Source organism: Pinus tabuliformis, chromosome 5_1, assembly GCF_031772625.1.
Source record: "Pinus tabuliformis cultivar Carrire ecotype Pingquan chromosome 5_1, CPIR1, whole genome shotgun sequence".
NCBI lineage: Eukaryota > Viridiplantae > Streptophyta > Pinopsida > Pinales > Pinaceae > Pinus > Pinus tabuliformis.
In genome coordinates, this window is record NC_142305.1 from 897,459,845 (window position 1) to 898,031,749 (window position 571,905).

Sequence of the window (571,905 nt, forward strand, 5' to 3'; positions counted from 1 at the left end):
TGAACAATATAACCCGAAGAAGAAGAATCAATGCACAATACACATGAGAATACTTTGGGGAAAGCCTCAACTAAAAACCCCACTATCTGTATTATCATACAAGGTGGAAATACATAGGAATCATACAAAGCCTTAGCTCTCATAGCTAGCCAGCTCTAAGTACAATCCTCACAAATTCTCACATGAAATATTGGCTTCTCTCAAGCCTTCCTCTCTACCCTCCAAGCTCCTACTTCCTTGCGTTGTTCCTATGGGATGATCTCCTTCAACGAAGTGGACCACTATCTCACACACTGTCAGAACTACGCAATCCTGAAGGAATTATTCCTTATGCATGCATGAGTTTTCTTTATAGGGAAACACATGCAATTGATAGTACATTATCCTTGTCTTTAATCTCAACTGGGTCTTTCTCAGAATAAACATGCATGAGTTTCTGATGAGGGAATATTTAGTTAACTAGAGTACACTAGCTGAGTGCATGCATGCATCAATTGATTGTTAACTCTCTATTAGTTCCTCAAACAGTTTGGAACTAATTTAACTGGACTTAACTCAGTAAACTGAGTTAAATAATTACAACTCAAATATAACTCAATCTTATCTCCTTAATTTAAGTCTTATCTCCTTAATTTAAGGGATAACTCTTACATGACTTCAGAAAGACTTCTAACTTGAATTTCTCCAACTAATTAAGTCAAAATAACTTAATTAATTATTTCCAAGTAGCTATTAAGACTAAATTCAATTTAATTCACAATTTAATTCAAGGACAAATTAAATTGGAATATTCTTGTTGCCAAATTTCAACACTCCCTCTCAACAAGAAAGGGATTATTTGCCACCCCGATCCTGTCTCTATGGAACTCGAATTTACACTTTGACAATGCCTTTGTCAAAATGTCAGCATCTTACTCCTCTATCAAAATATACTACAGCAACATGATCCTCCCATCATCAGTAGCTTTCTTTACCTTGTAAAGCCAATGGGAACTCACAACTGACTTGTTCTCTGGTCTCAGAACCACGTCCCAAACACTGTTATGAACTATGGATAGCATCAACCCAAATTGGCTACTGCAATGCTTCCTCAAAGGAATATGGCTCGGTCTCAACACATTCCCTAGTAAGGGCCATGTATCCAGTGTACCTCTCAGGTGACCTCCTCTGTCTGCACTAAGAAAATGGTGCTCTCTCTCTTGCATCCTCCAACAATTTGTCAGCTTCTCTTGTGCGCTTCCGTCCATCTCTGGAAGACTCTACTTGAGTGGATGTCTCCACTCTTGGAACCTATGCATGCGGCTACTCCACATCAATCTGAGGCTCCTCCTCCTTAGGAACCAACAGTTCCTCCATAGCCTGTAGTTGGAGCTCCCTCTCAAGGGAAACTCGCATGGCCTTCTGCTCATCAAAATTGAGATCTCTACGAACAACTGTCCTCTGACTAGTAGGCAAGAACACCCGATATTTATGAGGTGTATCAGTGTAACCCACAAGTATCCCCAACTCTACTTTAAACTCATTCTTCTTCAGTGCATCCTTTGTCACATGGAAATATACCGATGAGCCAAAGATCCTGAAGTGACCCACATCTGGTCTCTTACAGGAGAAAGTTTCCTCTGGTGTCTTCATCCCAAGTATGTGATGCAAGCTTCTATTCTACAAATAGACTGTTGTGTTGCATACCTCAACCCACAAGTGAAGTGGTAGGCCTCGGTCATGCAGCATTTCCCGTGCTACCCCTATAATAGTTATGTTCTTTCTCTCGGCCACCCCATTTTGCTGTGGGTTGTGAGGTGTCGTCAACTCTCATTTAATTCCTTCCACTGCACAAAAGTCCTTAAACATTTGAGAGACATATTCTCCACCATTGCCGCTTCTCAAGGCCTTGATCTTCTTCCCTGACTCTTTCTCGACCAAAGCTTTGAAGTCACAAAACTTTGTAAAGGTTTGGTCCTTCTTCTGCACAAAATAAATCTAGCATTTACGAGAAAAATCATCAATGAAAATCACATAATACCTGTGCTTTGCTATGGATGCCATCGAGAATGGTCCACACACATCAGTATGAACTCACTCTAAGATAGCCTTTGCTCGATTGTCTCAATCATGAAAGGAAGACTTGGTGTACTTTCCCAAGGTACAACCTTTGCATGTTTCAACTTGCTCGAGTTTACCTTTGGGAAGTCTTGTAGATATCTGTTGCATTACCTTCAAAGCCCCATGATGCAAATGGCCCAACCGCCTGTGCCACAACTCACCAATGCCTTGGCTTTGCACCAATTCTACTTTCGTACTCAATGGTGCACAATCATCTACCTCTAGTTTATAGATATTCTTCACCCAAATCCCTATCCTCTTGGTCTGACCCGTTGCTATGTGTCTTAGGAACGCCTTTCCTTTACTAAAGACAACATCGTATCCTTTGTCCTCCAACATCGCGACCGATACCAAGTTCTTCTTCAGTTTGGGCACATACTTCACATCTGTCAAGGTGAGCGGAACTCCATGCTCCCTCTGAAAAGCAACCGCGCCCACTCCCGAAACACTATACTTTCCATTGTCACCCATCTCTATGTGCATATTGAGGTCTTTCTCCTCTAAGGCACTGAATAAAATTTTATCGCCGGTCATGTGGAATGAGGCTCCACTTTCAAGATACCAAACACAACCCATCATTGATGACACCATGCATGCAATGAGGATAAAGTCCATTTCGAACTGAGAGGCTAATGCCTCACCTTCCGATCCTTCTGAGGATCCCTTCTTGGACTTCTTCGATGGGCAATTAGTCGCATAATGTCCCATCTCGTGACAATTAAATCATCTCACTTTAGACTTGTCACCCTTCTTCCCTCCATGAGAAGAATTCGATTTGGAATGGGACGCCTTCCCCTTCCCTTTCCTTGCCTTACTTGCTAAGGCAAGATTTTCTTCATCATCATCCTTGGATGAAGAACCATCTCGTGTGCTCCTCTTGATCTCCTCCTGCATCAGATCCGACCATAGTCGTTCCCAATCCGGCAGTTTCTCCCTTCCATTCACAAAGTCCTGGTAGCTATTCCAACTCTTTGGAAGGCCAAGGAGAGCAAGGCTCACCATATCATCATTGGCAGTAGTTATTACCACACTGCTAAGCTCATCTCTACAGGTTGTGAGTGTTGAAAATGGTAACAATAAATGCTAAAAATAGAAATGCTAAAAATAGCATTGCTATAAATAGCATTTCAGGAACCAGTGTTGGACATAGCAATAAGGAATGAAAAATGGAAGTGCTAAAAATAACATTTCGGGATAGATTCCAATTTTAGTTAGTCCTTGAACTAAAATAGAGAAGTAAAAATTCGAATTTGATCTTAGCAGTTGTTTGTAAAATAATTAATTAATTCATCTTGAGTTAATTAGTTGTAGAAAATCAAACATGAAGTCTATGTGGGGACATGCAATAGTTTCTCCATTGATTAAGGAATTTATCCATCAGTTAAATAGATAAGGATGAGTTGTAATTAGTTGGCCCAGTTAACTGAGTCAAGTCGAGTTAGATTAGTTCAAATAGTTTGTTGAATTAATTGTGAGTTCAATTAGTTAATGCATGCATGCTTGTAACTACTGCACTTTAGATAACTGAATATTCTCTCATAAATAACTCATGCATGTTAGTTCAGACAGAGACCCAGTTGAGATTAGAGGAAGGGACAGTGTACTATCAGTTGGAGGGATTTTCCTATAAAGGAAACTCATCCATGCAGAAGGAATTATCTCCTTAAGGTTTATGTAGTTATTTCTGAGCCAAGCGAGCAGTGTGAGGTGGGAATTCACACAAGTGGAAGCACTGGACCCCAGGAAAAAATGTGCAAGGCCATAAGAGGCTTGGAGGGCAGAGGAGAAGGTTGTGAGAGCCTTTGACTGTCTATGAGCAGTATTGTTTGATTGCAGAGAGAGCAAGATAGCTTGAGAGTTGATTCTTTTTGTAATACTGAACATATTTCCACTTCTATGATAATACAGAGATTGGGGTTTTAGGCTGAGGCTTTCCCCAGGTTATTCTTCTGTGTTCATGTGTGATTGATTTCTCATTATTAGTTATATGTGTTCTAATTGATCTTGGTCATATTCGATTAAGCTTCCGCAAAGTTTGTTGTAGAAGTAGATCTTGTATTTTGCTTTAGTATATTGCATAATATGTTGATCTACAGTGGGAACTTCTACATGGTATTGGAGCAAAGGTGATCAATGTGAAGAACAGTATACAAAGAAGGGAGAAGTTCAAAGGTTGAAGTTCCTAATTATATAATTTGAATTCTTATCACATCTCAAATTTCCCCAATGGCGTTCAACGGTTTAAGACTAGAGTATGCCCTTGATCGCAACTCGAATTATATAGCCTGGAAGGATCGCATGGAAGCAGTATTAGAGGACAACAATCTAAAGGACTTCATTGATCAAGATGTCCCCACGCCGGTAGTAGCTAATGCTACAGAATTTGTGGAATGGAAGAAATGTGTGGCTAGAGCGAGGAGAATCCTTTTGGAGGGAGTTCGAGACCACATAGTCTCGAGTCTCCATGGGAAGGAGACACTGTTTTCAATGTGGAAAACATTGAAATATCTGTATCAGAATAGCAGCAATTAGAGGAAGCTGGCACTGAAAGAAAAGCTTCAGAAAATCAAGTGTGAAAAGGGTGACACGATCTCTACATATCTGAACAAGCTCACCACCTGGAGGGATGAGCTTGGAAGTGTAGGGATCACAACTGTTGATGACGACATGGTGAGTCTAGCTCTCCTCAGTCTTTCTAAGAGTTGGCATAGCTACCAAGACTCGGTAAACGGAAGAGAGAAACTGCCAGATTGGGAACGAATTTGGTCGGATCTAATGCAAGAGGAGATACGGCGAAGCACCAGAGATGGATCTTCTTCATCCAAGGAGGATGAAGAAAATTGTGCCTTAGCAAGTAAGGAAAAGAAAGGGAAGGAGAAGGATTCTCATCCCAAATCCAATTCTTCCCATGGTGGGAAGAAGTTTGACAAATCGAAAGTGCGATGCTTTCATTGTCATGAGGTGGGCCATTTTGCTACAAATTGTCCACTGAAGAAATCCAAGAAGGGACCCTTGGAAGGATCAGAAGGTGAGGCACTGGCCTCACAGTTCGAATTGTATTTCACCCTCTTCACACGCATGGTTTCATCCATAGTGGGATGTGGTTGGTTTATTGACAGTGGAGCTTCATTCCACATGACCGGCGATAAGAGTTTGTTCAGTACCTTGGAGGAGAAAGATCTCCAGATACTCATAGCGATGGGTAATGATGAAAAGTATAGTGTCTCAAGTGTAGGCACGGTTGTTTTTCAGAGGGAGCATGGAGCTCGCATTACCTTGACTAATGTGAAGTATGTACCAGGACTGAAGAAAAACTTGGTATCAATCGCAATGCTGGAAGACAAAGGCTATGATGTAGTCTTCAGTAAGGGAAAGGTTTTCCTTAGACACATCACCATGACATAGGTGAAGCAGATCGATTCATGAGTCAAGAACATGTATTCTCTTGAGGTTCAAGATGCATGCAAAGCCTTGAGGAGCAAGGCAACTATTGGAGACTTGGTGGCTGAGAGGGAGAGTACATTACCTCTCAACATGCAACGCTAGAAGAAGTCTCAGACAATTGTGGAGGAGCCACAATTGGTGAAGCAGCTTCAGGAGGTTGTGGAGCAGCCATAACTGGAGAAGCAGAGAGGAGACCAAGTGGAGGCATCCAATCATGCAGAGACCTCCGGTAGGGGGAAATTTCGAGCCAAGTGGGTAGAGGGAGCACATGCATCCATACCTCCAGGTAGGAGGTGGGGCGATGTGGAGTGACAATCCCAAGAAGGCTGGAATATTGGCAGGATCATTGAGGTACCCAACCTCTTTGATTAGACCTTGCTATGGGAGCCCCGATAAGGAGTAGCAGGACTGGATGAGTGGGTAGAGACAGATGCCGATGGAGTGGTAGAGAGAGCTATAATGCAGGAATCCCAAGACAGCGCAGAGCTAGCAGGCTGCAACAATGCGATAGGCACAAGAGTGTTGCACTAGTGCAGGATGGCACAGAGAGGTGTGAAATGGTGTGAGTTGCATGGAGTGTTGCAGCAACTCAAAGGTCATAGAGGGAGCACTTGTCAGTAGCAGAGGAAGCTTCAGCATCAGAGTATGTTTCTAGCCCAACGGAGAGGTCAGTTGGGATTTTTTTTTTGTTTCTAGAGTTGCTAGAGCAATAACACTTGGGAGAAGTATTGCATGCAGAACATTCCATAGGTTTAGGATCGAGTTTGAGTTGAATGCCTTTCTTATAGAGAGGGAGTGTTGAAAATGGAAACAAGAAATGCTAAAAATGGAAATGATAAAATAGAATTGCTATAAATATCATTTCGGGATAGATTCCAATTTTAGTTAGTCCCTGAACTAAAATAGAGAAGTAAAAATTCGAATTTGATCTTAGCAGTTGTTTGTACAATAATTAATTAATTCATCTTGAGTTAATTAGTTGTGGAAAATCAAACATGAAGTCTATGTGGGGACATGCAACAATTTCTCCATTGATTGAGGAATTTATCCATCAGTTAAAGAGATAAGGATGAGTTGTAATATTGAGTTGTAATTAGTTGGCTCAGTTGACTGAGTCAAGTCCAGTTAGATTAGTTCAAACAGTTTGTTGAATTAATTGTGAGTTTAGTTAGTTAATGCATGCATGCATGTAACTTCTGCACTTTAGATAACTGAATATTCTCTCATAAATAACTCATGCTTGTCAGTTCAGACATAGACCCAATTGAGATTAGAGGAAGGGACAATGTACTGCCAGTTGGAGGATTTTTCGTATAAAGGAAACTCATCCATGCATAAGGAATTATCTCCTTCAGGTTTGTGCAGTTATTTTTGAGCCAAGTGAGCAGTGTGAGGTGGGAATTCACACAAGTGGAAGCACTGGACCCCAGGAAAAAATGTGCAAGGAAATAGGAGGCTTGGAGGGCAGAGGAGAAGGTTGTGAGAGCCTTTGACTGTCTATGAGTAGTATTGTTTGATTGTAGAGAAAGCAAGATAGATTGAGCACTGATTCTTTTTGTAACACTGAACATATTTCCACTTCTATGATAATACAGAGATTGGGGTTTTAGGCTGAGGCTTTCCTCGGGTTATTCTTCTGTGTTCATGTGTGATTGATTTCTCATTCTCAGTTATATGTGTTCTAATTGATCTTGCTCATATTCAATTAAGCTTCTGCAAAGTTTGTTGTAGAAGTAGATCTTGTATTTTGCTTTAGTATATTGCATAATTTGTTGATCTACAGTGGGAATTTCTACAGTGAGCTTGTTCAGATATGTAGAAATAGTATCGCCCTTCTCCATCTTGATTCTTTGAAGATTATCCTTGAGCACAAATTTCCTCTGGTCGCTACTGTTCTGGTAGAGGTCCTTCAATGTCTTCCACATTGAAAATGGAGTATCCTTCCCATGGAGACTTGAGACAATATGGTCTCGAACTCCCTCAAGGATGATCCGTCTCGCCTTCGCCACACACTTCTTCCACTCAGCCAACTCTTGTGCATTAGTTGAAGCTGGATTTTGGATTTCTTGATCAATGAATTTCTTCAAGCCATTGTCTTCTAATACAGCCTCCATTCTATCTTTCCATGCTATGTAATTCGAGCTACCTTCCAAGGAATAGTCGAGTCTCAAGCCATAGAATGCCATTGGCCAACCTTGAAGTATGATATGAATTCGATTTGCACCTGCAACCTCGAACTTCAAACTTTGAATTCTCTTCTCAGTACATTGTTCACATCTTTTATAAAATTGGCTCTGATACCATGTATAAAATTCTCTACAAATCTCGCTCTGATACCATGTAGAAAATCTGACTGTAGGTTAATGCGATAATGCAATATAAATCAAAGTAGAATACTATGACCTACTTCTACTATCAATTTGCAAAAGCTTAAAGATCAAGCTGAATGATATAACCAGAAGAAGAAGAATCAATGCACAATACACATGAGAATACTTTGGGGAAAGCCTCAGCTAAAAACTCCACTATCTGTATTATCATACAAGGTGGAAATACATAGGAATCATACAAAGCCTTATCTCTCACAGCTAGCCAGCTCTCAGTACAATCCTCACAGATGCTCACAGGCAATGTTGGCTTCTCTCAAGCCTTCCTCTATGCCCTCCAAGCTCCTATTTCCTTGCGTTGTTCCTCTGGGATGATCTCCTTCAACCAAGTGGAACACTATCTCACACACTGTTAGAACTGCGCAATCCTGAAGGAATTATTCCTTCTGCATGCATGATTTTTCTTTATAGGAAAACACATGCAACTAATAGTACATTGTCCTTGTCTTTAATCTCAACTAAGTCTTTCTCAAAATAGACATGCATGAGTTTCTGATGAGGGAATCTTCAGTTAACTGGAGTACACTAGTTGAGTGCATGCATGCATCAACTGATTGTTAACTCTCTATTAGTTCCTCAAACAGTTTGGAACTAATTTAACTGGACTTAACTTAGTAAACTGAGTTAACTAATTACAACTCAAATATAACTCAATCTTATCTCCTTAATTTAAGGCTTGTCTCCTTAATTTAAGCGATAACTCTTGCATGACTTCAGAAAGACTTCTAACTTGAATTTCTCCAACTAATTAAGTCAAAATAACTTAATTAATTATTTCCAAGTAGTTGTTAAGACTAAATTCGATTTTAGTTCACAATTTAATTCAAGGACAAATTAAATTGGAATATTCTTGTTGCCACATTTCAACAACTAATCCACACCACCTCAGCACTGATCCCAATAGTCTGGCTCTTACCAGCAAAGTTCCACGCCAGCTCTAAGTTCATGGTGGTAGCTCTAAGTGATAAGAGAGATTATCAAAACCTTGAAAAACATCCAATTCTTGCAGAATTTAAAGATGTATTTCCTAAAGAACTACCTGGGATACCGCAAAAAGGGAAATCGATTTCACCATCTACCTTAAACCTGGCACTAAGCCTATTGCAAAGGCACCCTATCATATGTCAGCTCCAAAGCTAAAGGAGTTGAAAATCCAATTATAGGAACTATTGGACTTAGGGTTTAAACGACCCAACATATCTGGATGGGAGCCCCTATGATTTTTTTAAGAAGGATGGGTCTTAGTGACTGTGCATCGACTACCACCAGTTAAACAAGGTGATGATCAAAAATCAATATCCTATACCGAGGATAGATGACTTTTTTGATCAAATGAGGGGAGAAACTATGTTTTCAAAGATAGATATGAGGTCAAGATGTCATTAGTTGAGAAACAAGGAAGAAGATATCTGAAAGACAACCTTTATGACAAGATTTTGGCATTATTCATTTGTAGTTTTCCCATTTGGATTGACAAATTCCTCAAGTGTTTTCATGAGTTTGATGAATGTAATATTTCAGGATTACTTAGACCATTTTGTACAAGTCTTTATCAATGAAATATTGATCTACTTAGAGACCCTAGAAGAGCATGACAAGCACTTGAGGCTAGTTCTCCAATGTCTTTGAGAGAACCAACTATATGGGAAGTTGTCAAAGTGTTCATTTTACCAAACCAAGATTAATTATCTTGGGCACATTATCTTTGGGGAGGGTATAGCGATAGACCCAAAGAAGATCGAGGCCATCATGGAATGGCCAACACCAAGCAATGTTCATGAAATTTGAAGTTTCATGGGCATGACAGGATATTATTGTAGATTTGTGGAGGGGTTTTCGATGATCACAATCCCCATTACCGGGTTCCAAAGAAAGAACAAGAAGTTTGTTTGGACAGAAAAATGTGAAGAGGCATTCCAAAGGTTAAAGGTATTGCTAATAGTGGCACCGATTTTGAAGGTACCAGATATGGAACAAGAATTTGTGGTTTGCATCGATGCATCTAAGGAAGGATTGGCATGAGTATTGATGCAAGAAGGAATATTAATACCATATGCATGAAGGAAAATAGAACCCATGAAGAGAAATACACAACCCATGATCTAGAAATGGAAGCAATTGTTTACACCCTAAAGATTTGGAGAAACTACCTTCTAGGAAGGAAGTTTGAACTTAGGACTAACCATTGTGGGCTACAACACATATTCACTCAAGACCACTTAAATCTAAGACAAATATGGTGGTATGAGCTAATCAATGAATATGGTTTTGATATTACTTACATAAAAGGAATGGTAAATAGGGCGATTGATGCTTTAAGTAGGAGGCCTCAGATATTTTCAGTGATTCCATTAAATACCAACTTGAGGAAGAAGTTGCTTGACTTACAAATTAAGGACATGTGGTACTGGGAGGTTAGCAAGAGTTTGAGGGAGGATGAAATGATGTTCCCAAAGTATGAAGGATACTCCCTTCATAGTGATGGACTACTACGATTTCATGGGAGGATATATGTTCCACTGAATGAAGATATATGCCAATTAATCTTGAGCGAAGAACATCAAGTGGTGTACATGGAACAACCTAGTGTTAACAACCTGAAACCACTCTTCTTTTGGAAATGGATGAAGAAGGACGTTGTAAACTTTGTAGTGATATGCTTAGAGTGTCTGTGAGTGAAGGTTGAACACACACATCCAACAGTATTACTACAAACCCATGAGATACCAGAATCTAAATGGGAAGTTATATCAATGAACTTTGTCGTGGGACTACTAATGATCTTAAGAATACATGATTCCATATTTGTAGTGGTGGAAACATTAACCAAGAGAGCCCATTTTATACCAACTAAGAATACATACAAGGCACTAGAGATAGCCAAAGTCTTCCTTGATGAGATTGTGAGATTAAACGAAGTGCCTAGGAAGATCATATCCAATAGGGGAGCAATGTTTACAACAAGGTTTTGGACCAGTTTCCAAGAGGGCTTGGAAACCCAATTGAACTTTAGCACTTCTTATCACCCTGAGATAGATGGTTGAACAAAGAGGACTAAGAAAATCCTCAAGGACATGCTACAGATGTATGTGATGGATCAACAAAAGAGATGGGAGGAGTCTTTATCGTTAGTAGAATTTGCTTACAACAATAGCTATTAGAGTTCCATCAAGATGGAACCATTTGAGTTTCTATATAGGACACCCTGCTGAAAACCTCTTAGTTGGGACCGCTTAGAGGATCCTGTGTCAATAGGACTAGAATTAGTGTAAGAGATGGAGGAACAGATGACTGTGATTAAGTGGAGGCTTAAAGAAGTGCAATATCAATATAAGAGATATGCTTATGCCCATTGGATATATCATAGTTAAGAAGTAGGAGGTATGGTTTTTTTGAGAGTAAGGCCCCAAAAAAGCTCAATAAAGTTTAGAAAGGGAGAAAAATTTCCCCATAGTTTTTGGGACATTTTAAAATATTAGAAAGAAAAGGGTCAGTGGCATATAGACTTGCTTTACCGCCATCTCTAGTGTGTATGCCTGACGTGTTTCATGTTTCTATTTTGTGTCATTATATTTCAAATCCTTCGCATGTTATTGACTTGGGTCATTTGCAGGTTTTGGACGAGGGCAAAATGATGTCCAAACCAGTTCACATACTAGACCAGTGAACTCTATAGCTTAGATGATGATTGGTGGACTAGGTTAAGGTCTAGTGAGAAAATTATGTCCCAGTTCAACCACTTTGGGGGATGCTAAGGATATGTGTCACCGTTTTCCTTACCTATTCCAAGGACTTTGAGACGAAGTATATTATTAAGAGGGGGTGTATGTAGTACCCCACTCTAGTTGACTGACATTGATATGAAATTAAAATTTATTTAGCCCTAAGGCTCACACTTTAGTCTTTGAGGACCTCAGAATGAGGATGCAGACACTTGACTCTATTATTAGTGGATGTGATGGTTATGTTTGTTTCCTAGTTGATATTATGATGATGATAGCATTGATGAATATGTATGTTCTTTATTGATATCATGATGATGATAACATTCATGGATATGAATGTTCTCTATTGATGATATGCTGATGATATATTTGAAGGATATATATGTTTTTATTGATGTTACAAGGATGACAACTTTGATGGATATGTATGTTTCCTACTGATGTTATGATGATGATAGCTATGATAGTTTTGGTTCAAGATGAACAATGATGTGAATGACTAGGTCATGATTGATAATATTATTATTATGACAATGACTAACATTGTGAAACTTTGTTATTGATGATTATCGAGTATGACAGGAAACCACTAGAGGCACTTGCATGTGATGAGTCGACGACATTTGGTTTGAAGGAAATGAATATTTTGTCTTTGAATTTTAAGTTTAGTTTGAAACCTATTATATATTCTAATGATATGTTAGTGGCTGTAAGCACAAATTAGTTGATTGGTCGAACAACTCACACATGGGTGATTGGATTGTACAATTGGCTGGAACTACATGGTACGGGTGGGACAATGTCCCTGATTTCACCCACTAACACTTCCCCTGTGACTTGGGCTAGAAGGGTTAGAATAAATTCGCCTTGAATATCATGATGCCATGGGGGCAGGTCCTAAATTTGGGTCTCTCACGATGATTCTACTAGGGGGCATGCATCAAGGAAAATTGATTGATCCCCAACACCATTAGTCTAACTATAGCGGGAAACACAAGAGATGATAGTGGTCTCTATCATTGCACATGTACTTTCCCCTCATAACCACTAGGTGCTTGAAGGGAAAGCGATGTGGTACTTTGGGAACTTCAAGGGAAGTTCTTAAAGGGCATGACCGACTTGGCACCCCTGGTATCACAAATAAAATGTTAGATGTGGCACTCTTGGAACTTTGAAGGGAAGTTATTGAAGGGCACGACCAACTTGGCATGATTAAAAAGAAGCTAATAAATATAATCAAGATATGAAAATACTACAAATTCACATCAAGTGGTAAATGAGGTTAGAACCAAGGCAATTAAATCAAGAATAAAACTTGGGGAAAAGGGTGAATAGGAAGAAATAAAAATATTGTACCTTGAGAACCTACCCTTCCCATGCTGAAAATATTAGATAGATAATGTACATAAGTAATTTAATTAGGTAAAATGGGGGAAAAGGGACATAGATTTAATTATAAGGATTAATCCTACAATAGTGAAACTTCATTAAGAGAAGAGAGTGGTGAATTAAAATAAGATTAATAAATTAAAATTTGAGAAATTTGGAGAACCTCCATGTGGTAAGAGCCAACATAAGAATATCCATCTAAGAGAAAAATTGAGTTAAATTAGGAGGCAATTAGGGGATCAAATGTGAGAATTATCAGTTGACTTCAGTGATGAACACAAATTAAGGAGTTGAAAAGGGAGATCAAGAGACAATTAGGATACGAAATAAGAATTCTTGTTGGGGTGAGGAAAAATATTATTTTTGAATTAAAATTTAAGTAAATAATTTTGGAGAGCCTTGGTGAGAGGGTGACACATGGATGGGTGAATAATCAAACTTTTGGATTAATAAAAATAATTAATTATGCATGAAATGCCAAGTGTCACCTATGAAGCCTCCTATAAAAGAAGGGGCAAACCATGAGAGAGGGGAATTTTTTCTTACCCTATTGTTGGATGGATGGGATTATGTCATTGTGAGTGGCTATGACCTATAGTTGAGTTTGGTGAGGTATAGTACATTAGAGAGGGGACTCATGAGTCAAGGAGGTCTCACCTCTATCAAGCAAAACACATCCTCCATTGTACAACCCCATTTCAACTCAGGGGTCTTTGGGAAAGGAGAGTACCCAAGGAGTAGGCTAGGAGGTCAACCGGTGGGTCATTACATTTGGTCAAAGCAGGTCAACATTCACACTTGGAGGTAGATGACAATAAGGGAGTGTAAGTAGTGGCAAGTTCAAGATCGAATATCATCTCTGATTGAACCGTACCTATGTTATTTATGATGTTTTTTATCTGATTTCATTGTGCCCATATTTAATATAATGTAAAACAAATGATATGTGTAATGTAGTGCAATTCATGGATGTTTGATGTAAGTTCTTTAATATTTTTGAGTTCTCGATGTCTATTTGCTTATGGTTGTATTCCTATTTTATTGTATTATTCTTTATAAGAAAAAAATAGCATATGGTTGGTCCCCTACACATTGGATGTTGAATTTAATTCATAATTCAATGAGTACCCATGTTGCATACTTTTAATGGACCCTGCTACACAAAAAATGATAAATACATGGAAAACATGATTGCAATCATTTTTTCCATATATTTCTCATTTTTCATGTAGCAGGGTCCATCAAAAGTATAAAACATGGGTAGTCCTTGGATGAGGAATCAAATTCCATATCCAATGAGTTCTCCCACTTGAAATTTGAGTAAAAACGTGGGGAGATTAGTCGAAAATACAAGTTAAAAAGGTAGCTTTTTATATTTTATATTTTTATATTTTTTTTTATCTTTTTACTTTTTTACTCCAAAAATGGTGAATCGTCCCCCATTTGTTGAAAATGGCAACAATAAATGTTAAAAGTAACATCTAGAAATTCTAATTTAATTTTTCCTTGAATTAAATTGTGAATTAAATTGTAATTCTATTCTCATAGAAACTTGTAACAGTTAACTAAGTTTAGTTGACTTAGTTGGCTCAGTAAATTCAAGTTGGAAGTCTATCTATAGTCATGTAGAGTGATCCCTAAATTTTAGGGGCCCAGGTTGAGTTCTTTTGATTTGTAATTAGATAACTCAGTCTAACTGAGTTATAGTCAGTTAAACTAGTTCTAATTGTTGGAGGAACTAGTAGGAGTCTAGTAGTGGGGAAGTGCACCAATGCATCCTCAGTGCCACACTAGTTAACTGAAGATTCACTCATAAATAACTCATGCATGTAAGTTCAGAGGAAGACCCAGTTGAGATTAGAGTTCAAGGACAGTGTATTATCAGTTGTATAATTTTCTGAGTTGTATAGATGGTGCATGCAATCAGTTGAGGGTATATGGATGGATTGTGCAGTTATGGAGAGTGGATTTCCCAATTAAATATGGGCTAATTCTCTCAGTGATTGCACAAGGAAGTAGGGGCTTCGAAGGCTAGGAACTTGGCTAAGTATTGGCCAAAGGAAGTTAGTGAAGCAGAGGATAGGAAATACTTGTGCAGGTTGAGCAGAGCATATTGTATTCATCCCAGACCTTCCTAGGAAGAAGAGAGATAGATTATACTTGTCCAGGAATTATTCGGATTGAACAAGCATTGTATTTTATTCTCAAATCTATTGGTTAATGAAATATAGATAGTCAAGGTTTTTAGTAGTTTCTTTCCCTAGAGAAATATTGTGTTATGTGCTATTAATATTCTTCCTTTTCTGCTTATTGTTTTATCAATTTTGGTTTCCGCTAAAGAGTAGAGTAGAATCTTGTCTTGTATTTTAGCAAATCACATAAGTTTTTGAATCTACAGTGAAAATCTACACCATTGTTTACATTTTCATCTTGAATCCTATTGGTTCTTATAAAGTTGATTTTGGTAGTACATTTTTATTTTGATGCCCATTTTTGACCGAAAAATTTCTCTAATGTCCTTGAATTTAACTCGCAAATATCAGGATATCAAGTCAGTATTTGATAATATTGTTGCCCCTCTTAATTTAATGAACATGTTATTAATATGGGGTAACAAATAATTATTTTTCATGATAACTTGATTTAGTTGTATGCAATCAATAAACAATTGAAGGGTAGCATCCTTCTTCTTTACAAACAATGCTAGTGCTTCATAAGGGGAGACACATGGTTTGATGTATCCTTTTTCCAACAAAATATTTAGCTCTATAAGTTCAAGAATAGTCATTATGTATAGATTTATAGATATAGGTACAAATCCTAGCATGAGGTCAATTAAAAGGTCAATGTTCCTCTTGGGAGGTAAACTAGGTATCTCATTTGGAAACATATCCTTGAATTCTTGAAGTATTGGATAGTATTCAAATTTTGAACTTTTGTTTTTTATTGATTCTAATACCCAAGTGACATACACTTGGAAATCATTTCTAAAACTCTTCTTTAGTTGTAAGGTTGAAATGTCATACAGAGATAGGTTTTGAAATGCATCTAATTGTTGTTGGGCTCCCATGATAATTTACAAAGTCAAAAGTTTTGTTATAGTAATCCTGTTTGACTTTATGTGTCACTAGCTAGTCCATGCAGATCAAGACATCATATGAACTTAATGGAAAAATATTCACAATTACCCATGTAATTATTTTGTTCATTTCTAATGGACATGCCCCCACCAATTCATTCACTTTTCTCTTAGTTGTTATAACCAGTTGCACTAACCATGATTTCTTCTGCTTACACTTTTGAATGGTGCAAGAATCAACCATGTGAAGCGCAACATAGTTGCGATGAGATTCTGGACCAGTCAAAATATAAACAGATTTCATACCAATCTTACTTTCAACTTCCACCATTGATGGTTGGTGGTCTACTTCTTGATCTTCTACAACAACACAGATTCTAGGAACATTCTTGGTTTCACCATTGATTGTTGTAACTTATCATTTATTGTGGATCATCTTGTTATTTTCCTATCTATGGGGACAATCTTTGAGCATATGTTCTTCTCCACATCCCCAACATTTCATAGGCCCTTTACGTTGCTTCCTCATCCACTCCTCCATTACCTTTATTGGCATGTTTCCACTCTGAGATGGAAACTTTAATTGGAATATACTATATAATGGGTAACTTGGTTTAGGACTCTTTTTCTGATTCCTATATTGCTGGGCCCTAAAGATTTCCTTTCTCTATTCAGACTTATCCTTTCTATTTTCTTTTGAGACTTGGTTGAATTTCTATTTACCCTTGGTTTACTCATCATAGTTTTTTCCTTTTGGATTTTATTTTTAAAATATTAGGCTCATCAAATTCAATCCTATGTTGGTAGGATTGAGGCATTTTACTAAGAAAGTGTTGAATTATCACTTTCTCATATATTTTATATAGAACATATCTCAGAAGTTCCATAAATCTATTTACATAATCATTCGTGTTTAAATGTCCCATTTTAAGTTCATAAAATTCTTTGGCCTTACCATCATAATACCACTCTGAAAGGTATTGTTTTCAAAATATTTCTTGAATTAGTTCCAGGGGACTTTCTTCTCACTAATCATCTTCACATTTTTAAGCTCTTCCCACAAAATTCCAAAATTAATTGTGTACCTAAAAATATTTGTTTAATCCAAGAAGCCATGCTTCAACTTATTTTCCTAATTTCACCTCATCATCAAAGAAAGATGGGTTTACTTTTTTGAACTCCTTCCATAAATGGTCTTTGGAATTCTTCTTTTTATGTTTACGAAGAGTAGGCTTTGATACATTGTTGTGAATTGTCAAAAGCACTTATGTGTTTGTCTAATGAGTCTAACAATGTCCCTTCTAGATGTTTGAGTCTTAATGTTGTGGAACCTTTTCCTTAGAGGTATTTTACCAATGTTACTTGAAATTCATATTTGATGTAATTGTTCTGAATTTTAGTAAAACTTTGATCTCTTATTATGTTTTCATTATCTAGTCTAAAACTGCAAAGTTGTGTGTTCAAACTTCTCTTGGTTTCTGCCATGTTTGAAGTTTCAATATTTCTTCCTTCATTTGACTTGACTTTATAAATGTGTGGTGGCACCTCCATGATAATACTTCCTAAGCCTAAGTTCCCATAAATGCTTGAACATTGTTCACTCCATTGGAACAAAGAAAATAATATATTTGTTTTTTTTTAACATAACATCAAAATTATTATCATTCCCTCTTTGCTAAGCTTGTATAGCCTTTAGGGATATAACCTTGGCTATTGTTCCTGGCCCATGTTGGTTGAATGTTTGTGCCAAAGAAATGAAAATTTTGTTTATATGGTCTATCTCTAGCCCATATAGATCTAATAATTAAACCACAACTTTCATACCACTATGTCACATATCTAGTCCCCTCTAACCATACCTTTTTTAAAATGTGGTTCATGGACCCCAGAAATCGATGACCACTATTTCCATGGAATATTTGTACTAGGAAAATCCACCATAAGGGATCACTTCTTGAAAGCTCAACCACAAACCTTGACCTCAAGAGTGTTGAGAGAATTGAACCCATGACCTCTTAATAACAAAGATGCTTTAACAACAGGGCTCGACCAATTGAGCTAACCCTCAAGGCGATTAAATTTTTGGTCATTAAGTACCACCTGGTGAAGAAATTTAGCCTCCTTCTTATCCTAATGGCATGATAGAAGTTGTTAGTACTAGGACAATCTTCAATATAGATTCACTTAAGATCACAACAAAGTTATTATGTTCTAGAGCATCAACATGTCAACTTACAAGACTTGAACCTGGGTGGGGAGTATAACAACTATTCTACCCAACCACCCAAGATAAACTCAATTGAACCCTTCCAACCATACTTGACGAATATGAGATAATAAATTTTTTTCTTCATTCAAATTATGTGAATGATCTAATACTAATTTTTCTTGACAATATTTATGAAATGAGGATAAAATGAATAGTCTTATTATTTATTGAGTTGTTTTTTTGGATATGTTAAGATCATCTTTGAGGACCATTTTTATTTCTTAAGAAGTCTAGTATTCCAATATCATTAATAATGTCACAAGTTGGCTATACACCTCAAAGCATTTGGAATTTCTTCCTATATTCTAAAATCCAAGTAAGTTATGGCCTCATAAACTTCTTATCATTTTATACTTGCTTACATCAGTGTGTCTACAGGGCACTTGGGCTTAGGCTTACTAGGTATGGCACATGCCAAAAAACGTGGAACTTTTCTAAGATCATTCTTCAAGATGTTGATAAAGAATCCATTCCAAGAACCATTGACAGGAAAAGTTTAGGATGCTAATGAAAATTCCATTTCAAGCATCAACAACAAAGAAAATCGAGGATGTCGATGTCAAGGAAAATTTCGTCACCGTACACCAAGAATTTTCTAGGGCACTAATGTCAAAGGAAATTAAATCATTGAAGGCCAAGAAATGTATAGGGTGTTGGAAGAAGGTCGACTCATAGTGCCACTGCAAAGGATAGGTCCAAGCGTTGATGCAATTTTTTCTTGCTAATCACCAATGGGACAAATCTTTCCAAATCATCTATGACAACTTTATTAGTCCCTAACTCACTAGGGACTATTGCATCTACCTCACGATCAAACTCAATTTACTCTCAATTATTTTTTCCAAATTTTGGTGACTTTAACCAAAGTTTCGGGAAAATGTTGAATATTTCTATTTTTGCGTAAATTAAAAAATAATTTTCAAATTTTTGGAAATATTATTTATAATTTTCCATTAGTTGAGCAAGCCTTAATGTGACATAATTCCCATGGAGGAGGGCAATTTATTTTGGTATTTGTCAGTGCCTGACAAATAAATTTAAAATTAAAAAACTTTAATTTTGTAAGTGGTCATTCCGTTGGTGAGTGCTCTAGCCTTGATACTGGAAGTACTATTGGTATTCCTAATGATGATAGAACTAATGGGATTATAGGTCGCTTATGAAAGTGAGTGGGTGGGGGGTGAGGATTGGGTGGGGTGGTTAACAAATCTCCATAATGTTTACATTGTGTAGAGTGTGGAGGTGTGGAGGAAGAAATGCCAGGGGGTGGGGGGTAGGGGCTGAATAAATCTCCATAACGTTGATACATCGTGTAGAGTGCATAGGTGCCGAGGAAGATAATGATTCTTCATCAAATCGGCATGCTACATACTATCCCACAAATCTCGTGTTTTTAGCTACCCGAGTGCAAGAAAGGCTGACATACTAAATTATGTCCCTGGTATTGTACAAAAAATTTAAAATGCAAGTCATTTATTCAAATGAATAGAAATAATGTTCCTACCTATTCAGAATACCCAGTGATCAAGCTGTCATGAACGAAGCTCTTAATCTATGAAAAAAAATTACTACAATTAAAAAGCATGCAATTAATGAAATTGTGCTTGATAGGATCCGGAGCAAATATAATGCATGGTTATGGAAAACATGGGAATAAAGTTATCCTAAATATGTTATGAGAATTTTTAAAATTCAACAGGAAATCAAAGTGATGAAACAAAGTTATTTAGCAATTAAATTCTAAAGTTAAAACTAGATCTATACTAACATAGAAAATTCATGGTCCCATCAGTGATGAAAAATCCTGGAAGTACCAACCAAAGCTAAAATTGGAACATGTTGATGGTGTTGGATACTACTAACATACAAGGGGTATCCCCAATGTGAAGTCCCAATTAGACTTCACACTATTTGGAGTAGGAGATCCATCTGGAGTATTAGCCTGAACACCATAACTCTATGGTTTTCCTTGGTTTCAATGGATAACATAAGAGATTAAACACATAACCTTTGAACAAACAAGTAAGTTGACATTGTGAAAGACGAATTGCAATGTGTAAAATGAGGCCTTCATGAGAGGGAAGACAAGAGCGAGTCTCCAGATTAAAATTAATAGTACTACCCTAATAGAGACACACGATAGCAAGGAAATATTCATTAGTAATCTAGTGAAGTAGTTCACATAGACATAATGAGCATTAAAGAAAAAACAACACACCTTCAACAAGATAAGCACCAAAGCCAATGAAGTAGTTCAATTTCTTTAGTACATATGAAAATAACATATACCACAAACATCTAATGAATAGTCTTACAATATTCACGGTACATGCATGAAAATGTGTTGGATCAATGAGCTTCAATTATTAAGTAAAATATCCAAGTACACGGTTACAATAGTGATCCACTATCTCTTGTAATGGAACATTAAGTCACTTCTTTCTTCTCCAAAGAATAGTTTTCTCTCCTATTCCAAGTTAAAGATGCCAAGGATAGCTCTCCAAAGCCTAAGCCTCCAAAATCCCTTTGCTTGAGTTATGAGGTTTCTTTTATAACAAGAGGAATGAAATTTCATCTCCCCTTATGACTCTTGGACTCCTAAATGACCTTTGAACTTCTATTGAGTCTTCAGTCCACATGTGACTTCTCATATTCCACATGTGACACTTGGACTTCCGCACATTTACATTTTTTCCTTTTCTTGAAAATACATCATTACATCCATAAATGATGTGGCAAGACATATTGAAACATGACATTGTGATGACACTTGTACAAGCCATAACATGGAAGTGAAGACATGGAACTTCATTATGATGTTGCAATGTCAAATTTCTCTCCTTGTTGCTTTGTCTTCAATATTCATGAAATAGTTTCTTTGTTCTTCATATCCACCCTCCAAAGGGTAATGGATCAACATTGATACATTGTGAGGTATCATGCATTGTCTTAATTATGTCATGGTCCAGGATCTCTTCATGTATTCATGATGGTTCTTCTTTGTGCTCCTTCTTTGAAAGTGATTCTTTGTGTCTTCTCCTTGACATCTTCCTTCAGCATCACCTTGCCCTGTTGAGAAGGTATACCTACCAATGAAGTTCACTCGTGACAAGGAAAGATCAGTCTAAAAACCATTTATTCTATCCCTAATTTTCTCATGGAAGGAGTTGCTTGTGATAGGCCAATGTAAGGAATGAGGAGGAAAGGCTTATTGAGGATACCTTAGTTGAGCTCAGCAGTGGCTAAGAGAAGGCACCACTGCTCACTAGAATTGTTCCATGCACTATAAGGAGGAGCTCTTCAAGGACAATGTTATGAGCTTGCGGATTGGAACTGCGCCATGTGCTAGGATTAATGGAGTAGGAGATAGTGATAGTGCAGTTGAGCTTCATAGTGACTGAGGGAGGCCATGACTATGGAATAGAAATGTGACATGCGCTCAGTAAGCAGGGAAGGACTTAGTGACTGCATAGTGAGGGAGTCTAGTGGACAAGGGTTGATGGCTTATTGACTAAAACTGTGACATGTGATATAACTGAGAGACGAGATTAAGGGAGGGTGTAGTTTTCTTCAGCAAAGATTGACTGTCCACTAGAAATGTGACCTGTGCCAAGGGAGGCATGAAAAGAAAGTCTTGGGTGTAGTGAGGGGTTGCAGTCAACAATGGGAGCAAGACTAGGCACTACAACTGTGACATGCACTGGGCTTAAGGGCATGCTTCTATGCTAGTGCAGTTTTCTTCCGTAGTGCCTGACTATCCACTAGAAATGTGCCATGTTCCATATTCTAGTGCAATTTTCTTTTGCAGTGGTTGATTTTCCACTAGAAACTCTACTTGCACTTGGGAAGGCTCACTACAAGAGGAAATTGCACAGTTGTTTAAGGCAAGCTGCAAAAGTCAAGTCACTTTTCTCAAGGAGAGGATTAATGCACTGTGAGAGGGGAGAGACCTTGTATGGTGCAATTTGAATTTACATAGGGCCACAAGTAATGCTCCATGTTCCATACAAGGTAAAAATTTTCAAAACTCAATGCAGTAAGTCAGTACAAGAAAGAAGGATTAGGTGTGTTGTTCCTTAAGAAACCAATTTCCTGGTTGTAGGGAAATTGTGCTTAAGAAATTAATAAATATTATTTACTATCACTTATTTGTCACTTAGACATATGTTGTTTCTTTAAATGAAGGACCTAGAAACTTGGTCTTTAACCCTTAGTACATGTATGACCAGAACATCTCAGAATGCCATTTGTTGCTAGATATAAATGATGAATGAAGAAAGCTTGAAGGAAAAGTTAAAGATAGTATGCTGATCTTTCACAGAAACTACTATCCATCACTTAGAAGAATTATGGAAATGAGAACTGAATCATAGACAATATGTTGCTTAACACAGAAACTACTATCTGTGACTCTAGGAGAAGTTAAAGATAATATGTTGGTCTTTCACAGAAACTATTATCTATAACTTAGAAAAGAAGGTGGGAACTTCAAGTATAGGAGTGCTCTTTTAAGGGATTTTAACTTTATCTACATAAGAAAATAAAGACCTGCAACTTCATTACTATACTTGAAAGAAGAAAACATAACATGACACATAATAGAGAAGGTTACAAAATTATACCCAACAACTCATGGAAACTTCCGATTCTTTCATTAATCAACGATGTTATTAGGAATATAGTGGCCTAGTCTCCAGATTCTCCAAAATTCCAACAACCCTTTCTCTGTAAATTTTCCTCTTCTTATACATTATGAAACAGTTGCTGATCTCTGAAACTGTCAAACTACTAAACTGTTTCTCTAACTATCTGAATTAAAAACTATTACAGGATTTTACAGAGGGTAAAAGACACCTCAAAGAACATGAAATAACAGGAACATAACTGAATTTGGAAGAGGATGATAACTGTTGGCTTGCTCTATTAATCTATTGCCGAGTTCCTCTGCAAACGCTTTAATAATAATTAATCCACTTTTACCATAATTAACTGCATTAAACTTTGACTTGTGCGAAGACTAGGGCTTGCATATATATCGGGTGCGCTTATATTGGCCAAAACATAAAGAAAACATGCCCATCTGCCTTTTCTTCGGACTTGGCTTTAACATTGATTTTTCCCTTTACCAAGCGAAATTAACGCAAACCTTTAGTAACTGCGGAACTGAAAAAGTATTAACTCTGCTTCATAAATCCATTGGATCCGCCTTTTCAGCGCTCCGTTGACTTCCCATCACAATTTGAAATCAGCCCCTTTCTAGTGGTGCATTAACGTAATGTTGGACTTACGCATAATTCCTTCATACCTGCGCTTTTCTATTATATACCTTTAATAATGAAAATATACCATAAAGCATGATTTTTCCGCTTCTAATGCAGGCTTTGCACAACTATCAAGGCATAGCTTTATCACAATCGCAATCGGCCCTTTTCAACGTTGTATTTACCCACTTCTTAACAATCTGCGATATGATGGACGCGTTGAGTTATAAGATATATCATATAAAATATCAGGTCTGGAATCCCCATCGCTCATCGCAATCGACGCTTTCCATAGATATATATATAATATGTTATGCGACATGATGGACCCGCCGCAATTATAAAACATAATATATATAGTTTCGGGTCCAGCCCGCGATCGCAAATCGCAATCGGCATAAGTCATAAACATTATGTGATAATCGCAGACCCGACGGAGTTATAAATCATGGCGTAATCAATATCGGGTCTAGCCTATTGTTATTGCGGACCCATCGGTATTATAAATATAATATATATCCTTTCGGGTCCGTCATCGCAAATCGCGATCAGCGGAACCCATATGCATGTATATAAAGGGCTTTTCGATATAGCGGACCTGCCGAACTTTTAAACACAATGTATATATTTCAGGTCCGGCTATATATGTTTTAACACTTGTTTCCTTTGTAAATCTGATATATTTCTTTATTTTTTTCTCGTTTCAATATGCACTTATATAGATATATATATCGAGTCTAGTTCTATATAACTGTTTATATAATGACTTGATTTGTTTGTATAGCAACTTTGGCTACTCCGAGGCTGATTATTTTACAGTTCTTTTAGCAATTCCGCTATGCCATTATCACTTCTTCATCTAGCTTTATCTCTTCTTTTTGAGGTATTTTCAAGTTCTTGTATGAAAAATGAATATTAAAGGTAACAAAAAATGCATGTTACAACATTTAGCTCCACCTGGGGATAGTGATTCTGCCACAGAAACACTAAGAACCGTAGATTAGTGCCTTATATATTGGGCATGGAGTCATATTGCTTCTCCAAACTTAACTATGTGAAACTTTTGTACAGTGATCCCATGCCGATATCTATAGTGATAAGATGCTTGTTGAGAATCGTAGACTAGTGGCCTTAGTTGGGCATGGAATCCAAAACTGTGAAAGCCCTGAAACTTGACAAACTGGAACCTGAGAATCTTGAAGTCTGAAACCTCTGCAAACCAGTTTCCAACTGTGAAAGTCACCCTTATTCATCAACTAATGATTAAACTGAAGAACTGCAACTGGAAACCAAATGCTCAACACCTGAGCTTATTTATGTACAAGTTCTTACATATGTACATGATTGACCTCAATCAGGTGAAGTCAATCTTCCAATGGTACCAAGTTAGCATTTGAGTGCATAATCTTGAACCATTCTACCAGTGAATTTTTAAAATACAATTCATCCTAAATGAAAAATAAACTATGCATAAAGGCAGCTCACAACAAAAATTAGAATAATATCCACAAAATGATATGTGTAGACTGTTGATAAATTTTTCCATGTAATCTACCACAAGATCTTCAAAAGTATAAGAAAAATTATGATCCTAATCAGCTCCAAAAAAGAAATTCTCTATGTAGGAAGGTTCTTGCCCAAACAGACCTTTTGTTGGGATAATATGCTTAATAGAACAATCAGTAACATCTTTAAGAAAATGATCTATGTCACTTTCATGTTTCCAGTTTTCATCTCTAAGCTTTGATTGAAATAACTTGTAATTGTAACTTTAGGAGGAAAAAGGAATTTTTTCACATTACTATAAGACATATGATCAACTTCAAATAGATTATTTACCTCTGATCCATGGGCATCATTGTGTTCTTCAATGCATCGATATACAATCTCTTTATCAACTTCCTTTTTACATGAGATAGCCTCTTTTTCTATGATAGATGGCTCAATATATTTTTGTCCAACATATCCCACTTGTTGGTTTCTTCTTGTATGTTCAACACCCAACTGATGCACTTGAAGAGCTTCATCTTGTTCCCCATTTAAACCATTTTCATTATAGATAGGAGGATCATCAAATTTAACAAAATAAGAACTCTGGGGATTTATTTTCAACTTAATTATTTCTTCCTCCTCTCGACTGCTGAGCAGAAATTCTTGATGCATGCTTGAACTTTCCTCTATCTGAATACTCTCTTGATCTACTTGGAATAGAGTCAACCCATTCTCTGCTTGGGAGATTATTGAAGAAAACTGTTTTATAACCCTCTCTGCATCATTTTGAGAACATGATAGTTCCTCGCTTTCAGAGACTTGCTCATAACTCTGAATGCTTGATATATTATCAACAAAATCATTAGTTTCATCAACAAGATTATCTTGAGCCTTTAAAGTTTCTTTAGCATCATAATATTCACAACAACCTTCAAAAAGAAACTTGTGTGGATAATAAGTTCTACAAGAAGAATTGAATACTGAATGGAAATATTTCAAAGATGAAATGCTTGAAAGAGGCAGAGACCTAAACCAAGCCCTAGCTTCTAGGTCTAAAGAAAACAAAAACAACTTCATCTTCACATCTTCATGAATGATGCCCTGTTGCTCCATGCATTCATGAAACTCTTGGAGATGCTGAGCTGGATCTTCATATTCCTTTCTACTGAATTTTGGAAGATACTCATTCCACACAAAAAATGCAGGCATATCATGAGGATAGCCAGTGATCTCAGTAAAATAAAATGGATCAAATTTATGGACTAAGAATGTAGGGAAAGCCATTAAAGCCCAGAAAAGAAAACTTCAAAGTCCAGTGGAGTCACCAATCAATGTGCTAAGTGAAAATCACAGGTGTGAATGTACAACCAACTGCTGAAACTTGTCATTCTCAAGAATCAACTTCAAACTTAATGAACCCAAGAAAAGTGTTTTTATTCTATTGCTTTGCAAGTTGTGGTCTTTGTTACAATGGAGTCGCCTTTTATTGCTTTTATTCGAAACAGCCAAGTATTTCCTCCTCACTGAACAACTAGAGGAAAACATGAAAAACCTAGGGAAAAGTGTTCTTGTCTTCTCTCCCCAGCAGCGGCGCCAATTAATGTTGTTCCTTAAGAAACCAATTTCCTGGCTATAGGGAAATTGTGCTTAAGACATTAATAAATATTATTTATTGTCACTGAGATATATGTTGTGTCTTTAAATGAAGGACCTAGAAACTTGGCCTTTAACCCTTAATACATGTATGACCAGAACATCTCAGAATGCCATTTGTTGCTAGATATAAATGATGAATGAAGAAAGCTTGAAGGAAAAGTTAAAGATAATATGTTGATCTTTCACACAAACTACTATCCATCACTTAGAAAAATTATGGAAATGAGAAATATATCATATACAATATGCTACTTAACACAGAAACTACTATCTGTGACTCTGGGAGAAGTTAAAGATAATATGCCAGTCCTTCACAGAAACTATTATCTGTAACTTAGAAAAGAAAGTGGGAACTTCAAGTATAGGAGTGCTCTTTTAAGGGATTTTAACTTTATCTACATAAGAAAATAAATACCTATAGCTTCATTACTATACTTGAAAGAAGAAAACATAACATGACACATAACAGAGAAGGTTACAAAATTATACCCAACAACTCATGGAAATTTTTGATTCTTTCATTAATCAACGATGATATCAAGAATACAGTGGCCTAGTCTCTGGATTCTCCAAAATTCCAACAACCCTTTCTCTGTAAATTTTCCTCTTCTTATACATTATGAAACAGTTGTTGACCTCTAAAATTGTCAAACTACTAAAGCTGTTTCTCTAAATATCTAAATTAAAAACTATTACAGGATTTTACAGAGGGTAAAAGACACCTCAAAGAACATGAAATAACAGGAACATAACTGAATTTGGAAGAGGATGATAACCGCTGGCTTGCTCTGTTAATCCGCTACCGAGTTCCTCTGCAAACGCTTTAATAATAATTAATCCGCTTTTACCATAATTAACTACATTAAACTTTGACTTGTGCAAAGACTGGGGCTTGCATATATATTGGGTGTGCTTATATTGGCCAAAACATAAAGAAAACATGCCCATCTGCCTTTTCTTCGGACTCGGCTTTAACATTGATTTTTCCCTTTACCAAGCGAAATTAACGCAAACCTTTGGTAACTGCGGAACTGAAAAAGTATTAACTCTGCTTCATAAATCCATCGGATCCGCCTTTTCAGCGCTCCGTTGACTTCCCATCGCAAATTGCAATTGGCCCCTTTCTAGTGGTGCATTAACATAATGTTGGACTTACGCATAATTCCTTCATATTTGCGCTTTTCTATTATATACCATTAATAATGAAAATATACCATAAAGAATGCTTTTTCCGCTTCTAACGTGGGCTTTGCACAACTATCGAGGCATAGCTTTATCACAATAGCAATCAACCCTTCTCAACGTTGTATTGACCCACTTCTTAACAATCTGCGATATGACGGACGTGCTGAGTTATAAGATATAGCATATAAACTATCAGGTCTGGAATCCCCATCACTCATCACAATTGGTGCTTTCCATCCATATATATATATATATATAATATGTTATGCGATATGACGAACCCGCTGCAATTATAAAAAAATATATATATTATGTTTTATATGTATACTTTCGGGTCCAGCCCGCGATCGCAAATTGCAATCGGCATAAGTCATAGACGTTATGTGATAATCGTGGACCCGTCGGAGTTATAAATCATGGCGTAATCAATATCGGGCCTGGCCTATCATTATTGCAGACCTACCGGCATTATAAATATAATATATATCCCTTCAGGTCCGTCATCACAAATCGTGATCGACGGTACCCATATGCATGTATATAAAGGGCTTTTCGATACAGTGGACCCACTGAACTTTTAAACACAATGTATATATTTCAGGTCCAGCCATATATGTTTTAACACTTGTTTCCTTTGTAAAATCCGATATATTTCTTTATTTGCTTCTCGTTTCAATATGCACTTATATATATATATATATATATATATATATATATATATATATATATATATATATATATATATATATATATATATATATATATATATATATATATAGATATAGATATATCGAGTCTAGTTCTATATAACCGTTTATATAATGACTTGATTTGATTTGTTTGTATAGCAACTTTGGCTACTTCGAGGCCGATTCTTTTACAATTCTTTTAGCAAATCCGCTATGCCATTATCACTTCTTCATCTAGCTTTATCTCTTCTTTTTGAAGTATTTTCAAGTTCTTGTATGAAAAATGAATATTAAAGGTAACAAAAAAATGCATGTTACAACAAGGTGATTATGCTTTGATGGTTCTCAATTATGTAGTGATAGGAGCTGACCTTTAAGAGGACTTGGTGCAAAATAATTGGAGGAAGGTATATAATCAATGAGTCTCATGAATAAGATTTTCTCATCACCTGGTGAAGGATCGAAGCTTTTATAACTTGCATTGGCATAAGGACCAAGAAGAGCTCCATAATGGCTAAGTGTGAGACTAGTAGACTAAGAGTGGTAAAAGCATCCAAACGAGACACAAACATGGATCACACACATGAATTCCATTGATAAAAGCTAGGGGAATGCATAGGACTCATGATCAACAATCACACCTTGAAACGAAAACAAGCTAGGGGAATGCATAGGACTCATGATCAACAATCACACCTTGAAACGAAAACAAAAAGACTCTTATTTCTAAGTGCAACAGTTGAAATGCCACATTACGACACTTAGAATATAACTTGTGACACAAGGGTTGACTACGACCAGAAAGTGTGCTAAGTTGTAGGAATGTGTCTAGTGCATAGTCTTATTATATGTAGGACCATATAATGCAAAAGAGTGCGCTAGATATGCCTCTAGTTATGTGCAAAGGTGTGACACATACAAGAATGAAAATAGTTATAAGCAACACCTGCAACCGTAAGAAAAAGTGAAAACGACACTTGCAAAAGATAAAGAAAATTAAAGCGACACATGCCAGAGTGAATATAACATGAAAACTCCTCTTGTTAAAGTGAAAGCAAGAAAAAATGACATTTGTGAAAGAGAAAGTGACACTTGTGAAAGAAAAGTTGTGCAAAAGCATCAATTGGGAAAACTCATCGAAATAGAAGTACAATTTCAACCAAAGTGAGGGAGACTGTCAATGGAGAATGTGCACCGACTGTCGACATGAGTTGCATAGTACACTATTCTTATGGGGTCTGTAGTCACTGTCAATAGTGATTGGGCAAACCTTATTTTCAAGATCTGTGCAATGCCTATCTAAGCTTGCATAAAAAGATGTGCATTTGTGAATTCATCAAAGGTTGAAATTGTGTAAGAAAGTAACATTGACACTTATAACCTAAGAAGAATATTGAAACACTTAGCAAACATTAATCAATGATGAAGTGACCATGGAACGACAGATTGTAACATCCTTAGTATGCTCCAAAATTCAAGTGTAAGAAAAATTTTGGAGGGTGTTGATCACAACGTCAACAAAACTATACTAACAAGTGAAATCTTGAGAGTAGCAACAACCAACGTAGACACATATTAATTTCTAATGGAGAATTATCACACTATGCATTGGTCTCCTACTTCATGGAATCATTGTCATTAATGTTCATGCCACTTATCATAGAAATTTTTTTATTGTTTCATCACACCCAAAACTTTGGTTGCCTACTGAATTTATTTATATAGTTGAATGTCATGTAATGGTGTTAATGTGAATCTAATTTTTACTTATGTCAATGTATTTATTTCATTCAATATCAACATAGCTTCATTATGCTAAGATTTCATTGTGCAAAGCTTGCAATGAAAGTTTTCATTATGTGGAGGAAGCTTCCTCCACACCTTTACACTCTGCATAGCGTAAACCAATGGGGTTACAAAAAATATACACAATGAAAGATGATCAACATAGATATAGTCATAAGTAGCATGAAAGAAGACACATCTTAATTTCTAATATTGTAACATTCATAAATTGCATCTTAATTTAAAAACACATCTTATTATCTAATGTTTTCAAAATTCATAAACTTACATCTCAATTTATTTTGATGTTTCCATGTTTAAATTCTAAATTTAAAACTAGATTAATACTAACATGGAAAATCGTGGGAGTAGCAGCCATAGTTAAAACTGGAACCATACTATCAATGACACCTTGAGAGAAACAACAACCAGAGAAGATGCATCTTAATTAAACTCTTGCTGCCCTAAATTAGCATGTGGTTGTTTTACTGATTCTTCATATGTTTTTTCAAGTTCTGTTGGATATATACACATATTGTAGATTTGGTGATTGTTTTCTTGTAGGTTCGACACCCATAAGGATTCCAGTCATGTCAGTTTCTTGGAGTAAGGACCAAACTCTAACTTTATATATTGTGCTCTGTTCCGAGCCCAACTAAACTCTAGCTCAGTTTACTATGCATATATTCCAGATCATTTCAGTGACTGGTGTCAAAGAATATGGAGAGTGCATTACATGTTTGAGGTAGATCTTAATAGAAGGAGATACAACTAATTTTCTCAAGATTTTGTTTGTTCTATAAGTTCATTGTGTGGAGTGTGGAGGTCCTCCACACTCAACACAATGAAATTTGAAGACTCCACACCTCCACAACATTTTGAATTCGTGGTTATAATGAAATTAAAATCTAGTCCAATCTCTAAACAAATCAAAAGAAATAATAAACAAGCTTTGTTATTTCAAAAAGTTAATTTTGTAGCTCTAGTGTTCAAAAATTTAAATATTCCAAACGAATCTTTCTGCTCATGCTTCAATGTTCAAAGGTTTTAAATATTTGAAGTGAATATTTGAACTTATAATGCTTCAATGTTTATGAAAATTAAATATTAAAAGAAATCATTAGCTATGAGAACAATAAAAAATGTTCATTATTATGACACAGAAAATCTCATGACATTTCCTTCAAATCTTAGAAGTAGAGAGACATGTCCAATCCACTAATGAAACTCTTTTGTTGCAATAAATAAATATAATCATCATGTCTTTCTAGTTAAGGAACAATGGAATTTCAAATTGCTTCAAATATGTTTATGAAAAACTGTGATCAAGGGGCGGAATGGAGGAATAAGCAGTGAATGCAATCGATGATATTGGATGAGAGTTTTTACAATAATGAAATGAAACAATATTTTAACATCCACAAGACTAAAAATAGTCTATGGGACCATCAATTCCCTTCTTTTCTCCTTTTGTAATTGAATCGTTTTCTTATTCAAATTGATACTGAGTTGGCCCAACCTTCCAACAATCACGTCGCTGAAAAGACGATGCCAAGAAACCGATGCTAACATATTCCCATAAATTTCTCTGATGTCTTTGAATGCATCACATTCCAAAATGAATTTTTTTTTTTATTCCACTACCCCGGCTGTGCAAAATGTACACACCTATTCTTCGCAAGTTTCTTTAGGCCTTTTCCACCATCCTGTTTCACACCGAAGTTGATGTGAGCTGGTTCTTAATTGAGAAATAAGAACCTTTTCCCTCCACATAATTCTAGATCCAATTAACCCTTTTTGTTGTATATTACACATAATGTTGAATTCCTCAATGTAGTACTTATTTTTTCTACCACACTCTTTTCCCCATACCCATTTATGAAACTTCTACATAACAAACTTCTTTAGCTCCTTGCTACTTGTGGGACATGCATTGAGGTAGATATTTGTTAGGGTCCAACCCTAACCCCTTTATTTATGTAATAAACCCAATGGGCCGAGTCAGAGTCATAGTTAGTTAGAGAGTCAATAAAGACCACAGTAATAATTGTAAGTGGTTGACCGACATTAGAGAAAAGGGGCCACAGTTACTTGTAAACGAGTCATAGTTAATAAATAAAGTAGTTAACCCATGTTATGTAACTTGTAAGGAACCACTAGTGTTAGGGCTTTGGATGTCATCTAGCTATAAATATTCTTATTTAGTAAGGGAAAGATAATTGAGTCTTATTGTAATTGAGCTCTACTTTGTTGGAGATTTCCGCCTCGAAGAGGCAAGTGAACATTGAATTTGTTTCTGAATGATAAAATATTTTCCCATTTTTCTCATTTCATGTGATAATTCTATGTTCTAGGTTATATTTCTTCGTATTTCTAGTATTCTAGATTTCTCGTAGGTCAAGAGTATAACAAGTGGTATCATAGCACTTTCCAGGGCCAATTGTACCTCCAATTTTAGGGGAATGTTCAGGCTAGAGACATGTTTCAAAATGTTTAAACCATGTGATCTATCATTGAGTGCATAAACCTGCAAATCTGGGGAGGAATGCACGCAAGAACTACAAGATGTGGTCACGCTTTTTAGATTCCCTTGTAACCCCTATGGGTAACCATTCAAGTAGTAGTGCATTAGACAAAACCACACACGGACTGCACTTCCACATACCCTTGGGTATATCGGAAGCCCCTTAGGATCACCTAAAACCTAACCTTAGATAAGTCATTGGCCATCTTGCTGCTACAGTATAGTGAGAATAGCACTCGGGGAGATTACTCACACGTACAATAGGGTAGTTAGGTAGTACGACTAAGGGTACGGTTGATCCTCCTTAGTTTGCGCCCTGAAATATTGGGTTGAGTACTATTGTTGGACCCTTGCATATATTGCAATCTGTAGCACTTGACACTCCTTTGTGACCATATTTCCCTCTGCTATCTGAAGATCGCCCTTTACCTTGTCTTCCAGATCAGATCCAACATTTAAGGTTTTGCAACCACCATACAAATCAGATTCAGTAGTTGGGGTTTTCATAGTGCAGATTAGACTCTTTGTGCAGTGAGGGTTTTGGCTACCATAGTCCTGATCAAATTGTCACAGCACATTCGGTAGTACCAAGACCTTGGGATTTATGTTACTATAGTTTAAGCCTGATTTTTGCAAGACATTAGGTAGTATTAAGCTTTCTAGAATTCGGCCACTGTAGTATTGATCACTAGGAGTAAAAATCATTTTGGCCACTGCAGTTTTGATCACTTGCAAGATACATCCCTAAGATTCAGGATGACGAACTGGTCACAGTGGTACCATTCACTTGTAAGGCCCCAATTTTTCGGCGGTCCCAAATTTTTTCCCAACGCGACTTCAAGTGACCCACGTCATTAGACTCTTGAGCTTTCCCTCTTTCCAAGCAGACTAATCTTAAGTAAACTCAAAAAAATTGATCGGGATTGGTGTATGTTGGGTACCAAATCTCAAGTTATGGATGCAGAAAAGGCAGTCGAGAGGGTCACCCACTTTGAAGAGATATTCGAGGCATTCGAGGCCAATATTATCAAACAGATATCAGAACTAGCATCCCTTATAAGAATGCCTCATAGGGAGGAGCCTAGTGTTGATGCACACATAGAAGGAGAATCCAGCCGTCACATTCACTTCCATGGAAATCACCACTCTTCTGACCACCGAAAACCCAAGCTAGACATGTACAATTTGATGGCTCTAACCCTGCAGTATGGGTAGCACAAATGGAACAATATTTCTCCCTTAATAATATCTGCGAAGATGAGACTAAATTACATGTGGGAGCCCTTTATTTGGACCAAGAGATATGGTAGTGATGGCAGTGGCATTAGAAATGTTATCCAGGGAGAGAAACTTGGAACGTGTTCTCAAAAGCCATATGTGATCGCTTTGACCAGGAATCTAAATTTTTCACCGTCTCACTAAGTTCCGGAGAAAAAGGTATAGTAAAGGACTACATTACATCCTTTGAGAAATTGGCCATTAGAACAGATGGTCTAGGAGATGAATTCTACTTGGAATGTTTCATCAGTGACCTAAAAGAAGCCATCCAAGCCCATGTCTGGATGCACCACCCAGCTACTTGGTTGGACGCATGCTGCAAGGCCTTAGATGTGGAAATCGCCTTAAATGCCTAGTCCAATCATCCAAATTTCATCGCTAAGGCGCATCCCACCTAGGCTTAGGGCCCCACCCAAACACTTAAGGTTCAAAAGGTGTCACTAGCAGAAATGGATGAAAGAAGGAAACAAGGATTGTGCTACTACTGTGATGACAAGTACTCCCCTGGACATAAATGCAAGGAACCAAAATTATTTCAAATTGATGCTACTGATAATAGCTCAGCAAATGAAGCTCCATCCCTTGAGGTGCCTGAGGAAGAAGCAAGGGAAACCCAAACCGACAATGATCTCACAGCTACGCTAGATGAGCCGATTATATCACTACATGCCTTAGCTAACATTTCTTCGCCTCAGACTCTCAAAATCTGAGGCTTTATTAAACATCGACTAGTAGTGGTATTGATTGATAGTGGAAGCACACATAACTTTATCCATAAGAGAGTCATAGAAGTTTTTCATTACTTTCTATGGGTGGTATCTAATTTCCAAGTCCTTATCGTTGATGGGGGGACCATGAAATGTGAAGGCCACTGTGAAAATGTTAAGCTTCATACTACCACCTAAAGACCCACATGTTTGTTATTGAAATGGGTGGTTGCAACATTGCCCTGGGTGTTGAACGGCTTCACACATTCGGCCCTATAACAATGGATTTCCATGAGTTATATATGAGCTTTAAACAGAACGACCACATTCATACATTAAGGGGACTCCAGGCAGGTGCTCCTACTATCATCAACTCACATCGAATGGAGAAGCTTTTAAAAAATGTCCATCATGGAGTAGTCACCCAATTTAATGTCATTCAAGCCATTGAATCCACTACTCCTCATATTCATCCTGAGATGCAACAGGTATTAGATCGCCACTAGTGGGTCTTTGACAAACCTAAAGAGCTTCCACCCTCTAGGGATGAACATGATCATAACATCTCTTTGGTCCCGAGTGTCCAACCGCCTAATGTCTGCCCATATCGATATCCTTTTGCTTAAAATAACAAAATTGAAAAAAGCATCAAGGAACTCCTCGAAGTCGGTGTTATCCATCACAGTATCAGCCCTTATTCATCTCCAGTGGTCATGGTTCTAAAGAAAGATGGATAATAGCACATGTGTCCATACTTTCGGGCCCTCCATAAGCTCACTATCGAGGAAAAACTTCTTGTTCTGGTTGTTGATGATCTGCTTGATGAATTGCATGGTTCTCAATTTTTTACCAAGCTAGACCTCTGCTTGGGCTATCACCAAATACACATGAAGGAAGTAGACATTCCCAAGACTGATTTCCAAACTCATGAAGGCCATTATGAATTCCTGGCCATGCCGTTTAGTCTCTGTAATGCTCCGTCTACTTTTCAAGCCTCATGAAACACCTGGTATTCTTCGATGACATTCTCATCTACAAGATAACCTAGGACAAACATCTTCAACATGTAGACCAAATATTGCAACTTCTTTGAGATTGCAAATTATTTGTCAAATTATCCAAGTGATCTTTTGGTGTGGAAGAAGTCAAGTATTTGGAACAAATTGTGGGTTGTGAAGGAGTGAGGGTTGATCTGAAAAAGATTCAGGAAATGCAAGATTGGCCCCAACCAAAAACCTTGAAGAGTTTGAGGGGATTCTTGGGTCTCACTAACTACTATCGCAAATTTGTCTGCAATTATGGACGCATTACTAGACCCCTCACTAATATTCTCAAGAAAAATTCATTTCTCTACACTAGTGTAGCTCAGCAGACCTTCTTGGCTCTCAAACAGGCCATGTGCTCCACACCCATATTTTCCCTACCCGACTTCACCAAATATTTTGTGATTGAATGTGATGCTTCAAGTACAAGTATTGGAACTATATTAATGCAGGAAGGTAGACCATTGGCTTTCACCAGCCAACAACTCAGTGGAAAACATCTGGGTCAATCTACTTATGAGAAATAAATGATGGCCATCTTACATGGAGTAGACACATGGTGGTCATACTTGTTTGGGCGATGTTTCCAAATCCGCATGGACCATCAAAGCCTAAAATATTTTCTGGAGCAGTTTCTATCATCACTACAGCAAAATAAATGTCTTTCCAAAATGTTGGGATATGATTATGAGATAATATACAAGAAAGGGTGTGACAATGTAGTGGTTGATGTTTTATCACGCCAATTTGAGGATGAGAGCACCCTGCTATCAATCTTTCTACCCATGCTAGATTGGATTGAAGAGGCCCGCAAGGAATGCTTCTTCCAAACCTCTCTTTCCCAAATCATTAATAACTTAAGAGAAGATCCTAATTCCTCAGTAGACTACTCTTGGAAGGATGAGATTCTTCGCTACAAGGATCGATTAGTTATATCACCAGCCTCCACGCTCAAAACCCGTATCTTGGACAAGTTGTACTCATCTCCAATTGTAGGACATTCAGTCTTTCATAATACTTATGCTCACACACGTCGTTCTTTCTTTTGGACGACATGAAAAATGACATTCTTAATTTTGTAGCTAAATGTGATGTGTGCCAACACAACAAAGGGGAAATATTCAAGTTATCGAGAACATTACAACCATTTGCACTCCCTGCTTCTGTCTGGACGAATGTTTCCATGGATTTCATCACTAGTATCCCAAAGTCAGGAAAAAAATCAATCATCATGATGGTTGTGGATAGACTTTCTAAATATGCTCATATTTTCACTCTACCACACCCATTTACCCCCACTTTGGTGGCTCAATTTTTCTTGGACCAGATCTTCAAACTGCATGGCATGTTGACTTCCATTGTGCCTAGTCGCGACCCCACTTTCCCTAACAAATTTTGGTAGGAACTTTTCAAGCTATAGGGCACGCAACTCCAACTAAGTACCACCTATCATCCCCAAACTGATGGTGAAACAAAAGTAGTCAACAAATGTTTGGAGACATATCTGAGGTGCTTCACTTCAGAAAATCAGCAATAATGGGTACAATGGCTACCTTTAGCTGAATGGTGGTATAATAATAACTATCATGAAGCCACCAAGATGAATCCATATGAGGCAGTGTATGGCTAACTCCCACCTTCACCTATTTCTTATATCCCTGGATGTTCTAAAGTACAGGAAGTTGATAAACTCCTATAGAACCATGCTGCCATGGTCACTCATCTCAAAGATAATATACATCAAGCTCAGAACTGAATGAACCATTACATTGACCAACATCGTTCTAAGCACTCATTTCAAGAAGGGGATCATGCATTCCTGCGACTCCAACCATATAAGCAAACATCTCTCAAAGAAAAGGGCTGCCAGAAATTAGCACCAAAATTATATGGGCCTTATCAAATACTTCAACGCATAGGAGCAGTCGCCTACAAACTAGCCTTGCCACCTACTTCAAAAATCCATCCAATCTTCCATGTATCATGCCTCAAGAAAGTGGTGGGCAACAACTGTAGAGTTCAAACAAGTCTACCCGAATTGGATGAGGAAGGCTCACTTTGGCTCCAACCGGAATATGCCCTCGATACTCGTGAAACAAATCTTCGCGGTCGCACGATCAAGGAAGTTCTCATCAAGTGGAAAGACACCTCTCCAGAAGATGTGACCTGGGAACCAACCACTATTCTTCAGCAGTTTCCGCAGCTTCAGCCTTAAGGACAAGGTTTCTTTTAATGGGGGGATTCCTGTTAGGTTTCAACCCTAACCCCTTTATTTCTTTAATAATCCAAATGGGAAGAGTTAGATTCATAGTTAGTTAGAGAGTCAATAAATCCCGCATTAATAATTGTAAGTGGTTGACCCACATTAGAGAAAAGGGACCACAGTTAGTTGTAAACAGGCCATAGTTAATAAATAAAGTGGTTAACCTGTGTTATGTAAGGGACCACTAGTAGTTAGGGTTTTGGATGTCATTTAGTTATAAATAGTCTTAGTTAGTAAGGGAAAGATCATCGAATCTTATTGTAATTGAGATCTGCTCTGTTGGAGGTTTCCCCTCGAAGAGGCAAGTGAACATTGAATCTGTTTCTGAATAATAAAATACTTTGCATTTCTCACAGGTCAAGAGCATAACAATATTCCATTTTTGCATCCATGTGTAGTTTTTTTTCATCCATGTTTTCTTTCTTTCACTCATGCCTTCATTGAAGATAACATTAGGCCATCTACCTACTCCCATTTGCCCAATTCTTTTTAAATATCTTATGAGTTGCACCATAACAATTGCTTCGATGGGAGTTGCTCTTGTTTCACTCAACATTATATCATAAGGTACTGAACTCTTTATTTGAATTTGCTCATGATCAAGCATTTTTGGATTTTCTCAATTTGTTTCCATTTTGAGACAGGAATGTTGCTAGCCCACAATTCACACCCATATAGCATCACTGGACAATCTAGGAGTCCAAAAAACACTTTAATCATTTTCCAATCCCATAACTTTTCCTCTCTACATCTGTTTTGAAGAGCATCTAATGTTTTCCACCCTCCTAAAATTCTCTTCTTTCTGCAGTCCTCCCAATTAAGTTTGTTGTTGAAATCAATCTCGAGGTACTTGTACTCGTTTACTTCTTCAAGAATGTTTCCTTTAAAGAAGAACGTATGCTGAATCTGCTTCCTTTTATTAGAGAAAATCATTATTTTGGTCTTGCTAGTATTGACTTGCATTCCCACTGCTCTACAAAAATGCTCAAGGGCATATACGTGCATCTGCAATCCATGGGCCGATTTAGAGATAAATAAAAGATCATCAACATATAAAAGAAGCTTTATCACAAACTCCCCCAACCTAACACCATTTCCATCTTGCAGATTTAGCTACTTTTCCAGTTTATCAATATATAAACCAAAAAGAGTAGGGGGTAGAGGGAAACCTTGCTTGACTCCAATGTCACTTCTAAAGATTTCTGAAATACCCATTGAGGTTCTAATTTTGACTTTCACCTTTTCATAAAGTCTATGGACAATGAATCTATAATGCAAAGGAATTTCAAGTTCTTCCATTCTACACCACAACTTATCTATAGGGATTGTGTCAAATTCCTTTTTGAAGTAAACCAACCAGCATAATACTTCTTTTTTGTCCTCCCAAACCTTTTCAACAATGTGTCTTGGCGTGATACCATGATCCACGTGTTCCAATGGGATGTGGACTACAAGATTTCGTTTATGGCCAACAGTTCCAACATTAATATACAAAGTGATGTGGACTACAAGATTTCGTTTATGGCCAACAGTTCCAATGTTAATATACAAAGTGATGTGCACTACAAGCTTTTGTTTATCGCCAATGGTTCCAATGTTAATATAAAAGCAACACTTTTATTTTGGATATAACCACCAATTAACGATGTTATCATGCGATCGAGAGAGAGAGAGATTCACTTTTTCTCATTTTCGTTAGAGAAAGACTTTCTTTTGCCAATTCTCATATTGGTCAAGTTTGGCATAAATCATAATGGGCTTGTTTCCTTGGGTGTTAGAATATGTAGTAAAAAGTTAGACTATAAGGAAAAAGTTAGACTCCAGGTAGTGCCAATTTTAATTTGGGATGAAACGTGTTGTAAAAATCTAATTCCACTTTCATGTAGAAAAGTATTTAAAAGTCAACATTTCAAATTAAAATTTTTAAAAAGCATGTAAACATCAACACTTTTCTACAAAAACCTTCAAATAATGTTTCCTCTATCCTTATAAATTTCAAAAGCCTTTGGACAACCGCATTAAATTATAACCATTAAATTATAATCAGAGAAAGCTTTCATTATGCTTCCTTGGCACCTTCGCATTTAATAATTATTAAAAAAAACCATAACCATTAAACTTTAGTAAATTAAACTATAAGAATTGTTTGGAGAAGTGCAATTAAAAAAACAAGCGTACCTCCACACTCTATAGTGTTCATTGAAATTTACTTTCCCATGTGACATTCGCTGCTTTTTTCCCTTGTTGTCTTATTCTCATCCAGAGACATGGAAAAAATGGTGGCGGGACACGATAAGACTCTCGGTTCGTGCTTTAACATTCGATCAATTTTCGAGATCATGATAAATGGACTGGGAAACTGTGAGAGCTCCACATGTCAATATAATATATTATCGTTAAAAAAAATCATTTGCATCACTCATTTCAATTGTTTACCCCGAAGTGAATATTGCAAGAATATACCACTTTGGTTTTGCATCGTCCTTGTGGTTTGCTTTCACTAGTTTAGGGTTAATATCCTTAGTTTTTAACCTCCCCATCCTCGCTTGTCTCTCTTGTTTTCTGAAGTTTATCTATGATTTGTGTTTCTTTTACCTCAGATATATAATTTAACTTTTTCTAGTGCCCATTTTGGAATTTAGTTTTCTTTTGTCTGGTTTTTATAGTCTATATTAGTAGAAACCCTCTCAACATTACACAATTGGACTTCTTATTATCAATTATGGTGGAGTGCTTGTATGCATCATGGTAATATCATTTTCATGCGGTATATTATACCCTTATTTTCCACTAGCAATGCTATTATTCTAGGAAATGTAGATCCACGAATTTTAGGGCCTTAATATTAAAGATAGAATTATTTTTTGTATCTGCGTGTTTGGGATAACAATACCATTGATCTTGATTTTCCATCCAGTGTAATTATCCCCAAGGAATTTTAAATATCATTGTCCATAGGTGGATTTCCTTGTATGTAGGTGGCTTTCATTGTGCAAAGTGAAAAATCACCTGTGCACTCCACACAATTAAATCCACTTCCACCCTTCCAAATAAGTGCGTTTGATGGAAAATTAGGATCAATGGTAAGAATTTCATTACTACCATTGGTCGAGTTTCTCAAGATAGTGACACACTCTACTAAGGAGTGCTACTCCCCATACTTGTGCACCCAACAAAATGGATGCTTGTTTTGTTACAGTAAGGTCGACGCTATTTTATTAGTACGACTTCAATCCTTTGTGCCACAACAACATGGAGCAAGAATAAAATCTAGTTGCAATAATTAGGTATTGTCGAGAGATAGATATGAGAAATAATACTGTGCCTTGTGTTATGAGCAACCATTTAGTATGGAAGACATTGGCTCCATATGTGTTCGGTGGTAAACAATTAAATATATTATTCATGGGAATTGAATTCAAGTGAAAATAATGGCAATCATTCTTCAAATCATCTAAACTAAACTTAATATATATTAATATATTAATCTAGTTATTAATCATTAACATGATGGGAATTTATTCATTTTATTAGCCACTAATGATTTAACAATCCTTCATAAGATATTTTGTTCATTTCCTTTTACCTGTTATATTTATTTATGATATATTTAGGGTATACTAAAATGTACTAGGTGAGTATAATGCTAAATTGTCTTTTTGTATTTATGAATTAGTCATGATAATTAAATCATGGTAATATTTTCTTTGATAGCTTTTGCTTTCATTTATATTCTTTTCTCCTACTCGAAGTGCTCCAAGGGCCATTCACAAGAAAATAATAGGAGATTAGGACATGGCAGTGAATCAAATATTGGCTACAATGAAAAATATGAGACAATCAACAATGCCATAATGTCTTGTTCAGAAAATAAGAAAGAGAAAGTGATCATGATTATGGTCGGTGATGTTTTATCGACCTTCTTTGCTAATCAAATCTCTCTATCTCTAGAATGAAATTGGGAGTACAACTCTTGTAAGAAGAATTATTTGTAGTAATGATTTTTTGAAATTAAGGTTACATTATTAATCAAGGTTTGTTGATCTTACACTAATAAACAAGGATCCTAGGGTCATCTAATTGAAATCATAGTTGATTGGCCAAAATTTGTGCAAGAATAATTATCAAAATCATAGAAATATTGCAAGTACAAGTAGACAATGCAAATTGTATAATCAATACTAGGTGCAATTTAGCATTATGATTCAGAAAAGTGTCTCGGGTTTGCTAGTTGCAACTATTAAAAAGTGGTTGTCATTGATGTCAACCCAAGCAACAACTAGAAGGATCCCCAATTTCAAGGGAAAAAATGATAGGAAAATGCATGTCTCTTGAGTTCATGACCATCATCATTAGATAGTCTTCGTCATGTTGATTCCAACAAAATATGGCATGTCACAATACTCCTCATGGTTTGAGAGATATGTTAAATTAAAATTGATGCCCCCATCTTGTGGTCAAAATCCCCAAAAGATGATGAAGTTCCAATTTACTATCGACTAGGGTCTTATGGGTAAAAAGGTCTTATCATTAAAAGATTAAATCAAATAATATTATGGCAAATGTTTCCTTGTAGAAGGTATCAAATTTTAATTTTTGAATCTAAGTGCAAGTCGTCCTAATTGAAGAAGGGGTTTTTGGCTCCAATTTCAAATTTCAAATTTCAAATCTTTCCCTCCAAATCATGCAAGTCGACTCCCTCATATGGCACCCTCAAGATATAAAAAAAGGGATACTTGTCTCACTTTCAAAGCATGATTTGAATGTTGATCTGAGGCAAGATATCTCTGCAGCATGTGTGTTCTTGAAGATCTTATTGGGAGGTCAAAATTCTAGAAAGACTACTTGGGTTATGCTTTTGGTAAGGATTTCACTGAGTTTTTTCAATCCCATTTTGCAGGCAGTTCTAAGGGAATTTGCATATTGTTGAAGGGTTACGTTTCTACCACATTAAAGTTGGTCTAGAAAGGGACTTACTCGCCAATATGAATTTTCACTCCAACTGTGACCTTCGGCCCTTTGTTAGGGAAAACCTCTAAGCATGATATGGGAAATTTGATCACATTTGATGCATATTTGTAGCTTTATACAAGCTTGAAAACAAGGTCAAACTATGATGATCTCTAGGTGAAATTGAATTGACTTAATTTTGACACTACTGAAACTTGTTTTTTGTATATGTATTGATGGAACAAATGGCATAGACTCGAGTTCTCCTTGGTGATCTACAAATAAGAGGAACCATTGAAGTTATTTTGTCATGTATCTAATTTAGTGGAGGATTTTCATCCTAGTATGGGGATGTAAAATTATTACAGACCTACGTCATTTTGGTCCTCTTAGGGCATAAATCTATGCACCCTAACACCTATTTTGTTTCATTCTTATGCTTTCCTAAGTGCATATTTCGAGATAAATTTGTGACCCGTTTAAATCTCTTCTTGTGTAAGAAAACCTTGTCATGTTCTGAAGCGTGTGGGACTATCATTTACCCTATTTGTTGGTGACCTTAATCATTGTGTAAACAACTGATTAGAGGAAGATCATTTTACTTAAGGAAGTGACATAATTCTTGTGAAGCATCTCAAATATGGACATCCTCTAGCTGATTATTTAACTTCACCAAGGTTGGAATGAGGACTAACTTGACAATTGCATCATTCCTTTGATGATTTGAATTGTTGAATTTAAGTTACAGTGTGGGCATTGGTTGAAGGTATGTGGTGTGTCTAGAGTTTTTGACTAATTTTACCCTACAAAATAAGTTGTAGTATTATGATGTTTTTTCAGAAGACTTGTCATTGAAAATATACTAAAGCCACAAAGTTAGAGCTTCTCCAAAGAGACTCTATCTACAACAAAGAGATCAATATATTAAAAAAATATAGCAAGAGTGAATAAATATGGAAATTTATAAAGACATCTACAGACATTATAGCGACAGAGATCTAAAGTAATGATATCAGAAGAAGGCAGGTTAGTACTGCACATCCTTGAAAACCAACAGTTCAACTGCAACAGTGGAAATTGAGGTATGACCTGGATTCTTAAGAATCAACTCTGTAACTGATTAGATATCAGTAGTTTGATTGGTTTTGAGGTTGAGCACCAATGTACATCTATTGGTAGTTGTAAAGGTTTTATTAAAAACCATTGTAAGTGGGTCATTGTCCCTGGTATGAGAGCCCGCAATTATTTCTTGTTCATTTTCATGGTGGTTGGGTGTTGCAAGGAAGGAGAGTCGGGTCTCCTTTAGGTTCCAGCCTAAAAATACTTCATTGTGGCAGGGTGGTGCAAGGGAAAGTTGAAGCTTATAGGTTGTTGGAGTATCCTATCAGTGTTAGCTTGTATAGCCAAGGCATTGGAGCATCCTTTCAGTTGGAGTTGGTAAATCAAGGTGTAGGAGAATCCTTTTAGGAGTTGGAGCTTCCTGATAAAATGAAAACTTTTCTAGAGTACTAGGGAATTGGAGCTTACTTTTTTCAATGGAGCTTAAGTATATTTTGTACTCATTAAACAATTATTAGATAAGTACTCAGTGATTTTTCTCCCAGAAGGGTTGCCACCTAAAAATATCTTGTGCATTGTTCCCTTAATGTGTTGATGTTTTACTTGTTAATACTCCGAAAATTAATAAATTTACTAATTGATAAGAAATATTGATTCACACCCCTCTCAGTATTTCCAACAATTGGTATCGAAGCAGGTTCCTTCACAAACAGTTTAACTACTAGAAGGGAGATCATAGATTGCACACAAATGAGAGTATTTAATGTACAAAACTATGGAAATTTTTAATGATTAGTTACACATAACTCGCAACTGCTCCAATAGATGACACATGCAAGAAGATCTATGACACTAATTTTAAATCTAAGAATGCTAGTTTGAATTGTTTAACAAGATCAACATATGTTAAAGTGATGCATTTCCGATCACTGAAAGAAGTTTGGTACAAGATCCAAAATATATATGAAGGGGACAAGAAGGTCAACGAGGCCTAGCTTTAAACCTTCAGAGGAAAATTTGAGTAGCTAAAAATGAATGAAGATGAAAATATACTTATTTTCTACAAGTTGATGAAGTAGTAAATGACATAGAAGGAATAGGAGAACGAATGGAGAATAAGGTAGTTGTCTGAAAAATACTAAGAACACTTCCGATGAGATTCTATGCTAAAGTCTTAGTGCCAAAAGAAATATCAGATTTAGAAAAAGTTAGCATGGATGAGCTACATCGAATAATTACAGGCTACAAAATGAGAATAGATCAGGCGAACCCGTCCAAAAGAGAAGCAACTTTTACGATATCTGAGAAAATAAGGAAAACCAAATAACTATCAAATTCAATCCCTAGTTGCAGCGGTAGAGAAATTTCATATGAAGAGATAGAAAACTTTGTGAGGAAATTGAAAAGAGGAACAAGAAATTATAAAGGTAAGCTCCCTTAAAATGTTTTAATTGTGGTGAGATAGGTTATTTTTATTTTAAGTTTCCTTAATATGCCAAGAACTTAGATAATGATGATGAAGAAGAAGCTCTGAAGAAATAAAAGAAGAATCAAAGAAGATACAAGAAGCAAGGCAAAAATAAAGGCTTTAAGAAAATATTATATTCAAAAGAAGACAACTTCTCATCCGAAGAAAAGAGTGATAGTGACGGTGAAAATGACACAAAAATAGTTTATTAATGGCAAGAGACAACAAAAACGAATCTCCTAAAGAAAAAGAAGAAGATGAAGAAAAATAAAGTGAGGTTGATCTTGAAAGAGAGCTTGGTAGCGCTTTAAAATATCTAAAATTAAAAAGAAGGAATGTCGAAATATTGGAAGTTGAATTGAGTGAATTAAAAATGCATTCTAAGGGTCTCAAAAAAAGAATGGAAGAGTAAAAAAATATTATCATCAACCTCAAAGTGTAGTTGGAAGAGGCAAAGAAAATTGAATAATAACTCAAAAAGGAGTTGAAAGATAACATAAAGACAAAGGAGGGTTTGGAACCATAAATTGTCTCTCTATGGAAGGAAGCTCATAAAAAGAACATCTAGCATAGCTTTGCAAACAACACCAAAGTTTTGGATGAAAATATCAGCAATTAATTATGTAGTGACAAGGTTGGATTGGGGTACAAGCCCACATTCGTTAAAGGCTCCAACTCCACGCTAACAGAAATGGAAGCTTAATAGAGAAATATGTTAACATAGTCAAGGAGGAAGGCATTCCCGTCAATGAAAAGGCTCAAGGTGAATAGATGCAAAATCAGAAACCTATAGTGAAGAAATCATAGGAGGAAGTCCACCGGATAACTATACCACAACGAAGATATTCTCCCAAGTATCAAACTATCTTTCTTGGTGGCTACTAATCTTGCAACAATTTTGGACATAAGGTTGTAAATTGTAAAGCTTATACTAGGAACCTAAGTTATTCTAGAAATGATTATTCTAGATATCAGGAAGATTACAAACAAAGTTTTAACAGATTTGAACACTTGAGCAATGAAGTAGAATGATACAAATGCAACTATTTTTGACATCTGACTAGGGAATGTAGGTTAATCACTCCTCCAAGGGAAACACAACATATTGTCAAGGTTCCTCCAAAGGATTCGAAGAAGAAAAATGAAAGTTGTGTTATTGCCTTAAAGGCTCAAAGAAATAAAAGTATGGTATGTCGATAGTGGTTGTTCAACACATATGACAGGGGATAAGAAAAAAAATGTTTCTCTGTAGGACGATAACAATGGAACAAAGTTATTCGGAAATGATGGTTTCACAAACGTAATAGGAAAGGGTACAATTAATATCAGTAGCAAGAAATATACAACAAAATATGGGTTACTCATTTAAAAATTCAACCACAATCTACTGAGTGTGAGTCATGTTTCGGATCAAGGGCACATGTTGTTGCTTGACTCAAATAAATGTGAAATAAGAAGGGAGAAATAAGGTAGGTTGGTGGAAACAACAAAAAGAAGTCCAAATGATATATACACCTTAGATGAGATTCAAAATGAAGGTTTTTTCTTGGATAAAGACGATGAAAGTTTTCTCTAGCATAGAATAATGGGACACACAATATTCGACAACCTAGTCAAAATTAGTGAAAAGGAAGTCGCGAGAGAAATGCCATATTTCGAAGCTAGCTAGCATTTCATGTAAGCATTGTAATTGTTATCACAGTATAGTTTCAAGATAAAGTCTTCAGGGGTAATGGCTTGGATTATTTGTTTAAAAAATCCACTGAAAATTCAGGTATGCTGACAGATAATTTGTCAGCATTGCTTCAAAAAAATTAAAACGGTGGTGCTGACAAATCAAATCTCAGCATTCTGTTTTACTTTGTTTTTTCCTGTTTTAGTCCACTTTGGGCATGATTTCTCAACAACTGGAAAAAAAAATTTGAAAACCAAAAGAGTTTTTTGTTGGAAACAAGTTAATTTCAAAAAAATCTCTCAATTTTTACACAGGTATCAAGGTTTGGAAGATTCGAATGAATCTTTGCAGCCCCTTTTCCTAGATTTAAATATTAAATAATTTCTTGTTATAGTAATCAACTTTGGTGTTGTTTTTGAGAATTTGTAAATGAATTTTCAAAATCTGAAAGTCCTTTTGTTGAGAACGGACTCATTTACAAAAACCTCTTTCATTTTTTACACAGATATCATAGTTTGGGAGATACGAAGGAATATTTGGACCCTATTTTTCAGGAATTTGCCAGAAAAAGCTCATAGACAATTGTTGATGAGCCACCTCATCAATTCGACTTGGGGATCATATCTTACCATCTCCTTGATTGTTTCAAACAACAAACTAAATATGGATGAGGAGGTTTTCAAATTCATTTCTTTTGGATCTTATTTTTTTTTGTCAAATTTTGTAATTAAACTTTCTAGAAATTGTGGATCTCAAAACTGATGTAATTTTTGTATAAATTAGATGGAAAAGTAGAGAGAAGGGTTGGTTTTTGGCACAAAAAATACTTATGGTATATTTTTCATTCTGATATATATATAATTTTTGAGGTAAATGTTCTAGACTTAATTATTCAAGATTCTTTTGTCGTGTTTATCAATCAATGATTCTTTGTCATGTATGCCTTCTCAGTGAATCTCATATTTTTTATTTCATCATGTTTGAAATGTAGTTTATAAACATTGGAATTCATACTTTATGCTCTATTGTTTTCAGTTTCAAATATCCAATTTTATCCTTTAAAGTTACATAGATTTCCTTAATTTTCTTTGTGTAATGGTTTGTCTTCTTCTTTCTGCTTACCATTTGAAAACATTGTAATCTAAATAAACGTGTCATATGTCTTTGATCTATGTACGTATTACCCCATTTCTTGGAAATATTACTAGTATCAACCCCATGGCTCCATGCCCAATGGTTAAAATTACCATTTTTCCTACCAAGCCCATCAATTTTCAAGTTGAATTTGGACACTGAGAAAATGAGTGAGTTGTTATTGTAGTGACCTTGAGTAGCAAACTCAAAGAGACATACCTCTCGAAATTGGAAGGGACAACTTCTGATTTTAAAGCTTGGTTTAAAGGTTACCTCGGTGATTTCCCTCCATAGCCAAGGTAATTTCTGAGTGATAACATCTTGGTACTGTTGTCCGAGATACGAAGCTTCAAGTCAACATCACAGAAGAACGACAACAAACATATATGCTCTTTGATGATGAACAGAGGACAGACAAAGAAAGGTTGCACATCATTCATCTAGCGACTCCACTCTCAGCAAGATCCATAAATCAAAGTATCACTGGTGACTCCACTAGATCAAGATGAATCTGCAATCTACAAGGCATGCTCCTATGAATCGTGCTCATATTCTAGATTTCCTAATTGCCTGCCTCATATGGATTGGCAAACATACTTGCCAAGATTTAAAAAATCAGGAATAAGATGATGTTGCTTTCCATTTGGTAAAATTTCACATGCACATACATAGACTAGGGGTTGAATTGCATGAAGACTACTTGATGAAGATGTTTATGGCAACCTTAGAAGGATTGGCAAGATCATGGTATGAAGGTTTACTATTTGCTAGTCTTTATTCTCTTAAATATTTCCATGTAGTTTTCTATGAGCATTATAAAAAGTCCTACCCATCTTTATTGCTGGTTGAAAATTGTTGTGAGCATGTTGAAAGTTTCATTCAACACCTTGAAGGATTTTATGGTGATGAGGAGTTTACTGATGAAGAAATCATACAAGCCTTGTATGAAAACCCATTTCAACATCAAGATCAACATCTTAATGATGAAATCCATGTTCCTTCTCCTAATATTGATGAATATTTGTAGTAGGTTTATCATATTTTAAATAACCAAGAAAAGGATGAGGACAATCATTTAGATATATCTCTAAATCAATCATTTTCTAAATTTTTGTTTCAAGAACAAACTTGTGAAGATCAAAATGAGTGTTCTATTGAATTGAATGAAGAAATATCTTTGGATATTTATCATACACATGAGATGGATGTTGTTGTTCAAGAACATACAAAATATTTTTATGATGTAGATGATGTGAATGATAAGAAAGAACAAATTGTTGTCATTTATTTTGAGAATGATCTTGAAACTGAAGACATAGGACAAGAACAACCAACAGTTAAGGATGAAACTAAGGCTTTCTCCTTCTGCTCATAAAAAATAAGTACATATCTATGATCTTCAAGACCATTTTGCCACTTTCTTGCAGTCATCAGAACAGGTATATTTTGTTGTATTCATGGACCATGGAGATTTTTTCAGTTGGAAGTTTGAGTTGCCGCCTTTTAAGCTTTCCTTTCTTTTTGAAGAAAGCGTAAGAAGAATTCAACCTAGTAGCCGTCTGCTTGATTTGTTACATTGGAAATTTTTCATTACTTGGTTGAACACATATTTTCAGTTGTTAGAGTAGGTGTGATGAATAGGCTCAACACATTGAGCAACCCTTTCAGAAGTGTGTGTTTTAATATTGTAATATTGGTTGTTTTCTACTTCAGATTTCAATTTGCAGTCAATGTTTACGCATTTAGTTTCATTTTGGATTACAATTTGTTTTTCAGTGGAATTAGGCTCAAGTTTTTGGATATCAGAATTTGGGAGCCACCCAATGACTAGGCACTTCGTCTATGGGGGTTCTTGTTGTCTCTCAAGGTGACAACATCATCGTTGGAGTCAGTTGTTATCACAATTTAGTTTCAAGATAAAGACTTCAGGAGTAATGGCTTCGAGTAGTTGTTTAAAATATTCCATTGAAAATTTAGGCACGCTGACAGATAATTTTTTAGCACTGGTTCAAAAATTTTAAAACGGTGTCACTGACAAATCAAATGGTAGCACTATGTTTTACTTTGTATTTTCTTGTTTTAGTCAGCAACTTCGGCACATTTTCCGAACAACTAGAAACGAATTTTTAAAAACCAAAACAGGTTTTTGTTGGGAATGGGTTCACTTAAAAAAACAATTATCTCATTTTTTACATAGGTGTCATAGTTTGAAATATTTGAATGAAACTTTGCAGCCCATTTTTCCATATTTAAATATTAAATAATTTCTTATTTTATTCATCAAATTTGGGTGCGGTTTTCGAGAGGTTTAAAATAAATTTTCCAAATATGAAAAAGGATTTTGTTGATAATGGGCTCATTTACAAAAACCTCTTTCAGGTTTACATAGCTATCACATTTTGGGAGATACAAAGGCATATTTGGACCCTATTTTTCAGGTATTAGCTAGAAAAAGCTTATAACAGTTGTTGATGAGCCACCTCATCAATTTGACTTTCGGAACAGATCTTACCATCTCCTTGATTGTTTCAAACAAAAAACTAAATATGGATGAGGAGGTTTTCAGGTTCATTTCTTTTGGATCTTGATTTATTTTTAATTTATCAAATTTTATAATTAAACTTTACGGAAATTGTGGATCTCAAAATTGAAAGAATTTTTGTATAAGTTAGATGGAAAATTAGAGAGAAGGGTTGGTTTTTGGCACAAAATAGACTTATGGTGTATTTTTCATTCTAATATATATAAAATTTCCAAGACAAAAGTTCTAGACTTACATATTCAAGATTATTTTGCTATGTTTATCAGTTAGTAATTCTTTGTCATGTATGCCTTCTTAGTAAATCTCATATTTTTTATTTCATCAAGTTTGAAACATGGTTTATTAATATCTGATTTTATCCTCTAAAGTTACGCAGATTTCATTAATTTGCTTTGTGTAATGGATTGTCTTCTTCTTTCTGCTTACCATATGAATATCGTGTAGTCTAAATAAACTTGGTATATGCATATGATCTTTGTATGTCTTATACCAGTTCTTGGAAATATTACTAGTGTCAACCCTATGACTCCATGCCCAATGGTTAAAGTCACCATTTTTACAACCAAGTCCATTAATTTTCAAGTTGAATTTGGCCACTGAGAAAATGAGTGAGTTATTATTGTAGTGACCCTAAGTAGAAGACTCAAAGAGAGATCCCTCTCGAAATTGGAAGGGTTAGCTTCCAATTTTAAAGCCTGGTTTAAAGGTTGCCTCAGTGATTTCCCTCCACAACTAAGGTAATTTTTTAGTGATAATAGTAAGCATGGAAAATATACAAGCATTAGAGAAATCATGAGGTCTAAAATGGGCCTCCTAAGGAATATTATAAATTAATAGTGGAAATAATAAAATAATATTAGATTACGTCATCAAATCTTAGAGGGAAAAAAGAAAAAACTACTTTTCAACTTGTATTTTCAACTTATCTCCCTATGGTTTTACTCAAATTTCGAGTGGGAGAATTCATTGGATGAAAAAATTGATTTCTCATCCAAGGAGTACCCATGTTGCATATTTTTTATGGACCTTGCTACATAAAAAAAAATGAGAAATACATGAAAAAACATGATTGTAGTCATGTTTATCATGTATTTCTCATTTTTCATGTAGCAGGGTCAATCGAAAGTATGTAACATGGGTACTCCTTGGATGTGGAAATGAATTATGCATCCAATGAGTGCTCTCACTTGAAATTTGAGTAAAAAGGTAGGGAGATAATTTGAAAATACAAGTTGAAATAAATAAATAAATAAAAATTACTCCAAAAATGGTGAATCATCCCCCATGGTTGAAAACATCATCTTGAATCTTATTGGTTCTTATAAATTTGAATTTGGTTGTACATTTTTGTTTTGAGGACCTTTTTTTAGCTCAAAATTTCTCTAATTAGTTGAGTTCAAGACCAAGGAACATTCTACTTCGAAACCATTAGAGCTAGTACACACCAACCTATGTAGACTGGTGAGAACCAAAGGAGTGGATAGTGAGCAATACTTCATGATAATGATTGACAATTACACCAATATGACAATAATCATCTTCCTCACGAAGAAATCTGAAGCTTTGGAATTCTTCAAAATCTATAAGGAGATGGTTGATAATGAAATTAATCTGAAAATCAAATGTCTAAGATTTGATAATGGAGGGGAGTTCACATCTAAGGAATTTCAACACTTTTCTGAGAAAATCGGAATAAAGAGACAGTTCACAATAGCCATGACACCACAAAAAAATGGAGTCGTTGGAAGAAAGAATAGAACATTTGAAGAAATGGCTAGGACCATGCTGAATGATTCCAAATTGGGTGATATTTTTTGGGTGCAAACAATGGAGACAATAATACAGTAATAGTGACAAGACCTCGTATGAACTATGGAAAGGAAGACTAGCAAATGTCAATCACTTCAAAGTTTTCGGGGACAAATGCTACATTAAGAGGGAGGATAACAAGATCAGGAAATTTGACTCTCGAGTAGACGAAGGAATATTTTTTGGGTACTCACAAAAGAGCAAAGCATACAAATGCTACAATCTAAGACTCAACAAGATTGCAAAGAGAATTAATATAACCTTTGATGAAACAAAGATGAAGAAAAGATCATCATGTTGAAGGAATGAAGAAACTCAAGAACCAGAAGAAGAAGAAAACATTAAGGAAGAAGAAGTTGAAGAGCAGGAAGAGTCAACTACCAATCAAGAAAATAATCAATAGGCACCATCTAAAGCTCCCAAAAATTGGAACTAAAAGAATCATCCATCGGATTAGATTGTTGGTGATGTAAATGTAGGAATAGAAACTAGAAGTAGGCCAGAACAAAGTCATCTCGCCTTATTATCCACATTTGAGCCTAGAAACTTTGAAGAAGCTAGCTATGACGAACACATGATCAAGGCCATTAAAGAGGAACTTGATCAAATTGAAAAGAATGACCCACGGAAATTTTTTCGAAGACTGAAGGAAAAAAATGTCAATGGTAAAATATGGGTTTTGAAGAACAAGTTGAATTAAGATGGACATGTAACCAGGAACAAAGTAAGATTGTTTTGTAAAGGATATGTGCGGGTTGAAGGAATAGACTTCGAAGAGACATTTGCACCTGTCGCCAGGTTGGAAGCCATCAAGATGTTATTGGCCTATGTTTGTTTGAGAATAATTAAGGTGTGTCAAATGGACATGAATTCAACCTTTCTAAATGAAGAAATGGAGGAAGAAGTCTACATAGAACAACTTGAAGGATTTATGCTTACTAACAAGAAGGATTATGTTTGTAGGTTAAAGAAGGATTTATATGATCTTAAGAAAGATCCTAGAGCTAGGTATGCCCACTTCTACAAGTATTTGCAGAAAATAGGGATTCAAAAGAGGAAGAGTCTATAGCAACCTATATATAAAGTTTGAACGAGACAACTTGACTCTCATTTAAGTGTATGTGGACGATATCATCTTTGGGAGTGATGATGATAGATTAGGCAAGAAGTTTGCAAAGGATATGCAGAATGAGTTGAGATTTCATTAGTTGGTGAGTTGACTTTCTTCTTGGGAATTCATATATCCCAAGAATATGATGGTATATTCATTTGTCAAACCAAGTACATGAAAGAAATGTTGAAGAGGTTCCAGTTAGCACTCTCATGGTGACCGACTAAAAATTAACAAGGATGATATCTCCAAGGATGCAGACCAAAGAATGTATAGATAAATTACTTGTAGTCTAATGTACATGACTACTTCAAGACCATATGTGATGTAGGTAATTGGACAAGTAACATGTTCCCAAGAAGCACCAAAAGAATCTCATGTTGTTGCAATAAAAATGATCTTTCGATACCACAAAGGAAGAATATATTTTGGACTATTCTATCCAAAAGGAAAATATTTAATTATCACAGCTTATACAAATGTAGACTAGGGATGAAATGTTGATGACCATAAAAGCACCAGTGGAGAAGCCTGTTGAAAATAGCAACAAGAAATGCTAAAAATAGCATTCAAAATATTCCAATTTTAATTTGTTCTTGAATTAAAATTGAGAATTCAGATTCAAATTTAGTCTCACCAACTGCTTGGAAAATAATTAATTAATTCATGTTGAGTTAATTAGTTGGAGAAATTCAAGCTAGAAGTCTTTGTGAATTCATGCGACAGTTATCCCTTAAATTAAGGAGATTATCCCTTAGTTAAGGAGATAAAGATGAGTTGTATTTGAGTTGTAATTAGTTAGCTCAGTTAACTGAGTTAAGTCCAGTTAAATTAGTTCCAAACAGTTTGAGGAACTAATTGTGAGTTCAGTCAGTTAATGCATGCATGCATGAAACTAGTGTACTCCAGATAACTGAGGATTCTCTCATAAATAACTCATGCATGTCTATTCAGAGAAATACCCAGTTGAGATTAAAGGAAGGGACATTGTACTATCAGTTGGAGGAATTTTCCTATAAAGGAAGCTCATCCATGCAGAAGGAATAAGGTTCCTTGAGGATTGCACAATTTTACAAGGTGTGAGATCAGTGTTACACTTGGTAACAGTAGGATCACCCAGGAGAAACAACGTAAGGAAATAGGAGGCTTGGAGGACAGAGGAGAAAGTTTTTGAGAAGCCTTGTTTTCCTGTCAATCATACTGAGAGCTGGCTAGCTGTGAGAGCTAAGGCTTTGTGTAATTCTGATATATTTCCACCTTGTATGATAATACAGATAGCGGGCTTTTTAGCTAAGGCTTTCCCCTGAGTATTCTTTTGCGTTTGATGTGCATTGATTCTTCTTCTCATGGTTATATGTGTTCAGCTCTAATCCAACTTGATCGTTAAGCTTCCGCACGTTTAATAGTATAAGTAGATTATACTATCTTGCTTTAGTATATTGCATTATCGAGTTAATCTACAGTCAGATTTTCTACATAGATCTCAGAGGTAGATTTGTAGAGAATTTGCAGGAATTTCTACATGGTATCAGAGCTAGCTGATCTATAGAGAAATTTCTACGTGGTATCAGAACCTAGTTTATTGGAGCAAAGTTTATCGGAGCAGTGAACAATATACGAAGAATAGAATTCAAAGTTTAAAAAAAAAATTGATGGGCGAGTTTGCAGAGCAAAGCTAAAAAATTTTGTGCAAAATTTTCAAAAACAAATCGCAGATCTGGATTCCTTGCAAAAAAAATCCATATTAAAAATAAATAAATAAAAATAAAAATGACTGAATCGGAGTTCGGATAAGGGAGATATCACTTATTTAAAATCATCTCCTTTTCCAGAAAATTCAGTGACTCTGGGAAAGATGAAACTCAAGAACCTGAAGAAGAAGAAAACATTAAGGAAGAAGAAGTTGAAGAGCAAGAAGAGTCAACTACCAATCAAGAAAATAATCAATAGGCACCATCTAAAGCTCCCAAAAATTGGAACTAAAAGAATCATCCATCGGATTAGATTGTTGGTGATGTAAATGTAGGAATAGAAACTAGAAGAAGTAGGCCAGAACAAAGTCATCTCGCCTTATTATCCACATTTGAGCCTAGAAAATTTGAAGAAGCTAGCTATGATGAACACATGATCAAGGCCATTCAAGAGGAACTCGATCAAATTGAAAAGAATGACCCACGCATATTTGTTGAAGACCGAAGGAAAAAAATGTTATTGGTAAAATATGGGTTTTGAAGAACAAGTTGAATTAAGATGGACATGTAACCAGGAACAAAGTAAGATTTGTTTGTAAAGGATATGTGCGGGTTGAAGGAATAGACTTCAAAGAGAAATTTTCACTTGTCACCAGGATGGAAGCCATCAAGATGTTCTTGGCCTATGTTTGTTTGAGAATGATTAAGGTGTGTCAAATGGACATGAATTCAACCTTTCTAAACGAAGAAATGGAGGAAGAAGTCTACATAGAACAACTTGAAGAATTTATGCTTACTAACAAGAGGGATTAGTTTGTAGGTTAAAGAAGGATTTATATGATCTTAAGAAAGATCCTAGAGCTTGGTATGCCCACTTCTATAGGTATTTGTAGAAAACAGGGATTCAAAAGAGGAAGAGTCTATAGCAACCTATATATAAAGTTTGAACAAGACAACTTGACTCTCATTTAAATGTATGTGGATGATATCATCTTTGGGAGTGATGATGATAGACTAGGTAAGAAGTTTGCAAAGGATATGTAGAATGAGTTGAGATTTCATTACTTGGTAAGTTGACTTTCTTCTTGGGAATTCATATATCCCAAGAATATGATGGTATATTCATTTGTCAAACCAAGTACATTAAATAAATGTTGAAGAGATTTTAGGTGGAGGAAAAAAAACCAGTTAGCACTCTCATGGTGACCGACTGAGAATTAAGCAAGGATGATATATCGAAGGATGCAGACCAAAGAATGTATAGATCAATTACTGGTAGTCTAATGTACATGACTACTTCAAGACCATATGTGATGTAGGTAGTTGGACAAGTAACATGTTCCCAAGAAGCGCCAAAAGAATCTCATGTTGTTGCAACAAAAATGATCTTTTGATACCTCAAAGGAAGAATATATTTTGGACTAGTCTATCCAAAAGGAAAATATCTAACTATCACAGCTTATACAAATGCAGACTAGGGATGAAATGTTGATGACCATAAAAGAACCAGTGGAGAAGCCTGTTGAAAATAGCAACAAGAAATGCTAAAAATAGCATTCAAAATATTCCAATTTTAATTTGTTCTTGACAATTGAGAATTAAAATTCGAATTTAGTCTCACCAGCTACTTGGAAAATAATTAATTAATTCATCTTGAGTTAATTAGTTGGAGAAATTCAAGCTAGAAGTCTTTGTGAAGTCATGCAACAGTTATCCCTTAAATTAAGGAGATTATCCCTTAGTTAAGGAGATAAGGATGAGTTGTATTTGAGTTGTAATTAGTTAGCTCAGTTAACTGAGTTAAGTCCAGTTAAATTAGTTCCAAACAGTTTGAGGAACTAATTGTGAGTTCAGTCAGTTAATGCATGCATGCATGAAACTAGTGTACTCCAGATAACTGAGGATTCTCTCATAAATAACTCATGCATGTCTATTCAAAGAAAGACCCAGTTGAGATTAAAGATAGGGACATTGTACTATCAGTTGGAGGAATTTTCCTATAAAGGAAACTCATCCATGCAGAAGGAATAAGGTTCCTTGAGGATTGCGCAGTTTTACAAGGTGTGAGATCAGTGTGAGTGATTAGTGTTACACTTGGTAACAGTAGGATCACCCAGGAGAAACAACGTAAGGAAATAGGAGGCTTGGAGGGCAAAGGAGAAGGTTTTTGAGAAGCCTTATTTGCCTGTGAGCATCCAGGAGGATTGTACTGAGAGCTGGCTAGCTATGAGAGCTAAGGCTTTGTGTAATTCTGAGATATTTCCACCTTGTATGATAATACAGATAGCGGAGTTTTTAGCTGAGGATTTCCCCTGAGTATTCTTCTGTGTTTCATATGCATTGATTCTTCTTCTCATGGTTATATGTGTTCAGCTCTAATTCAGCTCGATCTTTAAGCTTTCACACGTTTGATAGTAGAAGTAGATTATAGTATTTTGCTTTAGTATATTTCATTATCGAGTTAATCTACAGTCAGATTTTCTATATAGATCTCTGAGGTAGATTTGTAGAGAATTTGCAGGAATTTCTACATGGTATTAGAGTTAGCTGATCTATAGAGAAATTTCTACATGGTATCAGAGCCTAGTTTATTGAAGCAAAGTTTATCGAAGCAATGAACAGTATACGCAGAAGAGAATTCAATGTTTAAAAAAAAAATTGCGCTGCAAGTTTGCAGAGCAGATCTGAAAATTTTTGTGCAAAATTTTCAAAAACAAATAGCAAATCTGGATTCCTTGTGAAAAATACCCAAATTCAAAAAAACAATTGACTGAATCGGAGTTTGGATAAGGGATATATCGTTGATTTAAAATCATCTCTTTTTCTAGAAAATTCCATGATGGTAGGAAAGATGAAACAAATTAGTGTGCTAGACAAGAACTTGTATGCACTTGAAGTACAAGATGCATGCAAAGCCTTGAGGAGCAAGGCAAAGGTTAAATACTTGGTGGTTGAGAGGGAGAGTACATTACCTCTCAACATGCAGTCCGAGAAGAAATCTCAGACAATTGTGGAGGAGCCACAATTGGAGAAGTCAGCAGAGGGATCACATGCAGCCATACCTCCAGGTGTGAGGTGGGACAATGTGAAGTGATAGTCCCAAGAAGGTTGAAATAGGGGCAGGATCCTTGAGGTACCCAGCCTCTTTGATTAGACCTTGCTACAGGAGCCCCGACGAGGAGTAGCAGGACTGGCTGAGTGGGTAGAGATAGATGCAGATGGAGCGACAGAGAGAGCTACAGTGCAAGAGTCCTGAGACTACATGAGGCTAGTAGGCTGCAGTAGTGCGAGAGGAACAGGAGTGTTGCACCAGTGCAGGATGGCACAGAGAGGTGTGCAATGGTGCGATATGCAAGGAGTTGTTGCAGCAGCACAGAGGTCAGAGAGGGAGCACTTGTCAGTGGCAGAGGGAGCTTTAGCATCAGAGGGTGTTTCTAGCCCAACAGGGAGGTCAATTGGGAGATCAGTTACTTACTTCTCAGTAACTGAATTGCAGTGCAGGAGTGGGCAACACAATGCAACATGATGAGAGGAGGTGCAATGTAGATGCAGTGCTGGGAGAAAGGACCAATAGCAGCACGGATGCAACGAGAGAAATCAGTGGGATTGATGCAGTCAAAGATCAAAGTGACAGAGGCTATACCAGTTAAATACTGAAGAGCACAAAGAAGGATTGACAATAGTGCAGAAAGGCTGAGTCAGCAGAAGCGCAGAGTTTTCAGTCGACAGAGGCAATAGCAAACAAAAACTTTGATGACAGAGGCATCATTCTAATTCAGGTTGGATTTTTTTTATTTTTATTTTTATTATTTCTAGAGATTGTTGGAGCAACAACACTAGAGAGAAGTGTTGCATGTAGAACATTCCAAAGGTTCAGTATCGGGATCGAGTTGAATTCCTTTCTTGTTGAGAGGGAGTGTTGAAAATAGAAACAAGAAATGCTAAAAATAGCATTCAGAGTATTCCAATTTTAATTTGTCCTTGAATTAAAATTGAGAATCAAAATTCGAGTTTAGTCTCACCAGCTGCTTGGAAAATAATTAATTAATTAATCTTGAGTTAATTACTTGGAGAAATTCAAGCTAGAAGTCTTTGTGAAGTCATGCAACAGTTATCCCTTAAATTAAGGAGATTATCCCTTAGTTAAGGAGATAAGAATGAGTTGTATTTGAGTTGTAATTAGTTAGCTCAGTTAACTGAGTTAAGTCCAGTTAAATTAGTTCCAAAAATTTGAGGAACTAATTGTGAGTTCAGTTAGTTAATGCATGCATGCATGAAACTAGTGTACTCCAGATAACTGAGGATTCACTCATAAATAACTCATGCATGTCTATTCGGAGGAAGACCTAGTTGATATTAAAGATAGGGACATTGTACTATCAGTTGGAGGAATTTTCCTATAAAGGAAACTCATCCATGTAGAAGGAATAAGGTTCCTTGAGGATTGCGTCGTTTTACAGGGTGTGAGATTAGTGTTACACTTGGTAACAGTAGGATCACCTAGGAGAAACAACGCAAGGAAATAGGAGGATTGGAGGGTAAAGGAGAAGGTTTATGAGAAGCCTTGTTTCCCTGCGAGCATCGAGGAGGATTGTACTGAGAGCTGGCGAGCTATGAGAGCTAAGGCATTGTGTACTTCTGAGATATTTCCACCTTGTATGACAATACAGATAGCGGGGTTTTTAGCTGAGGCTTTCCCCTGAGTATTCTTCTGTGTTTCATGTGCATTGATTCTTCTTCACATGGTTATATGTGTTCAGCTCTGATTCAGCTCGATATTTAAGCTTCCGCAAGTTTGATAGTAGAAGTATATTATAGTATTTTGCTTTAGTATATTGAATTATCGAGTTAATCTACAGTCAGATTTTCTACATAGATCTTAGAGGTAGATTTGTAGAGAATTTGCAGGAATTTCTACATGGTATCAGAGCTAGCTGATCTATAGATAAATTTCTACATTGTATCAAAGCCTAGTTTATCAGAGTAGTGAACAGTATACAAAGAAGAGAATTCGAAGTAAAAAAATAAAAATAAATAAATAAAATAAAATTGGGCTACGAGTTTGCAGAGCAGATCTGAAAATCTTTTGTGCAAAATTTTCATAAACAAATAGCAGATCTAGATTCCTTGCGAAAAAATACCCAAATTCAAAAAAAAAAAAATTGACTGAATCAGAGTTCGGATGAGGGAGATATCGCTGATTTAAAATCATCTATTTTTCCTGGAAAATTTCGTGACAGTGAGAAAGATGAAACAGATTGGTGTTCTAACCAAGAACTTGTATGCACTTGAGGTACAAGATGCATGCAAAGCCTTGAGGAGTAAGGCAAAGGTTATATACTTGGTGGTTGAGAGGGAGAGTACATTACCTCTCACATGCAGTCCGAGAAGAAGTCTCAAACAATTGTGGAGGAGCCACAATTGGAGAAGTCAGTAGAGGAATCACATGCAGCCATACCTCCAGGTGTGAGGTGGGGTGATGTGAAGTGATAGTCCCAAGAAGGCTGAAATAGGGGCAGGATCCTTGAGGTACCAAGCCTCTCTGATTAGACCTTGCTATGGGAGCCCCGACGAGGAGTAGCAAGACTAGTTGAGTGGGTAGAGATAGATGCAAATGGAGCAGCAGAGAGAGCTACAGTGCGAGAGTCCTGAGACTCCCCGAGGCTAGCATGTTGCAGCAGTGTGAGAGGCACAGGAGTGCACCAGTGAAGGATGGCACAGAGAGTTGTGCAATAGTGCGAGATGCAGGGAGTTGTTGCAGCAGCGCAGAGGTCAGAGAGAGAGCACTTGTCAGCGGCAGAGGGAGCTTCAACATCAGAGGGTGTTTCTATCCCAACAGGGAGGTCAGTTGGGAGATCAGTTACTTACTTCTCAGTAACTGATTTGCAGTGCAGCAGTGGGCAACACGATGCAATATGATGAGAGGAGGTGCAGTGCAGATGCAGTGCTGGGAGATAGGACCAGCAACAGCATGGATGCAGCATGAGGAATCAGTGGGATTGATGCACTTAGATATCAAAGTGACGGAGGCTAGAGCAGTCAAATACTGAAGAGCGCAGAGAAGGATTGACAATAGTGCAGAAAGGCTGAGTCAGCAAAAGCGGAGAGTTTTCAGTCGACGGAGGAAATAGCAGTTAGAGACCTTGATAACGAAGGCATCATTTTGATTCAGTTTGGATGTTTTTTTTGTTTCTGGATATTTCTGGAGCAACAACACTAGAGAGAAGTGTTGCATGCAGAACATTCCAAAGGTTCAGGATCGGGATCAAGTTGAATTCCTTTCTTGTTGAGAGGGAGTGTTGAAAATAGCAACAAGAAATGCTAAAAATAGCATTCAGAATATTCCAATTTTAATTTGTCCTTGAATTAAAATTGAGAATTAAAATTCGAATTTAGTCTCACCAGCTGCTTGGAAAATAATTAATTGATTCATCTTGAGTTAATTAGTTGGAGGAATTCAAGCTAGAAGTCTTTGTGAAGTCATGCAACAGTTATCCCTTAAATTAAGGAGATTATCCCTTAGTTAAGGAGATAAGGATGAGTTGTATTTGAGTTGTAATTAGTTAGCTCAGTTAACTGAGTTAAGTCCAGTTAAATTAGTTCCAAACAGTTTGAGGAACTAATTGTGAGTTCAATCAGTTAATGCATGCATGCATGAAACTAGTGTATTCCAGATAACTAAGGATTCTCTCATAAATAACTCATGCATGTCTATTCAAAGAAAGACCCAGTTGAGATTAAAGACAGCGACATTGTACTATCAGTTGGAGGAATTTTCCTATAAAGGAAAATCATCCATGCAAAAGGAATAAGGTTCCTTGAGGATTGCGCAATTTTACAGGGTGTGAGATGAGTGTGAGTGATCAGTGTTACACTTGGTAACAGTAGGATCACCCAGGAGGAACAATGCAAGGAAATAGGAGGCTTGGAGGGCAGAGGAGAAGGTTTGTGACAAGCCTTATTTGCATGTGAGCATCCAAGAGGATTGTGAGAGTTGGCTAGCTATGAGAACTAAGGCTTTGTGTAATTATGAGATATTTCCATCTTGTACGACAATACAGATAGCAGGGTTTTTAGTTGAGGCTTTCCCCTGAGTATTCTTTTGTGTTTCATGTGCATTGATTCTTCTTCTCATGGTTATATGTGTTCAGCTCTGATTCAACTCGATATTTAAGCTTCCGCAAGCTTGATAGTAGAAGTAGATTATACTATTTTGCTTTAGTATATTGCATTATCGAGTTAATCTACAATCAGATTTTCTACATAGATCTTAAAGGTAGATTTGTAGAGAATTTGCAGGAACTTCTACATGGTAACAGAGCTAGGTAATCTATAGAGAAATTTCTACAAAGCCTTCTACTTACGTGGTTTTCTTGTATCATGGTTAAGCAAGAAGTAGTCTCTAGTCTCCTTATCCACAATAGAAGTAGAATACATAACAACAATGACATGTTCTACTCAGGTCCTCTGGGTGAAACAAACTTTGTAAGATCTATAGGTGAAGTCCAATGAGCCCATTCTAATGTTTTGTGACAACACCAGTGCCATAAGTATCTCCAAGAATCCTATCATGCATTCAAAAATAAAACACATCCCTATCAAATATCTTTTTTTCCGAGAACAGGTTGCAGAAAATAACATAAAGATGAAGTGTATTGGGACAAAGGAGAAAATGTCTAACATCTTCACCAAACCTCAATCGTGTGAGACTTTTGAGTATCCTTCACAAAAGATTGGAATTTTACCATGTTCACATTGATATGCATTCCATCCAACCAAGCAGACAAGGGGATCAAAGTATGCTACAAGAAAAGAGAAGCGGGTATCTTGTGAGGGGAGTCACCCTTTTCCATTAATGTCAAAGGGGGAGAGATAAAAAGTTGGGGGAGCAGTGATTGCAAGAGGATTGCATGTGTTACCATCAATGAAAAAAGGGGAGAACGTGTTAGGGTCCTATAATAATAGGATTCATAATTTTGAATTGGCTATGGTTAGTCTTGTAATATTGTACATACTTTTGCTTTCTATGAAATGTTTTCCATATTAGAAATTAAAAAATGTAAAGAGGGTATGTCCTAAAAGAATAATCAAAGGACAAATAGAAAGGAAAAAGATCAAAAAAGTGAAAAAGATGAACCCCAAAAATGAAATAAAAATAGATCATGAAAGTGTGCAAATTCAAATTCCACTACTTTTTACTTTACATTGTAAAATAAGATTGTGTGTAGCTTGTCAAAAATGCCACAATCCATGATGGTAAGATAGCTTAATATTGACTTATTCATGTTTTAAATTTCATGTTGATAGATAGGGAATGAAGATCTAGCCAAACTGTTTAACTTTAGCAGATCAGTAGTTAGGTAGAGAATAAAAATGAGCTCATTAGTTTAATCTATGCCATTGGAAGTTATAAGGTTAGAATTAGATAGTTTTCTTGTCAAAAGAAAAGGAAATAAAGGGTCAACAAGCTCAAATGCACCCAATAAATGAAGAGAAAATGTTAGGGTAAATAAAGGGTAGGTAGAATAAATGTTGCAAATGCAAAAGGTTGCTAAATCAAAAGCACATTTATCATGTTTAATCCCATGTTTCATGTGTAGGAGGATTTGTGAGAAATAAAAGATATTCACCAAGCTTCTTTACTAATTTCCCCTCATTTCACTACACCCCCACATGCTTATTTTCTAATTTCCCCATTATCCCTTCATCACTTATAAATACCCTTTTCCCCTCATTTTGACCTTTACCCCTTGGTTTCACACATTCCCCTAGAAATTACCCTTCAAAAATCATCCCCCCTTCCCAAAACCATTTTCCCTAGTGTGAAACCATTCCCCATTACAAATATCACTTTCCCCCTTATTAATTTCCCTTTTCCCCTTGAAAACCCACAAAACCCCCTTATCCTAAGTTTTTATGCCCCCGCTTTATCTAATTAACTTCCCCACTTCATATTTCCCCGATACCCTTTTTTAACCCACCAACCCTTGGTGTAGTTAAAAAACCCCCACACATACACCATGATCCCACCTTAATTAACCAGATGTTTATATTGAAAATCCTGACATTATTGGTTAAATAATTGCAATTATCTATAATTAAATCCCATGCCCCGCCAAATCATTTTCCCGATTCCATCTATGCAACTCAACTGCGCAATATCCCTCTGATCTCCTACCCCCATATCTGACAGCGTATAGCCATATCGCGTGAATTCATTGTCCGACCAATAATAGCCTGAGAGCACGCGAGATTCATGGTTTTGCCTAGGCATTTTTTTGCTATGTGGCGACACCAGGTTAGATCGTGTGCTCGCGAAAACTATCGCCCATTATCCAAAAGTTGTGCAATGGCACATAAAACCACCTCTCCGCCTAAATTGAAAACTTCCCATTTTTCATTTAATTATTTCCACGCCAAAATGTGATCGTTACCCGTTAAAAGGCCAAAAAAGCCCCAAATTGCTCTTTTCACTCGTTTTTCATTGCAAACTGCTGCTTAGGCATTTGCGACACCCTAAACCTCTACAACCAGTTTGACCACCTTTAGCCGCTTGAAGATGCTCCAAATACCCAATTGAAGCATCCAGTTGACATTTGAAGCCTCAATACCTTCTGCAGTTACCACAGAACCTAGTTTGCATGCAAATTCGCCAATTTTTAGGTATTCTTGGAAAAAACTAGGACGACCCTTGAATTTGAAAACGCACAGTTTAAAGTGAAAGGTTAATTAATTGAATTAATTAAAGAAACTTTCCTGAAATTAAAAAAAAAAAACTATTTGTACATCCCAAACTCTTTTACAAACTATGATTACCCTCCTATTGTTCCAGAGCTTCCAAACCTCACTTATGAAACCATTCAAAGCTTAATTCAAATTTATAAACCCAATTATGGCTTCCCAAACCTCTCTGGACATGAGACCTCTGCAAACCCCCCACCTAGACATTGACCACCTTGCCTTAGCAAACTGAGACTTTCAAATTAAGGACACTGCTTCCCCTACCTACCTTCTAAAGCTCCATCGTTGGAGTAAGTACAAATTTTTAAACCAGAATGAAGATATTCACCTTTGGGAGTCTAATTTGCCCAAGTATTTGTTTCTAGAAGTACACCCATTCCTAGAAATCATCCACTTCTGCCATTCTTGCTACATTCCCAGTCAAAGAGCCATTGTCACCCCTGACCAACAAGTTTTATTCACCATCACTGCAGAATCCATTAACCAAATGCTGCAAGTCCAACCAAGCCCAAATGAGACCCCACTTTCTATTGAAGGCTTCCTTGACCTCTATACCAAGCTAGACCCTCCTAGGATAACCCAAATTTTCAAAAAATTCATCATAGAGGAGTGTCATACTCCTACAAAAACTCCTCCATATGCTGCCACCATTTTTTCTGAGAGAGGCAGACAAATCATAACCATGCTCTCCTGCATTTTAGGCTACACCTCTGATGAACATGTGGATGAGGTTGTCCTTGCTTTCCTTTCCATATTTTGCCCAGGCAAGCCTCCTGCTACAATGTATAACTATGCTCAGTTCATAGCAGACAAAATGCATGAGCAATTCACCAGACTACCAACTGAGAGAGTCTTCAAGTACTCATCTATATTGTTTCACATGTTTTTATACTATCAGTCAGACAAATTCCCTGTTAGCATCCAAAAGTTGGATACCAAAGGAAATCCAAGATCAATTATCTACTGGACACCATTGATCCAGAAATTCTCCACTATTTTTTCCTACAAGGACTTCATTGATTCATTTGTCCATCCAGTTATGAATATGCTAACCAGTAGCCCTCAGCCCAGAATCAGTCAAGAGATCAAAAGCGTGTTACAGTTGGCAAAGAACAATAAAGTGTCAAATTGGTATTTATACCAGCACCACACAGATATAAGGATATGTGGATGCCAACTGGCTCCCTACAAATTTCCCAAATACCTCCCCATGAGGATATTTGCATTAGAATACTTTAGGAAAATTATAAATTCTGATGAAGTATATTTCTTATCAGCTAGGAAGAAGACCCAGTTCAAAGTGAAAAACTAATTGGGCCCCTTTATTTGGAATAATAGGAAGCAGGACCAGAGGCCGATAAGATTCTACAACAGATGAAATTCAAGAACAATTTTATATGGATATATGACCCTCATGGAGTCATAAACAAGCTAAGGCTAAAGGTCAAATTGGGTCCTTTCATCTATCATCCCAATGGAAACATTGAGAGATTTTCCAACCAGTCAGAATGGTTGGAAAACACTTTGATAGGCATGGATACTACTGTAGTTGATGTAAAGAATACATTAATTGATGTAGAAAAATAGATTGATACAAGTTCCTTCCTGTAGGTTCCAGAACTAGGAGAACCAATGAATATTCCTCCTATTTTACAAACTCCAGCCAATGAAGATAGAAATGCAAAGAGAACCAGGGAAGAAGGTTCTAGTTCAGCTATGGAAACCACAGGTGAACAGTTTGAGATCAGTTACAGGAAGAGGCCTAAGCTTAATCTTGTAACTGAACAGGAAGACACCATTGACTCAATGGAAATCACTGACACTGATACAATGGTGGAAAGGATAAAAGGCACAATAGCTTCAGGAGAAACACAACAGCCCTCAACATTAAACACTCAACTTATTGAGAGACAACTTAGCATGGAGGTCTCTTCATTCACCAAACCTGTGGATAAAGAGAAAGACATCAAAGATAGGTATAAGGAAATTAAGTTTAGGAATGAGAAATTGAAGATTGAGACTTGTGCTCAATCCTTCAAGAAGACACCTGCAAATCAAAACAGATTAATGTCAGCCTTCAACATCAAAATAGGGAAAATGCAGATGACGTTTATGCAACCTATAGTCCAGCGACCCAAAATATTAGCAGACTATAGGAAAACAGATTTTGAGGTTTTGGCAAGGGATGTTCATCCCATTGACCAAATTGAGTTTCACAAGCAAGCAGGTGAGATGATCTATTCCACCTTGACAGGTAAAGCTATGACTGCACAGAAACTGAAAAGTTCATTAGATAATATCACTACATAGTACAAGCTAGAAAAGGCCTCCTCACAGGCTAAAGATAACATAATCAAGTCACTAGAAGACCTAGTGATTGAGTTGGGACATGATCCCAATGATATCAAGGCTGCTGAGAAGTTGATAAAGAAAAGGAATGAGGACATTGCTGCTCTCAAAAAACAACTCAAGTTGCCTCATTCAGAGCACCCACAGACAAAAGAGGTCTTAGAAAGCTAGACTCATCAGGAGGAAATGATGGACCTGGTTCTCCAACTAAATGATCAATTGAAGGAAATGGAGAATGAGTTGGGCAGCTTGATACAGGTGAAATAGGCCAACCTTGAGACTGCCAATGCCACTGTCATTCCAACAATCACTACAGTAGTACCATCCACCTTGGCAGCTTCATTGGCTCCTACAGCTCCACTGGCTACAACACTACCAGCTTCCACAACATCTACATCAGCAACAGGTTCGACATCAGCAGTAGCTCAGCGAGGTGATGAGGCAAGTAAGTTGGTCAAGGCAATGGAAGACATGTCCATTCAGACCACAAAGATAAACAAGATCAAGGAAAAGATAAAAATTCTAGAAAATGACAATAATCTTGCACAAATTATGCACAAAGAGGAAGTACAAAAGTCAACCAGGATGAATGAGAGGATAAAAAGCTCAAAGAAAGAGCTAACATTAAAGGAGCCACTTGGCCAAGATAAGGAACAATTATGGGCCAATATCATTGACTTTGTCAATGATATTTGGCCAGTCAATGATATTTGGCCATCCATTCAAATCATCTTTGAACAAAATGACTTAGTGAAAGAGGCTACAAAAGCCATAGAGAGAGTGAAGGCAGAACTGGGAGACATGCCAGAAGAAGCCACTAGAATCATCCATTTCCTTAACTCTAAAAACAAATATGAGTTGCAGGAGCTGGAGATACCTGACAGAACAGACACAATACTGGAAGTGAAAAAGGTCCTCACCAAGAGGAATTTGATGATGAACCTTGAAGATAAATTCCAAACCATGCAGCTGGCTATAGACAGGTTCATGGTGAATTTTGATGTTTCGAGGCAGAAAGGTCTGCCAAATCCCTTTCTGATAAATGACAAACTGATGCCATAGGAAGACTACAACAGAAGGATAAGAGAGGTAGCAAGGGATTAGGCAAATACTTCATCTATGAAGGGGATGCCTACTAGAAAGGTTCTATATCAAACTTTTGAGAACCTATTTTACCTCCAGCATGAGGTAAAACACCTCTTTGTAAATAAACCCACTTTTGCCAAGTACACAAAGGCAAATGAAATTTATAGGAGGATGGTAAATATTCAATTACCAGATGCAGACACATGGGAAAAGTTGAATGACTTGCTATAAAAATGCACAATCAAAGAAAAAAATCACAGTAAAAGAAAAGTAATAGGCTAGCCAGATGAAACAGTATTAGGTAAAGAGTATCAGTTGAGAAAGGGAAAAGTAAAAGGAACATCCAACGTGAAGACCAACAGCAAGGTAGAGAATAAACAACAAAATATCAAAGTATAAAGACAACACAACCAAATAAACAGGGACAACATACAACAGTTGAACATCTGTCTCTATCTTCTTGCATGAAGATATTTCTTTCTCCTAGATTAATTCCCAAGACAGTTTGGGATATTTTGTAAACTATTTTTGTATGAATACTTCATAATTCGAAGTATTGAGTGTGGATTGCTATACATTTGTAGAGTTGTATTGATCATAAACCTGAGGGTTATTGTACTAATTTTTCAAGTCAACAGACTGGACTGAGTAATAAAGAGATTGCATTACAAGATTCATGTGTTGAGCTATTATAGTGAAGTATTTTCTTTTGTCAAATTTGTTACCTTCTTATGTATTTCAGAAACTTGCATGTTATCTAAAGTGAATGAATTAACTGGAAATTTATTTCATAATTTGTTTAAGTACACTCTGTCTTGAACAGTTAATCATTTCTATGTTTTCTTATGATATCCGGATCTAAGAATCCTTAATTTCTCTCCCATCCCGGTTGACCTCTTTCACTTCTTTCATAATCCGGCCTAAGGAACCCTTAATTGCTCTTTGGATCCAATTGAAACCAACTTCACCATCCAGCCTTAAGATTTGAAATAACTCAGCTACCTTGGCCTGTAGACACTGTTTTTAGAACTTGATCCAGTCATGTTTGCTTGACACTTGACCCCATAGCCCAATTGTAAAGACATCCCTCTACTCATCTAAGCCAGTGATCTCACCACCAAATCCAAATCAAAACCCAAGTACAATCATAACTAGCCTAAAATCAAATAACTGAAACAAAGTTAAATCATAAAGAGAGAGCCCTCTCTGAGAATTAGGAAGGCTAGATCCTAATCTCCAAAGTAGGTTTGTGGTTACCTCTATCATTTCTTTCCTAACAACTCAAAATAAAATTTGGAGTGATAACCTATTGGAGACCATACTGGGGACCTCAATCCTCAGTGTAATAAAACTTTAAGGAAACCTTAAATCTCATCTTATGCCCCTTAACGTCATTTTAGAGTTGATGTTAAAAAGTTTCAAAAAACAATTAAAAAATTAAAATTTTGGCTCCCAAAAATACTCACTATACCAAGGAAAATCTAGAGCCAAAACCTGCTACAATAGTTGATGACCCTAACAGAATTTTAAGAAAAACAAAAATGGTAGAAACTCAAGCAAGTAGTAGCCAGTTAGTTAAAGCAAATTCACTCCCCAAGGAATTATCAACTTTAGAGGATATTTAGTTTGATTTTTCATTTGAGCTTTCATTGTTTAGAACTAAATCAGAAAATGCAATTCATGAAACTGTATTAGACCCTAATTTTATTCAATTCATTGAGTCAAAAAAGGTGCCTATACATCCATATTTAGATAAACTTGTGTTGGATACTTTTGACAAACTAGAAGCTTTAACCTCTACATTGATAAGCCATATAGATGATGCCTATCTTCAACAATCAGTTGAATTAGCTGCCCTCACTATTGTTGCCTCTGAACTTTCTACAAAATCTTCAAATACTGTAAATACACCTTCATTTACTACCACCTCACCTATAATATCCACCACAGTTCATTCCCCTAAACCATTGATACCTCAGCTTCCTCTCCAATCAAGCATCTCAAGTTCATCTAGTTCATCTCCTACCATCTCAAGTCCTTCTTCAAGCACCACTACTTTGCCCCCTAGTCAAACCAAAATCTCAGCCATGGCAGATAGATATGCACCTTTGGTCTTACCAGCACAGCTCCATGCCATGCCCCAAGATTATCAAAGCAAAATCTTTTTGTTTGATGCTACTGGTCAATATACTGCCCAACAACATGTGAACAAAATGACTGACTATTTTGAGTTGCATGAGATTGATGAGTCTGATGTCCAAATGAGGTTATTTTCCCAAACATTGACAGGAGATGTTAAGAAATGGTTCAAAGGTTTACCTGCTAATAATATTGTAGATTTAGCTGCTTTTCATAGATTATGTATTGATAGATGAGAAAGAAAGAAAAACCTTCTACAAATACTATACGAATATGATAACGTTATAAGAGCTCCTAATGCATCAGTTCAGGGTTATTGTACTAGGTTCAACAGTATCTACAATGCAATCCCTGCTAATATTAAACCTCCACCAAACCTAGCATTAATCAAATTTCCTGATGGTTTTGACACTGACATGTCATACCAATTAAGAGAAATAAACCCTGAAACATTGGAACAAATGCAAAGTAATGTTGTTAGTGTAGAAGCCAATCTATTAGCTAAGAAAGCTAAGATGAGAAATGAAAAAAAAAAAAAGTTGTCATTAAAGAGGAAACCTCCACTTCCGATGGTAAAATAGATAGTTTATCAAAGAGTGTAGAAATAATAATGGATAGATTAGAAAACATGGAAATGAAAACTCAATGGGAGAATCAAAAACCACCCCCAATAAGAAACCCCAACTTTAGGAAGAATCCTAACACTGGAAAAAATGCAATACGAGATCATAAAATTAGACCACTCTTCCAGAAAAACTATGCTGAGGGTTCACAAAACTATGAAGGAGAGGATGACACCCAGATAAACCTATTAGGGATTAAAAATGAAGATGTTGTTTTTCTTACTCAGGAAGAACAGGAATTGTACATGCTGAAACAATTACAATTAGAATCTGGAGAGTCCTTTGACTTCAAACAAGGCTATGAATCTGCTATATATGAGGTTCACAAATAGTACAGCCTAAGAAGCAAAAAGAATACTGAAATTCCCACTTAGATATCAATCCAAAACCAAACTAAAAGGAAAATAGAAGCTCCTGTCACCAAAGTTCTACAAATTCTCCCTAAGCGAACTCAAGAGATTTCCAACCCAAAAATTGTAGATATAACTTCATCTGAAACTCAAACTGAAAATGTTACTCAAATCATTCCAAATAAGATAATTCAAAACAAAACTGCAGAGACACAAACTGAATTGCCTAGAAATAAGATAAAAATACACAGACCACATTTACTAAGGCATATCTCATACAACCAGGCAAAACTCAATTGCCATTTAGCATTAAAAATGAGATAGCCAAGTTGAAAATATCAGTTCCTTTGACTGAGCTAGTGAAAAATGAATCATATAGAGCAAAAATCACTGAAACATTAAATATAGGTGAAGGAGAGGATGTTGTAAACTTGAATGATGATCAACTTGAGTTATTGTTTGGTCCTGAAGTAAATGGCACCCATGAGCAAGGGGGTATTCCTCCTTTCTACATTAGCTTGAATTTTCATAATAAAATCTTACATAATGCTATGCTAGATTCAAGGGTATCCCATAACTTAATCCCTAAAGCAATCATGGAGAGACTAAACTTAGATATCACTAGACCATACAAGGACCTCTTCTCCTTTGACTCTAGCCAAGTTAAATGCCTCGGCCTGATTAAGGATTTGTGTGTAACTCTAGTCCAGTGCCCAGCAAAGAGTATTATCATGGACATAGTAGTTGCTGATATCCCACCCAAGTATGGAATGCTATTATCTCGCTCATGGGGAGAAAAATTACAGGGATCTCTACAATTAGACATGTCATATGCCACCATATCTGTTTTTGGTCAACAAAGGAAACTTTACAGAGAAACATTGATGAAATACATGGTGAGTAGTGCAGAAAAACCACAAAATTTCCCCATATACTCCATGCATTCTGATATGGACTCTTTCATCTTGTATAATTCAGACAATGAAAAAAATGAAATCACAGTTGTAGAAGAAAAATACAAAACACCTGATAGTGAAAACATTTTTCATGAGTCTCTATGGCATTTATATTTTGATGGCTCTGTGAATAGATTAGGAGAAAGTGCAGGAGTTTGGATTCATAACATGGAGAATAATCATTCTGAAGGTCATGCCTTTAGATTAAACTTTAAATGCACAAACAACATGGCAGAATATGAAGCTCTAATCTTAGGACTACAAATGGTTAGAAAACTTGGAGCCAAGAGAGTTTCTATCATGGGAGACTCAAAATTGATTATAAAACAAATCAAAGGTGAATACTCTGTGAATAATCCCAGACTTAGCCAATATAGAGAGACTGTCCTAGATTTGATTAAGGACCTTCTTGAAACTGACTTTGCTGCCATTCCTAGGAAACAGAATATGCAAGCTCACAGTCTGGCCACTTTTGCTAGTACCTGCAAATTGCCTTTTCAGCCCAACCACCAGTACACTGCAGAAGTGAGACATAGGCCTATTATACCTGACAATTTGAAATATTGGCAGATTTTCTCACAAGATTCTCAAATTTATGATTTCATGAATGCTGAAGGAGAGTTTCAAAATTGTAATATAGATACAGATTGTACAGTAGACAATAACATAGATAGTGAAATAGATATAAATGCTTTAGATTTGAATAAACCCACTAATTTCACTAAAGTAGAAATAGATAACTTAGAAAAGGTAGAAATAGAAGAAATAATGAATGATGATCCTGAAATTTTAAACCTTAAAGATAACTTTTTGCCCAAGGGATTAGTCCCATTAGAAGATTTGTTTGATTCAAATGATGTAGCTAGGAAACCAAAAATGGAGCCTTTAAGAGCAGACATAGAAGAATGTAATATAGGAACTGAAGAAAAACCCAAACTTATCAAAATATCCAAAGCATTACCTCCAGATGAAAAACTAAAATACATAAATCTGTTCAAAGAGTTTCAAGATGTCTTTGCCTGGAGCTATGAAGACCTTAAGTCTTATGACACCAACATAATTCAACATAAGATACCTATCAAAGAAGACCATAAACCTTTTAAACATAAGCTGAGGATAATTAATCTAGTTATTATGCCACTCATTGAAAAGGAAGTAAAAAGGGTGTACAATGCCCAAACCATAGCACCCATTAGATATTCGGATTGGATCTCTAATTTGGTCACTACTAGGAAGAAAACAGGAGAAATCAAACTCTGTGTTGATTTCAAAAACTTGAACAAAGTCTCATTAAAAGACAACTATCCTCTCCCAAAAATGGACCACATTCTTCAGAGGGTAGTAGGCTCATCCAGAATTTCATTGCTTGATGGATTTTTTGGATACAACCAAATCTTAGTTCAACCAGAGGACCAAGTAAAGACTACATTTACTACTCCTTGGGGTACTTTCATGTATTTGAAGATGCATTTTGGATTGATGAATGCAGGAGAAACATTCCAAAGAGCTATGGATATAGCTTTTGCCAAAGAAATCCATGACTTTCTAGTTGTTTACCAAGATGACATCACAGTCTTTTCTAAATCAGATAACGAACATCTAGATCACCTAAGAAGAGTTTTCATTAAATGCAGAAAATTTGGTATTTCCTTAAATCCCAAAAAGACACTCTTTGGTCTAGAAGAAGGTAAACTCTTGGGACACATAATATCCAAAGATGGAATTAGAATAGATCCAGCTAGAATAGAGGCAATCCTGACCATCACTCATCCTAGAAACATCAAAGAATTACAGTCATTTTTAGGCAAAATAAATTTCCTCAGGAGATTCATTTCAAACTTAGTAGAATTAATTAGAGAGTTAAACAACATGTTAAAGAAAGATTCAGCACTTAAGTGGACAGTAGAGGCTAAACAATCTTTTGAAGCAATCAAAGAAGCCCTTACCAAAACTCCAGTCCTCATAAGTCCTGATTTCCAAAAAGATTTTATAATTTTTTCTTTTGCTTCAGAACATACTATTGCAGCAGTCTTGTTGCAAAAGAATGATCAAGGATATGAGCAACCTATTGCATTTTCAGCAAATCTTTGAGAGATGCTACATTAAAGTACAACATAATGGAAAAACAAGCACTTGCTTTAGTAAAATCTATTAAAGGTTTCAGAGTGTACATCTTGTATTCATACATCATTGCTTATGTTCCAAATTCAATAGTAAAGGACATTTTGACACAAAATGGGCTTGAAGGAAGAGAGGAAAATGGATTTCCACTATTTTGGAATATGATATAGAAATAAAGCCTACAAATCTTATTAAAGGCCAAGGTTTAGTTAAACTCATGGTTGAATCGAACTGTCGAGCCTTAGATATAAATTTCATTGGTGCTTTAGATGATCAGGAAGAGATGGCGACTCCACGGATCAGTGAACCTTTTACAGATTCACCTTGGTATGCAGATATCATATTTGTCTTACTAAACTTACAAGCTCCTCCTGGTTTATCTAGAACCAAAGCCAGATTTTTGAAAATGAAATCAATGAAATAGTGTATTATAGATAATGCTTTATTTTGGAAAGATAATGGTGACATTCTATTAAATTTCTTATTGAAAGATGAGGCTGACAAAGTTATGCAAGAATTTCATGATTGTGGAGGACACCTATATTGGAAAACTATTGCTGATAAGATCCTAAGAGCAGGTTTTTACTGGCCCACCCTTTTTGCATATGTTAAGAAACATGTGACCTCCTGTCACAAGTGCTAAATATTTGAGGGCAAAAGGAAACTCTTACCACTACCTCTCAAACCCATCTCCACATAAATACCTTTTCAACAATGGGGTTTAGACTTTATTGGGGAAATTCACCCATCCTCCTCAACCCAGCGTAAATGGATTTTGACAACCACTAATTACTGTACTAAATGGAAAAAAGCCATCCATTCTAGACAAGCCACGAACTCTGTCATTATCTCATTCCTTGAAAATAATATCCTCTCAAAATTTGGATGCCCCCAAAAGCTCATTACTGATAATGCAGCTGCTTTTAAATCCACAAAAATGGTAGACTTTTGTAACAAATATTACATTACTTTTGGCCATTGCACTGCCTATTACCCTCAAGGTAATGGACTTGCAGAATCCTCAAATAAAAGCCTAGTTAATATTAGCAAAAAACTGCTAGAAGACAACAAAAAGACATGGAACAAAAAGTTGGTAAATGCCTTATGGGTAGACAGACTGACTACCAAAAAGTCCATTGGTATATCTCCTTGTCAGCTAGTATATGGAATGGATGTTGTTTTTCCTTCCTCTTTAGGAGTACTAATGATGAAGATCATTCAAGAGTTGTAGGTACAACCAAATGATATCCAAAGAAGGATAAATTAGACAATACACTTGCAGCAAACCAAAGAAGAAGTTTATGTCAAGTCACAAGTAATCTAGGATAAAATCAAGAATATTTTTGACAAAAAGACCAAAGCTGATGATTTTTACATAGGTGATAAAGTTCTCAAATGGGATTCTAGAAGAGAAGATAAGGGTAAACATGGAAAATTTGATTTCCTATGGCAAGGCCCTTATATCATTTATGGTTATAGAGGTAACAATGCATTTTTCTTGAGACAGTTAGATGGAACAGATCTACCAAGAGGACCAGTCAATGGTAGAATGCTAAAGCATTACTTATCCACAGATTAACAGTAGTTCATTTTACTTTGCTCATTGTATATAACATTGCAGAGTTTAGATTGGATTGGATGGTAATCTTTTAAGGTTGAAGCCCGAAGAGAAGGCCCTGAGCTTTGAGAGGTTCACCATCATAAGTATGAATAAAGCAGAATCACAGAAGAACAGTTTACAAGTTAACTACAGTCACAGTTTCAAAGGCTACTGATCTTAAAGTTCTTGAAATTTCACCAGTAAATGCCATCCCCATGTGGAGCCATTGTTAGGGTCCTATAATAATAGGATTCATAATTTTGAATTGGTTATGGTTAGTCTTGTAATATTGTACATACTTTTGTTTTCTGAAAAATGTTTTCCATATTAAAAAATAAAAAATGTAAAGAGGGTATGTCCTAAAAGAATAGTCAAAGGAAAAAAAGAAAGGAAAAAATATCAAAAAAGTGAAAAATATGAACCCCAAAATGAAATAAAACTAGATCATGAAAGTGTGCAAATTCAAATGCCGCTACTTTTTACTTTACATTGTAAAATAAGATTGTGTGCAGCTTGTCAAAAATGCCACAATCCATGATGGTCAAATAGCTTAATCTTGACTCATTCATGTTTTAAATTTCATGTTGATAGATAGAGAATGAAGATCTAGCCAAACTGTTTAACCTTGGAAAATGAGTAGTTAGGTAGAGAATAAAAATGAACTCGTCAATTTAATCTGAGCCATTGGAAGTTATAAGGTTAGAATTAGATAGTTTGCTTGTCAAAAGAAAAGGAAATAAAGGGTCAACAAGCTCAAATGCACCCAATAAATGAAGAGAAAATGTTAGGGTAAATAAAGGGTAGGTAGAAGAAATGTTGCAAATGCACAAGGTTGCTAAATCAAAAGCACATTTATCATGCTTAATCCTATGTTTCATGTGCAGGAGGATTTGTGAGAAAGAAAGGATATTCACCAAGCTTGTTTACTAATTTCCCCTCATTTCACTACACCCCCACATGCTTATTTGCTAATTTCCCCATTATCCCTTCATCACTTATAAATACCCTTTTCCCCTCATTTTGACCTTTACCCCTTGGTTTCACACATTCCCCTAGAAATTACCCTTCAAAAATCATCCCCCCTTCCCAAAACCCTTTTCCCTAGTGTGAAACCCATTCCCCATTACAAATATCACTTTCCCCCCTTATTAATTTCCCTTTTCCCCTTGAAAACCCACAAAAACCCTGTTATCCTAAGTTTTATGCCCTTGCTTTATCTAATTAACTTCCCCGCTTCATATTTCCCCAATACCCTTTTTTAATCCACCAACCCTTGGTGTAGTTAAAAAACCCCCGCCACATAAACCATGGTCCCACCTTAATTAACCATATGTTTATATTGAAAATCCCAACATTATTGGTTAAATAATTACAATTATCTGTAATTAAATCTCGGGCCCTGCCAAATCACTTTCCCGATTCCATCTGTGCAACTCAACTACACGATATCCCTCTGATCTCCTACCCCCAGATCCAATGACATACATCCATATCGTGCGGATTCATCGTTCAACTGATAATAGCCCGAGAGCACGCGAGATTCGCGGTTTTGCCTAGGCGCTTTTCTGCTACGTCGCAGCACAAGGTTAGATCGCGTGCTCACAAAAATTATCGTCTGCCATCCAAAGGCGGTGCGATGGCGCATAAAACCACTTCCCCGCCTAAACCGAAAACTTCCCACTATTCATTTAATTATTTTGGCACCAAAATGTGACTGTTACCCGTTAAAAGGCCAAAAAAACCCCAAATTGCTCATTTTGCTCATTTTTCACTGCAAACTACTGCTTAGCCATTTGCGACACCCTGAACCTCTGCAACCAATTTGACCACCTCCTACCACTTGAAGACGCTCTAGATACCCATTTGAAGCATCCAGTTGACAATTGAATCCTCAATACCCTTTGCAGTTACCACAAAACCCAGTTTGCACGCCAATTCGCCAATTTCTAGGTATTCTTGGAAAAAACCAGAACGACCCTTGAATTTGAAACGCACAGTTTAAATTGAAAGGTTAATTAATTGAATTAATTAAAGAAACTTTCCTAAATTGAGAAAAAACCTATTTGTACATCCCAAACCCTTTTACAAACTGTAATTACCCTCCCACTGTTCCAGAGCTTCCAAACCTCACTTCTGAAACCACTCAAAGCCTAATTCAAATCTATAAATCCAGTTATGGCTTCCCAAACCTCTCTGGACATGAGACCTCTGCAAACCCCCCACCTGGACATTGACCACCTTGCCTTAGCAGACCAAGACTTTCAAATTAAGGACATTGCTTCCCCTGCCTACCTTCTAAAGCTCCACTGCTGGAGTAAGGATAGCTTTTTAAACCAAAACGATGATATTCACCTTTGGGAGTCTAATTTGCCCAAGTATTTGTTTCCAGAAGTAAACCCATTCCCAGAAATTATCCACTTCTACCATGCTTGCAACATTCCCAGTCAAAGAGCCATTATCACCCCTGACCAGAAAGTTTTATTCACCATCACTGCAGAATCCATTAACCAAATGTTGCAAGTCCAACCAAGCCCAAATGAGACCCCACTTTCTATTGAAGGTTTTCTTGACCTCTATACCAAGTTAGACCCTCCTAGGATAGCCCAAATTTTCCAAACTTTCATCATAGAGGAGTGTCATACTCCTACAAAAACTCCTCCATATGCTGCCACCATTTTTTCTAAGAGAGGCAGACAAATCATAACCATTCTCTCTTGCATTTTAGGCTACACCTCTGATGAACATGTGGATGAGGTTGTCCTTGCTTTCCTTTCCATCTTTTGCCCAGGCAAGCCTCCTGCTACAATGTATAACTATGCTCAGTTCATAGCAGACATAATGCATGAGCAATTCACCAGACTACCAACTGAGAGAGTCTTCAAGTACTCATATGTATTGTTTCACACATTTTTATACTATCAGTGAAACAAATTCCCTGTTAGCATCCAGAAGTTGGATACTAAAGGAAATCCAAGATCAGTTATCTATTGGACACCATTGGTCCATAAATTCTCCACTATTTTTTCCTACAAGGACTTCATTGATTCATTTGTCCATCCAGTTATGAATATGCTAACCAGTAGCCCTCAACCCAGAATCAGTCAAGAGATCAAAAGGGTGTTACAGTTGGCAAAGAACAGTAAAGTGGGAGACTGGTATTTATACCAGCACCACACAGAGATAAGGATATATGGATGCCAACTGGCTCCCTACAAACTGCCCAAATACCTCCCCATGAGGATATTTGCATTAGAATACTTTAGGCAAATTATAAATTTTGATGAAGTAAATTTCCTATCAGCTAGGAAGAAGACCTAGTTCAAAGTGAAAAACCAATTGGGCCCCTTTATTTGCAATAATAGGGAAGCAGGACCAGAGGCCGATAAGATTCTACAACAAATGAAATTCAAGAACAGTTTTATATGGCAATATGACCCTCATGGAGTCATAAACAAGCTAAGGCTAAAGGTCAAATTGGGTCCTTTCATCCATCATCCCAAGCCAGACATTAAGAGATTTTCCAACTAGTCAGAATGGTTGGAAAACACTTTGATAGACATGGACAATACTGTAGTTGATGTAGAGAATACATTAATTGATGTAGAAAAACATATTAATACAAGTTTCTTCCTGCATGTTCCAGAACTAGGAGAACCAATGAATATTCCTCCTATTTTACAAACTCCAACCAATAAAGATAGAAATGCAAATAAAACCAAGGAAGAAGGTTCTAGTTCAGATATGGAAACCACAGGTGAATAGTTTGAGATCAGTTATAGGAAGAGGCCTAAGCTTAATTATGTAACTAAACAGGAAGACACCATTGACTCAATGGAAATCACTGACACTGATACAATGGTGGAAAGGAGCAAAGGCACATCAGCTTCAGGAGAAACACACCAGCCCTCAACATCAAACACTCAACTTATTGAGAGACAGCTCAGCATGGAGGTCTCTTCATTCACCAGGCTTGTGGATAAAGAGAAAGACATCAAAGATAGGTATAAGGAAATTAAGTTGAGGAATGAGAAATTGAAGGCTGAGACTTATGCTCAATACTTCAAGCAGACACCTGCAAATCAAAACAGATTAATGTCAGCCTTCGACATCAAAACAAGGAAAATGCAGATGACATTTATGCAACCTATAGTCCAGCAACCAAAAACATCAGTAGACTATAGGAAAACAGATTTTGAGGTTTTGGCCAGGGATGTTCATCCCATTGACCAAATTGAGTTTCAAGGCAGGTGAGATGATCTATTCCACCTTGACAGGTAAAGCTATGACTGCACACAAACTGCAAAGTTCATTAGATAATATCACTGCACAGTACAAGCTGGAAAAGGCCTCCTCACAGGCCAAAGATAACAGAATCAAGTCACTAGAAGACTTGGTGATTGAGCTGGGACATGATCCCAATGATATCAAGGTTGTTGAGAAGTTGATAAAGAAAAAGAATGAGGACATTGCTGCTCTCAAAAAACAACTCAAATTGCCTCATTCAGAGCACCCACAGACAAAAGAGGTCTTAGAAAGCCAAACTCATCGGGAGGAGATGATGGACCTTGTTCTCCAACTAAATGATCAATTGAAGGAAATGGAGAAGGAGTTGGACAACTTGATACAACTGAAATAGGCCAGCCTTGAGACTACCACTGCCACTGTCATTCCAACAGTCACTACAACAATACCATCCACCTTGGCAGCTTCATTGGCTCCTACAGCTCCACTGGCTACAACACTACCAGCTGCCACAGCATCTACATCAGCAATAGGTTCGACATCAGCAGCAGATCAGCCAGGTGATGAGGCAAGTAATTTGATCAAGGAAATGGAAGACATGTCCATTCAGACCACAGAGATAAACAAGCTTAAGGAAAAGATAACAATTCTAGAAAATGACTGTGAGCTTGCACAAATTATGCACAAAGAGGAAGAACAAAAGTCAACCAGGATGAATGAGAGGATAAAATGCTTAAAGAAAGAGCTAACATTAAAGGAGCCACTTGGCCAAGCTAAGGAACAATTATGGGCCAATATCATTGACTTTGTCAATGATATTTGGCCATCCATTCAAGTCATCTTTGAACAGAATGACTTAGTGAAAGAGGCTACAGAAGCCATACAGAGAGTGAAGGTATAACTGGGAGACATGCCAGAAGAAGCCACTAGAATAGTCCATTTCCTTAACTCTAAAAACAAATATGAGTTGCAGGAGTTGGAGATACCTGACAGAACAGGCACAATACTGGAAGTGAAAAAGGTCCTCACCAAGAGGAATTTGATGATGAACCTTGAAGATAAATGCCAAACCATGCAACTGGCTATAGACAGGTTCATGGTGAAGTTTGATGTTTTGAGGCAGAAAGGTCTGCCAAATCCCTTGGTGATAAATGACAAACTAATGCCACAGGAAGACTACAACAGAAGGATAAGAGAGGTGGCAAGGGATCAGGTAAATACTTCATCTATGAAGGGGATGCCTACTGGAAAGGTTCTATATCAAACATTTGAGAACCTATTTTACCTCCAACATGAGGTAAAACACTATTTTGTAAATAAACCCACTTTTGCCAAGTACACAGAGGCAAATGAGATTTATAGGAGGATGGTATATATTCAATTACCAGATGCAGACACATGGGAAAAGTTGAATGTCTTGCTATAAAAATGCATAGTCAAGGTGAAAATTCATAGTCAAAGTGAAAATGCATAGTCAAAGTAAAAAAGCACAGTAAAAGAAAAGTAACAGGCCAGCCAGATGAAAGAGTATCAGGTAAAGAGTATCAATTGAGAAAGGGCAAAGTAAAAGGAACAATCAGCATGAAGACCAACAGCAAGGCAGAGAATAAACAAAAAAATATCAAAGCATAAAGACAACACAACCAAATAAACAGGGACAGCATACAACAGTTGAACATCTGTCTCTATCTTCTTGCATGAAGATATTTCTTTCTCCTAGATTAATTCCCAAGACAGTTTGGGATATTTTGTAAACTATTTTTGTATAAATACTTCATAATTCAAAGTATTGAGTGTGGATTGCTATACATTTGTAGAGTTGTATTGATCATAAACTTGAGGGTTATTGTACCAATTTTTCAAGTCAGCAGACTGGACTGAGTAATAAAGAGATTGCATTACAGGATTCATGTGTTGAGCTATTACAGTGAAGTATTTTCTTTTGTCAAATTTGTTATCTTCTTATGTATTTCACAAACTTGCATGTTATCTAAAGTGAATGAATTAACTGGAAATTTATTTCAGAATTTGTTTAAGTACACTCTGTCTTGAACAGTTAATCATTTCTATGTTTTCTTTTGATATCCGGATCTGAGAATCCTTAATTGCTCTCCCATTCCAATTTACCTCTTTCACTTCTTTCATAATCCGGCCTAAGGAACCCTTAATTGCTCTTTGGATCCAATTGAAACCAACTTCACCATCCAGCCTTAAGATTTGAAATAACTCAACTACCTTGCCCTGTAGACACTATTTTTAGAACTTGATCCAGTCCTATTTGCTTGACACTTAACCCCACATCCCAATGGTAAATACATCCCTCTACCCATCTAAGTTAGTGATCTCACCACCAAATCCAAATCAAAACCCAAGTACAATCATAACTAGCCTAAAATCAAATAACTATAACAAAGTTAAATCATAAAGAGAGAGCCCTCGCTGAGCATTAGGAAGGCTAGATCCTAATCTCTAAAGTAGGTTTGTGGTTACCTCTATCATTTCTTTCCTAACAACTCGAAAGAAATTTTGGAGTGATAACAGAACGTTGAAAAGTGGTTGTTTTTTATGTCAACCCAAGTAGTAGCCAGAAGGAGCCCCACTTTCAAGGACAAAAATGATAGGGAAACTCATGTCTCTAGGGTTCATGACTATCATCATTAGATAGTCTTCATCATGCCAATTCCAATGGTATATGGCATGTCACGAGACTCCTCACAGTTTGAGAGATACGTTAATTAAAATTGATACCCCCATCTTGTGGTCAAAACCCCCAAAAGATGATGATGCGGTAGTTTATTATCAAATAGGGTCTTATGGGTAAAAAGGTCTTATCATTAAAAGATTAAATTAAATACTATTGTGGAAAATGTTACCTTGTGGAAGGAATCAAAATTTTTATTTTTGAATCTAAGTACAAGTCGACCTAGTTGAAGAAAGGGTTTTTGGCTCCAATTTGGAATTTCTAATTTCAAATATTTCCCACAAAATTAGACAAGTTGGTTGTAATTTCCCTTTTTCTAGTGTTCCTTATGACACGGTTAGGATGGACTTTCAGAGTTGGGGGCAAACAGGTCACAGGTGCAAGTTTGTGTCATCAGTGGGCCCAGGGGCTTTTGGAGGGGTTTTGAGGATTTTTTATGAGGTCTGATGGAATTTGCTTGGTATATTCCATCATCTGCACAGTTTTCCTTTTGTTCTAGTGCATTCCGAAAACTTTCAAAAAACAGAGTTATTATTGGGTCTAACTCAATCAATTATGCTCAAGGTGGAATTTCAGGAGGAATACATGACAAAACACCTCAATGTAATAGATCGTAGGAATTGGAACGAGAAGATCTACAAGATGGGATGGTTAGATATGAGTTTCAGTGACATAAGGAGACATGATGGCCAATTTACCCTTTTCTTGCATTAAAAATAATATTGTAATTGAAATAAAAGAGGGAAAATTGATCCATGATTAAAATAATAATAAAATAGGAGGTTTTAGAGGAGTCCATCAAATCTATAAAAGAGGAGGATGAGACCATCAGAGGACAACTTGGATTTGATGTTGCCTCTTGTGTGAGAGGTTGAGAACCCGGTTCTATACTTCATTGGTAGCCCCAGGACGGAAACCCTCAGGTGATTCAGTGAGATTGGGCGAGTACCCATCTCCCCTTGGTGAATTCATCCAGAATTCACAGGAGAGCTCAGAAGTAAGTTCAGTTTAGATTGGAGGGCTAGCATAGCAGTGCAACATATTATCTTAGAGGCCAGCTTTTCATCTCAGCGATTTTGATTATATGTGCATGTAACCCTATTTTGCCCATTATAATGAAAGATGAGAAAATTAATGTTCATTGTGTTATTGGGTTGCAGTGCTCTATTTGTTTTATTTTACATGGCAATCTTTTGTTAATAAAATGTTGATTTTACGATGAAATTTTTGGGTTGAGTAAATTTTTGCAAATTTTGAAAAATATCTCGTTTGGGACATTAAAGTGGTATCAGAGCCATGCATCCTGCCAGCATGATGGTTCTAATTGCATATTGTCAAAGGCCTACTTTAAAGGTGTTAAAGTCGTCATTTTGTTATAGAAAAATGTGTCCTGGGCATTAGATATTCTATAAAACCTTTGTTCCAAAATACTAGACAAATCTTTTTAAGTTTGTTGCATGTTACCCACCACTTTGTGGGTTATATCCCCAGGAGAAATTTTTCTTCATGATGAGCCTTAGCAAGCAGCCCCTTGATACCTCCTACTAGCTTGTTGTATCATTTCTCTGCTATATGAGCCAGCCATGTGGTCCCTCACCCACCTATATTGATCGTATGTTTGAAGGTGGGTCTCCAGAATCTAAAGGTATGTCTTGTCGTTTGATGATTAAGTATTGGGTTTACTTATCATGGATACTTCTGGGTATGGATTGATGGGGGCATTTGGCGGAAAGAGTGGGCTTAGATTGTGCTCCTATCCCCTTGATATCTTTTGGTTGCTACCCTTGGATCATAGTCCGGTGGGATCTCCTTTATTGACCATTTGGTTCTAGGGTGGTACTACTTGGGAAACCCCAACTTTGGGTGCATGGTATGGCTCCTTTATCTGCACATATCACTCCCTTTCCACTCACTATACCCCCATTCATCTTTTCTCCCACCTGGGCCCACATAGGGCTAGCCTCTCTATCCCCTTGCCCCCACCTTGGTTCAGGCCTAGAATGATGCCCGAGACATTGAAGCAATTAAAACAAAATGTGAAAAGCATAAATGGCCACATTTAATAGGAAATTGTACCACAAAATGAAAAATATGGTGGAGACAAAAATAATTAGCAAGTGGGAAAAACCCATTACATGAGCGCTACCCCAACCATGGCCATCACCCTGGTTCCATAGGTCGTAGATGAGCTTCCTCTCTCATTCAGGAACCCATGATTGTCCCAACCCCTGGAGGGAAATGAACCACCCTAACTTAAAAGGGGTGACCACTACTATATTATACACATCATGCTCTTGTCCTTTGAGCCCCGAGCAGTTAATTAAAGAAAATTCATAGAAGGAAAAACACATATAAATAAGGGAGGAAAAATCAAGGTCGGGGTACCTCATGTACCACGACTGCTCCCTCCTATACATTATATACCCAGATGAGGGGTTCCTTTTATCTAGCTACCCATATGCCCCATTATGTGGCCCAGGGATACCCCTCTCATTTTGTATTCCATCGCACCTATTTGTCACTTTCCACACACATTAGAAGGGTGTACCTTGGACATACAATCCTCTAACGGTTGAAGCCACCTAATAAGGTACTTGGCTAACCCCCTTTGCAGTTTCGAGACATTAGCACATGCCAAAGACCACTACATAAGGGCATGCCATTATGAAGTTACCATTTTTTTATCCATGGTTTGTAAGCTCATTTACCCGATTATTCTAATGACTGAATGTACTAGAAGCCTAGGGGACACATTGGATCTTATGCAGGATTGTAGGTGATTTCCATTTGGTTTTGGTTTCCCTATATGGGATCCTGACCCCCAGAGGTACACATTGGCACATGTATGGTGTGCATAGAGAGCCATCAGCCTCCACAATAGCAGACAACACTCCACAAATCTTCATGGATGTTCAAAGACTACTAGCGATCCACTTTTGGGACGATGGTGACATGATTGGTACACTATGCCCAGCAAGCCCCCATGGGAGCCCCACACTCTTGGCAGGTGTCCCAGCACTTGTACAATGTCATGGCAGCATTCATTCCACCACCTGGACCATTGCAGAGGATCTAAAGGCATCTATAATTCATATGGAGACCCATGGGGTCATTGATGTGCCCTCAAACCCACTAAGAGCACCACAAGTCTACTATAGGCGCCACACCCTTTTCCATCATATTTCGGCGAATTTATTCCTCAATATGGAACTTCATTATGTTATTGAGCCTTTGGAGGGCCCTACAACATGCATACATTATTATTTGGCCCCTTGTGAGGCTTGTTCTTACATTATGAGCTAGTATGGTGGGCTTGTCACCATTAGGAGTTATTATTTGCACATTATTTTATCTTTAGGGGCCCATAGGCTAATTCGAACTCCTTAGGAAGATATATATTGATGTTAGATACATTCATTTGTATCATCACTTGACTTGGGATCTCTTTAACTGTAGAGAATTTTTGCACTTTTTCCTTGGTGGATATTTTTGGAGATGGATGAATTTTGATGTATGGATTTGGGCTATCTCTCTTGTATTGGAGATTTATTGAGCAAATGAAATGCTGGTTGGATATACTCTATAACATTGTAAGTAATTTTTTATCCTATTATTCTTGTTGTTGCATACTGCTAAAATTAGGGCCAATTGTTGCATTATCGAAATGTGGAATTGAGCAGGTTTTAGCTAATTTAATTTATGGGCCAATGTTATATGAATGAAATGTCCTAGAGATTTATTTATCTCAAGAATCTTGCATCATTTTCTTTGAAGTATAAATGCTTGAAGGCCACTTTTCTTTTCTTTCTCTCAATATTGGACAAAGTTAACTTTATGGGCCTCCTTGATTAAGAAACCAAGTTCTTACTCAGCATTATCCTTAAACTCCATATCCCCATGTGAACTACGCACTAATACCTCAAAAGGGTGATCATTTCAACCCTCTCTCAACCATTTTCCACTTTTCCCCTAATTCTAGCCCCATTGGGTCACCTAGGGCATTAATTTCCCGGCAATTGACCCAAGGAAAAAAATTGATCTCCTCTAGGGTACTGTGTTGGTGGGTCCCCTCCCTCTCCTCCAAATTTGAGGCCATTCTGGCGGTGGAATCTCTAGGAATCCCAAGCCCTAGCTCTAGGATCAAATCATGCCTAGGCATCCCCAAGGCTAGACACTAATAGGATCAATTCAACCCTTTAAAGTGTATATTCTTGTTTAGTCCTTTCCCATCACCTTGTCCGAGATAGGAACACCATTGGTTTTTACATTCCATCCCCAAACCTAAGCTGGGTCCACTTGGCCCCGTGTGGTCCCACTTCTCAATAAAGATTATTTGTTAAAGACCATTTGGGAGTTCAAGTTTCCAAGGAATATATGGATTGAGAAACTCCTTTATAAGCTTATTGTTTCTCCCTTAACCCTCCAATCCTCACCCCTTACCCCCAGTGGACCAAGTCCCTTGCCTAAAGAGCAAGCAAGTTCCATATTTCATTCCATCCTTGGGAAAGGGTTTTAAGGGTCACTTCTCACCTATCCATTGACATCTACTTTACAAAGTGATACCTACACTACCAGGACTCCTCCCATGGGTGAAAGTTCGTAAAGAGTGGGGAGACTTAGTTGTAGTGACAATGGGCTAAGCCTCCACTGTTTCACTTGACTTAGTAGTTTCCCTCTTAGGAACCCCCTTTAGGTCCCCTACTGGTTTGAGTGGTAACATTTATGGCATCGTTTTTGGTGAATGAGACATGTGTTTTATTCCTCTTACGACATATCAACATATAATTATTGGCAACTCCATTGGAAGAACGAAGCCCTAGTTCTTCATTGAACTTTAAGGCTGATGCTTGTAGGGTGAAGCAAGCATTTTCTAGGCATCTTTAATTTCACCCTGGTGACTCCTACATATGTTTCATGCATACCTCAAATAGGTTTTCATTCTTTCATAAATTTCCCTCTTTGGACATTGGTAGCATCACTGGACATCCTAATCATGTCGTAGGAAGGATGCTACATGGGATGCCCATGTTTTAAGGTGACCCAAGCTCCGCAATTGACCATGTGGAAAAATTTAATGCACATACTTCAAAGGAGAAAGTGGTCCACCAAGATGTCCTTATGTTGTTATTATTTACCTCTCTCTATGGTCATAACTCATGGTTGCAAAATGACGAACCGAGGGGCATCTCATCTATTGAGGAATTTGTTGATGGCTTTCTTAGGCATTTTCAAGTATGCCTCGCATTGATAATTCAAGAGGGAGGATTCATCGAGCATCATAAAGACCTTGAAAATCTAAGTGATGAATGGGAAGATGAGTCCTCCTTGGGTCCACATGATGAAAAGAATGATTTTGAGAACACATGTGTTGGAAGGATGAGTCCATGGAAAGTGAAGTTGAGACCAACCTTACCTTTCTCAAGGATATTACTCTTGATGAAACCTCTTTTGAAAACCTTGAGAGAGATGATCCCATTAGCCCCTTGGAATATGAAATTGAAAATTATTTCCACATTGAAAAGGAGAAATGGGAAATTGTTGGTCCTCAATTCAATTGTGCTCCCATTTCTGACACTGACAAGGAGGATGAGGATGATATTGATCTTTTTTTCCCTTCAGGCACTACTTATGATGACATACCCTTTGATACCCTTGGAAGGAGAATATTCATTTTCCTTTGCATAAAGAGGAGTTGTTGGAACTGATCAATTTTCCTTTTAGAAGAGACCCAATATTTGGTACTAAGGACATTAATATGGATCCCACTTCTCTTCATTATGATTCTGTGTTCAAATCACTTGAGCCTTTAGATTATGATTTTGGGAAAGAAAAACCCATTGAATGCAATATTTCTTTCTCCCTTTTTCCTATTGGTCATCATCTTGATTCTTTATCAATTGATTTCCTCACCCCTGGTCATATGATGTCAAGTAACTATGATCCCTTCCCCCTGCTTGAGTATAGTGTCAAGGAAAATCCCTTCGTCGATTATACTTTTCATCCTTGGACGCACCCTCAGGGTTTTGATCACTCCATAGTCTTCCCTCTCTAGTGTAATCATCATGTGCAGCTTACTAGACTTGTTCCTCCATATTTGTGGCCTCCCTTTCCCATTAATCATAACCCAATAAAGTCCATAAGCCATGACGTAAATAATAAGGAAAATGGTGGAAGTGATATGCCAGAGGTTTCCATCCATCAAAATTTTATGAGCTTGGTTGTTGACATCTCTATATTTTGGTTGCAAGAGAAGATCTCACGGACTAGATCATATCCTTCTCTCACCTATTCTCACATAATTATCCATGTGTGGGCATCATATTCTTCCACCCCCTGCCCACAACACCCTCCATGTGTTTGGGTTTCCATTCGCTTTGGGATTTGCTACATGAGTAGTCATACTCGCAAGCATATCTATAGTGATATGATGATGTGTTGGTTGCATTGGCTTTATGCTTACACTTAGAAATAGCTTTGTCATATGCATTTTAGGGTAGGATGCATTGCATGATGATTTTTGCATTAGAACTAATTGCATAATGTTTCTCATGATATATTAGATTGCATTTAGGGTAGAAAAAAATTGCATATTTTATTTCTTGTTGGTTTATGGGCTAACATTAAGCATGGGTGATCATCACACACCGTGAAAAGCATGTTGCCCCGTGGTTTTGATCTTTGACGTGTGCAGGTAAAAGGTCTACGATGACCAACATATTGTTGGAGTTCTCATGACCTCCCGTTCGAGCAGCCTCATCCACTTCTTCAAGAGATCATGCCCCAGTTCTATAGGTTTTAACCCCGTACAGAAATTACCTACTTACGAATTCTAAAATGTAGAAAATAAACAATGCGAGAGAATAACACATAAAACACATATACACAGAGATTTTCCCCTGGATCCCAAAACCGAGACTACTAGATCAATTTTTCATTATTTTCCTTTCAATGTTACAATACATATTTATACTTTCCAAAGCATCAAATACCATGGACCGAAAACCATCGCATCCAAAACCATGGACCGAAAACCATCACGTCCAAAACCATGGCCTGAAAACCATCGCATCCAAAACCATGTGCGAAAACCATGCACAAAACCATAGGTAGGTCCGCCCAACCTAATATAAGGTCCAAAAAAAAAATTTCCCGTTGCGTTGCCCCGGACCCCGTAGGGGGGGGCTACCCACCCCCCTCAAACCCCCTGGACAGGGGGGGCTCCGCCACCCCTCTAACCCCCCGATTAACTATGTGGGCTAGTCGTGGAAAGAATATAACACAACCCAACATTCTCCCACTTGTTGTTTTCTTTCCATAGGAGAGCTTAGTCATTTATCCACCCCTGCAATGCCCATTGTTTCTATACACCAAGAGAACTTCTCAGAGCTCACAGATTTTGCTAATGCATCTACAGTATTCTTCAAAGTGTCCACCTTTACCAGCAACACCCTTTTGTCCTCTATCATATCCCTCACAAAGTGATACTGAACATTATTGTGCTTTGTCTTTGAATGGTAAGCAAGGTTCTTTGACAAGAAAATTGCACTTTAGCTGTCACAGTCTATCCTTATAGCTCCCTATACTAACCCCATAATTAAACACAATCTCTGCAACCAAACTTCTTCCTTGCTTGCATGAGTGGCTACCATGTATTCTGCCTCTGTAATTGATAGTGCCACTACAAATTTTTCTTACTCATCCAACTGACTGCACCTCCAAATAGGTTAAACACATACCCACTTGTAGATCTTCTCTGATCCAGAGCTCCATCCTAGTCCGCATCAACAAAGACACGGATATCCAAAACTCTGTCCAATCCCGGTCTTCCTTGGTAGCACAAACCATAATCACTAGTGCCATGCAAATACCTGAAAACCCGCTTCACTAATGTCCAGTGCTCCTTCCCTGGTTTTGACATAAACCTACTCAATACTCCTACTGCATCTGCAATGTCTCGTCTAGTACAGACCATTGCATACATCAAGCTACCGACTGCACTTGCATATGAAACACGGGACATGTCCTCTTCCTCTTCTTATGTCTTGGGACACTGTTTAGCATATAACTTCACACCTACATGAATAGGAACCTTCATCGGTTTACTATCCTGCATATTAAACCTCTGCAGTATTGTCTCGACATGCTTCCTCTGGTTTAACCAGAGGTTCCTCTTTGCTCGATCTCTTTTAATTTCCATGCCCAAAGTATAGTTTGCAACACCAATATCTTTCATGTTGAATTTGGAGGACAATTGGGTCTTCAAATCTTGGATAATTTCTTTATTATTTCCAACCAACAACATATCATCCACATACAAGACCAGATAAATAACACGGTCACCAATTAATTTAAAATACACACAGTGATCTGCTTTGCTTCTGGTGAAGCCAAGTCACCGTATAAATGTATCAAATTTCTGATACCACATCCTTGGTGATTTTTTTAGCCCATACAGAGACTTCTTTAACTTGCATACCAGTTCTTTCTTACCCTTCACCGCAAAGCCTTCAGGTTGCTTCATGTAAATATCATCTTCCAGATCCCCATGAAGAAATGCTATCTTTACATCTATCTGTTCTACCTCAAAATCAAAAGCAACAACAACAAATAAAAGTAATCTAATAGAAGCTACCTTGGCAACAGGAGAAAAAATATCACCAAAATCAATTCCTGACACCTGGGAATAATCTTTTGCTACCAACCGAGCTTTGTATTTCTCCACCTTTCCTTCTGCATTTGTCTTCTTATTTAACACCCATTTTCTCCCAATGGGTTTCCTTCCAGCTGGAAACTCCACCAGATCCCAAGCCTCATTTTTGTGCAAAGATGCTATTTCATCAACAATGGCCTCTTTCCAAAGTTTTCCATCCTCTGAATCTACTACTTCCTTCATAGTTTTGGGATCATCATCAGTAACAGATAAAGAAAAATTTGAACAGAAAGCAGATGGACTATACCTTTCTAGCTGCCTTCTTTCTCGAACTGATCTTCTCACACCCGAAGTTTGTGGCTCTTCATCTTCTGATTCCTCCTCTGCTGTAGAGCCTGATTCTTCCTCCTTAAGCTCAAACTCTATCTTATCATGTTCCTTTGATTGGACTTCATGTTTAATAACATTTTTCACCTCTCTGAACACCACGTCCCAGTTGTATACAACCTTCCTTGTTACTGGATTCCAAATCCTATAACCCTTTAAACCATCCTTATACCCAATAAAGATGCACTTTTCAAATTTACTATCCAACTTGGTTCTTTTCTCCTTTGGAACATGTACATATGCATCACATCCAAATATCCTCAGATGTGAAAGAGAGGGTTTCTTACCAATCCATACCTCTTGTGGAGTCTTACCCTCCAACGCTGATGAAGGTGATCTATTGACCAGGTAGCATGATGTCTCCACCGCCTCTGCCCAAAATTCTTGTCCTAACCCGGCACCATTGAGCATGCTTCTTTCCCTTTCCATCAACATCTTGTTCATTTTTTCTGCAACTCCATTTTGCTTAGGTGTGTATGGAGTAGTATTTTGTCGTGCTATCCCACACTTCTTACAGAATTCTTCAAATTCCTTACTGCAAAACTCTCCACCGTTATCTGACCTCAACACCTTTATCTTCTTCTCTATGTGGTTTTCCACCAGAGCCTTAAATTCTTTAAACCTATCAAAGACTTCGGATTTCTTCTTAAGGAAATATATCCATGTATTCCTTGAGAAGTCATCTATAAATGATACATAGTACATAGACTTACCCAGTGACGGAACCTTCACAGGTCCAACCACATCACTGTGCACAAGCTCTAATATTTGTTTCGCCCTCTTACCACCAGAGGGGAAACTCACCCAATTCTACTTCTATATACACAATTTTCATAATCAAAATCCAAAGAGCTATTACTCATACTTTCTACCATACCTTTACCATGAAGTATTCAAAGGCCCTTCTCTCCAATATGTCCAAGCCTTTGATGCCACAGCATGGTCTTCTCTCCAGAGACCACTAGATTTTCTGCTCCACTTTCAGGAACCATAGAACTATTGCACCCATCAATAACAGTGCTACCTTGCAGCTTGTACAAAGTTCCAATCCAAACTCCCCGCATCAATACTAATGCTCCCCAAACCATCTTGCAGGTATCCTTCTCAAACACTGTTTTTACACCTGCATCATCCAGCTTGCTTACGGAAATCAGGTTTCTGGCCAATGCAAGAATATACAGAACACCTGGAAGTGTTCTAACCCTTCCACCTTGCAACTTCAACTTTACTTTTCCGCGGCCAATGATTCTAGCCTTCCTGTCATCCCCCAAGAAGACATCACCACCATCATATTTCTCATACACGCATAACCATTCTCTATGGGGAGTGAAGTGAAAGAATGCACCTGAGTCAATCAACCATACCTCATGATCTACATGTGTACTTGAAGAAGCCAAGTACACATCCCCACCTTCATCTGAGGTGGTTTTCGCCTCTGCAAAAGGAGCATCATCAGATCCCTTTCCTTTGTCAAGAGCTTTAGATTTACAATCCATTTTGTAGTGCCCTTCCTTTCCGCATTTCCAGCAAACCACCTTTACAGGTTTTCCTGGAGATTTAGATCTCCCTCTAGATTTAGATCTCTCACTCGATGACTTATTTTTGTTTCTATTTTGGGACTGTCCTCGTACAAACAAGGCATCACCATTCCGGCTCTCCATATTTTTCCGTTTCATCTCCTCCGTCAGCAAGGATGAGACTATTTCATCAAACTGCAAGGTAGTTGCATTGCTACCTATTGCAATAACCAAACTATCCCATGAATCTGGTAGAGAACACAACAAACTGATATACTTATCTGCATCTAAAATTTTAATATCAACAGATAATAACTAACTTACCACAGTATTAAATGTGTTCAGATGCTCTATCACCGAGTCTCCATCTTTCATCCTCAGGTTATACAGCTTTTTCTGTAGGAACAGTTTATTCACCAGAGACTTAGATTGATAGAAAGTCCCTAACTTGTCCCACAAAGCCTTCACCATAGCTCTCCCTGATACATTTAACAATACTGAATCTGAGACACACAATCGTATTGTGCTCTTTGCCTTCCGATCCAACTTCTTCCATTCTTCATCGGACACTCCTGTTGGTTTAGTACCCGGATCTACCGCGATCCACTGATCTTTATCCACCAACAGATCTTCCATCTTGAGTTTCCACAACTCAAAACTCTGACCATTAAATTTATTGATCTCTATCTTTCCACTGCTTGCCATCTTCTTTCACCACTAGAATCGATCTCGCAGATCTCCCACTGAACATGGTCTACTACAAGCCCGAGCGAAACCCCTCAGCAACAAAGGCATCCCCTTGAAGCCAAAACAGCGCTGATACCAAATGTAGGTTTTAACCCTGTACGGAAATGACCTGCATATGAATTCTAAGACATAGAAAATAAACAACGCAAGAAAATAACACATAAAACACATATACATAGAGATTTTCCCCTGGATCCCAAAACCGGGACTACCAAATTGATTTTTTATTATTTTTCTTTCAATGTTACAATACATATTTATACACGCCGAAGCATCCAATACCATGGACCGAAAACCATCGTGTCCAAAACCATGGACTAAAAACCATCGCGTCCAAAACCATATGCGAAAACCATGCACAAAACCATAGGTAGTTCCGCCCAACCTAATATAGGGTCCCAAAAAAAATTCTCAGGGTGTTGCCCCAGACCCCATAGAGGGGGGCTACCCACCCCCCTTAAACCCCCTATGACCCCCCCGCTGCGCAATCAGCGCAACGAAGGGGGGCTCCGCCCCCCCTCTAACCCCGCGATTAACTACGTTGGCTAGTCATGGAAAGAATATAACACAACCCAACAAGTTGGAGTCAAATGTTACCCACCACTTTGTGGGTGATATCCCCAGGAGAAATTTTTTCCAGCATCCCCTTGATACCTCTGACTAGCTTTTTGTTCCATTTCTCTGCTAACTGAGCCAGCCATGTGGTCCCTTACCCACTTGTATTGATCATATGTTTGAAGGTGGGCCTCCCAAATTTAAAGGTATGTATTGCCATTTGGTGATTGAGTATTGAGTTTACTTATCATGGACACTTCTAGGTAAGGATTGATGGCAGGGTTTGGCAGAAAGAGTGGGCTTAGCTTGTGCTTTTGTCACCTTGATCTCTTTTGGTTGTTACCCTTGGATCTTAGTCCCATGGGATCTCCTTTATTAACCATTTGGTTCTAGGGTGGTATTACTTGGGAAACCCCGACTTTGGGTGCGTGGTCCTGCTCCTTTATCCACGCATATCGCTCCCTTTCCACTCACTATAACCCGCCCCGCCCCCCCCCCCCCCTCTCTCATTCATCTTTTCTCCCACCTAGGTCCACATTCCCATTATGGGTTCACATACGACTAGCCTCCTTATCCCCTTCCCCCACCTTGGGTCAAGCCTAGAATGATGCCCCAGAGGTTGAAGGAATTAAAAGAAAAAGTAAAAAGCATAAATGGCCACATTTAATAGGAAATTATACCACAAAATGCAAAAGAAGGTTGGGACAAAAATATCTAGCACATGGGAAAAAGTAATTACATGAGCCCTACCCCAACCATGGCCATCACCCTAGTTCCATAGGCCCTAGATGATCCTCCTCTATCATTTAAGAACCCATGATTGTCCCAACCCCTAGAGGGAAATGAATTGCCCTACCTCAAAAGGGTTAATCACTACTATATTATACACATCATGCTCTTGTCCTTTGAACCTCGAACAGTTAATTAAAGAAAATTCATAAAAGGAAAAAGGCATATAAAGAAGGGCAGAAAAATCAAGGTCGGATCACCTCATTTACCACGACTGCTCCCTCCTATACATTATATACTCAAGTGAGGGATTCCTTTTATCTATCTACCCCTATGCCCCATTATGTGGCCCAAGGCTGCCCCTCTCATTCCCTATTCCATCTCACCTATTTGTCACTTGCCACCCTCATTCGAAGCGTGTACCTTGGACATAATATCCTCTAAGGGCTTAAACCACCTAATAATTTACTTGGCTAACCCCCATTGGAGTTTGGAGACACTAGAACATGCCAAAACCCACTACATAAGGGCATGCCATTATGAGGTGACCACTTTGTTATCCATGGTTTATAAGCTCCTTTACCTAATTATTCTAATGATTGATTGTACTAGAATCCTAGGGGACGCATTGGATCTTATGCAGGATTGCAGGTGGTTTCCATTTGGGTTTGGCTTCCCTATATGGGATCTTGACCCCCAGAGGTCCACATTGGTAAATGTAGGGTGTGTATAGAGAGCCATTGGCTTCCACAACAATAGGCAAGACTCCACGTATCTTCATGGATGTTTAGAGACTACTAGCGATCCACTTTTGGGACAATGGTGACATGATTGGTACATTATGCCGGCAGGTCCCCAGAGGAGCCCCACACTCTTGGAAGGTGTCCTAACACTTGTACGATGTCGTGGTAGCATTCATTCCACCATCTATACCATTGCAAAGGATCTACATGCATCTTCGATTCATATGGAGACCCATGGGGTCATTGTTGTGCCCTCAGATCCACTTAGAGCACCACAAGTCTACTACTTGGAAAACAAGGGTCCACCCCCTTTTCCATCATATTCTGAGTAATTTATTCCTCAATATGGCACTTCAAGATGTTATTGAGCCTTTGGAGGTCCCTACGACATGCATAAATCATTATTTGGCCCTTTGTGAGGCTTGTTTTTACATTATGAGCTAGTATGGTGGGCTTGTCACCATTAGGAGTTATTATTTGCACATTATTTTATCTTTAGGGGCCCATAAGCTAATTCAAACTCCTTAGGAGGCTATATATTTATGTTAGATACATTCAATTGTATCATCACTTGACTTGGGATCTCTCTAACCATAGAGAATTTCGTACTTTTTCCTTGGTGGATATTTTTGGAGATGGATGAATTTTGATGTATGGATTTGGGTTATTTCTCGTCTCGAAGATTTATTGAGAAAATGAAATGTTGGTTGGATATACTTTATAATGTTGTAAGTAAGTTTTGATGCTATTATTCTTGTTGCTGCATACTGCTAAAATTAGGGCTAGTTGTTGCATTATCAAAATGTGGAATTGAGAATGTTTTAGCTAATTTAATGTATAGGCCAATGTTATGTGAATGAAATGTACTAGAGATTTATTTATCTCAAGAAGCTTACAGAATTTTATTTGAAGTATAAATGCTTGAAGGTCACTTTTCTTTACTTTCTCTCAACATTGGACAAAGTTAACTTTCTAGGCCTCCTTGATCAAGAGACTAATTTCTTTCTCATCATTATCCTTGACTCCATATCCCCAAGTGAACTAAGCATTGATTCCTAAAAAAGGGTGATCATTTCAACCCTTTTTTAACCATTTTCCCCTTTTCCCCAAGCCTAGCCCCATTGGGTCACCTAGGGCATCAATTTCCCGACAATTGGCCCAAGGAAAAAATTTGATCTCCTCTAAGCTATTGCGTCAGTGGGTCCCTCCCTCTCCTCCAAATTTGAGGCCATTTTGACGATGGAATCTCTGGGAATCCCAAGCCCTAGCTCTAGGATCGAATCTTGCCTAGGCATCCCCAAGGCTAGACACTAATAGGATCAATTCAACCCTTTAAAGTGAATATTCTTGTTTGTTCCTTTCCTCTCACCTTGTCCGGGATAGGAAAATCATTGGTTGTTACATTCCATCCCTAAACCTGGGTTGGGTCCACTTGGCTCCGTGTGGTCCCACTTCTCAATAAAGACTATTTGTCAAAGACCATTTGGGAGTCCAAGTTTCCAAGGACTATAGGGATTGAAAAATTCCTTTATAATCCTATTCTTTCTCCTTGAACCCCCCAATCCTCACCCCTTAGCCCCGGTGGACCAAGTCCCTTGCTTAAAGAGAAAGCAAGTTCTATCTTTCATTCCATCCTTGGGAAAGAGTTTTCAAGGTCACTTCTCACCTATCCATTGACATCTACTTTACAAAGTGATCGCTACACTACCGGAAATCCTCCCATCAGTGAAAATCCATAAAAAGCAGGGAGACTTACATGTAGTGACAGTGGGTTAAGCCTCCACCGTTACCCTTGTCCTAGCAGTTGCCCTCTTAGAAACCCCCTTGGTGAATGGTAACATTGCCTACTTAATAATCATTCCACAATTATATCAATCAAGTTTAAGGTCAAATGTCCAAAATTATTGTGGGAAGTTGAACTGGTTTCGTGGGGCTGCGGAATTCGTAAATAAATTTTTAAAGGCCAAGTCTAAAGCTATTAGATCATGGATTAAATTTTTTTGTCGTCAAGGATTTTGAAAAAACTAGTTATATGAAAAAAAAAAAAAAAAAGTTGAACTTTAAAGAGATTCGTCGAGGGTCCATCCAACTACACTACAATCGATTGTCATTCCCAAGTCGATTCTCAATTTAGTAGGTGATATCATCAATTACAGGTAGGCCGCAGTCCCATCTCCAGAATGCCTAAAGTGATTTCAGCCGAATTACATACAGCTGCACAAAGGGATCAATTACTCAGCGAGGAACTCCTAGTCGACTTACATTGTTTATCAAGCGTCGATTTGTTGGGTGACTTCATGGTTTTTGCATGCCAAATTATTTGTCCAGGCCACAACATTTTCTCCAGGCCGAGAGTTCATACACTCAGAAGAACGGAAATTATTGAAATTATGTTACCTCATGCACTTCTAAAGAGTGGACAGAATTTGTCCATATTCTAATCCCGTGAAGTTTTGGGCTTTAAGAATTAAGAGAAGTTAACTTATATGCATAACGAAAGATTTTCTGATGGGATGTTTTATCATAAAAGGGTCAATATCAGTCACATTTGGGCCCCATTACAAACATTGTTGAGAGCATATCCAAATTGAAGGTTAATTCTGGTACAAAATGAATGCAATAATTTCCTAAGGAACTGAGTTGAAGATCCTATGCTTCCTCTAAAACTTGTGAATTTAACTGAACGATGTGGCTGGGATTTCCATTGAGTGGCCCGAAATTCATTGCCTAGATTATTTTACCAGTTTTTGCTTCATTATTCAAACTCGTTTCCCTTGGTGGATCAGTCACTATATCAACAACGTGTGTGCAAGGCTGAATTTCTCCAGATTGCAGAAAAAGTCTCTTTGATAATAGTGTGGAGTGTTGGTTGGAAGAAAGCACTAGACCTAAAGACTTCACTTAAGGTTGTGGTCGTTCCTTACTTCCTGGGCGTAGTCTCTCTCCTCAGGGGGTTGATAACAATTATTTCTTGGCCATGTTTCTTACCTGGCTGAGCATGGAAACAGTGGGGAATAATATATCTACCTATGGGTTAAGTTAGCTTAAGAAGACAGGTAAAATACTCCTTGTGTACCATCTTGAAACCACGTGTTTCCATTACTGCTAAGTGTGTATTCTGAGCTTATCTAAAGGCTGAAGCGGTGTGTAAAGCATGAAATAATGTGGGAGGCCTCTACCGGAGAATGCACTGCTGAAATTACCGCTGAGCTTGGCCATTGTGCTAAAATTTACTTATAGATTTAGTGACCAGATTCATTTGTTCCCAAATTGATCACTATATATTTATATTTCTAGCATAGAAAGTCTGATGAATGGTGTTACAGTTATATGCCAGCCATGTGTGAATTTTCTGAGTCTGATATAAGTTTACATTATCCTGAAAAAATATATATATATATATATATATATATAAACCATCTACAACATGTTCATCTTCTAACTGTTTAACCAAATTCCTCAAAGACAATATATCAAGTACAATTCGAAATTGGTGGCATAACAGAGATAATTTTGCAAGGGAATTTTATCATTCTTTTGAAGAGACAGAGGTATATTTTGAAGGTTGAGTTGCTTATTTCCTTAACTATGAGCTGTTGAAGTTGATCTAGAATTTTTTGAGTCGTCCATTTAACCCAGAACTCAGTTGGAGTAAGTTCTAGGGGAGTTTCCAGTCTGAAAATTGGAGGACAGAATACATGAGTCAAATGTTATTGGTCAAAGAGTGTGGGCCTTCTATGTGTGTTTATTGTTGTTAGTGTCTTCCAATACGATGTTGGGCAGAGAGAGAACTGTGTGTTATTTTTTGTAAATGTATGAAGTTGGGAGTGTGAGTTGTTGTCATGAGGTGAGAAAGTCTATGTATGAGTCTTATGTATGCCATGATAATAGTGAAATGTATTGCAGGGAGCATGTCTTGATTTGCTGGTCAAGATTATTGTGTCAATGTATGTGTAAGGAAATTTTCATCTTTGGAGTCAAAATATTGGGTTGTAAGTTAGGAGATTTTGTAAGTTAGAGTCATGTATAAAACATTTTGGTGTACTTGACTTCATTAGACTAAAACATGGATCAAACCTTTATAAACGCCCTTAATAACCCAATAGCAGCAAACAACAGACCCTTCTCAAAGGGGGTCTATGTCATTCTTTAGAGAGAACAGCCAAAGGATGTGCAAAAGGGGGACGAAATAGGGCACAAAATATTTGCTCTTGGGACAGATTTGAAGCACATGAGGGTCACATGGAAAGTTCTCTTCAAAATTGATGAACTAGATGCCCTCCTTTCCAAAGTGAGACAATTAGAAGGGAATAAACTAATTTGGGCTCTAAAACCAGCAATGCTTGCTCTCATACAACCCAACTTCTTGGAGAAACCTTGTGAAGGGGTTAGACTTCCATTGTCTTAATAACATCATGAGACTAACGGCCCCTGTAGCCCCTTACAATGATGATGTTATGAGGATAGTTTTCAGTTTGATAGTAGAAACTTTCTAGGACATGGACAACAATGCAAGCTCTACCTTTGGGAAAAAGCTGAAGATTTTAGAAGTCGTGGCCAATGTCAGAACATATGAAGTCATGTTTGATCTTGAGTGTGATGATCTTATCCTACATATGTTGCAATGCTTCTTCAACATTAGGAAACATCATCCTGACACAATCATAGCACACATGCAATCCATCTTGTCATCATGTATGATAGGTTGTGATGCCATTTGTAGGGAGCTACGGGCTAGATTGTTGACCATTTGGTGGAAAGAACAGTTGGTTTCACCCGTTTCTTATGAACTGGCCGAAAGGTTGGCTGAGCAAATTATTTGGTTGTTCAGGAAAGAGTTGACTATGGAGGAGTTGCTCAAGTTTGTTGGATCATGCAGCAAGAATGAGCTGAGGAGGAAGGGTCTCTTCTTCATTTGTAAGGGACGTTGGGGACCTGATCACTCATGCTTGAGTGACACTCAGGAGATGATAGAGGTTGGGAAGGTGGAGATTCCTTTTGACCTTCAGGGTGAGGATTCTTCTTTAGACGAGTTCATGGGTTCGTACGAGGATGCCTCTGAGGAGCATGAGTCATGTGGAGTTGTTGACAACAGGCCATATTTATATTTAGGTGTGTATGGTGAGCAGTCAGGGGACCTTATGTGAGACATTTAGGATGATAAGTCACCAGCGATGATTCAACATGAGCAAAATATGGTGGAGCATGAGCTTGCAATAGGATGTAGGTTGGCCACTCATCAATATTTCAGCATAACATCAGCATGGTGAGGTTAACCTTGGTCTATTCCAAGGGTTGGATTGGAGAGAGGTGATGAGTTGGTACGTGGTGGATGGAGCAGCACTCATGATTGGAGTTATAGCACAACAAGAGCCATGGAGCCTTGATACTTGTTCTTGGTGGCATTGGGATCCAGGAGGATTTGTTGATGACAGGTTCAGTCAGAGATTGGTCTGGAATCCAGGCATTGAGGGTTCCGTTCATGGTGGGTTGTCACAGAGGCATGGCATCACCCAGTGGTTCGTATGGGATCTAAGCGTTGGGTCTCAATTGTGTTGGGCCTCTAAATTGGTCCACAGGTTTGGATTGCTTGAGGGTAAGCAATCTTGGAGTGGGAGGATTTGTAATGTCCCTTTTTTTGGTGTTCCTTATGACATGGTTAGGATGGACTTTCAAAGTTGGGGGCAGACAAGTGCGGGTTGGTGTCATCATTGGGCCCATGGGATTTTGAGGAGTTTCTATGAAGTCCAATGGCATTCGCTTTGTATATTACATCATCTGCAGAGTTTGCCTTTCATTCTAGTGCATTCTGACAACTTTCAAAAAACAAAGTTATTATTGGGCCTTACTCAATCAATTATGCTTAAGGTGGCATTACGAGAGGAATATGTGACAGGACATCTTAGCGTAATAACTCGTTGGAAACAAAATGAGAAGATTTACAAGATGGGATGGTTATATGTGAGTTTTAGTGACCTGAGGAGACATGGTGGCCAATTTACCCATTTCCCGCATTAAAAGAATATCTTAATTGAAATAAAAGATGGAAAAGTGTTCCACGATTAAAATAATAATAAAATAGGATGTTCTAGAAGAGTCCATCAGATCTATAAAAGAGGAGGAGTAGACCACTGGAGGACATCTTGGATTTGATATTTCTTCTTGTATGAGAGATTTAGAACCTGGTTCTCTACTACATTGGTAGCCCCAGAATGGAAACCCTCGGGTGATTCAGTGAGATTGGGTGAGAACCCATCTCCACTTGGTGAATTCATCGAGAATCCACAGGAGAGCTCAGCAGTATAGTTCATTTCAAATTGGAGGGCTAGCAAAGCAGTGTAGTAGATTATCTTGGATGTCATCTTTTCATCTTAGATATTTCTATTGTATGTGCATGTAACCCCAGTTTACCCATTATAATAAAACCTGAGAATTTTCATGTTCATTGTGTTATTAGGTTGCAGTGCTCTATTTGTTTTATTTTACATGGCAATATTTTGTTAATAAAGTGTTGGTTTTACGGTGAAATTTTGAGGTTGAGTAAATTTCTGCAAATTTAGAAAAGTATCTCGTTTGGGACATTACATTGGCTCCCTCATATGGAACCCTCAAGATCTATAAAAATGGACACTCGTTTCACTTTAAGGGCATGATTTGAACATTGATCTGAGTCAAGATACCTCTACGACCTATGTAGTCTTCAAGATCTTCTTGGGAGGTTGAAATTTTGAAAGGACTTACTGGGTTATTCTTTTCGTAAGGGTTTCACTTGGTTTTTCAATCCCATTTTGTAGGTAGTTTTAAGGGATTTCACACACTTTTGAAGGGTTAATTTTCTATCACATTGAAACTAATCCAGAAAGGGACTTGCTCACCACTCTAAAGTTTCACTCAAATTGTGACATTCGACCCTTTGTTAGGGAAAATATCTAAGCATGATTTGAGCAGTTCGATCACCTTTGATGCATACTTGCGGCCTTATATAACCTTGCAAGAAAGGTAAAACTATGATGATATCTAGTTCAAATTTAACTGGCCTAATTTTTACACTACCAAAACTTGTCTATTGCATGTCTATTTATGGAACAAATGGGATAGACTTGAGTTCTCCTTTGCGCTCTACAAATATGAGGAACCATTGAAGCTATTTTGTCTTGTATCTAATTTAGTGGAGGAGTTTTAGCTCGGTTGGGGGACGCAAAATTATTACAAAGCTGCATCATTTTGGTCCTCCTATGGCATAAATTTGTGCACCCTTGACATATATTTTGTTCCATTCTTATGCTTGTTGGAAAATAGATTAGGGCAGCGTGTTAACATTTTCCTCACATGATATTTACTTATGATATTAAGGTTTTATTTTTGTTATTATATTTATGTTCTCATCATTAAATAAATGTCAAAACAATAGATATCACATGAACACAATATATAGGCTCCAAGCCAGGGGAAAACCCCTCCGAAGGGGAAAACCCACAAGAACTTTTCTTCTTATTAATTCAAAAGGAGACTTCCAATACCTAAACAAGACCCTTTGCTTCCACCAAAACACAAGTCAACCAACTAGCGAATCTTCCCTTCTTAACTTCCAATGATAAACTGCAAAGTATTCCTATAAATTTAAACTGAGAATGCCCAAGAAATTTCACATATTCCATACCTTCAATGATATATAGGGCAGACTGACCTTACACTAGGCCCTTCTAGCCTTTTTGTGTCCTTCGCATCCTTTTTGAACTACAGACCATCTCTAAAATGAAGTACGTATATGTATGTCTAAAAGGAGGTTGAATAACCTCCTTATATATCCTTTCAAAAGATCTTTAAGCCCACTCTTAGGCTGACTTCAGCTAGCTAGTCGACTTGTTCTTAGGAGCATTATAGACAATTTCCAAAATACAAAATAATTTTCTTTCTTTGTTACTAGTTCCCAAGAGGGTCTTTCACAAAATTAAATTGACACTTTGACTTAAGACAATCCTATAGTCATGCAATGGATTCCTTGACCTATTTGACTAATGGCCCAAGAATGAAACTTGTGCTTTGTAAAATAATTTTTCTTTTACAATATTTTTATTTTTCTTGTTTTTGACAAATATAAGAATTACATCCTGTCATGAACCAAATAATAATTATGAAGACAGATACTAGTTACATTTTCCAACACTCCCTCTTAACTAGTGAGGTATCATAATTTTTTAACCGGTACAAAGACAATACTCACTTTGAAAATTTCTCATAAGAAGAGTATCACAAACAACATGTACAATGTTAGAGATCTAGATACCATCTAGGTTAACTGTGAAGGTATCAGGGGAATCTAGGTATTGTATAGGCTACCTTCCAAGGTACCATCCCAACAGGGATCTAAGTGTCATCTAGGCTACCTGCCAAGACACCAACCCTAACAGGGTTCTAGGTATCGTCTAGGCTACCTTCTAAGGTACCAACTCAAAAAGGATATAGGTGTCATCTAGGCTACCTGCTAAGACACCAACTCAACAAGAATCTAGGTGTCATCTAGGCTACCTATCAGGACACCAACTCAACAAGGTTCTGTGTATCATCTAGGCTACCTTCCAAGACACCAACTCAGTAAGGATCCAGGTGTCATTCAGGCTACATGTCAAGACACCAACAGGGATCTACGTACCATCTAGTCCATCTACCAAGGTACCAACCATAAAAATGATTTGGATATCATCTAGGTCAAGATACTAACCCTAACTGGGATCTAGATATCATTTAGACCAATATATTGACCCTAACAAGGATCTAGGTATCGTTTAGGGCTAACTGCCAAGATACCAACCCTGAGTACCATCATATGGGCTATTTAGACTAAGGTACATTGACTCATCCAACCTCTTTATGAGGTCATTATTTTCTTAGCACTTTCCATCTTCAAGTAACAATGAGATACAACTCCATTTTCAATCATCAATGTGGAATCTCCAATATCACCATAGTATCTCCCTCTTTCCATCATTTGTATCAATAGCATTCCTACAACTACCTCTTTCCATTATGCCCATCATGAAGTCTTTCTCAAGATTTATTTTTGTCTTGTTCTTACATCTTCTTCATACAATCATGTATCTGCAATTATCAACAAGTACAACCAAGCAAAATATACATGTACAAGAGCATGATGTCAATTTTGTCAGTGAAGGGTTCTCAAGGATACTATTAGGGTTTTAGTTACAAACCCTAGATATTCCATAACCTAACCCTAACTAGGGTTTTTACTTTGAGCGGAAACCTCTTATCTAAGGATTTTGAATTTCAAGCCCTAGGGTTTAATTAATCTATTTTCTTCTAGGGTTTGACAATAGACCCTAGATTCTATCTTTAAACCCTAAAAAATCAAGAAATAGAGTTTTATAATAGAGAACACATAGTTAGGGTTTTAGATTTCACTTTATTCTAGGGGTTTTCTAATTTAATTTTTGACAAGGATTTTCTAACTATAAGTACCAAAAGTCAATGTAAAACCTTAGATTCCTATCATGTAAAAATATGCCATCTTCCAACATTTTCATAGTCTTTTGGATATAAGGAAATTGTAAAGATCCTAACATAATGATAACGCATTAAATGATTGTACCTCTTTTGTTTTTACTTATTTTTCAATACAAGGGAGGTGCTTTCCAAGTTTTAATATGAGGCTCCCTTTGAATCAAGGCTTATTTTTCAAAATTCTTTCAAGATTCAAATCTCCCTTCTAGGCTCCATTTGTGTCTAGTTACAACCTTTTGACTTCATATTTGATGAATAGTCTTTGGAATATTCCTACGATCCTCTTTCAAGGAGGTCATAAAAGAAAACGTTATAATTAAGTGATAATAAAATTAGATATACTGAGGAAGTCAACAATAATGTAATGAAAGAAAAGAAATGGAATACTTATCTTTTGTGAACAATAATGGATTCCTTTGGATTTAGTATTAATTATCATTATGCTCATCATTAACTGCTTTGCTTGGCTATATTTCTCATTTTGCTTCCTTTATTATGAACCTGTAATATTCACTGAGAAATGCCACCAAGAAAAATATACAAATACAAGAGCAAGCTATCAACTTTTTAAATCTATGGATTCTATGGTATCTTAGAGGGAGAATTCCAAGGGTTTTCATATTGAAACCATAAATTCCCTTATATTTCCATTTGAAACATCAACCCTAGGGTTTGAGGTCACACCCAAAGTCCACCATCACTTGCAAACCCTAGAAGTCAAGAGTTAGGGTTTCTATGAGGGAATAAACAGAATAGGGTTAGGGTTTCCAAGTACCAACCAAGGTATAAAATATTCAACAAGATTAATACTACAAACCCTAGAACCAAATATTTCCTAAAACCTTAATACAATTCATGTTAGACCTTATATGCATAAAAATAATTATGCATACCTTAAGGACTACATACCTTAGTCCTTCAAGGTCATTGGAAGTCTCCAACAAAGCCTTCTTTTTATAGAGCCATATCAAAGTGAGATCAAGCCAACCCTTCAAATTCTTCTAAGGTACTCTTTCAACTAAACTAGGATATCATTTCCTGAAATAGAGCTCAGGTATCCACTTCATGGAATAGAATAAAACTTTGATTCTTCTGCTAGTGCCCAAAACCTAATGCCAAAACTTCAAATGACCTTGTTTGAATGAGACTGCTTCCCAACAATGAAGTCTATATTTTTACTTTCTTCATAATTGTCTTTAAGAGAAAATTTTCAAAGATATTCTTCCCAAGGTGACTTTTCTTGACTTCAAGCTCGACTTCTATATTAGATTCAAGAGAAACCTTTTAAGGTGTTAAGACAAAAATACTTGTCAAGATGGCTAATTGTTGTTCTTCTTGAATTATTGTTAGGGTATGATTTGAATTCTTCTACAGGTCCTCAAATTGAACATTGAATGATACATGTCAATCCTCCATTATCCTTGATGATAGGAGTGAGGCTTATTATGGAACGACGGTCCTCTAGTTATGGCTCACTATAGTTTCTATAAGAACTTTGATGTTGCGATTTTGTATGTTCTATAAGTGGCCTTACTTCAAACATTAGATTCTACAAGAAATGAGATCATAGGTCTTGACCTATTTTATTATAACTTTTCAAAGATTTGTTTTTGTGGTTAGGGCTTTAATAACCACTGCAAATTCCTTACAAATAGACTTCAAAATATATTTTCTCAATAGTGATCCTTCTCTTTCTTTAGGGACACTTCTTCGTTGGTTTAATAGTCTTGATTTGAACTAGTCCATTGCAAACCTTCTTCAAAATGTGACTTAATCTTGTCTCTTAAAACAACTTAGAACTACTTTTCAAGTCTTTGACCTCCTTGGTATAGGACTGTGACCTTACCACAAAGATTTTACATATAATAAATTAAATTCTTTTAGGCTCCTTTAGGTCTTCACTCTATTACAGGGATATACCTTCCTTCAATCAGCACTCTAACAGACTCCTAGAAGTCTTGACACAGGGTTTAGCTAATCAAGAGTTTCATTTTTCTTTCTCAAATATTTTCAGCCTATACACAGAACCTTTCGACCTTCTAAAGTAGAGTACAGGTCTTCAGCTTCTATGACGGAGGTATGATCTGTCAAGGGGATGGTTTTTTAAAGTTTATTTTTTCCTTCAATTACTTAGGCCTTCAAGGAGATTGCAAGCCTTCAAACAACATTGATCTCTTTAGCTTCCAATGTCTTAAACTTACTTATCATACCATGTTGGAAAATAGATTAGGGAAGCATGTTAACTTAAAATTTTCCTCAAATGACATTTACTTGTGATATTAATACTTTGTTTTTATTATTATGTTTATGTTCTCATCATTAAATAAATTCCAAAACAATAAAGATCGCATGAACATAAGATATAGACTCCAAGCCATGGAAAAAACCCTCCAAAGGGGAAAACCCACAAGAACTTTCCTTCTTATTAATTTCAAAGGAGACTTCCAAGACCCAGACAAGCATTAGGGGATTTTTGAGGTCTAAAATGGGCCTCCTAAGGAATAGTGGAAATAATAAAATAAGATTAGATTACATCATCAATTTTAGAGGAAAAAAAGAAAAAACTATTTTTTCAACTTGTATTTTCAACTTATCTCCCTATGGGTTTGCTCAAATTTCAAGCAGAAACACACATTGGATGCACAATTTGATTCCTCATCCAAGGAGTATCCATGTCGCGTACTTTCAGTGGACCCTAATACATGAAAATGAGAAATACATGATAAACGTGATTGTAATCACATTTTTCATGTATTTCTCATTTTTCATGTAGTAGGGTCCATCGAAAGTATGCAACATGGGTACTCCTTGGACGAGGAATTGAATTTTGCATCCAACGAGTTCTCCCGCTCGAAATTTGAGTAATACCTTAGGGAGATAAGTTGAAAATAAGAGTTGAAAAAGTAGTTTTATTATTTTATTATCTTTTAATATTTTTACTTTTTACTCCAAAAATGGTGAATCATCCCCCGTGGTTGACATCATCATATTGAATCCTATTGGTTCTTATAAAGTTTATTTTGTTTGTACATTTTTCTTAGGAGGCCCATTTTAGACCTCAAAATTCCCCTAATGATCATTTGCTTCCACCAAGACACAAGTCAACCAACTAGTGAATTTTCCCTTCTTAAATTCCAATGATAAATTGAAAATTCTTCTTGTAACTTCAAGCTAAGAATGCCCAAGAAATTTCGCATATTTCAAACCTTCAACGAATTCTAAGGCAAAGTGATCTTATGGTAAGCTCTTATATCTTTTTTATGTCCTTCGCGTCCTTTTTGAAACACATACCATCTCTGAAATGAAGTGTGTATATGTATTTCTAAAAGGAGTTCGAATACCCTCCTTATATACATACCCTTTCAAGAGATCTTTAAGCCCCCTATTAGGCTGACTTCAGCTAGTTGGCTGACTTGTTCTTCAGAGCACTATAGACATTTTCCAAAAAAAAAAAAAAAATTATTTCTTTCATACAAGTGCCCAAGAGGGTATTTTACATAATGACAATGACACTTTGACTTAAGACAATCCTATAGGCATGCAATGGATGCCTTGACCTATTTGACTAATTACCCAAGAATGAAACACATGCTTTTATAAAATAATTTTTCTTTTACAATATTTTTATTTTTCTTCTTTTTGACAAATATAACAATTACATCATGTCATGAACCAAACAAAAATTATGAAGACTAATAATAGTGACATTTTCCAACAACGCTTTCCTATGTGTGGATTTTTTAGATAAATTTGTGACTGGTTTGAGTCTCTTCTTGTGGAGGCAAACTCTCTTATTTTTTGAAGCATGTGGGAGAAGCATTTACCCTATTTGTTGGTGATCTTAATTACTATGTAAACAATTTATTAGAGGTGCATCGTTTTACTTAAGGAAGTGAAAAAATTCTTGTGAAGCGTCTCAAATATGGACATCCTCTAGCTGATTATTTAACTTCTTCAAGGGTGGACTAAAGGACTAAGGGATCGTTGCATCATTCCTTTGATGATCTGAATTGTTGAAGTCTAGTTATAATGTTTGGGCATCAACTGAAGGTTTGTGGTGTGTATAGAGTTTTTGACTAATTTTACCCTTCAAAACAAGTTGTAGTATTATGATCTTTGTTCAAAAGACTCGATTATTGAAAATATAATGAAGTAACAAAGTCAAATATTCTGCAAAGAGACTCTATCTACAACAAAGACATCAACATATTAATACAAGACAATGAGAGTGCAAAAATTTGGAAAGTTCAGAAGACTTATACAAACATTATATTGACCAAGATCTAAAGTAGTGATATTAGCAGAAGGGAGGTCAGTAATGTACATCATTGACAACTAGTAGATTCAAGTGTAGTAGTGGAAATTTATGTATGATTTGGATTCATAAGAAGTTTCTTTGTAACTAATTGCATATCAATAGTTTGATTGGTTCTGAAGTTGAGCATGAATGTATATCTACTAGTATTTGTAAAGGTTTTATTGAAAATCATTGTAACTAGGTCATTTTCCCTAGTACAGGAGCCCACAATTATTTCTCTGTCATTTTCAGGGTGCTTGGGTATTGCAAGGTAGGAGAGTATACCCTTTATAGGAATGGGTATATCTTCCCTAGTTGATAGGGAAAATAGACACATCATTCTTGTCTTCATATCATGAATAAAGAATGGATGATTGAGTAAGCATCTGGAAACCTATATTCTTTGAGGATGAGGTAGGGCATCTAAGATAAGAGTAGTCAAAGAGGATTGATATTCTTTGAGGACTGGGAATCCAAGATAAGAATATTCCTAGAAGGACATACTTTGTGAACAACAAGGTGGGGTATGTGCCTTGAAAGACAATGATGATGGTGTCTGCCAGTCATTGGTCTCACCAACATTGTGGTATGATATTGTGGAGAGATAGAGTTGTTAATCAAGGCCTTTCTATGTGAAAATTTTGGTTGGTATGATGGAAATAGATGGCTTTCCAATCCGACTCTTTTTATGAGAATTTTTTAGATTAAGAATGTCCAAGTACCTTGTATGGATTATGAATACCTCCCTAGTTAAGAAGGAGTGTTGAATAAGGAGATATTAGTTGAGGAGAAGTTTAATATACGAAAACAAGGTGCGAAGGGGAAGCATATAAAAAATAAAAAGTAACGAGGTGGGTTATGAGAGCTTAATATGAATGCAACTGTTTCTAAATATTTGCATAGTTATATTATATGAATGTGAGGAAGTGACAAATTGGGGATTTCTGGAGACTCTCAGATGAATTAACGAACTGGAGGAAAAAAATGGCGAAACCCTAGGGCTTCCGCCTGCTAAACGATGGTTTTTCCTAGCCTGTGTGCGACCTTCCGGATCTGGCTTATGGCTACCGCTGCGGGCCTGCCTGCAGGTTAAGGGTCTAAGTTTTTTTTATGTTTTGGCACCATTACACGGAACAATCAGTGGTTTTTTTAAAGGTTTTGACAGTGATCCAGGCTTTCTGCTTTCGTGACTCTGCTCAGTACCTGCAGTCGGTCCCCCCTGGTCATACGGTGGTCAGGCGGTGTCTTTTGTCGATTATCATGGTCGAGGAGGACCTTGTTGACTACGAGGAGGACCCCATGCCTGAACAGGAGATTTGGGCAAATAAAAAAGGTTCGGACATGGAACCTTGGGGCAAATAGATGGTTCAGTCGACAGCTGCAGCTCACCCGGCGCAACACTCGCCCCTCCCCAGTAAAAGGCAACATCTGACAGTCAATGTGGAGGACTTATCGGCCCTAGAATGCCCACCCCTCTCGTCTACTACCTTGCATCTACTTGGCTCATGTATGCAAACATCACCCTCTTTTGATTCCCCCTTACCTTTCTCCCCGTTGCAATCCCCCCCACCACTTGTGCAGGTCTCTTTGCACTTGAACCCTCCCTCCTTCTCCTTGGCCCCGGATGGCCCCTCAAATCTTCATCGCCCTGCACGATCCTTCAACCATCCTGGTTCCTGTAGTTTGAACCCTCATTCTCCTATACGTTCGGGTTGCTTCAGCTCCCCATTACTGCCTGCTCGCCCTTCTTCTTCCGCCCAGCAAAGCACCTCGGACCCGTGTTGAAGCCTGCTAAAAGATTACCCAACAGGCCGGCGCTCGGACAAGCAGAAAAAGGGTCGGTGCCTTAGACCCTTAGATTTGGATATTAATCTGACCTTTGGTGAAGACGTTCACATGGAGGATGCAATGGAGACCGCAAGGAAAGTACTGGTTGGACGCGTCCGTGGAAGGACCTATTCAGTGGAAAGATTAAGACAATGGACCGAGGAGATTTGGGGTCACCTCCTGAAGGAACTTCCTACAATAAGGGTCCTGACCAGAGGCCGGTTCGCTCTACATTTTCATAGAGCGGAGTACACGCAAATGATTTTGTCACAATTCTGGCATATTGAGCTAGCACCAGTCCTATTGAAGCGATGGGACCCCCTATTTGATCCAGAGCGTGAACAGCTTGGAGTTGGGCCTATATGGGTGAGATTGCCTGGTTTACCTATGAAATTTTGGACTCCACAAGTTTTCAAGCGTATTGGGGATGTGTTGGGAACCTATCTGGAGCACGATCAATCCTATGAAAGAACGAGCATTATGACCATGGCTAGGATCCTTGTACACCTTGATACCAGGGCAGGACTGGAAGAGAAAATTACTCTACACCGAAGGCACTTCTCGCGCAAGCAACTACTGGACTACGAAGGTGTCCCATTTCGTTGTAGGAGGTGTCACAAAGTGGGCCATTTATACAAAGATTGTCCATTACTCTCTATGGTGACCTTGGAAAATTCGAAGGGGAGAAAAAACCAGACTTCGGTGGAGTAGAGCAAGGGTGACTCGAATCGAGGAGATGGAGACAGGAAACATGCTACGGCCCCATCGGAGACTGAGGAAGGTGCTTCAAAGAAAACAAAAAATAGGCGAAAAGCGGCGACCTCACCTCCTCGGACCCGCTCCAAGTCTACAGTGGAAGCTACTTCTATCCCAGGTAAAGTGACTATTCCTTTATCTACTGCACTCTTTTTAGAAGTTATGTACTCTGTGCTGCATTCATCTCTGCACCCTCCATCCTCTGCTATGGACACTATTCCCTCCGTCCCCTACTCCACCACCCCTCCCCCCCCCCCCCCCCCACTTTCTCCACTACTCCCACCTCCCTCAGGGAGATTACCACTCCACCCACCCGCTCCTCCTCCCATTCAGGGACAGGCTCTCATCCCTACAATCTCCAATCTAGACCTCGGCCAAAACATTTGGGGTTGGGTCTCTCCCCTGGACGGTAAAAAAAAATCTAAAGCAGCCAGAGGCCGTCCATCCAAGATCAAATCTGCCATTAAGTCGGCGGTGGTGGATGTTGCCACGGGCCGACAGTACACCATAGAAAGGGCGCTTAGAGCAATTGAGCCCTCTGCTCCTGTTTCCACATGATTTGTCTCTCATACAATTTCAGGGGACTAGCCAACCCCAAAAAGAGATTGGCTCTCAAGCGGCTTGTACTAGAAACCAAATGTGATATCCTCCTCCTACAGGAAACTCTTGGATCCTCTAATATCATTACCAGAACCCTACAAACTACTCTGCCGAGTTGGGTTTTTCAGGGTTTGGATGCCAATGGAAAATGGGGTGGCCTAGCAATTGGTATTAATCCTAAAGTGGTCAAGGTATATTCATCATGGGGAGGGTGGGGCTTCTTAGGTATGGATATTTTGGTGGGAGACCTCGGTATCAGAATTAGAGTGATCAACGTGTATGGGTCGAACCAGAATAGAGCGACATTCTGGCTCAACTTCTTGGAACATAACCTCATTACAAATGCTACCATTATTGGGGGGATTTAAACTTTTCATTGGGAATGGAGGAATCCTGGGGTCATCATGCACAAATGGATCCTATCTTGAAGCAGATGAGCACATTACTGGACACCTACAAGCTTATTGACGTTCCCATGAACAAGAAAGTACCCACTTGGCATAATAGGAGAACGGGAGAAGCCGCTTTGTGTCGAAGATTGGACCGTTTCCTAATCCATGAAAATCTACTTCACCAACTTCCCCTGTACAGACAATGGGTTGGCATTGGTGGTTCATCAGATCACCTACCTATTCTTCTTCAAATCTCTGGACCAACCAAGAAGCCGCGTCCTCCTTTCAAATTCTTTACGGGCTACCTTCAGGATCCGGAATTCATCAACCTTGTAACTGAATTCTGGCAATCTCAACCTCCGCTGCGGGAACAGAGGATGGCGGCTGATTTCTGTGAGAGACTCAAAACCCTCAGGAACAGGACCGAGGAATGGTCAAAGAGGAAGAAATGGAGAGATGAACAACATCTCGTCGATATAGAATTACAGATTGCACAGCTAACGGATGAACAGGGGCTTGGTTTCTTATCGGAGGAGTCTAAAACACATTTGAACAATCTGGAGAAACAAAAAAATAAGCTGCTACTTGACAAAGAAGAACAGTGGAGGTTGAAAAGCAAGGCCATCTGGCTGCAAGCGAGAGATGGAATTAAAAAATTCTTCCACAACTTCGCAAATGGTAGGAAGGCAACAAATACTATCTGGCAGCTGCCTAATGAACCTGATGGATGGGCCACAACTCATAAGCAGCTAGCCAGATTGGGTACTTCACATTTCAAAAGACTGTTTACGGCTCCAACATATATCAATCTACCAGAGATCATTAACCTGGCAGGGCATTTTCCAAGGTTTGTGGAACCTGAAGCAGTGGAGGATTTGATCCAATCGGTAACTATGGAGGAACTGGAAGGTACACTAAAGTGGTTCAAAAAAGACAAGAGTCCAGGGCCGGATGGTTGGCCAGTGGAATTTTACTTGGCTTTCCTGGAGCTGTTGGGAAAGGATCTTTTGGCAGTCATAGAAGAGAGCAGAATCACAGGACATATTCATCCTCCTATGAACCACACCTTCATAGCCTTGATTCCTAAGACTGATTCCCCTGCATCTTTTAACGACTTCAGGCCTATATCCCTCTACAACTGCCTTTACAAAATCATTGCAAAAATTATTTCTAATCGTATAAAACCTATCCTCTCCAATCACATCTCCCAGGAGAAATTTGCTTTCCTCCACCATCAACACATTCAAGAAGCCATTGGCTCGGCCCAGGAAGCCTTACACTCCATTAAACATAAGAACCTTAAGAGCATCTCCCTCAAAATTGATCTGTCAAAAGCCTTTGATAAAGTGAATTGGCTTTACCTTAAAATGATCCTTACTCACCTGGGGTTTCCATCCACCCTCATCTCCTGGATTATGGGCTACATCTCTTCTGTCTCCTTTGCCATCCTCATAAATGGTTCGGGTTCTTCATCCTTCAATATAGATAGAGGCATCAGGTAGGGATGCCCTCTTTCACCTCTTCTTTTCCTTCTAGTCATGGAAGGCCTGAGTAGACTTATAGCTGCAGAGAAAAGGAGAGGGGGACTTAGTGGACTAAAAATCATGGAGCATTTCTATCTGACCCATCTACTTTTTGTAGATGATATCCTGATATTTTTAAATGGGAGTGTCTGGGACTCTTCCTCACTAAATGCTATACTGATCCTTTTCTGCAAAGCAACAGGAATGGAGATAAACAGAGAAAAATCCTCCATATCCCTAACAGACTGCTCACCACAGGAATCCCAACTAGCTTTTCAAAAGTTTTCCTACCAAGAAACTGATCTTATGGAAGGAATCAAATATCTGGGATTCAGACTTAAATCGAATGGATACAAGATTGCAAACTGGACCTGGCTCATCACTAAAGTGGAAAAGCGAATCAGATGCTAGTGTCATAAATTCCTCTCTAGAGCAGGCCGAATTATACTCATAAAATCAGTCCTTGAAGCCACCCCGGTATATTGGATGTCACTAGCCTGGATACCGCATGGGATTCTTCACCGAATTCAACAAATTTGCTGCAAATTCCTCTGGAATGGTAAAAAAGAGGGCAAAACTTTTGCCTAGGTAAATTGGAACAAAATTGCCACACCAAAGAAGTGGGGAGGTTGGGGACTCAAAGTACTCCCGGCATTTGCTCAAGCTTTGGCGGCCAAACAGGGTTGGATTTTGTTGAAACACAATAGTCTCTAGGTGGAGGTTATCAACCATAAATATATATGGCCGTCGACCATCACTGACTGGGTCAGAGGCACTTCTTGGAATAGGAGAGGTATTTCAGTAATATGGAGGGCTATCCTCAATGCTATGCCAATTATCAAAGAAGGATTACTTTGGAGGATTGGAAATGGGGCATCTGTCCGTATTGGCATTGTCCTTGGCCGGGCTGTGGAAACTCCCATATATTACCAGATGGTTTGATACATCATCTTAATAACAGAGGTATAAAGTACCTTGGACAGATTGGAGACCAGCAGAACTCCACCTTTCATTTGCAAGCATGATTGAATGAACAACATGGACATATCCCAAATGAATGGATTATACCTTTTCAAAGTTACATTCAGGCACTTATAGAATCACATGTCAGATTAAGGAATTCAGAGGATGAACTTATATGGGCACTCTCAAAATCTGGACAGTATACACCAAAACTGGGATATGACAAAATCATTGCTGATAGAAAACTGGAGGCCTTAAAAAGCTGGTGGGAAACATTATGGAAATTAAAAGCTCCTCCGCGTACCAGACTGCTGATGTGGAATATATTGGAAAACAAGATCCCCACTGGATCGTATCTAAAAAAAAGGGCTTTCCTGGGACCTACCCGATGTGTACTGTGTTTTCAAGATGAAGAAACGACTCATCATCTCTTCCTTTCTTGTCCCACTACCAGGAGCATCTGGTATCAGGTCACTCAAACTCTAAATTTAAATACTAACTGGCAGGGGGCAGACATCAGCTCAGCCTAGGAACATTGGTGGAGTTCCTCGACAATGGACAAACCTCGGAACCTCCCATTACTTGTCTCTTGGCATATTTGGATCAAGAGGAATACTGTTATATTTGAGGACAAACCGGTCAACTGGAACCTTATCCATCCTAAAATCTGTGCGGCATATGATGATATTCCTAATGACATCTGCAACACGAGACCTTGGCCTATCAGGCAGGAGCAGATCAATAGATCAATCCCTTGGGCCTATTTCGACGGGGCTGCCCAACAGCATGGCTGTGGGGGTGGCATTTATTTCCATTTATCTGAAACCCATTACTTTTAGATTAGTATGGATCTAGGGCCGGGAACAAATAACCTTGCAGAACTGATTTCTCTCCGACATCTTTTATACTTTGCTATAAGGAAAAACTGTCGAAACCTACAAATCTTTGGAGATTCAAAGATTGTGACAGATTGGTTCAACAACACTGCTATCTGTTATGCATACACATTGAGGAATATATTGGAAGAAATTGTTTTTTTCAAAACATTTTTTGACCAATTATCTGTTTCTCATATCTACAGGGAAAGAAATGAAACTGCTGACCGGCTTTCAAAAGAAGCGACGCATCGTCCTATAGGGGAGTGGATGATCGTTGAATTTACTCCAAGAGGGACATACCAGTACTTTCACAGGCCTTATATAGATGGAGATATACAGGGAGGCTGGCCTCTAATTTCACATCATATATATATGAACTTATTTTGGCATATAACTATGTATATAACAGTAAATGCTTGTAAATATGGACATCTTATTTGCACAGAAGATACTACTGAACTCTATTTTGATGGTCTTAACACCATTACTGTATACCCTCTGGGTTTCTTTCTAGTTTTTGTTTGATCTTGATAGTGGTTCAGTGCCACAGTATCAGCATATGCCTTCGGGCATCTACAACATGTAATTTCACTAATGAAATTATGAATTTTCTTTTTCCGAAAAAAAAAAAAAGGAGTGTTGAAATATGTAACTAGGTTCGGTGTTCATAATGACATTTGTAATCATGATTTTATGTATTTGATGTAAAGAGAAAAATAAATTTGTTATTATTTTTCTTGAGGAATGGGTTTCATTCTCAAGGGAAATTTATTTAGGTCAAGCACCCATTGAGTGCTTCTAGGGATTTTATTTAGTCTACAAGTCAATTGAGTCATTATCATGTATTGAAGAATTATTTGGGCATGTTACATATTGTAAAGAAAATTTTATTTGAGTCAAAATGCCCGCAAAGACCTCAACATAATGCAAAGATCAAATCCACCTACATGAAGGGACAAATTGGCCTAAAGATAGCAATTTGTACCCCTCAAAAGCCTATATATGAGAAGGAATTTGACCTAATTTATAGACACACTCAAGTAAGTTCAATCTCCTCAAGATAGAAGTTGGAAAAGGACATAAAAGGAGAACAAGAGCTAGATCGAAGTTTTGGGCCTCTCTCTCTCTCGTGTTAGGGTTTCTACAAATGTTGGGCAAGTTGAAGTGCTAGAAAAATGATGGGTCGAAGTTCCAGAAGAATTTGCTCAGTAAATTCAAATTCCAGAAGAATTTCCTGGGAAGGTCAAAGTTGCAGAATAATTCTCTTGGCAAGTCGAAGTTGCAGAAGAATTTGTTGGGTAGGTCAAAGTTACAGAAGAATTTGTTGGGCGGGTCAAAGTTGCAGAAGAATTTGTTGGGCAATTCAAAGTTACAGAAGAATCTACTAGGGATCGAAATTGCAGAAGTTGTTGGAAAGCAAGAAAGCTTTGACTTGATCTTGGAGGGTATTGGTCAAAGGTCATAGGTCTTGTAATTCATCAATTGAAGTTCTATAAGAAGGGAAGAATTATTATGGTTTTCCTCTCAGTTGGAGAGGTTTTGGCCCTGGTTGATTGCCTATATCTTGTGTCCTTTGTCTTATTGTTCTTTATGGTTTGGTAGTTGTTTATTAAAGAGAATTTTAATAATAATCAAGTGAAATAAGAAAGATAATCAAGTTAAGTAAAATTACATCACAAACAGTTATCAAATAAAAGAAATCATCTACTTTAGTTGCCCCTAGATTTCTCAACACCCCAAAGGGAAAAGGTTCCTTAAGATCGTTCTTTGGAAAATCAATTTCGTGAGGAGTTTCAGACCAAATTTCATGGAAATCATCAAACCCATAAATAACCTTTTAAAGAAAGACACTCCTTACATATGGGATAGCACAAAGAATAACGCTTTGAGGAAATTAAAGAAAGAATTGCTTCTACTCTTGTCCTAGCCAGCCTTGATTATACCAAGGATTTCATTATCTATTTATTTTCCTCTAAAGACACTATCGCTAGTATACTCATGCAAAAGGATGATGAGGAAAGAGAGAGACCAATAGCCTTCATGACTAAACCGCTTCGAGATGCTAAGACTATGTACAATATCACTAAAAAGCAAGCCTATACCCTTGTAAAATATTTCAAGTATTTTAGAGCGTATGTGGGCTAGAACAAGATATATGCATATGTTTCCTACCCCTCCATGAGAGATGTGTTATCACAAGCTGATTTCATTGGATCTAGGGGGAAGCGGGTAGAAAAATTACAAGAATATGACTTAGATATCTGCCCCAAGAAAATCATTAAAGGTCAAGGCCTGGCTGAAATGTTGATTGAAAGAAATGATGAAGTCATTTAGGAAGGAGAAAAGGAGCAAGTATGTGCCACCTCTATTGAACTTGAAAAGGATATTAGTATGCAGATATAATCTACTACTTGCATAAATTATCGACGACTCCTCGCCTTTTTCATCACAAAATGAAAGCTCTAATATTAAAGGCAGCTAAGTTTTGTTTGACCCAAGATGGCCTTGGTTGGATGGGTCCTAATGGAGTGATCCTTTGATGTGTCAGTAAAGAAGAGTCTGAGAAGCTAATGAAAAAATTCCATATAGGATTTTGTGGAGGACATTATGTCGCTAAAACTACTACTCACAAAATCCTAAGGGCCAGTTACTATTGGCCAACCATTTTTGTTGATACATTGAACTTTGTAAAATGATGCCAACCATGTCAATTATTTTCTGGAAAACAAAAGCTCATCACTATGCCCCTAAGAAATGTTGTTTCAAAATGCACCTTTCCAAGAGTGGGGTCTCAATTTCATTGGTGAATTCAAAGATAACTCAAGCAATGGGCATAAATGGATTCTCACAGCCACTGATTATTTCACAAAATGGGATGAGGTAATACCAAATAAGGAAGAAATTGACCAAGTAGTCGTGGATTTCCTTGAGGAAAAAATTATTACCAGATTTAGTGTCCCCGCCAAGATTGTTACTGACAATGCTAAAGCATTTGATTCCATGGCTTTGACATCCATGTGTATTAAATAATGTACAATATTACTGCATTCTTCCAACTACTACCTTCGAGGAAATGGCCAAGTTGAGTCAAGTAATAAAAACATCGTAAAAATAATCAAGCAAACAATTGAGGAAAACAAACAAAATTGGGATAGCAAGATTAAGTATGCTTTATGGGGTCGACCGAACAACCATAAAGACATCAACATGATATAGCCCAACATGATAAATGCTCCCTTTCCCTTTCCAACCCTGAACTTATGGATTTTCATTTTGTAGTTGGTTATTTTTGTTTACTCATCATGGACACTTTTGGGCATGGATTAGTGGGGGGATTTGGCAGAAAGAGTGGGCTTGGTTTGTACTCTTGTCTCCTCTGTCCAATTGATGATTAACCTTGTATCCTAGTTCAATGGGATCTGCTTTATTGGCTACAAGATTTAGGGATGGCACTACATGGGAAATCCTAATTTTGGTGGTGTGGTTCCGCTTCCCGACACCATATACATCACTCCCCTCCACCCATTATAACCCAATCAACCATATTTCCCATCCAGGTCTAAATTTGTCCATTAGGTCCACAAGGATTTAGCCTCCCCACTCCCCTTGTCCACATCTTGAGTCGGGCTTAGAGTGATCCCCAAAGGTTGATGCAACTAAAAGAAAATGAAAATAATAATTTGGCCACTCTCAATAGGAAGTGTACCATAAAATGAAAAATATGGTTGGTACATACAAATTTAGCACATGGTAAAAATCCAAACATGATCTCTACCCCTTTTCATCATGGTCATCACTCTGGTTCCTAGGGCCCCTTACATCATTCAGGAATTCATGATTGTCCCAACCCCTAGTGGGTGATGAACTGACCCACCTTAAGGGGGTATTCACTATTATATGCTACACATCATGAGCTCATCCCTTGGAGCCCTGAGACGTTACAAAAGAAAAATATATAAAAGAAAAATCCATATGAAGAAGGGTGGAAAAAAATGGTCAGGGAAACTCATGTACCACAATTTCTCCCTCCTGCACTCATATACCCAAGTGCGGGCTTCATTATCTTAACTACCCTTGTACTATGGCATGCGGCTTGGATCCTTCCCTCAATGCCCTACTCCATTCCATCATTATTTCACACACCACCTGTCATTTGATGGGTGTACCATGGACATGTCACCCCCTTAGAGGCTAAAACCGCCTAATAGGGTCCTTGGTTAACTTTCTTCTTAAACTTAGAGACACTTGTATGTCCTGAAGCCCATTATGGAAGGGAATGAAACTATGAAGTGTCCACTTAGCTCCATGGTTTGTAAGCTCATTTACTCATTTTCACTAATGATTAGTTGTACTGGATGGTGAGGAGATGCATTGGATTTTATACAAGATTGTATGTGGGTCTTGATTTGGGGTTTGGTCTCCCTATACAGGGTCCAAGCGCTCCAGAGGGCCATATTATCACTTGTAGGGTGATCATTGAGAGTCATGGGCCTCCACCATAGCAGAGAGAAAATTGCCACTTCATGGGAGACTTTTTTATGAATATAATTTATAAAAATAATAGAAAATAATGTAAACAATAATAATCATAATTAATGATTAACTAACTAAATAGTTAGTAATGAAAAGGTATGTCCCTAAGTACATAATGGTTGTGAAGAGGTACCAGCCTAGGGTATATAAGTAGGCCCTCACCCTCATTGTAATCATCATATCAATTCTTATACATTATTAAATATACTCTCTTATCCTCAATGGATGTCTTCATGTACCAAGTATTCTGAAGATTATTGTTGCACATACGAACCTTTTTCATTACATTGGTATCAGAGCATTCCTTTGAGTTTACTAACCTTGTTTGTTACATAATGTAGACAATAATAATCATAATTAATTATTAATTAACTAAATAGTTAGTAATGAAGAGGTATGTCACTAAGGACATAACCGTTGTGAAGAGGTACTTGCCTAAGGTATATAAGTAGGCCCTCACCTTCATTGTAATCATCATATCAATTCTTATATATTATTCAATATACTCTCTTATCCTTAAGGGATATCTTCACATACCAAGTATTCTGAAGATTATTGTTGTGTATACAAACCTTGTTCATTACAATGGTATCGGAGCAGTTCAATCCTCTATCTGCTCAACTGTCGCACAGAGTCGTGTTCTCTGATCCAGGTCTTTGGCCATCAAAATTCGTCAACCCTATTTCTATTGAAGCAGTTCACTACAAGAGTTTGGAGTTTCTTCGTTTTCGTTGGTTTTTTCATTTAGGCCTTTGGCCATTGAAAAAAAAGTCAAGATAAAAAGAAAAAAACTATTATTATACAAAAGATAATAAAAAAATTATATATATATATATATAGGAAGTTAAAGGTAAGATATATATATATATATATATATGAAAAAAAAGAGTCATAAAAAATTATAAGTAAAAAGAAGGCCAGACAAATTATATTAGGAAAAAAACAACAAATTAAAACAAAATCATATTAAAAAAAAAAAAAATTATATATATACACGACTTACCTGCAGCTATCACTATCTCTCGACAAGCCATCCAAGCCGTCATTTCCCAAGCCACCATTGCTCAATAGCAAGCCACTAGCCTTCGTACACAACCCATGCAATAACTACTATTGGCCAGGTCATCAACCCTTCTCTCTTCTGCATATCTATCTCGCTCCATGCCATCTGACTCTTCCAGCCTCAACAATCGTTTGAGCCACTGCCGCAGACCCCCCAAGCGACCAATCTTCCACTACACTCAGACCGAGGAAGCCACCGTATGACCCAGGCTATAATCTTAGCTTGTCACTGTCGACATTCAAGCTACACTTATGCCACCCTCCATTACCATTCAATTGATGTCACGCCACTATCACACCATGCGCCATATTTATGTTAGCGTACCATTCTAAAAAACCATACAAATCATTGAGTATGTGCTTTAATCCAGTCACTGCCAACTATACTAGTCATATTTGGGTCACATATGTCACAATTTACAATTGATTACAAAAATAAAATTGAACGATCAACATTCCATACTTATTCTACCATCATAACCAATTCAGCCTATCATATCGTATGATCACAACTCTCCATTACATCTCTTCATCATTAACATTAATTATAGTTTTCAAATAGCTAAATCGACAGAGTCACAAATTGAAAAAAAACACCTACAAACAAAAAGGTATAGGGTGAAATATATTAACTCATAGTGAAGACTAAAGATATTTGTTATAAAAATTATTCAAGGTCCTATTATTTGATTAAATATATATAAAGGAAGCTTATCAAAGAAAATTAAAATAAGAAAATTTTAAGAAGTGGATTATTGAATAGAATTATATGTGTGAAATCAGGATTTTTTTTTATTTCATCAAAACGTTCTAAGATTATTTGGAAAAGTTAAAGTTAAACATATTTCAATTCAAGCATATGTTTTAAGTATTGGGGTTTTCACAATGCATTATATTAGATATCATTTTTCGAAATTCAACTGCGTTAAGTAAATATTTTGGACTCAATGCCCATTTTGTAAAACGGAAATTGGGTATCGTTGGATTCATAAAAGTCATGAATTATGTTGTCCAACATGTGGGAAATTATTTAATATGGAAGAACGTCTAGGTGTAGAGAAAATGCAAATGAAAATATTAGATGAGGAACTTGCAGAACTTCAACAAAAAAATGAAGCATCAGAAAAGAAATATAAAGACCTTGAAGATCGGTTTTATGAAGAATCAACAAAAAGTAATGAATAAATTTGGCGTCTAAGGGACCATAGCCAAAAATTACTTAAGAAGGTCAAGAAGTCCAAAGATACAAGAAAAAATTAGAGGAAGAAAATTAATGTCTCGAGAATAAATTCAACAAGAATCTATCAAAAAAGGAAGAAGAAATTAAAAACCCTTAATCGAAGGTTATTAGAACAACTCAAAAAATTAAAAGATGAGAAAGATACTAAGAATAAAGTTAAAAATCCAGAAAGAGAAGAGATTTTATGTCTAAGGAATCATAACTAAGCCCTTCTTACACAAATAAAGAGCTTCAAAGTGACATAAAGTCACTAAATGACAAGTTAGAACAACTTACTCAAGAAGAAGTATTGAAGCCTCCAGTCGTAACAGTCCAAGTTGAAGATAAAGAAACAAATACCGATCCATTCTATATCACAACTCAAGAAGAGGATAAATCAGTTGAAGTGAAGACATACTCAGAATTCACAGTCCAAACAACAAAAAATTCAAGTGAAGATCTCACAAATAATCAAGCAGTTTTTGAACCTGACCGAAATTAGATACCCCCAATAGAACAAGAAATCACCACAAACAAATTAGGGTGAGATCAAACCGCAAGAACTCCTTATCAACATCCAAATTGCAAGAGAAGACAACTAAGTCAGTCTACATATTTGGACCATTAAGAATGGAAGAAACAAATTTATGTTCCAAGGAATACCAAAGTTTGCAGAATCCAATCCTATGATAACAATCCATTACAAAATTCCAGTAATCAAAAGATTCCATAGAATATTAATTTAGGATGGTCAAATCCATTCTCAGTTTGAATTTTTTTTTAATCACACACAGGATCATATCATCTTGTATCTACAAAGATAAAAATTCTGAGACGAGAAGATATTAAAAATGCGAAAAGAGATCAAGCCCTTCATCAATAAACTTTGAGGGCAAACCTTTTTGAAGAGGAAGGCAATGTTATAAATATAATTTATAGTAAAATAATAATAAAATAATGTAAACAGTAATAATCATAATTAATGATTAACTAACTAAATAGTTAATAATGAAGAGGTATGTCCCTAAGGACATAACCATTTTGAAGAGGTATCTGCCTAGGTTATACAAGTAGACCCTCACCCTCATTGTAATCTTCATATAAATTCTTATACATTATTCAATATACTACCTTATCCTCAATGGATGTCTTCATGTACCAAGTACTCTGAAGATTATTGTTGCGTATACGAACCTTGTTCATTATAGCCTTCAACATCTTCCATTGATTTCTCGTGTTCCATTTATTTGATGATGATGATGCACCTAGACCACCTTGCCCAACTGGATACACTCTTGCATCACACAGTTGGAAGTTAATCCAGGGCCAAGATGAGGATGTGTCTCGCCATATGAGACAATGGAAGGGCTTGCATCATTCCTCCAAGCATTACAAATGGGATACAATCTCATTTGATTCATTTGGAGACCCATGAGGATGTTATTGTATCCCTAGAACCACTTGGGGCCACCACAAGTCATTTGCTTGGATATCAAGGGGCCACCCCCTTTATGACTATGATTGGAGCTCATTTGTTCATCTTGGCATACATTGGACTCCACTAGGCCTCTTCAATGGATCTTCGACCTATTTTGTATATCATGTTTCCGTCTTGAGAGGCTTATTATTGTATTATGGAGCTATCTTGGTGGGCTTGTCACCAAGTTATGTTATTTTTTCACATTATTTTATTAGTTGGGGCATTATTAGGTCTAATTAGGAAAATCTAACCCCTTAGGCAGGATATATATTGATGTGATGATCATTTCACTTGATCATCACTTGGATTTGGACTTGTATCTCTTCTTGACAATTTCACTAGCCTTGTTGATGAATGAATTGGATTATTGATGCATTTCTATGTTTGGAAGAACTTACTCTTTGTCCTGGAGCTTCGATGTTTGTCTGTATTGGTGATTGGAAATTTTTGCTATACTTGTAAGTCTTCTCTTTTAGGGTTTATTTCTCATTTTGTTACTTGCATAATCTATGAAGGAATTTCACTCATGAAGTTGGTAAAGTTGCATAATTGGAATGTGAATTTATTGATATTATCTTTGTGAGGGATTTTTCATATGTTATATGCTAAAGTGTAGTGAATATTTTTCCTAGGGTTATAATGGTTTCTCATAATTACCTTGATAAATCACAAATTGCAGCATCAAAGAAGTATAAACTTTTCTAGTGATATATTTGTTGCCTCTAGGGCCATGCAAAGCTGCTATGAGACTCCTTTATTGGTTATAAAACATCTCTAAACATTTATTTTCATTAAATCCATTCTCCCAAAAGGCTAGGCCTTAGTTTAGTCCTAGGTGATCACTAAAACAAATATTTATTTCACCTTATTCTTCTCTCTTCTAAGCCCTAACCTAGAGGGCCATATAACACATCATATGAATTATATTTTAGCCATAAAAAATTGATGAAAATTTTTCTAGAGTTGTGCTAGTGAGACCTCTAGATGTCCTCTGAATTTGAGGCCATTCCGACAGTGGAATCTCAAGATATCCCAAACCCTAGCTCAAAAATCATTTCCATAGTTTTCCTATGGTTAGTGACTTCATTATTGATCATTTCATTGAACATAAAATTAAAAGCATACCTCTTTGACCCTTTTCTCCTCCCTCACTAGGTCAATTCCACCTATTTTAACGTTTACCCACACCCTTGACCTCATTTGGGTCAACTAGGGCTTCTTTGTGGTACTACAACCTTACCACTCTAATTTCATAAAGATTGCTTACAAACCATATTCTTCTAGGATTCATTGTCCTAGGGAATTTCTTATCAAGACATACCCCTCAAACCTAGTTCTAGGACTCCTTTTATCTCTTCTAGGAGAGCCATTCATCTTGCATACAAAGAAAGAAACCCCTATTATTAGAGTCTCTCCTTTGAATAGGCCATTGGAATCATAACCCTTACTCTTAATAAATTCCTCGTAGTGATTTCCCTAATACTAGGACTCATGCCATTGATCAAAATCCATAAAAAGCAGAGAGCTTTAGCTAAGGTGACAATGGGCTATTGCTCCATTATTTCCACTTGACCTAGTAGTTTCTCTATAGGAACCCCTCCTAGGACCCCTTCTAGTTTGAGCAATAACATGAACTAGAAGAAGCAGGGCAGAACAAAGTCATCTCACCTTATTATTCATGCTTGAGCCTAGAAAGTTACTTTGAAGAAGTTATCCATGATGAACATTGGAGCAAGGGTATGGAAGAGGAACAATATCAAATTGAAAATAATGACACATGGAAATTGGTTCCAAGACCAAAGTAAAAAAATGTCATTGGTACAAAATGAGTTTTCAGGAACAATTTGAATGAAGATGGACATGTAACGAGGAACAAAGCTATATTGTTTTGTAAATGAAATGCACAAGCTAAAGGAATAGAATTCGAAGAGATATTTTCACATGTCGTAGGGATGGAACCCATTAGGATATTCTTGGCCTATGCTTTTTTTAGAATAATTAAGGTGTATCAGATGGACGTGCAGTCAAGCTTTCTGAACAAAGAACTAGAGGAAGAAGTATACATAGAACGACCTAAAGGATTTTCTCTGACAAGAAGGATTACATTTACAGGTTAAAGAAGGATTTATATAGTCTCAAGCAAGGTCCTAGAGCTTGGTATGCCTGCTTCAATAGGTATTTGAATAAACAAGGATTCAAAATAGGAAGTTCCTATAGCAACCTATATATAAAGGTTGAACAAGACAACTTTACTCTCATTGAAGTGTATGTGGATGATATCATCTTTGGGAGAGATGATGATAGACTAAGTAAGAAGTTCACAAAGGATATGCAAAGTGAGTTTGTGATGTCATTACTTGTTGAGTTGACTTTGTTATTGGTACTTTAGATATCTCAGGAAGACGATGATGTATTTTTTTAAACCAAGTACATTAAAGAAATGTTGAAGAGGTTCCAAATGGATTACAACAATCTAGTTAGCACTCTGATGGTCATAAGTTGCAATTTAAGAAAGGATGATATATCCAAGGATGCTAACCAAATAATATATAGCTCGATGATTGGTAGCTTATTGTGCATGAAAACTTCCAGACTAGATGTGATGCAATAAGTTGGACAAGTAGCACATTTCCAAGCAGCACCAAAATAATCTCATGTTGTTGCAGTAAAGAGGATCTTTTGATACATCAAAGGAACAATAGATTTTGGACTATCGTATCCAAAAGGAAATGATATAACTATCAAAAATTATACAAATGCAATTGGGTAGGAAATGTTGATGATCATAAAAGCACCAGTAGAGCATCCTTCTACTAAGGTGGTTATCTCATATCACGGTTAAGCAAGAAGCAATCTTTAGTCTCCTTATCCACAATAGAAGAAGAATACATAGCAGCAGCGACATGTTGTACTTGGGTAATCAGGATGAAACAAACTTTGAAGGAGCTATAGATAAATTTCGATGAGCCCATTCTAGTTATATGTGACAACATCAGTGCCATAAGTATCTCCAAGAATCCTATCATGCATCTAAATACAAAACACATTCCTATCAAATACCATTTGTTCGATAACAAGTTCCAAGAAAGAACATAAAGGTGGAGTATATTGGAACAAAGGAGAAAATAGCTAAAATCTTCACCAAACCTCTATTGCATGAGACTTTTGTGTATCTTCTGTAGAATCTTGGAATTCTAACAGGTTCACATTGATATTCATTCCATCTTAGCCAAGAAGACAAGGGGAGAAAAGGTTTCTTACAAGAAAAGAGAAGCAGATATATTTTCAAGGGGAGTCACACTTTTCCATTAATGTCAAAGCGAGAGAAAACAAGTTAGCGGGAGCAGTGATCGCAATGGGAGTAAATTTGTTTCCATCAATGACAAAGGCATATAATATTGAAAAGTGGTTGTGTTGATCTCAACACAAGAAACAACCAAAAGGAGCCACGCTTTCAAGGACAAAAATTACAGGGAAATTCATGTCTCTAGGGTTCATGACCATCATCATTAGATAGTTTTTGTCATGTTGATTCCAATGGTATATGGCATGACATGAGACTCCTCACGGTTTGAGAGATATGTTAAATTAAAATTGATGCCCCCACCTTGTGGTTAAAATTCCCAAAAGATGATGATGTGGAAGTCTATTACTAGCTAGGATCTTATGGGTAAAAAGGTCTTACCATTAAAAGATTAAATCAAATACTATTATGGAAAATGTTACCTTGTGGAAGGGATCAAAATTTACTTTTTTTTTTTATCTAAGTGCAAGTATGCCTAATTGAAGAAGGAGTTTTTGGCTCCAATTTGAAATTTTAAATTTCAAACATTTCACTCCAAATCATACAAGTCGATTCCCTCATATGGCACCCTCGAGGTCTATAAAAAGAGACACTCATCTCAATTCAAGGGCATGATTTGAATGTTGATATGAGGAAAGATATCTCTGTGGCCTATGTATTCTTGAAGATCTTCTTGGGAGGTTGAAATTCTAGAACTTCTTGGGTTATTCTTTTGGTAAGGGTTTTGCTGGGTTTTTCAAGCCCATTTTGTAGGTAGTTTTGTTAGGTCCCTATACTACTAGTGTAGCCCCTTATTGTTATTAGTGCAACCCCCTAATTGGATTTTTGTGCCCATGTAGTCCCCATGTTATTATTATTATGCCCCATATAAGCCCACTATTGTTATTGTTGTACCCCTACAATATTATTGTTATGTAGGCTCTGATTATATTGGGACATGATTGGGACCACTTAGACTCCTATATATATAGAAAGGATGTATTTTCATTTGTATCATGCAAGAATTGTTCATTTGTGTAATGTAAATGAGGTTTCCCCCTCGAAGAGGCTGAGTTTTAAGTCGTGGATCTATCTTTTCTATATTTTTGTGAGCTGGTTTCATAACTTTTGGTATCAAAGCTTTGGATTCTAGGGTTTCGCTACTCCAAACAGGTCATCGTGCCATTTTCGCTATAATTTTTTCTCTATGACATTTCAGAAGAAAAAACAAAAACCCATTTGATCTAATTCGTTCTAAACCTTGGGTTTGAATTTCAAATCTTGTCTCGCTATATTTTCGGAGATATGATCTGAGGAAGTTAGGGTTTTTGCAAGCTCTAGAATTCCATCTCAAACATGTCATCATGGAATTTTCGCTATAATTGTTTTTCTATGAAGTTTTAGACTCTGAAATTAAAACCCATTTGAGACAAACTCTTGATGAAGCTTGGACCCGAATTTTAGATCTTGGTTTGCTACATTTTCGGATATATGGTCCAAGCCAGTTAGGGTTTAGGCAGGCTCTTGAATTACATCCCAAACAGTTGACCTTGGGAAAATCATGATAACTTTCTCTCTGAGCATCAGATTGAAATTTCATAAGAATTTACAGAAAGAGGATGCACTGTAATTTTATTTTTATTGTTTTTAGGTTTGAAGGTCGAAACAATGACATGTGACACTTCATACAAGTTCACTCTACTGAAAAAAGTATATAATCAGGTCATCTTGGGAGATTGGGCATAACGCTTTCTTGGAGAATCCAATTTTGATCAGACGGGTAGCATTGGAAAGAGGACGCAAAGGGCTATGACAGGTCACAATTTCAAACCTTGGACATCCAAAATTTCAGAGATACAATAGATTCAAGATCAAGCTCCTAAAAGAAAGAAAAATAATGACTCGAATCAAGAAAATAAAAACACCTAGTAAGCAAAATTGGATGGATGACTTTAAGAATGTGATCAAAGCTAAGATAAATATTTTTATATGTGCCATGGAAGCTAATATCGATGGTATGAAATCATATTTGAAGAAAGGAATGGAATATTTGAAGAAAGACATGGAAGGTTTGAAGGAAGGTAGGACAAAGTTCCTATAAGAAAGGCCTCCTAATGATGAAAAGGTAGTAGAAGAAACTCGTGATGAGAAAAAAATAAATGTTAATCATGATTTCATATATTGGATTGAAGACCCACCATATGCCAAAGATCAATATGAGGAAGTTTGATGGCAAGGATCCCATAACATGGATACTACAGATGGAGAAATATTTTGATCTACATGATGTGCAACTATTACAAAATGTATGTATTGCATCTTTATATTTAGAATCGAATCAATTTTTATGGTATTGTTGAAGCCCTGAAAATCGGGTCGACAACAAGGGGGATACCCACCCGGTCCGGACCTTGGTTGGCAACTCCTTATCCGTTTGGTATAGCGGGTCCGACTGGGGATAATGGGACTAGTTTCCCAATCTAAGGGTGTGTGTGTGTGTAGAGTTGGATGATGCTGATCTAAGAGTACTTAAAGCTAATTTAATTCAAACTTCTAAACTAACTCTATGCTATTGTAATCTAATGAGAAACAACACATCTAATCTACGCTAACCCGGGGTGAATTTCTTCTATTATGCGATCTAAAGAGATTTCAAACAATAACTGGTAATAAAGATCATTCAGCTATCATAAGAATAGAAATCAATTGAGATAAACCACTTTGCATAAAAAGTTATGCAAAACAGTTGTGAACAGCATATCGCATAATAAGTTATTCATATATCAAACATAAATAAATGACTCCACCGTACAAAAGTGCCAAATGGTAACTCATACATTCATGCAGTAACATATAAACAACTAAAAACTGTATATCACTTTAAGAATATAAACAGAAACAGTCAAGAGATAAAAGTACCATTTATGACTGGTTCCACTCATAAGCTTCAAGCAACAATGATTTATTTCTCCTTGCTCTAACATCTACTAAGAGTACAGAAGTGCAACATCAGTAGCAGATATCAAATGCAAACATTAATAAACCTTGATCCATCCATTCATCAAAACCCCCTCCGAGGGCGCAAAAGTGCATGTTCTGAGGACAAGTTTTTTTGACAAATTTTGGACCCTTCTCTAAATGCATGAGAAGGGTTTAAATACTGCTAACTAATTAACTTAATTACATAAATTTAGGATACGGTTTTAAATGACCGCCCTTCTGCTAAAGCAAAACTATTTCTAAAAATTGAATCTAATTCCTAACCATTTCTGTATTTGCTCCTTAGTGCTGCAAGCATGCAACATTCACCAGGGAAGAGTCGTCTGGTCGCCTTCTTCTTTCGTTTGAGCTATGAAAATAGAAATAACAAGCGCTGGCACCACTTTCTGGTAAACTAGAAGATATTTTCGAAAATCTTCCTCTGGCTGGGTGTATTCACTGCGTGTATACTTGGTAATAACCCAAATTTCTCTCAAACTGATTCTGCTTTTGCTATTTCGGTTTCCGGCCTTGCGAATGACTGAATAAGTTAGGTCCTTTGCTCTCTGAACAATTTTCTGCATCGAAAACTGCCTCCGTTCTTTGTTCCAGGCTTTTCTGGTGCGTTTTCCTTCTTTAGCGCCTTTTTCTTTTTGATTTACCCAACATAAGCTTCAGGATCTTTTGTAAACATGCTGCTTTTGTGTGCCTTTGACTCTGAGTTTTGGATGGCCTATTGACATCAGAATCTGTTGAGTGATACTCTGGAATCTGTGGTCCTGTTGCATGCGGCATCCGTTTCTGAAGGGATCTCTTCTCTGTTCTTCGAGCATTGACGCTTTCCCCTTTTCCTTAGATGTTTCCTGCACATTGCTTCATGTTATTTCCTGTCTTACAATTTACGCAAAGGAAAAGAGTAATGATAATAAAGATTGACATGAAAGCTTTAAGCTCTTATGAATGCATAATCATGACACTCATAACGAACTGACTCTTCGAAAAACACACAACTGTCCTTCTTGAATACTTTGGCGTAAAATCATTAATTTCTTTTAAGGCACGCGCCCAATTTTGGTTTACGGACAACTTTCCTTGAATACTGCGTCGAGGAAAATTTGCGATGGGTGATTTCCGCGACTCGCATCGCAGCATCGTGGATCGCGTCATCAAGATGTGTCATCGCAGAAATTCATGATCGCATTTATCGCAAATCGCATTCATCGCAAATCGCATTCATCGCAGCTCGCAGATCGCAGATCGCAGATCGTAGATCGCGCTTAGTCATTCAATCATTGTGTGATGCTTACGCGATGTTGCGATATGCGATGTTGCATATCGGCCGTCGGAGGTTTCTTAAGATTTTTCTTTTAAGAGCACTTCATAATGTATGTGATGCGATGAATTTCGCGTCACTTCTTCGCAGTTTATTATGCTCATAAGAAAACGTTTCATTCTCTTCTCGCGATGCGATACAGCTTTAAGGAGTTGAAATACAAAAATTTTCATAAAATGTTTTTTTGGATTTTTTATTAAGGGTCCCCATTTGCTTGGTGTTATTGCTAATACCAAACAAAGAGGGGGGTTGTTGGTGGCCACAACAATGGCGATTCACTGGGAAGAACCAGTTATCTATGCTTTTCTATTGAATTTTAACTTCCAAAGCGGAAAATTTTCATAAGTCTAAATTTTGTTATGGACAGACAGAGTACATTATGCCTTATCCTATCAATGATATTTCGTTTCAACCTTTTTCTATTCCAATTGTTTGCTTCCTCAGGCTTTGTCCTTGTATTTACATCAGCCATTACTTGGTCTTTTAAAGATAAAATAAGGTCTTCTCTGTGTGCTGGCTTTTAAAATATGCTCATTTTTCGTAGGTAGAGCCTCTGCTGCCAGCAAGCGTCCATAGCCTCGACAGGGTTACCTATTACCCAACAATGATCCTTTATCCTGCTTAAGGCTATTTACAACTTTTCAGAGAAAAACCCATTTTGACACTTTTTCCTTTTTTATTCTCTAAAGAACAATGTCTTGGTTTGGTGTCCAAATTATGACACAGTCATTCACTTGATTTACACTTTTGTTGAACAAGCTGGCTCGTGATGAGACCCCTTGTCTTTTGATTGCAACAATCTTGAGTCATTGCCCTGTTTTGGTGGACAGTATTGGCAAAGTCAGCAAGTTATAATATCTGTGATCATGATAAGCCGGCTCGTGATGAGACCTCTTATTCTTTGAGATATAGTGTTTTCTCGGATTGTTCCTCTGAATGCTGCGATTTTCTTTAGCAGGGAGGAAGTCATTGTTTTTCCTTAAGAAAGCTCTGGACGACAATAATAGAGTTTGAAAATAGCGGTTTTACAGAGAATCTTTATTTTATTATTGATACCTTTCATTATGCTGATATAAAACAATTTTTTGCCAAAGGTTGCTTTCATCAAATCTTTTGAAGTTGAAACTAGTATCATATCTAGGCTAAAGTTAACTCTATCTGTCAATAATAAAGATCAGATTTTTCGAAAATTTTACTACTTGTACAAGCGAAAAAAAAAAATCAAAATCTGATAGAGAATTGGTGTCTTTTTCGTGAGCCCCTGTAGTAACCATCTACAACTGGTTTTATTTATAAGAAAGAAAAGAAAAACTAAAACTATCCTACAAAATAGAAGAATAATCTTCTATGGAAAATATATTTTAAGGATTTGTCCATTAACAGGCAAAGAATCCCTTCTACCTGCTAAATCTTGCAACACAAACGTTGATGGGCCTATGACTTCTACAATCTGAAAAGGACCAAGCCACATCTTCTGAAATTTTGTATGTTTTCCCTTTTCTTCATGAGCCTTATCCCATTTCAAAACTAAATCTCCCATCTGAAAATTTTTTCTGGTCATTATGCTTGAATCAAAAGAGGATTTTATTAGCGCTTGGTGATGAGCATGGGTTTTCTTAGCTTGTTCTCGTTGTTCTTCTAATTTAATTATTTCCATTTGTCTTAATTGTAAAGAGGAAGTAGATACTTCATCGATGTATTGTACTAAAGACAAAGAGGGGATGACTAAGTGAGTTGGAAGAACCACTTCTTTCCCATAAACTAAATTAAAGGGAGAAGTGCCGATTGAAGCTTTCTTCGTTATTCTATCTGCCCATAAAGCATTTACCAAAGCTTTGTGCCAATTCTTTTGGTTCTGGTCAACTGTTCTTTTAATAATCCTGATTAGGTTTTTATTTGTTGACTCAGCCAATCCATTACCTTGCGGATAGTAGTTGGCCGAATATTTCAGTTTGAACCCTCTTTTAAGTGCAAACTCAGTCATTGCATTCCCAGAAAAGTATGAGGCATTATCAAACATTAAAGTCGTTGGCAATCCAAACCTAGTGATTATAAATTGATCTATGAATTCAATGATGTTTTCAGAATTAGCTGTCTTGAGAGGCACTGCTTCTACCCATTTAGTAAAATAATCTGTTGCCGTGAGGATGTATCTATGCTGCTTAGAAGAGTGAGGAACGATCTCACCTATTATGTCCAAGCCCCACTGACTGAATGGTTGCTCGATGTTTACCGGCTGTAGTGGCATGGACGATTTCTTTTGTCTCCCTGCAGTAGTTTGGCAGACTTGGCATTTCCTCACGTAACTGTGTGAGTCTTTGAACAGTGTGGGCCAATAATATCCTGCACGTAAGATTTTATGTGCAGTAGCATCTCCAGCATAGTGTCTGCCTGCTGGTCCATTGTGGAGTTCCTGCAAAACCTTTTCGGCTTCAGTTTTCTCAAGACACCTAAGAAGAACAGAATCGTAATTCCTTTTAAACAGAACATCATTTATGAGTTGATATTGTTTAGCTTTCAATCTCAGAGCTCTTTTCTTGGTGTGATCCAGGTGTGATGGAGCATACCCGTTCTTAAGATAATAAATGGTGTCAGCATATAATGATTCTGCATCGTTTAGGCTTACCTCATACATTTGTACCTCTTCAGATGAATTTTTAGGAATTTGCGATGCTCCAGCCAACATTTTGCAGAAGCCTTGACCTCTTACAATGCTTGCTGGTTTGATCTCAAGGTCGTATTCTTGTAAATCGGTGATCCAATTTGCTCTTTTTTCACCCACATCCTTCTGTATTAGAAGATTTCTTACCGCTAGAAACGGTACTATGACCTTAGTATGGGTTTTAAGTGAGAAAGGTCTGAAATATTTGACCGCTTTGAAAACAGCATATGCCTGTTTCTCCACGTCTGAATAGTTGAGTTCAGCACCTTGTAAATTCGAGCTAAAAAATGCGATTGGAGCTTCCGCTTTCTCTTGATTTGCTTGAGTTAGAATCGCGGCATATGATTTCTCTGAGGCAAATGTGTATAAGATAAAAGATTCTGAAAAATTCGGGGTTGCTAAAGATGGAGCGTTAATGATAGCTTGTTTGATCAGGTTGAATGCTTCATGCTCATCTTGACCCCATTTAAAATTTGAATTCTTTTTAATCATGGTTTGCAAGGGAGAAACAATTCGTGAAAAATATGGGACAAATCTCTTCACAAAATTGATTTGACCAAGGAAAGATTGCATGGCTTTTTTGTTATGAGGTAGGGATATTTCAGAAATTTCTTTGATTCTGTCAGGCTCAATGTGAATACCAGATTTTGACACTATGAATCCTAGAAGTTTCCCTTCACTTAATGTGAAAAAAAATTTCTTTGGGTTAAGTGAAATCCCATACCTTAAACACCGTTGAAAGATTTGTTTCAAGTCTTTGAGATGGTCTCTTCGCTTCTTGGAGTACACTGTTATATCATCCAAATAAATTACTACAGATTTATTGACTAAACCCTTGAATGTGATGTCCATGGCTCTCTGAAATGTAGCGCCAGCATTGATCAAACCGAATGGCATCTTCCGATATGCGTATGTGCCCCATTTAGTTCGGAATGTGGTTTTTAACTGATCATCGGGATGTACCAGCACTTGATTGTATCCTGAAAATCCATCCAAAAAAGACATTAGTTCTGAGCCTGCTACTGCCTGTAATATCTGCTCCATAGGTGGGAGGGAAAAATCGTCTTTTTGACGGGCTTTGTTGAGATTCCGAAAATCGATGCAAATTCTAATATCTCCGTTTTTCTTTCTAACGGGTACCATATTGGAGACCCATTTGAAATGTCTGACGGGGAAAATTATTCTGGCTTTTAATAACTTATTTAGCTCAGTTTTTATCTGATTTTCTAAATTGGGGTGGATTTTTCTGAGTTTCTGTTGGACAGGTTTTTCGTTATCAATCATAGGGATAATTAGTTGAATGATAGAAGTGTCGTATGTCTTCAGCTCATCGTAATTCCAGGCAAAAACATTTTTGTATTGTCTCAAAAGACAAATATACGCTAGTTTTTCTTCAGGGGCTAGGCCGTGGCCTAGATTAACGTTTTGTGGTTTATCATCGGTTCCCAGGTTTACTAATTCGTAGTTCAGAGTCGAACTGTAGAGCTTAGAATTGGTAGACCTTTTAAACCGACTTTTCAAATCGTATAAGTCTTCCAACTTAACCACCGACTTAGGTATAGCATTATCAGTGCTATCTTGTTGTATTTATCAATCGTGATGGTCTTCGTCAATTATCTGATTGGAGTAGGATCCTTCATAAGTGAGGAAATTTACAGTATCGGGATCGTCATTGAATACTCTCCAATTTGTAATGTTGTCAGGGATGGACGGTCTAAAGATTAATTCTATTGAGAATCTATCTGGACTAAAATCTTCGGAGGGAATAAGTCTAGAGGCTACGTTAGCTAAAAGTTCTGTGCTCGCATTTTGGAGTCTTGGGATTGACGAAATATTGAATGCTATAAAATGCTCAGTCAGATCTTGTACTAAAGATTGATAGTGTTTCAAATGACCTGATAGGCAATGTATGGTGTTACGTACCTATTTGACGACAATCTCAGAGTCTCCGAAGACTTGAAGATACTTGATGTTCAGCCCGATTGCTTTGTATAGGCCTTGCACCAAGGCTTCATATTTCGCTGTATTGTTTGTGCAATCAAATTCAAGTCTGCACGTAAGCATGGTCTTATTTCCTTCTGGACTAATCAGAACGCATCCTGCTCCTGCTCCTTCATTAGATTTAGAGCCATCAAAATATAATTTCCAAAACAAAGATGTATTTACAGGTTTATCTACAAAACTAACACACTTTGAATTATCAGTTTGGGAAAAAATTTCGACTTGGGACAAAACTGAATTTTCTAAGTAAGGTGATGTATGAGCATTGAAATTTCCGAGGAAAGAATCTACCGAGTAATTGCCTATGATACTGCTATTATATGCTATTGCTTTGTTTTCTCCCTCCAATTCCGTCACTATGTACTTCTGGTGTAACTCTCGTTCAACCTTTATTTGATTCGGTTTACCATTGTAGGGTAACCACATGTGCGACCAGTCGGTTGAGAAGTATCCATGGAGTTTTTCGGACCAATCCCTGCTAAGAATCAAGCCATAGAATTCTGGGATATCAGCTACTAGAATGTCAATAACCTGACATACCTTCGGGTTAGATGACAATCTTATGGTCACTTGATTAAGTTCACCAATCACTTCGACTTGAGATCGATCAAGCTGAACTATGCGCACTGCGGATTTTTATGGTTGAACATTCAACTTGGCACATATTGATCTGGGTAAAATATTCGTTGAAGCACCAGAATCTACCAAACAATTGTGCACATTTTTATTGAAAATTTCATAAGTGAGAAGAAAAGGGGGAGTGTGAGACCTTGATCTTCCTCCAATCAAGGCGATGTCATTTGGATCCATCTTATTGATCGTGTTGGTTGGAGGTCTTCCCATGTTGTGGGAAGCTACAGCTGTAGGCAAAGATGTAGTAGGCACGGCATGTAATTCTTTCATCATTATCTTCTGTTGATGTTTCAATTTGCTCAATTCATAAAGAGTGATATTAGCCCTAGTCTTTTTCATGTCATCAATAATATTGTATTCCATTTCATCCGACACTATCAGTGTTCTTGATGGAGGTGTTTGATCTGGTTGGACTGAGCTAGATTGAGTCGCTTTAGCAGTCGTTTTCTTTGTTGCGACTTTATCTTTTGCTGCAGGGCTTGCGCCCTTCTGCTTAGGGGTAGTTTGGGGAGGATCAAGTTGATTTTTGCTTCGTGTGCTAACCGGAAATTCTTCTTGATCTTCTTCTTGTGGGAGGATGAAATCCCACATTCCTTGTAGTTCCACAACTTCTTCGTCATCGGTTTTCCCTTCAGTGGTACTCTCTTCTTCTTCCTCTTCTTCGGATTTGACATTTGAGATAGTGTTGGGCGGTTTCACATCCTTTGAAGGGCCTCTTTTAAAATCTCTGTAGGGCTTTTTTGAAGAAGTTTCTGCTACTTGTTTTTTTATGTCAATCATCTCATTGGACATGGTCTTTAATACTTTTTGCAATCCTTCCAAATCGAAAGGATCTTTCGTTTGTTTCTTCTTGGAGTCTTCCTTGAAGGTGACTTTTTTAGATTTGCGTTCCTCTATCGCAGATCTCTTTTCCAGGGCTACTACGCGTTTCTCTACTGCTATCGCCTCTGTCAGGTTTTCAACTAAGGTTGTTTTATTTTCCCTATCCACGAAGATTGCTAAGTTTGATGGTAAGGCCGTAATATACCATTCACATCGTACTTCTTTGCTGGGTTGGGAAGCAGTGGGAATTTTGTTGAGGATTTTATTGAACCGTAAATTGAAATCTTTGATGGGTTCTCTAGCCTCGGCTTTAAGATTGGATAAGTCATTGATTAACGTTGTCGTTGATCTGTCATCACCAAACTTGGTAAGGAATTGACTTTGAAAAATGTCCCAACTTGTGATAGACCCAAAAGGTAATGAAAAGTACCATGACCCGGCTGTTCCTTACATTGTATAGGGAAAAAGCCGGACACAGCATCCTCGTTGGTAACTCTGTTGAGATTGACAGAAAGCATGAAATTATTAATGTGCTCTTCAGCTAGTATGCCTGCTTCTGGATTGAATTTGGGTAGCCATTTCTCAGGATGGGCCGGTATTTGGCTCAGGGGTGGAGGCATTAAAACTGCCCTAGGATTGTTCCATGGAGACTGGGCCATCGTTGAGCTGCTAGTAAATGAAAGTGCAAAGGATGATCCCTGAGGCTGGGAAGATGAAGATATTATGATCTTAGATGATTGAAGAAGAGGGGTTGTGGAAGATGGATGAGTGGTTTGGAATGAAGATGTGGGTGGCTGACTTCGCGGTGAGGGAGTTGAAATGGACGATGTAGATGAAAGAGTCTCACTGTCAGACTCTTGTGGTGTTTTCCTTGCTCTTTTCCTAGTAGGGAGAGGGAATTCAGTTGGCTGGATGCCAAATTTTTCACTCTTTAATCTGGTCAGGGGATGAGCAGGATTGTACTGCGAAGTCACGCTGCTTTGAGATTTATCAGACCGCTGTGTAAAAATAGAAAATCCCTAGAGTTTGCGAATTAGAGTTTGAACTTCAGGGGGTTCAATGTTAGATTGGTCTGAAATATTAGGGTATGTAGCAGTGGTTAATACTCGAGCGACTTCTGACTCTGGATTTAAACGTACTAGGGAAGTCGGGGGAGTTGATGAGGGCGATTTACTCTCAGAATGGTATTTAGATTTTGATTTAGGTGCCATTCATAGTTCGGGCCCTCCTTCTAGCGCCAAATATGTTGAAGCCCCAAAAATCGGGTCGACAACAAGGGGGATACCCACCCGGTCCGGACCTTGGTTGGCAGCTCCTTATCCGTTTGGTATAGCGGGTCTGACTGGGGATAATGGGACCAGTTTCCCAATCTAAGGGTGTGTGTGTGTGTAGAGTTGGATGATGCTGATCTAAGAGTACTTAAAGCTAATTTAATTCAAACTTCTAAACTAACTCTATGCTATTGTAATCTAATGAGAAACAACACATCTAATCTACGCTAACCCGGGGTGAATTTCTTCTATTATGCGATCTAAAGAGATTTCAAACAATAACTGGTAATAAAGATCATTCAGCTATCATAAGAATAGAAATCAATTGAGATAAACCACTTTGCATAAAAAGTTAGGCAAAACAGTTGTGAACAACATATCGCATAATAAGTTATTCATATATCAAACATAAATAAATGACTCCACCGTACAAAAGTGCCAAATGGTAACTCATACATTCATGTAGTAACATATAAACAACTAAAAACTGTATATCACTTTAAGAATATAAACAGAAACAGTCAAGAGATAAAAGTACCATTTATGACTGGTTCCACTCATAAGCTTCAAGCAACAATGATTTATTTCTCCTTGCTCTAACATCTACTAAGAGTACAGAAGTGCAACATCAGTAGCAGATATCAAATGCAAACATTAATAAACCTTGATCCATCTATTAGCACTTGAAATTTCACCTCAGGCTGAGAAAGGTAAACCTCAAGGCAACATCAAACCATTCAGCCTCGTAGCTAGCCCTACGGGGCAGGAGAAGGCTCTCTCCGGTCAATCTCGGTAGATTTTTCAATAGAATGAGATGACCAACAAGGTAACACTGATATTAGGCTAGTAAACTGATTATAAAGGTTGATTTGGGGGTTTTTGGGGTTTTTGGTGGCAAATTGAGGAGCTGCAATTTAGGGTGCGGGGATTGGACACAGTTTCTGCAGGGGGGTCTTTGGGGCGAGGTAGGAGCCTGTATTGATGTCTTTAGCTGAAGTGGATGATTAGGAAAGAAAGATAAGAAGGCCAAAGAGAGCAAACAATGAATTTGAATTCTCTTTAGACAGAAGAAAACATTGAAATTAAACAAATTTAAAAGCAGAGCATGGCTAGCATGAATTCATACTTTAACACTTCATTTGTTTAATGTGCAGCAGTAAAGAAAGGAAATGAATCACATAAAAAAGCTTACAAGAACATGAAGAAACACACCATCAACACATGAGTCCACAAGAATCCCAAAGATGACTGCAAAACCCTGGTCTTCCTTAGCCAAAAATTGCAGAGATACAAGTGAAATAATACAGTGATAGCTTCTACCTCAAGAGTCCAACCATGAAAATGAGCAAGAAAGTACATAATATAGATGATCTAACCTCTTTCCCTGCCTCCATGGGTCGAGCTCACTATCCTAGGAGCTGTTTGAACCACTTCTAAACTAAGCACTACAAAATAAGCAGTCAAAACAACTTGCCTCTATAAACTTGGAAACCAGTTCATACATTCAATTTTTACCCTTTACATGAGAGAATCTTCTAGAAGAGTTAAACAAGAGTAAAAGTATCCAAAAAGTGTCACAATTACATACAAGAGAATCACCATCAACCTCAAAAAGTCAAACTGGAGCCAAACTGCGTTTTCTGCGCTGAACTGGTCAAATCTGGCAAAATTTCATCAACGGGTCGCGCACATTGGCAGCTCTGTTTGGAGGCCTTCCCGGTATCAGAATTGGGTGCAGGATAGCTCGTTGGAAAGTTCTGCGAGTCTAATTTCCAACCCAACCAGAATTTTTGAATTTGGAGGTCATTTTCCCAGTCAAAACTCAATTCTCCCAAGACTGGTTTCTGCAACTCAAAAAGGAGGCAGAAAGTCAAATTTTGCATGTATTTTGACCTTTTGGAGGCCCAAAACTCTATAAAAACTCAAGTCCATCCATGGGCATATGTAATTTTGCATGAAAAATCTAGAAATGCTGAGTTTTTGCAAAAAGGAGTTGCCATGACAAAGGGTCTCACCGGGGGTGAGACCCGTTGAGGAGCCAAAACCTGTAAATTTCCAAAAATTGCCAAAATTACCCAAAATTCTCAAAAAATTTTGGGATTTGAGCTGTGGCTAGGCTATTGAGTGCCGTGATGTTTGAGTGAAGCCTTAGCCAATATACGAAGTGGATTGGTCTTCTTTTTCCGTTTTTGTGCCTTGGCCAACCTCCTTGGATCCGGCGACTGTAATTTTGGCATTTCTCTAAAACCATGACACCTGTGCAAAAAGTGAAGGAGGTTTTTCTTCTTTGGCATGTTATGGACAAAAATCTCTCTCATTTTTCCAAAATTCATCTTTTATTGCTCTGAAACATCATTTGAGTGCAACTTGTCCCAATGTGTGAAACAAGGGATTTTGTCGAAATGGAGCGAAATGAAGGGGATAGGGGGCTTCTAAATTCTTGGGGAAATTTTTGGGAGTGGGGAGGGATGTTAGGAAGCAGGGGAAAGTGGAATCTCAGAGATTGAGTGAGGGGAAGGGGTCGAAAAGGGCAAAACACAGGCCAAACCTAGAAAATTGCCAGGTTGTAGCTAGAAACTAGGGTTTGTGCAAAAATGAGGATTTTGGGGGATCTCAGTGATGGGAAGAATTTGATAAGGTGTATGAAGGATAGGGGAATATGTATGAACATCTGGATACAAGTTTTGCCGATGATTTGACCGTCCAAGAGATATTAGCTTTCAAAACCCTAAGAGAGGGAAATAACCTTGCCTAGGCACAACTGAAGCATGAATAAAGTGTAAAATGACTCATTCAACACCGACATGATAATGACAACCCTCTGAATGATGATAGGATCAGCTGAATGATGACATGGACTGACATTTGGGCAAACCCTAGACCTAATGCCTAGTGACCAAATTTTGCTTGAAGACTCACTGAAATGACAAAATTTGACCTTGACACTCTGAGACAACTTTGTAAGAGCATATTTGATCACTGGAGGAAGGCTGAAAAGACTGACACTAACATTGGCTCCAATGGGGATGGTAGCTCCTTGGAGGTGCCAAGAACCTTAGACCTCTGGGAGAGCAGACCAGTGCTTGCAACCATTGGGCAATGGGGTCATTATTTCGGCAAACGACACAAGACTTTGACTCATTTATTGAATGAAAACTTGACTGAAAACTGACTGAAACTTAACTGAAGCTTGACTCCAACCGACTCGATGGCAAACTAAAATAACTTGAAAAAACTCACTCAATAGACCAAACACAAATGACTCATGACCGACTTAAAACAAAACTTTACAAAGCTTTTGGAAAAACGGCAGCAATCCATCAAGATTTGGAATCATGATGACAACCACCTGCATACTAATGAAATATGTACAATCATGTATAATGAGCTTTCCAATGTAACCAATCCAGCAGATGGCTACATACCAAATTTCTGCTCTTGCTTATCTCGAGCAGGCAAAACGATGAACCTGTAGGCAACTCAAAATAACCACTGAAACCAAAGCTTATGATAATGAACCAGGCAACGTTTATCTTTTCTAATGCTTGCAGAAGAATGCCAAAGGGATCTTGATAATCCTGAAGCACTACCTTGTTTGGAGATCCAGCTGCAAAAATATAAGTACTCCCTTCATTCTGATATGAAAGAACAGTGGGTTGATGATTGATAGGAAGGCACAGAGAGGTATAAGCTTCTACCATATGAGTGTTGGCTGTAAATTCCTTGACCGTGAAAAATTTTGACATATTGTCTCTCTCAAGCTTATATTCCTCAATTTCATGGTCTAGGTCATTCTTAAACAGAAAACAATCCTCAAGATCATCAAACATGACAGCCTCATCATCTTCATCAAAGAAAATATTATCTGTTTGCTGATCTATAAAATTAATTACAAGACTGTCATCATTTTCAAAAGAGGAAGAAGTTTCACCAACACTTTCGTGACCATGTGCACACTGCCGATTTGCTTTAGCTTGGGTTGTAGCATGACCTTTCAAAAGCTGATCTATCTCCTATTCAGACAAAGGAGATAAGACTTTCTGTTTCCCTTTGCTCAAACAAGTCTTGTCTTCTTGAAATAACATTTCAAAACATGAAAAATCTGAATGACAGTCCTGATCTTCTGAAACTTGGAAACATTATTGATCATCTTCATATGACATGGCAATCAAACTATCCAAATTATGATTGAAAGAAGAGTTTTCACTTACTTGAACAAAGATCTCATCTTGCTGTTCATGAGCTGGCTGAATTACCTCCTCATGCAGGCTCTGTTCTGATGGCATAAGGACATTTGGATCAAGAACTTTGTCCATGATCTCAACAACAAAACTCTCCTTTTCAGGATTCGGCACAAGGTATTCTTGGTCATCACAATCTGAATCTAGAACTGAAGTAGCTGTCCTGTCTTCTTCAATCTGCATGCTGTCTTCTTCTGTGGGCAGATCTGAAACAAGCTCTTCTCTTTCATCAATTACAGCCATATGGCCATTTTCAACCTGTTGATTTTGACAAGTATCCTCTAAGATTTCTATGTGCTGCTGAAACGGATTTTCATACAGGGCTTCCATGATCTCTTCATCCATAAAATTATTATCTTCATAAAACTTCTCAAGGCTTTCAATAAAACTATAGGCATGCTTGCAACAGTCTTGAACTAAATTCAATGATGGATAAGAGTCCTTATATCTTTCAATGAACATAGCATGAAAATCCTTTAAACAATAAATACAAGCAGGCGGCAAACTTTCATACCATGATTGGGCTTTACCCTCCAGAGTGGCCAAGAATATCTTCATCAAGCAATCTTCAGGAAAATCCACCTTCAACTTGCGAATATGCATATGAAATCTAACTAGATGTAAAGCAGCATCCTTCTTACCATCATCATTAAATGTAGGCAAATTCCTTGACCAATCTACCTTCGGAATTTTATTCGGAAAACCTGGAATGTGATCTCGGCTCAAGGGAGTGTATCTTCTTGCAATCCGATCCATCTTGAAAATCTCAAAGCTACTGATCTTTCTGCAGTTAAGTCACCATGAAACACTGATCGCTGGATTCTTCAGTGAAAGGAGTCGCCAGTGAAAGATTTCAGCCTTGTCAGTGTCTGATCGTTGTTCACCATCAACAATCAGATCTGAACTTGATACATGTACTGGGGTAAAGTGTCAATGAAGTGTTGTATTCACAAGCTCACGGAGATTGACTGAAGCAGCGTTTATCTACTTCCGCTAATGCAAAGCAAAAGCGTTTCGAAGGCTACCTGGCGTAACTTCAGGCTCCGTCTAAGACTTATGAAACAAACACATCAACCAGCAAACAAGTTTGTTCTCCCCAGTATGGTCGCCAGTATGTTAGCACTTGAAATTTCACCTCAGGCTGAGAAAGGTAAACCTCAAGGCAACATCAAACCATTCAGCCTCGTAGCTAGCCCTACGGGGCAGGAGAAGGCTCTCTCGGTCAATCTCGGTAGAATTTTGGTAGATTTTTCAATAGAATGAGATGACCAACAAGGTAACACTGATATTAGGCTAGTAAACTGATTATAAAGGTTGATTTGGGGGTTTTTGGGGTTTTTGGTGGCAAATTGAGGAGCTGCAATTTAGGGTGCGGGGATTGGACACAGTTTCTGCAGGGGGGTCTTTGGGGCGAGGTAGGAGCCTGTATTGATGTCTTTAGCTGAAGTGGATGATTAGGAAAGAAAGATAAGAAGGCCAAAGAGAGCAAACAATGAATTTGAATTCTCTTTAAACAGAAGAAAACATTGAAATTAAACAAATTTAAAAGCAGAGCATGGCTAGCATGAATTCATACTTTAACACTTCATTTGTTTAATGTACAGCAGTAAAGAAAGGAAATGAATCACATAAAAAAGCTTACAAGAACATGAAGAAACACACCATCAACACATGAGTCCACAAGAATCCCAAAGATGACTGCAAAACCCTGATCTTCCTTAGCCAAAAATTGCAGAGATACAAGTGAAATAATACAGTGATAGCTTCTACCTCAAGAGTCCAACCATGAAAATGAGCAAGAAAGTACATAATATAGATGATCTAACCTCTTTCCCTGCCTCCATGGGTCGAGCTCACTATCCTAGGAGCTGTTTGAACCACTTCTAAACTAAGCACTACAAAATAGGCAGTCAAAACAACTTGCCTCTATAAACTTGGAAACCAGTTCATACATTCAATTTTTACCCTTTACATGAGAGAATCTTCTAGAAGAGTTAAACAAGAGTAAAAGTATCCAAAAAGTGTCACAATTACATCCAAGAGAACCACCATCAACCTCAAAAAGTCAAACTGGAGCCAAACTGCGTTTTCTGGGCTGAACTGGTCAAATCTGGCAAAATTTCCTCAACGGGTCGCGCACATTGGCAGCTCTGTTTGGAGGCCTTCCCGGTATCAGAATTGGGTGCAGGATAGCTCGTTGGAAAGGTCTGCAAGTCTAATTTCCAACCCAACCAGAATTTTTGAATTTGGAGGTCATTTGCCCAGCCAAAACTCAATTCTCCCAAGACTGGTTTCTGCAACTCAAAAAGGGGGCAGAAAGTCAAATTTTGCATGTATTTTGACCTTTTGGAGGCCCAAAACTCCATAAAAACTCAAGTCCATCCATAGGCATATGTAATTTTGCATGAAAAATCTAGAAATGCTGAGTTTTTGCAAAAAGGAGTTGCCATGACAAAGGGTCTCACCGGGGGTGAGACCCGTTGAGGAGCCAAAACCTGTAAATTTCCAAAAATTGCCAAAATTACCCAAAATTCTCAAAAAATTTTGGGATTTGAGCTGTGGCTAGGCTATTGAGTGCCATGATCTTTGAGTGAAGCCTCAGCCAAGATACGGAGTGGATTGGTCTTCTTTTTCCGTTTTTGTGCCTTGGCCAACCTCCTTGGATCCGGCGACTGTAATTTTGGCATTTCTCTAAAACCATGACACCTGTGTAAAAAGTGAAGGAGTTTTTTCTTCTTTGGCATGTTATGGACAAAAACCTCTCTCAGTTTTCCAAAATTCATCTTTTATTGCTCTGAAACATCATTTTAGTGCAACTTGTCCCGATGTGTGAAACAAGGGATTTTTTCGAAATGGAGCGAAATGAAGGGGATAGGGGGCTTCTAAATTCTTGGGGAAATTTTTGGGAGTGGGGAAGGATGTTAGGAAGCAGGGGAAAGTGGAATCTCAGAGATTGAGTGAGGGGAAGGGGTCGAAAAAGGCAAAACACAGGCCAAACCTAGAAAATTGCCAGGTTGTAGCTAGAAACTAGGGTTTGTGCAAAAATGAGGATTTTGGGGGATCTCAGTGATGGGAAGAATTTGATAAGGTGTATGAAGGATAGGGGAATATGTATGAACATCTGGATACAAGTTTTGCCGATGATTTGACCGTCCAAGAGATATTAGCTTTCAAAACCCTAGGAGAGGGAAATAACCTTGCCTAGGCACAACTGAAGCATGAATAAAGTGTAAAATGACTCATTCAACACCGACATGATAATGAAAACCCTCTGAATGATGATAGGCTCAGCTGAATGATGACATGGACTGACATTTGGGCAAACCCTCGACCTAATGCCTAGTGACCAAATTTTTCTTGAAGACTCACTGAAATGACAAAATTTGACCTTGACACTCTGAGACAACTTTGTAAGAGCATATTTGATCACTGGAGGAAGGCTGAAAAGACTGACACTAACACCATCCATTCATCAAAACCCCCTCCGAGGGTGCAAAAGTGCATGTTCTCAGGACAAGTTTTTTTGACAAATTTCTGGACCCTTCTCTAAATGAATGAGAAGGGTTTAAATACTGCTAACTAATTAACTTAATTACATAAATTTAGGATACGGTTTTAAATGACCTCCCTTCTGCTAAAGCAAAACTATTTCTAAAAATTGAATCTAATTCCTAACCATTTCTGTATTTGCTCCTTAGTGCTGCAAGCATGCAACATTCACCTGGGAAGAGTCGGCTGGTCGCCTTTTGCTTTCGTTTGAGCTATGAAAATAGAAATAACAAGCGTTGGCACCACATTCTAGTAAACTAGAAGATATTTTCGAAAATCTTCCTCTGGCTGGGTGTATTCACTGCGTGTATACTTGGTAATAACCCAAATTTCTCTCAAACTGATTCTACTTTTGCTATTTCGGTTTCCGGCCTTGCGAATGACTGAATAAGTTAGGGACTTTGCTCTCTGAACAATTTTCTGCATCGAAAACTGCCTCCGTTCTTTGTTCCGGGCTTTTCTGGTGTGTTTTCCTTCTTTAACGCCTTTTTCTTTTTGCTTTACCCAACATAAGCTTCAGGATCTTTTGTAAACATGCTGCTTTTGTGCGCCTTTGACTCTGAGTTTTGGATGGCCTATTGACATCAACATCTGTTGAGTGATACTCTGGAATCTGTGGTCCTGTTACATGCGGCATCCGTTTATGAAGGGATCTCTTCTCTGTTCTCCGAGCATTAACGCTTTCCCCTTTTCCTTAGATGTTTCCTGCACATTGCTTCATGTTATTTCCTGTCTTACAGTTTACGCAAAGGAAAAGAGTAATGATAATTAAGATTGACATGAAAGCTTTAAGCTCTTATGAATGCATAATCATGACACTCATAACGAACTGATTCTTCGAAAAACACACAACTGTCCTTCTTGAATACTTTGGCGTACAATCATTAATTTCTTTTAAGGCGCGCGCCCAATTTTGGTTTACGGACAGCTTTCCTTGAATACTGCGCCAAGGAAAATTTGCGATGGGTGATTTCCGCGACTCGCATCGCGGATCACGTCGTCAAGATGTGTCATCGCAGAAATTCATGATCGCATTCATCGCAAATCGAATTCATCGCAAATCGCATTCATCGCAGCTCGCAGATCGCAAATCGGAGATCGTAGATCACAGATCGCAGATCGCGCTTAGTCATTCAATCATTGTGTGATGCTTACACGATGTTGCGATATGCAACGTCGCATGTCGGCCGTCGGAGGTTTCTTAAGATTTTTCTTTTAAGAGCACTTCATAATGTATGCGATGCGATGAATTTCGCATCGCTTCTTCGCAGTTTATTATGCTCATAAGAAAACGTTTCATTCTCTTCTCGCAATGCGATACAGCTTTAAGGAGTTGAAATACAAAAATTTTCATAAAATGTTTTTTTGGATTTTTTATTAAGGGTCCCCATTTGCTTGGTGTTATTGCTAATACCAAACAAAGAGGGGGGTTGTTGGTGGCCACAACAGGTATAAAGGGCTTTGTTCTCATAAACCAATTTGTCACTTGGTCAATTTTCACGGAGGAAATGATATCACATTATGAGGATACAAAGAGCAACACCTTCTTTAGCCAATTGATAAATCGCAAACAAAAGGGTTCAATGGCAAAGCACATTGAGGACTTCCAAAATTTGAATATAAGGGTAAATGATATTCCAAACAAGTAGAGGATTGATGTCTTCATTGGGACTTCAAAGGATAACATTCAACATGAGGTTCATCTTTGGGAAACTGATTCACTGGAGAAGGCATTCAAGTTGGCAAGAAAAATTGAAAGCAAAATTATGGCAACAAGAAATCCTACCACTCACAATTATAAAGATGGAAGTGTTGTTGCTCCTAGCCTTCCACAACCTACAAGGTTGACACCACAACAATTGGAAGAAAAAGGAGAAAATGACCTTTGTTACAGTTGTGATAGAAAATACACTAAAGGTCATAAGTGTGCTGAGAAGAAATTATTTTACATTGATTGTGAAGAGGAGGAAGAAAAGGATCAAGAAATGTCAAAAGAAGAGGATATACACCAGGAACCAACCCCAGAGAAAGAAGAAATGAATCTGACCATATCTTGTAATGCATTGGTAGGAATTACCACTCCTCAAACTCTCAAGATAAAAGGACATATCAAGAAGAAAAAGGATAACCTCACTTTCGCGTAGAATCGAATGAAACAACAGGCAGATCAACATCGCAGCGAAAAAAGTTTTGACATAGGCGACTAGGTATTTTTACGACTACAACCATACAAAAAAATGTCCCTCAAGCAAGATAAGAAAGATAATAAATTATCACCAAAGTATTATGGTCCTTACAAAGTGCTGCAAAAGATTGGTACTATGGCATACAAATTGGAGCTTCCTGCTTCTTCCCTAGTGCCCCCATTTTTCCATGTTTCATGCTTAAAGAAGGTTATAGGTGACAAGTTCCCAGTTCAAACAATATTGTCGGAACTTGATGAGGAAGGAAAAATCATATTGGAACCTGAAGCAGTCATGGAAACAAGAACCCGACAACTACGAAATCGATCAATTTCAGAGTATCTCATGAAGTGGAAGAACTTACCCGCTAAAGATTCCACATGGGAGGATGAGAATTTTATACAGAAGCATCCAGAACTACTCAAGTGTTGAGGACAACACTTTTTGAAGGAGAGGGGCATGTTAGGTCCCTATACTACTAGTGTAGCCCCTTATTGTTATTAGTGCAACGCCCTTATCGGATTGGTGTGCTCATGTAGTCCCCATGTTTTTATTATTATGCCCCATAGAAGTCCACTATTGTTATTGTTGTGCCCCTACAATGTTATTGTTATGTAGGCTCTGATTATATTGGGACCACTTAGACTCCTATATATAGAAAGGAGGTATTCTCATTTGTATCATCCAAGAATTGTTCATTTCTGCAATGTAAATGAGGTTTCCCCCTCGAAGAGGCTGATTTTTAAGTCGTGGATCTATCTTTTTTATTTTTTTTAGTTGGTTTCATAAAAAGTTGTAAGGGAATTCACACAATATTGAAGGGTTAATTTTTTCTATATTGAAGATGATCTAGAAAGGGACTTACTCACCAATTTGAGTTTTCGCTACAATTATGACATTTGGCCCTCTATTAGGGAAAACATCTGAGCATGATCTAAGCACTTTGATCACCTTTGATGCATACATGCAGCATTGTATAACCTTGCAAACAAGGTCAAACTATGATTATATCTGGTTGAAATTTCATTGACCTAATTTTGACACTACCAAAGCTTGTTTGTTGCATGTGTATTGATGGAACAAATGACACAGGCCTGAGTTCTTCTTTGTGCTCTACAAACTTGAGGAACCATTGAAGTTATTTTGTCATGTATCTAATTCAATGGAGGATTTTTTGCTTGGTTAGTGGATTTAAAATTATTATAGACCAATATCATTTTGGTCCTCTTAGGGCATAAATTTGTGCACCCATGACACCTATTTTGTTTCATTCTTAAGATTTCTTGTGTGTGTACTTTCGAGATAAAATTGTGATTGGTTTAAGTTTCTTATTTTAGAAGCAAACCCTGTTATGTTTTGAAGCATGTAGGAGCAACATTTACCCTATTTGTTGATGACCTTAATCACTATGTAAAAAAATAATTGGAGGCAAACCGTTTTACTTAAGTAAGTGACAAAAATCTTGTGAAGTGTCTCAAACTTGGACATCTTCTAGTTGATTATTTAACTTCTCCAAAATTGGACTGAGGACTAAAGGACAATTGCGTCATTCCTTTGATCATTTGAATTATTGAAGTCAAGTTACAGTTTGTGGGCATCAATTGAATGTATGTGGTTTATCTAGAGTTTTTAACTAATTTTAACCTACAAAATAAGTTGTGGTATTATGATGTTTGTTCAGAAGACTTGATTATTAAAAAGACACTAAAGTCACAAAGTCATAGGTTTTGAAAAGAGACTCTATCTACAAAAAAGACATTAACATATTAATGCAAGACAACAAGAGTGAATAAATCTAGCAAGTTCTAAAGACATCTATAGACATTATAGTGACGTACATCTAAAGTAGTGATATCAACAGAAGGAGGTTGGTATTGCACATCGTTGACAACCATGAGATTCAAGTGCAACGGTGGCAATTGAGATATGATTTGGAATCATAAGAAGCAGCTTTGTAACTGATTGCATATCAGAAGTTTGATTGGTTTGAAGTTGAGCATCAATGTACATCTGCTAGCAGTTGTAAAGGTTTTATTGAAAATCATTACAAGTGGGTAATTTTCCCTGGTACGGGAGCCCATAGTTATTTCTATTTCATTTTCATGGTGGTTGGGTGGTGCAAGGAAGGAGAGTCAAGTATCATTTAGGTTCTATCCTGAAAATACTTTAGGGTGGTAGTGTGGTTCTAGGGAAATTTGAAGCTTGCAGGGTGTTGGAGCATCCTATTAGTTTTAATTGATAGAGACAGGGTGTAGTAGCATCCTTTCAGGATTTGGAGCTTCCTAATAAAATTAACTTTTTTCTCGAGTAATAGGGAGTTTGGGCTTCCCTTTTAAGTTGGAGTTGAAGCATATTTTGTACTCGTTAAAAAATTATTAAAAAATTGTTTGGTGGCTTTTCTCCGGGAATGGTTTCCACCTAAAAATATATTGACCATTGTTATCTTGATGTGTTGATGTTTTACTTGTTAATACTCTGAAAATTAATAAATTTACTAATTTATAAGAAATAATGATTCACCCCCCTCTCAATATTTCCAATAGAAACATTCAGATATCCCTCCCCAACATAAAATTGAATGCAATTATGCAATGACTTTCTTAGTGGTTCTTTTTTGGGAGGACACTATAACGATGCGAGAATAGATTCAATCTATGGAAACATGGATGTAATTTGGGTCACAACCAAAATTTACAAGCAAAGGTTGTTTTTAAAGGAAGTCTAGGCCTTGTTGGAATGGATTCTTTACCTAAATTGAATTCTTTCAACTTGTTTAATATCATTATTGCAATTGATGCTCAAATTAAATAGAATTCTATCAACAACCTTTCCTTTGAACAATTTAATTTGAAGGTGAAATCCATTTATTTCAAGCAAAGTTATTTAAGAAAAATCAATATATTTACATACATCTTTCTAGGGACCATCAGTTAACAACGATCAAACCTGACATAATAATTTGCATGGTCCTTGTGGTAAAGTATGATGGAATTAATACTTAAATTAATATTCAAACCACTGAAAGGGAATGCATGTGTGGGATCGTTGGCTGCACCATGCATGCTCTTGCATAGAACACTCACCAATTCTCTTATTTACATAGTGTTGAGAAGTTGATGACCACAACATTTTCCATGAAAATCATAGATATTTAATACGCTTCTTCAACAATCTATTTCAACACTTGGAGAAAGACAATTGTCAATTTGTGATATTCTTGATCCTCTTTTGATTGATCTTTCCACTACCCATTCTATATTTTTTGTTCAAAATAATCCACATATGGTGTGGTTGTTATGTTAAGGCAACCCCCTAGTCCTGATGTCAGCGGTGAAATGATGTAAGTGTGAGATACATTGTGTAGAGGTGCCCAGGAAGAAAGCATTTTCCTCACCTATATACTCTTAGTTAACAGCGGGATCGCAAGGGAAAAATAATTATTTATTTTCCAGAGCTTTCATTGTGTGGAATGTCGAAGTACGAAGGAAGTGTGTGTGGAGGCGGAAATAATGGCATATTGCAGAAATAGACCATTCTCGAATAACTACAAAATGTTGACCCCACATTGCCTTAATAAATTAATTAGCAGTAGAGGCAAGGACTGTGCTACTTTGGAGTTATCAATCTTGTTAAAAATTGTCAATAGTAAGTGGAGGCTAGAGCACTTATTCAAAAAATAATTAAGGTTGCAGAAGGCAATGGAATTTTTGGAGCATTGATACTAGAGTGTCTTCTAGATGCCCATCATGAAGAAGGTTAGGATTCCAACGTCAAATCCAATGGTGTTTCAAGTACCGGAGTCCAAGAAAAGTTACAAGCACAATCGAGGACAATTTTTTTCCAGTCATTGATATGGTAGGTAATTCCAAGCACTAACGGAGAAGTAGATTAGAACGTCGAAGGTAAAAATTCCTCTAAGAACCAAAGGCATAGACTATGTGACTGTTAATGGGATAAATAGATCTAGTCATCGGTGCGTAGAAATCTTCCCAAGAATTAATACATAAGAAATTCAATGTGCCTATTTGGAAAGCATGAATTTTTGGTGTTAATAATGGGGGATATGCTATTTTATCATTATTAGAAAATGGTTTGGTCAATTTCTTATGTAATCCTTCGGTAGAACCTCAAAAGGGTTTTTTGGGAACTCTATAATGAAACAAACTATATAAGGAAGGTATGCAATGGTCTCAAGGGAATTTCTACTACCAATATATCTAATTCATCTAAGATAGATCTAACATGCATATATCTTTTTAGGGTGTAACAACCACATTTGTATGGTATTTAAGAGAAAAAATGGTGTAGTCTAACTTATAGACGAAATAACCTTTTTTCGGGGCATTTTTTCTAGTTAATTTTAATCAAATTCCGGCAGATATTTTTATAAACCTGAGTTTAATTTATTTAATCTATAGAATTTGAGTGCCCCGGGGATTTTTCAGGGTGTTGAATCCATTTATGCATTCAAAAAGTATTTTAAACAACAAAAAATAACAATGTTGCTTGAAATTATATCACTGGATTCTGATGACAAAAGTTATTTTGTCTATAAGTTAGACTACGCCGAGAAAAAATAACTCAAATTCACAATTGAACCTTATACCTCATATTCACAGAACTAAAGTCATAATTAAGAGGGGCTATAACATTGAGTTTAAAAAAAAAAATGATTTCCTACATGCAATGCATAATCAAGGAAAAGTATCTATTTTTTTATTTTATGAATTCCCAATATGGCATGCTCAAAACCATAACAACTCCATATACAAGGCACTACAACTATTCAAATTGTTTCCTTAATTTCCAAAAAGGAAGGAAATATCATACACAATTATCAACCCTAGAAATCTAAACAATATAGTTTTTAAACTTCCAATTCTAATTTCAAGATTGTTGTAGCCTAGTTAGTTTCAAAGTGGAGTAACTTATAAATAAAATCATTTTTGCATACAAAGAAAATATAGGCACACATCCACACAATTATTTAACATGTTTCTCTTCATGAAACATACCAAATTTTCATTGTAGGTTTTAACCCCGTACAGAAATTACCTGCATATGAATTCTAAAACCCAGAAAATAAACAATAGCGAGAGCATAACACATAAAACAAATATACACAGGGATTTTCCCCTAGATCCAAAAACCAAGACTACCAAATTGATTTTTCATTATGTTCCTTTCAATGTTACAATACATATATATACATGTCGAAGCATCCAATACCATGGACCGAAAACCATTGCGCCCAAAACCATGTGCGAAAACCATGCACAAAACCATAGGTAGGTCCGCCCACCTAATATAGGATCCAAAAAAAATTTCCTCAAGGCGCTGCCCCGAACCCCGTAGAGGGGGGGTTGACTGCCCCCCTCGAACCCCTGTGTGTTGGCATTATGACACAGTTTTGGCATTATGACACAGGTGTTGTCCTTGATGGCAACTCACTCAGATGACAGATCATAGTTCAGACTCTCAAAATGAAGAAAGAGAGGTATACGTAGGTTCCTCATTGACCAAGCCGCGTGTTTGTAGACCTAAAGTCACGTATAGCGTACACACGCACTTTCATGGAAGGAAAGGCGCGTACATGTTGGAAAACTTAGTTTTGGTCCGTGGTATTTGGTCCATGGTATTTTTATCCATGGTATTGGTCCAAGGTATCTTGTTCGAAGTGTTGACCCAAGGTATTTGGTCCAAAGAATTGGTTCTAAGTGGTTTTGGTCCATGGTATTGAGTAAGGCCTAAGACTATAAAAGGACGAGAAGATCATTAGGCAAGCACACTCACTAATTGAATATCCGATGAAGAGCAAGATCCAGAATACAAGTTATTGGGTTATGGTGCATAGCTGGATCTAAATCAAGGATGAACCTTAGCGCTTGATGAAGGATAAGATCTAATGATGGGTCAAGATCTTAAGGCTTGAAGAGAAGCATCGTTGTGTGGTTTGTGATATTTTATCTGAATAACTAGCGCATGTTGTAATTTGTAAATATGATGATCAGGGTATAACTAATGTCTAGAATTGTTGTAAAGTTTAAATCATCATTTACAGATCTGTACGCAGGTTCACTTTATAAAAAGCACGTATACACGCTGGTTTTGCATATCAAAACAGCATATACATCTTAAATTTGATTTTCAGATCTATATGCAGGTTCACCTTGACAAAACAACGTATGTACGCAGGTTTGACACATTGAAGTAGCATATACCTCATAAAATATGCTTTGGCTACTGCTATTTGTTGTTGCAGTGTTCTGGGTTCTGCAATGGGTACTAGTTATTGTTACTGTATTCTGGTTACAGCATTCTGAGAAGTGATTGATTGATTAAGTTTTGGTTGGTGCAAAGGAGATTGGTTGATGCAGATATATTTGATGTTTGATTGATGTTATTGATGGATCCAGTCTGAAAATTTATGAAACGTGGTCCCTCGAAGAAAAGAGAAGGTTGTAGCCTTCTGTAGGCCAGCACCTACATACTAGTAAACACATCAGCTAGTACAAGAGCTAGGGGTTGTAGCCCCCTTCCAGGAGAAGTTGGAAAATGAGAGAAGGTTGTAGCCTTCTGCAGGTAGAAGTCTGTGTACTGGTATAAGACTACACCAGTACAAAAAGTGTAAAAAGAAGTTTCTTATTAAAATAAGATAGAGACGATTACAACAAGTGGTTTTCACCCACATTGGGTTTCCACCTTATATCTTGTGTTCATGTGTGTGATTGTTTGTTCTGTTTTTACTGCACCTGGCTACTATTTATATGGTTCTGATGCACAGATTAAAGATCAACATATGATGAATTAACTAAGTTATAAGCTTGCAAGGTATACGCTAGCTGCCTTAAATACAGTTGCATATACACACAAGTTTCATTAACTGGAGTAGCATATATAAATCTGGTTATGGAAATGAAATATTATTGACTTTCTAATACTGATTCACCCCCCCTCTCAGTATTATTTCCAACAATTGGTATCAGAGCAAGTCCTTCAGAAGAAGCTTGATTGCTTGAAGGAAGATCTATCATCATGAGTAACTACGAAAGAGAGGGATCCATTAGACCACCAATCTTTGATGGGAGCAACTTCATTTATTGGAAGGTAAGAACCACAGCCTATCTTCAATCTCTTGGAACAGATGTCTAGGAAATTGTGGAAGGAGGATATACATTTCCATCAGAAATTCCTACAGATACGGCAGGTAAAAAGCAATATGAAACCAATGCCAAGGCTGTCAATACATTATTGGGGAGTCTGTCACAATCAGAATTTGTCAAAGTTATGCAGCTCAAAACTGCTAAAGAAATATGGGACAAGATCGTTCTAAGCTATGAAGGAGACAATCAGATAAAACGTGCAAAACTGCAATCTCTCAAAATTCAATATGAAACTCTCAAAATGCACAATGATGAAAGTATAGCTAGTTACTTCTTACATATAGATGAGATTGTTAATTCCATGAAGAGCTTGGGTGAAGAGATAACAGAAGTTACTTTAGTTGAAAAGGTTTTAAGATCCTTGTCTACTAAGTTTGAATCAAAAGTTCCTGCCATAGAAGAAAAGAGGATCTTCAGAGTATTACTATGACACAACTACACAGAATCTTAACTGCTTTCGAAATGAGAAAAGGAGGTCCATCAGATATGAGAGAAGCCGCATTCAAAGTTTTATCTCAAAATCAGGCCCTGATAGGCTGCTTTGATCAGGTAGACTTTAAGTAACTATTTCAAACCTACTTTAGGCTGAGGCTTAGCCTCCCCAACCTGAGAGGGCTCTCTCAAAGGATTAATGATCTTTGATTATGATAAAGATGGCTAACTCTTGTGAAACAAAGGTAAAATGTGAGTGGTGGAAACACAATTAGAAACTATCCATTGGGCTTATGGAGTCAACATCATTTCAGTATAACAATGTTATCAACCTTACATAGAAGTCAGGGCATTCAAGATTCAACACATTTAGAACATACCAGAAACATATAGGACCACACAGTCTATGAATGTATACAGGAAATTAGAGCACCATGAGTGAGTTCTAAGTGATTACACATTCATACCACTGCAAATATTGGGAAAAGAACAATACAACACATTCTGAACATCGAATCCTTCCTGAGTCCTGAGAAGAAAAGCAAATTTTGTATTACTGAAAAAGAGTCTTTACATAAAGCCAAATATCAGAGCTTTTCTGAATAATTTTCCCACCCATATTACACTGCTCTTTCTCCTATATATAGAGTTCTTTTACAAATCTGAGATTCCTCCTCCCACATGAGGGGAACTCGAATTCTCCTTATCATGACACCTATTAACATATTAAACTAACTATTAAAAGCAACTTATTACTAATTGACAGCTCTAGAAACCTAAAACAATTAGGATTCTAATTCTACATCATGCTGAACATAGCATTTATTACAATCAAGATTCATTCTCTAACAAGTGGTTTCCTTCAGCTTTAGCCTTGATGGATGTTTAAAGCTCTTTTCTGGCATTTACTGTCTTATCTCTTCACTGCTGCTGAGAAATAGGAAACTGCCCCTACAAAACTGCTGTGTAATTTCAAAAACACAGTCTTCCTTTCATAGCTAAATGATCGCCACTGTTCATGGCTTAAGCCCCTTACTCCCCTGATCACCTTGACAAGATTTGCTTGCAACTTTTCAAGAAACGGATATTGCTCCTGAGGAAGAGATGCAATGACACCAATAACACCATTGACTGTTCCAAATATAACTATAGGAATCTGGTTAGATTCTGAATCTGGCAGACGCATAACAAGAGATCCATGCTTAAAAAGATATAACAAACTCTCCTAAGTGGTATTCACCTACAACTTCCAATTTTCCTCTCTCTTCATCAGTTGCAGCATCGCTATTTTTCCTCACAGATGCTATTGGATTGCGACGAACTTTCACAATTCTTCTAGATGCAAGGACCTCTTTGAGTTCCTTAACGGTACTTGCTGGTTGATAGAATGCTCTGTAACAAGATGAGCTCCTCTATGATCCTGTATACTATCCACAGAGGGAGGCACTCCCATTTCTTTTGTTTGCCTAGTAAGTTCTAATGCTTGTAAAGGTTCAGTAAATAATCCTACAACTCCAGGCTGTTCTAAAATGGCAGGCCTCTTTGTATATGTTCCCTCAAATAGATTATAGGTCTCAGGTTTCTGATAAGTTCCATGCGAACAATCCATGCCTGGGCCCAAACCAGCATTAATGTCTTCCGTAAAACCCATCATGGTGTAGCTTTCTCCAAGTTGTGCATTACTACTTTCCAACAACTGAGGAATCTGTTCATCTTTAATTCCAGTTTCTGGTATTTTTGGTGACAAAACAAATTGTCTGGTGACGTTACTGTGCTCTAACATTCTTTTTTGTAGCAATCCATCAGTCCTATCCTGTTTTTCATGGAAGTTAGGAGGAACAGCTGGTTGTTGCACTACAGATTCTGAGGGACTGCTTGTTACTGTGTAGCCTTGCAGTCCAGAAGAATTCAGTTCCATTTCATTCCCGTGTTGACCACTTCCACTCTTTCGACCATTCATCCCTTGGCAATCTTTGAATATCACTTCATCTTGCAATGTGCTTGGTCCTGTATACAAAGGGACTGGCCTTGCTGAACCATCAGAATGTAAAACCTTTTCATATACAGGTTGAATTGGTTTCACCCTTTGATCAAGTAACGATGTATCAGAATATGCATGACTCAATGCCTGTTGGTGAGATACGTGGTCGTGAGATATCGCCTGCTGACATCCATATTGTTGCTCAATGGAGAATATCTGAGGAATAAATTTTTCAGAGGTTAACTCACGGTAACTAGCTGGAGTTGTGGTAGGATAAAAAAAACTTTTCCACCTTGATCATTATAGCTGTACACAGCCATTCCATATTGTTGTTGTTTGTGGTTTGGGTTCAATTAGAAGAGTTCCATTGAAGTCTATACTCTTCTTCCAATTGACTGCTGCTTGTAGAAACCTAGCCATATGGTCAAGTTCCTTCTTCAGATCAGTATTCGGCAAAGTTTGATAGCCCTCTCTTCCTTGATCACCTTGACATGTTTGTATAAACTCGATTGTGGATAATTGTATATGCCTTGGAAAACCAAGAGCATTGGTGAGAAATAACATATTTCAAAAGGCACTCGCAGTTTGATTACGAGTATGACAGTGGCCATGAAATTCCACACACAATACTGGACCTCACACTTTTACAGTGCACAATGAACATGGAGACATGGTTACATTGAATTTAATGAGGAAAAAGCGCTTTTCACTATTATTTCTCAAACCCTAAACCCTGATAACACCTCAGTCCTTTTTCTTAAGCCTCTGGAGTTGCTCGTCCATCCGCTGAAGCTGAAGGCGCAAAATTGTAACACGGTACAGAAGCCAATAGAGAACCAGAGACATGACTATAAACAGAGCATTCCTCTCACTTTTCATCACTGATTTCTGGTGTCGAAGATGTTCTACGGGACTGCAAAGGGATCCATCACAAACAGGGCGTAGAATTTCTAGTAAATATCCATCAACAGAAATAGGCAGAAGGGCACCACAATCAACAATGGCTTCAACGCGCTCCCGGCCACCGCATTGAGGCCCTTTCCCAGGCGGTCCAATCCGGGCATTGTCAACATTAATAATATTATGGCCTCTGCTGCTGCAGTGTACCCTAAAACAATCCATTCCAGTGCTATATATCAATAAGGTGATTGATTTCATCACCAACTACAATAAAATCTCCACGAGATTGAGCATATAGTGCAAGAATATGATCATGATGGCCACATTCAGACTGCAACTCTCTTGAACCATCATCACGGAGCTCCCATTTGTATAATTGAATCTTTTGATTGATTCCAGCAAGCAACTTTCCATTAAATGCATTCAAATTGTAAATAGAACCCTTTGTCTCCTTCTCAGTAACAACTGCAAACATGTGCCGGTACCAAGACACCTAATGACCTAAAACACAGCGGATTCTGATAAATATGACAACTGGGTGAGATTTGCTATGGATCATAATGAATCTCCCATTTCGTAGTGCAACCAATTCAAAATCTGGGTTTTGCGCTACGAAATTACCTAGACAAGGTTTCTACGCATAAGAACTTTGAAATGAGTTTCGACATATGATATTCATGTGAGATATGAGACCAATGATAGACTAAAATAGAGAATTGACCCCATTTGACATACTAACAAGACTCTAAAACAAGATGAAAAGACTAGACCCAAAACTGACACCAACCCTTTGACAAATTTAAAAAATTGATGTTCAAAATTTAAAATATTTTTTCTTGAGTGATAACACAAAGCTTCAGGAAGAGAAGAACTCAATGAATCAGGAAATATTTCAGAAGGAGAGGAAGAAGCAAACTTTGTCAAGAACCTTCAACGGGGTTCTGGAAGATTCAAAGGTAAACTACCTTTCAAATGTTTTACTTGTGGAAGAGTCGGTCATTATGTGGCCAAATTTCCTCATAAAGATAAGCTTGATAAAGGTAAGGAATCAGCAAAATGGAATAGAAAACAAAGTGTAAGTAAGAAGAGCTACTATATGCATGAAGATAGCGATGGTTTATCAAATAGTGATGAAGATGAAAATAGTAATGACTATAGACTTCTGATGGCTTTTGAAGATGATGATTTCTTGGATGTTTTAGATGAAGATGACCTTTATGAAGAAATCTCTAAACTCAAAATTTGTTTAGAAAAAAAGAATATGATTATAGATACTCTGACATTCCAACTTGCTGAAAGAGAAAAACACAATGAAAAACTAGAATGTGAAATTGTGGGTCTAAGAAAGGATATTGAGAAAAGAAAAGCTCTCAATATTAGATTTTCTGAAGGATCAGAAACCCTAAATGAAATTATCAATGTGCAGCATTCTCCTCTGATAAAGACAGGTCTTAGATATACTGAAGAAGCATCCCAAGCACAGAAGTTGTCAACCTCCACTAAAAGCTATCTTGATGCAGCAAAGAGCAGTGAACAGTTTGACAATCGACAACAAAGGCATAAAGAAGATCACCAGGTAAATTGGGCTCAATTTACTTCAAGGATAAATAGAGGCTACAACCAACCTCAGGTAAATCATACTGAATCTATTTCAAGAATGAATAGCAACTACAATCACCATGTCAGTAGATTTGATAATCGCATGAACTCCTTCAATGGCCAATGTTTTTCATGTCATAACTTTGGACACAAAGCTGCTCAATGTGTTGCTTACAAGACCATCATGACTAGAGAAGCACGAAACCAAAGTAATGTGATGGGGATCATAAAGCAGACCTACAATAACTTTTATCTTCTTGAAAATGAAATAGAATGCTCTATCTGCAACAACTTTAGTCACAAAGAATCTAAATGCAGGAATAAATTTCGGCAAACATCTTAGAAGGAGAAAACTTCATTAAATCCCAAAATATGGAGAAAGAAAGAACCGCAAACAGAAAGATGTGGTATAGCCCTGTATGCAGAAGGACAAGAAAATCAGTGGTACATCGACAATGGATGCTCGAAACACATGACAGGTGATAAAGAAAAACTCATGTCATATAATGCCTTAGAAAAGGAAAAGAAGGTCTCATTTGGAAATGACACTCCTGCTGTCATAAAAGGTAAAGGTTCTGTTCTTTTAAAAGAAAAAGTTAAAGCTGGGAATGTTATGTATGTTGATGGTCTAAAGCATAACCTGTTGAGTGTCAGTCAAATGTGTGATCAAGGAAATGAAGTTGTATTTCGATCAAATGGATGTGTTGTTTGTGAGCTTGATACAGGAGAAACCGTGATCAAAGGTATAAGAACTCCAAACAACTTATACATACTCAAGGGAGGAAAACAACAATGCTATCTAAGAAAAAATGATGAACATTGGTTATGGCACAGAAGATTGGGGCATCTAAGCTTCTCTCAAATAAGAAAAGCAAGAAAATTCCAGGCCGTTCGTGATCTTCCTGATATCAGCATTCCAGAAAATACAATATGCAAATCATGTCAATTTGGTAAGCAAACTAGGTCGCAATTCCCTGAAAAGGAAGGATCAGCTAGTAAGCCTCTTGAACTTGTTCATACTGATTTATGTGGACCATCAAGAAAAAAGTCACCTCATGGAGAAGAATACTTTATATTGTTCATTGATGATTTTTCCAGAATGTGTTGGATAGGACTTCTAAAGCATAAAGATGAAGCTTTTGAAAAATTCAAAGCCTTCAAAGCATTGGTTGAGAATGAATCAGATTGCAAAATCAAATGCCTCAGGTCTGATCGAGGAGGGGAATTTACCTCAGATGAATTTTTTGACTTTTGTGAAGAACATGGAATAAAAAGGAAATTCTCCACTACAAGGACTCCTCAGCAAAATGGAGTAGTAGAAAGGATGAACAAAACTGTTCAACAAATGGCTCGGGCTATGCTAGATGAGTCTGGAACTCCTGCAACCTTCTAGGGTGAAGTTGCATTCGCTACCGTCACTATTCTCAACAAAGCAAATGTTCAGGTAAACAGCACTCAAACTCCACATGAACTTTGGTATGGTAAGACTCCTACCATAAAATACTTCAAATTTTTTGGAAGCAAATGTTACATCAAAAGGACTGATGAAAAACTTGGCAAGTTCGAACCCAGAGTAGATGAAGGAATTCTCCTTGGTTACTCTTCCCGAAGTAAAGGATATAAGTGTTATAATAAAAGACTTGGGAAAATTATTGAAAGTATTGATGTTGTGGTTGATGAAGCATGCAAAAATCCAAAGCAGGTAAAAATCGAAGATTGTGGAGAAGATGAGGATTATCCTTCCACATCAAATCAAACTAATTCTGAAGAAGAAACCAATGAAGCACCAGAAGAACAGATAACGGCAGAAGAAAAGACTCCATCCTGGTATGTTCAGAAAAATCATCCAGAGACTCAAATTTTGGGACAGAAAGAGGCAAGTGTGCAGACAAGAAGCATTATCACAAAAGCTTCAAGCTATCTAGCATTGCTTTCCTCTATCGAACCTCAAAATATAAATGAAGCATGCAAATATGAATGTTGGGTCAAGTCCATGAATGAAGAACTTGAGCAAATTGAAAAGAATATTACTTGGGAATTAGTTCCTAGACCTCATGATAAGAATATCATAGGAACCAAATGGATATTCAAAAACAACCTGAATGAAAATGGTGAAGTTATTAGAAACAAGGCCAGACTTGTTTGTAAAGGATATGCTCAACAAGAAGGTATAGATTTTGAAGAAACTTTTGCACCTATTGTTAGACTTGAAGCCATAAGAATGTTCCTTGCTCTTTCTAGTTTTCAGAAATTCAAAGTATACTAAATGGATGTAAAATCTGCCTTTCTTAATGGGACTTAGAAGAAGAAGTATATATTGAGCAACCAGACGGATTCATCCTTGGAAATGATCCAAAACTTGTATGCAGACTCAGAAAGGCTCTCTATGGTCTAAAACAAGCTCCAAGGGCCTGGTATTACCATCTTGACAAATATCTCCATCAACAAGGTTTTTCAAAAGGATCAGCTGATAGCAATCTATATACAAAGATTGACAATAATAAATTGCTAATACTTGTTGTGTATGTTGATGATATCATTTTTGGTAGAAATGAAGAAGCCATGAGTCAAAACTTTGCTTTGGTAATGCAGCAAGAATTTGAAATGTCCTTGCTTGGTGAGCTCACATATTTTCTTGGTCTACAAGTTCAACAAAAGAAAGATGGTATTTTTCTGTCACAAACCAAGTATCTCAAGCAGATCTTGAAAAAATATGGCATGGAAGATTCTAAACCAGTATGTACCCCTATGGTAACAGGATGCAGTCTCAGCTCAAATGATGAATCAACAGCAGTACATCAACCAACCTACAAATCCATGATTGATAGTCTACTTTATCTAACAGGTACCCGACCAAACATCATGCATGCAGTGGGAATAGTTGGAAGATTTCAAGCCAATCCAAAGGAATCACACCTTCAGGCAGTCAAAAGGATTTTCAAATATCTTCAAGGAACACAAAATTTTGGTTTATGGTATCCTAGAGATACAGATCTTACACTTCATGCATATACAGATGTAGATTGGGCAGGAAGCGTTGATGACAGAAAAAGAACTAGTGGTGGTGCATTCTATATGGGTTCCAGATTAGTGTCTTGGTTCAGCAAGAAACAAATTTCAATTGCATTATCTACAGATGAAGCAGAATATGTGGCTGCTGCATCTTGCTGCACGCAGCTCCTTTGGATGATGAAAAAATTGCAAGACATTCAGATCACATGTACTCCACCCATCTCCATTCTATGTGATAATACAAGTGCAATCAGTATTTCAAAGAATCCAGTAATGCATTCCAAGACCAAGCACATACCCATCAAATATTGTTTCTACGTGAACAAGTGCTTGAACAAAAGGTCAAATTGGAGTATGTTCCCTCCAAAGAACAGGTTGCTAATATATTCACCAAACCACTGCCCAGAGAGACATTTGAATATCTCAAACAGAAGCTGGGAGTAGTTGATGCATCATCCTGCTGTTGAAACTTATCTGTTTTAGAGAAAAGTGGTTATACACAAGTTTCATGAAGCGTATCCGCGTACATACGTCAGTTTCTGTGGATACAGTCACGTATATGTTGGTTTGAAGAAAAAAAACAGTGGGCCAGACTCAGGGTGAAAGGAGTCTAATATGAGTTTGACAATGATCATCTGGCACAAGTTCAGGGGGAGCATATACTTCTAATAATGCATTGTTGGCATTATCTTAGAAGATCTTGGTACAAATTCACAGTTGTTTTTTATTCAGGTGGAACAGGTTCAAGGGGAGATCATGGTTGTTGGTCTGGATGGTGATTGACAGATGCTACTGATGATAGTTGTTGATAACTATCATGGTCTTGTTTCAGATATTTGGTCTCTATGTCATGTATATCTTTTAATGTCAAGGTCATGAAACGACCTATTTTGTTTCCCCACTATGCATGGGATGTAATGTTCGTGTTTTGACATGTATAATCAATTGGTATATCCCCACTTGGTTGGGTGGATGAGTCAAACTTGGTATATCCCCACTTGGTTGGGAGATGGATGTATAAGTCTCTGGTGATAGGAAGGTCATTTATGATGTATGTATAGAGTCATGTTCTTCTTTTAGAACATCTTTTTGCAGACCTTTCTTATATTCAGGGGGAGCATGGACTCGAGCATGGAGCTCAATCAGTACACTTCATCATATCCGAGAATTCAACATGTACATAGGGGGAGCATAACCTTTTGCCCTTGATGACAAAGGGGGAGAGTGACTTGGGGTTGCCATCAAGTCCAAAGGGGGAGATTGTTCGCATTATGACACAGTTTTGGCACTATGACACAGGTGTTGTCCTTGATAGCAACTCACTCAGATGACAGATCACAATTCAAACTCTCAGAATGAAGAAAGAGAGGTATACGTAGGTTCCTCATTAACCAAGCTACGTGTACATGCGTGTTCACAGACCAAAAGGCGCATATCGCGTACACACGCACTTTCACGGAAGGAAAGGCGTGTACATGTTGGAAAACTTAGTTTTGGTCCATGGTATTTGGTCCATGGTATTTTGATCCATGGTATTGGTCCAAGGTATCTTGTTTGAAGTGTTGACCCCAAGTATTTGGTCCGAGGTATTGGTTCTAAGTGGTTTTGGTCCATGGTATTGAGTAAGGCCTAAGACTATAAAAGGAGGAGAAGATCATTAGGCAATCATACTCACTGATTGAATATCAGATGAAGAGCAAGATCCAGAATACAGGTTATTGGGTTATGGTGCATAGCTGGATCTGAATCAAGGATGAACCTTAGTGCTTGATGAAGGATAAGATCTAATGATAGGTCAAGATCTTAAGGCTTGAAGAGAAGTATCTTTGTGTGGTTTGTGATCTTTTATTTGAATAACTAGTGCATGTTGTAATTTGTAAATATGATGATCAGGGTATAATTGATGTCTAGAATTGTTGTAAATTTTAAATCATCATTTACAGATCTGTACACAGGTTCACTTTAGCAAAGGCGCGTATACACGCTGGTTCTGCATATCAAAACAGCGTATACATCTTAAATTTGATTTGCAGATCTATACGCAGGTTCGCCTTGAGAAAACAGCGTATGTACGCAGGTTTGACACATTGAAGTAGCGTATACCTCATAAAATATGCTTTAGCTACTTCTGTTTGCTGTTGCAGTGTTCTGGGTTCTGGCTTGGGTTCTGGTTACTGTTACTGTATTCTGGTTACAGCATTCTGAGAAGTGATTGATTGATTTAGTTTTGGTTGGTGCAAAGGAGATTGGTTGATGCAGATATATTTGATGTTTGATTGATGTTATTGATGGATCCAATCTGAAAATTTATGAAACGTGGTCCCTGGAAGAAAAGAGAAGGTTGTAGCCTTCTGTAGGCCAGCACCTACATACTAGTAAACACATCAGCTAGTACAAGAGCTAGGGGGTTGTAGCTCCCTTCCAGGAGAAGCTGGAGAATGAGAGAAGGTTGTAGCCTTCTGTAGGTAGAAGCCTACGTACTGGTATAAGACTGCACTAGTACAAAAATTGTAAAAATAAGTTTCTTATTAAAAGAAGATAGAGACGATTGCAACAGGTGGTTTTCACCCACATTGGGTTTCCACCTTATATCTTGTGTTCATGTGTGTGATTGTCTATTCTATTTTTACTGCAATTGGTCACTGTTTATATGGTTATGATGCATAGATTAAAGATCAACATATGATGAATTAACTAAGTTATAAGTTTGCAGGGTATATGCTAGTTGCCTTAAATACAGTTGTGTATACACGCAAGTTTCATTAACTGAAGTAGCGTATATAAATCTGGTTATGGAAATGAAATATTATTGACTTGATAATACTGATTCACCCCCCCTCTCAGTATTATTTCCAACACTGTGACCCCCCCGTTGTGCAATGAAGGGGGGGTTTCTCCCCCCCTCTAACCCCCTGGTTAACTAGGGAGGCTATCGTGGAAAGAATATAACACAACACAACATTCTCCCACTTTTTGTTTTCCTTCCACAGGGGGCCACAAGAGAGCTTAGTCATTTATCCAACCCTATAATTCACATTGTTTCTCTACACCAAGAGAACTTCTCAGAGCTCATAGATTTTGTCAACGCATCTGTAGTATTCTTCAAAGTGTCCACCTTTACCAACAACACCTTTTGGTTTTCTATCATATCCCTCACAAAGTGATACTGAACATCAATGTGCTTTGTCTTTGAATGATAAGCAAGGTTCTTTTCCAATAAAATTGCACTTTAGTTGTCACAGTCTATCCCTATAGCTCCCTGTACTAACCCCATACTTGAACACAATCTCTGCAACTAAACTTTTTCCTTGCTTGCATGAGTGGTTGCCATGTATTCTGCCTCTGTAGTTGATAGTGCCACTACAGATTGTTTCTTACCCATCCAACTGACTGCACCTCCAAATAGGTTAAACACATACCCACTTGTAGATCTTCTCTGATCCAAATCTCCAGCCCAGTCTGCATCAACAAAGCCATGAATATCCAACACTCTATCCAATCCTGGTCTTCCTTGGTAGCACAAACCATAATCACTAGTGCCATGCAAATACTTGAAAACCCGCTTCACTGTTGTCCAATGCTCCTTCCCTGGTTTTGACATAAACCTGCTCAATAATCCCACTGCATGTGTAATGTCTGGTCTAGTATAGACCATCACATACATCAAGCTACCAACTGTACTTGCATATGGAACACAGGACATGTCCTCTTCCTCTTCTTGTGTCTTGGGACACTGTTTAGAAGATAACTTTACACCTATAGGAATAGGAACCTTCATCGGTTTACTATCCTGCATATTAAACCTATGCAGTATTGTCTCGACATACTTCCTCTGGTTTAACCATAGCTTCCTCTTTGCCCAATCTCTTTTAATTTCCATGCCCAAAATATAGTTTGCAGCACAAAGATCTTTCATGTCGAATTTGGAGGATAATTGGGTCTTCAAATCTTGGATAATTTCTTTGTCATTTCCAACTAGCAACATATCATCCACATACAAGACCAAATAAATAACATGGTCACAAATTAATTTAAAATACACACATCGATCTTCTTTGCTTCTGGTGAAGCCAACTCCTCGTATAAATGTATCAAATTTCTAATACGCATCCTTTGTGACTGTTTTAACCCATACAAAGACTTCTTTAACTTGCATACCAGTTCTTTCTTACCCGTCACCGCAAAGCCTTCAGGTTGCTTCATGTAGATCTCCTTTTCTGGATCCTCGTGAAGAAATGTTGTCTTCACATCCATCTGTTCTACCTCAAAATCAAAAGCAACAACAACAGATAAAAGTAATCTAATAGAAGCTACCTTAGCAACAGGAGAAAAAATATCACCAAAATCAATTCCTGGCACCTGGCAATAACTTTTTCTACCAACCGAGCTTTGTATTTCTCCACCTTTCCTTCTGCATTTTTCTTCTTCTTGAACACCCATTTGCTTCCAATGGGTTTCCTTTCAGCCGGCAACTCCACCAAATCCCAAGCCTCATTTTTGTGCAAAGATGACATTTCATCAACCATGGCCTCTTTCCAAAGTTTTCCATCCTCTGAATCTACTGCTTCCTTCACAGTTCTGGGATCATCATCGGTAATAGATAAAGAAAAATATGAATAGAAAGTAGATGGACTATACCTTTCTGGCTGCCTTCTTTCTCGAACCGATCTTCTCACAACCGGAGTTTGTGGATGTTCATCTTTTGATTCCTCTTCTGTTGTAGAGTCTGATTCTTCCTCCTTTAGCTCAAACTCTATCTTCTCAGGTTCCTTTGGTTTGACTTCATGTTTAATAACATCTTTCACCTCTCTAAACACCACATCTCAGTTGTACACAACCTTCCTTGTTCCTAGGTTCCAAAGTTTATAACCCTTTAAACCATCCTTATACCCAATAAAGATGCACTTTTCATATTTATTATCCAACTTTATTCTTTTCTCCTTTGGAACATGTGCATATGCATCACATCCAAATACCCTCAGATGTGAAAGAGAGGGTTTCTTACCAGTCCATACCTCTTGTGGAGTCTTATCCTCCAACGCTGATGAAGGTGATCTGTTGACCAAGTAACATGCAATCTCCACTGCCTCTGCCTAGAATTCCTCTCCTAACCCGGCACCACTAAGCATGCTTCTTGCCCTTTCCATCAAAGTCTTGTTCATTCTTTCTGCAACTCCATTTTGCTCAGCTATGTATGGAGTAGTCTTTTACGATGCTATACCACACTTCTTACATAATTCTTCAAATTCCTTCTTGCAAAACTCTCCACCATTATCTATTCTCAGCACCTTCATCTTCTTCTCTGTCTGGTTTTCCACCAGAACCTTAAATTCTTTAAACTTGTCAAAGACTTCAGATTTCTTAAGGAAATATATCCATGTATTCCTTGAGAAGTCATTTATAAATGATACATAGTACACAGACTTACCTAGTGATGGAACCTTCGCAGGTCCAAACACATCACTGTGCACAAGCTCTAATATCTGTTTCATCCTCTTACCACCAAAGGGGAAACTCACTCGATTATGCTTCCCATATACACAATTTTCACAGAAATCAAAATCCAGAGAGCTATTAGTCATAACTTCTACCATACCTTTACCATGAAGTATTAGAAGGCCCTTCTCTCCAATATGTCCAAGCCTGTGATGCCATAGCATGGTCTTTTCTCCAAAGACCTCTAGATTTCCTACTCCACTTTCAGGAACCACATAATTGTTGCACCCATCAACAACAGTGCTACCTTGCATCTTGTACAGAGTTCCAATCCAAACTCCCTGCATCAATACCAGTGCTCCCTGAACCATCTTGTAGGTATCCTTCTCGAACACTATTTTTACACTTGGATCATCCATCTTTCTTATAGAAATCAGATTTCTGGCCAATGCAGGAATATGCAGAACACCCGGAAGTGTTCTAATCCTTACACCTTGCAAATTCAACTTAACTTTTCCACGACCAACGATTTTAACCTTCCTGTCATCCCCCAAGAAGACATCACCACCATCATATTTCTCATACTCGCAGAATCACTCTCTATGGGGAGTGAAGTGAAAGGATGCACTTGAGTCAATCAACCATGCCTCATGATCTACATGTGTACTTGAAGAAGCCAAGTACACATGCCCACCTTCATATGAGGTGGTTTTCACCTCTGCAGAAAGAGAATCATCAGATCCTTTTCCTTTGTTAAGAGATTTAGATTTGCAATCCCTTTTGTAGTGCCCTTCCTTTCCACATTTCCAGCACACCTTTATAGGTTTTCCTGGAGATTTAGATCTCCCTCTAGATTTAGATCTCCCACTTGATTACTTATTTATGTTTCTATTTTGGGACCTTCCTCGTACAGACAAGGCATCACCATTCTGGCTCTCCATATTTTTCTGTCTCATCTCCTCCGTCGGTAAGGATGAGACTATTTCATCAAACTGCAAGGCAGTTGCATTGCTACCTATTGTAATAACCAGACTATCCCACGAATCTGGTAGAGAACACAACAAACTGATGCACTTATCTTCATCTGAAATTTTAATATCAGCATATAATAACTGATATACCACAATATTAAATGCGTTCAGATGCTCTGTCACCGAGTCTCCATATTTAATCCTCAGGTTATACAGCTTTTTCTGTAGGGACATTTTATTCACTAGAGACTTAGATTAATACAAAGTCCTTAACTTGTCCCACAAATCCTTAGTCGTAGCTTCCCCTGATACATTCAGCAATATTGAATCTAAGACACACAATCATATTGTGCTCTTTGCCTTCCAATCCAACTTCTTGCATTCTTCATCGGACACTCCCGTTGATTTAGTACCTGTATCTACCGCGATCCACTGATCTTTATCTACCAATAGATCCTCCATCTTGAGTTTCCATAACTCAAAACTCTGACCATTAAATTTCTCGATCTCTATATTTCCACTGCTCGACATCTTCTTTCACCACCAGAATCGATCCCACAGATCTCCCACTAAACAGGGTCTACCACAAGCCCGAGCGAAACCCCTCAACAACAAAGGTGTCCCCTTGAAGCCAAAACAACTCTGATACCAAATGTAGGTTTTAATCACATACAGAAATTACCTGCATACGAATCCTAAAACACAAAAAATAAACAATAGCGAGAGCATAACACATAAAACAAATATATACAGAGATTTTCCCTAGATCCCAAAACCGGGACTACCAGATTGATTTTTCATTATGTTCCTTTCAATGTTATAATACATATATATACATGTCAAAGCATCCAATACCATGGACCAAAAACCATCGCGCCCAAAACCAAGTGTGAAAACCATGCACATAACCATAGGTAGGTCCGCCCACCTAATATAGTGTCCAAAAAAGTTTTCCCCGGGGCACTACCCCGGACCCCGTAGAGGGGGGGGCTAACCGCCCCCCTTAAACCCCCTGTGACCCCCTAAATGTGCAATTAGCGCAAACGAAGGGGGGGCTCCGCTCCCCCTCTAACCCCCTCGGTTAACTAGGGAGGCTAGTCTTGGAAATAATATAACACAACCCAACATGCATAAAATAAATATGCATACAAATATACAGAGTGTAAATGGAAGATACATACGTTCATAATTTTTTTTCCAAACAACTCATTGAGGGTGAGTGATTTTACACCCACCCATAAAATTTGATGCACATTAATCTCTCTGTGACAAACCATCCTTTGGCTAGGCTATGATACCACAAGGAATAAATTGGAATTATTAAGGGTTTCTGGGTGGTCTCTCTAACTTAGAGAAAATATTTACTAGTAATTTTTCTCATTGTTGAGTTCTTAGGAATAGCAACAACTCTTAGGCACTCCCAATTCATACCCCACATAACATAAGGAGAGAAATATCTTCTCTACTTCATAGTCCCTTGGGAATCTCCCCCTTCAGTGCTCTTCATTATGTGCCTAGCTAGGTCCTAACTATAGTCCTATAACTCTAGTTGTTTATCCCAATTTCCTGGTCTTCCTCAAGGTGCTAAATACTTGTTGTTATGATTGTTCTTCCTCACACACTATGTCTAGGTATATTTTTGTGCCTCCTCTCTCCTTTTTTCTTACATTCCCCCTCACACAAAACAATTATCTTTTCTACTTGAATTTCCCTTCTCTTTTCTCCCATGCATGTTTGGTCCATGATTACCTCAACCCATGCTATTATAACCAAGTGAAATGTATCCTTCACCCACCTCTTACATGTATCACCATCATGGGGGTATTTTACCCGTGCTCTCATAACTAGAGAGGTGACTTCTTCCACCAACCCCTTACATCCATTTAGTGATTGGTTTTTGAATAAGATAGTTAACCACAAAATTAATTTAGCAAGGTGGATTGGTATTTTTGACATGTAGAACCACCTTTTGGCCCTATCACTTTTTTCCACTCATGGTATGATAGCCCCTAGAGGTGTTTATGCACAGTCAACCATTCGGTTTCTAAATTAACTAGAAATAAAATATATGCAATATTCAATAGATCTATAATATTGTGCGATGGTAATAAAATATCCATATTGAAATAAAACCATCATTAAATGTGATCAATTGCAAATCAATTAGGTGATCAGAATTGTGACAATAAATTCCTATTATTCGGTATACATTCAAGTTAGGAACTAAATTTCCAATTCCTAATTCAATGTTGCTATCAATGGAGACAAGCTCAATTATTGGATACACAACATGGAAGCTTAATTCATAATTTAAATGACTCGAGAGAGGCCATCAAGAATCGGCATTGAAGTCCATATGGAATACCATGACCTTACATGGTGGGAGACCCGTACAACAAACAAACAACCCCTAATTGTTGCTTGGGAAAACTTTAGGGATTTCATCTATAATAATTTCTACCCATTATGGTACAAGGATGCTTTATTGGAAAATTGGCTACAATGCCAAAAAACTAAGGACAACATATCCAACGGTGGTATTTATATTTTCAAAAAAAAATCTCCAATAGTCTCAAGGTAAGAGACTCTAAAGAAAACCTCCATGTTAATTACACTTTTGGGTTATTTCCATATTTAAGGAACAGCAAATATTCTTTATTACTTCCCTATAGCATTCCTTGTATGCTTCCAAAATAGAGGCTAAGTTGCCTAAAACCAATAATATTATCAAAATAAGTTGGTTTTATTTTCTCAACCTGGCCTGATTCCACTTCCAAGGGCCAACCCAATTGTAATTGGTAGGAATCAAGGTCTTCTAGCATAGCACTTGCTACTGACTTACAAAACAAAAGGAAGTGGTGATCCTACCACTAAAAGTTTGGGAATTATGATGATGAAGCAAGGTTCTCTAGGACAACATCACTAAGAAGACCCTTCTTGCTAAATAACAAAGTTTGTGATACATAGATGTATAGATCACCAATCCCACCTACAACTCTATGTTTAGTGTCAATGGCCATATATTACATAGGGGACAATGAAGAATTTGATTCAATCAAAACTATTATAACAAGGATTGGATAGCCTATATTGTTATGGATAATGGAAGCCATAAACTAAGATCTCAATAGTTGGTTGTCAACTTAAAGTCGAGGAGTTTGTAGAGCCTACCCTCATTACAACAAAGTGTTCCAACACCTTTGTTATTGGACCCTTTCACGACATAGTGCAATGTGATGTCACTCCTCGCAATGGCTCTGATTTAATCTTGGGTAGGTCATATCCTTCTATAAGACAAGCATAATATAATGGCTCTTCAACACCTACAAGCATGGAAAATTTTAGGGGCGAATGTTCGCTCTTAGGTGAAATTAAAGGTTTTTAAATTTTTAGTGGGCGAATATTTTGTATCATAGTACATTTTTACAAATCACCTCAAATAACCCACCTTATTTTAAGGGAGAGGGTAAAAAAGGTAAATTTAACCCTTGAAATTAGGAGTTACAACCTTCCATTCGCCCTAATTTTCAAGAATAGGTTTTATTTAAGTGAATCCTATGGGCCAAATACCATATTTATAAAAGAGGTATGGTAAATTAATAAAAATATAAATAAATGAGAGGTATGGTAAATTAATAAAAATATAAATAAATGAGAGGTATGGTAAATAAATAAAACATTTTTTTATATTTACTCCATAAGTCACCTTATATACATGCAAGGGTGTAAACAAATAAAAATATAAATAAAGTGGAGGTATGGTAAATAAATAAAACCTCTTTTTATGCTTACTCAAAAGGTATGGTAAATAAATAAAAATATAAATAAACTAGACATATGGTAAATAAATAAAACCTCTTTTTATATTTAGTCCATAACCCTCTTTCTATTTATGAAGGCTCAAAAAAGTTTTATTTAAATGAATCCTATGGGCCAAATACCATATTTGTAAAAGAAGTATGGTAAATTAATAAAAATATAAATAAAGAGAGCTATAGTAAACAAATAAAACATTTTTTTATATTTACTCCATAAGTCACCTTATATTTAAGGACACTCAAAAAATGCGTTATATTTAGGTGAAACCTATGGGCCAAATACCATGGGCTAGATTATTATTAATACCATGCAAAAACACATTATTAACCCTAATATTAGTATTAATAAACATAAAAATGGCACATGGTATTGACCCATGGTATTCATGTGGAATGTATCCTATTTAAATGGGGGAATTAAACCAGCATAGATCCATCTTTACTCTGGATCTACTAAGCCCCGAGAGGGATCAAATATCGTGATATGCAAACTAGCATAGAGTGAAAAAAATATTTGATCCTTCTCGGGGCTTGGTGGATCAAGAGTAAAAATGGATGTTCTAATTTAATGTATGTTAAACATTTTAACTTGGTTAAAATAAAAAATAAAATAAAAAACAATTATTAATTTTTATAAATTACTAATAGTAATTTTTTCAACTCCAGGTTTATGATAACCCATGGTATTGACCCATGGCAATACCATGGTATTCATGTGAGCATAGACTATTTAAAGGGGAAATTCTATCATCTTAGATCCATCTTAATTCTGGGTCTACCAAGTGCTCAAAGGGATAAATAGATTTCATCCCCCTAAGAGTGGTAGATGTGGAGTTAAGATGGATATAGGTTCGTTTTTATGATAATGAAGATATTAAATAGACTTAGGAAATTATATTGTAAAAACATCTTAAGGTGAATGGTTAAAGCTACATTTAGTCACTTCACAAAATTTAGTAAAAAATACCAATATCTCCATTAATATTGGTTTTTAACTTTTTCTGATTTAACAAAAAAATTTCAAAACAATGAAACCTTATCACTCTTTCTACATCACCCTCACAGAATATTTCTCACCATTTTTCAAACATTCTCAATATGATATCTTCATGAAAAAGTTTAGGTACTGATGTTGGATTAGTTGTTTGAAAAATAAGCTGGTTTGTACAACCTTTCATCTTCTGTGCTATTCTTAGTTTGTCCTAATGATCTGTAGGGGTTGGAGCCACTGCACCATATTTTCCTAAAAGGTGGAGATTGTTCACCAAAAAGGAAATTAATCTACATGTTACAACGCTGTTAAAAAATGCGAGACCTATGAGGGTAGTGAATTATGCTAATAAGCAATTGAGATTGGGAGAGATGTAATTAAATTTTATTATTTAATTGAAGAATTCCACTTAAAATAATAATAAATCAACATTTATATATTCATATATTGATTGGAAGGATTCTCACAATGGCCACTTCTTTCAATTAGATCCCCTTCAAGCCTTTGGGATACCTAATACATTCTTATATAATATAGTTGGGGCTTGCTACTTGTTCGCGTGTTGGGGTAAACAAACTTGATGTGTTTTTTTATCTCGCAGTTGGAGTCTATGGAATAAGAACAAAATTTGATAACTTGAAAAAAGTGGTAGCTTGACAAAAGTTGTAGAGAAAAGATTAACCTCTCCTACCTTGACAGAACTCGTTGTCAATATCAACACCTACAAGAACTTTGTTGTGGAATATTATCAAGACTAATAGAAGGATATGAAAGAGTGTATTGTAAGAACCTTGGCAAACACGACCACTGAAAATTGGAACATTGTTTGTAGGAAGAGAAAATTATGTTTCTTTTTTCCAAACATGTATGTTAGTATATTACAGTTTAATGAATATGTTTTCTTATTATCATATATGGTTTCATACTTTAACAAAACATTCGCCAAGACTTCACAATGTTTTATTATTCAGTAAAAGATTTGCCAAGATCTTACAAGATTTTATAATTCAGTGAAAGATTCTCCATCACTGTACAAGATAATATAATCTGGTGAGAGATTAGCCAATAAAATTATATATACATATTATATTATTGATAAAATCGCCTCCCATTTTTCCTATGTATCATGGGGATTAGCCCATTTATTATACATATATATTTAGGGTGGTTCTTAAAATTTTTCCTGCCTACAAGCTACATAAGAATGGTAATATCTACAATCTAAGCTTCACTTCTCATGTTAATATTCCACCTATACCTATGGAAAGCCAATGAATTAAGGGTGTATTCTCTGTTATGAATAAAATAATACGAAATATTAAATAATTAAAAATATATATAATAAAAAAAATAACGAAAAATAATAATTAACTAGTTTATGAGAGATTTTTCGGCGTAAATCACATGATATTACATTTGTCAACGCGTTTCGAACCAACCAGTGTGGTTCATCGTTAGGACAAGTTGAATGAACAGATCTCGCTTTGCATGTTAAATAGATAGAGCAGAACATCCAACGGCTATTTGACCAGGTAATGGCTATATTGACAACAGCTAGATTTGAAACGATTAGTTTGGACTGGATTAGGGGTATAACCTTTAATTTAATTAAATAAGTTAATTCGGTTAGTTATATTCTTATTAAAATAAAAGTAAATGGACCATTTTATAAACTAATACTTATAAATATATATTAAAATAAATTAATTTAAATTAATAGTTAGTTATCGAAGTTATTATATCTAAATATTAGAGTAATTACTACTTAGTTATAAAAGTTATTGAATATATAAATATTAGAGTAATATATAAATAGTTAGTTATATTTTTAGTAAAATGTAAGTTAAAGGGACTGTTTCATACACTTATAATTATAAATATATATTAAAATAAATTAATTATAAAATAAATTAATTTTAAATTAATAGTTATTTATAGAAGTTAATTAAATATATAAATATTAGAGTGATTTAAGGGTTAGAAAGAATATTTTAATATTTAAAATTAATTAATAGTTTATTTAAGGGTTAAAATTAGTATATTATCATAGATTAATTTCTGTTATTAGAATAAAACTAATAGCATAAATAAGTGCTATTACAATACCTCTAACAATATCAATCACACCTCAAAGAACAAAGGCCACAAGAAACGGGAAACAAGGGAAATAACTTAAAAGACAACAAGATAAAGCTAAACCTAGGGAGGGGAAGAATGGAAGAAAACGACTAGGAGGAGAGGGCTGGGACCCAGCAACTACTGATCTTCCAGCCATCCTCTCTATTGAGATTGTTCGGCCTTTTTTCAATCTCAAGGGCTTCCCTAAATTTCCGGTGATGGAAATGGGACACTCTAGCAATAACACTAGCCTCCTCGATACAGACATGATGATTGGTTTTCTCCACATGTTCTGCTAAAGCAGAAGACTTGGTTCTCCTATGCTTAAGGTCAGTTGCGTGCTCACTAATCCTTTGATTAATGGAGCGACCAGTCTCACCAATATAGGGGGTCCCACATGAACAAGGAATAATATATACCCCTTTCATGTCCTTGGGGTCGATAGGATCCTTCACTGATCCTTCAAGCAATGTTGACACTTTATCCTTCAAAAACTATCTCACACACCAATCATCAACATCATTAGTGTGTAAATTCTCAATATAAAATTCAAAAGAAAATACATTTAAAATGGGCTTCATGCATTCAACAATTCCATTTAGTCATTAAGTATAAGAGCATTAGCTCAAACAATGTGGTTGTCTTGTGTATTATACCTCTTTCATGTGCTCTTTCTATATTAGATGTTAGATGTGTAGTGTATGATGAATGGAAAACCCAATATTCCACTAACCCTTACTTGAGCCTTATCATTATATCTATCCAACAACTTGCAATGGTTGATTATACTCCCTTTATAGACTATGCAATCAAAAATGGTTTCATGCGCATGCTAAATCAATTTTGTGTATGAATTGGTCAAGCTAGCCTTATTATAACCAAGGAGGCACATTCTTCACCCTATGGGGGGATATTAGTTTGTAGAAAAAAAATTTACACCTATAAAGGTACTTATTTTTTATGTTCATATGCAAACAAGTGGAAGACTACATCAAGGGATGTTCACATTACAATTAAAGAAAACCAACAAATAATAAGTTTGGGTTATATCAAGCTTTCCTAGTTCCTTGTAGGCATTGGGAAAAATATATCCATGGATTTTATTGGAAATTTTCCTACCACCCAAAATACAAACATGATTTTATCTTTGTAGTTGTCAATATATTCTCAAGGATGATAGCTTCCATACCATGTTGCAAAACTAGTAGTGGCCCTAAAGCTAGCAACCTCTTCTTTCAACATGTATTGAGCCAATTGGGCTTAGCTTTGAATATATTTTATAAATTTATTTCTATATTTCTCAATATATTTTGGAATATTTATGGAATCCCATGTATAGTTGACACTTTTGTACATATTTTCATCTCTAGATAGATGATCAAACAAAGGTAGTCTGGGAAATCGGGGCTAGGAGACTGGTCCCGAGTTCATTTACTGAAGAATGTATGGCAGTAAGTTGCCCCCAAAGGCTCTCCCTTCCCATGTCACTGATAGGATGATTTCCTTTGAGTCAATTAGACAATTGCTAGAGTCATGCCTCAATTCATTCTATTTGCATTTATCATCAATAAAACAAGTAGTGAGGTTGTTTCCCTTATGTATTACAACACAACTACAATATGGACACCCATATCTATTTTAGATGATCTCCCTTTGAGGTTTTTCACAACTTTCAACATCTTACAACTTAGGAGATTCTTGTTTTTCTTCCAATCTATCCACATCCCACTAGTAGGAGAAAAATAAAATATTTTTATTTTTATGTAGAGCTTGGCTAAAATCCATAACAAGATTTAGGACATCCTCCAACATACACAAGCCAAGAAAAATTCACTTAACGATTGAAATTTAATTGCACCACATTTTCAAGTTGGTGACCGAGTTTTCTTGCATTTGGATAAGCAACACTTTAAACATTAACCAGGGTACTAGCTCAAACCCCTTAGGTATTGTCCTTACACAACCATCCAACAAATGAGCCCCAATGCCTTCAAGATGGACCTCATACATCAATTTAGCATACGTGATGTGGAAAATGTCAACAAATTGAAGTTGTATGAGTCATCTCACTTGAGGGACTTTGTTCCAATCACACATATGAAGGCCACAATCCTATATTTTCAACCTCCCATATTGAAGATACACTTCTTGATCTCTACACCATATCCTCTAAGTGTTTTCAAATTACCACTTACTTGGTGGATTGCTAAGTTACTCTTACCACTCAACCCAAGTAATTGTCTTGGTCAACATTTGAGCAACACTTTACCATCTTCAATAGAAATTGGTGATGGTTTCCTCTCAACAAAGAGGAATTAAGGACACTTAGTCAACCAAACATGTTAACATGTATTATATTGTACTTTCGTACTTTGTATTTTATTCTTATCTCTTTTGGGTGACTTCAACTAAATTGATCACTTACCCACTTTATTGAATTTTATTAAAGATGTGGCCAAACTTGACCACTTTTCCCATGGTTTAACATGTGTACATTTATTACAATCATACTTGTGTACTATTTTTTACTCCTTTACTTCTATGTGAGTTATTTTATATTGTTGGTAGTGTTCATATCATAAAACAAATCCACTATTTCGTTGGTGGTTCCCTTGTGATATTTAATCACAATGTTAATGTGTTAAAAATAAGACATCCATTTCAAATGTCAAGCATTTTAAAACTTACTACATGTTTTGAAGAATTTGAAAGATTTGTGGTGATTATGCTTTGTTGTTTCTTTGATAATAAAATAGTGTCGTAAGTGCTTGACTATGTGTACCAAAGCATACATATTGTGGTCATAAATAAAATAATCCAACTCTGCCCTAGAAAAGGTTACAAAGTGGCGTGTGTAAATTAAATTTGTTTTGCATCAACTATTCCCATGGCATGTATGAAAACACCCACTTCAATCTCAAAGGTTATTTTAATATTAACAATGGGAGAACAAGGGCACTAACTACATTATTCTTGACATCTTCAAAAGTTGTATGTCGCATAACCACCGGGCCCATGAACAAGACATTTTTTTTTATTCAATGAGTTGAGAGGTGTACAATATTGGAGAAATGTACAATGAACTTATGTAGGTAATTTGAAATTCTTGTGAAACTTTACAAGTTATGCAAGATTTTGAGGGTGGATAATTGATCATTATCGTAACCTTAGAAAAATGCTCAAACCTTCTAGGTTGATGAAAAATTAATGATAGACTAGCTACCACTACATATTTCAAGCTAACCAACAATGTATTTTTGTGCAAAGCTACAAATACTTGATTTAAATGGTAAAAGCATTTTCTTTTTTTAACACCAAGATGTCATCCAAATAGATGACCACCAAAAATTTTAGATAAAATCACCAAACCTTAATCATCATCCTCATGAAAGTCATAGGGGCATTAGTAAGAATAATAGACACCAACAACCATTCAAACAAACCTTGTTGTGTCATAAAGACTTATTCCAAGAGTCTTCCTCCTTGATATGAATCTTGTGGTAACCAACTTCAAGTAAATATTATTGAAGAACTTTAGTCGAAGTCATTGATCTAAGAGATCCTCTACAGGCAAAAATGGATACTAATTCTCATGCACATTCTCTACATGTCATCCCTTTTAGGAACCAATACGATGGCTAATACGCATGGAGAAGAACGAGGGAAAATATGACATGTATCCAACAACTTTCAATCTACCTCTTTATCTTCTCATTTTCTACCAATCTTCTCTTCTTCTAGTGTTGAAGAACAAGCATTATGAAATTTATCTAGGCCTTGATCAATCTCTAAGCCTCTACTATGAAGACCAATGAACATTGTTACCAACTTAATGAGAACTTTACCGAGTTCTCATTTTCATTTTTTTGGAGGTTGCATCAAATCATGATTTTCATGCTGATTTTGGAAAGTGGCGATGCAACATCACCTTTTTTCATTTCAAAGCTAAAATTCCAACATCTTTTAACTATGGCATTAAAAACCAAATATTATGATTATGAAAGACATAAAAACCACGCTAAAATGAAAAAATTGTGATACAACATCACCTCCTTTTTTTTCAGGGTTAAAATTCAAACATTTTTCAAACATGGCATTAAAGACCAAATATTTTGATTATGAAAAACATGAAAAACACGTAAAAATGCAAAAGTTGTGATGCAACATCACCATTTTTTGAAGATTAAAATTCAAATATTTTTCAACCATAACATTAAAAATCAAATATCATGACTACAAAAAAACCTAAAACTTAACACCTAAAGTTTGTCCACCTTTCTACTTTTTTTATTTGAATGCTTGTTTTTTAAGTGTTTTTCAAAGTTGTCTAACTTTTAATTTATCTTTGAATTTGGAATTACCAATTAATTTACATTACAACCTTAACCATTGATGCCATAAAATAAAATAACATAAAATCAAATCTAAAAGTGACATTACATATAAAAAATTTAATTATTAATTTTATTTTTTAATAATTTAGATTATAAAAAATTGCAATTGGGATTTTTTTAAAAGAAGGAAATCAAATTAACAAATAAAAAGTGAAAAAAATTGTCTTTCTATTTTAAAATATATTTAAAAATGCAGATAAAAAATATATATATAACTAAGAGAAAACTCTTTCTTTTGAAGAAGAAAAAGGAAAAAACACTAAAATACAAAATTTTAATAAAAATAAAAATAAAAAATAAAACATCTTTAAAAATTCAAAAATTATTTGGTCACGGGTGTAGAATAGTTAGTGATAGGGTGTTTTGTTAAGGCACTTTGTGGTGAAGAGGTCACCAGTTTGAAACCTTGTGTACAAAAATCTAGCCATGCTAAAGACTTGTGTGGCCGGGAATGATTTTCGGGTGAATTTAACTACTTAGATGCCACTAGGTCATAGATACTCAAGCTACATATTAGGTATACTAGTTATCTCTGGACTCACATTACCTAACAAAATAAAAAATAAAATTATCATGAAAAACAAAAAATTAAAAATAATAAAAAATAAAACTAACGAAACATTTAAAGAATATAATAAATAATAAAACAAATAAAATTGAAATAATTTTCTTAAATTATTAATATATTTTCAAAAAAACACAAAATAAAACTTTTAAGTTAAAAATTAAAAATTTGAAACTTGAAATTAAAAACAATAAAATAAAAATAATTTCTAAAACTTATAAAACAAATTTCTAAATAAAAATTAAAAATAATAATAATAATAATTTAAATACTAAAAATTAAAAAATTAAAACATTTTTAATATAACTTAATAAAATTAATTAGAAATAAAGCTTAAAAATAATATAAGGTGGAGGGGGCAATGTTTGGCATTGCCCTTGCCCACCGGCCTATGAGGTTGGCTTTTTGGCATTTACTGAGACCAAGTGGTTGGCTACTAGGCATGCATGGGGAAGGCGATGTCGGGCATTGCTCCTCCACTCACAAGGTCAACTTTCCGGGAAGAGTGGTGATGTCAGATATTGTTATCTCCACCCAAAGCACACACACACACACACACACACACACACACACACACACACACACACATATATATATATATATATATTCTCTCTTCTTTTTTAAATTTCAAATATATATATATATATATATATATATATATATATATATATATAAAACTGACCCTCCCCCTCCAAAAGCCCGCCAACCTGCCCCGCCTCCTCCCATCGACACCAACGTGCCATGGGCATTCTTCGATGGTGCTGCTAACTCACAAAGCAGTGGAGGAGGATTCATCCTCCACATAAATGAAAACCATCACTACAGAATTAAAGCAGGATTAGGAGCCGGCACAAACAACTTCGCTGAGCTCATCACCCTTCGCCATCTACTTCACTTTGCTCTGAGGCATCATTGCACTAGCATCAACATATTTGGGGACTCACAGATCATCATTAATTGGATTAATGGCACTGCTACTTGTCACATGCACTCACTCAGCACTATTCTACATGATGCACTTGATCTCAAATCAGCATTTAATCATATTTCCATCTCTCATATCTACAGGGAACATAATAAGGGTGCCGACAAACTTTCCAAGGAGGCAGCGTTGATGGACAGGGGCATATGGGAGATCACGGAGACCAACAATCAGCAGGAGCATACATTTTATCATCGGCCATATATAGATCCAGGGTATCCAACCCTGGATCAGCATGCAGCACTCTAGCATCTTTATATTTTTTGACTACAGCTCTACAGACACATACTGTTATTTTTTGTAAATTTTTGTTAAAATATTAGAAGGAAAGAACAGCATACTGATAGTACACCGATAGCATACCCTGCGTGGTAGTGCAAAAAAGAAGCAACTGAAATATCATGTAAATAACAGACTCTCATGTAAAAACTGATCATCAATGAAATATTTTTTATTTTTCCAGGGAAAAAAAAAAAAAATATATATATATATATATATATATATATTCTTGTTTTTTTAATATACGTATATTTTAAGACTTTATTTGATTTAATATTTTTTATATAGATTTTTTAATATTTTTTAAAAATTCTTTGCCTTCTTTGTTTTTTTAATTGTGTTTAAATATGTTTTTAAAATTACTTTCAATTATTTGTTTTAATAATTATTTATTGATTTTTTATTTCTTTTATTTGGAAAAGCCATTTTTTAATTTCTTAATTTGTTTCAATTAAAAATACATTAAATTTGTAAATTTTTATTTTAATTTAAAAAAAAAAAAAAAAAAAATTGCATCACAACCTCTACATCTTTTTCTTTTTAAAGGGTGTTTTTAATGATTTTTTTGTACATTAATAATGATTTTATAAGCCATAGTTAAAAAAATATTGTAATTTTAGTGCTCCATTGAAAATGGGTCAAGTTGTCTTTGGTTAAGTTCTCAAAAAAGCTATAATTTTGGCATTTAAAAAAAAAAATTATTTCTAGGATAATTACTCATTGATTTAGGTGTTAATTTTTAAGGATTTTTTTAGTCATGATATTTGGTTTATAATATCATGTTTGAAAAAGATGAAATTTTAAGGGTTTTTTGTACTCATGATATTTGGTTTTAATTTTATGGTTGACAAATTCTAGAAACTCAAGGTTTTTCATAATCATGTTATTTGATCTTTAATGCCATGGTTGAAAATTGTTGGAATTTTAAACCTTTCAATGATCATGATTTTTGTTTTTAATGTATGGCTGAAAAATGTTGGAATTTTAACCCTAAAAAAAGGGGTGATGCAAAAACACCACTTTTCACTTTCAGGGTGTTTTTTCATGTTTTTTGTGCAAATATAGGGGTATTTTGGGCTAGAGTTCTCTTTTTGAGATTACAATTCTCGTTAATTTGATAACATTGTTAATGTTGGACCTTTATGTGAAGTCACTTTTATCCTTCATTCAACCTAAATCCAATTCTTGCACCTTATTCAAGCATCATGTGAAACCCACAAACACAGTTTGAAAAGGAAAATGATCACATTGAAAACATCCAAGGGAACAAAATTTAACTCCACCTCATCTATGTACTTTATAGAGATAATGAACTTGACTTTGCACTTCTGTTGAATGTGCATCTACGTATTCTTACAAATCCAACCCAACAAGTAGGGTTCATAATAAATGCATTGAATGAAAATTGTTCTTCTTGACTATTGTTTTAGAGACTATATATCATTAGTTATTAATTCAAACATTGCTATGACTAATTGTTCTTGATATGGATTCTTATAGAAAACAATCACTTTCACTTTGAGTGAATAAGATGGATGATAAACATCAAGAAAATATCTACAATGTTGTATTTGTGTATGAGTATTTCTTTCCTCTCTATGTGTGTGACCTTCAACCACTTTTCTAAAGCATAGTCCAAATATTTTAGGTTTGGCCCTTTTCCAAGCATGTTTTCTAATTAATTTTCCCAAATTCCAATGGAGATTTAATGGAATTGCAAGTTTGATTTGTGTAATTTGAATGATTTGAGTGCCCCTAGGTTTTTAAGGAGATTGAATCCATTTACGCATTCAATAATGCAATCTAAACAAAGAAAATTACAATCTCATAAATCATTGCATCATTAAATTATGGCTAAAAAAAGCCCAAAACATAGAAAAGTTAGACTACACCCATTTCTAGATGCAACTTCTAACATTCCTCCTTCAAGTGTCATTTGTTCTTGCAGTGTTTGCAAAATGGGACCTTCATTTACATGTTGATATGACCTTCCTTGAAAGCTTTGGAGTCGAGTAGTATATTATGCAATACCATTGGACAATCAATCCTCCACTAAAGTGGGTCACTAGCTTTGATTTATCATTTATCACTCCTGGACATAGGCATCAGCTCATGTATTGTGTAGGAGTTGTGCTTGGAAACAATTTCAAATTATTCATGTTGTTCCTTGAAATGTCCATGGTAAGGGAAATATGTGAAGGCATCAATACACTCAAGCATTTGATGTGATCTAATTTTGATTACTTGTTAAATAATCTTAAGGACAGACAGAAAAGGGAGTAGTGTTAGAGACAAAAAGAAAAATTTATAGAATCACATCAATCTTATCATTATTGTAAACCCATATGATAGGGATAGTGGCACTCAAATATCACTTGTATATCACTCTTCATGTTAAATGTTTACAATTTTGGAACAAGCATATAGCCAAAAAGTATTTGTCAATTTGAGAAGAAAACATAACAAAGCATAAACATATAATCATAAAAAGAAAGGTTCGATCTAGCCAATAGATAAAAGTTTATCTTCCTTTATTATAATATTGAGTCAATACAAAAACTCTTGACCCCTTGGTATCGAGTTCTCAATTTCTTTTATACAAAAAAAGAATGTTAACAACTATTAAATGCATCTGCAAATTTATAGGACCATAATTACAAAAATAAGTGTTGAAGAAAAAGGCTAGAAGGATGTCACATATCATGCATCCTCATCTTCAAGTTGTTGTGATGAATCTCTTATCAAGAAAATCGAGCAAGATAATTGAATGTAGCCATTTTCCTATAGGCTATATGAGATTTTATATATTTTTCATAGTAAATAATTTTGTGAGTTTCCATAAGAGGTTGAAATCATCAATTAACTCATCTACAATAGTTTTTCCCTTTAATGTGCTTAACATGTCTAAAAATTTGTCAATTTTATTTATATCTTTCAAAAGAAACTCTCTATATGCTTCTTGTGAAATCAAAGTTCCATTTTTAGTCCAACAAGTGGGTAACCCCATTTCCAACAAATTGTTGAACTTGTTCAAAACATATTCCACATTTCTTCTCATTGTGTTACATTTATTCTAAACTTGTTGGGTGATATTTTTCTTAGTTAGGACCTTATTTGTGTCCATAATTAATTATGTTTTATCTATAACTCCCAATTCATTCAATTCATGTGAATTTTGAGCATTAATAAATCTTATTATTATGTTGGTCATATGAGGCTTATCACCCAATTCATTCAAACTTGTTGAATGGCTTGGTTTTTCTGATAGGCTAATGTAGATTCATCTCCAATTAATAAAACGAATTCCATAATTTTGTAATTTCAAACATTATTTGATACCACAAAAAAATTTCTTGGTCCTATCACACAAGTCTTTCCTACTAATCTATTTTTTAGTTGGTTTACTTCTTGCTATAATTTTTCTTTGTGCTCTTGATAGGCTTTGATAGTTCCATATTTTTCTAGAATATCATCCTTCAAGATGTGAAATTCATCATCCCTTGCAATAAGAATTATTTTTTATATTCTCTAATTCTACTTCCCTCGAACTCAAATTTGAAGAAGTTGTTGCCAAGTCTTCAAATGGATTTGTTGAAGATCCTGGCACTATTGAAAGTGATGGATTTGATGGAGTCACTTGGAGTTGATGCAATGGCTTAATTGACATGTTTTTTCCTTTCTTTATTCAATACTTCAATCTTCTTCTCATAGTTCTCCTATTCTTTATTTAAATTAATCATGTTTTATTCATTCCTTGATCTAAACTTGAACAAGAACGCAACACCTTACAGATATAATCATAAACACAGAGATGCGGCAGAGAAAACACTTCATTTCATTAATGGAAAAATAATGAACTATGCTTACAAACAGAATGGAAATAAGATAGCTCGGGCTATGTTAGCTTATCTCTAAGGATAGATGTGGCGGTTACATGCCTCTGAACTGTGTTATAATGAGGCTCAAAAGCCTATTTATTATTGAGAAACAATGGAAAACCCTAAACATCCAAAAACCTAACCCTAGGAGATGAAGCGCCAAACTGTGGGCCCCGTTTGGGTAAATTGGTACATCAAATTCCTAGGGTCGTAACTTTCGCATACGATCTTCGTTTGGCTATCATAATACCTCATTTCGAAAATTTCGAAGAGAAGGCCGAAAACAAACTCACAAGCTAGCTTGGGATGTTTCTAGTCTCTTCGTTTTCCTTAAAAACGTCGTTTAGGGCCTCAAAACGGCTCCAAAAGTTCAGGACCCGAAAAACTGCCAAAAATAGTAAATTGTGCTACAATTAAGGAAACCGAAAAATTGAAAGAGACAGTGTTGGGGGTCCAAGTGGAATAGGCAGGTCACCACAAATATCCACCTGGATCATTCCTACCCCCTTAGGAAGCAGTGGTCCCCATTGCATTGAGTGCCTCCATGAGATAAGGAAACTTATGTTGAACTTGGTCCTTGGTGAGCCACTTGCCTTGGTGAAGGAGTTGGCTAGCTTTGACAACCCGATATAGTTGGATCTTCTGCTAGCAAGTGCTCTTGATCTGTGTGTCCATGATCTGATCAGTGGTGGCATGTTCCATGTAGTCTGGGTTTAGCTCTGTTGGTGTGAGTTGTTCTGCAATGTCAGATGTGTCCAACAATGGTGGGAAGTATGGCCAAAGGCGATCTACATTAAACACTGGGTGTAGACCAAGGAACGATGAGATGCTAAGCTCGAAGGCATTGTCACCGACAGCCTTGGTGATGGTGTATGGTCCATATCGGAGCGAGTGAAGCTTGCGATGGGGCCCAGCAAGACACTATTTTTGCAAATGAAGCCAGACTTTGTCGCCCACCTGGAACTTGTGCGACACTCGATGTTGATCATGGCGCTGCTTGTACTTATCATTAGACCTGTCCAATATATCATGGACCTGTTGGCGAATGTGTTGAATGTGCTCAATGAAGTTGTTAGCCCTTTCAACTTCGGACTGCACGTGAGCCGAATCTACCTGAGTGGCTGTAAATGGTATGACCACATCAATGGGGCATAATGGCTGAAATCCCAGCCCTACCTGAAAGGGGTTGTGGCATGTTGAGCTGTGGAGAGCTCTGTTGTAGTTGTGTTGGACATAGGGGAGACTTTCATCCCATGTGTGTGGATGCTTCGAGTTGTACATGCGCAGAATGTGTATGATCATTCTATTGACAACCTCTGTTTGGCCATCAGTTTGGGGATGGAAAGCCGTGGACTTAGTGAGTTTTGTATCCAGCATCGACCAGAGACTTAACCAAAATGCACTCAGGAATCTGTTGTCCCAATTTGAGATAATGGACTGTGGGATCCCAAAGTGTACCCACACTCGCTCAAAGAAGAGCTTAGCAATGGCCTCTACTGAGATACTCTTCTTGCAAGCCGCCATGATGGCCATCTTAGAGAATCTGTCAACGACCATGAAAACGCAATCATTGTCGTGCTTAGTAGAAGGAAGGCCCGACATATAATCCATGGAGATAGATTCCCAAGGCCAGCTAGGAGTAGGTAGAGGAGTATACAAGCCTTGCTTCTTGATGGTTGGTTTGGCAATGGCGCAAGCGGTGCAGGATCTAATGTACTTCCCAACATCCTGACAAAGTTTTGGCTAATAAAAATACTTCTGCAATACCGTCACTGTTTTCTCTACTCCGAAATGTCTAGCAACCCAACTGTAGTGCACCTCCCAAATCATCTTGGCACGCTCACTTGAAGGAACACATATGTTTCCCAAGTGGCATAACAGTGCATCCTGGAGGTGAAAATTTGGAACTTTCTTCCCTTCCAGGAGTGTCTGGTATATGATGTTGAATTCTGAATCGCTCTTGTAAACATGCAGCCACCATGACGTCTCATGCCCACATGAGTCGAGCGCAGTGATCAGCGCCATGACTCGTGGTTTGCTGAGGCAATCAGTGACATTATTGATGTTGCCCTTCTTATACTTAATGTTCAAATGGAACTGTTGCAGATAGGTGGACCATTTCTGATGGCGATCGTTTTGCAACTTCCCTTATGTCTGTATGAACTGTAAAGGTTGGTGGTCTGTGTGGATGACCGTTTCCTTCCCCAAAATGTAATGCTTCCATTGACAACAAGCCTGCACAATGGAATACATTTATTTGTCATAAGTGGGGTACTTTCGAACTGTGTCTGAAAGTGTCTCACTATGGTAAGCCACTAGATGCCCATGTTGAGTAAGAACTGCCCCAATAGCATAGTCGGAGGCATCTGTCTCAATCTCAAATGGTTGTTGCAGGTCTGGTAATGTGCACAACAGAGGTGATTCTTCAACTCGGAGAATGCTCACTGTTGGGTTTCCGACCAAACGAACTTTTCTTTCGCTTCGCACTTGGTGACTTGACTTAAAGGCCAAGCGATATGAGAGAACCCCAACATGAACCTGCGGTAGAAATTGGCAAGACCCAAAAAGTTGTGGAGCTCTGTTAGAGTGGTTGGGGTTGGCCAATCTTGAATGACTTGTATCTTGGATGGGTCCACATGTACACCCTCCTCATCAATGATGTACCCCAGATATTGAACCTAGGTCAGGCCAAAGGTGCATTTCTCCAAGTTAGCACACAGCTTGTGTTGTCGAAGGGTTTGAAGGACCTGCCAAATATGGTGGAGGTGTTCTTCCCAACTCTAGCTGAAGATCAAGATGTCATCTAGATACACCACCATGAATGCATTGGTGAAGGGCTGCAAGATGTCGTCCATCAGTCTCATGAAGGTTGCAGGGGCGTTCGTCAATCCGAATGGCATGACCAACCATTCGAAAAGGCCCTCCTTGGATTTGAAGGTAGTCTTCCACACATCGGAGGGTTCGATAGGCACCTGGTGATAACTTGACTTCAAGTCAATCTTGCTGAAATATTTGGACCCCTTGAACTGGTCCAAAAGGTCATTAATCCATGGGATTGGGTACCTATTCTGGATAGTGATCTTGTTTAGTGCCCAATAGTCAATACAGAGTCTCCAGGTCCCATCCTTCTTCTGTACCAATTTAATTGGGCTTCCACCGGGTGATGAGCTTGGCCTGATGTGCCCTTTCTGCAGTAGTTCTTTAATCTGCATCTTGATCTCATCGTTCTCCAGAACAAAGCGTCGATATATCGATCCATTGGGCAGCGACGCGCCTAGGGTCAGATCGATGGAGTGCTTGACCTGACAGTGCAGAGGTACACTTGTGGGTGAGGCACAAATGTCCCTGTACTTCTCCACAACCTTGTCCAGCTGTTATTGTTATACAGAGGAGCCCTGCCTGGAAGTCGTGGCCACAACCTTCTTCTTGCCTTAGGGGCGAATCATAAAGAAACCGAATTTCCTGGTCTGGGAAATGATCTTACTGCATTGCTTTGCAGTGATCAAAGAGATGGCAGTAGGCGGGGCTACCTCTGGTATCCTGTACAACTTATTAGCCAAAGTAATAATCATAGAGCGAGGTCTAGACTCATATACAGCATGTCGCTTCCATAAGTATGGTTGTCCTAACAATACAACAAAAAATTCAAGAGGAGCAACTTCACACAATACCTCATCTGTGAAGGGCTTGATGCTATAGGGAAGGCGACACTGCTGCCTAACGCGAAGATCTCGTCCTTGGTGAAGCCACCTAATGGTGTATGGTTGTGGACGTGTTGTAGTCTTTAGGCTCAGCCGCTTCACAAATTCTACTGAAATGAGGTTCTTTTGGCTCCCACTGCCGACAATGAACTGCAACGGAGAACCCTTCACCCACATCTGTGATTGGAAGAGGCATTCCCCCTCCTCTGTATCTTCAGGCTCAATTTTCTGGATCTTTGTGGTGGCCACGGTGGCACTTGGCTGCACATCAATGATATTCTTCCCTTTGTCAGTCCCCTTATTGGGTTCTGATTCAGAGTCGGAACCTGCGTCTGATTCAGAAGCCTTCAGCTCGGCCACCAGTGACTGCTTGGCCCGACACTCACTTGTATTGTGAGTGGAGCTCTTATGGAACTCACACCATTTTCCCGTGTCCTTCTTCATCTTTGTGGTGTTGTTATTTGCTTGCGGCTTCAGTGGGTTGTCCTGGGTAGCCCCGCCTTGGCTTGGTCCCTTGTTCTGTGGTTTGGGGGCACCTTTTCCTTGCTTTGGATTTGCAGCTCCAAAGTCCTGCTTCTTCTGTTTAAACTTATGCTCAATCTTTACAGTGTACCGATACGTCGTGTCGAGTGAGGAAATGTCCAGGAACTCCATCTCATCCTGGATGTACTTGTGTAGACAGCCGCGGTACTTGAGCACCAAATGTCGCTCAGTATCCTTGATACCCAGCTTCATGTGAAGGGTATGGAAAGTATTTGTGAACTCCGGCACATCTTGGTCCCTTCCCTGTCATAGTGTGGTCCACTTTATGTATTTATCTTCATAGCTCCCAATAGGGTAATATTGTTCCTTGATGGCGTCTCGGAAAGAATTCCAAGTGGGTGCAGCTAAAAACAGCGAGGGTTCACTCTCGTCCTTTTGTTCACAGTAGGTTTCCCACCAGTCCTTGACGTGTGGGGCGGCTTTGAGAAGTGCAAACGTAATCTTTTCCCGATTGGAAAAGTCATGAACTGAAAAATATCCTTCCAATAGATTTAACCATTTATCTACGACGTCTACATCTATCAGGCCTTCGAATATGGGAATATCGAAGTTAACTTGTACCTTAAAAGGAGTGGCGCCTCCAGAGTGGTTGTTGGATGAAGATGCATCACCTGTGGGTAGTCGTCGAAGGATTTGGGCAAATTTATCCATCATCGCGTCCCTCTGTTGCTCAAGAGCTTCTTCAAGCAACATTTTGAAAGGATCTCCTACCCCCTTGTCTTTCTTTTCTTCTGCCATGGGAGGTCGTCGGGTTTTGCGAGGCTGATCCTACAATGGTTCAACCAGATCAAGCCCTAATTCCTTATACCCTGACCTCGTTGGCGACATGCAACGAAAAACAAATAAAGAGCAGACCGCTTTGATACCACTGGTCCAAACTTAAATAGGAACGCAACAACTTATATATATAATCATAAACACAAAGATGCAGTAGAAAATCACTTCATTTCATTAATGGAAAAATATTGAACTATGCTTACTAAGAATGGAAATAAGATAGCTCGGGCGATGTTAGCTTATCTCTGAAGAGAGATGTGGCAGCTACATGCCTCTGAACTGTGTTACAATGAGGCTCAAAGGCCTATTTATTATCGAGAAACAATGGAAAACCCTAAACATCCAAAAACCTAACCCTAGGAGATGAAGCACCAAAATTGTGGGCCTCGTTTGGGTATATTGGTACATCAACTTCCTGAGGTCATAACTTTGGCATACGATCTCTGTTTGTCTATCATAATACCTCATTTCGAAGATCTCATAGTGAAGGCCCGAAACAAATTGGCAAGCTAGTTTTCGTTTCTCTGTTTTCCCTAAAAACACCATTTAGGGCTTCAAAACGCCTCCGGAAGTTCAAGGCCCGAAAAACTGCTAAATATAGTAAATTGTGCTACAATTAAGGAAATCGAAAAACTGAAAGAGACAGTGTTGGTGGGTCCAAGTGGAATAGGTTAGTCGCCACCAATATCCACCTGAATCATTCTTCTTTTCCTTATGTATGGCTAACAATTCAAGAGTTTGCACATGTTCTATATTAGGCACTTTAAGTATTTTATTTAAAGCAAGGATATCAATATCCTTTGATTTACTAGGGCTTCAATTGATCTTACATCATTTGGGTTTTATCCCAACGTTACTACCCATTACTCCAATTCTTCAATCCTTGTCTATTTAGTTTTTTCTTGTAATTTTTCTTGTTCCAGATGAATGTCCATCTTTGTCAATTTACTTTGTACTTCAAAAATGCTTAATGTTTAATTGATTAGGTCTCTCAATGTTGAAATTGTAACTAGGTTCGGTCTTCATAATTATCATTGTGCTTATATGTATTTCATGTAGAAGTGAAAAGTAAAAAATAAATTATTGTTATTATGATTATTATTATTATTAGTATTATTATCCAAAGCATGTTCTTCATGCTTCTAAGGTTTATTGAGTCAAAAGAAAATTTGTCATGAGTCAAAGTCCCATTTGGACTATTTGTAAGAAAAGAAAAATATTTTGTTTTGAGTCAAAAGAGTCAATTTGTCACCCACAATACCCGAACAGCTATTAATAGAAGACACTTCAACCTCATTTGATCACCCTTTGTCTCCTTCTCAGTAACAACTGCAAACATGTGCCGGTACCAAGACACCTAATGACCTAAAACACAGCGGATTCTGATAAATATGACAACTGGGTGAGATTTGCTATGGATCATAATGAATCTCCCATTTCGTAGTGCAACCAATTCAAAATCTGGGTTTTGCGCTACGAAATTACCTAGACAAGGTTTCTACGCATAAGAACTTTGAAATGAGTTTCGACATATGATATTCATGTGAGATATGAGACCAATGATAGACTAAAATAGAGAATTGACCCCATTTGACATACTAACAAGACTCTAAAACAAGATGAAAAGACTAGACCCAAAACTGACACCAACCCTTTGACAAATTTAAAAAATTGATGTTCAAAATTTAAAATATTTTTTCTTGAGTGATAACACAAAGCTTCAGGAAGAGAAGAACTCAATGAATCAGGAAATATTTCAGAAGGAGAGGAAGAAGCAAACTTTGTCAAGAACCTTCAACGGGGTTCTGGAAGATTCAAAGGTAAACTACCTTTCAAATGTTTTGCTTGTGGAAGAGTCGGTCATTATGTGGCCAAATTTCCTCATAAAGATAAGCTTGATAAAGGTAAGGAATCAGCAAAATGGAATAGAAAACAAAGTGTAAGTAAGAAGAGCTACTATATGCATGAAGATAGCGATGGTTTATCAAATAGTGATGAAGATGAAAATAGTAATGACTATAGACTTCTGATGGCTTTTGAAGATGATGATTTCTTGGATGTTTTAGATGAAGATGACCTTTATGAAGAAATCTCTAAACTCAAAATTTGTTTAGAAAAAAAGAATATGATTATAGATACTCTGACATTCCAACTTGCTGAAAGAGAAAAACACAATGAAAAACTAGAATGTGAAATTGTGGGTCTAAGAAAGGATATTGAGAAAAGAAAAGCTCTCAATATTAGATTTTCTGAAGGATCAGAAACCCTAAATGAAATTATCAATGTGCAGCATTCTCCTCTGATAAAGACAGGTCTTAGATATACTGAAGAAGCATCCCAAGCACAGAAGCTGTCAACCTCCACTAAAAGCTATCTTGATGCAGCAAAGAGCAGTGAACAGTTTGACAATCGACAACAAAGGCATAAAGAAGATCACCAGGTAAATTGGGCTCAATTTACTTCAAGGATAAATAGAGGCTACAACCAACCTCAGGTAAATCATACTGAATCTATTTCAAGAATGAATAGCAACTACAATCACTAGGTCAGTAGATTTGATAATCGCATGAACTCCTTCAATGGCCAATGTTTTTCATGTCATAACTTTGGACACAAAGCTGCTCAATGTGTTGCTTACAAGACCATCATGACTAGAGAAGCACGAAACCAAAGTAATGTGATGGGGATCATAAAGCAGACCTACAATAACTTTTATCTTCTTGAAAATGAAATAGAATGCTCTATCTGCAACAACTTTAGTCACAAAGAATCTAAATGCAGGAATAAATTTCGGCAAACATCTTAGAAGGAGAAAACTTCATTAAATCCCAAAATATGGAGAAAGAAAGAACCGCAAACAGAAAGATGTGGTATAGCTCTGTATGCAGAAGGACAAGAAAATCAGTGGTACATCGACAATGGATGCTCGAAACACATGACAGGTGATAAAGAAAAACTCATGTCATATAATGCCTTACAAAAGGAAAAGAAGGTCTCATTTGGAAATGACACTCCTGCTGTCATAAAAGGTAAAGGTTCGGTTCTTTTAAAAGAAAAAGTTAAAGCTGGGAATGTTATGTATGTTGATGGTCTAAAGCATAACCTGTTGAGTGTCAGTCAAATGTGTGATCAAGGAAATGAAGTTGTATTTCGATCAAATGGATGTGTTGTTTGTGAGCTTGATACAGGAGAAACCGTGATCAAAGGTATAAGAACTCCAAACAACTTATACATACTCAAGGGAGGAAAACAACAATGCTATCTAAGAAAAAATGATGAACATTGGTTTTGGCACAGAAGATTGGGGCATCTAAGCTTCTCTCAAATAAGAAAAGCAAGAAAATTCCAGGTCGTTCGTGATCTTCCTGATATCAGCATTCCAGAAAATACAATATGCAAATCATGTCAATTTGGTAAGCAAACTAGGTCGCAATTCCCTGAAAAGGAAGGATCAGCTAGTAAGCCTCTTGAACTTGTTCATACTGATTTATGTGGAACATCAAGAAAAAAGTCACCTCATGGAGAAGAATACTTTATATTGTTCATTAATGATTTTTCCAGAATGTGTTGGATAGGACTTCTAAAGCATAAAGATGAAGCTTTTGAAAAATTCAAAGCCTTCAAAGCATTGGTTGAGAATTAATCAGATTGCAAAATCAACTGCCTCAGGTCTGATCGAGGAGGGGAATTTACCTCAGATGAATTTTTTGACTTTTGTGAAGAACATGGAATAAAAAGGAAATTCTCCACTACAAGGACTCCTCAGCAAAATGGAGTAGTAGAAAGGATGAACAAAACTGTTCAACAAATGGCTCGGGCTATGCTAGATGAGTCTGGAACTCCTGCAACCTTCTAGGGTGAAGTTGCATTCGCTACCGTCACTATTCTCAACAAAGCAAATGTTCAGGTAAACAGCACTCAAACTCCACATGAACTTTGGTATGGTAAGACTCCTACCATAAAATACTTCAAATTTTTTGGAAGCAAATGTTACATCAAAAGGACTGATGAAAAACTTGGCAAGTTCGAACCCAGAGTAGATGAAGGAATTCTCCTTGGTTACTCTTCCCGAAGTAAAGGATATAAGTGTTATAATAAAAGACTTGGGAAAATTATTGAAAGTATTGATGTTGTGGTTGATGAAGCATGCAAAAATCCAAAGCAGGTAAAAATCGAAGATTGTGGAGAAGATGAGGATTATCCTTCCACATCAAATCAAACTAATTCTGAAGAAGAAACCAATGAAGCACCAGAAGAACAGATAACGGCAGAAGAAAAGACTCCATCCAGGTATGTTCAGAAAAATCATCCAGAGACTCAAATTTTGGGACAGAAAGAGGCAAGTGTGCAGACAAGAAGCATTATCACAAAAGCTTCAAGCTATCTAGCATTGCTTTCCTCCATCGAACCTCAAAATATAAATGAAGCATGCAAATATGAATGTTGGGTCAAGGCCATGAATGAAGAACTTGAGCAAATTGAAAAGAATAATACTTGGGAATTAGTTCCTAGACCTCATGATAAGAATATCATAGGAACCAAATGGATATTCAAAAACAAGCTGAATGAAAATGGTGAAGTTATTAGAAACAAGGCCAGACTTGTTTGTAAAGGATATGCTCAACAAGAAGGTATAGATTTTGAAGAAACTTTTGCACCTATTGCTAGACTTGAAGCCATAAGAATGTTCCTTGCTCTTTCTAGTTTTCAGAAATTCAAAGTATACCAAATGGATGTAAAATCTGCCTTTCTTAATGGGGACTTAGAAGAAGAAGTATATATTGAGCAACCAGACGGATTCATCCTTGGAAATGATCCAAAACTTGTATGCAGACTCAGAAAGGCTCTCTATGGTCTAAAACAAGCTCCAAGGGCCTGGTATTACCATCTTGACAAATATCTCCATCAACAAGGTTTTTCAAAAGGATCAGCTGATAGCAATCTATATACAAAGATTGACAATAATAAATTGCTAATACTTGTTGTGTATGTTGATGATATCATTTTTGGTAGAAATGAATAAGCCATGAGTCAAAACTTTGCTTTCGTAATGCAGCAAGAATTTGAAATGTCCTTGCTTGGTGAGCTCACATATTTTCTTGGTCTACAAGTTCAACAAAAGAAAGATGGTATTTTTCTGTCACAAACCAAGTATCTCAAGCAGATCTTGAAAAAATATGGCATGGAAGATTATAAACCAGTATGTACCCCTATGGTAACAGGATGCAGTCTCAGCTCAAATGATGAATCAGCAGAAGTACATCAACCAACCTACAAATCCATGATTTATAGTCTACTTTATCTAACAGGTACCCGACCAAACATCATGCATGCAGTGGGAATAGTTGGAAGATTTCAAGCCAATCCAAAGGAATCACACCTTCATGCAGTCAAAAGGATTTTCAAATATCTTCAAGGAACACAAAATTTTGGTTTATGGTATCCTAGAGATACAGATCTTACACTTCATGCATATACAGATGTAGATTGGGCAGGAAGCGTTGATGACAGAAAAAGAACTAGTGGTGGTGCATTCTATATGGGTTCCAGATTAGTGTCTTGGTTCAGCAAGAAACAAATTTCAATTGCATTATCTACAGCTGAAGCAGAATATGTGGCTGCTGCATCTTGCTGCACGCAGCTCCTTTGGATGATGAAAAAATTGCAAGACATTCAGATCACATGTACTCCACCCATCTCCATTCTATGTGATAATACAAGTGCAATCGGTATTTCAAAGAATCCAGTAATGCATTCCAAGACCAAGCACATACCCATCAAATATTGTTTCTACGTGAACAAGTGCTTGAACAAAAGGTCAAATTGGAGTATGTTCCCTCCAAAGAACAGGTTGCTAATATATTCACCAAACCACTGCCCAGAGAGACATTTGAATATCTCAAACAGAAGCTGGGAGTAGTTGATGCATCATCCTGCTGTTGAAACTTATCTGTTTTAGAGAAAAGTGGTTATACACAAGTTTCATGAAGCGTATCCGCGTACATACGTCAGTTTCTGTGGATACAGTCACGTATATGTTGGTTTGAAGAAAAAAAACAGTGGGCCAGACTCAGGGTGAAAGGAGTCTAATATGAGTTTGACAATGATCATCTGGCACAAGTTCAGGGGGAGCATATACTTCTAATAATGTAATGTTGGCATTATCTTAGAAGATCTTGGTACAAATTCACAGTTGTTTTTTATTCAGGTGGAACAGGTTCAAGGGGAGATCATGGTTGGTGGTCTGGATGGTGATTGACAGATGCTACTGATGATAGTTGTTGATAACTATCATGGTCTTGTTTCAGATATTTGGTTTCTATGTCATGTATATCTTTTAATCTCAAGGTCATGAAACGACCTATTTTGTTTCCCCACTATGCATGGGATGTAATGTTCGTGTTTTAACATGTATAATCAATTGGTATATCCCCACTTGGTTGGGTGGATGAGTCAAACTTGGTATATCCCCACTTGGTTGGGAGATGGATGTATAAGTCTCTGGTGATAGGAAGGTCATTTATGATGTATGTATAGAGTCATGTTCTTCTTTTAGAACATCTTTTTGCAGACCTTTCTTATATTCAGGGGGAGCATGGACTCGAGCATGGAGCTCAATTAGTACACTTCATCATATCCGAGAATTCAACATGTACATAGGGGGAGCATAACCTTTTGCCCTTGATGACAAAGGGGGAGAGTGACTTCGGGTTGCCATCAAGTCCAAAGGGGGAGATTGTTCGCATTATGACACAGTTTTGGCACTATGACACAGGTGTTGTCCTTGATAGCAACTCACTCAGATGACAGATCACAATTCAAACTCTCAGAATGAAGAAAGAGAGGTATACGTAGGTTCCTCATTAACCAAGCTACGTGTACATGCGTGTTCACAGACCAAAAGGCGCATATCGCGTACACACGCACTTTCACGGAAGGAAAGGCGTGTACATGTTGGAAAACTTAGTTTTGGTCCATGGTATTTTGATCCATGGTATTGGTCCAAGGTATCTTGTTTGAAGTGTTGACCCCAAGTATTTGGTCCAAGGTATTGGTTCTAAGTGGTTTTGGTCCATGGTATTGAGTAAGGCCTAAGACTATAAAAGGAGGAGAAGATCATTAGGCAATCATACTCACTGATTGAATATCTGATGAAGAGCAAGATCCAGAATACAGGTTATTGGGTTATGGTGCATAGCTGGATCTGAATCAAGGATGAACCTTAGCGCTTGATGAAGGATAAGATCTAATGATAGGTCAAGATCTTAAGGCTTGAAGAGAAGTATCTTTGTGTGGTTTGTGATCTTTTATCTGAATAACTGGTGCATGTTGTAATTTGTAAATATGATGATCTGGGTATAATTGATGTCTAGAATTGTTGTAAATTTTAAATCATCATTTACAGATCTGTACACAGGTTCACTTTAGCAAAGGCGCGTATACACGCTGGTTCTGCATATCAAAACAGCGTATACATCTTAAATTTGATTTGCAGATCTATACGCAGGTTCGCCTTGAGAAAACAGCGTATGTACGCAGGTTTGACACATTGAAGTAGCGTATACCTCATAAAATATGCTTTAGCTACTTCTGTTTGCTGTTGCAGTGTTCTGGGTTCTGGCTTGGGTTCTGGTTACTGTTACTGTATTCTGGTTACAGCATTATGAGAAGTGATTGATTGATTTAGTTTTGGTTGGTGCAAAGGAGATTGGTTGATGCAGATATATTTGATGTTTGATTGATGTTATTGATGGATCCAATCTGAAAATTTATGAAACGTGGTCCCTGGAAGAAAAGAGAAGGTTGTAGCCTTCTGTAGGCCAGCACCTACATACTAGTAAACACATCAGCTAGTACAAGAGCTAGGGGGTTGTAGCTCCCTTCCAGGAGAAGCTGGAGAATGAGAGAAGGTTGTAGCCTTCTGTAGGTAGAAGCCTACGTACTGGTATAAGACTGCACTAGTACAAAAATTGTAAAAATAAGTTTCTTATTAAAAGAAGATAGAGACGATTGCAACAGGTGGTTTTCACCCACATTGGGTTTCCACCTTATATCTTATGTTCATGTGTGTGATTGTCTATTCTATTTTTACTGCAATTGGTCACTGTTTATATGGTTATGATGCATAGATTAAAGATCAACATATGATGAATTAACTAAGTTATAAGTTTGCAGGGTATATGCTAGTTGCCTTAAATACAGTTGTGTATACACGCAAGTTTCATTAACTGAAGTAGCGTATATAAATCTGGTTATGGAAATGAAATATTATTGACTTGATAATACTGATTCACCCCCCCTCTCAGTATTATTTCCAACACTGTGACCCCCCCGTTGTGCAATGAAGGGGGGGTTTCTCCCCCCCTCTAACCCCCTGGTTAACTAGGGAGGCTATCGTGGAAAGAATATAACACAACACAACATTCTCCCACTTTTTGTTTTCCTTCCACAGGGGGCCACAAGAGAGCTTAGTCATTTATCCAACCCTATAATTCACATTGTTTCTCTACACCAAGAGAACTTCTCAGAGCTCATAGATTTTGTCAACGCATCTGTAGTATTCTTCAAAGTGTCCACCTTTACCAACAACACCTTTTGGTTTTCTATCATATCCCTCACAAAGTGATACTGAACATCAATGTGCTTTGTCTTTGAATGATAAGCAAGGTTCTTTTCCAATAAAATTGCACTTTAGTTGTCACAGTCTATCCCTATAGCTCCCTGTACTAACCCCATACTTGAACACAATCTCTGCAACTAAACTTTTTCCTTGCTTGCATGAGTGGTTGCCATGTATTCTGCCTCTGTAGTTGATAGTGCCACTACAGATTGTTTCTTACCCATCCAACTGACTGCACCTCCAAATAGGTTAAACACATACCCACTTGTAGATCTTCTCTGATCCAAATCTCCAGCCCAGTCTGCATCAACAAAGCCATGAATATCCAACACTCTATCCAATCCTGGTCTTCCTTGGTAGCACAAACCATAATCACTAGTGCCATGCAAATACTTGAAAACCCGCTTCACTGTTGTCCAATGCTCCTTCCCTGGTTTTGACATAAACCTGCTCAATAATCCCACTGCATGTGTAATGTCTGGTCTAGTATAGACCATCACATACATCAAGCTACCAACTGTACTTGCATATGGAACACAGGACATGTCCTCTTCCTCTTCTTGTGTCTTGGGACACTGTTTAGAAGATAACTTTACACCTATAGGAATAGGAACCTTCATCGGTTTACTTCCTGCATATTAAACCTATGCAGTATTGTCTCGACATACTTCCTCTGGTTTAACCATAGCTTCCTCTTTGCCCAATCTCTTTTAATTTCCATGCCCAAAATATAGTTTGCAGCACAAAGATCTTTCATGTCGAATTTGGAGGATAATTGGGTCTTCAAATCTTGGATAATTTCTTTGTCATTTCCAACTAGCAACATATCATCCACATACAAGACCAAATAAATAACATGGTCACAAATTAATTTAAAATACACACATCGATCTTCTTTGCTTCTGGTGAAGCCAACTCCTCGTATAAATGTATCAAATTTCTAATACGCATCCTTTGTGACTGTTTTAACCCATACAAAGACTTCTTTAACTTGCATACCAGTTCTTTCTTACCCGTCACCGCAAAGCCTTCAGGTTGCTTCATGTAGATCTCCTTTTCTGGATCCTTGTGAAGAAATGTTGTCTTCACATCCATCTGTTCTACCTCAAAATCAAAAGCAACAACAACAGATAAAAGTAATCTAATAGAAGCTACCTTAGCAACAGGAGAAAAAATATCACCAAAATCAATTCCTGGCACCTGGCAATAACTTTTTCTACCAACCGAGCTTTGTATTTCTCCACCTTTCCTTCTGCATTTTTCTTCTTCTTGAACACCCATTTGCTTCCAATGGGTTTCCTTTCAGCCGGCAACTCCACCAAATCCCAAGCCTCATTTTTGTGCAAAGATGACATTTCATCAACCATGGCCTCTTTCCAAAGTTTTCCATCCTCTGAATCTACTGCTTCCTTCACAGTTCTGGGATCATCATCGGTAATAGATAAAGAAAAATATGAATAGAAAGTAGATGGACTATACCTTTCTGGTTGCCTTCTTTCTCGAACCGATCTTCTCACAACCGGAGTTTGTGGATGTTCATCTTTTGATTCCTCTTCTGTTGTAGAGTCTGATTCTTCCTCCTTTAGCTCAAACTCTATCTTCTCAGGTTCCTTTGGTTTGACTTCATGTTTAATAACATCTTTCACCTCTCTAAACACCACATCTCAGTTGTACACAACCTTCCTTGTTCCTAGGTTCCAAAGTTTATAACCCTTTAAACCATCCTTATACCCAATAAAGATGCACTTTTCATATTTATTATCCAACTTTATTCTTTTCTCCTTTGGAACATGTGCATATGCATCACATCCAAATACCCTCAGATGTGAAAGAGAGGGTTTCTTACCAGTCCATACCTCGTGTGGAGTCTTATCCTCCAACGCTGATGAAGGTGATCTGTTGACCAAGTAACATGCAATCTCCACTGCCTCTGCCTAGAATTCCTCTCCTAACCCGGCACCACTAAGCATGCTTCTTGCCCTTTCCATCAAAGTCTTGTTCATTCTTTCTGCAACTCCATTTTGCTCAGCTATGTATGGAGTAGTCTTTTACGATGCTATACCACACTTCTTACATAATTCTTCAAATTCCTTCTTGCAAAACTCTCCACCATTATCTATTCTCAGCACCTTCATCTTCTTCTCTGTCTGGTTTTCCACCAGAACCTTAAATTCTTTAAACTTGTCAAAGACTTCAGATTTCTTAAGGAAATATATCCATGTATTCCTTGAGAAGTCATTTATAAATGATACATAGTACACAGACTTACCTAGTGATGGAACCTTCGCAGGTCCAAACACATCACTGTGCACAAGCTCTAATATGTGTTTCATCCTCTTACCACCAAAGGGGAAACTCACTCGATTATGCTTCCCATATACACAATTTTCACAGAAATCAAAATCCAGAGAGCTATTAGTCATAACTTCTACCATACCTTTACCATGAAGTATTAGAAGGCCCTTCTCTCCAATATGTCCAAGCCTGTGATGCCATAGCATGGTCTTTTCTCCAAAGACCTCTAGATTTCCTACTCCACTTTCAGGAACCACATAATTGTTGCACCCATCAACAACAGTGCTACCTTGCATCTTGTACAGAGTTCCAATCCAAACTCCCTGCATCAATACCAGTGCTCCCTGAACCATCTTGTAGGTATCCTTCTCGAACACTATTTTTACACTTGGATCATCCATCTTTCTTATAGAAATCAGATTTCTGGCCAATGCAGGAATATGCAGAACACCCGGAAGTGTTCTAATCCTTACACCTTGCAAATTCAACTTAACTTTTCCACGACCAACGATTTTAACCTTCCTGTCATCCCCCAAGAAGACATCACCACCATCATATTTCTCATACTCGCAGAATCACTCTCTATGGGGAGTGAAGTGAAAGGATGCACTTGAGTCAATCAACCATGCCTCATGATCTACATGTGTACTTGAAGAAGCCAAGTACACATGCCCACCTTCATATGAGGTGGTTTTCACCTCTGCAGAAAGAGAATCATCAGATCCTTTTCCTTTGTTAAGAGATTTAGATTTGCAATCCCTTTTGTAGTGCCCTTCCTTTCCACATTTCCAGCACACCTTTATAGGTTTTCCTGGAGATTTAGATCTCCCTCTAGATTTAGATCTCCCACTTGATTACTTATTTATGTTTCTATTTTGGGACCTTCCTCGTACAGACAAGGCATCACCATTCTGGCTCTCCATATTTTTCCGTCTCATCTCCTCCGTCGGTAAGGATGAGACTATTTCATCAAACTGCAAGGCAGTTGCATTGCTACCTATTGTAATAACCAGACTATCCCACGAATCTGGTAGAGAACACAACAAACTGATGCACTTATCTTCATCTGAAATTTTAATATCAGCATATAATAACTGATATACCACAATATTAAATGCGTTCAGATGCTCTGTCACCGAGTCTCCATATTTAATCCTCAGGTTATACAGCTTTTTCTGTAGGGACATTTTATTCACTAGAGACTTAGATTAATACAAAGTCCTTAACTTGTCCCACAAATCCTTAATCGTAGCTTCCCCTGATACATTCAGCAATATTGAATCTAAGACACACAATCATATTGTGCTCTTTGCCTTCCAATCCAACTTCTTGCATTCTTCATCGGACACTCCCGTTGATTTAGTACCTGTATCTACCGCGATCCACTGATCTTTATCTACCAATAGATCCTCCATCTTGAGTTTCCATAACTCAAAACTCTGACCATTAAATTTCTCGATCTCTATATTTCCACTGCTCGACATCTTCTTTCACCACCAGAATCGATCCCACAGATCTCCCACTAAACAGGGTCTACCACAAGCCCGAGCGAAACCCCTCAACAACAAAGGTGTCCCCTTGAAGCCAAAACAACTCTGATACCAAATGTAGGTTTTAATCACATACAGAAATTACCTGCATACGAATCCTAAAACACAAAAAATAAACAATAGCGAGAGCATAACACATAAAACAAATATATACAGAGATTTTCCCTAGATCCCAAAACCGGGACTACCAGATTGATTTTTCATTATGTTCCTTTCAATGTTATAATACATATATATACATGTCAAAGCATCCAATACCATGGACCAAAAACCATCGCGCCCAAAACCAAGTGTGAAAACCATGCACATAACCATAGGTAGGTCCGCCCACCTAATATAGTGTCCAAAAAAGTTTTCCCCGGGGCACTACCCCGGACCCCATAGAGGGGGGGGCTAACCGCCCCCCTTAAACCCCCTGTGACCCCCTAAATGTGCAATTAGCGCAAACGAAGGGGGGCTCCGCTCCCCCTCTAACCCCCTCGGTTAACTAGGGAGGCTAGTCTTGGAAATAATATAACACAAACCAACATGCATAAAATAAATATGCATACAAATATACAGAGTGTAAATGGAAGATACATACGTTCATAATTTTTTTTCCAAACAACTCATTGAGGGTGAGTGATTTTACACCCACCCATAAAATTTGATGCACATTAATCTCTCTGTGACAAACCATCCTTTGGCTAGGCTATGATACCACAAGGAATAAATTGGAATTATTAAGGGTTTCTGGGTGGTCTCTCTAACTTAGAGAAAATATTTACTAGTAATTTTTCTCATTGTTGAGTTCTTAGGAATAGCAACAACTCTTAGGCACTCCCAATTCATACCCCACATAACATAAGGAGAGAAATATCTTCTCTACTTCATAGTCCCTTGGGAATCTCCCCCTTCAGTGCTCTTCATTATGTGCCTAGCTAGGTCCTAACTATAGTCCTATAACTCTAGTTGTTTATCCCAATTTCCTGGTCTTCCTCAAGGTGCTAAATACTTGTTGTTATGATTGTTCTTCCTCACACACTATGTCTAGGTATATTTTTGTGCCTCCTCTCTCCTTTTTTCTTACATTCCCCCTCACACAAAACAATTATCTTTTCTACTTGAATTTCCCTTCTCTTTTCTCCCATGCATGTTTGGTCCATGATTACCTCAACCCATGCTATTATAACCAAGTGAAATGTATCCTTCACCCACCTCTTACATGTATCACCATCATGGGGGTATTTTACCCGTGCTCTCATAACTAGAGAGGTGACTTCTTCCACCAACCCCTTACATCCATTTAGTGATTGGTTTTTGAATAAGATAGTTAACCACAAAATTAATTTAGCAAGGTGGATTGGTATTTTTGACATGTAGAACCACCTTTTGGCCCTATCACTTTTTTCCACTCATGGTATGATAGCCCCTAGAGGTGTTTATGCACAGTCAACCATTCGGTTTCTAAATTAACTAGAAATAAAATATATGCAATATTCAATAGATCTATAATATTGTGCGATGGTAATAAAATATCCATATTGAAATAAAACCATCATTAAATGTGATCAATTGCAAATCAATTAGGTGATCAGAATTGTGACAATAAATTCCTATTATTCGGTATACATTCAAGTTAGGAACTAAATTTCCAATTCCTAATTCAATGTTGCTATCAATGGAGACAAGCTCAATTATTGGATACACAACATGGAAGCTTAATTCATAATTTAAATGACTCGAGAGAGGCCATCAAGAATCGGCATTGAAGTCCATATGGAATACCATGACCTTACATGGTGGGAGACCCGTACAACAAACAAACAACCCCTAATTGTTGCTTGGGAAAACTTTAGGGATTTCATCTATAATAATTTCTACCCATTATGGTACAAGGATGCTTTATTGGAAAATTGGCTACAATGCCAAAAAACTAAGGACAACATATCCAACGGTGGTATTTATATTTTCAAAAAAAAATCTCCAATAGTCTCAAGGTAAGAGACTCTAAAGAAAAGCTCCATGTTAATTACACTTTTGGGTTATTTCCATATTTAAGGAACAACAAATATTCTTTATTACTTCCCTATAGCATTCCTTGTATGCTTCCAAAATAGAGGCTAAGTTGCCTAAAACCAATAATATTATCAAAATAAGTTGGTTTTATTTTCTCAACCTGGCCTGATTCCACTTCCAAGGGCCAACCCAATTGTAATTGGTAGGAATCAAGGTCTTCTAGCATAGCACTTGCTACTGACTTACAAAACAAAAGGAAGTGGTGATCCTACCACTAAAAGTTTGGGAATTATGATGATGAAGCAAGGTTCTCTAGGACAACATCACTAAGAAGACCCTTCTTGCTAAATAACAAAGTTTGTGATACATAGATGTATAGATCACCAATCCCACCTACAACTCTATGTTTAGTGTCAATGGCCATATATTACATAGGGGACAATGAAGAATTTGATTCAATCAAAACTATTATAACAAGGATTGGATAGCCTATATTGTTATGGATAATGGAAGCCATAAACTAAGATCTCAATAGTTGGTTGTCAACTTAAAGTCGAGGAGTTTGTAGAGCCTACCCTCATTACAACAAAGTGTTCCAACACCTTTGTTATTGGACCCTTTCACGACATAGTGCAATGTGATGTCACTCCTCGCAATGGCTCTGATTTAATCTTGGGTAGGTCATATCCTTCTATAAGACAAGCATAATATAATGGCTCTTCAACACCTACAAGCATGGAAAATTTTAGGGGCGAATGTTCGCTCTTAGGTGAAATTAAAGGTTTTTAAATTTTTAGTGGGCGAATATTTTGTATCATAGTACATTTTTACAAATCACCTCAAATAACCCACCTTATTTTAAGGGAGAGGGTAAAAAAGGTAAATTTAACCCTTGAAATTAGGAGTTACAACCTTCCATTCGCCCTAATTTTCAAGAATAGGTTTTATTTAAGTGAATCCTATGGGCCAAATACCATATTTATAAAAGAGGTATGGTAAATTAATAAAAATATAAATAAATGAGAGGTATGGTAAATTAATAAAAATATAAATAAATGAGAGGTATGGTAAATAAATAAAACATTTTTTTATATTTACTCCATAAGTCACCTTATATACATGCAAGGGTGTAAACAAATAAAAATATAAATAAAGTGGAGGTATGGTAAATAAATAAAACCTCTTTTTATGCTTACTCAAAAGGTATGGTAAATAAATAAAAATATAAATAAACTAGACATATGGTAAATAAATAAAACCTCTTTTTATATTTAGTCCATAACCCTCTTTCTATTTATGAAGGCTCAAAAAAGTTTTATTTAAATGAATCCTATGGGCCAAATACCATATTTGTAAAAGAAGTATGGTAAATTAATAAAAATATAAATAAAGAGAGCTATAGTAAACAAATAAAACATTTTTTTATATTTACTCCATAAGTCACCTTATATTTAAGGACACTCAAAAAATGCGTTATATTTAGGTGAAACCTATGGGCCAAATACCATGGGCTAGATTATTATTAATACCATGCAAAAACACATTATTAACCCTAATATTAGTATTAATAAACATAAAAATGGCACATGGTATTGACCCATGGTATTCATGTGGAATGTAGCCTATTTAAATGGGGGAATTAAACCAGCATAGATCCATCTTTACTCTGGATCTACTAAGCCCCGAGAGGGATCAAATATCGTGATATGCAAACTAGCATAGAGTGAAAAAAATATTTGATCCCTCTCGGGGCTTGGTGGATCAAGAGTAAAAATGGATGTTGTAATTTAATGTATGTTAAACATTTTAACTTGGTTAAAATAAAAAATAAAATAAAAAACAATTATTAATTTTTATAAATTACTAATAGTAATTTTTTCAACTCCAGGTTTATGATAACCCATGGTATTGACCCATGGCAATACCATGGTATTCATGTGAGCATAGACTATTTAAAGGGGAAATTCTATCATCTTAGATCCATCTTAATTCTGGGTCTACCAAGTGCTCAAAGGGATAAATAGATTTCATCCCCCTAAGAGTGGTAGATGTGGAGTTAAGATGGATATAGGTTGGTTTTTATGATAATGAAGATATTAAATAGACTTAGGAAATTATATTGTAAAAACATCTTAAGGTGAATGGTTAAAGCTACATTTAGTCACTTCACAAAATTTAGTAAAAAATACCAATATCTCCATTAATATTGGTTTTTAACTTTTTCTGATTTAACAAAAAAATTTCAAAACAATGAAACCTTATCACTCTTTCTACATCACCCTCACAGAATATTTCTCACCATTTTTCAAACATTCTCAATATGATATCTTCATGAAAAAGTTTAGGTACTGATGTTGGATTAGTTGTTTGAAAAATAAGCTGGTTTGTACAACCTTTCATCTTCTGTGCTATTCTTAGTTTGTCCTAATGATCTGTAGAGGTTGGAGCCACTGCACCATATTTTCCTAAAAGGTGGAGATTGTTCACCAAAAAGGAAATTAATCTACATGTTACAACGCTGTTAAAAAATGCGAGACCTATGAGGGTAGTGAATTATGCTAATAAGCAATTTAGATTGGGAGAGATGTAATTAAATTTTATTATTTAATTGAAGAATTCCACTTAAAATAATAATAAATCAACATTTATATATTCATATATTGATTGGAAGGATTCTCACAATGGCCACTTCTTTCAATTAGATCCCCTTCAAGCCTTTGGGATACCTAATACATTCTTATATAATATAGTTGGGGCTTGCTACTTGTTCGCGTGTTGGGGTAAACAAACTTGATGTGTTTTTTTATCTCGCAGTTGGAGTCTATGGAATAAGAACAAAATTTGATAACTTGAAAAAAGTGGTAGCTTGACAAAAGTTGTAGAGAAAAGATTAACCTCTCCTACCTTGACAGAACTCGTTGTCAATATCAACACCTACAAGAACTTTGTTGTGGAATATTATCAAGACTAATAGAAGGATATGAAAGAGTGTATTGTAAGAACCTTGGCAAACACGACCACTGAAAATTGGAACATTGTTTGTAGGAAGAGAAAATTATGTTTCTTTTTTCCAAACATGTATGTTAGTATATTACAGTTTAATGAATATGTTTTCTTATTATCATATATGGTTTCATACTTTAACAAAACATTCGCCAAGACTTCACAATGTTTTATTATTCAGTAAAAGATTTGCCAAGATCTTACAAGATTTTATAATTCAGTGAAAGATTCTCCATCACTGTACAAGATAATATAATCTGGTGAGAGATTAGCCAATAAAATTATATATACATATTATATTATTGATAAAATCGCCTCCCATTTTTCCTATGTATCATGGGGATTAGCCCATTTATTATACATATATATTTAGGGTGGTTCTTAAAATTTTTCCTGCCTACAAGCTACATAAGAATGGTAATATCTACAATCTAAGCTTCACTTCTCATGTTAATATTCCACCTATACCTATGGAAAGCCAATGAATTAAGGGTGTATTCTCTGTTATGAATAAAATAATACGAAATATTAAATAATTAAAAATATATATAATAAAAAAAATAACGAAAAATAATAATTAACTAGTTTATGAGAGATTTTTCGGCGTAAATCACATGATATTACATTTGTCAACGCGTTTTGAACCAACCAGTGTGGTTCATTGTTAGGACAATTTGAATGAACAAATCTCGCTTTGCATGTTAAATAGATAGAGCAGAACATCCAACGGCTATTTGACCAGGTAATTGCTATATTGACAACAGCTAGATTTGAAACGATTAGTTTGGACTGGATTAGGGGTATAACCTTTAATTTAATTAAATAAGTTAATTCGGTTAGTTATATTCTTATTAAAATAAAAGTAAATGGACCATTTTATAAACTAATACTTATAAATATATATTAAAATAAATTAATTTAAATTAATAGTTAGTTATCGAAGTTATTATATCTAAATATTAGAGTAATTACTACTTAGTTATAAAAGTTATTGAATATATAAATATTAGAGTAATATATAAATAGTTAGTTATATTTTTAGTAAAATGTAAGTTAAAGGGACTGTTTCATACACTTATAATTATAAATATATATTAAAATAAATTAATTATAAAATAAATTAATTTTAAATTAATAGTTATTTATAGAAGTTAATTAAATATATAAATATTAGAGTGATTTAAGGGTTAGAAAGAATATTTTAATATTTAAAATTAATTAATAGTTTATTTAAGGGTTAAAATTAGTATATTATCATAGATTAATTTCTGTTATTAGAATAAAACTAATAGCATAAATAAGTGCTATTACAATACCTCTAACAATATCAATCACACCTCAAAGAACAAAGGCCACAAGAAACGAGAAACAAGGGAAATAACTTAAAAGACAACAAGATAAAGCTAAACCTAGGGAGGGGAAGAATGGAAGAAAACGACTAGGAGGAGAGGGTTGGGACCCAGCAACTACTGATCTTCCAGCCATCCTCTCTATTGAGATTATTCGGCCTTTTTTCAATCTCAAGGGCTTCCCTAAATTTCCGGTGATGGAATTGGGACACTCTAGCAATAACACTAGCCTCCTCGATACAGACATGATGATTGGTTTTCTCCACATGTTCTGCTAAAGCAGAAGACTTGGTTCTCCTATGCTTAAGGTCAGCTGCGTGCTCACTAATCCTTTGATTAATGGAGCGACCAGTCTCACCAATATAGGGGGTCCCACATGAACAAGGAATAATATATACCCCTTTCATGTCCTTGGGGTCGATAGGATCCTTCACTGATCCTTCAAGCAATGTTGACACTTTATCCTTCAAAAACTATCTCACACACCAATCATCAACATCATTAGTGTGTAAATTCTCAATATAAAATTCAAAAGAAAATACATTTAAAATGGGCTTCATGCATTCAACAATTCCATTTAGTCATTAAGTATAAGAGCATTAGCTCAAACAATGTGGTTGTCTTGTGTATTATACCTCTTTCATGTGCTCTTTCTATATTAGATGTTAGATGTGTAGTGTATGATGAATGGAAAACCCAATATTCCACTAACCCTTACTTGAGCCTTATCATTATATCTATCCAACAACTTGCAATGGTTGATTATACTCCCTTTATAGACTATGCAATCAAAAATGGTTTCATGCGCATGCTAAATCAATTTTGTGTATGAATTGGTCAAGCTAGCCTTATTATAACCAAGGAGGCACATTCTTCACCCTATGGGGGGATATTAGTTTGTAGAAAAAAAATTTACACCTATAAAGGTACTTATTTTTTATGTTCATATGCAAACAAGTGGAAGACTACATCAAGGGATGTTCACATTACAATTAAAGAAAACCAACAAATAATAAGTTTGGGTTATATCAAGCTTTCCTAGTTCCTTGTAGGCATTGGGAAAAATATATCCATGGATTTTATTGGAAATTTTCCTACCACCCAAAATACAAACATGATTTTATCTTTGTAGTTGTCAATATATTCTCAAGGATGATAGCTTCCATACCATGTTGCAAAACTAGTAGTGGCCCTAAAGCTAGCAACCTCTTCTTTCAACATGTATTGAGCCAATTGGGCTTAGCTTTGAATATATTTTATAAATTTATTTCTATATTTCTCAATATATTTTGGAATATTTATGGAATCCCATGTATAGTTGACACTTTTGTACATATTTTCATCTCTAGATAGATGATCAAACAAAGGTAGTCTGGGAAATCGGGGCTAGGAGACTGGTCCCGAGTTCATTTACTGAAGAATGTATGGCAGTAAGTTGCCCCCAAAGGCTCTCCCTTCCCATGTCACTGATAGGATGATTTCCTTTGAGTCAATTAGACAATTGCTAGAGTCATGCCTCAATTCATTCTATTTGCATTTATCATCAATAAAACAAGTAGTGAGGTTGTTTCCCTTATGTATTACAACACAACTACAATATGGACACCCATATCTATTTTAGATGATCTCCCTTTGAGGTTTTTCACAACTTTCAACATCTTACAACTTAGGAGATTCTTGTTTTTCTTCCAATCTATCCACATCCCACTAGTAGGAGAAAAATAAAATATTTTTATTTTTATGTAGAGCTTGGCTAAAATCCATAACAAGATTTAGGACATCCTCCAACATACACAAGCCAAGAAAAATTCACTTAACGATTGAAATTTAATTGCACCACATTTTCAAGTTGGTGACCGAGTTTTCTTGCATTTGGATAAGCAACACTTTAAACATTAACCAGGGTACTAGCTCAAACCCCTTAGGTATTGTCCTTACACAACCATCCAACAAATGAGCCCCAATGCCTTCAAGATGGACCTCATACATCAATTTAGCATACGTGATGTGGAAAATGTCAACAAATTGAAGTTGTATGAGTCATCTCACTTGAGGGACTTTGTTCCAATCACACATATGAAGGCCACAATCCTATATTTTCAACCTCCCATATTGAAGATACACTTCTTGATCTCTACACCATATCCTCTAAGTGTTTTCAAATTACCACTTACTTGGTGGATTGCTAAGTTACTCTTACCACTCAACCCAAGTAATTGTCTTGGTCAACATTTGAGCAACACTTTACCATCTTCAATAGAAATTGGTGATGGTTTCCTCTCAACAAAGAGGAATTAAGGACACTTAGTCAACCAAACATGTTAACATGTATTATATTGTACTTTCGTACTTTGTATTTTATTCTTATCTCTTTTGGGTGACTTCAACTAAATTGATCACTTACCCACTTTATTGAATTTTATTAAAGATGTGGCCAAACTTGACCACTTTTCCCATGGTTTAACATGTGTACATTTATTACAATCATACTTGTGTACTATTTTTTACTCCTTTACTTCTATGTGAGTTATTTTATATTGTTGGTAGTGTTCATATCATAAAACAAATCCACTATTTCGTTGGTGGTTCCCTTGTGATATTTAATCACAATGTTAATGTGTTAAAAATAAGACATCCATTTCAAATGTCAAGCATTTTAAAACTTACTACATGTTTTGAAGAATTTGAAAGATTTGTGGTGATTATGCTTTGTTGTTTCTTTGATAATAAAATAGTGTCGTAAGTGCTTGACTATGTGTACCAAAGCATACATATTGTGGTCATAAATAAAATAATCCAACTCTGCCCTAGAAAAGGTTACAAAGTGGCGTGTGTAAATTAAATTTGTTTTGCATCAACTATTCCCATGGCATGTATGAAAACACCCACTTCAATCTCAAAGGTTATTTTAATATTAACAATGGGAGAACAAGGGCACTAACTACATTATTCTTGACATCTTCAAAAGTTGTATGTCGCATAACCACCGGGCCCATGAACAAGACATTTTTTTTTATTCAATGAGTTGAGAGGTGTACAATATTGGAGAAATGTACAATGAACTTATGTAGGTAATTTGAAATTCTTGTGAAACTTTACAAGTTATGCAAGATTTTGAGGGTGGATAATTGATCATTATCGTAATCTTAGAAAAATGCTCAAACCTTTTAGGTTGATGAAAAATTAATGATAGACTAGCTACCACTACATATTTCAAGCTAACCAACAATGCATTTTTGTGCAAAGCTACAAATACTTGATTTAAATGGTAAAAGCATTTTCTTTTTTTAACACCAAGATGTCATCCAAATAGATGACCACCAAAAAATTTAGATAAAATCACCAAACCTTAATCATCATCCTCATGAAAGTCATAGGGGCATTAGTAAGAATAATAGACACCAACAACCATTCAAACAAACCTTGTTGTGTCATAAAGACTTATTCCAAGAGTCTTCCTCCTTGATATGAATCTTGTGGTAACCAACTTCAAGTAAATATTATTGAAGAACTTTAGTCGAAGTCATTGATCTAAGAGATCCTCTACAGGCAAAAATGGATACTAATTCTCATGCACATTCTCTACATGTCATCCCTTTTAGGAACCAATACGATGGCTAATACGCATGGAGAAGAACGAGGGAAAATATGACATGTATCCAACAACTTTCAATCTACCTCTTTATCTTCTCATTTTCTACCAATCTTCTCTTCTTCTAGTGTTGAAGAACAAGCATTATGAAATTTATCTAGGCCTTGATCAATCTCTAAGCCTCTACTATGAAGACCAATGAACATTGTTACCAACTTAATGAGAACTTTACCGAGTTCTCATTTTCATTTTTTTGGAGGTTGCATCAAATCATGATTTTCATGCTGATTTTGGAAAGTGGCGATGCAACATCACCTTTTTTCATTTCAAAGCTAAAATTCCAACATCTTTTAACTATGGCATTAAAAACCAAATATTATGATTATGAAAGACATAAAAACCACGCTAAAATGAAAAAATTGTGATACAACATCACCTCCTTTTTTTTCAGGGTTAAAATTCAAACATTTTTCAAACATGGCATTAAAGACCAAATATTTTGATTATGAAAACCATGAAAAACACGTAAAAATGCAAAAGTTGTGATGCAACATCACCATTTTTTGAAGATTAAAATTCAAATATTTTTCAACCATAACATTAAAAATCAAATATCATGACTACAAAAAAACCTAAAACTTAACACCTAAAGTTTGTCCACCTTTCTACTTTTTTTATTTGAATGCTTGTTTTTTAAGTGTTTTTCAAAGTTGTCTAACTTTTAATTTATCTTTGAATTTGGAATTACCAATTAATTTACATTACAACCTTAACCATTGATGCCATAAAATAAAATAACATAAAATCAAATCTAAAAGTGACATTACATATAAAAAATTTAATTATTAATTTTATTTTTTAATAATTTAGATTATAAAAAATTGCAATTGGGATTTTTTTAAAAGAAGGAAATCAAATTAACAAATAAAAAGTGAAAAAAATTGTCTTTCTATTTTAAAATATATTTAAAAATGCAGATAAAAAATATATATATAACTAAGAGAAAACTCTTTCTTTTGAAGAAGAAAAAGGAAAAAACACTAAAATACAAAATTTTAATAAAAATAAAAATAAAAAATAAAACATCTTTAAAAATTCAAAAATTATTTGGTCACGGGTGTAGAATAGTTAGTGATAGGGTGTTTTGTTAAGGCACTTTGTGGTGAAGAGGTCACCAGTTTGAAACCTTGTGTACAAAAATCTAGCCATGCTAAAGACTTGTGTGGCCGGGAATGATTTTCGGGTGAATTTAACTACTTAGATGCCACTAGGTCATAGATACTCAAGCTACATATTAGGTATACTAGTTATCTCTGGACTCACATTACCTAACAAAATAAAAAATAAAATTATCATGAAAAACAAAAAATTAAAAAAATAAAAAATAAAACTAACGAAACATTTAAAGAATATAATAAATAATAAAACAAATAAAATTGAAATAATTTTCTTAAATTATTAATATATTTTCAAAAAAACACAAAATAAAACTTTTAAGTTAAAAATTAAAAATTTGAAACTTGAAATTAAAAACAATAAAATAAAAATAATTTCTAAAACTTATAAAACAAATTTCTAAATAAAAATTAAAAATAATAATAATAATAATTTAAATACTAAAAATTAAAAAATTAAAACATTTTTAATATAACTTAATAAAATTAATTAGAAATAAAGCTTAAAAATAATATAAGGTGGAGGGGGCAATGTTTGGCATTGCCCTTGCCCACCGGCCTATGAGGTTGGCTTTTTGGCATTTACTGAGACCAAGTGGTTGGCTACTAGGCATGCATGGGGAAGGCGATGTCGGGCATTGCTCCTCCACTCACAAGGTCAACTTTCCGGGAAGAGTGGTGATGTCAGATATTGTTATCTCCACCCAAAGCACACACACACACACACACACACACACACACACACACACACACACATATATATATATATATATATATTCTCTCTTCTTTTTTAAATTTCAAATATATATATATATATATATATATAAAACTGACCCTCCCCCTCCAAAAGCCCGCCAACCTGCCCCGCCTCCTCCCATCGACACCAACGTGCCATGGGCATTCTTCGATGGTGCTGCTAACTCACAAAGCAGTGGAGGAGGATTCATCCTCCACATAAATGAAAACCATCACTACAGAATTAAAGCAGGATTAGGAGCCGGCACAAACAACTTCGCTGAGCTCATCACCCTTCGCCATCTACTTCACTTTGCTCTGAGGCATCATTGCACTAGCATCAACATATTTGGGGACTCACAGATCATCATTAATTGGATTAATGGCACTGCTACTTGTCACATGCACTCACTCAGCACTATTCTACATGATGCACTTGATCTCAAATCAGCATTTAATCATATTTCCATCTCTCATATCTACAGGGAACATAATAAGGGTGCCGACAAACTTTCCAAGGAGGCAGCGTTGATGGACAGGGGCATATGGGAGATCACGGAGACCAACAATCAGCAGGAGCATACATTTTATCATCGGCCATATATAGATCCAGGGTATCCAACCCTGGATCAGCATGCAGCACTCTAGCATCTTTATATTTTTTGACTACAGCTCTACAGACACATACTGTTATTTTTTGTAAATTTTTGTTAAAATATTAGAAGGAAAGAACAGCATACTGATAGTACACCGATAGCATACCCTGCGTGGTAGTGCAAAAAAGAAGCAACTGAAATATCATGTAAATAACAGACTCTCATGTAAAAACTGATCATCAATGAAATATTTTTTATTTTTCCAGGGAAAAAAAAAAAAAATATATATATATATATATATATATATATATATATATATATTCTTGTTTTTTTAATATACGTATATTTTAAGACTTTATTTGATTTAATATTTTTTATATAGATTTTTTAATATTTTTTAAAAATTCTTTGCCTTCTTTGTTTTTTTAATTGTGTTTAAATATGTTTTTAAAATTACTTTCAATTATTTGTTTTAATAATTATTTATTGATTTTTTATTTCTTTTATTTGGAAAAGCCATTTTTTAATTTCTTAATTTGTTTCAATTAAAAATACATTAAATTTGTAAATTTTTATTTTAATTTAAAAAAAAAAAAAAAAAATTGCATCACAACCTCTACATCTTTTTCTTTTTAAAGGGTGTTTTTAATGATTTTTTTGTACATTAATAATGATTTTATAAGCCATAGTTAAAAAAATATTGTAATTTTAGTGCTCCATTGAAAATGGGTCAAGTTGTCTTTGGTTAAGTTCTCAAAAAAGCTATAATTTTGGCATTTAAAAAAAAAAATTATTTCTAGGATAATTACTCATTGATTTAGGTGTTAATTTTTAAGGATTTTTTTAGTCATGATATTTGGTTTATAATATCATGTTTGAAAAAGATGAAATTTTAAGGGTTTTTTGTACTCATGATATTTGGTTTTAATTTTATGGTTGACAAATTCTAGAAACTCAAGGTTTTTCATAATCATGTTATTTGATCTTTAATGCCATGGTTGAAAATTGTTGGAATTTTAAACCTTTCAATGATCATGATTTTTGTTTTTAATGTATGGCTGAAAAATGTTGGAATTTTAACCCTAAAAAAAGGGGTGATGCAAAAACACCACTTTTCACTTTCAGGGTGTTTTTTCATGTTTTTTGTGCAAATATAGGGGTATTTTGGGCTAGAGTTCTCTTTTTGAGATTACAATTCTCGTTAATTTGATAACATTGTTAATGTTGGACCTTTATGTGAAGTCACTTTTATCCTTCATTCAACCTAAATCCAATTCTTGCACCTTATTCAAGCATCATGTGAAACCCACAAACACAGTTTGAAAAGGAAAATGATCACATTGAAAACATCCAAGGGAACAAAATTTAACTCCACCTCATCTATGTACTTTATAGAGATAATGAACTTGACTTTGCACTTCTGTTGAATGTGCATCTACGTATTCTTACAAATCCAACCCAACAAGTAGGGTTCATAATAAATGCATTGAATGAAAATTGTTCTTCTTGACTATTGTTTTAGAGACTATATATCATTAGTTATTAATTCAAACATTGCTATGACTAATTGTTCTTGATATGGATTCTTATAGAAAACAATCACTTTCACTTTGAGTGAATAAGATGGATGATAAACATCAAGAAAATATCTACAATGTTGTATTTGTGTATGAGTATTTCTTTCCTCTCTATGTGTGTGACCTTCAACCACTTTTCTAAAGCATAGTCCAAATATTTTAGGTTTGGCCCTTTTCCAAGCATGTTTTCTAATTAATTTTCCCAAATTCCAATGGAGATTTAATGGAATTGCAAGTTTGATTTGTGTAATTTGAATGATTTGAGTGCCCCTAGGTTTTTAAGGAGATTGAATCCATTTACGCATTCAATAATGCAATCTAAACAAAGAAAATTACAATCTCATAAATCATTGCATCATTAAATTATGGCTAAAAAAAGCCCAAAACATAGAAAAGTTAGACTACACCCATTTCTAGATGCAACTTCTAACATTCCTCCTTCAAGTGTCATTTGTTCTTGCAGTGTTTGCAAAATGGGACCTTCATTTACATGTTGATATGACCTTCCTTGAAAGCTTTGGAGTCGAGTAGTATATTATGCAATACCATTGGACAATCAATCCTCCACTAAAGTGGGTCACTAGCTTTGATTTATCATTTATCACTCCTGGACATAGGCATCAGCTCATGTATTGTGTAGGAGTTGTGCTTGGAAACAATTTCAAATTATTCATGTTGTTCCTTGAAATGTCCATGGTAAGGGAAATATGTGAAGGCATCAATACACTCAAGCATTTGATGTGATCTAATTTTGATTACTTGTTAAATAATCTTAAGGACAGACAGAAAAGGGAGTAGTGTTAGAGACAAAAAGAAAAATTTATAGAATCACATCAATCTTATCATTATTGTAAACCCATATGATAGGGATAGTGGCACTCAAATATCACTTGTATATCACTCTTCATGTTAAATGTTTACAATTTTGGAACAAGCATATAGCCAAAAAGTATTTGTCAATTTGAGAAGAAAACATAACAAAGCATAAACATATAATCATAAAAAGAAAGGTTCGATCTAGCCAATAGATAAAAGTTTATCTTCCTTTATTATAATATTGAGTCAATACAAAAACTCTTGACCCCTTGGTATCGAGTTCTCAATTTCTTTTATACAAAAAAAGAATGTTAACAACTATTAAATGCATCTGCAAATTTATAGGACCATAATTACAAAAATAAGTGTTGAAGAAAAAGGCTAGAAGGATGTCACATATCATGCATCCTCATCTTCAAGTTGTTGTGATGAATCTCTTATCAAGAAAATCGAGCAAGATAATTGAATGTAGCCATTTTCCTATAGGCTATATGAGATTTTATATATTTTTCATAGTAAATAATTTTGTGAGTTTCCATAAGAGGTTGAAATCATCAATTAACTCATCTACAATAGTTTTTCCCTTTAATGTGCTTAACATGTCTAAAAATTTGTCAATTTTATTTATATCTTTCAAAAGAAACTCTCTATATGCTTCTTGTGAAATCAAAGTTCCATTTTTAGTCCAACAAGTGGGTAACCCCATTTCCAACAAATTGTTGAACTTGTTCAAAACATATTCCACATTTCTTCTCATTGTGTTACATTTATTCTAAACTTGTTGGGTGATATTTTTCTTAGTTAGGACCTTATTTGTGTCCATAATTAATTATGTTTTATCTATAACTCCCAATTCATTCAATTCATGTGAATTTTGAGCATTAATAAATCTTATTATTATGTTGGTCATATGAGGCTTATCACCCAATTCATTCAAACTTGTTGAATGGCTTGGTTTTTCTGATAGGCTAATGTAGATTCATCTCCAATTAATAAAACGAATTCCATAATTTTGTAATTTCAAACATTATTTGATACCACAAAAAAATTTCTTGGTCCTATCACACAAGTCTTTCCTACTAATCTATTTTTTAGTTGGTTTACTTCTTGCTATAATTTTTCTTTGTGCTCTTGATAGGCTTTGATAGTTCCATATTTTTCTAGAATATCATCCTTCAAGATGTGAAATTCATCATCCCTTGCAATAAGAATTATTTTTTATATTCTCTAATTCTACTTCCCTCGGACTCAAATTTGAAGAAGTTGTTGCCAAGTCTTCAAATGGATTTGTTGAAGATCCTGGCACTATTGAAAGTGATGGATTTGATGGAGTCACTTGGAGTTGATGCAATGGCTTAATTGACATGTTTTTTCCTTTCTTTATTCAATACTTCAATCTTCTTCTCATAGTTCTCCTATTCTTTATTTAAATTAATCATGTTTTATTCATTCCTTGATCTAAACTTGAACAAGAACGCAACACCTTACAGATATAATCATAAACACAGAGATGCGGCAGAGAAAACACTTCATTTCATTAATGGAAAAATAATGAACTATGCTTACAAACAGAATGGAAATAAGATAGCTCGGGCTATGTTAGCTTATCTCTAAGGAGAGATGTGGCGGTTACATGCCTCTGAACTGTGTTATAATGAGGCTCAAAAGCCTATTTATTATTGAGAAACAATGGAAAACCCTAAACATCCAAAAACCTAACCCTAGGAGATGAAGCGCCAAACTGTGGGCCCCGTTTGGGTAAATTGGTACATCAAATTCCTAGGGTCGTAACTTTCGCATACGATCTTCGTTTGGCTATCATAATACCTCATTTCGAAAATTTCGAAGAGAAGGCCGAAAACAAACTCACAAGCTAGCTTGGGATGTTTCTAGTCTCTTCGTTTTCCTTAAAAACGTCGTTTAGGGCCTCAAAACGGCTCCAAAAGTTCAGGACCCGAAAAACTGCCAAAAATAGTAAATTGTGCTACAATTAAGGAAACCGGAAAATTGAAAGAGACAGTGTTGGGGGTCCAAGTGGAATAGGCAGGTCACCACAAATATCCACCTGGATCATTCCTACCCCCTTAGGAAGCAGTGGTCCCCATTGCATTGAGTGCCTCCATGAGATAAGGAAACTTATGTTGAACTTGGTCCCTGGTGAGCCACTTGCCTTGGTGAAGGAGTTGGCTAGCTTTGACAACCCGATATAGTTGAATCTTCTGCTAGCAAGTGCTCTTGATCTGTGTGTCCATGATCTGATCAGTGGTGGCATGTTCCATGTAGTCTGGGTTTAGCTCTGTTGGTGTGAGTTGTTCTGCAATGTCAGATGTGTCCAACAATGGTGGGAAGTATGGCCAAAGGCGATCTACATTGAACACTGGGTGTAGACCAAGGAACGATGGGATGCTAAGCTCGAAGGCATTGTCACCGACAGCCTTGGTGATGGTGTATGGTCCATATCGGAGCGAGTGAAGCTTGCGATGGGGCCCAGCAAGACACTATTTTTGCAAATGAAGCCAAACTTTGTCGCCCACCTGGAACTTGTGCGACACTCGATGTTGATCATGGCGCTGCTTGTACTTATCATTAGACCTGTCCAATATATCATGGACCTGTTGGCGAATGTGTTGAATGTGCTCAATGAAGTTGTTAGCCCTTTCAACTTCGGACTGCACGTGAGCCGAATCTACCTGAGTGGCTGTAAATGGTATGACCACATCAATGGGGCATAATGGCTGAAATCCCAGCCCTACCTGAAAGGGGTTGTGGCATGTTGAGCTGTGGAGAGCTCTGTTGTAGTTGTGTTGGACATAGGGGAGACTTTCATCCCATGTGTGTGGATGCTTCGAGTTGTACATGCGCAGAATGTGTATGATCATTCTATTGACAACCTCTGTTTGGCCATCAGTTTGGGGATGGAAAGCCGTGGACTTAGTGAGTTTTGTATCCAGCATCGACCAGAGACTTAACCAAAATGCATTCAGGAATCTGTTGTCCCAATTTGAGATAATGGACTGTGGGATCCCAAAGTGTACCCACACTCGCTCAAAGAAGAGCTTAGCAATGGCCTCTACTGAGATACTCTTCTTGCAAGCCGCCATGATGGCCATCTTAGAGAATCTGTCAACGACCATGAAAACGCAATCATTGTCGTGCTTAGTAGAAGGAAGGCCCGACATATAATCCATGGAGATAGATTCCCAAGGCCAGCTAGGAGTAGGTAGAGGAGTATACAAGCCTTGCTTCTTGATGGTTGGTTTGGCAATGGCGCAAGCGGTGCAGGATCTAATGTACTTCCCAACATCCTGACAAAGTTTTGGCTAATAAAAATACTTCTGCAATACCGTCACTGTTTTCTCTACTCCGAAATGTCTAGCAACCCGACTGTAGTGCAACTCCCAAATCATCTTGGCACGCTCACTTGAAGGAACACATATGTTTCCCAAGTGGCGTAACAGTGCATCCTGGAGGTGAAAATTTGGAACTTTCTTCCCTTCCAGGAGTGTCTGGTATATTATGTTGAATTCTGAATCGCTCTTGTAAACATGCAGCCACCATGACGTCTCATGCCCACATGAGTCGAGCGCAGTGATCAGCGCCATGACTCGTGGTTTGCTGAGGCAATCAGTGACATTATTGATGTTGCCCTTCTTATACTTAATGTTCAAATGGAACTGTTGCAGATAGGTGGACCATTTCTGATGGCGATCGTTTTGCAACTTCCCTTATGTCTGTATGAACTGCAAAGGTTGGTGGTCTGTGTGGATGACCGTTTCCTTCCCCAAAATGTAATGCTTCCATTGACAACAAGCCTGCACAATGGAATACATTTATTTGTCCTAAGTGGGGTACTTTCGAACTGTGTCTGAAAGTGTCTCACTATGGTAAGCCACTAGATGCCCATGTTGAGTAATAACTGCCTTAATAGCATAGTCGGAGGCATCTGTCTCAATCTCAAATGGTTGTTGCAGGTCTGGTAATGTGCACAACAGAGGTGATTCTTCAACTCGGAGAATGCTCACTGTTGGGTTTCCGACCAAACGAACTTTTCTTTCGCTTCGCACTTGGTGACTTGACTTAAACGCCAAGCGATATGAGAGAACCCCAACATGAACCTGCGGTAGAAATTGGCAAGACCCAAAAAGTTGTGGAGCTCTGTTAGAGTGGTTGGGGTTGGCCAATCTTGAATGACTTGTATCTTGGATGGGTCCACATGTACACCCTCCTCATCAATGATGTACCCCAGATATTGAACCTAGGTCAGGCCAAAGGTGCATTTCTCCAAGTTAGCACACAGCTTGTGTTGTCGAAGGGTTTGAAGGACCTGCCAAATATGGTGGAGGTGTTCTTCCCAACTCTAGCTGAAGATCAAGATGTCATCTAGATACACCACCATGAATGCATTGGTGAAGGGCTGCAAGATGTCGTCCATCAGTCTCATGAAGGTTGCAGGGGCGTTCGTCAATCCGAATGGCATGACCAACCATTCGAAAAGGCCCTCCTTGGATTTGAAGGTAGTCTTCCACACATCGGAGGGTTCGATAGGCACCTGGTGATAACTTGACTTCAAGTCAATCTTGCTGAAATATTTGGACCCCTTGAACTGGTCCAAAAGGTCATTAATCCATGGGATTGGGTACCTATTCTGGATAGTGATCTTGTTTAGTGCCCAATAGTCAATACAGAGTCTCCAGGTCCCATCCTTCTTCTGTACCAATTTAATTGGGCTTCCACCGGGTGATGAGCTTGGCCTGATGTGCCCTTTCTGCAGTAGTTCTTTAATCTGCATCTTGATCTCATCGTTCTCCAGAACAAAGCGTCGATATATCGATCCATTGGGCAGCGACGCGCCTAGGGTCAGATCGATGGAGTGCTTGACCTGACAGTGCAGAGGTACACTTGTGGGTGAGGCACAAATGTCCCTGTACTTCTCCACAACCTTGTCCAGCTGTTATTGTTATACAGAGGAGCCCTGCCTGGAAGTCGTGGCCACAACCTTCTTCTTGCCTTAGGGGCGAATCATAAGGAAAACGAATTTCCTGGTCTGGGAAATGATCTTACTGCATTGCTTTGCAGTGATCAAAGAGATGGCAGTAGGCGGGGCTACCTCTGGTATCCTGTACAACTTATTAGCCAAAGTAATAATCATAGAGCGAGGTCTAGACTCATATACAGCATGTCGCTTCCATAAGTATGGTTGTCCTAACAATACATCAAAAAATCAAGAGGAGCAACATCACACAATACCTCATCTGTGAAGGGCTTGATGCTATAGGGAAGGCGACACTGCTGGCTAACGCGAAGATCTCGTCCTTGGTGAAGCCACCTAATGGTGTATGGTTGTGGATGTGTTGTAGTCTTTAGGCCCAGCCGCTTCACAACTTCTACTGAAATGAGGTTCTTTTGGCTCCCACTGTCGACAATGAACTGCAACGGAGAACCCTTCACCCACATCTGTGAGTGGAAGAGGCATTCCCCCTCCTCTGGATCTTCAGGCTCAATTTTCTGGATCTTTGTGGTGGCCACGGTGGCACTGGGCTCCACATCAATGATATTCTTCCCTTTGTCAGTCCCCTTATTGGGTTCTGATTCAGAGTCGGAACCTGCGTCTGATTCAGAAGCCTTCAGCTCGGCCACCAGTGACTGCTTGGCCCGACACTCACTTGTATTGTGAGTGGAGCTCTTATGGAACTCACACCATTTTCCCGTGTCCTTCTTCATCTTTGTGGTGTTGTTATTTGCTTGCGGCTTCGGTGGGTTGTCCTGGGTAGCCCCGCCTTGGCTTGGTCCCTTGTTCTGTGGTTTGGGGGCACCTTTTCCTTGCTTTGGATTTGCAGCTCCAAAGTCCTGCTTCTTCTGTTTAAACTTATGCTCAATCTTTACAGTGTACCGATACGTCGTGTCGAGTGAGGAAATGTCCAGGAACTCCATCTCATCCTGGATGTACTTGTGTAGACAGCCGCGGTACTTGAGCACCAAATGTCGCTCAGTATCCTTGATACCCAGCTTCATGTGAAGGGTACCGAAAGTATTTGTGAACTCCGGCACATCTTGGTCCCTTCCCTGTCATCGTGTGGTCCACTTTATGTATTTATCTTCATAGCTCCCAATAGGGTAATATTGTTCATTGATGACGTCTCGGAAAGAATTCCAAGTGGGTGCAGCTAAAAACAGCGAGGGTTCACTCTCGTCCTTTTGTTCACAGTAGGTTTCCCACCAGTCCTTGACGTGTGGGGCGGCTTTGAGAAGTGCAAACGTAATCTTTTCCCGATTGGAAAAGTCATGAACTGAAAAATATCCTTCCAATAGATTTAACCATTTATCTACGACGTCTACATCTATCAGCCCTTCGAATATGGGAATATCGAAGTTAACTTGTACCTTAAAAGGAGTGGCGCCTCCAGAGTGGTTGTTGGATGAAGATGCATCACCTGTGGGTAGTCGTCGAAGGATTTGGGCAAATTTATGCATCATCGCGTCCCTCTGTTGCTCAAGAGCTTCTTCAAGCAACATTTTGAAAGCATCTCCTACCCCCTTGTCTTTCTTTTCTTCTGCCATGGGAGGTCGTCGGGTTTTGCGAGGCTGATCCGACAATGGTTCAACCAGATCAAGCCCTAATTCCTTATACCCTGACCTCGTTGGCGACATGCAACGAAAAACAAATAAAGAGCAGACCGCTTTGATACCACTGGTCCAAACTTAAATAGGAACGCAACAACTTATATATATAATCATAAACACAAAGATGCAGTAGAAAAGCACTTCATTTCATTAATGGAAAAATATTGAACTATGCTTACTAAGAATGGAAATAAGATAGCTCGGGCGATGTTAGCTTATCTCTGAAGAGAGATGTGGCAGCTACATGCCTCTGAACTGTGTTACAATGAGGCTCAAAGGCCTATTTATTATCGAGAAACAATGGAAAACCCTAAACATCCAAAAACCTAACCCTAGGAGATGAAGCACCAAAATTGTGGGCCCCGTTTGGGTATATTGGTACATCAACTTCCCGAGGTCATAACTTTGGCATACGATCTTGTTTGTCTATCATAATACCTCATTTCGAAGATCTCATAGTGAAGGCCCAAAACAAATTGGCAAGCTAGTTTTCGTTTCTCTGTTTTCCCTAAAAACACCATTTAGGGCTTCAAAACGCCTCCGGAAGTTCAAGGCCCGAAAAACTGCTAAATATAGTAAATTGTGCTACAATTAAGGAAATCGAAAAACTGAAAGAGACAGTGTTGGTGGGTCCAAGTGGAATAGGTTGGTCGCCACCAATATCCACCTGAATCATTCTTCTTTTCCTTATGTATGGCTAACAATTCAAGAGTTTGCACATGTTCTATATTAGGCACTTTAAGTATTTTATTTAAAGCAAGGATATCAATATCCTTTGATTTACTAGGGCTTCAATTGATCTTACATCATTTGGGTTTTATCCCAACGTTACTACCCATTACTCCAATTCTTCAATCCTTGTCTATTTAGTTTTTTCTTGTAATTTTTCTTGTTCCAGATGAATGTCCATCTTTGTCAATTTACTTTGTACTTCAAAAATGCTTAATGTTTAATTGATTAGGTCTCTCAATGTTGAAATTGTAACTAGGTTCGGTCTTCATAATTATCATTGTGCTTATATGTATTTCATGTAGAAGTGAAATGTAAAAAATAAATTATTGTTATTATGATTATTATTATTATTAGTATTATTATCCAAAGCATGTTCTTCATGCTTCTAAGGTTTATTGAGTCAAAAGAAAATTTGTCATGAGTCAAAGTCCCATTTGGACTATTTGTAAGAAAAGAAAAATATTTTGATTTGAGTCAAAAGAGTCAATTTGTCACCCACAATACCCGAACAGCTATTAATAGAAGACACTTCAACCTCATTTGATCACCCATCACACACGTCGATTTTTGTGCCAAATAGAAGAAGAAGAAGAAGAATAGTGAAGTCAAAGGAGAGAGAAGAAGAATCAAAGGAGAGAAAAATAGCATTTTTTTTCTTTTTTTTCCTGTTCACACGTGCGAAGGTGTTGGGAAAACTCTGTGAAGTTGCAGGTTTGAAATTGCAGGTCTGAATTTTTGTGTTTGCCCAGATTTGTTGAGGTTTCACATCATCGACCTTTTTTTGCTTTGACTTGGTGAAGACGCTTTGAAGGAGGGTTGACTTGGGTGTATGTTTATATTTGTCTTGCTCTTAGGTCTTGGATATCTCACTTCGATATGATCCTATAAGAAGAGAGTTTTTTTGGGCTTTCCCCCTTATGGGGTTTTTCCCTGGCTTGGAACCTACATCTTTGTGTTTTTTTATTTTTTGTGATCTTCATGCACTTTATATTTTGGTAATTGCTTGATGAAGAAGACATAATAAAAGTAATAAAAGCCAACAAAAATTCATAAGTAATTATCGAGTAAGAGGAATCAAGCCTAATTGACTAGCCTATTGATTTCTCAACATTAAAGACCATTTCGCCCTTTTTCCTATGTAAATCCATTTTGTCAATTAAATGAATTTTTCATGGTTTTTCGGTCACTAGTAGTTCTTACAATTCAAGACTTGTGGTGACTAGTCATGTTAAGATTACATTTTTCATAATCTAAAGCTTATAACAATCTTGTTTAAGAGGACCCCTACTTCCAAAGTTGAGAATATGAATCTTGCTTTATTTTCACATTATTATTTTTAATTTCCAAAAATTGAGAAAAATATTTTTGTATTTAGCTTGCTCTAAAAATGTTGGTGTAATTTCTTGGTTGTCTAAATCTAAAGATCTTGGAACAAGTGCAGATGCCATGCACTCCAAGGTGAACGCAAGCTCACTTGATGTAGTTTCTTCATCATTGTGAACTGATAGATCTCTATATTTTTCTTCTCCTTGTGTTCCCTATGTTTTTTATGATTGTTGATCATCTTCTTCCATTTCTGATATTGTCTAGGAATTTTTTTTATGTGTCATTTTCAAAGTTTTTTTCTTATTTTTTAGGATCTCTAAAATAGGAGGTTGAGAGAAATGATTTTCTAATGGATGCTATGAAGAAGTATGTTGTTTTGATTCCCATGCTTCATTGCTAACTATTTTTACTATTGCGGGTTTTGTAATATGTATACATAAGGTGTTAATCCTTGACTTACTCTTTTATTGGACATAATTTGATAGGATTCATAAACCCGAGATTCGCCTTGTACCAAGCTTAAATCCTTAAGCATTTTATCAAATTCTTGTAGAGTTGTCCTTGCATTCACAATGAAAAGTCCAACTTAATTTTTCAATTTGAAAGTGGCATGTTGCTTCTTTGAAAAATTTCAACTGATCAGAATCCACTCTTTGCCTTATGTACTCCAAGGCAAAGACTCTCATGGTGAGAAACATGGGTAGATGATAAGGGGGGATTCACATCCATAAATTCTAATTATTTTTGTAATCTTGAAATAAAAAACAATCGCCAACTCTAGCATCTGGACTCAATTGCAAAATATTCTTCATTTTTGAAAGCATCCTAGGAGGTGGCTCTTTATGGATGACCTAATACACAATAGGCATTAACTTATTAACAAATTCAAAGAAACCTATAATTTGTGGTTGTCTTCTAAAAAGAGAGATACCTTGGATAACATAATATGGATTTCCTACCTCATCTTCCAAACTCAAATTAAGGCCAACAAATTTATCAACTTAGAAAACAAGAAATAAGTAGACCAAATAAGACTGGAATCTAAAACATCTAGTAATAGAAAAAAATTCTACCTTAAGGTTTATTGACTCTATTAAATATTGGCTATACTCAAACTTTATCATAGGAGTATTACTAGGACAAAGTGTTGACATAAAACCTAAAATTGAGTCATTAATTGGTCATATTGTAATATAGAACAAATCATGGCAATAATTTGTCTTGAAATATCAGGGAAAATAGTAGTGTTGTAAGGAGGTGTGTTTTAAAGGGAAGAAACACAGAAGAGGAAGAAAATATTAGACTAGACTGACCCTTTCCTCCATGGATAATTCCTTATATGTAGAAATTAGGTTTCTATCCTTCAATGGTTGAATATTATGTAATATAATTAATCTAAGCATTTTTACAATTGAGTTCAAGTCTACCTGGAAGAGAACAATGTTGTTTCAAGAGACAATGGCTTGTGTGTTGGGTATATAGTTATCAGAATGTTGAGAAACAAATTCATGGAAAGGACAGTTTGAGAGAAAATGAATTTATCTAGAGAGGAATCCAAGGCATAAGACAAATCACATAGATTGTTCAAATGATGAAAGGCTAGCTTATGGAGGTCATATAAGTCAAATTTAGAAATTATAATGTTGCAGAAATCATTATCTCTGTCTACAAGACTCAGGGGTAGGGGTGCAAGAGGATCCAACAATTATAGAGCTTGTTTTCTTCATTTTTTTTCCGAATAAAAGTGAAATGGGACAGGTAAAAGAGTTACCCAAAGTAAAGAAATGAACACTTGTACTTGTAAAGTTGGCTTGGAGGTTGAAATGAGTTGAATTCCACAGTTCTTTTCTCGAGCATCCTTTCCTCTTGGAAAATGGTAAGAATAAGGGGTTTTCTTAACTTTTTCCCTTTAAACCTTGTTTCAAATCCCCTTAGAGTACATAGTAGCTTCTGATTTTCAAAAAAGGAGTGGGAAATTAAATTCTCAACCTTTTGAGGGTCATGTCGTCATACATCATGCTGCCGTCACTCTATCATATCATCCATCTAGAAGAATGCCATGCTAGGTTCCCACTCATCCTACAAGGGTGCATGTTGACTTTCTCAGCAACCATGTCATCTATTGTCCTGACTCTCTTCTTTCAAGAGTAATGCACCATAATTTCATGCTAACAACATTGGAAATTTCCAACGAGATCCAAAGTGTGTTGTCCATGTATGTCGGACATTATACCTCCTAGTATCCATTTCATACCCCCACCCCTCTCACCCCCACCTTCTAATATGTAATGCATATGGGAGGACTCAATATGGGCCAAAAATCTAATGTGCCCATCAAGAGATCTATTCACCATTTAACTCCATCATAAAATATAAACACTTTAACCCCAAAAAATTTTAAATTATTCACACTAGAAATAAGAAAAAAAGGTCCTTGCTACAACACATCCCACTTGATACACTTAGTGGCATCAATCGTTTATTTGCACCCACAGAAATTCCCTTACCATACCAAAGCTTTTCTTTTCCTATACGACTTTGCTAAAGAAATTTCTACTCAACCAAGTAACATTGTACTTCATAGTATGAGTCAAGTTTCCTCAACTAATCCACTAATTTCAAAGCATCCTTATGGCCATAATAAGATAAAATTTCATCTTTAGTCTCAAATTTCTTAGGACCACAAGTTTAGCTCTAAAGGATTGTTGGAGGAAATAAAGGTATCCCAACATTGTTCCTAGAGGTGTTCAAATTAGATCCTCCTTGCAATCTCCCAAATATATTGGTGAAAATCTATGATAAATGAGTGACTCAAATCATCTAACCATCAAAGTTCACCATTGTTGGAAATCGAGAGGCTTTATAATTTTATTTAGATTTCCTTATCCACAATGATTTCTTGTGAATTAGTTGGTTTCTTATTAAATTTTTATTATGATTATTTCATCAAACAATTACCATGACATGAACATGAATATCACATAAACAAAAGAACACAAGATATAGGCTCCAAGCTAGAGAAAAACCCCTCCAAGGGGAAAACCCAGAAAATTATCTTCTTATAGAATAAGATCAAATGAGATATCCAAGACCCATACCCACAGAAAACTTCCACCTCTAGATACCAAGTCAAGCCTTATTTCCCTTCATCATATTCATCAGCAAGAGACCAGCAACAAGAAATGCACCAAGGCACACTTTCCACAAATCCTAGCTCAAGAAGAACTTCTTTCTTCCAGACTTCGGCCCTCCACTTCTTCTTAACCATCTTTGTGATATTTCAGATCACAAATTATTAAGAGTGTGTGTCCAACTGATCTCCATCTTCCCTCTATTAATATAGTTTAGAGGGGATGTGAATAGACATGTCCATTGGAGCAAGGCAGAGTTAGCACCTAGAAGGGTTTTTAAACCAAAATTACATTTAAAAAATTCTTTTTCTTTTTCCATTACAATAGGTCTAAAATAGGACTTTGACTATTTGACTCAAAACCTAGAAGCATGAAGAACATGCTTTTCTAGAAAAATAATAATAATAATAATTTTCTTTTTCTTTTCTTTTACTTTTTACATAAAATAGTACAAATTATGAAGACTGAAACTAGTTACATTTTCCAACAACCATTTTCCCATCAAAATGAGTTATTCCCTCTTCTAGCATCTCAATTTTTCTCTCGAATCCACTTCCCATCACTTTCTTACACTAAGAACTAATCTTTTGGGAGCCTAGTTTGTCCTCCCATCCACCCATATTCAATTCCAAGGGACATGTTTGGCCCATTGTGATAAGGCTTGAAGAGTAGGCACCCTCACCCATGTGACGTCTCAGCTCTTATTAAGTCATAAGTTATTGGTATATCTAGCTTGTGCGATGTTGGATATACTCTTGGTGCTATAGTGGTAGCCAAAGCATTTGATCCTTGGCATTAACCAAATTACTCCAACATGTTACCAATTAACCACAGTTAAGAAAAAAACATGTGCAAAATTCCTATAAAATAATCAGATCTAAATAAAATGCCTTAAAGTCAGTTGATTCAAAATGGGTTTGTTAAAGGTTGTGTCACAAAAATGCAAACCCATCACAATGATTGTAAAACTCCAAAACTAAGCACAATCCAAATTAACTCTAAATAAAATTAGTGATGCATTAAACATTTCACACATACATTCAAACAACATAATTATGCAACAATAACAATCTGAATTTTATTAACAAGGTGAGTGAAAAACATAACAAGCGTAGCTGCAAGAAAAAATAACCAATATTTAATGCAAAGAACAACATAAATAACTAATGCTAAGGGACCTAATGGTTAAGAGCATGTGTTTCTTTTTAGAAGGTCACAAGTATGTAAGCCTTTACAGACTTAAGCAGTCAAATCAATACATAGAGGGGGTCCCTTGTCCCACAAACAAAGGGGTCTCATACATTAATTTGGTATCTAGCTAAGTTGTGACCTTAAAATTGGATTATTATTTTTATTATTATTAATCTAACTTATCAAATTTGATGTATTGCTACAACAGATGTCATTAATTAAGAGGAAAAAAAATTAATAATAAATAAATAAATAAAATTATAGAAGAGTTTTTGTCATCCATATTGACGCTACACCAATGCTTTGTTGAACTATTAATTTATTTATGCCAATATATTGCCCTACTATGGTGTGTCACTCTTGCAAACTTTGTCGATGCAACATGTAAATGAAAAAAAGGCTTGGTGCAACTTCAATGTCAATGTGTCTAGGCTACAATACTAGGTTATAGCACTGTAGTTACGTTTATTCCAAGAAATTTACACTTAGGTTCTCCTACATCAGGCTATTGAACTATGTCATGTAATCTACACAAATACTATGTTGCACAACCATGCATCCTAAAAGTAGTGAGTAACAACTTTTGTATGTGATCATACTTAAACAAAACTAGCATTCTTCATCAATACAATGTCGTATTGCAATCCTGGGACTCAGGGAATTATTAGTTCTTCTTAATCAACTTATAGCGTCGCAAAAATTTCCTTTGATGGGAAAGGGTTACAAAAAATATTTTCCCTTGAAACCATCATCCAACATTATCTAGGTAGGATAATCTATGAAGTTCAACCCACAATAATGGTTATTAGCATAGAAAGGCATCAAAAAACAAGATGATTTATATTGCCTTAGTATAAGCAAAATTGTACACAATGAGATCGTGGTTATGGAAAATTCACAGGTGGGTGGACCATATTGCATTAGCCATAGTGATAACATGGGTGCCTCATAAGCATGAAGTTATATTTGAACCCTAATCTCTCTCTCTCTCTCTCTCTCTCTCTCTCTCTCTCTCTCTATATATATATATATATATATATATATATTTCATTGTCTTCTCTACCAACAAAAAAAATCAAATTTCTCAAATCCATATCCCATTGTAACAACTTGAAATATTTTAAAAGTGTGTCAATTAATTCAACTCATATCTCCATTGACAGTAATCATACCATTAAGAATAATTTCATACTTTGTATCTCTTTTTCCTAGGTAATAAATGTTTGACAAACTATTACTTGCATCAAACCATAGAGAGATGATTTAGGAATACAACTCACATCTCTATATGATGTAATCATACCATTAAGGATAATTTCATCCTCTTATGATTATTCAAATTCTTAGATACAAAATACTGATGTCCAAAACGACGTAAGTAAACTCATCATACAAAATAAATTCAAAAGACACTACCTATTGAGCTCCAAGAAATGATTTCACCTAACCCACTGTCTACAATTTATTCACTACCAAAGTTACACTTGAAAATGAAAATGAAAATTAATGTTCATTGATGACCAAAAGACATCAATGGGTCTAGAAAGTACAACAAACAAAAATATTGATAAGGGGGTGCAAAAAACATCCCCTAAAAGAACAATAGAAAAACCTAAATCCAAAGGAACAAAAATTAAAGTGTACACATCATAGAGTCAACTATATAATATAGCCCCAAAGTACTTGTCAAATAGGTACAAGTAAGAAGGGTCAGTCACCATCATCCTTGAAGCTAGGAATAGAATTTTCCACCATAAGAACATGTTTGATCATGTCACTTAGAGAATGGTCTAGAGTTACGAGCCATCAAGGAATGATTTGTGTGTCCTTTAGATGTTCCCTTAGGAGTGAGGGTGGAAGCAAGAACCGAGGTGGAAGCCAAGGTGAAATCTTTGTAGCATCTATGGACAAGGAATTCATTATAGTAAACAAGAAGTCAGTGATATGTCTATAAAACAATGTATCATGGTATTTCTATTGTTTGTAATCTCTAATCCTCATGACCCCCAAACCCAATCTAACTTGGACACTTAGTGAAGTGTGTTAAGGGACAATCCTTAATGGATTTGTGGTCCTCTATTTGGATTAGAATTGTTGAGCATTTGGTCATTTCAATAGTCATGATAGTTTGAAAGGAAGTAAGATAGACAATATTTGTGGAGGGATGTTGAAGCATGTGATCTTCGAAGGTAACCACATCCTAAAACCAAGCACCTGTAATTGAGGTATCTAAAAATGCAAAGGTGAACCCTGTGAATCCCTAAATATGTAGTAATATCTACCTTAGATTTAGCAATAAACATGGCACCAAAATACAGGTGTTCCTTTATCTCTAAAGCACATATGGAGCACATCGTATAATTTCATTATTTCTTGGGAGGATGTCATCATGCTCAACTACTATGAATGCACTTGAAGTTACCCAACAGGGTGGTAGTGATAGCTCAAGTGAATAATCAGGCTCTCATAGATATGGAGTAAGTCATCAAAGTAAAAGTTAATTTAGCATTAAGTGGTTTAGATAGCTCAATCCAAAAGATCCAATGTAGCTCCTATGGATGTCACCTTCGATATTTGTGTTAATATCCTCTTTTAGTGTTATTGGGGAGGCATCAAGAGAGATCTTATGAAGGTGTAGACTATTAATAGAAATGCTAACTATCTCCTGAAAAGAATGTGCCTCTGCAAAGTAGCAAGTTCATCTAACTCATTAGTCCAACGATGCTAATCTCTTGGAGGAGCAAAGAATTTTTTTATTAAAAATAAATATAAATAAAAAATAACTATCGCAACAAAAGTGTATGCCCAACCACCCACAATTTTATGGATGCACAAAAACCAATGTTTAACTCACCTTTCTAATGGTAACCATGGACCAAAACATAAATGAGGCTTCATTTATCATTTTGTCTTCCTTCACCTATATAAAAATATAATCAAGTTTATATATCTTTCAACCCCTAGGATCCTGATCAACAACTTTTGTATCAACTTGATAGTTAAAACATTACGTTGAAAGGAGATAAAACATCATGAATTTATGCAAAGCAATGTCAAAATGAAAAAAACCATCAAGTCCAAGTGTATCATGCAAATAACACAAACGAAAAGCATCCAATCACTTTATAGAGACAATAGAACATTGATGTCGTGTTGCATGTCATGTGAACAGGTTCCTAAGAAAGAGAACATTACCAATCAATTTTATTACAACCACATGGATCAATCCCATGAATTTGAACCAAAACAAAATCGATAAATAAAAAATAAATACAAAAACATATCGATGAAAAAATCTATGAAATATTCAAATTTGATTATAACAAGTGTAATATGGAAGTTTTTGCTTAGTACCTACCTCTTATGCAAAAAGTAATGAAAGCAAAAGTTAAAGAAAAAAGATAATAAAGAGGGAAATCGATATAAAAGCTCATGTTATAAGCAACAAAATTGCTTATATATGCATATTAAAAATATTTTGAAGTAATAATTGCGAATAATTCAAAGTGAAAAGTTAAAATAATCATAAAACATCTAAAACTTGTGAAAATGTATTATTTAATTAAAATAAGAGTGTTTTTTCCATGTATTTAGAAGTTAAAATATAATTAAAGAAATTTAAATATCGGTAACTATTGATAATGTTTAAACTATAATTTTAAATTATTAAAATGTTTTTAAAATATATAAATTGATGAATCCTCGGTACTCTATTCCATGAATATCATTGGCTCTTCTATCTTCTTCCTAATTTTGTCTTCAAATCTTTTGGTAGTTTTTATAAATATCCTTCGATGCCAACCCTTTGAGACAACTTTTCATATTCTAAATATTGTTAAAAAAATGTCTTGATTATGCTTCTAGAACACTTTGATTTATCGATCTTTCCTTCTCAATTTCACCTTAAACTTGCATTACCCTTCTTACCTTTTATCATCTTTTATTGCCTTGAGGCATACATCTTCTCAATCACCTTATTCTTAAGTACTAATTTACTTCATTTTTAATTTCTTACACATCATCTAATTTTATATTTTTTACCTCTATAAAAATAAATTCTTCCCACTTATGTCAGTTACTGATGCAGGAGTATCTGACCCTTTTCTAATTTAAAGAAGAATCCAGGAGGAGCGATGAAGACGTGGACAGTCAAGCTGGAAAACAGGAGGAAAATCTGCTCTAAAACAGATTTAAAGAGGATTTGATGGATTGTTATCTACGTGCATGTATTTTGGAGAACTTCGTTAGAGGAAAATCAGGAAAGGATCGGATCGATCCTTCCGATCTAACACTTCTTGTATAAATGTAATGTGATAGAGCGTGGGAGAGGCATGGGTGAGAAGAGTAAAATGTAGCGAACGCGATCTTGTTTCTAAGGCTGAAATGCCTTAGTCTGTACTGTTCTGTATAATATTTGATAATATGTTTTAGTGTTGTGTACGCCTGTGTAGATATATAACTGAGTAAATTTCTGTATTGTGAGCTTGTTAATCGACCATCGATCACTTCAGGATCGATGGCGATCTGAAATCACATGTAACTATTATATATAGAGGTCGATTATAACTTTGTGCGTGTAATGCGGATTGGGTTTATGTGGATTGATTGCCATAGTGGAAATTTGTGAGCAGAGGTGTAAATATTGAAACAAAGCCTGAGTAAAACGAAAGGACTATGGTGCAGAAGGATTCAATTTATGATCACGCAATCAATTTGAAAAGGAAGAGCAAGAGCGTTGATGCAAGCCGTTGATGCAATTGACGGATTTGTAAGTGAAAGGTCGTATGGTTCCAACGTTCTTATATAATCGTGAAATGCAGATTGGCTCTGTTAATTAAATACAGTCGAAGGTTCTTGAAAGCGAGATGCCGGATTGAACTGAGAGATGTTCGTAACACAATAGATCATGGGCATGAGATGTTATAAGCTTTATTGTTTAACGTTGAAGAATCAAACCAGCAGATCGACCAGCGTTATGAATCTGGTGATGCGCAGCGTTATGGTATCCAATACTGCGTTTTATATGTTTGAATGTTTATTAAGTTGTAGGAAGAAATCGATTCTTATAAGCGTTGGAGGAATTGTGTTTAGTGACATATAATTGCAGAGGTGCCAATATAGATCCACGGTTATAATTCAAAAGGCTTAAAAGCCTAAAATGCTTCCGACGGGACTTAATGGGTCATAACCCACAGGCCCAGGGACGAAATTTATACATGAAAGGAGATTTTGGCAATACCCCAAGATTTCTTTTCATCAAAGTGGTATCAAAGCAGGGAAAGTTTCCTGCGAGGAGAAGGATTCCAGAGAGAAAGAAGAAGATTTTGCAGAAGGAGGTACAGTTGGTTAAGCTGGAGATTTTGTGGTCTTACTGTCGCACAGAGATCGACAGTCGAAGGTGAGAAGATCGCAGCAAACCTAGAGCATGGAGTGTTCATATGGTTCCAAAGAAGAGAACGAAAAGGATGCCAAAAGACCGAGTGCGGAGGGCTTGGTGAGGTATCGTGTAATAGAGGAGACTGTTACTGCAGAGGTTGGTTGCAGCTCACAAAAGATCATGAAAGCAGTTCTACTGAAGAAATGCAGTGGGTAGAATTGCTAAGGACCAGGAGAAGTATATGACCAGGAGGTCATAAAAATTTGTTACCTCGGGAGTCTGATGCAGGAGCATCTGACCCTTTTCTAATTTAAAGAGGAATCCAGGAGGAGCGATGAAGACGTGCACAGTCAAGCTGGAAAACAGGAGGAAAATCTGCTCTAAAACATATTTAAAGAGGATTTGATGGATTATTATCTACATGCATGTATTTTGGAGAACTTCGTTAAAGGAAAATCAGGAAAGGATCGCATCGATCCTTCCGATCTAGCACTTCTTGTATAAACGTAATGTGATAGAGCGTGGGAGAGGCATGGGTGAGAAAAGTAAAATGTAGCGAACACGATCTTGTTTCTAAGGCTGAAATGCCTTAGTCTGTACTGTTCTGTATAATATTTGATAATATGTTTTAGTGTTGTGTACGACTGTGTAGATATATAACTGAGTAAATTTCTGTATTGTGAGCTTGTTAATCGACCATCGATCACTTCAGGATCGATGGCGATCTGAAATCTCATGTAACTGTTATATATAGAGGTCGATTATAACTTTGTGTGTGTAATGCGGATTGGGTTTATGTGGATTGATTGCCATAGTGGAAATTTGTGAGCAGAGGTGTAAATACTGAAACAAAGCCTGAGTAAAACGAAAGGACTGTGGTGCAGAAGGATTCAATTTATGATCACGCAATCAATTTGAAAAGGAAGAGCAAGAGCGTTGATGCAAGTCGTTGATGCAATTGACGGATTTGTAAGTGAAAGGTCGTATGGTTCCAACGTTCTTATATAATCGTGAAATGCAGATTGGCTCTGTTGATTAAATACAGTCGAAGGTTCTTGAAAGCGAGATGCCGGATTGAACCGAGAGATGTTCGTAACGCAATAGATCGCGGGCATGAGATGTTATAAGCTTTATTGTTTAACGTTGAAGAATCAAACCAGCAGATCGACCAGCGTTATGAATCTGGTGATGGGCAGCGTTATGGTATCTGATACTGCGTTTTATATGTTTGAATGTTTATTAAGTTGTAGGAAAAAATCGCTTCTCATAAGCGTTGGAGGAATTGTGTTTAGTGACATATAATAGCAGAGGTGCCAATATAGATCCACGGTTATAATTCAAACGGCTTAAAAGCCTAAAATGCTTCCAACAAGACTTAATAGGTCATAACCCACAAGCCCAGGGACGAAATTTATACATGAAAGGAGATTTTGGCAATACCCCAAGATTTCTTTTCATGAGTTACACCTCTTATGTATTTTCACATCATTCACATACCAATTTGATAATATGTTCCCCACCAAGTATGATATGTATGTTTGGAATCCGAAAGTAGACGTCATGTACATGATGTTGTATGATATGTATGTTTGGAATCCAAAAATAGCCATCATGTACATGATGCTTTAACCTTTCTTGTACTTGTACTCGTCTTCCGCCTTGGAAAAATAATCTATATTTTATTATTTATTACTTATACCAACAAAGGCATTACCACCATTCATTTTTCACGCATTTATCTCCTAGTTGATAGAAGTCAAATGCCAAGAAGCAAGATGCGGATGCGCATAGGACCATGATGAATCCCTATGTCATTATTTTAAAAATAATCCACGCATGTATCAAATTAAGTTGGATAATTAATTTTTTTCGACATTTAGTGGTGTGAGGATTTTTTATTTTGTTTTAAATCGTTTTAAACAATTTTTACTTCTGAACATTTGATTTAAAACCACATTCGCGAATCATCCACCAATCAAAAGATAAGAATTCAAATATTAAAAATTCAAAAATTATTTTTTTATTTTCAAAATAATAAATTTTATATTTATTTTTACAAAAACTTTAATACACCTTGTAAATTGTATTTAAAATTTTACAAATTAATTAAGAGTCTTTTTTACCGTAAATGAATATCTTCAAATCCAAGCAATTAGACAAAATTATTGAAAGTTAACGATTTTACATTTTAGGTTCTTTTTCCGAATTTTAGGTGAGCTTAGTTGGCACCTCTACGGTGACAGCTTGAAAGGCCAATGCCAATTGGAAACCCCACAAGATCAAACAGGGCACTTTAACTAGTTCCAGTTCAATCCAATGTTGGTAACATTGTTACCAATAATGATGTGATCTTAAGGTGCACAGGAAGGTAAAAGTAGATAAGAACTTCCACTAACATGTCTACCTCGCTAAAATGTTCGAATTGTTTTTAGAGAAACAGGGGCTTTTTCTTTAGAGATGTTTATCTTCTCTACGAAATGAAATGAAACGAAACAAAATTATTTTAACATCTACGAGACTAAAGATAACCTATGGGACAGATTGCTTCTTCATCTGGTTCTTGCATTTGGTCATTTTCCTATGAAGTCTCACAATAAACACTCCCAATTTCTCAACAAGCCCTTCACTGAATAGATTATCCCAAGAGCTAGCTGCCAAAATATCTGCATAACTTTCTCTGTTGTCTTTGAAGACCTCACATTCTAAAATGAAATGTTTTTCTGTTTCCACTTTTTCAGAAGAGCAAAAATTACACTCTTTCCTCCCACACTTCTTTTGGCATTTTCCAGCGCCCTGTTTCACAACGGAGTTGGTGAGAATTAGTCATTAATTGAGCAATAAGAATTTTGGCTCTCCAAGAAATATTGGCCCCTATGTACACTTTTTGTTGATGATTATCACTGGGATTAAACTCTTCAATATAGTATTTTTTTTCTTCCTAGCTTCTTCTCCCAAGTATGTTTGTGGAACTTATCAATAACAAAAGTTTTTCTCTTATCACTGGGATTAAACTCTTCAATATAGTATTTTTTTTCTTCCTAGCTCCTTCTCCCAAGTATGTTTGTGGAACTTATCAATAACAAAAGTTTTTCTCTTTACTATTTGTGGGACACATGCTCAAGCAAATACCTCATTTATTAAACCATTTGTTATTTTGCCGCATCAAAGTCTTCTTTCTTTTGCACAATATGTCATTAAACACAACTTTAGGTCATCTGCCCTCTTCCATTTGCTCAATTTTTTTTGAATACCTTATCACTCGCACTATAGCAATTGCTTCAATAGGAGCAGTGAATGTTTCACTTAACAAGATAGCACAAGGAACTGCACTTTTAATTTTGAATTTGTTTGTAATCAAACGCTTCTGAATTTTCTCAATTTGTTTCCACTGTATCTTGGATGTATTGCTCGCCCACAATTCACAACCGTAGAGAATCACCAAAATCACTAACCTTCCAAAATAAGAAGGTGGTGGTTGTAATAACTTAAATGCATACCATGATTTCCTGCCCTCAGTGCTTGACTTATGTAATGATAGCTCCCGGTATCATGGGCGTTAAAACACACTCTGATGATAATTACCTAGACGTATCACTTTCGATGACCATTCAAAAATGTACGGCTTGATGCTTTCCCACCATCACTTGACACAGCCAGATGGAGATGAAGGTTCCACTTACGTATTCAATGCATCTCATGTCTCTTTCCTTTTCTTTCTTGGGCTTGTTTCTGACCTTTTTATCGTTTGATTCTTAGATATTATATATTTTCTTGTTGATTGTACCTCAGATATTGGAACACGTTTTCTACACACTTTGAAGTTTGAACATCACAGACTATACGGTATTTTAATCCCATTGACCTACTTTTTGTCATCATTCATAAGACATTAATAAAAATTATCTTATTTCCTACAAGAGGTCAACATGATTGCATGCGTAGCAGGTTTGCCAAAGCAATAGGCTCGTTCAATTATATAGTTTCAATGGAATGAAACCATCTTTCTCATAAACTTGTTTCCAGTTCTGGCTATAAATTGCCCTGCAATATTTTTGTTTTTCAAAAATTCAGTCTCAAGATTAGGCAAGCAACAATAGTTGTATCCACCAAAAATAATATGATAGGAAAACATGCTACCCTTTAGCTCTTATAGAAAGATTAAAGATCCATCAAGCCATCCATTTAATAATAAGCCAAAAGTAATGTGAATATCTGAAGGCCACCTGTGTCCCGCCTATATTCCGTGTAAATGGAAGAAACCAAGAGGAAATGATAGATGATGTAAGATTTTATACATCCCTGAATTATATTGGTTGTTGAAAACCTTTTGATAAGAAACTTTTCTAACATAAATTTGATATTAAATTCTAGGGTGGAAAAACTAATTACCTCATCCATAATAACCAGACACACTCGATGACCAATTTGAGAAGGTAGGAGGGAGTACAACTAAGACTCAGCAAAAACTTGGCTGGTTTGAATGACATTAGTTTTTTCCTTTTCCCTTTTTTAGTAAATCCAAGTGATTTTTCGGCTCAGCCTTGCCAAGTCCAACTTCCAGGGCATCAAAAGCTCGCGAGTTACAAACAAGTACTCAGCAGTCAAACTCCCCATGGACAAGTGTGATTTACTGCTGATGAGGTTTTGTCAGGTCGATTAACTAACGTGGCCTTATCCACACATGCTAATAAAGAATACATAAGTTCTTGAATGTCCCCAATCAACATATAGTACTCTACATGATATATTGTATTGGTTGAACATTATGATCATAAGACACATACATACATTGTAGTGGTTGAACATTATAACCAGAAAACACATACACGCATTCGGATGTATATACCAGCAAATTGTTTAAGATGAAAGTCCTACCACAAAGTAGGGCTTTAGCATACAGATTGCATAATATAATAGGAAATTTGCAAATTAGCATCAATATGATAGAAATGCTGCCTTGCTCGAATGAACAAAAGAATATCATTCGACTGGTCAAAGCTCTTTTGCGAAAAGACCCGTATGAAAAAGGAAGGGGAGTTTCCCTTCATCTACTCTCCACTTTCCATTCTATTTGGTTATGTCATAATGTAGCACGGTAAAGATGTCTAGGTTAGAAGGCATAATATATGTAAATGCAAAGAATTATGAAACATGTGCAACGTTGATCTGGTAGAAATACTCATGAGATATATCGTAATTGCAATGAGCTGTTGTCAGCACCATTGCGAATTTCTCAACTAGCAACTACATTCTTTGGCTTCACCAAATCAGCACCAGTAACATACTTTGTTAGGAAAGAAACCAGACGAATAGGAGCCCCCATGACTGGGGCATCTGAGAATGGGCGAGTTTCAGAAGTCTTTTGAAAAGCCATATCCACAGGTTCTCTAACGGAGTTGAAAGTAATCTGTTTAACTTCCTCAACAGTTCCAATAGAATCAGAGACTGAAAGACCATTCTCTCCATCTTCTACTGTCACATGATCTTTGCTTTCCATGATTTCTACTATTTCTGATTCAGTGTAGGAAGTAACATCATTGTTAACAATACTAACAGAAGGATCATTAGTCACACCTACACCATTACTCAGCTTTGTACTTGAACTATTTTCCTTGAATGTCAATGGTGACAGTGCAGTGGCATCTTGAGCAGTTTCCTGTAGTCTAACTTTTGATTCTGCAAGAGAACTGCACTTTTTGTTGAGTTGATCAACAATGGTACTGAGTTGGTTAACCTGAAAACATTCATAATAAAGTTAAGAAAGCAGTTTCCATTAAAGCAATCCTAAGGACCAATACAAGATTTAAAATCCATATGATAAAGAGTAAAAGAAGACAAAAGACTTACTATATGTTGACTCCTGCAATCCTCTATCAAGAAGTTAAATGCTCATGATGTTTAACCAAATATTTAAATTGATTTTGCATTCACCTGTTTGCCTAAATTGTTGATTACTATTAATGTTTGAAAGGATTAAACCTTTGGGACGGCACTTCCAGTTTTCAGCAAATGCACAAGTCACTATCTTAGTCTAATGTATAGTAATGGTGGCATTAGCTTTATTAGATTACTATGTCGATTTTGGTAGGGTTATGTTGAGAACATGTCTAATATTCATTTAAGGCCACATGCTGACACTCTACTTGGAGTGTCGAGAGATTTAGAGAGCTTAAATATGGGAAAGTTACTCTCTTTATCATTGATGACTAGGTCGGCCTGGTCTCCTTTGCGCTAGTGCCCCAAAACCTAGAAGGATGTGAATAAAATTATAAATACACCTACAATCCTCATATGTAAAAAACATTCATTCATTATTTTGATCAAGTGTGATAAACATCAGGCAAGACTTCTCTATTTCTCTCTCCTTGTGCTATTTTGCTACCTGTTGTTTTGGTAAAAGCTGTGATAAATCTGAAGGGTTTCTATGTGATTGGATCAGGGCTTGATGAAGAGATCATCATAGACCTACTATCTAGTGTTCTCAACATAATATTAGAGCCAGTGTGACCCTTCCTGTCCTCTCCAATATTATTTTCGGGCCTCTCAGGTCTGAAAACTAGGGCTTTCAGCCATTTTTCTGGGACAGCAGCAGAATTCTGTGTTTTTATACGCCTTTCTATGACCATTGCTCTCCAACCCTTTATTGTAGAGGTGCAGATTGCTAAAATAATAGAAATATTTATTTATTTATTATTATTATTATTATTATTATTATTGACTGATGATTTTTACAACGAGGGCCCCTGGCTTAAATAGCCTCAGGTGCCTTTACATAAGGATCGTGATCTTTGGATTGTGCCCTTCTTCCTAATTAACTATAATTAATACAAGCTTAATCAATAATCCTATTCAAAACTCAAAACTCAAATGGAAGAATGACATCCTTTAGTATAAGGGACGAATTTATTTAAGTCCCACTTCCAAATTTAAAACCAAAGTTCTGAAGGAGTGTCATGATTCACCAGCAGCTGGACATGTGGTATTCTTCAAAACTTACTATAATATACGCCAATCATTTTTTTGGAAAGGGATATACAAGGAAATTCAAAAATATGTGGCAGAATGCGATAAATGCCAAAGAAACAAAAATGAAAAGAGTTTGACACCAAGATTGCTCCATCCCCTGCATATCCCAAACCAAAAGTGGGAAGAAATAGTGATGGACTTCATTGATGGGTTACCCATATCAAGCGGGAAGAATAAATTATAAAATCCTTCTGTTTGTATACCGACTCACTAAACATGCACACTTTATGGGCGTAAGGATTCAACAAAATAAATTGTCGAAATATTTTGCAAAAATATTTACAAATTGCATGGGTTTCCAAAGATCATTGTTAGTGATCGAGATGCCAAATTTAAGGGAAACTTTTGGAAGGAGTTCTTCAAACAAATTGGGACATCCCTCAACATGAGCTCAGCATATCACCCCCAAACAGATGGGCAAACTGAAATTGTCAATAAATGTTTGGAAGCATACCTTCATTTTTTTGTAACAGAAAAGCAGAACAAATGGTCTGACTGGTTACATCTGGCAGAATGGTGGTACAACTCCACTTATCACATTTCAGCAAAAATGACACCATTTCAAGCTCTCTATGGTTACGAGCCTCCAAAATGGAAGGAATTAGCCATAAATGATATAAAAATTCCAGCAATAAAAGATCAACTAGAGGAGAACCAAAAAGTCATTCAAACACTAAAGGAAAATCTCAATATTGCAAAAAACTGTATGAAAGCAAGCTAACCAACATAGATCAGAAAGAGAGTTTAGAGAAGGAGATTGGGTATATGCCAAGCTCCAACCTTACAAACAACTATCATTACAAAAAGAAGGAAAAAACAAGCTAGCTCCTAAGTTTCACGGACCATTTCAAATCATCAAGAAAATCAGTCAAGTAACTTATGGCTTGAAATTATCAGAAAAAAGTTGCGGCCATAACATTTTCCATGTTTCCTGTTTAAAAAGGATGTTGGGAAAACATCAAACAGCAAAAGCAAAACTTCCTACATTGAATAACGAAGGGGAAATTGTAGTAGAACCGGAAGCTATAATTGCCATGAGAGAAAGGCGATTACGTTCTCGAGTAATTAAAGAGTATCCTATCAAGTAGAAGAGCCTACCAAAAGAAGATGCTTCTTAGGAAATAGAAGATTTTCGTCAACAACATCCCTCGTGAGTCGTTACCTATGCTTTGAGGACAAAGCATTTTGTAAGGGGAAGGCAATGTTATGTATAAAAATTAACATGTATTAATTATAGCTAATTAGGAAGAAGAGCATGATCCAAAGATCACGACCATTATGTAAAGGTACCAAAGGCTATTTAAGCCATGGGGCCTCATTGTAAAATCATCATGCAATATATATTTACATTATTTCAGCAATCTGTGCCTCTACAACACTTTTGGTTTTTCCAGGAAACCTGAGTGCTATTTTTCAATGTTCCACGGGGACGCGTCCCCCAGGGTTGGGTGCACACACCCCTCACACCCCACGCACCTAGGGACGGGGAGTCTACTGGGGGTGCGTTTCCCCACGCACCCTTTTTGGGGAGTCTTGGGGAGACGCAAGGGGGTGCGTTTCCCCAGTGTGGGGGACGAGACTCCCCAAAAGGGGTGCGTCTGGGTGTTCCCCCTCAAAGCTTCAATGTCTAGTGCGTAATATACTAGTACGTTTTGCTTTCAATTTAGATTCTAGAACGATGAATGATGAATTTAATTTTAAAATCAATGTTGATTGTAGAATGATGAATGATGAATGATATGGAACAATGTATTTGAATATTTCATTATTGAATTTTTTTATTGAATCTCATGGTATGGATGAATAATGAGTATGTCATATGAATGATGTATGTATCAAAATAAATGATGAGGATGGATCAATGTATGTCATTATTTGATTCAATTATGAATTTAAATTTTATGTGTGGATCAAATTTCAATGTATTGGTATCCATATTACTATTAGTCTATTTAATATTTATGCTTTCATTATTGAACAATGAATATGAACTTGAATTTTTATATATATATATATATACCCCGACGCCCCCCCGCACCCCTGAAATTTCCCTAAAATTTGAGGGTACTCCCACACGTCCCCCCTGATCGTCTCCCAGCACCGGAGTCTTGGTGGAACATTGCTATTTTTTGCAAATAGTTGCTCTTGTAAGGAAACACACCCTCTCTCTCTCATTTTCTGGCCAAAACTCCCATCGTTTTTTGTTTCAGGGGTATTTCCAAAGGACTGCTTGTGGAAGAATTAACTGCAACATCATTTTACTTTTAGGGTTTCAAACTCCTCCCTGTACCTTCTTGGGTCTATACAGAGGATTCGTTAAAATTGATGACATCTGGATGATTCTTTGCCATAATCAATGGGGCTGTTATCTCTTGGGCAGATCTGATTCAGGAGCTTTCTATATGTTAAAATTTCCTCCAAACCCTAGGTCAATAATTTCTCTATGGTCTCATGTGAAATTACTTGCTGAAATTTATTTTTAAACATAAAATTTCAGACCATAGAATTATCACACAATTGCTGGAAAAATGAATCAGCAAAAGAAAAATCAATTTCCAAATACACAGCTGATTTGTCTGCCCTTCAAATCAGATTTTCATTAAAAATTATTCCAAACTTACAAGGGCTTCCCACACTAGGAAAACTCACCCACTAAGAAAATAATACAGCACCAAAACCTGGTTTCGTTGTGTGCTGTACAGCCTACACAAACTGCTGAATAACCCTCTGTGCCCTGCCGCCCATACAGCCAACACCTGCACCTCATATGGCCTCCATACGACTGCGACCTGCTGCTTGTGCTGTGCCCAGAAATCATATGGCCCTCCTAATATCAGCCCTCTCACTTGCTGTGTATGGCCACCTTCAAATTTCTGACTGTTTGGTCAATTATTCAACATGCTGCTATGTTCCTGCTGTCCTTGGTTTGCACACTAAGTGAACTCTCTATCTCTCTGTGCAACTGAGTTATTGTGGCTGTCACTGTCACTATGTCTTTTCATTTCACTTTCCTCTTCCTTTATAATTTTGAGTTGATGACTAAATCTCCAAATCCCTAATCACTAATTGAGAACAATGACTGAAACTAAATATCAAACTCAATTGAGATCAATGGTTGAGATTTATTTAGATCACTAGTGTAATTAAATTACACTTTTTTCATAGCTTAAAATTAAAAGGCTCTTCACTTTAATTTACTTTAACAAAGTGAATTATAAAATAGAAAGGACTTGGGACGATTTCATGTACGTTTGACACAAAACTTGTGAGGAAGTTCCTGTCCATGCTATAATAATCAACACTCCCTCTTAGCGAGGAAAGAATTATGTACCAATCGAAATTTGTCTCTATAATCTCAAACCTCCCTTTGACTAAGGGTTTGGTCAGTGTATCTATGACTTGCCGATCTATGGAGATATATTGAAGCTTCACTACTCCCTTTTGAATCCTATTTTGATTTCTATGTGCTTGGAGCTATCATGGAACATTGGACTCTAAGAGAGTTTGATACAACTCTGATTATCACAATATATCACCATAGGGTCCAACTCTTGATCAAACAATCATACAAGTAGCTTTTGAATCCAAATAGCCTCACAACTCACTATAATCACTGCCATATGCTCTACCTCTGTTGAACTGAGTGCCATAGAACTATGCTTCCTACTAAACCTAGATATCATCATCAATCCCAAACTAAAGCAGCACCCTAAGGTTCTCTTCATGTCTGTTGGATTGCCTGTGCAATCCGAGTCTATTTACCACTTCAACTTCACTTCACCATCTCCAAGATACCTTAGATGTTAATTTTAGGTATGTTCTATGCTTAGAGCAATTTATTTCAATTTTCACGGTTAGCTCAATATCTTTTCCAGATTAGCAATCACATCAGCATTAAAGTAAATTACAAATAGAACATAAACATAGATTGCAGAAGACAAGCCAAGACAAGAGGACACAAGATGTGGCGCTAGCCAGGGACAAACCCCAATGTGGGGAAACCCTTGCTCAATTCTTCTTATATGTTCTTCAATAGTTCAGCAGAGAGAGAGAGAAGAGAAATAGTACATATACAACAGAAGTCAACACTTTGACTTATCTAAATAAGAGCATAGATCATCTCTAAGAAGATGATACATGAGGTAGTTGAACTCAGTTGAAGACATGTTGCTTCAACTGATTCTCCAAGGTGACTCCATCGCCTTGCTGCACCTATCGTTGTGCTACTCCTCATCATCATGCTGCACCTCACCGTGTTGCACCATGTTGCACTCATCATCACTATGTTGCATCTCATCATGCTTCACCAATCATGACTGTACCCATCATTGTATTTACTATTGCATCATGTACCACTGCTCCACCATGAACCATTGCAGCACCAAGTATCATTGTTGCCCCAAGTACCATTGTTGCACTTTGCTGCACCATGTACTTGTTGTCCCATATGCCATTGTTGCACCATGCTTGCCACTGTTGTTCCATGTGGTATTGTTGCACCATGCTTGCCACTGTTGTCCCATGTGGCATTGTTGCACCATGCTTGCCATTGTTGTCCCATTGGAATTGCTGCACAATATTGTCACACTACTAGCACTGTTGTCCCACTGTTAGTGACATTGCCATATTGTTGTCCCATTATTAGTCATTGTTGCTCCTATGATTGCTTGCTGTCCCATTTGGGTTTGCAGCGTCGTGCTTGCTGTTGTCCCATTGTAACCTACAACAACCCCACAATCATGCCCCAAAACATACCTTGAACAACCTTAATGAACTGCGGCCTAGTCAAGGTAGATGGTTGCCTCCTCATGTTGTTGTTATAAGCATTTGGTAGCCCCTAACACTTCCACGATGGCCTGTTTTGGAGTGGCTAGGCCTGTGGCCTACCACAAACCTCTGTTGCACACTAAAAGCCTTCCAAAACATTCTTACCTTACCTTTTGTTGCCCTCAAACAATCTGTATTTCTCCTTTCCAAACTCGGCCTCCCTGCAAGTATGAACAGACCTCATTTAGAATAGCATATGGCAGTCAATCACTGCATCTAGGGTATTCTAGGACAGCAGCATTAAGCATGTGTTTAGGCCTCTCCATATAGCATTATGTTCCTCCTTTACTCAGCCTAGGAGCTTGCCCTCTCAACCCTAGAACCTTGGCCCTCCATCCATCAATTCGGTCTCTTGAAGTGGTCTGCGGCTAGGGCATCATGGACCTGCAGCTAGGGCATCATAGTAACCTTCCTTGACTGCGGCTAGGTATCCTTTTAGGGCTGCAGCTAGGGCTTGTTTAGCCTCCTCCATAGCTGAGTTAACACTCCTTCCATGACTGTGTTAATAGTAAGGACATCTTCTTTGGGTTAGCATATAGGTCCCTTACATAACTGCGGTTTGATCTCCATTGGGGCAGTGTAGATCAGCCTCCTTCCCTCCTGCATTTAGGGCTTCCTCTCCTAGATTTCTCTTCCACTAAAACCCAAAGCGAGTGAAGAGAAATCAAGAGTGAAATGACTCTCAAGTCATCTCCTTTTATACTAAAACGTTGAGCACATGTGTGGGTTATTTGATTGCTGGCCGACCTTGACGAATTGTCTTATAACACAAATAAATTCATAACTCCATGAATACTTATCGGAATCAAATGATCTTTAGATCAATCCTACACCTCTCTATGAGAGGAATCCAAGAAAAATATCAGTTGCCATAAATAAGATGACCCACATGGAGTTTGGCCCTAGTTGCCAATTTTAACATTAGACCATACTCCATTGTGCCCCTCATATATCTCAACACATGCTTCGCAGCTACCCAATGCTCTTTCCTTAACTCCACCATGAACTGACTCAAAGTATTCACTGCAAAACGATTCTCTCACCTAGTGTTGACCAAATACATCAAAGAACCAATAAGTTGCATGTACAACGTGGGATCCACCAAATATGAATTGAACTTGTCACCTTGTTTATATTGGTGATCATAGGTATGGCCTATTGAGAAACCAATAGGCTAGCAAATTAGGGTTGATTTCTCTTAATTGATAATTGCTTGTGAATATTTGTTGGCTTCTTATTTCTGTTATTATATTCTCTTGATCAAACAATTATCAAAACATAAAAACATGAAGATCACAAGAGACAAAGAACACAAAGATGTAGACTCCAAGCTGAGGGAAAACCCCACAAGGGGGAAAACCCAAACAACTCCTCTTCTTATAGAATCAGATCAAAGTGAGATATTTGTTAATCTAGGTTGTCATGAATGTCAATATGGCATAGATGAAGATGGCAAATATTCTTGTAATACATGAATAACCCTTTCATGGTGTTACCCTAACAGAACCCTAAGAAAACCCCATGAAGATAATGCATATTCCCTAGCTACATGACAAAATCCCTAAGTATTTATACCTTATGTTCTTGATCTATACCTAATACACATATCTCTTAAAAATCCCTAAGAAATCTAATTCTGGTATCCTAACCCTAACCTATGCATAATAGGAACCTTAGCTTTTTGTTGAATATACCATAAGATAGCAGCCCTATTATGTATTAGAAGATGAATGTATATGTTGACACTTGGATTAGGGAGTTGGAACTCCTCTTGTAAGCAGGCCTCAACTCACTCACCTTGGGCATGTCGTATACCTGTAGGCTTTAGTATGCTTTGAGAGGAAGAGATATCTTGTCAAAAGTAATCACAGAATGCAGTCAATAATTATATGTGCTTGAATCCTCTACTCCCTGAAAGGAAATAAGTATGCCTCAAGGAATGTTGGAAATTTAAATTGTATGTCTGCAATTATTGCTGCCCCAAAGAAAAAAATTAAAACAAAATTTAAATATGCAGGTTGTTCTACAGAGATTTAAGTCGACCCTCATGTCAGCTCTCTCTCCAATAGTCATGTCCTTTCAGATATGGTAAATTACTATAAATATAAACCACAGTTCCTCAGTTTTGACAAGAAAAATTCGGTGCAAAATACAGAGAATATAACGCAGCAAGAAGTTCACAACTCGTGAACTATAGGAGGCCGAGAAGAAGTGTTTAAGGGTAAATCTGAATTGGGTAATCTGAAGAACACCTTCGTACCTCACAGTGGTTCAGATATCCAACCCTCAGACCTGTTGCAGCCCAGTTTAGGGCTCGGACTTGTGTTGCAGCCTTGGATTGAGGCTCAGATCAGTTAAAAACAACCTTCAAACAGTGTTGACCTCCTGTGGCTGGTTTTCATTGATACATTGCAGTTCTGACGGCTAACAGAACCTCAGTCCAGTATTAAGAAGCCTCTATACCCTCGGACCTGTGACAGGAGTTTAATCTTCAAACCTATGACAAGAAGTTTAACTCTCGGACCACTTCACATCTTTGACTGAATAACTCAGATCACTTACAACACTTCAGTCTTGGTTTTGGTGCAGCATGGTGCGTTGGACAATGGTGTAGTGTGGTGCAAGGATTGCCATTGCTGAAGTCTTGGTGCAACATGGTGCGTTGGACAGTGGTGTAGTGTGGTGCAAGGATTGCCATTGCTGAAGTCTTGGTGCAACATGGTGCGTTGGACAGTGGTGTAGTGTGGTGCAAGGATTGCCATTGTTGAAGTCTTGGTGCAGCATGGTGCGTTGGACAGTGGTGTAGTGTGGTGCAAGGATTGTCATTGCTGAAGTCTTAGTGCAGCATGGTGCGTTGGACAGTGGTGTAGTGTGGTGCAAGGATTGTAATTGCTAAAGTCTTGGTGCAGCATGGTGCATTGGGCAGTGTGATATTTTGAATAGTGGTCTGATGCAATGAAGGATTATTGCTCATAGGAAAATTGAAGCTTGGGTCTGAAATTTATTGACCTGTGAAAAGAATAGTCACCTGGAACCTGTGATGTGTGGATGAGTAAGACTTGAAGAAGCCTTGTAAACATCCTTGGAGACATGATGTTGTGTTGAAGTCATCATGAAGTAAACTTGGAGGATTTGATTGGGTACCATGAAGAACAGTGGTGACACCTTCTATATGACAAGGTTGTCATTGATGATGTAAAGTGGAAGACTACAGTGAAGCTGAAGATTGACAGGGCTCGGTGAAGAAGATTTTGGGAGCCGTGAGTTACTACCAAACATATCTTGACGAAGTATTGCAGTGAGTTGGAGCTCAAGAGGTTGGAGCCTCAAAAAAACAAGGTTAGTGCCTTGGATAAGATAGGGTTGGAGCCCTAGAGAATCGGAGTCCTCAAGAAACCAGATTGGAGTTTGTACCAGAGAAGGGTTGGTGCATAGAGGTTGGAGCCTCTAAACGCAAGGTCGGTGCCTTGAGAAGATAGGGTTGGTGCCCTAGAGGTCAGAACCTCACAAAAGTACAAGTTGATGCTTGGCAACAGGTTGGAGCCTGGGCGATTGAAGATCAATGTCTTCATCTAGGGTTGAAGCCCTATATACATTGTACTTGATTTATTAAAGAAATTAATAAAAGCATTTATTCTTATTGTTCATTTTGTGTTCTAAATATCAGTGATCTAACTAGTAAAAGTCGCAATTGAAAAGAAATATTGATTCAGCCCCCTCTTAGAATTTCCAACAATATCCAAGACCTGAAAACCAAGACCAAGACTTTCCACAAGGTCCAAGTCAGCCCTCCTTCAAACCTTCCTCAACCAAGTCAAATACAACAAAGTCAACGTTGGTCAACGCTCTTCAAATCTGGTCAAACTCTAAATTTTACAGTAGATTAGAAATTTCGCACGTGGCAGATTTAGGGAAGAAAATCACAATTTTCTCTCCTTTGATCTTCGCTTTCTCTCCTTTGACTTTCACTCCTTATCTTGACTTTTTCATCGGCTTTTCTTCCTTTCGAATTGCATTGTATTTATCACTATACAGGATGTCGAAAAGGTTCCTTTCTGGGCCGACTTGTCCACGAGGGTTGACATGGTCTTGTGGAGGACAATTTACTCTTTTGACTCAAATAAAAATAATTTTCTTTTTCTTCAAGAAGTCCAAATGGAAATTTGACTGAAGTACAATTTTTTTTTACTTATGACAAATTTTCTTTTGACACGATAAACCCTAGAAGCACAAAGAACATGCTTTGACTAATGAAAATAATAATAATAATAAATTTCCGTTTTCTTCTTTTTGCTTTTACATGAAATACATACTAATACAAGTACAAAGATAATTATGAAGACCAAACCTAGTTACATTTTCAACATGGCCATAGGCTTGCAATCTTCCATCCAAAATCTCTTCATGATCTCATGTGCATGTTGCGAAATCAATAGGGCTACAATTGAAGTGATTTCTCTTAAACTTGATAACTACTTGTGATATTCTTTTACTTTTCTTTCTTATTAGCTTCTTCTTCTCTTATTATTATGTTGTTCTTATCATAAAACAACTACCAAAACATGAAGATCAATAGTACACAAGGACACAAGATGTAGGCTGCTAGCTAGGGCCAAAACCTCTCCTAGAGAGGAAAACCCACAAAAATCTCCTCTTCTTATAGATTCTTCAAATGACGAATTCCAAGACCTTTAGACCAAGACCAAGACCAAGTCAAACCTTCTAGAGGATGTGCTTCTTCTTACCAAGTCAAACCAAGTCAAATCTCTTCCAATTGAATCTCTTCCAATTGCAAAACTTCAACCCCCAGCTTCAGATTTCAACCCTCACTACAGGTCTGAAAATTTTGGCCCCTTGCAACTAGTTGCAACTTCGCACGTGTGGGTGAAGTAGGGCTCGTAAGGCTTCCTCCTTCCTTCACTTGGGTTGCTTCCTCTTCAAAGGCTTGTAGGTGACCAAATCAACTTCTTCTCTTCCAATTTCGACCCTTCCTTGATGACTTGGAAATTTTGGCCTTGATGCTGCAAAAACTGTAGCCTTCCTTCACACGTGAGGGAGAGAGAGTGTGTGTAAAATCAGAAATTTGACTTCCTTCTTCCTTCTAGTCCTTTGCTTACCTTTTTCCTTCTTGTTCTTGCTTCCTTGATGAATGAGTGAATGATTCTCCAAATGAGGTCGAATGGTCTCTTATATATAGCCTTTCTAGGAGGACAAATTTCCCTAATTAGGTTGAATTCTCCCACTGCCAAGCCGACTTGGTCTTGGAGGGGTAATTTGACACTTTTGACTCAAAAATAATTCTTTTGACATGTTACAAGATGCCCAATGGGGTCTTTTACATATGACAATGACTTTATTGACTTCTTGACTCTATGACAAACCCTAGAAGCACACAATGGGTGCTTGACCTAAAATAAATTGACCTTGAGCATGAAACCCATGCTATAAATAATAATAATAATATTTTTTTTCCTTTTTACAATATACAAGAATCAAGAGTACATATGAAGACCGAACCTAGTTACATATTTCAACACTCCCTCTTAACTAGGGAGGTATTCATAATGGTACAAGGACATTCTCATACTGAAGAGATCTCATAAGAAGAGTCGGATTGGTAAGCCATCTCATAAGCTATCTTTTCAGCTTATATCAATGCATCTCATCATATCAACCAGCATTGTCACATAGCAAGGCCTTGACTAATAGCTCTATCTCTCCACAAGATTAGAGCACAATGTTGAGGAGACAATGACTTATAGACACCATTATCATTGTCTCTCAAGGCACATACCCAATCCATATCACAAGGTATGTCCTTTTAGGACCATTGTTGTCTTGGATTAACACATCCTCAAGGAATTTCCTCTTCGACTACTCTTACCTATTGAATGCCCTACCTCATCCTCAAAGAGTATTGGAATTCAGATGCTTACCCAATCCTCCATTCTTTCTTCATAATGTGAAGACAAGAATGATGTGTCTATCTCTCCCTCTCAACTAGGGAGGAGATGTCAAAGTTTGTTTCTCAGATACACAAGCTTCTTATTAGGAAGATATTTTGTCAAAATATCAGCTACCTGCTCATTGGTGGAGATATACTGTAGCTGCACCACCCCATCTTGCACCAATTTTCGTATGTAATGATACTTGTTGTTTATGTGCTTCATCTTTGCATGGAATATGGGGTCTTCAGACAACCTTATGCAACTGGTGTTGTCACAATGTATAACTGTAGGGTCCATCGGTCCTTCAAACAAATTGGATAACAGCTTCCTTAACCAGACAACTTCTCTACTAACTTCACATGTTGCAATGTATTCAGCTTCAGCACTACTTAACATGCACACATCGCGATAAAATCGCGATAAAATCGTAAAATCGCTTTGCCGATTCAAAGCTCGATTAAATCCCGATCGCGATGTGTGCAACACTGCTACTTAATGCAACTGATTCTTTCTTTCTACTCATCCATGAGATCATAGAGGATCCCAAGCTAAAACATCCTTCGGTAGTGCTTCTTCCATTTGATTCACTGCCTCCCCAATCTGAATCAATATATCCCATTAGTTGGATATTGTTCTTTCCATCATACTTCAGGCAGTAATGTATTGTCCCTTGCAAATATCTCAATATATGCTTGGCTACTATCCAATGGTCATGTCTAGGCTCCATCTAAAATTGACTGAGAATATTCACTGCAAAACAAATATTTGGACATGTTCACAAGATACATCAAAGAGCCAACCAATTGCCTATAACTTGTAGGATCCGCAAGGCTTGGGTTTGAACTTCTCAACCTCTTCAAATTTGAGACCACGGGAGTTGTCATTGATTTGTTATCCATCATGCCAAACATTTGTAGTTTCTTAATTACATACTCTCCTTGACCTAGATATACTTCACCTGTTTTTTTCCAAACTTCCAACCCCAAGTAATAGTACATTAGCCCTATATCCTTCATATTGAATTATGTTGCCTATTGTTTCTTGCATTCTCATATACGACTTTCCACATCTGTAATGAGAAGGTCATCCACATATAGAAGAATTATCACTGGTTCACCCTTCATTACTTTGATATAAAGATTTGGATCTATAAAACTCTTTGAAAAACCCATTCTTTGTAGATATGTATCCATCCTAGCATACCAAGTCGATGGGGCTTGCTTAAGGCCATTAAGTGCCTTCTTTAGCCTACAAACATGAGTTTCTCTATTATGTACTTCAAATCCCAAGGGTTGTTCAATATATACTTCTTCATCAATGGTGCCATTCAGGAAAGTTGTCTTCACATCCATTTGATGGATGTTCCATCCCATAGTTGCTGCCAAGGAGACCAACGATCTTATAGTTGTGTATCTTGTTGTAGGTGCAAATGTTTCTTCATAATCAATGCCTTCTTGTTGAGAGAAACCTCTAGCCACAAACCTTTCTTTGTACTTGTCAATGCTTCCATCTGCTACATGCTTAATCTTGTAGAGCCATTTGGAAGTTACAACAAATTTTTCATTCAGCCTAGGAACAATTTCCCAAACTCCATTTTTCATTATAGACTGATATTCTTCTTTCATGGCATCTTTCCATTCTTGATGTTTGACAGCTTCTTCAAAAGAGGATGGTTCTGCTTCAATCAATTTTAGACTTTTTACTTTCCCTGAATGTTCCTTTAGTTGCTTCATGTCCTTCTGCTTCTTGAAGAGTTGATGTTAACCAAGTGGGTCTTTTACGAGTTTTAGGGATTATGACTTGCTGCACAGGTTCACTGGGACATTCTTCAAATATAGGTAATTCTTCATCATTGGAATCAATAGGATGATGTGGAATCAATAGGGACATCCTTAGACTACTTGTAGGCAATGTTTTCATGAAAAATCACATCTCTACTTCAATTCGGTGACCTTCCTTGATGTAGATCCTCTATGCCTTTGACGAGGTACTATAGCCAACAAATATGCCCTTTATGCTTGTAGGATCCAATTTCTTCCTTTTATCTTTTGGAATGTGAATGTAGACAGGGCAGCCAAATATCGAAGATGATCTACACTAGGTTTTCTTCCGGTAAATGCTTCTTCAGGAGTTATGTTGTCAAGTATCTTATGAGGAATTCGATTTTGAATATAGAACGTTGTTTTGGATGCTTCACCCCACAGGAATTGAGGTAAGTCTTGATCATGTAGATTTGTCCTAATGCATTCTTCAATTGTACGATTTTTCCTTTTTGCTACTCCATTTTGTTTTGGATTATATGAAATTATCAGCTCCCTCTTAATTCCAACATCCTTCCAAAAAGTTATGAGTTTCTAATATCCCAAACAGGATATTTGACTAATTTTGCATAAATCTAACCCAACCAAAGTTTTTCCATAATATTACCATTCATTTCACAAAACATTGCCATGTAAAAATATAATCCATAGAATACGGAAAAAAAAACAAGGTGAACAAGAACAATCTCAGCTTTCATTATAATAGATAAACTGGGGTTACATGCATATACAACCAATATAGCTTGAGATGAAAAGTTGGCCTCCAAGGTAATCTGTTGCACTACATCGGCCCTCCAAACTGACATGAACTGCACTACTAAGCTATCCTGTGAATTTTGGATGAATTCACCAAGGGGAGATGGGTACTCGCCCAATCTCACAAAATCACCCGAAGGTTTCTGTCTTGGGGCTACAAATGAAGTAGAGAATCGAGTTCTCAAACCTCTCATACAAGAAGAAAGATCAAATCCAAGATGTCACCTAATGGCCTCCTCCTCTTTTTATAGATCTGATGGACCACTCTAGATGCTCCTATTTTATTATTATTTTAATCATTGAGCACATTTCCCTCTTTTTCATTCACTTAAAATATCTTTTAAATGTGAGAAAATGGTAAATTGGCCACCATGCCTCCTCAGGCCACTGAAAATTCCCACTAACCATCCCATCCTGTATATCCTCTCGGAATGCCACCTTAAGCGTAATTAATTGAGTTAGGCACAATAATTCCAAGAGGATATGCTCCACCAATGTCTGCAAATACTACCTCCCTGCTAGTAGCCTACACATCTATATGCCCCTCATCAAGGGTTGGCCCCAAGGATCGTTACTCATCCTCCTCCACCATGGGCTCAACAGGCCACTGAAAATTCCCACTAACCATCCCATCCTGTATATCCTCTCGGAATGCCACCTTAAGTGTAATTAATTGAGTTAGGCACAATAATTCCAAGAGGATATGCTCCACCAATGTGTGCAAATACTACCTCCCTGCTAGTAGCCTACACATCTATATGCCCCTCATCAAGGGTTGGCCCCAAGGATCGTTACTCATCCTCCTCCACCATGGGCTCAACATGAGTCGTTCGCAAACTCTCCAAAAATGGCCCATCACACATACTGTTTTGCAGATGCTAACTCATCAAACATGGATGTATATCTGGGTTGCTGTCAACATCTCTACAGGTCTACTCAAGTTCCTCTATGTGCTCACCATGTTGGATCGCCATTGATAGCTCATCTCCCTGGTCTCCTCCCCGCATGGGAATAATCTGTTGCTCATCAAAGCTCTCCACTAGATAGTTATGCATATCACGGCTGCTGCCATCATCCCCCCATGCATGTTAATGCTCTTCAAAAGAATCCTCATCTAGAAGGTCATAATGAGTTTCCCCCTGATCTACCTCTGTCATCCCCTTTGTGTTACTGAAGCACGAGTGGTCAAGTCCCCAAGGTTCCTTGCAAATGAAGCAAAGACCCTTTCTCCTTAACTTGTTCCTGTTGCAGGTCCCATCAACTCTCAGCTGCTCCTCCCTAGTCAACTGCCTTCTGAGTAGATTTATGTTCTGCTCAACCAACCTTTCATTTTGCTCATAGACCTCTCTCCTCCAAATAGACAGCAATCGAAACTAAACTCCCGGCAAACAGCATCACGGCCTCTCATACATGATGATAAGATGGACTACATGTGTGTTTTGATTGAGTCAAGATGATGTCTCCTAATGCTGAAAAAGCATTGGAACATTTGCGGGATCAAGTCATCACACTCTAGATCAAACATGATTTCATAAGTCCTAGTCATAGCCATAATTTCCAAAACCTAAAGCTTCTTCCCAAATGTAGGACCCACGGAGTTATCCAAGTCTCGCAAGTTTTCAACCATCAGCTCAAAGACTCTCCTCATAACATCATCATTTAAAGAGCTATAGGGGCGGTCAGCATCATGATGCTACTAAGACAAGAGGCAACTGGAAGTGTGATCCCTTCACAAAGATACTCCAAAAACTTGGGTTGTATTAAAGCTAGCATGGCCAGTTTCAAAGCCCACATCAACTTCTTCCCCTCTAACTGGTTTATCTCGGAAGGGAATGTGTCTAGTTCTTCTAATTTAGAAAGGGCTTTTAATATAACCCTCATGTGCTTCAAGCTTGTCCCTAGTTCAAAGATTCTGAGTCCTATTTCTCGCCCCTCCTGCACATCTCTTGGTTGTTCCTTCTGAAGGATGGCATAGACCCTTCTTGAAAAAACATTGTTGTTCTGTTTGGGTTTTTGGTCTTCTGTATGGTTCAATTTCTTTAATCCCTTCAAGTGTTCTGTGAATTTCTCCATGTTTTAGCCCAATGATGGCAACAACATTTGTCATAATAAGGCCACTGTTTTTTCTTTGTTTTGTTGAACTGTTGTAGGTGTAAGTATAGTTTATTTGGCTCAGAGATGTATATATGATAAGCATTCCATATCAAAGAACATTTCTCCTCAATTACATCTGATTTTTATATGCTCACAAGAACATATACCAATCTACTCAATATTGATATGAAGGAAATAACATAGAAATTGAAACGCACAGACTTATAGATTAGTGAATGCAAGGTGAGTGGAACCTGCAATAGTTACAAGTCTGCACAGTAGTGAGAATAAAGCGTGTTTCTGGCAACTCGTCTTCAACATACGGCAAGCAACTCATCCCCTAGAAAATGTGCTTGATCTTATATAGAATTTGGCTCACCCTTTGATGAAATCAACTCGGCCTCTTAAATAAGTTGCTACAGGCATGACACCAATTCAGCCTCTTTAACAGAATAGGACTTCAGTCTAAAGAATTTCTCTCTCCCTTGACACTGTGATTTCTGAAAGTAACACAACTTCCTCCCTTAACTTAAATAACTCAGCATGGCAGATCTGCTCAGCCCAACTAAGCACTGAATTCTTCAGCAAATAACTTTCAGAACTGACACCTTTCAAAAATAATCCCCTGGTTTATTTATTAGATCAATATGGAAACAAATTTCCTCAGTCTGATGGAGAGGGAATCCTTGAGCTGATTCGATCCCTACAAATTGATTTCTTGAGAGGAATGAATCTGGTTATAATTGGGGTCACTGGTCAGTTCCAATTATGTCCCATCTGCTACAGGATAGACCTCAGCGTCTGAGTGGAATAAGCCATAGAAGGAATTTGCTCTGTCTTCTAGGCTTCAATGATTGTTGGCTGCCCCTTAAAACTGAACCTCTGCCTGATCATATATACGGATTGTCACCAACAATAGTGATGCTTAGAACTAGAAATTATCTCGCACCTCCGAATTTCTGTGAGATAAAGAGAAAACACACTCATAATTTCATTGAGATTGCTCTGCAAGGGAAATTATCCTGGGAATTTCGTCAATATTTTGGCCTCGATCTACAATAAGTTTCACTGTCAGAGAATGCGGGGGATTCCTTTCTGCACAGGTATTCCGCCTCTGCCCTTTTGATCAATTTCAGCAATGGACACAGCTTGCAGAATTTGACCACTTCGCAATATTTAATTCAGCCTCTGTCTGGAACAATTCTACCTTAATATAAGCATCCAATAAATCAGTCTCAGCCTTTATACATTCAGAATACTGCTCAGAAATTGCCTTTGTGGTAACACACAGCCTCAGAAATTAATGTACAGCAGCGTGATTATGCACAGGGAGGTATTCGGCTTCCTCAGTGTCCCTTTCAGAACTCGTGGTCAACACAGGGATGGAGACTCATCTTGTTGTGAGCAGACTTGGTCACTTTCAGCTGCAGAACTCGACACCTTGCACCACAACAAACTCATCACTTTTCAACAGCACTTTGAGCCCATGATATCAGATGCAAACTCATCCCCTGAAGTGTAAAGAAACACGGCCTATGGTGATGACAAAACCAGGTGCTAGCAATGCGATTCCACCCACAAGAAGTCTGGAGCTCGACTTCCCTCCAGTAAGCTCGGAGGTCCTTCAAACTCTGGATTTGACTTCCAAAAAGATGCATTCGACCTCGAAGGATTTATTTGCTTGAAACAAAGAACTACGCCAGTTCCAATATTGACGGCCTTCAATTTCTCGGCCTTGGCATGAACTCGGTCCCTTCTTGACGGCTCCATTTAAATTTCGGCCCAAAAAATAATTTGCCCGATTAATATTTGGCTACTCTAACTTGGCCCCTTTTTTAATTTGCTGGCTTCAATAATTTAATTTTTGGCCCTTTTCAAATAATCTTTCACGGCCCTTTTAATAAACTTAGTTTTGGCCCTTTTGAAAAAAATAATATTGCCCTTTGAATAAATAATTCCAAGTAATAAACTTTGGCTTTTATGTTAATTTGGCCAAAATAATTTATTTGACAGCGTGATAATTTCGGCCTTTTAAATTGAAGAATTTTGGCTTTTCAAAAAACTTTTGAAGAATTTTGGCTTTTCAAAAAACTTGGCAATTATCAAAACAAAATTAGATGACTCAAGGTGCACCATTGAAGGCGATGGGTATCAAGCTTTGCAACTTGATCTAGGGTTGGCGCTAGGGTTTTGGCATTGGGCACCATGGCAGGACACGCAGGGGGAGCGCTACTCCCTCCTACAGTGAAGTAGTTACAGACAGAAACAAGGGCGCGGGAAAGCAGAGTTTCAAGAAACCTCTGAAAAAGGCAACAAAGGCAAGAAACATGAAAGCTTTGGGAAGAAGCAAACCTCATGAACAGGAAGGGGAGCAGCAAGAAACTAGTAAGGAGAAGGAAAAAGGGGGTAGCAGTGAAAAACCTACTTCCATAAGGACAACTGGGATCTGCAAACCCAAGTCGAACATCATACCTTGGGTCATCTTAAGCGACCCAGCGCTACAAGCGCATAGGGATCATATGACGGAATATGCAGTCATATGCAAATTCATGGGGATATGGCCGACGGAGAGGGCGTTGCATGTATGGATAAGGAGCCACTAGAAGCCAAAAGGGGAATACACCTTCATCTGGGATCTAAAGGCTTCTTCACAGTAGTATTCACAAACCTAGAGGATAAAGACAGAGTGTTCGAAGGAGAACCTATGCTACGGCAAGCCTCTACATGCGGCCATGGATGATGAACTTTGTCCCAGAATGTGAGACATTCACATCGATACCGGTATGGATCAGACTATACTCCCTTCCTCTGGATTATTCGCTACTCAAAACTCTGAAAACAATAGGCAACACACTGGGGCATTTTCTAAAGATCTCAAATGCAACTCTAAAAGGTAAATATACCTCCTTCGCCCAGATATGTGTGGAAATGGATTTATTTGGAGCACTTCCGGATGTGATAATTTTAGAAGTATATGATAAAGAATGGGTGCAGGCAGTGGACTATGAGCACATCCCATTTAGGTGCGCAAATGCCATGAGCATGGGCATCTATATAGAGACTGCCCAACAAACAACATGGAGAGAAATGTGAATACCATTGTGGATAAAAATCCTGAGGGTTCTACCAAGGTTGGGGGCAAAAGGAAAGGCGGAAGGCGGCCGCAAAAGAAGACCAATGAGGAAAGACAATCGAGCCACAATAGCTTTAAGATCCTAGAAGAAGAAGGAAACAAAGAAACAAACCAGGAAATGGAGAACATTATCACTGAAAATGAAAAGGATGACAACATGGAAGATATCATAGATAACAGCCAACAAAAGGAGGATTTGCCAAGCAGTATGGAGATATATAGGGACCATGAGATGACTCCAAGTGAGGCGAGAACGGAGCACCATGAATTGCAGGAGATTTTAGATAGGGAAAATCTAGATCTAGAGAATTTTTGGAACAAGAGACGACCAAAGGAGTGAACTCCCTGCCAAAAGAGGAATTTGATAGGGTTCAGCAGCTCTTCCTATGGAGATCACAATCGAAGGGATCTGGAGTCAAAAGAAATCATGAAAGCCAAGAGCATAGAGGGGTCAAGATGATGGAGGAAACACAGGCACAATCTCCAAAGAACCCAGGCAGGAAAAGAGGAAGAAAAAGACAAAATGAGTTGCTGAACGAATGTGGGAAACTATTGATTAACTCAAGTAAGATGAAAGATATCACTAGTTATTCCTTTACAAACCTTTCTTAATGAAGCTCACAACCTGGAATATTAGAGGCATAGAAAATAGAAGGAAACAAAGAAATCTCAGTGATAGAATAAAAGAAGAGAAACCAAATATGATTTTTATCCAGGAGACAAAATGTTCAATGGATAAGATTAGAGAAATTCATAATAAATGGCTAATCAAGTATGAGTATCTAGAGGTTAAAACAAAAAACTTAGCGGGGGGGGTTCTCATGTTGTGGGATCCTCAGAAATTTGGAATCCTGGATGCTAAGGCATCTAGGAACTATCTTTCTTTGGTATGTCAACCTTTAGGAGATAAAGAGATCTACATGATTACAAATGTCTATGGACCTCAAAAGCAAGAAGACAAACTCAAGCTTCTCACCTCCCTTGAGGAACTAAGAGCAAGACACCCTAATATGCCCTGGATTGTTGCAGGAGATTTCAATATGATAAGATCTCTTACAGAGAAAAAAGGCGGTATCAGACAGCTAGGCAGAGACTCCATGGCCTTCCAAAACTTCATAATGAACATGGGGTTAGTGGACACTAAAACAATAAATGGGACCTTCACCTGGAACAACAAGAGGGGAGGGGCTTCACAAGTTGCCTCTAAACTAGACAGATTTATTATTTCAGAGGACCTCTTTCTCTCAGACCCTGCCATGACAGCGTCTATTCTTCCCTTTGGAGGTTCAGACCATTGGCCTGTACAGCTGGAAGCCACTTTTATGGGTACACCAAGAAACAGAGCTTTCAGGGTTGAAAATGCCTGGCTCTCTCACCCTGCATTCACCAGTAATATTGACAAATGGTGGAGAGAGGATCAAAATATTCAAGGCACTAGAATGTTCCTACTCCAACAGAAACTTAAACATATCAAAAATAGGCTTAAAGATTGGAACAAAAAGGAATTTGACAATATCTTCAAAGCCAAAAGAGAAGTTGCGCAGAAACTCCAAGAGATCAATCAGATCAGCGTCATAGAGGGTTTTACCGAAGAGCGGAAAAAGCTAGCTGATTCTTTGCAGGAAGAATGGGAAGATAGGTGCTTACAAGAGGAGATTTTCTGGAGACAGAAATCAAGGATACAATGGATGGGAGAGGGAGAAAGAAACATGAAGTTTCTTCAAAAAACCACTATGGATCACAAGGCACAAAACAGAATCACAAAGCTCAAGATTCTCAAGGGAGAGAACACATCTCTCACAGAGACATGGAAGCTGTCCTGGTACAATAGCAGAGGAGCCTCTACAGGATAGATCCAGGTTCATCAACCATTTCACTCAGTATATCCCTCAATTGGTTATTAGAGAGGACAACCACAATCTTAACAGGGCAGTGTCGGAAGAGGAGGTCAGTGAAGTGATCAATGAAATGCAAAATGGAAAAGCTCCAGGCCCGGATGGATTCAATGTAGACTTCTTCAAAGCCTGTTGGAAAACAGTCAAACAGGATATCCTTGAGGTGGTGGAAGACTCAAGAAGATCCAAAAAGGTTTTGAAGGCTTTTAATGCTTCCTTCATAGCTTTGATCCCAAAACAGGAAAAAGCCATGACTTCGGATGGTTTCAGACCCATAGCTTTATGCAATGTGGTGTATAAAATTATTTCCAAGGTAATCGCCAATAGACTCAAGCCCTTCCTACCAGCTCTCATCTCAGAGGAGCAAACGGGCTATGTGGAAGGAAGACAAATCCTCAATAACATCATCCAAGCGCATGAGGTGGTACACTCTCTCAAAAGCAACAAGCAAGCTGGTATGATCATTCAGCTGGACCTAGCGAAAGCTTACGACAAGCTAAGTTGGTCTTATATAAGGGCAGTTCTAAGAGCCTATGGCTTCGACCAAAACTAGATAAGTTGGGTTATGGCACTAGTTACCACGACCAGTTTTTCCATCCTGCTTAATGGCGCTCCTTCAAGACCCTTCACACCCTCCAGAGGTTTCAGACAAGGGGATCCGCTCTCACCCTTCCTCTTTGTTGTCATAATGGAAGGGCTAGGCAAAGCGATTAAAATGGCAAATGCTGAAGGAAGAATCCAGGGAATCAAACTCACCTTGGATGGAGCGACAAACACTCATCAACAATTTGTGGATGACACAATGCTGTAGGGCATACCCACAGTCAGGGAAGCCAGAACGATCAAACATATTTTGAATGACTTTGCTATGGTAGCTGGCACAGAGATAAGCCTCAACAAATCAAAAGTTTTTTTCTTTAACACTGACATTGCTATTCAGAAAAACATCACCAGAATTCTTGTGTTTCAAAGGGACCAGCTACCTTCCAAGTATCTGGGCATACCTATCACAGATAAACCTCTAAGCAAGGAAGTGTGGGAGCCAATAATAAATAAACTTCAGGACAAGATCAGGAAATGGACATGTAGGTCTTTAAATTTGGCGAGGCGCCTTGTGCTCACTCAGACTATCCTGCAGGCAATTCCCATGTTCATGCTCTCAGCTCTTCCTACTCCTAAAGGAATTAAGCAACAGATCAGAAGCATACAAAGGGATTTTCTATGGGATAGAGGAGAAGAGAAAAAGAAATGGACTTTAGTAGGCTGGGACAAGATCTGCAAACCCAAGAGCCATGGGGGCTTGGGGCTTCATGATCCTAAAACCCTCAGCAGAGTTTCGGGAGCTAAACTCTAGTGGAGGTGGATCAAGGAATCGGCAACTCCCTGGGCTAAGCTTTGGAAACAAAAATATGCCAAGAATTGGCAGGAGAAAGATCACATTCGAATGTCAGGGCATATTAAGGGCTCCCACATTTGGAAACTTGCCTGGGAAAATAAAGGCATTGTTCAGCAACATAGCTTCTAGGAGATTCGAGCTAGGAACCTAACACGATTTTGGGAGGATAACTGGAAACAGGAACCCAACTTGTACAAGGAGGAATTAGCAGCTCTCAAAAATGACATAGACAACAAAGGTCTACTTATGGTAAATGACTTCTGGGACCAGGTAAGGAACAATGGAAAATGGAGGATTTGGAAGGATCTAGGCCACAGTGAGGAGAGCCCTCTGAAGGCCCAGGCAGACTCTCTTGCTCAGGATCTAGAGCATAGGAGGATTCTAGTATCCTCCTTGCCTGATCAACTAAGATGGGGAAAGAACATCGAAGGAAACTTTAACCTCAAAGAAGCTAAACAGGTAGTAACAGGATTTAACTACCTAAACCCTGATCAAGTTTGGAAGAATCTTTGGCAAAGCCCCCACTGGATGAAATTAAATTTATTTATCTAGCTAGTTCATCAAAGGAAAATTTTAACTTGGGAGAACCTCCTGAAAAAAGGCTTCACTGGACCTTCCAAATGTTACCTTTGTGGCTCACAAGAGGAGACGATGGATCACCTTCTCAACCTCTGCCCTTTCACCTCTACCGTGTGGGAATGGGTGGCCTCAATCTTTAGGCACACTAATAGGGATAGGCTCAGCATCTCCAACACTTTGAAGAATTGGAGGAAAAACTTCTCAAGGAATGAAATCATTAATAAAGCCTGGACTCTGGTTCCAGGATTTGTCATCTGGAATGTTTGGAAAGAACGCAATAATCGGATCTTCAAGAACAAAGCAAGCAAGCCCCAGCATATAATTGACCAAATTTTAAGGCAGCTCAAAGACACAGTCAGCAGCTTGTTAAGGAAACTTTCTAAGGACCCTCCCCTGCCCCAAGATGCATGTATTCTACTACATTTGGGTCTCCAGTCTATAGGCCCACAGGGCATAATCAAAGGTGTGCGCCAAACAAATGCAGATATAAATATTTGGAAGCCTCCTCCACATGGCTTCTTAAAGGTCAACATAGATGGAGCATCTAAGGGCAATCCAGGGTTAGCAAGTTTTGGGGGTGTTATAAGAGATGAACATGGTCAAATAAAGGAGATCTTTCATGGCCACTTGGGGAAGGCCACTAATAACATGGCGGAACTCATGGCCTTAGAGCAATGCTTGGAAATCTTGGTGGATTCAAATTCACACAATGTCATCATTGAAGCAGATTCGGAATTGATTATTAGAGCGGCCAAGAAAATTTGCAATGGTACATCACTGGATAAAGTGTCGAAACACTGGAGGCTATCGCAGGTCTTTCATCGTATCTACACTCACCTGCAAACCCTTTGTCCATGTGAAAAGAAAAGCTAACATGTTAGCTAATCGTTTGGCGAATGAAGGAGTGATTAATAAGGAAAGGGACACTCGGCATGTTTGGGAGTTGTTACCACCAGGCAAACTGTTAGAGGATTGTCTCTGTCAGGCTGCCAAAGATAGGGATCGATGGATTGACAGGATGGATCGAGGAGGCTCAGGAGACAGGCGGGAGGATAGGGAAGCCTAAACTATTTGCCTGTTGTGTGGCAGCAGTCCGCAGATTGTATTGGCGTGAGGACCGATTCTGGAAATTTTGCAGGTTTGATCGGCCATCGATCACTGTAAGGATCGATGGCGATCCTTTGATTAACGAAATTTTGTTATATATGAGTGTCTGTGTGTTAAACAGAGTATGGCAGAGAAAATGGGGTTTAAGCGTAAATCCATTGTTAAGAAGAAGATCAGTGGCATAGGCAGAAAGGAACGAGAACCGTCTGATGGGATAGATCGACGGTCTTCGCATGGCGGAAGAGCGTGAAAGTTAATTCGCGAGGGAAGTGGTTTCTCGAACCATAAGTGGTATTTCGGGCAGGGTCTAAGTGGTAACCGGTTTTTCAAGGAAGGCCTCCGATTCCACTCATCAAGCGACACATAGCAGCGAGGAGGAGAGAGGAAACCACTTTTTCGGGCGGTTAATCCTCGTGCTACTTGTCCGCCCGAAATCATCGTGGACCGTTGGATCCATGAAGTGTAGATCAACGGTGGAGGTTACATCGTGCAAGTTGTCTAATCGGCAATCGGAGGAAGGAGAAGGAGTTGGATTGCGATTCGCCGATTTGCGATTAGGCGATAAGCCGATAGCTGTTGGATCGATGAAAGAGATGGATGGCAGAGATCAGGCCGATCGGAGATTGGTGTTCGGAGAGTGTAGTGGGAAGGCGATGGACTAGAAGTGCAGACCCGCCGATTTTTATGGTTGCGGATGTAAAATGTTTGAAGTCCGACCTTAAGTGTTGCGGGTCGGGTTTCTGTGTATTTCCTGTGTAATCCATATTTTCCGATAGAGTGAATGGTTCCGAGTTTTAAGGGCTTAAAGCCATTAACGCTTCCGATAGGTTTTGTGGGCCATAACCCACAGGCCTCTGGATCGAGTTTTGGTAAACGAAAGGGTTTTTTGGTTTACCCTGTAACATATGTAATGTACTAGTTCGGTTAATAGAAGGCTCCATTCTTACTTGACCAAAAAAAAAAAACTTGGCAATTATCTCTTCCTCAAGCAATTTCGAGCTTTGTAAAACACTACAACTCAAACAACTGCAATAATCTTTAATCAGATAATCCGCAGACTTGGCTCAAAAAAACAATTTGCAATAAAAACCTTCATGCTGGCAGGAACACCATACCACTATAATATCCCAAACGGGATATTTGACTAATTTTGCATAAATCTAACTCAACCAAAATTTTTCCATAAAATTACCATTCACTTAACAGAGCATTGCCACGTAAAAATATAATCCATAGAATACGGAAAAAATAACGAGGTAAACAGGGACAATCTTAGCTTTTATTATAATAGATAAACTGGAGTTACATGTATATACAACCAATATAGCTTGAAATGAAAAGTTGGTTTCCAAAATAATCTGTTGCATTGCATCGGCTCTCCGCCCTCCAAACTGACATGAACTGCACTGCTAAGCTCCCCGTGAATTCTGAGTGAATTCACCAAGGGGGATGGATACTTTCCCAATCTCACAGAATCACCTGAGGGTTTCCGTCTTGGGGCTACAAATGAAGTAGAGAACCAGGTCCTCAAACCTCTCATACAAGAAGAAAGATCAAATCCAAGATGTCTCATAATGGCCTCTTCCTCTTTTTATAGATTTGATGGACCCCTCTAGATGCTCCTATTTTATCATTATTTTAATCATTGAGCACATTTCCTGCTTTTTAATTCAATTAAAATATATTTTTAATGAGGGAAAAATGGTAAATTGGCCACCATGTCTTCTCAGGCCATTGAAAATCCCCACTAACCATCTCATCCTATAGACCTTCTCTTCTGGTTCCAACGAGCTATTACACTAAGGTGTTATGTCAAATATTCCTCTCAGAATGTCACCTTAAGCGTAATTAATTGAGTTAAGCACAATAATACTCTCGCTTTATGGGAATTATCAGCATGCAATGGAACGATAAGCGAGTTGTGCGGAATCAATCCTCATGATGGAAGATGGCAAGTGAACTCCTCCAAACCTCATAAAACATCTCCAAAAGCCTTTGGGCCCGCTAATGAAATAAACATGCACTTGTGACTATCTGCCTCCAACCATGAAAGTCCATCCTAACAATGTCATAAGAAACACTAGAAAAAGGAACATCACAGAGTTCTTTTGATGTGTATTCCCCTCCATTGTCAAATCTTAACACTTTTATCTTCTTTTATGTCAGATTCTCCACTTCTGCTTTGAATTCTTGAAATTTATCAAATAATTCATCTTTGGACTTAAGTAAATAAATATAGGTCTTTCGTGAGTGGTTATCAAGGAAAGTCACGTAGTATAAATGACCTCCAAGAGATTTTGTAGTCATACAACCATAAACATCAGAGTGAACAAGATCCAAGATTTCCTTAGGTCATGAAGCACTACTTCCAAAGGGTTTCTTTACATTTTTACCTAGTGCACATCCCTTGCAAATTCCTTCATGCTCTTCCTTTAGTTTAGGGATGCCATTTACCATAGTATTTAAGGATGGTAAGATTTTGTAATGAAGGTGTCCAAACCTTCTATGCCAAAATTCACATGGATTGATTTCAAGGAGAACCAGGCTTGAGAGAAAGGTGTAAGTAGTCTGTAGAGCCTTCCCTCACGAATCCTAATGATTTTTGCATTATAAATGCTAGAACCCTTACCCCATACCATAACTTTTCCATTTACAAAAGAAATTTTATCCCCTTTATCTTTTAAACAAGAAATATAAAGCAATTTTTTCTTCAAACCTGGGACATATAGTATGTTGTTGACGTTGAGAAAGCAAGGGGCAACTTAATTAGGTTATTTCTCTTACTTTGATAATTGTTTGTGGTGTTCTTTCTAAGTTGCAGGAAACGTGGCCCTAGGGGGCGTTTCGCCAGGGGAAACGAAACGAAACGCGTTTCCCCGTACCGTACGGCCTGGAAACGTTTTCGGCCGTACGGCCACGTTTCCCGGCCACGTTTCCCGAAACGGAAACGTGGCCGTATGGCCGGAAACGCGTTTCCAGGCCGTAAGGGCCACGTTTCCCCAAAAAAAAACATTTGTTTTTTAAATTTTTTTTTCTAATGTAGATCTCTTACATTTGTTTGCCCTAGTGTTGATAAGCAGTTCATGGTAATGTTAAATTCTTAAAGTAAAAGTGATATTCTCCTTTATTTTTCATTTTCATCCTTTTACTTAAATTTTTAACATTACCATGAAATGACTCAGGATGTTTGAGAGTGGTTTCGCCGTCATTGGATTTCATATGGAGAAAGTAGAATTTTAGATCTTACTCAAAATCCAGCAGACTTATCAGTTTTTCAAGATTTCAGGATTGGGGGGATTTCAATGTTTCCATTGGATTTTATCATGTACTAGGGTATGGAACTTGTATTTAATCGAGAGAATCAAAGCCCTCTATGCAAGGGAGACTCCCAATAATCAAGAGAATGTAGGGTACTAGTGTATGAAACTTGTATTTAATCAAAAGCACTAAGGTCATTCGATTATGTAGGAGGAGACTCCCAATCAACCACGAGACAAAAAATTAGAAATTTCTCGTGGCTGATTTTGGATATTTCTATTTTCATTATGTGATTATTCATGAGTAAATGTGATGTAAATTTAGATACTTATAGTCTATGCATTGACAATTGACAATTTTATCATAATGTAATAAATTAGAATGTATCATATATGCTTTATGATTGCACATATTTCTTAAATTATATATATATATATATATATATTCGCATTTCCCCGTTTCCAAAATTTGGGGAGGAGCGTTTCGTATTCGTTTCGCTTCCCGTTTCCCCGTTTCGTGCAACCTTGTGTTCTTTTACTTAACTCAATGCACTTGTAATTAATTTCTTCTTTCACTTGGTTATTATTGAGTTCTTATCATCAAACAGCAACCAAACTATGAAGATCAATGAGACAAGAGGACACAAAATGTAGGTTGCTAGCCAGTGCCAAAACCTCTCCTCTTGAGAGGAAAACACATAAGAATTCTTCTCTTCTTATAGAATTTTCAAATGATGAATTCTAAGACCTATGACCCAAAACCAAGACAAACCTTTTGATGAAATTGCTTCCCACAAAGTCAACACAAGTCAAACACTTCTTCGTCTGCAACAAATTTCGGCTCCTTCAATTCTACAACTTTTCGGCCTCCTAGACCTGCAATTTTTGGCTCTGAGTAGTTACTACACCTTTGCAGGTGCGACTGTCTTTTAGGGTAAAATCAAGTCTTTTTCTTCTTTGCTAGCCTTGCTCTTCTCTTCTAAGGTACTTGGCCTCTTTCCTTGATCTCTTTGCTTCCAAACTTTGGCTTCTTTTGATGAGTCTACAATTTGGTCTTCCTGCAATCACAATGATGCCATAATCTTGCACATGTGAAGGATGAAGACCCAAAAACAGTCCTTTAACACTTCATTTTCTTCTTCCTTTGTTCTCCTTCTCTTAGCTACGTATTCCTTGTCTTTCAATGAACTTCCTGGATGCTCCTTGATGAGGTCGAGTTCTTCTCTATATATAAGCTTCTTATGGAGGTCGAACAGCCCTAATGAAGCCAACTTCACTACTAGGAGGCCAACTTGTTTCTTGTAGGCCGACTTGGTCTTAGAGGGAGTCTTTTGACTCTTTTTTACTCTACATAAATTTCTTTTACATGATACAAAGTGCCCAATAGGGTCTTTCATATATGACAATGACTCAATTGACTTCTTAACTCTATGACAAACCCTAGAAGCACTCAATGGGTGCTTTACCTACAAATAAAATGACCTTGAGCATGAAACCCATGCTACAAAAATAATCTAAGTCACAAGACACATCCTTAGGGATCTCGTGTCTCGTATTTCGCGTGTCGGACATGACACGGCCCATAAAACGTGTCTGACATGTTTTTCAATGTGCCCTAAAATCAGGACACTTGTTTGGGTCGTGTCGGACATGTGCCCTAATGTGTCATGATTTTACGACACATGTCCCACTAAAATCCCAACGTAAAAAGCATCACGCCTTGATTTTTTTTGTCAACTTTGTGTATGTTCATGAGGCGTTAACCAACATGGGTGTTAATGACCCAGTGCTAGAGCCAATCACTTTTGATGATGATTCTCTTGAGGGATCATCCTCCACACCAACAAATGCACCAGATCTTGGATTAGGCATAGAAGAGGAGGATGGAGCAAAGTCAGATGGCAGTGGTAGTGATGGTGATTATGACATGGAGGACCTAGACATAGAGTCGTGACTAGTGAGTCATGACCAGTACCACTGACGAGTTGTGATATTCCTACCTATTTGGTATCTATTGTATTTTGTATATTCCAATAGCATTCCCTCGGTGTCCATGTAATACATTTTGATTTTGATGACTTAATGAAAAATCTGCAATTTATGGTTTGAATCTCTAAGTTCTAAATTTATAGTTTTATTTTATCAATCATGGTATTTCAAAATTTCTAATTTCTTATGTGCTTCAACAATTGTTAATAACATGAACAATGGACATTGAACAGTGAACATCATTGATGTAGTAAATTAATAAACTAACTAGTTCTAAAATTGTAAAGTTATAAATACTAAATTAGTAAATTACTAAAAGGATATCATAACCATTCATATTTGTGGTGTTCTAATTTCTAAAAAAATATGGATCAAGCACCATATATATATAACGTGTCCCCTGTGTCCTATTTCCAAGGTCACTGTGTCCCATGTCAGATACTCGTATTTACGTGTCCTTTGTCTCTCGTGTCATGTGACTTAGAAAATTATAATAATAATTTTCCTTCACTTTTACAATATACAAGAATCAAGAATACATTTCATATTTATGAAGACTGAACATAGTTATATATTTCAACACTCCCTCTTAACTAGGGAGGTATTCATAATACATACAAGGTAATTGAACATTCTCATATTGAAGAATTCTCATAAGAAGAATTGGATTGGTAAGCAATCTCATAAGCCATGTATTCAGCATATATCAGTGCATCTAAGCATATCAACCAGCATTGTCACATAGCAAGGCCTCGACTAACAACTTTATCTCTCCACAAGATCAGAGCACAATGTTGGGCAGACAATGATTTATAGACACCTTCATCATTGTCTCTCAAGGCACACACCCCATCTGGATGTTCACAAGGTATGTCCTTCTAGGACCATTTCTATCTTGGATTAACACATCCTCAAGGAATTTCCTCTTCGACTACTCTTCCCTATTGGATGCCCTACCTCATCCTCAAAGAGTATTGGAAACTAGATGCTTACCCAATCCTCCAATCCTTCTGCATAGCATTAAAAAAAGAACGATGTGTCTATCTCTCCCTCTTAACTAGGGAGGATCTAATAATTCCTATAAAAGCAATATACCTAAGCTCCCTCTTAACCAAGGAATTGTCTTCAACAACAGCTATTTGCTCTTCGATGAAGATCATGGTACTATTAGCTACTTGTAGGGCTCCTTCTTTTGGCATAATGACATGAACTTCAACTTCTTCATCATGGAGCCTTCTTCTTCTAGAAATTCTTTGTAGGGCATCGGCCATCTTCTCCATCACTTCCCTTCAACAAAACATAGTGTTGAACCAATAGTCATGTCATCCTTCTCTTCATCAGAAAGTGATCTTCTAGTCCACATCTATCTATCCTTCATACAACTACCTCTTCCAAGTCATGTTTCTTTCAAGATCTTCCATCCAATCTCATGAGTAATAGTTGTAGGAAACTTTCTACAACCCTCTTTCGATAGCCCTGTTTCAACCCAACTAGATGATTTCTCAAAAATCAAAATGAACATTAAATCAAAGTTACCTCTTTATGATGGCCTTTTGTCATGACATCAGCTTCTTGCAACATCAACATCCTTTCGCATATTGTATGAATCCATCTCCATCACATACACAACCAAGGTTCTCCTTTTCCAGCATACATGTCAGGGTCTTTGTACCTTCTTTATGGAGATGTCATAGCTAATCCTTCTAGTTCAGATGTTGGTTACTTATCTTATCTTACGTGACTATAGATGCATCTTTCATGAAATCTTCTTTCATCCTTTTCACATATTGCTTCTGCAAGATTTTCTATTCATAGTTCCTTCACCATAGGAACCATAGTTGCCAACCACCTCATATTTTTTATGAGGTCATATTATGTTGATTCCATCTCGTCAATATATAGAAGAGTTCAAGGCACATTGTCTACATGCCTTCATGTATCATTCTAATTGAAGAGTTTTTTCCTTTTCAATCATGCTCATGGGATAGATCATTCAACCATTCTAATATGATGACATGACTTTATCTATCTATTACCAAATGTTTACATACCTCTTCCTTCATGTGGTCATCTAGACTTCCTTTTAGTAGCTTCCTTTCCTTGCTTGAAGATTAGAATACTTCAACCAACTTGATATGTTGCACATCTTTGTCATCATACCATCATCCTTCCAAACTGTGGATTCCATACTAGATGGAATGTAGACTATATGCAAGATGCTTCTTCTACGTAGAGGTGAATCTTTTAACAAAGATTCCAATGGAGGATCTTGATGATCCTCATTCTGCAAATGCTAATGATAATGAAGTGAGACAAACTTTTATCTTCCTATTTCGCTAGATGACCTTCTCCAACCATAAAACTACTTACTTGGGTTGTCCTTCTATGCTTCCAATGACGATGCCATGAGTTACTTCCCTTCTATCATGTACTATGATTGCTTCAACCATATAGACTTCTACTTTGGCTATCTTTCCATGCATTTATGATGATGTCATCTCAATCTTTTGCTATAATGCATCCTATCATACTTGTGATGTTTTCTATCATAACTGTTATCTTCTACAAATTGAAAAGAACTAAGTATATAATGTTATCTCTGTCATAGCAGAGGTATTTTACTTCCTCCTCCTTTGACTTCTTCTTTTCTAGTTCTTCCACTTCTTCGGTGACATGGGTTTCATTTCTTTCCTTTCTCTTCTTGTTGTCCTTCTTGAGTTTAGGACAATTCCTTTTGAAATGCCCATATTCATTACACTCATAGCATTGAATTTTAGACATATCAATTTTCTTTTGAAACTTCTTTCGAGGCTCAAACTTTCCAAATTTTCCTTTCTTCCTTGCCATAGTTGCATATGCTTGTGTTTGTTCATTTGATCCAACATCGTTCTTCGCCTTCAATCTAGTTTCTTCAATCTTGCATAATGACCACAGATCACTGAATGGAGTGGTTTCCTTTTTACCATAGATGCTTGATACAAAGTTTCCCCATTCATCAAGTAGTGCATTAAGCACAACGGTGGTCATTTCACAATTAGACATTAGTTCTCCCAGTTCTTGTAGTTGATCTCTTATTTGAGATACCCTCATATGGTATGAGGCTACCCCTTTTTCCTTTGATACCTTCATCTTGTATAGTTCGGTTCTTAACGATATAATTTCTCCTGCAGTGCTTACAGAAAATAATTCTACCAACTTTTCAAAGATCTCTTTCCTTGTCTTCAGCTTTGCTACATAAGGTATGAGAGAATCTTTGATGACTCAGTAAGGATTCTTTGAGCCCTTATTCCTCCTTTTATGTACTTTGATAGTGCTTGAGATTGCTCAAGAAGGTTTGGTGATTGATCCCGTGACATATTCACTAACTTCATTTTCTATGAGGATCAAATCTATTCTCTTCTTCTATGCAAGGTAATTCGATGACCCAACAAGTTTTTGTTCTCCTTGCAGAAAGAAGTTATCATGGATTGAGACATAAAATATAGAATACTCACTTGTCAAGTGAAGATGCTCCTTTGATGATATCTTCAACTTGATGCATTTTTTATGATGTTGACTTCCACTACTCCTTTGTTGCTGACGATTGAAGATGCCTCCTTGATGATGATTGCCTTCTTGATGATTTTCTTACTTCAATGCTTCAAGTGTAGAGTCCTTCTTTTAATGGAGGTAAGGTCTTTGAGGTCTTCTTTCTTCCTTCCAAGAGTTGTGATGATGTGATCCTTGTGATGTGATGGATAGTCCTTCTTGATGCTTTGATTTTCTTTATCCTCTCCTTGTGATCAACCTTTATGTATCCTTATTCAATTGGATTATCTTCACGCTGCCTCTTCTTGTTGTTGTAGTCACCTTAGCTCTGATACCATGTTGAGAAATCAAGGGGCAACTTAATTAGGCGATTTCTCTTACTTTGATAACTGCTTGTGATGTTCGTTTACTTGATGTACTTGTAATTGATTTTTTCTTTCACATGATTATTATTGTCTTATTATCATCAAACAACTACCAAAGATCAATGAGACAAAAGGACACAAAATGTAAGCTACTAGCCAGGGCCAAAACCTCTCCTCTTGAGAGGAAAACCCACAAGAATTCTTTTCTTCTTATAGAATCTTCAAATGATGAATTCCAAGACCTATGACCCAAGACCAAAACCGAGTAAAACCTATTCTTGATGAACTTGTTTCTCACAAAGTCAACCCAAGTCAAACACTTCTTCCTTTGCAACAAATTTCGGCTCCTTTAATTCTGCAACTTTTCGACCTCCTAGACCTGCAATTTTCGGCCCCCAGTAGTTACTGCACCTTTGCACGTGTGACAGTCTTTTAGGGTAAAATTAAGTCTTTTTCTTCTTCACTAGGCTTGCTCTTCTCTTCCAAGGTACTCAACCTCTTTCCTTGATCTCTTTGCTTCCAAACGTCGGCTTCTTTTGATGAGTCTACAATTCGGTCTTCCTGCAGTCACAATGATGCCCTAACCTCGCACATGTGAAGGATGAAGGCCCAAAAAACACTCTTAACACTTCACTTTCTTCTTCCTTTGTTCTCCTTCTCTTCGCTAGGTATTCCTTGCCTTTCAACGACCTTCTTGGATGCTCCTTGATGAGGTCAAGTTCTTCTCTATATATAGGCTTCTTATGGAGGTCGAATAGCCCTAATGAGGCCTTCACTGCTAAGAGGCCGACTTGTTTCTTGTTGGCCGACTTGGTCTTGGAGGGGGTCTTTTGACTCTAAATAAATTTCTTTTACATGATACAAAGTGCCCAATGGGGTCTTTCATATATGACAATGACTCATTTGACTTCTTGACACTATGAAAACCCCTAGAAGCACTCAATGGGTGCTTGACCTACAAATAAAATGATCTTGAGCATGAAACCCATGCTACAAAAATAATAATAATAATTTTCCTTCCTTTTTACAATATACAAGAATCAAGAGTACATTTCATATTTATGAAGTCCGAACCTAGTTACCTATTTCAACAGTTGAGATGTACGTTTCCTCCATCTTCCAACTGCAACATGGTTGATCCAATTCCTTTGACTGCATAGTTCTTCTTGTCTCCAAGCTCGACTGGATGAGAAGATATTCATTTTGATAGAGTCTTTAGCTGTTCATGTTCGCCTGTCATATGCCTAGAAGCTCCATTGTCAATTACCCATATGTTATCATCTTCAAAAGTACCTGTAAGTGCTGAGAATAATCCTTTGTTCTTTGTAGAGGAGGTCTTGGTTATGTAGTTCTTGATAGATAATAAGAGATCCCCAAATGTTTTGATGCCTTGCTTGAGATGTGTTGTCATCATGGAGAATTGCTTCAATGAGAACTTCTTCAAGGATGTAGTGATCTTCATTATGCCCTTTGTCAACCTTAGCTCTAATACCATGTTGAGAAATTAATAGGGCTACAATTGAAGTGATTTTTCTTAAACTTAATAATTGCTTGTGATATTATTTTACTTTTCTTTCTTATTAGCTTCTTCTTCTCTTATTATTATGTTGTTTTTATCATCAAACAACTACCAAAACATCAAGATCAATAGGACACAAGGACACAAGATGTAGGCTGCTAATCAGGGCCAAAACCTCTCCAAGAGAATAAAACCCACAAAAATCTCTTCTTAAAGATTCTTCAAATGACATAGTCCAAGACCTTTAGACCAAGACCAAGACCCTTCCAAGACCAAGTCAAACCTTCTAGAGGATGAGCTTCTTCTTACCAAGTCAAACCAAGTCAAATCTCTTCCAATTGCAAAACTTCGACCCCCAACTTCAGATTCTGGCCCTCACTACATGTCTGAAATTTTTGACCCCCTGCAAGTAGTTGCAACTTCGCATGTGTGAGTGAATTAGGGCTCCTAAGGCTTCATCTTTCCTTTGCTTGGGTTGCTTCCTCTTCCAAGGCTTGTAGGTAACCAAATCAGCTTCTTCTCTTCCAATTTCAACCCTTCCTTGATGACTTGGAAATTTCGGCCTTGATACTGCAGAAACCCTAGCCTTCCTTTGTGTGTGTGAGAGAGAGCGTAAAAATCAGAAGTTTTGAATCCCTTCCTCCTACTCCTTCGCTGGCCTTTTTCCTTCTTGTTCTAACTTCCTTGATGAATGAGTGATTGATTCTCAAAATGAGGTTGATTGGTCTCTTATATATAGCCTTTCCAGGAGGGTGAATTTCCCTAATTAGACCAACTTCTCCACTACCAAGCCGACTTGGTTTTGGAGGGGTAATTTGACACTTTCGACTCAAAAATAATTCTTTTGACATGTTACAAGATTCCCAATGGAGCCTTTTACATATGACAATGACTCTATTGGCTTCTTCACTCTATGACAAACCCTAGAAGCAGACAGTAAAATAAAATGGCCTTATGCATGAAACCCATGCTATAAAAAATAAAAATAAAATTTTTCTTTTCTTTTTACAATATACAAGAATCAAGAGTACATATGAAGACCGAACCTAGTTACATATTTCAACATTGCATACTCCCCCTGTCCAAGGAAAATCTCCCCTGGTCTCTACCAAGACTCCAACCCCAAGGCATAATGCATCAAGCTAATGTCCATCTCTAATTCAACTTCCAAATCCACTTCGCACACCGCTATGAGCTTGTCTACACCCATGAGAAAAAAAAAAAACATATATGTACAACACCAAAATAAGTAGATCAATCGCAACAACTATGACACAAGTTGGAATCTACTTCACTTTTGGTGAAGCCCATGGTTAGCAAATATTTGTTAATCATGGAATAGCATGCTCTTGGTGCTTTCTTAAGTCTGTACAAGGCTTTCTTAATCCTACCCACATGAATGATGAGACTCCTTCCCATGTACCTCAAAGCCTTCAGATTTCTCTATATACACCTCTTCCTCAATGACCCCATTAAGGAATTGTCTTCACATCCATCTAATGTATCTTACATCCTATGATTGAGACAATAAGCATCACAACTCTAATAGAAATGTACCTAGCAACTTGAGCAAAAGTCTCCTCATTGCCCACTCCCTCTTTTTGGGAGTACCCACTCACCACAAACCTTGACTTGAATTTCTCAATGCTACCATCTGCAACATGCTTGATCTTGAAGAGCCATCTAGAACTCACCACTGCCTTCCCCTCCAATCTTGACACAATGTCCACACACCATTATTCATAATGGAGTTGTAGGTCCTCCACCATGGCATTTCACCATACATGTTGGTTTGCTACCTCCTGAAAACTAGAAGGCTCATAAACAATGATGCTACTCATCAGTGCCATATAAGTTGTAAACTTTTTTGGAGGCTTGCTCTCCCTAAGTGTGCTCCTAGGAGCCTCAACATACCCCTAAGTATCCCTCAATGTCTATATAAACTACTGAAATTTTTACAAGATGTACAGTAGATACAATTTTTTTCCAGATAGTTACTTCCTAATGATTTTCAAACAATATTTTTATGTCACTGATATAATTGAGCAATTACACTTCAGAAAATATCAACAGTAAATGCAGCAGAAACAATAAGATCATAGAAAGACACCCATGCATGATAGAGACAATATTTTTACCTTTGGAAACCCAGTGTTGGAAGAAAACCCAAGGTAATTTTGAGGAAGAAAACTAGCCAAAATAACCAAAAGTCAATGTTGGTCAAACAGTCAACTTTTTGACCCTTCAGTCAATGACTTGTTGTCAATAGTCCGCACATTTGGCCTTACAGTGAACTCACATGTGCAAGTCCATACTGTGGTCAAACAATCAATACTTTGGACAAACGGATTTGGTCAACGCCAAATCAAAACTCGATCAAATTGACATAAAGTCAAGTTGGTCAATGCCCAGTCAACCTAGCCTCCTCTGCACATGCAGTTGTCCAAGAGAGAGAGAGAGAGAGAGAGAGAGAAAACTTACTCTTGCTTGTGTTGAAAACTGTAAATAGGTCCGGTCTTCATAATGACATGTGTAATTGTGATTTTATGTATTTAATGTAAAGAAGAAAAATAAAATTATTATTGTAATGCTTGTCTCATGGGTTTTATGAGCAAGGAATTCTATTTTTAGGTAAGGCTCCCATTGTGAGCCCTTAGGATTGGTCATAAAGTCAAACTGAGTCAATGTCATGTATGAAGGACACTTCTTGGGCATGTTATATACATTAAAGAAGAAAAATAAAATTATTATTGTAATGCTTGTCACATGGGTTTCATGAGCAAGGGAATTTATTTTTAGGTACGGATCCCATTGTGAGCCCCTTAGGATTGGTCATAAAGTCAAATTGAGTCAATAACATGTATGAAGGACCCTTCTTGAGCAGGTTACATATTTGCATAAGTCATTAAAAGAATAAAAAGGCCCTCCAAGACCAAGCTAAAGCATCTCCTTCAAGTCAGCTTCAAAATAGAGTAATGGATCTACACTAAAGGACATGTCGGCTCACCCACAGTTTAGGTCAGCTTATTTGATGGGCAAACCACTATAAATAGGGTAGCTCGACCTCATTTTAGAAACAAAATTTCTGTGAAGGAGAAGTCTGCAATAAAAAGTGCGAGAATCACTAAGAAAGGAGTCTAATAATCAGCAAGGAGGCGGAGGCACATATCGAAGCATTTGGCATTGTTTTTGGGCTAGTATCTTCACACGTGTGACAGGAAAACTAGGGTTTCTGCAGTGGTGTTATAACAGTCCAAGAGGAAGCAATTAAAGGATCTCCAAATCAGCTCTATTGCTAGCCGAGTTCACTTAGAAAAGTCTCCAAATACAACAAAGAAAGGAAACACCTCCAAACTTGTTCCTACTCCTCCAACATGTGAGATTGTAGAAGTACGAATTGCAGATCTGTGGAAAAGAGGCCGAAAATTTCAGGGTAGCAGAGAAGTGCAATGCAAGAAGAAGTTTTGACTAGTGTTGACTTGGTCAAGAAGAAGGCAGAAAAGGAAGGATCTTGTGACTTGGTCTTGGAGAGGCAAATAGGTCAAGGGGTCTAGGTCTAGATCTTGGTATTCATCAATTGAAGTCTCTATTAGAAGAAGAATTCGTTTGGGATTTCCTCTCAAGTGGGAGAGATTTTGGCCCTAGCAGATAGCCTACATTTTGTGTATGCTTTGGTAGTTGTTTGATGAAGAACACTATACTAATTTAACTAAAGAGAAGACCCTAATCTATTGAAGTAAAAATCATTCACAAGCAGTTACAATTAATAGAGAAATCATCTAATCTTGATGCCCTAGATTTCTCAACATGGCATCAGAGCTAAGGTAACAAAGTCACAGAAGGGCATCTTATCAAGAGTCACTCAAGGATTAAATCTTAAGAAAGACATCAAAGCAAATCTAAGAAGATAATCAACAAAGTCAAGATCTACAAGGAAGTGACAAAACCCTAGATCGAAGAAAAGATTTACATCAAAAGAAAGTCTCGGGAACCTCCAATCATCATCAAAAGACCACAAAGACCCTCATCAAGTTAAAGAAATCTACAAATCAAGGGAGCTTGAAGTTCATTCATTCAAGGGAAGCAAAGGATGTTGTCATCATCTTCAAAAGGTTACAAGGCACTCTCGTTAAAGCAAGGATTTCATCTCAAAGGAAAATCCTTACCCTTCAAGAAAATCATCCACGCAGTATCAATACATCATCAAGGAGTCATCATCAATCATCACCAAAAGCAATCTCTCTCTCTATGAAGGATCATTCTTGAAGAAAACTATCTTCATCAAGGAGAAGTTTTCTATTATCTATATCATCATCAAAATCAAGGAAGCAGCAAGTAGAAGAAGCATCTTATCAAGTAAGTATATTTATGTCCACATCTGAATCTGTCAAAATGTCTTTTTGCAAGGAAAGCAACAAATTGGTTGGGGCTTCAAACTATCTTGCATGGAAGAAGAGGACAAATCTAAATCTCATTGAAAATGAGGTCATGGATCATGTCAAAGGATCTATCACCAAACCAGCGAAAGAAGATGCTCAAGCACTTGCAAAGTTTATGAAAGGGGAAGTTAGGGCTCAAAGGATTCTCATAGAATCCATCAAGGATCCCCTCATTCCATATGTATCCAAACTTGACATCTAAAAAGAAATATATGACAAATTGGTAGAGTTGTTTTTTGTAAGCACTGCAAAAGAAGTTATCTCTCTAAGACAAGAACTCTACAAGCTAAGGAATAGCCTCATACTTTATGAGGATATCTGAATAAGGGATCAACTTCAAGACTTAGGAGAAGTAATGTCTGACAAAGAGATGACCACTGTAGTACTAAATGAACTACCAGAGGAGTGGGTTAACTGTACCTCAAGCATTTATGGAAAGAAAGAAGCTACTCCATTCCAGGATCTATGGTCACTATGCAAGATTGAAGAAACCAGGCTGAAGACTAAAACTGATGTGGGAACCAGTGAGAAAAATCAAGCATATGTTGCTATGACAAAGAGGAGGAAAGTTTGGAAAATTTGGTTCTCAGAAAAAAGAGAAGGAACATGGCTAAGGTTTAATGCTATGGATGTCAAGAATATGGGCATTACAAAAGAGATTGTCCTAAGCACAAGAAGGACAATAACAAAAGATGTAGAGAAGAAACCCATATTACCAAAGAAGTAGAGGAAGCTGAAAAGAAGAAGTCCAAGAAAGAGGAAGTAAGAGATCTCTACTATGATTGAGATAGTCTTCCTCACCTAGTTCTTTTCTAGTTACGGTTTTCAAGTTTTTCAATTGTAAGATATGGTTGTCATGAATCACTAAGAAAATGATAGGATGCATCACGGCATCATAAAAGCATTAAAAGCAAGAGCTTGTGACATCATCATAGACAAGCATGTAAGATGTTGAAGTCTATGACAGTCATCCATGGAAGAATATAGCTCTTGGAAACCTCATTAGAAATATAAGTGGTACTTATGGGAAAAAGAAAAAGGTCATCTAGTACAAAGCTCATCATACATCAGTCGAAAGAAAACATCTGCTGGATGAGGATACTCAAGATACTCTATTGGAATCTTCTTTGAAAGGTTCACCAATCAAAAGGAAGCAAGTGTTTCATCAAGAGTTCCAACTTGTGGGAATTCATGGGATGATGGTATGATGACAAGCAGATCAAGGGATTGAAGTTCTTTTAATCAAGGAGGTTGTTGAAGCAAGTCTGGATGACATAAAGGAAAATGAGGTATGTATGCTTGTATTTGATACTATAAAGTCATGTCATATGGTTGCAAGTAACATGGATCAATGCTCTATCTCGAGAGCATGATCAAAAGAAAGGATCTCCTCCCTTTAAAGGATGCAGGAAGGCATGGATCACACATTGAATATGTCCTCATATGAAATATGAGGTGATTGACAAAATTGGGGAGCTATGATTGAAAGTTCCTAGAAGAAATGTGTGAAGAAAGAAAGGACAAGATCATGAAATAAGCAACCATGAAAAAGGACAATCAACATTTGAGGACTAAGAGATTGAATATGATATCTCCATGAAAGATATGAAGACCCCGGTAAAGTCTGGAAAAAGAAATAGACCCTTGACAGTATATATCTTTTGGAGATGTGTCAATGCGTATGCAGGATGCTGATGCAAACTAGAAGATGTCATGATGAAGGACCATCACAAAGGTAATTTTGACTTAATGTTCATTTAATATTTTTATGATATCTGGATGGGTTTATGCAGGACTGCCAAGGGAAGAGTTGTGGATGTCTTCCACAACTGATAACCATGTAGTAGGATGAAATATCCTTAAGGAAACATGGCATGAAGAAGGCAGTATGAGATAAAGGAAGACCAGATATGGATTAATGGATCACTTTCCAATGAAAGGAATGATGACATGACAGACTCGTGGATGAAAGTGATGGATGGTTTATGCCCTACGAAGAAGTCTCGAAAGATGTAGACTCTATGACAAAGAAGAAATTCATGACATCAAAGGAAGGAGTTCTACAAGAAGTTGGTTGTCCCATGATCTCCACCTAAAGAGTTGTTGAAAGCAAGTCCCTGATCAAGAGGGAGCTTGGTCAAGTCCCTGATTAAGAGGGAGCTTGGGTACATTCCTTTATGGAATGGGTTGGTCATCCCTGGTTAAGAGGAAGTGACAGTTATGGTTCTCTACCTCATGTGTCATGCACTAGACCAGGACTAACAGCGATAAGTCATAGTGAAAGCCATGAGGAGAGAGAAAGACACATCATTCTTGTCTTCACTTGGGAAGACAGAATGGAGGATTAGGTAAACATCTGGCATCTAATACTCTTTGAGGATGACTCTTTGAGGATGAGTTAGGGCATCCAAGATAAGAGTAGTCATAAAGGACCAATATTCTTTGAGGACTGGGAATCCAAGATAAGAATAGTCCTGGTGGAACACACTCTGAAACCCGAGTAGGGTATGTTCCGAGAGAGACGTTGATGAGGGTGTCTATACATCACTGGTCTCGCCAGCATTATACTCTGATCTTGTGGAGAGATAGAGTTGTTAGTCAAGGCCTTGCTATGTGACAATGTTGGTTGATATGATGCTATACAGATGGGTTACCAATTTGACCCTTCTTATGAGAATTCTTCAGATTGTGAATGTCCAAGTACCTTGTATGGATTATGAATACCTCCCTAGTTAAGAGGGAGTGTTGAAAAGTGTAACTAGGTTCGGTCTTCATAATGACATGTGTAATTGTGATTTTATGTATTTAACGTAAAGAAGAAAAATAAAATTATTATTGTAAGGCTTGTCTCATGGGTTTCATGAGCAAGGAATTTTAATTTTAGGTAAGGCTCCCATTGTGAGCCCTTAGGATTGGTCATAAAGTCAAATTTAGTCAATGTCATGTATGAAGGACCCTTCTTGGGCAAGTTACATATTTGTATAAGTCATTAAAAGAATAAAAAGGCCCTCCAAGACTAAGCTAAAGCATCTCTTTCAAGTCGGCTTCAAAATAGAGTAATGGATCTACACCAAAGGACATGTCGGCTCACCCACAGTTTAGGTCGGCTTATTTGATGGGCAAACCACTATAAATAGGGCAACTCGACATCATTTCAAAGACATAATTTCGAAGAACTCTGCAATAGAAAGTGCGAGAATCATTAAGAAAGGAGTCTAATAATTAGCGAGGAGGAGGATCATATCGAAGCATTTGGCACTGTTTTTGGGCTAGTATCTTCACACGTTTGACAGAAAAACTAGGGTTTCTGCAGTGGTGTTATAACAGTCCAAGAGGAAGCAATTAAAGGATCTCCAAATCAGCTCTATTGCTAGCCGAGTTCACATAGAACAGTGTCCAAATATAACGAAGAAAGGAAACACCTCCAAACTTGTTCCTACTCCTCCCACGTGTGAGATTGCAAAGTATGAACTGCAGATCTGCGGAAAAGAGGCCGAAAATTTCAGGGTAGCCGAGAAGTGCAGTACAAATTAGTTTTGACTAGTGTTGACTTGGTCAAGAAGAAGGCAGAAAAGGAAGGATCTCGTGACTTGGTCTTAGAGAGGCAAATAGGTCAAGGGTCTAGGTCTTGGTCTTGGTATTCATCAATTGAAGTATCTATAAGAAGAAAAATTCATTTGGGTTTTCCTCTTAAGTGGGAGAGGTTTTGGCCCTAGCTGATAGCCTACATTGTGTCTCTTGTCTCTTTATTGTTTATGCTTTGGTAGTTGTTTGATGAAGAACACTATACTAATCTAACTAAAGAGAAGATCCTCATCTATTTAAGTAAAAAGCATTCACAAGCAGTTATAATTAATAGAGAAATCATCTAATCTTAATGCCCTAGATTTCTCAATAGCTTGGTGGAGAAAATGAGATGTCACATCATCAAGTTATACTTGTCAAATGGAGCAAAATTATCCAAGGGACACAACCTTTTAATGGCTAGCTAACTTGACTTTCCTGAGTCGACTTGATTTCATAAAAAATAAAATGTATATATTTTATCTTGGTCGACTTGATTTAATAAAAAAAAAAATTTATATATTTTATCTAGGTTGACTTGAAGACTTCTTAGCCATGCAAGAATACCTCTCGATGCTGCAAAAACAATTAACATAAACCATTAAGGTCTCTAGACAAAAGTGGAAGGAGCTACCAACTCCTCCTCACCTGAAGGTTGACTTTCTGAACTAAAAGTTGTTAGTGTCCTGTATATACTAGTCTCAACCTTCGGAACCTTCTACTCCTCGTCCTCTGCCACTATAATGGGCTCATGTGACTTCCTGGATGAAAAGTCCTCCTCCAACTTCACATCCCTACTCACCATTGTTTTCCTCTATGTTGAAATAAAAATCCTATAAGCCTTGGAGATCTCATTATACCCCACAAAAAAACCCTTCAGACAAGAGGCCACTAACTTCATCCTCTTCTCTACAAGTACATGTATGTATATTGGACAACCAAAGATGCGAAAATGACTCACCTCTAGCTTCACACCATTGAATGCCTCCTCTGATCTTGTCTCCCAAGACCTTGTGAGGACCCTTGTTCTAGATGTAGACTATCGTATTATATACCTTAACCCAAAGAAACACCGGGAAACCCCGATCATGGATCATGGCCTTTGCAACCCCTATGATAGACCAATTCTTCGTCTTTGCAAACCCATTTTACTATGGGTTGTATGATATTGTTTGCTTCCTCTTAATCTTCCCTTCCTGCAGAAATCCTTCAAGTCATTAAAGGTATACTCACCCCCATTGTTTGACCGAAACACCTTGACCTTCTTTCCTATCTAACTCCCCACCATAGTCTTAAACTTTGCATCCTTGGTCTTCAAGAAATAGATCCATGTCTTATGAAAGTAATCATCAATAACTAAGACATAATACATGCCTCCCTATGCTGACTCTACTGACATAAGTCCATACATATTTGAATGAATCAATTCCAAAATCTCCTTGGGCCTATGCTTGTTGCTTGGGAAGGCAGCCTTGGCATACTTGCCAAGTGTGCACCTTCTACATATGCCCTATTACTCAATGCTAAAATCTAGAAGATCTATGACCATCTCCCTCAAAATTAGCAATGTTGTATAATACAAGTGCCCCTCTTTTGTACCACAACTCACACAAGCTATCATTCCTATGAACTAGAGCTCGAACAAGCTCACCTTGTAACCTATACAGATTACCTTATCTAACCCCAATCACCCGAGTTGTGTCTGAGCTAGATCCTTTTAGCCTGATAGATACTTGTCCTTTCTTGAATTCCACGACAACACCCTTATCCTCCAAGACTGAAAACTAAAAGTAATTTTTTCTTGAGCCCTATAACAAACAACACGCCCTTCTAGTCAAAATAGCTCACTTACTCAAGTTGGAATGAAATAAAACCAACTCTAGCTAATGAATACTTGGCATCATCACCAAGCTCTATGTGTATTGTTGAGCCCTGCTATGTTAGACTTATAAATAACTATCGAGTTGATGTCATATGACGACATGCCCCGTTGTCCACATACCACGCATTCCTTGCAGCTGTGCTTGTAGAAAGGCAAGAAATGAATGAGAAGTCCTCAAACTTTGCAAAAACTTGCTCGTCTAACTTTTTGTTGAGATTGCCACCTACATCTAGTGTTGCTTCCCTTTGCCCTTCTTCTCTAGACACTGTGATGCATAATGTCCATGCTTATGAGATATGAAGCGATTGATTTTACCCAAGTCCTTCTTCTTCTCTAGTTGTTAGGCCAACTCCTCATTCTTTCCTTTACCTTTATTAGAACCTTTTCATTTTCCCTTGTTTGATCGACTAGGGTCGAGTTGTCATCACCTCCCTTCTTGATGACTTTAGATTTTGTTTGAGTTTCCTCATAAATAAAACCATCCCACAGTCTCTCTAAGTTCTGAAGCTTCTCGTAAGCACAAACTCCCTGGATGATTGGTTCCCAAAAACATGGGAAATAATTTAATGTCATGCTCATTAGCTCATCATCCTCCACCTACTCCCCAACTACTGCAAGTTGACCATGGATTTTGTTGAAATATGGTACCTGCAGTTGATATTTAAGTCAAAAAAATCAAAGGAAAACAAATTATTATTTTATTGTTCATGTATGCTTCAAAATTGTCAGGCCAGCCCGACCAGTTGAAGGGGTTTGACACTTGGGAAAAACCCACATGATAAGACACATATAAATCGAAATTTTGACCTCCTCATTTTGGCATCTCATCACTAAATTGGATTTGCTCAAGAAGTTTTATGTTCACGCGTGCGAAGGAGGAAGAAGACATTTTGACCAACTAAATTTGACCTATTCTACTTATGTTTTACCAGCGTTGACTTTGACTATTTTATGGGTTGGTTGATGAAATCTTTGACTAGTTTATTGGAGCGAATATTTTGGCATCTTTGACTGAAGGTTGACATATTTTCTGGCCAGAAATTTTGTGCGTTGACTTTTCTATTTTGACTAGCTTTGACCGCAAGTCAAACTAGGCAATTTGATTGAATTTTTCTATGGAGTAGCAAGGCTGAAATTCGGCCCCTTTGAGCTCAGTTGACTAGAAGCAGCAAAACGCCAAATTTCAGCCTCTTTGACTAGATTTGACTTGTGAGCAAAAATTTGACTCTCTCTCTTTTGACTTGGTTTGACTTGGAATATGGTACGGTCAATGGGATGATAATTTGACTAGAAAAATAGATGTACATTTTGATTGAATTAGACAATTTCTCCTAAGAAAAGATTTGTTGGGTTTTCCCCCATTAAGGGTTTTCCCAGGATAATTTTTTTTGGCTCTTGTGCATCATTGTTTTACTATGATCTCTACTGCTCTACTGCATTTATGGTTGAAATTTTCTGAATTTTAATTGCTTAATGATTTGAAATGTGCTAAAGATATAATTGTATCATTGGAAGTAATTATATGGCAGAAAATTTGTGCTTGTCTAAATTGCACTTAAAAATCAACATGGTTTCAAAGCTTTGGTGAAGGAAAAAGGGCATTGAGATCACTCTTAAAAGATGCCTACTTTTGCAATCTAATTGTTTAACCAAATCTATGACCATGGGTTCCTATACTAAGACAAAAAAACAAGTTGGAAAGTGCTACAAACTTCAGGGCATGGAAGACAAGGATTGCTCTTATTCTTGTAGAAAACGATCTTTTGGATCATGTGAAGGGCAAGGTTACTGAACCACACGATGATGACAGGAAAAAGAGATACAAGAATAATGAAACCACAGCCATGAGGATTATTGTGGAATCCATCATAAGTCATCTAATTCCATATGGTTCAGGTTTGGATTCTTCAAATAAGATGTATGATGCCCTAGTTGGATTGTATAGCATTAATAACATTGCTCAGAAAATGAGTTTGAAGAATGAACATCACAATGTTAAAATGACAAAGGATGATATGTGGCTTCATATTTCATGAGGATCTCTTAATTAAGAGATAAACTTCAAACTATTGATGAATTTATTCCTGCATGGCAATGGGGGGTGATGCTTGCTTCCCTTATCTGCTTCACTCCCTGATTTGGTACTATGACCTTGCATGTCAGTATGGGTACATAAAAACTTTTACAACAATTAATCACCAAAATTGTAAGCCCAAGATCACAAGTCAAAGCATTGTAACAACCACATGAGGTTTTGTAATATGCATCCTAATCCTATGTCTTCTTGTTGAGTTTATATCTTGTTGTCTTTGTCAAACCATGGTTGATCCCTTGCAGTGCACTTTGGGAGCATCTCATCCTGTATAGGATTGGAAAGCCTTACGTGATATTACTTGAGAACTCATGGTTTTATAGGAGACTATTTTTGTAGGGGTGATCACTAGTTTATGGTCCAATCCAATCTGCATGAAGGTGCACATATGTCTACACCACATGGTTATAGTCTATAGAGTATGTAGGTGGCTTTGGCTCTGGTGTAGTATTCCTTATATAGCTCATGCATGGCAGTCTCATTTTTTTACCACTTTCACATTTCCCAAGGTAGTACATGATTCCTAGTGCAAATTGGTCTTGTTGACCACTTTGTGTCAATGCCCCCATAACAATTCATCATGTATGTAACAACCTAGGTAACCATGGTATTTTGATGACAATTTCTACCTTACGAGGTTTTTTGTCTCACTGATTCATCTGTGTCTCTAGACACAAATGATCGGCAGTGTTTTTCCCTCCAACCTCACCCCCAAAGCTAGGGTGGATTTTGTCATCAAGTTATTAAGTAAATCCTAATGTTTTTTTATCGAGTCTTTGTAAAAGTAATTTGGTAATAATCCTAGCTAATTGGCTAGATTATTTTATTACAGATTACTTGGTTTACTAGATCATATTTTGTGTCGCAGAAATGGGTAAATGTTGAGGGTCTATAGCGAACGGGTGTTCCCCCTTCATGTATTAAATTGTAAAATATTCATGTAAAAAATATTTAGTTCATGGTCCCTCATAATTAGACACCATGGCTAAGTATTAGGGGGTTGGAAAAATAATTAATCCCCTCATAAGTCAATTAATTAAATTTTCTAGCAGAATTAAATTAAAATCCTAAGCCAAAAAATTAATTGATTTTGTTCTCCAATGGTGAAATTCACGGGTTTTAAAGAAGTTAATTTTTAGAGGTCCCTGGCCAAGGAAATATTGAGGAAATCAAGAAATTTTGGACCTTGGGTCTTGGTCGTTAAGTCAAAGTCAAATTTTTTATGAAATTAACTCAAAATAATTAAAAATCAAGTAAATGATAAATTCGATTTTTCCTCAAAAATTAAATAATTTCGACGGTGATGATTAAAGATTAATTAAATTTTTATGAACGATTGAGATTAATTTGACAGGGATCAAGCCAACTAGTCATTGGAGATTTTACCTATAAATTAGAGGTCAGTGTCAGTCTGTCTTTTCATCTGATCTTTGAATCGTGTACTAAGCTCTCAAGCTCTCTTGTATACTTTTTCGAAATTAATGCAAAAGTCTTTGGGGTTTCAACGTGCGGTGGTGTTCCTCTTCATGAATTTATGGTAATATTGTTTTAATTCCTGCTTAATGTTATGTGAAAACTATCAATCAATAGCTCTCTTAGAATAATCTGAATACAGGTATCTTATTCAGTTTGTTGGATCTAGGGTAACATTTTTAATTTTGATCGAAGTAGCAGGTATCTCTATTTCTTCAAAATTTCATTGTTGTTCTATTTCTCTACTTGGTTTGATGGTTGATCTAGTGTTTGCAGGAGATCTCTCAGGTTTTCGTTGAGCGTTTGGGGATAGTCCTCGATTGGACCAGCCAACTCTCAGCATATATTTTCTGAAGAGCCTACATCATATAAGCTCCAGGATTTATCTTAAGATTAAAAAAAAATTCTGCAGGGTGTTTTTTGGGCTAGTACCTCTCAAAAATTTCAAAAAATTTTCTAAATATTTGTGGAAAAATTGATAAATCTAGCTAGTAAGAACCCTAGATTATCGGATCTGGGAGCGAAGTTGGACTCATACTCCTCAGATCTGATAAATCTATCATCTTTGTGCATAGATCTGAAAATTTTTTATATAGATTTGGAAAAAAAATTCTAACTTTGGTTTCTGGGGTTTTTCTTATTTTTGTATATCTGGGTTTTGGGTGTTTTTTTCGTTTTTGTAGGTGCGGATCTGACAGAAGATTTTTTATTTGAAGCCAGATCTAGACCTTGGAGGGTAAGATCTGGCCTCAATACTATTTTGCATGGACATTATTCAAAGTTATTCACAGTTCGAGGGTTTCAAAATTTAGATCTAGGGATTTCATGAGTTTTCCTGAGAGGATTTGAAGCAGGAATATATCATTTTAAAAATATAAATTTCTGGAAAGTTTTTTAAGGTTGTTGGGCTACCGTTTGCTGCCCTGAAGTCCTTTAAAATTTTGTTGCCTGCAGTTTTTTTCTTTCCATTTTCTGTTGCGTTTTTCCCCTCTAGAAAAATTCGATTTTTTTTCCTTTCTCCCTCTTCCGTGTGGGTTTCTCTCTGCCTACGTTTTTGTTTTCTTTCCATTTTCTACTGCGTTTTTTCCCTTCTCTGGAAAAATTCAATTTTTTTCCTTTCTCCCTCTTCTGTGTGGGTTTCTCTCTACCTGCGTTTTGGGGTTTCTCCTCATCTCTATGTTTTTCCTCCATCAACTCCCCCTCTGCGCGTCCCTCTCATTCTTCTCTCCCTTCCCTTGTTGCCCGCATTTCCTTCTTCCCTCGATGTCCCTTTTTCTCTCCACGCAGCTCTTGGCAGCCTCTCTGCATCCTCCTTGTTTTGTTGCCTGAGCTCTCCTCTATTCCACTGCCCAGGCTCTTCCGTGCGTAATCCATCCCTCGCCCTCAATACTACATTCTCCCTTGAAGCTCAACCCTCTACGCACAGTCTCATCTCCTTCGTTGTCGTTGCTTCTCCTCTTCAAACCTACAGACAAACAATATGAATTCCACTTTGATCTTCTCTTTTACCTTTCGTTTTAATCTTTGCTTTTGTGTTAGGGTTAGGTTTCTAATAATTCAATTTTTTTTAGGTTTGTTTTTTATGTTTGTTTTAACTTTTGTTTAAAAAAAAAATAAAAAAACAAAAACAAAAACTTTAAATTTTTTATTTTAATTTTTTTTGTGACTTTGACTTCTTTTTCCTTTTTTCCTTCTTTTTTAAGAAATCGAATTTCATTTTTAATTTTGCTTTTCCTTTTTGTTTTGATTTTTTTAATGACATTTTGATTGTTTGAGACAACAAAAAAAAAAAAACGATTTCCATTTTTTTAATGTGGCTTTGATGTTTTAAAGAATTAAATCAAAAGAGAACTTTGTACTTTCACATTAAAATTATAAAATTTTTATGTGGCATTTGGCCCATTAAAAAATTAATTTATTAAGCCTTTTAAGTTTTTACTTTTGTTACATTAAAAAACTTAATTAATCATTCGCCATATTAAAATCATCATTCATGAACCTTAGCACATTAAAATTGTCGAGGGAACAATATAAACTTTTATCTAAAGTTCCTTCTTGGAGTTTTTTTTTGAGTTAAGGGTTTAGGATTTTAAATTTAAAGGGAAAATTTTGTGGTATTAAAAATTTTAATTTCTCTATCGTCAAACATGTTTAAATAATTTTTAAATCATCTCTAAAGATTGACTATAGGAAAGCAAGAATTTTTTCTAGATTGGGGTCACTTAAGAAAAATCATTTTTATTCTGGAATTATTTGAATTGCTTAGCATTTGAATTTCATGGTTCTTCATGGTATTTAAATTTTCGAAATTTAATTGCTAGAGTATTTTGCATGCTAAGGTTTTGAGCATTTTCTTATGCTTGACATCTATTGAGATTGTTTGTCGTTGAATTAGTTCTAAGCGTGATTTAATTACTTGAATTATTTGATGTTTATTGCATGTTAAATATTTTGCGAATATTTCGAGTAATTATTAAAGTACTCTGTCATGGAATTGTGATAAATTGCATATCTTTTGTTTCCTAAACTGAGTATTTTTTGAGCATCTGATATTAAATTGTGAAGAAGCTTTTGTTCTCTTTGAGCTATTATTGTATTAAAAAGATTTGAAGTAAGCTTGTGGTTTAATTGTGATACTGCTAAGAAGTTTATCTTTCAATCTTTGTCTAGTGAAGTGAACATTTCATTTTGGTGATTGAGAGCTTTGATAGATCGCGACATAAGCGCTTCTAATCCTCGAATCTAACTTCATCTCATCTTCTAATCATATCATGCATTTTGCGTTTTAAGTTAGTTCTTCATAATTAAAATTTACTTCTAAGCATCAGCTTGGTCGATAGAGAGATAGGTATCCATCCATCTTTGCTTGAGAACCCTGTTTTCAATAGTACTTAAAATGGTGACCTTGCAGTCGTCAGAGCCACAATTCTCTGCAGTGTCGGAGGCACTAACTGGGTATGTTAGATTTTTAGGAGAGGTATCATTAAGCACACCTTAGTGTGCTTCACCTTATCTTATCTTTGCTAATTACTATAAAATTAGGCTCAATATAAAAGGGATCGAAGGGTTAAAACTTAGATAGGCATTTAATTAAATTATCCAAGATTCTTACATCTCAAATTAGTTTTAGGATCTGCATTCCACATAAGATAATTATTCATCCAAACCGCAGTTGCTAATCAAATATTGGGTCCTAAATTTCCTAGCAAGATTGTTGACTCCATAAGGCACTGGTATCAATCGTTTTAATCTAATCGAATCTTATAAGTCTTGCTAAAATTAAATCAAGTACTTGGTCGCTTCATTGTGTCTCCCGAACTGGTTGGTTCCCAACTAGTTCTCCTTCACTCCATTTCCATAAGGTCTACCCCCCTTAGCTTGCTATAGGGAGACAGCTTAAACGGAGAGATTGGGGATCAAGGTGACAACCCCCATTCTGAGTTGTTGTCGCGGTGCTTAGACATTCTGTGTGACAACAGGTCTCAATAGTCAAAACGTTAACTTGGTCTCAAAATGTTCAATTTAATGAGGAGTCCATGCCACGTTGAATTTTTTCAATCAGAGGTGGCAGTGGCTAGTTACAGCTTGGTCAAACTTGGTCAACAGGTCAAGCAAGTTTCCAAGTGATAGAATAGGGGTAGCGTGGGGTAGAATAATGCATGCATTACATCAAAAGAGGCCTACTCAACAAGAGGAACAAAACCCATGTTTCATATTTTCCAAATCCTCAAGGGCGTTAGAGATAATCCACTTGGGTGTGATGACGTGGCAAGGCAAAATTTCCAAGTAGCATAACAGGGGCAAATTTTGATAGAATTTGGCATAGAATATGTCAAAATTGGTCTAAGGGAAGAGAGGAACAAAACCCAAGTCTTGGTTTCTCTAAATTCCCAAGGGATTTAGAGATCCATCACATGGCATGATGATGTCGCAAACAATGATGATGTCACAACACAAGGCATAATTTGGTCAAACGAAGCAAGACCTAGATGAAATTAGTCTGAGTTACAGCAAACCTAGGTTGCAGAGTTGGTAAATTCATCAAAAAATTAGGGAACTACTAAAAGGTAATGTTCCACCAAGTTTCCAAGATAGGGGGATGCGAGAACGAGGAGGCACATTAGGGGGGGATGTTAAAGCACCCCCCAAATTAGTCTGAGTTACAGCAAACCTAGGTTGCAGAGTTGGTAAATTCAACAAAAAATTAGGGAACTACTAAAAGATAATGTTCCACTAAGTTTCCAAGATAGGGGGATGCGAGAACGAGGAGGCACATAGGGGGGATGTGGAAGCACCCCCCAAATTTGCCTTTTTTAGGCAAATTTTGGGGGACGGGGGGATGTCAAGGTATGTGTGTGTGTATTATAAACGTCATTCAAATTCAATTTTGAAGTACATTGATTCATATATCATAAATGATTCAATGAAATAGAAATAGTAAACATTCTATACACATTGATTTAAGTTCATTATTCATTATTCTATAATCTAAAAATATTAATCAAAATAGTAGATACTAAAGTCTGAAGACTAGAATAGTAAATTGAAATTATTCAAGCTAAAAAATAATAAAAAGCAACGAGTCAAAGAGTCTAAGGTCATTAGTGTCTAGAGTTATAACTCAAAAGTTAAAACTAAAAATGAACAATGAATAATGAACCAACATAATCATAACTAGAGTGATCAAACCAGTCAACCCCAAAACTAGGAATTAGAAAAAAAAAAAAAAACATGGACCAAAAAAATGGTCGACCAAAAAATACATAAATATTCAAATTTCGAAAAAGAAAAATGTAAATATTCATGTGCATCCATATGAATCCAAACCGTTAGACACAAATATGCAAAGTTTCTCATATATATAGTTGGGGTGCATATCAGTGTTGTTAAAATCGCGATATTATCGTATAATCGCGATATTTTCAACAAAAAGATAAAATCGCACTTAGTACTCCAAAAATAATAATAATAAAAATAAAAAATAAAAATTGCGGGAAAAAAATTAATAAATATTTTTTTTTTTTGAGGAGGAGGAGGTGACCCAAGCTACCCCTATCACAAGTAGAAGATGTGGTCTACCTCCTGTAGCTCCTAGTTCTTCAGCTTCTAGAGCACAGCAGACTCCATAGTCTACTGCGGCCTGCCAACTCCACCGACATCTACATCTAGAGGGGCAAAGGAAATCAGTAGTATTAGACTTTAGTTATTTGGTTCATTTCATTGTATATGACATTATGACTCATGATATGAGATACATTATTATATTTTTGTTGATATTTTGAGGTTGAGTTGGGACTCAGGAGTCAGGACTTACTATTCAGGACATGATTCACTGTTATGTGTGATTTTAGCACTAGAAATGATATTAAACATCTTATATATTAGTTCTTTTATCATATTTATGTGTCAATGTATTTATTTTATGTTGTAGATGGTTTAGATATTAAAAAAATTGAAAAAAAATGAATATTTTTGTACCAAACGATTTTTTCCCGATTATTACCGATTTTTTCCCGATTATTACGATTTTTTCCTCGCGCCGATATTATCCCGATAACGATTAGTGCAACATTGGTGCATATAACCAAAATAGCATTGAGTGCAATCCATATTTGTACCAAAAATACATCAACAAAGAGGCTCTAGACGGCCTCTATAATCCGAACAAAAAAAAAAATCATGCTATAATAAATAACTATATATCATCAAAATCATTGGATATATTGGATCCCCACCAACAATATCACCCTCTAAACATCAAAATAAAATAGAAAAAGCTTAACATGTCAAGTCGAAATTTTGTTTGAGCGATAGGTACAATTGTACTAGGGTCATGACCGAGGACTTCAGTAATCAAGCCACCAACATCAACATACATAGAGGGTTATGTGCTCTTGATTAAATGCTAGTTCCATGTCCTCATATACGATATAATCCAACGAAAATGTTGCAGTCCCCCAAATTTGGAAATCCTTAAAACTGTTAAGTCTACTATATTTTGAGTGGGATCTGAATCTAAAATTCTACTTTCTCCATATAAAATATAGTGAGCTCAGAACCACTATGAATCATCCTAAATCAATTAATGGTAATGTTAAAAATTTAAGTAAAAGGATGAAAATGAAAGATAAAGGAGAATGTCATTTTTAAATTAAGAATTTAACATTACCATTAATTACATAGCATTAGTACAGCCCTAGGGTTGAATATCAGGTTTCCTCACTCATAAATTATTGTTTTCAAACAAAACTCAAGGGGGAAGCCAACCTCTTTTGAGGGGGGGTGTCCACAAGCACCCATTTTGGGGAAACGTTTCACCCTATGTCTCCCCAATTTTCCCTAAAAGGAGGACATGGGTAAATGTTTCCCCAGACATCCCACATCCCAAAAGCGTGGGAAATATGGGGAGCGTGAGCCCCATTCTAGGGGACACATACCCATGAAATACTAGAAAAAGGTCGTCAAGTTCGAGTTAGTAAAAGAAAAAGTCAATTCAAACTAGCCATTAGAGGGTCTAACTAGTCATTGGATACTTCATGGGCCAAATAGTTGAATAATGGACCAAGAAAGTAGCTGTTAGAAGACAAATTATTCCTCCAAATGACCAAGTCGAATTTCCTCCAAGGCAAATAAGTGGAACATTGAGCTACTATTATGTACTATTTTTCTTCTTTAACCATATCAGACCATTAGCAAAGGGATTCACAGACCAAATTGGGAAATCTAGCCAAGTCAATCCCTTGGAGGGCAATTAAAAAATTGTAATGAAATATTTTATGAGTAAAATTACTTAGTCAACAACTTGTGCATGATTAGTAAACTAATATTGAGGGAGAGTCCAACTAACTGTTATCTAGTTGTTGCAAATTGTTCTATAAAAAGCTAGCTTGATCTGAATTGGATCCATAGAAGACTGTCAAAGAGCCATGACTGAATTAGGTCGAACAAATCTCTAAAGAAATCCAAAACAGCAAGCAAAAACACCCTGAACCAGTGGCAATGGCAGCCAACGTGGAACAACGAGGACCTCAGTCAAAGCGCGCTAACCGAGGCCCATGGAAACCGTGCGGGAGGCCAAAGTAGCCCCTGGGAGCCTCGGAATGGGAAAAGGAAGAGGTTTTTGATCATTGCTAGGCGAACAGGGCCATAATGGAAAAGCCCGAGCACTCGGTCGTGTGGGGGAACCGGAGGACTGCGGGCGGAAAAAAGAAAAAGCGCTAAACGTACACGGCAGGACCCGTGCTCTAGAAACCGATGGTTTTGATCGGGGCGCTCTTGAATGGTAAGAGGTTTTGGACAGGAGCGAAGCGATTCCATACATTGATCGACGCGTGGCAGGCGAAGGTGAGAGAAAACCGTCGTTGATCGCGTGCTATGGGTCAAGCAAGTCAACCGCGCGAAATGTGCGTATGACGTCGGATCTGGAGGGCCCAGATCGAATGGCTGAGATCGCGCCCGATGGAAAGAAGTGGAATCGATAGGAAATTTAGCTGCATTCTAAAGGGGTTTGGAATCTATTTGACTGCCACGGTGGAGGAAGAACGCATCCACAGCGTAACTGAAGAAACGAACCGACGAAGCATGCTGGCGCCATTTAGAGGAGGACAAGTGGCCACTCCCTCAGCGTTCATGATGACGCCAAACGCAGGGAACTCCAAGCGCAGCTGCAGAAGGTGAATCGGCACAGGCGGAAGAGGAACCGAACAGGCATAGAGATCGAATGGCTAAAGCCATGAACAAAGACAATCGAATTAATTAGAGTTGGAGTTAGAGTTGAGTAGAGTCCAAGCGACCAAAAGAGATAGTGAACAATGAACCCTGAGAGGAGGACTGAACACAGAGAACAATAAAGCAAAGCAAAAGGGACAGAGGGCCGAGCTGACCATAGGCAGCGTCGAGCACCAGAGAGTTTGAAGATTCAAGCCATCCCATAGAGGAATCTGTCTGGACTGAGCATCACGTTTGGCTCTTTCCACTGTAGACCAAAAGGTCACAAAGCTGGTAAGAAGAAGAAGAAGAGTATGTGTACTCCAGTGGCTTGGGAAATCCAAGAACCACCCTGCCAAGCAAAAACCTGCTTCAGGTGAACTCACATTGAGTCCCTGTATTGTAAATTCTCTGCCCAAAGGCACAATAAAACAAGGCCACCACTGAAAGTTGGACCGAAGACGTAGCCCTGGAGAATAGGGTGAACTCCTTATTAAAATTGTTTGTGTCTTTGTGTTGCTTACTGTATTTCTTTGTTGTCTTTCCATTTTATTGTCTATGTATTGGCAATATGATCGATCCGTTGTTTCAATAACATAGAACACACACCAACACATGAGTCTGTAATACCTTAGTTTAATAAATCTTTAATTGATGTCACTCATAGGGTGAATATCAGATCAAGTGGTATCAAAGCTCTAGGCTGTAAGGTTAAACAAGCTTGTGTTGGTTTAGCTGTGAATGCTCACAAGATCAAAGCTCAAGTTAGGAGAAGGAGAGTTGGTGGAAACTAATCCTGAAATTGGGAGAGTCTATTCTCGAAAGACAATGTCAGAAGAAGGTTCTGTAGGGCCAGACCCTCAATTCATAGAGAGTTTCCTAGCTATAAAGTCTATGGTTGAATAAATGTACAGAGACTTTAGAAAGCAAAAGGTGGAAGATGCATCAGGCTCTAAGCAAGAGAAAGAAGAAGATGAGTCTCACTTCCATGACAACTCCAAAGGAAAGGGGAAAGACGAAAAATTTCTCACACCTCCTAATAGCCCTGTGCATAATAAGAAAGCATCTTTGATTAAGTTAGATGTTAAATTTGATTGCCTATATATGATGGAGAGCTAAATGCTGAAAAATTGGACAATTGGATTAGACAAATTGATGTGTATTGCAGGGTACAGAACATAAACTCAGCCAAGAGTAAGATTTCGCTGGCAAGCCTACGCCTAGGAGGCACTGCCTTGGTTTGGTGGGAAGGTAGAACCCAAGCTAATATGAAAAGACATGGTAAGATCATCTCTGTCTAGAGTGACTTTATTTCTGCACTCAAAAAGAAGTTTTATCCATTGGCCTACATGCAACAAGCCATGATGAGTTGGCAAACTCTTCGGCAGTTGAAGGGGCAAAGTGTGCAAGGGTATACTCAAGAGTTCAAAAGGAGAGCATTGATGTTGGGTATCTCACTAGACTCACCAGAGACTCTTTTGAAGTACATTGGTGGTGTACACAGCTACATGAGGCATACCATCCTCATGTTTAATCCCACTAGTATAGATGAGGTATCTGTACAAGCTACTCATCTAGAGGCTAGAGGAAAGAACGGCAACCCAGAAGTTGGGGGACCATCCCAACCCACTGTAAGCAAGAGCAAGGAGAAAAGAAAACAGAAGTGGAAAGCAAGGAAGGCTAACACTGCACAAAAAGCCAAAGCTTCATGCACTCACTGTAAAAAGGAAGGGCATGATGATGAGCATTGTTAGATTCTGCATCCAGAGCTGAGACCTAAAAAGTCCGAGGGCAAGAAGAAAAAGACAGCTGCAGCTATTCAGAGAGATTTGGGGTCAGATTCGGTAGATGAAACAACTATAGCAACCACAGGTATAAGAGGTAAGAATTCTGAAGCATCTACTAGTAATTCTGCTCAATCTGTTATTGATGAAGAAAATGAGAGAAAAAGACATGAGCTTTTCCATATTCGAGTTATTTCCAAAAATCAAAAGATTGTTACTCTGTTTGATAGTGGCTCTCAAGTAAATTTGATTTCTGAAGCAATTGTAAAGAAATTGGGATTAGCAACTACACCTCACAAGAAACCATACCCATTAGGATGGTTGAATGATAAAGCACAACTACAAGTGACTAGACAGTGCAAACTCAAGGTTTCTTTTGGGTCAGCCTTTGTAGATGAGGTTGAGTTAGACATAATTCGTTTGGATATATGTGCAATTGTTTTAAGAAGTCCTTACTTGTATGATAGAAAGGCTATTTTCTATAGAGCTGAGAACAAGTATCTACTGGTTAAAGATGGAATCGAATACTTTGTAAGAGCTCATAAGCTCAAGAATAATTATACTCTCATAAACTCAGGACAGATGAAAAGAATGATTAATTCATGCAAACAATTCTTACTGATGGTTGTAAAGGAAAAGAAACCTGATAAAACCAATGTATTTGAGGGCTGTAATGCTGAACAGCAAGCTGATATAGAAAAGGTTGTTTCAGAGTATGATGTCTTGTTTCAAGAACCTAAAGGTCTGCCACCCAAAAAGGGAATAGTACATGATATTATTTTGCAGCAAGATGTTCCATTGCCTAACATTAGGATGTACAGGTTTTCTGCTTTAGAGAATGCTGAAATCAAGAAGCAGGTGCAGGAGTTGCTCGAGAAGGGCTTCATCAGACCTAACACATCACCATGTGGGTCACCAATCGTTTTGGTGAGAAAGAAAGATGGCTCTTAGAGAATGTGCATTGACTATCAAGCAGTGAATAAGATAACAATCAAGAATCATTATCCCCTTCCTCGCATAGATGATCTTTTAGATCAATTGAAAGAAGTTGTTTATTTCACCAAGCTGGATTTGCACAGTGGATACCATCAGGTCAGAGTTGCAGAGCAAGATGCATGGAAGACTGCTTTCAAAACAAAGCAGGGATTGTATGAATGGTTGGTTATGCATTTTGGCTTAACTAATGCTCCTGCTACTTTCATGGATTAATGAATGATGTACTCAGACCTTTTCTTGGTGATTTTGTTATTGTGTATCTGGGTGACATTCTGATTTTTAGTAAAATGTGAGAAGAACATTTAAAGCATGTTAAGCAGACATTAGATGTTTTGAAAAGAGAAAAACTTTATGTTAAACTCTCAAAATGTGAATTTGGCAAAACATCTCTAAACTACTTGGGTCATGTAGTAGGGGGAGGCGAATTGAAAATAGATCCCTCTAAAGTGGCAGTCATTTTAAACTGGCCTAAACCCAAGTCTGCTACAGAAGTGAGAAGCTTCCTAGGAGCAGCACAATATTGGAGGAAGTTCATTTCTAACTTCTCCTCGATTGCAGCTCCCTTACATGCTTTAACAGAACTGAATAAGGTGTTTCAGTGGGGAGGCAAACATCAGAAAACCTTCGACAGCTTGAAAGAGAAAATAAGTACAGCACCTGTACTAGCACTGCCTGATTTACAAAGACCATTTGAGATCCAAACTGATGCCAGTGACTATGCCATGGGAGCAGTGTTGACACAGCACGGTAAACCCATATGTTATCATTCTGAGACTTTTAATCCTGCAGTAGTTAACTATCGTACATATGATAAAGAATTGTATGCATTAGTCAAAGTGTGAAAAAGTGGAAACATTATTTAATGGGCAAAGAGACAGTAATACATACTGATCATCAACCACTTCAATATCTACACTCCCAAACTAAGTTGCAGCAATCAAGACATTACAAGTGGATGGGTTTTCTACATCAGTTTCACTTAGTCATCAAATATAAAAAGGGCATACATAACAAGGTTGCAGATATGTTATCTAGACCCACTATAAATGCATCTACCATACTTAAGCATAATTCAGTGCTACATGAAACCTACATTGAACAATATGCTCAGGATATGGATTTTAAAGATGTATATGCAACTTTGAGTCAAGGCAAAAGAGTGGAAGAATTGGACTATCATGTAAAGGACCGACTCTTATATCATTGTGGAAAACTCTGCATTCCACAAACTGAGAGGATAAAGATAATTAGGGAAGCACACACTTCTCTGATATCAAGTCACTTTGGGGTAAGTAAAACAATTGCACAACTGCAAAGATTCTGCTATTAGCTGAAAATGAATGAGACAGTTTCTAGATATGTAAGAGGGTGTGCCATGTGTGTTAAAAGCAAGCCCAGCAATAGAAAACTAGGCTTGTACACTCCATTGCCAGTTCCTTCTCACCCTTGGGAAAGTGTTTCCATGGATTTTGTTGGAGGACTGCAGAAATCTAGGAAAGGTCATGATTATCTATATGTTGTTGTGGATAGGTTCAGCAAAATGTGTATTTTGATACCTTGTAGTAAACAGATCATAGCTGAACAGACTGCAAAATTGTTCTTCGAACATGTATGGGTTCATTTTGGATTACCCACTTCCATTGTATCTGATCGAGACACCCGATTTGTGGGGAAGTTTTGGTCTAGTCTGTGGGAACTAATGGACACCAAGTTGAAGAAAAGCACAGCTTTTCATCCACAAACAGATGGCTAGACAGAAGTAGTAAACAGGACAGTGATCTAGTTACTGAGAGGATATTGCAGTAAACATCCTAAGCTTTGGGATGAACATTTGTGTTATGTGCAGCATGCTTACAATAGAGCCAAACACTCTTCTACACAGAGATTTCCTTTTGAGACCTGTTTTGGTTTCACACCAAGGTCTCCTTTGGATTTTGTCTTTGGTAAAGATACCAAGGTTGATAGACACAGTGATGTGGACAAGGCAACTAGGTTCATTGAACGGATCCAGGAGATCCACTAGGCAGTACAGGAACAGCTGGAAAAGAGCCAGGCCAAGTATAAGGCTAAGCATGATGAGCATCGGATGGAGCATAGTTTTCAAGTTGGAGACCAAGTCTGGCTGTCTATCAGCAAAGACTGGATGCAAGGTGAACGTAAAAAGCTAAAGCCTATCAGGTATGGACCTTTTAGGATACTTGAGAAGATTGGTGAAAATTCTTTTCGCCTTGATTTACCAGCTTACATGCACATCTACTCAGTCGTAAATGCAGATTGCCTGAAGTTGTTTGAACCTTCGATGATTGAGGACCATGAAGAGCAAAGTCAATTGCCTTTTATTGATGACCTGCTACCTGAATACCTCAATGAGTTGCAGGAAGACACAGTGTTGGACAGGAAGATGAGGACAACACGCAAGGGAGATGTTGAGTACCTCATAATTGGGCTCAAAGGTTCAAAGCCGAGCAGCGCAAAGTGGATTGAGATTGGATAGGTGAGAAAACAGTATCCTCACTTAGTCGATGCTTGAAAACCAACTTTTGGTGGTCCAAAAGCTTTTTCAGTGGGAAGGTCGTGATCCGAATTGGATCCATAAAAGACTGTCAAAGAACCATGACTAAATCAGGTCAAACAAATCTCTAAAGAAATCCAAAACAGCGATCAAAAACACCCTGAACCAGTGGCAATGACAGCCAACGTGGAACAACGAGGACCTCGATCAAAGCACGCTGACCGAGGCCCATGGAGACCGCGCGGGAGGCCAAAGTAGCCCCTAGGAGCCCTGGAATGGGAAAAGGAAGAGGTTTTTGATCATCACTAGGCGAACAGGGCCATAATGGAAAAGCCCGAGCACTCGGTCACGTGGGGGAACTGGAGGACCGCGGGCGAAAAAAGGGAAAAGCGCTAAACGTACACGGCGGGACCCACGCTCTGGAAACCGGCGATTTTGATCGGGGCGCCCTTGAACAGTAAGAGGTTTTGGACAGGAGTGGAGCGATTCCATACACTGATCGACGCGTGGCACGGGGAGGTGAGAGAAAACTGTCGTTGATCGCGCGTTATCGGTCGAGCAAGTCAACTGCGCGAAACGTATGTATGACGTCGGATCTGGAGGGTCCAAATCAGACAACTGAGATCGCGCCCAATGGAAAAAAGCAGAATCGACAAGAAATTCAGTTGCGTTCTAAAGGGGTTTGGAATCCGTTTGACCGCCACGGAGGAGGAAGAACGCATCCACGGCGTAACTGAAAAAACAAACCGACGAAGCATGCTGAGGCCATTTAGAGGAGGACAAGTGGCCACTCCCTAAGCGTTCATGATGACGCCGAACGCAGGAAACTCCAAGCGCAGCTGCAGAAGGTGAATCGGCACAGGCGGAAGAGGAACCGAACAGGCATAGGGATCGAATGGCTAAAGCCATGAACAGAGATAGTCGAATCAGTTAGAGTTGAGTAGAGTCCAAGCGACCAAGAGAGACAGTGAATAGTGAACCCTGAGAGGAGGACTGAACACAGAGAACAGTAAAGCAAAGTAGAAGAGACAGAGGGCCGAGCTGACCATAGGCAGCGTCGAGCACCAGAGAGCTTGAAGATTCAAGCCATCCCATAGAGGAATTTGTCTGGACTAAGCATCACATTTGGCTCTTTCCACTGTAGACCAAAAGGTCACAGAACTGGTAGGGAGAAGAAGGGTTTGTGTACTCCAATGACTTGGTAAATCCAAGAACCACCCTGCCAAGCAAAAACCTGCTTCAGGTGAACTCACATTGAGTCCCTGTATTGTAAATTCTCTGCCCAAAGGCACAATAAAACAAGGCCACCACTGAAAGCTGGACCGGAGACGTAGCCCTGGAGAATAGGGTGAACTCCTTATTAAAATTGTTTGTGTCTTTGTGTTGCTTACTGTATTTCTCTGTTGTCTTTCCATTTTATTGTCTGTGTATTAGCAATCTGATCGATCCGTTGTTTCAATAACACAGAACACACACCAGCACATGAGTCTGTAATACCTTAGTTTAATAAATCTTTAACTGATGTCACTCATAGGGTGAATATTCGATCATAGCCTCCCCTCATTTTGTTGTTGTTGTCATATGAGATTTGTATCATCAAATAATAAAGAGCTTACTTTTGCAAACCATTGCCTATAATTTATATATACATTATGTGGAGTGGTTTTTATCTTCATTTTTTTCATTGATCTTATGTTATTGGAGTTTAACCTAATAAACTTAATAATCAATAAAACCACACAGAAGTTAACATATCATGCCATTGAGGGGTTCCATAGTCACATGGAACAAGAAAATTAGGGGGCAACCCCACTTGGTCTTTTTGTTTTATAGGTGGATCAAACCAACTAACTAAACCATTCTGAAGGGGAGCTTCAAATTGTGCAGGATTTCATATACATCTTCACACATGATCTAAGACCAGAGATACCACACTGAAGAGAGCGCTCCGAGTTGGGCTTTAACTTTTTTAAGAGTATTACGCTAATAGTGGGGGTAACTTCTCCTTGAGACTAAACCCACTAACTTGATTTATCAAGCTAGATCGACCTAAGAAGGTGTTGATTTCACTCTCCCACAAGGGTGAGGTAAGTTGGGCATAGGTATAAACTCAACAACCAATTTTTCTACAAAAATTCTAAATCTTTTATTTTAAGCATTAGTTTAGGATTTAAGTGTTCATTGGTTTATTCTTTTATTTATGTTGTTAGCAAGCATTGCCTTGGGGAAGTTATATTATTTGCACATTTTATACCTGTATCTAGTTGAATTCTTTTGCAGATCCAAGGATTTATTGGTTGTAGCATACATGATCTGCAACAAAGACAGTGATTTCAGCACTTTTCCAAGTTACACCTCAAAAATCCCACATTTTAACTTTATCTTGCTAAATATTGTCTATCTCACTATTTAGAGTTGAGTTTGTTTCATTTCCAGTCACATTTAAAGTTAAATTCCAAATCTGGAAATTCTTGGGCCATTTTTCCCAAGAGTGTTTTACCAAAATTCCTCCTTCCTCCTCCTATATATGTGTGAGCCTCTCATTCTCCCTTTACACTCACTTGTGCAATGTGAAAGGAGAGTATGAACTTGAGAAAGAGAGAGTTAGAGAGACTAAAGAAGAATTGTGTGTGTGAGAGAGAGAGAGTCTGGAAGAGTACAAGCAAATCTTGGTGAGCCAAAGTGATTAAGTTTATGCATCAACTACTACTATCAGAGATCTTCTTCAGATTTGGGTGGACTTCTTCTTTCTCTCATTGTATTTTGTATCTCTGCTAAACAATTAATTTCTAATAGAAGAAAAATCTAGTTGGGTTTTCCCCTTGTGGGTTTTGCCCTGGTCATTGGGCCTAAATTCTTTGTATCCCTTTGTGTTATAGGTTGTCTTCATTTTTGCGAATGGTTTATATGGTGTATGTTCTACCTACAATTGCTTAACTAATACTGCAGAAGAAAGAAGTTTTGGAATAAGTAATCGTTACAGCATAGAACTTCATAATTTCAACATGGTATGAGAGCTTTGGTGAAGACAAGTCCAAGAAGTCAAGATTTTATCCCTTCCCATTTTCTGCAGAAATATCACTTGCTACCCCAACTCATTTTCTGCTGAAATTTCTCTTGTTTCCCTTCTATTTGTAGCTCATTTTCTACTGAAAAATCAGTTGTCTCTTCTATTTGCAGCGCATTTTCTACCGGCAAATCACTTGTTGCCTCTTCTATTTGTAGCTCATTTTTTGCTGAAAAATCACTAGTTGTCCACTCTATTTAAAACCCATTTTCTGCTGCAATATCAAGTGTTGTCCACTCTATTTGCAAGCCTTATCTGCTGAAATATCTCTTGTTGTTCCTTCTACTCGCTGCTCATTTTCTGTTGAAATATCTCTTCTTTTTTGTTGTTGAAATATCTCATTTACTATTGAAATATCTCTTATTGTCTCTTTCTATTATCTATTGAAACATTGAGCAAATCAAGATGTCTTCCTTTAAGAATGAAGAGAAGTTGGTTGATGCTTCAAACTTCTTCCCTTGGAAGGCTAGATTGGATATTACTCTTGAGGAACATGATGTTCAAGAGTATGTTGAAAGAGAGATAGTAGAACTAGCTGAAAACTCCAATGCTGCTATCAAGGCCAGATACAAGAAAGGAGAAGTCAACGCTAAAAAGATTATCCTTGATTCTCTTGGAGACCACCTCATCACTTATGTCTCCAATTTGAAGAAAGCCAAAGAAATGTATGACAAGTTGATTGGAATGTATCAAGTGAACAACTTGAATCAAATTCTCGCTTTGAAGAATCAACTCAAGGATATTAAGATGAACAGAGGAGAGACCATTCAAACATATTTCATGAGGATATCAAAACTCAAAGATCAGTTGTTGACTTCTGGTGAAGTTGTTTCTGATAAAGATCTGGTGTTAATTATGCTTGGAGGACTTCCTTCTTCTTGGTAAACTTTTATTACAACCATCAGTAATAATGACAAGTTTCCTACATTTGATGAGCACCTGGGAAAGTGTAATCAAGAAGAGGTCAGAATGATTTCCAGAGGAAGAATTCTCAAGCATGAGGAGGGAGAAGAAAGGAAAGAAGAAGAAAGGAACAAGAGGCCATCACTATTCAAAGAAACCTCGTTCCCAACAGTTCCTTTAAATGGAGCAGAGACTTAACAAAAATCCAATGCTACAACTGCCATAAGAATGGCCACTATGCCCATGATTATCCAGAAAATAGAAGAGCGCCAAGACCCAACATCAACAATCATTCCAATGAATCTGATTATAGAAGAAGAAGAGAAGATCCCTCTTCTCGTAAAGAGAGCTTTCGTCCTTCAAGGAACCCAAGGTATCATAACAATGCAGTTGAAACTCAATCAAAATACTTTCTTGTTTCTGCTTTTGCTAGTTCCTCTCCTGTAGATTCCTGTGACAACTGGTTGGTTGATAATGATGCCTCAAGGCACTTTACTAGTTATAAAGAAGTGCTCTCCAATCTAGTTGAAAGGGAGACAGATTTGAAAATCATTCTTGAAGATAATTCTATATATCCTATAAAGGGATCTGGATTTGTTTCTTTCCATCAGGATCAAGGTAAAACTATTTCACTTCAAGAAGCTTTGTACGTACCTGGTTTGAAAAAGAGTCTTGTATCCATATTTGCTTTAGAAGATAAAGGAAAGAAAGTTGTTTTTATAAATGGTAAAGTTCTAACATGGCCGATGAGATCTAGCATGAGAGATGCCTTCACTCTATGATCAAGATGTGAAAGCTTGTACAAAGTCAATGGAAGACCAATTCATGCGCTATTCCATGATAGCAATCATCAAAGTGAACTTTGGCACCTAAGGTTCGCTCATTTTCACTATAAAGCATTACCTCATGTCAGAAAGATGGTTTCTAGAATGTCGGAGATCATATCTGATCATGATGGTGTTTGTCAAGGGTGCACAAGTGGAAAGCAAGTGAAGGGACCATTCCCTTCAAGCAAAAGCAAAACCAATCAATCATTGCATCTTGTACATTCTAATTAACGTGGACCAATGCCCATAACTTCTCTTGGTGGTTACTTGTATTATATAATCTTTGGGGATGATTTTTCTCGCAAGACATGGATTTATTTTCTGAAAAATAAAAGTCAAGCATTTAACATGTTCAAAGATTACAAAGCTCTTGTAGAAAAACAACCTTGAAAGCAAATTAAAATCTTCAGATCTGACAATGGAGGAGAGTTCACTTCCAATGATTTCATTGACTTTTCCAAAGAAGTTGGAATCAGAAAAGAGACAATTGTTCCATATAACCCAGAACAAAATGGTGTGGCCAAGAGAAAGAATAGAACTGTCATGAAAGAAATCAAAGTTATGTTGCATGATAAAACACTACCAAAGTTTCTATGGGGAGACGTTGCTAACACAGCAGTCTATGTACAAAATAGATCTACTCACAATGCCCTAAACAACAAGACTCCTAAAGATGTCTTCGCTGGTGAAAAGCCCGAAGTTGGGCACCTGAGGATCTTTGGTTGTCCTATCTACTTCCATGTGCCAAAAGAAAATAGGAACAAGCTAGAAGCTTCAGGTAAGAAAGGTACGTTTGTTGGTTATTGTGAGAATTCTAAAGGTTACAGAATATACGTACATGGTCAAAGAAATATAGAGTTTAGCAGGGATGTAACATTTGATGAAGATGCAGCTCTTGGAAAGGCAAGAGACACTCCTCTTCCTCCTGCTAATGTTGATAGACAAGATGATGCATTTGAAATACAAGAAGATCCTGAGGTTGAAACTGATCTTGCTAATGAACCCAAGGAGCCCATGGACCCCTTGGATCCTCCTCCATGTGATCAACCTACTAAAAAGAGGCCATTATGGCTTCGTGACACTCTTTAAGATGTTGATAAACATGTTTCCCCCAAAGGAACCTTTAGAGAAAGAAAGAAACCATGTCGGTTCCAGGGATATGTTGTAGCCATGAGCAACATTATTCAAGTTGAACCATGCACTTTTGAAGAAGTTGTGAAAGATCAAGTGTGGAAAGATGCAATTGCTAAAGAATATGAGTCCATTATTCATAATGATATATGGGAAGTAGTTCCAAGACCCCAAGATAAATATGTTGTCTTCTGAATGGTTGTATAAAATTAAACATGGTGCAAATTGCAGTATTGAAAAATATAAAGCTAGATTTGTAGCCAAAGGTTTCTCTCGAGAAGAGGGAATAGACTATGATGAGATCTTTGCACCAATTGCCCATTATAAAACCATCCAATCCATTGTGTCTCTAGTTGAGAGCCAAGGATGTGCTCTTCACCAAATGGATGTGAAGATTGCTTTTTCGCATGGCTACCTGAAGGAAGAAATATTTGTGGGAAAACCACAAGGCTTTGAAGTACATGACTGGAAAACTCATGTGTGTAGACTAAAGAAATCCCTCTATGGTTTAAAGCAAGCTCCAAGAGATTGGTATGCCCGCATTGACAGCTTCTTGATGAAGTTTGCTTTTACTAGAAGTAAAGCATATCCAAATCTTTACTTCTAGACAATCCAAGGTATGCCTTTGATTTTGGTGTTGTATGTTGATGATTTATTTATGACCGATAGTGAACCTCTTATTCTCCAATGTAAGAAGGAGTTAGCTTCCGAATTTGAAATGAAAGATCTTCATTTAATGCACTACTTTATGGGTCTTGAACTATGGCAGAAACGTTGTGAAATTTTCATTTCTCAAGGAAAATATGTTGTCAAACTACTTGAAAGACTTGGTATGACAAAATGTAATCCATGAATACTCCAATGGAGATGAACTTCAAGAAGATGTGTGGGTGAAGTTGCAAGTCCTGATTTGGCAAATCCTTCAAAGTATTGACAACTGATTGGGGCATTGATGTTCTTAGTGAACATTAGACCGGACATATGTTTTGCGGTCAATATTTTGAGCCAATATATGATTAAACCATCTCATGCAAGCTGGATTGTTGCAAATCATGTGCTGAGATACTTGCATGGGACCATCAATCTGGGATTGAAATATACTACCGGTGATATAAGACTACATGGATTCTCAAATGTTGACTCGGTTGGTAACTCTATTGATAGAAAAAGCACTTCTAAGTGTTGCTTCAACTTAGGGTTTGCCATGATATCTTGGATCTGCAGGACGCAAAATTTTATAGCGCCCAGCATGGTTGAAGTTGAGTACATTGCTACTAGCATGGCTAGTTGTGAGGCAGTATGGCTGAGGAAGCTCTTTGGAGAGTTGTTTGAGCATGTTCTGGACACAACAGTAATTTACTGCGACAATAAGAGTGGGATTCGACTTGCAAAAAATCTTGTGTTCCATGACAAGTCCAAGCATATTGAGATCAAATATCACTATATCCGGGATATGGTGCAGAGAGGAGCAGTAAGACTCCATCATATAGCGACTAATGACCAAATCGTCGACATTCTTACCAAGTTTTTGTCGAAAGGAAAGTTCTTGGTTTTCAGAGAGCATCTTGGGTTAATAGATGTGAGCCTTCCTAGAGAGGGTAGTCATAGGTGATGAGCCTTGGATGTGCAAGATCATTGTCATGTGTTGACAAGTGGATCCCCCCAAGCAGTGATGAGCCTTGGATGTGCGAGATCCTTTTCATGTGTTGACAAGTGAATCCCCCAAGAAGAGATGAGACTTGGTTGAGTGAGATCATTTCCATGTGTTGACAAGTGGATCCCCCCAACCAACGATGAGACTTGGTTGTGCGAGATCCTTATCATGCGTTGACCAGTGGATCCCGCCAAGCAGAGATGTGACTTGGTTGTGAGAGATCCTTATCAAGTGAGTTATCCCCCCAAGCAGAGATATGACTTGGTTGTGTGAGATCCTTGACAAGCGGATTATCCCCCAAGCAATGATAAGACTTGGTTGTGCAAGATCCTTGTCATATGTTGGCAAGTGGCAATTCCCCCAAGTGAATATAGGGTGATGGATGAATCTCCCCTGTGATGATTCTTCTTCATTAGATTGTAACATCATTGTTCCAAAGCAGAGATTACAGAGATCCATGTGTCAAAGAGAAATCTTTCCCTAGTTGAGAGGGAGTGTTGAAAATTGGCAGCTAAGAGATGAATTTCCTTGAATGAAAATTCATTTATGACTATTCTAAAGTGACTTTCTAAAAATAGAAAGTCATGTCTATCATTGCCACCATGGCTTTCCAAAATTAGTAAGTCACCTTTGTTTCAAAGGGTAATAATATATATATGATGGAAAATCACTTAACTTATCCTTAATCAATCTCAATTGTTTAATGTTTAATTCAATCACCAATATTATTATTATTATTATCATCATCTATGTTGCATGAGTTTCTGGAATGGGAGAACGTTGCGAATTTGGGTATGGGTATCGGGAACAGCTAGAAGTTTCCCCAAAATTTACAGGAAACAGATGATCAAGAGCGGCAATATTAAGCAAAAGAAAAAAAAGTTATATAATTTAAAATTCTTATATTTTTTTAACCTTTAAATTAACTTTTAATATAATAATAATTATTCTTACATTGTTTATTATTTATTATTTATGTAAAACGAGATTAATTTATTATTTATTTGTTGCTTATTATTTATTACTTGAATTTTATGTAAAAATAGATTAATAAGGTCACTATTGCTTCATTCTCAATTTTAATAGCACAATTATATATTGTTTGGACAGACAAATAGGATTCATTCACATACAATGCCTCAACATATCGTCGTGAAATCTCGTACGGTCCAATATCTTCTTTTCTCAGTACTGAGAACACCTACAGGGGCAATTATCGCGGCACATTTTAAATCAACAACACACATCGTATTTTAATCAGATTTTCAGACCTTCAAATATCCAATCTCTATGCATTTGATCGTCTGGACTAAGGGGAGGGTAGGATTTACCTTACATAAATCAACACTGCACACTGCATTGTTTATTCAGATTTTCAAATACCCAATCTCTACACATCTGATTGCCTAGACCAAGCGGTCAAGTAGTGGCTAGGGTTTACCTAACGATGCCTTCCTGCAGAAGCTAACTTTGTTTTATTTGTACTGAATTGGATGAAGGTACGAGAGACCGGTCGAACCCTAGGAGCTTGTGATCGTGGACTTCTTCGTGAGTACAAAATCGCAAGGGTTTGCATGCACGAAAAGAATACGAATTGAATACATTTAATATAAATATCACCACTCTAATTTTATAGAGGGAATGTGTGGTTGTTGAGAACAACTGAATCATTGCAATGATAATAAAGTGGCAAAATGGGACGGGAGAAAACAAGTGTTCGCAACCTACCAAACTGATTCACGAGTGGGTCTCAACAGATAATTGGTTCCTCTCGATCGCTAGTAAGTAGACCAGTGAACAAAAGAATATATAAATGAGACAGGGAGGGAGCGATTCATAGGTTTGCAAGTACATAGTCTTCAAGATGATGAAGATGCTTACCTCATATTTGATGATGATTTGATGATGTTGAACATGATGGAAAGTGGGAGTTGTGAGAACCTTGATGGCATTTAAGTTCAATAAATGACCTTGTTGCCATGTGAAGGAATAATATTCCTGAAATTTTGGAAGATCTAGATTCTCTGATGAATTGTTGATGCAAAGAGAAGAGCTTGTTTGACTCGAAGACTAAAATAGTTGTTGGACTTATCCCCAAGTCACTTGGATAAAGAAAAGTGTATATCTCCCTAGTTGAGAAGGAAATTGAAGAGAAGTGAATGACTTGATGAAAAGGTCACAAGGACGTTTGAGATCGGAGAATAGTTGAAGCATTACTAATAGATATTCGTGGATGTCAAAGTTTTAAACAAAACATGGATGTTTTGGAAGAAGTGCTAAAGCTGAGTTTGGAGTTGCCGTAGAAGTTAACTTCCAACGAAAATGTGGTTGGATAATATGATGATGACCTAAGCAGCATCAATGTATTTAAGAACCCAGAAGGTTTGAGTTAACTATATATATATATATATATATATATATATATATATATATATATATATATATATATATATCGAAAGTTTATTACTAATTGGGGTTGTGAGGATCTCTCCATAAGAAGGTTGAACATTTCGAAGCATGCTTGGACTAGTGGATATCTGATTTAGTTTATAGGGAGAGATGAAGCATCTTAGGGCGACAAGACGCTTGGGAGGACATCTGGTTGGCCTATGTGTTGATGCCTAGATCCCAAAGTAGGGAGAGAGGTGTTGGTCTTAAGCTCCAACCTTGGATACGCACCTAGATCCCTGGGTTGGTGTTAGAGCTAAACCCTGATGGTACCTAGAGTGGCTAAAGCTTGGAACACACCTTAGTCCCACCTGATTAGATACCTTGGTCAAGTATCTAATTTGTAGCACTACGTGTGTTATGACTCTTCATATCATTTTGAGATCTTCCATGTACGTATGTATATATGTAATTATGAATAACTCCCTAGTGAAGAGGGAGTGTTGAAGAATGTAACTAGTGTCGGTCTTCATTATTGTATTTAAGTCATGATGTAATGTATTTATCAAAAGAAAGAAAAAAAAAAAATTATTGTAAAAATAAATTGACTTATTAAAGCATTGGTTTCATGCTTGGGTCAATGGTCAAATAGGTCAAAGCACCCTTTAAGTGCTCTTGGATTTTTGTTGAGGCAAAGTCATTATGCAAGAGACCCTTCTTGGGTTCATTGTGTCAAAGAAAGAAAATTTCTATGTCAAAATTGTGTCTTATCCTCCTCCATCAAGTCGGTTTTGTCCTCTATCAAGTCGGCCTCTCCTACCATTCATGTCAACCCCAATAGAATAGGCAGAAACAACTATATATAGCAAAGTAAACTCAACCTAGTTGGAGAAGAGACAAATAAGTTCTATATGCGACTTTTAAGTGATGTGAAGTAGCCTAAAGAAGGAAGTTATAATTGCAGGAGAAGACTGTTATGAATAATATATATATATATATATATATATATAGTAAGAATAACATAAATATTTCTAAGACATAAACAACGATTAATTAACTAATAATTAGTAGGAAGAGGCATGTCTCTACAAAACGACTATTTGTGAAAGGGTACTTCCTGACTATATATACAGGGCCCTTTCTACCAATTGTATCATCATTCGTCACACATTTTATATATAATAATATTCTTGTATCTCAATGGAGATCTTTATATTCCAAGTCTTCTGGAGTGTTTAACTTGAAGAACGAACTTTGTTCATTCCATTTGGTATCAAAGTTGTTCGATCCTCTAGTCGCAACCGCTGCACAGAGCCAGTTTGATCCAGGTCTTTAACCATTGAAATTCGTTAACTTCGTTGTCGTTGAAGTGTTTCGCTACAAACTTTTGGAGTTTCTTCGTTGCTGAGTTCGTCAAAGGCCCTTGGCCATTATTAAAAAAAAAAAAAGGTATATATAGTTACAAACAAAACAAAAAAATTTGAAAAAATAAAAACAAAAGTTAAAAAATAAAAAATAAAAAGAAATAAAAAATAAAAAAATAAAAGTAAAATAAAAAAATAATAATAATAATAATAAATTGTAAAAAAAATGATATATGAAAAAGGAAAAATTTAAAAATCAAAATCAAAATATATATTATAAAAAATTTAATAAATAAAACAAACAAACAAAAGAATTTGTTGTCGTCCAACAGCAAGTTGCGGCAAGCAGCCACAATCCCTGATATCTACCCTGTCGTCACTGCTCTGATCGATACCCCGCCCCATACCACTCTCTTTCACATTGTCTTCTTCCCACCTGTAATCTGCAACACTGTCATTTAAACCAGCGAACTGTCATTTCAAATAACTCATCGATTGAATCATGAATGAATGAATGAAATTTTTTAACGTCCACGAGACTAGATATAGTCTATGGGACCACTAGCTTCCCTGTTTTTTGCCTTTTGCAATTCAATCCTCTTATTATTCAAATTAATGATGAGCTGACCCAACCTTCTAACAGTCCCCTCACTGAAAAGACAATGCCAAGGAACCGTTGTTAACATACTGTTGTAACTGTCTCTGATGTCTCTGAAAGCATCACATTCCAAAATGAAATGTTTTTCTGATTCCATTGCCCTAGAAGTGCAAAAAGTACACACCCGCTCTTCCCAAGCTTCTTTAGGCCTTTTCCACCGACCTGTTTCGCATCGTAGTTGATGCGAGTTAGTTCTTAATTGAGCAATAAGAATCTTTGCTCTCCATGGAATGCTAGCTCCAATGTACTCTTTTTGTTGGAGATCACACGTGGGGTTGAATTCTTGAACATAGTACTTCTTCTTTCTACCCAACTCTTTTCCCCATATATGCTTACGAAACTTCTCCATAACATAACTCTTTAAATCCTTGCTATTTGTGGGACATGCATTGAGGAAAATATTCCATTTTTGCATCCATTTTTTGTCTTGTCTCATCCATGATTTCTTTCTTTCACTCATTCCTTCATTGAAAATAACTTTAAGCCATCTACCTTCTCCCATTTTCCCAATTCTTTGAAGATACCTCATGAGACGCACCATAGCAATTGCTTCGATGGAAGTTGCTCCTGTTTCACTCAACATTATCTCATAAGACACCAAACTTTTTATTTTAAACTTGCTCATGATCAAACGTTTTTGGATTTTCTCAATTTGCTTCCATTTTGAGACAGGGATGCTGCTAGCCCACAATTCACACCCATATAATATCACTGGACAAACTAGGAGCCCAAAAAGCACTTTAATTGTTTTCAAATCCCATAACTCTGTCTCTCTACATCTATTTTGAAGAGCATATAATGTTTTCCACCCTCCTAAAATTATCTTATTTCTGCAGTGCTCCCGATTAAGCTTGTTGTTGAAATCAATCCCGGGGTACTTGTATTCATTTACTTCTTCAAGAATGTTTCCTTCAAAGAAGAACGTATGTTGGCTCTGCTTCTTTTTATTTGAAAAAATCATTATTTTGGTCTTGTTGATATTGACTTGCATTATTACTATCGTTCGTACAGCAACAACGTACCAAGCAGGGTATTTTTTATTGTTCTTCTTTGCTGCAGCAAAATTAAATTACAGCACTGTGTTTGTACAGCTGTACCACCCATCCATCTGTCTCACCCTTGTCGTACAGTCACACCTTTTTACCTTTATTTGTTCTATTATATTAATATGAAAAGTAATGAATTTTCATACAATCTAAGGGAAGGAAAAACAAAATCGATATTATTTCAATTGTTATAAGAGTTGCTTAATTTTAATTTAAGTTATAAGAAGTAAATACTACAGCAAGATAAACGGTAGTTAAAGCCAGGATAACACGTGGGATTTGGAAAAATAACTAATAAAGTAATACATATTGAATTGGGGTTATTATAAAGTGAAAAAGAATATTCAAATTTTAAAAAGAAATTGAAAAATTAAAAGACGAAGGGAAACAATAATTTTTCGAGAAAAAGTCAGAAGTCGGGATATGAGGTTTTATTTTGGAGTTAATTAAACATATTTTTAAACCAAGTAAAGTATAGAGGAATTTTAAAAGTTTTTATTATATTAAAAGAAAGAAAGAAAGAAAAAAACAATAGAGGAATTTTAAAAGTTTTTATTATATTAAAAGAAAGAAAGAAAGAAAAAAACAATGAGAGATTTTTACATAAGGTTTATATATTTATTCAATCCAAACCTTTAAGGAGTTTAAAAAAAAAAAATCAACAAATAAATTAAAAGGAAAAATATATTATTGGAAAGTTCCTTATTATAGAGTATTTAAAAATTAAAAATTAAAAAAAAAAAAGAATTTGAAGTTGTGAAAAAACTAAGGAGATACCAATTAGTTTCAAGCACTAATTTGAAGTTATTAAAGGAGAATTTAGAATATTTAAGTAAAGTTATTTTAAGGGTATTTAAAAAAAAAAAAAAAAAAAAACAAAATAATTTAAAGTTGTGAAGAAACTAAGGAGATACCAATTAGTTCCAAGCGCTAATTTGAAGTTATTAAAAGAGAATTTAGAATATTTAAGTAAAGTTATTTTAAGGGTTTATAGAAAAGAAGGGATTACTTTTAAAACCTAAATTCATCCTAAGGAAGCAAAATGGAGCCGAATATGGAAATGAACGCTGAAAGATTTCCAGAAACTAAATATAATTATGCATCATTGTTATTTAGAATTAAAGGATCTATTGCAGGAAAAGATGTTACTATCGCTATCTCGCCAGCTGAAAATAAAAATTATATAAAACCTAAAATCGCAAACCAATTAGTGATTCCCGAGTCAAATATAATTGAAAAATTTGACTGTTTTAACAACAAAATATATGACATAACCAATTTACAATTAAACGTTGGAGATTATACATTCGTATCACAATTCTCAATTCAAACCCTATGGAGCGATCAAGGTGACATTATTTTGGGGTCACCTTGGATGGAAACACTGGGATCCGTCATCTTAAATACGAAAAGAAAAATTTAACATTTTCTTACAGGAAGAAGAAAATAACACTCCAAGATGTTACACTGAAGCAATATTCAGTAACGCCAAAAGATATATCAAATATTTCAAAAGTAATCTTTCAAGAAGGTAAAAAAGTATTACAAAATATGCAAAATGAAATTGACAAGATCACTTTTGACAAAAATGAAGAAGTTCCTCGCCTTAAAGACAATAGTGAAAAATTATTGACACAAATTAAGAAGCTTAAGAAGGACAAGAAGTCATTGGAAAACAAGGTGCAACAGTTTATCGAGAAGGAAGCATCAAATGTAGAAGTCCAAGTGGAAGAGAAAGTAACAGATACTGATCCAGTGAATGTCACAACTCAAGAAGAAGACATATCAGTTAAAGAAAAAACACACTCAGATGTTGAGACGAAGGAAATTCCAAGTGAAGATTTTGTAACCAACTCGACGACATTGGAACCTAAAGTAAAATTAGAATCTACCCATACACATGACAAGGGAAATCAAAGGAACTCTTTATCTACATCTCAATCACAAGAACATACATCTCAATCAATCTACGAATTTGTATCACTTAGAACATAAACAACAAACTTATGTTCCGAAGAACACTGAAGTGCGCACAACTCAGTGCAGTGATAACAGTTCATCACAAGTTTCCAATCACTGCAAGATTCAACAGAAGATTAATTTAAGATGGTCTGATCCCTTCTCAGTGTGACAATTTTGTTTGTCACTTAGAGGATCATATCAACTTGTATCGACAAATATGACTGACCCAAGACGAGACGACATTCGTAGCAGAATAAAAAATCAAGCCCTTTCATCAACAAGCTTTAAGGACAAATCTTTTTGGAGGAGGAAGGCAATGTTATGAATAAATTATATATACAGAGAGAGACATATAGTAAGCATAATATAAATAATAGTAAGACATAAACAACGATTAATTAACTAATAATTAGTAGGAAGAGGCATGTCCCTATAGACATGACTCTTCGTGAAAGGGTACTTCCTGACTATATATACAGGGCCCTCTCTACCAATTGTATCATCATTCTTCATACATTTTATATATAATAATATTCTTGTATCTCAATGGAGATCTTTATATTCCAAGTCTTCTAGAGTATTTAACTTGAAGAACAAACTCTGTTCGTTCCAAAGACCGAAGTTATTGTTAAGGGTCAAAGGTATAGCACTGCAGGACCGAAGCTTCTATTGCAGGAAAGGGCGAACGTACAACACTACAAGGCCGAAGTTACTGTTGCAAGAGAGGGCCGAGGGTACAGTATTAAAGGACCGAATTACAGTTGCAGAAAGAGCTGAGTTTGTTATGAAGCAAGCAAAGTTGCGAGGCTAAGGACATTGACTTGATGGATGGAGGATGATCTTAGTCTAAAGGGTCTTGGATATGTCTCAACTTGATTTGATTTTGTTGAAGAAAATATTTGACTGGGTTTTCCCCTCAAAGTGAAGTTTTGCCCTGGTTGAGTGCCTACATCTTGTGTCCCTTTTCTCGTGTTTGTGATCTTTTTTTTGGCATTTGTCTTGATAATGGAAAGAACACTAATATAATTTAGAAAGACTAAATGATATCACAAGAACTTGTCAAGTTCAGAGAAATCATTTAATGAACCCTAATCTAAATGTTGCCCTAGATTTCTCAACATTTGGTCCAATCGGTCAACTTAACCAACTTCGATTCTAAGTCAAATGAGTTTAAAAATAATGGTTCCAACCTATCCCTCGCATTTCCACTATTTGGTTTTCCAATGGTTGGCTTCTACAAAATTCTGACCTTTCCCTTACAGTTCAGTGTTATTTCAGGTTGCCAACCATGTCAAGAATATAATGTTTGCCTAAATTCTCCATCTATTCTTAGTTATAAGCAATGTTGCATGACTCGTAATCGTATAAGAGTCAGCTGGCTATTGACTCAGCGACCCGTATAAGACTCGGGAACGACTCGTATAAGACTTGGCAAAATTTTCCCTCCATTTTCCCTTTCCCTCCACATGATCTCCAACAACAACAACAACAAAAATCAAATTTTGACGGTCTCCACGGGTCTTATGCGGGTCCTATGTGTGTCATATATGGTTCTTCACGGGTTCAATGTGGGTAGCCAAGTTTTATGTGGGTTTTGGCGGGTACGGGTAGAAAACGCGGGTTCTATGCGAGTGACCCATCTTGCTATAAAACCCGTCAAGACCCACAAGTACTCGCGGATCTTATAAGAGTCGTGCTACACTGGTAATAAGGTGTGTGTCGTGCACATGATTTTGATAATTAAATCATACACATGAGCACAAAGTAACCCCAAGGAAAAGTATTCATATGTATTAAGCCATTTAATTATGTGGCAAACAGTTTCCCCCTGTCCAGCAGCTGTCCACTAAAAATTAATGATAAATTTCACACCATTATTGGTTTCATAAACGCTGTTCAACATATGGAACGATAATCTAAAAATTTCTACATAAAAAGGTTTCAATCTTTGCACTTCCATTCATATAAGACTGCAAATATTCTACAGATAAAATTTGAGAAGTTACATTAAATGATCATGCATACCTTTTCCATAAGTTCAGTGTTTTCAATTACTAGTTTCTCAACTATGGCAGCAGCTGCCTCTTTCTGCATGCGTGAATCCTCTGCAATTCGAGCTGCCTCTGCTACTGGATCCTTTGCAGAACCCCCACCAAGCCATTCCTGCAAGTATCTCAATCACAAAAAGAAATGCCGGTGAAAAATGAGGAGAAGACAGACCCATTTCAGACTTCACTAGGACTGTAGGACAGACTTTAAACAATTATCTTCATCATTTTTCCCCGTACAGATCTCAATCCTTAAAAACAGCCTCTCTAGATGCTGATGATTCACAAATTGCATACTTGGTTATCATCAGGAATGAAGGATAACATTTGAACCCCCATTTAGAACATGGAAAAACATAGAACAGCAGGAAAATGTAAGATCAGTCCTCCATGAAAAAATAAGTGCAACCATCAGCCTATGAACAACAGGGACAGTATAACAGGAAAACAGAAAGATGAGAAAAAATACTTTTGAAACTTCTGGAGTGGCGGCAATGGCAATATCCTGCTCAAGTTGAGAATGAGCTGTAGAATTTTTCTCAAGTTGCTGCATCCTAGTTTGGACTGCAACTCTCTGGGCTGTCAAATTTTGGTTCTCTAATGAAAGAGTTTCCAAAGACAACTTCATCTCTTCAACCTTTCAGGTTATGCAGTATACGATTGCATCAGATTCTTCAGCATAATAAGCATCAATATAAAATACAATATATTTGAGATTTAAACACTAAATTACTGGAAACTTCAAGGTAAAAAATCAAAAGTTTGTCTTGAACAATAAAAAACCAACAGTTTCATCTTGAACAATAATATTAGAAACGCTACTTGTAAAATCATTCTCGACATTAAGTTGAACCGGAAACTATCAGAGCACTTTTCCATAGAATAGCCAACAACTTTGAGGACATAATGATTCAATACTATAACGGGATATGCTATAGCCTATATACAGTACAGCCATCAACAAATGTCTGCTTATTGTCTAATAAGTACAAACAAAAAAGCTCTGCATATCTTTTCAGCTTTCCATCTTGTATCCCATATAGGTGAAATTTAGGAACATCATACAAGTCACTCGGTCACAATTATTACATTATTTTTCACATGCTGCTTCGAAAAAATATCAGCTCTGGTTAAGAGGGGCTCAGCTGGTTGGTAAAGCAGAGTGTTATCATTCCCTAAAAAGTGTTTGAGGAGAAGCTTCGGACTTTCTCAACCAGGCCTTCATTAAAATCATTCCAAGGGAGAGTGCAAGCAATTCCATTAGTAGATGGTGTGCTGTAATATACCCAGTACTCTTTATCCACCATTGACAATATGGAGTACTTCTTAAAACTACCTATTTCCATCAATTGCTTGCTCTGATACCAATGTACTCAACATCCATACTACACACTTAATTCACATGGAATTTAACTTTGATACCAAATTTCCTCACTATCCTACTATTGACTAATTAATGAATGCAGATATAACAATGCAGGCTCATACAAACACAATTAAATCATTCATAGATATAGATGCGGACTTATATATGCAAACAATATTGCATAACCACAAACCAATTCTTAACATAAACAACATTAAATCAACATAAACATAATTGAATCATAACATCTATCTTTCTAGGAATTTAATCACCAGCTAGTCGTAGATGATGGACGATCCACCTAACCATAGACTCTCAGTTACCTTTGAAATTTCGCAAGAGGTCACCCCTGAGCTAAGGCTATGAGTCCACAATGACAAAAACTCCTATGGCTCGCTCTAACTCTTGCACATGGCCCAATTCTCGAAAATTCACTATCTACAAACTCTTACAACTATCCCAATCCACCAAGTGCTCCTTCCCCGTCACTCTGCACAACCCAAGGAATGGGATCCCTTTCTCTGCCACACAATCCCTCAGGCTTACCCACTTCTGTGAATAGCTCCAATGGCTGGCTCTAACTCTTGCACATGGCCCAATTCTCGAAAATTCACTATCTACAAACTCATATAACTATCCCAATCCACCAATGCTCCTTCCCCGTCACTCTACACAACCCAAGGAATGGGATCCCTTTCTCTGCCACACAATCCCTCAGGCTTACCCACTTCTGTGAATAGCTCCAATGGCTCGCTCTAACTCTTACACATGGCCCAATTCTCGAAAATTCACTATCTACAAACTCTTATAACTATCCCAATCCACCAGTGCTCCTTCCCTGTCACTCTACACAACCCAAGGAATGGGATCCCTTTCTCTGCCACACAATCCCTCAGGCTTACCCACTTATGTGAATAGCTCCAACACAGACTGGCCAAGAAATCTTATGGCTGGGGGCTCCAAGGATTCTCAGCTGTAATTTTAGTCTTATCTAATGACAACAATTTCCCACACATAGGGTCATAATTTCCACATGCATTCATTTTCCATAATTTCTATTACAGCATTAATGTTGTAGCTTAGGCTTTGAGACAAGACTTCTATTAGAATGAGCATTCAATCCCTTTTGCATGCCCAAAATTATGGAATATATTGGCATGCCCATAATAACCCATGTGTCTTCATGAGAAGTACACGTTATTCTCTTGAAAATTAATACCAAGGTCTAAGGATTTAGGAAACATAAAGCAATTGATTAATAAAGTTAAGGTAAAGAATTTAGACTCACAATAAAATAATATTATCTTATTTTGGCCCTTTTGAGCCCCATAAGCCCCCTGTTTTATTCTCTCGTGGAATCATAGCCCCCATTCTTTTGTCCTTCTTCATCAGCAGCTTGTGATGTATTTTTAATTTTTTAGTATTTTTAATGTAGCATTTAGATATTACATCATTGTTTGGCTCTCAATGTTTCATCATGTACACATATACATGGCTATTTTGGGGATCAAAATTAGCGGTATTATATTCCCTGCTTCTATATCTTCCACCATCTTTGGTGCACATCACTATTATATACAATAAATTTTACATCAAAATTTCAAAACAAATGTGCATATTCCTCCTTCATCACATCGTCTAACTTCCATGTTGCTTTTTCACAGTGGTAATGGGGCCATTGGACATTTACCTACCTTATGACTATGTCCTGGAACATCTTGACCTTCCTATTGTTGAGAAATCAATGCATAGTTATTAGGGTTTTGATTCCTCTTTTATTGATAATTACTTGTGATTTGAGTTGGCTTCTTTACTTCTTTATTATGTTATATTTCGTCAAGCAATTACGAAATCAAAAATGCATGAAAATCACAACAACAAGAGACACAAGATGTAGGCACTCGGCTAGGGCAAAACCCTTCTCCTAGGGGAAAATCCAATCAAACTCTTCTTCTATAATAGAACCAAGTCAAAGTGAGACAATCCAAGACCTTTTGACCAAGACAAAGACCTCCTCCAATCACCAAGTCAGCCCTCCTTCCAGGTAGACAAACTCTGCCAAAGTCAACAAGAGTCAAGTCCTTCAAAACTGCTTCAATCTGCAACTTCGGCTCCCTGCAACTCAGAATTTCAGACCTGCAGTCACTGCAGAAATTTCGGCCCCTATAACTTGCCCAGAAACCCTAAAAATCTCGCACGTGTGAGAGAGAAGATGCCCAAAAACTTTGATTTTGTTCTTCCTTTGATTTGACCTTCTTTCTCCTTGACTTTGCACTTTTTTTCTCTTCCTTCACTACAAATTGAACTTGTTGATGGATGGATGCCAAATAGGTCGAGTTCTCCTTCTATTTATATTGCTTCCACAGGGTTGAATTGCCCCAAACAGGGTCGACTTCATCAAGGCAAGGCCGACTTGGTGAGGAGGTGAAATATGACTAGTTTTGACTCAAAATATTTTTTCTTTACATGATACAAAAGCCCAAGAAGGGTCTAATAAATATGACAATGACTCTTACGACTCAAGAAAACCCTAGAAGCGTACAATGGAGGCATCTAATAAACAAGTAAAAGGACCATGAAACCCATGCTTTAAACTAATTTTCTTTTTCCTTCTTTTTCAATTTTATAATAAATACATAATGATAAAGTACAATAGCACTTATAAAGACCGATCATAGTTACAATTTCAACACCTATCCAATCTACATGCTAGCTACACCTATAAATCTCTTTCTAATTCTACCTAAATCAAAGTCTAACCAATGACATGGCTAGGATCACACACATACTTTTACAACAGTGTCACCTGAAATATATTAAGCACTCTTATGGCAGTGGGAAATGCAAGCATGTATGAAATTGGTCCTATCTCAGCCAATATTTCAAATGGAGCACAATAATTGGCTACTAGCTTAGTGCATCTTCCCATCCTCAAAAAGTTTTTCCTTGGTCTCACTTTCAAAAACACATGCTCTCCAACATTAAATTACCTTGGTTTCCTACATTTATCTGCATAGCTCTTCTACCTATCCTATGCTGCCTTAAAATTCAGCTTAATCTTTAACTATTTGCTCTTTCATTTCTCTAAGTAACTCTAGTCCCAACTAACCAGGGCCTAGAGTATTGCACTTTCTATCATATAAAGTTTCAAATGGGTTGTTGTTTAGTGAAACTTGATATACATTATTGTAGGCAAATTCAACTAAATGCAAGTTCCCACTTGGATGGCTTGTCCATAACATACATTCTTAGCATGTCTTCAATCACTTGGTTAATTCTCTATGTTTGTCTGTTTGTGGATGATAGACTACGCTAAAAATTCAAAATTGTACCAAAACCTTTGAATAATCCCTTCCAAAAGTTTGAAATATCTTTTGATCTCACTCTAAAACAATTGCCTGAGGTACTCTGATGCAAGAGCATTCGGCTCAGAAATATCATTGTATTTTAGTAGACATAGGGGGTCTTCTGTTTTAAGGAAGTTGGTTTCCTATGCATCAAATTAATGTAATTTTAATGTTAATGAGTGATTTTATGAGAATAGGATCTAATTAAGTATTGAGAGGCATATTGTAAATGTTCTCGAATGAAGGGGAACATGAGAGAATTAGGATAGTTGAGAGTTCATAGGGATTGATAGATTGGAAATTAATTGTAGATCTTAAATTAGGAATTAGTTCATAATTTCTGGGATTGAGAGGATTCTTAGGATTTAGTTGAAATTATTAAGGATCTAAACCAGAATTGGTTCATCGAACCTTTTGTATAAATGTAGGCCTAAAAGGCATAGGAAGAGTTAGTTAGTTAGAGTATGAATTAGAATTCAGAGATTAGATAGAGCTTGATTGTAAGCCTACGAGCAGATAGGGAAACAGAGGCCATTGATATTGGAAATCAGGCCTGAGAGAAGAACCTGTGTAAATACTAGTTTACGAATACAGAAATTCGATTTCAACCCTGTGTAGAGTACATATGTGATTAGATTGTAATTCTTTATAAGCAAAGTGTTTCTGCATAAGATATGTGTGTACAAACGAAATCGCGAAGGACCGAACGCAGAGATTAATGTGTGTTTAACGCAATTCCACCAATAAGCGAACAGAGGAGAGTTTCAATCGAGATTGGGGTCGATTGACTAGCACAACGGAAACTGTCGGATCGTCTAGATCGACAGATAATAACAGCGAACAAGGAATGGTGGAGAAAATATCATAGCCGTCTGATGGAAAGAGATCCACGGTCATCGCGTGGTGAAGATGCACAGACGTTAATCAAAATAGAAAGGCAGTTTTCATAGGCGGGAAGTTGTTTCTCGCGCGGTCTCAAAGTCGTAAGCGGTATTTCAATTCCGAACCCGAGAAAGTTATGAACCGTGACTTAATCCAGTTGAAGTCCAGGTAGATCACAATCGTCCGTTGGGTGATTGATCAGACGCATATCGCGTCGGGAAAAGAACGAGGTTTAATCCAAAAAATGGACGCGATGAGGTTTTATTCAATGGGCTTAAAACCTCGTTGAGTTCCAATAATCGTGACCGTTCGATGGTTGATGGATCGGACGGTAATCGCGCGCGAATAAGTGTGTGGGTTAACACGCCGGGCGGACCCGATGGGTTATTTAAAAGAAGTCTGACTTCTTTGAGTTCCGGCGGGATGGGTGAAAGTTGGAGATCGCACGATAGCTGTTGATCGGAAGGAAGAAATCAATGGTGTAGATTTGAAGCGAAAGGTTGAGTATCGGTAAATGTGCAAAGGCAGAAAGGTAATGTTTAAGTGCGGGTTTATGTAATATTTCTATTATATGAGAAATAATAGAAATAAGCGGAGTAAAGATATTATGGTTTAAGTCGGGTTTAACCAAAGTCTAAAGACTATGGTAAGGTTGATATGCGTGGTTAATAAGAGTTAACCAAAGGATCATGAAGGGTTGAGTTATAAGGGTTAAGAGGAAACACGAATATATTTTTGCTTAAAGAATTAACCTTTAATAAAGTGGGTTTTCATCAGATGTAGTAATTCCGCATAAAGTTTAATTAAGGGGCCTTAAACCTTGAATTGTGAAGGTTTTCACCATGGATCAGGTGATTAATCTCGGGACATGTATATGACATGCGATTTTGTTTGCATAATGTGGGTATTAGCGGCTAAGGCTATATCATTTGGTATCAGAGCTGGTTAAAGCTCTTTTTAATTAAAGCAGAATTGTGCAGAATGCAAGTGTGATTGCAAAAGGAAGAGGAGATCAGGTTATTTGAATCTGATAAGTAGAAGGCATGACATAAGATGAGAGTAAGTGATACTCTTAAGAAGAGATTGCAGAAGCATAAAGAAAGCACAGTGATGTTTGTTTTCTTGAGGAAAATGGAGGTTCACTCAAATGTGAAGAGTGGATGGAGACTACTTGTGAAATCATACAGGTATTGTTTTATTTAACTCTAGTTTGAGTTTTGCAGGTTAAAGACAGAGTAAAGATTGATAGAAGCAGACAGACAAGGAAAGTTGTATGTGTTCTAAAGAACAAAGTGAATGAAAGACTGGAAAAACAAGTGGCAGTGAACCTGAAGAATCCGACTGAAGGTTGGACAGAGAGGACAAGAGTGTTCTCAGAAGGAAGCTGAGCAGAAGCATTTTAAAGTGGCCATAGAAATTTGGCAGCAGCAAGCTTTTGAAATCTTGGAATGATATTTGTTTAAATATCATTGATATGCAGGTAATAGTAATTAGTGAAGCATCTCAGCAAGAAGATCACAGCCTAAAGAGCAGTGATGAAGGAAGCCAGTAAGGGTTTCTGAGAGAGAGTGGCAGAACCTAGTATTTCATTTGTGTTTGAAATACAAGAGGACAGTTGTGTTCTCAAAAGTGCAGATGAGTTGAAGTCTAGAGCATGGAGTGCTCATATGGTTCCAGAGGAGAGAACCAGAAAGATGCCAAAAGACTGAGCTCAGAGGAGAGAAGCTTAGTGAGGTATCATGCAGCAGGGAGGACTTGCTCTTGCAAAGACTTGTGCAGCTCATAGAGATGGAGAAGAAGATGACTACTGATAGTCATAGTAGAGGTTCTGAGGAAGACCACAGCAGAAGAAAAGTGAAGAAGGAGGATGCCAAGGCAAATGGCAAGAGGATGAGTCAAGAGGAGATTGACAAGGAGATTGTTGAGTTAAAAGAACAACTCAATGTATTAAGGATGATACTAGAGGAAAACCAAAGACAAGGTTGGGTCTTGAGGAAAAAGGCAGTGAAATGGCCTAAGTTACAGAGAAGGCTACAGCAGAGGCAAGTGAAGTGGTTGGTGGAAGAACTCAGAGAAGCTGAGTTGGAAATGGAAGTTTCCATTTGTGAAGTAGAACAGGGTGAAGTTTTGGGTGGAGATGAAGACTTGAAGACTGAAACTTCAAGTGAGACCAAAAGGACACATGATTTTAAATCTGATAATTTGTGTATGTTTGCAGGTGAAACATGTGAAAAAGGACAATTTGTTGATATTGTCATAAAGGAGGAAGAAGACAGGCAAAATCTAAATTATGTTCTAAAAGAGGATGAGATAGATAGGTCTCATGTAAATGCCTGTACGCAGTTGGGAAAAAGTTTTACTTTTCAGCATATTGCAAAGACTGAAAGCAGAGGAAGTTTGACTCATGATGATGGCCAAAAGCAAGAAGAAGTAGGGAAGGATATCAAGCAACCAAGTGAAGGACTTGATGAGATTGAAGAGCAGACCATCGAAATATTTATGAGTCATGTAAAGGACTTGGAACAGCAGGAGGACTTGGTGATTGAATCATCAAGTGAGATCATGAGGTCTGGTGGTTTTAAAACTGACAAGTTGTGTGTGAATGCAGGTATTGCAGAAGACAAACCATCCTATGGAACTGTCTTGAGTGAAGCTGAAAGTTGCCAAGCAAAGTATGATGATGACTATCTTTCAAATGAAGATCAAGTTGAGTTATTATAGTAGAAGGAGTTCATAAATTCCTTGCTTAGTAAAGGAAATATCTCCAGTAGAGATGAGACAGTTATATCTTATGATAAAGAATTTGTTATTGGTAAGGGCAAAGAGAAATTGATTTTCTTAGATGGCCAAAGGAAGAGTGATGGACAGACATCTAAAACTATCACAGAGATGGAGGGTCAGAATTTTATTCTGATCGAGAATGAAGAAGTAGTGTCACCAAGAAATTATACTTGTGACAAAGAAGAAGATAGTGAGGATTGTACAGAGCTTTTAGGAGGAATCCCAAGTGAGATGGCAAATTTATGGCATGAGTTAAGTCTTTTGGAGAAAAGGCTAGAAAACCAAAGAGTAAGTGTTCAGGTTGTAAAATCAGAACTGAATGAGAATGAAGAAGTTCACTACAGTGGACAAGAGCAGGAAGACATCATTGAAGCAGATGATGTTGAGAAGAGATCTATTGAGGATCTTATAAGTTGTTTGGAGAATGAGGAGGAAGAGAGACTTGTAGGAAGTCTCATGAGCTCTTTGAAGAGTTCAAATCAACAAATGGATATGATGATAAGTAAGGTTGACAGGCCTAATGTTTTTATTTCTGACATTTTGTGTGTGGTTGCAGATTTAGCAAATGAAGAACAGTTATTGCAAACTATTATACATGTTAAGGAAGATGAGAAGCCTAATAAATGTCTCATGTGTAATGATAAATTAGAAATGATGCTGGTAAAAGGATATCATGTTTCTCATGATTGGTGTAAGCAGGTAGGTTTTGAAGTAGATAAAGATGGAAAATCTTCTACAGGTATCATAGAAATTGAAGAAGATTGTAAGCCCATATATGATGATGAATACTTCTCAGAAGAAGACAATTTTGAACTGGTACAGAAGACGTATATAGATGCACTGCTTAATAGAGGACAAGTTCAGCATGAAGACCAAAGAGATGAAGTTAAACACAGAGATTGTGATATGGATAAAGGAGAATCAGGTGATAGGCAGTCACTTGAAGTTGACATGAAGATGAAGGAAATGTACAAAGACATTTCAAAGAGGCAAGATCAGAATTGCATTCTGATGGAGAATGAGACTATGTTGTCTCATGAGGACAACCAAGGGGGAGCACATGCACATTTGGTTAATGAGGAGACTGGCAGACAGTCAGAAGAATTTGTTGTTGAGGATATGAAGGAGGAAAAGGAAGATTCCATGATAGTACTTAGCCCATGGAACGAAAACATTAAATCATTGGAAAGTGAATTTGTAGACAAGGAGCAGAAAATAGATGTTGCAGAGGGAGATATCTTCAAGGATATTCAGGAAGTTTGGGTGGAAGCAATATCTACAACAGTACTTGGAGCAATCTCAAGAGTAATAGCAGAAGTTGAAGTAGAAAAAGCTGAAGAAAGTAAACAGTAGGACAGAGTACAGCAACAAGTGGCAGAGTAATAAAAGCAAGATTTGTTACCAGCTCAAGGATGTGTTGGAGATGGAGATTGAAGAATTATGGCAGTTGATGATGAAACAATCTAGGTTGAGGAAAATGATAGTAGGAGGAGTGATCAATCAGAATTTGAAACTAATTGAAGAGAGGAAGATGAACCAGAAGACAACAGATATACAGCAGTAGCAAAGGTGCAAGGCATTTGGGCAGTTACAAACTAAAGTTTGGGACCCTGGAGGTTTTTTTATTAACACATGAGAACACATGATCAGGAGATCATGAATGTTTTCAACCTTGGGAGTCTGATGCAGGAGCATTCAACTCAGAAATATCATTGTATTTTAGTAGACATAGGGGGTCTTGTGTTTTAAGGAAGTTGGTTTCCTATGCATCAAATTAATGTAATTTTAATGTTTTTGAGTGATTTTATGAGAATAGGATCTAATTAAGTATTGAGAGGCATATTGTAAATGTTCTCGAATGAAGGGGAACATGAGAGAATTAGGATAGTTGAGAGTTCATAGGGATTGATAGATTGGAAATTAATTGTAGATCTTAAATTAGGAATTAGTTCATAATTTCTGGGATTGAGAGGATTCTTAGGATTTAGTTGAAATTATTAAGGATCTGAACCAGAATTGGTTCATAGAACCTTTTGTATAAATGTAGGCCTAAAAGGCATAGGAAGAGTTAGTTAGTTAGAGTGTGAATTAGAATTCAGAGATTAGATAGAGCTTGATTGTAAGCCTATGGGCAGATAGGGAAACAGAGGCCATTGATATTGGAAATCAGGCCTGAGAGAAGAACCTGTGTAAATACTTGTTTACGAATACAGAAATTCGATTTCAACCCTATGTAGAGTACATATGTGACTAGATTGTAATTCTTTATAAATGAAGTGTTGTTGCATAAGATATGTGTGTGCAAATGAAATCGAGAAGGACAGAGCGCAGAGATAAATGTGTGTTTAACGCAATTCCACCAATAAGCGAACGGAGGAGAGTTTCAATCAAGATTGGGGTCGATTGACTAGCACAACGAAAACCGTCGGATCGTCTAGATCGATGGATAATAACGGCGAACGAGGAATGGTGGAGAAAATATCGTAGCCGTCCAATGGAAAGAGATCCACGGTCATCGCGTGGTGAAGATGCATGGGCGTTAATCAGAATGGAAAGGTGGTTTTCGTAGGCGGGAAGTTGTTTCTCGCGCGGTCTCAAAGCCATAAGCGGTATTTCAATTCCAGACCCAAGAAAGTTATGAATCGTGACTTAATCCAGTTGAAGTCCGGGTAGATCACAGCCGTCTGTTGGGTGATTGATCAGACGCATATCGCGTCAGGAAAAGAACGAGGTTTAATCCAGAAAACGGACACGATGAGGTTTTATTCAACAGGCTTAAAACCTCGTTGAGTTCCGATAATCGTGACCGTTCGATGGTTGATGGATCGGACGGTAATCGCGCGCGAATAAGTGCGTGGGTTAACACGCCGGGCGGACCCAATGGGTTATTTAAAATAAGTCTGACTTCTTTGAGTTCCGGCAGGATGGGTGAAAGTTGGAGATCGCGCGATAGCCATTGATCGAAAGGAAGAAATCAACAATGTAGATTTGAAGCGAAAGGTTGAGTATCGGTAAATGTGCAAAGGCAGAAAGGTAATGTTTAAGTGCGAGTTTATGTAATATTTCTATTATACGGGAAATAATAGAAATAAGCAGAGTAAAGATATTATGGTTTAAGTCGGGTTTAACCAAAGTCTGAAGACTATGGTAAGGTTGATATGCGCAGTTAATAAGAGTTAACCAAAGGATCATGAAGGGTTGAGTTATAAGGGTTAAGAGGAAACGCGAATATATTTCTGCTTAAAGAATTAACCTTTAATAAAGTGGGTTTTCATCAGATGTAGTAATTCCGCATAAAGTTTAATTAAGGGGCCTTAAACCTTGAATTGTGAAGGTTTTCACCATGGATCAGGTGATTAATCTCGAGACATGTATATGACATGCGATTTTGTTTGCATAATGTGGGTATTAGCGACTAAGGCTGTATCATACTCCATGCAACCTGTCAGTGTCCATTAGTTCCAGTGATCAAATGTACTCTTTCCATGTGATTGATAGGGTCATTAGGTCAAATTGTTATATTTTCAAATAAAATTTGATACCTCTTGGTTGTCAAATGGTCATTGGTTTCTATCTAGGTCATTGCTACTCCCTCCACTTGCTCAAGCTCATCATCACTCATCATGGTCATGTCATCATTTAGGTGTCCTAGGTCATCAAAAGAGTTAATGTATCATCATATAGGTCATGGTCTAGGATTCACCTTTGATTGTCATCATTATATCAGTCATCAAAAGCAAAAAGAGAGTCATGTTCATCATTTGGGTCACCATCATGGGAGTTAGCAACTTAGGGACAAAAAGAATCAAGGTACCATTTCCTTGTGAAGAAATTATGCTGCAGTACAATCACCTCATCATGTCATTTCTCAAAAGTACATGTGATGTCACACCACCACCAAAGCAAAAAATCGAGTTTCAAGCTATTAAAAGACCATCCAAGCATTCAACAACTTCATTTCATCCTCCAAGAGCTCTTCTCCACCATTGTGCCTCATCTCAGCCATCAGAGCATCGATCTTCATCATCAAAACACCTTGCCCATCAGCTCGTTGCGTTTCTACTACCTGCACGTTGCGCTTCTGGACATTCGCTACGTTTTTTAGTTTGAAGGTCAAAGCAAGCAAGCAACAGGTTATTTCTCATTCAAGAAGTTTTCAACACTCCTAAACAAGTAAGTGAAGCATTCATCAGCCCTCTCATGCAGTGATTTCCTTCAAAAATGATGAAATCCCTCTCTTAGGGTTTTATGCTGCGTTTTTAAGATTTCATGGTTTTTGCTTTCTTCCAAGGAGAAAATCCCTATGTTTTCTGCCTAAACACCCTTGTATACACTTGATAGACCCTCCCCAACCATTTCCCATACCTGTTTTCCCCATCTCACCACTTTTCCCCAAAAACCCAAACCCACGTTGTGTTTCTGTTGCATTTCTGGGTTTTCCCTGTGTTTTCCACTTTTTCCCCTCTTTCCCTCACCCATTCTAAGAAATTTCACTACCCATGTGTCCCTAACATCTACCCCTACCTCCTAATTTTTTCCTAGAATTCTCCCCTAATCCATATCCCCTCCATTTCCCTCCATAAACTAGATGCTCTTTTTCCCTTGTTTTGCAGCTCTAGACCCCTACCCTTTCTCCTCTCAAACTAAGATTTTCAATCAAGCAAAACCGATAGCATGGCCAGTGAAAAGAAGAAATACAACAAATGGGGACAAGTCTCAAGTTATGAGCCAACTCATATGCAAGAGATCAATGCTTGAGAGTTCATAAAGAGGTCATTTAAACAAGCAAGTTGCCTAGGGTTTTGTGAGGAAGTACAGGAGGTGGGCTACCATTGTGAGTTGACTAGTCTATTTGTTACCAATTTCAAGAAGAACAAGACCACTATAGCAGGGATGGACTTCCAAGTCTCAGCTTAGGTTATAGCTTCAGCCACTAGTATCCCCAATCAAGGAGAAATTTGGTTTAAGGGGATGGATTTGGACATTGAAAACTACAAAGTGTTCCTGAAACCACAGTATAAGGAAACCCCATCTCATATCTTTCCTGCAGCCAGTTATTGGATAAGTATACTCCTTTGATGAAGATGATTATGAAATATTTCACTTGTGAAGGTAGCTTCAGCAGGTTGTATCAGTGTCATATCAAGTTGTTGATGTACTTCACATCCATTAAACCACTAAACCTAGCAAATTACTTGTTTAGAACCCTGGTTAAGATGACTGAAAAGGTGCAGACTAAAGGGAAAGATAATTGAGCAAGCTTATTCCATCATGCTTTGATCAAAGTCATTGTGCTCCACCAGCGCACACAGGTCAATATGTCATGGGAAGCATTCTTGGAGGTAGTTGACCTCTTGCCTGTCTCTCATCAGTCCAAAAGTCTCAATACTCCTACATCATCTGGGCCACAAAGACCTGAGCCATCTAGCATATCATCAGTGACAAAAACAAAGCCTAGGGCAGAGGTCTCACAAACATACAAGGAGGGTGAGAGGCTGGTTTTTGCCCCTGAGATAGAAAGAGACATGCCTACTCCTAGACCTATGACTAGGGCTCAAGCAAAAAGAGTGCCTAAGGAGGTTATCATTGAAGAAGTTCAAGTTGAAGCCATGAGAGAGAAATTACCTAGGGATAGAGGAGATTCACCATTGCAGCATCATGGAGAGGTACCCCCTGAAGTAGATATGACTGATCATGGAAATAAGGCAACAGAAGACATCATTAAAGAGCAGCAAGCACAGATCAAAGAGTTACAGGATGACCTTTCTAAAGCCAATTTCATGGTGGCTCTCTTGAAACAAGAAAATAGGCAACTGAAGCTAAGCCTAATGCAGCAAGGTAAATCACATGAAGAACCTCCATCATCCAGCAAGGCAACTAAGGACAAAGGTAAGGCAGTCATGGATGTAGAACAACAAGATGAAGGCACACAGGTACAGCTAAGGAGACCTACAACCAGAGCCATGGCTAAGAAGGGGAAAAAAGCAGAAAATCCCTCTCCTCAAACCCTAAAAACCTTTGATGACTCCATAGCAGCTGAAATTGAAGAGAACAAGGAGTATTGGTTTGAGAGAGTGAATATGCACCTAGAGAAGCTTGTGAGGAAGGCAAACAAAAACACTGCCCTGCAAAGGCATATGGCAAGGCACTATTACATAAGAAACATGGTGTGTAAGATTAGGGTTAAGAACATGAAGAAGAAACTTAAGAAGACCCTAAAGAAGCTTAAGAAGAGGGATAATCTTGATCTCTTGGCTGATGCCTCCTTAGTTGTTTGAAGCCATGTCAGAAAATGGGAAAGGAGACAAATTTTGGTAAAGTTTTGAAAATTTTCGAGTTTTTGTATGCACTAGCAAAAGGCATCCTACAGAAATGCAGTGTGCCCACGCTATGCTTTTTCCCAAGACCTCCAAATGACAAATGGAAAACATGTACAAGTGTCTTGACTCTTATGGTTAGTACATCTCAGAAATCTACTTTTGGTATCTTATCAGCTCATGGATTTGCAGGAAAAGGTCAAAAACCACTAAAATTTCACCTTTCTGCCACTATTTTTGGTCACACGCTGCGCTTCTGGAGTAGTTGTGGCAAATTGAGTTTTAAGTGGTCTTGGAGAAGTATTTTTGCTGATTTCAAGCTTCAGTGATATAGAGGACATCCCCAGCTATCATGACCAGTCTTCAGTTCAGTTTAAAGATGCACCAAAGTCATTCAATCAGCCTTCAAACTTTCGCTGTGTTTATGTGCCTACACGTTGTGCTTCTGTGGAGGAAGCTTGTTTCTCAGCTTTCATGGTCGATGTAATTAGTTTCTAAATGGTTTCCCCTGATGTAATTGAATGTTATAATGATGGTTAGAGTGGATATTTTGTAATTAAATGCTTTCAAGTCAAACTCAAATCAGTTAATGTAAAAGAGGCAAGTGGTTTCTAACTACTTATGATGAGGCAAGGATTAGGTAGGAGTAGGAAATCAGTTCCTAGGAAGGACGATTCGACCCCTGAGAGGGGGAATGTTGTTTTACATCTATATGTAGTTAGAATGAACTGGTAGACAGGGTTGGATTCTTGAAGCTCATCTCTTGGACTAGTGTACTAGACATTTTTGCAGAAGTATATGCAGTTGCAGCTATTTTCATGGGATTCTTGTGATGTGGTTTATGGCACTGTGTTTCTTCAGTTTTCTTTATGCATTTGATGATTAAGTATTTCTAGCGTCCATCTATATTCTTCTGGTGATTATCTCTTAAGTTTTAAAGCAGATTTCATGATCAATATGCTTTGTTTTGTTTGAGGTTTTCACATAAGTGTTTCTTCTTCTAAGCAAATGAATTCATAGTTATATGCTCATTTTGCTTCTTCTTTTCCCCTCAATTTAATTTCTGCCATTGATTGTATCTACCTCGCCCCATCTTATGTCTGCAACTGATCATTTGGGATACTTGACCTAGTTCTCAGACCTAGTGCTTTTGTCCAACAAACCCTAAATCAAACCCTTCTGTGCTAAATACCTAGCCTAAAATCCACATATTCTCTAGTCACTTCCATTGGCAATGAGCTTGATATAGAGAGAGCCCTCTCTGATTTGGCAGGGCTAGCTGCCAAGTCCAAAGTTGGTCTGAGGTTACCTCCTTGGCTTCCTTTCTCAGCCTTGGGACACTGAGGAGTGCTAACACAACCTAGCAATATCCTTCATATAAATTTCTGCACTATTAGCTGCTGTACAATTCAATTTGACCAGAATAAAGTGAGCAGCTTTTGTTAATTTGTGCACCACTACCATTATTGAATCATGTTGTCTTGTTGTCTTCGGCAACTTAGTAATAAAATCAATAGTTACCACTTCCCATTTCTACTCTAGAATTGGAAATGGCTGTAGCAAACCTGCTAGATCTCTAAATTCAGCCTTTACTCCTTGGAATTCCATACACTTTGTTGAATAATCAGCAGCTTCCTTTTTCATTCATGGTTATAAGTATTGGCTTCTCGCTGTTCCAATTGTCTTTTAGCAACCACGATGTCTAACATATGGACGTTATGCATTTCTTTTAGCATCAACTTCCTTAATTCACAAGGAATAGGAACATACATTCTATTTTTATATATAAGAATCCAATATTCTTCCAACTTGTACCTTTTATATTTTTGTTGTAACACTTCCTATTGTAATCCTTCATTTACCTATAGGTAATGTTCATCTGAAATAAAAGCTTCCAAAATTCTGTTTCTCAAATCTAGTTTGCACATTTTAATGGTTGTAACATGCATTGCATGTATTATTCTGCTGAGTGCATCAGCAACCTTGTTCTCTTTTCCTATGATATTTTTAATATCATAGTCATATTAACTAAGAAATTCCGACCACCCAATTTGCCTGGTATATAATGTTTGTTGTTCAAATAAACATTTCAGACCATTGTGGTCTATCCTCAACTCAAACTTCATCCCTATTAAGTCTCCACATTTTACTGCATGAACTATGGCAGCAAGCTCTAAGTCATATGTAGGATAATTCTTTTCATGCTCTTTGACCTTTCAGGATTCATAACAAGTCACACAACTACACTGGGTAGAAACTCCACCAAGTCTCTTTTTGCAAGCCTGCCCCAAAATATTCATTTGGATCGGAAATCTTGAGAATGTAAGCACTAGTAAGCAATTCTTTTACTAGCTAGAAACTTTCTTCACAGCTTACTTCCCATTGACATTTAATCCCCTTATAAAAATGTAATGAGATGTGCAAACTTCGAGAATCCTTGTATAAATTTTTTGTAGAATCCAACAAGCCGCATGAATGACGTTACATCTGTCATGTTCTTAGGTGTTGACCATTCTATAATAGCTTCAATTTTCCCTGAATCCATTACAATTCCTTCCTTAGAAAATATATGTCCCAGGGAATGTATTTGCCTCTAATAAAAAGAACATTTACTTAACTTAGCATACAACCATTGCTCTCTTAGCACTTGTAGTACCAATCTCAAGTGTTGTTCATGCTCTTCCTCTGACTTGGAATAAATAAAAATCTCATCGAGGAATACAACAACAAACTTATCCAAGTAATTTCTAAATATTCCATTCTTTAAGGGCATGAAAGTAGCTCGTGCATTTGTCAATCCAAATCTGCCACTACAAATTCATGTTGTCCATTTCCAAAAGTTGTTTTGTTGATGTATTCCTCCTTTATCCATGGCAACTGGTAGCCTAATCTCAAATCTGTATTTGAGAGGATTGTTGCTTCTCTCAGCTGATCAAAGAGGTCATTGATTCTAGGTGGAGGATATTTGTTTCGCAAAATGACCTTGTTCAACTATCTAAAATCAATACACAGCCTCAAAGTTCCATCTTTCTTCTTTACAAAGAGTACTAGAGCTCTCCAAGGTGAGATACTTGGGCGTATATAATCCTTCTGTAGCAATTCTGTTAACTGCATTTGCAGCTCCTTCAATTCTACTGTATTCATTTTATATGGAATCTTAGATATTGGTTCAGCTCCAAGCATTAAACCAATCTATATCACTTTTTTGGTTGTAAACCTGGTATTTCCTCAAACACATTTGCAAACTGCCATATTGGAAAGTCCATGGGCTTTTGCATTTGGTGGTTTCTTCCACATCAACTACATACATTTGGCATCCCTTCCAAAAACATCCATCTAGTTGTAAGGATGTAATCTCCCTTACAGATATGTCTTAAAATTCCTTTCACTATACTGATTTCCTTCTTCATCGAGACAAGTAAAACTCTTTTTTCGGCAATCTAGAATAGCATGATGCACATCTAACCAATCCATTCCAATGAGGACATCATATGAGCCAAGTGGTATTATATTCAAGTTTCCAAAAATGCTAACACCATTCATATCTAATGATAGGCTTTGAAAATCTCAATAATTTCACTTTTGTTCCCAATAGTTGGTTGAACCAACCATGATTTCTCATGTTTACTTCACTACAATTGAAATCTTCCAACCAAAATAGGGGCAATGTAACTATGACTTGCTCCTAAATCAATTAAGATGGCAATAGCTTCATTTACAATATTATCTTCAACCTCAATCATGTTTGATAAATGGTCTCCCTGTCAATTTTCCATGGATGCATATATTCTTAGGATATGTCAACCCACATCTTCCACTATAGTTTCCTCTTGTATGTTGTGCACAGCCCTCAATCTATCTCCCTTATGAGTACCATCTCTATATACATGGTCTCCTTCACATTCCCAACAATGTTTTCTTTCGAGTAGTGGCTACAGGAGGTCTACTTAGTAGCCTATTTGATTCCCATAGGTTATAGTCGGAAGAAGAGGATCAATTAGTTTAATTATTTAATGTCATTTCTAAAGTGATGTTGACTAATTAAAAATGAGTGTTATTTTATGACCCATGGTATTTTTTGATGACATGTGGTATTCCAATGGAAAAAATTTATAAAAAGGAAATTAGAGCTTGCTAAAGGTATGATCTGATTATTTTGTGAAATTGAATTTGAGAGTTCTTGTAGCTTAATGTGTAGAGGTGAAACCATCACGAGTAATCATTTTCGGTGGTGAGACTATCCACCCTAGTTGATCCAAAGGAAGAACCACTCAAGTTCTTCATAGGGATTGAACGTGAAGAAGACAATGGATTTGTTGGAGATCGTGGAGCTTGAAGATAGAGACAATTTATCTAATACGGGTCATATTCATCTATGGAGGCTGAATTAATTATGGATAGTTGAATATTGTGTAGGTCAAAATTCTTTCGAGGAGGCCAAAATCATCTGAAGGTAGTTCCTTTGGCAGAGCCTGAATTACTTAAGGAAGTCCATTTTTATTTTGGAGCCCGAATTAAATTAAGGAGGACGAGTTTTTAGCTAGTGACCAAATTGTATCTGGAGGGACAAATTAATTTTGATAGCATTTCTAGTCCTTGATTGACCGTAGAATTATTCCTTGTTGGTCGAGTTCATCCAAAAGAAGTTGGATTATTTCTTTGGAGAGCTAAATTACTTGGGGGGCAATGTGGGACTTCGTGCAAGTTATTACTCAGTTCATGGCAAACATTGTAATGTCCCTTTCTAAAATAAAGCAAACCAACTTGCAAAACTTTTAAAATCTTCTTTGGAGCAATTTGTCAAACAGTTTACATGACAACCTTTCTACAAACACTTAGGATGCAAGGTAAATAACAACGTACAGAAAGGATATTTATTTAAACCATTTAGCAGGCAACTTGAGCATAAACCGTTATACAACAAGGAACTCAAAGAATTCCACGGAACAAAAATTGAACCCAACCAATTTTATTAATGAATTTTGAAGTTTACATGCCAATCTTTAATTTATGGAACCTGTAAACACTCTGAGAAATGACACGAGTTGGTTGGAAGTGGATTGCTGAAGCAATATACGCCTCCAACAAGTTGTTGTTGAATACTCCAAGAAGGTTGCACTTAGTTGTTTCACCATTATCTGCCCTTCCTTTAATAGATTATGCTTGCACTGGGAAGAAGACTCGACCTTCACTCCAACGAAATCAACCACTAAACACGTCCTTGAGAAACTCAATCAATCAACCTCCAGGATAGGGAACTTAGCCATCACAGGCAAAGAGTAAACTTGGCTTGCCTAATAGCAATCTCGACCTAACTAAAATAAGAGTGACGCGACATGCCAATGGAAGGTAACTCACCTAGCAATTGATAATCAATCTTGGCCTGCTCAAGCAGTGTTATCTCCTTAACAACCCTGACCTTCCATTGTGGTTGTGAAGTCCCCAATAAACCTCAATACTTTTGGCCTCCTTCTAGGGTAAATTTGGCCTGCAAATTGTAAGCTTGGGCGACAGTCTTCCATCAATACGACTCATCCTTTTGATGACTAGAGGCTCGACCTCTCCAAGGAAATACCGCCTATCAAAAAGGGGTGTGAAGATCCTCAACAAAACAACCAAATCGGACTCCAAAGATAGTGTTGTTTGTCCCATGAACCCTGCTCTTACAGCAAATTCGGCCTCCTTGAGATATTGCTCAGCCTTCAATCAAGGACTAATTTGGGCCTGTAAAAAGGACAAGATTTCAACCATGAACAAATAATGCAAAATTTGACCTTTGCTACAATAGTATACTTGGACTCACAATAGGATCTCAAGCTCTTTTCCCAAAAGGAACTCGGATTATTGAAATTATCAAGCTTGGCCTGCAAAAATGTTATAATCCAAGCCTGTTGGAGATAGAACTCTGCTCCAACAAACAATAATTTAGTCATTCTACACTCAGTCCTAAATGCACAACACTCGGCCTGCAAACAAATATACAATGTATAATTTGATCCACAAGTACTAGACCTGCAAAATAACCTTTAGGGCATTAGTAAGAGATCTAATTGATCTCCATGTTGATCATTGGTGAGAAAATTTGAGTGATTCCCTCCTCTTCCTCCAAACTAAAGCTCTAATGAGTGGATCTATATGATCCCTCCCTTTCATTTGATATGAAGGACAATTGAGAGATTTGAAGTGATCCTTCCTTATCGACTGGCTAGGGTGTATAGTTGCAACACCGAAACCTATCTAGCCAAATCAATTAGGGTGGATCTCGCACCACCGAAATTGTCCTCCTTACATGGGTTCACACCCTTACATTCAAGCTCAAAGAGCTCACAATCAATAACAAAGACAACCACCATGTGAGATCCAATTCTCCTTTTATAACTTCTACTATTTGAATACCATGGGTCATCGGAATACCATGGATCAATACCATCGGCCATCAAAATACCATGGATCTCCCCTTTTTACCTTTTTCCCGCTCAATAATATAAAGTGACTTTATAAAGTTTTATCCTTTAATTAATCAAAAGTCACTTAATAATCACTTTTTAATTTAATTACTCAATATCACCTTAGAAATGACATTAAATAATTAAATTAATTGACTCTTGTCTTCTATTCCCGAAAAGGGGCATTACAAACATTCACGAGAGAATATATAATGCTAACAATAGTGGAGCAGGAGGGTCAAACAATCATAATGGGAATCACGTCGAGGGAAGCCACACCCTTATTCCATCTCAAAATATTCCTCAGACATCAAGCAGGGTATCACCTAGGCCCTTATTACGAAAATTATTAGAAGAACACCCAACAAAGAACTAAGGGAAGCGTGGGCCAGGTGAAAGTTTTGTTAACTATCAAAGCAAGTATCAAGCGCAAGGGGAGGAATTTCATGCAACTATGTCCTATCAAATACAAGGACAGCCCTATCAAAGCAAGTATCAAGCGCAAGGGGAGGATTTTTGTACTATGAAATACAAGGACAGCCCTAGAGAATTCAACAGGGGTCCCCAAACTTATGAACTTCCAAGAAAATTGGGGAAGTCATCCATTCCCTCTTTTGATAAATCATCTAGTTGCACTGCCTGGGCATGGGTACAGAAATTGGACACTTACCTCCAACTCAACCCTATGACAGAGATGGACAACATTAAGTTTGCAACGCTGCATTTGGAAGGAGGAGCTCATGAGTGGTGGTACCATTGCCTAGATACACTAATGCATTCTAGCATCACCTCTTATATGGAGTTCATATAGAGGTTGATTGACAGGTTTTATAAGACGAACCTTGAGTTACATTTCAGAGAGTTGACATAGCTCAAGCAAACAAGTACACCTGATGCTTACATTTCTGAGATTCAAAGATTAGTAGTCATGGTGATCGATGTATTAGAACACTGATCAGTCATGTTATTTGTTGTGGGTTGTCCAAACCCCTATGTGGTTGGGTCAAGGCAGTCAAACTAGGTTCCTTACAAGATGCTATCATTAGAACAAGGGATATGGAGGACGCAGTACCCAAGAGTAAAGTCCCTTCCAAATCGTTCCTTCCTTAAAAGAACAAGAATCAGAATCCCCTCCAAAAAGAGTGGTCTGAGAAAAACAAAATGGATGATAAGATCCGAAAAGAGCTGCAGAGTAAGAAACATTGCTTCAACTGCAAGGCGCCTTGGCAATCAAGTCACAAGTGCATGGGAAAAAGGAAGATACATTACATAGAGGTACTTTCAGAGAGTCAAGAAGAACAAGGAGAAGGATCGGTTCGGGATGATGAACATAGCAATACAAAGGAGAAACCGCCACAGGTGGAGCCTAAAGGTGGGCCCATGGAAAAACTCTTATGTGCTCCTAGATAACCTTTGGGGTCAGAGGAGTCGTACAAGGACAACAAGTCACTGTTCTGATCGATGGTGGGTCAACCCACAACTTTATTGACTCAACTTTGGTAGCCAATAAAGGTCGTCCTACATAGGATTTTGAGGGGTTCGAGATGGAAGTGGTGGATAGTTATGGTATGAGTTGCACTTAAAGCGCTCCATAGTTGGAGCTAAAGATGGGGAACTACTCACTCACTGATGACTTCTATGTGGTAGAGTTGGTCGACACCAATCTTGTATTGGGTGTTCAATGGTTTATATTTATAAGGAGGCACTAGAAGGACTACTGAACAATGGAGATGGAGTTCGCTACAACGGATGGCAAAAAAGTGGTTTTGAGGGGAATGACTAATGGTGCCCCTAAAGTTGTTACAACCAAACAAATGGAGAGTATATTCAGGCATGTTGACATATCTTGGGCAGTAGAGTGTCTATTTACATCTAAGAGACATTTACGTAGCAACTAGTATTACCACGCGAATATTCAATCTTTATTGGATAAACATGATAAGGTCTTCGGGGATATTCCACCAGGGATACCTCCTCACAAGGGCTTTGAGCATACCATCAAATTAGAAGTGAGGGTGAAGCCAATGATAACAACTCCATATTGGCACCCCAAAAGATTCAAGGAGGAGATCAAAAAAACTATCAAAGAAACACTACATGGAAAAGAAACAAAACCAAGATAAACTAGTTACTTGGAATAGAAGCCTTCCAAGTTCCAATGAAAGATGAAGTCATCCTCAAGCATGATGTAGTTCTTTGGGTTAAAAATAGAAAAAGGTGGAGTCCACACAAAGCAAGAATGAAGCCTCCTCATGTGATGCACTCTAGCCCAGTAGAGACAAATATAAATTAAGTCAAACTCCACTTAATTGAAGAGAACTAAAAATAGAAATCAGCGATACTAATTGTGAACTAAAGTAATATTCAAGTCTAATAGTAGGTAGAGTGCACTCATCCCTATGTCAAATATAGGCCAAAAATACACATGACTGATGAGGAAGGTTCCTCCTCGCATGTTGGGCCCCCCTTCTCCAAGAATAGGTTTCTTCATGGTCAAGCAAATCCAAAAATAGCATGTAGCATGTGCATGAACTAAAAGTCAATTGAATTAAATAGTAATGAACTCCGCTAAACTAAATTGTAACATCAACTCCAAGAATGCAACCCTAAGTGGGTTGTATTCCTTGTAGATAAAAATAGGTCAAGTGGAACCCACATTAGAAGGCATGGGAACCTTATTAACAAATAGTTGCTACATCAACAAGTCAACCTAGCAAAAGGTTTACTTAGAGTGCAAGTCAAGTTGAAGAATTGATTTGGATCACCCTAAGTGGGTTGTATTCCTCCTAGAGAAAAATAGGCCAAGTGGAACCCACATTAGAAGGCATATGAACCTTATTGACAAATAGTTGCTACATCAACAAGTCAACCTAGCAAAAAGTTTACTTAGAGTGCAAGTCAAGTTGAAGAATTGAATTGGATCACGAACAAAAAAACTTAAAAATAGGGTTATTGTATAAGATAGATCACATTAGTTACTTGTAGAGCAAGTGACTTGTTCTCCAAGCAATCTCTCATCTAGGGCACATTGGTCAATGGGTCAAAACTCCTAGAAACTTATCGTCAAGGAAGGCACACCTCATTGGGTTAAAATACTATCATGAAAATAATCAACATAATCTCAAGGAAACTATTGCGTCCATTAAGGGTTGGAAAACCCTAATTTTGACGTCATTTTAAGGATTTTCAAGGTGACTTAAAATTTGACTCCCACATTATTCACCATAAAAGAAAGGGTATTGAAAATTCCAAAACCCTATTTTTTACCTAACTTTTAATGGTCTCATATCACCGCCAAATTTGTTGCATATGTTCTCCTCAATTAGAGTATTTAAGACTATAATTACTTTTTTTAAATGAAGAAACCCTAATTTTTTACTTAATTAATTGATCAAGAAATCAACTTTGACCAAAAATTTGACTTTCTCTAATCACCACCAACTTGAACAACATGCACATCACCATAAATGGAATCTATAGAATCAAGCTATGAATTGGTATAAGTGTGTACCAATCCATAAAGAAAAGCATTATGAAGATCATCAGCAAGCAACCTATCCAATCCTTTTACTCTGAATAGTGAAAACCTGAACCATGAATTATAAATGTTGAATGATAAGCTCATCTCATAATAAATCCATGAACTTACGATGTTGAATATCCACTAACATATCCATAAACCATCAATGACAAACCGATCAAAATGAATTTTGAAGAGATTCATTTTCCTTCTTAACGAGCAGCATGGAGAAATCATAAAGCATCCTGACTCGTACCATGGAGGAATCATCTAGCAAAGTTAACTGCTAGCATGAAGGCATTGAGCATTTCTGTAGAGGTGTACTTTGGATTCTGGAAAGCTGAGGATGAGATTGTAAGGCACAATAACACTGCAGGGAATCCATATTGAAATTGCAACCAATCAAAAATGTCTAAGGTTGCAATCAATAAAGACATGATTGGACACAAGCAAAATGATACAACAAACAAGATGTCTCAACATGAAAACTGATGGCAGACAAACTGGAGTGTAAGAATAAATTCAATTACTAAAAACTCCCAAGTCTGACTAAGTAAATATTAAAATATATATCATGAAAAAATGGTGATTATTAACATGAGAAGAGAAAAACTAGCAGTAAGGCAGGGAAGATTGATTAAAGTAAAATATGATAAATTAATGACCAGCAGATATTATTTTCTGCAGCATTGGTTTTTAGGCTTACAGCAAACCAGACAACATATGCCAACCTTTTGCCAGTGCATTTCCATCATAAATCCAGAAAAAATTTGGAACAGCAGGTTTTGATTGTGTAAATTGTAATGTTGATATACCCAAATGGAAATGGGGCTGGAATATGCAAAATTACAAATTTTCATTACCAAAATTGAAATTGTTCATCAAGTTACAAACAAAAAATTCTGTTTGGTACAAGATTAATTGGTTCCCTTTTATATTACTCTAAAGTGAAATCTTGGCGCATTTAAATATTATTGAAGGATCTATTTAAATTTGTTATTTATTTCTCCGATCACGTGGCAGGTCACATCCCTCTTTGCAAACTGTATTATTCACTGTGCCTTTGCGTGTTGATTATGCAAGTGCTGATACAACTTAAAACTCGCTAAATACAACAATATTTCCATTGTACTAAAACATTGTTTCGAAGAGCAAAGGTCACAAATTTAAAAATGGTTGACTGAAATTTAGACTCTTTGATTGGCCTAAGGTAAAGTAACTGAAATTATATATTCATATCCTTTTGCTGTTATAATAAAGTTATCTTGTGATGCATTGGTTAAGATTTTGGTTTAGCAAGAAGAGGTTCACAAATGAAAACATCCCAAACACTCCTACAATGACACCAAAAACAAGAAATTTTCCACCATCATGACCCTATCACATGTCCTCACCCACCTCTTCAAAGTCCATATCGCCCTCTATCCCATATCCCACATTCTATATGATCACATTCCACTCCACCTATTCTCCATACGTGAATTCCAAGTCACCTCAAAACACCAATATATTCTACCTACATTTCTCCCCTTGCACAATTTTTCTAGTCACGGTCAAAATGAGTGTTGAGTATTACAAAGCATTGTCCATGACCAACATCAACACTACGCATCATCAGGAACCAAGACCCTTGGCAATGGTTGCTTTATTCATCAGACCTGGCAACATGACATGAAAACATGTTGAGCTCTCCACCAAAATTGTATGTGGTTCCTTGCCCAACCAATTGCATCCACTCTATCCCTAATCATTGCATTCATACCTCTCAACTTCGCAATAAGAAAAGCATGTGATAGAGCAAGTTGAACCAACAAATATACCTCACATGAGCAACCCATATTCGACATAGTCACGCCATCATGTCATTACCAGATTGGCATCACTTCAGATGTAATAAACAACTGATAGTGGATGTCCATTAAGTACCAAGGAAAGTGCCTCTTGCCCTTGTCATTATTCAATAACACAAGAATAAGGGTAAGATGGAAAATCAACCATATACAATTCTCCCATCCTAAATTCACACTTGAAAAAGGTAGCACCAGTGGATGTAACAAATGGTACAATTACATGGTTTCCAACAATTGCTAAACTACATGCTCAGTTAGAGTTGGATAATGCCCTTCGGCAATTACTTAAAATCTTCCTTGTTTACTCATCAAAAGTATAGTACATCTCCTAACCATTAATTTCCACCATTCTCATCCCATAAACATCAAAAACATTGCCATCCATGTGGCATATTTGAAATGGCTCATTCCAATTTTGACAAGAAAAGCAACATCATTGGCGAGAAGTCATTCTGCGAACAATAAAGGCGCCCTTGGCTCCTCTTTAGCCACACTTTTTTCTTTTCTCTCTTCTTGTCTTGAAGCTTTCTATCTCTCTTGGCAATCCCTATGTGCGTGTTTGATGACACTTCTCTCTTAAACTCTCAACACCTTGATAGATACTAGCACTCTCGCAAAACTCAAGGTGCCTACCCACAAGGACACCTTTTAATTAGTTAGATATCATAGCCTAATAGTCATCACCATTCTACACCATGATGATTGCATATTGCAATGGAGTTTCATGTGCCTCAACACTCCAGAAGAATACTCTTTGCGCATCAATTGTGGGTCATGCACACCAATGGTATTACCTGTGTCGCAATTATCCAACTTCCACATTAATGAAGGACTTTGCAAAGCAATTGTCCACATATAACATATGGGAACTCACAAACAAATATGTGTATATCGCCCTAACTCACATTGAACATGTCCTTAATTCCATTGCTATAAGCAACTAGGTTGAATTAGAGAACACTATCGCCCACATTGTCATCTATGATGAAATCCTAATGAATCAAAAACAAAACACCTTGAAGGACACTAAAGCTTTCAAGTTTAGTGATTTCAAACTTGCATGTGTCATCTCACTAAACGTCATGAAGCATGGTATAGACCAATAATTTGTTGCACTTCTTCGAAAGTAGGTGCACACCTTGATTGATTATATATCAATATACGTTCAAAAGCTCTTACACCTTTGTACACAGGACAAAACCAATTGGTTGGGTAAAAGTCACATTGGATTAGCTTCCACATATCAAATACAACTCAACCCACTACGATCACGTACTTCATATGAATTCATTTCAATGACCCTATTTTTCAATGTTTGTTACACAAACATGCCACAATAAGTTGTTACCAACTCACATCTAAGTGCTTCAATCATACCAATGTTTTTAACGCATACTCTCCACAACAAATCGAATATTTAAGAAAACAAGATTGAAGAAATAACTGTGTGTGCCATGTTCAAAAGTGGATGAGATGATCATAGAATGTGTGGAATGGGGTAAATTCATGCATTATAACATGATAGTATTAGGTTTGCTCAAACCCTATCTCAAGCTCTCAAAACATTTGTTAATGCAAAAGGTTGGACATGAGATAGCTCAGCAATACCTAGGCACCAACCTTAGAAACATCAACTTGCTTCAATGTCCACAACTAGAGCTCAAAGTGCAACTCAATGGTGGATATTGATTAAATAATGATTTGGCTGCAAAAAGAATTGAAGCTACCCAAGCTAAGAATGTTCGAGATGTTTTCACAAACTATCAATGTGGATTGCATATAGGCCATTATCGAACTTTCACAAATTGGAAAGTGCTCTCACTCATAAGGATTTGCTACACTAAGTGCGCCAACATGCCAACCCACCATTTGAAGCCATTCTACCCCTCATCAAGTTGTGCCTTTTGTATGCCACACTAATTATCACTAGATCGAAGAGTACAATGCTCAAATGACCGAAACAATGAGAACCTGTGATGAAAAGTGATCCAAAGAAAAGCCCACAGCCATGAAAACTAGCGCCCAACCTAGAGGTGGCTATACAACAAGCTTCTCTCAACCTCCAAGCACTCCCTCTAGCAACAACATCAAAAAATGAATAACCTCGATGATAGCACTCTTATATATGTTTCATAACTAGAGACTTTGAAGAGATTTTAGATGATAGTTTATGACCCTTGGCTACTCCCCAGGTTTCAAATCTGAAGTTGACTATGGATTCAAATTGAGATTTGGTGGCTCCTTTAATGTATAAACAAATTGAGAGGTTCCCTCATGTATTTGGTGCTAAGTTGCAAGAAAAACACCCCCACCTACTAGGTGTGTTCCCATACCAAAGCGAAAATGCAATTGAAATGCGTATCAAACCGTACAAAATGCATTTCACGTTTCAGAACATGTTTCATACAGGCTGAAACCCATTTCAAGAGTGTTTCAGCATCCAGACAATGTGTTTCAGTCCATATGATGCATTTTAAAAGGCATCTTTTGCCCTGGGACCCACGAAAAATAAGTTTTAATGCTTAAAAATTATTTTTTTATTAGTTGGGGTTTAATGACAATTTAATGAGACTTCTAGAAGCCTCTAGAACAAAAAAAATCTTTAAAAATGGATTTCACACTTATTTTTCCTCACATTGTTTGAGCAAAGACAGCTTCAAAAAGGGAGATTTTAGCAAGAGGGTTTTTGGTGTTAAGCTGCTACAGCCACCATTTTTGCTGTTTTTTGGTATTTGGGGCAACTGCAACAATAGTTTTTTGTTATTTGGCAGTGACTTTGGCAGCTACAGCCAACATTTCGTGTTATTTTGTGGTGTTTTTTAGCAGCTTCAGCTACAATAAGCATTTTCTGATAAGAACCAAGCTTTCTTGAATTTTCTTTTTGCTATTTATTTAGTGTTTTCTCAGGGTTTATTATTTCATTTTCATTTTATTTATTGCAGATTTTTTTTTCCAACAGTAATGGCTTCCAACCAAGGTATTTCTAGTCCAGTGCCCAGGACTAACAAGAGGACTTACTATTATCCTCTTTGGAGGCATGTTACAGAGGTTTCAAGAATTCTTGGTGGTGGTTCAAGGGAATGGGTATCCAAACTTCATCAAAAACCTTATAAGGGCTCTTACACGAGTGAAGGCACATTTTTTGCATGACTTAAAAAAGGGTGTTGATTCTTGCCCAAAGACAAGTGACTCAAAAGAGAGAAGGAAGTATGATATTGAACAGGAAGAGGCTTATGGGCTTAAAACAGACACGAACAGCTTGTAAATGCTACTCCTCCAGCTCCAAACATTGAGCCAAGGATTGTGCATAAAGGAAGGAAGAGGATAGCAAGTCAACAACAACAACCAGCATCAAAAAGTGCTAGAATTCCATCGTTTCCAATTCGAAAGTGGAATAGCTAAGATTGTGAATGTTCAAGGGAGATAAGATGTTGAAACAAGAGTTGCAAGGACCATCTATGCTTGTGGTATCCCTTGTAACATGGTTCATCTTCTAGTTGGCAAGACATGGTGAGGGAAATTAACACAGCTCCTCAAGGGTTAAAGGGGCCTAACTATCAAAATGTCCAAATCGAACTGCTAAAAAAGGAAAAGGAGGTTGTTGAGGATATTTTAGCACCTATGCATGATTCCTGGACTAGCTTTGGGGCTACCATTGTCCCGGATGGATGGACAAATACTAAACATAGATCATTCTTTATATCGGCAAAAGAAGCCTTTTTTAGAAGACCAAAGACTGTTCAGGGAAGGTAAAGAATGTTCAGTTCATTGCTGATATCTTGATTAAAGCTATTGAGCAAATAGGGCCTGCTAAGTTGGTGCAAGCTATTATGGATAATGCATCAGTTTGCAAAGCTGCAAGTTTGAATGTTGGGAGCAGAAATGTTCACATTTTTTGGATTCATTGCATCGTCCATAGTCTAAATTTGATTTTAGAAGAGATTGACACTAAAGTTCCATGGGTTAAGGAACTCACAGGACAAGCAAGGGAGATAATCAAATTCAGCACCAAACACCACCAGTCTCAAGCAGTATCTCGATGATACTCAAAATTGGAGTTCCCGATAGTTGATGAGACAAGATATGCCTCAAACTTCATCATTTTGGGCCACCTAGTTGAGGTAAAGCAACCATTAATTTCTATGGTGGTGAGTCAACTTTGGGCTGAGTGGAGACAGGCAGATTTAGAGCAGGGAACTATGGTGCGCAAATTGTGTATTGATAAGGAGTGATGGAGCAAGATATATTTCTTGCTCAAGTTCACATCCCCTGCATTTGAACTTGTCCAAAGTGCTAACACAAACAAGCCTTTCCTAGGAGAGGTTTACAATGGTATGGCACCATGGTTGAACAAACTATGGAAATCATTGCACAGCAATCTCCTCAACTTTTATTCGTTGATGCTCATTTTGCTAATACAATGAATAAAATCATTGTTCAGAGGTGGAACTTGTTCAACACTCCATTGCACAATTTAGCACACACCCTAAACCCAAGATTTTGTGATGAAGACTTTATTGCTCAAAGCAATGGGAAGAGAAAAGCACCAAATAAGGATAGGGATTTGGCAAAATGGAGTGAAGAGAGCCCTTATGAGAATATTTCCATCTCATCTCTGCCGCGGGAATTTGCTAATTTTTCTATTGGTTTTGATGAATATTCAGACATATCAGCTTTAGATGACAGGAGCACCATGAGTTCAGTTGGATGGTGGATTTTTCCTAGTGAAAATGGTGTATATCTGCAAATACTTTCCATATATATTCTTTCACAAGTGATAATCTCTTCATCAGCAAAATGAAATTGGGACACCTATGATCCTATTCATTCAATGAATCACAACAGATTGGGTTCATAGAAGGATGAGGATCTTGTTTATGTGTATTCAAACCTTCACCTTGCATCTTGTAGGGGTCCATAATAAAGTAGTGAGCCCTCTAAAGAATGGGATGTTGATCCAAAATACCCTGAATTGAACATCTCTCTTGCTAAATTGAATCATGAGGAACCTAGAAGTAAAATTAAAAATACTTCTACCAATACACATTCCACTGTTGTATGTGCGTCTTTTTCTATTTTCCATGATGCATATGAAGATGAGTACAATAACAATTACGGTTTACTAGCTTAGCTCAATGTTCATATCTCATAACATAATAGAAAAACGATGAGGGGTTCTTGGAGCTCTGCAACCCTAATGGTCACGCAGCCATGAGGTAGGCAGCGCGGAAAACCTCGAAAACAAGCAGACAGGCACGGAAAACGAAGCGGACAGGAGGCACAGAAATGACAAAGGAAGTCAAGAGGGGAGAGATCGCCTCCTACAGAGACGCAACGGCAGGCGAGGGAACAAGCAACAGCAAACTGGAGGAAGAGAAGAGGACAACAGGACCAGTCCTAGGAGCAAGACGGCAGGCAAGAAGCAAAGGAAAATGCTTACCATGCGCAACAGAAAAACCGAGATTTGTTATCCCTATGAACAAACTCGAGCATTACAGAAGCTACATGAAGGACCATGCATTAATATGCAAGTTCATCGGTGTTTGACCGTCCGAGAAAGACCTGACAAGATGGATACAACAGAAATGGCAACCCCACGGCCACATAGAGCTGAAGCTAGACGCACACAGATTCTTTATGGTAATCTTCTCAAACCTGCAAGATAAAGAAAAAGTGTTTGAAAATGGTCCATATTTTCATAATAATGCAGGTTTGTTTATGAGGTACTGGAAGGAATGCTATAACCCAGACAAAGAAAAATTCCTAGCAGCGCCCGTGTGGGTAAGATTGTTTGGATTACCCATGGATTTTTGGGACCCAAAGATCCTGGAAGGAATAGGGAATACTATAGGTAGCTTTGTTAAAATAGTGGAATCAACTAAGAAAGGAAGATATACATCCTATGCAAGGATCTGCGTATATATGAACATTGCGAACCCTATACCAGGAGCAGTAGAACTAGAATACCATGAAGAGGTGTGGCAACAGGCATTGGACTACGAACACATTCCTTTTAGATGCAGAAAATGCCACGAATATGGGCACCTCTACAAGGAATGCCCCCTTAATGCCGAGGAGGAAGAACGAAAGACCAAGCAACAGAGGAAAAACACAAAAGATAATGAAGGGTTCCAAGAGATAAAAAACAGGAAAAGACCTACAAAGGAAACCCCAAAGGACGGAAGAAAAGAACCACCAATCAAAACAAATAAGGCAAACAGGTTTGAAATCCTACAGGTAGAAGAAGAAGATTCAAAGATCCGAGTAATGGACTATCAAGAGGAAAAAGAACAGGAAGGCAGACTAAGTCAAGACACGAACAACACTAAACAGAAAACCCAAAGAGAAACAGGGGAAAAGGCAGGAAAAGAAAAGGAGGATAAACAGGAAAATGAAGTAATGGAAATAGATATCAGCAAAGGGGAAGACCCAACAAAAGAAGAAGAAATTCTGAGGAAACTTTTGGACAAATGGAGGCATCTGGATGAGAGGTTTATCCCAGAAGAGGATAAAAAATTATACAAGGAAATCTTCCAAAAATATAAAGAAAAACAAGAGCAAGGAAACACAAGCATGAATGAGCAACTAGGAATACAACCTGAAAACAACCAAGAACAACAAAGTAAAGGTAAAGGAGGGAAAAAAAGAGGAAGAAAGAATCTCCAGGAGTCAATACAAGTAATGGGAGAAATGCTAGTTAATACGGGAAGAGTAGTACCGCTCTCAGCGGTCTTCCACCAAACCACCCCACCTACCCAATGATAATAACATCCTGGAATATTAGGGGTCTTAATAGCAAGGGTAAGCAGAGATACCTAGCAGAAAGGATCAAAAGAGAAAAACCCCAAATCATGCTGCTTCAAGAAACAAAAATAACAGGGGGGGAAATGGAGGAGATTCTCAAAAAAATTAAGCCTACTTATGAGTGCATGACACTTGATGCAAAAGGGAGCGCAGGGGGAATCGCAATCTTGTGGAACCCTGCAGAAGTTACTGCAGACCACTGGATAGGAATGAAGAGGATCCTCTCAGGGAGATTCAGACTGATAGGTCACAGAGACTGGTTCTTAGTATCGGCAGTTTACGGGCCTCATATAACGGTGGAAAGAGAGGCCTTCCTCACACATCTGCAACGGTTGGGAAACATGCACACAGAAAAACTGTGGGTGATAGCGGGAGATTTTAATATGATCACTTCAAAAGAGGAAAAGAAGGGAGGACTGCAATGGGAGGATGCAGACATGGAAAGATTTAGGGAAACCCAGGCATCCCTAAAAATGATTGATATAAACACCATTAATGGAAAATACACCTGGAATAATAGAAGAGGAGGCAGCAGGCAGATAGCTTCCAGATTGGACAGGTTCTTAGCAACAGAACACTTTCTTGGGAAAGACATATTTTATGAAGCAACTATCCTACCATGTCAAGGATCAGACGATTGGCCCATAGAACTAGAAATTGCCACAAACAATCAAAACCAAAATAGACCTTTCAAGTTTGAAGCCTTTTGGCTACGAGACCCAACCTTCATAGAAAAATGGAGAACTAGTGGTAGATTAGTGAGGAGGAAATAAAAGGAAAGAACAAGATGCACACACTCCAATTAAGATTAAAGGAGTTAAAAGGTAAAATCAAGAACTGGAATAGAGAAGAATTTGGCAACATTCAAAAGGACCAAGAAAAGCTGCAAATAGACATGAGAAGGATACAATAGCAAATTATAGAAGAAGGGAGAACAAAGGAACTAACGCAAGAAGAAGGAGGGGCTTTAAACAGACTAGAAGAACGAAGAAAACAGGAGGAAATTCTATGGAGACAAAAGTCAAGAGTACAATGGTTGAAAGAGGGGGAAAGAAACACAAAATTCTTCCACAGATTCATGCAACAGCACCGGCAGCAGAACAAAATTTTTTCCTTAAGAGATACCCAAGGTAACAGGGTAACTCAGAAAGAGGAAATGGAAAGACTATTGATACAGCACTTCAAAGGCATATTGACGGAGACACGAAGCAATAGAGAAGAGGAGATAACAAAAATAAGTCAATACATCCCTAAAAAGGTGAATGGGAACAAAACATGGCCCTCCCAAGGGTAATCACTGAAAAAGAGGTAGAGGAGACAGTGAAGACAATGGCCAAGAACAAAGCCCCAGGCCCGGATGGATTTACAGCAGAATTTTTCCAAGCAACCTGGATTTTTATGAAGCAAGACATAGTAAATGCAGTGGAAGAATCAAGATGCAACAAAAGAATGCACCCAGCATGGAACGCAACCTTCCTAGCATTGATACCGAAGCGAGAAAAGGCAGATGAACCTCAGGGTTTTAGACCAATAGCACTATGCAATGTAATATACAAAATTCTAGCCACCATAATGGTGAAAATATTACAGTCAATACTCCCAAAACTGATAGCAAAAGAACAAATAGGGTTTGTGAAAGGAAGACAGATAGTGGATGGAATCATAGTCGCACAAGAGGCGATTCACTCACTGAAAAATTCGAAACACAAAGGAATGATGATCAAACTTGACCTAGCAAAAGCTTACGACAAACTCAGCTGGAATACCTCCAGAGAATCTTAAAAGCTTATGGGTTCGATGACAGATGGACAGAATGGATAATATCCATGATATCCACTCCAAGTATGTCCATACTGTTGAATGGAACACCTACAGAAACCTTCAAGCCGTCCCGCGGGCTCAGACAGGGAGACCCATTGTCACCTTTCTTGTTCATAATAGCAGCTGATGGTTTGGGCAGATTAATAAAAGCAAGCGTAAGCAGTGGAAAACTTAAAGGCCTTAGATTATGGGGAGAAGAATTAACTATTACACATCAACAATTTGTAGATGATGTAATGATGTATAGTCAAGCTAATCTTAAGGAAGCGAAGAAACTACTGGAAATCCTTGAAGAGTTCACAAATGCATCAGGAACATAGATAAACAAGGATAAAACAGAAATATTCTTCTTCAATACCCCAATGTTGTCACAAGCATTCCTAGCCAGAACAATGGGGTTCAAAATTGGGAAGTTCCCCACCAAATATCTGGGAGTACAGCTGAGCAACAAGCAGAATAGAATAGCGAACTGGGGAGGCCTAATAGGGAAAATCCAGAAAAGAATGGATAACTGGACGCTCAGAACGCTAAATATACCAAGTCGCCTTATCCTCCTGAAGTCGGTCCTCCAAGCTATACCAATATACCAAATGGCCAGTCAAGCTATCCCAAATATTAGAATATATCTCTATATCTCTATTTAGTAATGCTCAGTCTTTTAGATGTTTCTATTCTTATTCTTTTAGCAGTTTCTTAGATGAAACTGTTTGTTCGATATTCTACATAGAAACCTGATGTTTCTATTCTTGTAAATATCTTTGTATTATCATTGAGCTGTTTGCTCCATGTGAATTAATTCATTGAACATTCTTTTATGGTATCAGAGCAAGGTTAAGAGATTCATCTTGAAACAGTAATTCTATCTGCATCGTAATCTCTTGAGTCCTTTCTAAGGTCGAGCCCTCTGTAAGCCAGGCAGCCTTCACTGAGTCTTAGCCTCGGCTTTGCTCGCTGTGATAAAAGCTTACAGTCGTCCATCTCGATACAGAAATGGATTCTTCCCTTGCATGATCTTTTTATTAAGAAAATAACTTTGGGGCGGTGACTGTTTTCATGGGAGCGGAATTTTTTTTGGCTGACCAGTTTTGCTTGGAATTGTGAATCCGGCTATCTTCGTCTTCGCCTGGCGGCTACTCGACCACAAAGTGGAATTCCTCAGCAATCGTGATCCAGGTGTCTTCCCTCAAAACTCATTTTTTTTGAAAGTCAGAGTCGTGGTTTGAAAATTCGATCTGCAGGCAAAATCGTGGTTTTTATTTCAACTCTGTCAAAATCCCGTGGTTTTTATTTCAACTCTGTCAAAATCCCGTGGATGGAAATGCACCCTATTTTTTGATGTCCGCTATGCTATGAGATAAGAGGAGGATATCACTACGGCGTCTTGATATTTCAATCCCGTGGATAGATATTTGAAACCCGTGGTTAATATATATTTTTTTGAAACCCATGGATATATTCTGCCGACCCGTGAATACATATTTGAAAACTGTGGTTCATTCCGTGGATACATTTGAAACCTGTTATATATATTTCAAAAATCCGTGGATACAAATCTCGCAGGTGGTTAATATATATTTCTTGAAACCCGTGGATATATACTGCAGACCCATGGATACTTGAAAACCGTGGTTCATTCCGTGGATACATTTGAAACCCGTTATATATATTTCCAAATCCGTGGATACAAAACTCGAACCTGCGACCTTTCGCGTTATCAGCACCTGTGTATCTTTCAAACACGTATATACCTAAGACGTATATACCTGAGACGTGACGTGAAGCTCACGTGGGCCAATACATCCGTGGTGTTTGCCGGAAGCATAGATCGTATTTGTTTCAGATCTGCGTATTTGTTTTGTGGGCCAATGTATCCGTGGTATTTGCCAGCAGTGTAAACGTGAAACTGAGACAGCATATGTGGGTCCGTATTTCAAATTTTGTTTTTGCTGTATGTATGGTTCTGGTTGCCGGCAGTGGGTTACCAATCAGCGGAATTTTTTTTCTCTTGTGATCCTGACAGTCTTCATTACAAACTCAGACCTGTGACATCTGTTTATTGCATCAGTATACTCTTATGGTAGACCGGCATTTTCTTGTGGCAAACTGTATTATCAGAACTGTATTAGCAGTATTACTATTGTTTTAGACAGCTGAAAGTCCGTTCTTTAAATTTTCACCAGCATAAGCAGTCAGCTACATTGTTCTTGTGTGTCATACTTTTGTATTCTCTTTGTGAAAATGGCCACACTTACCAATCTGATGTTAGAAGGAAATCAACGGTTTAATGGCAGCAACTATAACATTTGGAAACAAAGACTGTTGACCATTTTTGAGTACAGGCGTCTTGATCAACTCATTTTGGGCAAAGAGCTTCGTCCAGGTACAGCCGGGACCGATCAAGATAAATTTGATGATCGAAATCGAGAGGCTGTTATGCTTCTCAAGCTCTCTGTAGCTGATGATCAGTTACCACAGATCCCTTCTGGCAAGACAGCTGCTGAAATCTGGCAACAGTTGAAAGAATTGCATGAGACATCTGATAAAAGCAGAGCTTTTTTTCTCAAAAATCAGTTGTTCTCCATCATGATGGATGAACATATGTCTTTACAGGAACATCTCAACAAAATTAAAGACATTCGAGATCAGCTCGACGCCATTGGTCGGACCATGGAGGAAGAAGATATGGTAGTCATTACCCTGAAGAGTCTACCAAAATCTTATGAACACTTCATTGAAACACTCAACATTACAACCACAAATGTTGATCTGAAGTTTTCAGATTTATGTACCAAACTTCTGCAGCAAGATAGGTGGAAACAGCAGTTTGGTAGTGGTACTTCATCAGTGCCCTTGGAAAATGCATTTGCTGCAAAATATCAGTCCTCTCAGTCTTTTCAGCAGAGAGGATCATCTCAGTCTTTTGATCCTAACAGGAAGAAAAGTGTACAGTGTAATTACTGTCACAAGTTCGGTCACATGAAGAAAGACTGCAGGCAGAGGATTGCTGCTGAACAAAAGAAACAGGGAGGGTCACATCAGACAGCGAATGTTGCAGAACATTCCGAGCAGACAGATTCTGCCTTTTACGCCTTTATGGCTAAAAGGTCTTCAGAACATGTTCCTTCCTCTGCATGGTACATTGATTCTGGTGCATCACGCCACTTCTCTCACAGGCGTGACTGGTTTATTGACTTTTCACCTTTCAGTGATTCAGTTGTATTTGGTGGAGGTGAAAAGTACACTGTTGCTGGCAGGGGTACAGTTCAAATTCAGTCTGGTGGACGCACGCTCATATTTCTAAATGTATACTATGTTCCTGGTATGGAGATTAATCTGCTCTCTGTCAGTCAGATTATGAGGAATTCTCCTCAGCTTGATGTTATGTTCAGTGCACACAAGTGCTCCATCATTGACAGGGAGACCAGTCTGACAGTTGCTACTGGCCTCGAGGACCATGGTCTATACAGGCTACTTGACACCGGTGACTTTCCAGAAGTGGCACTAGCAGCTCGTGTCTCTCCCATCAGTACTCTATGGCATCAGCGATATGGGCATCTCAATATGCAGTATCTCTCTCAGCTCTCTCGGGAGGGACTTGTGTCAGGATTACCTGATATTCAGACTCAGCAGTTGGGGGTATGCAGCGCCTGTCAAGCGGGAAAGCAACATCGGTCGTCATTCAAAAATGGAGAATCTTGGCGCGCATCCCAGGTACTTCAGTTACTTCATGTTGATATTTGTGGTCCTATGAATACAGCTTCTATAACTACTTGCAAATACTTTTTACTTATTGTAGATGACTTCAGTCGAAAGATGTGGGTGTATTTTTTAAAAAATAAATCTGATGCTCTTAGTACCTTTCAGAAGTTTAAAACTTTAGTTGAAAACGAATCTGGTTGTAATATCATGACCCTTAGGACCGACAATGGGGGGGAATTTTGTTCCTCAGCTTTTGCCAACTTCTGTGATATTCATGGCATCAAACGTCAATTCACCACACCTTACACTCCCCAGCAGAACAGTGTTGTCGAGCGTCGCAATCGCACGGTTGTTGAAATGGCTCGTTCCATGTTACAACACCGGAGTGTTCCAAACAAATTCTGGGCTGAAGCAGTATTTACTGCTGTTTACCTTCTTAACCGATCCCCTACTCAGGCTGTTAAAGGGAAGACTCCTGAAGAAGTGTGGTCTGGTCGTAAGCCTAAGATCAGTCATCTCAAAGTTTTTGGCTCAGTTGCATATGTTTGGATTCCATCTACTAAGCGATCTAAGTTGGATTCCAAAAGTCAGAAACTCATGATGACAGGATACAGTGATCATCACAAGGCTTATAGGCTGATAGATATAGCCACTGGTCGACTTAGCTTCAGTCGAGATGTAGTATTCGATGAAGACAGAGGATTCTTTCAGTCTTCTTCTTCTGAGCAGCGTTCTGAGGATCCGCCTCACAGTGTTCTTCTTCCAGTCAGTCCATCTGATGGGAGGGATGATGTAGCATCAAGATTTGATACTACTCTATCTGAGCTTCCTCCAGAAGCTAATCCCCCTCCTGCTGTCCCTATTGCTCTTGAGCCTGCTTCTCTTCCTCCTGATATTGGTCCCTCTAATCCTGATATTGGTTCTTCTTCTCTTCGGCCAAAATGGTGGGCTAAAACCATAGGTGATCTCCGGGATGATGAGCTCCTTGAAGGTAGAACTTCTAGGCATAAGAACAGACAACAGTCTACAGTCAATTTTGCTCTTATGGCTAACCTTCACAGTACTTTTGAGCCTCAAACATATTCAGAAGCTAAGGGTATATCTGAGTGGGAATAGGCTATGGAAGCAGAATTTCAGAGTCTTCAGAAGAATCACACATGGGCTCTTTCTGATCTTCCCGCAGACAAAAAACCCATAGGCTGCAAATGGGTGTATAAAGTCAAATACAAAGCTGATGGAACCTTAGACAAGTATAAAGCTCGGCTTGTGGCTCGAGGATTTTCACAGCAGGAAGGCATCGACTATGAGGAGACTTTTGCTCCTACAGCCAAGATGAGTACTATCAGGCTTGTGCTTGCCCTAGCAGCTCAGTTCAATTGGAAAGTTCATCAGATGGATGTAAAAAGTGCTTTCCTAAATGGTGATCTCCAAGAAGAAGTCTACATGACGCAGCCTCCAAGATTCAAGGTTGCTGGTCAAGAACAGAAAGTGTGTCGGTTAGTTAAAGCAATCTATGGATTGAAACAAGCTCCTCGGGCTTGGTACATAAAAATTGATCAGTATCTGACAAATCAAGGTTTTCAGAGGAGTCCATCTGATGCAAACTTGTATATCAAGCATACTGATGATGATATCTTGTTTGTAGTTGTCTATGTGGATGATCTTATCATTACTGGCAGCTCTGCACATTTGATCCATGGGATCAAACAAGATCTATGCAGAACTTTTGAGATGACAGACTTGGGACTTCTTCATTACTGTCTGGGGGTTGAAGTGTGGCAGACTGAAAATCAGATCTTTCTTTCTCAGTCCAAGTATGCCAAAAATCTTGTGGAAAGGTTCAGAATGCAGGATTGCAAACCGGCCACGACTCCTATGGAACCAGGGCTCAAACTTTCAGCACAGTCATCCTCTCCTCTTGTGGATGAAACTCTATTCAGGCAATTAGTGGGCAGTCTCATCTATCTTACTGCTACCAGACCTGACATCAGTTTTGCAGTAAGCTACATTTCTCGCTTTATGTCAGCTCCTAAAGCTGATCATTGGATAGCAGCAAAGCGGGTGCTACGATATGTGCGTGGTACTTCTGATTATGGCCTCTTATATACTCACAGCTCCACTTCTATTCTCAGTGGCTACACTGACTCTGACTGAGCCGGTTCAGTTGATGACCGTAAATCTACAGCTGGGTATGTGTTTAGTCTAGGATCTAGAGCTGTTACTTGGACTAGTAAGAAGCAACAGGTTGTGGCTCTCTCCTCAACAGAAGCAGAGTATCGGGGAGCAGTTAAGGCCGCCTGTGAGGCAGTTTGGCTTCGTCGTATGCTTGCAGATATGCATGTTTTTCAGACAGGGCCTACTTCTTTGTTTTGTGATAATCAGGGAGTGCTCAAACTTGCCAAGAATCCTGTCTTTCATGAACGAACAAAGCATGTGGAAACTCACTGCCACTACATTCGACAGCTGGTTGAAGACGGCTCAGTTCAGTTGCACTATGTTCCCACCACAGAGCAGCCCGCCGATATTTTTACCAAGCCTCTTGGTCCTGATAAATTTGTAAAATTTCGCGGGCCTATTGGTGTTGTAAATAGATTGAGCATTAAGGGAGGGTATTAGAATATATCTCTATATCTCTATTTAGTAATGCTCAGTCTTTTAGATGTTTCTATTCTTATTCTTTTAGCAGTTTCTTAGATGAAACTGTTTGTTCGATATTCTACATAGAAACCTGATGTTTCTATTCTTGTAAATATCTTTGTATTATCATTGAGCTGTTTGCTCCATGTGAATTAATTCATTGAACATTCTTTTACCAAAAACTATGTCAGAAAATGGTGGAAATATTCAAAAAAATTCTATGGCAAGGAACAAGTAAAACTAAAAAGTGGGCGTTGCTCTCATGGAAATGGCTGAGCAAATCTATAACAGAAGGGGGTCTAGGGTTGAGGGATCCTTACATATTAAACCAAGTCATGGGTGCAAAACTATGGTGGAGGTGGATTCAAGGAGGAGAAGACCTATGGAAAATGTTATGGGAAAAGAAATACGAGATGGCAAGGTCTCCCGAAGGCAAACTCTGAAGCCAATCAGAAAAGAAAGGCTCAGCCATCTGGAACCTAGCAAGGTTAAATAGGGACCTGATAAGAGAACACAGTTTCTGGGAAATTAGGGAGGGCGACAAAGCAAACTTCTGGCAGGAGGCATGGCAGCAGCGAGAAACCCTCAACCAGCAACCACAACTCCAAGACATTCAACAGTTCACCACCCAAATAGAGGAAGATGCAGTCAGAAACTACTGGTTGCCTGAACAGGACGGTTACTGGAGAAAATGGAAAATGAAAAACAACTGGCAAGAAGCACCAGAAACAGAACATTGGGAAAATTACCAAAAGGAAATGGAGACAAGGAAAATTGCAATCAAAGACGGTCCAGACATAATAAGGTGGGGAAAACGCATCAAAGGAATGTTTACGATAACAGAAGGATATCATATAAAGGCCAAAAGAACCAGCAACCCAGACATAAAAAAATGGGATAGAATCTGGCAATTAAAAACTTGGCCAAAAGTGGCATTATTTACCTGGATATTGCTGCACGAGCGAGCCTTAACCTGGGACCAATTGAGAAGGAAGGGGACGCATGGACCTTCGCGTTGCGCCCTATGCCAGGACCAAGAAGAAACTATGGAGCATGTGGCAAACTCCTATAGCGTCAGCAACAACCTGTGGCAAAACCACCATCAGCTCTTCGAGATTAGTGATAGGAAAACTGGTAGCATAACCACAACAGTAGAGAAATGGAGGAGCAAGCCATACCGCAACATAATCTTGAACTGAGCCTGGAATCTCTCCATAGGATTCCTCCTGTGGAACCTATGGAAGGCAAGAAATCAGGTGATATTCAAGGAAGATGAAAAAGCCAAAGAGGAAATATGGAGTCAAACCATAAAGAACATTCGCGAAATAATAATCCTTGAAAAATGGAACGAGGAAGATTGGAAGACCGATGCAACAGAGACACGCATTATGGACCGCCTGCAAATCAAAGCAAGCACAACATGCATGACAGGAAGAGAACACAAGGTAGGTAACGCAAGAGCTGAAGACCGCTATAGGAACCCGCCACAGGGATTCACCAAGCTAAACTTCGATGGCGCGGCAAAAGGCAACCCAGGGGAGGCCAGAATAGGAGGGATATTCAGAGATGATGGAGGGAAAATCCGTCGGGTCTATGCGATGGATTGTGGAATTGCCTCCAACAATGAAGCAGAATTCCACGCACTGAACAGGGGATTAGCAATAGCGATCAGGGAAGGGTACCAAAGCCTGCAGATAGAAGGCGACTCGATGCTAGTGATAGAAACAGTCAAACAACTACAGCAGGGAGTTCTAGCAGAGAAATTGAGTAAAAGTTGGCAGACGGCATGGATAGTAACAGAAATAAGCCATCAATTGAGGAAGGTAGCCTACACCATACCTTCTCATGTGAAGCGTAAAGGAAATGCTCCTGCAGATCACCTTGCGAATTGGGGATGTCAGAAAAGAGAGCAGCAAATGGACGTGAGTGCGGAAGAGCTTCATCAGAAAGAGGAAATGGGACAACTGCTCCAGATAATAGAACAAGACAGGTGCCAAAGTGAGCATCTAGAGAATTCGCCCGGATATGACGGGAGCGGAGAAGGACAAGGGCAGATGCAAGAGGGACAGAACAGGACAGAAACGGAACAGCACAGGACAGACGAAAGACCGGAGCCTGGTAGGATGACGGAGGGGGGCAGAGGAAGGACAGCCCCCGAGAACATGGGGGCAGAGATGGCAAGGAATGGAAGAGGAGAGGGCAGGACAGCAAATCCGAGGATGGGCAGCGAGTTAATGCCAAGTGGCAGAGCGGAGTCAGCGACCCGACGGCAAGAGCAGCCGGGAGAGGGAAGAAGTAAATGAAGGACGACGAACAAGATAGGCGGGTAGCATCCCAAGGCAGGAGGGAAGGGAGGCGTGCCAAGGCAAGAGGGAAGGGAGGACAGTTGGCGGTAAAATCACAAAGGGGTAACGAAAAAAGGATAAAGCCTAAGGAAAAGGGAAAACAGGCATATTGCATGCGAACGAGAAAGGAGAAAGGTGGTGAGAATGAAAGAGAAGACAGCAAGCGGGAGCAGAAGGTGGTAGCGAAGCACAGAACGGTAAAAGGGTCTCGCCTCAGCACAGGACAATATTGTGAATCAGAACGAAAAGCAACAAGCAAAGAGAGCTAAAGGCCAAGAGGAAAGAAGAATGGCACCCAGGAGAAGTAAGAGGACGATTAAAAAAGAAGAAGGCACCAGCAGCAAAGGAAAGAAAAGGGAAAGGAAGCCTGACGGTGAGCAAATGAAGAAAATCATAGACTCCTATATGGAAGGAAACCCGAAAGAGGTCAGAGACCAAATTTGGAGCTGGGAAAGAGATTTAAGAAACAACCTCAGGTGCAGAGACTTACCCATGGAAGAATGGGAAGGAATGCTGCAGGACCCGGGGACATCAAATGGTAGGCAATCGCTTTTCAAAAAGACATTGCAGCAATACTGGATCATGAAACACGTCGTAGCCCGCGCTATGACTCTTCACCAAGAACACATGGAAGGCGAAGTTCTAGACAAACAGGAAAGAAGCAAGGAGACAGACCCAGTTCGGGCAGAAATTCTCAAAGATATCGCAACTATACAGATCCAAACCTACAGGAATAATCTTGCACTGGGCCGGATCGAGCAGACTCTAACAGAGCTTAAATGGAAACTAACACAAGGACGCGAGCTTCCAAGCCCTGGGGTAAAGGCTTCAGGCCCTGGTGCAAAGGATTCAGTTCAGATAGCATCCTCGGATGAGGATTAGTATAGTTTAGAGTCTGAGTTTTGTCTTTGAATTCTGTTTTAGATGCAGAAAATAAGTAATTATGTTATGATCTGCAGAGACAATAGTAGAGACAAGCATTCTAGAAGTAGATGGTTTTTGATGAACTTATTCAAATTTTGGAATGGTTATAATGCTGACCGGTGGTCACCTGGTTTCCTTCGGGCAGGTGACTAACCGGAGGATATGGATGTAAAAAAATTTCTAAAAAAGTAAATATAGAGAGCTCTACAATGTTTACCAAAAAAAAATGTTCATATCTCATACATATTGTAATGCTTAAAAAAAACTTAACCAGATATTTAGCCTAAACAGAATATGAACTCTTCATGAACCTGCTTTAAAATTTAACCAAAATTCATATATCAAATTAATTGATTTGATGAGAAGTACCTACCTGAATTCCTGCGGATGAAGAGGCTTCAGAATTGCTCCAGCTCTCGCTCCCGTTACCAAAAGACCATAACCTCCCAGCCAAACTGAGTACAACCTAGGTACTCAGTCCAGAATGCTTCTCAATTGCTGCAATTTGTTCCCCCGTGCCCAAAAACTTCAGAACAAACAAGGCTCAGTCCTTACTGTCGATAACTTCGTGTTACAAATTTTCCTCCTCTCAACTGTACTTCCTCCAACCGCCCCCTGATCATTCTTTTTCACCCCTTCTCTCAAGATAACCTTCCTTCTTTTAAGTCTCCGTTCACCGCCTCCCTCCATCTCCGTGTCCTAATTTTGATACGTGTTAATTTTATAAAACAAAATCTTATTTGATTTGGTGATTTTATTCAAATATGTAATTTGATTTGATAAAGTTTATTTATTACTTTAATGAATTAATTTAATTTATTTAATTTATAATTTTAATTAATTAATTTTATTAATTTCATAAATTTTAATTTACAAATTAAAATTTAACATTAAAACTAACATTTTCTGTTCGTTTGAGGGTTTATCATATATATAGTGTGTTACATACGGGTCCATGCATACGTAGCTATCGTATGGAGGTCTCGTATGTATGCTAATACTTGTATTTTATTTATAGCTATAGGTGGGTCATTACATACATCCCTCCTTCCAAAAACTTCGTCCCAAAGTTAGGGTTTCTAAAATATATTAATGATTATTGTGAGTATATAAGTCTTTACATTACAAAATTGAATTTGTTTTCTTTAATATTTTAAAATTTTACAACTATAATATCCATGTTCTGCCCCAGTTGGTTTCCTAGCTATTCTATAATCATCCTATCCTTCCTAATCTCTTCCGCTTCCATCCTATCCGTCCTCTACTAGAGTATGCCATGGCATCAGCTATACTGACTAACCATTCATAGGCTTTTAAGGGTATCAGCGTCGATTATATCAACCTGATTGCCCAGTAGGCATCTGACAGTCATCATCACACGTCTAGGGGAGCGTGATTCACACAGTCCTCCCATGACTCCAGGTTTCGGAGGATAAATAGTGGGTAATACCTCCACCCCTCCTAGTGGGACCAGGGTTAACACCCTATCATGGAATCTCTTTGAGCCTTAATTGTTCTGAAGTTTTTGTCATCACGTGGTCATCTTGGTAATGATGTTATCTACAACATAAACACTTGTCCATACATTATAAAATATGCATCAATATATTCAAAATAAATAGTTTATGTATAATTCATACATATTAACTATAGTATAATATACTTGGCCATATCCTACTCATGTTATTAGCTTTCATATTAAAATGTAATTATTCTTTTATTTCTAACTCGTCAATCATATCGATATGCATAAATGAAACAAAATTATAATATCTTAATTCCCATCAGAAGCAAAATTACTCAAATATTAAACTTTACTTTGATAACTATAACTCAGTAAGATCAATAACATATTTCATCTTGGTATCAACGTACCAGTGGAATTAAACAGATAACATATCATAAAAAATTCACGTTTATATGTGATCATTCCAAAATGGTTCTGAGTTTCTGATTTAAAGTAAAATAAATATATACAAAATATAGTTTAAATTTCTTCAAAATTGACACAAGTTGGGATTTTTTTGACATATGATTTCCATATCTTCCCAAGTAGTCGATCCAGGACTATACTTGTCCCACTGAACTTTAACTTGGTCTACCAGACAATTCCTAAGCTGTTGAACCCTACATTTCAGTATACGTAATGGTTTGACCGATATGACTCCTTCGTCCGATACCTGCAGTTCCTTCCATTGAAGGTTATGAGATTTGTCAGCTATGTAATTCCTTAATACAGATACATGAAATACATTATGAACTTTATGCAAGTGAGGTGGCAGTGCAAGACGATAAACGACAGGTCCAACTTTTTCCATGACTTTAAATGGTCCAATAAATCAGGGTGAAAACTTTGTCCCTTTTCCGAATCGAATAGTTCTTTTATTTGGTTTGATGCGGATGAAAACCTGATCCCCTACTTCATATTTCCTATCAATTCTGTGAGCATCAGCATAACTCTTTTGTCTATCCTGTGCTTCTTTTAACCGTTGTCTAATTTGTTTTACCTGCTCCTCCATTTCTTGGATTAATTCTGGCCCTACTATCACCCGATCTTCTAACCTGTCCCAACTTAACAGTGTTCTGCAAGGTCTGCCGTATAATGCTTCAAAAGGAGGCATTCTGATTGAACTGTGGTAACTGTTATTGTATGCAAATTCGACTAAGGATAAGTACTTTTCCCAGTGCGATTGCTGATCCATAACATACATCCTCAACATATCTTCAAGTACTTGATTTACCCTTTCTGTTTGCCCATCAGTTTCAGGATGATAAGCTATACTCAAATTTAGTTGAGTTCCTAAAACTGACTGCATGCAAGTCCAGAATCTTGAAGTGAATCGTGAATCTCTATCTGCTATGATCTTCTTAGATACTCCATGAAATCTAATAATTTCATTTATGAATACTCGAACTACGTCAGCAACTTCATAAGTATCTCTTACGAGAATGAAATGGGCGCTTTTCGTTAATTTATCCACTACCGCCAGAATAGCATTGTGTCTTTGAAAAGTAAGAGTTAGCCCAGTGATAAAATCCATAGAAATGATCTCCCATTTGGTCATAGGAATGTCATGAAGTTGTAAGAGACCTGCTAGATGACAATGATCAGCTTTTACTTGTTGACATTCCATACATCTTGCAACAAATTGAATGATATCACGTTTCATGCCCGACCAGAAGAAGAGTTTCTTGGTATCAGTATACATTTTTTTTACTCCAAGATGAGCACAATATATTGCTCTGTGGGCTTCCTTAAGGATGGTGTCTCAAAGATCCCTATTATTAGGAATATACATCATTCCATGAAATCGTAAAATTTCGTCATCTTCTAGTTCATATCCTTCAAACTTAGATTCTTTTGGCTTTTTACCATCAAGACTAGATCTTACCTTTAAATACCAGTTATCTTTTATGAGATGTTTCAGTACTCGTTGCTTTAAGTGAGAATATTCAGGGTCTTCTGTTCAAAGCATCTGCCACTACATTTTCTTTTCCTTTAATATATGATATTCCAAAGTCATATTCACGTAGGAATTCACTCCATCGTCTTTGTCTAGCATTCAAGTCTCTTTGGGTGAACAAATATTGTAGACTTTGATGGTCACTTTTAAGCGTAAAACTTCGCCCCACTAGATAATGTCTCCAAATCTTTAAAGCTAGTACTACAGCGGCTAACTCTAAATCGTAAGTAGCATAGAGTTCTTCATGAGGCTTTAACTTTCTTGAGATATACGCTATTACTCCTCTATCTTGCACTAATACTGCACCTAACCCATGTTTGGATGCATCAATACATACCGTAAAATCTTTGTCCATATCAGGGACTCTTAAGATTGGTGCACTAGTCAGTAGTCTTTTGAGTTCAGAGAATGCTTTATTACATTCCTCAGTCCATTCATACTTAACACCTTTACGTTGAAGATTTGTAATCGGCTTTGCAATTTTGGAGAATCCTTTCACAAATCTTCGGTAGTAACTGGCTAAACCCATAAAGCTTCGTACTTCATATGCAATTTTCGGTATTGGTCATTCCATGATTGCTTTTACCTTCTTAGGGTCTACTGAGATCCCTTCCCCTGATATGATATGACCTAAGTAATGAATCTTTTCCTAAAAGAACGAACACTTGGATAACTTTCCATATAACTGGTGTTTTCTGAGGCAGGATAATACTATCCATAAATGGTCTTCATGCTCTTTCTCATTCTTGGAGTAGATGAGAATATCGTCTAAAAAGACTTGTACAAATTGATCAAGATATTTGCAGAAAACACTGTTCATAAGGTTCATGAATACTGCTAGTGCATTAGTTAATCCAAATGGTACCACAGTAAATTCATAATGCCCAAAGCGTGTTCGGAATGCAGTCTTAGAAATATCGCTTTCACAAATCCTTAGTTGATGATAGCTTGATCGAAAATCAATTTTTGAAAAGACAGAGACTCCTTTCATTTGATCGAAGAGGTCATCAATTCGAGGCATAGGATATCGATTCTTTATTGTAGCTTGATTCAAGTCTCGATAATCTATGCATAATCTTAAGGAACCATCTTTATTTTTGACAAAAATTACAGGAGCACACCAGGGTGATATACTGGGTCGAATATGTCCTATATCCAATAGTTCCTTCAATTGAAATTGTAATTCTTGAAATTCCGGAGCTGTCATTCTATAAGGTGTTTTAGAGATTGGTTGAGTACTGGGTTTCAATTCTATTGTGAGATCTAGCTCTCTTTCGGGGGGTAATCCTGGTAGTTCCTTTGGAAATAATGAATCTTTTCCTAAAAGAACAAACACTTGGATAACTTTCCATATAAATGGTGTTTCCTGAGGTAGGATAATACTATCCGTAAATGGTCTTCATGCTCTTTCTCATTCTTGGAGTAGATGAGAATATCGTCTAAAAAGAGTTGTACAAATTGATCAAGATATTTGCGGAAAACATTGTTCATAAGGTTCATGAATACTGCTGGTGCATTAGTTAATCCAAATGGTACCACAGTAAATTCATAATGCCCAAAGCGTGTTCGGAATGCAGTCTTAGAAATATCGCTTTTAGAAATCCTTAGCTGATGATAGCCTGATCAAAGATCAATTTTTGAAAAGACAGCAGCTCCTTTCATTTGATCGAAGAGGTCATCAATTCGAGGCATAGGATATTGATTCTTTACTGTAGCTCCATTCAAGTCTCGATAATCTATGCATAATCTTAAGGATCCATCTTTCTTTATGACAAAAATTACAGGAGCACCCCAAGGTGATATACTGAGTCGAATATGTCCTATATCCAATAGTTCCTTCAATTGAATTTGTAATTCTTGAAGTTCCGGAGTTGTCATTCTATAAGGTGTTTTAGAGATTGGTTGAGTACCGAGTTTCAATTCTATTGTGAGATCTAGCTCTCTTTCGGGGGGTAATCCTAGTAGTTCCTTTGGAAATACATCTGGAAACTCGGCTAACACTGGATATTGTTCTAAGGATGGTCCTATTTCTTTACTTATTTCTTGAATTACATATTCCTGACAACCTTTCCTTATACAACGCTTCATTTTCATTGCTGATATGTAGCGTAAAGATACTTTTCTCTTGATACCTTGAATTTGGATCGCCTCTCCTTCATCATTTATACCGAGAATTATTTTCCCATAACAGTTTACCCAAGCTTGATGAGCTTCTAACCAATCCATACCTATGACAAGATCATAAGTTCCTAAGGTTGTTACATAAACTTTCAATTTAGTCGTACAGACCCCCAGATCAATTTTGCATTGATCCACACTTAAGTCCACGGATTGGAGTTCTCCTGAGGCCATTTCTACCTGTCTGAAATCATTTTGCTTGCGAGCTGCTAGCCCACATTTATTTAATGCATATGACGAAATGAAACTATCTGTAGCACCAGTATCAAATAAGATTTTGAATTTTATACCATTAATGATACTTGAGAATTCCACTACAGTGGACTGGTGTGCTACTTGATTGTTGTTGACTAATGCATGGATTCTATGATTGCCCTGGGTATTTGGTATTGGTTCCTTTCCTGTCCCATGCAATATACTAGATGAAGCTTATGGACAATCACGTTGAAAATGCGATCCTCCACATCCCCAGCAATTAACCTGAGTCGGTCCTCTTGAATCATAATGTCAATTTCTAGATAAAGGGCTTTGCCCTCTCATGTTGCTTCCTCTCGAATTTCTTCCTCTATTAGCAATTCCACAAAATTTCCATGGACTTGTGTTTGATGATTCAACGGCTATAGTGTTAACTACCATGGGAGCTCTTGTTCCTACATTTCTTAGGGTAAATCTATTACCATAAGGTGGTCTTGAGCTACTTCCCCTGAAGAAATTTCGAGGAGTCTTTCCTGAAAACCCTGATTGTAGAGGTTCTACTGGCCCGACATCCTTTTTGGTTCCTAGATGATCTTCTGCATAGCGACCACATTCTACCGCCTCGGCTACTGATGATGGTTTCCACATCCTAACCAAGGCCCTCATGCAAGGATTTAACTCAAATATGAAGCGTTCAGCTTGACGTTCATCAGAATCTAAGTAGTGAATGTATTTCACAAGCTCCATAAACCTTATTTCATATTCTTCCATTGTTTTATTACCTTGAATTAATGTATGAAAGGCTCCAGCTTGTTGTTCTTGAAAATATGGAGGTAAATACTAAGCACGGAATCTTTCCTCGAACAATTCCTAAGGAACATTATCCATTGTGAGGTGTAGTTGTTTTTCCAGAGTTCCCCAGTAAATCAAAGCACTTTCCTTTAATTGAAATACAACAATTTTTGTTTTTGAAGAAGAAGAGTACTCTCTTAATTTAAAACATTTGTTCATTCCTTCTAACCATGCCTCAGCACATTCTCCAGCTCGTCCTCCTGAAAATTCTGGGAGTTTAATTTTCTGTAGCTCCCTAGAAATATCTTCCTTTGATCTTTTATACTCAAAATTTTTTGGTTCCGCTGAATTGGTTGCTAAGGGTTGAGGTTCTTCTTTGGTCTTAGCCATTGTTGACCCTTTTAATGTTTCCAATAAGGCTTCTAATGAGTGCATTATCACGGTCAACTTCGGTGTTGGAGTGCTTGGTGTTGATGATGGTCTTGATGGTGGTGGTGATGGTGGTGACGATGGAGATGATGATGACGATGGTGGTGGCATTAATGACGGTGACACTACCCGATCACGTCGTCGTCGCTGATATGTCCTTACCATCGTAGTGTTTCCTGTATACATAATAAAATTGTAAAAATTTGAGGTATACTTTCAGATTTAACATATAGTTTTGCAATTTCAAATCTATAAACGGGTATAGTTTTTTTTGCTATTTTTACCTGCTAGGTAGGTCTTACTGGTACCAAGGTCAAGGAGGGTGGTCTTGCGACCTCCTTGTCCTAATGCAGAGTATTCTATCCTAATGCGTAATAATACTTATTCTAATGCATGGGTCTTTATAAATCTTAATAATTTTTTTTTTTTTTTAATGCCTAGGAAAAAAAGCACATGTATATTAAAATATTTTATCATCAGCTATGGAAATACTATGTGAGTTAGTGGAGAATGTTTACTAAGAGAATGAGTGTTATGAAAGAAACTTAGTAAAATTTAACTTGTATATCAAATTATATTATGTTTTTATTTTATAAATAGTTAGGCATAAATCAAAATCACCAAACAATCAAACAATCAAAATCACCTCGTGCAAATAAAATAAATGCCAACCAAATAATTTGTTTATGAAAAAAAAATAGATATCCTAACATAAAACAAATTAGAAAATATGACAATAATATTTTATTAGATATAAATATATTTGAAATACCCATATATTTATATAATAATTTAAATGTAAGTCACGATAACCTAAATAATATACTATAACTCTCGGAACACCCCCACATTATAAATTCTAATAACTTTTATTCAATTATAATGGACATTTACATTGAATCAGCGCCCATTTTACAACACGATTTAAAAACCATAACCATTTAGAATATTGAAGAATAGATAGATCGGTACCTACATCATCAAACAAGCAAGATTCCTTGGGGTTTCATGCTTGACACGTTGTGTAATGTATGGGCCTTCGTGGGCTCCTCCTTGGTGTCGTGTTCGATATATTGAGCACTAACTTATCACCCGAAGAGCTCGATGGACTTGCGTTTATTTATTCTCCCCACCTGTCCTATGGTTTGGCACCTTGTGGGTCTAACTTCATTGTTGGCCATCTATGACATATGCATGACATAGAATACAGACTTAGAGATTGGGCCCTTTAGCCCATCAATTTTTCTTTTTGTATTTGCGAAACACCATCATTAAAATTGAAATTTAATTGATATAAGGGTTCTAAATTCCCACGACGTTGTGAACTTGCTATTTAAATAGTGTATGTTCATTATTCGATTGGTTATGATGTCTAGTCTTCATCTAAACTACCCAGGTTTACTAACCGATTTGGTGCCAACAATATGTTGATTGGGAACATGTGTTCATATCGCACAGTTTTGAATTTAGCTGGTGGGCACGACCGTACCTTGTTGTCGACACCACGAGTGATACATAATAACTTTCTACCCATATTCTATTAAGTGTAGTCCTTTTGTTCCAGTTATTTATATATGTATTAATTTACTTTGCAAAATGTCTATCGATTCCCACAGGTTTTTGCTATTGTTGCTGCAAATCCAAATTTCTATCCCTTTTCTCAGTGCGAAAGCTTCTAAACGGATTTTGATGGCAGCTCTCAATCATAGGATCTTCAGAATCTGTTCACTCACAAAATCTGGAAGATGAACTATGGCTCTCGGGTCAGAGCACGAATACTATGATGGTTGGGGTTCTCCATTGCCACCCGTTTCTCGGTGAACGTCCCGTTTGTGACCTTTCCAGTTCCAAGGTTATAAGTAATTTTCATTAAATTGAATCAATTATTAAACGCCAAGCCACAGGAGAAGAGGACCATACAGTACACGCCCAATGGATATATACAGGGCAGTTGTGCTAATTCTAATTGAGATGTTAGATAAATTTCAACAATTCTATATACGGTCCTCCTCTTTGATAAAAATTCCACAGTAAAACGGTAACGGAAAAATACAAACAAGGAAATGTAGCCATATGCGTTAAGAAATCCGTGTAGTTTTTCAAGTGAAAATTATGAAGTCACTACATAATTGAATTTCATAAATTAGAAACAAAAATAACTGGGACTGGTTAAAATGCAGAACCCTGAAAACAAGATTTAACGGGCTTGTAAGGTCTCGCAGGGTTCTAACCTGCTCTGATACCAAAATGTAATGCTTAAAAAAAAACTTAACCAGATATTTAGCCTAAACAAACTATGAACTCTTTATGAACCTACTTTAAAATTTAACCAAAATTCATATATCAAATTAATTGATTTGATGAGAAGTACCTACTGAGTTCCTGCGGATGAAGAGGCTTCAGAATTGCTCCAGATATCGCTCCCGTTACCAAAAGACCATAACCTCCCAGCCACAACCTAGGTACCCAGTCCAGAATGCTTCTCAATTGCTGCAATCTGTTCCCCCGTGCCCAAAAACTTAAGAACAAACAAGGCTCAGTCCTTACTATCGATAACTTCGTGTTACAAATTTTCCTCCTCTCAACTGTCTTCCTCCAACCGCCCCCTGATCATTCTTTTTCACCCCTTCTCTCAAGATAACCTTCCTTCTTTTAAGTCTCCGTTCACCACCTCCCTCCATCTTCATGTCCTAATTTTGATACGTGTTAATTTTATAAAACAAAATCTTATTTGATTTGGTGATTTTATTCGAATATGTAATTTGATTTGATAAAGTTTGTTTATTACTTTAATGAATTAATTTAATTTATTTAATTTATAATTTTAATTAATTAATTTTATTAATTTCATAAAATTTAATTTACAAATTAAAATTTAACATTAAAACTAACATTTTCTGTTCGTGAGAGGGTTTATCATATATATAGTGTGTTACATACAGGTCCATGCATACGTAGCTATCATATGGAGGTTTCATATGTATGCTAATACTTGTATTTTATTTATAGCTATAGGTGGGTCATTACACATATATGTTGCAGTCTCAAAGAACATCTATAAAGTATAATTTTGGACATATAGCCTCATTTATAAATAATTATGGCCAATTTTGGATATAAATGTTTGCATTACGTATCACTTGTCCAACATCTTTTATGTTTCTCATCAAAATGTTCTTGCTCATTTATTCATGAATTTGTATTCTAGATCATAATTTTAAATGCCTTATTTCAATGTTTCAATATAATTTTCTGAAATAGCACATTATATATATATACATATAGTGTTTCCCAATTTCCTAAATTTGAGGGCACACGTATCCAGTGCATTTTGTTTCCCCATATCATGGAAATTAGATTTGGTAAACATCCTACCAAATATTAGCTTTGCAAGTAAATACATTGAGCCAATTAATGGTTGAGTCGAGGTAGATTAATTGCACTACTGCAAAGCATGTGCGCTACTATTTGAAGGGCATGTGTCATGATTTTATAAATTCAGACTATGCAAGTGACATTAATACTAGAAAGAGCACTCCAAGGTTTTGTTTCAGGCTAGGATCAAGTATGATACCTTCGTTGACCAAGAAGTAGGTAGCATAGGGATTGAATTCAGTGAAAGCAGAGTACATGGAAACTTCTGCAAGTTGCAAGGTTATCTAGGTTTGAAATTTGATTGTAAAAATGGCCATTATATGTTGAAGTCGACAATTGTGTACTCTACCAATCAAAGTTACAATTAAGGTCTCCAAGAATCCAGTGCTTTACAATCGCTCCAAGCATATTCGATCAGGACTGTGTGGGAGCAACCCCCCGTTAGAAAATGATAAAGTTGGCAGCTTATTATGCTTATTTTCTTTAACCTTGATACTTGTTTGTGAATCTTTATCTTCTTTATGTTCTTTTAGTTAGATCTTTTCATCAAACAATATCAAGAAACAACAACAACAAAAGAGGACACAGATGTAGGCTCTCAACCAGGGCAAAACCCCTCCAAGGGGAAAACCCGGAAACTCTTCTCTTCTTAGAATCTGCTTCAAATGAGATACAAAGACCCAATCCCTAGACCAAGTCCTTCTCCCAGTACCAAGTCAGCCCTTCCTCAAGTCCTTGAATCTGCACCAAACTGCTACACACTGCAACTTCATCGTGCCAAACCACAACACTACTTGATCTACAACTTTGACCCTACAATTTCGACCCTGTAGCTCCTTAAGAAACCTTAATTCGACCTCCTTCTGGGACATTCCAAGAGCAAGACAGCTCTTCCTAAGGTCAGTGAGGTATAAATAAAGTTTCCTTCCTCCCAATTACAAGATTTTGCACTTCCTCCTACTACAACTCGGTCCTGCAACTTCAGCTTCTTCCTGCAGCACAGAAACCCTAGAGTTTCACAAATGAGAGAGATGGGGCCCAAAAACCAAGAAATTTCATCCTTCTTCCTTCTCCTTGACCTTTTCTCTCCTTCTTGCAACTGCCCAGCTATAAATCAAACTCCTTCTTGGATATCGAACTTGTGAATGAGTGTGTCTCCAAATGAAGTAAAATTGCCCTTTATATAGCCTTCTCAAGGGGTGGAATCCCCTCCTTTTAGGCCAACTTGAGGATCATGGGGCCAAATTGTACTCTTGGAGATTCCTGGACTTTATAGACTCAAAAATAGTTCTTTTTACAATTACATATTTCCCAGAAGGGTCTTATAAACATGATGTTGACTCCATTGACTCATGGCAATAAATGATAAGACCTAATAAACCCTAGAAGCACAAAGAACACGCTTTTACCTAGAAGACCATCAATAATGAGCATGAAACCCATGATGTAATAATAATAATTTTCTTTCTTCTTTTCTTGTTTATTACATAGGATACATATTGAAATGAGTACAACAATTAAAAAGACTAAAACTAGTTACATTTCTCAACATTCCCTCTTAACTAGGGAGGTATTCATAATTGTACAACTAGTACAACACCATATCTCACACTGAAAAGTTTTCAAGAAGAGTTGGATTGATAAACCATACTATAAGCATCATCATCATGACCAGCACTATCCCTGAGGCCTAACTGGACAAGCTCTTCTTTAACCAAGAGCATCTTGTTGGGAGGCTTTATGTGTGATACCGCACTACCTCTCTAAGGTACATACCCCATCCGGATGTCCACAAGGCATGTTATTTTAGGACTATTCTTATCTTGGATTTCCATACCTGAGTCCTCAAAGAATATCAGTGTTTTCTTACCACTCTTCTCTTGGATTTCTGTCCCATCCTCAAAGAGTATCGATACCTTTCCTTTCTTGGAAGTTATATCCTGAAGGAAACCACAGATGCTTATCCAATCCTCCGTCATTCTCTCTTTTTCACCCAAAAAGGAGGATGCACATGCGATGTTCATCATCACTCCCTCTCAACCAAAGAGCACATCCCTATTCTCTCTTATCTTGACAATAGAACCTTGCTCCTTATTCAGGGAGACTCCTTTTGCTCCCTCTCAAATTAGAGGAGATTCCTTCCTTCCAATAATGGAAGCCAACACCACAGGTCTTTACAACTTGCCTTCATCAAGGTATTAGCTACTAGTTCTCCATAGTTACATGGCTCCCTCTTTCGTTTGCATCACTTGTTTTCTTCCGAGGTATCATCGAGCCATCTTCACTCTTTCGTTCTTGTGACAGGATTCAGGTCATCTTTCTTACTCATCACTTTCTTCTTTAACATGAAGGCGTAGCATTTGAGCCTTCCCAATGATCATGGCTTCCACATGAAAGTGATCTCCTTTGACCTTCAGGTTATCTTCTCGCACAACTACCCTTTCAATCCCAAGATGGACTCATCTCAGCTAAGACATTACATGGAATCTTTACTTGTTGGAAAATCGATAGAGATGGCAGTTAAATGATTTTCCTCTTAATGACATTAACTTGTGATGTTTTTCCTTATTAGTATTAGATCTTTTATTTATATTTTCTTATCATCAAGATTAATGCCAAGCAACAAATAGATGAGAACACAAGATGTAAGCACATTGTCAGGGCAAAACCCCCCCTCGAGGGGAAAACCCAGTCACAAATTCTTCCTTCAGTAGATTCAAAAGATGAGATGACCAAGACCCTTACAATCTAGACTCAAGACATCCTCCATCAAGTCATCCTTGAAAACTATGATAGCACCGAGACCTTGACTGTGGTGAATCCTTCACATTGTGGTAGCACTGAATACTTCATTCTGTGATAGCACCAATCACAAAAGGTCTTCACTGTAATTTCGAGCTTGTCTAAGATTGAACCACCATTTATGAGCTCCTGTAGAGACAACGAAACCTCCTCTCTGTAGTTCGAACCCCTGTAATTGCAATGAGAACCTTCTTGTCATATCACTGAAATATAGCCTCTGAAAACTCACGAAAATACATCTCTGAAATCCTAATCCGAACTATTTTGTGGTCACCGAAACTTCATCACCAAAACTTCTCTGAAAATGCGAGTTCTGAGATTGTGAAAAGCGAAAATCTCAGTTGGGTATATATAGTTGTTTGTTGATCACTAATGGGCCGACATGACCATATGTATAGGTGTGTCACTGTATAAGGCCAACATGAATATATATTGAAGACAATTTAATTGAGACCAACTTGTAGAGGCTAACTTGAAGAGGATGACTTGATGGAGTCTTTGACCCAACAATAAATGACTTTGATAATAACCTAAAGCTTACAATGGAGGCTTGACCTATAATTGACCCAAGCATGAAACCCATGCTTTAATAAGTCAATTCAACTTAATAATAAAATTCTTTTCACTTTCTTTTGAGAAATATATTACATTTGACTCAAGTACAATAATGAAGACAGAACCTAGTTACATTTTCCAACACTACTAACCCTGGCATGATGCTTTTCCCAAGGACATTCAAAATGATGGTCCTTCCCAGATCATGATGATCCATTTTAGCAAAATGAGAACCTCTAACATAATGTTAGATAATATATGGATGAACAATATGCAAAATGGTCTATCATTATATCTTAGATGATCTCTACTAAGCAACATAATCATGTAAACTTCAAAATATGCTATCATCATATGCTTCTATCCTATGATGCTTATGCAAGACATATCATCTAAAAGGAAAACCAACATTCATGAAGAACCTAGAAGTCAATGAACCTTCTTTTAGTAGTAAAGATCCTTCACTTCCTTCTTTGCCTTCTTCTTAGGTTCTCCCATTGCTTCCGCTACATGAGTTTCACTCCTATCCTTTCTCTTATTGTTTTGTTGATTCAGACAGTCCCTCTTGTAGTGTTTAAACTCATTGCACTTGAAGCATAGCCAAACTTTCCCTTCTTCATCTTCTTGACTTGGGCTAGAAAGGCTTGAGACTACTCATCTGATCCAATGCAATCCTTGACCTTAATCCTTGACTCTTCCAGTATGCATTGTGCCCACAACTCATCAAATGGAGTTGATTTCTTCTTGGAGTAGATACTTGTTGCAAAGTTGCTCCATTGTGGTGGCAATGCATTTAGAACACATATGGTCACTTCTGAATCAGTAATTGGTTCCCCAAGTCCTTGAAAATGGTCTCTTAGTTGAGAGACTCTCATGAGGAAGGATGCCATATCCTCATCCTTCGATTTCTTCATCCTATATAGCTTGTTCCGCAAATACATCTTTTTACCTGTTGTACTTACAGAGTACAAATTCATTAGCTTCTCATACATTGCCTTGGAAATCTTTAGTTTGCCACAAATGGAACAAGAGAACTTTTGATTGATTAGATTATGATCCTTTGCGCCCTTACTTCCCCTTTCTTGTACTTTGCTAGTTCTTGTTTCCTTTCTTCGCTAGGTTCAGTAACTTGCCCAGTGACATATTCCATCACTTCTTGTTCTGTCAGTATTAAGTCAATCATCTTCTTCCATGCTAGATAGTTTGATACCCCAATGAGTTTATTGCTCTCCTTGCAAAAAGAACTTACATGACTTGAAGATTCAGCCATTATGAAATAGTATGATACTTACTTGAATATCAAGATTCCTCTTTTGATAATATTTCCAATCTTCTTGGTGTCTTCAAGATCCTTCCAGGAGACTTCCTTGAAACAACCTCCAAGATTGATGACTTCCAAGTAGACTTCTTATGAGATTAATGCCCTTCTCGAAATCTTCCTCTCAGATCTTCCTTTAATGTGAATTTGATGTATACTTGATCTTCCTTGAATATTGAAACCCTACATCAATAGGTCTTCTTCTTCGGGCCTTCTTAAGAGTTTCCTTTTTCCTTCCCCTTGGTAATCAACTTCTTTTAGTGTCCTTCCAGTTGCCTTCCTTGTTCACCTTAGCTCTGATACCATGTTAGAAAACGATAAAGTGGCAGTTTATTAAGCTTATTTTATTTAACCTTGATACTTGCTTGTGAATCTTTATCTTCTTTATGTTCTTTTAGTTAGATCTTTTCATCAAACAATATCAAGAAACAACAACAACAAAAGAGGACACACATGTAGGCTCTCAGCGAGGGTGAAAACCCTCCAAGGGAAAACCCGAAAACTCTTCTCTTCTTAGAATCTGCTTCAAATGAGATACGAAGACCCAATCCCTAGACCAAGTCCTTCTCCTAGTATCAAGTCAGCCATTCCTCAAGTCCTTCTTACATCTATACCAAATTTCTACACACTACAACTTCGTCATGCCAGCTATAGCATTGCTACTCAATCTATAACTTCAACCCTGCAATTTCGGCCCTGTAGCTCCTTAAGAAACCCTAACTCGACATCCTTCTAGGACCTTCCAAAAGCAAAACAGCTCTTCCTAAGGTCAACGGGGTATAGATAGAGTTTCCCTCCTCCCAGCTACAAGATTTTACACTTCGTCCTACCGCAACTCGGCCTTGCAACTTTGGCTTCTTCCTGATACCCAGAACCCTAGAGTTTCGCACAAGTGAGAGAGATGGAGCCCAAAAACCAAGAAATTTCATCCTTCTTCCTTCTTGACCTTCGCTCTCCTCCTTGCAGCTACCTAGCTATAGATCGAACTCTTTCTGGGATATCGAACTTGTGTGTGTGTCTCCAAATGAAGTCGCACTGCTCTTTATATAGCCTTCTCAAGGGGTTGAATCCCCTCCTTTTAGGCCAACTTGAGGATCCCAAGGTTGACTTGTACTCTTGGAGATTCCAGGACTTTCTAGACTCAAAAATAATTATGTTTACAATTACAAATTGCTTGGAAGTGTCTTATAAACATGGTGTTGACTCCATTGACTCATGATAATAAATCTTAAGACCCAACAAACCCTAGAAGCACGAAGAACATGCTTTTACCTAGAAGACAATCAATAATGAGCATTATTACCGCTCAAACTAGCAGGGGTCCTAAAAGGGGATCCTTGAAGGGCTACTACTAGGCTAAGGGCAACAATGGAGCGATAGCCCACTGTCACCTTGGCTAAGGCTCCCTACTCTTTATGGACTTTCACTGATGGGAGGAGACTCGTTATGATAAGGATCACAAAATGGATGGACCAATGATAGGGCGAGGGGTGATCCTGGAAGCCTATTCACAAGAGAGGCTCAAATATGTGGCTTGCTTGTCTTGGAAGACAAAATGAAAGGCTCTCAAGGAAGGGCTTGTGGAGAATTTCAAGGGTTATGGTTTGAGTATGTCTTATAAAGGAAATCCCTAAGCCCTAGAATTCTTGTGGAAACTTGGGATCCAAGTTATCTTTGAAGAATTAACCTTGATAGTGCATGGGACCACATGGGACCAAGTGGACCCGAGATTAAGTCAAGGGGATAGGATTTAGCAACCAATGATATGTTTGACCTAATTAGGGAGGGGAAAGGGATCAAGGAATGAATTTTCAATGAAAGACAATGCAAGAATCCCAGTAAGGTTTATAGCCTAAGGGAAACCAAGGGCAAGAATTGGTCTTCGATCTAGGGCTTGCGATATCTCAAGATCCCACCATCGGAATATCATGATATTTGGAGGGCTTCTTGAGGACACACCAACGCAGTTGTGGACCAAAAATCGATGTATTTGGATGAATAGATTGTGAGATAATTGATGCCCTAGGTGACCTTGAGGACTAGACCTAGAGGAGAGGGGAGAAGGAAAATAGGTTTAAGGTGATCACCTTATGGTGGACTAGTGCCCAATCCTTTGGGGAGATTTGGACTCAAGAGTAATTATGACTATGGACATTGAATTTTCCATTTCAATGAGGCCTTAAAGACAACTTCGCATAGAATTAGGGCAGCAGCAAAAGCAGCTTCAAGAACTTTATACTTCGTTTTGCAAGATTGATGGTTTATCAAGATGAATTTCAATGAAGAAGCGTCTCTAGGAACATTCATTCATTATACATGGCCCATACATGAAGCATCATTATCTAAAAACTGAATTTCCACAACTTCGTATAAACAGATGTAGTAAATTAGCCCTAGTATAGCGTAATCCCAACAACAATGTATGTGACAAGAATAGAAAACAAAATAGCATTAAATTGTACTTACATGTATTAAGAGTATATCCAACCATCAAGAATTTGACAATCAAGAAGCTCCAAGAAAAGAGAAAATAATCCAAACATCAAAATTCATTCCATGCTCCAAAATTCGTCCTCCAAGAAGGATAGCGAAATTCTCCAGAGAGATACAAGTCCAATCCAAGTGATGTTGCTGAAATGAATCTTCATCACTTCTATTTATACAACTCTAATGAGTTCGATTTACCTAATTAGGCATACATTAGCCCCTAAAATAAAATAATGTCCAAAATAACTAACTTTTGGTGACAAGCCCACCAAACTAGCTCATAAACAAAAGAATAAGCCTCTTAAGAGGTCGAATGATCAATATTGCATGTCGTTGAGCCTTCTAAGGAGCCTGGTGAAGTCCATAAGTGCCATAATGGTGATTAGGAGTCCCAAAAGTAGTTGACAAGGGATTGGCCCCTTCTTCTCCAAATAATAAACCTGTGGTGCTCCCAATGGGTGTGGGGGAACACAAATAACGTCATGTGTCTCCAAGTAGATCGAAGATGCCTATACACCATCTGTAAGGGCTCAAATGATAATGTAAGTAATACCACATCAGCATACAAGTCCTGGGTCATCTTCCAAGTGCATGATACAACTGTGGAGCCGACTAAGCATGGTGAACTAGGTGCATATTTCTCGTCCAATAGATGAAACTCGATAAATCTTTGAACATCTCTGGGAATCCATGGAATGTTGTCTATTACTGTGGAGGCCCATGGCTCTCTACACACACCCTACATGTGCCAATGTAGCCCTCTTAAGGGTTGGGACCCCGTATAGGGAGATCAAAAACCCAAAATAGGGATCATCTGTAATCCTGCATAAGATCCAATCCATCCCCTAGTCTTCCAGTATGACAAGTCATCTAAAGAAATCCAGTTAAAGAGCTTACAAACCATGGACAACAAGTAGGGACTTCATAAAGGCGTGCCATTCCATAGTGGGCTTTGGCATGTGCTATTGTCTCCAAGCTCTAACCAAGTGCCCTATTAGGTGGTTTCTACTTTTAAAGGGGATGATATGTCCAAGGTACATCCTTCAAATGGTGGTGCCATGTGAGAAAATGATGGTACGAAGTAGGGGATGGAGGGGGCAATCCTAGGTAACATGCCAAGGTACAAGGGTAGTTAATAAAGGGGAAGCCAAGACTTGGGTATATAATGTATAGGAGGGAGAAATCGTGGTACATGAGTTACCCTGACCTTGATTTTGCGATATATGTGGATGAGGGAGCAGGACCATGCAACCAAAATCAAGGTTTCCCATGAAGTACCATCCCTAAAGCCCAAAGGTCAGTAAAGGAGATTCCACGAGACTAGGGTCCAAGGTTAACAACCACAAGAGGTCTAGGGGACAAGAGCACAAACCTAGCCCACTCTTTCTACCAAATCCCCCCATTAATCCATGCCCAAAAGTTTCCATGATAAATAAACTACAATACTCAATTACCAAATGACAAGACACACCTTTAGGTTCAGGAGACCCACTTTCAAACATATGATCATGACAGATGGGTGAGTGACCACATGGTTGGCTCAGGTGGTGGAAGAAGTGGCACAAAGAGCTAGTTGGTGGTTGCAAGGGGTCGCTTGCTACCCGCTGAGGACCATCTACTAGAAAAAAAATCCTAGGGATATCATCCACAAAATGGTGGGTAACATCTGACTCCAACTGGGACACGATCTATCGAACAGTGGGTGAAGATACGTGAATGGGAGGTCACGAGAACACCAACAATCTCTTGGTACACCGCAAACCTGTTACCTGCACATACAATAAATGAAAAAACACGGGGCAGCATGCTTTCGCGACGTCTCATGATTGCACGTGCTTGGATTATACCCATAAAATCAACTCATAAAAATAAACTTTCAAATGCAGTTTTAAATCTAAATGCAATTAATCTATCATGAGAAATATCATATGACATTAGTTCTAATGCGAAAATCAACATGCAATGCATCCTACCCTAACATGCATATAACATTATGCAAGTGCTAAGTATAATCATATAACCAATGTAACCAACATATTATTAAATCAATATAAAAACATTTTCCCTTATGAACCATCATGAGGCAGGGGGCCCAAATATCACTTTTCCCATTACAAGATTTGCTTGATGAATGGTAAGGGTGGGGGGCGGGAACATTTGAGGACCATGCATCAATGGTCATAAATAAGGAGGGAAAAGAGGAATCCAACTCACGCAACCTTTCTTGTAATGAAAATATGGAGAACTCAATCACCAAGCTCATAAACTTTCGATGAATAGCAACCTCAGGCATATCCTCCTCATAGCATAACAAGATAGATTGCTTATCCACATCCACATTTACATTTTCCTGATTATCAAGGGAGGAACAAGGTGGACTATGATCATCATATCTTGGAAATAACCACAATCCCCTTTAAGGGTATTGAGAAGCTCCTCATTTTCGTGGCCCTCAAGAGATTCATTAAGAGGGGTACCAAGCTCCTCTTTGCTTCTAATGCCATCATGATCATTGGAATGAGGATCATCATCTTGAAACATGTAAAATAGGCCTCTCCAATGAGCCATTTATTGTCATGCAAATCTTCCTAAGCTCTTAGATATGGAGTCGCCAGAGCAAATTTAGAGATGCATAGAGAGATGCTTGCTTCACCCTACAAGCATTGACCGTCAAGTTCAATGAAGAACTAGGGCTACGTTCTTCAAATGGAGTTGCCAAATGATATATCAATAATGTCGTATGGGGAACAAAACACACGCCTCGTGTCCTCGGCAACGACGCTAGAAATGTTACCGCTCAAACTAGCAGGGGTCCTAAAAGGGGATCCTTGAAGGGCTACTACTAGGCTAAGGGCAATAATGGAGCGATAACCCACTATCACCTCGGCTAAGGCTCCCTACTCTTTACAGACTTTCCCTGATGGGAGGAGATCCGTTATGATAAGGATGACGAAATGGATGGACCAATGATAGGGCGAGGGTTGTTCCTGGAAGCCTATTCACAAGAGAGGCTCAAATATGTGGATTGCTTGTCTTGGAAGACAAGATGGAAGGCTCTCAAGGAAGGACTTGGGGAGAATTTCAAGGGTTAGGTTTTGAGTATGTGTCTTATAAAGGAGATCCCTAAGCCCTAGAACTCTTGTGGAAACTTGGGTTCCAAGTGATCTTTGAAGAATTAACCTTGATAATGCATGGGACCACACGGGACCAGGTGGACCCGAGATTAGGTCAAGGGTATAGGATTTAGCAACCAATGATATGCTTGACCTAATTAGGGAGGGGAAAGGGATCAAGGAATGACTTCCAATGAAAGAAAATGCAAAGATCCTAGTGAGGTTTCTACCCTAAGGGGAACCAAAGGCAAGAATTGGTCTTTCAACTAGGGCTTGTGATATCTCAAGATCCCATCATCGAAATCTCATGAAATTTGGACGGCTTCTTGAGTACACACCAGCACAGCTGTGGACCAACAATCAAAGTATTTCGATGGCTAGATTGTGAGATAATTGATGCTCTAGGTGACCTAGAGAAAAAAAGAGGGGAGAAGGAAAATAGGTTTCAGGTTATCACCTTATGGTGGACCAGTCCCTAATCCTTTGGGGAGATTTGGACTCAAGAGTAATTATGACTATGGACATTGAATTTACTATGTCAAGGAGGCCTTAAAGACAACTTCGCATATCATTAGGGCAACAGCAAAAGCAGTTTCAAGAACTTTATATTTCGTTTTGCAAGGTTAGTGGTTTATCAAGATGAATTTCAATGAAGAAGCATCTCTAGGAACATTCATTCATAATACATGGCCCATACATGAAGCATCACTATCTAGAAACCGAATTTCACAACTTCGCATAAACGGATGCAGTAAATTAGCCCTAGTATAGTGAAATCCCAGCAACAATGTATGTGACAAGAATAGAAAACAAAATAGCATTAAATTGTACTTACATGTATTAAGAGCATATCCAACCATCTAGAATTTGCCAATCAATAAGCTCCAAGACAAGATAAAATAATTCAAACATCAAAATTCATTCCATGCTCCCAAATTCGCCCTCCAAGAAAGATAGTGAAATTCTCAAGAGATACAAGTCCAATCCAAGTGATGATGCTAAAATCAATCATCGTCACTTCTATTTATACACCTCTAATGAGTTCGAATTAGCTAGGCCTACATTAGCCCCTAAACTAAAATAATGTGCAAAATAACTAACTTTTGGTGACAAGCCCACCAAACTAGCTCATAAACAAAAGAATAAGCCTCTTAAGAGGTTGAATGATCAATAATACATGTCGTCAAGCCTTCTCAGAAGCCTGATGAAGTCCATAAGTGCCATAATGATGAATAGGACTCCCAAAAGTAGTGGACAAGTGGTTGGCCCCTTCTTCTCCAAATAATAAACCTGTGGTGCTCCCAATGGGTGTGGGGGTACACAAGTAACCTCATGGGGCTCCAAGTAGATCGAAAAAGTTTGTAAACCATCTATAAGGGCTCAGATGATAATGTAAGTGATGCCACATCAACATACAAGTCTTGGGTCATCTTCCAAGTGCATAATACAACTGTGGGGCCAGTTGGGCATGGTGAACCAGGTGCATCTTCCTCATCCAATAGATGAAACTCGACCAATCTCTGGGGAATCATGGAATGTTGTCTACTACTATAGAGGCCCATGGCTCTCATACACACATCCTACATATGCCAATGTAGCCCTTTGAAGGGTTAGGACCCCATATAGGGAGACCAAACCCAAAATGGGGACCATCTGTAATCCTGCATAAGATCCAATGCGTCCCCTTACCTTCCAGTACAACAAGTCATCTAAAGAAATCCAATTAAAGAGCTTACAACCCATGGAGAACAAGTCAGCACTTCATAATGGCATGCCCTTCCATAGTGGGCTTTGGCATGTGCTGTCTCCAAGCTCCAAGGGGGATTCACCAAGTGCTCTATTAGATGGCTTCTACTTTTAAAGCGGGTGATATGCCTAAGGTCCATCCTTCAAATGGTGGTGGCATGTAATAAAGTGATGGTACGAAGTAGGGGATGGAGGGGGCAACCCTGGGTCACATGCTAAGGTACAAGGGTAGCTAATAAAGGGGAAGCCCACACTTGGGTATATAATGTATAGGAGGGAGCAATCGTGGTACATGAGTTACCCCGGCCTTCATTTTTTCACTCTTCTTCATATGCCTTTCGCATTTTATGATTTTTCTTTGGTTAAATGCTCAAGGCTCAAGGAGTAAGAGCATGATATGTGAAGTATAGCAGTGGATACCTCCTTTGAGGTGGGGCGGTTCATTGCCCACCAAGGGATGGGACAATCATGGGTCCCTAGCAGTGGATACCTCCTTTGAGGTGGGGCGGTTCATTAAGTACTCAATCAAAGATCATTAGATGCATAAGTAAAACTAGATTTGTCCTACTTGCATGAGCATGTAAAAAACAAATGTATTTCAAAAATTGAACTAAGTTTTTAAACTCAGATTACATCAATGAAATATCAGTCTAGTAATTTTCTCTTAAATCAAATGTTAATGTCAGCAATATATTCTAAACCGGTAGTCCTATAACCATGCAATATTCAGATTTTCTATCTATAACAACAGAAACTTCAAATGACAAACTGCTAACTAATAATTCAAAAAAAAATTGAGTTTCACTATTTCTGATCTAGTGATGTATTTGATCTAAAAACTCGGAAATAAATAATTGAACAGTAGTGAAACAATGTTCAGAAATTTTGTTAATTAGCATGCAAAAGCTTCTGAAAATAACTTATATTTCTGAAATGCACTGCAGTGAAAGATGTAAATTAAATTTGTTGTTAAATTTCAACTAATTGCAAATCTATGCCAGTATTAGCCTTGCTTTCAATCAAATAAATGAAATGAGGAAAGGTTAGAAGGTGTGCACCAGTCAACCCTTAGGGGCTTGAAGACACCTGGAGACAAGCTGCCCAAGTCACTGGAAATTCTCCAATGCAAATGCCAAACTCAAAAAAAAATGTGTTAAAAATTTTGTTAAACTTTTTTAGGGAAATTTACGAAAAATTTAGGAAAAAAATTTTTATGAGGATGGGAGGCTTGAGGGTGGAATGGTGGAGCTGAAGGGAGGCCGAGAGGACAGAGAGGGAGGATGCCATGAGGGAGGACGAGGGAGCAAGGAAAAGAGGAGAAAGGAGGTCGAAAGCAGACTGAAAGGAAGAAGACAACAGGTCGTAAGGAAGAAGAGGGAGATGGATGAGGGAAAGAAAAGGAAAGGAGGTTGAGAATGGAGAGGATAGGTCGAGAATGAAGAAGGGAGGCCGAGAAGGATGCTGGAGTTGACCAGCGCAGGGCCTCAAGGCCCTAAAAAATTTCCCTTGATCTCCTTGAAATTTCTCTTTAACCTACAAACAAAATGGGGATACCCTCTGGGGCCTAGATTTGTCTCCGGAATCCTCAAAATTTTCCTGCAATATTTAGGTTTGTTCCTGCACAAACAAAAGATAGCAAACCCCCAAAACAAGTATATACAAAAATATGAATTAACCCAAAACCCCAATGAATTAGAAATTTGATATCTACAAATCTACAATAATATTCTACAGATCTAGCAGATCTACAAATCAAAGCCCTCCATTAGCCAGATTTAAACAATTTTGCACAAATTTGGAAATAAATTAAAAATTTAAAGAGGCACAAGCCCAAGAAAAACCCTGCAAGTAAAATGTTTTGTAAGATGACTTCAGAAATTAAAAAAAATGGGCTCTTTAGATTCTATAATCTAAGAGTAAGTTGTTCCAACTGAGGATCTCCCCAAATGCCCAAATCCTAAATGATAACTTCTACAAACTTAGATCTGATTGTTAGATTTAAAGAGATTCAAAATAATCATAAAACCATCAAGCAATAGAAATACCTGCTACTTCTATCAAATCAAAATGATATTTTAAAAACTCAGAAAATTGTGCAAGATACTTGTGCACAAATCAATGCTCAAAGGCTATTAACCAGCAAATGCAAATAAAAGCAGCAGAGTATTAAGAACAATATTACCACATAAATCTGAAAGAGGAACACCACGGTTTGAAACCCCAAAGTCTTTGCGTTTTATTAACCAGAAAAAAGTTACAAGAGATTTCTTAGAGCAAGTACACAATTCAGAAATCAGATCCAAATAATGGAGAGAGGCCTCTCATTTATAGAAAAATTCTCTAACAACTAGTTGGCTTGATCCCCGTCAAAGCAATCTCAACCGTTGATAAAAATCAAATGATCTTTTAATCATCACCGTTGAAATAAAGTTACTTTTCGAATAAATTCGAATTTCACTTTTAATTTCCTTTTAATTAACTCAAAAATTATTATTTTGAGTTAATTGCTGCAAAAAGTTGACTTTGACTTAACTATTATGGCCCAAGGGTCCAAGATATCTTGAAATTTTCAATATTCTCTTGGTCGGGGACCTCCAAAATTAAAAACTTTAAAACCCACGAATTTTAAATGTTGGAGGATTTAATTTTTCCTAAGACCTAACTTAATTAAATTTCTGGCTTTAGCATTTTAATTTATTTTAGCCAGAAAATTTAATTAATTGACTGATGAAGGGAATATTAATTTTTCCAACCCTCTAATACTTTAGCATTAAAGCTAAAATATTATTTACATGAAATATTACATTTCTAACCCATGAAAGGAGAACACCCATGAAAGGAGAACACCCATTCGTTATAGACCCTCAATAATTACCCACTTCTGCGACACAAAATATGATCCAGTAGACTAAGTGGCTTGCAATAAAATAATCTAACCAAATCGTTAGAATTATTCCCAAAACACTTTTACAAAGACTCGATAAATAACACTAGGACTCATTTAAAATCCTGACGACGAAATCCACCCTACTTTTGGGGTGAGGTTGGAGAGAAAAACTCTGTCGATCATCCGTATTTAGAAATACACATGAATCGGTGAGATTAAAAACCTCCTAGGATAGAAATCATCATCAGAAAAATAAATTTACCTTGGTTGTTACATACATTTGTCTTACTATGATCATTTACATTACAAAATGCATAATGGGTTTACAAAACTCCAATGTACATATAGCTAATAATGATGAATCTGTGGATCATCTGAGTGCTCAGACATGATGGAAATCCATGCGCAAAAAAATATACAGCTTAGGGTAGTTGACATGGAGTGTCAACAGGGTCCAAGGTTAACATCCAAAAAAGGTCTAGGGGACAAGATCACAGACTTAGCCCACTCTTTCCGCCGAATCCCCCCATTAATCCATGCCCAAAAGTTTCCATGATAAGTAAACTACAATACTCAATTACCAAATGACAAGCCATACCTTTAGGTTTGGGAGGCCCACCTTCAAACATACGATCACCACAGATGGATGAGGGACCACGTGGCTAGCTTAGGTGACATAGAAGTGGCACAACGAGCTAGTTAGTGGCTACAAGGGGCTGCTCATTGTCAGCTGAGGACCATCTTCTAGAAAAAAAAATCCTAGGGATGTCACTCACAAAATGGTGGGTAGCAAGCATGAAACCCATGCTATAATAATAATAATTTTATTTCTTCTTTTCTTGCATGCTACAAAGGATACATATTAAAATGAGTACAACAATTATGAAGATTGAAACTAGTTACATTTCTCAACACCCCCCCCTGAATTTGCTCCTGAAGAGCGCTCCGCTCAGGAACTAATTCCGGGAGCGCGCTCCCTGCTTTTAGGGAGTGAAAGAGAGAGCGATCAGGGAGCGATCGCTTGCTAACTTCTCCCCGTGGAAGAAATTTGCGTGGCCAGATTTTCTTTTTGGAGGGAAGGTAGGGGCCAGAAGAAATAAAAGGCCTCCTCCCCTCCCACAATGCAACATTTGCGTATTGAGAGAGATAGAGAGGACTTTTGGAATTGGAGCTTGAGTTGAGGAGGTGAGTGAGAGAAAGATTAAGACGGTTGCTTGGGAGCTTGAGGAGCTTGCAAGGGAGATTGGAGCGTGGGATTGAAGGCGCCATTGAAGAGACAAAGAGGTAGGGTCTAGACTCTAATCCCAACCTTTTTTATTTTTCCATGTAGCAATAGCATTTGTGTTTTTAAAGGATAATGCCCCTAAAGGATACAAGAGCCCTGGGTATGACAAAGCTAGAATCATGGGACTTGATCATGAAAAAGCCAAATTAACACATGCTTTGGGTAAATTGACAAATTCTTGGACTGCCTATGGGGTATCCATTGTATCCAATGGTTGGATAAATGTAAAGGGCAAGCCATTGATAAGTGTTCTTGGTGTGCCTGCTTCTAGTGCAATCTTCCTTTCATCATATGATTACCCAGAAAAGTTCAAGACCACCACCAACATTGCAGAACCATTGATTCAAACAATTGAAAGTATTAGGCCATACAATGTCATCCAAGTCATCCCTGATAATGCTTCTAATTGTAAGGCAACGAGAGCAATCATTGAGGACAGATACCCCAATATTTTATGGTTTGGGTGTTTGGTTCACACAATGAACCTTTTGATGCATGACATTATTAAGATCAAGGAACCTCAATACAGATGGATTGGTGACTTGTACAAGAGAGGCAAGAGAATGATAAAATTTATTATTGGTCATAACAATACCCATGGGTTTTTTCCGCAATCACTCAACATTGGAGCTATTGAAGCTTGGGAAGACTATATTTGCTAGTTATTACCTCACCTTCAGGCGCCTTTTGAAGGGAAGAGAGTCATTTGCTAGCATGGTATCAAGTTCACATTGGCAGGTATTAAAGGACAAGGCTCCAACTCCAATTGATAGGGAAGCTTTGATGATGTGGAGGTGGCTGCTCTTGATGGTCAGTTTTGGGCACGTGTGAGGGATGTTTTGCAATACACCAAGCCCATTTATAACATGATTCATTTTGCATATACATATGCACCAGCGATTGGGGAGGTGTATGAGCAGATGGATAACATGTTGGGGCAAATAAAAGATATTGTTCAGTCAAAAGATCCCAAATTGCATGATCATATTTACAATTTTGTGTATGCATGATGGGATAAACTTAATGTTCCACTACATGCCTTAGCGTATATCCTTATGCCAAAATACTACTCTCCATCTTAATTTGGCAAACATGCACCTGGGGGTGGGGTTAGGGTCAAACCCCATACAGATCCAGAGGTTCAAAATGGGTATATGACAACATTAGACAAGTTGGTCCCTGACAGGGAGGAGTGTGCTAGATTGCATGGAGAATTAGGCAAATACTTCACTAGCACTGGAGTGTTTGGTTCTTTGCATGCAATGGAAGATAGGGACAAATTGGATGTTGTCACATGGTGGGACATGTATGGCGGCCAGGGACTTTTGGCAAAATTGGCAAAAAAAGTGCTTTCACAGGTTGTAAATACTTCTTTTGCAAAGAGGTGTTGGAGCACCTATAGCTTCATCCATAATGTGAGAAGAAACTACCTCAATGAAAACCAAGCAAAAAACTTGTTTTTTGTGCACTACAACTTGAGGTTGTTGACACATTATTGTGAGCGAGCTCACGCTGATACATCATATATGACTTGGGACAATAACCCAAAGGAAGATAATTTGGAGGATGGGGTTATACATCTAGAAGAATTGGAAACAGAACTTTTGAAATATGATGATGAAGCAACAGCAGTAGCCATCGCGCCCCATCATCCAATAGCAGTGCTAGAGTTCCACAAGCTTTGTTGTCGCCACCTCCATCTACAGCCTCACGTGGAGGTCATGTGATTTCTGGTTCTAGTTTTGAACATGTTGGTCTGACTATGCAGGAGGAGACTCCCAATAGACCATGAGAAAAGAATTAGAAATTTCTCATGACAAGAGGAAGTAGATGATAATAGATTTACTTGTCTTTTCTAGTTTCTAGTAGTTTTTATAATTGGTGACTTGCTCATATTTATTACGATATTTTTTGTAGAAAATATATGACAATTTAATTTTGAAGTTTGAAGTTGGCAATTATAACTCATTGGCAATGAATTATGAATATGATGTTTCATGAAAGTTGAAAGTTGAAACATTTCATTTCATGTTTGATATTCTTTGTTATAGTTTGGTAATGGTAATGGTTACAAGTACAACTTTAGTGATCACTGATGACAAAGGTAATATATTGAATTTTGAGAGCTTGAAACTTTAAGATTGATTAATGACGAGACTCAATATATTGTATGTTACTAACTTGTGGACTTGGTTGATGAAGATTATAACTTCTAGATGATTGATGTTATTTGGTTTAATCCATGTTTTTATGTTTTTTATATCTAATTCATCATTCTACATGCTTTTCTTGACATATATGCATCAAAATATATAAATATATATAGTATATAAAAATTCGCTCTCAATTTGCGCTTGACCCGATAGCTTTTGAAAATGTTGCTCTCCACTTCTGCTCCCTCTCCCAAGCAGCCATGTATTCGATACCATATCCTTAGAGATAGAGTTCATAAGAAAGCAATGGATCTAGAGTATATTCCCTCAGATTCCAAAGGGATAAACATTTTGACTAAGACCCTAGCAAAGGGAAACTTTGAGATACTAAGGGACAGAATGGACTTGGCAGAGAAGACCATCCTCACAAAGAGAGTGTTAGATTTGTGCCTTGATTGCTCAGTAGTCGATGTCCTTCCTTGTGCCACAATAGAAACAACAATTCCATATCTATAGATGTTTTCATAATGTTGATGGTAGATGGAGATATGGTGAGCACTAGTTTTCTTTGTGAGAAGCATTGTTGTTACGTGGTTATGTAGGCAAGTTGGTAGAGGGCACTACAGCGTAAATGTGCCATCACAAGATAATTTCATGTTTTAGATTTAGATAAGGAGCAGTTATCTAGAAGCTACGAGCAGATTGCATGCCGAGATTGACCTACTTTAGGAGAGGCACAAATCCCAAGGAGTCCATGCATCAATTTGTATTCAATTTGAAGGTTCATTGCATGCATGTAGTTAATTAGACTTTTTCAATTGGGCACTATTACCACAAAATCTAGCAAGCCTATAGTTCAAAGCATCACCAGGCAAGTACAGACCTTGGGGCAACAAGAGATCGACTACCACTGTCACCTTAGCAACCTTTCTCCAGCAATTTGGTGATATTTGAACCACGAGGGAGCCTTCCTTATATAGATCACCTAAAGATATTCAATAAGAAAGGTTCATGGTGATGGATGAGGTCTAATGATTGGGATAATATATTGGCGGAGCCTAGACGACTAAGAAAATCTTTGCCAAAGTACAAGCACTTTGTCCCTATACCACTTAAGCAAATTAAACCATTGTTATAAGTTAGGGCTTGGTAGATTTTCAATGATAGGGCATTGAATGTCTTATAAAAACTGGAAGAAATAGTCTTATAATGATTATTCAACAAATGATCCAGAATATCAATTAGATATGCAAGTTTTAGGGTTTGCAATTGAGCTTTTATGGCTGAAACATGCATAAACCACAATACAAATGATGACATCAGCCCTAGAAATAGGGTTTGTAACATCCAATAAATGTTATATTTTTCTTTTTAACAATTATTTAATGTAATTCCTACTTAGAGGGCAATAACACATCAAATAAAATTACTTTTAGGAAATATTTCAAAGAAACCCTAACCCTAACCCTAGATATCTAGAATTTAAGGGAGAAGAGGGAGAAAATAATAAGAGTAGAAGGGTTGATCACCACCACCTAGACTAATGCCTTGATCTAAACGGGAAATGTAGTTACCTAGGGAGAAAATCAATGAGGACCGACTTGTTGAAGAGGGTGAGAGGGCTAAAGCCTCATTCTACAAACGCGAGGGATTTCCTTGATAGGGAGATTCTAAACTTAAGATATGCACAACTCATAGTTCTCTTAAAGGATTCAAGGAAAACAATTTTGCATGGCATATAGGATCAAGGTTTCGAGATAAATATAGAAATTTTAACCAAGGAAGATGCAAAAACCCTAATTTACACAATATAACATGCAAATATAGAAGATAAGCAATAAACTTACAAAATTTTCACAAGAATCTCTTCAATCAATCCCAAGAAACCAATTCCAAGCAAAAATCCACCTCTTAGAGCAATTTGCACCATAGAATCACATTGCAGCTAAACAGAAAGAGACAAGAGGCTAGTTGCACACTTCCAAAGATAGGGAAGTGTGATAAATGAATGATGATGATAAATGGAATAAGGCCCCCCTCTATTTATATGAGGGCAACCAAGCCTTATTTCATTAATTTTACAAGCAAAACCCCTAAAAGTTCACTCGAGCATTCAATTAGGTGAAAGGTCACAATTTGACCTTGAAATAGATCTAAAACATAACATAATGCCAAAAATAATCCACACGTGTGGGAGTAAAGTAGTCCCCACCATGAGGTCATCATCCAAAATAAACAATAAAGACATCAAGGAACTGAGCCAAGAGTCCAAGAGTGCTCCTCACTCCAAGAAAGTCCCAAAGTGCATGTGTACATCTCTAAAAGGTATCTACCCTGCCATGACATCATCTAGGAGAATCCCTGTGTCATCCTTCTCAAACATGTGGGAGTGGCGTGGCACCTCTAAGGGTAAGTGTTGGCATCAAAAAGGGATGTGATAGCATTCCCAAGTCATATCAATGATAACTATCTCCATCTAGGCTCCAGAAGTTACAACAAGGTATCATCCATCAAACAGGGTCAAGGCCAACATAAGGGCATCCTAGGTCCATTTGGCACATCATTAAATAGCCCAACGTCCAAGCCTTAAGGTTCAGTGTTTCAACATCTAGCGGCTCATCAAGTGATGTAGCATCATGTGGAATCAACTCAAGGTTGAACAATCATCTATAGAGAGCCAATGTTGGGGCGACAAAGTCATGTTTGTTCTCTAAAAAGGGCAAAGAACCCACTGGAAGGTGTTGAAGAAGAATCAAATTATCCCTCAAGGGATCTCTACTACATATGTGATACCACCTAAACAAAACCTCTCAAGATCAAGTGAGATCAACTTCATTAGGGACATAAAACCATTAAAGCATCATGGTGAACCATATCTAATGTTAGGGGCACAAAAATACTTCACACAAAACTCACCTTCAAATGTCTAAATAGATCAAGATTTGTAAGCATGTCACCTCACTTATGTTAGGGACAATTAGGTCAATAACCCTATTAAGTGTTTCCAGACCCCAATGGCAGTGACACGTCCTAGGTCAGCCCATCAATCCACAGGCATGTGTGATAATGATGGTCATGGAGTGGGAGAGACTTCAAGGTAGTGCCCCAGCCATGAGACCAACTAATGGGGGTCCAACATCCTAGATGTAATATTGTAAGGAGGGAGCAATCATGGCGGAATGAGTTACCCCTTTCCTCAGCCTATTTTTTCCACCCCTCTAGTGTGACTTTTAATTTTATGATTTGCCTTTAATTGGTGCATAGCTTAGGATCCCAAGCTTGCTTTATGTTTTTCCAAACCCCTTTAAGATGCAGCAATTTCTCGCTCATCGGGGTTAGGAAATTCAAGGTTTCCTATATTTGAGATGAAGTAATGAATGGTTGAGAAACTCGACGATGGCTAATGGGGAGGTTAGAGCTCATGCTGAGCTTTTGCCATAGCGCTAAATATTGTCCTAGCCATTGTTTGCAATTTACGTTTTCTTTCATTGTGGCTTTATTGTTTTTAACATTAGTTCAATTGCATCAACCTCTGAGGCAAGTTTTTCGAGCCCTAACTCAAGGATGTGAATATAGGGTGCCAATCCCAATGACCAATGACTACCAACCCAAAGAATGGAAATATATAATTGGGAGGGATGGAAAGTTGTATGGATTTCCTCATACACACTATATTAATCAATGCCTCCCCATTAATGCCCTTCCTAATCCCTAAGGCCTCAGAGGAGGTCCCACTGGACTAGAATGAAAGACTAACCTCCCAAGTGAAGTGTGGGAACAAGAATACAATTGAGATCGGTCAATCATCCAGTTTTCCCCATGATTCATATTAATATGCCCATAACATTAAATGAAAACACATGATTGCTAGAATGGTTAGAGTATTTGTTGATAGATGACCAACCTTATTTTAAGAAGAAATGCCAGATGGAGAGAGATTGTACTAGAGCAATAGGTGGACAACTCGGGCATAATGTTATGTGTTGACCATCATGGAGCCGCTAGCTAGCTAGCTATCAAATGAGGAGAAAACCCTTTCTCAGGGGACTTACCCACTTTTGGTGGGTAACAAGCACACCATTCCCAACAGCATTATCCATCAATGAGGACATACTCATCTGTGAGAGAGGTAGATTTTTGACAATATCACCTAGGGCACATCATTGGAAAATCAATAGCGGCAGCTATTAATCTTATTTTCCTTAACCTTAATATTTTATTGTGAACTTATTAGCTTTCTTGTGTTCTTTTAGTTAGATCTTTCATCAAACAAACATCAAGAATATAAATTGCAACAATAGAGGACACAAATATTAGGCTCTTAGCTAGGGAAAAACCCCTAGATCAGTCCTTCTCCTAGTACCAAGTCAACCCTCTTCAAGTCCTTCCTTGATTCTGCATCAACCAGCTTTAATACTGCAACTTCGACCTGCTAACTTCACTGTTGCAACTCATCCTGCAACGGTCTTGTAGCTTCTCTGGAAACCCTAATCCAACCTCCTTCTGAGACCTTCCTAGAGTAAGACAACTCTCCCAAGGTCAACGAGGTCAATATAGGGTTTTCTCCCTTTCAGATACAAGATTCTGCACTTCGTCGTACTGCAACTCGAACCTGCAATTTTGGCCTTCTTCTGCAGCACCAAAAACCCTAGGACTTCACACGTGTAAAAGAGATAGAGCCCAAAACCAAGGTATTTCGTCCTTCTTTCTTCTCGTATACCTTCACTCTCCTTCTTCCAACTTCCCAGCTACAGATCGAACCCTTTCTTGATAAATCGAACTTGTGAAGTAAGTGAGCACCAAATGAAGTCAAACTGCTCCTTTATATGGCCTTCTCAAGGGGTTGAATTCCCTCCTTTAGGCCGACTTGATGTTCCCAAGGTCAACTTGTACTTTGGAGCTTCCAAGACTTTCTAGACTCAAAAATAATTCCTTTTACAAATATATTTTTGCCCGAAAAGGTCTTATAAACATGATGTTGACTCCTTTGACTCAAGACAATAAATCCTAAGACCTAACAAACCCTAGAAGCACGAAGAACATGCTTTTACCTAGAAGACCATCAATAATGAGCATGAAACCCATGCTTTAATAATAATAAATTTTTCTTTTTCTTTTCTTGCTTGTTACATAGGATACATATTGAAATGAGTAAAACAATTATAAAGACCGAAACTAGTTACATTTCTCAACACTTCCACTTAACTAGGGAGGTATTCATAATTGTACAACCAATACAACATCATATCTCAAACTGAAGAGTTCTCAAGAAGAGTCGGATTGATAAACCATACTGTAAGCATCATCATCATGACCAGCATTGTCCCTGAGGCCTAACTGGACAAGCTCTTCTTTAATCAACAGCATTATACTCGGAGGCTTTACGTGGGATACTGCACTACCTCTACAAGGTACATACCACATCTGGATGTCTACAAGCTATGTCCCTTTAGGACTATTCGTATCTTGGATCTCCAATCCTAAGTCCTCAAAGAATATTGGTCCTATTCGACCACTCTTCTCTTCGATACTTGTCACATCCTCAAAGAGTGTCGATCCCTTTCCTTTCTTGGATGTTATCTCCTCAAGGAAACAACAAATGCTTATCCAATCCTTCGTCATTATCTCTTCATCGCCTGAAGAGGAGAATGCACATGTGATGTCCAACATCACTCCCTCTCAACCAGAGAGGACATCCCTATTCTCCTTTAATCTTGAGAATAGAACCTTGCTCCTACACAAGGAGCTTCCTTTACTCCCTCTCAAAACCAGAGGAGATTTCAGACCTCCTTTTTATTTGGGAAGCCAACACCATAAGCCTTATAGCTTGTCTTCATAAGTATCAGCTACAAGTTCTTCGTAGTTGTTTGGCTCACTCTTTCCTCTGCATCATCGAGCTTTCATTCTTTCAAGGTATCATGGAACCACCTTCTCTCTTTGATCTTTGATCTTTGAGCCAATCTTCTTGATCATTACTTTCTTCTTTGGTATAAAGGCATTACATTGAGCCTTCCCAAACTTCAAGCTAATCATAGCTTCTTCTTGAAAGTGATCTTCCTTTGACCTCCAGGTTATCTTCTCACATCGCTTCCTTTCAATCTCAAGATATCCATATCTTTACTTCATAGTTGCCAGGTACCGGATATCGATCTTCCATCAATATCCCTCATCCATACAATTCAACTTGCCTCAACTGCCATCAAATATTTTTGCAACATTCTTCCAGGTAGCAAAAATAATATGTTAACCACATAACCAATAACAATGAAAATTAGACTTACCTCATCATGATGACCTTCTTGTTCCATCAACATCCTCATGGTCCATCTCCATATGAATCTTCCTTCATGCATTAGAGTGCCCAAGGATCGAATTTGATTACCAAGTTACAACTTTTTCTTCTGAAGACTATACTAGATGTTAATCATTATTTTACATATTCAAGAGAAAGTCTTAATCTTTATACATCCTTAGGTAAGTCAAATCCTTATTCTTTTCAAGCATCATATATCCATATACCTAAGCATACTTTATGATCAACTTTCTTTCCACAAGATTCTATACATATGAATCTTATCCAAAGTTTTTACATCTAGCATGCATTCCTATGCTTTCATCCGATCATCTTGCTATTCATATATCTCACAAAGAGCCTTCTGTTAATTTGGGGTAGCATCGGATGTGCTCTAGCCATGAAAATTGGTGAAGAGGCTAAAGCACATGAGATCTCCAAGACCCAGAAATGGTTTGGGCAAATTCTACCCAGTTAAGGAGATATTAAAATAATTAATATTTTAAATGGAGTTCCCAAGTCTAAACTTAGGAAAAATAAAATATTAATGGGTATTAATATAAAACTGGGTTAGAAGGTTCTAAAAGACATGGATCAAGCCAAATCTAATCTTAGTCACTGATTAGAGATGTAATCTCAGTCGTTGAAGGACCGACATGAAAAGTATAAGAGGAGGCTAGAGGGTCAATTGGAGAACACGCCAGAGTGATCAGTCATTCGATTTTCTAGAGCGGGGTTTGCTAAGAGAAATCAAATCAGTGATCAGTTGCAGCGAGGGGCAGTGAGTATGAGACAGAGAGGCAGAGATAGTGCCGAGAGACCAGCGCAGAAGCAAAGAGAGGCAGACGTTGAGCCAGAGGGAGCCACGCAGAGGCAGAAGGGACTGTGCAGAGGCCAGAAGGGCCTGCGTCATCCACGCAGAGGCTGCAGGAGTGATGCAGAGGGTCGTAGAGGCTGCGCAGAGCCTCAGAGGGCTGATGCAGTGAGTTTCGGGCTGACGCAGAGGCCAGGAGGGCTGACACTGAGCTTCAGATTGTGCTGGAGAGGGTTTCGTGGGGCAGACTTTCTGAATATTTGCTTCCGAATAGAGAGGTATTACTGCCAGATTATTTTCTCTGTCGGGTGAGCCAGTTTGGCACCCAGTTGTACTCTGAAAGACTGCATAATAAAATAACCCTTAGAATTGTTGCACCAGTTTTCCCAAGTTGGGTTTTTCCGAGTATGAGTTGTCCAAAACTAACGGTGTCACTTGTGTGTTTGTTATTTCTTTCAGTTGTTGATATGTAGATGGTTGAGACTATATTGTGTTTATTTCAGTATTTATATGTTTAAATAACTTATTCGTAATTAACAAGTAGGCGAAATAAGCTAGAGAATACAAATAAAATTTCTAACGAGTAATACTTAGAAATTTCAACACCTTCATCCTAACCCATTGCAATGTTTCATCACTTTACCAGTATTGAATCCACATTACATGGAATGTCTACTAGCCTTTGTCATAGTGCTTCTTCCAAGAACCTTTCATAATTATGGTTCTTCCAGGATCATGGTGATCCACTTAAGCAAGATGATTTCCTCTAACATAATGCTAGATAATGAATGGATGAACATTATGAAAAAATGGTCTTATCTATCCATTTATCTAGATGATCTCTACAAAGCAACTTAATCATGTTAATTCTAGTCATGCTACTATCATATGCTTGTTTCCATGATGCCATGCAAAACATACTATCCTAAAAGAAAGATTACTCTTCATTAAGAACCTGACAGTCAGTGAACCTTCTTTAGTAGTAAAGATCCTTCACTTCTTCCTTCTTTGCCTTCTTCTCAAGTTCTCCCACTGCTTCTGCTACATGAATTCACTCCTTTCCTTTCTCTTGTTGTTCCACTTATTTGGACAGTCCCTCTTAAAGTGTCCAAATTCATTGCATCCAAAACATTGCACTTTGGACATGTCTTTCTTCTTGGACTTACCAAACTTCCCCTTCTTCAGCTTCTTGACTCAGGCTAGAAAGGCTTGAGATTGCTCATCTGATCCAATATTATCCTTGACCTTGATCCTTGATTCTTCCAATATGCATTGCGCCCACAACTCATCAAAGGGAGTTGAATCCTTCTTGGAGTAGATGCTTGTTGCAAAGTTGCTCCATTCTGGTGGCAATGCATTTAGTACACAAATGGTTACTTTAGAATCCGGATTGGTTCCCCAAGTCCTTGCAGATGGTCTCTTAGTTGAGAGACTCTCATGAGAAAGGATGCCAAATCCTCATCCTTTGATTTCTTAATCTGTACAGCTTGTTCCTCGACAACATCTTTTGTCATGTTGTACTTATCGAGTACAGATTCCCCAGCTTGTCATACATAGCCTTGGAAGTCTTGAGATTTGCAACAAATGGAACAAGAGAATCCTTAATGGATTCCACTATGATCCTCTGTGCCCTTACTTCCCCTTGTATTTTGCTAGTTCTTGAGTCTTATCTTTCTCAGGTTCAATAATTTCCCTAGTAACATATTCCATTACTTCTGGTTCTGTCAACATCAAGTCAATTTTTTCCTCCATGCTAGATAGTTTGATGCCCTAATGAGCTTATTGCTCTCCCTGCAAAAAGAACCCATATGACTTGAAAATTCAGGCATGATGTCATAATATGTTACTTATTTGAGATCACAATTCTCCTTGATGATGTCTTCAACCTTCTTTAATGCCTTCAAGGTTCTTGAAGAGTCTTCAACAAAAACAGCTTCCAAGATCCTTGATGCCTTCTTTGAAGATGCCTCCCAAATAGATCTTCTCGAGAGAGAGATCAACACTCTTCCTTACAAATCTTCTTTTGATGCGAGCTTGATGTAGACTTGATCTCCCTTAATGTAGAAACCCTACTTCTCGGTTTTCTACCAATGAGTCTTCAATCCTCCTTGAAGTCTTCTTCTTTAGTCTTTTCTTGAGAGTTTCCTTTTCCCTTCCCCTTGACAAGTAACTCTTTCTAGTGTCCTTTCAGTTGCCTTCCTTGTTCACCTTAGCTTTGATACCATGTTGGAAAACCAATAGTGGTCGCTATTAATCTTATTTTCCTTAACCTTAATATTTTCTTGTGAACTTATTAGCTTTCTTGTGTTCTCTTAGTTAGATATTTCATCAAACAAACATCAAGGATATAAACTGCAACAACAGAGGACACAAATATTAGGCTCTCAGCCAAGCCAAAACCCCTCCAAGGGAAAAACCCAAAAACTCTTCTCTTCTTATAATCTGCGTCAAATGAGATATAACGACCCAAACCCTAGATCAGTCCTTCTCCTAGTACCAAGTCAACCCTTCTTCAAGTTCTTCCTTGATTCTACATCAACCATCTTTAATACTACAATTTCGACCTGCCAGCGTCGCTACTACAACTCGTCCTGCAACTTCGACCCTACAATTTCGGTCTTGTAGCTTCTCCGGAAACCCTAATCCAGCCTACTCTGAGACCTTCCTAGAGCAAGACAACTCTCCCAAGGTCAACGAGGTCAGTATAGGGTTTTCTCCCTTTCAACAACTAGATTATGGACTTCGTCCTACTACAACTCAGACCTGCAATTTCGGGCTACTTCTGCAGCACCAAAAATCCTAGAACTTCGCACATGTGAGAGAGATAAAGCCCAAAACCAAGGTATTTCGTCCTTCTTTCTTCTCTTAGACCTTCACTCTCTTTCTTCCAACTTCCCAGCTACAAATCGAACCCTTTCTTGATGTTGAAAGAAATGTAACTAGGCTAGGTCTTCATAAATGTAATTTTGATATTTGTACTTATTCAAGAAAAGAGAAATTATTTTTGTATTATTTGCCAATGAGTTTCTTACTCACTGAAAACAAGTCAAGCACATTTTGAAGTGCTTCTAGAGAGTCAAAGTCAAAATGTAATTATGATAAGACCCTTTGAGGGCATGTTACATCATGTAAGTCATCATACAAGGTCATGGGAACACCTCCAAGCATGGTCAAATCCTCTCCTAGCACCAACGAAGTCTACAAGAAACAAAATAGTGAATAAAAATGATTTATGAAGCAAACTGTCAAGTCGGATTCAAGGACAATCATGTCGGCTAGAAAAGGAGGAACAGACCTCTATGTATAGAGGTTGTCCACTCGTCATTCAACGTGGAAATACAAGCTCTGAAATCAGCAAGCAAGAGGAGCTAAGAAGGACGAAGAAAAGCCAAAAAAAAGATTTGTTAGGGCAGCGGAGCAAGGAGGAAGGACAGCAAAGGTCAAGGGGATTGTCTATAGGGTTCGAACAATCACACGTGCAGAGGAATGAAGGTTTCACTGCGGCCATAGCAGCAAGGAAATCACAGTGAAAAAATATTTTGTTCTGGGCTTATAAACAAGGCCTATAAGGCCTCCCCATCCAGCGAAGAAGGAAGGAAAGAACAACGAATATAAGAGGATTGTTCTAGGGTTTTCTATCCACACGTGTGAAGATTTCAGAAGTGAATTGTTGCAGACTTGACAACAGATGAAGGCAGCATATTGAGAGACCTCATTTGGATGTACAACAAGGTCTACAAGGTCTCCAAGAAAAGCGAAGAAAGTCCTCCTTATGGAAAAGTAGAGAAGCCCTAATATTCTAGGGTTTCCTAACTTAGACAAGCAACAGAAAAGGACAAAGTACTAAAAGAGCAGAAGTGTCAAGACTCAAAAGTGATAGTGCAGAAAGTGGATGGATTTGACCTATGCTTGGAGGATATCCTAGTCAAGGGTCTAGGGTTTGGCAGTTGTTCAAATAAGAAGCTTCAATAAGAGAAATCTTACAAAGGGTTTTCCTCTCAAGAGTGAAGAGGGTTTGTCTCTGGCAGAGAGCCAAATTTTATGTTCTTGTTATTTTGTTTTGCTAGCAGTTTGATGAAGCACACACATATGCACTAATAAGAAGAGAAGAAGAATAAGCTAACAAGAAAAGTAAAAAGACTTCACAAATTGTTATCAAATCACAGAGAATCATCACAACACTACTTTGCCCTAGATTCTCTAACACTTGATAGATAGAACTTGTGAAGTAAGTGAATACCAAATAAGGTCGAACTACTCCTTTATATAGCCTTCTCAAGGGGTCGAATTCACTCTTTTAGGCCGACTTGTACTTTGGAGCTTCTGGGACTTTCTAAACTCAAAAATAATTCATTTTACAAATATATTTTTGCCCGGAAGGGTCTTATAAACATTATATTGACTCCTTTGGCTCGAGACAATAAATCGTAAGACCTAACAAACCCTAGAAGCACAAAGAACATGCTTTTACCTAAAAGACCATCAATAATGAGCATGAAACCCATGCTTTAATAATAATAACTTTTTCTTTTTCTTTTCTTGTTTGATACATAGGAAACTTATTGAAACGAGTACAACAATTATGAGGACTGAAACTAGTTACATTTCTCAACACACATCACTCAATGTCTACATGCACTGTATCTGCCCTATGTCTTTTGCTCTATAAAAAAGAGTTAGGGTGCACCGCTAGGATAGCAAGCAAGTTTTAGTTTTTACATACTGCAATGTATTTCTTCTTTTCTGTTTTTCAATAGAAGAGTGTGTGATCAACAGTTAAGATCTGAGTATTTTGCTGTTCATTTTTCCAGCAGTATGCATTTGTAGATTAACATATTCTAAAGTTGTTTTGATCAGAGTTTTCCAGGTTTCGAGCTATCTAGTGTTTAGGTTAATCTTCTTAGTGCAGAATCTGCTTAACATGGTTTAAAAATGAACACCTCTCAGGGAGATAAATGACTCCATAGAAGGCGTGAGCTCCATAGACTTTTGTATACTATTGGGTACTATCTAAACCCAGCCTTTTTTAATAATTAGTCTTTCAATCCTGAGTCAAAAGTAATGTAAGGCATGCTCCAATGCTTCCAGAGGAGCTTAGCTGATGAAAGACTTAGGAATCAATCCAACAGCAACTCCAGAGGTTTAAGATTATGAAGGAATTTATTGGAAATAATATTCCAGTTTGGGTGAGCAAAACCATTTTACTAAGGTATTGATGATTTATTTCAATATTGAATTATTTAAAAATTAAATAATAGCTTCAATATTTATTTATTTTAAATTTGGATTATCTTATTAATTTCAGTTTGTATATATCCTTACAAATATTATTATTAGCATATGCTAGGTATATATTGGAAAGAATTTGGTTGCCATACTCTAAGCTACAAAGGCTAGCTATCCAATTGTTCAGCCAAACCTCTGATTGTGAGAATAATTGGAGTTAGTTTGAAGTTTGAACACACTCTCGAAAAAATGCAACAGATTAGCACAACAGTGAATGAATGAATTACTATTTGTGCACTAAAATCTTCAACTATACAATAAAGAGTCAGTTTCTCAGATTCTTTTCAACAATAATATATTTTCTTATTCTAGTCATTCTTAACTTTTATTTTTTGTCTTAAGAGCCAAGACTAAAACTCATTTTCTAATCATTCTTAACTTCCCTTTTTTGTCTAGAGAGTCAAAACAGAAAGCCAAATGTTTTTTAATATCATACTGTTAAATTTAGATAACAATGGTATGTTCTATGCTTAGCACAATTACTTCAATGTACTTTTAAGCAGCCCAATGACAATTTCCAAATTAGTTTCCAATAGCAATCACATTAACCATAAATCACATTGACAGTAACTATAAATAGAACATAAAATAAAAATGCAAAAGACAAGCCAAGACAAGAGGGCACCATATTTGGCGGATGCCAAGGAAAAACCCCAATGTGGGGAAAACCCTTTGATCATGTCTTCTTATTATTATATAAAATGTTCAGCAGAGAGAGTGTACAAAAATCCAAAATTGACATGCCAAATCAAAGTCAAAACAGCCCTGTCAAATCTGCAGTGAACTGCAGTCAAACTCAGCCCTAACCAGAAAGTCAAAGATGGTCAACACAGCTGTCAAACTTGCCTCCTTGAGCTCGGTCAACCTTAGTCAAACTCAATCTTCCTTGATGGTCAAAGTCAACCCAAAACAGTCCTGCAAAGTCTAGTCAAATTTGGTCAAAGGAGAGAGAAAGTCTGCATAATTTTCTGTGGTCAAAGTTGCAGTCAACCCTGAAGTCAATGCTTATCAAAGTGCCCAGATTTTCTCGATTTTTGTGGCCAGCAATGTGGCCTAGAGAAACAGAAATAATCCTTCAAAAATCGCAGTCAAAACTGGCCAAAGAGTCCCTAGTCAATGCTGGTCAAACTTGGTCAACTCTTGAAATTTTTCGGCCCTACAATTCTGTCCAGAAGTTCGACCTCCTTGTACCACGTGTGTGAGAAAGAGAATGCCCAATAGTTGTACGAACCAGTGTGGAAAAAGTCTGCAAAAAACCGGAATTAAATCCTAAAATTGTGATTTTCTCAACAAAACGATTTAATCCTCCGATTTTTTGCAGACTTTTTCATAAATGAAAAAATCGCGATTTATTCATTATATGCCCAATTTTATCAGGAATCGACCCAAAAAGTCTGTTGTCTTGAGAGTTGAGACTTAGACAAGACTCAAGATTCAGGAGTTGATTCACTATTTTGATATGTGATATAGCACTAGACTTCATATACATATTATATATTAACTTTCTTTACATGTTTATGTGAAAATGCATTTATTTGATGTTGTGGATACTCTAGATGTTAAAAAAGATAATAATAAAAAAATGAATATTTTTGTGTTTTTTTAATTTTGCCGACTTTTTTGCTGACTTTTTCAAAAAACTCCCGACTTTAACGAGTTTTTCAACTTTTGGACCCTTGCCGAATTAATCCCAACTTCGACTTTTTCCACATTGGTATGAACCAATGAGAAAAGGAGAGAGAAGAATGTGCAAGTGATGATGATGCCAAATGAGGTGAGAGGTCACTTGTATTTATACAAGTCGTTGAGGGTGAAGTGACACGTCCATTGGGCTTCATGAGCCTACATGATGATGTGGCTAACCTGAACAATTTGCACATGAGTGGGCATAAATTCAGAAACACACTTCTGCTTGTCCAAATTAGATGATCTTTATATCAATTTTGGTCCTCTCGAAAAGAGGAATTTCATGCAATCATCATCTCCATCAAATGAGTTGTCCCAAGGTGGAATTTGGCCCTAGTTTCCAATTTTAACACTCCCTCTCAACTAAGGAGAATTCCACTTGCCAATCCGTCCATCATCATCCATCATCATGCCATCCTATCGTCATGCACCATCTCTTAATCTCATCTCATCTCTGCTCTACTGAACACTGATATGAATAACGAAGAAGAATCGATCGAAAGTGAGTAAGAAAACCTTACCGCTCTCCACTAACAAAAGTCAATCTAGAGGTAGACCCTCAATTAATCTTGATCCCAGATCAAGTTGTTGAACACCATGCATCCTAGTCATAGGGAGTATGGCAGTACACGATGCGTCCATCTGTAGTGTTATGGTCCCTTACCACTTTTCCCAACTCATTGGACAGATGAGACATACTTCCCATGAGTCACGAACTACATGGGTAGGATGTATGCTGGGGCATCAACAAGAGAAGGTGAACCACTTATCCTGCTCATATGCCATAAGAGAAGGTGAACCACTCATCCTATGCATATGTCAATCGTAGGGGAAGGTGAACCACTCACCCTACACACATGTCAACCATCATGGAGTATCACAAGGGAAGATGAACCACTCACCCTGTGGTCACTCATAACTCCAAGAAGTACACCAAGCCCCTCGGAGCTCCCAAAGCTCAATGTCCAACTCAAGCAAGACCCTCATGGGAAGGTCTTTCCACGACTCCAAGTCTCTCTTGGAAGGCTAGGAATTTGACCTTCCCTAAGGGCTTCATGAGGATGTTTCTGACCTGTTCATCAATGCTGATGTGTTGGAGCCTTATTGCTCCCCATCGCACCATATCCCAGATAAAGTGGTACCTGATATCAATGTGCTTGGACAGGTCATAGAACACGTGATTCTCTGAAAGGTGAATCCCACTTTGGTTGTCGTAGAAAATCACAGTGGTATCCAGCACGTGCTCAAATAGCTCACTAAAGAGCTTCCTCAACCAAACAACGTCACAACAGGCCATACTAGTTGCAATGTATTCGGTCTCGAAGGTTCTTAGATCAACTGATTTATGCTTCCTGCTCATCCAAGAAATTGAAGCAGACCCCAATGACAAGCAACATCCAGACGTGCTTTTTCGATCCACCCTACTGCCAGCCTAGTCAGCATCAGCATATCCATGTAGCCTCAAATTCCCGACAGTGTATCTCAGTCCATAGTTGATTGTGTCACAGAGATATCTCAAGACATTCTTAGCAGCAATCCAATGTATGTGATGAGGCTCGACCATAAATTGACTCAATGTATTCACAAGGAAGCATATGTCCGGACAAGAGTTTACCAAGAACATCAGGGCCCCCACAAGTTGTTTATCTTCAGAAGGGTTTGCCAATGTGGGCCCAAAAGCACTACCACATAGCTTCTTGAAGTTGAGTTCCATCGGAGTAGACAGAGACTTGCAGCTTCACAATGTATTTTCCTTAAGAAAGGAAAATCTCGCCTAGCTTTTGCTAGACCTGCAAGCCTAGGAAGTAGTGCATCAGTCCTAGGTCCTTCATCTTGAACTCGGAATCCAACTCCCTCTTGCATCGATAAATGAGAGGGCTCGCACCTGTTAGAAAGATATCATCTACATAAAGGACCAAAATGAGAGGCATGTCCTTTTGAACCTTGAAGTATAAGTTAGGATCAACATCGCTCCTCGTAAATCCCAACTTCATAAGATAGCTATCAATCCTCTCATACCAAGCCCTAGGGGCTTGCTTCAACCCATAGAGGGCTTTCTTCAACCTGCATACATGTGTCCTTCAATCTTGTACTTCGAACCCCTGAGGTTGTTCCAAGTAGACTTCCTCCTTAAGCGAGCCATGCAAGAAAGCAGTCTTAACGTCCATTTGATGTAGGTTCCATCCTTGAGTGGTAGCAAGAGCAATAATAGATCAGATAGTGGTATATCAGGAAACTGGTGCAAATATATCGTCATAGTCCACTCCTTTTTTAGAGAAGCCTCATGCAACAAACCTGGCCTTGTATTTCTCTGCACTCCTATCTACTCCATGTTTGATTTTGTATAGCCATTTTGAGGTGACTACGTACTTGTCCTTCGGTGTAGGCACCACATCCCAGACATCGTTTTTCATGATAGATTCATACTCTTCATTCATCGCATCCTTCCAGACTTGGTGATTTATGGCTTCTTCGAATGTACATGGCTCAGTTTGAACAATAGTACTCATAGCAGCTAAGTACCCTTGATACCTGTCTAGCTTCTTACTTTCACGAAATGTCCTTCTTGGAGCAATATGTCTTTCAGCATCTTCGAGAGTATCTTTGAGCCACAAAAGACTTTTTCTTGAGGTAGAGGGATCACCGAACAGTGGATCAATGGGATCCATCAGGCATAACCTCATTTGTTGGAGGTTCATCTTGTTTTTCCGCAGCATCATCATTGTCCTTCCTTAGGATAAGGAGATCTTTGGCTTTCCCAAGGGCAGTATCTTCATCGAAGGTGACACAATAGCTTATTTCCATGTCTCTTTGACCAAGCGCATAGATTCTATATGCCTTTGAATTTTCATTGTAGCCTACAAATATACCTTTCTTCCCAGATGCTTCCAACTTGTTTCTTTTCTCTTTAGGCACACAAAAATACACAGGACAACCAAATATTCTAAAATGAGAAACATCAGGTTTCTTACCAGTGAAAACTTCTTCGGGTGTCTTGAAATCCAGTGCTTGATGTGGGCTCCTATTTTGAACATACACAGTAGTGTTGGCAACTTCTCCCCATAAGAACTTCGGTAGACCTTGATCATGGAGCATGGCACGGGTGGCTTCCATAATTGTTCGATTCTTCCTTTCAGCAACTCCATTTTGCTCAGGAGTGTACAAAACGGTTGTCTCCCTCTTAATGCCAACCTCTCTGCAAACGTCATTGAATTTATTTGATTCGTATTCGATTTCGTTGTTGGTCCTCAATATTTTGATCTTCTTCCCTGTTTGATTCTCTACCAAGGCTTTGAAAAAACGGAACCATTTGAACACTTCATCCTTCTTCAAGAAATAGATATATGTTTTGCGAGAGAAGTCATCCACAAAAATTGCATACTATAAGTATCCTCCCAATGATTTTACAGGCAACATACAAATAGATCAAAATGGACCAATTGAAAAATCTCAGTAATTTGGCTTTCACTTGAAGGGAATTGTCCCCTTGTAAGTTTCCCAGCTGCATGCAGCACAACCCTGACAAACTCCTCCATAATTCATGTTGAAATGGGACATACCTGTGACCATCTTCCTTACCCCAGGTAAGGCTTTATAATGTAAGTGGGCAAACCTTCGGTGACATAACTCAAATTGAAATGAAGCATCACAAGTCGAGGCTCCCAAAGGACTTCCTCCAACTTGATAGAGACCATCAACCCTAAATCCAAGTGTGAATGCATCTTTAGGGTTTCTTTGCCAAATACGTACCTTTCCATCAATGAATGCTACCTTGAAGCCTTTATCTTCCATCACAGAAATAGGCAACAGTTTCTTCTTCAAGTCGAGTACATACAACACTTCTTGTAGATGAATGGTTTGACCTTGATTCAAGTGAAGAGTGACAGTACCTATCCCTTTCACGGGATAGGTGGTATTGTCTCCAAGTATGATCTCCAAATTAGTCTTCTTTTCAATCAAATTTGAGAGGGCCTCTTTGTACCCAATGAAGTGCCTTGAGGCTCCACTATCAATCAACCAATGACCCAAAGTATCTGGAGGAGAGGCAATAGATAGAGCTTAAATAAGATAAAACTCCTTTTGTTTTTCTACAACATTATTTTCCTCATACCTAGAATTTATAGATCTTTTGAGAGGCCGACCATTTCCATATTGAGCAACAGGAGCATTCCTTTTCCTTTATTGTTGAACTTGTTGTTCCTTTGATTGCCATTGCCTTTGAAATTGTTGTTGTTGTTGTCGTCATCCCTTGGAGAATTCTTCTTGTGAGGACACTCTCTAGCATAGTGGCCGAACCTGTTACAATTGTAGCACCTTCATTTTCTTCCTTCTTTGAATCCCTGCTTGAACCCTTGACCCTGTCTCCTTGGACCAACATTATTTTTCTTCTTTGCATGAGCAGAGAAAGCAGTAGGTTCATTTCCATTTGAGGGCTTGTCTCTCTCCATCATCCTTGTCTCCTCTTGAGTGCATCTAGCCAATAATTCATCGAAACTAGGAATCCTGTCATTGTTGAGAATGGTGGTGTTAAACACATCCCATGCTCTTGAAAGACCCCCAAGTGCAATGAGAGTGAGCTCCCTGTCAGCAATAACTTCTCCAATAGATAAAAGGTCATTCTTGATTTGTGTGATCCTCATGAAGTAGGATTGGATGGACTCCCTTTATCCATCTTGATGTCCTTCAACTTGTTTTTGAGAAAGAGGATTTGATTTGCATTGTTCACTTTGAACATCTCAACTAGCTTATCATATATCTCCTTAGAAGTTCCCAAATCAAAAATATAGGCAACCAAATTCTTTTGAATAGAGTCAACCAAAATTTTCTTTTTTTTGACCTCACCTTTTCTAGACTTTGACTTAGCAGCAGTTGGTGCATTTGAAGGAGGCTCCACCACTTTTCCCTACACATAATCCAATACTTCATTCTCCTCCAAAGTTAAGTCCAAAGACATCTTCCATGCATGATAGTCAGATTTGTCATTGAGCTTGTCCTCGGTCTTGAAGTAAGATGAAGAAGCCATTGAAACATGTCCAATAAACCTTTCTTGGTGATTGCTTTTCTCTCTCTTGCTTGGGCTTTTATACCATGTTAAATTTAGATAACAACGGTATGTTTTATGCTTAGCACAATTACTTCAATGTACTTTTAAGCAGTCTAATGACAATTTCCAAATTAGTTTCCAATAGCAATCACATTAACCATAAATCACATTGACAGTGACTGTAGACAGAACATAAAATAAAAATGCAAAAGACAAGCCAAGACAAGCGGACAACATATTTGGCAGATGCCAGGGAAAAACCCCAATGTGGGGAAAACCCTTTGATCAATTATTCTTATTATTATATCAAATGTTCAACAGAGGGAGAGAGAGTACAAAAAGCCAAAATTGACTTCCCAAATCAAAGCCAAAACAGCCCTGTCAAATCTGCAGTGAATTCCAGTCAAACTCAGCTCTAACCAAAAGGTCAAAGATGGTCAACACAGCTGTCAAATTTGCCTCCTTGAGATCAGTCAACCTTAGTCAAACTCGGCCTTCCTTGATGGTCAAATTCAACCCAAAACAGTCCTTCAAAGTCTAGTCAAATTCGATCAAAGGCGAGAGAAAATCTGATGTAGTTTTCTATTGTCAAAGTTGCAATCAACCCTGAAGTCAATGCTTCTCAAAGTGCACAGATTTTCTCGATTTTTGTGCCCAACAATGCGGCCTAGAGAAATAGAAATAATCCTCCAAAAATCACAGTCAAAATTGGTCAAAGAGTCCCTGGTCAATGATGATCAAACTTGGTCAACGCTAATCAAACTTGGTCAACTCCTGAAATTTTTGGCCCTACAATTCGACCTCCTTGTGCCACACGTGTGTGAGAAAGAGAATGCCCAATAGTTGTACGAACCAGAGAAGGAGAAAAGAATGTGTGAGTGATGATGATGCCAAATGAGGTGAGAGGTCACGTGTATTTATACAAGTCGTTGAGGGGGAAGTGACACGTCCATTGGGCTTTGTGAGCCTACATGATGATGTGGCCGACCTGAACAATTTGCACATGAGTGGGCATACATTCAAAAACACACTTCTGCTTGTCCAAATTAGATGATCTTTATATCAATTTTGGTCCTCTCGAAAAGAGGAATTTAATGCAATCATCATCTCCATCAAATGAGCTGTCCCAAAGTGGAATTTGGCCCTAGTTGCCAATTTGAACACATACAGAAGCAAAAGTGTTGGTGCAATTGACCTAGATGAGGTTGATCCAGCATCAAATTGGTTCATTCATACAGGAGGTAGTATTCAGAGAGGAGAAGCTCGATTGGCTAGACACTAAGATGCATAGATAGGGGATTTTGCTTACATTCATAAGCATAGTTGCATAGTGAATGCTGCACAAGATTCAGAAGACTGTAGTACTAGTTACTAGTTTATGTTTTTGTTTGGAGTCTCAATGTTTAATTTGTTTCATTATACATGCTATCACCTGTCATTTGTAGTGTTTGGAGTCTGGAGTCTATACATATAAATTATGGAACATTTGTATAGTATTGAATTAAATATTTCGTGTATAGGTAAAATTTCACATTTGCCCATCTCATTTACATGCAATTATATTTTTTAATGTCTATGAAGAGAATTATTTGTGAAAATTTAAGTGTTTTTCAAGTCTTTCGTTTGGCAAAGTCTTATGCTGAGATTTTACAATATATTTCCCAAAACCAATTCATACCCTCACTCTCCAACCTTGTCAAATTGTTTTGAGTCAAAAATGTTTAAGTTTGAACTTTGGATGTAACTTGCATGAGTTGTCTTTCAGTCCCATTAATCATTATTTTGGTTATAAGAGAAGAGTTATACAATTTTAATTCATTTTATTTCTTCAAACAACTACGCTACAGTAATATTTAGAATTGAGGAAACAGCTCACCTAGTGATCCAAACACTATAGTGTTGTACTTTCTGCAATAAGAATATCATTGATTATAACGAAACTACAAAGTACACTACATTTTTTTATGGAATACCTCTTTCTGAAGACGGAAATTTTCAAATCTCAATCCTTTAACTTCATCCTCTCTGGCAATCTGCAAAGCACAAACCATACCTTAGTTAAAAGACAATATCATCAGATATAAAACAAGGAAAAGAAGAACACAAAAATCTTAATTGCATTATCAACTTTAGAAATACGTGTTTCTTAAAATGAAAAAACGATTCACCTCAATTGGGCATCTCAATTCACATGCAACTTTGATGTGCAAGTTAACAGATACTGACATTGATTCTATACCAAGTAGTCTATCCACTTTATTATCAATTTACTTAATGCTGCAGAGTGAGTATAATGGCATGTTATAAATAAGCTTCAAAAGAGTTAACACATACTGCAACAATACTTCTTAATTTTTACCTCTTTAATTACTAGAGAATTGTTTTCAGCCTTTAGCCTTTCAATTTCTTCCTCTCTGAAAACCTGTAGTGCAAAACCCAACAAAACATTATTCTCAACAATGAGAACAAACAGCAGAATAGTATCTTAGCACTGCTTTTGGACAGAGTATGTCCCTGAAACAGCGGAGGAACAATATGACTTGAAAATTTCAATTGCCGGTAGTAGGAACATCTATTGGTACAGGTATCTTGCCTTAGGTGTTGGGTGAGAGTAAATACTCTACATCTAGCAGGTATCTCCAGGCTTATAGATCTATTGTACAAATCAAACCCCTCTTGTTTAATAATCTATCATTTGAAGTGCATTGAGTTACAGGTTGCTCCAGCCCTTGGCCTCCAAGTTCACAGACTGTGAGGGGACCACACCCTTGTTTGGCTCCAAGTCTTGATCTAACGAAAATCTTATGCAAGGGGGCTTGGCAAAAATTTAAAAAATTATTCTCTCACTATTTTCAAATTTACTTGTGCCCTAAAGTTTAATATGCTAATGAGAGAAAAAATTATTTTGTAAATATTTGTAAATTATTTAATTTTAAAATACTAACTTTTTTAATTTTTGTATACTATTGGGGTTTTGGGATTTTATTTCAAATTTTGTATATATTGGGTTCTTGGGTCTTCTCTATTTCATTTGTGCAAGTGATAGATCAAGGGTTTGAAGCAAAAATTAATTTATGGGCTATTCATTCAAGAGAAGGAAGTTGATCTAGGCCCTAGAGGGTAAGATCTAGCCTTCCCAAGTCACATTTGCTCAACGTCCTGCTGAAGAAGGAACTTGCTAGCCCTTGGAGGCATTTTGCAGTGAGTTTGCAATGTTTTCTCGCCAAATCTTTGTGTTTGCAAGGAGACTAGTTCATTTGCAGAGTGGTTGTGGGCATTTCTAGGCCTATAAATCCTAGCCGCATCGCCTAGGAGCTTTCTTTTGTTGGCCGCAACCCTTGTGAGGGTTTGTAACCTTAGTCGCAGGCCCTAGCGCCTCTTTAGGGCTTAACCGCAGGCCTTAGGGCTCTTTTGCGCAAGCCACAGGCCTAAAAGACCTTAGTTTGGCAAGCCACATGCCTAAGGAGACCTATCCCTCCTAGCCACAGCCCTTTTGGGCATTTTTGGGGTGGCTGCAGGCCTTAGAGGGCTTCTAGCCCTAGGGCACAGCCTTATTTGGGATTTTTTTCTCATTGATTCAGTCTTGTATTGGCTACTTGTGGGGTTTTGCAGCTTATTTTGACACTAATATTTGTTTTGCAGGCTTGGGGTAAGTTTGGCAAGGGTTTCAAGTTGATTTCTAGATTATTTTGCCAATGATCCATTGATTTTCCAAGCGAACAATTGGTTTTGTAAGTTTCATCACTCGTTGAAGGAGTTTTCAAGGGCTCAAGTCCTCTCTAGTCCATCATTTAGCCCTAGAAGCCCTAGCTTCAGTCATAAGAAGGCTGACCCATTGTTTGTCAAGGCTAGCATTTGTGTTGCAGGTGTTCGAAGGAACTCTAGTGTATTTTGGAAAGTCAACTAATCATCTAGCAAGGCCTTAGGGCGAAGGGTTTGCTTTCTAGCCTCATCTCTTTCCTCACTGCTTGCATATCAGATCTGAAGCACTCTCATAACAGTGGCATAAGTCTAATCTAATCACATTAAATAAGCCCTAAAACACATTAGCATAAGCCTATAATCATCACACATTTAATCTCAAGTGGTAAGAAAGATTTGTGTCGTTGCATTTGTGGTATTCTATGTAATTTTCGAGGGCTGCCATATGATTTATAAGGTCTGATATATGCTTCTATAACTCTGGTATAAGTCATAACAGTGATAAAAGGACACTCTAGGAACCTCTAGATTCATAAGAACTCATCGTTTGGCTTTGAAGCATCATTTCTCTCATCTTAAGTAATCGGCAAAGTGATTTGAGTGGGCTGCTCTAAGTTTTCATTGTGGAAATATAGTGAAATAAAAGTAATTGTTATCTTGCTGGTTGCTCCTTGCATTTTCATAGCTTGCATTGCATCATTGGCATAATTTTGCTATTGTCACCATTTGCATCTCAAGTGCTTTCTAATATCTAAGGAAATTGAGCTCTAAAAGGATCAATCTCAGAAGAAGTGAATCTAATTTATATATTTTGTTGTAAGAAGCTTGATTGATTGCTAACACTCTAAAGTTCTCTTGGTATTGCATAAGTGTATCTTACTAAAAAAACATTGGAGGATTATCATGTTAAAGAGCATAACTTCAAAGCTAAGTCACCGGATTCGTCCTAAACCCCCTACGAATCCCGAATCCAGCGAATCCGACACGATTCGGTCCGGATTCGTGTCCAAATCATATGACACGTCGTGTCCGTTTCTGACACGTCGAATCCGAGGTCGTGTCACGATTTTCAAAAGCGTGTCGCGATTTTGGGACACGTGTCCTGTTTCCAGGACTTGCTAAGCTCAGTGCGGGAAAGAAAAGGGCGTGTTTGCTCATTAATATTTTCATTTGGCAAGTGATTTGTGCTGTTGCAGCAAGGAGTAGAGCATTTTGGCAGCTTCATGATCAAGTCTAGGCCCTAGTATTGATACGCTATTCATGGTAATGTTAAATTCTTAAAGTAAAAGTGACATTCTCCTTAATCTTCATTTTCATCCCTTTACTTAAATTTTTAACATTACCATGAAATGACTCAAGATGTTTGAGAGTGGTTCCGGCCTCGTTGGATTTCATATGGAGAAAGTAGAATTTTAGATTTCATTCAAAATCCAGCAGACTTATCAGTTTTTCAGGATTTTAGGATTGGGGGATTGCAATGTTTCCATTGAATTTTGTCATGTATTAGGGTATGGAACTCGTATTTAATCAAGAGCACCAAACCAAGAGCTTCTGAATATGTCGCTCCCGCTCCCAAGTAACACTGTTCCTGATGATATGGCTCTGGACACCACTGTTGAGTTGGCATTGGCCAACATGGATCTCAATGATCCAATGCTAGAGCCTGTTAGATTTGATGACTTAGAGGGGTCAACCTCCATACCAGCAAATGCAGAGGCGACTATGGATACAGGGGAGGAGGAGGATGCAGAGGAGAGCAGTGGGGACCACGATGATGGGGACAGTGATGCTGATTCTGATGTTGATTGATGCCTTGAGGCTTGTATACCTGTAGTTGTTTTATATTTTCTATTTCTATTTGCCATTGGCATTGCACCAACACTACCTATGTAACACATTTTGATTTGATGACTTAATGAGAAAACTACAATTGTCAGTGTGTTTATCTTACTATCTTGTAGTTGTAAGTTGTCTTTCAGTTATGAATTATGAATCATGATTTAAATTTTTAATAGATTTATCATTTATGTGACCAGTACCACTGACATTTATTTGAATTTTGTATGTACTATGCATGCTAATAGCTATAGATGAAGATCTATGTTTGAAATCAATAAATTTGTATCATTAATTAAATTTGTGTAAGAAATATGATAATATCTAATTTTTAATATATATATATATTTTAAATATATATATATATATATATATATATTTTAAATATATATATATATATATATATATATATATATATATATATATATATTTTAAATATATATATATATATATATATTAATAAAATAATTTATAACATGTCCTGTTCCGGGGGTCAGCGTGTCCGAATCCGACACCACGAATCTCGAATCCCCGTGTCAGGTGACTTAGCTTCAAAGTATTGTTCCTAATTGCTAAAAGTGAGATTGTTAATTTCATTTTGCAATATTTTGTGAGCATCATATTTAGATCATTGAGGTATAATTTCGATTTTGGGTAATATTGTGGTCTCAAGCGTGATTTCACTCAAATCTTATAAGTGGATAATCTCTATTGGAAGTTACCATTTGTGTTGCTTATTGTCTCCTTTGATTTCTAATTTGCACATCAAGTTGTGAATGATCCATTGATAGATTTGTGCTCCTTACCTTTCATTGTTATTAAATATTGAGCACTTGTCATTTGTTAAAATTGGCAACTAGGGCCAAACTCCACCTTGGACAGCTCATATGATGGAGATGATATTTTTATTGGATTCCTCTTTCCGAGAGGTGCAGGATTGATCTAAAGATCATCTCATTCTGACAAGTAGAAATGGAATTATGAATTTATTTCTTCTATGGACAAATTGTCAAGGTCGACCAGAAGTCTAATGTAGGCTCATGAAGCCCAACAGACGTGTCTCTTCACCCTCAACGTTGTGTATAAATAGAAGAGGCCTTTTCCTCATTTGGATATTCACAACTCAACATTCCATTCTCTCTCTTCATCTGATTGGGTCGTACAAATCACAGGCAGCCTATTCTTCTCCACACGTGTGAAGGTTTGACTGGGCATTTCTATTCTCTGTGTTGACTGAGTTGCAGCTAGCTTTGACTAGCATTGACCGGGCATTGTTTGACTTCATTTGACTGCAATTTTTGTGGGAGAATCTCTATTTGGGCAGACCGCATATTCTAGCACAGATATCGAGATTTTCTCAACAGGTTGACTAGCATTGACTGCAGCAACTTTAACCGCAACATTGACCCGCGTTGACCAACTTTGACTGAGAATTTCGGCACTGTTTGGGGTTGATTTGGACTGTCTTTGGAGGCCGATTTGACTAGGTTTGACCGAGCTGATTTGGAGGAGACTTTTTGCTGGTTTGACCAGCATTGACTTTCTGGTTAGGGCATCCTGTTGACTGCAGTTTGACTGGATTGTTTTACAGTGATTGGGCAAGTAAATTTTGTATGATGTACTCTCTCTCCCTCTCTGCTAAACTTTTGAAGAATAATAAGAAGATTTGATCAAAGGGTTTTCCCCACATTGGGGTTTTTCCCTGGCATCCGCCAAATATTGTGTCCTCTTGTCTTGGCTTGTCTTCTGCTTATTGTTTATGTTCTATCTGCATTTACTATCAATGTTAATGTGATTGCTAATCTGGAAATTGATATTGGGCTAATAAGAAAAATTGAAGTAAATTGCTCTAAAGCATAGAACATACCATTGTTATCTAAAATTAACATGGTATCAGAGCTGAGGTGAAGACAAAGCCCAAGCAAGAGTGAGAAAAGCAATCACTGAGATTTGTTGGACAAGGACAAGATTCAATGGCCTCCTCATCTTACTTCAAATCTGATGACAAGCTCAATGATAAGTCTGATTATCATGCATGGAAGATGTCTCTTGACTTGACTTTGGAAGAGCATGATGCTATGGACTATGTGCAGGGAAAGATTATTGAACCTCCTTCAAATGCACCAGCTGCCGCTAAGACAAAGTACAAGAAAGGTGAAGTCAAAGCTAAGAAGATCATCAGGGATTCTATTCATAAGCATTTAGTTGCTTACATCTCCGATTTGGGCACATATAAGGATATGTATGACAAGTTGGTTAGCATGTTTAAAGCTAGCAATGCAAACCAAGTCCTCTTTCTCAAGAACAAGTTGAAGGACATAAAGAAGGGAAGAGGAGAAGATATCCAATCCTACTTCATGAGGATCACTAAAATCAAAAATGATCTTTTATCAATTGGAGAAGAAATTGCTGACAAGGAGCTCACTCTCATTGCCCTTGGAGGTCTCCCTCGTGAATGGGATGTGTTCAACACTACTATCCTCAACAATGACCGGATTCCAGGTTTTGATGAATTGTTGACTAGATGTACTCAAGAAGAAACAAGGATGATAGAGAGAGACATGCCTTCAAATAGGAATGATCCTACTGCATTCTCCACTCATGCTAAAAAGAAGAACAATGTAGGTTCAAAGAAGCAATGTCAAGGAAGACTGGGATTCAAAGATGGAAGAAAGGGTAGATGCTTCATTTGTAACAGGTTTGGCCACTATGCTAGGGAGTGTCCTAATAAAAGGGATACACCTCGAGATGATGACAACAACAACTGCAACAATTTCAGGGGCAACAACAATCAAAGAAATGGCAGGTTCAACAACAAAGGAAAAAGGAATGCTCCCGCTACTCAACATGGAAATGGTCGACCTCCCAAAAGATCAAGAAACTCCAGGTATGATGAATCTAATGTTGTAGATAACAAGCAAAAGGAATTTATCTTATATTTTCCCTCTCTAATGCCTCTCCTCCGGATACCTTGGGAAATTGGTTGATTGATAGTGATGCCTCAAGGCACTTCACTAGGTATAAGGAAGCTCTTTCAAATCTGATAGAAAAGGACACAAATTTGGAAATCATTCTTGGAGACAATGCCATTTATCCCGTGAAAGGATTGGGAATATTACTCTTCAATTGAATCAAGGCAACACCTTTCATCTACAAGAAGTACTATATGTACCCGATCTAAAGAAGAACCTGGTATCTATCTCCTCGATGGAGGACAAAGGATTCAAGGTGGCATTCATTGATGGAAAGGTACATATTTGGAAAAGAAATTTCAAAGAAGCATTTACTCTTAGATTTAGGGTTGACAAACTATATCAAGTTGGAGGAAGTCCATTGGGAGCTATGTCTTGCGACACATCTCTTCAATCTTAATTATGGCACCAAAGGTTTGCTCATTTTCATTTTAAAGCCCTGCCTAATGCAAGGAAGATGGTGACAGGTATGCCCGAATTTAAAGTAGAACATGAAGGTGTTTGTCAAGGATGTGCCGAAGGAAAATATACAAGGGGACCATTCCCCTCAAGTGATAGCAAGACTACCGACCTTTTGCAATTGGCTCATTCTGATCTATCTGGTATGTTGCTCGTGACATCTTTGGGAGGATATTTGTATTATGCTATCTTTGTGGATGACTTCTCTTGCAAAACTTGGATTTATTTCTTGAAGAAGAAGGACGAAGTGTTCACATGGTTCCGTTCTTTCAAAGCCTTGGTTGAAAATCAAACAAGGAAAAAAATCAAAATATTGAGGACCAATAATGAAACCAAATATGAATCAAATGAGTTCAATGACTATTGTAGAGAAGTTGGCATTAAGAGGGAGCCTACTACCGCATATACTCCTGAGCAAAATGGAGTTGCTGAAAGAAAGATTCGTTCCATTATAGAAGCCACCCGTGCCATGCTTCATGATCAAGGCCTTCTGAAGTTCCTATGGGGAGAAGCTGCCAACACTGTCGTGCATGTTCAAAATAGATGCCCTCATCAAGCATTGGACTCCAAAAATCCCGAAGAAGTTTTCACCGGTAAGAAACCTGGTGTTTCTCATTTTAGAATTTTTGGTAGCCCCATGTATTTTCATGTACCGAAAGAAAAGAGAAGCAAATTGGATGCATCTGAGAAGAAAGGAACATTTGTGGGCTATAGTGAAACTTCAAAGGCATATACAATCTATGTGCCTGGTCAAAGAGAAGTGAAAATAAGTCATGATGTCACCTTCGATGAAGATGTTGCCCTTGGGAAGATTAGGAACCTTCCTATTCCAAGGAAGGACAAAGAAGAAGATACAAGAAAGCAGGGAGAACCGAAAGATGAGTTGATCCCCAATGTTGAAGGACCAGTGGATCCCATTGATCCACCTCCCCATGAGCCCTCCTCAAAGAGGAGACCCTCATGGCAGGGACACACTCGAAGATGTCGAGAGACATATTGCACCAAGAGTGACATTTCGTGAAAGTAAGAAGTCGAATAGGTACCAAGGGTACTTAGCTGCCATGAGCACCATTGTTCAAACTGAGCCTTGCACATTTGAAGAAGTTGTGAAGCACCAAGTTTGGAAGGATGCTATGAATGAAGAGTATGAGTTGATTATGAAGAATGATGTCTGGGATGTGGTCCCTAAACCCAAGGACAAATATGTTGTCACCTCGAAATGGCTCTACAAGATCAAGCATGGAGCTGATGGAAGCGCCGAAAAGTTCAAGGCCAGGTTTGTTGCTCAAGGCTTCTCCCAAAAGGAAGGTGTGGACTATGATGAGATATCTGCACCAGTTGCCCGATATACCACCATATGTTCAATCATTGCCCTTGTTGCCTCTCAAGGATGGAATTTACATCAAATGGATGTCAAGACCGCCTTATTGCATGGTTCACTTAAGGAGGAAGTCTATGTAGAACAATCCGAGGGGTTCGAAGTTCTAGATCGAAAGACACATGTATGCAAGTTGAAGAAAGCCCTCTATGGGTTGAAGCAAGCTCCTCGGGCTTGGTATGAGAGGATCGACAGCTATCTGATGAAGTTGGGTTTTACAAGAAGTGAAGTTGATCTGAACCTTTATTTCAAGGTTGAAAATGATAGACCTCTCATCTTGGTACTTTATGTGGACGATCTCTTTCTAACAGGTGCAGACCCTCTTATTTATCAATGCAAGAGGGAGTTGGTTTCCAATTCGAGATGAAGGACCTGGTATTGATGCACTACTTCCTAGGCTTGGAGGTCTGGCAAAAGCCAAGTGAGATTTTCCTTTCCCAAGGAAAATATATTGTGAAGCTACTTGAAAGATTTGGGATGGTGGATTGTAAGTCCGTGACTACTCCAATGAAACTTAACTTCAAGAAGTTATGCGGAAATGCAACTGGGCCCGATTTGGGAAATCTTTCTGAGCATTGTCAACTTGTGGGGGGCTTGATGTTCTTGGTGAACTCCCATCCAAACATATGCTTTGCAGCGAATACATTGAGTCAATTTATGGTCAAGCCTCATCACATACATTGGATTGTTGCCAAGAATCTCTTGAGATATCTTCGGGGCACAATCACCTATGGACTGAGATACACTGTCGGGAATTTGAGGCTCCATGGTTATTCTGATGCTGACTGGGTTGGAAGTGTGGTGGATCGTAAGAGCACATCAGGATGTTGCTTCTCACTAAGTTCTGCTTCGATATCATGGATGAGTAGGAAGCAGAAATCGGTTACTTTAAGCACCGCCGAGGCCGAATATATTGCTGCTAGTACGGCCGCTTGTGAAGCTTTTTGGTTGTGGAAGCTCTTTAGTGAGTTGTTTAGGCATGTCCTGGATACCACCGTGATCTACTGCGATAACCAAAGTGGGATTTGTCTTTCTGAGAATCCTGTGTTTCATGACTGCTCCAAGCATATTGATATTAGGTACCACTTTATCTGGGATATGGTACAACGGGGAGCAATAAGGCTCCATCACAATGGGATTGATGAACAGGTCGCAGATATTCCTACGAAGCCCCTCGGGAAGGTCAAATTCTTAACCTTCCGTGAACGACTTGGAGTCATGGAGAGACCCTCTTATGAGGGTAAGAGGGTCTCGTTTGAGTTGGAAATTGAGCTCTAGAAGCTCCAGGGGGGCTTGGAGTACTTCTTGGAGCTATGAGCAACCATAGAGTGAGTGGTTCACCTTCCCCTAGTGGTGCATTGCGTACAGGGTGAGTGATTCACCTTCCCCTGTGATACCCCATGATGGTTGATATATGTATAAGATGAGTGGTTCACCTTCTCCTATGGCATATGAGCAAGATGAGTGATGCACCTTCTCCTGCCGATACATCCTACCCATGCAGTCTGGGACTCATGGGAAGTACCTCTCATCTGGCCAATGAGTTGGGAAATGAGGATAGGGAACATAGTACTACCGATGGACTCATCGTGTACTACCGTACTCCCTATGCTAGGATATTTGATATTGATATGGAATCAATGGAAATTGACTTCGGGTCAATGAAGAGCGGTATGATACACTCTCGATCATTTCTTCTCCATTATTTCTTCATGGTTTAGCAGAGCAGAGCAGAATGACAAAGATGGTACAGATTGACAAATGATTTGGCAGGTGGAGTTCTCCCTAGTTGAGAGGGAGTGTTAAAAATGTCAACTAGGGCCAAACTCCACCTTGTATAGCTCATATGATGGAGATGATATTTTTATTGGATTCCTCTTTCCGAAAGGTGCAGGAATGATCTAAAGATCATCTAATGATGACAAGTAGAAATGGAATTATAAATTTATTTCTTCTATGGACAAATCTAAGTTGCACGAAACACCGAAATGTTTCATAATTTCTAAAACAGGTACATTTAGAAAAGTCACCTCCCAAAAATGGAAACGTCAGCCAAAACGCCGACTGAAACGTCATATATATAAGTGAATAACACATTATCTTGCAAGTAAAAGTGGAATAAGACCCATAGATGACAATTTAGAAGGAAAACCAAGTCTATATTAACTCTCATAGATGATTACATGATGGTCGAGTTTCGGAGTTTCGGGTACGGGTACAGCCCGAAATGCCAGGTTCCTATAAGTTTTGTGCAACATAGGGACAAATTGTCAAGGTCGTCCAGAAGTCTAATGTAGGCTCATGAAGACCAACAAACGTGTCTCTTCACCCTCAACATTGTGTACAAATACAAGAGGCCTTTTCCTCATTTGAATATTCACAACTCAACATTACATTCTCTCTCTTCATCTAATTGGGTCGTACAAATCACAAGTAGTCGATTCTTCTCCACGGGTGCGAAGGTTTGACTGGGCATTTTTGTTCTCTGCGTTGACCAAGTTGCAGCCAGCTTTGACCAGCGTTGACTGGGTATTGTTTGACTTCATTTGACTATAATTTTTGTGGGAGAATCTTTGTTTGGGTATGCTGCATATTTTGGCACAGATATCAAGATTTTTTGGCAGGTTGACCAGCGTTGTCTACGGCACTTTTGACCGTAGCATTGACTTGCATTGACCAACTTTGACTGAAAATTTCAGCATTGTTTTGGGCTGATTTGGACTGTCTTTGGAGGCCGAGTTGACTGGGTTTGACCGAGCTGATTTGAAGGAGACTTTCTATTGGTTTAACCAACATTGACTTTCTGGTTAGGGCATCCTGTTGACTGCAGTTTGATTGGATTGTTTTACAGTGATAGGGCAAGTAAATTTTGTATGATGTACTCTCTCTCTGTGCTGAACTTTTGAAGAATAATAAGAAGATTTGATCAAAGAGTTTTCCCCACATTGGGGTTTTTCCCTGGCATTCGCCAAATATTGTGTCCTCTTGTCTTGGCTTGTCTTCTGCTTATTGTTTATGTTTTATCTGCATTTACTATCAATGTTAATGTGATTGCTAATCTAGAAATTGATATTGGGCTTATAAGAAAATTTGAAGTAAATTGCTCTAAAGCATAGAACATACCATTGTTATCTAAAATTAACATCATTTTTATTATTAGTTCATTGGATAAATCTTTAATTTGTTTTGAAGCCCTGTAATTGGCAAATCAAGTGGTTCATTTACACGTTTGTTTTAGTTGAGATTGTTCCTATAATTGCTCTCTAAGTACTTCATATAATTGTTCTTATGTTGAAAAATCATAAGCATTGAATCTCAAGTAACTTAAGTACTTAGAAATCATTTAATCTCACTTAAAGCTATCACTCACATCTTGAATTTCATTCTAAGCCTAGAAGTGCAAATTTAAAACATGCCTCCAAGTATAAGCTTGGTTGTAAGAAGATAAGACCACCATTCTCACCCAACGTGCAAAGTTTAGGCCCTCATGTGTGGTTAACACAAGTGACCTTGCAGTTCTCTTGCGGGCAAACCCTTGTAGGAACGGAGGCACTTGGGTGGTTAGAACTCCATGGGAGGTATCATTAATGAGGCCTTAGCCTCCTTCCTGTGGACTTCTCTCTACAACCTACATTCGAGACTAACTTCAAAATCGTTGGGATGAAGGATTCACCTAGAATAGGCATTCAAACTAAAATTAACCAAGAACTTGCATCTAACTTGGTTTTAGGTGTCGCATCTCATATAGGATAGATTTCATCCTAGCAGCAACTGTTCATCCGGCAACTTGGAATTTAATCTATATTGTGCAAGTAATTTGAATCCTAAGACATTGGTCTCTAAATTGATAATCTCAATAAATCTAATCAAGTTGTGCTAAATAATTAAACTTGCCAATCATCCTTAACCAAGTTGCTAGGCAATTCAGTTGTGTCTCCTAAACTCATTATCTCATTATCTCATTCCTAGGGACTACCCCCTTAGCCTATTGTAGGGAGACAGCTTAAACCGAGAGGGCTGGGATCAGAGTGACAGGCCCTGCCCTGAGCATTGTTGCATTTTCATGTACAATTTGTGTGACAATAGGGCCCAAGCACATGTCAACCAAGGTTGTGCAACCACCAAATATAAAATTTGGTTTTAACATGAAAAGTGACTTGAGCTTCAGAAGAATTTAACAATGTGTTAATAATCAAGAGTGTACCTCTTTCTGGAGCCATAATTGTTTTTCATCTGCCAAACTTTTGATTTCTTCCTGTGCCTTAGCCTGCATTATATAACTATGTCAGGGAGAAACATGCAAAGTATGAGAAAACAATATGGAATTTTAGTAATAATCTAATGACATCAATTACTTTACGAAAGCAGTTACTCTAAAGAAGAGACGCTGCATAAGAAGGAAATGCCAGAGTCTATAAGCATCATGAAAACTACCTCTCAAAACTATTATGGCCATCAGCACCAATCATATTGAATACTCCAGTCAATGATAAATTTTAGTTACTATTATTTTGCAACAAGAAGAAATTTTGGCACACCCAAATGGAGTGTTAATGTGTAGGGCCACAAACTTGCATGTAGCAAGGTCGCCACTCCACCAAGCATTGAAGACCCAGTTCATGGTGACAAGAGGACTGGTAATGACCCTTGATGCAAGGATATAATGGGAAGCAGGGGGAGTACAAAATCCTTCACACCAGATGCTGTGCATGGAGATTTAAGGTGTTTGTACAGTGAGAGGACCTCCCTGAATGGTACCAAGAGGTACGTTTTATGGGCATGGACTCATGGAGTACTGAAGATAGCTGCTGCAGTGATTGTATAGATAGGAGGAAAGGTGAGAAGCTTGGTATGATGTCTCTGTTAGTTGGGATGAGTGTTCTTTTACACTGTCATCAGAATGCAGTCTCAATTTTCCCAAGTTTCCCTGCAAGCAATGGACAGAACAGGTGTTGCACATGGGTCTTAAGTTTTAACAGCTCCAGGGAGCAACTCCATCCTGGATCCAGGTACCTTATTCTGCTCTTTCTGGTGATTATCATTGTTGTTCTAACTTCTAGGTTGTGCTCTAGGTTGGTGTGGGGTGAGATGTCTGTATATTTCTTTCATTAAGTGAGGTGTTTTGAAGGCCTTCTCTAGGGGCAAGGTAGGATCCTTTTCTAATATTTTTCAACAGGCCTCCTATCAGCTGTTTCAACCTAGTTTTGCCTTCTGCATCGTTAGAGTAGGTCTTGGACCTGTACTGGAGGTTTTTTTCTTCTACTAGGATGACTCTTAACACAGGCAGAGAGGGTTGTGTGCATGAGAGAAAACTATGAGCCAGTTCTCAAAGAACAACAGCCTCAGGAAACCTAAAACATATCTCTGAAGCAGAAAAAGAAGCATGCAAGGCTGAAAAAGGGTTTAATGAAAAATGGTCTGATGCTGCCAAGCTAGAATTAGAGGAGACTGAGAAAGCTGTTAGGAGTAAAAACAGAACCTAAGAGCCACGCAGGTCAAGAAGGAAATTGAGCTGTGGGTGAAAGATCCAGTGTATTACAGAACCCAGGAAATGAAGTTCTTCAAAATTGCAAAGACTTGCTGGTTAGGCAAAACCTTGATGCGTGAGCCCTGAAAAACAAAAGGGAAGAACAGCAAGATATTCTTCATTCCTTAGGAAAATTTGAAGCTATGTGCAAGGCTGTTTACAGGATTGGGATATCAGTTTCACAGGTGGCAGAGGAAGCTCAAAGCAAGAAGAATGAGGAGAGCTCTTTTGGATCAATGGTAACTCAAGCCAAGCCCATTGTGCTGGATAAAATATTAAAAATCCTCAGCCTTCAGGGACTGCACAGGAGGAAAAAAGAGAGGGCAATGTGTTTGTGGAAGTGGCTGTGGAGGAAAGTCCTTAACCTGCCATTGCTTGATGTTTGTGTTGTCTTTCAGTTTTATTAATATGATGAACAGTTATAGGCTGCTAACTCTGTTAGTTTTCTCATTTGTGCAAATCAATAGTTAGATGGCAAGTTATTAACAATATCAACAAGTTTCGTTATCATCAACTGGTGGAGGTACTGCTTTCCCTTGAGGCAGCCCACCACCAGGGACTGCCGTAACTCTTTTTTGTGTATAATGTGAAAATATAGCTGTGCTTTTAGATTAAAAGAAATAAATAAAGTCTGCGTATAAACTACACGAGATGCTACACAAATTGTAAATATTAAATTTTAACTGATTACCTCTCTCTGAAACCAAGAAGATTTCTCATCTTTCAGGCTTATAATTTCTTTCTCTAATGTAACCTGAGACACAAAACCTAGTTAAGAAACAGTGTCTTGCAATATAAAATACTATATGACAAATAATAGGTAATTAGTAATGCTATCATTAATGTATAAATAAGACAAACTTATACTTTGAAAAAACAAGCAGCAGCTTAGCCCATCCAACTTCTATCTCTATGTGACTACCGGTAACAGTCATATAGATTAGCACAGCCACTTAATAACTGGCTGACAAAAGCCAATAGGCATGTGGGAGAGAACTTACGCAAGCACCCATTTCATTTTTTAGCATGCATTCACCCAATTTTCTCCACACAAGAAAGCATTTCTCTCCACAAATTAAGCCCACACACCCACAATCCATTTCATAAACCATGATGCCATTTGTTATTTGATAACAGGAACAGTAATTTCATTGTAAATGTGAAATGGTAAACAGATTCGTTAATGATATAGACATGGATTTAGAAACACGAGGAAGTTAATATTGAAAATTCCATCCATTGATCTAAAGCAAACAACAGGAATATGTCGATATCTTTACTCCATCCATTTTGAATTCCCTCCTTGCTGCAAGCTAGAAGAAATTATGGTCTTACATAAAGCATGCTTATCTAACTTAAAATATCCTATTACTCATGAAGTCCACCTCTTTTTGGAGCCAACAAATCTTTTCTTCCTTGAATTTTTTGATCTCGTCCTCTAAGCTAACCTGCAAAATAAAACAAAGCAGATATGAGACAAGAGTTATACGGTATACCAAACAATAGTGGAGAAGTGACCTCCGTAATCACTTACAAAAGGTATTTTAAGCAGAATAGCAAATACTTAAACCTACTAATAGATCTAACCCAGTCAACACAAGCCAAAGAAATGTCATTTATAAATTTTGATTTGATAGGTGATGCTAGGTGAGAAAGAGGGAATATAGGATTCCACAAAGTTTGATAGGACACTTGTTGCACCTTGAAAGACAAAAGTGGTCTGGGAAAGGTGGTGGAGAAGGCAGAGGATTTGGGTCTGCGCATTCTTTGGTATTGGATTCCAATTTCATCTGCCAGAATCAACTACTAGCATGCTTTTGATTAAACTTGGCTGCAATTTCCCACCCTTCAGACAGTTAGCCTTAAATGGCCCATACTCAGCCACCATTTAGCAATTTTTGCTGCACGTTCAGCCAACAATGGTGTAGAAGAGAGTGCGAAAGTTTGCCCTGAAAGTCTACACCAAGGTGAGTCTATACATGACACATTTTTACCAATATTGAAGACTACAATTCTGCTTGTAAGATACTAAACTGGTATGCCTTGCTAGGGTATTCCATGGTGTGGCTCCCCTCAGAGAACATGATTTCAGCCTAGCTAATAGGGAACTTCACTGTATGTGTGTGCCATCAAAAACTTGAACAAAGGTTTCTGCATTTTCCAATTCCAAAATCCATCTCATGAAACCAAGTTGTGAGTCATGGACCATGGGTTTATTGCAACACCCTTGTAAATTTCTTCTTGTGGGCTGAAAAGTTTGCACCTAATAGAGCAACAGAGATATATTGTCCTATGAGGGTAGAATTCCTAGGACTCCTATTGACCACTCTATGTCAATGGCCCCATAGTAGTACACCCATTTTTTCGCAAAAGGGATCTATCGTGTTCAAGCGTTCGCGCCTTTCAGATTTCATCATCAGTCAGCAGTTTGTTAAAAATGTAAACCCATTCTGCATGGTTATAATGTAAATGATCTTAGTAAGACCATCATGTATGTAACAACCTAGGTAAGCATAGTATTTTGGTGACGATTTCTATCCTAGGAGGTTTTTTGTCTCACTGATTCATCTGTGTCTCTAGACACAAATGATCAGCAGAGTTTTTCCCTCCAACCTCACCCCAAAGCTAGGTGGATTTTGTCGTCAAGATATTAAGTGAGTCCTAGTGTTTTTTATCGAGTCCTTGTAAAAATAATTTGGGAATAATCCTAGCTAATTGGCTAGATTATTTTATTACAAATTACTTGGTCTACTAGATCATATTTTGAGTCGCAGAATTGGGTAGATATTTGAGGGTCTATAACGAACGAATGTTCCTCCTTCATGTATTAAATTTTAATATCTTGATGTAAGCAAATATTTAGTACATGGTCCCTTATAATTAGACACCATGATTAAATATTAGAGAGTTGGAAAAATTATTAATCCCCTCATAAGTCAATTAATTAAATTTTTTGGCAAAAATAAATTAAAATCCTAAGCCAAAAATTTAATTAATTTTGTATCCTAGGTAAAATTAAATTCTCCAATAGTGAAATTCGTGGGTTTTAAAGACGTTAATTTTTGGAGGTCCCCGGCAAAGGGAATATTGAAGAAATCAAGAAATTTTCGACCCTTGGACCTTGGTGATTAAGTCAAAGTCAATTCTTTTAGGAAATTAACTCAAAATAATTAATTTTAAGTTAATTAAAAATCAATTAAATGAAAATTTCGATTTTTCTTCAAAAAATAAATAATTTCGATGATGATGATTAAAGATTAATTAAATCTTTATGAACGGTCGAGATTAATTTTACAAGGATCAAGCCAACTAACCGTTGGAGCTTTTATCGATAAATTAGAAGTCGGTGTCAGTCTATTTTTTCATCCGATCTTTGAATCGTGTACTAAGCTCTCAAACTCTCTTATATATTTTTTGGAACTAATGCAAAAGTCTTTGGGGTTTCAACTTGCAGTGGTGTTCCTCTTCATGAATCTATAGTAACATTGTTTTAATTTCTGTGAATATTATGTAAAAATTATCAATCAATAGCTCTCTTAGAATAATCTGAATACAGATATCTTATTCAGTGTGTTGGATCTAGGGTAACATTTTTAATTTTGATTGAATTAGCAAGTATCTCTATTTCTCCATAATTTTATCGTTATTCTATTTCTCTACTTGGTTTGATGGTTGATCTAGTGTCTGCAAAAGATCTCTCAGGTTTTCATTGAGCGTTTGGGGATAGTCCTCAGCTAGACCAGCCAACTCTCAACACATATTTTTTGAAGAACCTACCTGATAAAAGCTTCAGGATTTATCTAATGATTAATCTTTTTCTGCGCGGTGTTTTTGGGCTAGTACCTCTCTAAAAATCAAAATCTTTTAAATATTTTGTGGAAAAATTGATAGATCTTGATGGTAAGAGCCTTAGATTATCAAATCTATGAGCGAAGTTGGACTCATACTCCTCAGATCCGCAACTCTTATGCATAGATTTGTAGACATTTTGTACAGATCTAAAGATTTTCTAACTTTTGGGATTTTGGAATTTTTTTTTATGATTTGGGGTTTTTAGCATATTCTTAAAAAAAAAATTAGATTTATTTTGTAAATAATTTTTAGATTTCAAAATTTATAAATATTTATTTGATTTTAATTTTAATTTTGTATTTTAAAATTTTTTTAATTAGATTTAACTTTTAAGTTTTTTAAGTTTTTTTTATCCCACATTCAAAACTTGAAAAGAGTTTCTCTAATTTGTATCTATATATACTAACCTTTCACCTTGTATTATTTCACTAACCCATTGTATTTTAAAATTCCTCTTTTATATATAATTTCTTGGGTTTTGGTTAAACAGCCTAAAACACCTCCTCCTTTTCGCTCTGGAACAAAATTGCCACAGGGTTCAGATTTTTGGGGACTCGCAGCTTATCATAAATTGGATCAACGTTGTTTATCACTGTCACTTGCACACACTCAAGGACTTATTGAAAGATGCCTTATCTTTAAAATCACAGTTTGATTTTATTGTCTGCTCTCATATATACAGGGAAAGGAATGAAGTCGCTGATTTTCTATCCAAAGAGGCCGCGCAGTTGAACAGAGGTCATTGGTTGATTCAGGAATTCAGGGATGGGGCTTTCTTCCAGTTCTTTCATCGCCCTTTCATTGAAGGGGAGGAAAACCTCTCGGAATGATCTCGAGGATCATTCTTTTTTTGCTTTTGCAGTTTTTAGTTTATGATCTGGACTCGTAATGGGCTATATGGTTTTTACAGTTTAAGTTGTTTTTTGTATTAGCAGGCTGATATCTGTAAATACTAAATAGTGTATATGAACATGGACTGTTCTGTTTGTTAGTGAATGCATCTTATACATGCTGGATATTCAACATGTAATTTATTACGCTTTTTTCCTGGGAAAAAAATTAATTTCTTGGGTTTTTATTTTATTTTTATTTTAAGCTTGCAAATTATGTTTTTCGTTAACCTTTGTACTTGCATTTTATTTTAATTTGTAACTACATCCTAACCCTTGTAGTTATTTATTTTCTTTTGTATATAATTATATTGGGGTTTCTATTTCAATTATAAGTGAATTTTCCTCCCCCCTTGAAAATATATATTTTAGCCATTTATATTTTGTCTCTTTCGACGTTGGTTTATTTCAGATCATTCATCCAAAGGAGTGGCCGCATTTTTTTCTGAGGCTTGGGAAGCCGTCTAGCTGCCTAAGAAGAAGGGCCGAGGTGATTTTGAAGATAAATCTGGCTGCTAAGGGCCTGGATCCATTATACTAGCTCCTCTGTCCATCAATATTCAGTCAGACTTGGAAGCCGCAGCCTGAGAGGATATCATACCCTAATTGCAGGCTCAAAAAGGCCATGACAATATAGCCGCTGGTCTATTTGGCATTATCACAGATCTTGTCTCATTGTTGAAAATAATCTCTCACTGATTGTGTTTACTGATCTAGTCTTTTCTTTGCTTGTTTCTTGACCTTGTCGTGGGCTTTATTGGACTAATATTTTTTATACAAGAAGGATTTTCTAAGGCCTGCTACTTGTTATTGGTGACTAAAGTGTGTTATAAGTTATAACCTTGCTTTCCCATGTTGATATAACATTGTTGCAGATCTAATAAGAGTTTTGGCAAGGCTTTTATATCGATTTTCTGACAGGGAATTTATATTAATTTTCCACTGAAAATTAGTCATCTCTGAATATTAGGGCTAACTTTGCTTGCAGCTGCAGGATAACGCAACCCCTTGGAGAAGTTTTTGGCCCATACATTGAGGTTCTGGTACATCTTTTGCAGTAATCATTTGTGCACTAAACACTTTTGTTTGCAAGGCCTTGAATGCCTTAACTCTCCCAATGGTAACCTATTTCAGACTGTCTGAAATCACTCAGATCGGAAGCATTACTACAGAGGCTAATTACATTAAGCTAAAGATATCAAGGCTTGAAGAACATTCAAATTTGTCATAAGAAAGCTAGCAAATGTTTTGGATTTTCGTTCCTGGCATCCTTTGGTGGCTAATCGTGTTAAATGTTTGACTGAGTTTAATTTGCAGAAATCTGATCTTACTTTCCAGTGGCTCCTCTGCATTGCATTTCAGTACTAATTCTTTGTGGTTGCCAGGTATAGTCTGCCCCTCTGAGTGGGTTTGCAGACTTGTTTGAAAATATTCATTACTTCAGATTTGAGTGACCTCTCCGGAGATCTGGTGCATTGCTCCTAAATGGTCATTATGTATTAGCCTTGACTGAACAGTAGTCCACTTTTGAGGTTACAGCTGCTTTACAGTGACATATTTTGAGTTGTCTTGGAGGCCTATCTTTCGTATTCAAGGTCAAAACAGTCCTCTTTGTCTCTCAACTCGCCAAACCATCCATCAAAAAAGGGCTGCTAGTCCTAAAGGGTTTTGCTCCATCCCTCTAATCTCTCTTTCTTTTGATTGTCACAAATAGATCAGATCTGAAGCTAATGAAAATAGTGGTATAAGTAGCTCATATCACTTGAAAGAGATCCTAAAATACACCCTAATAAGCCTAATGACGTGAGAGGTTAACACACATTAACTAAAGGCTAAATCTTCATTGAGTTTGCTGGCCTCTAATGCCCATGCTGGGATTAATCTCATGGTTAAAGCAATCTGATCTGATTTATTGAAGTCTGATGCATCCTTTCCATTGCTAGAGTTCACTGCTAATCCTTTTATGCATTTAGTAGTTAATGACAGCCTTTTTCCTTCTAAGTTTGTCACTGTTTTGGGCTTGCTACTTCAAATCTGATTTGTTGGAAGACTGCTTCCAGGACTAATCCACTGTGGCTGTGGGAACATTGCTTCATTTTTTAAAGGAGTCCCTCTCTGAATTAGCTTGGCTGAGAGCTTTTCTTGAGATAGGACTTCACTGATATCACAGTTTGATCTCTGTTAGTAGTTTCATTTTCTTAAAATAATTGTGCTTGCATATTTTTAGAAATTAGTTGGTTCCTAATCTGCTGTCATAAGAAAATTTGCCTCTGTCCAAAGTGTAATCTCTGAAAATTTATAGCTTGAAGGTGACTGTTTTCATATCAGCAAAGTTCAGTATGGTTATTGGCATTAAAATCTAAGTTCTGGATCTGAATTGCATGCGCAATAACTCACTGAATGGATATTGATATCTATGCCTTGGTATTATTGTCATTTTTGTTTCATCGCTAATATCTATTTGTGAATGATAACTTTACATTAGCACTTGAAAAAATCTAATTTGAAGGCTTATCGATATAATTAGATCTCATTCTTTTTTAATAATTAGCATTGAGGAATCATTGGCATTATCTTGGAAAAATCCTAAGGAGAGTGTTGATCTTAAAGAATTGTCATTGAATATAGATTGGGTAAATGATTTAATTCTCTTGACATTAATATCATTGGTTTATGGTTATCTTGGCATATCAGTGATCTTTCTTTAAGAGGCATTATTTACTTGAATGATTACATCTTTGGCATCTTTGTATCCTATTTGCATTAGTCTTGTGTAAGATTGTCTTCATTAAGTACTCTTGTCCTAAGACTAATCAATACTAAGTATTTGAACCTAAGTTGCACGAAACAGGGAAACGGGTACGAGTTTCTGAAACGGGCACGGGTATGAAACGTGAGCCCCCAAATTTTGGAAACAGGGAAACGTGATATATATGTATATATTAAAATTTAGGACATTTAAGAAATGTTATGTGCAATCATAAAGCATACATGATACATCATAATTTATTACATTTAAAGTTTAAACATTATGATTAAATTTACATCACATTTACTCATGAATGATCATATAATGAAAATAGCAATATCGGAATATCCAAAATCAATCTTTATTATATATCCAAATCTCAAAATCAGCCTTTATTATATATATGGGCCTGCAAGTACAATAAAGACTATGAGGCTGCAAGAACTATAAAAACAAAAGACTAATCCTCATCAAAAATGAGGCAAAAGCATGCTCAAGAGTGGATGGTGGTGCTGAAGAAGATGATGGGCCAATTCCACTTCCAGGCTGGACCTCAATATTCAGGGCAGCAAGAGAGAGATCCAAACCAAGACTTTCTGAATCCACATCCCATTCTTTAGAAGGACCACTGTTGTGTTATGGACCCCTACGAGATGCAAGGCGAAGGTTGGAGTGCACATAAACAAGATCCTCAGCCTTTTGTGAGCCCAACCTATTGCGCTTCACAGAATGAATAAAACCATAGGTGCTCCAATTACTTTCTGTTGATAAAGAGCTTGCCACTTGTGAAAAAACACGAATGGCAAGGTTTTGCAAATGTACACCATTTGCTCCATGACAAATCCACTACCTAACTAGATTCACGATGCTTCTCTCCTCCAAAGCTGATATATCTGAATAATCCTCTAATCCTGCAGCAAAACTAGCAAATTCTTCTTTTACCTCCCTGTGTAGATGAGATGGAAATATTCTCATAAGGGATTTTTCACCCCATTAGCCACCTCTCTATCCTTATGGGGTGCCTTCCTCTTCCCATTGCTTTGAGCAATAAGCTCCTCATCATAAAATTTGGGGTTCAAGGCATGTGCTAAAGTGTGCAATGGAGTGTTGAAATTGTTCCACCTATCAATAATGATTTTCTTGACTAAATCAACAAAATGATCATCAACAAACAAACGTTGTGGAGACTCTTGTGAAACGATTTCCATAGTTTTCTCAACCATGGAATCCATGCCATCATATACCTCTCCTAAGAAAGGTTGGTGAGTGTCAGCGTTCCAAAGAAGCTCCAATGCAGGGGTTGTGAATTTTAGCAAGAAATCTATCTTGCTCCACCAGTCCTCATCAAGGCACAATCTACGCACCATATATCCCCGCTCTAAATTTGCTTGTCTCCACTCAACCCAAAGTTGACTCACCACCATAGAAACTAATGCTTGCTTAACCTCAACAAGGCGACGCAACATCAGGAAGTTTGAGGCATATCTTGTCTTAGCAACTTTTAACAACTCCAATTTGGAGTACTCTCGAAATATTGCCTGAGTCTGATGAATTTAACAATCTCCCTTGCTTCCCCTGTGATTTCCTTTATCCATAGAACTTTGTTGTCAATCTCCTCTGCGATCATATTCAAATTATAGACAATGCAAGGTGTCCAAAAGATGTGGGCATATCTCCCATCAATAATTAAACCTGCAACTTTACAAACTGGTGCATTATCCATGATAACTTGCACCACCCTTTTAGGTCCTACTTGTTCAATAGATTTTATAATAACATCAACAATGAACTGTGCATCTTTTACCTCTCCTGAGCAGTCTTTCACCTTTATAAACATTGCTCCTTTAGGGGAAGTGGCAATGATATTTATCAATGATCTCTGCCTTGTAACTGTCCATCCACTGCTATCCTGAACTAAAGGAGATGCCCCTCTAGTATTTTTGGATGCTAGTTGTTCATGTTGTTGAGTAGCAGTGGCTCTCCTCTTCCTTGCTTCAACTACAATCCTTGGCTCAATGTTCGGTGGAGCTTGAGGAGTAGCTTGACTAAGCTCATCATGCCTTCGTTTAATTCCATCTGCCTCATCTTGCTCTCTTTGATATGCTCTCCTTGCCAATGGGTATGTTGTTTTTGTGCAACCTGTGATCCCATGTCCTCCTCCATGCAAAAGATGTGCCTTCACTCTTAGGTAGGAGCCCTTGTACGAATTACTACAAAAATTACATCGCCATTCCCATAAGCCACCACTTCCACATTTTTTAAGCTCTTGAACATGCCTTCAAAGAGGATAATAATCAGCCCTTGGGTTGGACCTGGGACTTGAACTTGCAGCTGCACCTTGGTTGGAAGCCATTGCTGCAAAAAAAAAACAAATCTATAAAGAAAAAACGTTTTTCATATATTTGGAAGCATAAACCCTCAAAAAATTAAAGAAATAGTAAGAAAACTAGGTAAATGAATGCTTCTTACCCAAATTAATTTTATGTAGCTGAAGCTACCCCAAAATGCCAGAAAATACAAGAGAAATATGGTTGTAGCTAAGCCAAAAGCCAGAATGTCATAGCCGCAAACTCTACACTCCAAATCTGCGCAGTAATTCTCCTTTGCTCACTATTGAAAACGCCCTCGCTGAAACCACTACTCTCCTTTGCTAAAATCATCCGTCTACAAGAGAAACGACTTGCTCAATTGTGTGATGAGGGAATGAGGCAAGGGACTTTTTATAACTTGAGAGAGGCATCTAGAAGCATCTACAAGATATTTTATTCGCCCAATCAAAAATTAGAAACGAAAAAAACAAAAAAGAAAATTCGCAATAGCAAGTGGATGCATCGTCATACGGCCTAGAAACTCGTTTCCGGCCATATTGGCCACGTTTCCCCAGCATGAAACGTGCCAATACAGTCGGAAACGAGTTTCCAGGCCGTACGGTACGGGTTTCCGTTTCGTTTCCTGGGTGAAACAAACCTCTGGGCAGCGTTTCCTGCAACTTAGCTTTTATTAAATCCAATAGCATAATCCAACAGTTCAATACAATAAATGTAGTCCAAACAAATCTTAATGAATTCAACAATACCACAGAGATCTGATTTAAAGCAGATTGATACTACAAAATTCAAATACCCTAGCTTGCCTCAGGATTGTGCCTCTTTTTCTGTCCTATCACTGCCATAGTTCGAGTTTGTTCAAATTAGGACCCTCACACTTCCACAGGCGATTCTTCTATCTCATTACAAGCTCACACTTCTTGGTACAGGACTCGTACTTCTCGTTAAGAACTCGCACTTAGTTACTAGACTTTAAATCATAGGAGTAGCAAATAATTGTATGCTTCTGTACACTCGCTTAGCTATCAATACCAAGAGTCTCGCTTTGTTCAAAATGAATTCAGACCACAGCTTTAATGACTCGAACATTGCCACAGATACACACTTTAGACTCCCAACGTGCTCAACTCCTACAGGAGGATTTCAGCCTTCTAAGAAGGGTCTAGTCTTGCACAATTCGACCTTAAGAATTGTCACCGCCCACCAACAGGATTGATCCACAAGCAACTTGTTTTGCTCAGGATTCTCACTCTTCTCAAACTCAGAAATTTCAGCCAGTTTCAAACAAGTTTTCACAGAGATTAGGCCACTAGTGTTCTATCCAGCGATTATCTTTTGGGGAACTCGTTCAACCTTCAGTTTCCCTTGAAATACCTTATTGTACTTGGTTGATGAATTTTTCCTATGCCAGAACAAATAGAAAATAGGAAAATAAAGGAGAAAATAGGTTTATCAACTAGGGTGGAAAACTTTTACCACCGAAATTGATCGCAGAGAAGGGGTCTTAAAACCCTCAGAGCCTCAAGCTGAAATAAAAACAGAGATAACGATCCAATCCAATGACAATCCAAATGAATATAGCCCTCTTATTTATAGACTTCTTTGAGGGGATCTTTCTCCTTAATTGATTGAGTGAGGTTCACTCAACACCCCAACTTTGTGTTTCTTTGTCTAGTGGCCCCAAAACTCGCCTGCCCAAACATTGGGTATTTTGGGGTTTTCCTATTTATCAAGGACTATAGCCAATAGGGATCGATAGGCTACTTCATCTCTTGAGAAATTAATTTCTCAGGAACATTACAAAAAATTACAATATTGCATAGTCACGAGTGACAACTCACTCATTATTCATTAGAATATAAACCAAAACAGTTGCACGATCATAGCAATACTCGTCGACATAGTCGCTCCATCATAGTAATACTCACCCCTTTTTATATGTCTCGTTCAAGCTAAATTGCAGGTCAATGGAATTCATGGTATTTTCTTTCTGGTTGAAGTTCAGCAGTGGTATTTTATTTCGAGTTGTTCAATAACCAAAAATTGAAAAGTGCTTTCGATCTTCAACCCATAATTGTCAACAAAATTGGTGGTATTTTCAATAGGGTTTTTTAATAACTAAAAATTAAAAATGAATTTCGTTCTTCAGTCGACAAACCTCTAAAAGGGATTTCCATCTTCAACTAGTGAATTTCATTGCCAAATTTAAACGAATTTTATTTTTTACTTGCAATTCGTCGAATTTCGAACCTCAAGGTTCAAAATTGACGAACCCTGTGACATAGCCCCCAGGTTTTAGTTCGCCCAACCAGGATGGAGAATAATATTCAGGTGTAAGAACATATGCTAGGGCATCAAATTAGATTGTCCCACTATTTGACCACATGTCTATGGATATGATCATACAGGATCGCATCTCTTGGCTCAACAATGTCTTTGATTTGGCCCGACATGTTATCCATCAACTCATACACCTCCCTAATCACTGATTGATCTATATCTCTAAACCAAATCATATTATAAATGGACATGGTGAACTATAGAACATACTCAACCTATTGCCAAAACCGACATATCAAGCACAATGTCCTCCACCTCTAGAAATCCAGGTTTACCAGATGCATATGCAACCTTGTCTTTCAAACCTTGCCATGAATCACTTCAAACCATAGCTAGCAAATCTAGTCCTTGCAATCTTTAATAACTCCAGCTTAGAGTGTTCGTAAAAAATGTGGTGGGCCATGATATGATTGGTAATAATTTTTTCATTTTCTTCCTCCTTTTATATAATGCACGAATCCATTATAATCATAGTCCTTCATATTAATAATATCATGCATCAAGAAGTTCAATGTTTGAAACCAAACACATGACCAAAAAATGCTAGCGTACATATCCTTAATGATTGCTCCCACTAACTTATAATTAGCAACATTATCAATGATGATGTTGTAGCTTATATTGTGCTTGAGGTTTGTTTATCAGTTATATTACTCTCAGGAGTTCAAACTCAATAAAACTCCTTTATGTTCTTTACCCTTCCCGAAAAGTCTAAAAGAAATGAAATATTGTGTTTATTATATATCGGTATCGCTAAAGGAAGAAATGTAAAAGAATCGGGTATAAAAGGTTATATGGAGCTAAACCGATATATATATATATATATATATATATATATATATATATATATATAAGTGCATTTCGAAATGAGAAGCAAATAAAGAAATATAGCGGATTTACAAAGGAAACAAGTGTTAAGGTGTTAACACCAGACCCGAAACATATATATGTTATGTTTTATAAGCCTAGGGGGTTCGCGATATCACATAACTCTTTATATATATATATATATATGTGTGTGTGTGTGTGTGTGTGTGTGTGTGTGGCTATGCCGACTGCAATATGGGTGGGCCGAACCCGAAATAATATATACATCGTGTTTTAAAGTTCTGCGGGTCTGTTGTATCGAAAGCCCTTTATACACATGCATATGGGTTCTGCCGATCGCGATTTGTGATGACGGACCCGAAACGATATATATTATGTTTTATAGTTGTGACGGGTCCGTCGTATCGCGCAACATATTATATATATCTATATATATGTGTGGAAAGTGTCGATTGCAATGAGCGATTGAGTTCTGGACCCTATAGTTTAGACGCTATATTTTATATAACTCAACGCGTCCGTCTTATCATGGGTTGTAAAGGTTTTATTAATATATCAAAAGCTACGCAGTTTTATGTGTATTTCTATTATAAATATTATAATAGAAAGGCCGGACTTAAAGCATATATATATTAAAATTAAAAGTCTCGGCGGATCCGTAAAGCATATTAAAAGGCAGATTTCAAGTTATAAGGCAGGTTTTCGAGTGGAACAAAAACGGTAAGTGGTTTTTATTGGAACTCACCCAATCCCACTTAGCATTCAACACGTAGCAGCCGGGTGGAGAGAGTAAACCGCCCATTTCGAGCTGGTATTCTTCGGGCTTATGTCGCACCCGAAATCTTTATAGGCCATCCGATATGAAAACCGCAGATCTACGGTGGCGGAAGGGTATGCCTTGATAGTTGTGCAAAGCCCGCGTTAGAAGCGGAAAAAGCATGCTTTATGGTATATTTTCATTGTTAAAGGTATATAATAGAAAGGCGCAGATATGAAGGAATTATACATAAGTCCAACGTTACGTTAATGCACCACTGGAAAGGGGCTGATTGCGATTTGCGGAAAAGTCAACAGAGCGTTGTACGGGCGGACTTGACAGATTTATAAAGCAAGATTAACTCTTTTGAGTTACGAATTAATCAGAAGTTCGCATTAATTTCGCTGTGTAAAGTGGAAAATCAAGGTTAGAGCCAAAGCTGAAGAGGAAGACAATCCAGTATGTTTCTTTGCATTTTGGCCAATCAGAATGCGCATGTAAGCTCAAGATTACACAAACTAAACGCATTTCATTACGGCTAAGACGAATTAAGCATCATTAGGGCATTATTCGGCAGCGGATCAATAGAGCAACCCAACAGTTATCATCTCCTTCTGAATCCAGTTATGTTCTTGCTATTTCATGTTCTTTAAAGTGTCTTTTACCCTCTGTAAAATTCTGTAATAGTTTTAACTTCATATAGTTAGAAAAACAGTTAGATAATTTGGGCAGTTTCAGAAATCAACAATTGTTCCACAATGTATAAAAAGAGGAAATTTTACTAAGAAAGGGTTCGAATTTTGGAGAACCTGGAGACTAGGCCACTGTATCCCTGATATCATCGTTGATTAATGAAAGAATCAGAAGTTTCCATGAGTTGTTGCATATAATTTTGTAAGCTTCTCTGTCATGTGTCATGCTATGTTTTCTTCTTTTCAAGTATAGTAATGAAGTTGCATGTCTTTATTTTCTTATGTAGATAAAGTTAAAATTCCTTAAAAGAGGGCTCCTATACTTGAAGTCCTCGCTTCCTTTCTAAATTATAGATAATAGTTTCTGTGAAAGATCAGCATATTGTCTATGATTCAGTTCTCATTATCATAATTCCTCTAAATTACGGATAATAGCTTCTGTGAAAGATTAGCATATTATCTTTAACTTTCCCCTTCAAACCTTCTCCATTCATCATTTATATCTAGCAACAAATGGCATTTTGAGATGTTCTGGTCATACATGTATTAAGAGTTAAAGACCAAGTTGTCCAAGTCCCTCATTTGAGAATACAACAAACAATAAGTGACAGTAAACAAATATTTATTAATGTCTTAAGCACAATTTCCCCACAGTCAGAAAATTGGTTTCTGAAGGAACAACATTAATTGGCGCCATTGCCGAGGAGAGAAGACAAGAAGACTTTTCCTTGGGTTTTCAATATTATCCTCTGGTTGTTCAGTGAGGAGGAAATATTTCGCTGTTTTGTATAAAAGCAATTGAATAAGAGTACTTTTCCATAGGTTTATTAAGTTTGAAGCTGATCCTTGAGAGTGACAAGTTTCAGCAGTTAGTTGTACATTCACACCTGTAATTTTTACTTACCACATTGATTGGCGACTCCACTGTACTTTGAAGTTTTCTTTTCTGGGTTTTAATGGCTCTCCCTGCATTCTTACTTCATAAATTTGATCCATTTGATTTTACTAGGATCACTGGTTATCCTCATGATATGCCTGCATATTATGTCCAGGATGAGTATCTTCCAAAATTTAGTAGAAAGGAATATGAAGATCCAACTCAGCGTCTCCAAGAGTTTCATGAATGCATGGAGCAACAGGGCATCATTCAGAAGATGTTAAGATGAAGTTGTTTATGGTTTCTTCTCTGCCTCGTTCAAGCATTTCATCTTTGAACGATTTCCATTCAGTATTCAACTCTTCTTGTAGAATTTATTATCCACACAAGTTTCTTTTTGAAAATTGTTGTGAATATTATGATTTTAAAGAAACTTTAAAAGCTCAAGATAATTTTGTTGAGGAAACTGATGATCTTATTGATAATATATCAAGCATTCCGAGAGATTATAACCAGATTAACTATGAGCAAGTCTCTGAAAGTGAGGAACTATCATTTTCTCAAAATGATGCAGAGAAGTTTATAAAGCATTCTTCTTCAATAATCTCCCAAGCAAAGGATTGGTTGACTATGTTCCAAGCAGATCGAGCATCATTTTCTCAAAATGACATGGAGAAGTTTATAAAACATTTCTCTCCAATGATATCCCAAGCAGAGAATTGGATGACCCTGTTCCAAGCAAATCAAGAGAGTATTCAGATGGAGGAAAGTTCAAACATGCATCAAGAGTCTTTGCTCAGCAGTCAAGAAGAGGAAGAAATGATTGAGTTGCAAATAAATCCCCAGAGTTCCTATTTTGTTAGATTTGATGATCCTCCTATCTATAATGAAAATGGTTTAAATGGGGAACAGGATGAAGTTCTTCAAGTGCATCAGTTGGGTGTTGAACACACAGGAAGAAACCAGCAAGTGGAATATGTTGGACAGCAATATATTGAGCCATTTATCATAGCAGAAGAGGCTATCTTATGTGAAAAAAAGGATGATAAAGAGATTGTAAACCATTGCATTGAAGAACACAATGATGCCCATGGATCAGAGGTAAACGATTTCTTTGAAGTTGATCGTATGTCATATAGTAATGTGAATAAATCTCTTTTTCTTCCTGAAGTTACAATTACAAGTTATTTTCAATCAAAGCTTGGAGATGAAAAGTGGAGACATGAAAGTGACATAGATCATTTTCTTAAAGATGTTGCTGATTATTCCGCTAAACATATTATCCCAACAGAAGGTTCAATTGAGCAAGAACCTTCATACATAGAGAATTTCTTGTTTGGAGCTGATCAAGAACAAATTTTTTCTTATACTTTTGTAGATCTTGTGACAGATTACATGGAAGGATTTATCAGTGGTCTACATATATTATTTTATCGATATACTCCTAATCTTTGTTGTGAGTTGCTTTATTGCATAATTTGTTTTTTGTTCAAGATGAGTTGCATTTGCAAGATTCACTCGCAGAATGGTTCCAGATTAACCCAAATGCTAACCTAGTACCATTGGAAGATTGACTTCACCTGATGGAGATCAATCATGTGCATATGTAGGAACTTGTACATAAATAAGCTCAAGTGTTGAGCATTTGGTTTCCAGTTGCAGTTCTTCAGTTTTATCATTAGTTGATGAATAAAGGTGATTTTTGTAGAGGTTTCAGACTTCAAGATTGTCAGGTTTGTCAAATGTCAGGGTTTTCACAGTTTTGGACTCCATGCCCAACTAAGGCTACTGATCTACAATTCTCAATATTTTGCTATCAAAGTGCAAGCATCTTATCACTGCAGATATCAGCGTGGGATCACAGTACAAAATTTCCACATAGTTAAGTTTGGAGAAACAATATATGACTCCACCCAAGGGATAAGGCACTGATCTGCAGTTCTTAGTGCTTCTATGGCAAAAGCATTATCCCCAGTTTGAGCCAAATGTTGTAGCTTATATTGTGCTTGAGGTTTGTTTATCAGTTATATTACTCTCAGGAGTTCAAACTCCTTTATGGTCTTTACCCTTCCCGAAAAGTCTAAAAGAAATGAAATATTGTGTTTATTATATATCAGCATCGCTAAAGGAAGAAATGTAAAAGAATCGGATATAAAAGGTTATATGGAGCTAAACCGATATATATATATATATATATATATATATATATATATATACATTTCTAAATGAGAAGCAAATAAGGAAATATAGCGGATTTACAAAGGAAACAAGTGTTAAGGTGTTAACACCGGACCCGAAACATATATATGTTATGTTTTATAAGCCTCGACGGGTCCGCGATATCACATAACTCTTAATATATATATATATATATATATATATATATATATATATATCTGTGTGTGTGTGTGTGTGTGTGTGTGGCTATGCCGATTGCAATATGGGTGGGCCGGACCTGAAATAATATATACATCGTGTTTTAAAGTTCGGCGGGTCCGCTGTATCGAAAGCCCTTTATACACATGCATATGGGTTCCGCCGATCGCGATTTGTGATGACGGACCCGAAACGATATATATTATGTTTTATAGTTGCGGCGGGTCTGTCGTATCGCGCAACATATTATATATATATATATATGGAAAGTGCCAATTGCGATGAGCGATTGGGTTCCGGACCCGATAGTTTATACGCTATATTTTATATAACTCAGCGCGTCCGTCTTATCGTGGGTTGTAAAGGTTTTATTAATATATCAAAAGCCACGCAATTTTATGTGTATTTCTATTATAAACATTATAATAGAAAGGCCGGACCTAAAGCATATATATATTATAATTAAAAGTCCCGGCGGGTCCGCAAAGCATATTAAAAGGCAGATTTCAAGTTATAAGGCAAGTTTTCAGGTGGAACAAAAACAATAAGTGGTTTTTATTGGAACTCACCCGATCCCACTCAGCATTCAACACGTAGCAGTCGGGTGGAGAGAGGAAACCGCCCATTTCGGGTGGGTATTCTTTGGGCTTATGTCCCACCCGAAATCTTTATAGGCCGTCCGATATGAAAACCGCAGATCTACAGTGGCGGAAGGGTATGCCTCGATAGTTGTGCAAAGCCCGCGTTAGAAGCAGAAAAAGCATGTTTTATGGTATATTTTCATTGTTAAAGGTATATAATAGAAAAGCGCAGATATGAAGGAATTATATGTAAGTCCAACGTTACATTAGTGCACCACCGGAAAGGGGCCGATTGCGATTTGCAGCGGAAGTCAACGGAGCGTTGTACGGGCAGATTTGACAGATTTATAAAGCAAGATTAACTCTTTTGAGTTACAGATTAATCAGAAGTTCGCATTAATTTCGCTGTGTAAAGTGGAAAATCAGGGTTAGAGCCAAAGCTGAAGAGGAAGACAATCCAGTATGTTTCTTTGCATTTTGGCCAATCAGAATGCCCATGTAAGCTCAGGATTACACAAACTAAACGCATTTCATTACGGCTAAGACGAATTAAGCATCATTAGAGCATTATTCGGCAGCGGATCAATAGAGCAAGCCAGCAATTATCATCTCCTTCTGAATCCAGTTATGTTCTTGTTATTTCATGTTCTTTGAGGTGTCTTTTACCCTCTGTAAAATTCTATAGTAGTTTTAACTTCATATAGTTAGAAAAACAGTTAGATAATTTGGGTAGTTTCAGAAATCAACAATTGTTCCACAATGTATAAAAAGAGGAAATTTTACTAAGAAAGGGTTCAAATTTTGGGGAACCTGGAGACTAGGTCACTGTATTCCTGATATCATCGTTGATTAATGAAAGAATCAGAAGTTTCCATGAGTTGTTAAATATAATTTTGTAAGCTTCTTTGTCATGTGTCATGCTATGTTTTCTTCTTTTCAAGTATAGTAATGAAGTTGCAGGTCTTTATTTGCTTATGTAGATAAAGTTAAAATTCCTTAAAAGAGCGCTCCTATACTTGAAGTCCTCACTTCCTTTCTAAATTATAGATAATAGTTTCTGTGAAAGATCAGCATATTGTCTATGATTCAGTTCTCATTATCATAATTCCTCTAAGTTACAGATAATAGTTTCTGTGAAAGATCAACATATTATCTTTAACTTTCCCCTTCAAACCTTCTTCATTCATCATTTATATCTAGCAACAAATGGCATTCTGAGATGTTCTGGTCATACATGTATTAAGATTTAAAGACCAAGTTGTCCAGGTCCCTCATTTGAGAATACAACAAACAATAAGTGACAGTAAACAAATATTTATTAATGTCTTAAGCACAATTTCCCCACAGCCAAGAAATTGGTTTCTTAAGGAACAATAGATGACATGAATGAAATAGTATGACCCAATCTCTTGACTGGTTCTAATTAAGGGTTCTACAATATTAATACTAGTCCTGTAACGATTTGAGTGGCCATAGGCTAAAAGGAAGATTTTATCACTACCAGACACACCAAAATATTTAGCAATAGCATGCCTTTAACATTTGTCCAACAATTAGATACAATGGATACCCCATACTCGTTCCAATCATTTGTAAACTAGAACATTGGATTTTGGCTATTTCCCTATCAAGTCCGATGGTTCTAGTCTTGCCATACTTGTAACTCTTTTATCCTATAAAGGCAATGTTACCCACCAAAATGTGAGTAACCCATAGGAGAATTCTTTCTCCTCCTTGGACAGTCAGCCAACAAGCATCCCTATTGATCAGCACATGACATGATGACATAGACCCTCCACATATTGCTCTAGTAAGATTTCTTTCTCCCATCCAACATTCTTCCTCAAAGAAAGGTAGATCATCCATCGATAGATACTTTAACCATTTTGTAGTCATGTGCTTTTACTTAATGTTTTGGGGCATACTAATATGAAACAAGGGGCAATTCAAATGATTGACCAATCTTGACTGTATTCTTGTTCCCCCACTTCACCTAGGAGGTTAGTCTTTGTTCCTAGTCCAACGGAACCTCCTCTAAGGCCTTAGGGCTATAGGAAGGACATTATGAGGGAGACTCTAATTGATGTAGCGTGCCCATGATATTCCATATTTACAGATTTCCATCATTCCCTCTAATTCTATATCCATTCTTCAAGCTAGGGGTCATTGGTCAATGGGGATTGGCACCCTCTCCTCCTCATCATTAGGTCTAGACAGAAAAACGTTGCCCTGGAGGTTGATGTGGCTAAAAGAAAGATAAAAGCAAAGAAAGCCACAACGAAATAAAAAAGATAAAATGCAAAAGATGGTTGGCACAAAAAGTAGCGCGTGTGAAAAAGCTAGCATGAGTTCTACCCCCCTCATTAGCCATCACCCAATTACTAGAGCACTTGTTGCTCCATCCATCAAAAAGAACCCTTGTCTTGTCCCAACCCTAATGAGCAATAAATTACCTCATCATTGAATAATAAATGCTAAATCTCTCAAATGCAAGCTTAGATTACTGAGCTATGCACCCATAACAAACCATTATTATAAAGATGTAAAAGGTGCCCTAGAGGGGTGGAAAAAGCAACCTGAGGAAAGGGGTGACTCAAGCCGTCGAGATTGCTCCCTCCTACATTCATACAATTGGGATGTTGGGCCACAATTTGTTGGTCGCTTCACTATGGCACCTTGCCTTGAAGTCATGCCCACTCTGTTACCACCATCTACAAATGCACCTATGGATTGATGGTTTAACCTAGGGGACCTGTCACTTACCCTTGGGAATTTGAAACACCTAATAGGTTTATCTGTCTATCCATCCCTAACATAAGAGATGGAACACTTATCTTGGACTTGGTCTAGTTACATATTTGAAGGTGATCTTTGTGTGAAGTATTGGTTGTGCCCCTAACATTAAATATGGTCCACTATGATGCATCTGTGGTTTTTGTTACCTAATGATTCTTGATTTACACTTGATCTTGACGAGGTTTTGCCAGGTGGTTCACGTCACAGCAACAGAGGCTTCTTGAGGTTATTGCCCCACCTCCTTAGCAAAGCAACAGAGGTTGTATTATCTAGTGCAGAGAGAGAAATTGACTTTGATGGCACAACGTTCCCCACCCATAGCAGAGGATTGGGCTATTTGATGACTTCATGTGATGCTAAACACTCCGAGGAACCCCTATATGTTGAAACATTACACCAATGATGCTTAGTATTGGAGATATTCATGATGTGCCTAATGGACCCATGTTAAAATTGACAACTAGGGCCAAATTCCACTTTGGACAGCTCATTTGATGGAGATGATTATTGCATTGAATTCCTCTTTTCAAGAGGACCAAAATCGACCTAAAGATCATCAAATTTGGACAAGGAAAAATATGTTTTTGAGGTCAAGCCCACACGTGCAAATTGTCAAGGTCGGCCACATCATCATGTAGGCTCATGAAGCCCAATGGACATGTCTCTTGACCCTCAACGACTTGTATAAATAAGAGAGACCTCAAACCTCATTTGGCATCATCACACAACATCATTTCTCTCTCCTCATATGATTGGGTCATACAAATTACAGGAGCAGCTCTTCTTCTCTCACACGTGTGGCTGAAAGAGGATGAATTACAGGAGTGAATTTTAGGATCTATTGCAGGGTTTAACCAACGTTGACCGGGGCCTGCTGAGGAACTGAGGTTTTCTGGGCATGTTGACTAGGTTGACCGTAGGATGGAAGTTCAAATTTTGGCCAAGTTTGACCGTTGTTTTAATGATTGTTTTAGGCTAACTTTGACCACCTAAGAAGGTCGAGTTTGACTAGGTATGACCAAGCTGCATTGTGGACAGTTTGTCACTGCTTTGACCAACGTTGACTTTCTAGTTAGGGTTGTTGATTGTTGCAAGAAAATTTCAGATTTGACAAGGTTGCTTTGATCATCATTTGACAAGTCAACTTTGACTTTATTGTACTCTCTCTATGCTGAACATTTGATATAATAATAAGAAGAATTGATCAAAGGGTTTTCCCCATCTTGGGGTTTTTCCCTAGCATTCGCCAAATCTGGTGTTCTCTTGTCTTGGCTTGTCTTCTACATTTTATTGTTCATGTTTTATCTACAGTTATTGTCACTGTGATTTATGGTTAATGTGATTGCTATTGGAAACTAAATTGGGAATTATCATTGGGCTCTAAAAAGACATTGAAGTAATTGTGCTAAGCATAGAACATACCATTGTTAACTAAAATTAACATGGTATCGGAACCCAGGTGAAAACAAAGCCCATGCAAGAGAGAGAAAAGCAATCACTAAGAGAGACATGTTGGACAAGGACAAGTCTCAATGGCTTCTACATCTTACTTCAAGACTAAGGATAAGCTCAGTGACAAATCTAACTATCATGCATGGAAGATGACTTTGGATCTGACTTTGGAGGAGCATGAAGTATTGGACAATGTGCAAGGAAAAGTGGTGGAGCCTCCTTCAAATTCACCCGCTGCTACTAAAACAAAGTATAGAAAAAGGTGAAGTCAAAGCAAAGAAAATTATCATTGACTCCATTCAAAAGCATTTGGTTGCCTATATTTCTGATCTGGGAACATCTAATCAAGATGGATAAAAGGGAATCTATCCAATGCTACTTCATGAGAATTACTCAAATCAAAAATGACCTTCTATCTATTGGAGAAGTTATTTCTGACAGGGAACTCACTCTCATTGCACTTGGAGGTCTTTTAAGACCATGGGATGTATTTACCACCACCATTCTCAACAATGATAAGATACCTGGTTTCAATGAGTTATTGGCTAGATTGTTAAAATTGGCACCTAGGGCCAAACTCCACCTTGGACAACGCATACGATGGAGATGATATTTTTGTTGGATTCCTCTTTTTGAGAGGTACAAGATTGATCTAAAGATCATCTTGTTTGGATGAACAAAAGTGAGATTTTGAATTTAATTCTCACACATGTGCAAATTGTCAAGGTCGGCCAGAAATCTAATGTAGGCTCATGAAGCCCAATAGATGTGTCTCTTCACACTCAGCGTTGTGTATAAAGAGGAGAGACCTTTTGCCCAGTTGGACACCATCACTTATGACATCTTTCTCTCTCCTCTCCTCATTGATTCGTACAACAAAGGAGCAGCACTTCTTCTCCTCATGTTGACTTGGGTTGACCGAAAATTACAAGCAGAAATCACAGGACTGTTTTGGGCTATTTGCAGGGACATTGACCAGTGTTGACCGAGGGTCAAATCACCTCCTTTGACTGCGATTTTCAGGCAGATAATCCGATCTTTTGAGGCTGCATCTCCTGGCATGAAAACCAAGGAATTTGGCGCAGGTTGTCCACATGACCTTTTGACCGGAGCGTTGACTCTGCATTGACCAAGTTTGACTGAGAATTTCAAGACTATTTTGGGTTGATTCCAACTGTCTTTGGAGGCCGAGTTGACTAGGTTTGACCGAGCTCATTTGGAGGAGACTTTCTATTGGTTTGACCAACATTGACTTTCTGGTTAGGGCATCCTGTTGACTGTTGTTTGATTGGACTGTTTTGACAGTGATTGGGCAAGTAAATTTTGTATGATGTACTCTCTCTCTCTGCTAAACTATTGAAGAATAATAAGAAGATTTGATCAAAGGGTTTCCCCACATTGGGTTTTTTCCCTCGCATCCGCTAAATATTGTGTCCTCTTGTCTTGGCTTATCTTATGCTTATTGTTTAAGTTCTATCTGCATTTACTATCAATGTTATGTGATTGCTAATCTGGAAATTAATATTGGGCTAATAAGAAAATTGAGGTAAATTGCTCCTAAGCATAGAACATAACATTGTTATCTAAAATTAACATAAAGGTGCTCAAAAGAAAACAAGGATGATGGAGAGAGATAAGCCCTCCAATGGAAATGAACCTATAGCCTTCTCCACTCACACAAAAAGGAAGAATAATGTTGGTCCAAGGATACAGGGTCAAGGATTCAAGAAGGGATTCAAGGAAGGTGCTACAATTGCAACAGATTCGGCCACTATGCTAGCGAGTGTCCTCACAAGAAGAATACTCCAAGGGATGATGACAACAACTTCAAAGGCAATGGAAATCAAAAGAACAACAGGTTCAACAACAAAGGAAAGAGGAATGCTCTCGCTACTCGAAATGGAAATGGTCGACCTCCCAAGAGGACAAGAAATGCCAGGTATGATGAAAGCAATGTTGTAGAAAAAAAAGATGATTTTTATCTTATTTCTGCTCTATCTACTGCCTCTCCTCTGGATATGTTGGATCATTGGTTGATTGATAGTGGAGCCTCAAGGCACTTCATTGGATACAAAGAGGCCCTCTTAAATTTGGTTGAAAAGAATACTAAACTAAAGATCATACTTGGAGATAATGCCACCTACCTAGTGAAAAGGATAGGCACTACCACTCTTCACTTGAATCAAGGTCAAACAATTCATCTCTAAGAAGTATTGTATGTGCCTAATTTGAAGAAGGACATGGTGTCTATTTCTGCAATGGAAGACAGAGGCTTCAAGATAGCATTCATTGATGGAAAGGTACGTATTTGGCAAAGAAACCCTAAAGATGCATTTACTCTTCGATTTAGGGTTGATGGTCTCTATCAAGTTGGAGGAAGTCCTTTGGGAGCTTTGGCGAGTGATACTTCTCTACAATGTGAATTATGGCACTGAATATTTGCCCACCTACATTACAAAGCCTTACCTGGGGTAAGGAAGATGGTCACAGGTATGCCCAAGTTTAACATGAACCATGAAGGTGTTTGTCAGGGTTGTGCAGCTGGGAAACATACAAAGGGACCATTCCCTTCTAGTGAGAGCAACACAACCGATATTCTTCAATTGGTCCATTCTGACCTGTCTAGTATGTTACCCATAACATCATTGGGAGGATACTCATATTATGCAATCTTTGTGGATGACTACTCTTGCAAAACATGGATCTATTTCTTGAAGAGGAAGGATGAAGTGTTCAAATGGTTCTGTTCTTTCAAACCATTAGTGGAAAATAAAAACAAGGAAGAAGATCAAGATATTGAGGACCAACAATGGAACCGAATATGAATCAAATGAATTCAATGATTTTTTCAGAGAGGTTGGCATCAACAGGGAGACCATTGTCCCATACACTCCTAAGCAGAATGGCGTTGTTGAAAAAATGAATCAAACAATCATGGAAGCTACCCATGCCATGCTCCATGATCAAGGCCTAAAAAAGTTCTTGTGGGGAGAAGCTGCCAACACTATCATATATGTTCAAAATAGGAGCCTACATCAAGCCTTGGGTTTCAAGACACCCGAGGAAGTCTTCACTAGTAAGAAACCTGATGTTTCTCATTTTAGAATATTTGGTTGTCTCGTGTATTTTTGTGAGCCTAAAGAGAAAAGAAATAAGTTGGAAGCTTTTGGGAAGAAAGGAATATTCATCGGCTACAGTGAAAATTCAAAGGCATATAGAATCTATGTGCATGGTCAAAGAGATGTGGAAGTAAGCTATGATGTAACCTTTGATGAATAGAATGCCTTTGGGAAAGTCAGAGATCTCCATATGCCAAGGAAGGACGATGATGACGATGCAGAAAAGCAAGATGAACCTCCAACAAATGAGCCTATGCTCGATGTTGATGGCCTGATGGATCCTATTGATCCACCTCCTGGTGATTCGTCTACCTCAAGGAAGCGTCTACTATGGCTCAAAGATACTCTCTAAGATGATAAAAGACATATTGCTCCAAGAGGGACAGGTATCAAGGGTACTTAGCTGCTATGAGTACTATTGTTCAAGTTGAACCATGCACGTTCAAAGAAGTTGTAAAACACCAAGTATGGAAGGATGTGATGAATGAGGAATATGAATCTATCATGAAGAATGATGTCTGAGATGTGGTGCCTAGACCCAAGGACAAGTCTGTGGTCACCTCAAAATGGCTTTACAAAATTAAACATGGAGTTGATGGAAGTGCTGAAAAATATAAGGCCAAGTTCGTTCCTCGTGGCTTCTCTCAAAAGGAAGGAGTGGACTATGACGAGATATTTGCACCAATTGCCCAATATACCACTATCCGATCTATTATTGCTCTCACTACCAACCAAGGATGGAGCCTACATCAAATGGACGTCAAGATTGCTTTCTTGCATGGCTCACTTAAGGAGGAAGTCTACTTGGAACAACCTCAGGGATTCGAAGTACAAGATCAAAGGACACATGTATGCAGGTTGAAGAAAGCCCTTTATGGGTTGAAGCAAGCCCCTAGGGCTTGGTATGAGAGAATTAACAGTTATCTTATGAAGTTGGGATTTACAAAAAGCTATGTTGATCCAAACTTATACTTCAAGGTTGAAAAGGACATGCCTCTCGTTTTGGTCCTTTATGTTGATGATCTCTTTCTGACTGGTGTAGACCCTCTCATTTATCAATGCAAGAGGGAGTTGACTTTTGAGTTTGAGATGAAGTACCTAGGACTGATGCACTACTTCGTAGGCTTGGAGGTCTGGCAAAAGCCAGGCAAGATTTTTCTTTCTCAAGGAAAATACACTGTGAAGCTTCTAGAGAGATGTGGGATGGTTGATTGCAAGTCTGTGTCTACTCCGATGGAACTCAGCTTCAAGAAGCTATGTGGGAGTGTTGTTGGGGGCCCGAATTGCCAAACCCTTCCGAGTATCAACAACTTGTGGGGGGCCCTGATGTTCTTGGTAAACTCCCAACCAGACATATACTTCAATGTGAATACTTTGAGTCAGTTTATGGTTGGGTCTCATCACATTTAGTGGATTGCTGCTAAGAATCTCTTGAGATATCTCCATGGCACAATCAACTATGAGATGAAATACATTGTCGAGAATTTAAGGCTTCGTGGATATTCTAATGTTGACTGGGCTAGTAATGTGGTAGATAGAAAGAGCACATCAGGATGCTACTTCTCATTGGGGTCTGCTTCAATTTCTTGGATGCGCAGGAAGCAGAATTCGGTTGTTCTAAGCACCATTGAGGCCGAACATATTGCAACTAGTATGACCTGTTGTAAGCTATATGGTTGAGGAAGCTCTTCAGTGAGTTGTTTTAGCACGTGTTGGATACCACCATTATCTATTGCAACAACCAGAGTGGGATTCACCTTTTAGAGAATCTTGTGTTCCATGACCACTCCAAGCACATTAATATTAGGTACCACTTTATCCGGAATATGGTACAATGGGGAGCAATAAAGTATCAACACATCAGGACTAATGAGCAAGTTATAGACATCCTCACGAAGCCCTTGGGTAAGGTCAAATCCTTAGCCTTCCATGAGAGACTTGGAGTCGTGGAAGGACCCTCCCATGAGGGTCCCGCTTGAGTTGGACATTGAGCTTTGGTAGCTCCTGGGGGCTTGGGGTACTTCTTGGAGCTATGAGCGACCATAGGGTGAGTGGTTCACCTTCCCATATAGGTGTGTTGTGTACAAGGTGAGTGGTTCACCTTCCCCTATAAGTGCGTTGTGTACAGGGTGAGTGGTTCACCTTCCCCTGTGATACCCCATGATGGTTGACGTGTGTAGGGTGAGTAGTTCACCTTCCCCTACGATTGATGACACATGTGTATAGGGTGAGTGGTTCACCTTCTCCTATGGCATATGAGCAAGATGAGTGGTTCACCTTCTCCTGCGGATGCCCCAACATACATCTTACTCATGTAGTCTGGGACTCATGGGAAGTACCTCTCATCTGGCCAATGAGTTGGGAAAAGAAGATAGTGACCATAACACTATAGATGGACGCATCGTGTACTATCGTACTCCCTATGTCTAGGATGCATGGTGTTCAACAACTTGATCTAAGATCAAGTCTGATTGGGGTTCTACCCTTGGACTGACTTTTGTCAGTGGAGAATGGTAAGGTCTTGTGACTCACTCTCGAATCGATTCTTCTTCATTATCTATATCGGTGTTCAGCAAAGTTGAGATGAGATCCAGAGACAGTTCATGATGACAAGATGACATGATGATGGATGGATTGGCAAGTGGAATTCCCCCTAGTTGATAGGGTGTGTTAAAATTGGCAACTAGGGCCAATTTTCCACTTTGGACAGCTCATTTGATGGAGATGATTATTGCATTGAATTCCTCTTTTCAAGAGGAAAAAAAATCGACCTAAAGATCATCAAATTTGGACAAGGAAAAATATGTTTTTGAGGTCAAGCCCACATGTGCGAATTGTCAAGGTCGGCCACATCATCATGTAAGCTCATGAAGCCTAATGGACATGTCCCTTAACCCTCAACAACTTGTATAAATAAGGGAGACCTCAAACCTCATTTGGCATCATCACAACACATCATTTCTCTCTCCTCATCTGATTCGGTTGTACAAATTACAGGAGCAGCTCTTCTTCTCTCACACGTGTGGCTGAAAGAGGACGAATTACAGGGCCGAATTTAAAGATTTGTTGCAGGGTTTGACCAGCGTTGACCAGGGCCTTTTTGACCTCCTTTGACTACTTCTTTTGTGCCAAAATTTTGAATTTTGGAACACTGCATTAATTGGCACAGGAACCTAGGTTTTTTGGGTATATTGATTGGGTTGACCGCAAGACAGAAGTTCATATTTTGACCAAGTTTGACCGTTGTTTTAATGATTGTTTTGGGCTGACTTTGACCACCTAAGAAGGTCGAGTTTGACTGGGTATGACCGAGCTGCATTGTGGACGATTCACTGTTGCTTTGACCAGTGTTGATTTTCTGGTTAGCGTTGTTGGCTACTGTAGAAAAATTTCAAATTTGACAAGGTTGCTTTGATCATCATTTGACAAGTCAATTTTGACTTTATTGTACTCTTTCTCTTCGCTGAACATTTGATATAATTATAAGAAGAATTGATCAAAGGGTTTTCCCCATCTTGGGGTTTTTCCCTAGCATTCACCAAATTTGGTGTTCTCTTGTCTTGGCTTGTCTTCTACATTTTATTGTTCATGTTCTATCTACAGTTACTGTCACTGTGATTTAAGGTTAATGTGATTGCTATTGGAAACTAAATTGGAAATTGTCATTGGGTTGTTAAAAGGACATTGAAGTAATTGTGCTAAGCATAGAACATACCATTGTTAACTAAAATTAACAACCCAAGATGCCTTTAGGCTGGCCTTGACACTGTTTGATGGCATCATTTGATCCAGAGCCTAGATGATGATGGTCATCCTTGAGATGACAAAGGAGGGCTTGTACAACACCTTAGGGCCCCAATGCTTAAGCTATTTAGTGCCATGTCACCCCTTTTCCTCCTTTGAGGGTGACATAGAGTACCTTGGACACGACATGTTGGCATGGGGTGACTTTTGATGGCTTGCACATGATCCTTGAGACACTTCTTGGAGTATAGAGAACTCATTAGCCCTTATCTCACATTTTGATGCCTTATTGAGCTCATTTCAATGGTCACATCATATTTTTGGATCAGTATTCCCACACATGTGGGATTTTATGGCATTTTTGTTTTGTTGTTGAGCTATGAGGTTGGCTTATAACCTCTTTCTTGTGGAACACTCAAAGTGAACTTGTCTATAACGCTTCTTAGTCATTTTATTTATTAAGTGAGTGGAAGAAGGCTCATATAAATGGAACCTCCCCTTCACTTCTCTTTTCATCATCACACATTGAATTTGGACTCTCCAAAAGAGAGTATGAATTAGCTTCTTTTTCATTTCGCGGAACACTCAAAGTGAACTTGTCTATAACGCTTCTTAGTCATTTTATTTATTAAGTGGAAGAAGGCTCATATAAATGGAACCTCCCCTTCACTTCTCTTTTCATCATCACACATTGAATTCGGCGTCTCCAAAAGAGAGTATGAACTAGCTTCTTTTTCATTTCTTAGGCATAATGTGATCCTTTATGGATGCAACTCGCTATTGGATGAGACTTTTGCTTGGAGACATTATTTTGGGATTGAAAGAAGTGCTATTGTGGAAGATCTTGTAAGTTTATTGGTGATCATTGATATTTTGTATGCTTTCATGTTTAAAGTAGGGGTTCTCTTGTTCCATGTTTAAATGCTTATCATTCATGAAACTTTGCTTCGACATTGCATGTAAATTTTTCCTCTTCATGGCCTATAAGGAAACTATTTATGTGTAGACCGTATAATTCAATTCTCCCCTCACAAGAATAATGACTAGGGTTTTAGAAGTGAATGCCCTAGAGCATCTTCCCTTACTCCATCATTGTTCTTCCTTGGTATTTTGTTCCATTAAGACTCTATTAGCCCTTGTATGTTAAGGCACTAATCTAGAAGTGTGTTGATCACCATAAAACCAAAAACCTCTCTAAATTTCTCTTTTCTAGACGACTAGGGCATGCGCTAGGGTTTTAGGAGCAGATTTGTGTGTAAAGGTGTTGATTTAACATTCAAAGGTGGCCCTAAATTATAAATTAGTCTCCATATACCTTCCAAAATGAAAATCTAGCATAATGATTAGCCTTACAAGCCCTAGAAGGGCTTACGTCACATATTTTATTGTTATTTATACACATCTAACAACCCTCAACCTGTTTGCTTGAGTTTAGCCCTAGTCTCTATTCAAAACCCTTGATCCTTTCTTGTTGAAAATCACTTGAAGGATTTTTCTTAGGCTACTATATGCCATTGCATGCCTTGATATTGAGTATCATTCAAACCCTAACTTATAGCAGCCTTGTTATTGGTCTAACCTTAGAGAGCTTGAACCCTAGCTTTGAATACCTTGGTCATCTTTGGCCTTGTCAAGCCCTCTATCCATCTTTAGACCTTCAAAAATAAGTCACCCTAAGCCCTAGTATTAAAATATCCTATAGGCGATATAGGGAAGCCTCCCTTGTGGTTGAAATCCCACTAAAGAACAAGAGGAAGGCTACTGAGGTGATAATGAAAACCCTTTCTCATCGTTGCCATAAGGTCTGGCCCCTCACATAGTGAGGCCTTTCACCAAACCTACTAGATTTTGTGGCAACATCTTTGGCGTCGTTGTTGGGGAAGAGTTGTGTTCACCTCCTTGTAATCTCAAGTTTAGGCTTTTTTTCTTGATTGAGAGTATCCCATAGATAGGATAAATCTACTCATCTAGTGACTCCATTAGAAGAACGAAGACCTAGTTCTTCATTTTACTTCAAAGATTCAATACCTGTAGGGTGAAGCAAACATTTTTCAAGGCATTTAAGTTCACCTTGGCGACTCCATAGTTGATTGTCATGCAAGATTCACGACAATGGCTTCCCAGGATTTGCATGAAATATACTCTACTCTAGATGTTAAGAATATTCTTGGATATCCTAATCATTATGGTACAAATTGTATGAAAAATGTTCCAAAATTTGAGAGGGATCCTTCTTCAGTAGTTGATCACATCGTAAAATTCACCTAGAATGCTTCAAAGATCACTATGGTTGAAGGAAGTTATTCATTAATTCTCTTAGGACAAATTAATTCTCTTAGGAGAAATTTCTTAAATATTGGGGTGCAATGTTTCAAACCTATGAAGATATCCTTCAAGATTTGGCCATAGCCCTCCTGCTCCAAAAGGAATGCCTTTGTGATTCCTCTGAAGATGTTGAGGGAGAAACTGAAGAAGAAGAACATGAATCAAGTAAAGGTCATAATAATTAAGGGGAGCTTGCTAGCAATGAGCCTCACACACCATGTCATGATCAAGGTGTGATTACCGATTTGTTTGAACCATCTTCACTTCTTTCTCATATCATTCCTCAGTCATTCAGATTCGATGGATTGTGAACTTGATGAACCAACTTTGGTTGCCCCTTTTGAATCTCGTTTTCATGACAAGCAGCCTGTTTGTCGAGACCTTGCCCCTCAGTCATCTCCCCCCTCATGCCACTCTCAACAGGTCCCTAGTGACATCAATAAGAATTGCATGCCTGAGATAGCTATTTGGCGGGAGTGCTTAAAATTGATTACTGATTACTGCATATTCAGGCTACGAGAGAGGATCCCATGATGAAGGGAAAAAAAATTATTTTCCCTTTTCACCCTCTTTTCCTCTCCATGATAACAAAAGAGATATATGGCTCATTTCTTCCATTCTTCCAACCACCCACCCTTGTTGCTCTAATCCAGTCTGATATAATATTTCTAAAATGACGACTTACCTAAAGAACATTTCTAAATCGAAAAATCTCAGTTTTGGACTGGATAGCTCTGCAATGTTCAGGATATGTGCTATAGGAAAAGATTGTGATAAACCAAATACAGATGGCAGTTCACATGCACTTGCTCTACTTGCATCGATGGGCAGGGAAAAGGCTAATTTGATGTAATGATGGCATTTTATGTATTATTCGGAAAGATGGCATGTATATCCCTTCGCATCACTTCTGTGATGTAAGCATTTATATCTGTACGATATACATACATATAAAGGCTGACTGTGTCCTTATGGTTTGTCAATGGTGTGAAATTATGAATGACGTAAAAGGTACAGTCATACGATTACCACCCAATGTGTTATAAACTAATTTTTCAAAATTTGGGAAATCTATTTAATAAGTACATAAATAAATAAAACATAGTCCTAGAACAATAACTAGAAAAACCACATACACCTGACCAGAAATTATCTACAAAGAATTATTGAAAGCACCTCCAGTGTTTATTCTTCCCTGGGGCAAATGGAAACTCAGAACTGAAGTAGATCTTGACATTTACACTGGCAAAAATTATTCTAAAAAGAACTACAAAGAAATTGCAATGTTTATTGAATATTATTTTCTCTAGCAAAAACGTACTCAAAACTGTAGATCATCACAAATCATATAAAGACAAGAAGCCATCAAATAAGCAATAAACAACCATTCCAAAGCTTTGTAATCTAAAAGCTAAGGGATACCCAGCAAATTTTAATGTTAATTTTAAGCAATATATCCATGTACTTGTCAGAAAGTTCAGGGATCTGCGCGCTTGCCTCGGAGACTGTACAATTGGTCATTTGCTCTTCCAGAAGAGCTAACTGACTTCTCAGCGTTTGTGAATAAGCAAGTTCCCTCTGTAATGCATTCTTCATTTCAGAGTATTCTTGCGTTTCTTCATCCGTCTTGGCTGTAAAGGGTTCCACATTATATTCAGTCTTTTCAGAATCTCTTGTCTCCACTTCAGTCGTTTGTTCACCTGAAGAAAAATCAGCCGGTCCATGGGCATTCTGGCCGTTCTTTTCTGATTCTAACTCTGTAGCCGATATAATCTTATCGTTAATAATTGAACTGGTATTTGTGCCTTGTAAACCCTGGATTTCATCTAGAGAAGCGCCCTCTGCTTTTACGGCAAATTCTTCTGAAGATTTGTTGGATTTATTCTTTTTCTTCTTGTTCTTCTTCTTTCGTTTATCTTCATCCATGATATGTTCCTCAACGCCAAATCCTTCGTATTTAACCCTAGTTTTGCAAGCTGCGTTACCGCAACCTGGCTACCCCCAGCTTATATGCTCCAAATTTCCTGTTACTGGATTCGTTAATTGTGCGATTCCCAGTGTAATTTACTGATAACTCAAAAGCGAAACTAGCTTAAGCAATTTCATCCCGCGATGAACCCGGTCATCGATCTTTCCTGGCATAAGAGAACAGATCCCCAGATGAACCGGATTCGAGACATGTTTTGTGCAAATAGTAATATTCCTGCAGGATTTACAGAAATGTTGGATCAAATTCAATACGCCTTCGCATGCCAAATAATATTTTGAACCATGTTTCGGCAATGGCTTTTCCAGAAATCACAAGTTTCGACGTTTCCAATTTCCACCATTGCGTAGACGAGATGAAACAAACTCGGATTTTCTATCATGCAATTTCGTACCGTTTTCCACCGTGTCAGTTTAGCGAGTAGAAGAAACACAAGCTATTTTGTGATTGCCATCGAAACACTGAAGAAATTGCAGACTGTGTTCCTCGGTCAAAACCAAACTATAACAGAAAGGATGTGTGACCCGGAGATTTTTAGATTGAAGCCATTCATATTTATCATTGGGGGAACGAACAGATCCGAACTTCCTTTCACCTCATCATGCAGAGGTTCGATCTTAAATCAATCGCAATTAAATTTTACATTCCATGATCCAAAACTTAACATGCTCCCTGCACAGCGCATAAATCATCCGCGTCGAACGCAATCTCTCGTAAGGCGTCAAAATCGAATTTAATTTCACTTGCAAATTTATAGCTTCAATGCGCTTAGGCCCACTCTCTCCCACGTTTATTTATTTTAAATCAAATTGAACCCAAAAAATGTCTTCGGCTCGCTCTCTCCCACGTTTGTTTATTTTGAATAAGACTGAACCAAAAAACAATCTTTTTAATGATAACAACGCTATTTTGGATAATAAAATATTGTTGCACCGCATTGGCTCATTTTGCCGATGGTTGAGTAGAGTGTGATACCTCAACTAAAGCATTTAATTGAGTAGTGCATTTTTGAGTGAGGCAACAATTTCTGTTTGATGTTCATTTCTAGTTGAAATTTATTTTTTTTTTTTTAAATAATTTGATTGGGGAATATTTTAATTATTTTTTATGGTTTAAATAGATTCAGCTCTATCAAAAATCTTAATCATCTAAAACCTAAAAACTTGATAGTTATAATCTGGATTTCCAAAAAAATCACTAGATTTTGTCAAAATTATGTTAGAATTTCCATTATTTCCCAATGAAAAACGTTTTCTCAAGCAAAAACATCATCTCCTTAGACTAGGTGATTTAATAACATGTTTTATTCATAATAATTATATGGAGTGCACCATTATAAAGGTGTATATGTTTCTTAATTTAGTAATATGTTTTATTCATAATAATTATATAGAGTGTATTGTCCTAGGGGTGCAGCTCAATTGGTGATCAAAGTAATGTGAGTTTGTGGTAGCTAAGAGATCCAAGGTTCAAATCCCTTAGTTGTGACCATGTTTACATATTGTCATAAAGGTGTATATGTTTCCTAATTAATTTAATAGGATAACATTATATGGATACATTTTGATGAACTAGTTGAGTGTTCTGAAATTCATATAGATTATTTGAATTGAAAATTTTTATTGTATAGATTTTTTAATATTTTTATTGAGTAAGTGTTATATTTTTATTGAATCAAGTGTTGCAATTAGTGTTGATGTCTTTAACTAGGATGTCTATTTATAAAATGTAGGGTAATGCTTAAGGATTTTCTCTAACATTTTTTTTTTTTTGAAAAAAATAGCAATACACATATGATGACTTTATATAGGATATCTATTTACACAATATAGGGTAATGCTTAAGGATTTTCTCTAACTTTTTTTTTTTTTAAATAGCAATACACACATAAGCACACCTTAATGGTTTAGCTTGAATGGTTGAGTGATGTGAATCACAAGCGAGAGGTCATGGGGGAAAGCCCTCAGGTTGGTTACCTCCAAAGATATTTTCAAGCCTCACTCAATATCCCCACCAATTTGTCAAAAATACAATTGGTCAATTTACCACAAGTATCATTTTGCAATGAAGGGAATTGCTTGGAAGGTTTCATCAAGATGTGCATTTTATCATCAAACAAAGACATCTACATCCAATTTAAATATATTACTAAATTTTTATAACAAACGCATATACATTAAGTGTAGATATGTTACCATTCAATGTTTATTCATACACACATGTATACATCAAATTAACATAAAAATAAAATACATTATCAGATTTTGAGCAAAGACATATACATCCTAAAATGCAATCAATCTATGTTATGGGTTTTAATACATAAAGGGTTAGTGTTGCGAATCACGATTATCGTTAGACCAAAACCCGCAGGTGTTGGTCATCGATCGCATCGCCAGAGATAAGGATCCACGAGAGGTGGTTAGTCCATGTCACGAAACACACAGGGAGCGTTGGTTTATCCAATTTCCAACAACCCCACCCCCCCTCCCCCTCAACGCGAGTTGGGTGTGTATCGAACTCATGAGCTACACTTTGATACCACTTGTTGGGAATCATGATTTCCGTTAGACCAAAACCTGCAGGTGTTAGTCAACTATTGCGTTGCCAAAGATAAGGATCCATGAGAGGCAGTTAGTCCATGTCACGAAACACACGGGAAGCATTGGTTTATCCAATGTCCAACCGTTAGGGTATGTACACCTCTTTACACTAAGCAACCAAATCACTATGTGGAAGGAATCTCTTCTCTCACAAACAAAGAGGTCTCATATGTCAACATTTTGTGTTTAGCTAGGTTGTGACCTTAAATAAATTATTGTTGTTAATGATATTAACTTGTATTCATACACATCTATATCCATCATATAGCCATAAAGCACATCTTATTGAGAGGAAAACATACAAAAGGCATATAAACCTTGAAATTAATATACAAATGAGTTAGCATATAGAAATACATGTGTATAGATCACATGTTCATATAGGAAACCCTGCTAGGAGGTTGAGCAATTGCATGTACATTTAGTAGAACACTTAATCTAGCAATATGTTATGCATCCCACTAGGATGTTAAACAAAGTATACCCAAAGTGCAATATGTTAAACATCTCAATAGGGAAGTAAATCAAGGCATGTGTAGAGTGCATTTAATCTAGCAATATGTTAGTGGCGTAGTAATATGTTAGACATCTTGCTAGAGGGTCGTGAAAAGGCATATTCATCTTACAATCAAACAAATATACATCATGTAATAATCTAGCAATATGTTAGTGTATTATTTGTAATTACACACATGCATATACATCACAAAACTATAACGAGGAATAAAAGGTTGAGCTTCTCGTTTAGCTAATGTGGAATACAGAAAGAAAAGATATTTCATAGTCATAGAAACAATTTCAAGATACACATAACAAGTGTATATGACTTTCATTCACACAATTACATTGAGGTAAGTACAAAGCATATACATCTCATAAGGGCAAAGGATTCCATATTTGCCCTTGATAATTGGTGTGCATATAGGAGGTTGTAATGGCGTGCAAGGGCCTTTACACCTTCACAAAAATCTTTCCTAGCCAAAGTGGGATACAAGGAGGGAAGCCGTTTTTATAATCATAAAAAACAATTCTAAGCCACACACAATAAGGATATCTAGCTTTTATTCATATGTAGCCCATCAAAAAAAGGGAAGTTTCAGTCTTCAAGAGACTCCTCAAACTCAATAACAAGGTTTGACGGCATTACAACAAAGCTTATTATGTCACTTGCGGTAATGGAACCTAGGTGGGGAGAATAATAATCACTCCCCGCAACCAATTGAGATAAATCCAATTGACATGTGTGTGTGTGTATTTTAGTTAAAAAAATGATTATTGATGTCCTTATCCTATGATTATCTACAATTTACTAAAAAGAAATTAATAATATAAAGACTACCCTCACAAATGAAGATACTTTAGAGACTTCTCCTTAATTTGAATTTATGCTTTCATACTTATCTTATACCTTCAAATCCTATGGCACCAACATAATTAAAATTATGTGCCTCTACCTTCCGAAATAACTCGGGATGGAATGCCTTCTTTCATTTAATCCAACCAAAAAAAAAACAATGAACAATGGATCATTTATAAGGGAGTGCATCTTCTTTGTCAACTTATAATGTTTAAATAATCTAAATCAAAGATGGTGATCATGATAATGAGCATATTGAAGTTTTGAGGATTACTTCTATTAGTTGGTGCTACTATTACTAAGATGTTATCCATATTTTGGTAGGTTGTATAGGACCTCAATTCAATCCCCGTGAGGTTAGGCATATTAATTCTACATCACACATTTTGTTCTAGGTACCATCCTCAAAATGGGGTTAAGTGCCCAAAAGTTTCTTAGGAATTTATTTCCAAGAAGAAGAAAAAAATATTGAGGATGATGGAAACACTAAAGAGATGCTCCAATTGGTGTGAAAAAATGTATGATATACATGTTTTTTTTTTTAATATACATGGTTAAAAATTGTTCTAAAAGTTGTGACCACACTAGACAACACGAAATTCCAAAGCTTTTAGAGGATAGCTCAATTCTTGAAATTCTTTCCTACTCCCATAAAAAAAATTGAGGGGAGATGTAACACCACCAACCTTCCATTGGCTATATTACTACCTTTACATTCGTAGACTCCAAAATTTATCTTTAATTGTTGATCTTATACCTTTGATACTAGATAATGCAATGCCCAATAGGGCTCCAATATCAAATAGCATGCTAAATACAATCTTTGTCATACGTGCCTAGTCCATACTACCATGTAATGCACAAATACATATAACCATAAAAGCATGATACACATATGTAGTTTCATTAACCATGAAAAACATGTGTAAATACATGAATTAAACATAATAGAAACATAAAAACATCATAAGAAACACATGTCTTTTTAAAGGAATCACCAACTAACTACAGACCTCAGATGTTCCACCCAACAATAGACCACATTGTTCATAATCTCTTAGTAGTGGGTCACATTGAGCCAAGGTTGTGACTCCACCATGGTAAAAGGCTTCCTAAATCCAACTAATATCCACAAATTACACCAATAATGTAACAGGTCTAGGTACCAAACTCCACTAGCCTCCAACCTATAGTCTCGCATCCCCCATCAAACCGTAGAACCCAAGGTAGGGCACCCCCTTCTCTACACCTACAGTCCCTCAAGTTGTGATACTACCCTTCCAGGACTCTAGCATAGGCTATTTTGAGAGTCTCATTGCCTTATGGCTCAAAGAGTTCCAATTGCCCTCGAGAGTCTCTAGGCACCCTCCCTTTAGGGCTTTAGACTAACTTAAGGAAATATAGGGAAAAATGCACACTAAGATCCACCTAGGATCAACAAGGTAATGATGTCATTAGTATCCAACTCTCCCAAGAGCAAGTTCCATAGTCACAATGGTAAATTTGAATAAGAGTAATGGAAGGAGTGACGAAATAAGACTAAAGCCCCCACTTTTATGTGCATGTGCTAAAAATGACAAATGGTACTCAAGGAAGTAACTTTAAGTACTTAAGATAAAAATGTGTGCACTTTTAACTTTATGCTCCTTTTAATAATGGCTTGATCCCCTCATCACTTAGCTCTTATCCCCCTTTCCCACTCATGGAGTCATATCTCCTCATCTCTCTTGTCTAACTTGGTTTGCAATGATGATGTATTTTTATTAATATGAGGGTGATTACATAATTACATCGGCAGGCTCGTTGGTCATTTGGCACATAGACTTACCAACCTAAAATCACATAGGCACTGTCCCCTCAAAACATATATATGCATAAGCATGCTAGACTAAAGAACATATATACATAGGGACATCCAAGTTCAACACATCCTGGCTCATCAACCTAGTAAAGGCATGCACAAATACATAGGGGTTTATTTCAGTCCCCTCCCCCTTATTTATGCACTATCCTCAATGCCTTATATTCACATTTACAATCAAAATTATTCAAAAAGATGAGGGTATTCATTTCTCATGGCATCTCCATGTTCCCATGTGTCATTCTTAGGTTTGTAGTAGGCCCACTACACCTTTTCCAATGCAATGGCTTGATTCCGTAGCACCTTAATCTTCCTATCCAAAATGGCCACTAGTTGAACCTGCAAGTCTCCCTTGGGCTCCACCTAAATCATATTCCAATCAATGACATGACTAGCATCAAGAACATACTTTTTAAGTAAAGAAATATGAAACACATTATGGACACGCATAACTATTGGCAATGCAAGCCCATATGTAATTGGGTCAATCCTCTCTAGGATCTCAAACACCCCACAAAATATAACTACCCACTTTAAGTAGCTTCCCAATTTTAAAGAAATATTTTTGGCCTTCACTTTTAGTAATACATGACCACCAACTTTGAACTCCCTATTTATCCTGTTAGAGTCGGTCTGGTCATCCCTCCGTCAGAGATCATTTCTCTTATTGCATTTCATTTTTAGGTGTCTCGCTTGATTCACTCAACTGCATTCCGCTAGGGGCATGCCATAATCTGACAGAAGGATCTTGTCATTCATTACCCCTCATGCCTTATCCATTGCTGGCTCAGGTCTGTTCATCAAAATCAAGTTTTAAAGTCACTTACAGTCCTGTTTTAGTCTCTTGATCAGCAAAAGTCATTTCAGTCACTAGGTCTAGGGTTAGTTGATTTGGTCTTCAACAATGTCCAACAATGCCAGCAGACCCATGAGGGAGGTCCTTAATAAGTTTTCATTTTTAATATTTTCATCATCATATGCTCGACTATGACTTTTCTTCAAAACTTTGTTTTGAAGAAAATTCGTCATTTCGTTTTGTAATAAATTCCCATGTAATTTTAAAAAGTTTTTCAGTTGTTGAATTCTCCAAGCACAGCCCTGGTCTTCCTTTGTCAAGACTATTGAGAATGCAACAAGACGATGGAGCTTAGTGGAAAGAAGTCACCTTCACTAAGTGGGCCCCAAGGCTATTTTTGGCGCAAAGTCTATTTTTAGACTATGTCTATTTTAGACATATGGATCATGGTCTATGAGTTGCAGTATGTTATTTGTGGATGATTGGTCATGTTGGTAAAAATAGATGGACTTCTATTTTTAGACATATGGGCAGGTTTCTATTTTTAGACTGCTAGGCTAAAAATAGAATAGTCGAATATTATTGTCTCATAATAATATTTGGACTATAAACATTAGCTTATCCTCTTGGAGCACTTCAGTTTGAGCTACAGATGTGGCACATGTAGCTGTCAGAAGGAAATACGCTTTCTTTGTGGGTCAGTTGAGCTATTTCATGCAGGACTTCAGTTAGAACTCATGTGGTTGAGTTTCGGTGGAGTTGATTGTGGAGTTGATGGAGTTGTGTTCCGTTTGACTTGGTTAAACTAGTTGTAATTAGTCTAACTGCAAATAGACTAGTGATGAGTGATGTGAATTAATTGATTAAATTAATTCACAAATTATTAACTCATAAAGCAACTAAAGAATACATCAGTTAACTCAGTGCATGTACAGTTCAGTGGAGACAGGTGTTAGAGGTTGAGATTGCTATCGGTTGTGACTATAGTTGTGCATGAGATCTTGCACAATCAGTGGGATTGAGTAATGCCAATGAGAACTGCGCAGTGTGGGCCAATACCAAAGCAATTGTAGCTTGTGCTCATGTGATTTTCACTTTGGATTGTGCAGTGGAGGCAGGCAAAGCAGCGGAGGAGATTTGAACCTGTGACTTGTTTGGATCTGAGCTAGTTTTGTGTGTAACAGGTGGAGATAGTATTGAGTACTTGTGAGGAGTATTGTACTATGTATTGTTACATGTTCTCAATCAGTATAATATACAGATAGTGTGGGGTTTTCAGCTGTAAGCTTTCCCCGGGTTACATACTGTGTTAATGTGTGCATGCGATTGATGTTTCATTTATTTTAATGCTGCTAAATTGATGATCAACATAGAGGAGGTTATGTATTATGCATGTATTCCGCAATAGTGTATAATTGGGATAATCTCTGTGAATAAGTGTTTATTATTCAAAATTTCTACATGGTATCGGAGCAGTTGATCATCAGATCTATTATTCAAAAAGTGTTTACATCTTATTTCTTCAGGCAGAGTCTGTAATCGGGCCAGGTAGCCTCTGGATTCATCCTTCCTTTGGAAGGTGAGATAACCGGTAAAAGCCCATACAGTCAATCTCTGTAGGAGAAATACCTTATTCTCACAAATCTTAGATCAGAAGCGGTTGAGTTTTGAGCTGGTGGAATTCGAATTTGCAGCAGTGTTTTCTTGGTGTCAACGTTGCAATGTATTTCAACGGATTGCGATTGTAGTATGCTCTTGAGGGCTGCTCGAACTATATTGCATGGAAGGACAGGATGGAGGCGGTGTTAGATGATAATGGGCTGAAGGAGTTCATAGAGGCTGAGGTCCCAAAGCCTACTAATGCTGCTGAAGCTGAGGTTTGGCAAAAGAAGACAACAAAGTGTCGAAGGATTCTGTTGGAGGGCGTGAAGGATCACATTATGTCCAGCCTGCATGGTAAGACTTCTCCATACTTGATGTGGAAAGCGTTGACAGATCTATTCCAAAGCAAGAGCGATCAGAGGAAGCTAGCGCTCAAGGATAAACTTAGAAACATTAAATGCGAGAAGGGAGACAGTATGCCCAAGTATCTCACGAAGTTCACTCAGTGCAGGGTGTTGAAAAGTGTGCAACAAGAAATGCTTGTTGAGAGTGCAACAAGATGATGGAGCTTAGTGAAAAGAGTCGCCTTCACTAAGTGGGCCCGCAGGCTATTTTTGGCGCAAGTCTATTTTTAGACTATGTCTATTTTTAGACATATGGATCATGTCTATGGATTGCAGGTTGCTGTTTATGGATGATTGGTCAAGTTGGGAAAAATAGATGGACTTCTATTTTTGATGAAAGTGCGAGTGATCACAGTGTGAGTGATCAAAGTTTATTTTTAGACTGGCTGTCAAAAATAGAAAAGTCAAATATTATTGTCTCATAATAATATTTGGACTATAAACTTGATCTTATTCTCTTGGAGCACTTCAGGATGAGCTACAGATGTGGTACATGCAAATCCAAGAGGGAAATACGTGGTTACCTATGGGATGACTCATATTTGCATGCATGACTTCAGTTAGAACTCAATCAGTTGAGTTTGGTGGAGTTGATGGAGTTGTGTTCAGTTTAGCTTTGTTAAACTGGTTGTATTTAGTCTAAAGTCTAACTGATCAATAGACTAGAGATGAGTTGGGTGAATTAATTATTAATTAATTCACAAGTTATTAACTCATAATACAACTAATGAATACATCAGTTAACTCAGTTGCATGTCAGTGCATGTTCAGTTCAGCAGGGACAGGTGTTAGAGAATCAGATTGCTATCAGTTGTGACTATAGTTGTGCACCAGATCTTGCACAATAAAGGGATTGAGTATGCCAATGAGTTTGCTCACGTATTTGCCCACATTATAGCTTGTGCTCACGTCCAACAAAGTGTGAGTGACTATTTTGCAGGTGAAATACGAGTTTGGGAAGCCATTCTCATCAGTTCTTGAGCAGGTATCGAGCAGTGGAGGCAGGCAAGCAGTGGAATAGATTTGGAGATCAGATCTTAGCTGTATTGTGTGTAACAGGTGGAGCTAGTACTGGATTGCTTGTGATAAGCATTGTACTTTTTAATGTTACATGATTCAATCAATATAATATACAGATAGTGTGGGGTTTTTAGCGAGATGCTTTCCCCGGGATACATACTGTGTTAATGAGTTTGATTGATGCTTCTATGTGCGCCTGTGAATGTTTCTGCTTCTGTAAATTGATGATCAACGTAGAGGAGATTATGTATTATACATGTTCCGCTTATAATTGTATGATCAGGATAATCTCTGTGAATATGTGTTAAATTATTCAAAATTTCTACACAGGGATGAGCTAGGAAGTGTGGGGGTGACTGTCGATGATGAGGACTTGGTGAGCTTGGCTCTCCTTGGTCTTCGAAGAGTTGGCATTCCTATCAGGACTCTGTCAATGGTCGGGAGAAATTGCCAGGATGGGAGAGACTTTGGTCAGATCTTATGCAGGAGGAGATCAGGCGGAATACCAGGGACGGATCTTCATCAAAGGGACCTGATGAAGAAAATTGCGCTTTGGTTGCCAAAGCAAAGAAGGAGAAGAATAAGAAAGCTTCTCATTCCGGTGCGAAAGGCAAGAAGCAGGACATGTCCAAGGTGAAGTGCTTTCATTGTCACCAGCACGGACACTATGCCACTAATTTTCCGCAGAAGAAGAAGAACAAGCAAGCTGTTGGATCTGCAGCAGGAGAGGCTCTAGCCTCGCAGTTTGAGCTTGATTTTTCATTGATCGCATGCTTGGTTTCAAGTGTGATGGGATCGTGTGGTTATTGGATAGTGGTGCATCTTTCCACATGACAGGAGATCGAGATTTGTTTTCTGATCTAGAGGAGAAAGATCTTGGAGTGCACATTGAGATGGGCAATGATGGTAGATACAGTGCAACCGGTATCGGTACCATTTCCTTTGAGAGGGAGTCTGGTAAACCCTTCGTATTGAAGGAAGTGATGCATGTTCCAGGATTGAAGAAGAATCTTATCTCTGTGGCGATGTTAGAAGATAAGGGATATGATGTTGTTTTCAGCGAGGGAAAGGCTTTCCTGCGCAGTAAGACAACTGGAGAAACCCGAAAGATAGGGGTTCGAGTGAGGAACCTTTATCAGTTGCATGTAGATGGTTGCGTAGCAATGGCATGCAAGGCAGAAGGATTGGTGAGCCGGGATGATGGCGAGCTGTGGCACAGGAGATTGGGTCACCTTCACCATGGAGCCTTGAAGATACTGCAGCAGATCACTACAGGGCTTCCTAAAGGCACACTTGCGCAGTTAGATCAGTGCAAGGGGTGTACTTTGGGAAATTTTGTGAAAGCCACCTTTCACGAGAAGGATAGTCGCTCCACGACGATCCTTGAGAGAATTCACACAGACGTGTGTGGACCTTTCTTAGTAGCTTCGACAGCAAAACATAGGTATTATGTGATCCTTGTTGATGATTTCTCTCATAAGTGTTGGATCTTCTTCATGCAGAAGAAGAGCGAGACATACTCAAAGTTCTGTGAGTTCAAAGCACTGGTCGAGAAGGAGTCGGGGAAGAAGGTGAAGGCTCTTAGGAGCGAAAATGGTGGTGAATACATCTCTGGCGAGTTCAAGGATTTCTGTAGCACAGAAGGGATTCGAAGAGAGCTCATAGCTCCCCATAACCCACAACAGAACGGGGTTGCTGAGCGGAAGAACAAAACGATCGTGGGTGCTGCACGGGCAATGTTGCATGATCAGGGCCCACCCCTTCACTTGTGGGTGGAAGCATGCAATACAACAGTTTATGTGCAGAACAGCTGTCCTCACAGGATACTTGGCATGAGTACTATTCTGGTAAGAAGCCTGATCTTTCTCATTTGAGGATTTTTGGTGCTAACGTTTACATGCATGTGACGAAGGATGCCAGGAAGAAGTTGGAGCCGACCGCAGAGGTTGGGATATTTGTGGGGTACACTGATACGCCCCACAACTATCGTGTGTATTTTCCAGACAGTGGCAAGACTGTTGTGCGACAGGATATAAAATTTCAGGAGGAGAAAGCCATGAAGTGTTCGCTTGAGAGGGAGCCACACTTGCATGCAAATGAGGAGCTATTAGTTCCTAAAGATGAGCTTCAGGACGTGGATCAGCCACAGGACAAGGTTCATGGAGTGGAAGAGACCACTCATGCAACGCTAACCATCAGAGGGCGAAAGCGCTTGACAGAAGCTGAGCGACTGGCTCAAGATGCAGAGAAGGTTGTAGGACCACCTACAGCTCAACGTAGACAGAGACAGTCACCCGATCAGTACACTGGATACATGGCTCTTGTGAGCAAATGTGTTGTGACTGAGCCATCCTCTTTTGAGGAAGCTGTGGAGGATCCCACATGGGTAGACGCCATGGTGGAAGAGTATGATTCGATTGTCAAAAACAGTGCATTGGAGATTGTCCCAAGACCGGAAGGGAAATCAGTGGTGGGTTCGAGATGGATATACAAAGTTAAGCAAGCAGCTGACAGAGTGTGGAGAAGTACAAGGTAAGATTTGTTGCCCGAGGATTTTCACAGATAGAGGGGATCAATTATGAGGAAACCTTTGCACCTGTCGCAAAGTATTCTTCCATACGGACGATTCTTTCTCTCTCAGCGCAGATGGGGTGGCACATTCATCAGATGGATGTGAAGACTGCGTTCCTCAACGGAGTCATTGAGGAGGAGGTGTATATTGAGCAGCCCGAAGGTTTTGAGATCTTCAGCAGTGAGTCGCATGTGTGCAGGCTCAAGAGAGCGTTGTATGGGTTGAAACAAGCACCACGTGCTTGGTACACACGGATAGACAGTGATTTCATCGGACTTGGATTCTCCAAGAGTGAGGCGGATCCTAACCTATACCAGATTGTGGTGGAGGGTAAGTTGCTTATCATTGTACTTTATGTAGATGATTTGATTCTAACGGGTGATGAGCTATTGATACTTTCATGCAAGGATGATATTGCTAAGGAGTTTGAGATGAAGGACTTGGGCCTCCTTCATTATTTCCTGGGATTGGAAATCTGGCAGCGCAGTGATGGACTATTTGTTTCTCAGGGTAAGTATGCTCGAGAGATACTGGAGAAGTTCAACATGCATGGCTGCAAGCCTGTTGATACTCCTCTTCCTGGAGGTTGGAGGAAGGAGGATGCCACTTCAGCAGAAGAAGTGGATGCCATTGTTTATCGACAGTTGGTGGGGCCACTTATGTATCTGGTCAATACATGACCCGATATATGCTATGCTGTTAACCAACTTTCACAAGCTCTGGTTAAGCCAACCAAGCTCTTCTGGAAGGCAGGCAAGCATGTATTGCGTTATTTGAGAGGCACATCGGGATATGGTTTGTGGTACAGACAGGAGGATGAAGTGAAGCTATGTGGCTTCACGGATGCAGATTGGGCAGGGAGCCCAATGGACAGAAAGAGCACATCAAGAGGGGTCTTCAGTATTGGGTCGACAACAATTTCTTGGTACAACAGGAAGTAGAGATCCGTGGCACTCAGTTCAGCAGAGGCCGAGTATATGGCAGCAAGTTTGGCTGCATGCGAGGCTATATGGATGAGGAAGATCCTGGTCAGATTGTTCGGTTCTCACTTGGAGCCTATTGTGATTTACTATGATAACCAGAGTTGCATTAAACTCTCGGGTAATCCTGTATTTCATGATAGATCTAAGCACATTGACATCAGGTACCATCATATTAGAGATTGTGTGCAACGGAGAGTCATGTTACTTTCATACATTCCAACAGAGGATCAGGATGCTGATATCTTGACGAAGGCGCTCACCAGGAGCAAATTCGAATACCACCGAGGCAGGATAGGGGTTGCTGATAATCCATATCTTGTTGAGAGGGAGTGTTGAGAATGCAACAAGATGAGCTTAGTGGAAAGAAGTCGCCTTCACTAAGTGGGCCCGCAGGCTATTTTTGGCGCAAAGTCTATTTTTAGACTATGTCTATTTTTAGACATATGGATCATGGTCTATGAGTTGCAGTATGTTATTTGTGGATGATTGGTCATGTTGGTAAAAATAGATGGACTTCTATTTTTAAACATATGGGCAGGTTTCTATTTTTAGATTGCCATGCTAAAAATAGAACAGTCGAATATTATTGTCTCATAATAATATTTGGACTATAAACATTATCTTATCCTCTTGGAGCACTTCAGTTTGAGCTACAGATGTGGCACATACAGCTTTCAGAAGGAAATACGCTTTCTTTGTGGGTCAGTTGAGCTATTTCATGCAGGACTTCAGTTAGAACTCATGTGGTTGAGTTTCGGTGGAGTTGATGGAGTTGTGTTCAGTTTGACTTGGTTAAACTAGTTGTAATTAGTCTAACTGCAAATAGACTAGTGATGAGTGATGTGAATTAATTGATTAAATTAATTCACAAATTATTAACTCATAAAGCAACTAAATAATACATCAGTTAACTCAGTGCATGTACAGTTCAGTGGAGAGAGGTGTTAGAGGTTGAGATTGCTATCAGTTGTGACTATAGTTGTGCATGAGATCTTGCACAATCAGTGGGATTGAGTAATGCCAATGAGAACTGCACAGTGTGGGCCAATACCAAGGCAATTGTAGCTTATGCTCACGTGATTTTCACTTTGGATTGTGTAGTGGAGGCAGGCAAAGCAGCGGAGGAGATTTGAACCTGTGACTTGTTTGGATCTGAGCTAGTTTTGTGTGTAACAGGTGGAGATAGTACTGAGTACTTGTGAGGAGTATTGTACTATGTATTGTTACATGTTCTCAATCATTATAATATACAAATAGTGTGGGGTTTTCAGTTGTAAGCTTTCCCCGGGTTACATACTGTGTTAATGTGTGCATGCGATTGATGTTTCATTGATTTTAATGCTGCTAAATTGATGATCAACGTAGAGGAGGTTATGTATTATGCATGTATTTCGCAATAGTGCATAATCAGGATAATCTCAGTGAATAAGTGTTTATTATTCAAAATTTCTACAAAGACATGCTACTATCCCTGCAAAAATTGCCAAAAGAAAACATCATTCAAGCCAAAAAATCAAAGAGGAAACAAAAAAGACAGAGTTGTATTAATTGTGGAAAAAGTGCCAAGTCAAAACATTACAAAGTGGGTTTGTGAGAAATAAAAATCAAATCCATCACTATAAGATGTTCTCATTATTTTAAAACATTCATTTGCATCCAAGAGATCAAAGAGGGTCGAAGTCTAGTGGTGAGAGGGCGAAATTGTAAATTTTCAAGCCAAAGTTGTGTTCAAAGCCGGCGCGGCGCACTGGGCGTGACCATTCAGTGTAAAATAACACGGGTGCGACGCACCGGGAAGGTGCGGCGCGTTGGGCAAGCTGCGCGGCGCATACAGCTGGCTGGCCCAAAAGGTTCCAAGACTGTCTCCAATTGCCAAAATCGCATGCCTTCTCTTGATTTCAAGTAGGTTGAGCTCCACCTTTGTTGTTCATCCATCCAAGTTTAAGGTGTATATTATGTTTGATATGGTGAATGCCTAAACAAAAACTCAAACCCTACCATGTCAAAATCCTCACATGAAGATTGTTGTTTAGGGTTTCAAATTTATTGTTTGTCACCAAATTCATTCCCCCATCCCATTTCTCCCTTATTTTCATCATTCCTAAGTTTCCCTACTCCCTAAAATCATCAAACCCCTATCCCAAATTCTCTGTCCCAAATTCTCAAATTCCAAACCCTAAAACCTAACCCTACAAAAACTCTCCTAACCCTATACATAAAACCCCTCAAACCCTCCTACATTTCCCTAACAAAATTTGTCCCAATAGTCCTTAAACCTTTACTATTTTTCCCCTTCCTAACAGTCCCTGTTTCATTGTTTTCCCCTTGGTGGTAGAGTTTAGGCACATCACTAAAAGAGCAGTCCAACACAGTTTTCATACACCAACATCTTTTTCTCCAAGGCATTTTGTATAGCAGTCATGGCATCTGAGCATTCATCTGATTATGGAATGGAAACCCACAGTGACTCACCCATGGAGGAACATGCACCCCAGAGGCCTCATAGAGGAGGCAGACATATCAGAGAAGAACCAATCACCCTTACTGAATTGCAGGCCTGTCCTCTAGCCATCTTCTGCTTTCAGCATTAGTCATGTTATGAGTTTTGTGAGAAGGTGGCTAATGTTCAATTTCATCATGAGTTGGCTCATCTATTTGTACTACATTTACATGGGATCAGGTTACTTTTGCTGGTGTCACCTTCACACTTACACCATAATCTATCTCACTGGCAACCGGCACACCCAAGATTGGAGAACCATGGAACAAGAGGAAGAAGATTGACTGGCAGCATTATGAGCCATATATTAAAACCGGTTTCTTGAGGCAGCTCAAGAGAGTGTTTCAATTCCGATATCTTAAAGATGAATATGCTCCACTAATGAAATTAATCATGAAGTATTTCAGCTGTGAGGGACGATTCTCTTGTTTATATGCTTATAACATCAGGTTTCTCATGCATTTCACCAGGGTACGGATGATGAACATTCCGTATTTAATTTGCCGGAACATAGAGAGGATGACCACCCTTGTGCAGCACAAAACCCCTCAGTAGCAACTTAACAGTGTTTATCATTTTGCTCTTATTAAGATTTTGGTGGTTCATCAGCTTGGATTACAGGGCATCACTTGGGATGACTTCATCTCCCGTGATTTCTTCAGAGCTTCACAGGGGCTTTCAGAGGTTGGGCATGAGACAGGTGGACCTTCTCATCAGTATGAGCGCCATGAGACCATTAGTGTGCCGGTATTCATCACATATCAGAGGGGCACTAGACATTTGTTTGCAGCAGCAAAGCGAGTGTTATCTCCACCCGGTGTGGAAGGGGCCTCGCTTCCGACATCAGCACCACAGGTACAGGACAAAGGCAAGAGGCCAATGCAAGATGAGGGGCCTTCAGGTGAACGAGAGACCGACTTCATTCTCATTCATGATGATGATACAGATATGGGCCCGGAAAGTGCCAAACTTAGAGATATCATCCAGGAGCAGCAGACAGAGATCAAAGCCTTGTCCCTCGACTTGGAGAGGGCTAAGTGGAATATTAAATACTTGGAGCAAAGAAATAAGCAGCTTGAAGATCAGCAGGCGATTATGGAATTACAAAACATCAGGGAGAATCGTCAAGTTGCTCAAAGGAGGAGAATTGAACTCTCTTCATTGGAGCAAGAGATTAATGATGATCAGGAGTCTTGGCTCGAGAGAGTCAACATCCACTTAGAGGGACTGTTGGACAAGGCTGACAGAGACAAAGCATTGCTGAGACACATGGCTTTCCACTACATGGCGCGGAACAAGGTTTGCAAGGCACGAATAATGAATCTAAAGGCAAAATTAAAGAAGGCAATAAGGAAGCAAAAGAGGCAAAAGGAGCATGATCGTCTTTGGATATTGGCCGAAGCCTCTTTAGCCCAGCATGACACTTGATGGAGAAGGTCCAGCCCAAATTTCAAGAAATTTGGAGCAATTTTGGCATTTTGAAATTTTTTGCACTAAAAAACAAGGTTTTGCCTCCCTGTGCGTCGCGCCACGTGTCGCTCGCTTTTGCTAGGGAGCTCCAAATCCAAAAAAATTTGCATTTCTGGATTTTTCATGATAAATTGTGGTTGCTGGTGCATGGCCAAGAAATTTGGGCAAGTTTTGAGTCCTCAGGAGGTCAAAAACACTCAAAAAATGACCTCACTGCCCCTATTTTGACACACAGGAAGCAGTCTTGGGAGATTGAAGTTTTGGAGGGGCAAATGACATCGAAATTCAGAAATTCCACTTGGGTTGGAAAGTAGACAGGCAAGGCTTTCCAACAAGTACACTTGGGCTCAATTTTGACTTTAGGAAGTGCCTCAAATTCAGCTCCAAAGTGGCGCTACACATAGAGAATTAGGGGCGACGCATAGAGGATTTTTGCCTGTTTTTCACTGTTCAACTCAGAAATTCGCCCAGCTTTGACCAGTTTTGCTTTTTGATGTTACACTTGACCTTTCATGATGTAATTTGATAACCATGATGTAATATTGGCACATTTTTACTTGTTCTAGAGGATTCACTCACTAAAAGGTGAAAATTAAATGAATGAATCAGTTTCCTAGAATATAGGGGGAAGTTGTTTGACTACCTAGATTTCAGTTCCTTATTTAGAATTGGTTCAAACAGCTCCTAGAATGATGACTCGACCCCTAGAGACATGGGAAGGAGTTAGGCTTGTCTATATCATGTAATTTCTCAGTCATTTTCAGGGTTGGACACTTGGGATTGCTTGGCACCCTATTGTACATTTCATTTTTTGCAATTTTGGCAAAGGAAAGACCAGAGTTTTGCAGCACTTGTTGGGATCCGTGTGGCTCTATGTTTTGATGGTGTGTTTCTCTATGTATTTGTAAGTTCACTGATGTTTATGTGTATCATTTTCCCTTCTCTTGTCTTCTGCAATTAAACAAATGAGTGATTAAGGTAGAATTCATTGGACTGCTATGCTCTGCCTGGATATTTTGTTTAATTCTTCATGTTTTCATCTGTTTGAGGAGGACTCTTGAGACCTTCTTGCCCTCCTTGGCTCCTCACCAGTCTGATCCATCCATTCATTCAATTCAAAGCATCAAAACTTCTGCCTATCTTGCCCCTACCTGAACTCTCCAAAAATCTGGCCTCATCCCCGGACGCAAAATTTTCCTTTCCCTTTTTCCAACAAAACCCCCAAAAAACTCAAAACAAATCCTTGTACTTCATACCTAGCCTAAAATTAGTTTATAAATCAGTCATATCAAGCCCCATCAATTATCTTTCACTGAGATTGACCCGGAGAGAGCCCTCTCCTATCCTCGTAGGGCTAGCTACGAGGCTGAGCATGGTTTGATGTGGACCTAGAACCTTGTCTTTTCAGCCTGAGGCAAATCTAGGCTCTAACATATCCTACCCTTATCTGCATAACTTGATTGCCTCTCTTGTGTAGCTTTCAAGATTTGTTTAATTTTCACCACTTGCTCTTTCTGTCTCTGAGAAAATATGGCCTTACAATGGCCCTATGCATTGAGTCACCCCAAATCACAAGTGTATTTCACCTCGTGCAATATAAAGCTTCAAATGGGTGCATCTTCACATATGCATGATACTTATTATTGTATGCAAACCTCACTAGGTGCAAATATTCTTCTCATTTGGATGGCTTATCCATCACATACATCCTCAACATATCTTTGATCACCATATTGACCGTCTCCATCTACCCATCTAACTATGCATGATATGTTGTACTAAAATTCAAATTAGTTTGAATCCCTTGAACAAACCATTCTAAAAGTTTGACATAAGCCTAGGATCCCTATTTGAAATAATTGCCTTAGGCAAACCATATAACCTTGCAATTTCCTTCATATATATTTTAGCTATATCTAATTCCTTGTGTGTTGAATTTACAAGAATAAAATGGCCTTAGTAAGCTTATCCACCACTACCATGATGGAATCACGTTGCCTCATAGTCCTTGGAAATTTTATAATAAAATAAATTGAAACAATTCCCCTTTCACTTAGGAATGGTTAGTGGTGGTAGCAATCCAACTATGTGCTTATGTGTAACCTTCACCTTTGGGCATTCCAAACACTTAGCTATATAATCAACCATTTCCCTTTTCATACTTATCCAAACATATTGACTTGTCACAAGTAAAATTGTTGTTTATTATTTGAGTATACATGTTTTCACAGTTGAATTCATGTTGTAGATGTTATTGCTTCTGGAATAATTGTGTGGAGCGTGGGAAACATCCGACGTTTTGAGAGGATGTTCCACCCATCATCATGGACACATAAAGCTTTCAATGAGAGTGAAGATTGCATGACTACAATAAATACAAGGATGAAGTGAAAAGAGACATTAGAAAAAGGTCAAATTTGACCAAAATCATTATAAAAAAATTTAGATATATATATATATAGATATGATGATAATGATGATGAAGGGATCTAGAAGGTGAAAATAGAAAAAACTTTGGAGAAGATGAAATGAATAGTGATTAATATAGCCATTGTCTAAACATTTTACATTTTGCAGTTTTTTTGTCGGAATTCAACATTTATTTTTTGGCCAAATCTTAATTTATGTTGTTTAAAATGGGGTTTTCACTGCATAAATGGATTCAACACAGTGAAAAACCCATGGGGCACTCATATTGTGGAGAGTTTACAACTCAAACTTGTGATTCTAAGAAATCCCTACATCAGAGTGGAAAATATGTCGAAAAACCCTCCAAAACATAGAACATATAGACTACAACATTAATATATCATAATATTAGTTAATATTAATTAATTAAAGTTAATATTAATATTAACATCAATGTAAGCTAATTAGTAAGGTCAAAGGAATGGGGGAGAAAATAAGAAGCAAAAGGGGAGTTACTAATTAATAATAAATAAAAGAATTGAGATTGTTAATGAAAAGAGATTAATATAAATTATTCATTAAAATTGATTCTAATTATTAAAATAATAAAATCATTAAATTAAATAAATAGAGTTTTATCTAATAAAATTAATATTGATATTAAATATTTATTAAAGTTATATAAAAATAAATATGGGAAGATAATACCTTATTGGTTAAAATAAAATTATTTAATATAACTATATATGAATTTATTAATTTTTTTGTTCGCTGTGAAAAAACACTAGTAAATAACTAATAAAACAAAAAAATATAATATAATATTTAATTAATTAATTTTAAAAAATTATATTATATTAGCTATATAAATATATTATATTAATTATATAATTATATTATATTAATCTCTCTTCCTTAACCATCTCAACTTTTATTTATTTATTATTAATTAGTAACTCCACCATCCCTCTTTATTTTCTCCCCCATTTCTTTGAACTTACTTATTAACCTACATGGTTGTTAATACTAATATTAATATTAATATTAATTTCAATTTATTATCTTTAAATAATAAAATTATATTATATTAATTATATAATTTTATTAGTTTTTTTTTTTCCCATAGAAAAAGTCGTAATTTTATTCATATGAAAAAATTACATTTTGTAGATGCTTAAGCATATGCAGATGACTGCCCCTGTATTCACGGGCGAGCAGAGATTACAATATAAAAAATAAAAAAATAAATGTCTGCTGGCTTATACTTTCCTGCCCTTCTTCTTCTCCACCCTTCGCCACCCATCAGAGTTGGTAGTGGGTGTAGAGATAGCAAGTTGATTTTCCGTTATATTTATTAGTTGTTCCTTGTCAGATTCTGATCCTTCAGATCCATGAGTTCATTTGGTGCCGCTTACCTCTAACTGAATTTCTTGTTGTTGTTTCATATTGTCAGGCTCCAATTGTGTATCTGGGGCATTTTCTTCCTGTGTATATTTCTGTTCCATTTGTATGTCAGGTTCTGTTTGATTCCCTGTAGGTTCTATCTGCATGTCCTCTTTTTCCCTCCAATTGGTGTGCTGCCATCCTTTCGGCTTTTTTTGTTGTTTCTTATTCACTTTGGGGTCCTTCCTGGCCAGTGGGTAGGTGTTTTGAAGATGCCCTGTTTGCATGCATCTAAGGCACCTAAAAGCTGTATTTTCATAATCAAGCGGTTGTATCCTCTGTGTATTATTATAGTTCAATGTAATGTGATCAGGTAGCCCCTGACTTAGATCCACTTCTACACATATTCTAGCGTAGGTGAAAATTCCTTGGTTAACTCTTTCTCCATCTATTTTTAGGAATTTCCCCAAAGAATTTCCAATGGCTGTTAAAACTTTGTGGTGCCAGAAGTGGAGAGGGAGGTTATGTAGCCTCACCCAAACAGGCACTGTTGATACTTTCATAGTATTTGCATCAAATTCAGGAAACCAGGGGATGGTGAAGAGGCCAGCCTTGCCCCAGAACCAAGGCCCCTGATTGATAATGTTGTCACGTTCTTGTTCTGTATTAAAACTAACTATGAAGAAACCTTTTGAGCATAGGTGAATTTCGCAGTCAGGTGACCATGTTCAGAGGATCCAGTGATGCAGTGCATCAGATTTTGGCCAGAACCCATTAAATCTACAGATAACAGCATGTGTTGCTAGATCAGCGTGTAGATTAGTTACCTCTGGCAAACTTACTTGGATTGTTGGGGATTCCAGTTTTTGTTCCACAATATAGGGACCTGGTAGCTCTGATGCTGGTGCTGGTTTGGGTTGTATGTTTTCCCCTTTACCTTTCACCGCATCCTTGAAGGAGCCTGTATTCTTTGAACTGGATCCAGAGCATCCTCCTCGCAGACGAAGGTTTATGATGATTGTTGAATCTGTGGTTATATTGTACTCCTGGAGGGTGTAGTGGTCCTGTAGACTGCGCCCCTTGTAGATCAGATTTTGCCCTTGTTCTGGGATGCCGAGAAGGATTTGTATTCTGTTCCGTAGTTCCAGGATACTACTGCCCCTCCATAATCTCACGCAGTAACTTCTACCTTCCGGTGCTTTTAAGAGGAGCTGTGTGAAGTCCGCTTCTCTGGGATTTGTGCCCGTCTGAGGTTGCCGCCTGACGGTTGCATGCCCACAGATCTGGGTTTTTTTAAGGCTTCCTGTTCTTCTGAGCGTCTGATCTAGTGGTTCAATGGTAGATCTGAGAAACTGACCACCTTTCGTGGTTGGGATGCCCGATCTAGTTCTGTGCGTTGACCCTGCAAACACATCTTGGGCAAGATTGGGTATATAGGAAGGAAAAAACGAAATTACCCTTACCACAGTAACAGTGCCTTGAAATCTGCGTGCTCTGTCTTCGTCTGCGTTCGGGTTTCCCACCTTCCACACAGCCGCCGCATAGGTCTGGAAACACAGATCTGGGCTGATCTCTTGGTTGTTCTTCTTAATGGCTACCTTCCGGTACATGCAGATGTCACAGTCGGTTTGTCGAAGGTCAATAGGGAAGGCTGAAACAGCTAAGCCACCCCCAACCGATTTGCCAAACCCCGTTCCTAGATCACCAGGGTCTACTGCATTTGATCCACTTGATTCATTAACTGATAGCTCATTTCGAACATGACACACATATGCAGATCCGAGAGGGTCCGTTCCCCTCGGCATGCGTCGGCTTCCATCATCAAATCGGGTTGCTTCTCGGGGGTAATGACCAGAGCCATCACAACTACCTGATATCAAAAAACCATATACATTGCGAGGCCGCTTGGCCACAGATGCCAGGGTCACAGCTGCAAATTGGTTCCAGGAGGCTTCTGCCATTCTCTCAGCGGTTTTGTCGCAGCTCCAAAAAACTCGAATTTAGTCTTGATACTTTTTCGATGTATGATCATATAATTTTATTAGTTAATTAAATACAATATTATATTATTAGTTATATAAAAAACTAATATACTTAATAAATTAATATATATATTAATTTTATTTTTAATAAATAAAAGCATCAATCTCTGCGTATTTATCATAAATTTACAAATCAAACTTGTGATTCCAAGAAATCCCTACAGAATTTTGGGCAAATCAGAGCGGAAAATATGTCGGGAAACCCTCTAAAACATAGAACATATAGACTACAACATTAATATATCATAATATTAGTTAATAATAATTAATTAAAGTTAATATTAATATTAACATCAATGTAAGCTAATTAGTAAGGTCAAAGGATTGGGGGAGAAAATAAGGAGCCAATTAATAATAAAATAAAAAGGTTGAGATTGTTAATGAAAAGAGATTAATATAAATTATTTATTAAAATTGATTCTAATTATTAAAATAATAAAATCATTAAATTAAATAAATTGAGTCTTATTTAATAAAATTAATATTGATGTCAAATACCAAAGATAAAAATAAATATGGGAGAATGATACCTTATTGGTTAGAATAAAATTATTTAATATAACTATATATAAAAAAATAAATTATTATTATTATATATATATATTTTTGTGTGAAAAAACACTAGTAAATAACTAATAAAACTAAAAATATTATATTATATTTAATTAATTAATTTAAAAAATTATATTAATCTCTCTTCGTTAACAACCCCAACTTTATTTAAAGAGTTTGATTAAAGCCTTAGGAGAGATCGCGCTGCTACTGCCGCTAAAGAGCAACGCAGCCCTAGCCAAAGAACGCAACTCCCCCTCAGCGGCCTCCTGCTGCTGAGGATCGAGCAACATGGACTCACCAGAGGACGGAGACCCTCTCTCTGATCACCAGCAAGAAAATGAAGGAACAACAAAAGCTTTCGCCTCTCTCATTTTTGCAATGGGTCCGACAAAGAATCGACCATCAGTCACTAAGTTTGTTAAAAGATTGGAAGACATCCCTGAAATCTCACTCCCTCCTGCCCTTCCTCGTAAAGCAGCTCTGTCTCTGGCGGAGCGTGGATTAGTCGGGTAGTTTACTGGGTTATGGCCCTCACCCAAGACCGTCCAAAAATGGGTAGAAAGGAACTAGACTGCGTCAATAAATGGGAAAATTTCAATCGGGTTCTGTGGAAGAGGGTACTACACCTTCCACTTTGAAACCAAGGAGGATCGAGATCTAATATTTAGGAATGGCCCATACTTTATGGATACAAGGGGACTGTATCTAAACAGATGGACACCAGACTTCGATCCAGAAATGGATGTACCCAGCGCCGTCCTAGTTTGGGTCAGGCTGCCGCATCTTCCCCTCCACTGCTAGGGAGATGATTTAGTTAAAGCCATAGGAAATGCAGTTGGGAAATACATAGACAGGTGTGAGCCAAAGGAAAATATGCATGCATGCGCCAGAATCTGTGTAGAAGTGGATCTAGGGAAAGGGCTTCCAGAAGCAATCAAAATCAAAGTGGACCAGTGGACACATATACAACAACTGGATTATGAACAAATCCCCTTCAAATGCAAGGTATGTCATGAATATGGCCACTTTGCTAATAGATGTACAAAAAAAAGAAAAGAAATTGAAAATGAAAAGAGTGAAGATCCGGAAAACAAAAGGGAACAGGTTAAAAGAAAGAAGACAACAAATAAACAACCCACTCATCCTTCTTCGCGGCCTACCATATCTTCTGATCCCCTCCCTTTATCACCAAAAGCAAACAACAATCCTCTCACTAGCCTAAATCCTTTTGAGCCACTGGATCCCTCAGCCCCTCCATCCCCCAGACACAAATCCAGATCACCCCCCCATACTCTCAACCCCCCATCATCCCCTCTGATCTCAAACACCCATTCTCCTCCCCCTCCCTCGGTAGATAGAATTCTAACAAGAAATTAGTCAAAGGAAGCACTTCCAAATGTAGAATACCGAAAAAAAGCAGGAAGAAAGTCAAACAAAAAGCTGAGGGATGAAGCAACAGCAAAGGAAACGGCATTATGAACGCAAAAACCTATGGAAACCTTCTTGGGAAGGAGCACAGGAAACAACGAAAAAAGCCAACAAAGAGGGAAAGGACCCTTGCACCACCCAACAAGCAAATAATGATAGTGGTCTCCTGGAATTGCCGAGGAATGGGATCATCCTTCAAAGAAAATGCCACAAGAGACATTCTGGCAAAAGAAAATCCAGACATTCTTATGATTCAGGAGACCAAAACAAATAGCCAAGAAACTGAAAATATTAAAAAAAAAATAAAAAATTATGAAGGGGAAGCAATACAGGCAATAGGAGCATCAGGAGGAATCTGCACAATATGGAAGAAAGGAATCTGGGAATTGATACAACAAAAAAAAGATCAGCACTGGATACAAACAGATCTAATGCAAATAAGCACAAAAGAGAAGTACAGTGTCATAAACATATATGCTCCCAACCACTACAAGGAAAAAGAGCAATGTTGGGACACCATAAAGGAAGCACTAAAAGAAACACAAGCTGGGAAAATAATCCTAGGAGGAGACTTAAATTTGGTAAGAAGTATAGAAGAAAAGTTTGGAGGGACATATCACATAGACCCATCCAGGGATGCTCTGGAAGAGATAATGGAACATCACAACTTAATAGACATCCCCCCAAACAATGGAAAATACACCTGGAGCAAAAAAAGAGTGGGCAAAAGCAACATTAAAAAAAGATTCGATAGAATTCTGATCTAAGAAAATATAGCAGCAGTGCACAGCTCCATCAAATCAAAAATTTTACACACCATGGCATCTGATCATAAACCAGTGGCAATAATTATGGGCAAAATGGAAAATCAAGGACCACTCCCATTTAGATACAGCTCAATATGGGACAACAATACAGAAATTAGCGAATTAATCAAGGAAGCATGGGCACCAAGAGTATCAGGACCACTCCCATTGCTAAAGGAATGGGCAAGAGCAAAAAAAAAAAAAAAACCTACAATAGAAAATGGACAACATGCAAATTGAAAAAGAAAGCAAAGAAGAAGGCAAGCAAGATTATCTAAGAGAGAAGGAAATATTTTGGGAAATATACAGGGAAAACAGGAAAGAAGAAGAAGAGGCCAAACTGAAATCTAGAAGCCTGTGGCTCAAGGCAGGGGATAAAAATACATCTTTTTTCCACAATACTATGAAGATAAGAAGAGCAAGAAATCAGATAGAAAAAATACAAGTTGAAGGTCAAGAGGTCAAAGGTGCAGAGGATTTAAAAAAAGCAGCCCACAAGCACTTTAAAAATTTACTTTCAGCCAAAGAAGAAACGGTTGAATATGAAAATTTCCTATAGCACACAAAAAATAAAAATAAAAAAAAGACCAAAACACAGAAATGTGCAAAGAAATCACAGAAGAAGAGGTAGTGGTGGCTATATGGAGCCTACATCCGGACAAAGCCCCAGGGCCAGATGGTTTTACAATAGCATTCTACATATTCCATTGGCATACAATCAAAAAGGATTTCTTAAGAATGGTGAAGAATGTCTTCAAAAAAAAAAATTAGGAAGCAATACAAAATCCTCCTACCTTGCTCTAGTCCCAAAAGAATCCAATCCCTCCACTTTCAATAGGTTTCGTCCCATCTCTCTTTGTAATTCTTCTTATAAGATCATAACAAAAATAATTGCAAATAGAATCAAGGAAGTGCTTCCAATAATCATATCTGAAAATCAAGGAGGATTCGTGCCCAGCAAGCAAATCATAGATAATGTAATTATTGTACAGGAAGCGGTATATTCCAGTATACTAAGGAAAGAAAAAGGCATCATAATCAAATTGGATATGGCAAATGCATTTGACAGGGTCAACCTTCCATATCTAATGGCAGTTCTCAAGAAACTTGGATTCTCAAGAGAAATAACAGAAGTCATCCAGGCGTGCATCTCTACCCCTTGGATTGCTCCTCTCATAAATGGAAGGCCTAGTGAATTTTTTCAAAGCACAAGAGGCCTTAGGCAAGGATGCCCTCTCTCTCCCTTCCTATATATTATAATGGTGGAAACTTTAAGCAGAGCCTTGGAAAAACAAAGAAAAGAAAGAAACATCACCGGGCTCAGAATAGCAAAAGGAGTAAAGACAATAAATCACTCACTTTTTGCTGATGACACCCTGTTGTTGGGAGGGGCATCAACAATAATAGCAAGAAGGTTCAAAATAATTTTGGATGATTTCTTACAGGTTTTAAGTGGGCTATTAAATAACACAAAATGCAGAATATATGGATGGAACACCCCTCCCAGAATCATGCAAAGGATTTCACAAATCTTAGAAATCCCCATACACAAAAAATGGACTCACTTATTTTACTTGGGACTCCCTATCTCAAAAGAGAACATGAAGGCATAAATATGGACCAAACAGATTGAAAAAATGAAAAATAAAATCCAAAGCTGGGGAATGATGTGGCTAAATATGGCAGGAAGGGTAATATTAATTAAAGCACTCCTAGCAGCACTGCCTATCTACCAATATGCAATAATCTTGGCCCCAACAAGTGCCCACAAACAAATGGAGTTAATCTTAAGAAGCTTTTTATGGTAGGGGGGAAGCAAGAAAACAAAAAATTCAGCTTGGTCAGGTGGGAGCAAGTAGTGTTGCCATATGAACAAGGAGGCTTATCAATCTGGTTACCTAGGCTCATGAATGCAGCCCTGGGAATGAAAATAATATGGAGACTGATCACAGGAAAAGAGAGCTGGTGGAAAAAAACACTCATCTCAAAATACATGGATGGCTCTAGGAAAAGACTGCTCAATGGAAATATCCCCTCAAGACAATGTACTCAAGCATGGAAGTTAGTAAAAAAGATAATTCATTTAATGAACAACTACATCTTTAAAATCCCAGACAATGGAAAAACAATATCGATTTGGGAGGATAGAATTATGGGAAAAAAACCACTGAAGACTCACATATAAATTGAAGGTATTTAAGAATGGATGAAAGGAAAAGGTCTAAATACTCTTCACTCAATCTCTTTATGGAACCAAAGAGAATGGCAAGATTAGAAAATCTTAACAATCCCTGCAAATCTGGAGGTGCAATGGAGCAAAATAAGGCAGCTTCTAAATGGGGCAACACCAATAAACTATGATGAGGAAGATGATTTCCTCTGGGATCCAAGTGGTGGAAAATACACAGTCAAGACTGGATACAAAATCCTACAAGAACAACCAAACCAACAAGACTGGGATTCTTGGAAGACAGTCTGGAAATCAGAAAGCTTGCCTAAGATCAAAATGTTCATATGGACTCTTTTAAAAGGGAAGATCTTGACCAGTGAAAACTTAAAAAAGAAAGGCTTTCAAGGCCCATCACGATGCCCAATATGCCTGCAGGCTGAAGAAAACATTCAACATTTATTTCAAGAATGCATTTTTGCCAAAGAATGTTGGCAACAGCTCATAAGCCCTCTGGAAATCAGTATAAATTTTGAAAAGCCTTTGCCGGATTTTCTCCAAACTTTAGAGAAGGCCTATCCATATACAACAAAGAAGAAAGTCACAATATAGAGGATCTAGAAATGCATTCCAGTAGTTCTTTGTTGGCAAATTTGGTTGACAAGAAACAAGTGCATCTTCAAAAATCAAACTCCAAGAATAGGGAAGACCCTCTCAAAAACTTGGGGATTAACTTCTGAAATCCTCAATGTCAAGGGAACAACACCAACAGACTATAACACTCTTCAACAAGAAGAGCGAGATTGGCTCAACAAAGCCATAATAAACAACAATGGACAAAAAGGACAAAGGAGGACAAATTCAGGAAACAGCTGGAAAATGAGAATGAGTGAAGAGGAACTCGCAAATTGGAAAAAAAATCAGAAAAGACATTGCCTTTACTTTGATGGGGCCTCAAAACATAATCCTGGAAAGGCAGGGGCAGGGGGAATAATCCTTGATCCTGATGGGAAAGAAAATGTCACATATGAATGGGGACTTGGAGAAGTCTCAAATAATAAGGCCGAAGCCTACAACTTGTTGATGGGAACAAGAATAATAAAAAAAAGAGTGATACAAGATCCTATAATAATAGGAGACTCAGCCATAATAATAGAGGCAATGGCCCGACACAAAAATCCAAGCAATGAGTTCATGAGCAGAATATATAGGAGAATCAGGAAGAACTTAGAAGGTTTTGGAGATGTAATCTTTAGACATGTCTTGCGAACCCACAACCAACAGGCAGACTATTTTGCAAATCAAGCAGTGAAAAGAAATGAAGGGAGTGTTCAGGAAAATCAAGAGGAATATCACAACTCTGTTCCATAACCATCATCAAAAGATCATAAGCATGATGTCCATCAAAAACAAGGAACAAAGCACACTTATAAAAGAAATAAAAAAAATCAGCAGTCAGAAATCAACAAAAGGTATATCTCTGCAATGATAAGCAAAAAATCATGAGAATGCAAGGGAAACACCATAGCAGTTAAAAAATTGTACGAGTAATGGCAGCAAGGACGATCACAATCTTGGTCACAAGAATCAAGCAACAATCCATCCCATCGGCGGAAGACCTCGGGCTGCCCCCAACCTCTACGAAAACAGATGGAATTTCAACATAGCATGCAACTCCAGCACAAGGCAAAGTCGTATGCTTGAAGCACTCCTCATCTCCCTTGTTAAGCTCCCAGTGTCGTCGCCCTTCTTAAGCTCCTCCCTGCCTTCGCTTCTTAGTCCACGAATCCCACATTCTGTCATCTCCTTCAAACTGCCACCCACCATCGTTGCACAAATCCTCAACTACCATCGACTCTCCCTCATATCTAATCACCCCCGCCTATTAACTCCTCCTTCCACATCGACCCTTCTCCCTGACTGTCATAAGCAGGCCTCGACCCTTCTCTCTGATTGTCATATACATGATAACCAAGCTACAACAAGTAGTAAAGTGCAGGACAAAAGACAGGCAGGCAACATTAGTATAGGAAGGATTATCTTAGGCAAAACAAGATACAGGAAGCACAACAATACAAGGAATAGCAAGCAACACAAGAGGAAGAAGAAGAAAACAAATCAAATGGAATTCAACCCCATTGAAAAGGCAGCAAGGAATGATGCATGTCCAACATGCAAAGCAAACAAATTTATGATTCATCGACTGCAAGAGTCACTCAAGGATATCAGAAACGAAATGAGAATGGAGTATAGCTACCAGAAAAGGAACATGGAAATGCAGAAAGAAGAGATCATGGCGCTAAAAACTAAATGCAAGCATTTAGAAGAAGCAGTGGCATATTACAAAAACAATACTATGAGTAATGAAGGAGAGAACTCGGTCAACTATGACAAGAAGAAACAACCATCTCAGGAACAATCAGTCTACAAGCCATGAAAAAGTCTCAGAGAATCCATGATATGTAAATTTGCTTTATTAGTAGGTCAGTATGTTAGGCAATACTCAAGAATAGTCACAAAAATATATGAAGTCTTGAAATCATGCATAGGAGAAGGGACTGCGCTCCCATCTCATTGCTTAGTTTCCTTTTATGCTACAGCCGATTGTAATAGGAGCTTGCTCCATCACAACTTTTGGTAATATATCCACTATCCGACCTTGTTAAAAAAAAACAATCTCAACTTTATTTATTTATTATAATTAGTAACTCCCCCATCCCTCCTTATTTTCTCCCCATTTCTTTGAACTTACTAATTAACCTACATTGTTGTTAATACTAATATTAATTTCAATTTCAATTTATTATCTTTAACTAATAAAATTATAGTATATTAATTATATAATTTTATTAGTTAATTAAATACAATATTATATTATTAGTTATGTAAAAAAGTAATATACTTAACAAATTAATATATAGTTATATTAAAAACTTTTATTTTAATAAATAAAAGAATCAACCTCTTCATATTTATCATAAGTTTATGACTCAGATTTGTGATTCCAAGAAATCCCTACAAAATTATAGGCAAATGAGAGCTGAAAATATATAAGAAAACCCTCCAAAACATAGAACATATAGACTACAACATTAATATATCATAATATTAGTTAATAATAATTATTTAAAATTAATATTAATATTAACATCAATGCAAGCTAATTAGTAAGGTCAAAGGAATGGGGGAGAAAATAAGGAGCCAAGGGGGAGTTACTAATTAATAAAATAAAAAAGTGGAGATTGTTTTTTTTTTTTTTCTCGGCAATACTAACTACTAATATATTAATATGTACAGCAAATACTTTACATCCAAGGAAGCTGGCTGCCCATGGCCCAAAGTGACTCCATGGGTGGCATTGACCGTCTCATAAAATTGCCACGCAGGGCAATGTTAGCAAAAAGAGCAAAATGCATGACACTGAGAACTATCCGACTCACACTATGATAACCCACGCAGGGGCATCTTGAAACAGATTTGTGACAAAGACAAACAGTGACATTAACCAGATCTGCATGGCCTGAAGGCATAACCATGAATTGACAAAAGACAAACAGTAACATAAACCAGATACCAAACACACCACTTCGCGCCCACTGCGTCCGTGATGACCGCGAGTAGGACTTAGTTACAAGACGCACACCTATCATAAGAAAAACACGAAATTGACAAGTAACCAGACCCCAAAACCCGACATGAAAGGACCCAACCTGATAAAAGAAGGCAAAAGCACGAGAGCGTTGATGGGAGCTAGTCCTCGGACTCTTCCTCCATGATTCTGCGCCCGCCTTCTCCTTCAGAAGCGCCTTCCCCCGTAGCCAGTGGATTCTGCGAAGGGGATGGCTGGTCATGGCCTCGAAATTGGGGGTGAGGCTGAAGACGTTCTCCTCCAGAAGTGCCCGCAACAGTGGACGGTTCCCCCAAATGGAGCTTACCTTTGCCTCTCTCGGAGCTGGCCACCGAATTCGACTGCTCCCCCAGTGGGAGTTTCCCCTTACCATGCTCTGTGCCGTCCTCCGCCAGAACCAGTGATGACCCCTCATCATCCTCCGCGGGAATTTTGGTGAAAAGCACAGAGATATGTGCGTTAATCCCTTCATTGTCCTCAGAGCTGCCCAGTGAGAAGGTAACCGATCCAAATGCTGGAAGCCTGGGCTCCCCCTCAACGGAGCTGCCAACTTCCATGACTTGGCTTGCAGGAATTGGGTTAGCTCCCATTCTTCTATAGCAATAAACACAACAACAGTGGTGATGAATGTCTGCTGCAGGTGGGCGGGAGGATTGTCCACGCCCAGAACCTCTCCTGCAAGGCATTCTTTCGCGCACCATGATAACCTCCCTTCCCTTGAGCTGAACACCGGAGCTTCGATAAAGATTGCGGAACCCTTCCGCCGCTTGCTGCCTCCCAGATACAGCCAGACGGAGCTCCAAAGAGCGTAAACACAGGCCAAGAGGCGCAGGGATGAAACCAAACTCACCCCAGCTCTCCACCACCAAATTGAAACATAGACTATGAACATTCCCTGAACCGAATTGTGCTGCCATCGCCAGCCAACGTTTGCTTTTATTCTCATCGCCAATTCTTGAGAAGTGACCCGCATTGAATGCGTTACTCAGGCCTGCCATCATCTCCAGCGGCTCCATTAAGGATGCCCTGAAGCCTCCCTTAATCCTATATTTCGACGGCCCGGGGCATTAATAGCCCAGTCCTCGTCACGTGGCAGCGTGTGCTTGTCATGTGGCACCGCTCCCTTCACTCCAAAGACACCCGCATCCGGGAAAAAAGTGGAGATTGTTAATGAAAAGAGATTAATATAAATTATTTATTAAAATTGATTCTAATTATTAAAATAATAAAATCATTAAATTAAATAAATAGAGTTTTATCTAATAAAATTAATGTTGATATGAAATATTTATTAAAGTTATCAAAGATAAAAATAAATATGGGAGGATGATACCGTATTAGTTAAAATAAAATTATTTAATATAACTATATATAAATTTATTAGTTTTTTTTAGATGTGAAAAAAACACTAGTAAATAACTAATAAAACTAAAAATATAATATTGTATTTAATTAATTAATTTACGAAATTATATTATATTAGCTATATAAATATATTATATTAGTTATATAATTATATAATATTGATGATGATGATGATGGTCAACGTCCACTGACTTTGGTCTTTCGTACCTAACGAAACGAATTATTTAGTTTGATTTAAGATTTTATTCCTATGCTCAAAAAGCTTGGAGAGAAGCCTTCCGAGCTCACTATAATTTCGACATCGTAAAAGGCTAGGAAGGTCAGTATTGCAACAGAGATTTTGAAACTGAGATCTAATGTGGTTGTACGCGGGGCACTCTAAGAGGAAGTGATTTTCATCCTCGATGTTCGTATTCTCACAGAGATGACAGAACCTTTCCATTCATGGTGTTTTAGTAACTACCCAACGACCCGTTTCACTATGGAGCTCATGAGAGTTCGTTCTAATCTTGGCTATATTAATTTTCTTCTTTGAGCTAGTTAAAAGAGAGATACTTTTGATCTTCTAGGGTGGGTTGATGACCTCCTTATAATATCTTAATTTTCTTTTAGTTGCTAAATCTTTCTCACACCACATTTTTTCTTTGAACTTAGAAGTAACAATATTTTTAATGTTATTAATGTTTTGCAATGCAACATTCTCATCGATCTCCAAATGGTTTAACTAGGCCCTGGTGTCTTTATACCTACCTCGCTTGAGCCTTAGGTGGTTTTGGTTGGAATTTAAAGCTAGCTTAAAAAGTCTATGGTCTCCTATGTTATTGAGTTTGTGCTTGTACAACAGAAGCCTAGTCATAGCTAGGCTCTCGATAGGGGAAAGACCCACTTCTATAAGGAGAATAGGATAGGGTGTGTTGCTTTTAATTTTGAGGTTATACAATCTCAACTTTTATTTATTATTAATTAGTAACTCCCCCTTCCCTCCTTATTTTCTCCCCTGTTTCTTTGAACTTACTAATTAACCTACATTGATGTTAATACTAATATCAATATTAATATTAATTTCAATTTATTATCTTTAACGAATAAAAAATTATATTATATTAATTATATAATTTTATTAGTTTTTTCCCGGGGAGAAAATATCGTAATTTCCATTAATTTGTTGAAAATTACATGTTGTAAATGCCATAGGCATATGCAAATACTGTGACCGTAGTCAGCTGTTTGAAGTTATGAACTGTAAGTTCTACAAAAAAGACCTTGTTGGGTGTGCTAGTGTTTGTTGTACATATATAAATAATTACATGTTCAAAAATTCACCATTGGTGATCATTGTTCTGTTGCCAAAATATGAAAATTACATAATAGAAAAACTATGAAAAAAGACAAATAAAGACTGCTGATATTAGGGCTTATCTGCCCTCCGAAGTTCCTGATCCATATATGGTCTGTGGAAGAACTGGTAGGTCCGCTCAGGTGTGTACTCTGTGATCATCCATTCTCCTTGAGGACTATGCGTTGCCTCTTTCGATAGCTTGTCCGCACCTTCATTACACTCCCTGTAAATATGAGTGCATGAAATGTGATCAAAATGTGTTTTGAGTAAAACAATATCATCCAAAATAGTTTTGAGAGTATATGCATGGCAAGTTGTTGTGTTGTTGAACCAGTTTATGACTATTTTGGAATCTCCAAAAATTTGAATGTGTCTGCACTGTTTGAGGATGGTAAAATGTAAAAGATGTCGGAGAGTAATCAACTCTGCATAATTATTTGTACCCTCGCCCAACCCCATGCAAATGTGAAAGTAATGAGTGTCTGATAGATGAAGTATAATGCCTCCTCCACATCCCTGTACTTGTGTAGCCCCATCAAAGTATGCCCAGGGGTGGGCTTTGTCAATCTGTTCCTGTGTGATGATCCAAGTTCTAAAGACTTGTTCCTCAGCAGGAGATCCCCATAACTCGAACATATTTTTGGAGGAATCAGGGACCAGATTATATTCCGGCCCCTAAAAATGATGTTATTGCGGCACATCCATATGTGCCAATTGACCAGAAGCGGCAGATTCCTAGATCTTGGCTCAGTTGCAGCTTCCCACCATCTATCCCAGGCATTTGGGATATCGACCCCACTCCAGGAATGCTTGATATTTAGTGTGTGCAGGACTTGAGACCAGAGTAGTTGGGAGGTGGGGCAAGTGAGGAATAAATGATGATTTGATTCCTCCTCGACATGGCATAAAACACACCAAGTCGGACCTGGGAAAGCCCGTTTTCTGAGATTTGCTCCTGTAGGTGTTTTATCCATTATGATGTTCCACATCAGTAATTTTGTGCGCGGAGGGGCTTTTAACTTCCAAAGATGGCTCCACCAGCTCATCAGTATGTCCGGCTTGTGCTCAGCATGTATGATATCATACCCTTGCTTGGAGGAGTAGTGCCCATTCTTAGTAAATCCCCAGATCAATTCATCCTCCTCTTCTTTTAGGCACACATGGGATTCTGATAAAGTCTGCAGAAAAAATCTCCACTGTCTTTTCCATTGATCCGGGATATTCCATGCCTCTCCTGTGTGCCATGCTTGCTGGAAGATGGTAGAGTTACGAGGGTCTCCAAGATGTGATATGAACAGGACACCAATGTGGTTTAGAAGTGTGATTAGTTCCTGTGGGAGTTGGTAGGCATTCCCACTGCCAATCCATGGGTCAATCCCGATTCGGACTGACTCCCCATTCCCAATCCTCCAGATAAGGCCCCTTTTAATGATGGGAAGGGTGTTGATTACTGCCCTCTAGATAACTGAAATACCTTTCCTGTTCCATGTAGGTCGCCTTACCCAGTCTAGTACAGTACTAGGCCAAATGTATTTGTGGATGACCACCTCCGACCAAAGACTCTTGTGCTTCAGGAGGAGCCAGCCTAGTTTAGCAGCCAGAGCATGTGCGAAAGCCGGGAGGTGCTTTAGACCCCAACCGCCCCATTTTTTGGGGATCGTAATCCGGCTCCATTTGACCCACGCAAAAGGCTTTCCTTCTTTCTGTCCCTTCCACAGGAAATGGCTGCAGACTCGTTGGATCCTATGCAGAATCCCCAAGGGGATCCAAGCCAAGGACATCCAAAAGACTGGGGTTGCTTCTAGTACTGCTTTTATGAGTACCAGTCTTCCGGCTCTAGATAGTAGGCGATGACTCTAGATATTTAATCTTTTTTCCACCTTTGAGATCAACTAGGTCCAATCTGCTATCTTGTAGCTATCTGCTTTAATCCTGAATCCCAAATACTTCAGACCATCCTGTAGAGCCAAAATTTGGTAGGGGAAATTTTGAAGGGCTAGTTGAGTTTCTTGTTGAGTACAATTAGAGAAGGATATAGTGGATTTTGCCCTATTTATTTCCATTCCTGTAGCAGCACTGAAAAGTTTTAATATCTCTGTGAGAGTGATGATGTCTTGAATACCCCCATTAAGGAAAATGAGTATATCATCAACAAAAAGTAGATGAGTTAAAAGGAATTGGTCAGTAATCTTGAGGCCCTGGATTCTCCCAGCTCGCTTCTCAGTAGCAATCAGTATGCTCAGGCCTTCCATAACCAGAAGGAATAGTAGGGGGGATAAGGGGCATCCCTGCCTAATTCCCCGCTCCACTTGAAAGGAATGGGAAGCTGACCCATTTATAAGGATTGCAAAAGAAACTGATGTTATACATCCCATAATCCATCTGATGAACTCTGGAGGGAAGCCCAGGTGAGTGAGTATCATCCTTAGATATAACCAGCTCACCTTGTCAAAGGCCTTTGAGAGGTTGATTTTAAGCGACACCCTTTTAGCTTTTTTAGTTTTATGGAGTGGAGGGCCTCTTGGGCAGAACCTACGGTTTCATGAATATGTCTATTTTGGAGAAAGGCGAATTGTTCCTCAGTAATGTGTTCAGAAAGGATTGGCTTGATGCGATTTGTTATAATCTTGGCAATAATTTGTAGAGACAGTTGCAGAGGGATATAGGGAAAAAGTCATTGAAGGAGGTAGGGGAGTCAGTCTTGGGAATGAGGGCAATAAATGTGGAATTTATGGGGGCATATATGCGTCCTAGAGTCCAACTCTCTTCCACCACTCCAAGCAGGTTTGGTCCAATGATATCAAAGAGAGCAATAAAGAATTCCACAGGCCAACCATCCGGCCTTGGACTTTTGTCCTTCTTGAACCACTTGAGAGTGCTTTCTAATTCCCCCATGGATACTGGTTTTATAAGATCCTCCATCCCATCCGGTTCCACAAACCTAGGGAAATGGCCATCAATGTTAATGATTTCAGCAATAAAGGTGGCAAGGGGGGCTTTGAAGAGTTGCTTGATGTGAGTGATACCAAGAAAGGCGAGTTGAGAGTGAGTGTTGGCTATCTGGTCCTGATTTGAGGGCATCTGCCAGATAGTATTGTTGTCTTTTCTTCCATTGGCAAATTTATGGAAGAATTTTGTGTTACCATCCCCCGCTTGGAGCCAAATTGCTCTGCTTTTGAGTCTCCACAATTCTTCCCAATTAAGGAGGATCTTGGATCTCTAAGTCTCCAAATCAACAAGATGTAGCTTTGCTTTGGTGGATAAGTAGCCAAGCCCACTATCATCCGTTAAGGAGGCCAGCTGAGCTTCGATGTCCACAAGGGTTTGGTCATCCCTAGATTTTTTCCTTTTTTTCCATTCAATAGTTAATCTCTTCAGCTATTTCAGGTTGCTGCAAAAATCTACAACCTTCCTCTGATCCCTGAAAGGTGGTTGGGCTTGCCAGAAATCTATAACTAGCTTAATATAATCAGGGTCCTTTAACCAAGTATAGTTAAATTTGAAAGGTGCCCTGGGTTTTCTAGAAGAGCCAACCACTTCCAAGAAGATGGGAGAGTGATCTGAAGTACCCCCCGAGCCAACCCATTTCCTATAGATGGCGAGGGTATGGAGTAGGTCTTCTTGAATGAGATATCTGTCCAGCCTTCTACCAAGGGTAGCTTTGCCAGTACGTCTATTATGCCATGTTGGCATCTTATTATTCATGGACACATCTATGAGCCCATATCGTTCCAGGAGGGAGCTCAGCTGATCAAAGAGTGGGTCTAGCTGCATGTGATGCCCCCAGGATTCTTCATGTCCAATGGAGAAATTCAAGTCTACCCTTAGAATTGTGGCATTGTTGATCAAGGGATTTTCCAGAAAGGATTGCCAAAAAGCAAGTCTGTTTTGGTTTGGGGCATAGATATTAATGATGTGAAGCTGTTTGCCTAATTTAGCTAAGAAGATGTCCATGCCCAAGAAGCCCTGGCCTCCCCAAGAAGATATCATCCTTATTGTTTGAGGATTTATCCCAATGGCTAAACCCCCAGATCTGCCTACTGCATCTAGGGCTTGGAAGTGCCAGCCAGGTAAGATGGCTTGCAGGATCTTAATAATCTGTTCAGATGGCCCAAGGGTTTCTTGTAGAATAATCATGTCACAGGGAGGACAATGCAAGAGTCACTTGAGGGCCAATTTTTTTTGGGGCTAGCCAAGCCCCTACAATTGAAAGAGAGCCAAATCATCAGGGAACATGTCAAGGGTTTCAGATGCTCGAAGTGCCCTTTCAATGGTGTTCTGGTGACCCTATGCCACATATGCCCCCGTAGATTTGATGGCTTTGGAGATCTTTGAAGGCCTGCCTCTGGAGGGTTTTTGCTTTGGGGGGGGGGGATGTCGAGACCTAGTTGGTTGGGGTTGATCAATTACAGGGATCAGAGATTGTAGGAGTGCGAGCCCGAGGTAGAGGGGGAGTGGGAGGGGTGAAGGAGAGGGCTCAGATCTTGTATTATTGACGGGGTGGTAGAGAAAATGGGGGAGGGGGGCTCGAGCTCACAGTTAATGGTGGTATTCATGCATGAGAGGGATGCAGATTGAATTAAAGATGCATTTATTTGATTAAAAAGTAGAGCAGAGGGAAAAGAAAGAGGAGCAGTACCCATTGTAGGAGCAGCCTCCACAGTAGACCGGGATCGAGTCAGTGGAGGGGATATAGGTGGTATCAGTGGAGCACTGGTTGGCTGGGCAGTGACTCCATCCGCATCCTTTGAGTGATCCTGACCTGAGGGTTGCTCGTCCACAATCAGGTCTTCCAGCTGGTGGTGCTTCATTCCCCTTGCGGTCGCCTATGAAGTAGGAGTGAGCAGCGGATAGTCCTTGAATAGATGGCCAACCTTGTGGCATCTTCTGCACTGAAAAGGCACACCTTCATAGTTCAGATTTTGACGACGCGAGAAATGTCTCCAATGGAGGGTTATCTTTTCCTCCAGCCCCTCCCTGGTATCCAGATGTACCAGGATACACGCCATTGTCATGATTCTTGTCTTTTCGAATGATTGATCGTGTTCTAAGTAGGTGCCCAGGGCATCTCCAATGCGCTTGAAGACTACAGGGGTCTAGAACTGCATCGGAAGGCCTGGAAAATGGACCCAGATCGGCCCAGTGCCCATCTGTTCCCTCTCTGGATCAAATAAAGGATCCCATCTTTTTAATAGTACTGGAGCTAGCTCGATGTGCTAGAATCTGAATAATATCCAGTCAGTGTATTCTTCCCTATGGAAACGTAGGGCAAACCACCCACGAGCCAGTACCCTGATGATGGGAAATTCTTTGAGCAGGGAGCCCCAAATCTCCGAGGTCCAGAGTCAAAGACGATCTACTGAGTAGTTCCTGCCCCGCACTCGACCCACTAGAACCTTCTTTGCAGTCTCTGCAACTTCGCCCATCGGAATGTCCTCGCCGAGAGTTAGGTTGATGTCCCTGTCCACTGTTTTAAGGCACCTGCCTTTCTTGGGTTTGTCTGAGCGGCGAGCAGTCGGGTAATCCTTGAGAAGACCACGGCAACCCTGATTAACTGTTTGGGGGGTGGACGAGGTAGATTTAGGGTTAGGGATCGGGGAGCTGAAGCAGCCAGAGCGAATGGGGGTATTAGGGTTTGAACCTCCAGGGTTTAGGGTTGCACTTGAGAGGGCAAGATTAATGAGGGGAGGAGGCCTGGATGAAGGGATGCGGGAGGTGGAGGGTGTACAATGGGGCGTAGAAATATGGGGGAGGTGTGGTAAGGGGGGAATCAAAGGTGGGCGAGGGCTGAAGGCAGGTTCCAAGCAGGTTTAGGGTAGCTGAAGATAGCGGGGGGTAGTCCAAACCAGGAGCATCGTCAATGTGAACTGAGGGCGGAGGATGGGTTACAGAAGGACTCGGACGAGCCTGAACGGATGGAGCAGCTGACAGCGGGCGCAGGGTGGCAGCAAAAGGGCCTGAGCCCGACACGGCTCGATGGTGCGACCAGATAACCTGTTGGGGATGAGGGTCCGCCTCGTAGTCAACATCATCTAGCTCCATAGTAACCGACAGTAAACGGTCGGAGGAGCTACAGTTGTCGAGGAGAGTAAACGGGATGGAGGTTAAACCAGGTAAACCGCCCGGTGAGGCCACTGTAAGCTAGGTAACCGCAAGCTAGAGGGATGTACACCACAAAGAGGTGGGGGGTGAAGGTAGAGGTCAGGCAAGCCAGGCGTTAGAGCCATGGCCATCAAAACTAGGGTTTTTGGCCCCGGGGGCCTCCATGGATGTCGTCTTCAGCATCTGCAGAGCCAACTTGAAATCAAGTTTTCCTTATAATTTTATTAGTTAATTAAATACAATATTATATTATTAGTTATATAAAAAACTAATATACTTAATAAATTAATATATAGTTGTATTAAATAATTTTATTTTAATAAGTAAAGGTATCAACCTCCGTGTATTTATCTTTCTGGGCTTTAATACATATTTAATATTAACTTCATTACATAATTTATTTATTTTTAATTTAATGATCTTATTATTTTTTTTGTAAGCTTGGTAGGACTACATCTTCATCATGTCCAACTTCTCACCCCGATCGGGGGATAACACAAGATTTGAACCCAAGAATTACGATTCAGTGAGACTTCATTTCCACAACCATTGCCAATTGAGCTACGCCAAGCAGACAATGATCTTATGATTTTAATAATGGGGCAATCAAACTAATATACAAAATGGTTTTTTTTGGTTGAAATATGACAATACAATTTCAAGCAAGATTGTGATTTCTTGTTGTTTAAAGTGCACTTTAACTGCATAAATGGATTTAGCACCCTAAAAAACTCCTAAGGCACATATTAAACCACTGAAACTTATTATTCTTAAAAATATCACTTTCCTTTCATTGCATAACTTTAAGGCGCATCATTGAAAAAGTTTGGGAGAAAAAGGAAGAAGTCTTTTGCTGCTTTGTTGATTTCAGAAAAGCATTTGAAACAGTTACTAGAGATAAGTTTTGCCACATAATGGAGGAACTTGGGGTTCCTAAACATTTGAAAGCAATTGTGCATAGGTTGTATGAAGAGGTGAAAGTCAAAATTAGAACTTCAACAAACATTTCTAAAAGTTTTAGAAGTGATATCGGGGTCAAGCAAGGTTGCCCACTGTCTCCTACCCTTTTTGGTTTATATATCGACAAGCATGAGGAGTGGTTAAATTCGCAAAGGGGTGATGGTATCTATTTGGGCAAGTTTGTTATAAGGTTTCTTTTGTATGCAGATGACCTTATTTTGATTGCTAGATCTGCTCTTGGTTCGCAAGAGCACTTACTATCCTTTGAGCATTTTTGTAGAAGGGTGGGGATGCAAGTCAATATTAGCAAAACGAAAGTAGTGGTTTTCTCTAAAAAAGAAAACATAACCAACATAAGTTCTACTTTGAAGGCAACATGCTCGAAGAAGTTGCGGATTACAAATACCTCAAAATTGGTTTCAACAAAAATCTAAGCTGGGATAGTTGTAGAAGGAAAAAACTTTAGCGGGTTGGAAAGCATTTTATGCTCTTCAAAATAGGTGTAGATAGGTAAATTTATGGGATTGGAAAACCACTCAAACTTTTTGGGCTTCTAGTGATGCTCGTGATTCTCTATGGTTGTGAATAGTGGGCCAGTAGTACATTTGACATGCAGTGGAAACACATTGAGAAAATTCAGAATCGTTTGATTACAAATAAATTCAAAATTAAAAGTGCAGTTCCTTATGCTATCTTGTTAAGTGAAACAGGGTCTGCTCCTATTGAAGCAATTGCTATGGTGCGAGTCATAAGGTATTTAAAAAAATTGAGCAAATGGAAGATGGCAGATGTCCTAAGGTTGTTTTTAATGACATATAGTGAAAAAGAAAAAAGACTTGGATGCAACAAAATAACAAATGGTTTAGTAAATGGATTATTTGCTTGAATGTGTGTCTCATAAGAAGTAAAAGAGATAAAAGCTTTTTTTTAATGGATAAGCTCCACAAGTGTATTTGGGAGAAAGAAAAAGTACTACATTGAAGTGTTTAATCCCACTCATAATCATTAAAAAAAAAAAAAAAAAAAAAAAAAAAAACGTACATAGAGGCCAATATTTCCCGGAGAGCCAAAATTCGTATTGCTCAGTTAAGTATTAATTCTCATTAAATCTGTTGTGAAACAGGGCATTGGAAAAGGCCAAAAGAAGTGTGGGAGGAAAGAGTATGTATTTTTTGTTCTTCCGGAAAAGTGGAAACAGAAAAGCACTTCATTTTAGAATGTGAGGACTTCAAAGACAACATGGAAGTTACGCATATATTATGGCAACTAGCTCTTGGGATAATCTATTTAGCGAGGGGTTTGTTGAGAAGTTGGGAGTGTTTATTGTGAGGCTTTACAGGAAAAGGGTTGAATACATCAACCAGATGAAGAAGCGATCTATCCCATAGGCTATTTTTAGCCTCATGGACGTTAAAATAATTTTCTTTCTTTCTTTATTTCATTAACAACACACCACCCCCCCCAACACAAAAAAAAAATCTTTATTTATTATTCACAAGTAATTCCTCCCTCTCCTTCCTTCTTTTCTCTCCCTTATGCTTTGACTTTACTAACTAATCTAGATTTTTGTTAATAATAATATTAATTTATTGTCATTAACTAATATTATTATATATTAATCAAAGTCTTTTTCAATTCTTACATCCTAGATCCCTTCATCTATTCTTTAATATTAATAAAAAATATTAATTTTGGCCAAATTTAACCAATTCTAACATCTCTCTTCACTTCATCTGTCTATTTATCGTGGTCATGCACTCTTCGCTCTCACTAAAATATTTATGTGTCCCTAATGATGGGTGGAGCATCCACCTGAAATGACAGATGTTTCCCACACTCGACATAGTTATTCCAGAAACAAGAACATCTGCAACAAAAATTGTTTTTTAGTATAATGGATGTCCAACATAGGGTACATTGTGCATTTCACTCAACACTATATTTTTCACCCCTTGAGAATTTGGCACATAAAATTTTTCCCTTGTACATGACAATTCCATCCTTGTTTAGCTCACAATGTCTATAATTTGGCTATAAATTACATATTTGTAGTGCTTCTTTTATTTTCATGTATTTTTGATATGAATTTTCGACCTCTAAAATTTTGGTTGTTAAATCACATTTACATACATTTATAGTTCTAGTATGTATTTCATGCACCTTTCTACTAAGTGCATCAGCCACTTTATTTTCCTTCCCTTTAATGTGCTTAATCTCAAACTCATATTCAACTAGAAATTCCACCCATCTATATTGTCTAGCATTTGAAGTTGGTTGTCCAAATAAATGCTTGAGATCATTGTGGTATGTTCTCAATTCAAGCTCTTTCCCATGAGATAATGCCTTGCTGATCAACATTTGCTAATCGATGATGCATTTTTTGACCTGGAATATCCTTGGATTCATTTTGAAACAATGAGGGGATATAAGACTTTTCATTCAAGATTTTCATCATTTCCATCCACTCAAAAAATTATCCTTTCTTTCTTTAAAGAATCCCTTACATGGTCATTAACCACAATTCTCCTTCTTAACACTTAGTTGATTTTCAATTAGCCAAGACGTTGGTATATGAGACATCAAGAAGTAAACTTTAATCACCCCCACCTCGACATAACACTTAATCATTTTGAGCTGATATCGTTCTAAACTTCCAATCCAAATTTCAGAGCTTGTATCGCTATATTTTCGGAGATATGATTTGAGGAAGTTAAGGTTTTTGCAGACTCCCGAATTACATTCCAAACAGGTCACCAAGAGAAAATCGTTATAACTTTTGTTCTGAATATCAGATTGAAATTTCGTAAAAAGTTTCAGAAAGAGGACGGCTTGTAGTTTTCTGTATATCAGTTTCAGGTACTAAGGTTGAAACAATGACATGTGGCACTTTGTGCAAGTTCGCTATACCAAACTAGTCTATAATCAGGTCATCGTGGGAGATTTTGCATAACTATTCCTTAGAGAATCCAATCTTGATCAGACTTGCGGGGTTAGAAAGAGGACTCAAAGGGCTACTGCAGGACGCGATTTCAGATATTTGAGATCCGCAGTTACAGAGATACAACAGATTTAATGTCGAGCTCTTACAAAGTGAAAAAAATGTGTAGTTTTTTTTTTTTTGCATGAGATTGGTTTGAAAAATTAGTTTGAAGGAATTCAAAGGCAATAGTGAAGAATTATTAGCATTATTGATTCCCCAAAGAAAGAAAATGGAAACACCTAGTAAGCAACCTGGAAGCTCTAGCATGACTCGTGAAGAAGAGGAAGAAATGCAACATGATATATCAAAATTAGAAGACCAAGTACAACAAATTTCACTCTCACAAAAGGTAACTGAAGCGAAGATGAATGGCATGGACGCTAAGATGGAAGAATTGAAGATAAATTTGAATAAGTTGCTACAAGAAATGGTTACTAATGGTGAAAGGGTAGTAAAGGAAACTCATGATGAGAACAAAAGAAATGTTAATAATGATTTCATAGACTCTAATGTTGGATTGAAGATCCACCATGTTCCAAAAATCGATATGAGGAAGTTTGATGGCAAGGATCCCGGAACATGGATGCTACAGATGGAGCATTCTTTTGATCTCCATAATTTGAAAAACACACAAAAGGTACATATTGCAACTTTATATTTGGAACCAAATTAGTTTGTATGGTTTCGCTGGCTTTGCTCTCGTAAACAAATTGTCACTCGGGAAATTTTTATGGAAGCAATGTTAGCACATTATGAGGATACAAAAAGCAACACCTTTTTTAGCCAGTTAATAAATCTCAAACAAAAGGGTTCAATGATGGAGCACATTGAGGACTTACAAAAATTGGACATAAGGGTAAAAGATATTCCAGAGGAGCATAGGATTGATGTGTTCATAGGCACTTTAAAGGATAATATCCAACATGAGGTTCACCTTTGGGAACCTGATTCATTGGAAAAGGCATTCAGGTTAACAAGAAAAATGGAAAGCAAAATTATGGCAACCAGGAAACCTACCACTCACAACTATAAAGATGGAAGTGTTGCTGCCCCTAGCCTTCCACAACCTACAAGATTGACACCACAACAATTGGAAGAAAAAAGAGCAAAAGGGCTTTGTTACAGTTGTGATAGCAAATACACTAAAGGTCATAAGTGTGCTGAGAAGAAATTATTCTACATAGATTGTGAAGAGGAGGAAGAAAAGGAACAAGAAATGTCAAAATAAGAGGATATACTCCAAGAACAAACCCTGGATAAAGAAGAAATGAATCTGACCATATCTTGTGATGCATTGGTTGGAATTACCACTCCTCAAACTATCAAGATAGAAAGACATGTCAAGAAGAAAAAGGTAATAGTGTTGATTGATTCAGGAAGTACCCATAATTTTATTCATTGTAAGATAGCTAAGGAATTGAATTGCTTCCTATATCCAGCGCCAGAGTGTCTAGTGATGGTTGCAAGTGGAGGAACCATAAATTTCTCTAGAAAGTGCCATAATATCAAGCTATCCATGGGAGAATATGTATCAAATAGCCCAATGCTTTCCATTCCAATGGGTGGTGCTGATGTTGTACTAGGATTCCAATGCCTACAATCCTTGGGTATGATAGCTTTTAATTTTCAAGAACTTTTCATGAAATTTTGTGCGGAAGGAAAGGAAGTTGAATTAAGGGGTATTGTAGGGAAATCGGGAAAGATAATCAGCTCTAACGGTATGACAAAGCTTCTAAATAAGGAACAACGAGGCGTAATTACACAATTATGTTCGCTAGAGGTTCTCACATCGAAATCATTTATTTCTCCAGATCCCCAAAAAGTCTTGGACAATCATTCCAAGGTATTTGAGACTCCCAAAGGCCTCCCACCTATTCGTGATCATGATCATGCTATTCATTTGATTCCAGGAAGTGTTCCTCCAAACATCAGGCCGTACATATATCCCTATGCCCAAAAGAGTGAAATTGAACGTATGGTTGCAGAAATGCTAGAGGTTGGTATAATTCAACCTAGTCAAAGTTCTTTCTCTGTTCTAGTAGTATTGGTGCACAAGAAGTATGGATCATGGCACATGTATCTAGATTATAGGGAGATCAACAAGCTAACTGTTAAAGATAAATTTCCCATTCTTGTCTTTGATGAATTATTGGATGAATTGCATGGATCAATTTACTTCACCAAGTTGGATCTTCGTTCAGGATATTATCAAATCAGAATGAAGACTGAAGACATTCCGAAAACAACATTTAGAACTCACGAGGGTCATTATGAATTTTTGGTCATGCTTTTTGGCCTTACCAATGCACCTTCTGCATTTCAAGGTTTGATGAATTCCATTTTCAAACCCTTCCTTAGAAATTTTATGTTAGTATTTTTTGTGTTGTGTTATATTCTTTCCACGGCCGATTGCGTAGCGGGGGAGTCACAGGGGGTTTGAGGGGTGCAGGTAATCCCACTCCCGGAAAATTTTGGTTTTGGATCCTATATTAGGTTGGGCGGACCTACCTATGGTTTTGTGCATGTTTTTCACACATGGTTTTGGACGCGATGGTTTTTTGGTCCATGGTTTTGGATGCGATGGTTTTCAGTCCATGGTAGTGGATGCTTTGGCATGTATAAATATGTATTGTAACATTGAAAGGAACATAATAAAAAATCAAGCTGGTAGTCTCGGTTTTGGGATCCAAGGGAAAATCTCTGTGTATATGTGTTTTATGTGTTATGCTTGTTGAGTCTTGAAAATGTCATTCATTTCCATTACACTTTCACTATTATGTCCATTATATCACCTCCATTTCACCTCCATTTCACTACTATATCACCACATTCATCCCACTTTCATTATCATTGGGCCACATTTATGTTTTTCAGATATTTATTAATTCTAAGCCTTTTAAGTGAATTTGTGGTTAAAAATTAGAAAATAATGTGCATATGCTTATACCTAACAAATGGGTTGAGATTGTTGACATGTGTAGGTTGAAAGAAGGCTTCTAGAAGACCCTTATGTGGCAATCTAAGGCCAAATTCGAATTTGAGTGGAAAGAATCATGGGATCATGAGGATATGTGTCACATCTCCTAATTGTATTTTAAATCTAAGAAGACATGTGTCTTATCAGTTCCTATTTTGATTAGGACTCTAGAGGTAGAGGGAGAGATTCATGGACTCTCATTAATGAGATGGCTTCTCATCTTTTTGTATAAATAGGAGATCTCTCTCCTTCATTTGTTAGCTTGTTAGTCTTTTAGCTTGTGAGTTCTTTAGCTTGGAGTTTGTAGTTCTTCCTTGATGGCTTTTGAAAGCTTTGGAGAACTTTGTTGTACTTTGTAATTTTGAAGAATTTGAATAAAGCTTTGATGTTCTCAACATGGAAGGAGATGTGAAGTAGATTTCATGGAGCACATTAGAATGTAAGGTAGAGTAGATTTCATTTTGTAATTTTGCTTTGATTTCATTATGTCATTTAATTGCTTTCAAGTTTGATAGATTAGATTTTTCATTCATGCAATTTTAATTCATGCAAGTGTGTTCAACCGGTTGATTGTAGATTAGTAATGCACATAGCTTTTTAATGACTAATGACATGATGGAATCATCTTGTCTTTCTGCTGATTTATTTTCTGAGTTCTAATTCCATCATTGTTATTTCTTTCAGTTTTGTTTTGTTCATTTACTTTTCTGTAAGATAGATATTAGACTGCTCATGTCATTTTCAGTTACCTCCTATAGCCAGAGCGACTCAAATGGTGAGGGATTGAAGTATGAATGCATAGTTTGATATTAGTTTATTTTTCTGCAAGTTAGTTATTGAATTGCTCATGTCATTTTCAGTTACCTCCTATAGCCAGAGCGACTCAAATGGTGAGGGATTGAAGTATGAATGCGTAGTTTGATATTCGTTTATTTTTCTGCAAGTTAGTTATTGAACTGCTCATGTCATTTTAAGTTACCTCCTATAGCCAGAGTGAGTCGAATGGTGAGGGATTGAAGTATGAATGTGTAGTTTAATATTAGTTTCATTTTATGCAAATTAGATATCAGATTGCTCAATTTGTTTATGATTACCCCCTATAGCCAGAGCGAGTCGAATGGTGAGGGGTTAGAATATGAGTTGATGTAATATGATTTAGTTTACTTTGCTTACAGTTTTTGAATTGCTTTAAGTTCAGTTTTATTTTTATACAGCAGCAAGGATACTGGGTTTCATAGTCAGTAGCTCATTGATTGGTTGTTGCATTCCATTTTGATTGAAGTAGCTGCATATTTACACTTTTGTTTAAGTACTAATTCCATCAATAACATGTTTTGAGATCTTTTGAAGTGCTAAGTTTTGGAAGTTACCATTAGGGACATAGGCCATGTCTTGAAATCTCTATCCATACTTGCCCTTTAAAAGTATTCTTAAGACCTTAGAATAGGATTTCCATTTACATTAGACACTTTAGGAAACCAACAAAAACAAAACCTCAAAACAAAATAAAATCTATAAAACAACGAAGTAAGAAAAAGGTTAACTAAGCACATATGGTGCACCACACTTCATCAGTTTACGATACCCGGATTGATAATTTATGTAGAACAATTTAAGACATTAAATTGACTAGACATTTTGGCGCTGTTGTCGGGGAAGTGTAATTAGGAGACCTTATTTCTTACATCTAAAAAAAACTTAATAATTCTTGAGTATGCTCTCCTCCTGCACTTCGTGTGATCTGGAGGATCAGAAAAAAAAAATTGTTAATTAAAAAAAAATTAAAATTAATAAATCTTGAGTATGCTCTCCTCCTGCACTTTGTGTGATCTGGAGGATCAGAAAAATGATTGTTATGTAAAAAAAAAAGAAAAAAAAAAAAGACAAAATAAATTTCATCATTTCAATTGATTCAAAAAAAAAATTGGAACTCAACTGCTTTGATAGGTTCAAATTGTCCAAAATTGACTGGTTATGGTTTGAGTGGTCCTCAAAACACTATATCTTGTTCAAATAAGGTTTTTCAACTTAGCTGTGGAATGTAGCCTGATTCCGCAGCTAGTTGAGAATTCCGCAGCTGTTTCAAGGTTTAGCAGGTTACAGGCGTCCAGTGAAGAAACCGACCACATGGGCATCTCCAGAATTGTCCCGACATGGATCCTATCCTATTCACTCAGCTCAGATCGATAAAAAAAATCAGCCTAAGACCTCAGTCAAATTCCTGCTTTTAGCATGTTTTCCTTGAAGTCTTTGCTGCCTGAAATTGAAAATCATTTATCCTTCTTATAAAAATTTACAATTTCAGAGAGAAAAAAAAAAAAAAGCAATCTATGGCTATCTTCAATCCTAGCTGGCCTCAATAAGAAATCTGCATCCCTGTTCAAGTTTTGGCCTTAAAACAAACCTGCAAGAACATTTAAAAAAAAATAGATCGAATTGCATGGACTGCTGTGTTAAAATAAAAACTCTGTGTTTTTGGGATTTGGTTGGACTCTTGCTGATATGGCTTTCAAAGAAAGGATATGAAGGATTAACAAGATATCTTGTAGAATATAATAACAATGAGCCAAGGAAAACGATTAATTTTAATGAGTTTGAAATTTTTGAGAATCTAAGAGAAGATGAACTCTGTATGAGAGATTCTCTTGCTGCGGTTCGCATTACTACTGAGGCAGCAACAAGATTCAAGTTGCGTTTCAAGAACACTCATTTAAATTAAGAGTAAAGACATTTGAATCAGTTGGCAATTGTCTAACCAAAGAAGAAACTTTTGAAGTGATCGTTGTCCTTAGGATTTAAAAGGCATTTCGGAAACACCATGAAAAGAAGTAGATTGTTGCAGTCAAGCGTATACCATACAAATTATGCGATTGGAAGGCTCGCAAAGAATTTTTTTTATAGCATCTCCTCCCCTGATTGATTCATTTGTTATTGACTACATCTATAATTGATCTTAAGGCCGAATGCAACAAATTCATAAAAGGCAGAACAGTGAAAACATTAGCTTAGAAAAATGTAAATAGAGAAAAAATGTCAAAATTTGAGAGCACGATTTGGACAAAAAGAGACGAATTTGAAAAAAGTAAAACATGGGTTTTTTCGCTAGCAGGGTCAGTTAGACAACCCAGAAACCATTTTAATAAATTCGTGGCGGTCTGGGAGAAATCATCAGTTCTTTGGAACCCATTTTTGCCTGCCGCGTGTAAAAAAACGGAATTTCAATTAAATGAACAGGCTGTGATGTAATTCGGCATACCTGAGGAAGAGAAATCTAATTAGGAATCAACTATGTGCTGGTGTTCAATCTTAATTACACGTCTTTAATGACTAACAGTCCCATGCAACGCGTGACTGTGCTTCAGTTTCACGACCAACAGCAAAGACGTGTCCAAAAATCATACGGCTCTGTTTTAACTCCCTTACGTAAACCATTGAATAATCTACCAAATGTTGTTTTTGGAGGAGATATGAATTAGGATGATAAGCTGGATGGTGCTCCTCCTCTTCCTTATGGATGGTATGATGCTTGGGTGACGCTGAGACCTGGTCAGGATGGCTGGACATATGATACTAAAGCTAATCAAATGCTAACTGGAAATCGTCTCTTGCAAAAGCATTTGGATAGAATGTTTTTCCATTTTCAAAATTTTGAGAGTATTGATATGATAGGGACAAATCCCATTCCTGGTCTCTCCCATAAAAAGGAGAAGAAAACCAGAGGACGGTCTCAAATTTTGACTCTTCCTGTGTTGCCAAGTGATCACTTTGGGTTGCTTTTAAAGCTTAGACCAAACATAAAAAAAAAAAATAAAAAAAAATGATGGGGCTCATTGGGAGAACTAAATCAGTTGAACACACTTAGACTTGGACTTTCTTTAGCTAGATAAAAGGGGCAGTCATGGATATGCGTCTGATGGTTGACTGTTTCAACCAATTTCCGCAGCTGATTCAACTTTCCGCAGCTGGTTCAACTTTCCGCAGATGTTTTGTTAAACTCTAGGTTGCAGGTGTCATCAAGCAAAACAAGCCACATGGGTAGCTGGGGGAATATCAGTACGTGGATGGTGTCCTATTCAGTTGATCCAATTCAATGAAAAAGACCCTCGTAAAAGGGAAGTCAAGTTGTGTGTTACCACTAAGTCACCACACTGAGTCGCCACACTAAGTCACTGCATGTCAAGAAAAAAATAATTTTGAATCAATGAAATGAATAAGTTATTTGCTCACTTTTCTGAAGGTATTGATTAATTTTGGATTGATGATGAAAGATGAATGGCTAACTTTTTATTCAAGATTTTTAGCTACAGAAACTGTGCACATTTCGCAGCTAAAGTCCAATTCCGCAGCTGTTCTCTAATTCCATAGCCAAAAAAACCTCATTGTTCAAATCAGCCTAACTTTTTCATACAAAATCAGATTTTGATGATTTAAGTACCATTGGAAAGATCTCAACAAGATCTACACAATGAGAAATCCATCATTTGAGTTTGAAATGGCAAATAATGAAATAAATTGCTGAAAAGAAGCAACATCAACTTGAGGCACTAATTCCAAATCAGGTATAAATTCTTTTGATTTTTCCTTTGAGAACTTGTTTCATTAATACAAATTCTTATTTTTGTGTGTAAATACCATAACTAGAGAGATTGGCCATCTCTCTCCTTTGATAATCTTACATTCCATTGCAGAAGAAGTATTAGTTTTTTTTGCAGGTTTCAGGAGGAAGGACAAATGACTACAAGAGAATGGTGTCTCTCTAAGAGACCAATTTGTTTCATAAGAGGATGATCAGCAACAAAGAGGAAATATGTTGATGCAAAATCAGATCCAAACACTTGAAAAACTTTCAGATACTATTGTCTCCATCACATCCATACTTCATAATAAACCATTCACTCCATATTTTCCATTTACATTCACATACACTTTCCATCTTTTTTTCTCCATTCATAACCCACAAATAAAAGCAAGAGGCTCATTCATATGCTTATTGCCCATTTCCATTTCTACTCTCCATTGCCATCTTTCATTTTCATCTTCCATTTCCTGTCATTTTCATTCCACAAATAAGCCCTGCTTCAATGCAAATTATTGAGTCCATAGTCTTTTGAGTCTAAGTTCTTTGTAAAAACATCTTGAAGCTTGCATGCCTTAATGGCAAGTCCTCATGCTGACAAACAATGGGAATACATTAATGTCTCTTGTTCGTCAGATCTTTTAGGTGACTCGACATCAGCAAATTCATTTGTACCTAGCAAGATGTGTTTGGGCATCTTGACTCTCATTGTCATCAATGGTGAGAGTTCTCGTGTTGACTAGTGGCATCCATTAATGGCCACTAAGCCAACAATTTACTACTATGTTCGACATCAGAACATCTTTTCACATAGTAGGAATTGTGCCAACGAGTTTTGAAGACATGAAGACTATTATTTTCAGCATTTTGGAGCAGATTCAACAAGTTTTAGTAGAAGCAATAAAAAGTCATCTTATCTCTCTATCCATGACTCCTATTGTTCAGCCACTTGAAGAAGAATATGATCAGAAATTTTCAGCCACTACACATACAACTCATCCATTCCAAAAGGTAAGTGAAGGTACGTCATTTTCTAACTTTTGACCATAGAATTCCATAAAAAGCTAGAATGGTAATTGTTGGAAAAACATTTCTCTTCCTCATTTCATAAAATTGCCAATACCATCAGTTGGGGGGTGGGGGAATACATTCATATTCATATCTTGCCATGTCCATATCATATTCAAGAGCCCACATACTTCCATCATATATTAATTATTACATTGCTATTATGAGCATTCAATGGCTTTTGAAAAAGTGCTTAAAGGATAAATTGGATACAAACAAAATCATGGTTGTCACACAAGAACCAACCATCATGCAATCCAATAAAGATATGCTTTGCAAAAATAATCAAAATATCATTATGCAAAGTTCAAAGATCAAAATAGAAGGCAACAACAACAAAAAAAATGGTTGTAACACAAGAACCAACCATGTTGCAATTCAAGTAAAACACTTTGCAAAAATATGAAGTTATCAAATGATATCATGCAAAGTTAAGCCAAAGCTCAAGGATCAAAAGAGTTAATGTAATATATATTGCATGAGGACATGCAATAGCTTCAGTTGGGGGGTATGTTGAGTCTTGAAAATGTCATTCATTTCCATTACACTTTCACTATTATGTCCATTATATCACCTCCATTTCACTACTATGTCACCACATTCATCCCACTTTCATTATCATTGGGCCACATTTATGTTTTTCCAATATTTACTAATTCTAAGCCTTTTAAGTGAATTTGTGGTTAAAAATTAGAAAATAATGTGCATATGCATATACCTAACAAATGGGTTGAGATTGTTGACATGTGTAGGTTGAAAGAAGGCTTCTAGAAGGCCCTTATGTAGCACTCTAAGGCCAAATTCGAATTTGAGTGGAAAGAATCATGGGATCATGAGGATATGTGTCACATCTCCTAATTGTATTGTAACTCTAAGAATACATGTGTCTTATCAGTTCCTATTTTGATTAGGACTCTAGAGGTAGAGGGAGAGATTCATGAACTCTCATTAATGAGATGGCTTCTCATCTTTTTGTATAAATAGGAGATCTCTCTCCTTCATTTGTTAGCTTGTTAGTATTTTTTTAGCTTGTGAGTTCTTTAGCTTGGAGTTTGTAGTTCTTCCTTGATGGCTTTTGAAAGCTTTGGAGAACTTTGTTGTACTTTGTAATTTTGAAGAATTTGAATAAAGCTTTGATGTTCTCAACATGGAAGGAGATGTGAAGTAGATTTCATGGAGCACATTAGAATGTAAGGTAGAGTAGATTTCATTTTGTAATTTTGCTTTGATTTCATTATGTCATTTAATTGCTTTCAAATTTGATAGATTAGATTTTTCATTCATGCAATTTTAATTCATGCAAGTGTGTTCAACCGGTTGATTGTAGATTAGTAATGCACATAGCTTTTTAATGACTAATGACATGATGGAATCATCTTGTCTTTCTGCTGATTTATTTTCTGAGTTCTAATTCCAGCATTGTTATTTCTTTCAGTTTTGTTTTGTTCATTTACTTTTCTGCAAGATAGATATTAGACTGCTCATGTCATTTTCAGTTACCTCCTATAGCCAGAGCGACTCAAATGGTGAGGGATTGAAGTATGAATGCGTAGTTTAATATTAGTTTATTTTTCTGCAAGTTAGTTATTGAACTGCTCATGTCATTTTCAGTTACCTCCTATAGCCAGAGTGAGTCGAATGGTGAGGGATTGAAGTATGAATGTGTAGTTTAATATTTGTTTCATTTTATGCAAATTAGATATCATATTGTTCAATTTGTTTATGATTACCTCCTATAGCCAGAGCGAGTCGAATGGTTAGGGGTTAGAATATGAGTTGATGTAATATGATTTAGTTTACTTTGCTTACAGTTTTTGAATTGATTTAAGTTCAATTTTATTTTTATACAACAGCAAGGATACTGGGTTTCATAGTCACTAACTCATTGATTGGTTGTTGCATTCCATTTTGATTGAAGTAGCTACATATTTACACTTTTGTTTAAGTACTAATTCCATCAATAACATGTTTTGAGATCTTTTGAAGTGCTAAGTTTTGGAAGTTACTATTAGGGACATAGGCCTTGTCTTGAATTCTCTATCCATACTTGTCCTTTAAAAGTATTCTTAAGACCTTAAAATAGGATTTCCATTTGCATTAGACACTTTAGGAAACCAACAAAAACAAAACCCCAAAACAAAATAAAATCTATAAAACAACGAAGTAAGAAAAATGTTAACTAAGCACATATGGTGCACCACACTTCATCAATTTACGATACCCAGATTGATAATTTATGTAGAGCAATTTAAGACATTAAATTGACTAGACAATGCTCTCGCATTGTTCATTTTCTATGTTTTAGAATTCGTATGCAGGTAACTTTTGTACAGGGTTAAAACCTACATTTGGCATTAGAGCTATTTTGGCTTCAAGGGGACAGCTTTGTTGCTGAGGGGCTTCGCTCAGGCCTGTGGTAGACCCTGTTGAATGGGAGATCTACGGGATCGATTCTAGTGGTGAAAGAAGATGGCGAGCAGTGGAAAGATAGAGATCGAGAAATTTAATGGTCAGAGTTTTGAGTTATGGAAACTCAAGATGGAGGATCTGTTGGTGGACAAAGATCAGTGGATCGCGATAGATCCACGTATTAAACCAATGGGAGTGTTCGATGAAGAATGTAAGAAGTTGGATCGGAAGGCTAAGAGCACAATACGATTGTGTGTCTCGGATTCAGTATTGCTAAATGTATCAGGGGAAGCTACACGAAGGCTTTGTGGGACAAGTTAGGGACTTTGTACCAATCTAAATCTCTGGTGAATAAATTGTTCCTATAGAAAAAGCTGTATAACCTGAGGATGAAAGATGGAGACCTGATGACAGAGCATCTGAATGCGTTTAATACTGTGGTAAGTCAATTATCGTCTGTTGATATCAAAATTTCAGATGAAGATAAGTGCATTAGTTTGTTGTGTTCTCTACCAGATTCGTGGGATAGTCTGCTTATTGCAATAGGTAGCAATGCAACTGCCTTGCAGTTTGATGAAATAGTCTCATCCTTGCTGACGGAGGAGATGAGATGGAAAAATATGGAGAGCCAGAATGGTGATGCCTTGTCTGTACGAGGACGGTCCCAAAATAGAAACAAAAATAAGTCATCAAGTGGGAGATCTAAATCTAGAGGGAGATCTAAATCTTCAGGAAAACATGTAAAGGTGGTGTGCTGGAAATGTGGAAAGGAAGGGCACTACAAAAGGGATTGTAAATCTAAAGCTCCTAACAAAGGAAAGGGATCTGATGATGCTCCTTCTGCAGAGGTGAAAACCACCTCAGATGAAGGTGGGGATGTGTACTTGGCTTCTTCAAATACACACGTAGATCATGAGGAATGGTTGATTGACTCAGGTGCATCCTTTCACTTCACTCCCCATAGAGAGTGGTTTTGCGAGTATGAGAAATACGATGGTGGTGATGTCTTCTTAAGGGATGATAGGAAGGCTAGAATTGTTGGTCGCAGAAAAGTAAAGTTGAAGTTGCAAGGTGGAAGGGTTAGAACACTTCCGGGTGTTCTACATATTCTTGCATTGGCCAGAAATCTGATTTCTGTAAGCAAGCTGGATGATGCAGGTGTAAAAACAGTGTTTGAGAAGGATACCTGCAAGATGGTTCAGGGAGCACTGGTATTGATGCGGGGAGTTCGGATTGGAACTCTGTACAAGCTGCAAGGTAGCACTGTTGTTGATGGGTGCAACAGTTCTGTGGTTCCTGAAAGTGGAGCAGAAAATCTAGTGGTCTCTGGAGAGAAGACCATGTTGTGGCATCAAAGGCTTGGACATATTGGAGAGAAGGGCCTTCGAATACTTCATGGTAAAGGTATGAGTAATAGCTCTCTGGATTTTGATTTATGTGAAAATTGTGTATATGGGAACAAAATCGAGTGAGTTTCCCCTCTGGTGGTAAGAGGGCGAAATATATATTAGAGCTTGTGCACAGTGATGTGTTTGGACCTGTGAAGGTTCCACACTAGGTAAGTCTGTGTACTATGTATCATTTATAGATAACTTCTCAAGGAATACATGGATATATTTCCTTAAGAAGAAATCTGAAGTCTTTGACAGGTTTAAAGAATTTAAGGCTCTGGTGGAAAACCAGACAAAGAAGAAGATAAAGTGCTGAGGACAGATAACGGTGGAGAGTTTTGCAATAAGGAATTTGAAGAATTTTGTAAGAAGTGTGGTATAGCATGGCAGAAGACTACTCCATATACACCTCAACAAAATGGAGTTGCAGAAAGAATGAACAAGACGTTGATTAAAAGGGCAAGAAGCATGCTCAGTGGTGTCGGGTTAGGATAGGAATTCTGGGCAGAGGCGGTGGAGACAGCATGTTACCTGGTCAATAGATCACCTTCATCAGCGTTGGAGGATAAGACTCCACAAGAGGTATGGATTGGTAAGAAACCCTCTCTTTCACATCTGAGGGTATTTGGATGTGATGCATATGTGCAAATTCCAAAGGAGAAACGAACAAAGTTGGATAATAACTCTGAAAAGTGCATCTTTATTGGGTATAAGGATGGTTTAAAGGGTTATAAGCTTTGGAACCCAGTAACAAGGAAGGTTGCGTACAACCGAGATGTGGTGCTCAGAGAGGTAAAAGATGTTATTAAACATGAACTCCAACCAAAGGAACCTGAGAAGATAGAGTTTGAGCTTAAGGAGGAAGAATCAAACTCTACAACAGAGGAGGAATCAGAAGATGAATATCCACAAACTCCGGGTGTGAGAAGATCAGTTCGAGAAAGAAGGCAGCCAGAAAGGTATAGTCCATCTACTTTCTGTTCAAATTTTGCTTTATCTGTTACTGATGATGATCCCAGAACTGTGAAGGAAGCAGTAGATTCAGAGGATGGAAAACTCTGGAAAGAGGCCATGGTTGATGAAATGGCATCTTTGCACAAAAATGAGGCTTGGGATCTAGTGGAGTTGCCGGCTGGAAGGAAACCCATTGGCAGAAAATGGATTTTCAAGAAGAAGACAAATGCAGAAGGAAAGGTGGAGAAATACAAAGCTCGGTTGGTAGCAAAAGGTTATTCCCAGGTGACGGGAATTGATTTTGGTGATACTTTTTCTCTTGTTGCCAAGGTAACTTCTATTAGTTTACTTTTATCTGTTGCTGTGCTTTTTATTTTGAGGTAGAACAGATGGATGTGAAGACAACATTTCTTCACGGGGATCTGGAAGAGGAGATCTACATGAAGCAACCTAAAGGCTTTACGGTGAAGGGTAAGAAAGCACTGATATGCAAGTTAAAGAAGTCTTTGTATGGGTTAAGACAGTCACCAAGGATGTGGTATCAGAAATTTGATACATTTATATGGGGACTTGGCTTCACTAGAAGCAAAGCAGATCACTGTGTGTATTTTAAATTAATTGTTGACCGTGTTATTTATCTGGTCTTATATGTGGATGATATTGCTGGTTGGAAATGACAAAGAAATTATTTAGGATTTGAATACCCATTTGTCCTCCAAATTCGACATGAAAGATCTTGGTGCTGCAAACTATATTTTGGGCATGGAAATTAAAAGAGATCTGTTAAAGAGGAAGCTCTGGTTAAACCACAGGAAGTATGTCGAGACAATATTGCAGAGGTTTAATGTGCAGGATAGTAAACCAGTGAAGGTTCCTATTCCTGTAGGTGTAAAGTTATCTGCTGAACAGTGTCCCAAAACACAAGAAGAGGAAGAGGACATGTCTTGTGTTCCATATGCAAGTGCAGTTGGTAGCCTGATGTATGAGATGGTCTGTACTAGACCAGATATTGCACATGTAGTGGGAGTATTGAGCAGGTTTCTGTCAAAACCTGGGAAGGAGCATTGGACAACAATGAAGTGGGTTTTCAGGTATTTGCGTGGCACTAGTGATTATGGTTTGTGTTACCAAGGAAGACCAGGATTGGACAAAGTGTTGGATATTCGTGGCTTTGTTGATGCAGACTGGGCTGGAGATTTGGATCAGAGAAGATCTACAAGTGGGTATGTGTTTAATCTATTTGGAGGTGCAGTCAGTTAGATGAGTAAGAAACAATCTGTAGTGGCACTATCAACTACAGAGGCAGAATACATGGCAGCCACTCATGCAAGCAAGGAAGTAATTTGGTTGCAGAGATTGTGTTCAAGTATGGGGTTAGTACATGGAGCTATAAGGATAGACTGTGACAGCCAAAGTGCAATTTTCTTAGCAAAGAACCCTGCATATCATTCAAAGACAAAGCACATTGATGTTCAGTATCACTTTGTGAGGGATATGATAGAAGACAAAAGGGTGTTGCTGGTAAAGGTGGACACTTTGAAGAATACTGCAGATGCATTGACAAAATCTGTGAGCTTTGAGAAGTTCTCTTAGTGTAGAGAGACAACGGGCATTGCAGGGCTTGATAAATGACTAAGCTCTCTTGTGGCCCCCTGTGGAAAGAAAACAACAAGTGGGAGAATGTTGGGTTGTGTTATATTCTTTCCACGACTAGCCCACGTAGTTAACCGGGGGGTTAAAAGGGGGGCGGAGCCCCCCTTCGTTGCGTCGATTGCGTAGCGGGGGGAGTCACAGGGGGTTTGAGGGGTGTATGTAACCCACTCTATGGGGTTCGGGGCAGCGCCCTGGAAAATTTTGGTTTTGGACGCTATATTAGGTTGGGCGGACCTACCTATGGTTTTGTGCATGTTTTTCGCACATGGTTTTGGACGCGATGGTTTTTTGGTCCATGGTTCTGGACGCGATGGTTTTTGGTCCATGGTATTGGATGCTTAGGCATGTATAAATATGTATTGTAACATTGAAAGGAACATAATGAAAAATCAAGTTGGTAGTCCCGGTTTTGGGATCCAGGGGAAAATCTCTGTGTATATGTGTTCTATGTGTTATGCTCTCGCATTGTTTATTTTCTGTGTTTTAGAATTCGTATGCGGGTAATTTCTGTACGGGGTTAAAACCTACAGTATTTTTTTATGATATACTAATCTACAACAAGTCTTGGAAAGATCATGTTCAACATGTTGACAGGGTGCTCAAACTATTGGAGGAGAAACAATTATATGCAAAAAGCTCCATATGTTTTTTTGGAGTACAAGAGCTGGAATATCTTGGTCATATTGTATCTCATGAAGGTGTTAAGGTAGACCCTAACAAAATTAAAGCCATTAAGGAATGGAAAATCCCCACATCCATAACGCATCTGCGAGGATTTGTCGGGTTGACAGGGTATTATCATAAGTTTGTTAAGAATTATGGGAGAATAACAGCACCTCTAACAACATTATTGAAGAAAGATGCATTTTCATGGACTCCAGAAGCAACAAAGGCCTTCGAACATCTTAAAGAGGTAATGTGCCAAGCATCGGTCTTAGCTACGCTGAACTTCACAAAAACCTTTATTGTGGAATGTAATGCTTTAGGAAATGGAATTGGTGTTGTTTTAATGCAAGATGAAAAACCCATTTCTTTCGAAAGTCGTCCAATCAAAGGAAAATATTTACACAAAGCTATTTATGAGAAGAAAATGTTGGCAATACTACATGCACTTAAGAAATGGTGACCCTACCTAATGGGAAGACCCTTCAAGGTAAAAACAGATCATGATAGTCTTAAATACTTTTTAGAACAAATATTATCCTTTTAAGAGCAACAAAGATGGGTCACAAAGATATTGGGTCATGACTTTGAAATCATCTATAAAAAAGGGAAGCAAAATTTGTGGCAAATGCACTCTCAAGAAAGGATGAGGATGTGGAAGCATTGCTGTGCGCCATTTCTATTATCCAACCAGATTGGATAAATGAAGCAAGGGATGAATGGAAGAATGACGAAGAAGTGTGGGCACTCATTCAAAAGCTACAACAAGATCCCAGTACATCTGATACATTTTGCTGGATAAATGATTCGTTATGGTACAAAGATCACTTATACCTATGTAAGAATTCCCAACTCAAACAAAATATTCTTATGGAATTGCACACTTCTCCCTTAGGAGGGCACTCAAGATTTTTAAAAAATTACCACAAGGTTAAGAAGAAATTTTTTTGGGATGGCCTTAAATCAGATATTCAAAAGTTTGTGGCAGAATGTTTGGTTTGCCAACAAAATAAAGTTGAAACAATTAAGACCCAAAGTCTATTACAACCTTTATCCATTCCAAGCCAACGTTGGGAGGAGGTTTCAATGGATTTTATCATAGGTTTACCCAAGTCTGAAGGAAAAAGTGTCATCATGATGGTAGTTGACGAACTTACGAAGTATGCACACTTTTGTGCATTATCGCATCCATTTAAAGCCAATACAGTTTCTACAGCTTTTATGGAAACAATTCAAAAGCTACATGGAAACCCAAAGATTATTGTAAGCGACAGAGATCCCATTTTCATTGGAAATTTTTGGACATAATTATTTTCTTGTCTCAGTACATAGTTAGCTCATAGCTCATCTTATCATCCTCAATCTGATGGGCAAACTGAGATAGTAAACAAATGTTTGGAAGGATATCTTCATTGCTTTGTATCTGATAAACAAACACAATGGGTCAAATGGTTGCCTCTGGCTGAATGGTGGTATAACACTTCCTTCCATACTGCAGCAAAAATGACCCCATTTACGATACTTTATTGATATCATCCACCATCCATCACATCATATTTAAGAGAAAATTCTAAGGTTCAAGCAGTGGAACATCACATCGAGCATCAACAACAAGTTCTCAAACTCTTAAAGGATAACCTCACGTTGGCATAGAATAGAATGAAACAACAGGCAGATCAACATGGCAGTGAAAGAAGTTTTGATGTTGGTGATTGGGTATTCCTATGGCTATAACCATGTAAAAAAATGTCCCTAAAGCAAGCTAATAAGGATAATAAATTATCACCAAAGTATTATGGTCCATACAAGGTGTTGCAAGAGATTGGTACTATGGCATACAAATTGGAGCTTCTTGCAGCTTCCCGAGTGCACCCAATTTTCCATGTTTCATGTTTAAAGAAGGTTATAAGTGACAAGCTCCTAGTTCAAACAATATTTCTAGAATTTGATGAGGAAAGAAAATTCATATTGGAACCAGAAGCAGTCACAGAAACAACTCGAAAGCTATGAAACTGATCAATTTTGGAGTATCTCATCAAGTGGAAGAACTTATTCGCTGAAGATTCCACATGGGAGGATGAGAATTTTATACAGAAGCATCCATAACTACTCAAGCGTTGAGGACAACGCTTTTCGGAAGGAGAGGGGCATGTTAGGTCCCTATAATACTAGTGATTCCCCCATTACTATTGTCATTGTAGCCCTTATTGTTATTATTTTTCCCCTATTGTCCCCATATTGTTATTAGTGTGCACCATAGAAACCCACTATTGTTATTGTTGTGCCCTTATGTTATTACTGTTATGTCAGCTTGATTATATTGTGACCCCTTAGACTCCTATATATAGAAGGGTGGTTTAGTCATTTGTATCATCAAAGAATTGTTCATTTTTGTAATGTAAAGGAGGTTTCCCCCTCGAAGAGGCTGAATTCTAAGGCGTTGATCTATCTTTTCTATCTTTTTGGCGCTGGTTTCATAACACATCCTCACTATTCAATCTTGCTACCCTCTCCCCTTGTTAACACTTACTTGTTTTCATGATGTTGATACATGGTACATCTCTTAATCCCACTTGACTACCTCATATCAATCACCCTATGTCCTACCATCTCACTTAACACACAACCATTTTTCTTAAATTGGAGTGATACACCTCCCTTCATCTCACCATGTCCACTCCATACCCTGCACCTTTCTGTCTTACATGCATTACTTAGTTTCTTTTAGTGATATCTGAAGTGGATCACCATTCTCAAGGGGAATTCAATAATCATCATTGTTGCATTACTTGTACCATCAAATAGATCTAAGCATTAAGACCAACAATGAAGGCCATGAAACTATAACACATTAGCTTGGGTTTGAACTAAAGGAGATTGACGATGAGTTCTTTACCATCCAAGTCAAACATGAGGTAATTGTAGCAACACTATGGGAGTTCATTAAACAATGGCCAAAGAATGCAACACAAAGGATATTTGATGAACAGTGATCTACACAACTAGAAAGAAATTATGATAGTTTGCAATTCTTTAAAGGAATACTTTATGAATTTATAAGAGAGAGAACCCCTTTCCAGCATAGTAAGTAAAGCGATCCCCTATATTAAGTCGTATTTACCTTCTTCTCATTCAATTGTCATCCAACCTTTCATAACAAGTGTTTGAAGGTTAAAGTTGATTTCTAATAGTTGCTTCTTTTCTCTTCCAGGTATTCTACATTTATATGGTCCATGAGAGCCCAATCCCAACATGCTTAAGATGAATGCATTTTCTTTTATAATACTTTTATAATCTCTTTTAAAAACTTGTATTATTTTTTAAGGTTCCATAAACAACTCCCTAGGGCACGTAGCTATTGCAATTTCATACTTTTGATTTTCACACTAAGATTTCAAGTGTGTGTTTCCTCTTAATCCCTACGAATCTAAATGAATAATCATTTTACGTTCTTTATAGATGTGGCCATTTTTCTTTTCATTTGATTCAATAACATGGTTTGTATTTCTTGTCAACATTCTAAGAGCGATGGCTCCGCTAAGTAATGATTTTAGCCAATTCCATATAGAGAAATTATCTAGTTCTGATTTTACTTATTGGTGGATTGGTGGGGGGGATGAGGAGATTATGTTGCAGACCCATGAAAAACAAGGTTTCAATTTAGAAAACCAGGTGTTTAAGCCATAAGGTTTTTCAGATCCACCAAACAAATCCAACAATTACAAATACTATGCTGGAAACAATGTTCTTGCGAATTTATTTATTTAATATGTGAATCATATGTTGTGAATCCCATTGCTTATATCATCCCCATTTAGATTAATTTGTTTATATTATGTGGTATTGATTGATGGTGGTAGCACTCATAACTTTATCCATCAGAGAGTCGTCGAAGCTATTCATTGTTTCGTTAGGGTAGTTTCTAATTTCCAGGTCCATATTGCTGATGGGGGGACAATGAAATGTGAAGGCCGATGCTAAAATATCAAACTTTAGATGGGATATTACCACCTAAAGACCCACATGTTTGCAATCAACATGGGTGGTTGTGACATTGTGTTGGGTGTTGAATGGCTTTGCACACTGGGCCCAATCACAATGGATTTCCAGGAGTTATATATGAGTTTTAAGCAGAATGACCACATGCATACCCTCCGTGGACTCCAGGCAGGTGCTCCTTTTATCATCAGCTCGCATCGAATGGAAAAGTTGCTGAAAAAGGGCCATCATGGATTTATCGCCCAATTTAATGACATTTAGGCCATCGAGCCCATTGCTCTTAGATTCATCCTGAGATGCAACAGGACTTAAACCGCCACCAACATATCTTTGACAAACCTAAAGAGCTTCCACCCTCTAGAGGGGAACATGATCATAGCATCACTTTGGTCCCAGGGCACAACTGCCGAATGTGCGCCCATATAGATATCCTTTCGCCCAAAAGAATGAAATTGAAAAAATCATCTAGGAACTCGTGGAAGTCAGTGTCATTCGTCCTAGCATCAATCCTTATTCATCACCAGTGGTCATGGTGCTCAAGAAAGATGGGGAATGGCACATGTGTCCAGACTTCAGGGCCCTCAACAAACTCACGGTCAAAGACAAATTCCCTATCCTGGTTGTTGATGATTTGCTGGATGAACTACATGGTGCTCAATTCTTTACTAAGCTAGATCTTCGCTCGGGCTATCACCAAATACACATGAAAGAAGTAGACATTCCCAAGACTGCTTTCTGAACTCATGAAGGCCATTATGAATTCTTGGTCATGCCATTTGGTCTTTGTAATGCCCCATCCACTTTTCAAAGCCTCATGAATCACCTTCTCAAACCATATCTCAGAAAATTTGTCCTCGTTTTCTTTGATGACATTCTCATCTATAGCCTCACCTAGGAAAAACATCTTCAACATGTAGACCTGCTCTTGCAACTACTCTGGAAGCATAAATTATTTGTCAAATTGTCCAAGTGCTCTTTTGGCATGGAAGAAGTCGAGTATTTGGGCCACATTGTGGGTCGTGAAGGTGTCCGGGTGGATCCCAAAAAGATCCAGGCAATGCAAGATTGGCCCCAACCAAAGACCTTGAAGAGTTTGAGGGGATTCTTCGGTCTCACAGGCTACTATTGCAATTTTTTCCGCAATTATGGTCACATTGCTAGACCCCTCACTAACCTTCTCAAGAAAAATTCATTCCTCTGGACTAATGAAGCACAACAGGTGTTTATGGCTCTCAAATAGGCCATGTGTTCCACTCCTGTATTGGCACTATCCAACTTCACCAAATCTTTTTTGATTGAATGTGATGCTTCAGGTACTAGTATTAGTGTTGTCTTAATGCAAGAAGGTTGACCCTTTGCTTTCACCAGCCAACAAATAAGTGGGAAACATCTAGGACGATCTACCTATGAGAAGGAGATGATGGCCATCCTACATGCAATAGATACCTAACGACGATACTTATTGGGACGGCGTTCCCAAATCTGCACAGACCATCAAAGCCTCAAATATTTTTTGGATCAACGTCTATCCTCGCCCCAACAAAATAAATGGCTGACCAAAATGCTGGGATATGATTATGAGATAATTTACAAGAAAGGGCGTGAAAATGTAGTAGCGGATGCTTTATCATGCCAATTTGAGGATGAAAGAACCCTGTTATCAATTTCTCTCCCCATACCAGATTGGATTGAAGAAGCCCACAAGGAATGGTTTTCACATCCCTCTCTCTCCCAACTCATTAATAACTTGAGAGCAGATCCTAATTCCACAGTGGGCTACTCTTGGAAGGATGAGATTCTTTGCTACAAGGATAGAGTAGTGATATCACTGACATCCACCCTCAAAACATGCATTTTGGCAGAGTTGCACTCATCTCCCACTGCTGGCCATGAAGGATTTTAGAAGACTTATGCTCACACTCGTCATTCTTTCTTTTGGACAGGCATGAAAACTGACATTCTTACTTTTGCAGCTGAATGTGATGTGTGTCAATGCCACAAAGGAGAAACAGTCAAGTCCCCAGGAACCTTACAACCATTGCCCATCCTTGCCTCAATCTAGACAGATGTTTCTATGGATTTCATTATTGGTCTTCCGAAGTCAAGCAACAAGTTAGTGATCATGGTGGTTGTGGACAAACTTTCTAAATATGCTCATTTTTGCACCCTACCCCACCCATTTACCCCCGCTTTGGTGGCTCAAGATTTCATGAACTAGATATTCAAACTGCATGGCATGCCCACCTCCATTGTGTCTAATCGTGACCCGACTTTCACCGATAACTTTTGGCAAGAAATTTTCAAGCTACAAGGCACCCAAATCCAACTAAGTACTTCCTATCATCCCCAAACTGATGGTCAAACTGAAGCTATCAACAAATTTGGAGACATACCTAAGGTGCTTCACTTCAGAAAAGCAACATCAATGGGTACAGTCGTTACCTCTAGCTGAATGGTGGTATAATACTAACTATCATGTAGCCACCAATATGACTCCATATGAAGCAGTGTATGGTCAACTCCCACCTTCACCTACTTCTTATATCCCTGGATCCTCTAAGGTGCAAGCAGTGGATCAATTCCTACAGAACCATGCAACCATGCTAGCTCGTCTCAAAGGTAATCTCCATCAAGCTCAGAATCACATGAAGCAACAGGTAGACCAACATTGTTCAGAGCGCACATTTCAAGAAGGGGATCAGGTATTCCTGAGGCTGAAACCATGTAAGAAAACATCACTCAAAGACAAGGGTTGTCAGAAATTAGCTCCAAAATTCTACGGACCTTATCAAATACTTCAACGGATTGGAGAAGTATCCTACAAGCTAGCCTTTCCATCAACTTCAAAAATCCATCCCTTCTTCCATGTATCATGCCTCAAGAAAGTGGTGGGGAACAATTGCAGCATTCAAACTAGTCTACTTGAATTGGATGAAGAAGGTTCACTCTGGCTCTGACCTGAACATGTCCTCGACACGAAAGAACGACATCTGTGCAGCCGCACAATCAAGGAAGTCCTCGTCAAGTGGAAATACACCTCTTCAGAAGATGCAACCTGGGAACCAACCACTATTCTTCAACAGTTTCCGAAACCACTATTCTTCATCATGCATATTCAAATATTCAAATTTCATTCTAAAAGCTTGGATTTTATCTTGATTTACCTTGTTATCGCCTTGATAGAAACTGCTCATCTTGTCCCATATTACTTTTGCAGTAGTGCAATCCATGACCTTGACTAGCTGATTCAAATAGTCTAGTGAGTAGAGCATTCATAGCCTTGGAATTGCATGTAAATTCGATCTTCTAATCTTTAGTAGTTATAGCTTGAGGATTTTTATATTCTTCTTCCATCGTGTCCCATACATCAACACCAAGAGATTGAATATAAGTTTTCAGCATTACCTTCCAAAAATCCTAGTTCATTCCATTGAACATAGGTTCCTTATGGTGTATCCTCCTTCTTAGTTTTCCATTATCTTTTATCTTTCTTCTAGTGGTTAACCTGGTCCTGAAGTGACTCTTGCTCTAATACCAATTGTTAGAAACAAGGACAATAATAAGAGGGGTGGTGAATCAATATTGTGAGAATTTAAAACTTTCTTTCACAATCATAAATAATAAGTATAAGTGCACCAATTCATAAATAAGGACACACAATATAATGTGGAAACCTAAATAGGAAAACCACCAAATTTTTTGTATTATGATGTAACATATAAGCTACTGATTTTGTTACATCAATTTGAAGCAAGCTTATACTTGCGGGTTTCTCAGGGTGCTACCTAAAGGAAGCTCCTACTTGCTAATTTATCGGATACCATTGAAAGGAGCTACAACCTATGATTTATTAGCTACTATTGCAAAGAATCTACTACTCCTCAATTTATCAATTGCCTGAAAGGGGCATCAACCCCCGTGTTAGCACTCTATAAATTTCCCTAGGATGAGGAGAGAAATTCCAAAGGTAACCACAAATGACTTAGAAGTTGGAATCTATCCCTTCCAACTTCAGAGAGGGATCTCTCTTTCTACTCAGTCACTAAAGACCAGTTTTAATGAAGAATAGTGGCTAAATATTTGGAAAATAACATAGTTTATAGGTGTGGTGGCAGGGCAGAGAAAAACCCATTGGGCATGGAGTTAGTAAAACTTGAGATCAATGACATGGTGGATGCTCGGTGAATTTGGAAAAGTTGTTCAGAGGAAAGACAGAAACACTTCCTTATGCCAATTAATAGCTACAGATGTAAGAAGAATAAAAAAAGTAGATAACCATCTCAAGGCATCAAACAATGGATGAATCTTAAAATGATTATGGCAAAAAAAACATATGGAATGTTTAAATGACTGCAACAAAGCACCATTAACTAGATGAATTTTGAAACAAGTCTTTCATCTACATATCATAGGAAGAAACATAACACACACAAGATAGGAAACACTCACATAAGAGAGCCAAATCACATAAATCTCTGAAGGGATTTAACCAGGTACTTCTTATCCACCAATTGCATTGAAACTCAGAAAATAATTACATTATTCACACTGTTCTCTCCTCTCCAATATAACCAATTTTTTTTTTCATTACATGAACATCATAAAATAGAATCAAATGAGTCAGTTCCCACCTCTAGGGGTCGAATTCCTCATTAGGAATGTTGTTTCTAACTTCTATAATGAAAATAGAACTAACTGCTAAAGACTAGGGACTGCTTAACCAAATCTTTTCTAAGCATTTTTCATTAATTCCTCAGCCCAAAATCAAGCCTATGAGTTATTAGATGATTTATTACAATTACTAAGACCATAAAAACAAGTTACATAAGATTTTGACTTGGGTAACTCGGTCAAAAAGATGATTGCCCAGAAACGTAGCGCCTCCCCTGTAGCAAAAATGCAACACCAAAGCACAACGACTATATTTTTCGTATATCTCCTAAATGGTAAGCTGAATTGAGCTTATTTATTTTATATCAAGTTAATATCATCATAATCCTTCTCCACAACAAATCTGAGCCAAATACAACTCACAAATCTCGAGAAAATCCAAAAATGGTTATAGATGATTTTGTCTCATTTATTGAAAAATGTGAAGTATTTTGGGCTGAAATTAACTGAGTTTAGTCATCTCACCTCCATGCATCTACAACAATAATTTCAGGGAAAATGGGTATGGGGTTTAAGAGATATGGTGAAAATACGTTTACACAATGCACTTTCGCAGTGAGCTGTCTTTGCATGGATTTAATCACATGCTTGAACTTTGGCTGAGAAAAAATAGATGATTGATGATGTTTCCACTAGTGTAAACCTTTTTTAGGTTCCCACACACAAAAATAATTCAATTATTATTATTATTTTTAATTAAACCCTAATGCTTCTTACAGTTTCGCAACAACTTGTGCAACATTCCAAGTTCTGTATACTTGTAGCATATCTCTGAAAAATGAAATGGATGGGTCATCTTGGAATATCCCCACAAAGCTTATGAACCTATGAAAAAACCCCAAAATTGAAAGCAAGCCTCCAAAACACTATCTCCCTTTGTTATTAGATTCACAACAACTTCCGCAACACTTGTGACTAGGGTTATTTGAAAGAGGCAACCCAACAAGGGGTTGATCAATAATACCCAACTGAAGTTATAATAGAGATATGTAGGGTTCAAGGCACAAATTTCCACTGAATTGATGATTTCTTGAGATATCACAGCAGGTTCCTCAATTGCGTAGCAGATTCCAACTTTCGCAACAACTTGAACTTGCAGATATGCAACACTTTTCCTTTAGACCTTCCAAGTGTTTCAGAGCCAAGATGAATTTTGAATGAGGGGAAACGAGGAGCCACAAGCATATTTAAACTCCTCATGCTACTAAATCCTTATTTGAAATCATGATGGCCCACTTGTTGATGTGAGATATGAGTAAGGGGTATCTTTGCAATGATGACCATGACATGACACAACTGATCATAACTAACTCTCAAAATTGACTCTTATAACTGACATGACATCATCATAACTAACTCATGATGACCAAATTTTTCATGACATGACCTTTAAGACTCTTCCATGATGACATTACACTTTGGAGTTTAGCAATAGACCCTTTTGACTTAACACTCATGAAACAAAGACTATTATTTACAAATTGACTTCAAATGAATAGTAAGACAAAAATGACTATGATCGCTATAATATAGGACCCTAACACCCTGGAATGTAAGCTCCAAATTGTTGGACCTTCCAGATTCATCTTTCATACCATTTTCAAACTGAAATCATGAAGGCCTCTTTCTCACAAAACAAAACAATATCATATCATGCAATTGCCATAAATAACCTTCAACATATTCAACACCTTCTTTGATCTCCGATCCTCTAATCAAATCACTAGCAACAACAACCTTCTTTATTATTCAATTATGCTTATAAAGAATTTGAGCTGATGTTTTTAGATGTTTCTTTTTAGTTAATTTTAGCTCTAATCATGCACGAGTTATTATTTTTCACTTATATTCCACTTTTGTTAAGCCTTCTTGATGTGTTCAATCTCTGATTTGTTGCTCTGAGGAGAGAAACTAAGTTAAACTATTGTTTTCTTCAATTCTGCTAAGTTATAGGGTTTAGATGAGAGTTTTGTTGCAGTTCCAACTTTAGATGAACTTCCAGATTTGGCATATCTACCAAATATATCACCAAATATGCGCATGCCACCAAATAACTTTCAACTCATTCATGACCACATTTTCTAAACAATGGATAACTACTACTTTGGTAGAACTGCCAAATATGGCACACCTTGCCAAAAATTCCATTAACTTCACTATTTTCCCCACGAAATGGCTGAGCCCTATTTGGTGGCCCCTTCCCCCATAAAACTCAAGGTTGTGACCATGCCTTATTCAGGTCAAGGGCTTATAAGGTCGGGGCATTTCATGTGCTTCTAAATTTGCAACCTACTAATGGGTAGAGTTGGATGATTATGTCATGTTGACTTCATCATGCCACATGGCCTCCCTAGAGTGGTCCACATGTCACTCAGAATCGGCCCATATGGACATTGAAAACACCAAAAAAGCCATGTCATGTGTCTTGTTTATGGAGTGCCATGTCGTATACTGATAACACCATGCGGTGTGCCAGTGTGCCACCTCAAATACCACTTACTCTGCCACCTTGTCACACATAAACACTCACCTATTGGTCCCGTGTCACATGATTTTCCGCATCCAGAGAAACCACTTGTGGTTTTGAGGACCCCCCCCCCCCCCCCCACGTTAGTGGTTTCAAAATCAGGAGGGGAAGCTTCTCATTTCGCCTGGACCATCAGATCTAAAGAGGTTGGTATGTTAGAATCCATCGTTTGAGCAATCCCCCCTTTGGTTAACTTGTGATGGGGCATGGGCCCACTCATGTCATCCAATATAGATGTGGGGAGGCGTGGTGCACGATCTACCCACCAACATAGGTTGTCGTTAATTTTTTTCTCCTCCAATTAGCCTCCTGCAAAATTTGGAAATACCACAGTAACACCAAATTTGGATAGTGCTAAATCTATCACCAAATTTGGACTCATAAGCCCTGAACCTTGACCTCTTATCCTGTTGCACTTTGACCTCATAAATTTCGATCTTGGAGGGAATTTTCAATATGCTACACACCATTATAAAGGTCTTATCAAGGCCTATTCATATGAGCAACCTTTGATAACATATGAGATAAATATATGAAGTAAAAATTAATCTAAAAATAATGATTCAAAAACACCTATTTGACTTGATCATCAATCTACCTACAATCAATGATCTTTTCCATTCACTAACATATCCTTTGACATCAATGACAACATATTTCTAACATGTAGCAATAAGAGAAATATTAGCCCAATCTCACCTATGCCAGTTAGAATTTAGTAAAGGAAAAAAGAAAAAAAAATTGTGTATAGAGTAAGCAAAATTTTCCATGATTTTTTCTTTGAAAAAAATTTGACATCGTCTATTGGCTAACCCATTTACATTTTTACATATCACCAAACCTTGAAGTACCTCATGAACAAACTAGTGCACTAAGGAAGTGTGGTGAAGTAAAATTATGAGTGCAGACACAAACAATTCCTCTAGCCCAATAATGGGTCTAGCCGCAACCGATACATTCTATGGAAGATTTCCTTAGGTTAGAACCAATTAAGAGGGCCTACCTCTTAGTACACTTATCCCATTTGATGATGTCCTTGCTTGCTCACTCCAACTATCTCTCGTTTCCTTCTTCAAACACCTGAAACAAGTAAACAACAAAAAACAACAACCGTGATAATAGACAAATTGTAATTCAACTTACTTAACAAGTCAAGAAACATTAAGCCATGAACATGTAAGATGAAATATCATGTAGGAAATCAATTGATAGTTTCATATATATTGAATCAAGAAGAGATTACAACCATTTTCTTGATGTTTCCGTTCTCCTCCAACAAAATCAGGTTCCCACACACTTTTACTAGCATTCCATGGTGGCCTCAACAATGATAGTTTTAAGGCTCTTCCCTTTAGGCTTCACACTAAACCAAATTCACACTTCTCCCTCACACAACTAGAGAGCTACAATTATGAATAGATTGTTGTTTAATCCAAACTTAATTAGCACTAGCACACCAACATTAACACTAGCTTGTGCTTGGGAAAAAGGGAGGTTTATATAGCATGAATGGATGGGAGATGGATCCTCTTCTCATGGGAGAAGGTCTTATCTCTTGAGGTAGTTCCATCCTTATAGGGGAAAGGAGCCCAAACTGACATCCTCGACCCCATTCGGCCAAACCATTTACCAGACTTCCGTTACGAAGCTTCTAGAGCTGGAAGCTTCAGCTCTTTATTTAAAAAACTTTCCATAAGAGGACCGGTGCGACTGGAACAAAGCTCAGTCGCTCCGGTCGGTGCTAGGGACAGTGTTAATCCCTGCATATCGGCGCGAGGAGGACAAGGGCCATTAGTGTTGGTCTTGTAAACTGGGAAAAACAGAAGATTTTGGGGAAATGGTGCAAGAGGGAATTGTTCTGCTCATGAAGAGGGACACAATGAGAGTTTATTCATGAAAGGAAAGCATGTAGGGTTCACTGTAGAGGTCCTCCAGGATCAAGGAATGGGGAGTATAGGGACAGTGACAAAATGTTGTGTAACAGATGCCCCCTAAAGCATGAAGGCCAAACTAGAGTGAGGGATGAAATGCTTTATGAATCAGTGCGGGGAACTGTAGTCTGTCGTTGGAAAACCTGCAAGAAAGTACATATACATATACATAACTGAAAGCTTTGTCAAGTGATACATGAGTCATGGTATGGACGCAACCATCCAGAGAATGATCATGTAAATGGATCCAGGCATGGGTGCAGCCATCTGTTTTAAAGAGACATGTACATAATCATGTCACACCGCTTCGCAGCCTTGACTTTGGTAATCTGAGCCCAGGGTCTTGCACTCCAACACGACCCGATCAAAGTACAAATCCTAACATGTGAATTTATGTGTTGACGTTGAACATGCTAGAAAGTCGCTTGATTACTAGTCAATGATGTAAACTATTAACAAGTGCGAGAGAAACCACCAATAATGACAATGGTCCTCAAGGTACTATCAGCACAATCCACGGAATGTGAATAGAGGAACTGAATTTGAACACCCGTGAAATCACTTGATCGAAAGCTAATGATGTGAACTTGTCATCGAGTGCGAAGAACTTGCCATTAGGGCATGCAAGCTCACTGGAAGGGAGTCTCTCGGTCAACTTCCCGGATAATGAGTTGAATTCTACGGGAAGCGACCGTGTCGAAGGAGGGCCATAATATATCCCACATCATCAACATGAGACAACAGGATGAAAAATGATTTTGGGTGATACAGAGAATCAGAGGTAAGTGTAAATGCAGAAGGACAACTCTTGAACATATCGGCGACATAACTGGAAGTTGGGAAGCTTTTGGATCCATAGGATCGGTGGTCATGACGACGTGGCAGAGATAAAATGGAACGCAAAAATGAACGGCCCAACCCAGGAAGGTCAACGATCCAAAGGAGGATATCCCAACCTGACAGAAAGCAAAAAGTTCATGTTCAAGAGTAAGCTGCCGACACAATTGATTAGGTTTCCAAATTCCCCCCCACCATTCTTGGTAGGAACTCCAATTATTTTTTGATCGCAAGATTGAAGGGGATAGCATATGCTTGCATTGTAAGTTTGTCCTTCAGATGAATCCAATGTCTTTTAATATTTTAACGAGTCCAAAAAAGTTGTAACTCGGTATCTTTTTCATGTTTAGAGAGTTTGAAAAAAACATGGAAAAGAAAACTCCACATGGTCCCTTTTCATACATTTGTGCCTCTTGAGCCCGAAAAGGTAGAAAATGATACTCGAGAGAACCGATTGACCATTTCAATCAAGGAGTAGCTTTTTTGTAAACAGTGCATCCCAGCCCGAAAAGGGGTAAACTTATATTGGGCGCACGATGTTTCGCATTCGTTAACGAGCTCGAAACAACAAGGGTTGGACTATCTTTTCATTTTTAAAGGGTCGGAAAAGAGTTTGAAAGTAGACCCCCCATTTTATTTTCTTTTACGAGTCAAAAGGAAAAATACTTAGCAATATTTTCATATGAGTTTTACGAGTCAAGAAAAGAGCTGAAACGTGACTCAACATCATTGTCGAAAATCCATCACCTGTCGCTACGCAAAAGGTAAAGTGCATTATCCAATTCTTGAGGCAAAATAGGTCAAAATATTTACAAAACCTAATATTTCATGAAAATTGAATAAAAGGGAGGAAAAGTAAATACTTTTTACCATTTACTATTTTACCTTGTTGTGAAAGACTTTTTACTCACTTTTTCCCTAATTGTTCCGGAGCAGATTGCGAGAGATCTAAGAGGTCATTCGTCGAGCCACTCGTTATAGGTAAGAGCCAAAGTCCTAAGCTTCATTTTCATAACATTTATTCCCTTTTTTATCCAATTTGGGATTTTTGAGGGAGGATTTGTTAAATTTTTTTTGCCCTCGGTCGGTGCGACATCCAGATACAGAATCACGCTGGTCGAGGGTAATTAACATGGCCTATCGCGCCGTCAGTGCAACTGGTTTTAAAACAGGTGCATCGGTGCCGTGAATAGGGAAAAAACCTATTTCCCCTCAAAACCACCGTTGTAATTTGAAATTTATGGGTAAAAAATTATTATTGACTTAAATATATGGTTTTTGCAGGAAAGAATCGCCGAAAATGTTAGACTGGAAAGAACGTGAGCACGAGGATGTGGACACTCAGGCACTAAATTATCTAAATTGCCTGAATGATTTGGGGGATTATGGGTTCCTCAAATTATTTCTCACTCCAGGGATGCGGGCTCAACCTGAGTTGCTTTAGTACCTAATTAGTCTCTGGGACATAAGTTAAGAAATATTCGTCATTGGTGACCATGAGCTAGAGTTAGAAACTTCAAACATATATTTCATCACAGGACTATCTTGGGGGGGGGACCAGTCAACTTATATAGGCCATGAATGATTGGGGCAAGCATATCCATGTTTCTCGCCGAAAATTTCCTTGAAGCCCTGAAATCCAAGAGTGGAAAGATTGAGATTGCCACTGCCCGAGATCTGACACTTAGAGTGCTATTGTTGACTATCAACAGAGTGGCGGGGTCCCAGGCAGTGCATGAGACTAACAAGTCGAAATTCCTGTATGCCATCGACTGCACAACCCCGACGATCTTCAACTGGGAAGAGGCCATGAAGATCAACATAAAACGCTAGCTGACCAAAGCTAAGGCGGGGAATCTGAAGCAATTTTGCTTCGGATCCATACTAGTGACCTTTTTATTGGAACAGATTTTGCTGTTCCAGTACCAGTTGATTGAGGTAGATCCTGCCATGCCACGCGACCCACGGATGGCCCGCTGGAGTCGTTTGATGCGCAGGATCACTGGGGTCCAGCACATGTCGTACATGCCTGCCTTATTTTCATGGCTACAACGACAGAAGATCATCGTGGAGGACTGGCCATACAGTGGCACCAACTTCCGTGGAGATCTGGACATGCCGTTACCAGATGGATAGGATTTTGACGATGAAGGTAAAAAATCAAATTTTTAATTTTGTGATTTTTTAATTGTTTTCGTTTTATTTTATATATGTGTGTGTGTGTGTGTGTGTGTTTATAACATTTCAATTTGTTAATGCAGATGTTGTACCGAAGCGTCCTGTTGGGATGTCCCCAATAGCCAGGCGCGTCGCCCGCCCGGTTGATGCTATCGCTCCTTATCAGTGGGGGAGTGACAATGAGGGGGAGATCGCGAGGAACCTTGAGGGTTGACTCGTGGTATCCTAGAGTATGCTAGGGTGGGAGACATTCCTCGCTAGTACCAGAGACACATGGTGGGAGTATCAGATTATATCATCTGATTGTTGACTCATGTTGCACGAGCCGTGCCATGCTACCACGATCACCATGCTGCTTTGTTCCTAGGTCCAACATTTAATTTTTTGAGGCCTGCGTGCCACGAATATATGAGGCTTGCGAGTCGCCGATGTTCTTTTGGACACACATATTATTTTTGGGGTTTTGATGTATCAAAAATTATCACCATATATATATATATATATCTCTCTCTCTCTCTCTCTCTCTATATATATATATATATATATATATATATATATATATATATATATATATATGTATATATATGTTGTATATCTTGCTTACTATGGTACAAATGATTTGTTTTATCTTTTCATATGTTTCGTAAATGTCTATCCAACACATAATTAGCTAATGCATCTGTCAATGTATTCATGCGTCTAGGAATATGATGATATGTAATGTAATCAAAATGCCTTTCTAGTAGACGAATACGGAGATACATTCTCAATATTTGAGGGTTTCTGATGGAATATTTCCCGTTGAGTTGAAGGACGACAAGCTGTGAACCCAGGTTGACAACCAACTCTCGAATGTCAAGAGCAATGGCTTCTGACAACAGTTCGATCACCACACTGTATTCAACAATGTTTGTTAGTTGTGTGACCTAGACAGATACCTTGAATATCAATCAACTCACCGTGAGGGTCATAAATAGCTCACGTCGCAGATGATACGTTCTAGTTACTACGGAAAGCACCATCAGTAAAACTGATGTGGGGAGTCACAAGCATCTGCAAAGCAAGGAAAACATAGTAAACAGGAAAGCTATTTGAAAACTAACACAGCAAACCACACTGCACAAAATGAATGACACACTAATGTACACAAGTAACCATGCAAGATGACCTAAGCATAGTAATTTTTAAGGTAGAGCCTATTTTGAGGCTTGTCCAGAGGATTGCCTTCATAATCAATAAGCTCATAGGCCCCTTTTTTCAAAACACATTTCACAATGTAGGGCCCATGCCACATGGGTTCGAACTTGCTTGCCCCCAGCTTATCATTAGCTTGGTTGTATAGTAAAACCAAATCACCCTCAGAGAACGCACGAGGGGAGACCGACTGATCGAAATGGGACTTGAATCATTTCTTTTGTGCCTTGATAACCAAAGCAGTGAGATGACGAGTCTCATCCAGTCATTCTAAATATAAGAGGCACTCTTCCTGAGGTGATGTTTCGGGGAGAAGTTTGACAGCTAGCTTGAGTGAAGGAATCTCACATTCAATCGACAATGTTGCTTCTAGACCGTAGACTAGCTGGAATGGTGTGAAACCAGTTGCGTATTTGGTCAAGGTTTGGTAAGCCCACAGAGCTGAAAAGAGCATGAGATGCCAATTTGACTTGTGCATCCCAATAGTATGTTGAAGCATTGTAACCAAAACCTTGTTCACAGCTTCAACTTGGCCATTGGCCTGAGGGTAATATGGGGTTGAACCATCGTGGTGCAAACCCAATGTGGATGTCAGCTTAGCCATCATGTAATCTCTGAAATGGGAGCCATGGTCTGTGACAATGGCTTGAGGTACGCCGAACCTGGAAATAACATGATTGAAAAGGAATTGAGCCGTTGTTTTACCATCTGCAGAGTTTGTAGGCATCGCTTCGGCCCATTTGGTGAAATAATCGACAGTATCGATAATATAGCCATGCCCCCTGGTCGAACAAGGGTTACATGTCATATAGTCGATGCCCCATTTGGAAAAAGGACCAACGATAATGACGGGGTGAAGGTGAGTGGGTGGGTGCGCATCTTGCATTGGTAAATTTAGCATTCATGGCACTTGCGAATAGCAAGGATGCAATCCTTGAAAATGGACGGCCAGAAATAACCAGCACGAAGGATTTTTTGAGTGGTAGCATAGCCAGACATATGACCACCACATGCCCCAGAGTGGCAGTCATTGAGAACTTGCTCAACTTCCTCGAGAGTAAGGCATCGACGAAGAATTGAGTCAACACCGACACGGTATTAAGTATCGCCAATAACATGGTAGGGTTGGGAGTGATGCCGAATCCGTCGACGATCGTCCTTAGTCAACGCGGACCAGAATGTGGATGTCTCGAGATACATGATGATATCATCGTACCATGGATCAAGGGTGCTGATCAAGAAGAGTCTCGTCTGGGAGTTGTTCATCTGCACCAGTAGGGAGAGACTTAGAAGGAAGGGAACAAATCAACTCGACGAAAACTAGTGACTTTTTAGATTTGGTAGTAGTAAATACCAAATCGAATTCTTGCAGGATGACAATCCATTTAGAATACTTGCCCCCCAACAACTGACGAGTCAGGATGTAGGTCATGGGGTTGCATTCAGAAATCATAGTAGTAGTGTGTAAGAGGATGTAGTGCCGAAAGCGTTGAATAGCCTGGACAGTAGCCAAAGCCAACTTCTTGACATGGGCATAACGCGTTTCAGTGTTGAGGAGATTACGACTAAGGTGGTAGATAACATGTTCGTTGCCTTCATCGTCATATTGGACCAAGAATATAACAATGGTGCTAGGGGCGGCAGCTAGGTAAAAGAAGTAATCACAATGATAATCCAGGGGATGTAGCAAAGGAGCATTTACGAGGAAAACCTTGAGATCATCAAAATATTTTTGGGCAACCTCATCCCAGACAAAGGGCGTTCCTTGTTTGAGCAACCGGGTAAATCCTGTAGCTAGCCCAACATAATTGGGTATAAAACGATAGAGAATTTTCCTTTCCTTGCAGGCTCTGGAGTTGGTGCAATGAAGATGGAGGGGGTAAATTTACAATGGCCTTGACTTTAAGCAGATCAAGGCGAATACCGTCCTTGGAAACGATAAAGCCGAGGAGTCATCCGGATTCTATGCAGAAAACACATTTATGTGGGTTTAATCGAATGTTGTAGTGTCTATAGCGAAGAAAAATCTGCCGAAGATGGTCAGGGTGATCTTGGCACTTATGAGAATGAGTGGGAAGGTCATCCAAGTAAGGCTAGATGATGTTGCAAATATCGTGAAACGCATAGGACATTTCCCACTGAAATGTAGCCCCAACATTTTTGAGGCCAAAAGGGAGATTTTTGTATGCGAATGTACCCCATGGACAAATAAAAGTTGTCTTTTCTTGATCGGCCTGTGCAATGTTAATCTAGTTGTAACTAGAGAAACTGTCCATAAAGGAAAAAAATTCGCTCCCAGCACATTCGTCAATGATATGATCAATGAAGGGAGTAGGGTAGTTATCCTTAGGACATGCACGATTGAGATCATGATAATCAACGCAAACACGGATCATGCCTTGTTTTTTCGTCACCGGGACAATATTTGACACCCAATCTGTAAGAGGGATGGGATAGATGAATCCAACTTTGAGAAGTTTTTCAACTTCACCCTTGATAGCGGTGACCTTCCTAGGGTGCACTGGGCGGAGCCATTGTCGAACGAGCTTTGCGTGAGGATAAGTTGGTATTTCGTGCACAACAATGCTAGGATAAATGCCAGGCATTTCTTCGTAGGACCATGCAAACACATCATGAAATTCTTGAAACAGACGAGTATAGGTCTTGATCTCATTCGGAGAACAAGTTACCCCGATATGGACATGTTCAACGATACCAGGCTTGATAGAAATATCAATCGACATCGTTTGGGTAATATTACCCAAATTTCCTTCCGACCATACTTCATGAGTCATGATCAGTGGTGGAAGTGGGAGGGAAGGAAATGGAGAAGAGAACTCTTTGAGATTGGTAGACGTGACTGCTAGGTGAGGCAGGAACAAGGAACGATGATGAGTATTGGTCCAAGGTGGTTCCTCGAGAGACATTACTTCCATGATACCTTCATCAACAAGGAAAATCTCAGCTAAGGGGTCAAGAGATTCTAAAGCGCCAAGCCATGGGGATTGAGAATACGTATCGAGAGAGGTCTTCGAAACAGAAGAATCAAAGGATGTAGAACTTGAGGCCGAAACAATTTCCATGTAATTGATTTCAACAGGACTAAGCGACATAACCTCACCCCAGGTATCAACAAGATCTGGTGAAGGTATGACCCAAGGGTCAGATTTGATCGAGACCATGTTGACAGAGGCAACATGAGGAGGTGGGAGCGGAAAAATTCCCATTAAGGCAGAATCTTTAAAAAGACTTGCCCCCACACTCTCATAGGGAGCACTAGTGTGCTTGACGTATGTAACATTGTCATTCGAGTAGGAAGAGGCAAAGAAGTACAACTGGTCGATAGTGATAATCTTCCCTTGATGGGGAAAATGAATCATGTGGAATAGGGAGGAGGCTACAACATGCATGGCATGGGTCCAGCTCTGACCGAGTAGAAGATTATAGTTGAGATTAGCATTAACAATCTCTACCTCGACTTGTACTGTCTTTCCCTCCAGAGTAATGGCAAGGTTAGGTAAGACACTGAAGGGTCCCGAATCGTGCCCATAGAAATCTTCCAAAGTGTTTGGCGATTGGTTCAAAGCAGGAGAACTAATGGCCTTTCAGCATGCGATTGACATGATGCAAGTGGAAGCACCTTCATTGAGGGCAATCCTATGGATGGTCTTCTCATTGATGATTACCTGAATGAGAAAGGCAATCTGATAAGGCAGGCATGGAACGCGGTTCTCTAGATCAAAACATATCAAATTGGAATCGGTGGGATCAATACCCTCGATAGCTGACAGCAAATATTTCTGCTATGATGGGCAACTTTGGAGCACCTCTAGAGCCAACATAGCTGACAGTGCCTGAGCCAAATCCTCAACAATATTATAGTGCTGAGTGGCTCGGGCGTTGGGTTGTATGAGGATTTCCTTAGAACACCTCGAGAGGGTCGCCATATAGCGGAATCAAGGTTAGGGCGCTCGATATGAAGAGGGATAGAACTCTGGGTAGAAGAGGAAGGGGTGGCTTCTTTTTCTTTCCCGGCTATTGGAGCACGAGTTTGGTAATCTTTTGATCTAGTAACTACGTTAATAGGCATACTCATCATGAACACTTGAGATGCTGAGGAAGTAGAGGATTGAGGTTGGTATACCATTTGGGTCTGCTGAGACGGAAATGGCTGTTTTAGGACAACTGGGGTCCCTTTGAGAAAACGACTAACTTTGGATCGTCGGGGACAATCCTTGGTATAATGATCCTCCTCATAAATGAGGCAGGGATTCTTAGGTTTCCGTTGTGAAGACTCACCAGCAGATGATTTTGGGGGACCCAGTTTTGGGGCATCAGCTTTACCCTTGCCTTTGCCTTTCTTCTTACCTTTCGAGGATTTGTCGACTGCAGTAGACTTGACAGCGTGGACCTTTGAGGTTTTACTAAGGCCAAGTGGAATATGGGAAGAACTATTGGAAACAGCGTTTGAGACCGACTTCTGTTTAGAAGAAGATTTAGCAGGGGTCTGGGACATTGAACCAATGACTCCATCAACAGGGGGTGTAGCCTGCAACTTTGATGTTGTGGGATCGGATGATGGCTGCGGAGCATCAGGTAATAACTCATACAAAGTGCCAGACTGAGAGTAAACTAGATCTAAGTACTGGGCACGAGCAATGGCTTGTTATTCATTAACGCTCCCACCCATATCTATATCACAAGCAATTGGGGCCATGCATGACTTAGTGAACTATTTGATGAGCAACTGATCAACAATGTCAAATTTGATCAGGCGATGTCTACGTCTCCATTCATGGATGTGATCAGAGATGTGTGTCGTAGTATCTTTCTTAAGCGATGTGAGAAAATAGGTGTCAGTTTCATAGCGAACCGGCAGTTGGAAATGCGTGAGGAAATCCATGGCTAAAGAGTTAAAGTCATGGTAAGTACTTCGAGGAAGCTCGATGTACCACTTGGCTGCAGCACCTGTGAGGGTTCATTGGAAAAGACAGAGATGAATGGAATCGTCAACATAAGAATTCGAAGAGCACTAGAGGTGATATGTCATCACGTGGGCTTGAGGATCTTCTTTTACTTTCCCATCAAATTTCGTACAATCGCTCGGGATCTTGGATGGAACCGGAGGCTAGTATGGCGAATGAAGGATTGGATCATTCGTAAGGCGAGACACCTCTGGAAACTCTAGTGTGGCCAAGAATGGCAATTGAGTATTAAAAGGCATTGGAGGTCAGTAAGTGGGTCCAAGCGGAGGATCCCATCCCTGTTGGTAAGGATTGTGGCCCCACAATGGGGGATTTTGGCCATATGGCATTTGATTCTGCCCCCATTGTGGGTTACCTTGGCCATAGGGAGGGTTTTGACCTTGAATACCTTGGAATTGTCCAGTCATAGGTTGCTGATAAGCAACGTACGGGATAAGATGCTGTTGAGTTTGTTGACCTTGGACATATGGGTATTATACTTGTTTTACCTAAACATACGTGTGGTGAACCTGCTGCCCCTGAACAAGAGGATTTTGGACCTGGTGCCCTTGGGCATTAGGATTATACACTTGTTGCCCTTAGACATAGGGATTCTATACCTTCTGCCCTTGACCAAAACGATTATGTAACTGTTGACCTAGAACATTAGGGTTTTGGGCCTGCTACTGCAGGACTTGACCCGGGCCTTGCCCTTGCAAGGGTTGACCTTGTTGATATGTATATAAGGGTTGCTGCTGCCCGGGATGGTTTTACTGCTGCAAGGGTTAGCTCTGCGGCTGCAGAATTTGTCCCTGGGGCTGCAGAGGTTAGCCCTGTGAGGACATGGGATGGGAGGTTAGCGGAGCATACTACATATGCTACTACACAATTTGCTGCAACGGTTGCGAGGGTTTCCCCTACGGTTGTTGCGGTTGATCTTGCTGCGGGATCATTTTCCCTTGCTATTGCGCAGATAACCCTTGTTGTAACAAAGGTTGCCCTTGCGATAATAAAGATTTCCCTTGTCGTTGTAGAGGTTGTCCTTACTATTGCAAGGGTACTTGAACAGTGCCTCAAAAATTTCCGAACTGAATCTAGCCATAACCACCCTTAAAAGTGGATGAGCCAGGTTGAACGTACTGCCCAGACTAAAGGGTGTAAGGATGATTAACCATTCCTTGAGAACCATATGGAACGTAAGGAGTTTGGTATTAGACCCAAGCCTCATAAGGCTGCTGATACTGGACATTTCTTGACCCAGACGGACCAACAAGATTTTGAACCTATTGGTATTGGACATTGCTCAATCCAGTAGGATCAACAGGGTTTTGAATAACGCCAAAAGAAGGCTGGTTCATACCAAGCATGTGAGCCTGTGATCCACTCACATTGGTGGTGCCTGACACCATAGAAACATTCATATTCTACCCCCTATGCAGTGGCAAAGCTTGGCCATTGAACGGAGGGATTGAGGAACTGAGAGAGACATTCTTCGAGACCATCAGTTGAACCGGATGAGTGACTAGGACAGACGATACAAGAGGGTTTAGAATGGTGGGTTGCACCGGGACTGAGGTAACAACTTGTTGGGAGGTCGAGTTCGCAATGAACGGACCTGTAGTAGGCATGGTGCCAGATGCCAAAACGAGGTTATGGGAAAGTGATAAGGCACTAGGTGTACCTGAAACCAACTGTGCCAAGGATACATAATTAGGTGACAATTCCTGATACACACTGATGGGAATGCTCCCTATATAGGGGAAACCTTCAAGAGGAAAAGGATGTTCTTCCTCCTCGACAATGTGTGGAGTAGAAACTTCTGACTGATCTGGAGAGGTGACTGGAGCATCGCCTTCGGGTTCCATATCTAGGAATAGACGATGGCGAACGACCGAAGAAGTATGAGGGGGTAATTCCAAAGGAACGCCGTGGTTGTACAGACTGTACAAACACTGCAGTGATATCACAACACTGTCAAACAAAGAATTCGAAGGATAGATAACCAGTCCAAGTTGACCGTCAGTGGTTGGAAAACTCTCAAGAGTTTGAACGGGATTATCCAGAGATTTTGAGCCAAACTCACGTTTTGGTCTAGAAAAGACTAACAGGATGTTATAAGATCGTGGGCAATCAATTTATTGAGACGCATAAATAGACTGGTGCTCTTTCATTTTTTAAGAGTCGAGAAAGAAACAAAGATGAATCTATCGCTTTCTTATTGGAAACGAGCTCGAAAGGACAAGTGCTCGAATGATATTTTAAGTTTAATGAGTCAAAAAGATCAAATGACTGCTATGGATGATCTAGGTAAAAACGATTACCAGGCAACTGTGAACTGCAGAATACCTCCCGACGAACTGAGAAGTACGGGCCGAAAATCTCCTCGAATGCTGTGTTCGGTGTATCACGTTTTCAAGGCGGTTGAATCGGCTTCATATGGATAAAGGATTGCAGCCTAGAGGAGTCTCCCATTATATACTCAACGGTACGAGGAGCACAAATCTATACTAGCGATGTCTACTGCCGAAGCGAATAATAGATGCTAGGTTTAAAGACGCCGGAACATGTCTCTAGCCTAGACCTTCTAGATATGATCGTTAGATTTCAAATGCGCCTTAGGTTAATTGAGTTCATTTTAAATTTTATATTGAGTCATGTCTTAGTTTTCAAGCCTTAGCGATGTGACTCGAAAAACCCTAAATGAAACTAAATGAGACAAGACCCTTTCAATTCGATGAATTGTCTACACTAGAGAGGGTAGGAAACACACAATCAAATGCAAACAACCAAGCAACTGAAAGCAAAAATGATTTTTCACTACTTCACTTTTTGAAAAAATAAACTAATGAAAAATACATTCCAATTCCTAATTTCCTGACAAGTACATTTCTAACAGTCCTTCCAAAAGAAAAAAATTCTTTTTCTTTTCAAATGCCAATGCAATCCTAGTCTTTAATGATGTTGACTACCGTAGCATATTGATGCAATGAACTAGAATTTCATACTTTTCATGAAATGACGAAATGAATTTTTCGCATACAACACTTCAATGAAAAAGTTTTCGAGACAATTAGCTCTTCAAGCAAATGAAAACGCAAAAAGAGAAACTCGTTCAGACTAATGAAACACCGACTTTACCAAAAACAAGACAAGCAATTTGACCCATGCCCGAAAAGAAACGTTTAGACAAGCAAATGAAAACTTTTCAAACTTGTGTAATGGAGGTCAAAGCCGTAACAGGACCGCAAACGAAATGCAAGGAGTAAATGCACCAACAACCTGACTCACTGAGTTCACAATCAACTTGATGGATGACAATCTAGATGCCCTAGTGCCCACTAAGCATCTAATGACCCAAGAAACCAAGCAGAAAGATGACAAATCAACCAGCAAACAAAACCAAATGAAAAGCAGCTTTCTAGTTAGGGAGAAAACAGTCCAAAAGGCTTATGGGGTCGAAATCATGAGAGCAAAACACACTGGCCAAGATTGGAGACAAACCCTAATGTTCACTTACAGGCATCAGTGTGACTGCCTAACTAACAAAAAGCGCCAGAGGGAGGTCAACGTGATTGTTTCTCGGCATATCGCGCTGATCGGCGTGACTGTCAGCGAATTAAGCGCGCTAAGTGAGGAAGCCAAGAAAAAAAAATATATTTTTTTTTAAAGCTGGGACAAGATTTTCTACTATGAATTTAAAACTTAGACTAGTAAGCAAAGGAAAAAAAATAGAACCAAAGGGAAAAAGTGGAACTAGAAAAGTTCACACAAAATCATGAAATCTCAAACAAATAAACAGAAGGATCGGCTCCCCAATATGGTCGCCAATTAGTGGTGAAGTAAAATTATGAGTGCGGACACAAACAATTCCTCTAGCCCGATAATGGGTCTAGCCACAACCGATACATTCTATGGAATATTTCCTTAGGTTAGAACCAATTAATAGGGCCTACCTCTTAGTATGCTTATCTCGTTTGATGATGTCCTTTCTTGCTCGCTCCAACTATCTCTCGTTTCCTTCTTCAAACACCTAAAACAAGTAAACAACAACAAACAACAACCATGATAATAGACAAATTGTAATTCAACCTACTTAATAAGTCAAGAAACATTAAGCCATGAACATGTAATATGACACATCATGTAGGAAATCAATCGATAGTTGCATATATATTGAATCAAGAAGAGATTACAACCATTGTCTTGACGTTGCCATTCTCCTTTGACAAAACCAGGTTCCCACACACTTCTGCTATCATTCCATGGTGGCCTCAACAATGATAGTTTTAAGGCTCTTCCCTTTAGGCTTCACACTAAACCAAATTCACACTTCTCCCTCACACAACTAGAGAGCTACAATTATGAATAGCTTGTTGTTTAATCCAAACTCAATTAACACTAGCACACCAACATTAACACTAGCTTGTGCTTGGGAAAACTGGAGTTTTATATAGCATGAATGGATGGGATATGGATCCTCTTCTCATGGGAGAAGGTCTTATCTCTTGCGGTAGTTCCATCCTTATAGGGGAAAGGAGCCCAAACTGACATCCTCAACCCCATCTGGCCAAACCATTTACTAGACTTTCGTTACGAAGCTTCTAGAGCTGGAAGCTTCGACTCTTTATTTAAAAAACTTTCCATAAGAGGAACGACATGACTAGAACAAAGCTCAGTCACTCCGATCGGTGCTAGGGACAATGTTAATCCCTGCATATCGTCATGAGGAGGACAAGGGCCATTAGTGTCGGTCTTGTAAACTAGGAAAAACAAAAGATTTTGGGGAAATGGTGTAAGAGGGAATTGTTCTACTTATGAAGAGGGACATAATGAGAGTTTCTTCATGAAATGAAAGCATGTAGGGTTCACTGTAGAGGTCCTCCAGGAACAAGGAATGGGGAGTACATAGACAGTGACAAAATGTTGTGTAACAGGAAGAATATGTCAATGGCTACTATTATTCCAGGAATTTGAGTTCGAATGAACAAACCGGGAAAGAAAAATGACGGGCTTGACCACTTACCTTGAATTGACATGGGGGAAGAAGTAGTCAACATCTATGACAACCTTCCAAGAACACATCTGTTTAGAATTGAAGACCTCTGATTGAGTTCGATGACATAGTTAATTTTCCACACCAAAGCAAACCACTAAAGGGTCTACTAGAGAAAAACAAATATGTGCTAGCTATGTAGGCCACACAATCCACATTATTGAATGGATACTTGTATAAATTAAGACCCAATAACATACTTATAAGATGTGTACTTCATCATGAATGCCAAAATATTCTAGAGGAAGAACATGATGGTCCAACAGGTGGCCATTTCCAAATATTCATTACAACAAGAAAGATCCTCCAAGCGAGTTTATGGTTACCGACCTCATTTAAATATTGTCAAACAAGAATAAAACAATGTGATACTTATCATGGAATGGGTTGATGATTATGGAAGAATGAAATTCTCCTAAATTCAATCAACCCAAATTTTCCTTTTCAAATTTGGGCCATCTAATTCATCATTCCATTCCCAATAGGAGAAAAATAGAAAGATGGAAATTATATTATAACTACAGTTGAATATCTAACTAGATGGGTTGTAATATAACCAATCAAAACATGTAAAAAGGAAGTTGCAACAAATTTCGTTTATGAAAGTATAATCACAAGATTTGGGTGTCTCTTAACTCTTATCAATGATCATAACACTCACTTTGTAAATGCAATGATTCAGGTATTAGTAAAGAAATTTCAAATCAACCAAAATAGGATGGAATTCTAACACCCTAAGGGTAATGGTAAGGATGAATCCTTCAACAATAACTTCAAAAAGGACTAACAAAAATATGTGTGAGTTAATAACTTAGATGAAAAAGTACCAATAGTTCTATGGGCTTATAAAATAGCTTACAAAAGGTTGAATGGTTACACACCATTCAAATTATTCTTTGGATATGAAGTTGTCGTTCCCCTACATTTTAACATGAATGCAACCAAAGTATCAATTATTCTTAAGAATGAAATTGATAAAGCAGTAGAAAAAAAAATCCTTCAACAACTACACATACTTGAAGAAGGATGACTTCATGCATTACACCAATAGGAGGCTCAAAAGAATCAATAGAAAGAATAGAATGATAGAAAATCAAAAGACTTGAAGCCATGACCTTAAATAACCATATGAAAATTGAATCAAAGAGAATATAGGAAAACTAAAAACTATATGGTTAGGCCTCTTTGTGATTGAAGACATTATACTTTCAAGATTTTTTCAACTAAGGACACTAAATGGGTGGTTATTTGACTTTGTCATCAACGGAGTCTAGCTCAAGAAATACAATTCATAATACCATCAACATTCTTGCTGGTGGAAACCTCTTTTAGGAAACAACAAACATGGGTTAGGTTGAAAACCATTATGTGGAAACCTACCCACCATTGTACATTAGTCTTGTTTATTTTCAATGATTACAAAGAGGATAAGTGATAGAAGTAGTAATAAATTAGTTGGTTACAAAAGTAGGTATAGTAACCAATGACCCAACAATAAATACTCAAATTTGAAACAAGAAAAACAAATAAGAATGGAAGAAAACGAAGACTTACACAAATTGTTGAATCAAAAGATGTAGATCCAAGACAAAAATCCAAGAGACCATCAACATATAAGAAGAAAATACCAAAGACATAAGTACTAAAAATCATAGTATAATTGACTTGAAGAATCGATAGATATAGGGTAGTTAACTATAAAAATAAAACCAACATACGTTTCATATTCAACCAACAAAAATTTGATAGAAGAAGAAGTGATGAGGATACCCTATTGATGAGCCTAACTTGATAGGAGAATTATCCATCATAAAGTGACTCACAACCCATCACGTGTCTTTCACGCACCCCTATTAAACATGACTGGAAAACAAACATTTTTGGAAACACACTGCATTAACGAAGAATATTCACAAAAAAACTCAAGTCTAAGTCCACCCAACACTTCATTTTCAACATTCTTATGCATTGACCATCTAGTTCTAGATTTTGAGCTCTTATAAATTCCTAAGTTTTTGGATCTCCCATATCTGACTTAGCTTGATTCTAACCTACTAGAGTGCTTGTGCAATGAGAAAATTGTTGACAATTTTAAGATGTTGAGGATAAAGGGACGAGTTCAGATGTCATAAAATCTAGTGGAACCACGCACCAACGTGTGATTTGATAGATCTATAAAGATATAGCTAAAGGTATGCCTCCACAAAATTTGATAGGAAATATGGTGGTGATTCCATGGGATAATTAGTGGGATAGCTTCAAAGAATGGACATTGGTAGACAAGAAATGGATAGTGGAGTTGGCATTCCTTTATGCAGCTGAAATATCAAACTATTTTGGCACCCCCTCGATTGCAGACTTTTAGGACTGGAAGGAGGGAGGTAACAAGTTCATTGTTAATAAATTCCATGACAGGGTTTTATGATTCAACTGCTCAATCAAGATTACAACTTGCCTAATTCATATAATTACAGGGCTACACATATTGGAAATAAAATCCCAATGACATTCAAATCCAATGCATGGATTTGGGAGCTTACAAGAGGAGTCATTACAAACAATTCAAAAGGACTCATTATAAATTAGATCAAGGACCCCACCATCAAATGGTGTTATATTATAGTGTCCTTGTGTCTCACTCTAGTAGGTAGGCCATTGGATGTTAAACTCACCATGCTGAAAGTGATTGGCCAAATAGTTAGGAATGGAAAGTAGTATAATTGGGTTGATCATTTGGATGACATTATACAAACAAATTTCGAAGTGCCAAAATTTAGATAAGGCCATAAGTTTCCCTTCTATGCTAATTTTGTCGGTTATGACATAGGTTTTACTTGTCAAGGAGACTGTCTTCACTAGAAAATTTTTCCCATCAATGAAGAATCAAAAATTATTTACTATAAATTGGTTGAGGAAGATGAAATACCTTTCCTTATATGGTATTTTCAATAGATGGGTTACAAATTTAAAAATATGTATCCCATCGCTAGAGAGTATCTCAACACATCTAATGGGACTCACCTCCATATTCATATATACAACTTCATCTCAACACAACCAAATTTTGGTATCTCAATAATGATCAATTCCATTCCAAAGATCTAGTATAACAACCAACTGCACTTAACATTTTTGATGAGTTAAGTCGACAATCGAGAGTAGTAATACCTTTCCCATTAGCAGTATTGCAACCAAATGAACAATTAATACTCCCTCTAACAAATAGAGAGCCATAATATGATAGGGAAGTGGAAATGTACACATGACCATTCAAGGTTGATATGAATTCTCCAACACAATCACCTGCTAAGAATCCTACTGAGAAGAAGTTAGCAGGCAAGCTCCAAAGTAGGTTGAGGAGAAAAAATTTGGTATGAATTCAACTAAGGCATGACAAGATATATTCATTGATGACCAAAGATAGAAAAACAATCTATATGAAATAGGATAATATGTGCTAGAAGAGATAACGAAAAATGGGAAGTCGACTAGGTGGCAAACCAAAGACAATGAAATGATGATTGGATCATTGGTTGGACTCAAACTTTTGGAGACATTAAAGCATGCAAAGACAATTTTCATTGAAATAATAAAACAAACAAATGATGGTAGAAAAGGAAAGAGAATAATGACATACCTTCTAGGAGGAGAGCATTGGAAAAACTATTCCAACAAACAACATTGAAAAGTACCCAAGAGAAAAAAAAATCAAGGACTAAGCAGTGGAATCCTATATAGATCGACCTGACTTAGGACTCACTAGCCCCTCATGCAACAAATATCATTGAAGAAAATTAGGACAAGGAAGGGAAGTAGGATGGAGGTTAAATCTCTTCAGAACATACACACTCAGATATTCCAGTTGACACTCAGGAACAAAATATTGATACAAGGATGGAGCAGTAAAAAACCAAGTTGGTACAATAGTAGTAGAGCATAGTACAACATCATCACATCATACAACAACAACATTCTGAGTAAGCACAATAGTTGGTCCAACCATAACAAATAGAGCACCAACCAAGAAAACCATAATAATCACATAACGTTATTAGTTCGATTCAACAACAAACAAAAGATAAAGAAGAAATTCAACAACAACAAAAAAGATAAAGAAGAACAACCATCAGAGTCATCTAAGAGGAAAGACAAGACCAAGATGAAAAGAGAATAAGACAAAAACTCAAATTATCTCACCACATTCACACACATAGAGTTGAATTCAATTACTATAACACTACTCAACCTATCATAGGTATCTGACAGTAAAAAATTTAAATTGTTTCGTGATATTTCCCAAGAAGCATCTGTTAAGTGAAAGCAATTAATTGAAGTGGTAGACCAATACAAAATTAGAATGGCTAAAAGGAGTCAACATGGGAAAAAAGTGTTGCAAATTCATGCTTCCAGAGCAGGGGAGAATCAATTAGAAGCTATGTAGCGTCTTGTGTAGCAACTAGTTGGCCTTAATGTACAAATGAAAAAGGAGGTAGAGAAACTACAACAACAAAGAAAAAGAACCAAAGTTGATAAAGTTTTATCCAGTTTGTAGGAGGAATTTGCATTATTTGGAAATGTCAAACAAAATTTGGGATAAATAATGGATTTTATTATTGCCATGACTTTAGTACTCAATAATTAGACTACATAATTGATATCTACCTGCAACCAACTTAGAATACAATAGGTTTTAATTTAATAATTAACTAGGAAATGGGGTTCCACACTTGAAGGAACAACAAAAAAGGCACTTGAGACATAAGATAGAACAAGAAAAGAGCATGGAAACAATATTAATGCAAGAGTAAAGGAAATGGCTAAGAGGAGGAAATGAAGAACAAGTCAAGGCCAACAAAACTTTAGATCATCTATAAAGAATATGATGGCAAGTGTAGTACATGGAGAATAAAATCAATCCCCAACTCCCGGAGTTATATAATGGCTCACTCTCTGAGCATCTAAAGTAACTCACTCAGATGAAATCATTAGAAACATAGGTACAATATCTAGTAAGAGAGGAATGCATTTTATCAACCTCTACAAGGACTATCCCGCATGATCCATAAGACAAAATTTTAGGAAACATATGCTCCACTTGTCTTTGAAGAGTCTTCACCTCTTCAAAAGAAGTATCAACTTATTCGTCTTAGTGTCTCTAAATATGCTTCATAGGCTCAAACTAGTGAGTGTTGAGAAAACAATTGTTATTGATGTCAAAGGATGTCCAATTGAAGAGGAAAATAACATAGTATTAAAGATAGCTTTAAGCCCTTTCCAACGAGGTACACATTCCCCCCAACTAATTTCCCTCGAGGAGGAATGGATTTTATAAAGTAAAAAATATACTTATCTTATCCTTTGCCAAGTTGGCCCTTCTTGAGGACAAGTTAGCCTAGTTTGCAGTGACATGATCTATATAAATAAGAGTGTCCTGTCCCTCATTCAACCATCAACTTGCTAAAGCAAGCTAAGAAGTATTCAGACCTGATGAAGGAGTGTATAGGTTCATAACTCATGAACCTAAGAGCATATTAATGAAAGGGTTTCATGGTTTTTATTCTTGTTCTGGATTAAGGGTTATTGAAGGGTCTTTCGGAACAAAACTTGGTCTAAATTTTGGAAGAAGAACTTGGCCTCTTTATAGCTCAAATTTAAACCTCCTTATAAAAAATAATTTTGCCTATTTAAGGCACAAACTCAGCCTCTTGTGACAAAATTTGGACCATTGGAACTCCCTCCCCTGTGACATAATTTAGAGTTATGGAACTCGACCCCTTTGTGAAAGAACTCGACCTTGTGGTGGGGAAGAGAGCTCGACCCCCCTCTATGGAAAATTCAACCCCGTGGTGAAGGATGAGACTCAACCCCTTTATGAACAATTGAGATATATATTTTTGCCTCTAATTCAGGCCTATCTACTACTTCTATTCACATAGGTTTGGAACATATTTGGAGCAGACTTGGAGCTAGTTTTTGATATGTTTTGGAGGAAATCTTGAAGCTTTTTGGAGCATAACTCGGAACATACTTTGAAGTGATTATGGAATAGGTTTTTTAAGTGTATTTGGAGCAGACCATAGAGAATATTTGGAGAAAAGTTTGGAGTGTTTTAAGAGCATACTTTGGAGATTCTTTAGACTTGTCTCTATAAGTATTTTTGAAGCATCCTTGAAGCCACTTGGAGACATCTTGAAGAAAAACTTCAGAACTATCCTGGTTTTAAAGTCTATTTGAAGCATTTGGAAAGGTTGGAGCTTAAGAGGATTGGTGTCCTCATATATATGAGGTTGGTGCCTAAATTAGCTCAACAAGATTGGTTCACTCATTCAAGGTTGGAGCCTTGTAAGAAATAAAGTATTTGTAATAGTTGGAGCCAAAATTTGAGGATTGGTGTCCTCATCGTTTGATCTATACTTATGTAATTTATTTTTGTTTTATTTCTTGTGTTTTGGTAGATCTTGTGCTTCAAATTAAGAAAATATTAACTGGATAAAAAACAATTGAAAGAGATATTGATTCACCCCCCTTTCATTATTTCCAACAATTGGTATCAGAGTCAACTTGATCAAGATCAACCTAACATCTGGAAGGAGGATTTTCAATCCACAATAGCCAACATGGAAGCACTTAAGGTCCCCACTTTGATGGAACAAATTTTGACTTTTGGAAAATCAAGATGAAGTACCATCTAATGTCTCTTGGTGTTGAAGTGTGGAAATAAGTTACAGATGGATATAAAATTCCATCTCTTCTACCAACAAACTAGGATGGAAAGAAGGTGTATGCAAAAAATGACAAGGATTTGAATTCTATAACAAGTGGTCTTTCAGACTCAGAATTCACTAAGGTTATGAATTGTGAATGAACAAAAAAAATGTGGAATAAGCTTATCAATATATATGAAGGAGCTAACAAGGTCAAAAAAGAAAAACTTCAAACTTTTAGAAGGTGGTTTGAAAGTATTAAGATGAATTGTGGAGAAGATATTTCTAATTACTTCCTCTGAGTAAATGAAGAGGTTAATTCTCTCTAAGGGCTAGGTGAAGATGTTAGGAAAATATGATTGTCCAAAAAGTTTTAAGATCTATTCTAGGCTATTTTAATGCTAAAGTTTGTGCCACAGAAGAAATAAAATATTTTAATAACTTATCATTGGATTAAATTCATGGAATCCTCACATCATATGAGATGAGGTCAAAAAATCCAAATCATAAGGAAGTTGCATTCAAGGCATCAAATACATCGAGAAAGGGGAAGAATTGTGATTGCACCATTTATTTTTCAAGTGTAATAGATGCAAGCACAATATTTTTTAAATATTGATAATTACTTCGAATGATATAGATCTTATTTTAACATTTCCAATTTATCATTAAGAAATTACACTTCATAAATTCTACCATAAACCATAAATATAGTAGAGATCAGAATACACAAAGAGAACACAATATATACCCTAGGAAAAACCACTCGGGGAAAACCCCAATAACCTTTTCCCTAGAGAAACTATTCATCTCAATAAGAGATACATCTAATGCAGCTAGACAAACTATGATTATGGTCAAACCTAGTCCACATTCCTCAAGTCAAGCTTCCAACAACTCACTTTGATATGATCTACCCTAGGATGAACTTTGTCCCCCACAATATGCAAAGAAAAGAAATCAACCTCCCAAAATTTCAGCTTGCGCCGTAACTGCGACCTAGAAAGGTCACACATGCAAGTTATTAGATAGATAAATATGTGATCCAGAGAGAGATCTTAATCCTTCCTTTTCATCCTTCTTCTTCTTCTTGTCCTTTGCTTGGATGGCCAAAATTTTTCTTCTTATGTGATGATCGAATGGTGCTCTTGTGGAGGATGTAAAATGCCTTTATATAGATGCTCTAACTTAATGAATGGGTGCATATTTTCACTGGAGCTGACTTGACTTGAGGGAGGGTCAACTTAACAATCTTGGAGCCAAAAAATAAATTTTAAAATTTTCTCTTTTAAATATGACATGAAAAACATGTCTTATAATAATTTTTTCAATGGATAAATAATCAAAATGACATGAATAACATGTATTACAAATTCTTTATACATTATAAGGGCTAAAATAAAAAATATGAAGACCGACCATAGCTACAAAATTCAACAATCCCTCTTAGCTAGGTAGGTATTCCTAATGACTAGATGAATTTTCTTCTTGTGAACAAATTTCTATAAGAAAATGTTATAACAAATCATCACCATAATTAGGTCACAAATGTGACACATGGTAATCCAATAACATCAACCATATACCATAATTAGGTCAAACATCTTTGACACATAGTAAGTCAATGACATAATCATAGTACCATCATTCACTTTAGTACCTCATACCCATGGTACATCCTCACCATAATAGGGGTTGGTACTACAGACACATGGTACGACATTTAGCATCAACTAGTCACTATAATTCGAGTCAATACTTGACACATGGCATCCAAACTAGTATTGGCTCACCATAATTCAAGTTAATGTCTTGACACATGGTGAATTACGAAATGCCACACTCTTGTTAGAGTAATTGGGGCCCGATGCTAAACGAGACTAATTCTCCAAGGCCATTCTTCCTAATTTGGGTCATATATGAGATAGGAATACTGTCAGTCCTTTTTCAGGCCATTCTCCCTAATTCAAGTCACAATGCTTGACACAAGGATGATCTCCCTAATGTGGGTCACAATAACTGACATGGGGAGAATATCAGTCCATGATGCTATCATCATCAACACTCCCTCTCAATGAGAGAGGTGTTTTCAACAAGTCCAAGCATGTCTCTGAAGTATACAAACTTTCCTTGAGTCAGAGGCTTTGTAATAATATCAGTAATATGCTCATTAGTGGAGGTACTAGAGCTTTAATGCTCCCTTCTGCACCATGTCATGGATGAAGTCGTACTTGATCTTGATGTTCTTCAACCTATCATAGAACATTGGATTCTTTATCAACTTCCCACAACTTTGATTATCAAAATATATTATGGTCGTCTTGATAACATGATCAAATAGTCTCGCGAGTAAATTTCGAAGACATGCTACTTCACAACTCTCCAAGCTAGCTGCAATATATTTCACCTTAGTAGTACTAAGTGTGACATATGTCTCCTTCATGCTTCCATGAAATCATAACAGAGCCCAAACTGAAGCAACCTTCGGATGTTCTCTTTTAGTCTTCAACACTTCCTTCCCAATCTACATCGGTATATCCTTGCAATTGAATATCTTTGTTTGAGACATATCTCTAACCAAATTCAGCCATACCATGCAAGTATCTCAATATGTGTTTTGTTGCAATCCAGTGATCATGTCTTGGTTCCACCTAGAATTTGCTTAGCATGTTCACTGTAAAGCAAATTTCTGGCCTAGTATTAACCAAACACATTAGCAAGCCAGTCAACTTCCTCTACATGGATGGATATACCAAATCAAACTCAGAGTATCTTAGCTTTCTCAGATTTGTAACCATGGAAGTTGACATCGAATTGCATTCCATCATACTAAGCTTTTGCAGGATCTTGATAATATATTTTACTTGACCGAGAAATATTTCATCGGGATTTTTCCATACTTCTTTCCCAAAATAATAGTGCATCAATCGAAGATCTTTCATATTAAATTTAGAATCTAGATCCCTCTTACACCAAATAATCAGATTCTACATACCTGTAAGAAGTAAGTCATCAACATACAATAATAGGATAATAGGTCATTCTTATTTACCTTGAAGTATATGTTTGGATAAACAACACTTTTGATGATACCAAGTCTCATTAGATAATTGTCAATTCATGTATACCGAGCTCTCAGTGCTTGCTTAAGTCCATACAAGGCTTTCTTCAACCTGCAAATGTGACACTCTCTTCCATGTACCTCAAAATCTTGAGGTTTCTCCATGTATACTTCTTCCTCAATCACACCATTAAGAAAATAAAAAATTTCATCCATTTTATAAATTCCAACCCATATAAGAAGTAATAGAGATAATGGATTTAATAGTAGTGTACTTGGTAACTAGAGAAAAAAATCTTATCATAGTATTATACCTCTTTCTGGGAGAAACCTTATGCCACAAATATCACCTTGTATTTGTTAATGTTGTCATCCAATACATGATTGATCTTGTATGCCCATTTGGAGGACACCACTAATTTTCATTTAGGTCTAGGCACAATCTCCAATACATCATTCTTCATAATCGATTGGTATTCTTCCAACATTGCATCCTTCCAAACTTGTTGGCTAGTTGCTTCTTCATAAGTGGAAGGTTCAACATCAATAATATTAGTCATCAATGTTGCATAACTAGAATACCTCTTTGGCCTCTTGCTTTCCTTGAAGGCACCACATGGTGTTGCATGTCCTTCTGCTTTCTATAAGGTGCATATCAACCAAGTTAGTCTTTTATTGATTCTAGGAACAACTGAGTCCACTAGATTGCATAGCCCTTTTGGATCTTATTGATTAGAATTGGAATCTTCAGAATGATTTGATGGACCAAATCCCTCTTCCTTAGGAGCTTCATGTTCTTCTTCCTCATAAGAGTCAACTTCTTTAGATTTCCAATAACCCACATTCTCATTAAAGGTCACATCCTTGCTTACTTTGCCCTGTCTTTGTCCTGGAATATATATTATATAAGCCTTTGATGACTCACTATAACCAATTTATATTACCTTCTTTCCTGAAGGGTCTAACTTTCTTCTTTTATCTTTAGGTACATGAATATAAATAGGACAACCAAATATTCTCAAATGATCAACCTGGGGTTTCTGTTTGGTGAACGCTTCTTTAGGAGTCTTGTCTTCCAAGATTCAATGAAGACTTCTATTTTAAATGTACATGGTTGTCATAGATGCTTCACTCCATAGAAACATAGGTAGATCTTGATATTTCCACATTGCCTTGATATATTCTTCAATATTTTTGTTCTTTATTTTAGCAACCCCATTTTCTTGAAGATCGTCAGGGACTATAATCTCCCTCTTAATCCCATCTTCTTTACAAGAGGAAACAAGCTCCTTGGAGGTATATTTCCCTCCATTATCAAATCTCAAGATCTCGATCTTGTTTCCCTTTAAGTTCTCTACTTCAACTTTGAATTCTTGGAACTTTCCAAAGTCTTCATCTTTCATCTTCATGAAGTAGATCCACGTCTTGCGAGAGGAATCATCAATGAAGGTTACATAATATAAACAAACTCCAATATACTTCGCAAGCATCAGACCACATACATAAAAGTGGACTAGAACTAGGACTTCCTTATATCTAATTTTACTACCTAGAAATGGCTTCTTTACATTCTCCAGAAGCGCACATCCTTTACATACACCTTCACGTTCTTCTTGTAAATCTAGAATACCTAAAACCATTTGTTTTAAGGCAAGAAAATATTTATAGCAGAGATGAGCATATCTTCTATGCCAAAGCTCAAATGGATTAATATCTCTATCTATAAGAGCTTGAGAAGGTCGTTTCAAAAGTATATACAACCTTCCTTCATGAATTCGAATAACTCTAGCAAAATCTATACTAGAGCCCTTTGGCCAAACAAAAATTGTTCCATTAGCCAATTCTACTGTATATCCTTTGTCTCCCAAATAATAAATATAAATCAAATTATTCTTCAAACCTGATACATATAATATGTTGTTTAGATGAACATTGTCACCTGATTCTAGCTCAATGGATGCCTTCCCAATGCCTTTGACTGCATAGTTGTTGTTGTCTCTAGGTTTCACCTTTTTTGATAGTGTTGTTTCCATTAAACTTGTGAGGTTGTCTCGATCTCCTGTCGTGTGCCTTGAGGCACCACTATCTACTAGTCACAAGTCTTCACTATCTGCAATGGAACCAGTAAGAGCAGTGAAATGGAAAAAATATTTGTTAATTGGAGCTTTGTTCTTAGGTTTCTTTGGAAGTTCATCTAAGTCTGTCATGGTAGCATGTTGCTTTCCCTTTATTTTTTATCATTCGATATTTCAGGAAAATCATGTCTAAAATGACCATATTTGTTATACTGATAGCATTGAACTTTTGACATGTCTCTTCTTCCTTCATTTCTTCTTTGGAAACCAAACTTCTTTACTCCTCCACCTTTCTTGAAATATGTTTCATATGAGTCACCTTCATCTGGTCTTTGAATCTTTCCTTTCAACATGATTATTGATTCTTCTTGAGTGCAATTAGTCTATAGTTCTTCAAACTTTGGAACTACCTTTCTAGCACATATACATGTTGCAAATTCATCTCATTAATTAGGTAGACCGTTAAGAGCTATAGCTACAAGTTCCTTTTCAGAAACGACTTCTTCAATTGCTTGAAGTTGATCTCTTAGTTGAAATATTCTCATGAAGTATGAAGTTATATTATCATTCCTTGTCATCTTGGCATCACAAATTTCATTGTTCAAGCTCATTTATTTACCAATATTGTTGATAGTGAACAAGTTTTTTAGGAAATCAATTGATGGCTTGAAACATAAGGAATCAAGTGATATTTGATAGAGTCCACAATGATGCTCATGGTTGTGACATCATCCTTTTCAAACTTGGCTTTCTCTTCATATTTTTTTGGTTCAGTAATCTTGCCTTTCACAATACCCAAGAGACCTTCTTTTGCAAGAAGAAGATCAATCCTTGTTTTCCAAGCCCTAAAGTTTGTAGCTCCTTCCAATTTATTCTTAGAATTCATAGAGGTACCCATGATCACAAATAAGAAAGTAGATTGTAGATATAGGTCTTCTTCAAGAGTGATCTCTTACCAAAATTTCTTCAAGAGTAGTCTCAATGTCCTTTTCGTCACCAAAGATCTAATACCATGTTGTTTTTTCAAGTGCAATAGAAATAAGCACAATATTTCTAAAATATTGATAATTACTTCAAATGATATAGATCTTCTTTTAATAATTATATTTTATCATTAAGCAATTACACTTCATAAATTCAACCATAAACCATAAAGACAATAGAGATCACAATGTGGACAGAGAACACAAGATATACCTTAGGAAAAACCACTTGAGGGAAAACCAAACAACCTTTTCCTTAGCGAAATTCTTCATTTCAACAAGATATACATATAATGTGGCTATTCAAACTATGCTTATGGTCAAATCTGGTCTACAACCTTCAATTCAAGCCTCCAATAACTTGATCTGATCATATATTTGCACTACGATGAAATTCGTCCTCCAGAATATGCCCCAAAAAAACTCAACCTCCTAGAATTTCGGCTTGCCCATAATATGGTACCCACCAACTACCCAGAATTTCAGCTCGCTCATAAATTGCTGCCTAGAAATCTCACATCTGTGAGTTCTTAGAGAGAGAAATATGCGAGTAAGGAAGAAATATTCATCCTTCCTTTTCTCCCTTCTTCTTCTTCTTCTTGTCCTTCGCTTGGATGCCGAGAAAATGTCTTTTTGTGTGATGATTGAATTGTGCTCTTTTGGAGGAGGTTGAATGGCTTTATTTAGATGTTCTGCCTCCACGAAGGGGTGTGTCGCTTCACTGGGGTATAATTGATTCTAGGGAGGGCCGACTTAACAATTTTGGAGCCAAAATTTTAATTTTCAAATTTCGAAATTTTCTCTTTTAAATTTGACATGAAAATCATGTCTTACAATAATTCTTTCAAGGGCTAAATAATCAAAATCACATGAAGAACATGTCTTGAAATTTTTTTATACATTGAAAGGGATAAAATATGAATTTTGAAGACCTACCATGGCTACAAAGTTCAACATGCACTAGAAATGATTCTGACACTAAAATGGTACTATTTGTCAGGAGGTTGAAGAATGGATCCAAACTTAAAGGTAAGTTACCTCTTATTTGTTTTAGATGTGGTAAAATATGACATTATGCAGCCAAGTGTCCTTTCAAAGATGATAGTGATGATGAAGATGAACCCAAGAAAAGAAAATTCAAGAAGAAAGGCTCAAGAAAAAATAATTTCTTCTCCAAGCAAGACAATGATGACTCTGATGAAGAAGAATATGATGGAAGCAAAGAAATATTGTTCATGGCCTTCACAAATGAAATAGGTAATCTAGAAGAATAAGGAAGTATGGATGAACTATTGATCAATTCCTTAGAGGAAAATGATAGACTCAAGAAAAAGAATGGAAAATTATCTCAGGAAATCATCTCTCTCAAAACTAAGAAAGAAGAAGCTAAAAGAATAGAAGAAGCCTTGAATAATAAACTAAAGGAAAAGGAAGAAATTTGTGAAAAATTGGAAGCTAAAGTAGTATCTTTAAAAAGGGAGTTGGACAAAGCCAACAAGAATTTGAGGAGTTCTCAAACCTTGGATGTTATTCTCAACTCCCAAAGACCACCACATGACAAATATGGACTTGGCTATACAAGTGAATCTTCAAATTCAAAGGAAGATACCAGTGTTCATCATGAAGAAAAACCTAGAAGTTTTGTTGATGTCCTTAAAGGATCTCATCATAATAATGTTGTAGGAAACAAAGTTCAACCAAGGAATGAGAAGCAGTCCCTCCTTGAAAGGAATATCTCATCAAGGAAAACTTATACTAACAGGTATCAAACTATTTTTCTTGGTCACTGTTTCTATTGTAAAAAAAAATTTCATCAACCAAAACACTGCAAGGTGTATAGGGCTAATCACCAAAACAATATTGTTTACATTAAGAGGTAATACAAAATAAGAACTTATAATTCATTTTCTCCTTCTTCAAAGTATAGTTTAGAATGTTACAAATGCAACAATCTAGGCCACGAAGCACAAAAAATCCCATTAAAACCTAGAGAAAGAATCTAGAAAAGAAATACTAAAGAATCTACTCCAAAGAAATGTGGTCTAGTTATGTATACTTAAAATAGGTAAAATAAATGTTTTGTATATAGTGGATGTTATAGACACATGTTAAATGACCGAAATAATTTCATCTCATTGAGCAAAGAAAATGATGGAAATGTGACCTTCAGAGATAATGGATTTGCTAAAATTGTTGGAACATGCATAATAATTCTTAGCAATGGAAAGGCCAAAGCACAAAATGTTTTATATGTTGAAGTCCTCAAGCATAATCTTCTGAGTGTTAGTTAAATATGAATTCAAGTACATGATCTCATTTTTCATGCCAAAGACTGTGAAATAAGGTGATCATCTTGAGGAAAACTAGTGGGAAAAGGAGTAAGAACAACACATAATGCATACATTCTTAATGAAATTCAAGAAGAAAGATGTTACATGAGTAAATCAAATGAAAGTTGGCTATGGCATAAATTTCTGGGACATCTAAGCTTTGATAACTTGGTGAAGACCAACAAAACTCAAGCAGTAAAAGATATGCCCAAAATCTCAAAACCAACAAATTCTATTTGTGTACCGTGTCAACATGGAAAGAAATCTGGGACCAATTTCAAGTCAAAGGAATATTCAACATGAACAGGCTCTAAAATTGTACATACAGATCTGTGTGGTCCAACTAGAAATCCATCACTGCAAGGAGAAAGGCACTTTATGTTATTCATAAATGATTATACTAGAATGATTTGGGTATATTTTCTTAAATATAAGTCAGAAGCACTAGATTGTTTTAAAAATTTCAAAGCAGCAGTTGAAAATGAAAGAGAGTTGAAGATCAAATGCTTAAGATTAGATAGAGGTGGAGAAGTTACCTCAAGAAAATTTAATGAGTTCTATGAAAAACATGGAATCGAGAGGAAAGTTTCTATTGCTAGGACTCCACAACACAATGGAGTGGTAGAAGAAATAACAGATTTGTATAGGAGATTGCAAGAATAATTTTATTGGAAGCTAACTTACCTTTGAAATTATAGAAGGAGGTAATTGGGGCAGCAATATAAATCGTAAACGGGGCACAACTCTGGTTAAACAATGATAAAACTCCATGCAAGCTATGAAAAGGAATATTTTCTTCTGTAAAACACTTTAGAATATTTGGAAGCAAATGCTTTATGAAGATAAATGACAATTCACTAGGAAAGTTTGATTCTCGCGTTAATGAAGGAATTTTTCTTGGATATTCATTAAGAAGAAAGGCCTACAAATGCTACAACAACCATCTTCGGAAGGTGGTAGAAAGAATTGATGTAAATATAGATGAGACTCTTCCCAAAAAAGAAGCAGATCTAACAAATGAAGAAGACCTTATCCTTACAGATCAAGAAGAAGGTGTAGCAAAAGAAGAGCAGGAGTCAGAAGATAAAAAGGAGGAACAAACTCAAACACCATCAAAGACAACCTTCAAGTTTGTACAAAAGCATCATCTAGAAGACCATATTATAGGAGATATGGACATAGGAATACAAACAAGAAGAAGGATGACAAACACACCAAAAAGGAGTGATATCACCTTGTTGTCCCAAATAGAACCAAAGGATTTCACTCAAGCAAGTAAGGATCCACACTAGATAAAAGCAATGGAAGAGGAGATGAACCAAATTGAAAATAATGGAACATGGGAACTTGTACCTCATCCAAAGGATAAGAATGTCATAGGAACCAAGTGGGTGTTCAAGAAAAAAATGAATGAATATGGACAAATCATCAGAAATAAGGAAATATTGGTGTGTAAGGGGTATACTCAAATTGAAGGAATTGACTTTGAAGAGACCTTCACTCTAGTTGCCAGACTAGAAGCCATAAGGATGTTTTTAGCATTTGCATGTTCAAAAGGCTTCAAAGTCTATCATATGGATGTAAATTCAACCTTCTAAATGGAAACTTAAAAGAAGAAGTATACATGGAACAACCAGAAGGGTTTGACTTGTTAGAAAATAAATACTTTGTATGCAAATTGAAGAAGGCTTGTATGGATTAAAACAAGCTCCAAGAGCTTGGTATGCTAGACTTGATCATTATCTTCAACAACAAGGGTTCAAGAGAGGAGTTGTAGGAAGAAACATTTACATGAAGATGGATGAAGACAATTTACTAATCACATTGGTATATGTGGATGATCTGATTTTTGGCAGCAACAATGATGAAATGAGTCACAAATTTTCCCAAGAAATGTCAAAGATTGGAGGTTTTCTTTCTTTCTTGGACTTCAAGTAACTCAAACCAATGTTGGAATGTTCATAACACAAACAAAGTACCTCAAGTAAATTCTTAAGCAATTTGGGATGGAAGAATGTGTTGTTGTAAGCACACCTATGATTATAGGTTGCAAGCTAAGTAAGGATGATGAATCTCCTATAGTAGATAAAACTCTCTACAAATAATTGATTTGAGGTATTTTATATTTGAGAGCTTTGTTACACAGTAATTTGTCACTGACTTCATACCAGTCTTCCTACTGTGTCATGAGTCCAAATCATTCATGCTCATGCTCTCTGATGTTGCCAAATGACCCACTTTTCCAAAGTTTTT

The 571,905-nt window shown here is 37.8% G+C and overlaps 1 protein-coding gene across 4 annotated transcripts; it reads right to left on the bottom strand.

Moving 5' to 3' along the window:
• Positions 1–244,925: 244,925 nt before the first annotated feature.
• Positions 244,926–467,957, bottom strand: LOC149167704 (uncharacterized). Of its 4 annotated transcripts, XM_089433100.1 has the most exons (9): positions 466,633–467,956; positions 434,816–434,878; positions 434,122–434,184; positions 432,108–432,170; positions 419,916–419,978; positions 419,530–419,589; positions 325,386–325,553; positions 324,894–325,031; positions 244,926–245,914 (listed from the first exon to the last, which is right to left on the bottom strand). In XM_089433100.1, the coding sequence occupies exons 1-9, from the start codon at positions 467,059–467,061 to the stop codon at positions 245,414–245,416; spliced, it is 1,548 nt and encodes a 515-aa protein (XP_089289226.1). In that variant the 5' UTR covers positions 467,062–467,956; the 3' UTR covers positions 244,926–245,413. The 4 variants fall into 4 exon arrangements, with proteins under 4 accessions (XP_089289226.1, XP_089289228.1, XP_089289227.1 ...); XM_089433102.1 differs by lacking the exon at positions 434,122–434,184 and having other exon boundaries at positions 466,633–467,957; XM_089433101.1 differs by lacking the exon at positions 419,916–419,978 and having other exon boundaries at positions 466,633–467,957.
• Between the last annotated feature and the right edge of the window lie 103,948 nt (positions 467,958–571,905).

Coding starts and splice junctions, on each gene's coding strand:
- LOC149167704 (XM_089433100.1), bottom strand. CDS start 467,061: ATGGATGAAGATAAACGAAAGAAGAAGAACAAGAAGAAAAAGAATAAA. Junction 419,590..419,915: donor ATTCTCTAGTAATTAAAGAG/GTAAAAATTAAG, acceptor TGTGCTTTGCAG/ATTGCCAGAGAGGATGAAGT. Junction 325,554..419,529: donor ATTTCCGTCTTCAGAAAGAG/GTATTCCATAAA, acceptor ATAACCTGAAAG/GTTGAAGAGATGAAGTTGTC.